Source organism: Calonectris borealis, chromosome 8 (genome assembly GCF_964195595.1).
Source record: "Calonectris borealis chromosome 8, bCalBor7.hap1.2, whole genome shotgun sequence".
In the NCBI taxonomy this organism is placed as follows: Eukaryota; Metazoa; Chordata; class Aves; order Procellariiformes; family Procellariidae; genus Calonectris; species Calonectris borealis.
The window spans coordinates 13,295,117-13,801,369 of NC_134319.1; the positions used below are offsets into that span (position 1 = coordinate 13,295,117).

General features: G+C 38.5%; 3 protein-coding genes across 9 annotated transcripts; 2 read left to right on the forward strand and 1 right to left on the reverse strand.

The window, feature by feature from the left end:
* The first annotated feature begins 37,751 nt into the window (after positions 1 to 37,751).
* On the forward strand, positions 37,752 to 268,308 carry ST6GALNAC3 (ST6 N-acetylgalactosaminide alpha-2,6-sialyltransferase 3). The gene is made up of 5 exons (XM_075156039.1): positions 37,752 to 37,991; positions 147,925 to 148,119; positions 192,094 to 192,503; positions 264,791 to 264,898; positions 266,499 to 268,308. Exons 1-5 carry the CDS (start codon positions 37,974 to 37,976, stop codon positions 266,683 to 266,685), a joined length of 918 nt encoding a protein of 305 aa, XP_075012140.1. The 5' UTR covers positions 37,752 to 37,973; the 3' UTR covers positions 266,686 to 268,308.
* Positions 268,309 to 334,779: 66,471 nt separating this feature from the next.
* On the forward strand, positions 334,780 to 408,441 carry ST6GALNAC5 (ST6 N-acetylgalactosaminide alpha-2,6-sialyltransferase 5). The gene is made up of 5 exons (XM_075156045.1): positions 334,780 to 334,845; positions 335,518 to 335,739; positions 392,756 to 393,165; positions 398,512 to 398,619; positions 406,075 to 408,441. The coding sequence occupies exons 1-5, from the start codon at positions 334,780 to 334,782 to the stop codon at positions 406,304 to 406,306; spliced, it is 1,038 nt and encodes a 345-aa protein (XP_075012146.1). The 3' UTR covers positions 406,307 to 408,441.
* Positions 408,442 to 417,315: 8,874 nt separating this feature from the next.
* PIGK (phosphatidylinositol glycan anchor biosynthesis class K) lies at positions 417,316 to 488,511 on the reverse strand. Of its 7 annotated transcripts, none has more exons than XM_075156042.1 (12): positions 488,382 to 488,501; positions 486,476 to 486,529; positions 486,142 to 486,296; positions 484,162 to 484,253; positions 480,394 to 480,529; positions 478,940 to 479,051; positions 478,483 to 478,579; positions 478,023 to 478,140; positions 477,125 to 477,235; positions 472,205 to 472,377; positions 441,148 to 441,223; positions 417,316 to 418,537 (listed from the first exon to the last, which is right to left on the reverse strand). In XM_075156042.1, exons 3-12 carry the CDS (start codon positions 486,196 to 486,198, stop codon positions 418,421 to 418,423), a joined length of 1,089 nt encoding a protein of 362 aa, XP_075012143.1. In that variant the 5' UTR covers positions 486,199 to 486,296; positions 486,476 to 486,529; positions 488,382 to 488,501; the 3' UTR covers positions 417,316 to 418,420. The 7 variants fall into 7 exon arrangements, 5 of the variants coding, with proteins under 5 accessions (XP_075012143.1, XP_075012141.1, XP_075012145.1 ...); XR_012674468.1 differs by lacking the exon at positions 486,142 to 486,296 and adding an exon at positions 421,483 to 421,683 and having other exon boundaries at positions 418,455 to 418,537; positions 488,382 to 488,511; XR_012674469.1 differs by lacking the exon at positions 486,142 to 486,296 and adding an exon at positions 421,483 to 421,665 and having other exon boundaries at positions 418,455 to 418,537; positions 441,144 to 441,223; positions 488,382 to 488,511.
* Positions 488,512 to 506,253: the final 17,742 nt, after the last annotated feature.

Sequence of the window (506,253 nt, forward strand, 5' to 3'; positions counted from 1 at the left end):
CATGCATCCTCCACCTTTGCTGTGGGTTGAGTTTTTGCTTTCATTCACCTTGTTCTACAGACCATCTGCTGACATTGTGTCCATCTTGCCCTCATGTCCCTTGTGCAGGTGGTCAGAGGCTGTGGGTGCCCTAATTGTCAGGGGCAAGGCTGTCCTGTGCAGGTAGGAAAGCCTGATGGGTAACCTAAAAGCCTGTACGCTTGGCCAGTTGGGCTGGGATGGGGCCGGTTTGCACTCTTGTGGGTTTTTAGAGATGGGACGCTGCAGTATGAGGGCTCTGTGTTGCATCGGACGTTGAGGTGTGGGGTCTGAAATGCTCGGGGATGTTAAAGTGAGTTTTTCTGTTGGGGTAGACAATTAGGAAGAATATGCCAGGTACTTCCAGTCATACACAATATCTTGATTTATTGACAGATTCTGTCAGAATAATGAGCTAATGCAGGTTCAAATCCTTTAACATCTCTTAAAAAGTTCCTGTACTGTAATGAGAAGATAATTTAGTGTAAGAGGGTTGATTATGTACAATGCAAATAAACTTTTAATTGTGATCTTGTGAAGCAACTCACTTAACTGCAGCTTTCATGGGTTTAGGGACTGAAATCTTCCCAGTTGTATGGGGTTTTTTTGGTGCCACTTTGAGTTAAAACGCTAAACAGAACTGAAAGCTGGAAAGGGTAATAAATATTTCATGTTACTATTAAATGTACATGAAATATTGTGGTTGCCTTCTCAGAGGTGGAGCAGTGGGAACAGAATAGCAGTGGCTTTTGAAGGGTTGGCTGCTGTCCTGAAGCCAAAAGGGGTCCGTCTGTGTAAATTTTGGATGTTCTTGCTCACTTCCAGCTAAAGCAAGAAGTGCCTGCTGAGGCTGAGTGGGGGCTGAAGACTGCTATTTAAATCCTAAAACAAGCAGTCAGGACAAATCTGAGCTGTCAGGCTCTGTCATGGTTCCCCTGCAGTCAGGATTGTGATGAGGCCTTTTTTTAACAGAATAATGCTTCCATATATATGAGGCAAAAATCTTGCAGTATAATAAAAATCCCTTCTTCTTCCAAATACTCCTTAACATGTTAATTTTTCTTGCAGAGGGATATTAATTAGTCTCTAGCTAGAACCCCGTAAAAACCAACACGAGATTTTTTTTTTTCTTTTCTTTATTAACTTTTTTATAGCAGTGATTGTACTGGAAGAACACAGCTGCTCATCTTCTCTTCATTAGTAAGTAAAATGAAGAAGAATCTGAAGAGCAAGCAACTTTACATAAGGCCACCACAAGCCTTCTTCAAAATGTCCAGTGATGCTATTGCTTTCACCTGCTGAGGCAAGGTGGTCTTAGCAGGTGTTGGATTTTTTCAGGGACAATTCACATGACTTGTGACAGGACAAGTACCTGTGCTATTCTCAGCTTATGCAACCTAGAGCTCACTCTTTGCCCCTGCCACGGCATGGATCTTCTCCACAGGCTGCAGTCCTCCAGGAAAAAATTGTTCCACCGTGGTCTCTCCAGGGGCTGCAGGGGAGTCTCTGCTCGGGCACCCGGAGCTCCTCCTCCCTCTCTGACCTGGGTGCTGGCAGAGCTCATTTCTCACACTTTTTTCCTCACAGCCATGCAGTTTTCCCCTTCTTAAACGTGTTGCCACAGAGGCTCCAGCAGGGTTGGTGATGGGCTCAGCTGTGCGCTGCGGTGGGGCTGCTGTAGAACTGGCTGGAACCGGTTGGAACCCGCTGTGTCAGGCACGGGGGCAGCCCTGACCTCTCTTCACAGAGATTCCCGCCAACACCTGGGCACGGGCACCTGGTACACCAAGTATCAAGTGTGTTCGCTTCCTTCAAAATTGCCTCTCTACCCTCTCCTGCAGATGCTTGTAACATTTGCATGGTCGGGTATCCCGGGATACAGAGGTAAGGCTGGAGGCACTGTGGTAGGTAAAAAGGGAAATGGCCAGTGATGGAGGAACCGCCATTTCTGTGTGGCAGGAGGCAGAGGTAGGAGGTGGCCTGCAGTATGGCTGGAGCCCAGCTAAAACGAGAGGCACGCCAAGAGGGTGCATGGCAGTGCAGCGAATGTCTGGGGTTTCATTACTGTACTCCAATAAATATGAGGAAATGAATATTGTCTCTGCACTTTCATAAACTGAAGAAAAAGTATTTAAACATGGCTTTTGCTTTAACTTAACTGCAGCTATAATTAAGTGAATTAAACTATGAGTTTGATTCATAATTGGTATTTCTGTTACCACAAATTACAGCCATTCTCTTTTCAAATACATTAAGCCATAAGAAACTGCTTTATACCAGCTAAAGCTTCATAATACATTTATGTGTTATTGGAAGCATAATTCACATGCAGAGTGTTATTAAAACCTTACCAGCTTCCAGTTTAAATCTTTGTGTGGTGATTTAACTCCCTTCTCATTCTTAAGTGACATTTTCAAAATAATTAAACATCAATGTGTCCTTACAGTCTGTACCCAGAAGTCCTGTGGTGCACAGGAAAGGCAGCAATAGTCCTGTTGGTCTCAGATGCTCTAACAAGATTGTGTCCATGAATTAGATCTTCCTATCCAGAATTGCTCTGAATAGATCAAACAAAAGCTACTCTTAAGTAATGGAAATATGGTACACTATAGGCTATGCTATGAATGCTAATAATGTAATTTTTCTCACATATATTAAAAGTTTCTCATTTTGTATTATGCAATTGTCTTCTGCTGCTAAATCTAAGCAGTTCTATTATTAGCATGAGAAAAGACCTGAATTACTAGAGATTGCATTTAGATGTGTAAAATCTCTATCTAGCCATTTCCTGTTTAATTATTTTATGCTTTTTTCTATTATAGATTAAGGATGTTGGATGGAATTTTTTAGCTAAGCTAACTGACTAGCATATAATTTATGAAATCTGGTTATACAAGCAAAATAAGTTGTTATCAAGTCTAAGAGTAAACTTCTTCACTTATAATTATTGAATACTGCACTGTCTGATTTTTTTTTTTTTTTTTTTTTTAAATCTGTTACGGTGATACAAGGGGCTGTCAGATGTGACACAGAACCTATGAGAGGCCTTCTGGGATGGCAGCTGGAGGCTAGGTAGGCACCAAGAGCATCTTGAATGGTATCACGTGCCTATGTGTGGGCAACTGAATTAAGCCCGTAATGTTCCAAATGTAACCATAACACATGTTTTTACTAAATTGTTTATTACAATCTTTTTGCAAGAAGGTAGAGCTATGATAAAGATGCCTCTGACAGAAATTTGATTAAGATTTTATTATTTTTTTATCATATGAAGTTTGGCATTTTAAGGATTTTTCTCTTATTTCTTAAAATGTATGTTTTTTACCAACAGGAAGGTGAATGTGTATATGAATCACACCTTCCATCTGCTCTTCCTAAGTCACTAGACTATATCAGTTTAATGTAGGTACATAATATTCATTTTTTTTCAAATTATTATTAACACTCTGAGAATTCTAGGGGGATTTGCCCAGACTTTCAGTTGGGGGTTGGGAGTTAGTCCAGGTCTTCAAAGATTCTGGATCCTGCTTTGCTTATTGAAAGATCTGTGATTCCCTATCATCAAATATTAGCTTAGAGAGGTATAATGTATTTTGCAGATGATGCTAGACGTTAAAGTAAAAACATAAGTAAAGCTTCTTAAGATTATTCCAGTAGCTAATAATTCATAAAAGTGAGGCAACACATATCTTTCAATATCTCCAGCTGAAGGCTGGACAGACTTATTGAATATAATAAATCAAATACGGAAAACACTTATGTGGATTAACATAAGAATAACTTGGTTTAAAAAATAGCTTTTAAAATGTATAATTTATCTTGGAAGTCGTACGTAATGATCATCTTGGTCTTCAAGTTGTTCTGTGAAAACATTCCAGATAAGCTACCTTCACGTTTGTGTTGGATTAGTGGGACACCTCATAGTAAAATATTTGACCATAATAACACCAGGTACTTTCAACTGACACTTTGCAATACAAAGTAAATTTTAAAAATAGATCCCGAGCAATGAGCTAGTATTTAATTGCCAGAATTTCAATGCATATTGCATTAGGCAGAGGGATGTTACCAGAATGAATTTAATAATAAAGAAGCAAGTTTTGAAATAGTTTTTGGTTTTTACATGTCTTCTCTCCAGATGAAAGAGACCTTACAATAACATTAACCATTTTACTTGTGATAGTAGCAAGCTATGGCTATTTTAACATAAAATCCACACTGAAAATAGAACATATCAGATAATTCAGTCAGGTCAAAATGACAAACTTTCATAAAATGTTGTCCCTTTGTCTTCATTAGCCATAATTATTGCTGTCAGCTAAACTTTTGGACAAATATTATATGTCTTCCTTTTGTTTTAAAAATAAAGGATAAAATTTACTTAGTGTACAAATTTCAAGCTCATGTTAGAGATAGAGTATTACTTTTGAACAGATTGCTGTGTAGTCTTGTGCACTCTCAGATCTCAAAAATGTACAAGGTCAAAAAAATTGTTTCTGATGACCTATATATTTTAACAGAAATATTGTCAAAAGAAATGATAATCAGATTTTGACACTTGTCCTGGGAGTGTCATCAAGGGCCTCTATAAAATATAACACAGTTGTAAGTGTAATGCTCATTCAATACTTCCGTAAGGTATAGATCATCTTACAGTGCTAAGTTTTGGGATCAGGACACCAATATGGAAAAGAAGTATCAGCCCCTTGAAAACCTTTGCTATGGGTTTCAGGAGATGTTCGGGGGGGGGGGAAGAAAAAAAATATCCCAACCAAACAAAAAAACAACAAAAACATTTCTGGCCATCAGTGTGACTCAAGAAGGATTTCACTGTCAACTGAAACTAGGACTAGAGGGAACCTCAAGCATGAAGACTGCATTTGATATTGCTTTTCCTGCAGCAGAAGGAGGCCTCAGTGAAGAAAGAATTCAGCACTGTACCAAGTTGTAACAACTCCAAGTAGGGTGCTGGGAGCAGGATATCAACCTAAGGTGAAAGCTATGTCAAAAACTGAAGATGAAGAGAGCACGTGACATCTGAGGGACTCCATCTAGAACCAGAGAAGCTGAATCATTAGGAATACGTCCAGCTCAAGGCATGCAGGCGAAGTAGATTTAGAATAGTTACCAAGTATGTTTCCAGATTCAATACACCTATGGGCCTTTGTGATAATTAAGAGATCTAGTGTGGTCAAAATGTATCTGAAAGAGCAGAGGAAGTCACAAGACCACTGCCATCCTTTAGCACCTTCAGTCTTACTGTGGAATGCTAGAAGTATAACAGAGAGAATGATGCCTAGGAAGGAGGGCTAGGAGCAGCACTGAGGCAAAGCCAGTTCAATAGAGCTTGCAATGCTTTGATGGGCACAGGAGGGAGGTAAGCTCAAGTTAAAAAGGAGCTGCTAGCCATGTTCTCTGCTGCAGAATGAGTTTGCCAGCTCACCTTGTGGCACCAGGTGGACATGAAGTCTCTTCAGAAGCCACTAGGAAGCATTATGGTGAAGCTAGTGCTGAAGGCAGCCAAATGACTATAACCCTTGTTAGATGCATACCAGTCCAATGAGGTCATTTTCTCCCCCAAAAAGTCATGGCTAGGGGTGGATACATTGCACATGCTGTCCAAACTACAGTGTAGACAACTTTTTGGAACAGAAGAAAACCTACCAACGTGCTTCAGTATGTCTTTTTTGGCACTCATGAAGTATGTTTTGCTACAATGGATTCCTTGAAGGGCGGTGAAAAAACAAGGTATTTCCAGGACATTTAAGAAGTGACAAAAGATAGGTGCTACATGTAGGTATATAGAATACGTGACATGATGATGATATGTTTATAGGCTGGTTATGTATTAATAGATTTCATCCCAAACAAGTGGAAAAAGACACAAAAAACTTAATAAAACTTACCAAAAGGGAAGAGGTAACAATTAGTATGGAGCCTAAATAGAGGAAAGGATATTGCAAAGGAAATGAGTTTTGATTCTTCAATGCTCTCTCTTCTTCAAAAGGATCTAATTTGCTTTTACAAATATGGAGCCCTTTCATTTTATTTCCAGAGCGCAGTTGATGGAGCATATTTCATCTTTACCTCTCCGTTCATAAAGCTCGGTTCATCTTGCTCTCACTGAAATATTTGCTGGAAATCAAGGGTGAATTCTTTGCTTAGCATGCTGACAGGGGAGATAACTGCTTTATATCTCCTTTTTTTCCTTTCTCTAGGGTTTGGCTGGGGGTTCCTTGTTTGTTTTGGAGTTCCAATCAGAGAATTTAGTTGTACTGAACCCCCAAATCAGTATGCTCTCTATAGTGAAAAGAAAGCTACATTTTTTTCAATATTTGTTTCACATATTTTCCAACAACTGAGGGGAAAAAATGCTACCTAACAAGTATTATGATAGAAAATGCTGCTTAAGGAATAGACTTTAAAATTCAGCTCTTCTTTTGGAGGGAAGAGAAGTTGATCTGACGTTATCGAATGCTCCAAAGTAAACAGCTGTTGTTCTGTTCACTTTTTTAAAAGAGTTGGATTGTTTTCTGTCTCTAAAACATGCAGTTTCATTAAAGAGAAGATAATTGACGATAAAAGCAGGGGGAGAGTGCACATTTTGATCTTAAATGCTATGTAAGTGACATGCTGTCGGAAGAAAACAGCATTGCCTACTTTAGCTGCATAAACTTTGATAGTAGGCTTGAAGCTGCTGTTATTTTCTATCAAATAAGATTTTCAAAAATCAGTTCTAGAGTTTATAAGCAGTATGGAGGCTTAATTGTTTCCTTATGCTCCATTCTACAAATATACTAAACATTAACAAGCAATTAGCTACCAACATGCCAGACTGTTCCTTAATATGGAATGTCTGCTGTGTCTTAATTTTTGCCTTGAACAGGTATTTTCACAGAGCTAACTCATAATATCTCATAGTCTCAGTGCAATCCCAACTAAACATTTTGATACTTAGTTCCTTCACTGCCTCTTGGAGCTCCTTTGCCAAGGGGTTCCTTCACAACCTCTCAGGGAATATGACATGCACCTGGACCTGTACAGGTGCCAGTGTGAGACAAGTCATGTGGCATGCCTGAAGAATGTAATAAATACTGTGTGCAATGCAAATTCTGTTGACAGAGATGTCCGAGGGAGAGTGGAATTCTTACCTAGCTATTTGAAGGACTTTGTATGGAAATGAACCTCTAGGAGTGCTGTAGGAATTGCCATATTGCATCAGACTATCAAGTTTGATTTCTTGCCTGTAGCAATGCCTACTGTTTTATAATCTGGTTATTCAGAGAATGAAGGACTACCCTTCTATGAATATGCCCATCTTAGTCACTGAGAGAGAAGGGATACTTGTTCAGGGAAGAGGGATAGATTCCTTGTTGTGTTGTGTGGCTGTGTTTTTTTTTTTTTTTGCAAGGCATAACCTCCTTCACTGAAATGAAATTATGGTATCCTTGAAACATACACATTGATACAGCTAAAACAGGTCTAATTACTGCACTGTAAGGGGGGAAAAAAAAAAAAGCTCTGCAAATATTTTGTGTCCAGTTTCTTTAACTATAGTTGGAAGAACTCTTTACCTGATCCATCTTACATTTACTCATCTTTAGTTTATCAGATATTTTCCCTGTACTCTGAAGAAGAGCATAGTTTTCTTATTTCATTTTCAAATGTATCAGTTAAAACCCTTTAAGTTGTTTAACGTGACTAGTGTTTAGAAAGACATATGCATTCTCTTGAGTTTGGCTGGCCTTCTCTTGAGTTTCAGTTGGGGCCCTAGCTACTGGGCAAGGTGGATCAGGCTTGTATGGACTGCAACTGGGAGCCTGGATGCACAGAGTAAGATGCGCTATCTTCAGTCTGATCAGACATAACCAGTGTTTAGACACTTCTTATATTTTAAGCTAAGCAAGTGTAGTCTCAATGTAGTTTATCAATTTACTGATTAGTTCCTCTGCAAAGTGTGAATGTTATGACTAAATGACATGTAAACATCTGCTGTAGGTGTCAATGGGAGTTTTGCACAAGTACTTGCATGCAGTTTTATGATCTGCAGTAAATATTAATCACATGCAAACTTTAATGGCACCACTATTAAGTTCTCTTTTATCCTAGAGAAAGCTGTTCATTCTAAGTATCTTTACTTATGGTTATTTTCCAATTATTCCTTTTCCTTCAATTTCTTACAAGGAACATTCAGGATATGTAGGACCTATAGCCCATTTCATCCAAATTTATGTCAAAGCATGTGAGAAGCTACATATATATAAGAATTAGACTATCAGAATATAGTTTTTTCTTGCAGTTTTCACTAACAGCTGTTTGAAAACAGTAATAGCCAGTGAAAATACAGAAAGACAAGTGGAACTTAAGGCCCACTAAATACAACATTGATTAAATTCATAAGAAGATCACTTCCTGTTCAAGAAAGCTTGCTCAGCCAGCCACAGAAATGAGGAAGAGACATAGATATCCACCCTGGCTTTATTTTCAGTACTCAAATCTTGTGCGTTTCATCCTCAAGGTTCAGCAGTGTGTTTACACTAAAGCTTTATTGGGATCTGTATTATTGAAAGCCTGTCCTGGAGAGAAGCTCACAACACATTACCACAGAAATCACCTCTGGCAGTGGAAACTTAAATGCAGCTTAATTGCATAAATACAGGCAAAACTCAAGGCATCTACATGCTGCAGCAGGGGTAGCTTGAGATAACATATTCACAAACTGCTTAGTTCTGTTAACAACTGATAACCAGCATTAATGCATAACACAGCAAAGCAATTATATATATTTATATCCATCCCCTCTCTACAAGGAACCAAAAATGTTGTTCTTTCAAAATGTTCTACTGCAGTGTATGAGACTTGACATTGGCGTGATGAGATAAACTATTTAATTGGGGCTTTAGCACACTAGCAACTTACTTATCACGGTATTTGGGATTTGGTGACTAGGGAGACGTTGAAGATTATCTTTCCCGAAGAACTTGAAAATGGTATTTCCTTTCCACTTGCTTTCCTCTAAGCCTCTTCTTCTGAATATCCTATTTACCTTTCAGAATCTCTTGTTTTTCTCTGTGTCCAGTCTCCAAGGGGAAGCTTATCTTGGAGTTGTTCTCCCAGGTTAAATACATTGTTTCCATCTATTTCTCTAGCCAGATGAAAGCCTCTACTTATCTAAAGGGGTTTGAGGCTGTATTAACTTGTGCTTTTTCTCCCACTAAAATACACTGCCTGCATTCAGAATGCAGCTACAATCAGGGAGGCTTTGGGAGTTTACTGCTTGAAAGGTTTACAATGTGGGTCATGCTGCAAAAAAAAAAAAAAAACAAAACACAAAGAAGAGTTTTGTGTGGATGTCCAGTGATTCTCACAGGTTCTGGGAGCATCCCACTTTCCAGATGTGTATGTTCCAACTTTTCTTATTAAGTGATAGGAAAGGTGGAGACACTCTTATCTTAAAAAAATTGGAAGAACTAAAAACTAGTTGTGTCTCCCAGTTTTATGTTCTGCATCTGATGGAACGGGGCACTTTTTGTTACTGCTGCATACTGGTTATGATTGAGTTCACTCAGACTATCTCTGCATTTCCAGAAGCGGAAAAAAATGATCACAATAGAGAAACAGCAGCAGGATACAGCTGAAGGCAATGACTGCTGTTACAGGGTCTCGAGAATGAGGAAGGGTAAAGGAAAAGTTAAAAAAGAGGCTATGCATTGAATCTCTCCAGTCTGGCAAAATAGTCTGAAAGACACTGCTTCTTTTTCATGTTTGTGGAGATTGTTGATCCAGTCCTGACCCTGCAGTTTGACACAACTGGGAATGTGCTAATTTACAAACTGAAAGCGCTTGTAATTTTTTGCTCTTGTTTAATATACATGTATTCAATTCCTCCTTCATGGCTACCAAAAATACCAAGCTTTATTCACATTTCCTTTTTGGTTGGTAAGGGGAAAGAGTAGAGGGTGACGTGCTTTTAGTATTTAGTAAGCGTTTAGTATTTTAATACTGTATACACTGCATAATGAATATCACTAGGATTGTCTTGATAGATGTAGCAGTCAGTGGGTGAGGGAATTACTAAGTAAGGGCATAGAAATACTCTTGAATCAAGACTGTGCAATAAGCTGTCATATTTATAGGTACTAGAGAGAATATATTTCATAGTAAAATGTAATTTATCACATTTATGCAGATTTGGAAACTGCTGAACAGCTGGGCAGTCAAGTTGCAGGGCTATGTATGTGGGTATCTGCTTGTGCTTTATCTTAGAATCATAGAATCATACAGGTTGGAAAAGACCTCTAAGATCATCGTGTCCAACCGTCAACCCAACACACCATGTCCACTAAACCATGTCCCTAAGGGCCTCATCTACACGTCTTTTAAATACCTCCAGGGATGGTGACTCCACCACTTCCCTGGGCAGCCTGTTCCAAGGCCTCACCACTCTTTCAGTAAAGAAATTTCTCCTAATATCCAATCTAAACCTCCCTTGGCGCAACTTGAGGCCATTTCCTCTTGTCCTATCTTCTGCAGGAGTAGAAGGATTCCTTTGCATCCGTTTGCAGAGATGGGTTCTACTAGTTGGAGAACATAATAGCCTTCCTTTAGGTACTCCCATCAAGCATCTGTTCAGCAGTCGCCCTAAAAATTCAGCTCTGACACGCTACTGCACCACTTATCACTTTTTTCCTCTCCACAAGTATTTCTCACTCCTGGATTCTCAGAGTGCTGAGTTTTATGCCTTTCTGAGGAGTGAGACATGGAGGAGATTATTTCGATGCCTTCAACTTGTTTTCCCAGAATGCTTGACTCTTACTGACAGTCATTGTCTTCCATTCTTTCATCCCACTGGTAGGCTCTCTATGCCTCAGGATAGCCTTTAAATCAAAGAGCCTGTTCTTCTGATGTGCTGATCTCCTACCATTCCACTTGGCTTCAGTTGGCATTGTGCGTGCTCAGCACTACTGAAAATTAGCCTCCAAGTGTGTAACTGGTAGCATGTGTTCTTTGTTAGCACTGGCTCTGGCTCACTTGTGCTGATTTGCTGCTTTAGTAGCTTTGAACTTTCTTAGGTCACTGAAACACAATTCATTTCCTATTGGAGTTTACGATTGTATGGGAAAAGCTTTGTCTTGTGAGAGACAAAGGGAAAGGATATACTGGATTTGAGTGCCTATTTGTTTTACCCTTCCCTTCCTGTTACCCTCTAAGTTAGTGACCTGAAGGGTAAAGGTAAACTGTTATACAAAAGAAGCAAAATATTGTTTCCGTGATGCGATGAGTTGCTCACCACTAGCATTTGTACAGGCTTATTGAATTTGAATTCAGAGGACTAATTTGGTTGGGTTGAAATTTTCATCCTGTGTTTTTCTAACATATTTTCCTAACATGTGTCCAGTTAGCCAGATCACCACCATATAAGGCTGACCAGGACACTTTCTAAATCATATTGGTTTAAATGTGTAACTGCTTATATGAACAAAGATCAATGACATTCTGCAGTGGACAGGCCTAACATGTCAAGACCATCTCTGCAGTTCTGTGGTCACACAGTGAGGTTAAATAAGCTGAAAACTCTCTCTTGGTCTAAGCTTCCTGAGCCAGATATGCAAGATTCACAGGAAAGCTACCAGCTTGCTTTGAGAAATCTCTTCTTTGCCATTTAAGACGCTGAACTTCTGGCTCTGATCAGGCTGGTAACTGGAGGTAGCCGATGGTGCTGGCTGCAGCTATCTATGCTTGTTCCTAGAGGCTAGCGTATCTCAGAAAGCTGGAAATTCAATGCAGTGACAAGTGCTAAGGGATAAAAAGGGCTCCTACCACATGTCCAAAGATGATGCTGATGAGAGCAGAAGGGCACTCAGACATTATCATTTTATGAAGATTTTTGGAACGCTGTGAATTCAGCATGAGGAGGAGTATTAATGGGTACAGCTTACCAAAGCATCCTTCTGGGACACGAGAAATACCCCTGAAATTGACCCAGGATAGGCCAACTTGCTGGTCTCTGAATAGATCTTTTTAATATAGTACCAAACCAGTTGTCCAGCAGATTATTTCCTTTGGAGCAACCTGTACACCCAATGGTAGAATTGGCATGGCAAAAATTCTCCCTCATCTGTGCTTTCAGGTAAGTTGACAATTAAGAACACAAAAGGCAACAATATAGAAGTGCATTGCTAGCCTTCCTAAGGTTCTTGTGAGCAAAGACTGCTCATGAGGTATGCCAGATAAGCATGTTTGTCTGCCTGTCTCAGCTATATTCCCTTATAATCCAGCACCATTGTTTCTGCAGGAGTTAGTTGTTTTGGCATGCTACATAACTGCAGCATTTCAATTACATAGCATAGAGGATGTAAACTAATGGGATTTTACATTCTTTCAATAAGGTATTACCAAAACTGGAAGACCACAGCGAAATGGCAGTGGGGTAACTGTCTGTAGCTATATAAAAGAGATGGTAGGATGCACAATAGCTGTAATGATTGCCTGCTTAGCATACACTAACATAATTCATCCTCACAACAACTTTGTCCTATGATAAAGGCAGGTTAAATGATGTTGCAAACATTGCTCAGAGAGAGAGATGGCACTGTAGTCTTCTAGCTGTGAATGCCAGTAAGGACAAACTGTGTGTGTAAAAGCTGGGGGAAAAAGCAACCTTTAATTGCTATCTTATCCTTTCTATTTATCTATTTCAGCTGAGAGCAGTGCCTTCTAACTGAACCAAGATAATTTCAGAATGCAATAAAACCAGGATGGACTCAAGTGAATACATAAGAGGCAAGCTGAGGTTCCTACACCATAGCAACATATTAGAAAAAAAATGCTCCAATTCTGCCCCCTCTTAATCCCCCAAAACATCCTTTATTTGCATTAGAAGGGCTTTCTGTTGTGGTATCATGTGGTCTGTGATTATCTATTGAAAGAAAAAGCTACAGAACACTCAAGTCACAATCTAAATTCAATGCATCAAGTACAGTGGTCAGACTATTTCTTTTCCTTCTGTGACTGGAGGTCATGGTTTGTGGTAGTAATGATAAAAAAAACTTGGCACTTCCAAAGCAATTAATGTCATTAATGTGCTATAAAAACAATTAATTAAGCTTCCCCAGGAAAAACATCTCTGTGTCTTTTGCCTCCCACATCTTTCATTTTGCAGTCAAGTTTTCAGCTCTGCAGATCTTGGAGACAGTTTGTATGAAAGAATTTGGGAGAGATTCTCTTATATAGCAGGTACAACTGGCAGGGAGGGTGAAAAAAGTCTTTATGTTAATTTTTCCACTTACATTTAACTATTGAATGGACCAAAATAAGGTAAGTTAGGGGCTAGTTTGGTGTATGGATGACTCCACAGTGATTTTCTGTGGGTGGCTTTGTGGTTAAGAGCAGCATTCAGCACTGCAAATGCAGCCCCAGGTGTGCCAGCCCTGACTAGTACCTGACCCTTCCTCTTTGTGGCAGGAACTGGGTAGGCTTGTTTAATCTGTCCGAAGTGACTCATTTATAGAGGATATTGTCCTCCTGTGTGTTGAAGCTCCTCTAACATCCTGTTACCTTTCCAGAGTGGCATGTGAGGGAGTGAGGTGGCCTTGCTATGTACAGCAAAGTTGTCTTTGCTAAACTTGGGCAGTTTCTGAACTTGAATTTGAAACGAGTTTCTCACAGTATCTGTACGAAAGTGGTCAGCTGATGGCATTGTCATCAGCATAGTTTGATTACCTAAATTAGATTCCAATTGTCCACCTTGGTTTTCTAGCACCTACTTTAAAATTAAATTAAAGGTGAAATGAGATATCGAATGGAGTCCTAGCAGTAAACAGTTAACGGGGATGAATTTGAACTATATAAATCTAACATGATGGAAAGAAGCAGCCAATACATAGAGAGAGAACCAGGGAAGGAAAAGAGATCCTGATCTGGGGAAGTGACACAAATGAGCTGTTTGTGCCAAATCCTCAGATTAACTCTAACTGGAATTGGGCAATGATAGATTGCACAGAGTTAAGGCCTAGAGCCACAGAGATAGTTAGATGTCTGACTGGTTGTAGTAAATGAGTTATATGCCTAAATACCTTTAAAAACCTCGTCCTTAAAATGCTTAAGTACAGCTGTCGTAGAATTTGTAAACCTCCCATAGTTACTAAAGAAGTAAACAGGTAGGACATGACAAAAACATTGGCTTTGGCAAAACAGCTGCTGAACAGAAGCTCTGGCCAAGCTAGTCACAGCTGCCTTCTGATTACTCAGGAAAGGGTGGGGTGGTTTCTTTACTACTAAATGCTTAACAAGCAGGTTGACCTCCATGGTAGATATAGCATTAATCCAGGTGAAAGAGTTGCTTTCTAAATGGACAGCTTTTCACTCAGGGTTTGTACTAAGTAGAGCAAGTTGAGAGTTTGTCTGATGTCGGGGAAGAGTGGAAGGACTTGGATGTGCTCATTAAGGTTGGTTCACAAATGAAGTTGTATTGATGAGATGTTAGTAGTGTTTCTGTTCTCAAAACATGGTGTGTGCAGTGCTGGCTTTTTAATACTAACACATTTCAGACTATCTTCACTTGTGTGGGTTTTGCTGTCTCTAAAGCAGGCTTAGTGCTTCATGATATCTGCATATTCAGGATAGTGAATGCATGCTGTATTTGTTTCCTTTTTTGGAATGATTTTTTCATACTCGGTAGAAATCCTTTCTCTTTGTTTTCAATTATTGAACTAATGTGGACCTTGAAGTGTTATGAGGATTAGTTTAAATATTTGTACAGTGCTTGCTTTGAAGATGTAGAATATTATTTAAGTGCTGAGATTTAAATAAGGGCTGTGAACAAAGTGCTGCTGATTGAATTTTTAGAGGCAGCATGTTAGATAACACTGAGTTTGTTATTTAATGGTAAAATGAAAGCCACGGAAAACTCATCCAAAGTATGAACAGTAGAGGAAACTTCTTAATAACTCTGTAGAAAATAATACACCTCTGCTTGTTTTAAGGATACTTAAAAACCTTTAGGGCTCGATATGGATTATTCGACTTATACAGAATATTTAAGGGATTGTGATGGGAATGGCAGTCAAAGCCCTTCAGTGGCATGGGACTATCTCTTGTGTCACTACTGATGCTACGAATAATTGACACTTCGTAGTTTTTTGTTGTTTTTAATTTTGATCCGTGTATGCAAAATAAATGGAACAAACAAACAAAACCTTTACTATGTGCACTACAGCCCAGAGGACAAGGAAATATAGATGGGCAGGCATTAGATGGAAATGTTATAATTTTTCCTCTGAATGAAATACTGTTCTGTAGAACTCTATAGCATAGATATGAATGGGTTAAGGCATTCTGCTAAATATATTTTCAAGGCTCCAGAAAAACATCACAATTTAATTCAAATTTTCTTCAGGGGGGAATGCAAGTATATAGATTTTGGTGTTGTATTCTATGCAGAAGGCATAAAACCCATCCTGCAAATTTCCTTTCATTAATAAATAATTATAATGGAGACTTAATAGTATGTGTGCATAAGGATTGATGTGTTTGTAGTTTTTCCTCTTTAAACAGTGACCATTTCAATATCTGCCTGAAAAATAGCATTAATGACTCTTTTGCAGAATGTGCAATAAACATTTTAAATGTTTCCTCCGTTAGCTTCTTATGCAGACATGTTTCAGAAAGCTAAAAACTTTAAGTATGAAATGCTTTCTTTTGACTTGAGTGGAGTTTTTTTGTTTGTTTTCTCTCCCAAGAGCTGAGGATATTTCAGACTAATCTGAAATGAGTTTTTGCATTCCCCAAGCAAACTACAAAATCAATTATTTGCATAGCCCTAGTCTTAATGTGTATCATCTGCTATTGTGTATTCTCAGGAAGACAGTACTCCTCTGATGTGCTGGCATGTTTTCAAACAACCTAAGTGATGGCTTATATCGGCTTGATTCTGTGATTTACTATTTCAAAATAAAGATGGAAGCAAATCTATTTTCTATTTGTTTCAGCAAGAAGCTTTGTTTCACACAACAGTATTTTACTACACTTCATCTGACATAGAATAATCCTTGTAACACATTCTGAGTAGGATGCTACAAGGATGTTTTAAAAGAAAGGGAAAAATATGTTCTCAAATGGACCAGCAGTTCTAAAGAGAATGAAAGGCCAATGAATGGTTAGGATTTCTGTCTCTCTTACCTTTCCCAAGACATTTTACAAACATATTTTAATAGAATATATAGTTGTCAGCACTGTGAATCACAGAATGCCCGTACCTTGCCAAAAATGTGATGTTATAGTGCAGAAGCTGTCAATAAGATGTTTTCTACTCTGGAGGACTCCTTAAATCATGAAATGGAGTGAAAATTTAAATTTTTGATTCAATGCAGGCCTAGGCATAGTTTAAGCACTATTTTTACTGATTAACTAGAGAAACAGATGCATCATTTGAGAGTGTGCTGGATTTGGAGAACTTGTAACTGAGATAAGAGTGTTGCTGCATAAAAACATCTAGATGGCTAGCACTGGGTAGAAAGCATTTTATTGGCTAGCAAAGCCAGGTATCAAAATAAGGAAAACTATATACAGCATGTATATATTTTGAACTTGGTAAGCTAATCTTTGATCTTTACAATACGATCGATATTTTTCCTACAAAACGGGAGTTCAGACTTTAGTTTCACTGCAAGGTTTCAGTTTGAAGTTACGAGTCAATACAGATGATCTCACTTGCTGTGCTCTGCATCTGGTAGGTAGGTGCACCCTTTATGAGGCTTTGGCAAGGCGTATCTGGAAAAGGTGGTCAGCGTTAGAAATCCATTTTAGGTACTGCCAAGAAACTCATTTAGAAACTGGTCGAAGCAGGCTGCTCCATGGCCTGGAGCAATGTCAGGAGAGCACCATTGTGGAAGATTGGCAACAGCGGAATTATTTTTCTTCCAGGGTCTTGCCTGGCATTTATTGCCTTAGTATTCGAGTACTTCTCAAACATTAAGTGACTTGTATGCAACATGCATTGCTTTGCCAGCTGGAGCCAACAACAGAAGCTCCTATTGGAAGCACTTGGAGGAGGAGGAGATCACAGTCTAAGCTTCACTGATGCATGTGGGTGACTTTTACACACATCCTAGTTTAGCTTTTCAGAGTAAAGCAGGTAAGCTTCAAACTCACTTGATAATTCAAAAAAGTCTGCAGAAACACCTAACCACCTTAATATGGTACAAAGAAGCACAGTCGATATGAAGACAGTGTGAATTTTGATTTCTTCTCTTCATTTGCTTATTCTGATACAAACTGCTATTATTTCCTTTCCAGCACTGTGTTGCATGATGACCCGTAGACAACACTGTGCCATTAAATTGCTGCACATGGATTTTAGCTATCTGTATTCACATTAATATGTTTAGGTAATTACTTAGCCCTGTATGCAGTCACATCACAGTTTGTAGACTCACTTGTACAAATATTTATGTTCTGGTACATGTAAAAAAAATAATGCATCGAGGTTCGTATGGTGAAGACCCTTGAGAGTTAAAAATATATATAACAGAAGAGATGTTGTTTAATGACAAGACTGAGAAAGGATTTCACAATAAATCATCTTATCTCCTAGGCTGTACAGGGAAAAGGGAACTGATGAATAGTGACAACCAGGAGCCAGTCTTGGTTTGATGTGAAACTGAGAGACTTCAGTAAAAAGGAGAACGTTACAGGTGTACACTCATATGGAATGCAATGCAATTGTTTGTAATCCTGTGTATGAAATACTCTATGAATTGCTTTAGTGATGGATGGCCCTAAGTTGTAAAGAAGGTGTTAAGGTAAAAGTCAAATCAAGTTGACAATAGCTTGTATAGACTACAGAGACGATCAGCCCTCAACTCCAGAGGTTTAGCTGAAAGTGCTGGTACAGGGTCATGGGGAGCCTGGGGGTACACTGAGTGGCTGGCAGTCTGCGCAGACAGACTTGGTCAGGCCGTACACTAGGCACTTCACGTAACTGACAACAACGTAGCTGCAGTAGTGAAAACTAGGTACCTTTGGTGTTTTGGTGGCTAGTGTAGAGCTAGGCCTGAGTGCTTTTTTGACCTGCACTGTCCTTGAGACATATGAAAGTTATTTCACATTTATATTCCTATGTTACCTGTGGCCTCAGCCAACATGAGCAGGGACTCCTCACCAACAGATGGCTACCTTCATTGGCCTCCACTGATATCCTTGCCACACAGTGGCCAAGTTCAGCATGTGAGATGGAGGATGCGCCCACCGAAGAATACCTTAAAGCAGGGTTGCTTGCATGTCCTCTTTGAAGGTCTGAATAACCTCTGGCTGAGGAGGAAATTGAACAAAGGCCTATTCCCTAGCAGATGTTCTGTAGCTGGCTATTATGTAGGAAGTAGGCAGCGATACCTCTCCTTCCCATGTTTTTAATGATTTTTTTTAATGATTTTTACACAAAAAGTTGTAAGTATCTGCTCTTGGCAGAGGGATGCTGGATTTGGAGTGGTGGAGAGATGTTCTGTGACTACAGAAAGTGCTTGTATGAGATCCTCAAAGACATGGCTTATGAAGTTTTGTAGCAAGCTGAAGGCATTATTTTAGCTAAGAGGAAGGGACTCATTTAGGAAGTACAATGGAAGCACATCGATTCCCGCAATAATCACTGCCCCCTTCCGCCTTCATTCTGGAGACTAACATCAGTCTATTCAAGGCTGCTCAACCTCTCAAAACAGCAGGAAAACATGTAACTGATATAAAATATTACAACGAAATTCAGTAGTAGAAGAGAAAGTGCTAGGATTCAGTCTGAGGCTTTGCTTTCAGGCAAGGGTTACTTGATTACTGAGGAACATAAGAGCTATAATAGGTGAAGGCCGTCATCTTTCCAAAGAAATAAATTGTCAAACACTTCCCTATGAGTTTATGAGTGTTAAGCTGGGGGAAAGGAATTCTGGAAGAAATTAAATTAGTTACATAAGCATACGTGACTATTTATTCTTTTCCTGCAAGGAGTATGATGTAAATGGAGTCCATCTAGCATGGCTCAAAGGCTGGCTGGCTTGCTTGCTTGTTTGTTTGTTTTGCTTTCATCAGCTTGTAAGGGTCACTTGTGCTGGATGGGAACTCATAGCTTCAGAGAGCAATCACATGGAGCGTCTCTGGCAAGCAAAGGGAAGACACAGATCACAAATCTGAAAATGCTCATCAATGACAGTCTATTTCTGATCTGTTTCTTAAGAGGACAGGAATCTTCAAGTGATTTCAAGTTTCACTCACCAGGGTGTGTGAGAGACAGCAATGGGGGAAACAAAGAGACAGTATTCTTAAAAAGCCTTCCCTAGGAAGATGACAAAAAGATAATTAGTTCCAAAGAACAACAATCCCAGTGAAGTAATTCACTCTTCTCCAAGAGATTACCTATATGTACATTATGACCTGCTGCCACACCAGGACTATGGGTGATGGTAGGTATAAAATCCATATGACACAATAGATCAACTCAAGAGGATTTTGAAAAATGAAATGGAAAACATATGGGGACAATATGAATGTCTCCTTAGTGTGAGGAGCCAGACTAGAGCATTACAAAGGGGTGGTACCTCGTTCCTGCTCCTCTTGCATCATGTTTGGCTAGTCACAGGCAAAAGTATTGCCATGTTTTTGTATCCTCCCCAACTCGCAGAAAAGGCAGTGATCCTTCAGAAACTGAAGGATCCAATTTGAAGCATGACTCTAACCACTGAAGGCTTATTTATTTATTTTAAGCACATCCATTTTTCTGTGGTTTATCTCCTAATAACTCTGAATACTCTAGTGGACAACATCAGCTGTTTCCAACTGTCAGAACAGAAGTGGGAAATTCAGATAGACAAGCCCATTCCATTATTTCGTTTCAACAAGAAATAGTTAATAACATGGACTGGCTCTTGGTCCATGTTCAATGAGCTACTGGTATTTGCTCTGGGACACCTGATATCTATTTTTCCTTTATTTCTTCTCCTCTTAAGACTGATTTCAAAGTAAGACAAGACAGGCCTAGGTGATCCTGCTCACCTCAGTGTGTCCCAGACAGCTTTTGCTTTATGATCTTCTAGCTATATAACATAATTTGGTTCATACCATTGAATGTCTATAATTCTTTTTTTTTTTTTTTTAAATAAAAGTAAATTGGTTGGGCCACAGGTAATATAGGAATACAAATGCAATGTCTGATTTAATTATTATCATTCTCTAGATTTTTGGAACTATTTGAAAATATGAAAATACATAACGTTGGGATAAATCAGGCAGAGTTCACATCATCTGTGCTATCAGAACGCTGCACTTGAGACTAGTAGAAAGGAAAGGAGAGCAGCAAGCTTACAAAGGGCAAGCTAGAAAGCTCTGACTCGGAAAAGTAATTCAATCTCCTCACCTGGGACGTCTCTGTTAAATACAAGCCATGAATTACACTGTTGTAGTTCTGAATGGTATTTAAGAAGTGCAGTGAGCTGTTGTACCCAACCAAATACCATGAAGGGGAAGGGAGGTCAGTGTATGTGCTTGGGTGCCTCTTGAATTTGTCACTTTAAAAGTGTACATTCTCTGAATACTGCCACATGCATGCTCCTAAGCAAAAGTCTTCAGTGGGAATTGGAGGGCTTGATGCTAACAAGTTTATTCTCCAGTGTTATTTTATGTTTCATTGTCCTCTGCTGAAATCCTGACCAAAATGTACTACTTTTTTTCCATGGCAGTGGTTTGCCTTTGAACACACAAGAGGAAGGCCATGGCTATAGGAATTTGGGTTAGAGCGCTCTGTCTAAAAGCACAGCATAACCCCATCGTAAACAATCTGCCTTGGAGGTCATTAATGCCAGACTTTAGTATTGTTCTTGTTCTCTGTTATTGCTAGAGTGCTGGTTGACTACAAGTTCTGTTTATTATACTTTCAGGAAGGTTTCTTCTCTCATACTTCCCAACACAAACAAATCTAAGTTTTCACTATTTAAGTTCTTACCTCATTAGATAGCTAAGCCATTAAAGTCTGTGAGACAAATACTGTAAAATAATTTTGAGGAATGTGAGGAAATTGAATCATAGAATCATTAAGGTTGGAAAAGACCTCTAAGATCCTCGAGTCCAACCATCAACCCAACACCACCATGCCCACTAAACCATGTCCCTAAGCGACACATCTACACGTCTTTTAAATACTTCCAGGGATGGTGACTCAACCACTTCCCTGGGCAGCCTCTTCCAAGGCCTGACCACTCTTTCAGTAAAGAAATTTTTCCTAATGTCCAATCGAAACCTCCCTTGACACAACTTGAGGCCATTTCCTCTCGTCCTATCGCCAGTTACTTGGGAGAAGAGACCAATACCCACCTCGCTACAACCTCCTTTCAGGTAGCTGTAGAGCGCGATAAGGTCTCCCCTCAGCCTCCTCTTCTCCAGGCTAAACAGTCCCAGTTCCCTCAGCCGCTCCTCCTAAGACTTGTTCTCCAGGCCCTTCACCAGCTTCGTTGCCCTTCTCTGGACATGCTCCAGCACCTCCATGTCCTTCTTGTAGTGAGGGGCGCAAAACGGATCATAGTTTTTTTTTTTTTACAAAGGTCTTCCTGCTCTCCTGTTCAAATGTTCACATGTTCAAAGCCACAGAAAAGAAGCTAATAATGAGGGTTTTATATACATGCACCCACAGATGCACATGTGTGCACACATGGACACACATATATATGTACCCACATTGGTGGCTAACTTTGTTGTAGATCATTTAATAAGCTCGACTTTTTTGGATACTGCTCTATTTCTGGGTTGCAATGTCCATATAGGAATATCTGATGTGAAATTTGCCAATCCAAGGTGAAGAAAGAAACCCTTCTAGCATGTCATGACATGCACCTAGTAATATTTCTGTTATGTGATTGTCTCATTGATATTTCAAATTTCAATATATTTTTCATTTAAAAAAATAAAAGGTTTATAGCATCTTTTCTCCCATAATTCTCTTACTGTTTGCAGAACAACACTGGTTGCAGTGTTGTGTAAATGCATATGTCAAGCTTTCAGATCTTTCTTTAGTGTATCTGCCATGTACTGTGTTGCACCACATAGCCATAGCAGCCTATTCAGTCTCTGGTCAGGAGTCCCTGCACTGTGCTCCAAGTATTTCATAGCAGATCAAAAACCTATTATAATGCCACTTCATTTTTATTTTACAATTATTTTCCTGGCTCTTTCCAGATGACAGATGGGATTTTAACTGTGATTGTGTTAATGGTTTCTTTCGTGTTCTCTTAAATCCATACACCAAAATTTTATTTTGTGTGATGCTGAGCCTCATGAGGTAGATCACCATCTTGGTCAGGTTGCTGTGATCCCACTATAAGCTTAATAGTAAAATGTGTTCTGCTTATTTTTGGAAGTGAACAAGGAGACACTAATGTTATCCAGCAGTGTTGGCTGATAAGTCTACTAGAACCAAGAATAACTGACATTTAGGCCAGTATATTTTTTTTTCTTTGTAATTTACACTGTCCCAGTGATTTAACAATCCTGCCAGCATTTATCTTAGTTGGATGACTTTGCTTCCTTCTCTTGCATGATGCTGGGAAAGCCTTTGTAGTCATTATATCACATTCCCTGATGCCTTCATGCCTATTTTACATCCAATTTTCTATCTGTCTGCTAAGGTCATGTCTTGGTCCTAATCTGAGCATTAAATATATTTTGCTGGCTTGTACTGCGTGCTCTTCTCTTGCATGCAGAATGTCATCTATTGAATTATTGTGCTACTCCTTTATATGGCACTCTTGCTTCCTTTATCACCTGTAGCTCAGATGACCCCTTACTCAGAACACTTTCCATTATCACAATTCTCCCCATAATTCACACGAGTGCATTTAGGTTTCCCTCCTATTCTACATTGTATTTGCTATCCATTTTTTTTCTTCTTCATTTCTGTTCTTTCTATGGTTTGTTGTATTTGGTAAATTAATTCTCTACTCTGTTTATGCTCTTCACTTGGGATGTGAGCTCTGAGCTTTGTTTAATTCTTAATTAAAAACTTTTGTGGTCATTCTAGGAACTCATGGCATTTTAAGCAAATCTAAACAGTCACTGTCCTGTCCCCGCAGCTTTTATTCTGTGTTCCTGCCTTCCCCTTACATGCACGCCACACGCACTTTTTCCTTCGCTAGCAGTAACACTCATGCAACCAGGTACCAGCTCTTGGAGTTGATCTTGCTGAAAATTAATCCCGAAGAGGAAGGAGTTTAGATTAATTCAAGCTGTAACATAGCCATAGTTTGATTGTCCCTGTATAAACTTGTAATGAAGTTCGTTCATCTTGTATGTATAGCAAGACAGCTTCATGCAGTTTGCCAGTCTACTGTTTCTGTGACTGAAGAGAGCTATTACCAGTAAATACAATTTTTGGATAGAAAATTAATTTTCTTTTTTAATTTTTTTTTTTTTTTACATAAATCTTCCTGCTCTCCTGTTCAAATGTGCCAAACTTGGTACATGGTGCAGCTGCTCTTTCTTGTATCTTTCCTTTCTGCAGTTCTGTGTTCTTTACATTAACCTCCAACAGCTTTCCAGCACCTATTTTGTGTCCACAGGCCTGGAACAGGACTCTAATCCATGCCTGTTGTTCTCAATTAAAAAACAAATTCTCAGTTTCTGATTTGGGATGCATGCAGGAACAGTTCCTTTCTGACACTTTTGGAGAAAAAGGAGAGTTTGCACCCTCACTGGTTACGCTGTGCTGTTGTTCCCCCCCCCAAGCACTGTCCAGCAGCAGATTTCTGTGTTCCACTGCTGAGGTTACCAAACAGCATGGTGCAGCATGAATGCCACCCAAACAGCTGAGCAGACAGCAGCTGTTGCTGCTTTTATTGATGGCATTATCTGAGTTCAGGAGTCCTCCCTGTCCTAGAAGTGTATTGAAATGTCTCCCATTGCAAAGGTGTCGGCCAGAACAGAGGGGACAGTTCTACTATTCTCTGGGAGAGCTGGCAGCTATGCATCAGTCATCCCAGCCCAGGGCATGCCTAGATCCCAGAGCAGGCTACAACCAGCTTGATGTTGTAGAGGAAGAGGATGAGCAGTGCGATTCTTCGCTTTCGCTGTTCATCTTTGCAGTTCTTGGTATAATCACAAGTAGGGATGGCTTGGATCAGCAGCATGTTCTCCAGGTGTTTTTTGTTTTTAAAAATACCCCACCTTTCTTTAAAAATTAATGTTTCTATTTATAACTAATTATTGGTAGTAGTTTGTGCAAGAAAAAGGAAACAAGGATCCTCTTATGTCTGGGTATCGAGGATAATCCCAAAGAATAATATTGCGTGGAAACTAGAGTACACTGAGGCTAAGGCAGAATAATCTCTTAATGGGGGTATTTGCTGCTGAAGACAAGTGGCTCTTCTGATGATAATATAATTAAGAGCTTTTCGTAGTAACCAACCCTGTCAACTATATACTTAGTAAAGCTACTGGCCTTTACACAAAATATACTCTGGTGTCTGTGAAAGTAGTTGCCACCGTTGCTTGAATTGCTTCATGGTGCTGTGCAGGTAACTGGTTTGCACCCCAATCTGTACTGCTTTTCAGCCGTGTCTTGAATAGTCAGTCACAAGTAACAGACAACAGCACAGGTTTGGCATAGAAGACGATCAAATAACTACTTCTTATGAGAGAATTCTATTCTAGCAGTGTTAACGGATTCATTTGTCGTTTACCTCATTAAAATGCACGTAGTTACTGTGAAAGGGGTGGGTGACATGATCACCTGGTGGGGCTTATTTTTTCAATGTGTAGATAATTTGTCTGTGCTTTTGGAATCAAATGTTCCAATACTGACACTGCAGCCTGAAACAAGAACTGAAAAAGCCAATATAAACCTGAGCTCTAAGAGATCTTTTTTGTGATTTCATCACATGCAGTATAATCAGCCACTAAATTTAGTGTCCTATGTTCCTAAACTGTTTGAAAGCAGATCCTGACTTCTGTGAGTAGTCACATCACTTTATAGCATGTTTAGCAACTTCCTGAGCAGTTCTTGGTGTTTTCTTTCTCAGTGGAATTAATCATGCTAGTGTTTACTTGCATTGCAGCTGCAATTAGGAAACTTTCTGACTAATCTTCGAATAGATGAATTTAGACTGTTCCTGTAAATAGATTCATGTTTTGCTTGAGAATATTTTCCAGTGATTCTCACACATTATCGAAAATTCTTGCATGGTTTTAGAAGCAAAATGCAAATGTAAGTTAAACACTTGAGCAAATGCCTCCTGGAAATAGAAAATAAATTAATAGAGAAAAGACTTAAAGCTTTAAATTTCCATCTGTGTCACGGTGAGATCTGGGTGTTAACAACCTTGTCTCTTGGTCTTCTCTCTCCCAGGTTCTTCCTCTCAGACTTGCAGAGTCCTGATCTAGTTTCGTTTTGACTCTTGAAAGTTTCTTCACTATTTTTGTGAACTGTAGCATGCAAACAGTAAAGCAGAAACGTTGGCTTTTGGAGATCGTTGCTTGCTTTCCAACTGAAATAATTTCCTCTGACAAGCCATCTCTCCTTGCTGTATCAAAATTACTATTTTCCAGCACTTATTTAACTGAGTACATTAATATGATACTTCATGGGCAATCTCCAATGCTATTCTGGCTTGGCTGTGGTCAGTCATCCTTGCTACTGCTTTTAGCTGGTTTGGACAGAGGGAAGTGTGGACGAAGGAGAGCAGGAGTCGGGGGAAGAATCCCACATCTCTCTCTGCATCTATTCTCAAGAAAAGACAGAATAGCATGATAAAACTCCAAAAGCTTTGTTCAAAGCAAAGCAGAGCTGCTGTCTGAAATGTATTCAAAACTAAATTCTCCTGCCCCTCCAGTGAATTTATTTTGTGCAACAGTGTTTGTTTTGACTACGCATAAGAAAAGCTTCAAGCAATGCAAATAATGGCTGCCTTCTGAAACTCAGATAGAAATAAACTGGGCACACTGTAGAAATGTAAATGTCACGGAAATCTCAAGTGGATTTAAGATACTGCTTTGAAAACTCACAAATTTCCTCTCACTTACTTAGGGCTTATGTCTGGGAGGCTATGTTAAAGAAGGAGAATTTCACTTTAGAAAAACTGTTTCCATTTCTGCTTGCGAAAACAGAATTATACACAAATTTGTCAGCTCTTTACCCAGACATGATGGCAGTCTATTTAACTATGCCAGTCAGTGGCCTTGTGCCTTAACCTTTCTAATACAGAGCTGCTGTCCCCTTGGAGGAATTGCTGATGCTTTGCTTTGGGGGATTTAAAAATAGTAACCAGGGGAAGGAAGGAAGGAAATGCTCTCAAAGTTGCAGTAGGGGTAATTTCCTGTCTGACCTCCATTTTTCTGTATTCCCACCCCCTTCCCCCCATGTTATCCCAAGACCTTTTAGTCCTGACTGAAACCTTATTAATGTTACAGCACTTAGACGATAGCAACAACAGCAACTGCGTGGTTCACAGAAGGGAAGTGTGACTGCAAAGCCTGATGGCCGCCTTGATTTTTCTTGATGTACTGGTTGCTATTATATTAGACTAAGATTTTTACAGGACCGCAGCAATGTGCAGTTCTCTTTATTCTTATCAGGAGAAGGTAGATAAATGTTAACTTGCAAAGCAAATTGTTCAAGAATACAAAGGATATGACAGAGCTACGCCTTAAAAAGCTGTCCTTCCTGACACTCCTGAACAAGTTGTTCATGTCAGCTGTTCATGACCTCACCTAACAGTCAGGTTTATATTTTCCTTCTAAGGAAAACTCTATAAGGATTGTGATTTATACCAAGACAGACATAAATATGGTCCTGGGCAAAGTCCGGTGGATCTGGCCATTTCTCCTGTGGCATCCATTTCTGGAATAATACTTCATTAAGGGAATTAAAAGATAGGATTAGTCCAATATAATTAAATCTCCCCCTACTCCCAACTCCAAAATTATGCACCTCTACTTTAGGAGCCTTTAACTGCAAAAGATAACTTTATTTCAGATGAATAAAATGGAGGAACTCTGTGTTTGCAGGTAGATGTTGCATTTAGTCTCTCATAAAAAAATCTAGGCTATCCGTGTACTCTGACACTTTCTGGTGTAAACAGCCATCCTGCTTGCATGTGGACTCCAGAATTTAAATTGAACCAGTCCTTAAAATCCTTAATTTATCTTGTCCTGACAACTCCTTTCTTCCATGACTGCTATACACAATGTCTAAGTGGGCATAAAGTCAATCTTAGCTCCTAGCATACATTTTTTTCAGAGTCAATGAAATCTGGTGCTGCTGTTTCTCCAAATGCTGCTGTAAATTTTATTAAAATGGAAAGCCAGACACAGGAAGTTTATCTCCAACTATAAAGCATTTTCTTTATCATGTACTGCAGCATTTTAAAGAGACAACTGAGCTATGGGAAGTCTTCTGTCATATCTTGATAAGGAAAATCCTAGAAGGCTTCAAAAATAATAAAAATGTTATAAAACTGTATTGTGGTGTGCATGATAAATCACAGGCTATTTTTAACTTTGATACTTTCTGGTGGATTAACAGAAATACTGTAGTTTTATTGAGATGAATACTAATTCTAGTAATAAATCTCTGGGGGGGAAATTAAATGAGGAGCATTACCCACCTGAGGATGATCAAAATTATTTTCTTTCCAAAATGTTTTCTATTTAAAATATGTCTCTTTATACTTAGTTTACTCCCTCCTTGGTGTTCACGTACAACATTAGTTGCGCTTTTGTTGCAAGAGAATCAGGGTGTCATGTGATTTGCAAACATTAATGGCTATGCTATCAATAATAAGAACAGACAGAAAAATGATATGCTGATAATCATCTCAAAAATATAGAGGCAGGAACGCTTTTTACTTATCTTGGACGTTAATGTTAAACATCTGCATGTCGAACACATTTCATTTAGACGTTCTCAAATGTTTTTGTCTCCAAGTTCTGATTCCTTTGCTACTGGGACTTTGCTACTGTGACTATAGGGCAATATTAATAAACATGTACTGAAACCACTAAGAATATTTTTACAGAGATCTTTAAGTTGTAATGAGGGAGGAATGATAGTTATGAAGGTTTGTAAATGATTGTGTGATTGAAGACATGGTAAATTTCTCCTGCAGTTATACAACTTACTTTTGCAAATTGAATTATCTTTGCAAAACCTGGTATTTTACACCAAAGACCACTGAGTCAATAAAGTCCCTGACTGACTTAGAGTGATGGCAGGATTAAATTGCTCAAAAAATTGGCTTTTTAAAAATAGTTAGACCACCAAATCTTTGTGTGTTACCACTATAATGGATGTATGCATCTTCCACTTTCAGTCTGGGGAAACTGTTAACAGAGGACTTAATGACTTTTTGAAAACTCTAAAATGACTTTTAACAAAACATCAGGATCACCAGAAGTCATAAATCATCAAAACTAACAAACACACCACTTTTCTAATTGTCCAGGGATCCAGGGACCATTATATGGACTTTATTTGGACCATTAAATGGACTTACTCTGAGACTTCTTGTTTCTTAAGTTCTTGGGACTCTTAAAATAATGTGGGGGTTTTCTTTTTTTGTTTTGTTTTTTTCTTCTCAAAGTTTGCATAACAATGACATACATTCTTTCTGTAGCTTCCAATTGAGAAAGGATACATTGATAGTGATGACTTAAGTTTTATCCTATTAAATGACAGAGTTGGTAGATTCATCAGTCGGTATTAACTAGATTGGGGTTTGTCAAGGACAGGATCTTGCTTTCTTTGCTGCTACCACACATCAGGGAAAGGTTGTGTCTTGTACTCTAAGTCTAGAAGGGACTGCTTTTGTGTGAGTTGTTGGTTTCTGAGGAGTGGTGTCTTGGATGGTCCTGGAAGTTAGAAAACTTTACTGGCAACCCCATTGAGTGCCACTGTAATGGCAAGAGATGGAATCTGTGCCTCTGATTTCTGGGATACTAAAATAAAAATATTATTAAATTACAAACGTAGGCATTCAAAAGTTTAAAATGCCAAGCTGATAACCTCTGCAGTCTTAGTTTGGTCAAATTATCTCCTAAATATTATGCATAGCTTTAAATAACATGATCGATAACATGTTTTTTGTTCTAATGCTCCTGACTTGTATTACGTGCACAGGTTGGCCAGATGCAGGTGGAGAGCAGCTTTTTAATATTCTGTCTGCTCCTCCTTGCCCAAGTGTGGCCTTGTGCCACATGTTACTTCATGACAGTGAAAGCATTTCCTGAAGACAGGATGCCTAATTTCCTAATGGACACTCTTATGCCATTCACTGTAATATGACATATCCACATTAAAAATTATTACTGTTTTAAAGGAAAGAAAGTGAGTCACAGAAAAAATAGTGTCCATTTATGCTGCTGTCCAATATAGGGTGCCTAAGACTTCTTTTTTTCAGAGTACTTAGCATTATGTATCAATTAATACACTCAAAATATAACTCCTATTACCTTCAACTGCAGCTGCAAGTACCCAGTGCATTGGTGAATAAGCCCTTACGGTTTCAAATTGGGAGCCCAGAAAATGAGGGAGAATAATACCAGTGCCTAGCTATTAATTTAGAGAGCATTGCAGAGGATTTCTGTTAGAGATAAGTTCAGAATTCACCTCTTCACAGCTGCTTTCAATGATTTAAATCATCAGACTACTTCTGCAGTTTTTCCTTAAAACCATTTCTCATTCACTACATATTTTTTCATTTTTTCCAGTAAGTGAAGCAGTGATCCTGTAGGAAACAGCATATTCATATAATGCTGATTCACTGTCATCTTTTGCAAGTTCCACCTCTGGAATTAGAAAAGGGAGGGAAAATGATAAGAAAAAAACAAAAACAAAAAAACACCTCCAAACAAAAAACCCCCAAACAAAACCCCCAAAACTTCCTTTGGGGAAAGAATTGTGTGATCATGTCACTTAAAAATTCTGAGATTTGTATACCCTGGCTGAATTCCTGTATTTATTTTTGTGTTCCATTCTACAACTTTAATTGCATGTTTTCAATAATATTATTTGTGTGTAATTCAATTTTTGTCTTTGGATCCCTAAACCTTTAAAGTCAGGATTGCTGATTGTTCCAATAAAGGCAATATCCAAAAGTTCTCTAACTCACTAGGTACCTTAAATCCCCTTATAATTGCATCTTTTTATCTTCTAGTTCAGGATCACACAGCAGCGTAGAAAACTGTCAGAGGCAAGCTTGTGGTCAGTTATAAACTTGTAACATTGTCTCTGTTAATTAAAAGCATTGCATGGAATATATTTTGTTAGAAGTCTGGTATGACAGCTATCAGATGTTTCAGAAGATATAAAGGCCTTTTTCTTGAGAATATATGTTTATAGTTTGAGATGGACTCTTCAAAGTACAGCAAAGTTTTGCTAGTGGCAATTTTCAAGGGTGAAAGTAGCTTTAATAACAAGGTAGATATTTTCTTCTCTTTAGATCCAGTGGAGCAAAATCTTGACGTTAGGATGGCTGGCTAGTGTCTCTAAAGGCTTCAAGAAGAGTGTGGATTTAATAGGGGAGTAGGGTATCGGTTTCTTTGGATTCAGAGGAGTAAATTTCGTGATTCAAGATCTGTAAGCAGCTTTTACTGTTACTGTTTCTAGCTGTGGCTAGGTAAGACTTTAAATGTGCCAACAAGGGAATTTCATTGAGAGAATTTTAAAGGAAGGAGCAGAGTTGGATTTCAGTATGATAGTTTGATTGGTTTTATAACTCGGGAATCAAGTACAGAATGAAGTTTAAAAACAGGAATACATGAGTTCTAGTGACTTTCTGACTGTTTCTGTAAATCTCTCTATATGACACCTCCGTTAACAAGAAAACGTTGCTTAGTTTTCTGGTATATAAATCACATTTTTTGCTGCATGTCTAAACATTGGGACCATAACTGAATAAAATATATCCAAGACAGAAAACATCTGTGAAACACTTTTTTTGTTCCTAAAATTACTGTCATCACATTACAGATCCATTTATAGCATGCTAAAATAATGCTAATTCATAATGCTCACTGAAACGAGACCACAAGTTACACTTGGTGCTAGTTTATATTCTGTGCATGCTGCTAGCTTTGGTAGAGCCAGTGCAGGTGATAAATTGTTGCAGAATTGGACCCATTTCTGATGACATTTGTCTGTTTTTCTGTTGAAAGCCTGTAACTACAAAGAACTCTAAAACCTGAGACTAAGATTAGAAAAAATCCTTTGACTTCTTTTGTCTTGCTGTTGTGCTGGTTTTAATTAGAAATAAACAGTTCTGGACCATAGGCCAAATCTGCCTTCAGGATCTTATTTTTCTGGACCACTGCCATGTGCAGCCTCGGTCCTGGACTCTGGCTGTCATGCTGCTCCCTCTGCCTCTTAAGAAGATGTGGGGCAGAGAATCTGTTGTCCCTGGTGGCACAGCATGTTCCTCTGGCTTTTTATTCATGGCAGAGCAGAGTCTGTTGAGCAGTGGCTGCTGCTGTCCCCGCTCAGAGCCTTGTTGCTGCCTGCCGGTGCAGGGGAAGACCTCCAAGAACCCTCAGAGAATGCTGAGAGTGATGGGGTCTACATAGTGCCTAAAAGGATAATGTATGGGACACTGAGTAGGCAAGGTGAGTGCCAGGGGCTGTCTTTCCCCTATTTCCCTATTTTCCAGCCTGTGAAGTAGAGATGGGTTCCTGTTCTTCACAACCTCCCCGCTCCCTGGCAAAAATAGGATTCTCAAGTTCCCATCTCATTCCCAGAATACAGATGGATTGATTTATTTACTTATTTTCCCTGGAGGACAATTCTTCATTCAAGACCAAGATAGGGCTTTGGGATTCAGAGTTTTATGATGGTATGATGTGTAGCAGGATGTTGTTGAGCAAGGTGGCTCAGATCTGACAGTGCTGGGGGTGAGCCCCTCTAGATATGTTACATGAGAGTGGTCAAAAAAACCCCCCACTTTCCCCCCCCCCCCCCCCCTTGAAACAAAATTAATTCATTCCTGCATTAAACAAATCTATCTTTACTGCTGTGCTTTTAATGTTTTCCTTTCAAGTGCAAAGGAACATTAGATAAAGCCTCGGGAAGGGATCGGAACAGTTTTTTTTTCAAAAGACAGACAATTTGGATAATAACGGAGCTTAGCCCAATAGCTGACTGGATCTTTGGAAGAAGCACGGCAGGGGACAGCCTCTGCTTCTGCAGTTCAGGAGAAGATATTCTCCTAAGTTGAAATGCTGGATTTAAATTTTCTATTCCAATTTAGGGCCTTCAATACTGTGATCTAAGTTGTCGCTGGTTCCTTTTCCTAAGCTCCTTTTATGTGAACAGCTGTATTCTCCAAGATAAAATCTCATTAGAGGGCAAATTGACATGGACGTATCTAAGTGTGAAATAATGTTAATGTTTTTGTGCTGTTAGAATTATATGTTATAAAAATAGTGGGAGTACAAGGCATTGACAATAGGAGCAAAGAATGTAAAAAGTTGATACTGGGAAAACCAATTATGTCCTTGGCTGAAGAACTGGCAAGAAATGCCTATCAACCAACCATATTCTCTAGTCAGCAACATTACCTTTAAATGATAGTGCATTTTGAAATGCATCATTTAGGTTTTGAATGCCCTTCAGAATATTATTGGTGGGTTTTCTTCTCCTGGAGACTGCAGTAAGTTATACATTTGTTTATCTTACTATTTTTATACAGGCAAAACAGCTGGTGGCATAAGCAGACACAGCACTCTCCAGAGTTGCTTAGTCTGTTCTAATTAGAGGAAAGCTGCCTGGGAAGATGGACAGTGTTCTTCTCTGAGCACGTTTTTTTTGCTGCATTTTAAATTCCATTTAAACTCCATTTGTTCTGTTAAAACAAATTTACAAGTAAGATATGACATACACTTTTTCATTAATATAAAATAGAACAATCTGTAGCTCAGTGTAAAATGATTACTGTTTAATAAGCAACTTTGAAAGCAGAAACCTGAAGTTCTCAGATGAGTTTGGATTGAAAATAAAATGACAACATTCTGAAAAGATTACTGATTTGGAAGGTTTGCTTTGTTCTGATTCCAGGAACTTCTACAGAGCTTTGCATTTTAATCTCTGAATATTCATGCATTTTAAAATTTTGTGGGGTTTTTATTTTCTTTTAAATTGTAAATACTTATTGACAACATTGTGTGCTTTGTATAAAAGCCATATACTACAGATATAGGATAGACTATATCCTTTATATCCTATAGATATAGAATAGTGTAGCGTTTACCTTATTCAAAGATTTCTCTTGTGTTAGAGAATAAAAGGAAATTTTTTTTCCTAAAACTGTTAGGTCTGGCCAACGCTTGATTTTTTTTTTTTAAAATTGATTTTTTTTTTTTTTAAAAAAAAAAAAAGACTGTTTAGTTGAAAGAAAGTTGGGAGGCATGGATTTGAGTGTGTTTGTATGTGTCTATCAGAAAGGGGCCAGTGGGGGGGGAACTCAAAAACATGCAAGGTCTGAAAGTACTGCGTGGCTATGCTAAATTGTTACCATGACGCTGAATAATAGTGAGGTGATGAGCTGAATTTCTAATAGCATGAATGCTGCCGAGCAATCCTTGTCTCCCGCCAGTAAAACACGCAGAAGTATTCCACAACTAAACCTTTTTTTTTTATTTTAAATGCGGCATGGTTGTCCTGCAGCTGAGTAAGGTACAGATGAATTGTGCGGGAAGGAAGCTAAGTAGGGCAATATATAGTTCCAATATGGCTCTTTCGCTAATGTGTATATGGCATGCTTGTTTTAAGCTGTAAGGATTTTCTGAAAAGTAAAGGTAGAATTCAGGCTGTATCATGTCCCATGTGTTCTCCTCAGCTTCTGGACTCCAGACAGAGTGTAGCAGGAATTCACCTCTGAAATGAAGCACACTAACTTGATTTAGCCTTTTTTCTTACCTGAAAAGTCAGGCTCATGAAACGGTTTAAATTAAAATTACATGTAACATTTGGATAACCTGATAAGATTTCCTGTTCAAATCATAGCCTGCTCTCTTTCTATCATCTCATCTTCTATCTCTGTCATGCCATTGGGCTGCCGAGTAGCTTATATTGCTTACCTCTAATGGTGAATTACATGAGGTAAGGAAAAATTGATACAGAAGGTTGGGAAGATGAGTTGTCTGGATAACAGTAGAGCAGATCTGTTACTCTGCAATTGACTCAGGTTGCTCCTGAAGGGTGACAAATGCCATCTTGTGTCATCCCTGTGTGATAAAATTTTGTAGTGGCAGCAAGTGTAAAAATAGTTTCTTCCTTTTTGGAACACTTTCACTAGATGAGGCAGAGTATGTTTTCAACAGTTAGTGAGAAGATGACAGTTTTCAGACTTTCTCTAAGCAGGCACTTTTAAAATACAGAGTATGGGACTAATAAATTAACTTAATGTTTAAGTCTGTTACCTTTTTGTGGGATTTTGGCTTTGAAGTTCTTATCATAGGTGAAAGTACAGCTTCATCAGCTACGTGATGTCCATTCATCTAACAAACCAATTAAGCAATATTCATGGCACAGCCTAGCCCAGCATAACTAGCCATATTGGCAGTACAGAGAAACTCTTACTTGAATGCCGGTATTGTGTAGCTCTATTAATCTTCGCAAATTAAGGTTTAATCTGCCTTCTCCACAAAGGGTTGATTTATTATGACAGAATTAGTTTTTAAGACCTAGAATTGAAAAGGGTTGCTGCACAACCAACCATATTTTCCCCAAGGTTGAATCTCCATAGGAATGTATTCGCAGTAGAAGTAGATGGCAAATATGCAAGGTCTTTGTCCTCAGAACTAGAAGTAGTGACTTTGTGTGGCCTGTCACAATGATTCAGACTTGAGAGGCAGTTTCCTACTGCCTTTGACATCCCTACCAGGCAACAACAACTGTGTTCGTTTCAGATGGAAAGTTGCAGGCGCGACTGAAATTTGAGTGAGCCCTGTTTGACCTAAAGCTGATTTCAAGAGCATTTTAAGCTCATGTAAAACACTTAATGAGGGTCATGGTAAAGATGCGCTTACAATGTTTGCTTGCTTTTATCATTTGGTGGATGCATTTCTTCATGTAGTTTCTCTGAGGTGAAATTAGCTCAGCCTAAGGCTGGGCTTTCTGCTGCTGTTTATGGTGATCTCAGCTAAAGTCACAATTTCAGTTCTTGTCCCCAGGAGCAAATAAACTGGAATCTCATATCCTTCCTTAAAGAAAAGTGCGTATTTTTCTGAAAGGCATGGGTTTAGGTTTTCTCCTCTCTAAATTAAGTTCTGGAAGAAAAAATTCAAGGTTCGCCTGTATTTGCAGAGAACAAACATAGTTTCACATGGCTCGCTTACAAGCACCAGCAGAGCATTGTCTAAAACAACAGCTGCTGCTGCTGCAAGGGTCCCTGTTGGCTGGGAATGGCCAACAGGAGCTGTGGGACCCTCTGCACACTGTGAGAAACTCAAGGGCACTTAAAGCACTTTTAGTATTCCAGAAAATTTATTTGACTGTATTTCACTGAACTAAGAAAATTTAGAGGGGCTGTAGGTGCCTGTTGGACAACCTAAGAAATTACTTTTGTTATGCCCTTAAAAAGGTGTCATACAAACATCCCAGCAGGCAGGTGAATATGAGGTGGTTGGATTGTGGTGAGTCACAGAGGGAGGGAGGGAAGGATGGCTGTTGCTGGAGTGAAGTAATCATGAAGTATCTTTAAGATAAATGTCCATTTACAAAAAGTCTAAAAGTTAAAGGTCACTGTATTTTGTTTGATATGGTGTTTAGAATCAAAGCATGTCAGAGAAATGCTGAAAACAAGACACCTACCCACATCTCTGCCTTTCCTTAAGGAAGATCATTCACTGGAAATCCATCAATGCTTTGGACATATTTAAATGGTTGACCTTTTCAGGACAGTTTCTCTCTAAGTCTCATTCCTTTTGTTCTTTACAGAGTTGATAAGGTGGGGGGTGGGAAGGGGATGGAATATTTTTCATTTGTCTCAGATGGCAACCTTTCCCATGCCCACCACGCAGATGGAAGGAATAGTTTCAGTCCCAGAAAAACTACTTGCTTGACTGCTGGAGAGAAAAATAAGCAATTATTTTTTTAATCAGAAAAAAAAGAATAATTTGTGTATCTTATTCATTTAAAAACAGAGCTTTGTTACAGAACTCCTTATGAATAACTAGCCCTTAGAGAGGCATGAACTGCAATCCAGAATGATGTAACACTGATTGGTGGCAGCTTCTAATAAAAGACGACCATAGGTCCCTCCCTCACAAGCTTCGTCCACTGATTTGTTGTTTAGATATTTCCTTATGTTAGACAACTCGTCATTAGAAACTTCAATAAGTTTTTTTTTCATTAGTCTCCCCAACACATTTTCAGCTCAAGAGCTTTGGCTTGTGGCTGTAGTTGAGCAAAGAGGTGGATTTCCAGTGGTGAGAGGTGCTGAGGAGTTTGCAGGACCTGTGTAAAACTACGGCTCTCTGGAGGGGTGGTGCAAAGGCCAAACACAAATTGGCATCTTCTTTGGAAGTGCACAGGAAGGCAGCCAAGCAGTGTGAGCTGGAGAAAGCCTTTCCAGTCCGCTTCTGTTCTGCTCTTGGGGATGATTTGCCCCTGCATAGAAATGAGGACAGCTAATTCCTTTAGTTTCAACCTACTTACTGTCTTGAGGGATTGCACCTGGATAGGAGAGGCTTGCCATGCAGGGAACAATATTGGTTATTAAATGTGCAGCACAGTACTAACCCCTTCTGGATTCCACATACTAACGAGCTTTGTGGTAAGCAGTTTCATAACATTAACTGGAGCGTATTGGCTGCATGTAAACAGGTACTCTGAGATGCTACAGAAAGGATGAAGACATCCACTACAAGGAATTTATTAACGGAGAGGGAGAGCTTTGATGTGTATTAAAGCAGCAGGAGTCAAGCAATGCAGCACACAAGGGATACAGGGAAGGTGCCAAGTACAGAAAATGCAAAGGGTACCAAGATGTAGTAATGAGAAGTACTGGGAAAGTGTAAAAGGGGGAGAAAGAGACTGCAGGAGAAGCAACAAATATGAAGTGAAATCTTTATAATATATAGCGTGTGATACGTAAGGGAAGAATTTGAATTTAATAAGATGGTGTAAAGTGAAAGATTTCTTCAACAGCTGAATGTATTAATCTGCAGTGAATCCCACTGCAGTGTAAGAAAGCCCCAAGAAAGTTCAGACAGCCTTTATCAGACTTGCACAAACAAAAAAACCGAAACCAGCCCATACTTTCCATTCCCTGTAATGTATGCCAGCCCTTTACACAAAAAGGCAGGCGCAGCACGATGCAAGCACCTCTGGTGGGATATTTACGTTGATGGCCGATAATGATTAGCTCTCATAGGGAAGCAGTTGCAGCCTTCAGACAAAGGGAAGCCTGCTGTACAATGAAAAGGGCTGAACATAAAACGATACTTCACACTAACAAGCAGCATAAGGATTTTTAGAACCCAAATAATAGAGAGTTTGGACTTTTCTGACCAACTGGCAGCAACTGTCTCCTGAGAACGCTTAGAGAGTTGCACAGGGATTAATTATAAACATGCAGCTTGATTTCCAACCATTGCAAAACATCTGCAAGGTATAGATTGCCATTTGTACGTATAGTATTGCGCGAGAGCGTCCTGGAGCTTACAAAAATACATGCTGGAGCCATGAATCAAACTCGGTCATGTGACAGAGGGGAGGTACCGGGCTGGCTCCCAGCCAGTGGTAGGAGCTGATGGGTGGAACAAACAGGGCATAAAAAGACTAATATGACTAACGGATCCTGGATGCGTGGTACCTTATTTGGATCTACAGGAATGTAGGCTCTAGCAGTTCTGCAGCTCTACCAGCCTTTTGCCTGACACTGGAACTGCTGCTCACAAAGTAGAATCCTGCTGCTCTGTGGTAGGAAGGATAGAGAAAGAACATGGCCTGCATTTTGAAGGTAAATCTCTATCTGTTGCTTGAATGCATTGTTAGAGAGCCCCTCGCTGCTCAGAGGCATGGATTTGGTATGGTCCTATTGCATCTTCGTTGTCTTTTTGAATACTGGCTTTGTTTGGTAAATGAATATGGAGAGATTCTGCAACGTACAGCTGTGCTCTGCTTCCCTCTGCCATTCTTTTCCTCTTTCCCTGCATTGTCAGAACTGCGAGCTATCGGCTAGCGGGAAGGGAACTGTGTACCAAATGATAGGAGGGGGGCGAGGGGCTCTGGTTTGTCTCAGCTGACTTTGCTCCTGAAGGAATTCAGCTCAATAGCATTCGGGCAACAGAATTCCAGTACAAAGAACAAAACGGGGGAAGTTATTTTCTTTTTCTGACCGTGCAGCATTTACTGCTTTTAAAGCAAAGGTTGCAGATGTACACAGCTGTCCCAGTTGCTCCTTAAGCACACACTCTTCTGCTGAATTTACCCAAGATCCACATGCTCCACACAATTATACTTAATATTTAATTACATTTGCTAATTAAGCGACCTATTTGATAGAGAGTCTTTCCCCTTCAGGCCAGCAAATGTAAGTGGAAACTTACCTTGTGATCATATGCTTTCTCCAGCCTGCTTTCCTCACCGAGATAAAAGTATTTGCAATCAGCATGTCATGGAGATGGAGGGAGCATCACTAGCACTAAATATTGAATGAAAGGGGAGGAGGCGGAAGTGCAGTCAGTTGAGAACAAACAGCGTTTGTTTCCTTACAGTGTTGTCACTTGCAGGGAGTTGCTCTCCTGTGCCTGGCTTGAAAGTGGTTTGTTTCAGATTCATTTGCTATCTGCCTTGCTCCTTTCTGTGTATGTTTTGAATACATTTCACCCTGTTCCTTTTAGTGAATAAAACTGATGTGTGAATGCTTTGTTATTTTCAGTCTGATCTTCTAACAAAGGGTTGATTATCCCAAACTTTGGAATGGCCTCTCATAGCAGTTGCCTTCAGTATATCAGCAAAATGGATAAATTGCAAAGCTTCAGAACAGTCTCCAGATAATAAATGTTCCTGTGTCTCCTTGAATCCAATTCTTATCACATTTTTTCAGCGTTCAACTTTAAAAACAACTTCTTATTTTGCTGCACTGTTTTCCCCTTTCATTCATTCCCTACTAGTGGGTCTGTACATGGCGGTTTTTTGAGTTTTCTTTCATGAGCATGTAGGTTGTGGCAGCTTATATTAATAAATATGGCAAAGCCTGCCTCGAGTGCAGAAACTTCCCTGAACTAGCAGGTTCTGCTTGGAGATAGATGGTAACAAACTCCTTTAAGCAGACAGCACTGATGTAATTGAGAGTTAAGTTGTGACTTGGGATGAGGAGATACGAGCTCCATGAATAGAGCCTGGCTTCGCAAAGATAAGCATGTGCACTCCTTTTTAAACACTCCCTGAAGGACTTTGCTTGGATCTGCAAGTGATCCAGACCTCTTTACTTTTTTTTGACTATGTGGAGAGATCACATGCAAAATCTTCCCTCCGGCCCTAACAGTTAAATAAGAATATCCTTTTACAAGAAAACTCCAGCATCTCTTTCCCCCTTCCAGTCGTTTCCTCTGCACAGTCTGGTGACACAGCCTGCCACAAGCATGAATTCTGCAGGGCCTTCCTTTTAGAGTTTGAATTATAACACAATAAAAACCTTCCCTTTGCCCAGGCCTGGAGCTCCATTTGGTTGTAATTCTGATGATTAAATCAATAGATAAATTGGTATTCTTTGACAGACAGCCCTCTGCCAGCTTAATTCTTAATCTTGTTAATACAGGCAGGTGCAAGGATAAAAAGTGAAACAGATATGTGAAGATTAGCTTTGCCATAAGGCAGGCTGGACTTTCTCAGACAGACATCCCATAGGAGTAATTTAAATGTCTAGATCAAGATACTTAACAGTGCATAAGTTTTTAGTGTAATGCCTACAGGTACTCCTCAACCTTTTACCATAACAAGAAAATTCAGAATAATATGTATATTTTGATGTGACACCAGGCTAATTCCTTCTTGAAACTACAAATGTGTTAGCTACACCCTTCTCCTTTCTCTCAGGTTTGTCCTGACTCTCTTGTTTATTCAGTCAATAGCCTGCACGGAAACATTAAAAAACAAACACCCCCACCCCCCAAACAACTGTGCTATAGGTATAGATTTTAACTAGGTGGTGGCACAGTGGATAGGAAGCCAGAACAACTGTGTGTCCTTGCCACTTCAGTCCTGAGTGCCGCTGTGGCACTGCCTTGTGGCTTGCCCTGCCTCCATTCCTAGATTTTAAATTCCGCCCCCTGCCCTTCTCACTCATTTCCCCCCTCTCTCTCACGAAGATACTGAGATTTGTTGTATGTTGGAGTTCTGTATGTGTGAAAGTGTAATATAAATGAGACTGGATAGAGATGTCTGTAAAGTGCAAAGAACAGAGGTGGGTATTAACTAAAGTTACTTACAGTGGTTAAGAGCATATTAGAAAAAGCGTATAACCTTTAGATACCAAGACCTCCTTTTACTATGACTACTGCACGACATAATCTCTGTGTGTAGCCCTTGTAGAAATGCTTGGGAAGCGTGTGTGCTGTCTCTGTTTGTTGTGCACTCTCTCTAGGTAAGATTGGCGGGGCTGTCACTGATAATGGCTCCAGAAACTTTGTCTCCCAATCAGTAGTGGGACATTCTCGTTAAAACCAGTGAAAGTCTCTTTTTCTCAGGAATTCTGTCTTCTGTTGAGGAAATACGGAGAGAGAGGTGAGTTCTAAGATGCAGGATGACCCATCAGATGGGCATCCTTCCATGAGAAGGGGAGATCACCTTTTTTCCTTTCCCTAAGATCTCTCCATCTCTTGTCATGTCACGAGGAAGGAGCACAACACGAGAATCAAACAGGATCCAAGTACAAATTCTCAGCATAGGAAAACAGATGGATGCCATGCATGAACATCGCTGCAGTCAATTTAACAATCGAGGGAGTGTGTGAATTATCTTGGAACTGATTCAAGCAAGATATAGAGGTCATCTCCGTGGACGCACAGTTGTTCTGGCTTCCCATCCACTGTGCCACCACCTCGTTAAAATCTATACCTGTAGCAAATAAAGATGGAGTGATTCAACAAGAAACCTAGTTACTGCCTCAGAAATCCTGATTCTTCCCTGTAACTCCTTGTTGCATCCACCTGTTACTTTCCAACTCATTTGTGCATACTTCATAAGGGACACCTTTGCGTATTTACATTTTCCATCCCTAAAGATGGAACCACATATTCCTAGGAATGATTCCAGTCACAATAGAAATACCACAGCCCACAAAACTGTTGATTATCAGGTTAAGACAGGCTGAGAAGACAGTTTGCATTACAGTGAACCTGCAGCAAATTTAGATGTTGCTGGGAAATGACCCAGCGTAGGCATTTCTTGGAAGCAAACAGTTGATCTTATGCTTGTTACTATGGTAGCTACATGCCACCTTGCTGATTACTAGATTAACAAAGTGATTACTATTTAGGTAGTCACTGTTATCCCTAAAGATGTTGAGCTCCCTAACTTCCACTGTATCAGCCACTGACCCTTTAAAATTATGACAGATGTTATTCAATAAATTACTTCAAAGAAACGCTAGTTTTTGCATAATTGAAAAATGATACTTCAATGTACCTGTCATCTTACAATAAATACAACATGAATGATAATGATACTTGTAAAATACAGATATCCCCCGCTGAGGACTGGACCGTGATATTTTAAAGAAAATAGAACAGGTAGCTTAGTTCACATATGCTGTACTTTGCAGGGGATTATGCCTTCCCCTGTTTACAAGCTTTTGTTTTTAAATGGAGGTTTTGAAGAAGATGGTGGAGGTGGATTATGTTGTCATTATAGTACAGCTTTAACTGTGTAGGCTTAATGTGGTAGAATTTAATAAAAAAGGTCCATGTGTGATGGGCCCATACAGTGAGAACTAAGTGTGAAATCTAGAAAGAGGTTTCCTTCTGTTTTATGTGCTGTATATTTACTGTGGGGTGAACAAAAGAGATTTTGTGTGCCCATAGGCTGGACATGACCTTCTACCAGCAGATATCACAAGTGAGTTGAAACTTTCAGTGAAATTCTGTGGTCTAAATAGTATTTGTATAATGTGAGGCAATGCCGTTGTTACTACAGCTGATTGTGAGTTGTTCTGTCAAAGTAAGCAAGTGGCCAACTAAAATCCGTAGCTTGTTTAATACTTTTTTTATATAATCCAAAAATTGAAAGAACTGTTTTGCAAAATGTAACTTACAGGTTTCAACCACATAAAACCCTTCAGCACACGCTTGTAACAATTTTCTGCAGGATGCTGTCAAAGCTGACCATACCTGTGTGTTCACCTATGATTGTTTTGCATGTTCCCTCTCTGTGGTTATCTCAGCTGGTTTAATTAAATCCACAGGTTGCATTTTCCCCTTAGTTCACATGGTAAGCTGTTCTTGGCAGGAATTTTCTTTGAGAGTTTTCTATGAGTGTTCAATGGCCTGCGTCTGATTGGGGTCTTCAGACATTGCAGTAATACAGATAACATTACTACCTGCAGGCATATGCTCCATCTGCACTTTTGAGACTAAAATAGCAAAGCTGATCTCATTCTATTAAATTTTCCACCCTGCCAAGTAGCTGTTCAGAGGGGAGAGGGAGAAGGTCTAAAAGGATTTGATCCTGGTGCTTGGACCCTTGTCATTTTGGACATCTAGTTATTAATTTGATTTTTTTTTTTTTACCCGCTATGTGTATGACTAAGATTGTAGATATTTCCTCCCAAGTTTCTAGATCATCAGAAGCACACTCTTTGTTTCACCTCTGCTCTGTTTTGCAGGGTAGGTTTTGTGTCTTACTATGATGCTATTCACTGCTAGGGATTTGCAGGATGTGGGACCTTCCATGGAGATGACCTCTATATCTTGCTTGAATCAGTTCCAAGATAATTCACACACTCCCTCGATTGTTAAATTGACTGCAGCGATGTTCATGCATGGCATCCATCTGTTTTCCTATACTGAGAATTGTACTTGGATCCTGTTTGATTCTCGTGTTGTGCTCTTTCCTTGTGACATGACAAGAGATGGAGAGATCTTAGGGAAAGGAAAAAAGGTGATCTCCCCTTCTCATGAAAGGATGCCCACCTGATGGGTCATTTCCCAGCAACGTCTAAATTTGTTGCAGATTCACTGTAATGCAAGCTCTCTTCTCAGCCTGTCTTAACCTGATAATCAACAGTTTTGTGGGCTGTGGTATTTCTATTGTGACTGGAATCATTCCTAGGAATATGTGGTTCCATCTTTAGGGATGGAAAGTGTAAATACACAAAGGTGTCCCTTATGAAGTATGCACAAATGAGTTGGAAAGTAACAGGTGGATGCAACAAGGAGTTACAGGGAAGAATCAGGATTTCTGAGGCAGTAACTAGGTTTCTTGTTGAATCACTCCATCTTTATTTGCTATGGCTGATTTTCCCCTTACCCCCTCCCCCCCAAACAAAACTAGCAAAACTCCATAGTTAATTCTTTTTGACACTCGTTCTACGTTGGATATTTCTATTTTGAATATATTTCTTAAAATTATTCTCTTTCTAGCGAAAAGACTTTTTTTTGTGTTGTTGTTGCTCTGCATTGTTTACTTCTAAATTGCTCCAAAGTGAATGAAGCTGCATTAATGAATCTGGCAATGAATCCGGACGGGGCTCTGAGCAACCTGATCTAGTTGAAGATGTCCCTGCCCACAGCAGGGGGGTTGGACTAGATGACCTTTAAAGGTCCCTTCCAACCCAAACTATTCTATGATTCTGTGAATGTGCAGGGCTAGGATTTGCTGTATGATGGTCCAGTGGTGCTTATTTACCATGTAAGATTTTATGGAGTGTAGTACATGGAATTTTGTAATGTGTTTTTTATTATGTTGGCTTCTTGAAAATTTAAGGAAAATTAAATTCTAAGAAGTATAAAACCACTTTTCATTCTTGCTTGCAATGATCTTAAACTAATTATACTTTAAAGATAATATATTAGCCCCGTCCCAAGCAGAAGGAGACTGCAGTCTAGTCAGTCTAGTTCTACAAGAGGACTTGCTTTGGTTGAATGAATTTGATTTTGATGCCCATGTAGCTAGACCAAGACAATCTCCAGTGTAAGCATACTTCAGTTGGTTTAAAACTGGAGTTTCCTGTCTGAATTCATTAGAGGTGTAAAAACTAAAATGGCGAAATCAGCATGAAATTAGGAGCTGTCTCAGAGTTTTACATTTAAGTAGTTATGTGATAAAGCAGTAATGGGGGAAAGATTTTTGTTTTGCAGTTCATCTTTAAGGAATGAAGCATGTGTCATCCAGATGTTTTAGGCTTCTCTCCTGCCTGGGATACACAATTATTGTGTGCATTATCATGGGTATGGAATCGCATATTAAAGGTAGAGTAGTCTTCTCAGAATTCCTTCTCTTTGTAGACTTGTGCGTGAGCTTCAGTGGTTTATGTCTTGTTCTTTTTTTAGATTTTCATTTTGACGTGTCATGAATACCAGATAACTTGGCATGTCATAGTGTGACATAAAACACCATAGGAAGCAGCAAATTCTTATACTTTGATGCAACATATCAAACCCCTTGAAATATAGGACAGATGCGCTCTTACTTATTTCTAGTGAGATGGAAGCCAAAAAGGAAAGCAGACCTTGTTTTGTGACAGTAGCTAAACATTCATGATTAATTTAAGGGAGTCTGAAATGCAGCTTAAAAGGTCCTGGTTTTTATTTTATTTTTTAGGTTTTAGTCACAACTGTCACAACATTTGTTCAGTTAGTTTGAAAAGATGGAACTTTCAGCATTTTTTTCTGTTCCTTTGCCATGTTTCATTCCAGCAGTATCTGTGCACCTTCCAGAAGTGTAGTACTGGACACGGTGCTCTGTCCAGGGTTTGTTCTTTCATCTTTTCCCAAGGAAGCTATATCTATGCAGCAGGTTGACTTTTTTAAGTGGGATTTTTTGTGTGTGGCTTAAAGGAAAAAAAAAAAAAAAAGAAAGGTTTCTGTGTATTTGTTAGGAAAGGAAAGGTCAAATGCTCACACATGGAATGGAAGGTGAATTTCTTTATCTTCCTGGTGGTTATTGGATGAATATCATTTTTGGACCAATCTCCTCCCCAGAGCGGCTTTTACCATAAAATAGAGAGCTATTTTGTGCAAGAAAAATGAAATTATTGATTGTGAATTTATTTTAGATTTTTAGTTTGACGTTCAGATATTATGGGCCTGGGGCATGCAGCCACTTAGAAATAAATGGCTGACACTGTGAAGAGGATTGGAAATTCTGTGCGAAGCCCATGGGAAGAGTGGGAGGCTTTGGTTTGGCTACTGCTGTTCGGTCCTTTAATTGCTGCAGATAGGTGCTGCTGTGTGGCAAGTTGGTTGTCCCCAAGACCAAAGCCAGCCTGTGAACCAAACTGATAATTAATTTTGTGGTTGTTATCCATGACACTTTACTGATACTTTCTTCTGCCTGTCAGTTGCTTTTCATGCATAGTCTGATTCATAGCATAGAAGGTTAGAAGTATGCATATATATAACAAAGAAGAGGTGGAAGCATATTTTATCTTGCTAGTATTTGAGACCTCTCCGAGACCTCTGTCCAGGAGCTAGGAAGAATTGATCTTTGTGGGAATCCGTAAACAAGGTGGGTAAAGGTGTCTCTATTTATTGGATGTATTCCCCAAAAAAAAGGCAGAACTCTGCCTTGGGCCCTGTCATCTCTTAAAGCTGAAGGAGAAGTTGCCTCACTGTTGTCAACATCAAATACTCATGTGGGATGAATTTGCTATTCCTGTTGGAGGAAAAACTGCATCTACTGCATTTTGTGTGGTGGTTCTTGTAAATAACCCATGCACTGCTGGGATAAGAAAGACCAACACTTTTCGAATGGGTTCATTGATTTCTGCAGAATAGGAACTTGGTCTAAAAAAGGACAATGGGTGATTTTAATGTATGTTGTGTTCCCGAGTCTGAGGACAGAATAAAACATGGCTAGATGAGGTGTGAATTGCTGTATGTCATCTCAGAAAATGTTAAATATTAAACTGAGTATTCTCTGCGTTCCCCCTTCCCCTTCAGCAACACCCAATGTTTATGCAAATATTGCCTTTACACTGTTATAAATATGATCTTGATAGTAGTGTCACAAGTTTTATCAAGTAAGATATATTCGTGCATTCATATGCTTTTCAGAAGCTGTGCAGGTATACTATTTTTCTTTATTTTTTTTTTTTAAATTGGTCAACCAACTGAAATTATGTTATCAGTACAAAATTTATAAAAATGGGGTTTGTATTTAAAATAATGACAGTTACTTTGCTTCTGATCATTTTAGCAGAAGCACCTGGAAAACATGGTAATTCTTGGTTTATATATTTGAAATTGGATAAAATACCATGCTGGATATTCTTTTTCATCTTTACTATTGAGAAGAACAAAGGTGAGGCAGGAACTGAAATGGAAGGGTTTGGGAGATGAAATCTTGTAAGTGATGCTGTTCAGGAGTAATGGCTTGTGTTGTCTAAAGGCAGTCTTATTAAGCAGTTCTTGTATGTCTGTATAGCATGTGTGACATTTTAAAATTGACATGGGAGCAACACACTTGCTAATAAATGAAGCAGTAGCTTCTTACGAAAGGTACGTTTTGCAGCAATTTACATTAACAATAGGCAGTGGAATGCTAGCCTAGGCAGGTAAGATGCAGGTATGGAGCAGTTGGAAGTAATCAGAAAAACATGTTTATTTCATGGAAATAGCAATTTGTACAGAAGAAATGCAGAATGAATTATTTATAGATCCTGTCTCTTCTAATGATGCATTCGTTGCATGTTGGTTTGGTGTAGGATTAGGTATCGTCTATCTCTTTCTGAAATTATTTTCCTTAAAATTATATATAATCTCACTACTAGCAAAAGTTTGCCAGGTCTTTGGCAAAGGGAATGCCCTCCTGAGCATGTAACAACATGAGACGTCATTCCATGAGGTTTGGTATTTTAATTCTAAATAGGAAAAGCCAGAAACCAAATACCACTTTTTTTTTTTTCCTTGCAAGTTTCACAACCTTTTGTTAATAATTAGTTTTTAGTTTCTTCCAAATCTATTGTTTACTCAGATTTGAACATAATTTTCTTCTTGGAATGATGGGATGATATTACATTTAAGAAATCACAATGTGTGTGTATTAGTTCTTTAATATACATATTGGTATTACTACAAACCCATTGAGGCCAGTAGAACACCATCTGGTGTACTTTGAATAATAATTATTATATTATTTTACATGAGATTATGAAGTTATGTGCTTGTTGTTTATATATGTACTCCTCTAAATTCCTAAGATCTGACCGTTCTTCAGGAGTGGAAGTCATTTTATTTTTTTGATTAATCCAAAAAGGCTAGAAGGCTTTCATGTTTTAATGTGTTGTGTTCTGCTGTGGGATGCAGTTACACTAGAATAAAGTTCCTATATGATTTTGTTTGTTCTGATTTGGCAGAGGAATAAAGATTTGAATTCCAGTTTACGTGCGTCCACGCTGGGTCTTATGTGATTATTAAAATTCATTATAGTTTTACTAAACTTTTCTAGCTTAGCCCTCTTAGCCACATGAATAAGTTATTTACAAGTTACTGCATGTCAGTTGATCTATTGTCATTTTCCTGTGTTTGCATTCATCTGTGGCAAGCTAGTCAGGTAGTAATTAGCTGTTAACAGAGGAGAGCTTTCTATTAGAGCTTCTTATGTGGAGAGAAAAAAAAAAAAGAAAAGCCTTTGCATTTTAAAAAACAGAATGGAGAACTAGACTGACTCATTCTCCTGTGGGATCCTTAGGAGCTGTGGAATGTGTAACATGGGGGAAAAAACCTGGTTGAAGACACATCTTTTGTAATTGGGATATAGAAGTTTTGCCAAAAGAAAAACTCTTTGTAACTTTTTTTCCATGTGATTAATGAGAGAATTTCAGACAGCTGTCTCTTCATGTGTCTCTATCCCTCTGCTATCTTTTTTTCATTTCCTTCCACAGGGCATAAAAATATTTTTACAGAAAAACTAGTTTTACTCTACTAAATGTTTTTCTTGAGTAGGGGAATGGGAAAAGAGCCATTGAACATTCCAAACAAGGTAAAAGAAATGGCTTCTTTAGGAACACTTCTTGAACTGTATTCTTACTTTAGTGTGCATGTTCTCTCAGCCAGCACTCACTGCTCTGTACCTGTTATCGAGACCTGGCAGTCTGTCTCTGCAGTTCGCAGCTCTGATTATGAAATACAGTTCATACTATGTTTTTCTTTCGCGTTCGCTGCCACTTGCCCACTTCTATTTCATTAAACCAGTTAAGGTATCTTAGTGGTTTTACCAGGTCACTTCAGATGAAACTGGAGAACCGAGGACCTTGAAATGCCATAAAAGCTTCCCCCATCTAACCACAATTCCTCTTGAGAATACTAAATACAGAGACTCGGTCTCCTTTTTTGTAACTGCTGCCTTAACCACGAGAACAGACCTGGATCCCAAAGCCAAATACGTAATCCAAGAGCCAGATAATCAACATGTGGTCGCTGTCCCAGGGAGCAGCACCTCTCACTCTTTCCTCAGCGTAGCTCTGGCTTCAGAGACTGGCATCTCTGACAAGCTACTCGCCTTCCCCTCTGTTGTGCCAGCATAGCTGTATGGGGGGCTGCGGTAACATAAGGAGAAAATGGAACTGGATTAGAATAACTCTTTTTGCTTTCCAGAGGGTCATTTTTAAGATTAATTATTTTCCTGAGTATTGCAAAGATTGCATTGGGCCCAGCAGAGGAGGTGGTGCAAGCATGAAAGAGTAGTCTACAAGGGGTCAGGAAATCTTTATGTGCATATTACTACCAAAAAACTTCCTGCAGTAGTAGTAGCCCATTCTGTTAATTGTCTGCCCTTCAGTAGGAGACTGCTTGCCAATGTATAGGCAATAAGCCTAGTCTGGATCTAGCCACCGATTAAATGGGAAGAGAAGCTATATGGGAAGTTCTGTAGCAGAAACACAGCGCTATTATGTGCACGTTCCGCTGCCTTGAGAGGCAGCAAGTCCCCTTGTCCAGTCTGATAAATTGGTGCCTTCTGAGCACTAGACTATGGTTTTAGTGTGCCTAGAATGGAAAAAGGGAGTTGTTCCCTACTTCATCTAGTCCTGATGGAGGTCATTGTTTGTCCTGGACTTGTAGATACCTCTATAAGCTATGATCAGCTGAGATGGCTGCCTGCTATCTAGCTTTGATACCTTTGAACAATATCCCTGAGCCATCTTGCTATCTGTATATGCCACCACCTCCTCCCCTGCAGTTCTGCACAAACTCCAGGTACCACAAAATATTTGCATTACTTAACTTCTACATTTGACTGTAGATAAGTCTGAATTATTTAGGAAGCAGTACTGTATTCTAATAGCACTAATACTATAGTTTTAAATAGTAATTGTACTCAAACAGCCTAATAGACAGTTAGTGACCATGTCTGTTGGATTTATGCTTTTAGGCCCTCTGTTTCTTCAGATGTGGTCTCTTATTTAGCATATGAGTGTGTATATATATCTACATCCCTAACATGTTTTTGGTTCTTTTCTGCTTCCTATTTCTGCAGATCACAGATTTTCTTTCTGTCACTGTGTCCTACAGCTGCTTTTTTTTTTTAATTAAAAGAAAGATTACCTATAACTTTATCAGTCAGAGATCTTGAAGAAGCCATTCGAAGTCCATTCTACTTCAGTTTATTGTATAATGTGGCTAAATAAGACTAGACAAAATTTTCCCTTGTTGGATTCTACGTGAGCGAGAGACTGTAGTTGGCCTTTATTGAAAGAGTGATACTGAATGTCTGTCAAATAAAGAAAGAATATTGAAATTACTTGTGGTCTTGCATCTTGCTGGCCTCTGAAGATATTTTGTTTCCTGTTGTTTTACTAAATGCCATCGGTATTCCAAATTTGACCACGCGTCTAGAAGGCAATGTGTTAGTTCATCTACTGTCTCCTGGGGGTGCTTGTGCTTTTGACGTATGTGAGGTGAAGCTCAGCTGGCATTTTGTTAAAGCTTTGCTTGCATAGCTTTCTTTTTCTCTTGGTGTGTCTGATATTTCAGGTGAGGGTTGAAAAATGAATGTTTCTGAAAATTAAGCTTTCAGTATTTGCTAAAACTAATGTTACGCTCGATGGCACTTAGGAATTAACCCGAAGATTGACTGTGCTTTTTTCCCCACTGAGGTCTTGCATGAGACCTTATTACTATTCGCCATTTATTGATTCCAGTGGGAGAAGCTGACTTTGGTGTACTTGTTCTGAATGCGAACTGCAAGAGCTGTTAGAGCTACAGACTCCTATTTTACCTTTTACCTCTGATCATCAGTTTCAAATCTGCCTGAGGCCATTGCAATGAGGAACAGTTGTACAGTGAAAAGTGCATCCCCCAAAAGGCAGATATCATGCAGGTCACAGACATGTGGAAATGGATTGTAGCTGCTTTTTAGCTTCAAAATCTGCAGGAAAACATTATCAGTGACACTAAAAAGAAAATTGAATTTGACAGACTTGCTCCTTTTTATTTTTTTCTGTCTGTTTGCCAAATCTTGCTCTCAAAGGGAAGTCCTCAGCCCCTTGTGAATAAGGCCAGAGTGTTGAATTTCCTTCTGGGCCTCAAGGCAAGGTACCATGGCTCGTCATGATTCGCTAATGGCACCATTAAGCCACTTGTTGTATTTGTAAGGTGTCTTGTGAAGCATTGCATGAAAGTGCTCTAAAGCAATTTATGGGAAAATGTAATCCATTTATGGAAATAAACATCCTTGTAAGAAGGAAAATGGAAAACTCATCAGTAGTTTAGATAAAACCACGGGAAGTCTACTTGGGAGGTGGGTGTATGTGGAACTAAAATCTAATAAAAACCTGAACATCCAATTGATGTAAAAATTATTTACTGGGAGGAAACATACTTATTTTGTTGTACCAAATGAAAATGAGTTTTGAAATTGTTGTTCAGTTTTCAGGGTCTACAGTTCTAGCAGCCTGAGACGTGTGATGACTAATCATATGTTTCTTCAGTCAGTAAAAAGTTCCATAAACAGCCGTGCACTTTATTAATTGATAGTTATATTGTTTATCAGTATTTTCTTACTAACAGCAAAAAAAATTTCCTGTTTTCATAGAATCATTGAATGGTTTGGGTTGGAAGGGACCTTTAAAGGTTATCTATCTCATTGCTTGGACCAGAAATGGTATGATAACATTGATCTAGTATTTCCCTTTAGTGGACATAGGATTGTTTTAACCTTGGTTCAAAATAGTCATTAACAATTTTATATAAATGAGTTATGGTTTGTTTTTCAAGTCAATACTTGAGACCTCATCCAAATGAAATGGGAAGAATTGCTTTACTTACATAGCACTACTATTGCTTTACCTCATCTTTCCTACCATCTGTAGTTGGGAAAAAAATGAGATTATAGGTTCCGTATTGAATCATGAGTATGGTATTCCAGATGACAGGAAAAGATAGAGCTATTTTGCATGCTTCTGTAACTCCTAGACAAGCAGGGTACAGAGGGTAACCGACTCACTGCCTAGATGATGTTCTTTAATATACTCTTGAGTAAAAGGTATAAACTATTTTTGTGCTTTAATAGGCTTGTTTCCTTTAAGGAATTTAAAACTATTTATAAATTAGGTAAGAAAGGTATTAAAAACTTCAGAGAATGAGCCAGGTTTTTCTGATCTTGTCTGAAAAGTTCCCTCGTAATATTCCATTTATGTGATTGTAGACTATGATGATAACTTAATTAGTGTGATACATGTACAGTATTGTTATGTATATGTAATATGCTTGCTTAATAGTTTCTTTGGTTTTGTACTTCTATTAGTCATCTATTTGCCATGCAGTCCATGAGGAAAGCTAATGAAATATAATAAGGGCTGTATCCAAAGCTGTGGAAGGTAGTAATTAAACTTAATTGAAGTCATTTCTTTGAAGTATGATAGCAGATGCAAAGGACTAATTCAAAGCAGATTTAGGCAACGCATGCTTTGAAATGCTAACCTGCAAATAGGTAAGTATTACTGTTACTTAAATAAAGTTATATGAAACCATCTTCTGAAACCTGAATCTGGAGATCAGGTCTAATAATAGACACTTGGGTTAAGTTTTGATAAGGGATGTCACTTCTGTTTCCTAATTTATTACGCTCTGCCTTTCAGAAATGAAATCCCGGAAGTGCTGTCCACATCTTATCAAACAACTGCAATAGAACTGGGAATTAGCCAGGGTTATCCCTGAAGGTATTCTATGATGGCAACTTCATCATCAGCTGTGATAAGCCCTTAGTTGGAAATTATAGGAAAAACTACATTATTAATTCTGAAATCAAATTACATTGTATTTAGAAATGTTCCTTAAGAAGGTTTAAGATTTCTTGTATCTTTGCACTGTAATATTCTTAATGGATTTTAAAGGTCCAGTCAGTTTTACATCAGGAGTTTAAACCAGGCTATTTCTGCAATAAACAGGAAAACATATGGGTTGCTGTTGTGTAGGGGACTGAATATGAAATTTGCATTAAAAAAACAGGTAAGATAAAGTTAGTTTGTACAGCACACATGCTTTATTTCTTTGCAGAACTGATGCAAACAGGCGAACCTTAAACATAAATCTGAAATTTTGTTTTCTTACCCTTTAGTGCTTCAGAATTGTTAATTTCTTTCCACCCACACAATGGTTCTAAATAAAAAAAGATGTCAAATATCTCAACTGACTAACTGCTCTGTCAAAATCCACAGTAGCTAGGTGTGAGTACATCCTTTCCTTCCCAGACCCACAATGGGAGGAAAAATACAGGAATAAGAGCTGTGAAAGACAACTGTCCCTCTCTGAATTTGGCTGATGGTTCAAGTGCTGATGGGCTGAGTGTGGTGGTAGGAACCAAGAAGAAAGCAGGGGCTGTCCCTGGCTGCGTATGGATGGGGAGATAGATTTCTCCAGCACTGAAGTGGTAAAATGTGATTAGCCATATACAGACTGGAAGATGTCTACCATTAGGAAGAAATAACAAACCGGTAGTCTGGGCTTTTTTCTGTTTTAATTTCATTGTTGCTACTAAACAAGTGTGGGTAAGTAGAGCAAGATTTACTGCAGAACTGCGAGCGGGACTGCACTTTCAATGTTTTCTTGGGGTTAAGTTGTACCTTAGACTGCTGGTAATTCATGCCACAGGTGGGGATTTTATGGCAATGTATGCATAATGCAATAGGCTGCATCACCAGGTGTTTCTGATCTCTTTTCTTGTGAGAAGAAGGAAAAGTTGGCTTCTCCTTTCTGTGTTACAAGACTAGATTTTTTTTTTTTAAATGTGTGTTGGTTGACAAAAAAAGATCCAAACAATTTTTTTTTTTGTTTCTGCTGAAAGAAACATTATTCCATGAAAGCCAGCCGTGGGAGGGCTGGTTGTGTGACATCAAATGATTGCCTCCGATGCTGTGCCCATGCTAAGGGGTCTGTGTGCAGTAGTGCTCCTTTGCCATGGGAGCAGGACCATGGGGGTATTGCTGCCTCTCTGAAAGCCAACAATGGATTGCACCTGGGCTGGCTGAATGAGTGAGGAGCCTGAAGGCATTTCTTGTAATGACAGCCTGTCATCTGGCTTAATTAAGGCCTCTCTTCAAAAGAGAGGTCTTTAACTACTGTATGGATTTTTAAAGCTTGTCTCTTCCCTGGTAAATGTAGGCACCCAGTGGAGATCAGGGCTTGTCCCTGTTCTTTTCCTGCCACAGGCCAAGAGTAATTCTGAAGTGTGACAAAGCAGATGGAAAGGATTTATTGGATCAACTGCTAGGCAAGTTTGTCCCCTGTCCTCATCCCCTGAAACAAATAGCAAGTATGTCTATGTGTGTATGGGAAGTTGGTGTGTGCGTGCTTGCTTTCTATAGGAACTAAAATTAAAAGTTAAAAATCCCAAAGTCTAAGGTTTCTCCTTTGCAAAGAATAGTGGGAGGTAGATAACCACCCACTAATGTCCTACTTGTTAGAAAAATCTTATGAGGAGAGTCTGAGGGAGCTGGCCTTGCTTAGCCTGGAAAAGCAAAGACCTAGGGAGTAGCTACTAGCAGTCTTCTACCTCCAGAAGGGTTAGAGAAGATGGAGATAGGTTTTTCTCAGAGGAGCATAGTGGAAAGAGTCAGCAGCCACAAGTTGCAAGGGAAATTCCAATTAAATATAAGGAGAAAAAATTTACGCTAAGACTAGAATAATACTGGCACAGGGGCTTGGCATATACAGCGTTGGCAATATTCAAAACTCAACAAAACAAGGCCCTGAGCAACCTGATGTGACTTTGAAATTAGGCCTACTTTAGGCAGGAGGTTTGACTAGGTGATCTCTAGAGGTCTCCCAGTCTTAATTATTCTGTGATTTTATGATTTCTACAATGCTGCTGCTGCTATTTATAACGTTAATTGTAGTACACCATATGTAGCAGGTTTATTGAAATGTGTCTAATAGCGGTGTTAACAGAATCATCCTCACCTATGGGCAGGTCAAGCATTTTTGGTTCTCTCTTTAATCTTGCTGAGTGTTACCTCCAGAAGGTAAAAACACTGGAAGTTTAATTATTTTACATGTAAAGGGGTAGATTGAAGAGCTGGAAATGGAGGGCCTTCAGTCCTGAAGTAGAGGAACCCTTTACCGACTGGCTTAGGGCATGAATAAATTACTGACTGGTTATCCTGAATGTAGCATTCTTGATCCTTTGTTAAGGTCTCTGCAATTAAGTGCAGGCTTCTCTTGAAAGGAACTACAGTTTGCAATATTCCTAAGAAAGCTTGAAGGACTGTATTTGGCAGCAAACTTTAATGTGGCAGGTTTTGTTTTTTTTTTTTGTCCCAGAGCCTAAATTTAATTTGTTCATGCATAATGCACTCAGTTGAGAATTTTCTGAAGTGGTGGAGTGTAACTCTTCTTTTTCTGCCTGTGTTCAACTAGACAGGAAAATCTAGCTGAACCGATAAGCCTCTAGTAATTTGATGGTTTGTGGGAGAGTGAGTGCAAGCTCGGTTCATCTCTTTTCAGCTCTTCTTTCTACAGTTCACTGACTCATCTTGCCCTGTTTTTCCCAAAGGCCCTATTTAGAACCTATATTCAGGGTTATTAACTTTTTCACCAAGAAAGTAAGCTTTATGTAATTATACAAGAGAAACTACCTGGAATGAGGTTTATAGCTTACTACCGGTATGAAAATTCTACGGGTTTTTTTCGGTATCAAGGATAAGTGAAGCAATGTTTGATACATATGCCTTTAATAGAGCTAAGTATGATGAACAGAAGTGATTTATTCCAGCTGTCTGTTTCTGCTGAAATCCACACCTTTCCTTCTTTCTCAAGGGTTGTAGTGCAGGCACAGTAAACTTTGACTTCTGTCACCCAAACTGTGTGTGGTAAGATTGTGCCATTCGCATTTCACAACCTTATTTTTAATGGAATGGCAGAATGTACGATGTTGTTCATTGACAATATCTGCTAGATATGCCCAAACCTAGGCTTACAGGTTTCAGAGGAGTTAGAGAAGTGCTTTGCTTTGTTCTCATCTTACATTTTTCTTGAGGATTATGATACAAATGTATTGTCAAACTTTTTTTTTTCTTTGTTTTCTGTTTGCCACTTGTTCACCATAGCTTAAAATCAACTGTTTGCTAAAATGCTTGCTAGTAAAGTTATTCTAGAATGTTTGTAGGAAACAAAGATCAATCCATTGGTGCCTATAAAGTGAATTCACTCTAACATTATGGTCACAATTCTTTACTTCAGTGTGGTTTTGGCCCTCCTGCTAGCGATACCTATTTGTCATCTGGAAAGGTTCAAATGACCATCCTACGTCTAATATGCTGCCATGTTTCATCTTTTTGGATTCAAGGCTAAACGCAGTTCACGTTCTTAACCAAACTGTGTAAACGGTGGATGTCGGATGCTTTGGATCCTCTGACTCCTGAAGTAAATTACATATTTTTGCTTTGGTACAAAGATGGAAAACAAACACACAAGTTCTAGAGTTTATTGCAAGCATCCCACAGCCCCAGAATTGATTTTATTACAGGGAATATTATTGCAGGCCCACTAGCACTGGCAAATATGCACAATTTTAAATAGATTGCTGTTTGCAAGACTGGCCTAGAATGTGTTTGCATGCATGTCCACGTTCAGGTGGACAGAAGATAAGGGCAAATGTAACTACTGACTTTGTATCTCATACCCTCTGTCTTTCTGGATGTAGTTTCTGGCTTTTCAATACTTTTCCCAGTTCCTAAATTTTCTTTCTTAGACATTGTATGATATGGACACAATATTTTTAATATTGTCTGAGTTTGGTAGACTGGAGGCCATAAGTGGGTTACTACACATGACAGAATAAAGCTTCATTTTCAGCAGTTCAGACCTCCATATTCAAAAAGAAAAAAAAAATTCCATCTTTTTCAACTGAAAGGTGTCCGTTCCAACTTACAGAAGCTGTAAGTAAACAGTCCTTTCTGTCAGTTTGTTGGTTTAGTTGCTGTTAACTGTGCTTAGCGGATCAGAATTTTTTCTGCCCTGCCCTAAGGCAAAACTCCCTGTTGGGTTTTCTCCTCTGGAGCTATAGCCAGAGATTTTGATGCTATTTTTCCTCTCTCCAGAATCTTTTAATATCTCCTTTTAGTAAAGGGTATAAACTAAAGGACAACTGAAACAGCTCTGTAGCCTTTATTAACTTACATCTGGATTGAACAATACTGTTGTCTCTTTCAGCACCCTCTGAATTTTAAGGGATAATCACAAAAAAAAAAAAAAGTCTGACAAAATAATCAGCAGAGACTGGACATAAGTCAGAATAATGTCCTGTCTTTAATCCAGTTTATTGTCTCTTCTTTGGTTTTTATTTAAGCAAAACAACAGTTTGGTGTCATTTGCCAAGTGGTTGTATTAAGGTGCAAGCCTAACTTGGCTGTCAAGGACAGTATCTCAGAAGGATCTTTTTGAATAATCTGATGCTTTCTGAGCCATCTAGTTAAATTTAAAATCTAGGAGAATAGGAGGCTGCAGATATTTATTTACTTTTTTTTCTAATGGAACAAGGTGTTTTTTCACTGCAAATGATTTAACAACAACAGAAACTTCTGATCAGCCACAAGAATTTGAAGTCAGTTTATTCTATTAATTTGAATTTTTCTTGTTTAGGCTTTTGCATATTTCTATGCAACTTGTGCGACGTCAGCTCTGACTGTACTCAAATGGGATTAATTAGTCTGCTTTCTGTGAGGCTTGACCTATACTGCCCAGAAGAAAGGATCTTCTTTCTTAAGCACTGCTTTTTACAAGAGTATCATAACAGAGCAGTGTTACAAGTTTAAAAAAAAAAAAAGTTTAAAAAATTGCTGCTCTGATAACTCTTATTCAAAATTGTTGAATCATCAGGATTGTCCTACTGTAGCGATGACTTTCCAGGGCAGATATATGAAGGATTCTTTAGTTTCAGTGATGAGACTACTGGTGGTCCTGGTGTAGGGAATTTGGTTTGCCTTAACCATTTTACTAGCCATACAGGAGTTTGAAGCCATTTTATGTTGTTGTGTTGCTTTTGAAGTAAACTGTGTTCTCCAGAAGACAGAGTGAAAAAAATTTTTTGAAATAGGAAAAGAATAGGGAGAGAATGGTGCTGGGGCAGAGAAATAAATAGGGCAGGTATTTTGAGCAGTACTGAGTCACCCTGCAGAGGTGTTGCAAACAGGCTTGGGTGTTTCTATAAGCCAGAACACATTTCCATGGTATAAATGATGCAGCACAAAGCTCCTTAAAAATGTAGAAGATAAACTTTGTTGCTTTACGTATTTTATCTGCTACCAATAACCAGATTTCTGGGTAAAGTGGCACAACTTCATTAACATCAGCAAAGGTTCACTGGAGTAAGAAAGGACAGAATTCAATTCCGCAGCGCCTCTGCCGTTATTGAAGCTGCAAAGTAACAAGCTAATGCTCTGCACAGCATTTCCAAGAAAAAAGCATAGCTTAATTGAAATCAGATGTAGTGACAAAGCTATTTCCCAAGGCCAAGGTGGGTGGTGGTCAGTAGTCAGGAAATGTAGCAGAGGTTGCACCTGCATCTTTTATTTTGGGACATGAATGACATTTGAAGAGTCAAATTATTACCTGCAAATCATAATTTTACAAAACAGGAAAAAGGTGTTTAATTCTGCCTTGCTTGATGGAGAAAAGTGGTTTTCCTGCTTAACTTTTTAAGCTGCTTGAAAGTGCTGGAATCTTGACCTTTTAACTGTAATGTAAGTGTCCTATTTAAAGGTACTGCACCAACTCCCTTTCTCACACTGAGTTCAAAACACTCACTGCTAAGGCATAAATACTTGTAGAAACAGAAGGTAAGCTTTGAAAATCTGCAAATGAAACTAGCACGTCTTAAGGTAGTTGCAAAAGTTCAAAGACATGTAAGAACCAGCCCCATGTTTTAGAGGATCCTTCCAGGACCGAAGCAAGCCGCGATTTTACTCTGGAAGTCCTGAGGGCGTGGTGCTCATGTGGTGTTTCTTTGCCTCTGCTGTTCAGTTCTGCTAGATACCCAAATGCATGTTGTCTGTAATGTTCTCTGTCTTAACTCAGGATAGCCTATAAATTGGTAATACATTCATCATAATCTATGAAGTAGTTACTGCATAGAAGACTGGTACTATTTCAACAGCTGTGAAAATGTGTTCGTTTTGAGGGCTGCATAACTCGGAATGAATGTTTCATTAAATGTGTTATGAATGACATATTTAACAACTAGAGCAGGTCAATAATCTTTAGAATTAAATTTAGTGGTTTTTTATTAAAGGTTGCCTATTTCAGTGGTGAATAGTTTAGTAAGCGTGTGGTGCTATAGACAGATGCTTCATATGGTCTGTTATGAGTGCTTTATTAAATAGCTAGTCAATAGCTGCATTTACGAAATGAATTTAATTTATTGTATTTATTTTTTCTAAGGGTTTCACAGTTCATTATAAATGATTTATTGAACATATGTAAACCAGTTTAGTAAGCTATGCTCTGTCTCTTAAAATGAATGCATTGCCAGTAGGGCTTGGTATTGCTAACACTTTGTAAATTGTTTGAGCAGTGTTTATAAGTTACTGAAACATCATCAGAAAATGTTTATTTATGCATAGCTCCTTAGAAGTCATTGGAGACGACTTTTAAAACATTACATTCAGTCTGTAGCATATGGTGCTTTCTGTAGTTCACACTTACTGATAAAAGCAGTTTGTGGGGATTTGTCCCATATACTATAGTATTGTTTTCTTAGGTAGCAACAATGAATTCAACATTGCATGTGGAAAAGATGACTGTAAAACCTACTTAATTAGGAACCATGCATCTAGGAAAACAATGCATGTGGCACTATGACATTTTGAAAGTTATCCTGCCTTATATTCCAGCCTAAGATGGGTGCTTGATATTTTTTAAGATTGTGGTTTGGAGGTGGGTTGTTACCTTTCTCTGAGGATCGTTTCTTCTTCTTTTCTTGTATAGCATGCCTGTTAGCAAAGAAAACAGTTTTTCTGCTTTAGTGGCTGGAGCAATCTTTAGTTAGAGAAAGAATAAATAGGGCATATTCCTACATTGAAGTTCATCTTCATAGTTGTTGCTAATATTGCTGATAGCTGGGCTGTGAATATCTGAAAGCTAGTTTGTCTGGCAGAGTTACACTGATGAAGGAACCAAGAACCTGGAGCAGAGAAACTACCTACAGACAGTCAGAAACACAAGGAGAAAATGGGACTGGGAGCTGCCTGGTGACTGCTTTGGGCCAAGGTCCTTATTCCTTTCTAGCACTCATGGTTTTTCGTTTACTCTTCCAGCAGCATCATGAATTAACATGTTAAATTTTTACTTTCCTTGGCTGACCCTCAAACTATTTTGGTTCTCAGCCTGTTGGTCTCATCACTGTGCCAGTGTTTCCTTATCTCACTGTGGAGGCTAACTGGGTCTGATTAAAGCTCCGTGAATGGGATTTTGTATGTGGGGCTGGTATCTGAAAAAAGAGCTTTTAAGCATACTGTGGATGCAAAAAGCATTTTTGTGGACCTCATAAAACCCACCAAAAGGCTTTGACTGAGGCAAGGATAAGGGACTACAGAGCCAAGTATGGACATTTTTAAGCAGCCTATAAAATAGGAAAAAAAAAAAAATCACACTTCTATTTTGATTGTTGTTCTGCAAAACAGTGGTATAGCACACATATAAATAAATAATATAATTGGAAAGCTTAGCTGAAAGTACCTTCAGAATGTGCAGCTGCATGTGGATTGCCCCCCTGGTTGTTTTTTTTGTTGTTGTTTGTTTTGGGGGGTTTTGTTGTTGTTTGTGTGGGTTTTTTTTAAAAAAAAACAACAAAATATGATGAAAATTCATTCAGAATTGTAGTATGGAAACATAAATTTCAAAATATTTTCTCAAGGACTATATCTGGAGAGAGCATACAAAATTGGAAGTGTAAGATACTATACTGTGTGCATCACGGAAGAAATAAGAGTAAACATCAAAAACATTTTCTCTTTAGCTGTGCTTTGGAAGAAGGGGGAGGCAGCAGGCAGTGATAGTGTTGGAAGCATCATGTGTTGCACCATTATCATTACTGAGAAAGAGTATGGAAGAGCAGGAGGTTGCTCACTCCTTCACAGTCAACCATACAAAAGTGAAGATGCTTGTATTGGTAGGTTTATGTTAGAATACAAAGCACAGGTGGGCAAGAGGAATCCATTTCTGAACACCATTTGGTGCTCAAAAAGTGGTTTATAATCCATAAATTTAAGCTGAATAATGAGGTCTTAGAAATTTTTGCCTCCATCCTGTGGTTTCTTAAAAAGCTCCAAAACCAAACCAACCAACCCCCTCATAATTGCATCAACTAATCACTGTGTGTTTGTAGGAGCTTGTTCAGTAGCTTTTGCTCTCCTTTTAATTTTCCTTCTTGTTGCATTTCCCACAAGTAAGCTATTGCTGTACAGTGTTGCTAGTACAAATTTTCTGCACCCTTTGTTAAACTAATGACTCTAGACTGTGATGTCCTGAAATCTACGTACAGAAAAGTGCTTTAAGAACAATAATATTGTAAAAGACTGGATTCCTCTTCTAAGTTAATGAGTTAGCTCAAGCATGGAGGAATCATAGAATCATTAAGGTTGGAAAAGACCTCCAAGATCATCCAGTCCAACCGTCAACCCAACACCACCATGCCCACTAAACCATGTCCCTAAGCGACACATCTATACGTCTTTTAAATACTTCCAGGGATGGTGACTCAACCACTTCCCTGGGCAGCCTGTTCCAAGGCCTGACCACTCTTTCAGTAAAGAAATTTTTCCTAATGTCCAATCTAAACCTCCCTTGGCGCAACTTGAGGCCATTTCCTCTCATCCTATCGCCAGTTACTTGGGAGAAGAGACCAGCACCCACCTCACTACAACCTCTTTTCAGGTAGTTGTAGAGCGCCATGAGGTCCCCCCTCAGCCTCCTCTTCTCCAGGCTAAACAGTCCCAGTTCCCTCAGCCGCTCCTCCTAAGACTTGTGCTCCAGGCCCTTCACCAGCTTCGTTGCCCTTCTCCGGACACGCTCCAGCACCTCAATGTCCTTCTTGTAGTGAGGGGCCCAAAACGGCACAGAGTATTCGAGGTACGGCCTCACCAGTGCCGAGTACAGGGGCACGATCACCTCCCTGCTCCAGCTGGCCACACTATTTCTGATACAGGCCAGGATGCCGTTGGCCTTCTTGGCTACCTGGGCACACTGCTGGCTCATGTTCAGCCGGCTGTCAACCAGCACCCCCAGGTCCTTTTCCTCTGGGCAGCTTTCCAACCACTCTTCCCCAAGCCTGTAGCATTGCATGGGGTTGTTGTGACCCAAGTGCAGGACCCGGCACTTGGCCTTGTTGAACCTCATACAGTTGGCCTCGGCCCATCGATCCAGCCTGTCCAGGTCCCTCTGCAGAGCCTTCCTACCCTCCAGCAGATCAACACTCCCGCCCAGCTTGGTGTCGTCTGCAAACTTACTGAGGGTGCACTCAATCCCCTCATCCAGATCATTGATAAAGATATCGAACAGGACCGGCCCCAAAACTGAGCCCTGGGGAACACCGCTCGTGGCCAGTCGCCAACTGGGTTTAACTCCATTGACCACAACTCTCTGGGCTTGGCCGTCCAGCCAGTTTTTTACCCAGCGAAGAGTGTAGCTAAGTTGTGAGCCGCCAGCTTCTCTAGGAGAATGCCATGGGAAATGGTGTCAAAGGCTTTACTGAAGTGCAGGTAGACCACATCCACAGCCTTTCCCTCATCCGCTAGGAGGGTCACCTGGTCATAGAAGGAGATCAGGTTGGATCGGGAGAAATACTCTCTCTTGCACAGATCTCTGAATTCTAGTTTAGCTGCTGTATGATACCTGCTCTCTTTGTGGCTCTGTAAGTACACACGGGAATTAGAGCTGTTGTCATTTGTATTAGTCATAATTTGAATTAATCCATGACATCCTGTTCCTGGTACACTAAACCCAAATGTCCAGACTTAGAGAGTCTGATACCAAGTCTAGTTATGCATATGCAAGGTTGGCTTGTTCTGTCCTGACTCCCTTCCCCCTGCCCCTCCCTGCTGGAACATAAAGGCTGTGTAGGTGATTTGGGTGAATTCAGAGTCTTTAGGACCCCTTATTATATTCCAACATGTCAATTACTGGAAATAGCCCAGCAATTTGTCTTGTTAAGGTTCAAAATTAATTCTGTCTCTTCTCCTCCCAGCTATTTTCTACTGCTGTTAGCAAAATCTGCTTTCTCTCTGATTTAGCACCTAGATATGCTTTGCATGCACTGAAATAATTTTCTCTTTGGACAGTGACAAGACAAATATTGTAAACCGTGCATTGGCCATGATAAGTGTGCGCTTGAGCCAGAGCTCACAAAAGTTAACGGAAAGAAGCTCATGGACTGGACTGGATCTTAACTCAATCCTTTTGCTAGCAGAAAAGGGAATGAAATCAATGGGATAAGAAGTCATGCATGTCTGATATTGCATTAAAAAATATTTGTGCCTAATATATTAGGAGATTTGTCAGCTTGTGTTATCAGCAGTGTCAACACTACTGTGCGTGCACCATTCTTCACAATGTATTGATGTTATTTGGGATGCTTTAGGTTAGACATAGCCTTGTGCATTAGATTAATTTCTCTGCATCCATCTTGGAAGCCTCTGATCCTTCTTTTATGCTCCTGCCTTGCTTTCTCCATTTTTTATGACTGTGTGGTATGACAGATGTTACAATAAGGTTCCTGTTTGCTACAGACCTATCTCTCTTGCAGCTGTACTCACTTTCAATTTGATTTTTCAGCCACCTTGCTCTTTTCCCTGGATCTGGTTTGTCTATCGCTCACCATGTTTCTATTAAAACCAGACAAACAAGCAAAAAACTGCACATCCCAACTAACCCCCCCCAAGCCCCGCCCTGTAAATCCTGCTTTTTTACAATGTGGGAATTAACCAGATTTGTGATCTCTTCGAGAAAAGACTCTTCGATTCCTGATGATAGAGACCATGCAGGAGCATGGTGACATCCATCACGTGAAAGCTCTTGGGTCCCATTCCATACAATATAATGATAAAGTCTGCGTTGTTCCCATCTGTCCAGTTTCTAGTAGATGTGTAACTGTGTCACAACAGCTTCCCTTCTGCTATGGAATGGCACAGAAGATGGCTGGCAGTGGTGTCAGTCCTTTTGGGTTACGTAGGACACATCTCATAGCAACTGCAGTCTCTGGTTTTTGTTGTTTGTTGTTTTTTTTTCCCCTCCAGACATCTATCAGCTACTTTTGCCATAGAGTCTTGATACCGGATAATGGATGGAAGGAGTCGCAATGGATGCGGGGAGAGTGGGGGGAACAGATTTGGTTTTCTTCCTTCTTTGTGAACCTGCTTCTCCCAGCCATGCATCTGTTGCTGTCAGAAGAACTGGAATCCAGGCCCGAATCTTACAAATGAAGAATATTGACCGAAAAGACTCATCAGTTCCAGAGACTGCTCTATGGATATGTTTTTTGTGGTTTGCTACTGTCTTCCCCCAGGGAGTCTGGTTAGAGGCATAAGGAGGTGTCTGAGATAGTGGCTATCCAAACATAGTGTGTGCTGTTAATCAGGCAGCTGAAGAGGAGCCGCATCCTGATTGCTGCCAGATGTTTGTCTCTGCACAGATTTTCAAGCTGTGAAGCCGGGTCCCTGCCAGGATTGATAAGGCTAGGCATAAAATACTGGAGGTGGCGTCATGTTGGCCGAAAGGGTGACATTTCAAAAGCTTGTCATGCTTGGGATCTAAAAAAATCTTGCAGGATTGCTGGGACTCAGTCTTGTTTTTGAAAAGCAGTTTAAGCATTTGGGCACACAATAAGAACTATACTTGGTGCCTGATTTCTGTTTCTTTGATATCAGTGAGAATTTAGGTCATAGGAGTCTGTGTGTTATTTTATAAGGATCCCAAGGCCTCTGAGATGCTTTTCAAGTACCTTACCTGAAGTGGTGTTTATTTTGAAGGAGATAGTTTAAACAGGTACTTGTAAATATGACGGAGCATTTTACAGCTGCTGTGTGGGGTGCTCTGAGCAGTGAGATGTGGAGATCTGAGCCTTCCCATTCCCACTTCTGTGCAGGTGCTTTAGGGCTACCAGCAAGGTATTGATCCCTTTCATGTCGTAAGCAGTTCTAGTCCTGTGCTTATCCAGCGTGATGCTCCGATCCTCATGAGGACTTTTGAATATCATTTAATAATAAGGATGTAAATTATACTAATGCACATGTGAGACTGGCTGTGAAAGGTGAGATCAAAGGCCTCCTTGGCAGAAGTAAAAGACCAGCGCAAGCATCAGACAATGCTTCCCCTGCTCTCTCTCCCAGCTCCCAACAATTTGGGAGGGGAGGCCTCCTGAGCCAGCAGTGGTTTCTGTTTACTCCATAACCCTTAACAAACTTCTTTCATAAACTTGCACTGTCTTCTTGTGAACCCACATAGTTTTATTGTGTACTGTGGCAAGAAGTGCCACAGCTTAAATAAGCCACACGCTTCTAACTTCACTTGATGCCCCCTATTTCTTTTCTTGAAAGGGACAATAAAAGGTTATCCCTCCTTAGCCTCTCCATACCACTCCAAATACTATTTCCCCAGCTACTTGGGGAAGGAAGATATTCAGCATAGTCTGTCAGTGCAGTCTAGAGAAGCCTACCATTAGATGAAGTGAAGCTCCTCTTTTGGTAAAAGACATAGTAGTTTGGAAACTTTGAGAGTGGAAAACAGTACTGTAGCGTTCTGTATGATTAAATATGGCACTCATCTGGATAACATCTCTAGATGTTATATAGATCTGTTATGTTTAAAGAGGTTGTCGCTCTTTAAAGCCACAAACGTGGCCATTAGAGATGTGAAGTTTCTTTGTTGCTGTGTTAGTAAGCCGTATTCTGATTACCTGAGCATTAGGCTGGGAGATGGGAATTCCTGCATTTTAATCCTTATTCAGGTTGTTTTCCCAAATGTGAGCCAACGTGCTTGTATTCATTTTTCTCGCTTTTTAAGAAATTAAAATACTGTTTAAAGAATAACATTCTCTTTTACCACGAGAATCAACCAGCCAGCATAAACATGTAAGAGCATTCCTTAAGTAATTTTGCTATTGCTAATTTTTTTTGTGTATTTTTAAATGTTGGTATTTTTGATAATGCTGATGTTAAACTTTTCACATGCGTGCCTGCATTAAGAAGACCTTGTAGTAAGTAGTAGAGCACCACAAAGGCAGTATATTACATTTAAGTATTAGTGAATACTTTAAAAGATACTATTCTGTTGAACTCTTTTGCAAGTAGTGTCTGCAACTGTCAGGCTGTCTCTTCAAGTCCCATTTTGGTTGGGAAGACAAAATTGTGGCGTCTAACGGTTTAGATGCTTCAGTGCTGGACATAATAAATAAAGAGATAAACATCAATATCTGTTGCTTGTGAGCAGTGGTTCATAGCCTCCTGTTGTCTAGAAAATATATTTCTATTTTCTCACCCCTTAAAGTCTGACTTTCTGATCTTTTTCTAAGTGTTCCAAAACCTTAAGCTTTCCAGACAGCACATAGACATTATTGGGCATATAAGGAAAATTAAACTCTTCTGCTGTGAAATCAATCTTTAGCACTATACCCGCTAGTATTGGATCACGTCCTTGGCAGAAGAGTTTTGTTGATGAGAAATACAGTCCAGAAAGAAGGATGATGCAAGTGTCTTTGAAATAATGCAGAAGGCCTGTAGTTAACTGACCAGATCAGTCTATATACTTTTTGAAGCTCCCTTGTTGACAACAAATGTTCTCCATTCCAGTTTGATAACACTGTATAGCTGTGCATTTATTTTAATGCCATTGTAAGTTTAGGTTTATTAAAATATAGCTCTAGACCAAAGAGAGGCATCCTCTATTCCCGTCTCTGTGGATGGGGTCAAGTGACTTGACCTTTCTTGGTCTCAAAATTTTTATCTTCTGTCCTTACCGGAGAACAATGCTGAGCTGAAAAAAAAACCCCAAACCACAAAAACAACATACACACCCCCCCCCAACAAAACCAAAAACCCAAACCCCAAACAAATGTCTGAGAAGTTTTGAGAGAATAGCACAAGATCAATGCAAAGTAATAGCTTCTTTCCATCTTGCTTGTGAGCAGGCTGAAGATCTTTTTCACAGGAGTCCATACAGAACAGTATGGTTTAAAATAGTATGGAACACATCAAAGTCTTTCTATCACTTAAATATCTAATTTTCATTGCAAGGTGTGACTTAGATTTCTCACTTCTTGCCTACTTCAAAGCTTTTCTCCGTGCCATGTAAAATGAGGGTTCAAGAAAAGTTGCCCTTTAACCTGTCCTTGCAATGCAGATCCCTTTTGGAGGAGTTCTGGAGGTGTTGCAGGTCTTCTAATGAGGATTGGTCAGCAGGATTCTGTTTTGTACTATAAAGAAACACAAGGAGCACAACAGGCTTTATTGTTTTGCCTTCACATGGTAAGCAGAACAAACTCCATGCTGACAATCCAGGAACCTTTGTACCTATTATGCTTGGGGTTCAGGGCTTTTCTTTGGTCCTGTTGCAGGGGGTTCTTTTTGAGGTATCATTTTTCCAACAGAAAAACTTAGATAGCTGTAGGTGGGTGTCCCCCCCACCCCCCAAAGCACACATAAGCAGTTAACTGTAACTTGTAGGTTTAATTACAGGATGGGGGAGTGGTGGGTGTGGCATTGTTTCCATATCCTGCTTAAGAATTGCTAAAGGGCTGTAGGGACCAGTTAGGACATTACTAAATAATTGGGATTTTCAATTACCTCATTAAGTTCACCTTCCAGGACAGGGAATCCTTAAAGGTACTCAGAGCACTAACAAAATTCCAGTAGCTAATGTTCTGTCAACAGTTGTATTAGCAGCTCTGATTTCTGAAGTTGTGATCAGTGTGAGATACGCAATATCCATGTGGATTTGTAGGTCAGCTGGAGCTTTGTGTTCAGAGAAGTTGAACAGAGACTGTTCGGAGCAGTTCCACAGAGCGATCTGTAATCCTTATGTGAAACAGAATTGGAAGGTTTTATGTTGCTGCTGCAACAGGAAGGAAAATGAAGTAATGCATATTACTTTCATTTACTGTAATGTGTCTTCACTTGTAAGTCTTATGTTGCTTCTAGCCATTTGTAAGACCAAGAGAGACCTGTTTGTAACAGCAGGTATTTTCTGTCATAGTAGAAATTTCACAACGCTGTTAAATACTGCATCTAATTCTATTAATCTTGAGATGATGTCAGATGAAGCCTGTGATCACTGCAATAAATACTTACTTATAGGTCCAAGATGGCTGCATTTATTTTTTTTTTCCCCCCTGCAAAGCCTCATTTTTGTTTTTTCAAGACAAACTCTCTAAGTAGTTTGTTGCATGTAGGATTTGGAAGGAGGTTATTTTCCAGATAACTTTTGTATTTCCACTTGGCAGCTTTAATACGACCTTTGTCCTAACCAGATCTTAAGCTTCTTCCGTGATTCTTAACAATTGAATGTTTTGTTCTTTGGGGCCTTCTGACTTCCATTCAGTTTCACTGACCTAGATTTTGCTGGTTGGGATTGATTGATGGGATGATCTAAGCTGCTGTCTTCTAAAGCCTTAAATTCCCTCCTTTTTATAAAGGGAAAATTATTTCTTAACTCCTTATTTAGAGTATTGTCAGGAGAGACAAATTCAGGTGCTTTTTAACATCAATTTTCCTTCCTGGGGAAGTGATCCAGCTTGGATTTCGCTTAGAAAATAAACAAATAAAAGTGTAAATTGAATTTGCTGAGGCAGCAAACCTACAAGAGATGTGACAGCTCTGTGCCTTGTGCTGCAGGAGACCCGAGGCCAGGGAAATTGTTCTTTAGGTAATTGGGATGATAATGGGTAACAGTTGCGCTTCTGGGCTTTAAAAATGTTAGAGGAAAAAGTGGTGGGTGCTGCTTGCAGTGTGCTGTCTGTCAATCCCCGAAGTCCTGGAGGAATGTTATTGTGGATTTGAAGATATCCCAGAAGTGCTGTGTGGTGAAGAGGTTTTTTTGGTTTGGTTTGGTTTTTTTCCCCTCCCGTTCTCCCCCCCTTCCTACTTCTGAAGCTGTGAGGGGAATGGGAACACTCAGAAGCTGAAACTAACAGTCACAAACTACCATATGTGGGAAACCATTGCATTTCTTTATTTTTTGCCTTTTTTTTTTAGTGTGTTTTTCTTTTTTTGTTTTTCTTTTTTTCTTTTTTCTGTTTTTTGTCGTTTGTCTCAAGCTGTAAGCAAAAGCAGGAAGCCATTTCCAGAGGTATATTAAAATACTGCTATGGCTCTCAGGTCACTAAATACCTCTGCAAATAAAATTTAAAAGTTCTGAGGACATGATTTACAGTTTGGTAAATGGCTTCAATTTCTGGCTTCTGGAAAAAAGCAAGATGATAAATTCACTAATAAAAAATGAAGTTTCACTGTTTCTGTCAGAAATAATTTACATATGCTGTTATCTGCCTCTCAGTGTTCACATAGGGAACACTAAATGTAAATATTACCATGGTCTGGAAGAGAAGCATGTAGTAAAGGAGGAAGGATATGTGTATGAGAGAAAGGTAGGTAAATATTTTGACTGATCCCAGCCCACTTCTGGCTTACTTACAATGCTGAGGATGTGGGTACAGAGAAAAGACTGTTGATGGATTAACAATTGCACACATGCTCCATTAGGATTCATTCCGTTGCAGGATGAGAGGAATGTTTTAGTGCCTTGGCTTATGGCCAGCAGTGCCAGCAGTTATCGGAAGATTTAATGAAATTTCATGTTATTAAAGTAGGACTCTGGAAAGGCACTGAGTGGGTCTGGCATATGGAAACACTTATAAAATAGATAACACCTTTTGCTATAAATAGCTCTTAACACACCTTGGTGTTTACATGTAGTATTTTCTTTCTGGGAATCCCACTGGTGACAGACATGCCCATATCATAACATATTCTGGGGAAGTTGTGCATTATTTTTCATTAGATCCAGTCAGTGTACGCTGTTGGCTATAGCTGATCATTATTCTGCATGTTCATTCTGATGTAGAAGAGCCCATACTCAGCTGTAGTTGTCTTCCATCTAATTTTCATGGTTAGCCTCTTGCATGAAAGGGTGTCTGTGCAGTAATTTAGTTTCCTGGTGTGGTTTCATTGCCTTTTTGCAAGGGTGAATGTCGACAATCACAGAACTTGCATTTTCTTTTAGCCTTTCTTAACCCTTTACCAGTGTTCTGCAGCATGACAGCTCATTTAACTCTGTTGAGGATAATTAAAACAGGGTTAGAAGTACTGATGTTTCATATTTGGTTTTATGTACAGTTTTGCTTTTTTAAAAACTTTCTCCTTGAAAGCCCCTTGAAGCACAAGGCAGAAATAAAGATAGTTACCATTCAATAGGACAGCTTAGCATTCTAGTTCATGTGACTTAAGAATTTTCTTTAAGATACAAGGAATGATTGTCGCTCCTCTTTCACTTTTAATGGATGGTAACATTTCTAATAACAGTAGATTCTCAATCACATCAAGTTTTTTTTTAGTTTTGTCAACATATATGCAGAACTAACCACTTGAAGATTTACTTTCTGCTATCTGAGAAGAGACAAAAACCATATATTTTTATAAATAATAATAAATAAGTCTGCTGGAAACATACTAACCTGACTTCAGGTCCCCTTATTATCTGTCTACATAGGGAAAGAGGTCATTAATGGTATGAAGTCTCTTCAATCAAAACTGAAGTCTTGTGATGCAATTTAGAGCCTTCTGTTAATAGTATTTAATGTAATGATGTGGTGGCAGGTAAACTTTTGAATGACATCTGTTGCTAAAGATTCTGTAATTTTGAAGACTTAGATGTTTGCTGGGTCCTAATTCTGCTGTATTTTCAATTGTTTCTCCATTCATATGATATTCAGGCTGCTCACAGCTGCTAATTATTACCACTGTTGCTTAAAGAATACAGAGAGCAAAAGCATGTCTGTGGCCAGAGCTTTCAGAGATCTAAGCAGTAAGATGATAAAGCTCATAAAATTCACAGCCCATCATATGCAGGATAATGATTAAAAAGCAGCTAAGCCTTTCTTGTCAACCTTCTAGCTAAAAGGAGAAGAAGTCTGTGTTTGTAAGCAACATGCTAGCATTTTAACCGAGAGATGAATGTCAGAATTTCCATAAATCTCCAATTTAGAGAATTAAAATACTACGGGGACCATAAAGGGCTGAAGCTGATGTCTGGTTTCAGTTCTGTGCTGCTACAGCAGACAGACTGTCAAGGACGTTCAGTTTAATTGCTAGGGGAAGGCAAGCACAAAATTAAAAGAATGAGTAACACAAGTGATGAGGGTTTAATGTTCTATGTGGATTCAACTTGTAAACTCCTTTCCTCTCCCTTTCTTCTTTTATCTTTCTACCTTTGGTTTAGGTCTTTCCACCTGCCTCTCTCCCTATTTGCTTTTACCCACTCTTTCTCAGTAGCTCTGAGTCTGCTCTACTCTTGGTAATTATGATGGCTTTAACAGGTAATGTGTGCATTTTCCCTAGTAAATCTGGCTTCACTCTGGCTGCTTGTATTTGTGGCTTTTTGAAATCTGTGGCATTAGTCAATATGTTACCTCCGGGCAAGTGTCTGCGATGCTTTCAGTTTTCATCTTCCTGTGTGCCAAATAATGCTTTCCTACTGACGTTCCATTGTAAATAGGCCATTATTTTCTGGAAATTTCCCATTGCAAACTGTCTGATTTGAAGATGGACAACTAAGAGCAAGCTGAGTCCCCTGCTCACTCACCTCTCGCGGTTCTAGTTACGTTTTTTTTTCAGTTTTCTCCCATCAGCTTGAAAGTGTTGGCTGACATTTTCTTATTATTTTTATTAGGGTCTCATATGTGTCAGTGTAGCAGCCTGGAGGAAGCATCACTCCTGCAGAGCTGAGCAGGGAAATGCTGGAGGAAACTGTATTTATGAGACAAGATACGGAATAGATTATTTTTCACTGATTTAGCTTTGACTTTGCCTGCTCACGTGTCCATGAGAATAAAAACCCAGTGAAACAGCTTGGAAGAAAAAAAGTTACATATCAGAAATAGGGGAAGTTATGAGGTGATAAGAGGGAGTGTAATTATGTTGTTGCAGACTTTAAAACCTCTTCTTAACGTGCTTCACCATTGCATACAGTATAATGTCTGCCAGTTTTCACACAAGAGGGCGCTCTTGGAATTTTAAAAGAAGTATTAGGCTCTATCAGGGCCTTTTTACATGCATGTATATTTTAATATGCCATTTTCAAAGCTATCTGTCTCAGAACCTTAGAAAGTGGTGTCTCCCTTCTATATTTACTTTCACAATGATTAATACAAATAACTATTCATATTACAACTTTTAACCACTAAAACCACTCAGTGAGAAGAGATGAACAGCATAACCATGCAGATTTTGAGAACAGCTATGTAAATAGTGGGTGATCACTCTTGTGCAAGATGTAATATTTGAATAGTGTCAGTCAGAAATATGACCTAGTTTTAGTTTACTGACAAAGCAAATCCTTGTGCTGGGAAAGTATTATTACATTTCTAGTATCTGGAGAAAAGCATCTGCTTTTAGGCTAATGTAGAAAAAAAAACAATGAAAAACCAGAATCTCCACACAAAATTACAGCAGGAGGGTTGTTATGTAAGGGAAATTTTTTTTTTTTTTTTTTTTTTTTTTTTTTTACACTAAAGAAGTGTGTTCAGCTGAGAACACTGTCTTGGGTACACTCAAAACAGGTTAGGAGATCTGGGCTGTAGTTGAAGAACTTGCAATGCACTAATAAAGTATGGCGATACATTTGTGAAAGGTGGAAATTCCACTTCCTACTGAATTCATCTCATCTGTTGTCACTTAGGTCTGATGATTTTTGAATGCTTACTAGCCTGGTTACGATTCGAACTGGATGATGTGAAGCTGAAAGGCAGTGTAGGTCATTAGCATCACCCTCTGATATCCAGTTTCCATGGTAAGAAATGTTAAATGTTGATGAGAGAATGCCAAATTTCTGGGAAGACAAACGTGTTAAATCTGGTTCTGGCATTTTGGAGCTTATGGGAGCAGGTTCTTCCACTTCTCCAGAAATACAAACACTTTCCTATAAGTTTCTTACCTCTTACCTAACTGTTTTTAAAGAGAGAGCACCGGCTAAGCAGAGTACAAACCACAGTAAAACAGATGTTAATGCATTAGTTTTGGAATGCATTATTATTCTGGGCCTCTTGTGAGTATTGAGACAGGCAATATTTTTCTTTTAATGTCTGGGCATGCAGACTGGTGCCCTGTCTTTTAGGACAGGAAATTGTGGAGGGAATCAGTCTCATCCTCACTTACCTTCTGAGTGAACTATTCTTTGTATTGCAAAATTACCACGTAAACAGTCATAAATAATCACATTACTAGTGCTATAGCTGCACAGTCCTGGTAAGTTTGAGGATATTTTTCAGTGTCTATAAAAATGAATGATTGCTTTTAGTAAGGTATTTAACATTCAACCTCTATTTTTCCCTGGTAATGAGTTCTGTGGCCTAGTAAGCTAATGTGTTAAAGAGTATTTGCTGTTAATTCACTTGTTTTGCTTCTTATCTTCTGTCTTCCAGATTCAGTGACTGCTCTTGTTCTTCTCTTGTTCATAGTCTTAGAGGGGAAGGACCTCCGTGATCACCTCTATGATCTTGCCTTAGGGCAAGATCCGGCTCTATCGGTCCTTTTGGATGGATGATTGTCTAACTAGTTCTTAACACCTTCAATAAGGCAGACTTTGCAGGCTAAACGACTGTATTTCATTACTGTTTGAAAATGTTGTCCTTATCGGTCTTGCTGAAACTTAATCCCTTTACTGCTTGTACTGTCCAACATGCCCGAAGAACAGTAGCCTTTTATGTATTTGAAGCATATCATCTTGTCATCTCTCCTTCGAATTAATCGAAGTATTTACCCTAGCCTTTCCTCATTTTGTTTTTTTTAAATCTCTGGTCTGATCATCCTCATTACTGATCATTCTCTGGATTCCCCATTTCATTTCCATTTTTTTGATGTGTGATGCTCAGAAGTGAAAATGATATTTTAACTGATATTTTACTGTCTTGCAGTAGAACAAAAGTTTTGCAGATACTTCTGTATAGAGATGCTATATGATGTTTACTCCTTTTTTTGTTTGTTTGGGTTTTCGTTTGTTTTGTTTTGTTGTTTTGTTTTTGGGTTTTTTTTTTTTTGGCAAGGCAAGCAGAGGCATTTTAAATTCCAAAATAAACTTTGGATCTTTAATAGAAGTATATTTCAGTTTTGCTATTTTCATGCTCTTAGTCAAACTGCCAGTCCAATCTTAGGTTTCCTTTACAAACCAGCTAATCCCAAGTTTCTCAATCGGTTATATGTGCTTCAATCATAGAAATCCAATTCTTCTATTTGTTCTAAAATGGGGATATCAGAACTAACTTTGTACCATTTGCTGTCAGTTTAATAGCATCTTAATACTTTCAATAGTTGCCACTCCTTGTACAATGTAAATCAATCATGTTATTTATCTTTAATCATTAATCCACTGTGAACAGGAACTGTAAAATCCAGGATTTTGTTTTGGTTTTTTGCCGTCAGTGCTTGTAGTTAACTTTGAAGCTAGCAATAATAGTTTGAATTACTCTTCTCTGCATATATTACACTCCTCAAAATTTCCCTTCATCTTGATGAGGATTATTGAGTTCGGAGTTGAAATTTCTGTAGTACCTATCCATCTTCTTTGCTTAACCTAAATAATTAGATGCTATATTCACATGTTGCTGCTCTACACTTTACTTAGACTAGTGTTCTTCCCTTTTCAATGAAGTTTTAAACATAGCAATAAGCACAAAACATAAATTTTTTTTTTCTTTTTTTTTTTTTTGAGGAGGAGACAGAAGGTTTTCCAACTTCTTGATATGTCAGATCGAAGTGGAGCTTGTTAAAAAGCAGCTTGCCTTTTCGTATTTGTTTTACATTAACTGCTTTTCACCATGAATTGCACTGGTTCTCTCTTGTTTCATGTTTCCTAAATCTTTATTTTATATTTTCTGATCTGAGGCTCAGGCAAGCACAACACATAAGAAACAACCAAAACGTTAATGTAATTTTAAATTACTTTAAGTCGAGCCTTAGTGCTCTCTCTTCCTAGAGAATGACCTTCATTTTTGTCCCTGCTGGGAAGAAATCTTCCTTAGGCAACTATAGGCCATAACATGCCACCGGTTTTTAAGCAGAATTTGCCATTGATTTCTTCAGGGAGTTCCACTTAGAATGCGACATCACGGCAGAGCTCAGTCTAGTTACATATATAAAATGAAAGGATGCAGTTCACATACATTCTTAAATCCGGTGTCTAAGCTCCAGTGGCCACTAGAGGGAATGAGAGATCCCAGACTTTCCATTTCAAAAGAAACATTTTTTTTTCTCATTAGTTTTAGATTCATCTATAAGAAATAACTGCTAATCTATATTAGCTCATCTTTTTTATGATAAGAACATTAAACATGCGCATAAATGTTTGTATTTCTTAACTCCACTGTGTGTTTTCTAGCTCTTCAACAGAAATCAGGATGGTCCCACAAAAAGACTTGCAAACCATCAGTACAAGAATAAAAAAAGGGGATTCTGATTAAAGAGGTGCATTTTTTTTTTTCCCCTCTCAGAAAGCTCTAGAGCTGCTGGCAAAATATTGGATTAGTGTTGCAAACTGTCGGGCCTTTCATTTATAATACTGTCAGACTGTTTATGCCAGCCACTAATGACTACAGAAGAGTAGGCATTTTATGTTACTGAAAAATCTAAATTACATTCCAGACAGGTTGACACTGATGCTCCAAAGTGCAGGTTTGCGAGATGATAATTCCTAATCTCAATAGAAAAGAGGTGTCAAATTCAATTTTACTGAGGGACTGATCGTAATTTGCCTTTTAACTCTAGGATGCTACAGAAACAATCCACTTGATTTGGCTCTTAAAGTGTTTTCTCTTCACTTTTTGTTCTGCCTGTACATAATCACTGTACATAAGCTCATGTGTTCCTTTGAATTTCTAGTTACCCATTCTCTGTAAGCATGACTTACTCTTACACAAGCTCAATATTTTCTGTCTTTTAGCTGTCATTAATCCTGAAGACGCATTAGGAATTGAGCATGGGAATGTTTGAAGTAGATCAGTGCTCCAGGAAATGGGAACTTCCGGGGGGGGGGCGGAATTTAAAAAGTATGATTTGGCCTTGCAAAAGGGTTAACAGGACAGGGAAAAAAACCCACTTTCTGGACTGAAATATGTGTCGTAAGATTCAGTAAAGTCTCTGTGTTTCTTTGTTTGAAGAAATTGGGGGGAAAACTAGGTTTTGAAGGTTAGACTAACTTAGTGTCCTACATGTATTTCCATAGATGCTAACAGAAGCACATGCGTAAATAGGAATTGCGAGATAGCCCGTTCATCAGTGTGAAGTGTGTCCTTCACATATCCAGAATGATATTGTGCTAAGTGGTTTAGGATCCTAAAAAATAAATAAATCTGATGTTATGTTTTACAACATCTGTTGAGGTTCATACAAATTCCAGTTCCAAATTGCTTCAAAGAATAGATGTCCTGAGTGTATAATACAGCTAACACAACAACCCAAAAGCTTGTTTTAATGCCCCTTTTGAAGGGGCAAGAGGAGTGATATTGGGGAGAAAGTCCCAACAAGAAATCCCAATAATGAGAGATTTTGGGGTGTTCTGATAGCAGCTAGTGTAATCATGAAAAGTGGTGAGCATGCTGTTACAGCCTTTTCAAGATGAATAATGTTACACTTAAAAAGAAGCTTAGGATGAATTTACTGATAAAACAAGTTTTTATAATGTCTTCCGTATACCCAGTACTTACTGGCGCTGGACCAAATGATCTAAAAGAAATATGTGCAATACCTAAAATAAATAACTTTGGGCTGTCTTATCACTTTCAAAAATACATACTAATTTAAGAATAGGTCTAGATATCTTTTGTCCTGAAATAACTTGCCTAACCTCAGTATTTGTACAGTGTATATTTGGATCACTTGTGAATATTAACATGATCCAAATTGTTACCCTGTGCAAACATTTACTAAGGCAGTGTGAGGTATAGTCTGTAGTTTGATGGAACTTAAAATGCCAATTAAAAATGATGACTTATTTAATGCCAACAGGCCATACCCTGCAGTGCTTACTCAAGCAAAATTCTAATTGACTCCAGTGGGAGGTTTGCTGAAGAGAGGAAGAAGCATAAGCAGAGGCATGACCTCAAATACGACTCCAGGCATCATAAGGGGAAGCATTTTGTATTCCTTGGCACCAGTGAGGAACCTACCTCCCTTACGGACAAAGATTGGAAGAGCAGGGATTTCTCTGCATGTCCAGAACTCCCTGCAACTGTAGCTCCCTTTAGGGAATGTTTTTGCCGAAAGCTGACTTTTCATGGAAAACTACAGATTTAATGACAGTGAAATAACTCAGGAGCTTGTATGTTTTTTCCCAAATGGACGTGGGATGGTGAAATAGGGGGTGGGAGGGAACATGGCATTAAAAAGTATACCCACAAAAAGTCAAATTTTACAAGAATCTTTTTATTTTTGAAATGTCCTCATTTAGAAATTTCTTCCAATTTTATAAAGTGGAAGCCCATAAATATTTGAACTAGAGACAAGGAAAGAAATCATGAAGTTGCAAACAAACAAAAAATATAATTTCCATCTCTATTAGGCTTTATTTAGGGGCCTTCTGGTTCTCCATGTCCTGCTCCCAGCAGCCAGAAAAACCTATTCTTTTCATCATGAGCCAGTAGGGTATAAGGAACATCATCCGAGTGATTGTTGTTCTGTTTGTTGTCCTTCCTCTGTCCATTGTTTGACTATTACTTTATGTGCTTTTTGAACTCAAAATAAACTAACTGCAAGTTTTTGGTTGCTACTACTTGAGATGTGTTCACTAAACAGACAAGTTGGAAGGGTTTCCTTTGGCTTCATCACTGGATTTATTCCTAAATGCTTTTGACAGTACCAAAAACCCTAGAGAGCAAAACTGATTGATTACTATTGACTGATAGATTAGTTGGTTGGTTTGTTTTTTTTGCAGATAGTAAGTTACTCTGTGTTCAGTGTGTACCTATAAATTATAGTGGTTTAGTTACCTTTATTTTTAATAATTGCTTTAATTTAGTAGACTTCTTGCATAGTTTTACTACTACTACATTTGAATCAGCAGAACGACTTTATTACAGAATGATACACAATGAGAGGTGTGGTAAGATGCTAAACCAAACTAGTAGGAAATACTTCAAGAAGTTTTGAAACCTAAGACAGAACAATTTCATAGACTTGACTTTTTCTTTTTACATCTACATATATGTAAATAATAAAAGCTTAAATGTGGCTGACAAATACATTTGTAATGGGTTATATACCTCCCCAGTAACTTCTGTTCTACCTTCTCCATTTTGTTCTCAGAAAACGGGAATATTTTAAGAATGAGGAAGAAATGAAAAATTGAGCTTATATGGTCCTTTTGAAGAGCTTTGCCATTTATTGCCAGAAATACTGTCTTTTCCACTAATTTATTATATCATTGTAAACAAGTGATGTCTTGCTCAGATTTACTGTCTTTGTGACTTTATTTTTAAAAATGCCTCTTGAATTTTGCTAATTATCCTGAGGGATAATTAGATGATCTACACATGGAATAAATAAATTGCTGTTTAAGTGCAGCTACTGTTCCAGCAGTGGAGATGTCAGCTGTTGTTTTGGTGGTAGAGGGCATGGGCATGTCAAAGGAACAGGATTGGTAAAGGCATATCTTCAGTACAGGTTCATTTTTTATCCTTTCGAGTCTCCATACAAGAGGAAAAATGGCAACTCTGCATTGGAAGGCTGAGCATTAAATTTAGAGAAGGAGCAACTATAAATAACAACTCTGTTTTTATATATGACATCTCCAACTCGGTGGTATCTTTCTAGCACAAAGAGTATTGAAGCTATCTGAAGCCCATTTACCTTTGATAAATCTTGGGTGTTTTCCTCCTCTTTGTGATCTTGTTCTTTAAATGATGGATATTTAAGAGGAGTGTTCAGTTGATTTAGAGCTCTTTACTCAATGCCATCTGAGCTAAGTTTAAATCACTGGAAATTTTTGCATTAGATTTTGACATCAACAGTGCTGTATTTTGCAAGCATTATGCTCTAGTAAGACTTTTTCCTGGATCAGTGCTAAAAACGAGAAATGTGTAGTTACTATAAATTATGTTTTTCTTTAGTAGTATGTCGCAACTCCATTGTGACTAGGACAATCGTCATGCTACCATGTATCATGGTAACAGTAATAAATAAACTGGACAATAACCCTATATAGATTGTGTTTAAAATATAGTTTTCACACTGATGTGCCCCTGCGCCCAGACAGCGGCTTTAAATGATGCCAAAGATTTTCTTAATATTATGCAAGTCTGTAACATTTACCTGGCTACATTTAGATTTTAGTATTGAATATGCTTAAAAGCTGGCAATTTTTAAAAGTACATCTAACTGTTTACTGGTGAATCCTGTGATTATAGAGAACTAATTTTAAATTAGTAATTTATTTTTCTGTCAGCACACTTTTTAAATAAAGGTTGAAGTTTGGTTTTGTTTTTCTTTTTTTACTTGTGATAGGAAACTTCAAATTTTCGTAGACTATTGAGAATATTTTCCAAATCCCGAGGTACACAGCTTCTGTTCTTTCATAGAGTCTTTTGCATAAGGAGAGGTAGGTTTTGAATTTGAAATTTGGCACTATTAATATAGTGCACTAAAATGCAGTACTTTGGTGATCAGTGAAAACAAAAAAACACCATCCCACATTAAAATTTAAATTCTCTTTAAAATGTGAACAAGCTCTCACCAACAATTTGTTTGTAGTACTTATTCAGTATTTCCTTATCAAACACCTTCTACTAAATAACTGTGTGTCTTAAAAAATGAAGGGGAATGACAAGCCACTAATTGCATTCAGGCCTATAACTTGGACTTAACTTGATGGTAGTTGTTTTGTTCTGTCATGAGCGCGTCTTTTAACATAGAGTTCTTAGGAATGTTGACAGCTATTTAGGTGCCTAGTAATCAGGGAATGTTTCATGTAACAGATCTGTTTTTGTATTGGATCCAATTTTTCTATTGGATTTTTGCATTCTGTATCTGAAAATTTAATTTATTGTATCAAGAACTGATTTAAATAGACTTTCAATCCAGGGCTGACTTTGATCTGTCTCTGACTTAAAACCTAAACAACTTTATCCTTCTATCTTTTTTTTTGGATGTGTAATTGTTTCAAGTGCTTAAAAAAAACATAGTGATTTAAATGTTCTCTTTCTCCTAATCTTCTTGATGGTTCCTGTAATTCAACAGTGCAGGTGAAATGATGAAAACTGTGGAGATGCTTTTTTTTAAAATTTTTTTTTAATGGTGGACTTCAGTGTAAACTGTATGAATTTTTTTTGCCTTTAGCTATAGCCTTTAGTTTCAGCTGATTTCCACTAGTTTTCTTTGTGGAGATTGTGTTTAAGTGCATATTCAAAGACTTAACCATGTGCATGTATGTCTGCAGGGCAAGTGACTGCTGCAATACTTCTGCTGACATTAGAGACCCCTAGTGATCATAAAATCAAGGGCATTCATAGGTGTGTTCCAGGTCAGGAGCAGATGTTTCTGGGGACTAAAATATATCCAGTTAAAACATACACCTTCTATAGCTGTATCTTATGGAAGGTCTTATGGCCACTCAGTTAGGAAATTCTGTCTAAAAACCACTTGAAAGTTATCACGTGAGCAATCCTGCCTAGCTGATTGCTCAAGTGCAGAGGGCTTTGGACTTCCAGAATACATGTAAAATATTAGCTAAGCTAAAACCAAAAATGATTGACCAATATTTTGTATATCCTTTTTTTCCCTGAAAGTTTGCTTCTTGGTAAATATCTTGTGTGTAGCCCTTATAAAAGATGTATTTGTTAACAAAAATACCTTTAAATGAGTTTGCTCTCCTGAAATGCAGCCTGTTTCCAAGACCTATGCCAAGTGAAAAGATCCTACCAATAATGACTGTAGGGAGAACAAACAAATAAAAGATTGAACTGTGCTTGTGGCAGTCATTCATCACGAAGGAGGACGTACATGAAATTTATTCTCATTATTACTTCTACAGCCTGGGCACTGGTGACTGTTCTCTTCTGCTCTGGTTGTGCACTCTTGCTGTTTGATCTTTCCTATTGAGCATCCTTTTATGTTTCTTAGAGATTGGAAATTTTTTTATTCTAGATTTGTTCAGTTTAAAGAAGAATAATTATTTTTGCTTTGTAGTAACTATGTCATCTAATCCATATTAAATACTGCAACTATACATGTAGACTAGTTTCCAAGGAAACAGCAACCCCTCCCCTGGCCCTGAACCCCTTCTGGAAATTTTGAAAGTGAAGTGTCTCACTTTAGGGTGGCAACAACAGGGTGTGATTAATCCTGAACTCAGATTTTCAACAAAATTATAGCTTTTTAAATGTTTGCAATGTTGTGAAGTTTACCATGCATTCCAAATGATTTAAGATACTTAAATGGTATTGGAACAAATTACTGCCTTCATTATGACAGAACACAGATGAGTACATTATACTACTTAGTCTCAGCTTCTTTAACTAAAATACTGTGATTGTTTTCCATCCAGTAGTTCTGTAATTACTCTTTCTTTATGTTCACTGTAAGAATTAAGATGGCTTTTTTTTTTTTTTGGTCTCTTTAAATGGCATAATCAATATAATTCTTGGGCATTGTTAGGAAGATGATCTATTATTTAATTCACTTATATATCGATGTGAGTAGAATGGTGGTTTAAGCTGGGTAAGATTTGGCAAACATACTTTGTTATCTTCTAGAACTACCTTCTTGGTGCCCCTCCCTTTTTTATTTTTTTGATTCTATTGAAAGATTTCTTGTAGTAAATTTCAAGAAGTTGAGCATACTTACTAGATTTCTGATAGGATCTAAGCTTGTAATTCTGAGGAGTATCAAATACCTAACACTTTGATCACTAGATACCCACTTTGGCTTACTGGTTAAAGAAATGCAAATTTGATGCCTCTGTTAAAGAAAGGATCAACTAAGGTTTTAATTAATATGCCTTGGTACGGGATTCTCCCTCCAGGGTTTACAAAGGTTGGAAACAGTGTTGCTGCAGTTTCACGCCATCCAGAAGGGTGTCTGCAAGAATCCATTGCATGTGCGTTGTTCAACTTGCTTCCTGATTCCAGTCTTTCCAACTATTTTGTTGCATGTGCTGGGTGGATGTTCCAGTGATCAGATCTGAAGTGTGGAGGTGGTCTGCTCCAAGCAGTTCTACTGTCATTGGTATGTTGGCCAAATTCACATTAATTTCAGATCAACTGCCAATAAACCAGAAAATTCTGTCTACTGTACTGTCTTCTGTGAAAGCTAGTGCAGACACGGTGTTTAGAGGGCCTCTGTGTTTTATTGGTTAAAAAAAGGCATAAAGTTAGTGCACTGATAAAAGATGATGTTCAAGAGAACCGTGATCTGAATTGGCCACTGTGCAAGAAAGGATTTGTAAACAAAACTTTCAAATATCTTCATACTTCTAGTGAAGTGTTTGGAGTAACCAGTACATGCTGGGGCAAAGTGTCAGCATTTTATGTATGTAGGATCAGATACCTTTGTGAAGACAGGCATTTAATGACATACTGCTGGTATTTTATCAGTGCTTTGCTTTTGAAGGAGCTCTCAATGAGGTAATGCATCCGCATACAGATGCAGGCACAGTGGCTGTCTGAAGCAGTTGAATCTGGACCTATCATTCCTACCACTCGATGCATGGGCTGTGCTGGGGCTGTTTCTGCTGGAGCCAGCTTCTGAGGACGTAAGCAGGGGGGAGGATGTGAGGGAGAAGGGGATGCTGTTCTCCTGGGTTGCTGAAATGATCCCATGTCATCAGAAGAAAAGTGTTTTCATAGGAGAATTGCTGAGAAAAGAAACTGGTAATTAATATAAGCATGTGCTATACAGACTACACAGAATATGTTGATAAATACCAGATCTTAGCTCACAGAAGTCTCCAGAAGTCTGATAAAGTTAAACACACTTTTCCAAGGACTCTTTGCCATTGCTTTGAATTACTCCTAAGGAAATTACTTAAAGGACTTGGAGAACTGAGATGGTAAAGAATGTAGTGCAGAAATAATTGATCTCTCTGGTTTATTAGGTTGTGTCCCTGTTGTGGAAGTTTTGTCAATAACAATAACACTGTGGAGATGTCTGTCTGCAGTTAGTCTGTAGCTAGATCAAACATTTCATGGAGTTCTAGCTACATGATTTCTCCTTGAAGAAGGTGATGTATTATTTAATTTGTAACTAAGTCCTGGGACATCTTGAAGCACAGCATTGTTGTTTATCTTTGCTATTCCAGGCAAAAGTCCACTGGTTATGTACAACACTGGCCTGAGTTTGTGAAAATCTGGCTTGCATATGGTTGATAATGATTTTGGAATATTTTCAGAACAGAATTAAACACATAACTTTAATTTGATTTGAAAGCACAGGGTGTTTGAAGGAAACTTTTCAAATATAGTTTTTACTGAGCTCATGCTTGTAGTTCTTATACAGTCATTTCGTGTGTATTTTATAATTTTTTAAAATGCATTTGTTTTTAAATACCAGTCTAGCACAAGGAAAATATTTCCTCAGTAGGTACCAAGATTACAACACACTCTCTTATTTCTCTAGTGATAATGAAGGTCTGTTTGACTGGATCCAGAGCTGAGGGTCTGTGTTAGCTCACAGTTAGCAAGCAGGCTTGTTCAGGGTTGCTCTTTGTATTTGTTTGGATGCTGGACAGTTAAATTGATCCTGTGTTGACATTCTAAATGTTTCAGCAACCCTTTATAAAAATCCGTTGCTGCAATTGGTATGCGAGCCTTTCTGCATTAGTAATATTGTACAAAGTAGTCTCTGATGGTTTCCTTTGCTAACCTTCATATGGTGAATTAAACCTTGAGTCCTAAGTATCTGATTGTGCTGACTTTCACTTCAAGGAGGCTTTTTATTTAAGTTTTTAGCCTTCCGTCAGACAGAAACATTATTGTCAATAACATAAAATAAACACCTAGTCTTGCAGTCTCTGCTTACTTGAACAGAAGTATTCATAAATGTATAGCTCTTAGTTTGGCAAATATAGGCAGTCTGTTGACTACATTTACATTTAAAAGATTGCTGCAGTGAGTGTCATTCTAATTCCAAAGAAAGTATTGGTAGATGAGTTGGCAAGCAGAATGACTTTGTAGTGTTTAAAGGTGCTCTGCCAAGAATTGGCTGGAAAATGCTTGTTGTCTGTTTGTACCTTTTGAAATGAGAAGGTAGAGAAGCGATTTGACTTTAGTAGCATAAAATATATGAGACTGCCTTGGTCAACGAAGGAACTGACATATTCTGGGATGTAATTCCTTGTGGCCTCTGCCTTGAAAATGTGAATGAAGGGGAAAGAAATTTGATGACCAATGGCAATCAGTGCTAAATTGTCTAATGAAGGATGCAGCCATAAAATAAAGTTACTTTTATGAGTTACTTTATGGAAGTTTCAAAACTCTTGTCCTGAAATGCCGGTATAGTGTAGGCCGTATAGCGTATTCAAAATATGCTGTGAATAGTCCAGGAAAATACTAAGGAAAGTCATCCTGGAAGTTAGGAGATCTGAATATGGTGACAGACCTGGAAGTTTATTTCTCTCACTATTAATCACACAATCATGGGCTGCCAGTATTTTTACCGAAGTGCTACTCTCTTCATCTTGGGTTCTTGCACATGGGCTCCAGTGAGCTGTGCTTAACATAGTTGATGCTTTGTTAGTGTGGTGGAGGAATGGGGCCTCTGGCCCAATATTTGCATGACGCTAGCAACAGTAAAGAAAAGAAACCCTTTGAACTGTACACAATTTACATCCTACTTGTAGGAACTGGAGACTGGAGGTAATTATTTACATTTGTTTCAGATTAACTGTTTCCTGTCTTTCCTAAAGGGAATAATCTTTCCCTGCTTTTTCCTTTGTACAGCCATTTATTTTACTTACTCTTCCACTTTCTAAAAGGAAAAGAACAGTAGGAAGGAAAGAGAAACAACCTTCGTTTTGCAAATGCTTGGGGTGAATGGACACCTGCATGACGTGCCTAAGGAGCGCACTTTCTTGTTATAACTCATGATCTACATGCAGAGTAATCAAAGGAACCCAGGGAGTAAAAATTCAATTATGTTCTGAACTAGAGAAGATAGTACGGTCCAGAGGTGAAAAACCTTCCCAGAAATTTCCTTGCCAAAGTCCTCTGCCACTTACAGTATAGGAGATTTTGTTCTAATCTGCCACTGTGCAAAGTTTATTTTGGTTTTGTTCTTAATGAGAATTTAGCCTCACATTTCAGTCTGATTCAGAGATATTTCTGTGGTCATACTGGCAAAATACTTAGGGTAAGATTAAATTTTTAGTCCATAGGATTGCTTTTTTATTAATTAAAACAAGGTAGGACATCTCTGTGAAAAAAGTTGATAAAAACCATGTTTTCTTAGCTGTATTGTCCAATCCTGATGATTTTTATTCTTGAAACAGTTGAGAATTAATACCTGGCAGTAAATGCTAAATCTGTGTGTGGTGACTGACAGATTAAGCACTAGGGATTCCAATGGAGATTAGACTATACATTCTGAAAGTGCAGATGTCAGTACTATTTTATGTCACAGTGCTGAGTTTAGCTGCCTTATGTTTCACATAAAAACAGGGGCTGTTATATCATGCTTTTTTCTTTTTTTCTGTTTTTTGGTCGTCTTTTTTTTTTTTTTGTCCCATTTTCTCACTTTAGTTGCTTCACACTGGTGCTTTTGGCACTGTTCATCCTTGCGGAGATCAAGTGATAACTGATGCAGCAGAAACATGAAAGGCAATATAAGGCTGTGAGCCCACTACACGAGCTAGGTAGGTGGCCTTTTGGTTGAGTCTCAGAGAGAAGGAGAAAGAGCTAGAGGATTTGAGTGGGAGTTGAAGTGAGGCAATTTAGTGGCAGAATAAAAGTAGGAAAGCAGAGATGGAAAACTAAATGAGACACAACGTTGGGAAAGTTGTCGTATATATCTGATACTTGTCAGAGCTGCCACCTTTCAGTTGGGTTGCTCATAGTTGGCTAGTGCTCTAGTTTACTAGATAATGTGTTTATATATTTGTCTCAGATGCACTTTACAAGTATGCATATGAATTCATGTAGAACAAGTAAAAGTCATAAAAGAAATATGTCCTGCCCTGAGGCCTTAAAATCAACGTGGGGAAAAGTGAGCTACGTGCATAAACTCAGCAAAGTGAGAGAATGAATTCACTTTCACCAACTAAAAGCAAGACTGCAGCCAATTCAGAGAAGAAGTACCTGTACGTAACTGATCACTGCTAGTCAGCAATGCAGCAGGATCTACTGAACAGTAACAAATGCTGCTAATAAGTCTAGTAATATTACCAAGAACAGACCTAGCCTTGTAGCAAACATGTCATTAGTGACTCTTGTTAGTTTTCACTGCACTCAAGGGATAGAGCGTTGGAACAGTGCCCTAGCGAAGACAGTGCACTTGCATCACCATGAGTATTTAAGAAGAAATTGGCTGCTTTTCTTGAAATACCTGCTTTGCTCCAGTTTTAGGAGATGCTTTTTAATCTGTATGTACTGGAGGTGTGGAATTAAAGGTTCCTTGGCCTGTTTCCTTCCTTCAGTGAACCCTGAAAGAAATTAGGGATACCTTTTATTACATAGAACTCTGCATTAATATGATGGTTACATTATATTTCATGCATCAGGGTTTCTGCTAATTGCCTGCCAGGAATGAATTCCTCTTCTGCACTCTGCCCGTTCCCCTTACATATTTCAACTTTGGTGAAAGCAGAGTTCCTTGTGAGCATCAAAACCAGGTCGTAGTTGGCATCTGGATAATAACTAGGTCAGGTCAGCATAATCTCCAGGAAGCTGGTGCAGAGAATTCCCTTGTGTGTCTCGGCAGTGATTTGCTTGCAGGCCTGTGATCATTCAGGTTTTTCCTCTGCCTTAGTCTGGCAGGAGCTCTGGGAGTGCTTCAACTTTGTGCTGCAGAGGTATGCTTTGGCTTTTAAAACTATCTGGGCTTCCTTCTGCTCATTAGTTCCTGGCCATTGCAAAGGCTTTTGTAACATTGGTGCTTTGGCTTTTTCTTTTCTGTAGTTACGGTATGCTAAGTATTTCACTCCTGAATTAAAATGTATAACTCAAGTCTTTCAGCTTGATATAGGTTATTTGGGTGAAACACAGTTGTGTGTGACATAGAGGTCAGACTGGATCAGAGGTCAGAAAGGATCTGCTTTTCCCTGGCCAACTAAGATGTGTGCATTGCTATGCAAAAAGAATGTAACGTTTTGCAAGTCTGATTCTCAGCATTCCGGTAGCTGAAATTGGAATTAATATCTCTCAAGTAGCCCCCTATGTCCAATCCTTATCTTGATTCCAAGGACAAAGTTAATGTTTTGCCTGTGTTTTCTGCAGACGGAGATGTCTTCAAAGAATTACTGTTTTCCACCTGACTGTAAAGCAGAACAACTCTTCCACCAACTTAACCAAAAATATCTGCCAACAGAGGGATTAAATTAGCAACCAAAGAGGCTGAGAAAGCTGTTTGACTTTTTCAAATAGAAAACCATGTCTTAATCATATGAAAGCATCCACATTGCTTCTGAAGTTGGACTTTTCTTTCTTCCAGCACTGCAGAAGCAATTTTGAATGGATGAGAATCAAGTTGCTTCAAAAGGAGGAGGATCCTCTAATACTGTAATAATATTAAAGTGATAGGAAACATGAGAGTTGCAGCTTCTGCTATGTTAAAACTCTCAAACCTAGTCCTCTCTTGCAGCTGTGCCGCATGCAGAAGCTGGAGGACTTATTGGAAGCTACTTCTGCTTCAACTCATTCTTCTGCCTAAACTGTTTTGTTTGGGTACATTTGGGAAGTATGGCAAGGTGATTTTTTTTTTCTTTACTTGGCATTCCACATACTCAAGTTTTCTTGCATAACAAATGACATTTTAATATTATAAAAGCACTTTGGAAAAGACTAAATTTCTCCACTGTGGGCTGCAGTATTTATTTAATCTAGTACTTAGAAGATGAGATTTAAAACTAGATAGCTCTAGTGCTATAAGCACATTCTTGTGACACACCCAGACTTCTTGGTTTCCCCACAACATTTACAAATGCACAGAGCAGATCTTTGCATGATTAATACTGTTTTTATCAAAGGTAGTGAAGTCCATTTTCTTGTAAATCTTCCGTATTAGTGTGCTTTAATAGTTATTCAGAGATGTGAACAGAAGAACCCTGCAGACTGATGACTAATGAACCATAGCTGCTTAAAGAAAAGACATGATGTGAGTCAGCAGGGACTGAAGGTGAGACCTCTGGCACCCAAAGCACCATCTATGTAATTCAAGCAAAAGAGGAGTTCCTCTAGCAGTAGCGAGCTGTTATCACTAGCTCCTGCCAACAGCAGAGGATGGAACTGCACTTGAGACCCATGCTGCAAAGAGAGGTGTGATGGCACCTGTGATCCACAGCCTACAGTGGTGATACACCGATGGGCAAGACATGTACTATCAGGTTTTATGCTTTTCTATCATTGAGCCCTGTCTGGAGACGGATCCCTGTATGCTACCATGAATGCAGCCATACGATCCTACTACAACACCCTCTCTTGGGAACTTGTCCTACCCTTCTGTTTCACCTGAAACGGCAGTGCTGAAAAAAATGCATCATTCATTTTGCCTTAATTAAACTTTTAAAATTTGTCTGTATATTTATATAATAAATGCAAGTCAAGGAAAGGCAAAAAAAAATTGGTGCTGTAATGGCTGGAAACCTATCTGATTTTGAATATGTTAATCTTTCACAGTTTAATTTGTGTTGGGAACTGCTAGTGACCTAATTTTTTTTTTTTTAAACTTTTTTTTTTAAAAAACAGTCTGAATCTGTCCTTTCAGACAAGAAGAAATTCTTGGTACAATGGGATTTTAGAAAACTTTGCCATTTTCTTTTGTGGTCTGCTGATCAAGTCTCAAGAGCATATTTTGTCCTCTTCAGCATTCCCAGTTATGACTTTGTTTGTCATGAATATATTTACTTGCTTTTTTGTGAAATATATCCCAGTCCTCTGCAATTTGTTTACGAATAAGTTAGTGTCTGTTAAACAGATGTAGCTTTGCTGCTGTGTAATTTGCCTTGAATGACTGACTCTGTCTTCAAAGGTAGTTGAAGTTAGGCCTTCTCCTTTAAGGGCTGACATTCAACACAATGCCTTTAAACAAAGAAATGTAAAAAATATGTATTTTTGTTCTAATTTTCGACTTCTGGTTTTGGTTTTGCTGCTTGCCCAGTATGGAGTAATTTTACAATGTCTGGCCATTTAGCCAGCAATCTGTAGGGCTCTTCCTACATTGTGCTAATGTCTTTCCTTAGACGGGACACCATTATATGAGTTATTGCTGTTCACTGGGCTCAGGTGTCTTTTGTCATGCCTGAGGTCTGTGTAGCATCCATTGTTCATATTACAAAAGATGTCTGAATTAATATTTAGAGAATTTCTTTTCTCAGTGATAATTTCTCACTGAGATTCAGCTACCACCACATCTAATTGTGCCTTGCATCCTTACCTCATAACTCTGGTATGCAGGGAAGGAAGGTCTTTCTGTTCTTGGGAACTTGTATTATTGGGAAGGAGTGTCATCCTGAAAAGATGCTGGATGAAAGACTGAGTAAACTTTTGTTCTTCATGATTTCTTTGATTCATTCTAGCATCTCCCTTGATATGGGCATAAAACTTTCAGCGGAGTCTGTCAAACTGAAGAGTTAATATTACTGTTGAGCTGCCATATTTTGATGCTGCAAGGTTGTACTGGATGGGAAGTCAGTTATGTATATCTCAGTCTTTTTTCCTTGTCATTACTTTTTTTTTTTTTTTAAAAAAAAAGGCAGCTCTCTGATGATTTATGATCTCTTTCCACTAGAATGGTTTCCTGTCCTTGAACCAAACTTTTCACATGCAAACGCTACTGCAAGACATTTCTTTTCAATCAGGTGTATATTTTTCCTCTGGTGATAGTGACCTTCACACACAAGGTACTGACTGTCCCTTTTATAGGAATGATCCTTCAAGCCCCATCTCACTGGCATCATGTTGTGTGATTGCCTTTTCATTCACATAGTGCTTCAAGGTGGGATGATTGGTAATAAGCTTCATGCCACCTCTGATGGCTGTATCAAGTTGAAAGAGACATATTCAGGCCAGGCTGCATCTTTATTTTGCATCTGCTGCATCTCTTATAGAAGTACTTTGCTTGTTTTAGCATTGCTAGGAGCACCCACTCACTTGTTTTAACTGAAGGCAGTGATGGTGTACTTTCTGAAACTTCAGTGTGTATATTTATTCTTTAGTGGTTTTGTATATAATTATAACCTGTGTACTTCCTTCGGTTTCATGATTATTTAATTTAGGTTGTCTGACAGTAGCTTTGCATTATTTTCTTGCATAATTCTGAGGAAATTTGCATGGTGTAGTACATGGACTAATGTTCATAATGCATTTAATTGTTTGGACTTTGTGCACGTGTGTCTCTTTCTCTATACCTAGTGCTGTCTTTGCTTTGCAAACAGGACACTGCATGAATGTTATACATGCAAAATGTTATCTTCCAAGCCACTGATCCCTCTTGCTACCTACTTCAATATGGTGCATTATTTTCTTGTCTGGAAGCTGTGACATAATTATTCCCTTTACCACAGTTAGTGCACATGAACCATTACACAAAACAATGCTTTACTACCTTGGCTATTTTTCTTCCTGATTCCCACATGTCTTTGTATTAAGCTCATCTATGTTTTCTACTTGCGCATTTGCTTTTTGCTTGCTTTCTTACCTTCTGAGGTACTGGATGAATGGACTCAGCCTGTACCACACATCATCTCTGTTTGGATGTGGCCTTGCTCACTAGCTTTGCATTTATCTGTAGGTCTTAATAGAGTTCCTGAGTATTCTTATTTGTTTCCTATATTTTTATTTCCCCTTATTAATCTATTGCACATGAGTTCATCTTTTTAAGATGTCATAATAGCATGACTTGGCTGTTTCATGCAGACTGGCAACCTACCAATCTACTTTTTCTTCAAATTCATGACTATGCTTTGTTGGCATATGATGGACATTGTGGATTGAAAATGCTTCTAAAATTTTATATAGATCCTCCTGGTTTGTGCTGACAAATCCAAATGCTGTTTGTAGCCTGTGGCAGCCATTGCCCATTACAGATGATAATGTGGCTGCTCTTATTCTAGTTCTCTCTATCTAGCTTCACTGCAATTTTTCATTGTGATCAGAAGGATTTCCAATTTCTAACTAAATTCTTTTCATGTCTTTCTGCTCAGGGACAGGACTCTGGTACATTGCCATGATCATTGTTTGCTCTTTGTGTGTGTGTGCAGGAGAGAGATTGAGTATTCTTAGCTTCTGATATTAGGTATCTGAAGGAGCTAATTCCTTTCTGTCACCAAGTTCACTGCAGGAGAATAAAAGGAGATGGAGCCAAGAAGTCTAACACTTGAGCTTTTTTCCTTTCTGTTTGTGTATTATCCCATCTCATCAAGCACTTTTTAAATGCAGAGCTCTTTAGATGTTGCCTTATATGTGAATATGCAATAAAATCTTCTACTGGGTAACAGTATAATCGTAAAACAGCAAGCTTGGAAAACTAGCTTTTATCATCCTTGTTTTATTTATTTTAGTTAACTCATCTGAAAATGAGTTGGAAAGAGATTGGTTACCTCATTAATGAACATTTGTATAATCCTTGGAGACTTGTGAATGAAAAACTTGATTGCACTGCAAAATTGGTGGTAGTGATGGCTGCCTTTGTTCACACTCAGCTTTATTATTGCAGCTGCACACTGAGCCGTTTCCCCTCCTTGCCTGTGCTTGAGCATTTTCTTCTCTGCACAACAGTCTCAACGGCTTGCATTTTTTTAAAGAACATAATGTTGCTTGGTTAGACCAATGGTCCATGTAGCCCATCGCTCTGTTCCAATAGCAGTAGCACTCCCTTGTAATCCCCAGCATCCACCATCACTGGCTTAGGGATGTTAGAGGTACATTCCTACCTCATTCCTTTATCATCTGTTTATGGACAGATTTTTGCAAGAATTTCTTCTCCTTTTGCTGTAAGATATATTGGTTGAAGCTTATCAGTATTGAACTGCTTTACTATCTGTTAGCCTGTGCACCTGCTCTTAAATGATCTGCCTTCTTTTTCGTTTGATATAATTGGCAGTGCTCACTTATTTATAACCACTGAGTATTTTAAAAGTCAAATCTTCTGCTTCTACCTGTTATCTATCTAACACTGATATCCCACTTGACAGTATTGATCCTAATTCCACAGAACTGCTGGATCATGTTGTGCGTAGGTTAGTCTCCAGAAAGGTCCAACGTTTCCCCAGCAATTCACCTGAGCATAAAGTTGGAGTCTGTTCCAGTGTCTGTGTCCACTTTTCTGGCTGGGCCCCAGGATCTCTAGCAGGGTCCTGCCTGTAGGCTGTCCCCTGCCCTGTCCCCTGTCGTCAGTAGTTCCCAGGCACTATGCCTTCTCTGTGCTCCACCCAGAGCTCCCACTGATTTCAGCTTCAGCTCTTCCTTGGATTGAAGGCTGAGGTGACCGTGTGGATTACAGAAACTGTTTTCCAAGGGTTCTTGTGTCCTGCTGAATAAGGGCAAGACATCTTCCATAACAATTGCAATATACAATGGAAGATAGACAGCTTTTGCTGGAGGTTATTGTCCGAATTGTGTATTCCATGTGCAGAGGCCCTGATCATAGTGCAGCAGGTGGGGAGAGGACACGGTATCTCTACCTTCTTCTACTAAACCTTACTTGGCTGCCTGATGCCTATTGTTTCCCACTGAGCAGGGCTGAGTCTGTGGTCTCAGCTCTTCCACTTGTGGTCATGGGCAGAAATGGGAAAGGAAGAGATGCTGGTTTTGCTAAAAGTTTACTTACTTCATAACCTTTGGCCATTCTTCAAATTTTAAAGTTATCATCTTCCTAAAGATAATTCCCTATCCTTATAATTAAGCTCTCACCTTAGAACTCACCTCAGAGATGGATTTCCTTTTCCTTTTTTTGTTAAAAATGAATAGGTTGAGTTATGCTGTGATTTTCATCTTGGCAGTATCCTCAAAGAATCTCAATTGATCAGAGACGAGCTTTTTTTTTTCCTTGTGGAAATAGATCAAATTTGTTTTAATCAAGCAAATTAAATGTTGTTGTTCCTCTTTTTGATCTTAAGAGAGCACTTTCCCTTAATTCAAGTTTGTCTAAACTCTGTGGCTCCCTAGGGAATATACATAAGCTTGTGTATAACTCTAGGAGTTATACACAACTTGTCACTAACTCTAGGAGTCTTCCTTGGCCTGAGCCTGTTTATAAAAATCTCTCTTCTAGATTGTATGAGTGATCTGGGTATCATGACTTAGTGCCCTTCCAGATAGGTATCCCCCTAATTTTAAATATCTTCAATAGGGTCTTAGAAATAAACCGGGATTGTCGTCTTTCTCACTGAAGACGTTTGCTTTAACCTTACCTTGTTAAGTAAGTACTTGTGGTTTGTAAAGATGTCTTAGTTAAAAAGCCACAAAATTTGCACATAGTTGCAAGCAAGCATGTAAATGTCATTCATAATTTTCTGTATTTCTCCCACTACGTGTACTACGTGACGTATTATATTTTAAAGATATTATCTTTATATTCTGGATTGTAGGGTGAAGTTCTCTACTGATTTCGTTATGCTAAAGCTTTATCCATCTAAACGGAGGTGGTGGTAAAAATTATGTTTTACTCTAGAGCCTTAAGAAGCTTAATTAAGGACAAGAACCTCTTGTTCAAGTTGGTCTTCAACTAAAGAGCAAGGAGTGCAGTGCTTGTTCCAGGGAGCTTAACAGCAAACTTTATATACATATGTCCATTAAAAAATGGATGTAAACTGTGAAGTCACAATACGAATTTCTTAGCAAAGTTCTCTTCATAGGTATACAAATGTTGGGCTTCTATGAAAAATATTTTCTGAAGAAGAGGAACTCCATAATATATTTATTCTTACTCCTTTTTTTTTTTTGGGGGGGGGCTTGATAGAGTTAAAAATCAGTTCAGGCCTACTAAAGAATATTCCCTGGACTGGATCACTTAGTTCTGTGCAAGCATTTGATATTGAAGACATTATTCTCAGGTTTGATCTACAGATTGCTTATGTTGCCAAAAGAGTTACAAGCTGTCACTTTTGTTCTCTGTCCCTATGACAATTGAGCATTCCAGTGCATGCATGCAAAGACAGACCTTGGTTTGTACAAACGCTGTTGAACCAACCTTGAAAACTGCAGTTTTGGGTGTTTTTTTGTTAAAATTTCTGTGACTAAAGATAATCTCTGAAATTCTGACAGAAAGCAGAAGAGCCAAAGGAGGCCAAGTGTGGCTGAAATGATCTTATTACAAGATCTGACCCAACTTAATTATGTGGCGGGGGGGGTTAGAGGGTGATTTTTTTTAGTATTGGACTTCTGTGTAAAGGCAGAGCAAGGAATGGCAGATTGGGAGTATTGGAAAGAGAAGGAAGATGTTTTACTTCATTTCTATCAGACAAGGCTTTGTAAGCCTCAAAGCTGTGTGGAGTCCTGAAAAGAATGAAGCCCGATGGTCAGATGAACTGAAAGTGATCACAGACAGAGTTAGCTGCCAGTGGGGTTTCTGAAAGAAAAGCTGGGGTGAACATTGCAAGGAAAGGATGAAGTTGAGTTCTGCAGGGTGAAACAATATCTTCTTTTTATTTGGCTGGAAGGGTTTTCAGTGGAAGTAATTAAAGCAATAAAAGCTTTGGGGAAACTAGAAGATAAATTTGGCAGCAGCTTTTTGGGCGCATTTGAAATGAATAAATTTTTAGCAGCTGTGGGAAGGAAAAATCATCAAAACTGAAATAACAGGGACCTGAATTAGTTTGTACTGATGTGCACACCACACAAGACTGCTTTGGAAATGTTATATAGGAAGTAGCTTTGAGACACTGAAAAGGATTCTCGAGGGGGAAGAGTCAAAGATGACCCCCTGACTATGGGACCGAATATTACAACTGCAGTGATTATTTGCAGAAATATTCTGCAGTATTAACGGAGATCTGTTGATTATTTCTCACACATGTACTGTGGATTCAGAGAGCGAGATGAGCAAATCCTTGTTTTTCTTCTCAGCAGAAATGTCAGGGAACAAACATTGGCTATCTTTGCCAGAATTTCTGCTAGCTAAAATAAAAAGCAGTGCTTTAAGGGAAGTGGAAATATCTGTAAACTAACTAAAAGGAATTTTTTTTTTTTAAATAAGGCTTGTTTTATGTTTATTATATATGGTTGTGTAGCAGTGTCATTTTTTCCAAAATTACAAATAGCAAAGTCTCAAAGTTGTAAAATGTGTTCAAACCCACGTTATTCTGTTTGTACATTTTATTACCCTTCCATTTTCCTCCACTAATATTCACATTGCATAGAAAGAGATTATATTAATTGGTTGATGGTCTGTTACAGAGGTATTCAGGGTATGGAAGTTAAAGGTAGTCTAGAACCGGATTGTAGATCATCATAGCATTATTATTTCAAGCAATTTGTGTACAATAAAGGTCAATAATGCACTGGAAAATTATGTTTAATTTTTCTTTAAAGTTTTAAAAAAGTATATAGTGCTTTGTCATCAGTTAGCAGCAGGAGGGCAAATTATAGTTACATTAAACTGTGCCTGCTACATAGATCACAAATCTTGTTAGCAAAGAATTAACATCATAACTGGTAATTTAACAACTGCCTTTAGCTCTGAATAAGGGTTGGCTGTACACATATTTTAATGGTATTGAAGAAGTAAAAATAGATGTCTTTCTAGAAAAAGCATTTCTGATGGTAGTGAAGTTAATTATTTGCCCTTTTATGAAGTGGTAGTGTTTTTCTTAGCCTTAGTTGTGAAATGGTAATGTGCTATAGAAAAGACTGGTTATCTTTTCCTTGATCTATGGCCCTGATTCTAGATTTTTTTTAAAACTTTTTTTTTTTAAATAATGGAAAGACTTGGTTATATCACGAAAGGACACAGACATCTAGTTTTCTCACTTTTGTTGGCTCTTCGCGTACATATGCATGAAAACTGCATGACTTCTCAGATGCAGATTAATAATAAGGAGAGAGATGATTCCCCCCCCCTCACCCCCCCAGCATATCAAATATGTTTGGTATGTTTCTGAGACAACAGACAAATTGCTCAGTTGCACACTCCAAGACTTTACTCCAGCTGGCTAATGAACTAAAACAAGACATAGGAGAAAAATACACCTTTCTCATTGGTTTGCTATATCACATTAATTTACTTGTGGATTCTTTCAGTGTCTTGACAACCTCAAGATGGAGCCTATGCAAACAGTAAAACGTGGTTTGCAATATATTTGGGGTTTGGTTTGGGGTTTTGGGACTTTTTTTGGGGGGGGCAGGAAAGTAGTGTTATGCATATCATAAACGCAAATTAAAGGCAGTCCACTTATGCTGAAGACATTCCCCTCCTCCTATATTCCCTTTGCGGTTACAATCAGTCAATCTCCTTTTCTTGCTGACCTCATGCCCGTCCTTCTCTCCTCCTCACAATAGATTGGGAAATGCTACATGAAGAACACCTTAATCTTCAAAAATGGTTTATTTTAGTGTGAGTCTTAGCATGTTGTATACTCTTATCCTGGTACTTACCGAAGTCAATTCATACTCTTTTATATATTGTGAGGTCTTCAAAAGCAGTCTAAGACTATCCTCCCTTACCACTGCCGATAGCTTTGGTCTCAGAGAAATACGTTATGCAAGTATTTTGTTGCTCTCTTGTAATAATGCCGCTAATTACTACTTAAAGACTCTTCCTAATTTGTTGCAGTTAGGCTTGATCAAAGACTGATATAAACAGGCATTATGGCTGGACCCTTGTGTTTATTTAAACTCTCATAGCTTAGAGGACTCAATTAGAAGAGAAGAACACATAATGATTGTGTGCAATGCAAAAGAATAAAACAAATAATTTCCACAACCTCTTTAATTTTTTAGATACTTTCCATTTGGTTAACAGATGTGTTGTTCTATGGTTCTTCAAGCTATTTCAAATTCTGTTTATACATTTTTAGTGTTTCTGTAAGCCACAATGTGTAGGCATTAGACACAAAATTCAAATTCATGTTCTTGATGTTTTAAGGGAAAAACCCATATTTTTCATGTCTGTCTTTTTTTGTTTTTGCTTTACCTGTTTGTTTTGTCATTTGGAAGGTGTTTAGTGCAGCCTTTGTAGGGATGCGAGATAGCTGTGAAGAAAGATTAACCTTACAGTGACTTGGACCTGTTTTCTTTTTCAGCAGTGAAGAGGTCCATAACACAGACTATTCCTGCTAGCATTTGTTGGGTTTAGTTTGAGACAATGAAAGAAAAAAATTCTCTCCAATATTGTATCAAACCCAGGCAGCCATAATGTGTTGCACTGGATGTATGGTATTCCAGAGTAGAAACTATATTCTGAGTAGATCATTTGAGGAAAAAATTAGATGTTTAAAATACCTTGTTATGTTATGCCTTACATTTTCTTGTATACGTAGCTGTGATGTATCAAGTCAGCTTTTTGGTGTGACCATGTGGGACGCAATAGAGCTTTCCCAAAGCTGCATACCAGAAAGAACTGGTAGCGTTGCAAAAGACACTAGTTCTTAAAGTGCTAAAGTAAGTGGATTTCGAATACTAAATTTGGTTGGCACAAGATTAGCCTAAGTGAACTTTGACATATTTGGTAAAACTGTTTAAAAATCTATTTTCACTTGTGGAAGATATATTTAAACTTACCCTTTTTTATACTGCATGCCCCAGACAGGGTGGCTTTTACCTTGGCGTTAGTAGGGTCTTATGCCCACCAAAACTTTACAAAAGTGGCAAAAATACTTCCTGGGTAAGGTGCCATGGTGGCAAAATGGAGTGAAAATTAGAGAACAATATCATAGCATTGAATAAATTCCGTGTAACAACTTATTGCGATATTTAACGTTCGTACAGCTCTCTGATGCCTTTGTGCTCCTTCTCCCTAGCCTGCAGTAGGATTTTCATGTTCTGTCCCCAGGCTCCCTGGGCTGGACATGCAGCCTCTTGGTCTGAGCACCAAGAGGGGATGTGTAGGAGAAAGTTGCAAATTCTGCAAAACAATGCATTTTTTTTTGTTTTGGTTTGTTTTTTTGTTTGTTTGTTTTGCAGCATATAAATATTCTGGCCTGTGCTATACCTGTTGTGTATGAATTTGTTCTCTTTAACATCTGTTGTATTACACGTGCATGCATGTCTACTACAAAATTTGAGATCCCCACCAACTAAGAATTTTACAAGCACCACTGATGCTAGAATAGATTGAATTGTGATTACCACATTGTTTAATAGTAAACACTTTGGACCAAAAATATCAAGTTGTCTAACTCGCACAGGCATAAATGGAACTTTGATATTCAAATATTTTTGTGGAGTGGGGTCCTTTTGTTCGCTATACACTTGCTGTCTAACTTCTATTTTTATTACTTTTTACTTTTGAATGTCAGAACAAACGTTGATAAAGGTTCCTCATTCAAAAAACAGGTTTGTTTGTTTTTTTTTCCCTCCTGAAATTTTCAACTCTAGATCACTTCTAAAATATTGTTAGTCTTGCATTCCTACTATGTGCCTCATCTTTTGGTCCATCTTTTGTGGTCTTTTGTTTTCTGTTGGTGAACAAGACCTAAAACTAAACATAGAACGTAATCCTACAGACCCTCCTCGGGGGGTTCTGCCAAGGGCTTGCACTAAGCCTGTGGTATCACTTAACGATCTAACAAAGACAGTGCTTCATGTGTGCAGTCTGTGAACAAGAGTGGGTGGATGGGGTTTCTCCTGAAGGAACATGAACTTCCATTGCTCTCGGGTACTTTCAGTCACATCGCTCTCGGAAGCGGACAGATCATATTGTTTTTCTTTTCCAAGTTTTCTACCTTTCAGCATGTGGCTGTTACTGGAACACCTAATGATGCGGAGCATGGTTGATGAGCCCTCGCTAGAGCCATATTCTTGTGACATAGTGGTGGATTTCTTTATTGCTTTCTAACTTCATCTATCAACTCATCATACAGAACTACTCCATTTGGGGAATGTTCTTTTTTACTTAGTTACTTTTTATTTTTCCTTTTTTTTTTTTTTTTTCCTTTTTCTTTTCAGAGACACAAAAACCTTGAGCAGAGACTTCTTTCTGTGGTGTGTGGCACTTTGCGTGTTTTTGATTGTTTTAATCTAGTCGAACTAGCTAAAGGGGAAAATGAATTGGAGATGGTTGAACAAGTTGAAAAAAGTGATTTGGGATCAGCTAGAAAATGTGAAGGAAGTGAGTGACTTGTGCTTGTTCGTGGATCATCTGTTCTGTCAGGTTATGTGTGTGTATGTGTTTCTTCACACATACAATTCCTTTCAAACTACTTTATAGCTAAATTGCTAAATTTACTGACAGTATTAGCCATGGGAATAAGTTGACCTCATAGATCATCAGCATTATGACATTGTTATTAATGATCCCACATTAAGAAACTGAGGCAAGGAAGTTTAAATGATGCTGCCAAGGCCAGAAAAGGCATTGGCAGTTTCTGGTTACTGGTCTGCAGCTTAGGCTCATTGTCCCCTCTGAAGGACTGCTGGGTAGAAGTCACCCAGTGATCTTTTGTTTTAAAAATCCATGTTTAATACTAGTGAAGGTTAATAAAGTCTTTTCCTATTTGCTGGGTTAAAAAAAAAAGGGGGGGGGGGGAGAAAAGCATAACAGATTATTTTATTGGTGCACATATATTACAGCTGCTTTGACATTTATGTTTTCCGTGATGATAGATGAATGATTTCTGTGGAAGTAAATCAACTGCACCAAAACTAGTAGTACAAAGCACCAGGGTCTCCCTAGTCTAAGAGAACGGAGGTTTTGAAATATTTTGAAATATGATTTAATACATTTCTCTTCTAGAAGAATTTGCTGGAGTTTTTTGGTCCTAAAACACAAATGACAAATTGCAACGGTGTTTAGTGTAAATATACCATCAAATTTCAAGGAGCTGCCCAGCTTACTTCTGAACAGGAGATTAAGAAACTCGCTGACTACTTCCCGGACATTTTGTGTTCCCTTCTTTTCTAATTCACCAGCTTTCTTCTGCCTAGCTCTGAATATTGTCATCCAAACTTCACTTCAACTTTCAGTCAAACTATTGTAACTTGTTGCAGTGTTTTCCTGCCAGCAGAAAGCAATCACTTGTAATTCTTATCAAAGTTGTTTTCTTAAGTACTGCATATTTTTAAATATTTCCTTGCAATCACTTGCTTATAAAACAGAAAGGTAAAACAGGTATAGAAAGAATGTGCTAAGCATCCTAAAGATTTCTGAGAAATCATTAGGTAATTCTGTGATTAATTTCATGATTGGGAGTCAGGAGAAAACATTATCATGTATTGTGACACAGTTTGTAGGAAAGGTATTTAAAGAGATTTTGAAAAATCTGTATCAGCACTTTTGATGAAAAATTTTGCTTTCACGCCACAATTTGAATAGCAAAACATGTATTTGGTTTCACTGGCCTCCTGTGGATTCCCAAATGATTATTCTATCTTCCCTAACTGTGAAACAACATGAAATGCTATTATTATAACCATCTACTGTTACAAAATAGTGGTGACTAATATGTAAACCCAAGTGTACAGTGAATTTATAGGATACACCACTCTTAAATTTATAAACTCAATATGGTCTTTGGGGAATCTGTCCTTTAAGGCAGCAGTGGAATTAAACTGTGTACCAAAGTACCTGAAGTCTGAGATTTCTCTTCATCCGTCCTGACCTAGGTTATGAATTTGGAATAGGAGTTATCAGACTGATACAATATTTTCTGCTCTGGGAAGGTCTGTACTGAACAATGGGATTCAGTTGCTTCAACATAGGTGTCTAATGCCATTTCATGTATTCTGGGGCAACAAAAGCACGTGCACTCAGCTGGTAGGTATGATGCAGCCGTCCTGGAAAGTCAGCTAGAGACTAAGGCTTGTAAAATAGTGGTAGACACATGTGCTTAGGTAGCTGATATCAGCTAATTTATCTAGAGTATTTCTCAGAACAAAGATCACAGACTCTTAATGGGAAACAGCTGACTGAAAAATGAAAGCTAATCAGTCAGTTGGTACAGTTATAACAACAGGCAATGCTGATCTGAGAAGATGAAAAAACAGATTTTGATTTCTTCTGTGGAGGGGGAAAGAAAAGGGTAGAAGAACAAAGAAGGGCCTTTAATAATTACTTTCAAAAGAGGCATTTTCCTCTTAGAAGCAGTTTTTTATTCACCCTTCCTTAAGGTCTCCTCTATTGAAATTTAGCTATGGGAAGGAAAACGCGGTCCCTATGGAAATCAATAGGAGTTGTCCTGCTGATTTCAAGGAAGAAAGCTTTGATCACTATATATATAAACTACCTACCTAGAATTAAGATGTCTGTCCCTTGCTCTAACGTGTGTACCCTCATGGAGTATTTTCGTTGCATCAGTTCCCATAAAACTGGAGGCTTTCAGATGAGACCTTTATAAGTATATCTTTCTCTTTATAGAATTGACATCCCTATGACATCTTTTTTTCAGATAATATTTGTTCTGGCACCTTTTCCGTCTGCTTTCTCCTGAAGTGTGCTGGTTTGGGGCGCTGGATGGCTAGTTTCTCTGTTACAGAGATGGCTGGATTTCAACATGCTGTAAGAATAGAGTCTCTAAAGCAGCTGGGATAAAGATAAATAAATCATAAATTCATGTATAATATTTATGTTCTCTTGGAAGACTGCTCAATGATGCAAAATTCTACTAGTAAGAATCTTCAGTGTTGAGGATTATGATAATATCTGAATATCTGTCTTACCCATTTAAGTATGGGTTTTTAAATAGCTATTTTTCACACTAGCTAGATGTTACCAACCAGGGAAGTGACATAAGAGTGATTCTTTGTAAAGAGCATTAGCCTGTTTCCCTGTGTATTCTGTCTCACGTAGATTTCTTCAAAATAAGTGCTGCAGCTTTCAGAAAATCTTGTTTACAACCACATTATTTTCAGAATTAACTTTCTGCAAAATCTATTGTCTCCTTAAAAGCGATGGCAACGCAGCTTTCTTCTGTAGCCTGTTGTGAGTGCGGCCTTATCGCTAGCAGTAAGGTAGCTTCTGAAGGGAGCTGACACCAAAAGCAATGAACTGCCTTGTGTTGTTACTGTTATTCACAATCTTTAATTCAAAGGTGTCACAATAAGAAAGTGATACCATCAGCTCAAGTAGCATTTTGCTTATTCCTTCCTTAGAAGCGTCGTTGACCTGTGGGGAAACTATGGGATGACCAGGCAGTTGCAATACAACATACTCAAAGGCCATAGTAGTAAAACATATTACTAAATGTCAATGAATACATTTAGGCATTGGGATTCAGAAAACGTACCTTGTTTTCAAGACTCAGATTGAAGAGAACAGAAAGCAGCACACAGATCCATGCCAGAGACATAGATCAATGGAGGTCACTTTTTAAAAATGTATAGGTCTAAAAATCTTTTAAAATGTGTTTTGGAGGACTGGGAGAGTTAGTAATTAATTTTGCATTGACTGGTTGTAAAATATACACAATTAAGGGTGTGTCTTCAGCCCCCGGGTGATTAAGATTCAGGAACTGGAACAGGTATGAATACAGGGCCGTTACCCTATCACCGATGGTGTGAGCAGAACAGCTATTCCTGTGCACGGTGTCCTTGCGTCAGCACAGAGCTCATGGAAGACAATTACCAGTTACAGAGCTGGAGCACAGTTCCAGTTTTACTGAAACCTTCCAGGGGATTATATTCTGCCTCCTAAGGGATGAGCCAGGGATTATGGATATGAGACAGTTTTATTCGTTAAACAACAGCAAAAATATTCTTCCATTCTTCTTTTGGATTCAATAAAAGGGCTTATTTTGTATATTATTTGATGCCCAAAACATGCTAAGTCCAATGGTAAAAATAAATAGCAGTCAAAGAGTTTATACGATGATAGATCTTGACACAGTGGGTAAGAATAGCTCCAGCAGAAGAGAGAATAAGGCTTTCAAACTACTCATTCTTCTATTAATCTTTTTTTTCAGGGTAGAAGGATGAACAGTTTATTTGTTAGGTGGTGAACTAAGCCTTGGTATTTAAATGAGGTCCAGACTTTCTCAAAGTTTGACAGAGGAAGAGCTAAAGTTCTGGTTTTGGTGTTATTTCTGGATCAATATCAATAGTGCAACATCCTAGTTAAAGGAGAGACTAACTTTCAACAATGCTGCTTCCTCATTAGTAAAAAATTAGTTTGCGTTTTCACAGGAGTGAATGACAGCCAAATTTTGTTGGTCAAGGTCTTAAACGTTATCTTCTCAATTTCTAACTCTACTTCTTCCTTAGATTCATAAATGACATGCCAGCTTCTTTTTTAAACTCAAAAATTTTCTTCTTGATTTTTTTCAAGGAGCACAATTGAATAGGAACAGATGGCACCTGATACTTTCAAACATGAGGTTCCTTTTCTATAAGTGATTTTTAGCTGTGGCTTTTTCTGTATTTTAAGCATGTAGCTTTGCAATTTAAATATTATATAGATTATGTCCATTACCTCAGGATTTGCTGCATGACCACACTGTTATAACCACTGTGTGAGTTTGTGCAAAGTTTGAAGTTATAAAGTTTATTGCTATACATTGCTGTCTGTTTCAGCAGAATGGAAAATCATATGTCATATAACACATAGGTGAATATTTAATTTGTTTTGATTTATGCTGTTTTCACAGCTTTTGTAATCTTTTCCCAATTTAATTTTACCTTCACTGTCTAAAGTCATGCAGCTCAGTAACAGTTGTGCCTGTACTAAATGGCTGAGTTAAAAGGCGGTATTAATGCTCGGGCAACTCACAAGGGTATATGCATATGTTCTTCTATTTGGATTGCATTAAATGAGTTTTCAGAACCATATGGCAACGTACCTTAACTATTCTTTCTGAAATAGCCTAACTGTTCCAGCCTTCTGTTCTAATTAGTTACATCTTCTGAGCTTTACAATTCACCAGAAAAACTGCACACTTAATATTGCTTCAATTTTACACAAATGCCTTTTGTTCTTGTGGGTGTATTTTAATACTGTGCATGTGAAATGCAGATAGCTTCTTAGTTACTTGCTTTACTTTTAATATCTCCCCAGACAATACATCACTATTTTGAAAGGGTTTCCATTGTTTATTACAGTCAAAAGTATTTCTGCTAAATTGTTGGGGTTTGATAGGTTGTAGAAGTCATACAAATATGCTTCCTTTGAAACCAGAAGAAGATTTCATTGCAGAACTACAGGGAAATATATTTGCTATGTCCATTCCACCCCCTTGGGGGCAGGGGGAAGTGGAACACAGTGTTTCAAATGGGAATGTGCTAGCCCATCATTTCCAGATGTTTGAAAATCCTCCTGCAGTACATTGTTCTTAAAGGACTTGGTGTTACATAAAGGAACTGGCCATTTTTTTATCTACTTTTTAAAGGTAGTCAAATCATTCTCACAATCATAGGGTTTTGCAAACTTTTCTTTTGCTCTTACACCTTTTCTCTTGCAATGGCAAACACAGCAGCATGTTCTAGACTGCTTAGCTGTACTGCTTTATGTACTTTTCATTAGCAACTGTGATAAGAATGGTATGGCTTATACTATTCAGTCTATTAAAGGGGGAGGTGTGTTTGCATCACGTGTAAATTTTAACTTGCCTCTTAAATGGGAGTACCAAGTTTATTGTTTTTATTATCCAAAACAGTTCAGAAAATGGAAGAAGCACTAAAAGTTGGTTGGCATGAGCATATGAACACTGCTAACTTTTCTTAGAAATTAGTAGGCTCTTTGTGTTTGTGTGTAGAAGAGAGGAAAATACCTACCATTGGACTTTTTCATCAGTAAAAAGAGAAACTCCATTCTCTTGTTCCCAAAGGCACTATGCAAGTAGAATAATATAAGCTGTAATATCAAATCAATCACATTTACATTTCAAAAGCATCCTTCATAAAAGTGCCCCAGAGGGCTGTATCCAGCTAATAAAAACACAAATAAAATAAAATATTTAACAAGCTATATCAAGCACAGGAAGGGTGTGCATGTTTTGTAAGCCTGACCTTAAAAATGGGCAGCAAATCAGAATTTTTCAAAGAAAATTTTAAAAAGAAAAAATCCAATGTCTATAGCTAGGGACCAAAGAATACAAACACACAGTGCAAGGGATTCATAATATCTGCTCATGGATCAGAGAGGAAAGCCACTGAGGCTAAACAGAGTTATCGGCCTGAACAAGAGGAAAAAATGGTCATATAGGTGTGAAACACCACAACACTGCGCTGAATAGCAGTTGTTTTGCAGGGAGAAAAATAGGGCCTTCTTAATTGACTTTTTGATATAGGACAAAAGTGGTAGGATCAGACATTCAAAATTGAAACTCTTTCTTAAAATTAAATTTATTCCCAGATTACCACAACTGCGTTGCACTTCCACTTGAAAAGAAATGAACTGAGTGTGGAGATTTATGTTTAAAAAAGGCAAAGACAGGTGGCCTTGGATGGCCTTTGAGCCAAGGACATTTTCAGCTGGCCTTTTACCATAAACACTTTCATGCTATCACTTTTCTTTAGCATCAAAAAAGTTTCATATAAAGCGTTTAAAACAGGGCGGACCCACACACTCGAGTGTAATGTTACTGTCTCTCCTTACCGTCTTCAAAGTCTTTTGGGTTGCTCTGCAGGCAACTTTATTTAAATTTTTTTTTTCTTTTTAGGTTGTAATGCAACATTTTTGCCCTGTATTTTTGTTACTAGATACTGTTCTGAATTGGACTAAAACTATTGCTGCCGATGGGGAAACAATAGTTGCCCTTCATCTGGGAAAACCGAATGAAACAGAGATGCTCTTTTACAGAACAGATGGCAGAGTGATAGTAGCTTCCACTTCAAACATGAGCAAGCACAGGGTGCATGTGGGCAGAAGGTTTCATTGCATATGATTTTATGAAGGCTTGGATATATGGGCGAGGGAAGGTAGAAAGAGTACTAGAGCAGTGAGAGAGGTCTGTATTTAAAGCATTGGATGGAGTTACAAAATCCTTGGCAGTCTAGTCCAGAGGAAAAGCCAAAAAATCCTTCTGGATTGAATGTCAGGTAGAAAGAAGTTTGGCACTGTGTGAGTAAAGAAAATACCTCCTTTTACCTTACCTTCTGTTGCATTCGAGGCAATTTTTTTTTTTTGTTAGCAGTCAGAATTGCATGAGATACTTGGTTCTAGCATAAATTTCTCATCCTAATCAAAATAAACCACAGGACTCCTGAGTTGTCTAATGAATTGTGTCAAAAAGGATTATCAGAAATATGAGTTCTGTGAATTTGCTCTCATGTCTTAGGGTTGCTGTAAGCAAAAATCTTACACTTTCTCCATGGAAACATTTTGTTTCCTGATAATAGGTAAGAGTTAATGTATTTATGTACAAACCCTAGTAGTCTCTTCTGACTTGTGCTGGGCCATGGTAAGCCCTGAACGTGGCTGCTATTCACATGGTGCCACTGGAACTTGCTTTATGGTGGCCAATGTTGAACAGCTATTACACCGCTAGCAGAAGTCTGAGCGCTTTACTTGTGACCTTATGCAGACATTGAAACACCTTTACATTGACTCATTTGTCTTATGGACATATCGTTATCTAACCTTCTTAACGAATCTCTCTCCTGGAAACAATCAGAACAGACACTAACAGACTATCTAAAGTGACTTTCTTAATGAGTAAAAAGTCATTCCATCAGTAGTGGAATTCATACAACCTGGTTGCCTCGGAATGGGGATCTTATGTCATTGTATGCTTTCCTCCCTCCTTCCACCTCACAGTATCTCTTGCTTTTCTGGCTGCTTCCCCTCAGCCTTTATGAAATGGCATCTCCTTGCAGTACCTCTGATTTCCCCCCCCCATGTTGTCTAGCTCTTTTCCTTAGTAGCAGGGCTCTCTTAAATCAATGCTATGACAGATCCTGAGCTACAGGAACTCCGGGTAGCTGGGTAGTCTGTGTGTATTGGTATGGACCAGCCGTGCAATGAGCGTGGATAACTTTTGAGTATACCCTATGAAACAGATTTTCAAAAAACTTGTAAGGAAATACGATTATTAAATGTGGTGAATGGACAGGCAGGATATAGTTGTCTGTGACTTCTTGTCTTAGAACAGCAAACTAAAAATAACAAATGAGAGCGAAGATGCTGGAAAAATAACGGAATGCTGCTCACCACTTCTAATGGCCCATCAGCTGAATCTCATGTGTTAGTGCTGACTCAATCAATTCCTATTTGTTTCATGCAAGCATGAAGTGCCTTCTGTACTGGTCAAGGTTGTAGTGACAGATCTGTTTTTGTAACTGATGATTTCATAGAAAGGGCAGGGCTAGGTGGAACTCATGAGTTTTCTTTATATTTAGGCAGCCAGGACAAGTGTGAATATAATGACACATCCACCAATTGACCAAGTAATGGTTGTCTTTCTCTCTGGGCATCCCTGCCTTCTCCCCTCTGCATGCATGTATTTCCTTTTCTGTTTTCTGATAGTATCCTAAATTCGTACTTCAGCTTCTTTATTCCTCAAGCTAACTTTCAGCCTAGTTTGCTTTTTAACCTTTTTTTTATTTGCATGTACATGTGCAAATTTACAATAGACATTACTAGCGAATCTATGCTTCCCCCTTCTGAAGACAGTGTTTCATTTGTATCATGACTTTGCCCCCAGGAATTCTCACCCTGTATATCAGTATGTCACTGCTGTCAGCTCAAACACAGACCATTAGCGGCAGGGAGCTTTTTACCCTGGAGTGCTCTTTTGGTGTCCTACAGTATTCTAAATAACATCAACCTGTAGTTTGTCTGTCCGTGTTTGGCTCTGTGGCATATGAAATGTTAAGGCCCATTAAGTTTTTGCAGCAATTGAAATTTTTGCTGGAAGTGGTCTTGGGTATTTTAAGCAATATAAGGATGGGTATAAATAGAATGGCATTTTGAAGTTTTGTTTCACTTAAACTCTCATGTCAATTGCATTACAGTGAAATTGTAGCAAAACATTTCATCTAATTGTTAAATAGTTCAGAGGCAGAGCTTGGTTTTAGATGAGATTTGCAGAATCTGACAGCTCATAAAACAGCCTTACTAGGGGTGAGGCGTAGACTTCACTGGCAATCTTCCTGTGGTTTGTACAAAATTCAAGCATTGATTTTGAAACAATTGATTAGAATCAATTGATCAGAAATTATCTTCCACAAAAGACTGAGGTTTTTGTTTGGAAATAGTAAGAATATAAAAACCAGGAGGAGCATAGTTTTTTTTCTTCAATTTATTTGTAGGAACGGTATAGCCTTTCCCAACTCGATTGCAATTTCTGTCTCTTAGTATGTATTTTCAAACCAGTGAATTTTTGGAACAACTTTTAAAAAAACAATGATGAAAAGCGGTGTTGTGAAGATGAAAAGCGGTGTTGTGAGTCAATTCATGTAAGGGTGACATCTTCAGAGTCAGCCTCCTATGCTCGCCTCATATTTGTGTAGATGAAGTGCTTCTATAGTAGAAAAATACTATCAATTAACAAAGTATTTCAGTCATGGGAGTTCTGGGTTGGGAGTTACAAGGCTACAAAATTGGCAGCAAGTTGGTCTTTGGCTTCTGAAATAGTTTGGTTACTTGCTGGATGCCTTTTTTGCTGACAAACTCAAGCCTTTATGAGGGAGAGCTTTCCTGAAGTATGGTCTGAAATATGTAGACATTTTAATACTGTGTTTTACCCATAGGTTACTTTCCTTTTTGCTTGAAGTATTCTGTTCCTGTGCATTAACTGACACTTGCATCTAAATACTTCTGAACTCTGGGGAAACTATGGTCAAGTGGATGGTGAAAAATCAAGATATGTAGATTTGGGCCAAACCTTGTCGTTGTTTGACACTTGCTTTCTGTATACCATAGGCTTTTCTTGAGGACAGGATACAGGAGGGAAAATACTGGTACCACGTGCATCTTTGACAAAAGTTGAAGGAAGAAATGTCAACTGAAAATATAAATGTTTTAAGGGTATGGAAACATATCCTTGTTTTTTTGATAAGGGATGCATTTACTCTTATCTCAAGTAATGTGAAGTAAGTGAAAGGGAAATGAAAGGATATTCGTTTCACAAGTTATCTTTTATCGGCTAATAATATCCAAGGGTGTCTCTGAACAGTTGAAATGTTAAGTGGTTCAGAAGCCTTGCTTGGTCTCTATTTGCTAGGTAGATATAATTTGAGTATTTATGAGAGGGATATTATCCTGCATGATAGATTTTTACCCTCCTTTTTACTGTTTATTTACAAGTCAATAGTGTTACTATAAAGCCAGCAATTCTTGGCCTTGGAAAATATAAACTGTATTTTAAATTTTTGTCTTCATGCTGATAAACAACTGGGGGATACTTCCCAGCAAATTTATAACATGATGCTGTTTGAATTAGGTGATTTCAGACTCTGGGCCAAATTAAGTTCCAGTGAAGTGGATAGAGTTTTGGCAGAAGTGTGCAGGGTCTGTGATGGTTCTGGCATGTGCAGTTACTCTGAACATAGTAGATGGGCTCCAGGCAGAAACGGAGGAGCAGTTCGTGACTCCAGATCAGCATTCAGATTCAAAACAGTCACTGCTTTGGCCTGAATTCAACCCATAAAGGTTGAGAAACTGAGGACCCAGGATCTCTTATGCATCTTCCATTTGGGATTGTTTGGATTCTGCTAATAATTGCAGTGCAGAGGCAAATTTTGGTGTTTCTTGCCAGTCTCAGTTTGGAGTACGAGACTAACAGGTCCAGTAGAGTTATGGGCTGGTCTACAGAATTTGTCCTGCATTTGAATTCAGATCAGTCTCTAATTTCTATGGGGTGCAGGTTTGACTTTAGGAAATTTATTATTTGTCTTTTGACTGCTCCATTTCTTGAGACGCTGGAAACAAGGGAAGCTCTGCCATATAGTTTTAGTTTAAAAGCAGCATGTGACTACAAATACCTGATTCTGGCTGTCCTGGGAAGGGTGCATGGGGTGCTTATGGTGATTAAATCCAGCATAGACAGTGGAAAATGCTGAAACACTTTTTATGCTAGCTATAACTAGACTGCAGGAGACCCTGTGGGAGTTGGAGTACGTTGCTAACACGCTAGCTTTTGCTATGAGGGCAGATCATTCCCAAACACAGATTATGACACTGCATCTTTAAGGCATCTAAATGGCTTTGAAATTTCTAATCCCAGTCTGCTTTCTGCAGTTTAGTGCTATGTCAAGTTCAGCAGCACTCAAAGACCACTAATAGGAGCTTTTATGCATAGTGGTGAACAGTTATTGAAATGTTAGTGGGAATTCTGTATCAAGAGTATGCAATCTAGTCCCAATTCTATTTAAATCACAAGATAGGAAACTAAGTGATGTGGAGAAGAGTAGGGTTTGCAAGAACGGAGGTAGCCTTCCTTATCAGCAGATCAGATGAATCATCTTTGCTGTGGGACTTACTGTGGTAATGTGATTAATACCATTTAGTCTGCGAAATTGGTGCAGATGTGTCTGTTTAAAGGAAAAAAAAAAAAAAAATAGCCTGCCCCCCAACAGTATGTTTCAGAGCATTTTCTTTGTTTTCTTTCTTTTTCTCATCCTGGATTCAGTTTGATGAATCTGATACTGGTCCAAGAATACAGAATTTGTGCATAGCAAGGAAGGGTTGGTATCTGGTTCACACAGCTGTAGTTTTTAGTATGTCCACAGGATTTAAATACAGCAAATAATGCTGCATGGCTGCGTGCCTTTACATTTTATGTTGCACTGCCCCATATCGTTGTATGCATTATATCTTTTTGATTTCTTAGCTTTCATTAGCAAATGGAACTGGGTGCTAGTATGCCTAGCCCACAGTGCATGACACATGATGTGCTTTTTCTTTAGTTTTCAGAAGCTGAAACAGAAATCATTGTCGTCTTAGTCTGCACTGCCATTTGTATAGAGTACTACTTTTGATTTTTAAGTCCAGAGAACCAGAAACTGTGAGAAACTCCTGTGACCTGTCAACAAAAAAATGACCTGAAAATTTAGTTGGCGGCAACAGAGAGGCTGTGTTCTGAAAATAACTGAATGGAAGTGTGTTCCTTGCACTTGGGCAGTAATGACCTTTAAAGGAATGCTGAGTCACTTTATAGAGATCCTCTTTATAGGCTATGAAAATGACATGGCACTTCATCCTCCTATTGATACACCAAATCTTAATTTACCAAAGACAATTTACTACTTTGTTCACCCCCGGTGTAAACATGTATAGGAAACACTGCACAGGAACCAGTGCCCCACTGAGTAACAAACAGCCCCAGCAAGTAGTACTCAACCCTGATATCACATCTTCTTTCCAAATATAAGATGCTTCAACTGTGGTTTCTCTAACATAAGTGCTGTGGCATTAAAAGAAACTCTAGTGCTTGTAGCTCGTCTTTCAGACAGCTAATGACAGAAAAAAGGCCAAGTTTATTTAATGTGTCTCTTGACAAATAATACATCATTTTGAGCTCTCGCCCAAAAATCTAGTACAGCTCCTTTCCTTGGTGCCTTTGTGACGTGGTTTAACCACAGCCGGCAACTAAGAACAACACAGCTGCTTGCTCACTCCCCCCGATAGGATGGGGGAGAGAATCAGAAGAGTAAAAGTGAGAAAACTCGTGGGTTGAGATAAAGACAGTGTAATAGGTAAAGCAAAAGCCACGCACGCAAGCAAAGCAAAACAAGGAATTCATTCACTACTTCCCTTCGGCAGCCGAGTGTTCAGCCATCTCCAGGAAAACAGGGCGTAACGGTTACTTGGAAAAACAAAACACCACCACTCCGAATGTCCCCCCCTTCCTTCTTCTTCCCCAGCTTTATATGCTGAGCATGATGTCATATGGTATGGAATATCCCTTTGGTCAGTTGGTGTCAGCTGTCCCAGCTGTGTGCCCTCCCAGCTTCTTATGCACCCCCAGCCTATTTGCTGGTGGGGTGGGGTGAGAGGCAGCAAAGGTCTTGACTCTGTGTAAGCACTGCTCAGCAGTGACTAAAACATCCCTGTGTTATCAGCGCTGTTTTCAGCACAAATCCAAAACATAACTCCATACTAGCTACTAGGAAGAAAATTAACTCTACCCCAGCAAAAACCAGCACACTTTGGAAACAGAAATTCCCCATCCATAAGCATGGAGGAGAAAATTTATGACTGTAATACTTCCCTTTTAATTTGAAAAACACCAGAACAACAATAAGAAGGGGCAGTGAGACGATATTCTCCTCCACCTTGCAGTCAATGGCAGCAAATTCACCTAAGTTTTCTACTCCCATATAAAAATAAATATCCCATTGATAAGTGGATCCCCAAGTATCAGTATAAGCCAAACATCTCCTTTCAGATCAGCTCCCTGTCCCAGTAGTGCTTTCTTGGTCTTGCCTCAAGTTCTAGCACCTGAAGCAAATCAGTGATGCTGGTGGCAAATAAGTGAGGTCTCCCTGGCTTTCACTTAGGGCCCTGACTGCTTGGAAATGGTCATTCTGCTCCAATGGGTGCTTGCTAGCCCCTAGGACACATGCAATCCTGGTGGTAGGAGTTCTTTAAAGGATTAGGAGACCAGCTGGATGAAACTCACTAATAGCAGCATTTCCACCTTTTTCTCAATGGAGCACATGAAAGCTCTCATTTTCTCTCTGAAATGTCTTACAGCAAGACCGCGTGATGTGCACACACCACTGGTTTCCTGGGGAGGAGCTGAGACACAAGGAACTGCAAGTAACATTGGCTGTGCCTCTTAATGTGCTTCAGGAGAGTATTCATTTACTGTAGCCATCGTGTTAGGAGAACCTGCGAGGAGCAGAGCGAAAGCATGGCTTGTGTGTCACCTTTTCTCTGTACTAACTGGAGGGAACCTAATGGCTTCTGGAGAATGCTGGGAGAAAGTAATGAATTTAAAAGCAGTGTCCTTGCTCTTAACCCAGTAAATTTAGATCTAGGGCATGTCGTAGTAGCTGAGAAGCAGAGCTAATAGCTATATAAATAGGTTGATACTTAGATTAGTGATCGTGCTCTTAGACCAAACAGCTGAAGGAACAAAGATTTAAACCTGGTTCCTTCTGCATGGCAATATCTAACAATAGAATCATAGAATCGTTTAGGTTGGAAAAGACCTTTAAGATCATCGAGTCCAACTGTTAACCTAGCACTGCCAAGTCTACACTAAACCGCGCTCCTAAGCACCACGTCTACACCAACTCTACAACGTGCTGAAATCCGGTAACCTTAAACAAAAGCTAAGTATATACCTTTTGAGAGAATAGGCAGAAAGAAAAGGAGGTCTTGACAGGAGAAAAATAAGTAAAAAAGCAAAAATAAGACACAAGAGAATAAAACCAGAAAGCATGAAACAAAAGCAAAACCAAATCCACTAATGAAAGAATTGTCAGACAGGAAAAGAAAAAGGGAACAAACAGAGAGCAAGACAGAAGTAATGAGACAGGGGGGAAATCGGATTCAAAATGAAATCTGGTAATAAAAGAACTGTCAGACGTAAAATGAGCCAATGTATGACAGAGAAAAAAGAGCCAAGGAGACAGAGTAAGGCAATCTTTGAAGAATTAAACTAACCAGATGTAGCCTCCAAAAGTAATTTGAAGAAAAGTTGATACTACTCCTGATTTCTAATGAAAAGCAAACTCTAAGAAGCACGTTTCTTTTATGCTCTAAGGAAAAAGGTATTTTTGGTTTTTTTTAAATGAGAAAGTATGCAAGAGAAATCAGTGGTGTTTGCATTACTTTTACAAGACAGTTTTGTAGCTAAGGCTGTGCTGAAAGCAGTTAAACTAATATACTGTAATAGATCTTGTGGTTTGTGTGCTGACTCTGGTGTGCTCAGAGATCCACACTTATCTGGATTACTTAACCTATCTGCATTAGTTTACCTCATTTCAAAATACAGATTGTGGTAAAAAAAAAAAAGTAAAACTGGAATGGAACAAAATTAAAAATGTTCGTAAAGGCTTTGATGGCAGAAAACATTCTTTGCCTTGCTGGACATTATAAATACTTTTAAATATAGTAAAGGTCTTGACAGTGGAAGCTACTTTGCCTCCATCTTTAAAAGTCAGAGCAGTTATCCTCGGGGTACTCAGCCCCCTGAGCTGGAAGACAGGGACGGCAAGCAGGATTAAACCCCCCATAATCCCAGAGGAATCAGTTAACGACCTGCTAGGCCACCTGGACGCTCACAAGTCTATGGGGCCAGATGGCATCCACCCGAGGGTACTGAGGGAGCTGGCGGAGGAGCTTTCTTGGCTGGACGGCCGAGCCCAGAGAGTTGTGGTGAATGGAGTTAAATCCAGTTGGCGGCCGGTCACGAGTGGTGTTCCCCAGGGCTCAGTTTTGGGGCTGGTCCTGTTCAATATCTTTATCAATGATCTGGATGAGGGGATTGAGTGCTCCCTCAGTAAGTTTGCAGACGACACCAAGCTGGGTGGGAGTGTTGATCTGCTGGAGGGTAGGAAGGCTCTGCAGAGGGACCTGGACAGGCTGGATCGATGGGCCGAGGCCAACTGTATGAGGTTCAACAAGGCCAAGTGCCAGGTCCTGCACTTGGGTCACAACAACCCCATGCAACGCTACAGGCTTGGGGAAGAGTGGCTGGAAAGCTGCCCAGAGGAAAAGCACCTGGGGGTGCTGATTGACAGCCGGCTGAACATGAGCCAGCAGCGTGCCCAGGTGGCCAAGAAGGCCAATGGCATCCTGGCCTGTATTAGAAATAGTGTGGCCAGCAGGAGTAGGGAGGTGATCGTGCCCCTGTACTCAGCACTGGTGAGGCCGTACCTCGAATACTGTGTTCCATTTTGGGCCCCTCGCTACAAGAGGGACATGGAGGTGCTGGAGCGTGTCCAGAGAAGGGCAACAAAGCTGGTGAAGGGCCTGGAGCACAAGTCTTATGAGGAGCGGCTGAGGGAACTGGGACTGTTTAGCCTGGAGAGGAGGAGGCTGAGGGGGGACCTGATCGCTCTCTACAACTACCTGAAAAGAGGTTGTAGTGAGGTGGGTGCTGGTCTCTTCTGCCAAGTAACTGGCGATAGGACGAGAGGAAATGGCCTCAAGTTGCGCCAAGGGAGGTTTAGATTGGACATTAGGAGAAATTTCTTTACTGAAAGAGTGATCAGGCCTTGGAAGAGGCTGCCCAGGGAAGTGGTGGAGTCACCATCCCTGGAGGTATTTAAAAGACGTGTAGATGAGGCGCTTAGGGACATGGTTTAGTGGGCATGGTGATGTTGGGTTGACGGTTGGACTCGATGATCTTGGAGGTCTTTTCCAACCTTAATGATTCTATGATTCTAAAAGAATCTGAGCTTTTCTCTGAAGTCAAAGGTGAAAAGAAATCAGTGGAGGAAGTGGACCATTTTATTCAAGCAGAATAAATTCATTGACTTCAAGGGATCTAAGTATCGAAAGACTACTGCTTTAATAGGCTAGCTCAAGAAACCCAGAAGTCCACTTAAAGTGCTTGTAATGTTGGGATTCTCAAAACTCGTTATGTCCCAAGGGTATTATACAATAAAAAATTAAATGCACATATTGGCAATGCAGTTTCTGGATATGTACTGCCTGCTTCACAACCACTCCTTATTTGCTAGCAGCAATGTTATTGGTGATTGCCTATGGAAACAACATCTTAATGCCCTATGGAAACTCACCATGTCTTTACTAACTGAATTTTGGATCAGATCCTAAAATGGGTTCAGCTGAGATACTATCAGCATTTTAATTCTCGAATCTTAGAATGTTTTCTCTCTTTCAGCTTAAGAGATCTAAGGATATTTACGGAAGATACATATACATTGCAGTTGCTTTCTTTCACTTGTTCAAAATACAAAGCTTTTTCTTTCCATTTTGGGCAAACAGTGAATTCTGATCTGTGCTGATTTATCAGTGGTACTTACCAGTAGTTTAGCCGAACAGTCCCTTGCCTGATGTATAGCATTCCACTTGATAACTGCTTATTTTCTCTTGTTTCTTTTTCTTAGCTAGATAGCTAAAATTTCTCAAGTAGAAATAAAAACTAATACTAACAAAGAATATACATATTTCCTTATGTACAAGAATATAGATACTTGTGCAAAGTGTTGCTATTTCTCAGATATGAATTTTGGAGGGAGATAATGGAAATAACAACTGAATCACTAATATAGGCAAACTACGCAGGCAGGCATGGACTGAATGCAAGGTCCAGACCACTGCAGAAAGAAGTCAACCCATGCCTTCCCATGTACTTCAACGACCCTTGGAGGAAGCTTTTTGGAGTTCTAGTAATGTTAAAAATAACTTTATTCATTCTGTCTACTTTTAGTTTTGAGGATAACATAGAAGGATGAAGTGGCTCTGTGGACACAATGTGTTTTGTTTTCGTGTTTTTTTTTTTTCTTCTTTTCCCTATTTTTTTTCTTTAGAAGAAACTAATGCATTTTCTGTGTATGTGGAAACTGAACGTTTACACTGGGATATACTTGAAACAGTATTTCTAGCCACATGTATGTAGCTATGTGAAAGTTAGTGGGAAGATGACATTTGCAGAACTCTTCTGAGAACACTCAGGGTGACAGTAGGGAATGAATAATAGAAGTGGTGCTTGCAGAGAGTCTTCTCTTGTGAGATTTGTCATGTCCTAAGTTATCATGTTTGATGCACTCAAAGTAGTAAGTTACCTCAAGGTATCTTACAATTAGCCACAATTGTAGGTTAATCTGCCTGGAGTTTTTAGTGTCGGGGGTTGGGGGAAGTGTTCAGAATGTTTGTCTGGTCAGCTGGAGAGAAAAATTCAGAAATGTAGGTTGAAAATATGATTCCATTAGGTAAATGTTTGGGTTTGGAGATATTTTCTTGGTCCTACTTGCAGTTTACAAAAGGGCGCTTGTCTACAGTATAGTCTTCAAGTGAAAGGCCGTTTAACAGAGCTCTTGAAAATGAGCTTGAATATAAGAAATTTGGTCTCCACAGTAAAGTTTTGGATCTTGGACAATTCCTCAGATGAAATGCACATCGTATTTGGAGATGAGGTTAATAATTTATGTAACTGTATTAGAATTAAGCTACCTGGGGTTTCATGTACTTGTATGGCAACTGCAGGCAGAATGATGACTTAAGGATTAAACTTTTGATGGTGGCAATAAATACTATAGAAAATTCAAATGTTGAATGCAGAAGAGACTTCAATTGGGCAGGGCCTTGCTGAGATTTCTTTTCACACTGCTCTGTTCGTATTCTTTCCACTGTTGTTTCTAAAACTTGTGGTCCTCCTCTTGAGAATTTTATCATGAGTTATATGTATGCTTTGGTGCAGTTTAAAAACAAATACTCAACTTGAAGGCAAAATGAAAATGCAGGAGGATAGAACCCCACCAGGGTCAGGTCCCAAGGTGAACCTCAGTGCGTTTCACTGCACAATTTCTACCCTGAGTTATCATGTAAATGATAATACAGTAGTGAAACTCCTGAGGGATTTGAAATCAATAAGGCAAGAGTAGAACTATACGTTTGTTGCATTTATTTTTTTTTGTTTTAAAGATGGAGATATTTTATTAGATTTTTATCCAGCAAATAACACAGCTGCTTTAATAGGTAGTCCAGCTAAAAAGTCCTATAAAAATATTAAAAGGAAGATGCAAAGACAAGAATTCAAAAGCCAAAACATCAAGCAGTGACGGAGTTGGTGAGCTGTGAAACCTTTAACTCTGTATCCTTTTGGGTTTCCTTTATAATAGAGCCATTATAACCTCCATCTGTCTGTCAGCCATTATTGTTAGCAAAAGAACTGGGCTCAAAGTCTGGAGCTTCTATGTAGAAATATGAAGTAGAATTATTTTGTGCTCCTAATGAGTAACCTTGGAAAAACTTGAGCTTGCATGATGGGTGATGTTTCCCCACTCACACACAGACTTTGGTAGCACAGTTTCTGACTTCTTAATAAGTACATTTCTTAAGAACCCCTTTACTCTATATCTGCAGGGATAAAAGTGTTGGTTAGGATTTGGAAAACACTATAACAAACTGGATCATTGCATAGGTAACATCAGGAGACAGGCACTCACAGGAATGTAAAAACCAGACATCCCTTCTCTAGTGTCCAAGTCAGTGCCCTTCTTGGGGGATATAAGGTCTCTTTTCTTTCAGCATGTGGACAAGCCTCTGGGGAAACCCTGTGCTTCTGCATAGGACTTAAACAGGCATGCTACAAGCGTACCCAAACCATTTTGTTTGGGATGGGGAATGCTTGAACAGGTGGTCAATTAACTACCTCCTAAGCATAGTTGCATTTCTCTTAGGAGAAATATTTTGTCTTAGAAAAAAAAGCACTCAACTGTAACGAGAGAAAACTTTATTAATGAGATTGAAATTGCTGAATGGTGTCTCTTGTCTTCCTGGAGTGATGTGACAAAACTTAACACTCTGCAACCAGGAGACAGAGTGCTGGTATGTGTCAGTGGTGCTGTAATGTTGTTCTCTCTGAAAGGTCCCCAAGATCCTCATAAGACACACTGGGGCTGTACTTGCACAGTGTTGAGCAAGGGTCTGCCTGCTCCACATAGTGACAAAGTGCTTGCTAAAATCTGCAATTCACTCATTTCATGCTATCAAAGTCTATTCTTTCCTTCTATTTCTTTCATTCTTGCCTTTAATCGATGCTCCATAGGAAGGAGACCATTCTGCCATGCCAGGGACCTGAGGCAGATGGATCCCTCCCATCCTTCAGGAGCGTGCATTTCTGTGGTTGCACACCAGAACACATGAATGGCTGGGCAGAGAGGCAAGGCTGCAGATCACTTGTGTTCCTGCTCCAGTCAGGCTATACTTTTGCTGTTCACATACAGCTACATCTAATACAGTGAATACAATTATGGATAGATGCTGATGATGATCCAGTTAACAGTTAATGTTACTTGCTTGTATATTTTTTTCCTGATGTTAAGAGGTCAAAGTTTAACTCTTTGTTCATAACTTTCTAAAAATGCTCTGAACTTACCTTTTGCTGAAAGGGTTCAAAGCACAGCTGGCCAATTTTCTACCAGTGTTAATAAAAATTTTTGTGTCATTGAAATTTACTGTAACTGAAACAACAGAAATGTTGGGAGTGGCCCACTGCATGTTGCTCATTTAGATAATGTCAAGTTGGTAAGCATCATTTCTGTTGAAATACAAAGACATTTACCTCTGCGTATTCCTTTGCAAACCGTTATTATTGCTGTTTGGTTATTTTGGATACTAACTTTAATATATTACTTTCCTGGCATGGGAACGTAACGCTTGTAACACACTGTACCACAAAACAAAAAACAACAGGCAGAAAAGGCTAAATGTGAAGACCTGACCTTTCCAGAAATCTACCTATAGGCTATAGCTGACTGCCACTGTCATGGAAGATTCAGTTTTGCAAGTGCTATGGCTAGGAAAGGACTAATGGCTTTCATTTGGTGAGAGAAGGATTTCTGTTCTATCTGAAGAGTGATAACGGCAGAAAAGCTAAGGGACAGATTATAGGCACTTCACAGAAAAAACACTATTTGACTATAAAAAGAAAATAAAAAATAGAGTATTCTTTTTCAGTGGTAGAAGCTGAGAAGACTGGATACTGTTGGAGTTTAAAAACATGTGTTTTGCACAAGAGTGCTGAAGTAACAAGAGTAGATTCACTTCACACAAGTAAAAACCAGACAAATCAGAAGCTGTGTTATGAAAAAGGTGTCTGAAATACAACTGCAAGAAAGCAGGAAGGAAATTAAAAGCCAGACTTCTGAGAAAAATTGGATATTCCCACTCCTGGAAACAGAATCTTTAAGGAATTTAAAATTATAGATTGACAAATCCTTATCCAAAGAACACATTTTTTTAATTTGGTTCATAAAATTGAAAATAAGATTTGCATAGGAAATAGTCAAGAAAGCTAGTCATTTAGTTTGAATAGGATTCTGTGCAGGAGTTAGTCGTAGCAGAAACTATTTTGAACTTGCCAAAGTAGAAGCAAATTCCCAGGCTGTATCACTGGGAAAAATATATAGCTGGCATTTTATCAGTTACAATCAAAAGCAGCAAGGGCTAAAAAGATGCCTTGGCAGTTTAGTTGGAGCTCTATATTTGAGTTGAAGCATTGTTTGTTTTTCAAGACCCAAAATGTGATCTAGACTTGCAACAAGAATGCTATTCCATTCAGTGCAGGTGGGCTTACTGAATGACAGCACTCAAAGAGCAGTGCAGCCTTTTAAACAGATAATCGTGTTGCTGATGAGACCATTTTGAGAGCCTTAAAGCTGTTGCAAAACAATGGAAATTGTGCCATGGAGTTCAAGCAATATAGTCTACTCCTGTGAAATTGCTATATACAGAGCATGGGCCGATCAATGAAGCCGCGGCATTTCTTCCCGAGGGGAAGAACTCTCCAGAAGCAAGCCATTGAGAATGGAACTAAATGCCAGTAAATGAAAGGTGTGAGAGTTGGAATTAAAGCAGGCTTTTCAGACAGATTGCTGATGCACTAGCAGAGGAAGGAGGCTTGCAGACAAGCAGCCAGTTTTGTGCATATTCCAGGAATGCTGCCAGTGGAAATGCTTTTAGGGTTCTGTGTGAAAAGGGAGCATGTGGGAAACCTGAATAGGCAGCGGAGTGATACACCTGCGAGACAAACACTGGCAGGCAAACTCTAGTGCTCCCATGTTTTGTGCTATCCAGGGAAACAATAAGATTCATGGGAGCAAGGTTACTACAGCATTTGAGTTATAAGGGCTGAGTTATGTTTGTTATTTACCTCCCCAGTAACAAATCCAGACTAGCTATGCATGTTGGTATAGTGTTCCCTCACCACAGTAAGTACCCAAGTCCAGGGAGATATTACAATCCAGGTGTGCTGTTTCTTGAGTCAGTGGCTAGACAGTGATTTCACCTGTTGATGGTTTAGAAAATGTGGAGAGTCACTGGAAATAGAAGGTTGGCTTGATATAACCTTGCCTTATGTTGGATATTATTGATGAAACAGGAAGGGTTGCTTATTAGGGAACTAGGAATAAAATCTTCTCAAAGCAGAAGGCTTATTTTTTCAGTTTGCAGAAGGCTGTCTGAGGTCTAGAGTGGTACATATTTTGTAGACCCATAATTATCAATGTTTCTAGTTAGATGTTACGGGACACTCCTGTACATCCTTACACCTGCAAATTGACAGTCTTATTTGTGCTTGTCCATTCTGTGGTCAGCGTATTTGGTTAAAACTATTTAAAACATTAAGGGATAGCTGCAGTTGAGTAGCTTGGATCATAGAAATGCTATACTTGATTTTTTTTTCAATTTATCTAATCCTTCAGTATAGTAAAATACAGTTGGTTTATTTGTAGATTCAGATGCCTTACCCCACAAATCCACTCTAAATGTAATTAAGTCCAGTTATTCTAGTTAGGCTCTGAGTAGCAGGACACAATGACACTGCATTACCCAGCTAGTTCAGTATGATGTAAAGATATTACAAAGTGATTACTAGACTAGAACCTTGGTTCTATAGTCTTCCAGGCATCTCAGTTAATTCACTTGTACTTCAGTATTATATATACCTGTTTTTTCCCCTTTTCCTTTCCCATATTTTCATTTCTTTATCACCGTCAAAATCTGACATTAGCCTACATGTGCACTCAGAATCACCAGGGCACATGCTGACTGTAGAACACATTCCAGTATCGCAGCAGAGACATGGATGCTGGGATAATCAAAATCTGAGACATGCAAATACAAAATTCTTTCCCTACCTCCAAAAAAACCCCAAAACCCTCCTTTAGTGAATTTTATTGGAAATTATTGACTGCTATGTAGGCTGAAAGCCTGATTCAGTGTTCTTTAGTGAGAAAATTACAGCAAGTTATCTCACCATCTGTGGTACTCGTGTGGACTTTTCAGAGGAATTGCACAGTTGTTATCAATCAAATTGCTTTATCAAACAGACCTCTGCACTGTAAGAAGAGTGTGTTCACAGGACAAAATAAAGAAAAAATTATATAATGTATTACTCTCCCTTTTTCCTTCCTAAGATGCTTGGGTCCTTGATTTACTGCTGTCCAGGAAGGCAGGTTTGCTGAATTCATGTGTGTAAAACACTTGAGATGCACATTCTGTACGATACCCTCACAAAATGCTTTCACTCCACGATGCCCTCCAGCAGTTGTACAAATCAGAAATGTAAGTCTGTAGGTTGTAATCCTTTAAGACAGCTTTCTCAATCTTCTGGGCTGAGGTATAATCAGACAGCATTTCCAGAAATGCCAAACCAATCGGGAGCAGACATTTTCCTACACATTAAATGGGCTTTTTCAAGATGCTGTTGTTAAAATCTTAAACCAAAATGTTAATTGAACAATATCAGACTCTTGCACGCCTCTATCTCTTTTCCTTTCTTTAAATTGAGTTTAACAATGGAAATGTTTCTCCAGCCAGCTAGCCAAAGCCCAGGAATGCACAACAGTTGTCTCTAGTGAATCTTCTCTGTTGTTCTTTCATTAATTAAATATTCAACATTGTAGCATCCTCATTTCTCACTTGTTTGAACTGGATCAGCTTCCATTCTCAGAACATTTCAATGCACCAATTCCTTGTAATCACGTTGCTGCCTTGAGGATGTATTTAAGCGCATCCCTGGGAATAGAAGCTGTGTAGTTCTATCCACACGCGTTGTATATCCCCAAATTTCAGGACTATATTTTTTTTCTTTTATTCACCTCCACCCTATCCCTGGCTTTTTTATAAGCCTTGCATGCTCTCAGACCTCATGCAATGTATTTTGCCCTTCATCTCTAGTGAGATGGCAGAACAGCATGATTTTCTAACAATGTATTTTTGTCTATTTATCAGTTTGTAACTTTTACCATTCATATAAAAGATAACACAGTCCAATAAAGATCAGTAACTTACTAAAGCTCTAGTATATGCATCTTTCAGCCTCTCATTTAGTTCATGGGATTTTAAAAACTTAATTGTTGCTTAATCTTGAACTGAATTCTTTTAACTCTGATGAAAATCATGAATCACATGACACCACATTAGCTGGTGCAGTGTGATTGTGAAACTATTTGTCTTACACAATTTAACAAATATTTGCATTTTCCAGCTTCGTTGCATTAAAGCATCTTCTAAAGTAAATTTGAGGTACGCATGTATAATGGCACATAGGGTTCTTCTAACTTCAGCTAGTCATGTCTGATGAGATACTGAGAGAGTTTTAGAATTTCTTTACAAGTTTGGTGGTATTTGAGTAAGCAAGTTTTTCTCCATGAGTGGTGATCTAATGTGCCCTTTATCCTCCTTGTACACTCACCTGCTCTCTCTTGCTGTACTCTCAGCATGCAAGATGGCAAACAATCTGCGAAGTCTGGAGCTATGTGCATATGCTGGTCAGCCAGCAAAATGTCAAGCAAAACATTGAACAGACGAGTTGTGCCTATCTAACCTCAAGTGTGGGTGCTGATCTGATCAGCTGCTGGTTTTTCTCTTGGGAGTTTAGTTACCTCTGAGATAAGAAACCAGCCTAGCACTCTTTCTGATTTTGTCAAAATTTGCAAATGCATACCTAAGTTACTAGGGGCAGACGGGAGGGATAGCAGACAGATAAGTCACATTCAAGTTATTAAAAAAAAAAACCACCCAAAAAACCAATGTTAGCATGTTTTCAGCAGTCAGTTCTTATATTAAAGATGTTTACTTCCTGTAGATCTTAGTTTTCATCTAACAGTGAACTAGTCAATGCTTATATACTTCCAACAAATGGAATTAAAATTGTGTAACATGCACTTGTTTCTGGCAACAATTCAAGAAAAATCCTTTTTGGCTTGGAAGGATTAAATTCCATCTTAGTTGCTTTAAAGCATTTTTCTGGCCATGCTGCTCAATATAGTTACAATCGTGAATTCCTGCATGGCCCTGGATTTGTTATAGAATTTACTAAAGCCAGCATGGATCCAGAATTAGAGTATTTCAGCCTACTTTACTAAATAAATCTCTAAGGGCCTTTGCTGTTACAGTGTACTTAAGTAACTACAAAAAAATTATTCAACACTCAGTAAGTTGAATCCTGTCTTACTGTTCCTAAGAAATGCAGGTTGCCAAGAAATGCTCAAAAACACTTGTGAAGAACAGGTAGAGCACTGACGTTCTTCTCCTCAAATTTGTAGATAAATGAGAGAAATCTATACGTTAAAAGCTGCTCAGTCTGTCTTTACTTACTATTTATATTAAAATTGTGATGTGCAAGAACCAGTAAGGAAATAACTAGAAGAACAGTCGCTATTTAAACTTTATTGGAAATAACGCTTATACAGCCATGGTGCTCATCTGCCTCTTCATCTGTCTGTCCAGTCCTCTTCTCTAAGTAACTTCTGCATTTCCTTATCATCTCAGAGCTACTTACATTCCTAAAAGTTTTGTGAACATTAGTGACCATTTAGAAGAGGAGGATCCAAAGTAAGGTCCCAGGTGAAGGAAAGGAAGGCAAAGCTGTGCTGTAATACACACTCTGCTTGACAAAAGCTGCCAGCTAATCAACGCATATATAATTTGTTAGTAACTACAGTGTATGCTGTCTCTGGCCTGGGGAGAGTGTTTTAGAGGACATAGTTTCATTATTTCCATTATTCATGGAACATCTTGTAATGCTAAATGATATACAAGCAGTGGGAAGATGGAAAACTCATCTCTGATCATAAACTGCTGAAACCTCCAGGGACTAATGAGTGTAATATTGCTTCATGCTATCGCCTAGGCCCAATGACAAACAGAAAGTCCACAGCTAGATGCAGATGAGAAATCATCCATCTGTACTCTGACTATCTTTGATCTGACATTACAATTAAGTAACTGCAAAGGGTGAGCAGCGTATATGTGCACACATGTGCACATGCATACATGGATATCTTAGCTCTGGTATTTGTTTCTCTAACTTACAATCCACATGAAAATTAAGAGGACATCTTACTTCCATTAGTAATGTTATCATTGCCATTATATTCTGAACAAGTGCACTGTTTGTAGTATATGAAATCTTTTCCATGAGACTCTCCTGTTTAAATATCCTCCTTTTGTTTGAAATAAAAGACACTTTAAGTTTCATTTTTCTTTTAGTTCTGCCTCCTTCAGATGTTAAAGAACAAGGTATCCTATTAATTCTGCTTGTAGGAATTCGTTCTGCTCTTGTAGGACCATAAGTGCATCTTAAACTGTGTATGTGTTGGAGGGTATCCTGCTTTGTTCTCTTTATCACTGTGTGCCAAACTGTTCTAGTACCAGAAAATGAAACATTATGCCTACCATATTTTTATCACACTGTCTAAAAGACCAGCCAGGAAGCCAGTGCATCAGGAAGAAACAAGATCAGAATAAGGGCCTGTTGTTTTACAGCAGCGATGTACCAACACCTTTTAGGTCTGGTTTCCAGCTCTCCTACCACTTCTGCTTCTGTTGAAAGATGACTTAGGGAACAAATCCGTATGGTCAGCTCAGGATGATCAAAGCAGGAGAAAATCAAAGAAAAAGCAATGAGGATGTGAGTTTAAAAGAAAAGGATGGAAAGGGGGAGGTGTGAATAATGAGTTTCTTAACCTCATCTGCAAGTCCCAGTTTCAAATTTCTTTATACTGAACAGTCAAAGTGGGCTATCAGCAATATGTGGCTTTTACTGGAACAGTCTCTAGTGAGCTAGGATGTCTCTCAGAAGTTAGGAGAAGTGTCCTTGTTCCTTTGACAAATTTAGGATCAGATTTCTCTAGTGGCCGCTTACTGCATCTGCAGATTTCTGGATGCATGCGGGCTCCTAAAGTCACTGTGTCTGTTGCCAGTGGAGTTTGGACAGAGATTGATCTTCCACCCATGCAGGTGTTTCTTCTTAAAAAGCAACTGTGCAACAAATAAAAGGCATTTTCAGATGCTTCTATCTCTTTATGTGGCTTGCTCTCCATTCATCTCTTGCTGCCTCATGCTTAATAGCCTCACTAATAAAAGAAGAAAATCAATTTCACTTCACTAGATTTCCCAGAGAGATAGCAGAAGTATGGGTGGTGTTTTTGGTGGAGTTTATTCTTGAAGCTTTGTTATAAAAGAACTCCAGGCCTTACTGAATGCCACACCAAATACTTCTGACTGGGGATCAAGGGCCATACTGCAAGGTCCTTCTTCCACTGACCCTCTGGTGCACACATTTCATTAGAATTCAGCACATTTAGCATCTGCTAAATAGTCTGTCAGAAGCATGCAGTATTTCCCCAAGAAGAAGTGTTCTTGCTTGGTGCTATGAGCTGTTACAAAATTATAACTAAAGCAATGGTGTTTATCATGGTCTGTTACTCAATACATTGCACTGCATAGGAGTTAAAACTAACTAGGGATTCAAGGGATGGGAAGAAGGTTCTTTCTTCATTTTATGTCCACCCTTTCCTTCTTTAGTCACGATATTATAAATGTACATTCATTCAGTTTGATCTTTATGGAAGTCTTGGGATGCAAGATTCTAGGTTTTCCAGTTCAGCGATCTGCTTTTAGCCTGCACAGTGTCTGTCTTAAAAGCCTAGATGTTATAAAACATGGTACAGGAATCATCACGTGGGGGAATGCCATCGTAGAGCAGAATAGTGCTTTCCATCCATGCTTACAGGGTGTTCCCGGGAGTCTGTGTGTGCATAAAAACAATTCTGTCCTCTCTTCAGCTCTTGAAACAGAACATTTTGGTAGCCTCTCAGTGTATTATAAATAGGTTTTACAGATAAGAGCTCCATCCATCACAAAACATTTTACAATTTATTAGATAGGTAGTGCAATGTGACATATAGTTCATCAGAAAACACAATGACTAATTTCCATTAAAAATTTTACATGTGAATACAAGATTCTAGTCTTTGTTACTTCCCATTCATTGTTTAGTGGATGCTATTGCTGCCATAAAGACCTTACAATTACATTTTAAACCCTAGGATGTAGGAATCAGATATATGTTTGGGACAGATCTAATCCAGAATCTGTAGAAATTGATTTCATGTGATGGAAAGATGAGGAAAAATTGCAAACCTATGCTTAAGTGTTTTATTTGTCTTCCTTACTGAATGTATTTACTGCTAGGTACTGCTTAGGGTTAAATACTTGCCCAAGGCCATACAGTTTGCCAGCAGAATAGGTTACAAATGAAATGACTTGTAAGACTTGTTCTTTATATGGGGCTCTGTTATTTGAGTGGCACAGTCCTTCTCACCTTGAAGTTCTAAAATTCAGAGATTTTTACTTATAGCCACTCTTAATTCATGGTAATCTTAAGCAATAATATGGACTCTATATATGTCTTGGTCTCGGCTGGGATAGAGTTAAAATTTCTTCCTAGTGCTGTGTTTTGGATTTAGTATGAGAAGAATGTTGATAACACACTGATGTTTTCAGTTGTTGCTAAGTATCTTGTCAAGGGCAACTACCCTCCAGGAAGCTACCAAGCTACTACCCTCCCAAGACTGGGAGGAGGCAGCACAGCCAGGACAGCCAGCCCAGCTGGCCAACGGGGTATTCCATACCATGTGATGTCATGCTCAGTATATGAATGGTAGGCGTGATCCAGGAAGTACCAATCGCTACTTGGTTATCGGTCAGCGCGGGTGGTGAGCATTGCTTTGTGCATCACTCATTTTATATATATTATTTATTATTATTATTATTATTTTCTCTTTTCTGTTCTATTAAACTATCTTTATCTCAACCCACGAGTTTTCTTCCTTACTCTCACCCTTCCGATTCTCTCCCCACCCCGCTGAGGGGGGAGTGAGCGAGCGGCTGCGTGGTATTTGGCTGCCTGCCAGGTTAAACCACGATAGTTGGGCACCAAAAAGAACTGAGTGGTCCCAGCCGAAACCAAGACAGTATAACAACAACAATCCACTTAGATTTTTGTTTTTTCTTCTCCTCCTTCTTGCAGTGCTCCAGGATGTTGGAGTTTCTGTAAGATGATGTATTCTTAGTTAGAATTTAAGTCTAGTGACTGGAAGTTCAAGGTTCGCATCTGCTCAGAATAATATTCCTGGACTATTACCTATTAATTATTCTCTCACAATAGCTTTGCAAGCAAGTATCATGGGTCAGGATGATTTACACTTCCTTGAAATTAATCTAATTAATAGATAATTTTACTATTGTACTTTCTAAAAAGATGATAAAGTTCAACAATAATGGACTCTACTATGGATTTTTCTATCTATTAATGTCATTATAGATAAATTTGGTGATCAAATTAAATCATAGATGGGTATTAAAAACCTTTGATGAAATGGTAATTTTTTTTTTTAATCTCATTCCAGTACTGTTATAATTGTGCTGCATAGGAGGAGAGCATAAAATGAATCAAACCTAATTTATTCATTACTAGACAATAGCATAATTAAAAAAAATCAAATTTTACTTTCTTAGTGATGTGATTACCTTACCTGGTTTGAATCTTAGATAGTTCAAGTAACTGACAAATTTTGAACTGCTTTGCATTTTGATCAGATTGTTTTTGAATTTGTGCCTTAGTGGACTATTATTGTATCATTTCTTTCCCTCTGATGCAATTTTTTATGGGCTTTTAGTTCAGCTTATTGACCTTCTTCATTCTTGAGAGCAGCTTTATTTGCACTTGTATTGGGTTTACAATGTGGTTAAAACAAGAGCAAACCATTTACCCCTATATAATAGAATAACAACATTTCACCCTAGTCAGCAGCATAGCCTGCTGTGGCATGCTTTTGCTGCAGGTGGCGAAGGGTCTTTATTTTAAGGTCTTTATTTTTTTCGTGGTGCAGAGGAGATTCTCTAACTGAGCTTGTATACCAGGACTGGTTGTTTAATTGCAGTATGGTTTTTTTGCTGCATAGTTGATTTGTCAAAACCTCTCTGATTCTCCTTTCTCCTAGGTCTCTGTGCAGTAAAACAGTCCAGTCATTTATCCATGATTTTTCTATGTATAAATATCATGTAGGCAATCTATCCTGTGGTCAGGGAAGACGGAGAAAACACAGATTTTTAACCAATGCAGAGCTTTCCTACAGATTTCAGTAGTCCTTGGATCACCAAAGGGAAATACTTTGAGTGTAAAAGAGGAAGCTGCATTACTTCTCCATTTCTGTGAGCATCCAGTAACAAGAAGAAGGGACAAAAGTGAAAGATGAGCAGCAAATGTCTTTCTGTACTTATTGTTATTTAAACTGATTTTATCATCTCCAATTTTATGATGTCACAAAATCTCTTTTTCCTTTCACTTTAAAGGGACATGTCAGCTGCTGTCTCTTTGAGGTGACAGTATGAGGCTTTTAGGAGATGACAGCTCTGGCGCTCAATAAAAAAAAAGGCAGAAGAATAAAATAAATTGTGCGTAACCCTAGTAGTTTACTTCATCCTCTAATGCTTCGTACACTTTTACCCTTCAGTGAACAACATATGACATTCCTTGGTACAATCTTGGTCAAAATTTGAGAGGCTAAATCATTTAGTGTGAAAATTCCTCTTAACTCTGTTTAAAAGCATAGTGAGTATTCTTATGTAAAGTGACCTGACTGTGGTAGGTTTTCTGTTATGGTACGGTCTGTGCACAATGTGTTTCCTTGAGATACATCCTAAGTAATGTGAGTTAAGGCTGGCCATTGCAAACTGTTTTTGAAGTAGTGTCTCAAGACTTAAAAATAGATTGAGATGCTGTTTTCAAGACCCATTTCTGTAACTTCTCTGTCAGAAAGGGGAGAGTGCTTTCTAAAAATCTGACCCTAAACCCAACAGCTCCTATTATTCTAGCTGCTGCAGCTGCTTCTGTCCTGCCTGGCATTACTGAGACCAGAGCTTTTCTGAAAGTCTTTTTGTAAAAGCTTTCTGGAGGTCATTTGGCTCTTACAGTTAACACCAAAGCTATAGTTACAGAAGACTCCAGGGATGTTCTGCAATGTAAAAAAACCCAAACAAACAAACAAACAAACAAAATTATCAATTAGACAAGCTCTAGAAAAACAAAGGAATCAAGCAGCCACTATATATACTTGATATACTGGCAGCTCATCAGCTGGAAACAAATGACATAGAACTCATTATGGGTATGCTGATCGCTCACAAGATGATCAGGAATCTAAATAAAATTGAACCATGAAATACCTTAGTTCAGGGAATTTTTATAGCTGGTACACGCACACTAGTGAGATCCCTTTCGAAAGACTGAGTGCAATACCTATAGTCAAGGAAGATGACCTGAAAGCAGAAGAACAGGGGTTGAGAAGCTAGTGTATCAGGAGAATGGAGGACCTGCTTACTGGAAGATACAAGAAGAATTTGATTCAGTTAGCTTGCTAAAACTGGTTGAGAGGAGATACATCAAAGGTAAATTTCTTTTAGAATTGGATAGGACTAATTAGATACCTTAAATGCAGTCTGTTGTTTAGAAAACTGCTTCTAGTCTACTGGCCTTTAGCTTAGATTAATACTTTCTAGGCAAATACATTATGAAAAGGGGTGCCCCCAGCAATCCCCCAAAGCACATTCTTTCCCTATAGCATTTTATACTTCTAAGTGCATACTTCTTGCCGTAGAGAGCACTTTGCGGGGCCTAAGTGGAACAGTACTTTCTTTTTCTTGATACAGCATTTTTTTCTTAATACATCACCTTTTTTCTTAATACAGCACCAGTCAAACCATTTCGATCTCAGTAACAAAGGCTTAAACATATTAACAGGGCTGAAATACAGCAGCCCATGACCATTACAGCAACCACAGGAGTGGTATCATAACAGAAAAACAAAAGCCAAACAACTACAGGAAAAAGGGGCACATGTACTTGTTTGCAGAGGGAAAGTGACTCTGTTTCCAGAAAGAGAAAGGATATTTAATATGATAAAAAGAAGAATTAATATGAGATGAAAGATGATGTTCTGAGAGGGAATTTAGTATGGAATTAGTCAGCTAGACAGAGGAGTATATATAAATGAAGAATAGTTAAGTACAAGATTCTTAAAAGGAGAAATTGGCAGGAAGATTTAAGACTTAAATGGGAAGCTGGGGCATAACTGCAGAAAAACTATGGGATTAAAGAATTAAAGATGTCAATTCCTTAAGGTCAATAAAAGAGGAGAATTTGAAAACAGTATCATTGGGTAGCAAGAAGTTGCTGAAGCAGAGGCACTATCCAGCACAGCAAAATGGGGAGTACTGCATGAGGTTTTGGAGGATTAGAGTATCTAAGAATGGTCAGCGGGTATAAAATTAGATGTTGTGACACTCAATGAGGTAATAAACTTTCAGGCAAGAGGAAATGGAATAAGACCAGCTGAAACTTGACTGGTGACATTTGTGTTGAATGCTGAATAACTAAGAATAAGAAATTGAAAATATCAGGATTTAATGTCTTGGAACATTAACATCTGAAGTTGGATCTTCTAGCCAAAAAATTTGTTGGAGTCCCAACAGACCTAAGGTTTAAACCGATTAAATCTATTTTCTAGCAGTGTGGGGTTAGTTACATGTGCAGAAGCAAGGAAATTGCAGAGAAATGTTCTGATTGCTCACATACTCTGTTTCTGATTTAATGAAACAAAGTATAAAAAAAGACATCTAATGAAAAAGCAAGGGTATTGTTAATTTTGGCATCTAAAATCAAATGAAAAATGATCAGCTGATTAGTGATGTGCATTTTGTTCTTTTAACTTCTTCCGCAATGTTTGAATGTCACATTATATAACTCTTACAATGAATAAACCTGGAAATGAAATAAGTTAGGATGGATCTTTGTGTTCCTCCCTTGACTAGGAGACAACTTGTGTTATTAATCTGTATAGCAGTGTTAAATTAAACAAACAGTGTTATCTGTTGAGATTTATGGCTAAAAGATCTAGAGGTTCACTGAGAAAATCTTGTGCTGCTTTTTTCAGAGCACTGGGATAATTTTTATGACTCGTAGTGATTGGTACGGATCATAAACTCTCATAACTTGTAATGACTGTACAAACTACTACAAACCCAAATATTCTGACAGAAAACGTGGGCACCATGAAAGGTGGTCGGTCACATATGGCCACAGGACAGTGGGTCCAGATTCATTCTTTTATTGGTAACTGCTGTTTAAGCAGCATTGGGGTAAAGCTAGAGATGAAAACTGATAACTATTACCTAAAAATGAAGACCCTGAGAAAAATAATGGAAAATACTGAAAACAGATGAAACAGTAAATGTAAGAGTAACATTATTGCATTCATTATACATGCTTTTTGAATATAATAGATCCTAGACACTCCAACATTAAAAATAATGCTGCTTTTTTAGAAATAACTGAGTATGATTCTGATTCTAAATGAACTTTAGGAAAAGTCAGCTTTGCCTAGTACTTCCAAAGGGTCTTGGGGCACATTATTTAATCTCACTGGCATCTCTGGCAGCTTCCCTGACAGAATGGAAAGCACCCTTTTGTAACCTCTGGGACATTGCAATGAGTTCATTAGGGTCCGAGTGGCCTTATTCTACTGCTTTAGACCAGGTGTTAAAGAGAATTGAAAATAAATGGTCTCTGGGCTGTTAGTGCATGGGAGACATTTATATCCTACAGAAAGCTTGTGGGCAGAATCTGCTTCCTGCATCAGCAGCAAAACTGAAGATGAGAACTTGTTTTTCATATCCAGGTCAAGGCTTGCACAGTTGGCAATTAAGGAAGTTTCCTTATAGCTGTAAGCTACAAAGATGCAGTATTCAGTCCCACAGACCTCAACAAGAGCGTTCAGGAGCTGGGTTTGGTGACGTCACACTTGACTAAAGTGGGAGTTGAGGGATCCTAGTTTGCAAATTGAGTAACTGATACGCAAAGGCACTGGGAAGGAATAAAAATAAAATTTTATAATTATGTTTTTCTTACTATTCCTTTTCAAATTTAACTGTGCTTCTAGCTTTCTCTTGCTCTCCTTTAAATCAATTAGAGATATCTTTAAATGAAGGGGAACAGGATTCAACCATTGTTTTTGTCAGTGCAAGTAGCTAGATATGCTGGCATAGAACCAAGTACCCAGACAGTAGACTATGCCTTTAACTAAAATACTTGGTGAACGTGCTTGTTTCTAACTGAGTCAAACTTTGCTGTTTGAAAACAGTATGGCCTGGTGGATGTTAGGGTACTTTTGCAATGAAAATGAGGAACAGAGTAGCAGTGACTTGCCCAAGGTCAGGCAGCAGAACAAGAGCCATCTGTGTCCATCCCATAGTAGAGGTGCATCCTTTGTATCATGAGCCCATCTTGTCTTCTAGAGAACAGTTCACAGACTGTATGAGGCAGTGTTGCCACTGTAATTTTCATTTACAACCAAATAAAAATTAAGCTCAGTTTGAATGTTTTGGGGTTTTTTTACTACTTTTATTTGTTTCTTGCATGCAAATAAATAAAATGTACATGAAGGGAGTGGGTTTGGAATAATTTCTGATACCTGACAGTCCCTCTATATTTCATGGACTAAAGGATGGAAAACTGTGCTAGGTGCACATTTGTGTCACACTTCTTCATCAAAATGTTCTGGATCAGCTCTGGTAGAGTGGCTAGGAGTGGTTCCTTTTAAGTTTAAGAAAGCCACAAATACGATGTATTTGCCTTTTCATATCTAGCACACTTAGTTTTTAATATAGATTCGTGTCCAAATGTATTTTTATCTAAGCTTTATTAGAGATTGATAATCTTCTGTATAAATTTTCCATAGGGTTTTCCTTGTGCATGTGCTAGTTCAATGATGCATTTTCATATGCAACACATAAAGCCTTTTTAAGCAAAAATAAAAGCACAGAAAATCCAAATCAGTTCAATTACACTTGCAGATTAAAATAAAACTGTAATATATATCTATTATATTGAAATGCTAACTCTATGAATTTTTGATCTGCTTTAAAAATGTAAATCTTGGATTTGATTAGATTAGCTCTGGAGTAATCTACACCGAATAAATCTGTCTTCCTTTCATGTGATTTGTCAGTGTTTATAGTAGGTTTGTACACACAGCTTTCGCCATTATTTTCTAGGCAATAAAAGCAGCCATGCAGAAAAGCCCCCCATAAATGTCAGAAAACAGAGATATTTTCTTGCATTCCAAGGGCTTTGAAGGTCAAGTTCAATTCAGTTAGCTCACCCAGCATGAGAGGAGTGTGATATGATGATAGAACGTGTATTTGGGTAGGATATATATGTTACTGTCCCTGTACTATTCTATCAGGGTAACAGATCAGTGAGAGATTAAACTTTATTGCTTGGAAGAATTTCTTTCGGAAAACTATCAATTTTTATGATTTCCTCTAGCTCCTATTGAAATGCTCTGCAGAAATAATGAATCCAAAGAATTTATAGCTTTTGACACAATGGAGATTGGCTCCCGATTGTGGCTTTTGGGTGCTATTCCACTGCAGGTACACCAGTCAGCTGTGTGTTTTCACAAAATAGGTCTCAAAACATGGATTTTATTGTAAGTGTGAAATTGTATTTTGCTTCCTTCTAATGAAAACTAATTGACATAAAATTATTTCCCTAATTCCTAGAAGTGAAAGGTCAGCGCAAAAGGCAAAGATTGTCCTGTGGATTTGTCAGAACAGCCAAGGTGTCTGTTCTGCAGTGTCCCACCAGGCCTTGCCACAAGCTCAGTGCTTCGTGGACACCTTTTTTTTTCTTTCTTTTTTTTTTTTTTCTTTTTTTTTTCCATTTTCTTCTTTTTTCTTTTTTCTTTCTTTTTTCTTCTTTTTTTTTCCATTTTCTTCTTTTTTCTTTTTTCTTTCTTTTTTCTTCTTTTTTCTTCTTTTTTCTTCTTTTTTCTTCTTTTTTCTTCTTTTCTTCTTTTTTCTTCTTTTCTTCTTTTTTCTTCTTTTTTCTTTTTTCTTCTTCTTTTTTCTTCTTTTTTCTTTTTTCTTTTTTCTTTTTTCTTTTTTCTTTTTTCTTTTTTCTTTTTTCTTTTTTCTTTTTTCTTTTTTCTTTTTTCTTTTTTCTTTTTTCTTTTTTCTTTTCTTTTTTCTTTTTTCTTTTCTTTTTTCTTTTTTCTTTTTTCTTTTTTTCTTTTTTCTTTTTTCTTTCTTTTTTCTTTTTTCTTTTTTCTTTCTTTTTTCTTTTTTCTTTCTTTTTTCTTTTTTCTTTTTTCTTTCTTTTTTCTTTTTTCTTTTTTCTTTCTTTTTTCTTTTTTCTTTCTTTTTTCTTTTTTCTTTCTTTTTTCTTTTTTCTTTCTTTCTTTTTCTTTTTTCTTTTTTTCTTTTTCTTTTTTCTTTTTTCTTTCTTTTTCTTTTTTCTTTTTTCTTTTTTTTCTTTTTTATTTTTTTTCCTTTTTTTTTTTTTTTTTTTTGTAAAGAGAAGACATAATCAGTAAAGCTTGTAATTAAATTGAGGCCACTGCTTTGATCAGTGCTTTTATTGAGTTTTAGTGCCCTGATTTAAGGAGCTCCCTAGTCAACTGAGGGATATGTCATCAACTTCTTGAGCAGTATGTGAGCAGTCATTATGTTCTGTAATTATAATGCTGCATATTCTTTGCTATCTGAAGAGTCTCCCTTGTGGCAACTTCTGATAACCTCTTGCTCATGTTATCCAAGGATGAATAATGAACAGACTCTTACATGTAGAAGGAATACAATTGTACTCAACGGGCAAGAAATTTTGTTTAAGTTCCTGCTGGTTTGCAACATTTTCCTGTGATTGTATCAGTAGAAGCCAGTAAAGCAGGGTCAAATCATGCCAGTACTTGAAAGGAAAGTCTCTGCCAAAAATGTACAGGCCATTTGCCCCTCTGTGTCAGTACAGACACTGCATTGCTCAGTGCAGCCCCTCCTACAAATGAGATTTAAAATGTAGGCCTGCCTTCTATTTTCCATGTGGATCATAACATTGTTGGGTCTGCTGCTATGAGCGTACAGTGTTTAACACAGCTGATCTGCATCCTAGATGGAAAGCTCTATACTGTAGTGCTGTGACAATAATATGATTGTTAATGTATACTGTAAAAAGTGCCTTGCTGAGTTCTGCATACCTTCATACAAAAGCAACCCCCTAAAAAACCCATCCTAGAAATGAATTCAATGCATGTCCTGGAGATGGCATGTTGCTCTTGTACTGGAAAATAAACTTATCAGATAGTATGAACCCTAATGCGACCATCCCAGCAACTACACATCCTTCATGTGCCTCCATTTGCTCAAAGGTTTGCTGCCCTGAAGGGTTGTATGCCACAGAAATAGTTTAACATCTACATCTAAATCTTGGCTTTGAAGATCTCTTCAGAGATGATACTGCCATGCTGGTGTCTAGCTTCTTTATCAATCCTTTTTTAATTTCTTTTTTTCCCAAACCCCCTTTTTCTAAGCTTCCAATAGAGAAAACAGCATAAAGAAAAGAACAAAAATTAAGCAGAGGAAGTGTGTTTTCCTCACTAAAAGTAGTATGGACCCAGCTATATGGCAGAAAATTTAAAATTCCCCTTATGAAATAGCTGGTCTCCGCCTAGACTTCTCTGCAATTAGGTCTTGTTTTTTATCAGCTAGAAATGATTATGCCTATTGAAATGTTACTCCATGTGCCAGAAGCAGACAATGCTTGGAGGCACTGAATAATACATTTTACTTTTCTGATGACATATGTGGCAACTATGTATGGATGATATAGGCTAGAGCAGGTTTATCCAAAGAAAACAGGGAGATTTCTGTGTCTGATGAAGGGAAGGGTCTTTGCCAAAACAATTTAGAGCCCAGTTTACTGGGTTTATGTAAAAGGCCGTCCATGGAGGCTGCTCGTGCCTCCTGCCAACCCAGGACAACATGGCTACAACTGTGCCAGGGAGTCTCTTTTTCTGACAAAAAAAAAAAAAGAAAGAAAGAAAGAAAGAAACTACATAACTCGAGGAACAAACGACCTCCTGCAGGCTGGCTGAAGAGCATCATCTCCGCTTAAGAATAGTTTCTAATTCACAGTGGTCCTCCTTTTTTTTGGGAAGACCAGTTTGAAAAAACTTGTCTTTCTGCTCTCTGAATTTGGACCTTTGCCTGGTGGCTGTGAAGGAGGTCCCTAACCCTTATATTCAGTACTTGTATCTTCTTGTATTTTGTATGCCCACATGCCTCCTCACACTAAACAGTGTTTGCATCCCTGCCATTGAAACAAGACATTAATCTGCATTGTGTTAGGGTGCACTGGCCATCTGAGGGTGCCTAACACAAGACTAAAATGAATAATGACCACCTGCTTCTGTTTTCCTTTTCATGCTTCCGAATAGCAGGTGCGCTGCATACACTGTGGCAGAGAGAGCATCCAGAGCAACTTTCCAAAAGCGCCGACCTCCCTAAGAACAGTGTGGGATGAAGCTGGTGTGAAGGGCCAGAGCAAGAGTCCTGCCAAGTGACAGACTGGGCAAGATCTCTTTTGTCTTCCACTGTTATCTGGCCTTTAGAAGGACACTGAGGCATGGGGCCAATTTTTGTTAGCTTCAAGTTGAGCATGGCAGTCAGGGATATTTACAGAGGAAAATTCAGCGGAGGAAGTTTGGGCTTGTCCAGATGGTGGTAGGCAATTACATTTCACTTGTGTGAATTTCTGGTTATGCAGTTTTTGCTCTGTAGCATAACTTTCCCCCGCAGGTAGAAGTGAGCTGCAGGCAAGTGAAGGTTTCCAGCAAAAGGCATTTTCTTCACAGATGTGCAGCCTGAGAATACTGAGAATATGGGATTGTTACATTTTATTTACTTTCATTTCTTCTGCCCCTGGGCTGCTATCATATATTTAATTTTATTTGTTTGATTTTTTTTTTTCCCCTTATCTAGAAATTAGTACTTCCGGAGGTTACATCCCAGCATAGTGTTTGCTAAACATATAGGTCGGTGATTAACATCCATTCCTTGTGCTGCATACCAAACACACTGATGTTTTACTGCTAAAAGCAGAAATTGAATTTATCTCAGTTTCACTTTAGAAGCCATCACATTGCCTTTTCTGTGAGTTTTTGAAACAAAAAATTGAGTATTTCTGATATTTTGTATAAAATAACAAAAAAATGCAGTAGGCTTTTAATAACTACATATTTTTTCATATAGAGAGATCTGCAGACCAGAGGCCTGCTAGTATTTTATTGTTTTCTAAGAATCTTTCTTGATGCATCTGTGGGTTTTTTGCTGTTGCTTTTCTTCTGGTTTATGCATTTTTGAGTCTATTTCTGGTTGAAAGAATCAACTTTTTGAAAGGGATTTTTCATTAAAATGTTGGCAGCTATAGGGTGTCTTTCAGAATGCTTGTGAAAATCGCTCAATTAGGGATTCATTCTTATGATGTTGCCTATCATGAGTCTTCATATATTTCTATAGAGGAGAGAGAGAGGTCATCTATGTGAGATATATTTGGCAGGGTAAGAGTTAATACTCACATATGGGTGGTTTTTTCTTTGAACTTTTTCTCAGCAGGTGAAAAACAGCTACAATCAGGTGGTACTTCAATAAGTAGTTACAACCAACAGCCAGGTTGAAAGATCACAAATTCTTGTACCAGCAGTTCTATTATAGGGAAGCATACATCAGCCTGTGTGTGTGTCTGAAAGCTTGCCAAGCTATTGATAAGAAGAGCTGGGCAATAATCCAGAGTAAAAAAAAAAAAAAAGTACCATTTAAGAGCAGAGGCTTTTTTTCCTTTTTAATATTACTTTATTATGCAGAGACTACATTAGTATTTATATAATATGCATCTACAGCTACTGATGAAGTTCACCCTAGTTGTGAAGGTCATCGATGAATCAGTAACAGCAGTTTTAGATTAAATATTCTTAACAGATTTAATAGAATGAAAAATCAACAACCTTATTTAAAGTATGCTGCTTTGTCATGGGCATTTTAATGGGCTAGATTTTTTTAAGCTACTGGACAGCTTTCAGTTAGAGCATAAAATGAAGTAGCAGACTGGCTGAAGGCCTTGCTCAGAAGTTTAGGTTGCCTTGGTAGTACTGTGACTTTGTGGTTTGTGAAGATTGGAGCTTTGCTAATGACATGTTTGTGCCTTGTGGGGAGTAGAGGCTGTTTGCATAGGGAACCCTAGGCCAGAAGCAGACTGCTGAAGGAAATACAAATTCAGCTTTGAGTAAGAAGGAAAGGAGTGGGAGAAACAATCACTATAGGATTTGGAGAACCCAAAGTGCTGGAAAGCCTGAAATCACTTTAAGGAATAAGAATATCTCCAGACAAAAAAATGGTCCTTCTTATCAGGCTTTGAGTTTAGGGCAAGAGGGAATAGTGATGCAGATTAATTCCTGAAATCTGGCAATGCTTTGCAATTTGAAGGGCTCAGAATCACTGAGACTTTTCAAATGTAGTAACTTCTTGTGCATGATAGCATATAGGAGACCTTCAAAATACTTCAGCAGTTACTCTTTGAAACTTTGAAGTTCTTCACCTTACATAATTTCATATTATTACCCAAACATGTGTACTATTTCTGATGGTAATGTTGTATGTAATAAAGTTATGCAGTTACCTGAGACTAAATCTCAATAGCGATAATCCTCCTATATGAAAGCAGTGAAGGTTTTTAATATAGACTGCTGCTGCTGCCGCTACATCAATCGTTTGGACAATACTGTGCTGACTCCTGTTTTTGTTCATTGCTCAGGTCTTACCCCAGTGAGCCTGAGCGCTCTCTGCAGATTTTTGGCTTTAACAAAGGAGATGTTTGAATATGTTTTATTTTGCTGTGAAAAATATGTCGAGCTGTTATGAATCTAGATACACCACCATTTGTATGGGACTGCATTGTGAATCATGGTGAAAACTGAATTATGTAACAAGTTTTCAACAAACGACAACAATAAGAGAGGAATGATGAGCTGTGTTCTTGAGAGCTCTTCAGCTGCCTTAGCTATAAAAAAGTCCAGAGCTCCTACAAAGGAAGCATGCAAGAAGTAATGTGTCTTCTCTTCATGCCTTCTCAAACATCATAAGCTATGAACACAGTCCTGATTCAGGATATGTTCTTAGAAGAAATACTTTCCAGGCCATACAGAAGGCTAAAACTCATGTTTCTTTCATTGTATCTCTGGTTGAGAGAGTCCCTTGGGAGACAGTCCTGAAGGGCAAAGGGGTCCAGGAAGGCTGGACGTTCTTCAAGAAGGAAGTCTTAAAGGCGCAGGAGCAGGCTGTCCCCATGTGCTATAAGAAGAACGGGTGGGGAAGACGACCTGGCTGAATGGGGAGTTCTTGCTGGGACTCAGGAAAAAAAGGAGAGTTTATCACCTTTGGAAGAAGGGGCAGGCAACTCAAGAAGAGTACAGGGATCTCATTAGGTCATGCAGAAAGAAAATTAGAAAGGCAAAAGCCCAGCTAGAACTCAATTTGGCCACTGTCATAAGAGATAACAAAAAATGTTTTTACAAATGTATTAACAACAAAAAGAGAGCCAAGGAGAATCTCCATCTTTATTGGATGCGGGGGGGAAACATTGCCACCGAGGATGAGGAAAGGCTGAGGTACTCAACGCCTTCTTTGCCTCAGTCTTTAATAGTCAGAGCAGTTATCCTCAGGGTACTCAGCCCCCTGAGCTGGAAGACAGGGACCGAGAGCAGAATAAACCACCCATAACCCCAGAGGAATCAGTTAACGACCTGCTACGCCACCTGGACGCTCACAAGTCTATGGGGCCAGATGGGATCCACCCAAGGGTACTGAGGGAGCTGGCGGAGGAGCTTGCCAAGCCACTCTTCATCATTTACCAGCAGTCCTGGTTAACAGGGGAGGTCCCGGATGACTGGAGGCTTGCCAATGTGACGCCCATCTACAAGAAGGGCCAGAAGGAGGATCCGGGGAACTACAGGCCAGTCAGCCTGACCTCGGTGCCAGGGAAGATCATGGAGCGGTTTGTTTTGAGGGCGCTCACAAGCCATGTGCAGGACAACCAGGGGGTAAGGCCCAGCCAGCACGGGTTCATGGAAGGCAGGACCTGCTTGACCAACCTGATCTCCTTCTATGACCAGGTGACCCGCCTAGTGGATGAGGGAATGGCTGTGGATGTGGTCTACCTGGACTTCAGTAAGGCCTTTGACAGTGTCTCCCACAGCATTCTCCTAGAGAAGCTGGCGGCTCATGGTTTAGACAGGTGCACTCTTCGCTGGGTAAAAAACTGGCTGGACGGCCGAGCCCAGAGAGTTGTGGTCAATGGAGTTAAATCCAGTTGGTGGCCGGTCACGAGCGGTGTTCCCCAGGGCTCAGTTTTGGGGCCAGTCCTGTTCAATATCTTTATCAATGATCTGGATGAGGGGATCAAGTGCTCCCTCAGTAAGTTTACAGATGACACCAAGTTGGGTGGGAGTGTTGATCTGCTGGAGGGTAGGAAGGCTCTGCAGAGGGACCTGGACAGGCTGGATCGATGGGCTGAGGCCAACTGTACGAGGTTCAACAAGGCCAAGTGCTGGGTCCTGCACTTGGGTCACAACAACCCCATGCAACGCTATAGGCTTGGGGAAGAGTGGCTGGAAAGCTGCCCAGAGGAAAAGCACCTGGGGGTGCTGGTTGACAGCCAGTTGAACATGAGCCGGCAGTGTGCTCAGGTGGCCAAGAAGGCCAACAGCATCCTGGCCTGTATTAGAAACAGTGTGGCCAGCAGGAGTAGGGAGGTGATCGTGCCCCTGTACTCAGCACTGGTGAGGCTGCACCTCGAATACTGTGTTCAGTTTTGAGCCCCTTGCTGCAAGAAAGACATGGAGGTGCTGGAGCATGTCCAGAGAAGGGCAACAAAGCTGGTGAAGGGCCTGGAGCACAAGTCTTATGAGGAGCGGCTGAGGGAACTGGGACTGTTTAGCCTGGAGAGGAGGAGGCTGAGGGGAGACCTCATCGCACTCTACAACTACCTGAAAGGAGGTTGTAGTGGGGTGGGTGTCGGTCTCTTCTGCCAAGTAACTGGTGATAGGACGAGAGGAAATGGCCTCAAGTTGCACCAGGGGAGGTTTAGATTGAACATTAGGAAAAATTTCTTTACTGAAAGAGTTGTTAAACATTGGAACAGGCTGCCCAGGGAAGTTGTTGGGTCGTTATCCCTGGAAGTATTTAAAAGACGTGTAGATGTGTCGCTTAGGGACATGGTTTAGTGGGCATGGTGGTGTTGGGTTGATGGTTGGACTCGATGATCTTAGAGGTCTTTTCCAACCTTAATGATTCTATGATTCTTCTGTCTATTTTTATGTATGCTGCATTTCTTGCCTTACTTCTCCATCACTGAACTTTATTTCTGCTCTTACTCCTCAGCTTCCTGGCTACTTTCATTCCAGTTTAGCAAAGGTGCCCTTTTCCAGAAGAAAAAAAAGAAAATTTGCTTTAATCTTAATTTTACTGGTTTTTGAACCCAAACCAGATCTTACTTGTGATATAACCCCTTACCCTGCTTTGTTCTCTTCTCCTGAGAGAGAGACATTGACAGCCATCTCCTGTGGAGCCTTAGAACAGATTCAGGTTAACTTTCACTTCTGGAGAAGTAAGTAAATCTTCAGCTAGTGATTTTATGCAAATGTTGCTTGACACATGTCTATTTCTAAAAGGATCTTTGCTATATAGTCGTGCTCCCTCTTTGAAAACTGATAGGACCCCTGCCTGAATATCCCTCCAGCAGCCCTGTTAAAGGGAGGTTCAGGACGAAAGAAATAGCTGGAAGGCATATTTATTTGCAATACCAGTGAAATCAGTAAGGTATACTGAACTAGTGTGCTGAAAGAATTTAATTTTATGCTCTGTTGTAACAGAAAGCAGCATTCAAAGAGGGTACTCAAGACTATAGAAGAGAAAATTAAATAAAACTATTTTTTACATAAAACGGTCTGCAAAATGAAAAAATTCAGTAAGTGTAGCCATTATTGTTTTCAATTGGTATTATACTTGAGTAAAAAACCTGAACCCTGCATCAGTCCTATAATAAAAGTAGTATAATGTGCAGAGATATTAAAAAAGTGATTGAGTTATTCAGTATGCTCGTAAAGGTAGGTATTGTGAAACTAATACAATATTACTGCATATTGAGTCATCTAAGAGAATCAAAGCCCTTATGTAAGTCTTTACCTTTGATTTATCCTTCCAAGCACAGTGTTATCATGTATCCATGAAAATAACAGAAAAAATGAATACTGTAAAAAAATCCATTTCTGAAAAAAGCTTTATTTTCAATTACTATTTGGGGCATGGAACTTCACTGGTTCCAAGGGTTCTTTACTAGAGTCTTCCATAATATCATATTCAACTTTGGCACTTAACAAATTCAGGCAGTTAGTTATAATAGAAACAATAAACCTGAGAAAAAATATAGTTCTAGAATAAAAGTTTAGGAGTAGCTTCTTTTGATTTCTTTGTGATCTTAGGAAAGTTGCTTTCAGCCTCGGTTTATGCATCTGTGAAATGGGTTTTTACACTCGCTAGGATGGGGTTTTATTACTGCTAGTAGTGGTTTGATAGTCTCTGCCGTATAATACATTCTAAATGGCAGGGTGTTGCTCTTGGGCTAGAAAGTAGAATGAAGATATTTAGTACATACCTCAATAAAATTTACAATTTATGAAATTCTCTTCTTATGCTGAAAATATTTCCTTTCTTCATCCCTGCTAGACATCTGTATACAACACAAAAAATATTTTTGTCTGATTATTCTATCAGGCATTAATGAACTATAAAAAATGGTCTTGTCATCTCACAATTCTTAACAGATTATGAAAGAAAAATGACTAAAACTTGTTCAGACTGTCAAGTTCTTGCCAAACTGAAGCTAATGAATCACCCTGGTACTGGTAAATAGCCAAAACCAGATGACATGAAGGTTATAAATAGTGTTAGGGACCATGTTGCCAAATATATATATACACACCCATAAAAGTACTGTTGTTATTGTTTTATTTCCATGAAGTTTTTCATTAAATCCTAACCAGCATAGTAGTAGTATAACACTCCTGTTTTTATTTCAATTCTTATTTTAACAATGTAAATATAAATTGAAGCCTTAGAAGTGTGACTCATACCTACTGCTTATTGATTTTGATATATACACTAGACAGAATGAGCCCGGTGTCTGAGAAATAACTGCAACTGAAATTGGGATTATATTGTTGTGGGGATTGAGTAAAAAGAGTTTAGAAGAAACTGTTTAGTTCTACTGTGTGCTTTCTGCCCAGTGGGGTCCCAGGTATTGCACTACATGTACTCTGATCTGAAGTGTGTTCACTTTTATCTCTCTCTTTTTTTTTTTAAAAAAAAAAACGTGAATGAGCAGCTACTTTGACTTAGTGTCAGTAACAAATAGTAAACTCTATCCTTCTGCTATAGGATCCTGTATTCGTAAGTATGGTAATTTTCTTCTTACAACTGTCATCTAGACTAGTCATGTAATACAGTGAATGAAATAAAATGTTACAAAAGCTAATACACTGTGCAAGTCGTCCAGCTAAGAAATTGTTTAAAATATGTCTTATTGTTTACTCCTCACTGAATATGTATAAAAATGTTTATAACTGTTATACGTGTTTTATTTAAATGTCGGCAACATCAAAATATCTACATTAAATTAGCTAAAAAAATATAAAGAAATTTATACAAGGGATGTTTCCATGTTAGAGAAACATTTCTTTTGTTAAGAGACTATTTGCATTCATGACAATTGAAAATTAAGAAGGAATAAGGTTTGTTTCTGTGCAGACTTGCTAATTAATGTTGGTTTAGCTCTTCCAAATGGTAGGATGTGTAAGTATTTAAAATGTTCATGCAGACAAATTTTGAGACAAATTAGAGTCTGGTATTCATCCCTGTATATACCTTCATACTTCTCTGACATATCCTAATGTCATATAGAATTCCTGGAGTCTCCAATGCTAAATTTTATCAGAGGAAACATAACAAAATCCATTTATCTGCAGAAAGGGAGATTTTACAAGAAGCACTTACTGACAAATAGCGCCTGTATTATTTTTTCTTGAGCAGGTAAAGGAGGGAGGAACTTAAGGGGAACAAATTACTTTTAGAGGTGCCCTTCAGAATACTCTTGGCCACAGAGCAGACTGCCTCACTTGATGCTTAAGAAGGCTAAAATTATGATAAGTAGGTGCTTTGTTGTTTTTCTGTATTTTTACAGTGAAATTTATAGAGCCACTGAAATTCCAATTTGCAATAGTCTTTCCCTCAGAGAATGCATATTGTTGGATCTCATGCCTTTAACAAAAATTACAGGGGAACTGAATCCCTAACCCAAGCTCCCTTTGTACAAGTTGATAAGTAGACATTGTGTTTGCATATGGCTACATTTTTTTCCCAAAACAATTACAACAGATGCCTTGATTCCTTTCTGTTGTAAAAATTCCTTTCTCTCATTGCACTGTTCTAGTTAGTGCAGGTTCTTTCTGGCTAAGCAACACACACAGAAAAATCTTTGCTGTTTTCTTTTTCAAACAATATTTTCTTACATAAACAAACAAAAGAAGGCCATACTTTTTATTTTCCTCCTGTAGTAGAGTGTATTTAAAGAAAAGGAATATAAAAATCAAATGGCATCCTAATGAAGGCCAAGAAATCTAGCTACACAATCTGAATTTTTCTCGCGACAGAGGCTCTTAAGAACAGCTCCCTGTGAGAAGCACACAAAGCTGATTGCAACGTTTTCAAGTTCAGAACATATCTGCACAAAATAAAGGAAGTAAAAAATGGTATTCAACAAACCAGGAAGATAGAATACGTGGAAGTCCGGTAGCGGCATCATACAAGGCAGTATTGCTGCTTCCTTCTGTGGACGTTTTGATGGAAGCATGCTCATGTAGTGGAATGAGACTCTAGATTCCCCTTTAAATATTTGCAATATTTTAATTCTGATTTGCAGTAAATAATATGACTAATCCACGCTCCTTCTCGTTGCTTTATGATTATCACTTGCACTGCGCATCTTGGCTGCTCTTAATGCTTACAAGGCCCTGGTATATAGCTAAACATTTCTGACTCCATCTGGTACAAAGAGAAGTGACACAGAAGTGCTCCCCAGCCAGTTTATTGCAATTTAATGTAAATCTGTTATAATGCAGCTGATGAAAAGTGCAGTGGTTCCATGAATTCTGAAAGGTGTGATTGGGTTGTGGCTGCTGCGCTGCCCTCTGAAGATTTGCTGGGTTTAATTTTACATTGCACAGCCATTAGCTGACTGATTCCTCACTGAATCACATTGCCACGATACTTCTTTTCTTCATCATCCTCTTCCATTGCTCCTCACAGTGACCTCATTCACCCAAGTTTTCCATCTCAGTCTTTCATTGCTTTTGTCTTATAAATTCCAGTCTCCCAATACATCAAAACAGATAGAGCCATGCAATTGACCCCCATAATGTACTATTTTGTTAACTCTTGTGTGTGAGAATACAGTAATATCCCTTCAAATTTGCTGTGTGCTCTTTGTGATTCTCGCTGTTTTCTGTGTCCAGAAACTGAACCAAAGCATGGCAGCAGTGTCTACAGGCCTTGTGCGTGGGCACATAGGCCTTGTGTGCTTGTATTCAGTAAAACTTTGCCTACGTCTTTCCCAGTATGTTTGCAGTGTAAATATCGTTTCTTCTGCTCAACCTTTTGAATTTTAGTTTCTGCAGACTGTCAAATGAACCTCCAGGCAAAGAACAGATTCATCTTACATGGTTGCAATCAGAGCTCTCCTTTCACCCCTCCATCGCCATTGCAGCATGTGCGATCTTATTGCCATCATGTACAAAAGCTGTCTTAAATGTGTACTCTGCTGGTTCCTGTTAGTTGGTGGTATTTGTAGACAGGAATTGTGGTGATCAGATTCTGCCATCCAGCATTAAGTGTTACTATATACTTATGTAGGCCCTTAGGCAAATAATTTTTTTTCTCTCTATTTTCTGTATATATTACTGTTTAGAGGAATAGAACTACATTCAGTAGTGTTATTAAACTGTGGCAAATTAGGTAAAGCTAGGATGTAATTAAAGTACAGTAAAAACACCTGTAAATGATCATTGTTCCATTCCCTCAGGGAAAATTTAAAAATAACCTTTACGATAGAGTATCATATCTAGAATCTTTACATATGCCAGCTAACATGTTTTGTTCTTAACTAATTTGTCTAGAAGTAATTGATTGCAGTAGTTAAAAAATAGCTAAAAATGAGGGGAACATCATATTTCATATAAGTTTTTTGTCTTGCAGACTGGGTGGTTACCCAGGGAAAAAGTTGATATCGTTCCGTGGTTACAGTAACCAGTCCAACCAACTAGATAGGTTAGAGGTGGAAAGCAAAGGTTAATTAGATACAGGCTTCAGATCTGTTACATTATTAACAATGGAGGTCATCTTGTCCAAGATAATAATGCCTCACTTTGTAAATTTGTGAACCTGGAATAAGGCAGAACATTGTGCTGACTTCACATTTATTCTAAAATATTTAAGGTTAGAGTATGAATTCTGTTGCAGGGGAATGATTTAAAATTAACACACAATACATACAATCTGTAGTGATCATCTTCTTCACAATAAACTTTGTGTGGTATGGCTGCAAATGGCATTTTGACGTTGTCTATTTGTCATGCGTCTAGAGCACTGACGGTTTTGAATGGAGACTTTGGTGTGGATGTTCACGTGAAAATCTTCATTCCAAATAAAAATAAAATTTAAACCAGTTCTGAAGGAAACTCTCAAAACCTCCGAAATGCAAATTTATTGAAAGAAAATGATCCAGTCACCTGTCTCCTTGTGCTCCTGCAGCAAGGTGACAAGCATAAAAATAATTTCACATGAAGCTTTCCAAAGTGTTTTTCCCTCATCCTACAATAGAAGATATGTATTTTTTATTAAAACCAATTCTTAATTTTAATAATTTATTTCTTTCTTCTGTTCATTACAGAGAAAGTCCATTGTTGCTGTGAGTTTCATTGCAGCATTCCTCTGTCTGATCATCGTTCGTCTCACAAATGAAGTAACTTTCCCTTTGATCCTAAACTGCTTTGGACAAACCAGTGTCAAATGGATACCATTTTCTAATGGCCAAAGGCAGCCTCTGAGAACTCATTATGGATATATAAATGTGAAAACACAAGAGGTAAGACCTGGTATCAAGAGGACAGCAAAATGGACCTGTAAACTTCTCTTTCTCTGATCCACATAACTGCTTTTCTACCAACCTGCCCAGTGTAAAAACTAAAGCAAGCAATGTTTCTGAGCAAAGTGTCTTTTAAATGTGTTGTACGATTTAAATGACCATTGAATTTTTTAAATTTCTGTCATGTCTGCAGTGGAGAGAGCAGTGAGCTGGCCTCAGAATGAGGCTTGGTTGCAGTGAAAATTGATATTTATACAAGCAAGAGATTTTTTCAGATTAATTTGAAGCCTTCAGTCCCTTTAACTCAAAAGGAAATTTTCTTGTGTGTGTTTATAATAAAGTCCTAAAAATGTGTAATTTGGCCTGGGAAGAAGTAGTTTATTTGTGTTTATATGTGCATGGAAGAGGAAAAGTGGATGATTTGTGAAATTAACATATGTGAGTGTAGAAATGTTATAGAGCCTAGAGGTTTACTGGATTTTTCTGAAACTATTACATTAACACTTGGTAGCTATTTCAAAGCCAGGTATGTATTTCCAGTCTGTAAAGTGCTTTGGCCTGTAACTGCTTTGCAAAATACTTGCTATGTGATAAAAATACTTGTGTGATAAAATTGTATTTTACAGGGACTCCTGCTTTAAACGGTCTTAGTTGGCAAAATATCTAATGACGTTGTTGGGTTTTGGTGGTAGTAGTGCTTTTCCCCCAGGCTCTTCCTCTCTCTCTCTCTCTGTACTATTTCGAACAGATGCAAACTTGCAAAATAAGCTAACATAAAAAAATTAACTCTTTCTAAAATTTATTTCTGATCAGTTACAGCACTGTCAGTCATGAGAGATACTATGACTTCCACTTACTGTTACTTATTTTTTTTTATAAAATTGCAATTATTATATTCGTGAATGAAATTCATTCACATAACAGAGAATTCTCTTTTATAGAGAATGAAAATACTTTACCACTTCATGGTTTTCAGTCCTATAAGTGTATTGGACAAGTTAATTATTATTTTACCTTTAAAGTGTTAAATATGAAAACCAGAATGAGAGAGGGTTATGGTTTTTAGGAGGCAGCTTCTTTTAAACTTCTGTATCTTTTAATTGTTGTCCATGTAAGATGCACCACTAAGTATATTGGAGGCCAAAGTACATTATCTACAGAGCAGAAAAAGGACAAGCACCCGAAAGGGAATCTGGGTCAGGGTGTGAATCCTAGTCCCAGTGAAATGAACGGCAGCTGCTATTGAGTTCAAAAGGGCTAAGGCTCCATTCAGCATATCTTAAATACAGAAGGACCAGGAACCCACTAAAAATGAGAGGGCAGTGTGTTCTGCATGTCCCTGGGTTATTACCACAGCTGCAGGTGTGAAATCTGAATGAGGTAAAGCTGCCACGGTCATTTGATCACTATCAGTCTGAACTGATAACTGGAGAGGAGAGGAGCACGCTAATCCATTTTTATTCACCATTGCCTTCATCAGAGGTTAGAGATAGCTTGTGGGAGCCTTAATTCATTCTTAAATTTGATAACACGCTTGGAAGTTCTAACAGTAAATGGAAATGAATGTCCTGAAAGTTGGTGACGAGTACTGATTAGTAAGACATTTGTCTCAATTTAGCTTAGGTCATGAAGGACTCCTTAAACTTAGTAATTTTAATTGTTTTCCCCCTTGTATTTGCAGATTACATTAATATTTTCTAATTAAAATGATAATGAAGAAACTGAACATGCCTTGCTAATTGTGAATGCACTATCTTCTGACTTAGTTATTCCCTGTGCGAGGGAAGTTTTATTGTGCTGCCCATGTGAAAAGCTTTTATACGGCTCATGTTCTTAACTCACACTCTTAACTTTCTCAGACTACAATTTTTATAACACAAATTGCTTTATAAAATATGCATTTGTATACTATTTGTATTAAAATGGCCAGCAATTCTCAATTCTTCATAGAGATTAAAACCACAGATCTCTCATTTCTGTAAGTGCCAAATACATTGAATTTCTGCTTATTTCATAGAATCAAGATATTCTTTTCTAGTTTTTTATGCTGCTATGGTATGTAAGATAAGCAGAATGTCCAATCTGGGAGTGCAGCTAATGCCCTAAACAAATGTGGCCAAAGTTTTTGCAAACTGGGACATATGCCATCTCATCAATGGGCAAGGACCAAAAGGTGAGGAAACTATACCATAATGATTTATCAGAAAATTATGTGATGGAAGGGAAGATGGGAGAGAAGGCCTTTAAAGACGTGATTTTGGCTTTCTCTTTTCTCTTTTGTTGAGAGAATCTACGCACACCTGTTGAACGTGTTCATAGTCTTCCAGGGTGTCCTTTGAAGCCTGTCACCCCACTGGGTCCTACATGTCTCCTGCTGTTCAATAGCACTCCCTCCTGTACCTCAGCCACTTCCAATATCCTTCTCCTTTTCTTCACATTTGTTCTCTGTTCTCCTTTACCTGTTCCTCTCAGGCTCCACTCTGAGGCCCGGCTGCATGCAGCATGCTAGGGCTCTCTTAATCCCAGTTTCTCAGTTACTTAAATAGTACATATACAAGGTCAACAAAACAGAGTAATTAGAGTAATTTACCACCAACCCAGTCAGTCATCTGATGTGACAGGAAAGGTAGAAGATCTATATGAACTACTACTCTACCTTTCCTGTCCCTCCCTCACATACTTACTTTCTGAGGAAAAAGGAAAAAAAAAAAACAAACCAGACTTTAATCCATAGGAAAAAAAGTTTAAGTTAGGAGGACCTGATTTCTTTTGGGGGAAGGCTGAGTGGGATGAGACTTGAAAACCTTATGATATGATGGAAAATCAATTACTTGGTGGTTAAGGCTGAAGTGATCGATGATTTGTATTAAAGAAGATCAGGAGATACGGTGATATGAACATCTATGTTTATCTCAAGTAAAAAACAGTGACGTGTATATTATTAGGTATGATCAGAATAATGCAGTAAAGGCATATTTCAAGGGTGTGATATATTTGACTTGACAGTATCATACTATGGAATTTTTATTATTAAAAAGTCTGAAAAAAATTTAAGATTACTATAACTAGATGGGAGTATTTAATATAAAATGCAAAGAGAGACATAACTTAATCCCTAATTAAGGCTGTACATAATACAGGGTTGTTGCTATGGTTTCCTTGATTTGTAGCTATAGCAACAGCTTTGGAAAAACTGACTTTATGTTCAGTAAACATACTGTATTTGAAATATAAATAGATGTGAAGTGTTGCACTATACTGGCCCATTATGTCTAGACATATTTTAGTTTGACTTTTGAGATATTTCTGAAATAGATGATTCTTTACCTAGAAAATTTGTATCCAGTGCCCGCCGTCCCTCCCCTCAAGAGAACAGGATCCCTTAGTAGTCCTCCACAATGTGATCCCTTTTCCCTTTTCAGTGTCCACATCTGAAGGGACTCCCTGAGATTTGCGAAAGACTATGGCTGCCTGTTTTGCAATATTGTTCACTTGCTCAAGTACATGAATTTTGACCTTTCAGTGAAAAGGTGTATGGGCAAGATGACCTTTCTCTCCCTTATTTCCTCCACTTTGTACCTATGGATTTTTGGTGATAGGTCCTATGAAATCCATCTTTAAGAAATGTCACGCCTATCATGTGTTAGTTAGTTTTATCCTATGCCTTGTATTTTTTCACAGAAAATATTACTTTGATACAACTCCACAGTGGTTACCTAATTGAAACCTATTGTCATTTGAGTCAATTTCACCCCCCCCACCCCAAGCTGATGTAATGATTCTTCTTGTGTACCAAAAATGGGCAAGTAGATAAAAAGAAGCAGGTACAGAAAATATAACCTTCCTCCTTCTTTTGTACCACTCCTACTCTACAAAGAGTTCTGGCAAAATTAATGAACATCATGTATTTAAATTGCAGCATTATGACATCAATTTAAAACCCATTAGCAGTTTGAAGCTTTATGCTAGGCAAGTCTAATAGTGTTCTTGGATATTTGAGTGTGCTTCCTGAAAGGTGAATATTGAATAGATTTTTACTGTACCGTCAGTATTAAAATAATATAGCATTTTCTTACATACGTAAAATCTGAAATATAGCTGCAATAACACTTGAAACATAATTATAAGAAGTATATTCAAGTACTATACAAAGATTAAAACTGTTCTTGGAAAAGGGTAAGTTCTGAGATGACCTAAAATCCCTACATTAAACTGCAACTGTGAGATCTAATGGCTTCATCTAAAATGAATTCTGAGGGAGAGAAGAGCCTTTGTGTCATGAACATTGAAGAATCTCACGGTATAGTGATGAGCACTAGATAAAAGGAACATGCATTGTAGCAGTTTAGATTTTTTTTTTTAATCCTATTGTAACTGAAAAACTCATCAATACTGTGTTGATATTGAAGAATTAAATTTGGATCATATTATCACATACCATTTTGTCCCATAATCTGAACAAACTAGTATACAAGCATTAATTGCTTGCCAGTTGTGGCACATACAGCCACATACATGTGTGAACATACAGCCTAAGTCTAGTTTCTTTTCTTTTTTTTTTACCAGAAGTTCTGTGGTAGAACTCAGCTGAAATGAGTGGAGGTTTCCACAAATGAAATATCCCAGAAATGAATAAAAATAGGAGAAGGCTACAGACCTTATACACATTTGTGTAGTTGTTTTCTTTTTTTTTTTACAGAATAAAGTAATTATATTAAAAACCAACAGCACCTGAAGTACAGAGGAAAACTAACATAACGTGCAGAAATACAGGCTATGTGATGTGCTATCTGACCATAAGATAAGGCATATACCATTTCAACGATAGCAAAAGCATAGTTGTCAAACATGTTAGGAGTAATCATAGGAAGGACCCATACCAATCATGAGAGACCATGTTCTTATAAAACTTGAATAACTAAATTAAAAAATGCACAAAGAAAGCAAAGAATGTGATGGATGTTTTAATATTAGTTTCTTTCCAGATATGGGAAGTAAGAAAAAAGTAAAAAAGAACTGAAATTTTTATATGAAATACTAAAAATAATTAAAACTAGTGATCAACCTGGGAAGGTTCAAGTTTTGCCTCTGTTAGTGATGGATGCAGAATGACACTTACTATGAGAATAGCACTGGGCTTCATGTTGAAACAGAAGGTTCCAGACTGTGAACTTGCATGGTGTATTCAGCTAACTTCAGAGATGTTTGTTTCATACTCTTGCTGGAAAGAACTGGGGACTAGAGAAACTAAAAAGCTACATCAACTGGAACTCACTGTGACAGAAAGTTGCTTTAGTATGTAATTTCTGACAAATTCATGACTTCCATCCTGTCTTTTCCTTTGGGATCTTATTCATTGTTACAGCTTAAGAAGTCAAAGGATATTTCCTTAAGAAAAGGTCATCTGTTTCATAGTCATTTATCATTTATATCCCTTCTAAGACACAATTTTATATCAGTTGCTCAGTTACATCATTTCAGCCTTAGTAATTACGGAATAATAGTAATAATAATAGTAATAATAATGGAAGTAAAACTAAACATGCCATATATTCTTCTGGATATTTTTCTGCTTCTGCTATATAAATTTTCAGAACAACTTTTTTGGAAGTATTACAGAAGGATTGGCTACATAACATTTTTAACGACAATCATATTGCTTGTTACACTTCTGAGAAAGATTTGTATCGTGGGTTGTTGTTCCGTCCCCCCACCCCTCTGTGTCTGCTAACTATACCACAGCTCCCATTCCTGGCTCTGTGAGCCATAGGCACATGCTTGAAAATAAAATTCTTGCCCAAGACTTTAACCACCAAATGAGCAACTCCAGGAGCACATCCTATATTACAGAAATAGAACTCAGTAAACAAATTATCACCAGAATCCCCACTGCCCTCTTCCTCTTTCCAACCCTCTTTTTGCCTGGGAGAAGAGAGAACCATCAGAATAAGCTGCAAGGTCCACTTGAAACCGCTCAGGCTGTTATGAACCTACAGGAGAGAAGGGAGCACAGATGATGTGTATCCTCAGTAGACTAAAACCTGCCAGCTCAGCCTTTTTGCTTCTGTGTATATGGAATTAGCTTAGGTTTTTAAAGCTGCTACAACTCTGATGGTGTCTCATGAGGAAAAAGTCAAGTGCCAGGATAAATATATTGAGTATTCTATACAAAGGAATTAAATCTGCTCCACGCAGAGCCTGACTGTGATGAGTCAAGCAGTGCTGCCTGTGTGGCAGCTCTGCTTTTTTAAAAAAAAAGACTAAGGGACTTGAGAAGAGATTACTATCAGCCAGTTAGCTGTGCCATCAAAAGTCAATCCATAAAGAATCTGGGCTGGTAGAAATAAATGTCTATGGTGCACAGCCACGGGCTGGATTGATCTGTTGAACAGAGCTTACAGGTTATACTGGAAAAGATGCCTGGTGTAATTTCCAGAGATTTCTCCCACGTTCTTGAGGATTTTTTTACTGCTAGCGAAGGGGAGGTTTATATTAGATAATGTTAGACTCCCTACAAGAAGGTACCAGTTGTGGTTTCCATGTGAGAAGTGTGAACAATGCCTCTCCAAATGAGAGACACGACACCGTGAAAATTGACTTGAGATCATTTGGAAAACAGAGACAAACACCTAAGTTTTGTAGTTAGCCAGCTGGACAGACAAACTCCTGTCAGTAAAGTTTTGTTTTAGTTAAATGGCAGATGGACCAAAGTGAATGGAGTATTCTTTGGACTGGTAAATAGAAGAACAGAGGGGTTTGGTGTAATATCTTCTTGAATGAGATCAAACCACTGGGGAAGTTAGGAGAGATCAGCTTGCTAGTGTAATGAGCAGATGAGGATGAGGCTTGTGGTCAAGCAGAGGAAGGAGGAACTTACTGCTCTTACTTTGGATGAGAACTGAAATCTGTTACCATGATGTGATTTCAGCCTTTGTCAATAATAGTTGTTAAATGAAGCAACTGGTTGCATTAAAGCAAGCAAGGTGTCATCTTGTTCCATTTCATCAGTTGGGAGAGCAGTGCCCTGTTTTACTCACTAAATATCCTCCCACTACTGCTTTTTAAAAATTAAGATGCCTCCATCATAAGAAGTTCAGTGTCACCCTCCTGAGTTTATACCTGGAGTCTATTTCTCATAGAGATTCAAGGTATCCTTTGCAGCTAAGTGTTGCTAGTTTTGGATGCAGTGATGACAGCTAAGGTACACTTTGTACTGGTGTATAAAATACACCACAGAGTAAAAAGAGCCAGTGAAAATGGAATTTTGCTCATATAAGTGTTTCTACACAAGGGGTTTCTGCTGGCTGTGGCAATCAGCGATTTCAGCTCTTTGAGCTCTTGCCCAGCATAGCTATTCTGGCAGAGATGCGGAGCACTGAGCTGACCCAAGGCTATTAATACTTCCCTGCAGGGAAGCAGTGTGCCAGCCACACACACAGAGTCACACATACATGCACGGGTGCACACATAAACACAGCAGCTAGAACTTGCTCAAGAGACAGACTCCTAACACTGACAATCATGCCAATTACTGGTTAGTTTTAAAGCCACAGCCATCTTCCTTGAAAGCCTTTGCTTTCCAAGTTTGCTCCCATGGCCATCTGTCATAGCCTGAGTTTGGAAGCTTCAGGCTCTGTGGATTGAATACATAGTTTCGTCTTTTTATTGTTCTCTGAGTTGGTGGAAAGTTTCTACCACGAGCCTTTTCTCTTAGGCTTTTTGTTAGATTAAAATGTGAACCTTAAATGCAGTTTTGAGCTGTTAATCAGTGCTATCTGCTTGCAGATTGGGCTAGAACAGGTGGACTGGTGTAACTGCTGCATAGAGAGAAATGAGCTGAGAGACCCTCTTAGAGCAGATGCAGATTGCAGAAGCAATAATTGCTTGTCTTGGGATAGTCTCTCTCGTCTGGCTGAATACATTAATCCATACTACCAAATATGTGTTATTTGGTCTGTATGACTGTCATATCAAAAACCTCATGCCCCTTACTGGCATTACTATGCTGGCCGTGTGTGCATCTTAGAGCTCTACTTGATAGAGTTACAGTATCTGTAACAAGGAGCTGCATTTTCTGTGGGTGTAGCTGTAAATTTTGTCTAGTCACCATAAATAATTTTTTAGCTACCACTAAACCAATAAGTGATATTACCACTAACATTGAAAAGTTCATGGTAAATTGTGTCTATGGGGCTGCACCCTAAAATGAAAACAAATTCTAATCTGGGAAGGGGTGGGGAGAAAATGAAGTTCTGTGTTATTTGCAGTATTTTATTCCTCCATCTTTATTTTTCCTCCTCCCCATTTGATATATTTTTCATATCCAGCTAGTCAGAGATTAGAGTAATCTGTTGTTTCCTGTCACTCAGAAAAGCAGTTGGCATGCCCATTAGATGAATTAATACAGTGTTAAATGAAATTCCCAAAATGAGTGCAGAGAAATTACTAGAGTGATTTTGGGATTGTCCACTTAATAACAACAATTCATCCTCCATTTTTGTCCCCAACCTGAAGAGTGCACATTACTGCCTTTACCTTGTTCATACCAGTCAAGTCCTCTTTTCCACAAGTAATAGCATCATTTTTCGAAGTACAGCTTCTTGAATTTGTCTTTAAGAGTCTCGTAGTTAGGACCCAGAGTTTTGGATTTGAAATTGATGGAAATGCCACAGGTCTTGGATCAATATTTCTCCAGGGGGCAGAACCTGCTTGCTCCAGTTAGAGGTTGCAAAGAATGCTCAAGTGCCTGGTATTAATATTACACCAGCCAAAGTGCAAGTTGGTTTGGGTTGATTTCCCTTGTTCTAGTTCAGTGATGCTACCACCCTTCTGCCTTTTTGAGTACTGGTGCCTAGGATTCACGTTTGGAAAGGGAAAATATAATTTCTGGAGTGCATCAAGTTGAAAAAGTATCTTTCTAAGCCTTTCTTCAGATGCCTTCAGAATCCAATGAAATGCCTGACTGCATGCACAGGAGTCACCCCAGAGTAGTTCCAGGGCAGTACACTGAACGCTTAGATCAGCACTGGCAAATATCCTACAACAGAAATTAAACACCAAGGTGAAGGAAAAAGTTTGGTCTTCAGGTAAAAACAATAACCCTATATTTGATGACATACAGTATATTATGGAATTGATCAATGACTGACAATTCTGTTCTCAGGTGTTTTTTGTGTGATTAATATTATTGATTTATTAACATTTTCTAGCTTACAATACATTTTCTCATGTCATCTTATTTCTAGCATGTAAAAGATTTGTAATGTCTATCTTATTTCCTGTTAGCTCTTCCTTTTTAGATCCAGCCGATGTTGTTCAAAACTGCTGATTTCTTTCTTCAGCCTCTGTCCTTTTTGACTTAGCTTGTCCTTCACTGCCCAAAATTTCTTTCACTCAGATCATCAGATTACCTCTTCTCCAAAAATACACTACCATTTAGGACAGCTTCGAAGGCACAGCTTGGAGATTTAGGAGACGAGAGGCTGTTCTTAAACTAGCTACTGCTGCATTCTGCACAAGGTGTGGTTCCCAAACGGATTCAAGATGTGGCTCCAAGATAAATGCATCATATCGATCCAGTCTTCAAGTGACAGGCTTTGGAAAAGCAACTGGGAATAGATTTCAAACCAGAAGAACTTATGGCAAAATTATGTCTCAGGTCAGAGCTCACATACGTTTTTAAGTTTCTTTCCAATGTCTTTACAAGCATAACTTCTTTCTCAAATGGAGTGAGTCCCTAAAAAGTTTATTTGCAGCCATGCCAGTGTCTCCCAAAGGCTGAGTACAGGCACTTTTCAGTGTTTTCAAGGCTAAACAGGCTTTCTAGTTAGAAGTCAGAGAAATGTAATTTTCTCAAACACATAGTAGATGGTGTTTCTTCATTAATCCTCTCAATGGCAAACCTTCAGGGAGTTCCACAGGAGAGTCCTTTGGAGGTAGAGGGACAGTACTGTGGGATCTCCCATTCAGGCGAGTCCACTGTGGAGCTGTTCTATTCATTTCTGCTCCAGTTGGTCCTTGGTGTTGGATGCGCCTTGTCAGCACCAGTACAGCCCGAGATCTTAAATATTTCCACTTCTTAATTTCTGTCCTGCTGCTGGCATGGACCGAAGTACTCTTCACTGCTTCAGGTTCATCGTGTTTGCAAAGGATTCATGTTTATAAAGAGCAAGTAATGTTTTTGGATCAAGTCACTTCTGGTCATGTTCAAAAGTCAGATTGATGGTCACTTAATACCATCTGGTATTACAGCCAGAACTTTATTGTCAGAACAACAACAAAAATTATCTTTGTACTACACTAATGCTTTATTCTGATTGACAAAGGACAAGACAATCCAGGTACTGTGACAGCAGTGTTGGCATGTATTATATAAAGATATATAGCAAATTCCACAGACTGCCATTAATTTCTGCACGAATTCTGTCTGTCTTTGATAAGCATGTGTAAATCCTAATAAATTATTTTGGAACTGAGCACAAGAATCAAGGAGGCATGGACTTTTGTAGGTATGGAGGCTGGTGATAGCTGAAAATGAGAAGACAAAACTGACAGATAATTCTAGATGAGAAGTCATTTTCAAGCAATGGATGGGGGCGATATCGTTTCCTGTTTAAAATGAGTTGCCACCTCTGCTGACCACAACACACGGTAGATTCTGTTGTGAAAGCTAAAACATTTGTTATGTTCAGGCTGTTGATAATCACATAGGAACCAGCATTGTGGAGCTCCCTCCACTTGCTCTTATATGGCTTTCTCCCATCCTGGTGGGTATTATCCACTCTTCATTTCTTGGGGAAGAAATAGCCTTCTGTGATGTCGTTTATCTGAATAGGGCAGAAATAATTTTTGGCAAACCTAACTATTATCATAACAGAATCCTTAAAAAAAAATTATAGTGACACTCTGAGGTTTCTGACATTAGTGTCTTCCTTTAAGGCCTCTATTTCCTCTGGTATTACTTCCAGTCCTGTTCACTGAAACTACAGTGCATGTCTACCACGAATAGCATGAATAATGCATATATTTTTCTGCTAGTTTCAGTGTGTGCTAAATAGTTGCATATACAAAAAATAAAATCTAGAGCTGAAAAAAAACAATTGGCTGCTCATCTCCCTGCTAGTACGTGACTGACCCATATTCCATATTAACTCAGGTTTTAACCTGTCTACTTTTATATTTACAATTCTTGGGCCTTTTCCCACATCCCTTGGAAGATCATGTCGTGGACTAATAGTTCAGCACTTCAGTTTTTCCTCAGACTGAGATATGGAAAATATTATAGCTGTTTACACCTCTTTATTTCTTACTTCTTTAAAGATCTTAAATATTTCCACTTCTCATTCTCTTCTTTCTTCTAGTATATACAGGCACTTGCAGTTCCATCTTCATCACCATGTTATCAAGCAAAACTCTTCCTTATTTTTCCTAATTCATCCATAGCAAAAGCCCACCCCCTGCTCACTTCTCGCTGTCTCAGTTTCCTAGAACTCAGCATAGGATTCAGCTGTAATGGGAGAGAGGAGGTGACATAACATGTTACCTCTGCTTCTAGATATCAAATTACCTAGGATTTATTTTTCCTAAAATGTCTTAGATGGTTTTTTATGAGATTAAACACTTCGTGGTTTCCCAAGATGATGCCCAGCTTGTTACTTTCCTCATGCTTTTCTGCTCTTTCTGCAAATACCATTTATTTTCTCCTGAAGATTGTTTGTAAAGATAAGGCATATTTAATGAGGAAAAGATCACAAAGATGTGTGTTGTATAGGGCCAATTAAAAAAAAGTTTAGAACTAAAAGGCAAGGTGATTTTTTTTGTTTTTTGCTTTTGGTTTGGTGGGGTTTTTTTGTTTCAGTCCATGTGAGAAATCTTACAGTTGTTTGAGTTATTCTTGGAAATAGGATTTTCGGCCATCATTTTTTCCATTCAGTCTGCAGTAGCGTTCTTGCAGTTTAAATGTGTTTGTTCATTAGAGGAACAGTTTTCATAATGGAATGTGCCAGATCTGTTAAGAAATTAGCGGTTCATTTTACGTTCAAAACACCTGATTTGTATATACATTTGTAGTTCTTGTACATTCAGATTAATTGTCCAATTATCTAGGAAGTTGTATTCTGAATTCCTGAAAATCAGTCTTTTTATCAGTCTTTACTAAACGTAAAAATGCCTCTAGTAATTTCCCTTCACTCACTAAGCGTGCCATTTATCTTTGAAAAATCTAGTTTGTCTGGCAAGATCTTTATAAACAGAAATACAACTTTAGCAACTACATATCACTAACAGGCATTTCTACGTTAGATGTGAGTGAGTAGATATTAGATATTGTATAATACGTCTTAAAATCTGTTTGAATTTTTAAATTGCTAGAGGATTCATCAATGTAGCATTTTTGTTTCTTTCCAATATGAGTATCTCTCTATGTAACCATTAGTATTTTTCTACCTATGGATGTTCTAGATTTCTACTACTTTTTTGTATTTGAGATAGGATAATCTTTAATAAGTGTTCTATGCAGAGGTAGTGTCTATTATTTAATGATCTAGAGGATTTGGGAGGGCAAATGTGTTTCTAGATTGCTTGTTTGTGTTTGCTCTCAGTATCACTGTAAATGAAACCTCAGGTTCTTGTGCGTTGTGGAACCTGTGTGCGTGGCTGCAACGCTCCCTTCCTGTTAAATAGATTTGGTATTTTGTCAGGTTCACAGCCGAAATTCTGTCGCCCTTTGCAAAGCACTGGTCACAGCTTCCTGCAATAGTTCAAGAGCAAAGGAGACTGAAACAAGGTGAGGAAACATCCGTATATTGACAGCTGTTATACCCAGCCCTATGCTCAGTGGCATTTTAAAAACCCATGTTTTGCCCCATCGTAACTAAACTGTTTATGGTAATCAGTAGCATTTGTGGCTGTAATATAAATCCTACTGTGAAAGAATGCCCAGTTTCATTTTGCAGCAGAAAATGGACTTGACATGAGCTTTGGTCCATAGGTAATAGGTTCTTGAAGGCTCAGAGTGTTACTTTCAGCAAAATGCTAATCTGGCAAATTGGTACATTTAAGAGTCATCCACAAATGCACCCTTTTGTGTAATATGCAGTTGATTGTAACAATTATGGATGCTATTTAATTGTGCCATCCTTAAACCTTCCAGTGTGATACTACCTAGAGAATATGTTACTGATGAAATCATTATAGTGTTATAGAAATGAAATAGGTTGCTACTGAAATTACTCTCAAAATCTAATTGTAACTTCACTGGAATTTTTCCCATGATGGATGTTAGATATATGCGTATTTCTTTTTTTTATAGAAGCAGCGTTTTTACTTGTATACTTAGTTTTATTTCACTATCAACTATGTATATATTAGGTTTTGCTTCTCATTTTCAGTTTTGGTCAAAGATAACTTTAGTCCAGTTTGCCTTTTATCTGATATTCTTCCATTCTTATTTCCCCTGTCACATGAATGAATAAAGCAACATATTTCCTTCCTTGAGACTTGCCCAGGATTGCTCAAATTAACACAATGAAGAGCCCTGTTTTATCAATACCTGAAATGATGCAAGTCCTCTCAATTTCCTTTTGAGGGCTTCCTTGGAAAGAAAAACATGCTTTATAATTTCTTGCCTGCAAATCAGTTCGGATTCCTATTTTTTTTTTCATCAAATCTCTTGCTGTACCCAAAGGTTTCTTTATAGGCTTGTGATTCCCCCTCATCTTTAGTTCAGACTGTGTCTGATTAAAAAAAAAAAAAAGAAAAGAAATCTTCTTGCTTGATTATAGTCCACGAAGAATAGGTGAAATCCTTGATCAGAATGAGAGATTTCTGTGACTGCCCAAGTTCCCTGAGTGGAGTACACCATGCTTTCATGTCATCCTGTTACGTTATCTCTGTATTGTTCTAGCTCTTATTAAAAGATGTGATATTTCACCACTTTCAGAGCGGCAGCCTGTCATCCATCAGTAGTTGTACCATTCTTTTTTTCTGCTCTTGATCTTACAATATAGATTGATCCTATGAAAGCTAGAAAATGCCCATGTCTCTTCATCAGATTCTCTCCCTGTAGTCACAAAGCCAGGGCACAGATGGCCACCAACCACCACTTTTGTCACCAGCCGTAGAATAAACTTGACTGCTGGGCTCAGACGAAAAGGTGCAGAAATAGCTTTTATTTCCCATATTCTTATGTTTCTTGCATTTTTCCCTCTTCCTAAAACAGCAGACTGACTGAATGATACTAACTTAATTTGGTAATTATTGTTGCAAATTCGCCTTCAGGAAACTGGAAATTCATGAATCCATGTTTCTAAAAACTTACATGTATACACTACATCTATACAAAATGTATTAATATGTACTTGGATTCAGTACTCTCACTCTGTTTAGAAGTAGGCTACCCTTCCCCCTAAACAGAGAAAGCTTTGCAAAGTAAGGAGGGCAATATCATTGAGTTGGTTTGGATAGTCGCATGGATTTCTATTATTTTGCTTAACAACTGCTTCCAGAGAATCTCAGATACCAGAAGCTATTTGTTAGGAGCAAACATTGTTAAGACCATTGTGCTTATGTCCTACTGTTGTGAAAATTGCCGTGGGATTGTTACCTTTCACCCAGGAGGTCCCCACTGATGGGCAGAAATGACCTTGATTTAATGTCTCATCTGAAGGCAGGCAGTTCTAACTGTGCAATGACATCCTCCAAATGCTCTGTTGCAGCGTCAGCATTGGATACAAGCCCATGTCTCAGTCAGAGAAGTGCATCTCTGACCTTCTAGCGTAGAGGCAATAGTGCTGCCAGCTGTGTTATGCTGACAGGCGAAGGACTTGTTTTTGAAATCCAGAAGTAAAGAAATTGAGCTAAACATAGCACAGACTTCTACCGTTGAAAAAGATGTGGCAATACGCCCCAGACAATCTTACCTTCAGTTTCCAAATTATTTTTTTTTTCCAGGTTCCTGGGAGTAATTTGCTTCGTTAATGCAGTTCTGCAGCATGATCTGTTTAAATTTTATCCCAGAACGAGTTATTTTAGCTGAATAAAAGCCTTTTGAAAAACCTGATTTATGTCACAGTCACAGCATTAAATAGAGCAATTCTGGTTCAGTGGCAAAGTGGTGGGGTCAAGGTCCGTGGTCTGCATTTTCTAAGGGCTGTGAATGGATTTGCATGCACACAGCTTATATTAGCACTAACACAGTTTGTACATGTGGCCCCTGTGCAGTACGTTGGGAATGTAGCCCTCAATAGAGAAGATATTTACAGCACTGAAGCTCATGTTGGGAAATATGAACAGCTGTGCTCCAAACAGAAAACACACATCTGAAGTAAGACAAGCATACTGAAAATTATGTCCTGGCAGTTAACGTTTTTATTGTACTCACTGCTATGCAAAACTGAAAGGAAATATCATTCTTTCAGGATTAATAGGTTTTGCAGAGCTAATAGGAGAAAAAACCTGTCATCAGAAAAGATTTTTGCTGATTATAATTTTTTTTTTGCTGCAGTTCATGTAGTGTTGGTACAAAAGAAATATAATTAATAAGTAAAAGCTATGTCACTCTGCTAATTAGGTTTTACTAGCAGTGAGATGACCTCTTTATACTTTCGAATAGTCAGTTGAAATCATTCCTCTAGAACATATATTTACATAGATTTTTACATTTTACTATTTGAATTTTTCAGTTCTAATACCTGAGCACCTGCTGTGCATAGGAAGTGAGCACCTGAGAAAGGCTTTATCCATCACTCAATTGTAGGATCCTTGCATTTGCTTGCGTCATGTCTAGAGCTGACCAGTAGCTAAATCCACATCAAGTTAAGAGGACTTTGCAAAAAGAAATTCTAGCTCATTTTAAATTTGACTGATGGAGCACATGCCAGTGCCTCAGGTTTCCTCTGCTGTGCTTCCCTGGAACTGATCTGCCCGTCTGTTCTCCAATCCCTGCAGGGTGACGCCTGGAAGGTCGGAGGCGTAACTCCGCTGATCTCCATGCACAGGGAGCAAATGGGGCTTTTGCAGGATACGTGATAAATCTCTGACTAAATGGACCATGCTAAATACTTTGCCTTCACACACAGTTTTACATGTGGAGAGGTTTGAGATAGGGAGGCTTTTTTTCAATAACGGTAATATAACAAGTCCATGCAGTTCTTTTTGAGATCAAGTATCAATCCCATTTTGCAAATTGGGAAAGTGAGACCTTGAGGTTGTCGTTTACCTGATACCACAAAGCAGGTCAGTAGCAGGCCAGACCACAGCTCAGGGTTCCTGAGTCCAAGGCCACTGTTCAGACTTCTAGACTTCGATTTCGCTATGCTTGTGGGGCAGTGGGCTTGTAGGTCCAGTGAATAATTTGTATTCCCAAAAGGAGAACTGGTGGGTAAAAGACACAAAAAGCAATTTAGAACATAGTCCTGTTAAATACCTCTTAATTAGTTTACATAATGAATTTTGCATTACAGCTGCCTGTTAGACTCAAAATTTTGGATGCTTCTCTAATATGAGTATTTTATTTCTTAATGACATATTTGTTGGTCAGGGGAAAATATATTATTTTCACTAGAGCTCTTAGGGGAAAATATATTATTTTCACTAGAGCTCTTTGGAAAAATATTTTCCTAATAACAATCATGATGTTATAATTAAAAAAGAAAAAGTAGAGGGTGGTATTCTGCTGCTGCCCCTATTACTATGTTAGTTCAACTGACTGAAATCTGCGTGGTGGATAGAAAGGTTCTGGCCCTGCCATGGACAACATAAGTGTACCTTTGAAGCTGACATAATACTAGTAGGGTTGAAAGTCAAGGTTCAGGGACTGGGAAATGCCATAACTGAAATCACCTGTCTACTTTTGCTTCAGACTTCTTTGATGTATTCATGACCGTGCATAGTGGGGCAACTTCAGCCTCATTCATTGTCCAGATTTTACCATTTCTGGTGCCAGCTGGAAATGTGTAAAGAAGTTGCTAGGACTGCTGCCTCATTTGCTGAAGAAATGGCAAGGTGTGAAGGAGTCTGGACGTTCCAGGAATGGAAGGCAAGGCTGTCATGGTTAAGCATTAATGCTAGCTGCTAGATTCTATTCTTGCCTCTGTTACAGAATTTCTGTGTGATTCCAATCTAATCAAGCCATGTTTTTACTAATTGTGTGTTGTTTACTTTCTGAATGCTTAGTTTGAGACCCTTGGGTCTGATTTATGAAGCGCTGATCTTTCACAGAGATAGCTCAAGTCAATGAAAATTATTTTAATGTACAAATTACCAAAGAATTCTAATTGCTCTGGGTTCTGTGTGTCGGTGAGTGTATACTTCTTAATTTAATTTATAACTTCATTTCTCAGACCCCTTCTGCTGAAAAGGGCTACTACAGTCTCTTCCTGTCTCTCTTTAGAATGGTATTTGAGAAGTGAGAAGCTACTAGAATATAAGTACTGTATGACAGCCCAGGCAGAAATTAATAAGTCTCAGAGCAGGGTGTGAATAGTGCTCAATAAATGAGGCATGGGGACACATTGACTAATAACAAGAAAACAAAGGCATTGAGTAGCTGCTCATTATGTCAGTCAGTGCAGGCAGGGGTCCAGTGGAAAAAATAGTAGGTGGTCGGGTAATTAAAGACAGTATCATAATGCATGCACACAAGGTTGCCCAATTAGGGCTGCACAGCAACCTTAATTCTGACACTTCCCTAAATTTTCAATGCTTGATTTTACACATTTAATGTTCCCTAGCATATTTTTGGTGTATTTACATATGTATGTTCCCCATTGCCCCCTTCATTGCCAAACTGTTAATTAGGTAGAACTACTGAGAAATGCAGTTAGTTGGATAAACAGGGGTTTGCAATGAACCTTGGTTATCATGCTGCAGGGCAGGAAACTTCAGGCTGTCAGAGCTTTGAAGGGTTTACATCAGTGGTGATGAATTTGTTTTCTTTGCTTAATTATTTTTAAGAAATTATGTTTTCAGTGCAGTCTCTTTTCTTACACACTATGTTACATTATTTCTAGTTCTGCTTCTACATTTATTCTTCACGGCTTATTGATGATGGTGTGGATGAAACATCTTTTTAATGAGAATTGTGTTCCTAAGACTCTTCTCCCTTAAGTGTGAGCAGTCTAGTTATCGCCCTCATTTTAGAAGATAATTTTATTTCATCTATTTCTCCTTTTGGAAAAATACTATCTGGAGCCAGATATTTTGGTTCTAAAGTACAGCTTTCTAATTGGCATTAACTGCTTGTGTGATTTGGAACTTTTCAGCTTATCAGTGAAGAACAAAAAACATAAAATTGGAAAAATGGAGAGACTGGGACAGGAGAATGATGGACAGGAAAATAAAGAAGGTTTATCCAGATTTTTTGTCTTGTGCATGCAAATAAATTGTTTCAATGCTTCAATGATTCTGCTTTCTTGAGCTGTGCCTCTACAATTGCACTGTAAGTGGTCTACTTGAAGTAGGATGCCGTTATTCTGAAATATGTCCTCACTTGAATACAAGTATGGCCAAGGGTTGAGCAAGGGCTTTGTTCCCTATGCTTCCTGGTTGAGGTGAGATGCCTGGATGTCTAAATTGCTGTTGTCAGAGGCCAGGTCCCCTTTACCTACCTGTCAGAACAAAGAGGCGAAAGGGGGGATATTGGAATGTAAGGACATCTGAGTTAGAGCCACCTTTGCCAGCATACATTCCTAAAGGCACCTCCTTTGCTCCAGTACATGTCCACCTTCACAGTCTGTCCCTAATAGCTTGCAGAGTTAAAGCAGTCTGGTTTCCTTTTAAAAACAACGGTCTTATATTCTTACTCGTGCTAAATCTGTCTTCATACCAAAGGGACAGCTGGTGTTGTTAGGTAATCTTCAGCATTAGTAATAGTATCAAAATACAAACACAGGTGATAGGTTCAGGATTAGAAAGCCTGAAAAAAACAGCCTTTTTTCATCTTGCTCTCTCCACAAACTCATAACTCAATCATTTTCCTTCCCTTTTCTAAGATTTTACCTGAAATAAAAAGCTGTCATCATGGGGACAAGAAATCATGAATGGAGGTGTCTACGTTATGTATCAAGCCATGCAGACATCATCTTTAAAGATGATGTATTTTTTGTCAGAACCAGTAGTTCTTGGACTTAGAGTCAAATGTGCTATAATTAAACATTGATTCACAGGAATGAAGGGAATTTTTTTTTTTCTCCTTAAAGGAAGTGAATTTTAGTAGAGTAATGGAAGAAAAGAAGCATAGTATAACTTTTTTTATGACAGAAAATAAGCTGCAAGTGACCTTTTACTTGCTCTTAGTACATAATATTTATTTTAGTTTTCCATTGGAATTGTCTTTAGTTGCATCTTTTTCTTTTGATTTTTTAGCATTCAGGAATGGTGCATTAAAAAATCTCTAAGAACATGAAAGCCTTTCATAAAATACCTAAAATAGTAGTGAAAATAGATGGCTAACTCTGAAATTATATTGACTCTTTTATTGCAGTTTTTATATCAATTTTACCAGACTTTTACAAAGCTTTCTATTCTTATAAAGCGCTCTTTTTTAGAAACCGTATGGAAATCATTTGGCAATGAATTAAGTTATAGCATAGCCTAAAATTATTGTTTTATCTCATATTGTGAAGTCTTTTGGAATCTTTTTTTAAGGCTTAGGTTGGTACAGGCTATGACAGTCTTGGAATATACGTAAATTACAGAAGCTTTTCAGATCCTTTGTTATTTTGAGCTCCATATCTGAATTTTGTAACACATTTTTCACTTTTCTGGTTAAGGATTTATAGAGTCACATTTTCCTGTAACACCCTGTTCATGTGAATTAAAATCAGAAACACAGAGAACATAGATGATCAGATAATAACAAATAAGGATGACAGGTCAAGCCAAAGGACATGCGAAGCTCAGTGCTTATCCAGAACTTATAGTATCTTCTGCTGCTACATTTAGGCTTCTTCAAGAAGCTGTTCTTGAAATGTCCAAATGCTTTCACCTTACATTATTTAAAACTTGGTATCTCAGATAGACTAGTGGCATTTAAGTGCTTATATACAGACAGAAATTACCTCTGTGAGATCTTTCTTTCTCTCTTATACTTGTTTAGCAAAACACTTCAGCTCATGCTTAGCACCAGATATGATTAACAGGGGCCTTATCCAAAACCAGATAAAGACATTGATTTTTCATATGTTTTGGAATGGATCCCAAAGCATTTAAGCACATGCTAAATTCTGTATTGGCTGAATTACCTCCAATTTGTAATAGATAAAATTTTAAAGGGAGATAGTCAATGGGTGTACGGTGAAGGCAGTGATGCTAAGAGACGTTTATACTATATGAGGATATTCCCTCAATTCTCATTCTTTTCCTTTTTTTTTTCTTTTTTTTTAAAAAACAACTTGCTTCATGATTTTGGTTGATTTTCTGCTGTATTTTTCATCCACAGTAAACTTCCTTCTTGCAAGTAACAGAGCTCAGGCTGCTTACTAATGTATTTCTAATGTGGTCTTACTCTCTGATGGTTTCATAAAGTGACATCAATTGAAAATATACTGCACAGGTGGCTTAATGTATAATTTATCATCACCTCCAAATCCTTTCCTTGTTCTGGGTGTTGTACTGTTCACTCCTTCCTTTTATGATTCAGCCTATATGATTTTTACTACCATTCCATCTCAGGAGCTCACACTTCACCATACCATTCTTTCTGAACCCTTTTGTAAAACATGGGTTTAATCTGTCAAAATGAACCTGGATATGTGTGGTCTTTACATATTTTGATTCCTGGGATAGTTGCCCAGAACATGGGCTGATACCTCTACGTAATTGTAAATTAAAAAAAACCCCAACCAAACAAAATAATAGAAGTCAATCTGTATAAACTGTTACCCCTCATCTTCATTGTTTTAGTGTTATTAGATACACTGTGGATACAGAGAAGACGATACTATTTGGGTTTTGGCACTATAGTGCTTTGCCAGTGTTGCCTAGTGGTTGCATAGAGCTGACTGATATTTTGTCCCAAAACTATGATTTCAGCTCTCCGTAGTCTTGCATTTAAAAGCAGCCAGCTCAGATCAGCTCCTGTGGACCTGAATCTTCCTCTCCAACTTTCTATACAGACACAGCTTATTGCTAGTTCTATGCAAACAATAAAAAGCAATAAAATACATTTAGCAGAAAACTGTATATGTAGTGAAGACTTTTTTTTTATCTATGTGCTATTTGCCTGTCTAAGATATATATTGCTGATCATTGGCAGAAACTGTGTGTTGGACTGGAAATAACCTCGCTATGTCTAAGAAAGGCCCCCTGGCTAGCATAGCAGGTTGCAGTTCCGTTTGTTTCTCCTTAGCAGAAAATTTTTACTATCCTTTTCTACTTTTATGTTTGACTTACGTTAGATGCCCTGATTAATTTTCTTTATAATGGTGACAAATGGCAAAAAAAAAGCTTAAGTGGTTTTAGTAGGTACCCGTATGGCACTACACATTCTCTACACTAAAACCTTGAAATGTTCCTTTTATAGACATCCTTGTTTTCTTCTCTACGGAAAGATTTATAACCCGCTCTGTTTTCTGTCTTTCTCAATGCCATGCTTTCCCACTTTAGAAATCAATCTGTTGGATGAAGCAGTATCAAATCATTTTTTGAGATCCAGAAAAAATATGTCCAGCCTTACACCTTTTTCTTTGCTGAACAGTGAGAGGATTTCAAGCAGGTTTTTTTTTTACACACAGCCTTCCTTTTTTTTAAAAAAAAAAAAAAGCTCTTGTGACTGATCTTTCCTGTAAACACAGCTCAGTTGGGATTGATCAAGATATTTGCCTCTGGGTTTGGAAACTCTGGAGATCATCTAGTCCAATCTCTCTCCTCAAAGCAGGGTCAGCTAGAGCAGGTTGCTCAAAGCTTTGTCCAGTTGCATTTGAGTATGTCCATGGATGGTGACTCCACAGCATCTCTGGGCAACCTGTTCCAGTGTTCAACCACCCTCACAATATAAAAGTTTTTTATATGTTTGAACAGAATTTCCTGTATTTCTCTTCATGCCCATCGTATCTTGTCCTGTCACTGGGCACCACTGAGAAGAGTCTGGTTCCACCTTCTTAACTCTCACCCACTCCAGTCAGGTATTTACACCAGATCCTTGAACAGGTCTTGCCATTAAAAGTCCTGGTCTTGCCATTAAAAGTTGTCAATTCAGATTTGCTCCCCTGGGCCAGGATCCACAAGGTATATATTAACTGTGGTTTAGACTTTGGCTCCATATGGGCTCTGCCGTCCCTGCCTACCTTCTGCTTTGTTAAACTTCTGTTCCCATTTCTTCCTCCCTGCATCTGTCTGTGGAGTCTCCCCATAGGAGACAGCAAATGTTACACAGCACAGACAAAACTGCATAAAAATGAATGTTGCCTCAAACTGCAATATTCTGGGGTCTGGTGAACATAAGCAATAGCTCATTTCAGGAATAACGCTATAGATTGTAGAAGGCCTATACAGAAGGAAGTGCTACTTAAGGTGACACTATCAGGCTTAGAGTCCAAGGGAGTGCGAGTTATACGCCATTTGTTATGCATTTGCTCCAAGACTAGAAAAATGTATATTTCTTTGAGAAATAATTTGATGTCAGAAGTAGCCCTGATGGCTACTCCACCAATTTAGAAGTTCAGAAATGGATATCGCTGCCAAAGTTTGGACTCCTAAATTTGCAAATGCACCCACAAATAGACTCAACCTTTTCCACTCTGTGCTGTTTATTGCTTCTTCACAGGCGTTGTTTCATTACCCTCCTAATTACTCTTCATCCGTACTCTTACATACCCCTTTAACAATAGCACCTATTTGTAACAAAGGTCTTTTAAACAAGTCGACCTTGGTTTAAAGGATATCTGTGTTCATTATTATTTCTCATGTATCGTGTTTTTGGGGAACAGATTTGGTGTTTTTTGTGCTCAGCAACAAGGACAAAACTAAAAAGTACAATTATAAACCAGAAGCAGTATCTTCCCTCAGTGCAGCAGTTTTTCACCAGAAACTTGCGCAGGCTCTTTACCTTCCTTTGTTTAGATCTCTCTATAGCGGTTTACAATTCACAGGGCAGGTTTCTTATTTCTGCCACTGGCATAAATGGCTTACCCAGGATTTCAGGTTTATGTTAGTGTGAAAGGAGAATGAGGTCCTCTGTTCCTTTTCCCCGCACTAAAATTGTGTGCATTAGCAGACTTGTACAAAGTCAGGATTTTTTTTTTTTTTTTAATTACTAGTGGTATAAATCTAGCTCTTTCTGGCCATATGAGTAATCCTGCTGAAGCAATAAGTAAATAAATAGAATAGTGGTCCTAAGGTTGCATCTTGGAGAAAATCTCAGCATCATTGAGCTGAATACAGTGACCTCGTTGTGCTATTACATTTAATATTTACAAGCGTAAAGTCAAAGATAGCACAAAAAAATCTTAGGAATCTGGCTCTCACATCCCAGTGCCAATACTTAAAGCACATCAGCTTTTACAGTCTGTCTTTCCCAAGCTTGTAGTATTTATTGTGCTTTATAACCTTTTCTTCCTATTGTAGCAGAGCCCGTCCACTGTGTAGCCATGTGTAAGTGGTTCTGTTTCCAGCGAGCTCTGTGTGACTGCAGTATTTGCTTGCCATACGGGAAATGGAGTAGACAGACTGACCTCTGTCAGAGGGAGTTGTTCAGTACTCAGACTGATTTGCATGCATTGAGGCCAGTCTGTAGTTCACTGGACAAGTTCAGCTGTAGTGATGGATGTGGAAATCTACCGCAACAGAATCTCCACATATGTGTTTCCACAAGTGATGGGTTTTCTTTGATGGTAAACTGAATGTCACTGATTCACAATACCTCTCTGATGCAGAGAGCATCAGAGATTACACACAATACACTTATGTTTTATCAAGGGGTATTGCCATTGGAACCCTATTATCTGTTTTTTCAAGTGAAACAGTTACTTGGTTAGCATGTAAGCTTGCAAGAGTTGGAACCAAGCAACACATGAAATGCAGATTTAATCTGTGTTTTGTAGGTCAGTAGGCTCAGTAACTTAGTAATGTTTTTAAAGCATTCATAACTATATTTTTCTTGAATAAATTATCGAATGTAGTAGCCACAAACTAGCATTTCTTTACCAAAGGACATCTATGCTGCCTCTGCAGTAAACAAACATATGTTTGCCTTCACGGGAGTATCCCACCAAGAAAATTTAGAGCACAGCAGGCTTAGGCTCTGTGTTCAGAAACTTCTGCAGAAGGTTCCTTCAAAGCTTCATTGCCCTTGAGCAATTTGTAGCATCTGATCCATTTTCTACTGGCAGCTATATATGAAGATGATGCTGACAATACGGCAAAGATTTTGGAAAAGCAGCAGTGAAGAGCTGATCAGAAACATGTGAAAATGCACACCCTCAAATTGACTTTAAAAACAGCATTTTTTTTCACAGATAGAAATTCTTATACTTGAAATATGCATTTAACACCACAGTCAGTATAGACATATCACTATTCCAGGCTGTGGTATGTACATTAGGCAGTTTTTGAAAAGTAAGTCATACAAAATATTATTTATTTAAGCGACCTTGAAAGCAGGGTCTAATTGCTTATCATTTGACAGAGCTCACAATAGAACAGAATTTGACATTCTTGCTCACGATGAGTGGTACTTTATTCCACAATTACTCCTATTCTTTCTACTGGGGGAAAAAAAAAGATAGCAAGTCTAAAGCTATCATAAACTAAGAAGAAATACAGCTTTTACTCAAAAACAACTTTATATCTACTGTTGTCAAGAAGCAGGGGTTTGCTAGGAATACTTCAGGTAACGTTTGAATAGATTTAGAGGAAAGAAAGGTTGACTGCAACTCTTCTGTTGTATTTAAGCAGGATTTCAGCAGAACTCTCAAAAGGTGATGAATACCTCCATTTCAGTTTCATTTTGCTGTAGCTTGAACTTGGAAGTCGGAAGCACATGACAGTGTTTTAAAACAACCATTAATATTTAGCAAAGTTCTTGACTTTCTAAAAAGTTGGAAGTTGTTATTATTGCTGCTACTACATTATGGAGGACTAGATTTGTTCTCGTTTTACTGATTTCTCTATCTGGGGATTAGGGTTTGTCAAACTGCAGGTTGCTTTACTAGTACGTGAGTTACACTCATACACATGCACGCACACATCTGCCCAGCTACCTTTTTGATAAAGGGTACCTGGGTAGCTACGTTTCCGTGTAGTGCAGAGCACAGTGCTGAGCTACAGACTGTTACTATACCGCACAGAGTATCACCTCCTTTCTTTAGTGTCACCCAAGAAGGCTAAGTTGTGAAGTGCTGTATGTATATCAGCCTACTAAAATTCACTGAATCACAGAAAATAGGATAAGAAAGGACCTAAGCAGTTATCTAGTTCATACTTGTGCCCCTGGCAAGATTGTTTATAACTGTTTTCATGTATCACTTGCTAGAAAGCTGCTTAAAGTCTAACCCAAATCTCTCTTGCTACCACCCTGCTCATGCAGAACAGACGTGGAGAATCCTTTGCAGCATGTTTTACATATTTGGAAACATTTATCACGCCTCCTCCATTTTCTCTTCTCTTCTCTGCGCTAACCCAGTTCTTCCATTACTGGTTAAGTTTTCTAGGATATGGATTATTCTTTCTGCTTTTTCTGGCCTTCCAGCAGCTGATCCAAATCTGTGCTGAAGTCAAATGCCCCGACTGAATTTACTATCACTGCTGCTGAATAGACTGAAAAGATAATTTCATAACTCTTTATGTATGTCTCAGGATTATGTTTGCTTTTTTAGTTATTAAAAACTGTATTGATGATTTTGCTGCCACTGAGCACGCATTTGTGACTTGTGGCTTAGAAGATGACTGCTGTTGTCAGTGAAGGTTCCCCCACTTTAGGAAATTAATGCATCAATTAAATTAGCTAAATGTTTATATTGCTGTCATCTGGCCAGCAGAATAGATGTATCTTTTTTGGAATAGAAATCCGTAGAAATCAAAGGTCATGCTCAGAATAAGATTATAGCATCATAATCTCATTACTTGAATTGGGAGGGGGATGTTGAGATTAAAAAGAGAGAGAAACGGAATGAAGTATACACCAAAACTGATATTTGTTACAGAGCAAATGCAAAAGGAAGAAATTAGAGGAGACATGCCTGATTTGAACATCAAAACAGTGAAAATAGCATTTCATTTCTATTTTTATTTCAAAACACATCTGAGAAAAGGAATAATGTAGATGGAGACAAAAAGAGACTGCTAAGTGCTTTTCTTTTCAAAATTTGTCCTAGTGAGAGATGAATGGCAGGGGATTTTATGCCCCAAACAGCACTTATAAGTGCTTTTGCTTTTTCAATACCATCCTTAGACTGAGAAAGGGAGAGGAAGAAACAGACAAGGTGCCCTGACACATCACTTCTAAGTGATTTCTGTCCCGAAAGTATTCAAAAGACTGATAGAAGATTTTTTTCCCTTGGATATTTATTTTGTTCCGTGACTTGGCAGAAATGAAGTGGGAAGATGAAGGGAAGCTCTAGTGAATTTTTATTTCCCAAGGTCAGGAGAATAAAAGTCAGTTTTTCTCCTTGCTTTTTTTTTTGTTTTGTTTTTGATTCTGATTTGATAGAGATGCAGTAAGGCTTCTTTTGGGGAGCTAAGGTAAAAGTAAAATGCAGTTATTTTCCTCATGTTTTGTAGCAGTAGTGGCAGTGAAAAAGACACAAAGGTGTGCACTTATTTTCAGCATAGATCAAAACTCTGTGAGCTTGTGATTAAAGCAAAAATAATCCAACAGTATAATAAAATAGCTGACCTTAAGTATTTTGCAGCATCAGAACCTTAAACTGACATGACTTGCTGTGCGATCATCCAAAAGTATTGTGCGGAGACAGAATATCCTCAGAGCTGAACTCAAACCTGAAGGTAACTGCATACAGAAAATCTCCCCAACCCTGAAGAACATGTTTCTTCATCTACTTCTTTAAAAAGGGTTGTTTGCACAGTTGTAGAAGGTGACCTAACCTTCCACCTCCTCCAAAGTGCAGGGACTGTCATTGTACAATGCAATTACACTGTAGCTGTGCCTTTTCAAAACCACAAATCATTCCTTCATGAATCTGGAAAAAAATTACTTACTATTACCAACATTTTCACTTCATGTTCAGGCAATAAAATTGTGGCATCCCTATGTAATAAATGCATTGCATGTATATTCCTAGGCCAAGCGCTCCAGACAGATGTCACTAATTGGTTTCCCTACCAGAAATCTTCAGAAATTAAGCTTCTGTTGAGCTGTTCCAATGTCCAGGTGAAGCTGTACCATTCTTTAGCTGCAGCCAGGATTAGGAGTAGTTGGCTTCCCCTCTTTGCTTCTCCCTTCAAGACAGTTGAAGATTTAGCTCTGTGTTCCTGACTACTTTGTAAGAATACGAAGTCCCAGCATTTGGGCTCTGAATTCCCCTGCATCATAGCCAATAAGCTGTCGCTGGAGAAACCACAGGATACTTCATGGTAAGAAAAACACACAGTCTGTTATAAGGTGGGAATAGTAAAAATAATGAAATAAAGAAGCATGTCCTAAAGGTGCAAATGTACATAAATTTTTGTGTTGAGCAGTGAAGTTCTGGTGTCCACATTAAAAATGCAGCAAGACTGAAATTCAGGTTGACATATTTACAGTTATAAACATGTTTTCCTTTGACAACAAGGTCAAACTAGATGTCTCATTCTTCAGGTGATGTGGCAAGGAGTCCACTTTGCATCTTGAATGCTTCTGTAAGACTTGGAAGTGCCTATGGAACTGTATTCCTGAGCTCCAATATCAGCAAGTCTCCTGCGTTCGCATATGTCAGCTGTTACTCTCCAAACAATGTTCTAAATACGACTCACTATCCATATCAGAGGCTCAGAACAGTCATAATCTATTCTACCAAAAAAACCAAAAAACCCCAACCCTCCAAAGAAAACAATATCAGAAGGCATTTAAAACAAACTGATGAATTAAAAATAAATATTCACCACAATCAGAAGATTTTTCATTTAAGAATCTAAAGATTCTGAAGAAAATGACATGTCTCAGCGTCACAGGGAAGTTTATCTTGCAAGTTAGCCGGTAATGTCATAGGAAATAAAAACTAAGGACAAATGGTCAATTTCTACTTGGTGGCAGGAACGCAGAAATAAGATCCAAAAGGATCTCTGACAGCCCTTCTCTGATGTCATCTGCTGGATTCAATTTTTTTTACAACACAGTTTCGTTCCTGGATGTCAGTGGGATGGAGGTTTCGATTCGTGCCACAGGAAGATCCTAGCCTGGGCGTCATGTGGAACTTCAGCTACTGAAGAAACATTTCAGTCTAAAAAGAAGACCCTTGCAAGTCTAAGGTTGAATGTGTGCTAAGTAGTGGGGATATTAAGGGTTTGCATTTTTCGATTTGTCACCTAAAGATCACCTAAATTTCTTTTCAGGTTTGGCCTTAGATATATCAGCATTTGTGAGATGATAAGGCAATGCTCATGAGATCATGGAGGCATCTACAAAGCTCATCTTGGCACTCAAGTGCAAACCAAAATGTAATCCAGCTCTTGCCTGGGATCTGTTATTCCCCATTCTTTGAAGAAAAAAAAAAAACCCAACCAAAAACCAGAAGGAATTGGCTGCTAACAAAGACCCTGAAATTTTTAGCCAGTAGTCTCATGCTTGCATGCTGAATACATGCCGAAGAGCTCTGGTTTGTGGAACAGTATTAAATACCTGACTGTAACTTTAGTCTCTATTTGGAATGGCATGCTGCAGAAAATTGTTATGTTTTATGTATTTCTTATTGTGGGGCTCCCATTCCAAAATATGTAGCTAATCCTAGCCAGATAGCAAATCCCAAGTCAAATTGTCTCATGCATAAAGAAAGACAGTTTGGAAGGCAGGAGTCATTAGAGGGAAAGGATTTTTCATTTTAGTTATGAAACTTAATTTCTTTTCACTGTCTTCCCTCCTTTGCCTCTGTAAAATATTGATATAGATTATAATTTCTGACAGTGATGTTGACTGTAGCATGTAAGTAGTATCCAACAGCTGAAACAGGTGGTGTAATATTGTGATGGGGCCTATCACATAGTGACAAGGTTGGAAGGTGCAGCTGAAAGAGTGTATAATCTGGTATAAATGAGCATCTTGAGTCTGAACACTCCTGAAACTAGAGAAAGTTCAGATCTGAACATAAACTTCACAACATCATCCCAATTCTGAATTTCAGCAGTGATTGTTCAAGTGGGGGAGACGGAGCAGCAGTGTGTGATCATAGAGATATGGATGAGAAGGAAACCCTTCCTCAGCGATATAGCAGAGTACCAAGCAAGCACATGGATTTTAATCCTGCCAGAAGATGGTTTTGTATCATGTTGCTTCACGGCAGATCCTGCCTTTCCTATTCTGGAAATTTCCGTCTCTGTCATTAGTGATGACTACCATCAGGCACCTGTGGTCTCACTGTGATGGCTGATTGATCACATATGCAAGACAGAGAAACAGCCTTGCAAACCTTTGATCGTTGTCCTTAAGTAGGGTATATTTTAGATGTTAAATTTGACTCTTGTCAAGGTTTTTAGAATCATGGACTGGGGGTTGCTTTCTCTTTAACAAAGTTTCAGAGTATTTGAACACTGGGGAAACTTTTTGTGCATGTCTATGCTTTGTTAGTTTGGGTTTTTTTTCATAAACCTTTTTTCCAAAACAGTTGTTGTTTTTTTTTCCTTGAAGATTTTCCAGCTGCTGATAATGTTCAAAATAGCTCTGTGCTACTTGGGATCAAAACATTTTTGGCAGCAAAATAAAGCACAGCATTAACTGTTTTGTCTCAACAATAAAATGGGAAATAAACAAATAATTTTGGAAAATAATTAAATTATTGGATAGGCAGAACTCTGGAATTAAATCTTGAGGTGTATTGGTTATCTCCACAGTTAATTACATTTTGATTTGAAATGCGTGTATGTGGAAGTAAACAGCAATGTTTAATAGTTACTGCATCTGGGTCGCCCAAATAGCATTTAATCCACCCCACATCAAATGGTTTGTGGGTAAAAGGGTGTCCTGGGAATATCAAGGTCCAGCAGGATAACAGCCATGCTCTTTACATTTAACTTATTAATCAAGAGGTAAGAAGAAGAAACGGTTTCTGTCTGGTCAGCTATCCATGAGCAGCAGCCAGATACTTTGCCCTTTCCAAATGTACTCAGAATAAGAATGAAACCATGCTACTTGTTTTGCCCATTAGATAGCATTATCTCTGTGGAATGCCAATTCATATCTCCTTGTGCTGTGTGTGGTTCTCACATATGGGATTTTAATAACCTTCATGCTGTGCTATGAATTCATAAACAGGGCTGATAGAGGAAAAGCACCACAGGACTTTATTTTTTCATTATTGCTCTTTTGAAAAACAGGGTCTGCAGGATTTTTGCAAGGATCTTGTCACAAAACTAGCAATGGTTTTGCTGCTACAGTGGGGTTATTCCAAGGGGAGGGGATAAGTACAGTATTCACTTGTGATATACTTTTTCAGAATTTATTTCATCATCCTACATTTCGTAGCCACTATAATTCTGCCTTATTATAGTTGGGAGTGTTGCAGGTCTGATTGTATGGGAGTTTTCCTCATTTTTCAAGAATGCAGTGTGCATTTGATTTCTTGCAACACACCTCTTCTCCTTCTCCCCTCTGCCCCAGCCTGGACTTTACAATCTCCACAGCCCTCTGGCTGTGAAGCAACAGCTTACTGCTCAGTGGTCACTAGCACATGACAGCAGTCTTGACTTCTGTTTTGGAAAAGACGTATTCATTCTGGATCAGTGGGGGTTTTTTCTTTCTTTTTAACCCTTTCCTATCCCCAGAGTCCATTAGAGTTCCCACTTCTGCATCTTGGCCACGTTCCAGTACTGGTGGAGGCACCACTGTTAGTAGAGCTAAAAGTACTAGCAAGAACTCACAGCACCGTTCTCCAGGCATGGCGTGATAGATATCACCTTGTATTCATTGCTAACAGGCCTTACAAAGAAGACCTATGAGGAGAATGCAACTAAAAACTACAGTCTCTACAAATATCCTATGAAGTAATGAACCTAAACTGTTTGAAACAGCCAGTTTAGCAGTCCTGGAGCTAATTCACATGTGCCAGGAACAAAATTGCACTGTGTTTCCTGCCTGTACCCTATGCTACACTGGCTGGAGTGCACTTGCGGTTATGATCTCAGGTCAGTTTTGATTCCAGTCTTGTAACTGTGCTTAATAATGTTTTATCGGGAATAAGATTTATTAGGTGTAGGTTCTGTGCAGGATTGTGATATGTCATGCGGATCAAACCTTATCATCCCATTTTCATGTTAGGAATGTTTCTCTCTCCTGCTGTATTTTATATGTGATTTTGTGTGTGACAGGCAGTAGAAAGAATCAAGAACAAACAAGGAAAAAGAGAATAATTTTTCACTAATTATTTAACTTTCCATCTTTTGGTGTGTTTTTTGTTTTGGTTTGGTTTGGTTTTGGTTTTGTGTTCCCCCCCGCCCCAGTGATGAATAGTTCTTAGTACTAAAAATGTGTGTCGTCTTTTTCATTAAAATTCATCCAACTTCCCCTTGGCTCTTAAAGTGATAGAATTATAGAAGTATTGGAAAAAATAAGTTGGAAAGAACCTTTGGAGTCCATCTTGTCCAATATCATCTATAAATAGGACTAACATCAAGGTTAGGTCAGCTCTGTGCCTCGTCAAGCTTTGGAAATCTCTAGGGATGGAGACTCCAGCATCTGGGCACCTGTTCCAAAGCTCAATTGCCCTTTGTTACAAAGGTGTATTCCCTGAAAAAAGGGTTCTTTTCTGATGGGATAGATGCAACCCATCAGTATTGCTTTCCTCAGCTCATCTCCCTTGGTCCTTTTTAGCCAAAAAACACTGTGAATGTCTGAGACCATGTATGATGGGTCTGAAGACACACGCACACACATTTTGGTTCATACTGCATCTATAATTCTGCAGTAGTATGACTCAGGCAGAGGAGATGCCAAAGCTTTTACGTTTGCTTTATAAATATCTTCTTATAATGAAATTAGTACCTCATCTAAACTCTCCATATATACCTCTCTTGCTGCTTTTAGTTTTGTTAATACATATATATATGCTTTTTTTAAAGTCACTAAGCAGACAAGAGAACATAGAACGAACATGACTATAGAAAATGTTTTCCAATATATACTGTTCATGGAAATGAAGAAATGTTATTTCTATGCAAGCGAAGGTTCATTGCTGTCCTCTGGGCTTTTCCCTCAACATCAGAAGTAACCTGGGTGGGCATTTCTTTTGGATGATTATTTTATAATTAGTTGATGACTTCAGTGGAATATTTTTATTTATTTTTACTTAGCTGCATACTGTAGTCCCTCAGACCTTCTTTGTGGCAGTGAGGTGGAACTTAGCCTCTCCAGTTCCCAATGTGCGGTTGTGAGCTGTTGGGAGCTAGAGGTGCAACAGAGCCTGTAGCGTGGAGCAGCTGGCTTCATGTTCTGGAGCCTTCCATTGTTCTGGAAGGAGGAGGAAAGGAGAGGCACAACATGTTTACTGTAGAAGGCAGTTGTTAGTCTTCCATTATCTCTTCCCTTGCTAGGCCATCAGTTGACATGTATTTCACCATATTCATAGTGCCAGCAAGCCAAAGCTGTCAGCAGGCGGATGCTATCAGAGGGCACCAAGTTTCCCTCCTTATTGCTGTCCCCAAGAACCTCTTTTGTCAGAACCATGGTAGTCATTGCTATATCGGTTGGAGTTACAGAGCAGCTGATGAGCTTTGGTGTTGACCTTTAAGATTGCTTTTCAAGTTGTCAAACAATGAAGATCCTGCTGTCCTTACAGTCCTTGGAAACATAAGAAATCACAAGCTTCATTAAAGTCAACAGGTTTACAAAAAACCATACAAAAACAAACCTACACAAACCCTGTGCACTCACAGGCAGGGCTGAAATGTAGAATCTGGCTTAACCCATTTGATGCCAGCAAGAGCAGGAAGCTAACATGGCCTCCTAGGTCTCCATCCCAGGAATAGACTCAAGGAGAAATAGTTTCAATAGTCATCAGGTAAGTCCGTATAGAACAGAACATCTGTATGCATGCTCACATACAAAGAAGGAAGACTGTCATCTGGCTTTGTGAGTAGATAGCTTACATCAAGAAAATACTCTGCATCCTTTTCACAGATTGAAGCAGAACCGTAGCTGAGAGGCCCCTGCTGCTGCCCAGGCAAAGGAGCAGCACCATGATCTTTGTAATTGCACAGAATATTTTTTTCTGAGTTATTTCATTTTATGGTCCCATGTCTAAATTTATTCTTCAGAGTAGAGTATGTTTTGTTGAGCCCAGCCCTGCACAGATTCTCACCTCAAGCTGGACTGGTCACATGGGAGGTTTCTTTGCTGTTTATCTTGCCGCTGAGCTGAGTCTGTTTACAGATAGAAAGCTTTTCCATCTATGAACTGAAAATCCAAATTTCTCTTTCAAAATTCAGACATTAGGTGAAGTCATGGCTCCAGTGATGCCAGTGGGAGTTTTGCTTTTGACTGTAATGGAGGCTATGAATGTGCTGTAGATTTTCCTAGAAAGTCAGTGTATAGGTACATTACAGTGGTATTTTTCTCCTTCAGATGTGTGAAGGACTAAAAATTAATTTCTCTCTTAAAAATTTAAATTATAGTTAGAAGAGCTATATGATTATAACTACTCATTTTGGAGGTAGTGTTGTTTATATCCTGCAACTATATCATTGTCAGGCCAGACTATATAGTGGAGAAAAGATTGATAGGGTTTATTATTTTCATTTTTTAATAAGATTTTGTTTTGCAGTTGCTTCTAGCATGCTTCACCTCATTTGTGTGTGTGTGTTATTCAGCATCTCCTCAGGCCTTGTTCTGAGCTCCGTAGTGATGATGCACTGACCTGCATCTGATGCAGTGACCCTGTTGACTTCAGTAAGATTTGGCAGAGGCCACTGCGCTCAGGGGCTTTTCTTTAGCAAAGGCTTTTAAGTGAGGGGGAAATTGGGCTGCTGTGGGATGTGGTAGTAGCAGAAACTAGATCGTCAAGCTCCATGAGGAAGGAGAACTGATACAGAATGATCTTTGAATTATTTACAAATCATTTAACCCCGTAGTTCCCACTTGAGGGTGCTTACAAAGTTATTGCAGGTAATGTTAGTCCATGATACAAACTAGTGCCTGCAATGAAGTCTGCGCTGATGAAAATTTAGTTAGTGGACGTACACACTGAGGCAATGATGTAAAAGCAATCAGAAGAGAGTATATGTACAACAGTTTTTTCATTTGAAAGAGACCTTCAGTTTCAGAGTTTTTAAATATGCAGCTATGCTTCAACAGCTTCCATTAATGACTTAAAAGACCTTAAAATAAATCTTCCTAATTACTTAAACAGAACTCTCCAATCCAGTGTAAGTTTCTGTCCTAGTGCCCAGTGCCATCGTGTTTGAAAGTTCAGATATCTGAAAAATGGTGATTTAACCTTATATCTTTCTGCAATTGAAATTATTTCAATATCTTAAAATAAAAGATATTTAAAACAATTTAATTTTGGGGCTAGGACCTTGTAAGCAAAGTTTTAACCTGAAATGACATTTTTACAGAAGATTTTAAATATTTATAAAGCTGACAGTGATAAAGTGGTACGGCAACTATTCCCAATATACCAATGAGGGGAAAAGAAATGAATGTGGCCAGAAGCAAGTATGTATTCTTTTTAGATAAGGCATCCTGCAATTAAAAACACTGGACTCAGAAAGCTTCTTAAGGCTTATTTTGTCAAATGAAAAATGCTACTGGTTTTAATGCTATTGTGATAAAACTTATTGTTATTCCTGGCATGGATTTTTTTTTTTTTTTGTTATTTCAGAAAAATGGATAATTAGCATTTTAGCTTATCACTTTCCTTCCATGCATACAAATAATTTTATAGACAGACCACCAAGAGAGACAAAATTAAATAATAGGTCTAGACAGCATAGAACCGAAATAAATTAGAGGTTAGACTTCCAGCCTGTTAGGTGTATTTTCATGGGGGGAAAAAAAGGAAATACAAGGTAGTTTTTATGACAGTTTTTGCTGCTTACCTCAATATCATTTCTCCATATCAGATCCCAAATAAATTGACCTGAAATAAGATATGAACTTCATATTAGAAGTCCCGTAATTTATTTGAGTGTAATTTTTTCAAATGCATTTAGATTAGAGGCCTAACAGGCATTCCTGCATCTGTGATTCAGCCAAATAAATTCCTAGATAATGGCCCATGATTAATGGTGAGTGCTGATAATAGGAGGTTATTAGAGAAAGCAAACTTGGAACAAATCTGCTGTATACATTATATACTTTACCGCCATCTGTGGGTATTTATAATAAATACAAATTAAAGTCAGCGGTTACAGAGTAACCAATGTTTTGCGTATGTGACAAAGAATTCCTTAGAAATAGTCTTACAGTAGGCATCTTCATAGCGAAGAATTCTCATTAATTTTTTTGCACAGATACTTATTATTATTTGCAAAGAAAAACCAGCTTTTGTGGAGAGAGTCCTTTTGGCCTTGGTTGCTTTGAAGGACGTCGTTCTCGAGTCCACTCTGTAAGGAAGGATTTTGTGTTTTGTGTTACCTGTGCTCTGCTGCTATACACAGTCTTGCATGTGAGAAATTGTTTTTGTCCTTTCATGCTGTGATTCATTCGCTATTCAGTCCATGTGCTAACAGTACGTTCCTCCCTTTTATGTCTCCTTGAGTTGTAAGTGACGTTTTACCTGCTTGTGTTTTGTGTTGTTTGCCAAGCAAATATGCCTGTATAGAGAAGAAACAAATTTTATCTTCCTTATTGCTACATACAAAAAAACAGAAAAGAAATGCGATATAAACAGAGAATTGCAGAAGATAAAGTAAACCTAAATATTATGATACCAATAACTTGCTGGATCAAGTGATGACGTTTTTTGCTGGTAACAAATATACTGTTGCAAGTACAGTTTTGCAGCAGAGTGACAAAAGGGGTGCCATAGTTAAGGCAGCTGATTGTGTTTGGAGTTGTTCATGAAGTTTGATGGACAGTGTCTCGTTTAAATTGTGTTTCTCCAATAACTTTTGTGCACAAAATTCAAGAGCCATCACGTGCTAACAAGGGCAAGTGAGCAATGTGGTGGATGGTAAGACAAACGACTTACTAGATTCAGCATTCAGCAAGCAGTATTTGGTTGGAAGAATTCCCACCTTTTGAACTCTTACAAAGCCATGATATTTGCAAATGAGTGATAGATGGAGTGTCACAAACATTCTGGTTATTTATGGTCATCAGCTAAACCACTGGGATGAAGTTAGGGGTACTCTAGAACTGATATAGTTTGTTTGGTTTTCCTTTTTGAGCAACTGGGAAATTAATATTTTCATAGGCTGTTTTTCAGAGTGAATGTTATTTTAGTGCCTACCTTGTGAACTTGCTGTATAGGGTGTGCATGATGGAGTTTGCCTCCCTCCCATAACAATTAGGCATTCAATCCTCAACTGTGTTTCACATGAGCATTTCCATATATGTTCTTGGGAATATTTGTAATGTTACCTTGATATTTAATATGCCAAAGAAGAGTCTGCTTTTCTTCCCCCCCCTCACCCCCCCAATCCCCAATTCAGAGGTGTTAATTAGGTGGATCTGGAACTGTAGACATCTGTATGTCTACAGATGTAAGGGTTTCTGGTTACCTACAAGCTGTAGTACTATATGCTGGAGTGAATGTATCTGTTTCTATCTGTTTTCTGCTTGGGCAGTTGTAGTTTAAAGGAAAAAAGCTATTCTCTCTGCCTAATGCTGAGTTATTTGATTGACATGTCTGATAAAGCTTTCTTTGCAACAGTTAGTTTATACCTTGCCAAATATCTTCAGGTGTTTTGGTTCTTCTCTTTTGCTAGATTTCATTCCCAAACATCATGGTTTATCTTACTGGCCATATATCAGTATTTTACTTTTTCTCAAATCCTCTTTCCCCTTACATCTCTCTTTTAAACATTAGACTATATTCTACCTTTTCATAGCCTGTTTCAGTTCTCTGAATTTTTTTCTGTCCTCTCTTCTCTTTTGGTATCCTGCTTCCATTTTTTTCCTTCCGCTTTTGCGACATATTCATTCATGTTAATAAGAGCACGTCCCTTCTGCCATCGTATATTGGGAGAGGAGACTTTACCAACCATCTGAGACGCAAACTAAAATGTGTCTTCAACTGACCAAGAGTGCGTGTGCAGGACAGGTCCTCGCATATCCTTCAGGCAATGCCTTAGGGCAAAACTTTCTTCACCTGCCACTGTCAGTGCTCAAAGTCCCGCAGGGCTGTTGATCATCAGTCCTCCAGTGCTCTGCCTCTGCTGGGTCTTTCTGTTGTACTTGAAACACTGAATCTGGCAGCTTCTTTCCGTCATTAACCCTCCATGCAGACACAGAACAATTTCTCTTCTTCTTTATTTACTCTCCGCCAGCTTTCTATTTTTGAGTCTTTTTTACCAATACAGCTATCAGGAATCTTTCAATAGTTTATTATTCCAGAAGAAAATACTAGTGTAGGCTTATTTAAAAGGTGTCCGTTTCAATGAATTTTCAGCTGGAAATCAGGAAGAAAGGAAAAAATGAAAGGGACTGTTCTGTTAATGTGAACTGCCATGCGTTAAGCTTTTCATAATACAGAAAAATGTTCAATTGAAGGAGCATTTTAATTCCCTTTTAGAAAACTATTTAAATATGATTTTTAGAAAACAGAAAGTTAAAATATTTTTATCAAGCTGGACATGTTTTTACTCAAATTTTATTTTATGGGATTATCAGGAGGGGTATTATCTTTGACTTTTCAATTTTTTCTTTATATTAGAGTAGAGGAGAATACATAAAAAAACCTGTTTTTCTGTTTTCTTCTTTATAGGTCATATACTTGACTCTGTTGCTACTCAGAGTTTTCTCACATATATTTGAGGCATTCATTTTTCAGCGCTGAGTATCATGAGATGTACTTGATTGTTGCCTTGTTTCAAAGCTGCCTCTATTGTTCCCAATAGCAGCAGCAAAATCAACAACATTCTGGTGAGCATTTGCTCTGCTATATCTTGAAAGAGGTACGAGCTGGCATGGAATAACTGGAGCTGTCTTGAAAGTGAGAAAGATGACACTGCATCACTTTGCACTGTGGTTCATGTTCAGAAGGTTTGGGTTTGTGGATATATATATTTTTTTCCTTTCCATGGGAAAGAAAGCTAAAATGTTTCAAAAATACTCTTACCAAATGAAAGTTTAGATGGTGCTGGAGACTCTGGCATGCAAGTTTCAACCTCTGCCCAAAGTCTGAGCTTCCTTCCCTTTTCTGTCTCTTTACCACTGACCCTTTTAAGGAGCTGCAACATGAGCTGCAAATCAAAGAATAGCAGTTCTGTAACAACTGGGTCAGTGTATATAGAAAGAATTTCAGTGATTCAGGTTATTTATTCAGTCTCTTACTGCAAGATTAGTTCCATTATTTGGGTCCTATGCATTCCCTTCCAATTCATTCAATTTAAATAAAAACTTCCTGCTAGCACTTATGTACATATCAGTGACAGTCACCTAAATAAAATATCCCAGGCACTTCAGTCTCAGGAACAGTCTTATGAAGAGGCAGATCATATTCTGTTTATTTGGAAATGGGTTGCATGTTGACATAGAGCTTATTTCAAAATAATGTCAAAATGTTAAAATCTTTATGAAATCTTAACATTAAATTTTATGAAGACAGAGATGTTTGCTGGATGTGATGCTGGGGGCTAGGACCAAAATCAACTGCTGAAGATTAAAGAACCACAACGCTACCACAGGAGGGAAGGGGTTACAACCACAAACTCAGGGTAATCAGACCCGTGGTTTTTTATCATTTTTATTTCTATTGCTTGATGTTAGTTATATAATGCGATTTATGTACAGTGCTTCTGAGTGCTGTATTAAATTGATAGCTCTTGCTGGGTCAACACACAAGTACTATCCTTCTGTTCTTTAAATGTGCTGAATTTTGTCTTAGAGAAGCGTGGCAAGTCTTTCCTCCCAGTCAGAGGTCTGAAGAAAGCGAGTAAGTGTAGATAAAACCAGCTGAAAATCATCACTGAAACACAGGAAAAATTAAAATACTTTTTTTGCTTGTAAAGTAGAGAAAAGCAATAAAAACAATGCCAGACGGTTAATGCCTCTCTCGTACCTTTCATTTCAAAGACCTCAAAAGAACATCAAGAAGAATAAAGGCAAAATCTATTCCCTATTGGCATCATTATAAATGTTGTATCCTCTAAAACTCTAAAGACATCCAAGAACAGTAAAAGAATAAATGGCATTGAAATAAAGAAAGTCTCTCTGGAGCTTTGTTCAATCGGCTTTGTTAGAATTCACTCAAATAGGATGATTATAAGAAAAGATCTCATTTGTTTCAACATTAAAGGAGCAAATTAATATGTGGCAAGCTGCTAATAATTGCCTCATTATGTAGTGAATGGGCATTGCGTCCAATTTACAAAATTACAATCATATTGTTAAAGTAACAATTGGGAAATTTTAATCTGAATTTCCTATCTGTATGATTCGTTGTGGGATTCACAGAGTGAAGCAGAGTTGGTGGTTGGAGTGAGCTGTACAGCGCACCACCAGCCTATAGTGCTAAGATCGCAAGAGATATTCAGCTTTTCATTAGTGTAAATTACATCTGCATAGGTCCTGAGCTATATTTGGTCCAACTGAAGAGTGAATCTGGCAGTCTCTGCTAAGACGGGAGCTTGGCACGTGACTGGTCTGTCAAGACAATTGTTTTGTTGGACTCCACTGACTTGTGCTGAAGTTTTGGTCAAGAGGTTGAGATCTGGTCTGAGATCAACCCCTCTTGGGACTTCAGCAGACCTACAGGTCCAGGTCTGGAAAACTTGGTGATCCAGGATCTGTGCCATTGGGAAACCCACCCATACAAACAGTCCTGTAGCTGGAATTTCAGTCTCTTGGTGGAGATACTTGAAATGATGGGGGAGTTGTTTAAGATTGGAAAGTAGCCAATTTTCCAAATATTTAAATACTCTGTGGAAGAGAATCATGTTTTGTGACCTACTTCTAGTTAGATTTGCTTGTGACCTTTTCTAATTCTGGCTGGTTTTGTTATTTAATGATTTGACCTTTGATTCTGTGAAGCCACTTCAGTGCTAAATGCAAAGATTTAATAACTAGAACTGTTTGATAAGTGACCTTTATTACACAGCTATTTCTCTTTGCTAGAGAAACAGCACTGTTTTGCAAGTTCTAATTCACAGTTTTAATTATCTTTTCTATTGTCTGTAAGCTTGCACAGGAAATGGAAAGGTCAGACATTTCATTTTCTTTACTGATTAAAATATAAGTGCTCCTCAACAGTTACAATGTATCATTCAGGAAAAAGATGGGACAATTTGTCAGAATCATGCCCAACTGCTCTGCTGAGGACTTCTATATCCTTCTGGTCAGTGACAAAATGAATAATTTTTAGAAGCAATAATAGCCCCCGTGGTGTGTAGAGGTGAAATATGTGCCTAAATACATGAAAAGAGAAGAAAAGGTGAATGGTTCTCTATGTTTTTTTCTTTAGCTCATATATCTACAATGCAAGTGAATGAAGATCTTCTGAAAGGTATAGGTAAACCCTTAACTGACGTTCTCGGTCCAGAGAGCATAAACAGTAACAGCATAGGTTTCTGTATGGTCCTGCTAATCTGTATCAATCCCATTGCTGCTGGACCGTCTCTACAGATGAGAGGGCAGCCTGGACTGCCTGCCAGAACCTTTTTTTTGTTTCTCTGATAAGGCTGCTGATGACTTAGTGTTTAATTGCTGTCTTGGTGTTTGTGATGTGGACACCTGTAAACAGTTTGTGATGTGGACACCTGTTAACTGCAAAACAGATCACTAAGAAGGCACATTTTCTCTAATTCTCCAGTTTTCATCTCTCTGTATTCCAGTTTCTGTGTGTAAGAATTGTCTCTCTGCTTCTGTTCAACCTTAATACAAGTAATACAGCAAGTTAAATGGAAAAGTGATTGTTTCTCATACAGGTTAGGCCTGTCATGGGTAACCTTGCAGCCAAAAATCTGCTTATGGGAGAAGGGTGTGAGGGATGTAAGACCACAGAGTATGGGGTGAGGGGGGACAACAGCACATCACTCCAATTCCTCAAGGGTCACAGGGAGCTGTCAGCTGTGTTCTAGTTCAGTAGCAAAGTAGCAACCACAACTACCCAGGTGCTTCCCAATTCTTGCCCCTCAGGTACCCAAATCCTTGTGCCTGAATAGCTCCTATGGGAGCCACCTGGCAGAGGAGCTACATTTGAGCAGCTTTTGAGTCTTAAAGTGATGGGACAGCCATACCTGAGCTAGGTTGGAATAACAAACAGGAATGTCATGTTAAATAAGGAAAATGAGAAAGCTGTTGTATGTGGATTACTGAAACTGCCCCTTTTGTCTGTGACGCTTATAAACCAACACCGCAAGCTGCCGGCCTGTCTCCATATGGGGATTCAACGAATGAATATTGATGTGTGTTTTCTCATATGTTGAGGAAGACACGATGCAAAAAGATACTGAAGTCAGTGGATGATTCTGGAGTCAGTGGAATGTCTGTCATGGGTGTCAGTCAGTCTTCTAACTCTCTCTGAGATCTCTGTGGGGAAACTTGCATATTAGGACATGTAAAATTTCTCTACATTGTAAAAAATATTTATTCTGAGATAGGGCTGGGAGGGGTTAAGCCTCTGCTTCTATTGAAGAAGAGCAGATTATATGTTGACCTCATGCAGGCATTCGATATTATGAAAGTGCTTTATAAATTGGAACAAGATAAATGAATCACAACAAAAAGCTAGAAAACCGGGGGACACAATTGCAGGAGTGAGTTTACTCAGTTTATTCGAGCAGAACAGTTACACTCAGTGAATAGAAAATGTGCAATGCATTTCTAACGAAGGTCAGAAAATCAAACAATTCCAAATTTAAGAGAGCAGCTCCATTTTAATGGAGAAGAAAGAATATTGTGGAAAACAAAAACAAAAACCAACACTGAGGTTGAGACAAATTTAAATGGGACCAGATTCTTGACCAAATTGGCTTTTTCCAGCTAGCAGTTTCATATTCAGCATTTGTTAGTTTGAAAGCTATAAATTAATCTACTGGGACTTTAACAATTCACTTCATGTGAGGATGTGAGTTATGCTTATGGATTTGTTTAGGTCACCCAGCCATGTCCTCATAATGTATCTTAGAGAGGATTTCTGTAACTAAGCAGTCAACAGAAAGACTGTTGTGTTCAGCTGCATCTCCTGGGATTTCATCCCTGCTGTCAGAGGCAGGACAGCTCTCTAAAACTACAACAGCTATAAAAAAATACATGGTGTTCTGTAAAGGAAACATTGCCAATGCTTTTGCATGCAGTCAGGCATCTTTAATTCCTGATGAAATGAGGAAAGAACATTTTCATGAACTGCTCACATAGAGAAATGAAACCAATCACAACAGAGAAATCAAACCTTTGCAGTTGTGAGATTTATTGCAGAAGTCTTGCAGGATGCACCTTAGTTCTGTAGAGTATTTGTCACCCAAAGCTGAGATATTTCAGCTGTTATAATTTGGCTTTCTTCCAATGTTTATCTCTTGTCCTTATATTATGCACCATTATTAAAGAAATTTGATGTTTTGTCAGCCACCGTGGTCAAATGTAGCCAGGATATTCATCAGCTAAATGAGGTGTGATTTTGAAGGGAAATAAGCACAAGTCTGGCCAGAAAAGCACCTAGCATCCTGTCAGGCTAAATGTCTGAAGAACATGAAGGGAATTATTCCTAACAAACATTAAACTGAAGTCACTGGCTCCCAATTGGCAGCATGACAGAAGATCAAGTCTGTGACCATAAAAAAATTGTAGATGATCCATGTCCTGGACCATCTTCTGTAGTTTTTTTTGATGGATCTAGTTTTCATTTGATTTAGATTTCTAACCAAACTTTTCATACAATCCAACTTAAACGCAGGGCATTTCCTTTTAGTCTGTTGGTACAAAAGAGCCAAAAGACATTTACTATTTATACTCTGACAAACAGAATATCAGATAGGTTCCTATATCTCTGTTAGACAGATAACTGTTCCTATTTTCAATTCATACTGGAGAAATAATACCTTAGAACGTGCTCAGGAAATACTGTCTTTGACTTCAGTTTGCCCAGGATTAAGTTCCTAGTTCGTATGTCACCAGTCTGTCTGCCTTTCAGTTTTCATGGGTCATAACCATTCTCTGGAGAGAACAACGTATTCCTATGTCTACATCTTCTTTTCAGCTGCAGGATTTTCATGCTACCAGATTGCTTTTTAGAGTTACATCTTATGTTTGACTTCTATCACAAATTTGGGAACTATTCATTCAGACACATAAACACAGTCAGTGTGTAGTTAAATTTCAGCATTACTTTTTCTGTACTTTTTTCCTATTGCTGACAACACCTTGTTAAAAGAGAAAAAGGCATTGATCTAAATATTGTTTTCTGCTGCTTCTTTCTTTCATTGTTTCCTAGTGGAAAAAGTAACATTTAGAGGAAAAAAAGGAATGATTATTTTTCTAGTTGACTTTGCAAGGTGGAGAACAAAGGAAAAGATTGGAACTGCCACCTATTTCACTAAAAAGGATTGCAATCAGAGCTTTGTAGTGGTAGGGTTTTCTACCACCTCTACCACATGGTAGTTAGGTAGTTAGTTTTATTTAAAGAGAAGCATTGCTCTCAATTTGTTGGACTGTGCCCATCTTTCTTTTAACTGAATTTTCAGTCTTCATGCTTTACAGAGAAAGAATTGCCAATATTTTTGTTTTCTTTCTTCCAGCCTCTACAACTTGACTGTGACCTCTGTGCCATTGTTTCAAACTCGGGACAGATGGCTGGCCAGAAAGTGGGAACCGAGATAGACAAGTCCTCCTGCATATGGAGGATGAACAATGCTCCCACAAAGGGCTATGAGGAGGACGTTGGGAAGAGGACAACCGTAAGAGTGGTCTCTCACACAAGCGTGCCTCTCCTACTCAAGAATCCTGAGTACTTTTTCAAAGAAACCAACAACACTGTTTATGTGATCTGGGGACCTTTTCGAAACATGAGGAAGGATGGAAATGGCATTGTGTACAACATGCTGAAGAAAACTGTTGACAGCTACCCAACTGCCAAAATCTATGTGACAACAGAAAAGCGCATGAGTTACTGTGATGCTGTATTTAAGAAGGAGACAGGAAAAGACCGGTAAGTCCTAAATGTGAAGAACAATTATAATGTTTGACAAAAGATACATGAGAGAAGTCTATGCCGGATGCCAGCTTCTAAATGAGTCCCCAGACATTTTTTTAATGGATTGTTATATGGTTTTGACTGTTATAAGCACTTGATGAGGCAGCAGCTAGGCCCCATTTACCCCACCTACGCTACCTTCTGTTCTTTCCATTTCTGTTGGCTTGAGTCCCAAAAATATTGGATGTCTTCCTGAAACATTTTCAAAGCTGTGTGTTGTTTTCAGCTCAATTTACTATTGATTAAATTGACATTTTATTTGAAGAGAATAATCCTACACAAACAACATTTCCAAATGCACAATCTCAGGATAACTCTGGATATTGTATTTTCTTCTCTGTTGAGATTCACTGTAGCTTTTCTTCAAACACAAGCCTCAGGGTTATGCATTATTTCTATTTCTTGGTGAAAATGAATTATCAGTGATACTGTAATAGATCTAGGTTTTTACCAGAATTATGCTAAAATTCTATTTTCCATGCCTGAGAATGTGTTTTTATGCTGCTCAAGTTGGGGGCTGTAAGGAGATGAAAGTGTGAGGGCCACTGTTTTGGCTAGCATGTTCAGGGCAGAAATTGGATTTGTGGAAGTAAGACCACAAATTACAGGATTTTGTAACCAAGCTGCAAAAATTCTGATCATCTGTGTTTTGGCATGGAAGAACACCCGTCACGCATACTCACTGGAGCTAACTAGGAAGGAGTTTCCAGATCACTGCTGTGCCTTACTATTAATTTTTGAATTTGCACATCATGAATTTGCAGTTGTGAAGGACTGTAGCTATTCTGACCAAATTAAAAATACAGATATTCACAAACAGTTTAGCTTAGTCCAAACTTTTGACTTAACTTTTGAAGTAGAAGAGCTTGTTCTCTCAAACTTCCTTGATTCACTTTGTTATTAAACTGTCAAAACTTGGTTAGAGTTGATTTTTCCTTTTTTAAAACTATTGAAACATAGGGAAGAACTTGCCCCTCAGCTTGTTCACTATGTGCACATGTTGCTGCTGCAATTCTGGAGTCGGAGGGAGCTCCTATATGTCATAAAGGTGTCAAGGTTGTCGTGGCTTCTTTGGTTTAACTGAACAAGCTGATGAACAGAGAGAATACACAAAATCCGTTCCTCAAAAATGCCCTCTAATAATATAAGTCATCCAGTTTACATGTTAATTGAGCTAAATATGATCATGGGTACATTATTGCGTTGCTAAACATAAATTTGTTTATATTTCTGACTCTTTCATGTTTACAGTCATTCAGGTCACAGTGACTTTACAATACTTTACCAAAATCCTTATTGTGAAACCAGACCTTCGTATATCCTATCAAAAAATCTCATCATCCAAAGTCAAAATATCCTCATCTCCAGCATAATCCATTCCTCTTCAACAAATTAACACGTCTCAAGATTTTATTATTACACAATTAACACTACAAATGCTTCTTTCCATGTCAAAGACATGACATGTTCTCCCAGTGCTTATGAACAAAGTTCTTAAGCAGCCTAATGTCAAAGTGGCCCAATTTCTTTCTCCTTAATCCGTTACAACAGCTAGAAGTTTCACATTGCGAACAGGGGCAAATTGTAAAGAGCCTGCCTCATCACCCGCATCACATTGTGTTTGTGCGTGCCTCCCTTTAACACTGTGAATAAAACCCCACGCTTCTCACAGTGGCAATCGGATAACATCCTTGTATCTACTGCAACTTTCATTTTTAGTCCTACTTTTCCACATTAAATACTAAGTGGTGTTTTTAACATCATTTAGTGCACTTGTCACCCAGAAACAAGGGAAACAAGCAACGTGTCACCAGCCAACACCTTCTGTATCACAAGAAAACATCCTGCAGTTCCCTACAATCAGGGGACCTCAGTTTGGAAACTGTTTCATTATCTGTAACATCTTCAATTCACAGCACCCGTCTGCTGTTTCTAGGGGGGTCATGAGGCTGTTAGAGGTATATGGCATTTGTGGAAGCAGTAAAGGGAGAGCACAAGAGATTTGTGGGTGATGAAAATAGTTTTGCGCATTGTGCCAGACTATTATGATGCTGAGACAGACTCAGGTTTCCGAGCCAAATATTCCTTCAGTTCCTCAGAGAAACATCAACTCTTGCTTGCAATATTAGATTGAACAGAGGTCTGTTTCAACATGTTCCCAGAAAAAATTCTGGAAGGAAACCAAGTTCAACTCGTATTTTAAAATGTACTGAGTGGATTGTAACCACATCTATTTTAGTTTAATCCTGAAATACTGTCCTTATGTACGGTGTATGCTACTAGTGCATAGTAAGATTGCAACAGATTTCTAGTCTGTCAAGCCTTTAATGAGCTTTCTATTTCTACTCTTTGATGTAACATCTTTTTAAGTAATTAGTGGGGCTTTTCAGTAGTTTCATCCTAGTGGTGCTCAAGTTTTAAAGGATGAGAAGCAGCTAACAGATATGTGCTGCCGTCACTGCTCTACTGCAGAAAAGCCCTGGTCCTGCACCACTGACGTGGGAGCTTCACCCCTGACTTCACTGAGTGCAGGTTCACAACCCACAGCTTTGGTGTTGAGAAATGGTTTATTATTGGTTCATGGAAGAAACAAGAATTGCCTCTAAATAACGTCCAACAAACAAGTTAGTTTATTTCACAATGAGTATTTTTTAATTCTACAACAGTACAAAATACCTTCTGATATGGGCTATCCATGCTGGAGAATTAACCTTGCATGCGATGTTATCAATCTGGGGGACATATGTTCTTTCTGAGAGTTTTCATTAATGAAGCATTTGAGTTCAAGGCAGTGAACGCTCATCCACTTTGAATAATTGTTGTACATAAATAATATTCATTACCAGACATTCACAATTTTTCATTAATGCATTTTACTTGGTACTTCCCTAGAGGGAGCATAAAGCTGGCAGCTTCTTCCAGTACTTCACTAACGTTTTGGTGTATTATATGTATTGAGTCAAGTGAAAGGATTTGAAGAAACATTAGGTAATTACTAAATGTGGCATCTTTGTATGTACCTCAATCCAGGTAAGTGGTTCTAAAGCCATCTATATCTTTGCCATACATTAGAAATATAATGCAATATGATATAACAACATTTAATTGGTGATAACAGAGAAAACTGTAGTCTTCATTAAAGCAGCAGAGCTAATTCTGGTCTGATAAAGTGCACTGAACAGCCCTAAATAGGTTTTAATTAGCTGGCACCAAAGCTGCACCACCCTTAGGGAGGGTAAAATTAATGAAAAGTAGCAGCAAATAGATCAATGCTACTGGATGTTATTGCCTTAGGTGAAGGTGATGAGGAAGAAAGGAGTGTCTTTTAAGGATCATTTAGAAAACAGTCTGTGTTAAAAGTCACTTTCAAAAAGCAATGGTAAAATAAATCTGTGCTAATATCAGTGAAACAATCTAATGTCATCCAGACTGCAGACTCCATTTGTGTTTATACTACAAACATCTCAGACTAACCACTCCACACAGTGTGTCCGAGTAGTGCCTCTGATGGCACAGCTCCACGTCCCCTCCTGGGGCTGACGGTGTGATCAGACCGCTCCTGTCCCACTGCACGTGGAGGACACTGAGCCCCAGCAAACAGCCAGTAATGCATGTGCTGATACCATGTAAAGCACAGCTTAACTTGGTGTTTCTAGTCACACTTCTTATAAATAACTACTGAAAAGAGCCTGCGGAGCTTTGCTGAGGAGATACATTCTGAGCTCCTAAAATTCCCATTAAGAAACATGAGATAATGTTCTGAAACCCAGCCAGTTTGGTAGACAATTGACTTTCCACACACACTGTCTTAACTCTGACAACACCCATCCGATACCCAAACAATGCAGTTCAGTTCAACAAAATTTTATTGAGATTATTAGCTATACAAGCATGTCTACAGGAGGCAGGTTCACTGAGCCTCATTTGCAGTCAGATAACTGTTTCTGAAGGATTTTTGTTAATATCTTGGACAATTCCAAAGAAACTAAATTGCTTTTGTGCTTCTCTTCCAGAAGTTCTTAGCTTCCTCTGTGCCAGATGGTGCTATGTGTTAGGTTGTGAGAAAGCTGTTTTATCATTCAAGGCAGAAAGTTGGATCATCCCCACCCAGCCTCCCTCACCTCAACCTTCCCAGTTGCCCTCACACAACAGATACGGGGCTCTGGAACTTGAGGGCCAGACAAACGAGGATGTAGATGAAGGCCCATCCAGGGGGTTGCCCAAGGCGATGCAGTCAGCCCCATGCATTACGACTGCCTCTGCTAAGAAAAAAAAGGAGGGTAATTGTCATAGGTGATTCCCTTCTGAGGGGTACGGAGAGCCCAATATGCCAGCCAGACCCATCCCACAGGGATGTCTGCTGCCTCCCGGGGCCCGGGTTAAGGACATCACTAGGAAACTCCCTGGTCTGGTACAGGCCTCCGATTACTACCCACTGTTGGTTATACAGGCTGGCAGTGAGGAGGTTGCAGAGGGAAGTCCCGAAGCGATCAAAAGGGACTTCAGGGCACTGGGGTGATTGGTGGAAGGATCGGGAGCACACGTGGTGTTTTCCTCGATCCCTTCAGTGGCAGGGAAGAATACTGAAGGGAACAGGAAAACCCATCGGATCAACGCGTGGCTTAGGGGCTGGTGCCATCGGCGAAATTTTGGCTTCTTTGATCATGGGGAGGTTTACACGGCACCAGGCCTGCTGGCGATGGACAGAGTTCAGCTGTCTCACAGGGGGAAAAGGATTCTCGCATATGAGTTGGCAGGGCTCATCAAGAGGGCTTTAAGCTAGGTTTGGAGGGGGAAGGGGATAAAACCAGACTCACTAGAGAAGAGCCTAGGGACCGCACGCCAATGTCGGGGGAGAAATCAGCAGCCCAGCTCAAGTGCATCTACACCAATGCACGCAGCATGGGTGGCAAACAGGAGAAGCTGGAAGCTATTGTGCAGCGGGGTAGCTATGACTTAGTTGCCATCATGGAAACATGGTGGGATGAGTCTCACGATTGGAGTGCTGCAATGGATGGCTATAAGCTCTTCAGAAAGGACAGGCGAGGAAGGAGAGGCGGTGGGGTAGCCCTGTATGTTAGGGAGTGCTTTGACTGTCTAGAGCTCAATGGTAGTGATGACGAGGTCGAGTGCTTGTGGGTAAGGATGAGGTGGAAGGCCAACAAGGCAGATATCCTGCTGGGAGTCTGTTATAGACCACCTAACCAGGATGAGGAGGCAGACGAAATATTCTACCAGAGGCTCGCAGAAGTCTCACAGTCGCTAGCCCTTGTTCTTGTGGGGAACTTCAACTTTCCAGATGTCGACTGGAAATACCACACAGCAGAGAGGAAACAGTCGAGGAGGTTCCTGGAGTGTGTGGAGGATAACTGCCTGACGCAGCTGGTAAGCGAGCCTACCAGGGGAGGTGCCTCGCTTGACCTGCTGTTCACAAACAGAGAAGGACTGGTGGGAGATGTGGTGGTCGGAGGCCGGCTTGGGCTTAGTGACCATGAAATGATAGAATTCTCGATACTTGGTGAAGTAAGGAGAGGGGTCAGCAAAACCGCTACCATGGACTTTCGGAGGGCAGACTTTGGCCTGCTCAGGACACTGGTCGAGAGGGTCCCTTGGGAGACAGTCCTGAAGGGCAAAGGGGTCCAGGAAGGCTTGACGTTCTTCAAGAAGGAAGTCTTAAAGGCACAGGAGCAGGCTGTCCCCATGTGCCGTAAGAAGAACGGGCGGGGAAGGCGACCGGCCTGGCTGAACGGGGAGCTCTGGCTGGGCCTCAGGGAAAAAAGGAGAGTTTATCACTTGTGGAAGAAGGGGCAGGCAGCTCAGGAAGAGTACAGGGATCTTGTTAGGTCATGCAGAGTAGAAATTAGAAAGGCAAAAGCCCACCTAGAACTCAACCTGGCCACTGTCGTGAGAGACAACAAAAAATGTTTTGACAAGTATATTAATGACAAAAGGAGAGCCAAGGAGAATCTCCATCCTTTATTGGATGCAGGGGGGAACGTTGCCACCAAGGATGAGGATAAGGCTGAGGTGCTTAATGCCTTCTTTGCCTCAGTCTTTAATAGTCAGAGCAGTTATCCTCAGGCCACTCAGCCCCCTGAGCTGGAAGACAGGGACGGCAAGCAGGATAAACCCCCCATAATCCCAGAGGAAGCAGTTAACGACCTGCTACGCCACCTGGACGCTCACAAGTCTATGGGGCAGGATGGGATCTACCCAAGGGTACTGAGGGAACTGGCGGAGGAGCTTGCCAAGCCACTCTCCATCACTTATCAGCAGTTCTGGTTAACTGGGGAGGTCCCGGACGACTGGAGGTTTGCCAATGTGACGCCCATCTACAAGAAGGGCTGGAAGGAGGATCCAGGGAACTACAGGCCAGTCAGCCTGACTTCGGTGCCGGGGAAGATTATGGAGTGGTTCATTTTGAGGGCGCTCACAAGCCATGTGTGGGACAACCAGGGGATCAGGCCCAGCCAGCATGGGTTCATGGAAGGCAGGTCCTGCTTGACCAACCTGATCTCCTTCTATGACCAGGTGACCCGCCTAGTGGATGAGGGAAAGGCTGTGGATGTGGTCTACCTGGACTTCACTAAGCCTTTGACACTGTCTTCCACGGCATTCTCCTAGAGAAGCTGGCGGCTCGCGGCTTGGACAGGTGTACTCTTCACTGGGTAAAAAACTGGCTGGACGGCCAAGCCCAGAGAGTTGTGGTCAATGGAGTTAAATCCAGTTGGTGGCCCGTCACGAGCGGTGTTCCCCAGGGCTCAGTTTTGGGGCTGGTCATGTTCAATATCTTTATCAACGATCTGGATGAGGGGATTGAGTGCTCCCTCAGTAAGTTTGCAGACAACACCAAGCTGGGTGGGAGTGTTGATCTGCTGGAGGGTAGGAAGGCTCTGCAGAGGGACCTGGACAGGCTGGATCAATGAGCCGAGGCCAACTGTATGAGGTTCAACAAGGCCAAGTGCCGGGTCCTGCACTTGGGTCACAACAACCCCATGCAACGCTACAGGCTTGGGGAAGAGTGGCTGGAAAGCTGCCCAGAGGAAAAGGACCTGGGGGTGCTGGTTGACAGCCGGCTGAACATGAGCCAGCAGTGTGCCCAGGTGGCCAAGAAGGCCAACGGCATCCTGGCCTGTATCAGAAATAGTGTGGCCAGCAGGAGTAGGGAGGTGATTGTGCCCCTGTACTCGGCACTGGTGAGGCCGCACCTCGAATACTGTGTTCAGTTTTGGGCCCCTCACTACAAGAAGGACATGGAGGTGCTGGAGTGTGTCCGGAGAAGGGCAACGAAGCTGGTGAAGGGCCTGGAGCACAAGTCTGATGAGGAGCGGCTGAGGGAACTGCGACTGTTTAGCCTAAAGAAGAGGAGGCTGAGGGGAGACCTCCTCGCGCTCTACAACTACCTGAAAGGAGGTTGTAGTGAGGTGGGGGTTGGTCTCTTCTCCCAAGTAACAAGCGATAGGACGAGAGGAAATGGCCTTAAGTTGCGCCAAGGGAGGTTTAGATTGGACATTAGGAAAAATTTCTTTACTGAAAGAGTGGTCAGGCCTTGGAACAGGCTGCCCAGGGAAGTGGTGGAGTCACCATCCCTGGAAGTATTTAAAAGACGTGTAGATGTGTCGCTTAGGGACATGGTTTAGAGGGCATGGTGGTGTTGGGTTGACAGTTGGACTTGATGATCTTGGAGGTCTTTTCCAACCTTAATGATTCTATGATTCTATGATTCTGATCACTGACTTCTGCATCAAGATTCAAAATTTGAGGGTGTGCTCAACCTGCTATTTTACTCAGTTCTGCTCACTAATTATTTATTACTTTGGCGATATACGAGATCTGTATTATATCTCTGTCATTTGGAGCTAGCAAATTATATTCATCTAAAGTTCGGATTGACACTGTTAAGACACTTGCAGTCATCACAGCTTCACCTCAACTAATATGTGGGTTTTGATGAAGCTGTAGTCTAGTAAAAATGTCGTTGAAATGAATAAATGAAATTACATTCTCTGAGGCTCAAGTAGCTGCAACTTCCATTGTTTGGTGATATTCTCTGTGAATTGAGGCAGTAAAGCTGTCAGTGGCCAGAACATCAGAGTTTTATGCCATATTTCTGATTGTTGGCTTGAATGAAATATTATAGTAATGCTATTTCCACTTTTGCACTTTCTTACATATACATGTTAGTTTCCGTATCAAGGCCAGTGTTAGGTAATATTTGCAGAAAGCAGTTTTTCATTTGAAGTTGTGAACATTGACACTGAATCTGGCTCAGAGAGTTAGATTTTGGGACTTGGGAAGTACTTCCTGTCAGGGCTGTGTATTGACATGCTCTTAGAAAAAAAAAAATTTCTGGAAGATGAGTAAAAGTTCATTTCATTTTGAAAGGAAAATGAGCAGCATTAGGGAACATCAGCATCTTTAAATTACAGAACTCTTAGAAGAAAATGATGGAAAAACTAATTCAGACTGACAGAGGAAATGTATAATGCCTGTTGAAACATTTTTAAGGACAAAAATGAATTGTAGTTTACATTTTTATATAGTCTTTATCATGATGATATAGTGTCTGCTACTGCACCAATAAAGTCAGCAAAAAGTTCTCAACTGCATGTGAGCATCACAGCAAACCCCAAAATATATGTTTGATGTAGTCACCATTTTTCAAGTGCTTGATGGTGGATCTTTCTTGAACCATTGCTTGGCACTTCCATTCTTTCTTTTTATAAAGTAATTCCTTCAAAAAATGCTAATGGATTTGTCCCTCTTAATTGATAGAGGGTTTAAATAGTTTAATTGTCAGCTAAGACTGCTTTATTACCTGAAAAAACATGGGTCTAAAGCATGAAACCTTAATGAAATAAATAGATTTTTCATTATAAAACATTTAAAACCTCAACATCTATTGCTATTTGTAGTCAGTCACTGGACGGCTAACAACTGTTTTGTTTGTTCACTCTTTCATTCCCTGGTAAAACACCAGTTATTCCTGAGTGTCCTAGATTTATTCCCTGCAGCCCGTTAGTAACTGCATTTATATTTCTTTATGAAGATTTTCCTAATTAAGATGAACATTTTTCTTTATTAGGCAGATGGAACTCAATAGAAGTAGTCCGTTTTTTATTAACATGCCAGTAAATGCTGTACAAAGCATCGGCACTTTTGTTAAGAAACACAGCTCCTACTACATTACACTAATTACATAGTAAGTGAAACTTTATTAAAAAATATCAATATTAGCTAATATTTTGTGATAAAACTGTGGCTGCATATAGATTGGTGTGGGCTCAGAGACCTATTGATTCTGTGGTGGTTGCTGACTTTAGCCATGGAGTTATTTCTTTCTACCTAATAATTTAAGTCAAGAAATATATAACCAGGATCTACTTTATCTTTGTGCGTTTTCACACGTTCTTTGAATTAATCCAACATCTATTGCTTTTAATTTATCACATCTTCTTTAAGTGCCACTGAATCTGTTTTCTGCTCCTGACAAGCCAGATGTTAAATCTTTACACAGTGTTTGGTATTGTCCTAATTACATGCACACCTTTTCCATCCTGCCCTTGAAATATTCTGCAGCTTTTATGGTCAAGAGAGTATTGCTGATATCTCTCATGAGCAACATTGGGATTGCACATATAAATGAGATTCTACCTCGACTTTTCTCGCATCCTGTGAACATACACCTTTTGAAAGGATTAGGCAAGTCAGTAATCCATATGCTAGCAATCCTGATAGCATTGTGGATCGCAGTGGTTCCAGTTTTGCTGCTGGCGGTGAAGGTATTTTATGGTTGCAAAGGCAGAAGACTTGGAGGGAAAAATTAGCAGAGGCGTAGATTTTGAACGAAGCCTTTGGTGTTCATAGAAGCTTCACTGGATCATCTTCCATAGTGCAACATTTTTGATTTTTCAGATCACAGTGTTTAAAATACACTTGATTTTCCTAAAGAAGCTTACAATTTTAAAGGAACAGAACTAATTTTTAGAAAATCAAGAAATTAATCTATTTTTTTAACTCAACCTTGCTACTAGCTGAAATAGTTGTCTTTAAAAACATAGCGTGATTACCGTTGAAGTCTATACTTATCACCAGTTGTCACACAGCAATATTTTTCTAAGATATATTAAATAGGTTAGAAAATAAATGCAATGTTGCTATTACTTTAGTATGATACCTGTTGGTTACTGATAACTGTGGGTTTTCTAATAGAAGCTCCCTAAAGTGCACTGAGCTGTATTTACAGTGTTTAGCAAAAGACAACATACTACAATCAAACTGCATGAGATGTACTGGGAGATTTTGTGTTGTAGAGCTGCTGCTCAAGTGAGGATAACAACTTTAGGAGGTAGGGAATAAAACACTACAGTGATTTGTTGCTTCAGATAGAGAAGAGTTTCTGTACATCTGTCCACCCGCTAGCTAGTAAAACTTACTAGAAAAGACTTTTATAAGAAAAGGTGTATGAGAACTGATTTCAAATATCTTACTGAATGATGTCTAGATAAGATTGTCTTCTCAAAGCTTTGAACAAGTAGGCAACACAGCAAAACAAAAACTGATGTTGGAGTTTAGCCTGATGTTGGAGTATTTTACCTTAAAATGTAGAAAGATTAGTAAACAAATACTGCACTGAAAATTTAATTGGTAAGAAATCAAACCTGTGTGAGACCTCATACACATCGGTGGGAGGAAAACTGGGGGAAAATGGTGAAATTTTGTGTCTCATTAAATTAATTTAGAACTCAGTGTTAACTAGGCGCTTGCTTATGCACATCTTCAATGTGTATTTTTACCCATATAAAAACAAAACAGATGTTCTACACTGTTTTATTTGTATGTCTGTTTTCATGTACCCCACATAAAGAATTCAGGCTACAATTTCAGAACTGTGAAACTGTACAGATATATATGTGCGCACATGGATTTATAGGGCATGTCTTTGAAGGTAACTCAGGATTCACAGCCGTGTTTCTTGGAGAACTTGATGTGCTATTGGGATGTGCTACAACCTGCGTTTAGAAAACAATCGCTGACTACATCCTATACAGTTTGTGTGATACTCAAATTCTCTGAGCTTTTAACAGTGAAGCAGCTATGCATTTAAAGAGTAACAGGCACAAGAGCAGCATGTACAATTTTTCTCAGGCATTCACATCTTCAGCAGGTTTTGGAAGCTATAACAGTTTGGAAAAACAACTACAACTGTGGGGATTTATTATGAATCTTGAGAAGTGTCCTCAAATAGTTTGTCTGACATCTTGGATATTGATCAGCGTGCAGCTTAGTTTGGGTGTGAAGGGGAATACTTTTTGATTGTTCAAAAATTCAGCCATTCTATTTTCAAGATTTTGTAAGCAATTCTTGTTTGTAGTAACATTCAGTACATTTGGGACTGCATACCAGAGACACCACTCATCTCAGAACCTGAGCAACCCTGTCCAGTACATTAGTATTCAGTAAACATGCTACTGCAATAGAAGAAAAAGTTTCTAAATGCCCATATTTGTTCTTTGCAAGTTTGCTGTTACTATCCTATTCTGGTCTTTGGAGACTTCTTTGTCTTTGTTCTTATTTTTTAAAGTCAGTCATCCCAGCAAGCATATCCTCTCTGCTGTAGTCATACTGGTTACAGGAAGGAGGCATGAACTCCCTGTCTAATAACATTCTTTATATGACTCATTAAAACTTCCAAAGCACAGGATTTGCTGCAAAACTTCAAAAATTGCTGCAGATGATGTCACTAGTAGAGAATAAGACACAGAGAAAGGAAAGAAAGAGATAGCAGATTAAATCCTAAGAAACAATCAGCATGCTTTTATCTTAACAATAAAAACAAAGATAAATGTCAGAAATATGTGCTCTGTGTTCAGTTTACTCTCCATATGTTGTTTCAGAGTTTTCCTTGAAGTACATTCATTAGAGATGCTAGTGCTCCTGTCTCTGAAGAGCGTCCCAAACATTTTCTGTGAGGGCATTTCCGAAAATATTGCAGATATCACTTAAGCCTCAAAATGCCTTTGTGAGGCAAGGAATATTTATCCCCTTTTTACAACTTGACTTCCCTGAGAAAAGGACAGTAGGGGAAAGCAAGAGGTATTGCTGTGCAGAAATTCATGCCCATAGGGCTTTTTGAATGTTGTATGCTTACCATGAAGGCATTTCAGTCTCTTACAGTGCTAATTTTGGGTTGGAATGGTCTGGAACTGCAAAATGGAACCAATTTCTGCTGCTCTATACCCTGTTTTCAGCCAAACACGGTAATGTTCTGGCACTTCCTTCCATGTAAAATCAGCAGTAGTCTCTTGACATTTTACAGTCAATCAAAATATTAGAGAAAGAAAACAATCTGAAGAGTATTTGCAAAGCAGTATTCCTCTAAAAGAAGAATTTTAGTTTCAATTTGTTCAAGTATTATTTGTTTTCCTATCCTGTGTCCATCCATCTTAGCATTGTGTCCACACCTTCCTCCCGTCCATTAAGAAATGTGACTAGCGTTTGTCATGGTAGCTTTTTCTTTTTTCGGGGGAGAATTGCGTCTTTGCTGGACAGTTTTTTTTTTTCCTCTCTCTGTTCGTGCTGCTCTGATTTTATATTAGTGATGACACTGTTGAAATATGTTTTGTATTTGGAATAGAAGAAAGCAGTGGTCCTGAACTCCTCCGGGCTTATTTCATGGTCTTAAATTGCCTTCACCTTCTCTTCCAAGAAAGCACAGTGTTCAACAGAGTTGGATTTCAGCTCCACTGTACAGATCCTGCCAGGGACTCTCAGCTGCAGTGGCATCCTAGAGCCTTCTCACTCCTAGAGGTATTTTGGTCTTACTCATGGAGTGCCTTGCGAATATGAAATTTCCTTTAACTTTATGTAGGATATCCTCAGGATATCCTCAAGATTTACGTACTGCTTAGACCTGTCTAAGCACCAGTGGCTTCCTCCCAAGCTACACTGCTTTGCTTGATTAGGAGAAAGGCAGTGAATGGATGAGTAACTGAGGCCAGTTCATTGTATGTCAGTGGGAAATGGAGCATTTCAGGCAATATTTCTGGATATCGTTTAGGATGGTACTCAGGGATGATATATTAAGGGAAAGCTTATTCCAATTTCACTTCCAAGCTTTTAATTATGGATCACTTAAAAGTTTTCCTCCATTTTTGAAGTAATAACCACTGGTTTCATATGTATTTTACCAGTTTCAGGATAGCATTAGCAAGAGCAGCTCCATGTTTCCCTTAAACTTCTTCTGTCTGTGTATCAGGACTGAAACTGGCATATAATACAAATATTTTCTTTGTTATTACTTTACATTTTTCCCTGAGGCTATCATATTGATTTCAAAACCATGGTCATCATTATACTAAAATTGTGGCAAATAATACATTGGTCTCTGTGGGTAGATTATAACAGAAAGTTTCAAAATAATTGCCCACTAATATGAGAGGTGGAAATATGTATAATATTATATTGTTTGTAATGTAACTGTTAAAATAACAATTATGTGATAATGAAAAGACTTGTTATGCTTTAGTTTATCTTTACATAATGTTAATAGCTAATGAAAACAGGGAAGATTATATTTAATTACATTTTACAATACTATTGCACTTCCTGTAAAGAGAACATTTTGCACAGAATTGTAGATTTGCATGCTTCAGTAAAGTTTGTGTTCACTCTCTAAGTACTTCAAAATATGACTATTTTAAAACCAATGGTTACAATTCTTTTTTATCAAATGGTACATATAGACTTCACAAACAACATTTTTGAAATTAAGTTATCAGAGGTAGTCAAATCTTGCAACATGGCTGCATTGAACAAAAATTTAAAAATAATTTTAGGTCCTTCAGGTTTGATGTGTTAGATAAATGAAGGTAGCTTGACACTGAGTCAGTCAGTGGGATACCGTCTCTCTTTAGGTGAATGAGAAATGTTAAATGTATGCATTATCATCTGTGGCAATTTTGTTTTAATATAATACTGAGTAGTATTGTCAGCCACACGAGCAAGTTCCTTTTCTATTGTATCCAGAGGTGGAACATGCGAGAACAAATAGAAAAACAGTGCTTTGACATGGATAGAGAAGCCTCTCATTTTTGTATGTTGGGATATTGAGCTCAAAGTTAAAAGTTCAGGAATGCATAGATAGAGCTCCCAAATTATCTTAATGGCAAGAACATTAATTAGAATTAAGACATTTTGGTATTTGTATATCCAGATCAGACTACACCGATTTTTAAAGATACAGTAAGATTGTCCTCCAGTTTTCAATACTTTGCATATTTTCTAAACATAATGGCATGGTTGAATGTTACCTTTAAATGCCAAACTCATGGAAGTGGGAATTAGATCATCTAATCCATTTCACTCCAAAACAGAATTAAGAGATATGAATTAAGCAGTTATGAACTAGGCATTAAAAATATAATTGCATTGATTTTTCTAGGTGTTATACCAAATAACATCAATAGAAAATGTCTCTGGTCTAACAGTGTGATATTTAATTAGTTTATGTTAATTGCCTACATTTCAGAAACAAATGGCTTGATTGCTTTATTCAATGAATGAACGAATGACTTGGCCTTCTGCCATTCCTCCACTGCCCAGTGTCCTATCCCCATACACCCAGGGAGCACTCTAGACCTGACTGGGAGGTAAAGATGGCGATAGGAGGAGAGCTACAGATAGAGCTGGCAGTCTCACCGCTGCCAGAAGTCCATGGCAGCCTGGCCTCCCCACTAAGGAGGTAGAGAAGCCTTTCCCGTCGAGGGGAGGGGATTGTGGACTTCCACCTTCCTACCGCATTTCCTGCTGCTCTTGCCCATAGCCGATGGGAAGGCTAAGGCATCTCCAGGCTGCTGGGGTGGGAGTGCTACAGAAGAGAGTGAGGCTGGAGGCCAGCTGAGTTATTTGGTGCATCCACCTACAGGATTGTCTCTTTGGAGGTAACAGTTCTTGTGTCCTTGCAGAGGTAGGGTTTAGTTTTCTGTTCCAGTGAGCTAACTGGTGGGTTGAATTTGTGAGCCACAGTGTGTATGGTTGTATGGTGGTGTTCAGAGCCCTGTTACTGTCTGAGTCTTTGTTGGATCCCAGGAGAGCTCAGTACATACTAAGGCACCCATTGTCTGTGAGGCCTGAGGCCTGGCCCCAAGCAATTCCTGAAGCATTCCAACTTTTGTGCCTTCTCCTTATGCCCATCTGAGACTCTCCCATTTGAATTAGCTAACTCGAATCACAGGCTGTAATGTTGTCACTGTACTTTGGTCACAAACTCTTCCTTGTTCTTTTTTCTCTTTAATGGGATACTTGTTTCCATTTGGCATGTTTCTTGCTTTCCTTCAAATATCTTTTCCTTCTCTATCATTACTTTACTGATAGTTTCCACATTTTTTCCTCTTTGATTTTCTGCCTCATTGTTTGAAACTATATCATGTATATAGCTTTCTTCTTTCAGCCTTTTGTCCTTTTATTATGAAACATATTGTCTCGAACACACCTCCTGTTTTCGGCACAATCTCTTTTAAAACAACTCACAGACCTGCAAGGTATCTGATGGAGAACAGCTCTTGCCTGTGTGCCCTTGCCCTTGTGCTTGCTCTTTCACTTGAATCCTGGAGCAGAACACCTGAAAATCTGGTCTGGAATTGCAGATCCCAACTCACTACATCCAGTACTTAAAACAAAACCAAAATATCACAGTGGGATGTAGAAGCTGTACATGATTATTTATTGATGATTGTTGGTTACAGGAATTAAAACAGCAGGGAGCTCAGCTTTTGATCAGAAACCAAGTGATTTTTCTGTACACTTTTTATTGTAAAATGAGACCATAATATAAACCCATTGTGCTCATGCTGTTAAATGCTAAGCTCTGGCATGACCTGCTGTATGAACAGTGCATGTTCCCTGTTACATGAGTATGTAGCTCTGTATATGCAAGCACTGGTAAAGGCTTGGAGCTGTTATACAGCAATTTATACATATGTATATATACGAGCTATCACAAATGCTTCATGTCCATGCTGCAGTGTACCAAACACCCAGCACAATGATTTCAGTGTGAAAAGCAGAGGGATCTGGTATGCGGCTGCCCAACTGGAGCTGGGACAGCCTTTCTGTGAGTTTCCAGCACAAGAGAGGTTCACACAGAGAACTCACTTCATGTGTTTCATAGTGTTAGCAACGAGCGAGGTCCGTGTGGTTTGTTTTGACTTTTTGTAAGTACTTTTCGATTATGACAGTACAAGATAGCCAGACTGGCAGTGACTTTTAGGTCTTTATGTGCTGCAGATATAATTTATTTGCTTTTAGTTTTTGTAACATCACCAACTGCTAAGGGAATTAACGTTTAATATGTTTCTAAATAAGTAAAACTAAAGTATAAATAAATAATGCCTGGTTTATTAGTCCAGGTGTTTTCAGCATTGCTGAAAGTGGTTTGATGACAGCGACCAGCACTAGCAGTGGAAAAAAACCCTGATTTCTCAGTGATTATTATCATTATAATAAACCATAATTGAAAGATTACAAAATTGATTCTTTTAAAAATTAATGTTGCATGAGTGAGCAAGCTCTGTGGCACTCACATTTTTTCAGTGGAAGGAAAATGGCTTGTTTTATTTCCTGGCAGAAAACTGCTGATTTTCAAACAATCACATTAGAGAAAACAGTCCCAGAGGGTTAGAGGAGACAACAGACCTATGTCATTATGCTTTACCCTTTCCTTATGGGTTCGGAGAAGAGCCAGAAACAAAAGAAAGTTACATTCATTATTGAGAGAGCCTTGGGAAAATCTGTTTGGCCAAGCAATTTTGCATGAAACGAGTGAGGAAATATTTGACTGCAAAGAACATAAACTCTTTCCATCAATATGCAATTTTCTGGATCCATTTGTCCAAATGATTATTAAGAACAGTTTCTAAATTTGCAGTGCTTTACAACTTCAAAGGGCTGTGAAAGCATTAACTAGTTAAATGGATGGAAGTGTTTTTTAATAAATAAAAAAAAAAAGACCAAAGTCAGTTGTAAGACAGTTTAAAGTGCAAAGTATTGAAAACAGCAGGAAACCTGAGGACCTGGAATAGCAATCATACAGTACCATCCACCCCAATCAGGAAAGTGGAAACCACAGATTTATCTTTGATGATTTCCTGTAAATATGCCCTTTGAGGACAGATTGCCCTGCCCAGTCGTGTGGAAAAATCTCAGAGTTACATCTCTTCTCACCACAACATATGGATCTCAGCAAGCCCTGCTTCTCTACTTCCGAAGTAATTCCTCAGATGGAAAAGTCTGAGCAAAAAAGTGGTGAAATATTGTTGCAAAAATACTGGTTAGCATCCTTCAAAGCTGGTCAGTTTGCCTGGAAAACAACTTTCTGAGGGTTTTTTTCCTGGCCATTTTCTTCAATAAGGTCTGCCTAGTTTTCCAGACCTTCTGCTATCCTAGTGGAAGTGGTTTTATTGATGTTTTCATTCACTTCAGAATACCATGCCTCACTTTTCCCTAGGATGCAGCAGTATAAATAGCTTTGCTCCCCCTAAGTGTGTAGCGGTGTGTGCTAAGGGCTGGGGAAGGTATGTTTGGGTCTCTCTCTGGGTGCCCCCAGCTGTACACTCTACGAAGGACTGCGTCTGCTTTGTGATACTGTTAGCAGGATGGCTGTTCTGTGTTTTGGGGGTGGATAGTGCAGACATGGTGGTCTGGTCTTTCTTCCTCATTACCTCTTCATAACACTTTGCCTCTTCTGATGTTGTGTTATTGGGTCTGAAGGGCTGGGATCTGGGCTGCAGCCAGCAGTGTTGCACCTTGGTAGCTTGGGGTTTCCAGTCAGTGCCACGTCCCACATTCATGAGACACGAACACCAAAGAAGCCCAAGAAATTGAGGTTAATCATGTCTTATTCTTTTCCCATATATATCCTGAAGAAAGCCCATGCTATTCCATTGTAAAGGTGATGTTTATGCACCATTTCACATTGCCCAGATAGTTTGCAGTCTCTGAAAATTTTTCTGTGCTTGAATTTACTGTAGACATACAATCTACCACATTTCGTATGTATGCTCCTACTTGATGGCAATCTCCTACTGGCCTTATGCAATGTTTTATTAAATAGAGGGACAGTTCCCAAGCCCATCTTCCTTCCCAAGATTGCAGCCCGTGTTCTTCACCAGTTAGATTTCATTAATAATATTTAGCATTTCATAATGCATATCATCCACAGATCTTAAAGCACTGCTGGACGTTAAATCAGCTTTAATTTCCCCATTTTCCTGATTGTAAAACTCATGCAGGGAGTCATTTGTCAAGCTGTGCACAGGTATCATCCTGCAAGTCTGTGGCAGAGCTATGAAGATATCCTTCAGTCAGGGTTCCCAAATGGCCCCTGATGCACCACCGTGACATTCAGAAAGCACAAGAGTGTATTCTTGCCTATGTAAGTTCATGCTTGCCTGGGAGGGAGTCCTGGATGACCAAGTGATGATCAAATCCACATCAAGTGCATTTTTATAAACAGGCAGAAGTGGAACTTCCTAGTGAATTCACTAGAAATTGCACGTTTCCTAAAATTCTGTATGACTAGACCCTGCTCTTGTGTCTTGGCCTCTGTGCAAAGATAGGCTTGTATTGCTCAGCTGAGCCTTGTTTAAAGATCACACTTCCCAGGAGGGAGGGGCGATCATTAGATTTGGGAGGGAATCTTACAAGACATGTTGGAGCACTCCACATCTGAGCAGTTGCATGCCTGCCACTTTCCAGCAGTGGAGCACTGCCCATCAAAGAAAATTGCTAAATAGCTCTGCTACATCATTCTTCATTTGCATTAGAAATGGCTCTAAGCAATAACAGGATTACAACCAAAAAGTGCCAGCACTTTATCATTCATTTATTTGATTTAATATATAGAGGTACCTATTTGAAACAGCATTTACTTTTCTTGAGCTCATCATAAAACCCACTCTGAATAGAAGTGTTTAAGGTAATGATGACTCGGATTAATTCCCTTAGAACAGCATGACTGGAATCAGATACACTATTTCTCTTTTCATTAGGCATTTCTGAGCTGCTATGAGTGATCTTATAGCATGAGAGGAATGAAATTAGCCAAAGAAAACCTGATGAAAATAGTCCACAATATGTTGCTATTCTTCTTACTCAGCATGGTAAACTGTGAGCTCAGATGCCTTTGCAGCGGCATCCAGATAGCATTAATAGAACCTGATGCAAACTTTCATTTCAGGAAAGGTGGAAAAGCTGTCCTTGCTGTGTGCTGCAGATTTCCCTTCACCTGCACTGTGAATTGAACAGTGTTACAGCTTTCTCAGCCAGCCATTACCACCTCCTTCCCCTCTCCTCACTGCCACCAAATCCCTGTAAATCCAAGCTTGGTCTGAACAGCAGATCTTTAATCTGGTTTTCAACATGCAGATCCCCCACCAAAGTCAGGAGGCCAGATGTTGTGTTGCACTTCTGTTCACAGACAGGATTGCTACATGGGGTGCTGCATCAGGAGCTGGTATCTCTCTTCAAAGTGAGGAAGATGTTTCTATTACTTCTAGGAAATTTGAGAGCTGGCAGCCAAGTTTTGCCAGTGTTTTATTCCTGTTTACATTTCTTGATCATCTGTAACTACTGTTTATAATCAGTGGACACGGCACAATATAGGGAAAAAGATTTTCCAAAGCACCTCCTTGATCAAATAACCTGTATTACATCTGAAAATGAAACAGTTCCCTGAGTAATTTAGGCATCTTGAATTTGTTTTTTCTACTGAAGTGTCTGGAATTCCCATGAAATAGCTAGAAAGTAGATTTGGGAACACTATGTAGGATGTTTTCATTAGCTGAAGAAGCAGAGATTTTCCAGTAACATTTGTCTAAATCTCTTGCACTGTTTTTCCTAAAGATGATTATGAAGTTCTGCATGATTGCTGGTGTTGCAGGTATCTTAGTATTATAAAATGCTAGTAGTTGTAAACAAAAGATGGATATGCTGGGAATATACTGAAGATTGAGGTTTTGCAGTATATCCTGTCCATGTCTAAAAGTAATGTACTCCAATATCACAGCAGAATGATGCATTTAAATATCTAGATACTGTATTTTCAGCAGAAAACATTGTTTCTAATGTCTTGGTCTCTCTGCCCATTCATTCCTTTTCAGGCTATCACGAAGTGTACTTGGAGAGGCATGATAATTTTGTGATATGAACATTCCCTGCTTTCTGCAACTACAGACAACAATTCGTCTTGCATGCAATCGGCCATCTAGTGATAATCACTTTCTGTCCCTGTAAACTGGGATTAGATTCCTGATCTGCTTTGGCAAGTTGTATCCTTCTTACTCTCTGAAAATCTTAGCTTATGTGTGAATAGCTTGAATAATTTGAGTGCACATAAAAGTCACAGACTAATGTCATACACCAGAACCTGGTAAAACCTTTCCAGTTCTGTGAGTTTGCATCAGACCCAGTTCACTGTAACGCTGCTGTCCCAGGCTTTGGCTTCTCTCCTGAGCAAAGATTGGTGGCCCAACTAATGTAAACTACTCTTTTGCTATGTACATGAAGCACTGCCACGGGCTGGTGAAACTATGAGGTTACACAAGTTTGTTTAATCTAGATTTGACCTTAAGTCTCTGGGGTAAAAGACTGGTATAATAAACCAATGTAGAGGTTTATTGTTTAGTAATATTCTTAAACATTTTGAAGAAATCTGCAGTAGCAATGTATACAGTTCAGACATTGCTTTAAAAGTGGAAGACTCCAAAGTGTAACTCAGTCTCTGATGTGCAAAAGCAATGAATTGAAAGCAATGTGATACAGAGAATCTCAGTTGAAAAACTTCTGAGAAAATACTGTTTAAAGTCAAAGTTACAAAGTGCATGCTTTTCTACTGAGGACCGAACCTATTGGTTTCAAATTAAAGGCTCTCACAAAAGTTATATCTGCTGTGTCTAATATGCAGTAATTGATTCTTCTAATTCCTAGGGGAGCCCTCTTTATTTAAAGTACAATTGAACTGCAAATTACCTTAAAATGTTACAGTTTAAGAAGTCATACCAACCTAGCACTGAGTGGTACCAAGTGGGCTGCAGACGCATGCAGAAAGTTTAGACCCTTTGCACTTCTTTGTTTCATGCCCTTTGGATGCTAAGAAGTCTGATCAGCAGCCTTTCTCACCTTGTACTTAATAGATGCTTTCATTTCTTACATTCCTGTGCATGGCAGCAGAACAGGAGAATTCAAAATGGTATGGTTTGCTTTCGTTCAGACTGGCTTATGGTTTGGTTTTTCTTTTCTGCTTTCTTGTCTGATTCCTAAAAAATCACCTGTAATCACCCATGTATTATCAAGGCTGATATAATAGCCTGATTTTCATTGTTGTTTGAATAAATTTTCCAGAAAAAGTTAGAATTCTGCTGGACCATTACGTTATCTATCAGAGGAAAGTTTATACGCCTCTGTGTCGAAGATTATATGAAGATAAATTGTATCTCATCCTGTCATCCACACCATTATGGATTATAGAATTACTGGCCTTACAGAATCGGTTTTTACCGTTATTAGTGGCCGTAATTTTAGTCGTCAGTTCTACAAATGAGTCTGGCTGCAACTAACAAACTGTGTGTATCTGTATTTGTAACAACTGTCTTGATAGTTTCACGTATCAGTTCAATAAAACATCTTCCACTCAGGGGACATATTTCGGCAGGAATATCTCAGTGACATCCTTGCCATTCCCATTACCATCACTACACACTCAGAGCAATATATGTTTTAAAAATTGATTGAGTGTATATTTACAACATGGATCATGAGACATGTTTTTTTAATGGTGAGAAACTCCCAATGATGCATTCTGTGATCTGCAGCATTGATTTGGATTCTTTGATTTTAGTGCTACAGAATACAGTCATAAAACTTTTAGACCCTTAATGTCATAGGGGCAGCTTCTTGACACAGAATGCTAATGTAAAAGGAGATAGCTACTGCAGGCAAGAGCTCCCAACCCAGTGAAAACCAAAGGCTTGCATTAAACGTAGTTAACTGACTGAATTTGTATTCTTAACATATTAAATATAAAATATAGAGAACTTCATTGAAATGACGTAAGGTTCAGATGTAAAATCCCTAATGCAGGTAGACTTTCAGTGGGTCGCTTTGGCAGTGTGGAGGATAGGCATTTGGTTTAGGCAGTTCCCTCACCTCCCTTCAGGCAGTTTTCAGTAAGCATCTCTGAAAAGTATTTTTCAGAAATACTTGTCTAAAGACAGGTGAAGCAAATTTTCTGCCCCTTCTCTGTTGACTAAAGCGAGTCTAGATGCCTGACCTAGACATTTAACTCTTCATTAGCAAAGGAAGGTGAGGTAAATTGTGGTTAAGTGTCTTTTGTTTATGTGTTGTATCTTCTAATAGGTGTGTGCAGTTATTTATCACGCTGTTGTACTTAGTTCAAGGTTTTGGTAAAGGCATGACAGAGGTGGTATCTTCCATGTTCTTAGTACACCAGAAAGTTTGTCTGCTATATCATACCCTTTTCAGTCTGGTTGCCATCCTGGTTCTTAAGAATTACTTATTTCTGGCAACACAAAACTGGGTCTGAAAATTAATTCCACCCTGGGATAGAGTTAAAAAATGACTTGGAAAAGTGAGTGAGAGAGGTACCAAAAAAACTGTAGAAGTTTGGCCAGATAGCTGGAGTGCCTTTTCCAAGTGTAGGAATAATAACTGCTAAGTACTTTTCCATGGAAGTGCTTATATTGAACAATATTGGGAAGCTTTTAATTGTTATACAGAAGTCCTACAAACATCCTAGATGTATTAGAATTCACTTGGATATAGAAAAGTCTTGACATATCTCACTGCAGTGAGATTACTGTCCAAAGTTATCTGGAATCCGTCCAGTCCAAAAATTGAGTTTAGAAATGGCTGAAATTGCTTTGTTCTAGTTCTGTAGTGACTAAACTCAGCTGGGACATTCAGGCCAACAGTACTGTGGTCTTAAGTATGTGAGTATGGTTGGCAGTTTTAGTTGACTACCTTTTCTTCTGAAATTCATTCCTCCCATTGGTGCAATAACATTTGATCTTCTCAGTTCTTATAGCATTGGTTGGACACAGACTATTTTTCACTAAATTTGCATTTTCTTTTTTAAGAGAAGGGGGAAAAGCTAATTGTGTTTGTTTGGGGAAACACCTTTTCTTTGTAACAGGTAGACTGAAGTATCTACACTGAGAAGTGCGTGTTTGTTTAGGAACTCACATTGTAAGCCTTTAGTACACCAGCAGGTTGATAACTTGGCAACACGAGTGTGGACGGAGCTTGCTTTGTCTGTAGCACATTCTCTCCTGACCTTGTAATCTTACTCTGCAGCCTACAGAGCTGCAGCTGGGTCAGACTTGTCTGTAGACTGTCGTGTGTCTCTACCTAACACTTAACGTTGTTACCTGTTCCCCTGTGGGATGTGGGACCAAGGGCCGAGCAGTGAACCCCCTGGAGGGAATGATAGAAAAGCTCTTTGCAAAGGAGTAAAATACCTTAAGCTGATGCTCGACTGTATTTACAGTGCCTGTTCAGACCTACGTCTCTGTGACTAACCTTTTGTGGCGTCTGCTGTCCAGGAGTGAATTAACTTTCCCATCTGTCGTGAGCAGATTTCAGCTCTGAATGTTACTATTCCAAATGTTTCCTCCTGCTCACCAGTGCTAAAGCTGTTAACAAGAGTGCACCCACTGGCCAGGCTGGGGCCTCAGGAAAGGCTTGCAGTAAATCCTCGTGACATTGCTGCCTTCTCTGCACGGGGGCCCAGGACCCCCTACCGCCCACCCCCTCACAATGTGGAGCCATTGCTGTGTTGTAGCAGCCCAGCGGATGGAGCTGCCCCACAGTAGTTGGGGGTACTTGAACCTCCATCACCTTCCCATGTTTTTGGGAGCTTCGGGTGTTGCCAAAGTGGTAGGATAGTTGAATGGAGGGGATCCAGCTCTAGCAGGCTGTCTTTCATTGTTCCAGTGGTTCACAGCTGCCCTACAGCTGATTGAAAAGGCATTTACTCCCCTCATGTGAATAACCTTGAGGGATCAGAAAGTCAATGGTGCAAAGCACATGCAGTCAGTGCAAGACGCGTGTCCAGGAGCCACTGCGAGGATGCTGACATTGAGAAGAGCTTCTTGGTGGTGTTTTAGGGACTGGCAGGTAGCTGCAGCAACTCAGGAGAATTTACAGCTGGTGAGAGGGGTGTAGAGGTTACCTAGCACACGACTATTAGGATTTTAAAAGCTCTGTTTGCACCTCCTTTCCAGAGCAATACTGAGCATAAGTAGTTTTTAGTCTGTCAGTTCATCTTTGAATGGAGCAAATGTTACGTTAATTGTAGTTCATTAGTTCCATCTGGTGCCAGGGTGGGGAATGGAGACCCTTTCTTACCTTACAAAACATTATATACCTTCCCTGCCAAGCTGCTCTACTGAGTAGTAGTTAGAGCCTGAGGCTAACTCTAAATGTAAAGATTTGGTCTTCCCACAGATGCACACTTGGCTCCCTAGATCTGGCCGCTGTCTAAAGAAATTAAGACCAACAGTATTTTATTTAAAGCAGTAGTACACCATATGCAAGACCAGAGATGCTCTGTGTGATACCCACAAAATTGGGTATCTGTCTGCTTTTTTTCGTTCCCTTTAATCGATAAAAATATGATTTCCCCCTAGTTCAAAGGAAATTGAATTTTCACATAGCAGGGGAAAACAAATGCCCTTCAGCATTGCTATCAGTGAATTGGGGCACCAGATGTCTTTTAAACAGGTCCAGCATATTGTCTCTCCTTTTCCAAGTCACTCTTTTATGCTTCTATTTATTGTAGGCAATTATGCTTTGACCCAAAGACATAATCCTAGTGGAATTAAAAATCATGTGCCCTTTTTGTATAAAAGAGCTGAGTCTGATTTTATGGAAAAGAAGTGTAGAGAATGAATCTAATGGGAAATTAGTCAGTAGTATTTGATGACTGTAAATGTATTTATTTATAACAGCTAATCTTGGTGGAAATGAAGAAATAAGATGAAATAATTAACTTTACTATTTATAAAAGAGTCTCTTTTATCCACTGTGAAATGCAGCCACCTCTGGGATGAAATGCAATGGCTGCTAAATAGCATATAGACATTTAAGAATGAAAGGAAAGAACAAACGTGCATTTTACACAGTGGGGAAAATACAGCATGGCAGGAAAACATTTTCATGAAAATGTTGCCCCTTTTTGTTGAAAACGTATTTTTAACTGGCTCTTGTAATTATTCAAACTAGAATTTGGTCATAAAAGTAAAATGTCTCTGGCCTTGCAAGATGCACTCTGACATTTTTAATAGCTTCAATACAGAAAAAGCACTTACTTTACAGTAAGAAAGAACACTTACTCTCTGAAAGATAAAGGGCTTCATTTTCCTCTCACAAAGACCAGTTTTACTGATGATTTCACTGGAGTTACTGCAGACTTAGACCAGTGCAAGTGCGGGGGGAATCGGGGCCATCACTCCAGCAGCACCGGCACAGAGGTAAGAGTGCTGCTCACTGAATTAACAGCCCTTTTCATAAACCCAGGGAATGAAGGAGTAATAAAGAGGTTGGCTGGCTGTTGATGAATTCTCTGACCGTGTGTAGTGTATCCTGGAGCTCCAGTTAAACCTTTATATATCTCAGGAGAGAAAGAGAGCGAATGATATTGTAAAGAGCACTTTGCCAAATAAAATAGAAAGATCCGTGGGATTGTTGCACTATTACAAATGTCAGCACACAATTAGGAGTCAGTTTATATATATAAAATGTTTTACTGAGCTTGTTGAGTGAAGTTTACAGTTTATAACAGGAGACCTATTGAGAGATAAACTACCATGCCATCTGTGATACACGTACTCAGAAATTCCTCTGCTTAAATTAGATCACTAAATTTAAATACTATATATGCTATTTCACATATAACTATTACCCCCAAATCAATCCACATTCAACCAGTATTATTTAACTTACATGCTGACTGAAAGTTGGAGGGAGATTGAGTCTTGATAAATTGAAAAAAAGACAGCAAAGTGATTTTAGTATCTTAACATCATTGATTAAATGTGTGACGCTAACTAAGAAAATAATCTGCAAGGAGAGATGTTGTGATAGCGGTCACGTTGTGTCATCGATTTAAACGCTAGGGAAGAGAGAGAGAGACAACTCTGAAGATTTGCTTTTCATTATGGTATGAATTGATGTTCAGCTACGAAAATGAAATAGGTTTGCATAAGAGTTACGACTGTCAAAAACCATTTGGAATTTCATTCTGTGCAGAGAAATTAAAATTTTGAGTGATTATGTGAAAGACTTCCTGTTCTGAAGCAAGATTATAAACCCAGAGCTTTCCCTTGTTACTGGATCTTTAGATTAGGTGAAATTCTTACTGTTTGTTTTAGCTCATCTCAAATACTTTTTAAGTGACTTGCTGAATTAATATCATATTAAATTCAAGAAACTATGGTGATGGAACAGTATGCTTGAGATTTTAATTGCATATAAAGATATTCAAAGTTATAGGTCACACAGCTAATGTAAGTCAACCATCTGGGTGTATACGTACAAGAAATATTTATTTCAGTTTATAAAAGCAGTGTAATTGAGTACACTGGGCAGATACACCATTAATTACATATCACAATACAGTCTGATCTGATATCAGGAGCAGAACACTCGAAATTCAGAATCTCTTGACATTTTTTATTCATTTCCATAACAATCAACCACTCAAACCACTCAGTTTTGTAGGAAATAATGACACTGGAAAAGGACTGAGTTTTACAGCGTGCTTTCAACACCCTGGGTTCAATTAAAATGGAAGAATATATTCTGAAATCATAAGACTTGTCCTTTGAACTAGCATCTGCAGATGAACATGTATGATTCCCATTGGCATAAATTTCCCAAATAAGCTTAACTAAGTCTCAGAAAGCAGAGCAATTTTGAGAGGTCTCAGTTATGACTATTAGATTTCACAGCTATGGTATTTTACAGCATTTGAATATTGGTAAGTGGTTGCTGTAGAAGTTATGGGCCTATTATTATAACTGCATTCCAGAAACAGAGAATTTGGCCATACTGCTTTATCCTCTTAGAACGGTTAGAACAATCAGATGGTAGAATTCACCGCAAGGTCCTCACAGAGATTGTAACTGTGGATCTGAATGACCCGATCAGTGAAGAGCTGCATAGAAAATGCATAGGTAAGCTTTTGTGCATTTAAAGCTTTTAGCCTGATTTTGCATTGTTTGCAGCTATCATCTGTTTTAAAAGAAACAATAAAACAACCAAATTACCCACTTGATAACAGAATCAAATGTTGTTTTGCATGTATATAATGAGATGTTGAGATAAAAGCACAAAATGTGTGCACTCCTTTGAACGGATGCCCACTGAAATAAATGCACTTGTGTTTTCTTTTCAGAAAGGGTTTCTAGACATGTCGTAACAAGCCTAACATTTTTTCACTGGCATGCAAGGTCACAGCTTCAGTCAGCTGTCTTACCTTCAAGTCCCAAAGTGTGTTGGTTTTCTTGCTTTTTGAACTTTGGCTCTTTGGTGCAGTGAAACTGTACTGTTGGGAAAAATACCAGATGCTGCAAGAAGATGTCTCTTTGGAAATGGCACGTGTGCTTGTCATCACGTCTTCATTGACACATACTGTGGGGCTTCTCCTCTGAGTCCCTGTGTAGATTCTGGGCCAGGAACAGGAGCTCGTTTGAGGTGTCAGTAAGTGTCTTAATGCCATCATTCCCAGGTGTTCAAGGCTGGAGCTGAGCCTCCCAAGATGATGAGATTCCAGAGGGATAAATATGGAATTCTATTAATTTGTGTTCTTCTTCTTGGGCTTCCAGAGTTTGTGTCTTCCAGCTGTTTTCTGAAATCATGATGGCTAGAAAATTTCTTCTGTTTTACCAAAAATGGCACCTCCCATCTAGTCAATTGATTGCAGAAAGCGGGGTTCAAAGCATGATAGATATTGTAAAACTTAAAATAAAATTGTGAAATCTCACAGCCTTAGGGTCTTGCCATCGAAGCAAAAGATGTTTGGATCAAGTTTTCCTATATCTATGTGGATGGTTTACTGCACTGTAGAGGATAAGACATCCTGGAATATGGTCCTGCTACGTTTTTAACGTAACAGCCCCTATTTGATTAACTTTCCTTTTTTCACTGTAGAGTCATTTGCGTTAAGGTTACTGCTGGCTTTTCTCCTGGACTCTCAGCAGAGGCAATGAGTGAGGCAGGCACAGGCCTGTTAAGAGATCCTTGAACTGTGCCAAAGGTTCAACTCCCCCTGCCCTTCAGGCATGACTGTGCTAATAAATTTGCATTTCCTCCCCCAAGCTCACATCCCTTTCATCTTAACTGTAGCATCTTGTACGATTTGCTTTATTGGCTTGCAGCCAATGTCATGTCCTGTGAGGCTGAGGAAGGTATTACAAAGACAATACAGCAAAAGGGAACACTTCAATCCAAACAGTGCAAACTTCCTCAGAAAAAATGGGCTTTTAATAGCTCCAACAACACGGTGCCCTCTCCACTGTGCCACACCAGTTACTAGTGATAATACATTCTAGAAGAGACTGATAAATTTGTTACAGAGCTCAACCATCAATACATTTCACCAGTAGTAGCTTCTTTCCTTTTGTCAGCTCAGCTGTGTTTAATAGCTTTGTACTCAGATGACAATTTAAGTGATACTAGACCATTACTTTTGGATTATGATCCAGGGACCTGATGAAAGAGAAGCTAAAGTGTTAAAACCTTAGGAAGGGCAAATGCATACATGTATGCAGTCAAAAATACATTACTGCATCACATCCTGATGACAAAAGTAACCATAAACAAACATGAAACAGACCATATTATTTTTCACAGACTTTGCCAAGCAAAGCGTAGAGGCCTGTATAAGAGGCTTTTAAAAAATCCTATTATTTTCTGGAAATCTACAGATGCTCACTCGGGGACTGTATTGCCGAGATACTGAATTGGCAGTGTCACTTTGGCATTACTGGGGAAGCTTTGCGTAATTTTCCTTTCATACCTACCTTCCAGGATGAATTGGTCCTTTCTGATGATATTGGAGACCAGCTGAAACTGAAAACCAACCTCAAATACTTTGAAAGCAGAGCCTTAGATGGACTACATCTCAGTGGCTTGCAGTGCTCATATTGTCATTATGACACTTGAATTACAGCTAAGACAACCTACTGTAATTTTTATGCATCTGTTTACAGCAAGACATGTAAAAAAGGCTGTCTGAAGTTAGCATCTTAAGTCTCCATGTAGAAACCTAAAATATACCCCAGTTTTTCAAAATACACATGCGGCAGTTCCTGTATTTTAAAAACATGATTTTTTTTTCCTTTTAGTGTCATTAAAAATAAGATGAAAATTAGGATGATAATTATACAGTAAAATGCATTGATTACCAGTGCCTGGTGCCGGGTACTGAGCAGAAATACACTTTTAAACATACAAGCAATTAGTTTGGAGATAACGTTTATTGATTGTGTAAAAAGTTCCTAAAAGTCGATCTAAAATGTGTCATCCAAAGATGTATTGTTATAAATACAATAGTGAGCTTTGCACTGGATGTGCAGTGAATGTAATGTTTTTTGAGTGATCCCAATTGCATTATTATGTATCAAGTCACCTTAGATTTCAGAAAGATATTTTCCCTGGAGGATTGAAACCATGGCAAATAAAAGCCTGGCAAACATAGCCTTTGATAAGGTGACATGATGGGGAGATCACTAGAGGTTTCTTTCCTCTCCAGTGTAGCTCTTTCATCTCCAGCTACAGGTTGTCTGGGCCCCTCTCCCTATGCAGGTTGGCACCGTCCTACCCCGGCTGCCCCCTCTCTGGAGCAATCTTCACTTTCAAGCCTGTCAGACATGGTTTAGAGAAGATTGACTGCAACCGTGGCGCAAAGAGATGGTGCACAAATACCAATTAAAGTCTTGAGGCTTTGATTGACGGTGTTGGAGAGTTGCCACTCTAAATGTGCATTCAGTGCACCTAAAACTCGAGATTTTCTGTTATCCCCCCTGAGGTGAGGACTGTTCTGCAGCAGGCATTGCCACAGCAGAATTGTGGTTCAGGAGTTCTTCAGGAAAGTCAGCTTTAGATTTCAGCCCTTTCCTCCCAGAAGTATTTCTGAGGGTTTGAATGTGGATGTTTATTTCCCTTACCTCTGTTATAGCTAGCTGCATTCCTATCCTGAAGAATTTCTAGTTTTGGGGATATCCATGTTTAGTGCAGCCCTTCTTGTTAGACTCTAGATGCACAGCCGAGAGCAAAGTAACAGCATTAATCTCCACAATGAACATGTATTTTGGGACATTAGCGCACATATGGTGAGGATTTTTTAACCTACATTACTGTATGTAACTTCGCAGCTTAATTAATCAATTAGGATTAGTGCAGTTTGTAATCAAGTCCAAGAGTGATTGATGCATGCCATATTAATTGCAACATTCACATGAAGCATGTCATATACACAGTCATTTTACAGCTGCATTTCACATTGGGTTGCTCATAAGCACTTAATGGCAGGAATATTTTAGACTTGCAATCAGGGAAATTGTATTGCACAATATGCTTTATATGTTGTACACCCTGCTTAGATAATAACTCCTCCATCACTGATGTATCCTCTTGCTCCTCCCTCCTGGTTCGATAGTTGGCAAAGTAGTCTATTTTCAAAGGCTTTCCTTTGCTGTGGAACAAGAGGTATAATTAAATTGTATCCCAGTAGTGAAGGTTTCTAATGATGATGAGCCAAAACTAATTGTATTGATTTGTTTATTACTGGCTTAGGAAGCTCATCAAACAAATGGACTGAAACTATTTCCATATTCTTATCTGTTTGGTAAATGAGAAACAAATAACACTTCCATATGTCTGTGCATGGTGTCACGGCATTAATACTAATTCTGAAGATAGGCTCAAGCACAGGGAGGGAGGTTATCCCCAGTACAATGTTTCTACAGCTAAGTAATGCCATATTTTTTTCCACATTTGTGTCTTGGGATGAGCAAAATGAAGTTATTTTCTTTCTTTTTTGATATAAATGTTATTACTAATGAAGGTTTGCCGACTGCCAGAACTGGAGAGTAGCAGGCTATGCCCAGAAAGTGTAAAAGATTGGGGCAAAAGAAAGGAGACTGGTATTATTTTCTTGCCTCCATGCATGTTTGTTCCTTGGCCTCTGTATTAAACAAAGCTGGATGAATAATGTGAACTAAAAACTTCTATGAATATTCATTTTAATTTTAAGTTAATTTACTTCACACTCTTACATTAACTCTGCAAACAGTCAAGCAATCACATCTGGTATAAACGTTTGCAGAAAGTAAATTTCAGTATTTCATGTATGAGTTTTTGTAGGAAGAGAGTTTTAATTTTGAATGCACAAAAATTCATGTTAATGTCACGTAGCTGTGGGCTAGACACAAGTTTTCTCTGACCTATGTGAAAAATCACTTTTGTTGCATAACGACTTAAAAATGCTGGGCGTTTTATTACTAAATATTTGTGTTCAATTCTTAGAGCAAAAGGCTGTCCAAGTTCATTTAGACAGGTGCTGATCTAAAACTATTGAAGCCAGCGGTAGTCACTCGTTGGCCTGGGTGTGTTTTAGATCAGTCTCTTCATGGACGCAGTTGAGAAAATCCAGAGCTAGGAAAAAAGATATAAATTGTTATTTTAATTGAATTTGGGGGACTGATTGCGTTGATGCTGTGAGAATGTGGATTCCTCCACAGAGACATGTTGACTTGGGCCGTGTTTTGCTCTTACAGTAATCCAAGAAAAGTGGCTACCCTAATCAATTTAGAGCCTGAGTCTGCTTCCAGTGGAAGCAAAAGCAAGCCTTTTATTCTTAGGAGCTGGATAACGTTGGTGAAAACCGCTATTTATACATGTGGAACCATCCCATTCGTTTTCTGAAATATAGCTAGCTTCCTCTTGCACTCAACTGTGTGTTTTCAATTACAAATGTTCGCCACATCTCACATTTCTCATATGCTGTAGCATATGACACATTGTGGCAACTTCTGTTCAACTAGCAGGTTTTGGTCCAAAGAGGATTCAGTAAAGTTGGAGGGTGAATTACCCTTACATCCCTTGAGAAGCTGATCCTGTCAGCTTGGCAGAGCATTGCTCGAACTGCTGCACTGCATATTATGTCTAGACTGTGGATAAGTTAATAACACTAGAAGTAGAGCTAAAGGTAGAGGGAATTATATGCCACAGTTATTAAACTTTGACCTTTATGATGCTTTAAAATCATAAAACATTTTAAAATAGCTATACTACATCCAGGATAGCACTACTGTCGGGAAAACTGCCTCTCAATACAACGCACAGCATTTATATCAGCACCTCTCTTCATATTCCAATTGCTGTACGTAGCAGTTAAGGACTGGTAGCGCTGCCTTCCTTCAGGTTAGGTTATCTGTGGAGATTTGCTGTTAGAGATGGAATCCAGCGTGCTGCGATGTGAAGCATCACATCCTGTCTGTTCTGCCTCTTGCACTCCCATTGCACAGGCGCAGTGCTTTACAGGCTTCAACATTAGCCTCACAGCCATGGAGCCGGTGGATGGAAGGCGCACCAGCTCTCCCATTTTGCAGATGAAAAAACTGAGGCACCTGATCTTTGTCAGGCACAGAGACTTGTGGAATAAGCAAAAACAGAACTGAAGAGATTTAAACTCCTACTCAGGAAGCTACATTAGGAGATTTGGCTTTCTTGCTCCTTCTGTATTCATTGGAGTGAAAGCCTCTTTTCACAGCTATTGGAGTCCTTTCGAGAGTCATCAGAGAGAGGTGATTAAAAACAGACGCCTACTTAGGGGCCCTGAGTTGTCTTCTGAAGTTCTCTCTCTTCAATGGCTGTAGAAAGCCTGGGGAAAAGTGTCTCAATTAAGCTGTGTGAATATCCTCTCTCCCCATGCTGTGTCTTGTGCTCTAATTATAAGGCAGCGTTTCTTCCCTATTTGTTGCATTGTTATGCATAGGGAAGAAACAGGTATCAGAGAACAAAAAAATTCAAACTCTAGACCTCTGATTTGAGCCTACCTGTTAACAAATATCTCAAAGCTCAATGTTTTTCAGAGTCAGGATTTAGATTTCGTTCATTTTAAAGATCCAAGACCCTATGCAAAACGTTTCCTGGTTTAGATCTCATATGTTGCTGTCTTTCCTTGTCCGCATAGGGCTGAATAAGTACCTACTGGTCTCTGGTTATCAGAATTCGCCACCACCCAAAACAAGTTGACATTCACAGAGGAAAAAAGGTGGCAACAAACAAGCTGTCTGAAAACCTGCCCATGCATTTGTGTGCACACCATTATTTTGTTTAATATTTACAAAACTTGTGGAAGTTTTTGCATTTAAAATGGTAGGTGAATCAGAGGTCTTAAGAGCACGAATGAGCCAATCCTGAAGGAGCCATTTCCATATGTCATGTCATTTGGCTGAAGTTTGAGTTCAAGGAAAAACAAGCTCTCAGCCACTTAGTATGCAGACATTTGCATGTGCCCTCCAGTTGCTAAGCTTTGCTCCAAAAGTCAGCTCTGTGGCCACTCCACGTATTAACAATACAAACTCTGAGAGTTTCGTTTTTTCTTTCACCTTGCAATAGTAAAAATATAAACTATGAGATTGGTCCTGCAAGTACAAAGCACGTGCATTGAGTGCCGAGTTCTAAAGCAATAGGAGAAGCGCTCAGCACCAGGAGGGGAGCAGCCGGCACTTGCAAGATCAGTTTTTCTGCATGCAGTTAAAAAGATCTAGTGTCATTTCATTTCAGAGCTATTAGAAAAGCATAAAGCAAAACTTCAAGCCTTTGAATAACACATTTGGATTTTTTGCTTTCACTGTTATTATGCTTTCATGTTGCACAGGTGTGAGTGTTAGAATTTGCAAAGCAGTTCTCAGAAGTATGTGTGGCTATTCGCTTTGCTCACTGTACCTCAGAACAGAAGAAAGCTACTGGCAGTGTCTCCTTGTAATACGGAGGAGCAAGAGAGAAAGAAGTTTGTCACCTGCCAAGGCTGTGTAGCAGAAACAACCCTCTCTGTGGTTCACTTGAGAGCAGCAGATATTCCAGGGAGAATCTATCCTGCAGAGCAGCCATCCCCATGGCTAAGATATGAGCTTCTTATGGTGCTTATTCCACAAACATTCTTGGGAAGAAAAACCTTGGAGATGGTATATACTATCGGCAAAGGCTTATCAGGGCTCCCATTAGGTAAGGGGCACCTATTGCGCTAGCAGCAATGTAAACAATCACCTGAATGCTTTTGCAAATCCTGTCTTTTGATGCTGGGATGTTTGTAAATATGCAAACAAGGAGGGATGAGAGTAGGAGCAGAAGTGTTAAAGGATTTTATTTATGAAGCTATTGACAAATACCTTTTGCTCTGTTTACTCACCTCTTCCCTTAAGGAGAAAGTAGATAATGCCAAGGATCTTCATGAAACTAACTGAAATTCTAATATAGCACCAAAGCCTGGAATTTTGTCTCTTAAATTTCACCAAGATTGATATGCTGAGCATGGGATAGTGGAGGAGACATGAGAAAACAACAGAAAAAAAAACCTGAACACAAGAGCAATTAGAGATGGCAGACAGTGTTTTAAAGATTAGATTGGTCTGAAAAGTAAAACACTTCAAGTTCATGGAAACCTGTGAAATGAAAGAATCAAAAGCCAATATTTTTCCATATCATAAAAATGAATCTTCAACTGCCCATATTATAGCTACTGTCAGTGGGAGCAATTCAGATTCCTGTACCCTGCAGATGAAGAACCCAAAATTGCCTCTTCCTAAATATATCCTCAAAAGCTGGATAGCCACTGTGAGGCTTGTAGGTGCAGTTCGCACAGTCACAGTCACTGTGACTGTGACCAGCAATGTTTCAGCATGCTTGAGCACCCATTCCCAGGGGGATCACAGAGTTAGCGAGTCTTAATGCAAACTGGGTAACGAGGTGCATAAGGACAAGCCTGGTTTGGAGGTGACCTGTCCTCTTGCAAACCCAGGAGGATTTGCTTGCTTTCAGGACAGCCTGTGCGAAACTGAAAACTCACTTTCCTAGTGAATCAGCCAGTGATAATTCTTTCCCCATCTAGCTTTCACTGACTTTTTCTGCAAAAGAGCGAACACTAATGCTTTCTTTACCTTCCTGTCGCAGAGGAGAAATCTTGGCCCCAAGTCACAGCCGCCTGGCTCTTTTCCTCTTTATTTTTGTTCTTACCCAGCCTTCTCCTGACAATTATCCAGCTTTGCTGTTGTAGGTTGAATAATTCAGGTGGAATGAACTGTAAGTTGAAACAAGTAGACAGTGTTCCACCACTTGTCCACTTAAGTTATTCACAAATTGTCTTGAAATAGGACCTTTGCTCTGAATCTTAAATGATTACAGTGTTTCGGGTAGAGTTATGGCTATACAGTAAGCAGCTGTGTTCAGTTTCAAATACTCAGGCATGAAATACATTAACATTTTTTCCATACTGTATAACTGAACATGTATTCTTTAATTTTAAGTGCTATTTTGGCCTGACACTAATGAGTCGTGTCATTGCACTAGCTTCTCTTAAGCTTTTTTTTTAATGTTTCTTCGGTGCACTCCATATTGTTAGCTGCTCCCATTAGTTCCACCTGCAGTTCCAGTTACCAAGTTCATGTTAAGCCAAGTTATGCATTTGAGTGTCATGGAGTCAATGTCTTATTTTCTAAAAATCTTAATTTCTCCTGAACTTCCATCGATAACATCTTTAAAATCCATTTGCAATGTAAATGATTCAAAGTATAATCCATCCTGCTGTGTTCCAGAATGCTTCCTTCTAATTTAATTGCCATGGATACTTTAGTTACTAATTAAACTTTATTGTTTATGATGTTGCATTTCATTAATAGTTGTGATAAAAATTGCATGTTCCAGCAGATTTTTCGCATGTTAATGCCAGAATTGATGGGAAAGAGTTCAACTCAGTGGTTTCAAGATTGCACTCCCATAACCATGTCGTGAAACTGTCCCACAAGCATGATCTTGAAAAAAGAGGGTGCGTGTTTGGAGTGTAGAGTCTTTCCCTTCTTGTGTGATGGAATAAATTAAAGCTTCTTTAATTGTAAGGAAGATACTGGAAATGTCACCACAGTCATTTGCAGAAGAAATGTTTCAGATTACATACACATATTTATGTTTATATGTATTTCAATGACAAAGTGAATGATTAGGAAAGTTTGAGACCTAGTTTGAACGAAGAATTTTTTAGGCTCAGGAGCTACTAAACCGATTCACCCCAAAACTGTAATTTAAAATACAGTTCAGTTCTGTGATGAGGAAGGTACCTTAATTTCTGAATAGATGAGTTTTGCACCTCCCAGTCCCATGGATTCAGGAAAAGGATCATTTAGGTCCACAAGCTCTGAAGCCACTCATTATGGGAACTCCCTGTCCCCACTGTTTCATCTTCCTCCACAATACCAGTATGGCCCATTAGCTTTAGTTCTACCTCTAGTAGTGCTGAAATAGCATCTGGCCTGTGCTGGATCACCCAGAGAAAATGGTGCAATGCAGTACTGCTGGCATTTGACAGTACAGAAAGCCACATTGATCCAAGTTACTTTTTACAGCAGAGCATGTTTATAACAGGTTTTTGTCCTAGTGAAGCTATGTTTGCTTCTCTGTGCAGAACAGAGACCCTATACCTTCTCAGACTCCTGCACAAAAATCCTCAGGGATGAGAGCAATGAGAATCACTGGTTGTAATCTTTGCTGCTTCCCACCCTGGAAGGAGGAGCATAGGCAGAGGTTTCCCTGGAAGATCCTCCCTCAGTGATGGATGCAATTACACCACTTTCTCTCATTTCCAAATTTCAGTTGTACTTGTAAACAGGCTTGCTGATCTCAGACATTATTTCTTAATGGAAACTGATCCTTTCTTGCAAATACAACAGGTAGACTCCTGGGCCAAGTAAAGGCTTAGAGTACAGTCAAGTGAGACAACTAATTTTGTATCCTCATTCATACACTGTTGCTCCAGACCTCAAGTGCTCAGTAATGCCACATTCAGCACCATTGGCAAGATGCTAAACAATTGGCACAGTCTCGACAAGAAGTTTCTTTTTCTGGATCCAGAGTAATTCTTCCAGGTTGAAGCTCTATTGAACTGATCATGTGAGCAGAGCAGCCCAGTGCTGGGCACGCTGCCAATCTGCAGTGTGTAGAGTACAGGATTCGTCCTGCAGCTAAACAATAGCTCTCCTTCACCTCCACGTCTCTCATGATGCCGTCCTTTCAGCTCGGAAGGAACCCTTGGTCTCCTAATGACTTGCAAGCCTAAGTTGGCTGTGTGATCAAGAATTATTTCTTTTGTGCGTAGCAGAAAAAGAATTCAAAGAGATGTGATAATGGTATTGCATTCAGCATGTAAAGATCATTGAATGTAAACGCAGAACAGAATGTACTTCTGTCGCACAGAAAATTGCATTTAGAACTTGTCGCTACTTTGCTGCTTTTGTAATAATGCTTCAACCTCAGACCTTGGATCTCAACATAAATATGTTGGCGTTTCACACAAAGGAGTCAGAGAACATCTATTATCTCCCAAAAGCTGAGAAATTCTGGAAGGTGCATTAAGACATGATGGGATTCTTCCCCTTGTGACTCCACAGAAAGTCATAAAAAGATTGTTTTGGAAGAACTAATTTTTAAAGAATACTTTATGTAACAGGATTATGTCATGATGGTTTTTGCACATACTGGCAGGGCCACAGATCTCCTGGAAGAGGAAAAGAGGGAGAACTGGGGAGACGATAAATGCTGGATTAGGAGTTCTGACTTCAGCATTGCCCAAAAGAGTTACTAAGTGTCACCACAAATTAATAATTACTTTTCATTTGTCGGCCCTTGTGTATAAAACACAGTGAAAATATAACTAAAGTACCAAAAGTTAGATGTTCACTCTGGAGTTTGACAGTGATGAGATTTCCCAAGGTACACCTGGCATTTCTGTTCCCATAACTCATGTTTTCCTTGTGAAAATCTTCCCCTTAGTAAATAGCTTTAGTTTAAATGAATTCTGAGGTACAGCAACTTCACTGGTAGCTGCTGGATATTCATTACTTTAGAAGGTCAGGCCACTTGGATAGACATTTCTTGCACTGTTTTATTACTATGCAGACAGGAGACATGGAACTTGTTTGCACGTCACTCCTCTAGCTGAAGTTGAATATCTATATTTTGCATTGCATTGCTTTGTGCTACATAAGTGTATCCTTCCTTCAGAAAAGCAGAGGAATACTGAGTATTAATCAGCCATATCCATTTACTGAATATAGCATGATTCTTATAGGTCGTATTTGCAGTACATTCAAAATAGTGCATAACAGAGATTACTGCTGTTTTACTGGAAAAATAATCAATGAAAATTCAAAACTCATTTTGAAATGGAAATTTAAGGATAAAAATTGGCTGATGACACAGCTTGTAGAGTTCTGCTTTGGAAACTATCTTTATTAGTTTGCAGTGAAATTGAATTTTGGACTGTCAAAAATTCTCATAAAATGAAAATCAAGTTCTGGCCCTGTCTTTTTGTTCCAACACATCCTCATCACTCCCAGAAAGACACCTCATGGGATATGAGCTGGCCTGACCATAGCTCTTCTCTTTCTTCTGGGAACTAAGTGTTCTACATCACTGTTGATATTCCACAAAATTAGGGTGCTGGGCAGTTTGCCTTGTCCATATGGCAATGTCACTCTGAAGTAGAGTTACAATCTTTGCTTGGCTTTGTAGATTTCAGCAGATTTTTAATGAACATTTAGGGAGAAAAAAACCCAAAACCTATTTTTATCTTAATCCAGCTACTCTGGTAGCTACAGAGTAAGATGTGTTTTAAAGACATCAGGACTGTACATTATACTCACATTTTGTAGAGTTATTTAGGTATAAAAAGATCCAACAAAATAGTGAGTTGAAACAGAGAGAGTTTAAGCTGAGATACCAGCATGTGGATGTCCTTACCCATGCACGTACCAAATACGGTCTTTTGTCCTTGAAGATGTATTCTGGATCAGCTTAAGCTAAGGCAACTTCCTAATCTGAAATCCTGTTCTCATCAATTCAAACCCCTTTCCTATCCACAAGATAGTTCCAGCTTCCCACGCCAGCCATTCTCTGCCACCTCTCCTTGCTTGTAGTCACACTTCCAGCCTATTCCAATAACTTCCAGAAGATCCTGTGGGATACGGGCTGTCCTGACAGTAGCTTTTCTCTTTCTTTAGGGAACAAAGTGCCTCATCTTCTTCATGCCGCAAGCTACCAGTATCTAGAGTCCCCTGATGCCTCCCAAAGGCAGTTCAGATTGGGTTAGCAGCTGAGCCATTAGACTGACAGCAGAAAAGAGACTTCTGTTTAGACAGCATGAGAAGTGTGCAGTGATACACAGTAACCTCCTGAATGCAAATATGTGTGACATTTTCATTTTTGCAGTTTTCTGAGGAAGTAGCAAGCCAGGTCATTGTAATGAATTGGTAAACATCACACTGTATTATATATGAAATTCATCTCCTAGAGCTCAGAAGCAGGGTGTTAATGCAATACTCCCCACTATGATGTTTGCTTTGTGAGATTGGTATGATGCTGTGTTCCAAAATATCCGTATCCCAGTCATACCATACCACTGTGTTATTAGCCAAAATCTATGAAGACAAAAAAGACCAGGAAGAAAGTTAATTTCACTTTTGGTTTTCAATTCTTATGCACTGTAACAGAATGTGAATAACCTCATTACTATACAATTTTTGTGTGTCATATAATGACCTCTATACTAAAGACCAAAGTTTGCATAATTGAGGAGAGGCTCACCTACAACAGTGTTGGAATTCATTAGCATAGGCTGAAATAATGCTAAGAAAATAGCATTTGGTGTCACCTATTTAAACTGAAGCACTAGGTGTTTTCTTTCCTTTGGACTTCTTAAAGGTATATGCTCATGACGGGGAACATAACTTGTCTTACTGAATCTGGCAAATAGTGAGATCAGCCATTTACATAACAAATAGGAAAGGGCTATTCTTATGTAGCTTTGCAGTTTCTTGCAAATATCAGTGAAGTACATGTTACTTAATGGATTTATTTTTATAGGCTATGTATTCATATATTTATCTTGACTTTTAAGTGTTCATCCTTCATGCTAGGCTCTCTATGGTAATTAAAATATACCATAACTCATATCCACTGTAATTATCAAAATACACTATAATTATCTGTTGATCTTTTGTGCCTATTAAATAACTACTGGGATGTTTCAAAGCTCAGTTATTTTTGTATTCCTTGAGACAAACCTATGTTTGCTAATTCACTTAATATTGCAGCATAGATCAGCTCTGGAGTGTTTCATATCTTCTCTCTCTCCCCACTGTAATGCTACGGCAATTCTGTTGACTATCATTTTGTTAAAAATCACGTTTATGAATGACACCTGAATCCTGAATGCTATTCCAGCTGGTGACAATATCCTGTGGTATGTAGTTGTCGAGGATGACTCTGCAGGCAGCTATTCCTTTCATCCTGCACTTTGTCTTTACCATGACTGCAGACAGAAATTTTACATGAATTGAGGGAATTCAAACCTGAGTTGGAAAAAGGAACAACTCTTATCTGAAACCTGCAGGTAGTTAAACCTACTTCAGTGCATCTACTCAGAATAAGAGAGAGTTGTGAGCCTAATGGTAATAAGCACAAGTATACAAAAACAATCTGAAAAATGCCAAAATAGTTCTGCTTACCTTCATTGACGTTATAAGTATCCATGTATGAACGTGTGTAATGTAGTTTTCATGAGCCTTGGGACAAATTCACCTGCCATTGCTTACTGCAACATTTTGCAAGCTTTTCCCTTTTCACAAGTATTAATTCTAGCTAAAACACAGGCACCTTACCAGATTTTTTGATATTACCAATTCCATGATTGTATAAGAAGTATGAGGATGCAATTTGCTGTAGTTTTATATCAGAAATGGAGGTGAGCCCAGGTGGAATTAAATAGGTGTCAGGGTTAATTTTCATACTCTTCATGGAAAAACCTTACATCAGTTTCCTACAAACTTGAATTTCCACTGGTAGTAATATCTTGCAACCATGGTTGTGTGTAATGTAGCAGTGGTAAATTCTTGTGTTCAGGGATTTATGCAAGTCATTATTTAAAAATAGAGATCTGGGAGTCACAGCTGGCTAATTAATCTGTACCAAGGAAAACTAAATGCCTGGCCTTTCAGACATCCTAGTGATGGCTGAGTTAGCTTGCAGTCCCCATCAAATTGTCACTTCTGTGTTGTTTCTTTTTTTTCTTTTTTTCACCCCTTTTTTTTCCTGTATAAGAAATAGGCGCTGAAACAATCAGCTTATTGCAGACACAGTTTTCAAATAATTGCATGGATCTGGTTCAGAATTCGAAATGAACTAGAAATAACCAGTGTACCTCTCTCCACCATGGACTGAAGATTTGTTATGCATAAGCCTGTCAGGAATGTAACCAGCCAGGTATCACTTTCAGATTGTATATGATACAAGTTTACCACTACAATAATTCAGCCTTATTACCCGATATTACCCTGTTACGCTTTTGGTCTTGTCATGCCATTCCATGGCATCTATTGTCATATTGCAGTTAATTTTAACGGCCCTATGGCCAAACCTGAAAGCTGCCCAATTGTTAAAATAAGACAAAAAAAAAAAAAAGATATATTCTATTTATGTCAATATTATAGTAATTCAGGAAATAGAAAAGGTAAAACCATAATAGCTTGATTGGAAAAAGTAATTTTCTCATAATGACTGATAGGGTGAGTAGTGGTAGTCCCCAACCCCCTGTAAACAGAAGTAGTAAGTAATCAAATGGCTCGAGTCCAACTAGCAGAATCTTAATGGTTCAAGATAATCCTTTGTAGGTTAATAAGCAATTAATTATTTTTATGGTCATAACAGCATGCACGGGAATACTCCAATCTTCATTTGGTTGTAGCCTGAATGACACATACTTCCTGCCATGCCAAACTGGGGATATACTGTTCACAAGAGTGGACGGATTTCATTATATCCCTCACAGCCTGGAATACGGCCTCTTTACTCCAAACCCATTATTTGTTTAGTTATCAGTAAAACTCTGGTGAAGAATTAAATGAATTATGTTCTTTAAAATGTATGTATCTATAAATTGAGGTTATCAATCTCTATGTAGGCAGGAATTACAGTCTTTAGCAAAAGATTATGTGTAAGTTTTGAATATCTATGCTAACATTTGAATTTCTAAACCAGCTGCAGGGAGGTTTAGATCTAATTGTAATCACATAAAGAAAGTAGGTATGAAAAGGAGGTTCATGTCATATCACGATTCCCTTCAGTGAAAACAAGTGCCAGGACGGTAAACTTGCTGAATCCCACACAGGGCTGTGGAGCTCGCTAGCCAGATGATAAGGAGCTGAACTGAAACGTAGGTAGCAAAACACCTGCGTTTTGTGTACTATGGTAAATCTGTGTTTAAACTTAGCAAATATTTTGCAAATTTTTGAGCCTCTTTCTTCTATATGTGTACACAAAGAAAGTCCCCTCTTTCATACAACCTCTTCCTCCCCCCAGCAGAACTGGCATAACCTCTGTAACAGCCTTACATGTTTAACATATTCCAGTACATTCACCTTCCAGATGAAGGCAAATGTATTTGCTAGCCTCTATTCCCACAACTGCTTGGAAATACAATATCCCTGGATCAGTAGGCAAGAAAAAATAGAGATCTTACCCCAGTCAGCTTCTATGATGCAGAAAAGAAAGCTGGTAATGCTCTTAATCGGTTCTATGTCTAGCAAACTCAAATGACAACCCCTCAATAATTGCTAGTTTTTATTCTTTATCTGAGCAGCATGTCTTGTTTATCTTACACATTGCCAGTCTTTCCAGTGTAAGACTGACACACTGTTATCTTAGTCAATTCAAATGATTCAAATTGTACAAATGGCTTGTTCTGACACAGAACTCTGTGAAGACTTCTGTCTTATACCCATGCTATTTCACTGAGCAGTGCCAAATGCAAACCATAACCAACTACCCCATTTAAAGATAATTTTGGTCATGTAATTAGATGCAATTGTTCATATGTTTTTTCTTATGCACTGTCTTAACAATTTTTAAAGTGAAGTGTGGTACATAGGGCTTTCCTGTATTTGAAATCAAAATTATTGAGGTCTTTCTTTGGTTCTGTCAGCAAGAGTTGTCATTTGATCCAGAGCAGGTTTTTTAACTTACTATTCCTTAGTCTCAGATGAAAGGAAGAAAATACTTCTGTAAAGGTATTTTATAAAGGATCTATAAGGCAGAAGTGAGAATAATGCTTGCTCTTGCAGAGTCCTTTCAGGAGTATTGACAGACATTGTGCTAATTACAGTGTGACCATAACTATCTGTAGGGAGGAAAGAACCAATGGGTAATGCTAACAAGTGTGAGTAGTTTACTTCTCTATCTGCTTATGGTAGATTTAGTCCTATGTGTCAAAGTTGATGGAAGGAGACGCCTTAACTCGTGTGGGAATTGGATTAGACTGTCCTTGTGATCCAAGGCAAACTTACCTCAAAGTGTGCTTCTAGTGTCCTATATTAGTATTTGTGAAGATTTCATTCCCTCACCTTAATGACATTTTTACAATATTCTTTTCATCTCGTCTCCTGTGGGAAATTCTGTATAGATGTTGGCCAATGTTGATATCTAGGTTTATTTAACGAATTCAACTGTAATAACACATTTTCTAAAAAAAACCTGTGGAGGAAACTGGGATGCTTGTCTTTTCTAAAGTGCTAGAGGAATACTGATATGCTGCTGGCTGCCCAACATAGGCAGATATATTGCTTTTTTTAATAGTAAATCATATGTCTACCTTTTTATGAAATTTAGCTTTTATCTGATATAGCTGATCCTTCTGGTGGAAACCCAGTCCAGAGTGGCCTCATAGTGAGAAATGCTTAGCTCAGTAATTATGACTGACCTACAATATATACATTCCTTCCATTCTTCTCTTTTACTTCACTCTTTCATCTGGACCATTTATGACAAGTCTTATGTAGCCCAATGTAAATGATTATGAGCCCAAAAGAGCAAGAAACACCTACAAATAGTAACCAGAAAATCTTTTACCAGAAGTAAATGTGTGCATAAATAGTATTCAAATGCATAAAATAAATTGTGGCATGACTTAATCTGTTAGTTTTAAATCATCTTGTGAAATTAAAACATTTCAATTCATCTTCATGGAGAGATAGGTTGCAACTCCCAGAACTTTTTCCTGCCAGTGGATAGAGAGAGCTTAGAATGACCTCTGGTTACGTTTGTTTACTTTTTATTTGTGAAAAATGTAGGGAGGAATGATACAAAACTCTCAGGAGTTCACTCCATGGTTAACCATGACGTAATTGACAGAGGAAAACAGCAACAATTCATACAGCCGGTAATTAGTCTCTATCTTTATGGCCTATACTTGCCAACTGTCTCCATATTTGACAGAGAGAGTGACTTACTGAATGTTTCATTTCCTCAGTGACAGCTAAGGTGTGAAATCAGATTTGAAGATAAACATCTTCTGTGGCTTCTGCTTGCAAAAAGAGTAGCCAATTAAGTATGCTTGCTTAGTCCTTGCAAATATTTGCCATGGGATTGACATAGGAAATAGAACGTTTTTTCCCTTTCTAGGTAGGAGCTCCACTTCACTAGCTGCTCACCCTCTGCAGTATGTGTTCAGAAGGATTCCTTGTTTCATGCACATTCCTTGTTTCATGAAAACCATGCAAGTATTTTATTTTAGTTTTATTCTTCTTTTCTTGCCTCTGTGTATTAAGGGCCAAATCACTTGAAATGCTGAATATCTCCCATGAGGAGCTGCATACCCTAGTGGGACATGAGCAGTTTGACATATCCCAGGAGACGATTTGCACCTCTTGGGATTGGTAAAACAAGTAAACCAGAGATCAGGCAGTGAGTGGTTGCAGTGAGTTCTTTCCAGAAAGATTTTCTCCATATAGTGAGGTGAAAGATTTTTATTTGCATGGTTTTCATGAACAGGCAAACTTGCCTATCTGACCCACACCACATACTGCTGATCTGCAGGAGAAAACTTCTCCTCTCTGCTCTCCTCTGAAAATTTGAGGTTCTGGCCACATTCTGCATCCTCTGGACAAGTCAAACAATCTGCAAACAAACCAACAGCTGCAGCTCAGAAATGAGAGAGGAATTTAACCATAAAAAGAAATTAAACTAATGTCCTGCTCACCTGCATTTGATTTTTAAAGTAAATACACTTGAGATGTTTCCCATTTAGTACTATTGAATAGTACTTGACACCATCTCATATAAAACTATCAGGAATGTGGACTCAGGCGGCTGTATATATAACAGGACTGTGCTTGTCAGAATCTTCTTTATTAAGTTGGAGTTGGTAAAGGAAATAGATCTATTTTTTTTCTTTAAGCTTTAATGTGCTTTTGTTTTGAACTTGTCATTTTGATTTGTGCGCGAGCTTTGTTTTGATTTTCCTTGAAGATTTCTAGTAACAATAATTGTTTGCAACAGGAAGATTCATGTGAACGGACTTCCATTTTAGACTTCAATTCCTATAAAAGGCAATGTGGATGTGAGCAGAGAGGACTGATGCTTCTGTACAATGCACTTCTCCAACTGTAAATATATTTTCATGATTAATAAAAAGAGAGTAGAAGTTATTGTACACTGTTGGGGTTTTATTGATGGCTGCTCCCCAGAATACTGAAAAGATGCTATCAATACTCTTGACACTCTGCTTAATCAAGATGTGACTCTCCAATGCAACCAGACAGTGTGGTTGCTTTAAAGATAAAACAACGCTACCGGTTAGGGGAGAGGTGGTGGATGTTATTTTTTGTTGAGGTTTTTTTGGTAATTTCATTAAAATGTAATCAATGCCATTAAATAATATTTAATGCCACTAAAGTGCTGCTGGACACAAATAGGAAATCAATCATCTTGTTCTCTAGTTCAGTGGCCTTCAGCTGTGTGAACTGTGTAGGTACCTCAGGGGGAAAGGCTGCACCTTGCACAGCAGACAAAATCAGGTCAATAATAGTATGTTCCGTTTAGTTTTTAAAATTCCTCTTGCTTGGAATGTGCCAACGGGCATGTTCAATATCAGATATCTGGGCTTGGAACAAGAGGTTTTCAAGTGCACCCTTAATGTTTGCAACTTGCTAAGTATTTTCGTTCCATAGGTGCTGCACATCAAAAGCCAAAATTATAAGAGTGGAGGTTCCCCTGGGCAAGCTGGAAAGACTGTGCTTACTGTCAAATATACAGCATGATCTTAGCCCAGTGGTGGAATTAGTTAGACATGCTCCTTGATGTGCTTTACAGTTTGAACAGTAGGTAATCTTCATTGGTTCAGTGCATTCCGCCTCATTTGTGTGCAAAGATGCATTGGTAAATGGCGCCCTAAGAAATATTGTGGCAATTGAGATAAGTTAGGAATTGAACCACACTCTGGCCTCTATTTCAGCCAGTCCCTGGTGAGTTAATGGAGTAGGATAGTTGCCTCCAAAGGATTTAAGATGATCCCATTAACTGCAGTGGATATTTGTTCATATTCCCTACCTGTGGGGACAGGGGAAAGGGATTACAATCAGTAGCCTCTAGCAAAGGAGAGCTCTGCTGACTCTTAGTAATGTCTTCATAGGACTGGGGAAAACTGAGCAATTCTGTAAAATTTCAACAAATCCTGACCAGAGACTTGCATCTTCCTTCAAAAAGTCCATGTGAGGTGAGTTTTCACATGAACTCAAACTATTTCAGACACTCCCACTGGGTCTGGCCAGAATGCATTTGACGATTCCTTGCAGCTGTTTAATTCCAACATAATTGCCTTTGAGATTTCCTTCCTGATTTTTCTGTGTAAAATGCACTAAGCTATGTAGATAAGAAGCAATCTATAAATTCTGTGTATAGGAGGAAATCAAAGAATGTAAGGCAGATGGACAACAGCAAGCAAAAGACTCAGTTCTTGTCATTTAAAATACATTGCAAAGTGAATCCCACTGAGTTGAAATATCTAATTTCCAAGAATTTCCTGGGGCAGGAAGCATGAGGTCACTTTATTCTGCAGCAGTCACATCAGTCTACAAATTAAAATCTAATGAAACATGTTTGAAACAATTACACACACCTTTTCTGAGTTCTTCACACAATAAATTTATATAAGCCATCCAATGACTAGCAATTCTTGCTGACAGATATGATAATAGTTAAACATGATGCTACATAATTGTGCTGAAAATGTGTTTTTCCCCTCTGATCGTATAAGGATGGCTTAATCAACTTTCTGTCATCTATAGGTGACAGATGAAAGGAATTACTAAGTCTGTCCCTTTTGGGTGTCATTCCCTTTGATATTGAATCCTCCCCTACTTTACGTGCACTTTAAAACCTTGCCTTACCAACAGTACTGATTCCAATTGTCTTTTTCAAATAGATTCTAAATGCTAAATGACACATTAAAATATTCTTGCCAGAGCCTTTGAGCACTCTCCTTGTTGGAACAGAGCCATGGGCTATACAAACCATTGTATTAGACATTTGGTCCCTGACAGGTAGATGTGGGAACTGTTGAATATGATTAAAAAAAAAGAAGAGGGAAGAAAGGAATGGTGGAAGCTCAGATCAGAAGGAGAAGGATCATGTTAGTGAAGGGGAAGAACTGAATACCTCGCATCCCCAGCTCAGCCATATCTAATCTCCACAGTCCTCTAAAGAAAAGCAAGATGTGCACTGCGTGCGGCTGGAAGAGCTATTCAAACCATGCAGTATGAGCACGTTGCTCTGTTTTGTGAATTTAGTTCCTCACACCATCTCCATCCCAGCATGAGAGAAGTCTGTAAGCTCAGTGCAATCGTATCATAATTTGGATCTCTACAGGAGACTGAACTCGCATCACCAGAATGCATCAAGCCAATGCATGTGTCAATGCACAGTTACATATACACACAACAGTTCCAGGCCCATGGTGACATTTTTCAAACTAATATGTTGACAGGAGTACCAGGATATTTTTTAAGCATATCCAGCAGGAAAAAGAGCATTACAATGAGGAAGAAAACCCAGCAGAACGCTGACACCCAAGTACATTACTTCGTGTGCAGTTGCATTAATGAACCATTACTTCAAATCCCAGGTTTGCCAATAGTGTCACTGTTCGTTTATCAAGGCAGAATCACCCTGGATGTGAACAGAATGCCTGTATAATAGATAACTTCTCAATCCTCCCATACCATACATTTCCTTGAGCCCATTACAAAAGATTTATTTTTAAATTGGAATTTTTTTTTTTTTACAGCTGGACAGAATGAGACTGTTTGCTGAACAAATGGTGTTAAAATCCCCAAGGGTCTGACTTACTTCAATAACAACCAAGACTACTGCTTGAGCCAGCTGATGCTCTTTTAATGAGCGTTGCTTGTCAGAGGATCATATCTGCAAGTTGCTATATAAAATAACCATTTTCCATGAGTTCATAAAGCAGTCTCTCTTTTGAAATGGATGAAGTGGTGTACCAATCTCTGCAGCACAAAACAGACACTTGTTTGAACTGAAAGGGGGGGGAAAAAACAACCCAAAGCATATGCCAAGGGGTTTTTTTTCTTCTTTTTTTTAGTTGGTTTCCCTTTCTATGACTGACGGCTTTGTGTTTGTACAAGCTCAACAGATTCAAGAAGAAAAATGCTGAAATACGAGCTTCAAAATGAATTTCAGCTTTGGCCTGAGTGAATTAATACAGGCCAGGCATGACAGGTTGCTTATTTAGCAAACTGGGTGGACAGTAAGATAAAGCCTTTTCATGTGACAAGACATCCCAAAAAAGTCTCTCTTTGTCCCTCATAATGTTTTTCAAGGCAAATCAAGAAAAGACTCCCAGACAAATCAAAATTACTAGTTCAAAACAAAACATGAGTCATTTTTTTAAAGGAAGATCATCCCCATACCAAGCCCGAGCTGATTAATGTTGCTTTCTGACAAGCACAACCACTTTATGATTTTGCTGAGTCTGTGGACCTGATTGCTTTTAAATAAAACCGTAACATGTAACTGTTGTACTACTACTACTACCGATAGATTCAAAGCTAAGATCACACAGTAAAAGAACAGCATTTAGTAGCCCTGCCATCAGCCTGTTCTTTTTAATATATGTGTTATTTATGGCTGCAGGTTAGGTTATACCCTTGAATATCACATTTCTCACCAGAAACAGCAATGAGTAATTGGGTACTGCAGGGTTTAATGTGCAATACTGAGTCATTTTGATTAGACCCATATTTTATCACTTGTGCTATTAACATCAAAGATTTTTTAAACTACAATAAGCTATACATTTGTTTTTAATGTGAATTAAGGAAATCAGGTTCTAACATACTCAAGTACCTTGGGGTTTTTTTGTCCCGTGCATATCAAACCAGCCTAAGTCACTGATAAAATTCAGATTGCACTTGTGTACAAACTAACTCTGTCCTATGAAAATGAACCACTGAAGTTAATTCAGATTTGTTCAGAGCCTTGAACTATGTAAGTAATGAATCTTTCAGACAGTTAATTCAAGCAGAACAGAAATAGAATCCACTTAAATGGTACTACTGCTTGGATTGAATCTTACCAGCTTGGATAGGTCTGAAGATGCAAGTCTCAGTGGATGACATCTGCAAATCCTCATTTTGAACACAGCAAAGAGAGAGAGGTGATGACTTGGTCTTCGTTTATTCAATGAATTGACTGCTCTAGCTTACTTTCTGACCAGAAACATAAATGTATAATTCTATTTTGCTCTAAAGTCATTTTTACATTTTGTAAACCCTTCTCCATTTTGCAGATCTTACATCCAGGCTGATAAAATCATGAAGTGGGAATAACAACAATTTCTTGCGCAGAAGAATGTGTATGTTAGAGATGTTCGTTGAACGTTGCACCTCTATTAACCTCTCTTCCAAACCCTCAGAGAAGTGGGAATATTTACTTATCATACAAATTCAAACTAAGATGCTTTTCCTGTGAGCAAAAATGCTCCCGAACTTTGTTTGCAAAGGTAAAGTCTTGTGTGGTTTGCTGCGTATATTACCCTTACTGTAGTTTTTCAAATTATTTAGTGTATTAATTCTTAATATTGGGCAGATAGTAAGAAACGTTCTCACTGGTATTTAACTTTTTACTTCAAAACTGGTTAAACTTTTATTCCTGTCCGTCCGTCTCAAGTGTCACAGATTTTCCTACAGTAACTAAGCTGCTGTGTTATGATGCAGGCTCTATATATGATATTTAGCATGCTGCTTCTCTTTAGTGTTCCAGGCTACACAGAAAACAGCCTCTAGCATATTAACTGCCTGTTTCACCTGAAGTAAAACAGGAAAGCATTTTAAAAGATAAGTTTTCCCTTGTCACCTTTCCTGCTTGTATTGTAGATTATCAGAGCCTTTTCCCCCTCACATGTAAGCAGAGGCAGATATAGAGAAAAATGTGTTCTTTAAACCACGGGAACATTTTTCTTTGCTGTTCTATTAATACCTGACTGAAATAAAAAGGAAAAATTCTGAATAAATGACTACAGGCTTCTTAAAACCTGTAAAATGATTTTTTTAAACAGGGCTTTGGCTAACAAAAATGGGATCTGAACATGTGTGTAATGGAGCCAGACTCACAGAGGAAAATGATAATTTCTTATGCCTGGCACCTGTCAGGTTTCTTTAAGAGTCTGAATGCATGTGTTATCACTGATAACCAGCCTTACTCCCAAATAGACCAATCAAACCCTAATTTTCAGAGGTAAATCTTAGAGTCCTTTCAAAGTCCAGTTTCAAAACATGATCCTGTGTTATCCAACAGAAGCCATTATCAACTAGATTTGTTTGCACCAAATGTAGCTTTGAAGGATAGTAGTGGTAAGAAATCAGAGAAAATCTCTCTTCCAACACTGAACAAGGAGTGATAACAGCATAAGAAGTAGTACTAGTCCTAAAACTTACCTCTCTGCTCCAGTGGTTTTACAGTAGGGGTTTAGAGACGATACATATAGCCTCACAGTTGTGATTCTGCTGAAATGCACGGTAAGATACTAGGAGCAGTGTTCAGAGCAGGTAGCAATCATATTGCCCTATATATCATGATTAGGCCAGGACAAAGAACAGATGGCATGAGAGGGAGATGGATTCCATGAATATGGAGTGGGTGGCAATTGTAGCTAGTCCAAGCTCTGAGACCTGAGAGAGTGGTATTGGAAATAGTGATAAATGTGAAGGGGTTCTTTCCTGGGTATTACAAGCTACAGGAGGACAGAATGGAGTTGTCAGCTATCTGACAACTAATTTTTATACATGAGGATTTTTTTATGGTTGCTTTTATTCTGTGATATGTTGTTTCATTTGTTTGTTTGCTGCCAGGCATTCACTCTGAGATTTTAGGATTCCTCATTTATGAAGAGATGGCTTTGTGTGGGAAAAGCCTGTGAGACCAACCAGGGAAGCTGTGGTTTCACAGTTAGAGAAGATGAATTCACAATTAGTAGTGAATGTTTAAGTCCTGGTTTTCGGGTAAATGAACATAAGCAAATACATTTGACTTTCCTTTGAGTTTTGTCCCACAAAGTTAATCGTTTGATGTTGAATTTTTATTGACGGTTCATTTTCCGCTCTGTAGTTACTATATCAGGAAAAGGAGTGCTCTGAAAGCCAGACAGAAGAGGAAAATACTCCAAAGGAAGTTGGACTATCAGTCTCCTGAGACACCCAGTGTATAGATTTCTTTGGCTTATGAAAGACACATCAGTCACACCTCCATTCAGGATCAAGTCTAGCCTGTTTCTGAGACTTAGTGTCATAGGCAGCAAGTAATAACTCTACAGTGGCGAGATGACATGTTTCAATGGAGATGCCAAGGTGTAAGCATGGATTACTTCAACTGACCTTTTCTTGGCAGATGCCTCAGAAGGTGTAAAATGGCTCAGCAAAACCCATGGGAATACATCTGTGATTTTAAGGATTTTATTCCTCTGCCCTTACAAATTAATTAATTAATTGCTGGTTTTCATCTTTTTAGTCACTGTGATACTCATATTCCAGAAGAAACCAGAAGGGTAATGTTGTACAGTTTCATGATTAGAAACTTTTGACTAGATTTTTTCTTACTGCTTTCTTAGGAGAAGAAAGTTCTTAGTTTATCTCTGTGCCTAATATATATTTTACAGTGTAATAGTTACAGACTTTCAGAAGATTTTTAATTCTCTTTGCAGGAAAAGAAAATGGGTTTCACAGTTCCTCACAGGAAAGCTATAAAATAATTTCTGCTTCATACCAAAGAAATATTTGCAATATTTACAATACTTGCACTGTTTTTCTTCTAAATAATTCCTGTCTTTTGTTAGAACTTGGAAAAAGGCTATCGGTACATTTTTTCTTTCGGCAAGATTTTGTTTATTTCAGGTGAGGCTCAAGCTCATTTGTGGATGCCATATAGATTAAAATCAAGATACTGTTTCTGAATGATATCTAAATTCTGTAATGAAAAATGGTTATTTTCCTTTGGCTTCAAAGTTGATTGCTTGCGCTTTCCAGAGCAGTCCATTTACATTTTGGAAGATTTATTCAAGTTTTATTGAAAAGGACATTTTGGAAAAGATGGAGAACAAGAAATACAAAACCACCAGGAACGTCAGGTCAATTTATTGACGGGAATTCTGTGCTATTTTGGGAGATGGAGTTGAACAATATCTGGCTCTTTTCTATTTCTTGTTTGTAGGAGCCTGGATTCTGTGACATGGCAGTTGTTTTGATGTCTGTTCTGTAGTACAGTTGCACTCGTTAGTGGGAGAAATGTGCAGGGTTGGCTGAGAAAACAAACCTCTGTGAGAATTTGAGCCAATGAAGGATGGCACTCTGGGAAGTCAGCTGCCCCACATTTCAAACCTGTGTTCAGTGAAAGGACAGTCTGCACAGCGAGACACAATGAAAGAGGATTTACTGGGGTTTAATCTTCTTTGAAATTCTGTACATTGAAAAGTTCTTCATGCATTCAAGCCAGGATGAAGGTTTCCTTTGCATACAAAAACTAAGCATACATCCCACTTAGTTATTTATGATAATTTGTGGAATATGTTTTCCCTAATAGGGAGTCACCACATTTATCAGGTCTGCTTGAGATTCAGGGGCAGAAGCAGACAGGGATTTTCACTTTTTAAACGGGCCTCCAATTGCTTTTCTGTCACAATTGCATGATTACTGGCACATTGCCCACCTGTAAGGAAGACATTCAAGAACTGCTGGGACAAATTGTATACAGGTAGTCATGTTGCAACTGCCTGCATACCCCTTGTGGGATATGCCGTATTAGCTGTTGCTTTGTGCAACTTGTGTTTGCCAAGCACGTTGTCTTCCTGTTGTCCTATAGTCTACTATGCATTGTTAATGCAATTGACTGAGAATTAGATTTATCTTTTGTCGATTTGCTGCTTACTCTGGGCTTGATCCTATGACTCTAAGACAATGAGAGTACTGCTAGTGGTTTCAATGGAAGCAAGAGCAAGCCGTTTGGATATCTCACATAGCTTCTGTGTGCTTCAGTTAATAAGTCAGAATGCCCACTTAATTTACAGGTGTGCTAATAGTTTAATTCATTTTGCTTTCAGGAATTACTTTGAACAAAAACGGAAAGATTGCTATTCATTTTGGAGCACTCGAAAATGTGAAGGCAACTTAATAATTCAGTACACTTTGTGCAAATGCTAATTCTTAGCACTTGGGCAGCTGAGGCCCTCTATCCACAAAGTCATTGGGGTATCAGCACAATACAATGTAATGTCAGACCAAAAACCAAAAGAGATCAGAAAGAACATAAATAATTTTATACCTTCATTTTTATGGCATTTTGGGAAAAAATGATTTGGATCGAAACTTTTTTTTTAACAAGTAGGAGGAAAGAAAAGGATAGATCATTTTCTAGAAGGTACATTAAACTCATCTTCTACCTGCTCCTACTGAATGAAAATCCATAGTAATGTAAGCCTCCACCTAACCACTCTGTCAAATATCTTTTCTGCCTCTCCTCAGTATTATTTTTGAATGAAGTTAAGCACCTAAGGCAAAATACTGAAAAGCTCTCATCATTGTTTGCTTAGGGAGGAGTGCTTTACTAGTGGTCTTGTCTCAAGTTGGCAATATTCTGTTGCATTGTATAATATTTGAATTGTGAGGGTTTATAACCACTGTTCAGGTAAATAACAATGTGATGCCAGGTAAAAGATACAGAGAGGTGAATTGTACGATATTTAATCATAGCTATGTCTGCTACTCAGGCTCCTGGAGTGGACTCCTGGAGTGGCAAAGCAATTACCATTACAACAATGATCTTTGTATATGGATACTAGGCATGCTTCAATCCAGGCTTGAAAAAGATGTGGTTCCAATAATTGTCTTTATAGGCACAAAGTCTTTTTGAAGCTATTTACTTGTCCGTAATCAAAATATCAGATATTTTGCTCTCCTCAGATGCGTTTATTGTCCCAATTTCCTATTAATAGAAAATTCTAGGAAGCTGCTCTATCAAGGCTTATGAATGCACATTCCCAGAGAGTCAAGATACATATTCCTGGCTGGACTGCTTTAAGACACAGCCACTTCCTAACTGCCCAGTGCAAAGTGCTGTTGTGCTTCCAATGTACGTGAGTTGGTCTAGTCTCGTTATTTTGCTTGAAGCAGGTTAGAGACTTGCATCATGTGCTGCTAGAACTGTGGGATCAGTAACCTCTAGTTGTTTGGTGGTGATAAACCGTTGGAGCAGTAACATCATCTACCACACAGCTCGATTCAGGCAGTGTCTGACAGGCTGTAACATCATCTACCACACAGCTCGATTCAGGTGGTGTCTGACAGGTTGCTGAGCATGAGTGAGGATGGTACATAAGCTCAGCATAGATTTAACTGAGCTGTATAGACCTAGCTTTGCCCACCCGACTCTTAGCTTTTCTGCTTGTTGGTAATATTTGTCCTTGCATAACACTGTGAGGTCTCGTTTACTTGCAGTATTAAACTGCTTAGGAGCATGTTGGCAATATATATTTCAGTTCTGGATTGCAGTGTAAAATGCATTTTTCCCATGCTTAATTTTCTCACATTCATGCAATACAGAATTGCATTTCATGCAATTTATGCACTAGTGAAATAAGTTATCACAAGGAGATAATTTTGTATTTGTTATGCCTTCATCCCAGACTCTCCTTTTAAAGGGAAACTCCAGAAATCTCTAGGAAAGTAAGTTAAAAAACCCCTACCTGGGAGAAATGAGGTTTGTCTTATGTGTTCATTTACTGTGGTATTTGAGGACTGAGGGAGATAATATCTAGCATCTTTTCAAACACTGCTCTGTACAAAACACTTCCACTCCAGCTGCTTCTTACAGCCTCTATAAACTCTGTTTAAATGTTATGGAGACTGTCTAGTCTACATTGTAGTTTGCAAGTTAGAAATGGGCAACTCATTCCATAGTGTGTGAAAACATGCATCATTTCAAACTAATCCTTTGCATGCACTTCAAGAAACCAAAAAAAAAAAAACCAAAGGTAAAACAAGAGCAAAGCCTCACTCAAGGCCCAGAGAAGTGACAGTTCCCTATTTGAAGAGCAGCTCTCTGGTTATGCTTGTACAAGTAAATGGCAAACTTGAATGATCTCAATTGAAGATGTTCTCTCTTCTTCCTCCACCTGTATTGTTGTTCTCAGGTACTTACAAAAGCTTTTGCTCTTGAACAATTGCTGAAATTTATCGTCTGCGTCATTTAAAGGAATGGTCTTCATAAAACAGTTTAATTTATATTCCTTCCTCCTACCAATAAATTTTTATTTCTTACATCCTCTTAGGAACAAATTGAAGGAAAACAAAGTCATAATGTCACTACTAAAAGCATTCAACATTTACAAAGAGTGATCCTCCAGTATGTAAAAGATAACTCATTTGCTTTGTCTTGTAAGCATAAGGAATACCTGTGATAGATCTAAGTGCAATGTATGTCTATGGTATCAGTAAATCGGTTAGCTTAATCTGTGCATATTATATACATCTGCAGAGGCAGTGCATAACAAAGTGTGTAATAATGAATACTGCACAATGGAGGACAATACTACACAGCATAAAGATAAAGGATAACGACATTACTCTAAAATAGCAAAGCCCTGAGCAATGCTAGTAAACCTATGAGGAGACGTAAGATGTCTGCATTATTTCATATGGTAATAATCTGTGTATCCATGTAGTTTTCATAATGATAGATGGATATAGACTATTATATGTGCAGTTCAAGAAGAAATTACCTGTTTATATTGAAGGGTTTAGGGTTTAGGGTTGTGGGTTTTCTTGCTTTGCTTTTCTGAGATCTGCAGTTTATTTCTGACACTGGCTTCTTATCACAAAATTGCAGCCTGATCTCATCAGATCAAACAAGTTAAATGTAGTCAGATCCGGTCAATACTTAGATGAGCGATTTCCAAGGTATTCAAGAATGCATTAGGAGACTGCTCCATATCAGTATTCCTCTCTTGCCAGCATTGAACAAGCATCTCCCATGCTGCTGGGGAGTTTACTTGATACATAGAATCATAGAATCATACAGGTTGGAAAAGACCTCTAAGATCATCGTGTCCAACCGTCAACCCAACACCACCATGCCCACTACACCATGTCCCTAAGGGCCTCATCTACACGTCTTTTAAATACCTCCAGGGATGGTGACTCCACCACTTCCCTGGGCAGCCTGTTCCAAGGCCTGACCACTCTTTCAGTAAAGAAATTTTTCCTAATGTTCAATCTAAACCTCCCTTGGCACAACTTGAGGCCATTTCCTCTTGTCCTATCGCTAGTTACTTGGGAGAAGAGACCAACACCCACCTCGCTACACCCTCCTTTCAGGTAGTTGTAGAGTGCGATGAGGTCTCCCCTCAGCCTCCTCTTCTCCAGGCTAAACAACCCCAGTTCCCTCAGCCGCTCCTCATAAGACTTGTGCTCCAGGCCCTTCACCAGCTTCGTTGCCCTCCTCTGGACGCGCTCCAGCACCTCCATGTCCTTCTTGTAGTGAGGGGCCCAAAACTGAACACAGTATTCGAGGTGCGGCCTCACCAGTGCCGAGTACAGGGGCACGATCACCTCCCTATTCCTGCTGGCCACACTATTTCTGATACAGGCCAGGATGCCGTTGGCCTTCTTGGCCACCTGAGCACACTGCCGGCTCATACATGGTTCTTCGTCCTCATCCTAAATTGTTCTTTATCATTGCCATGCTGTTAAACACCTTCCACATTCCCCAACAAGTGGCTGCGTTTGTCGGTGTGTATGTAGTCTACCAAGAACCTTTTGGGATGAAAGGTACTGCATAAGCAATGGTGCCAGCTTAGACGCTATATTTTATATTAGCTTTCTGCAGCCCTGATTTTAATATATCCCAACAGAATGTTAATTTTGAAGCACCTTTTAGGTCAGCCTTTGACTGGAGAGTTCAGAGTACTGTTTCTGTGTCAAAAGTTCTTATGCAGAATCAGGACAAGTGCTGGCATATACCTGTCAGAATGGCAAGATAAACCAGCATTTCTATCATCATCTTCTGTGAGATAAAACAGAATGATTGTGGCTATTTTTTATGCCTTTGTAAGCTGTGATTTAATTGGCTTATCGGACTTAACTGAGAGCTGGACCTGGACATTGCATCGTGAGGTTTCCGTTTGCTTTTACTCTAAGCCAGTTGATGTAACATTTCTTGATCCGACTGAAATCTCACACTGTGTAGACTTCTGTTTCTTCTCAGGTTTGTGTAACAGCTACAATTCTACCTCTCTTGGAGAAAATGTATGGGAAATCCATACATGAGGTCTGAATATTGTAATAGCTAAGAGCTATGATAAAGAATACCAACTCACTTGTAATCATCAAGCTATAAGATAGCATCAGCGCAAAATGAAACAAGAGGCTATCAAACCTATTGCCAGAGGAAAATACAGATTAAATACAAATAAACACAAAATACAAATGAAAGATATGAGCAGGCTTGTATAATGAGAAAGAGGGAGCCCAACAAGCTGAGGAGCTTCTTTACTGTTTAATGACATACTCCAAAGACAAATATTACAGCTAATTTTTCAAAGAAAAAGGCATGCTTTTCTTCTGTATTTTTTCCTGAATAAATAGCAAAACCATGGAACAATTTCCTTAACTGAATGCACAGAATGAGACATGCAGCAAAAAAACACTATTAGTGTGATCATAATTGTGATTAGGTAATCACAATTGATTTTCTTGCTCTAAGACAATCATCATCCACCGTTTTGAAGGAAAACAGTGTGTGGCATAATCATACAGGAACTGCGTATATAATAAAGAAATCTCTGAGCCACAAAGCTAGAATCTAGATGTGTTCTTTCTACAGGTTTAGCATGGGCCCCGTATTAGGAGGTCTTATCTCCAAAAGATACTTCTGCATGTATACCAGACAATATACCAGTCTCACGGAGAAATTCTACTCTGGCAGAAGTGGTTCCAGTGACTGCAGTGAAGTTCTGCCAGACCTCACCAGAAGTGAATTATACTCATTGCTATTAATTTGGGGATTCAGTCTGTATACTGTGTCAAAATGCTGACACGTGCTCTGAGAACTTCCAGTGAACATATCCCTTTAGAGAAAATGGTAAAATGAAGTCAGGTGTCAATCATTCATAAATCTCTTGTATTTATATATAAAGCTGGGTAGGAAATCTGATTACATATCAAAAGTAGGTACACTTATAGAAAGAACAAAGGAATTAAATCTCTCTTTGTTGATGTTTCTTCTTTCAGTTTGGAAAAAGAAATATTTTCATAAACATTCTAGATACTTTGTAATATGCACTTTTGCACTATTTCCGTCCTCTGGTGCTAAATGAGAATGCTCCTTTCCAAAACCTCTAAAGCATAGACAAGTTTGCCTATGACTTTTAAATTCAGATTTAGGTAAGCAAGTCCAATTTACACAAGTTTTGTTAATACCAAGCATATTTGAATATGCCTGTCTTTGTACCTTTGCAGGATTTCACATTGCCTAATATAATGTTCGTCATGGTTTTAATTTTTCCTCAAAATGCATCTCTTTTATGTCTGCTATTTACCATCCTTGCCAGAGTCATTGAGCACAAGATATTCAGTTTCTACAAGATGCAGAAACTGCTTTCTTCCTCGCACTCATGTAATAGGTAATGGATGGTTTTAAGAAAGGATCTTTACTCTGTGCTTTACCTATTCATGTGTAGGATTTTTATTTCATTTGAAATGAAAGGCGTAAACCTCAGGTCTGAAAACTAATAGAATTTCTGCATTTACCTGCTGATCCATAGCCTTTAGGTTAGATTGTGTGTCAGCCAGCAGTCGGCTTGTTGAATGAAGCAATACTTTAACACTAAAATGAAAAGATTTCTGTTATATGTAGCCTGACACCAGATATGAAGGCAGATTTCTGGTGGCTTATTATTGGAAATATTTTCCAGTATGTCTGATAAGCGAGACTGAACAAGCTGTAGGAAGTAGACGTAATCAGATAATGCTGACTTGCAGGCTAGAAAAAAGAGAAGAAATGTATTTTGCGTAAGTGCTATGCCTTCTGTTGTCAAGACTGAGGACACAATGGCTAGTGTAGTGGCAAAAGGCACCGTAGAGATCAAGGAGTAAACCTGCTGGTTTGTGAGTGTGGCTGTTGCATCTTGGCCTATTTACTTGTATATATTCATTGTCTGTATTACAGAAGGTTTATATCTAAGTGCTTGAGTGAGTTGGAGGTCTGGAGGTGGGGCATATAAAAAGGACTGGGAGAACATAAAACTGGATCAGCTCCTCATTTTTCAGTAAGTTTGGGTATTTTTTTGGAACTTCGAAGAAATTTAAGATACAGACTTGTGAGGAGGGTCTCCATGAAGGATCAAGCGCTGTATTCTGCTCAGACTCAGTTCATGCTCAGTTCATGCACATCCATCATGGAAATACATTTGAACACTGGGGATATTCACAGGATGAGCAAATTCTCAGTATGATTTGAGGAGCATTCATGATGTCGCAGAATGGAGGAGAAACAAAGGTCTTGTAGAAATGCTTAGAATGAGTTCCCAAAGAACTGAAGCAAGAAGTTTCCTTCGTTACTTCCATGCCTAGATATGAAGTGGTAGTTACCACAGATTGATATTTAACACAGAAAGATATTTAACACAGCTTTATATTCTTTCATCTCTTCAGATTGCATGTAGATAATGGATTGTATCAAACGCAAACATAGTCAGTGCCACATTAATATTGCCTGGCAAACGTGCATACTTTTATTTGTTGGCCTGAACACTTTTTTTTTTTAAACTATCGTTGGAAGATCCTCTTAGTTCAAAGGTTTTTTGAAAACTGCTCAGCTCTTGACTTTGTACCTTAAATGTCTCTGCTCAGGGGAAAAAGAATTTAATTGCATAAAACCTAATCTGCATGGATTTTTCCAAACAACTACTGTAAGATTAAAGTTTTAAATGGATCGAGTGTCTCTATAAATATATTCACATTCATACATGTCTGGAGTAAACATGCCATCTGGGGCTTCTGCTTTATTGTTCTTACTGTATATTTGGAATTCAAAATAAGGTTTATTTTGTGTGAGGAAAAATCAATAAATCATTTCAGTTGTCCCACACTTTGTATAACTAATTGTAATTAGTATAATGTCTTTGTTGGCAAGGGCTTATCAGGCAAATAGCATGAAGAGGCAAAGAAAAAGCCTCATAAAGAATGATGTTGTTTTGTAAAGCTAATTGTGACACTATCTCTGGTATTGTGTGTGATTGAACTCTTAATTTTTAATCTGGTATTCCTTCCAGCAATGTAGCTGCTAGTGTTACCTGAGGTTCTCTGTAATATAACTATATGACAGATTTTTGGCAATTTTATATTTTACAATTTGGTGCCAAAAAGATGTAGTCTTGAGTCATCTACATTGTAACAAGTGGGCTGTAGTTTCTAGTTGTAATGAATTAGCTTGTTTAAATGTTTGTTATGCAAATCTTATGTATAAGAATTCAGTTAACTGTGATGTCCTGAACTTTGATGCCCAGTGAGCAACAACAGCCTCCTGTGATGTTTGCTGTCAGGTATGCGGCCTTCTAAAGAGCTGCTTGCTTGCAGAGCTTCATTGGCAACATATCCAAGTCTTAATTAGCTGATACTGGGAATCACTGAAAAGATGATATCACTAAGAGCAATATAATATGTGGAAGAAAAATCAGAGCATTTATTTATAAAGCAAAGGACCACTGTCCTGCTTCATGAATGTGTTCTAATAACTTTGGTTCACTGGAAATACCAAATCTGTGAAGCTAACTGAATTTTTCACCATACTTGATAACTAGACATTAGCTTACACTGACAGTGAGCTGGCTAGGTTATTAGTCTGATAATTCTTGAGTTTACTATTCTCAAAAAGCTGGATTGTGAAAGACTCGGAAAATTAACTAATTTGCTACTTCAGTTGATAGCAGGGAAGCCATAAAAATTCTCTTTTAGAGCATTTCACTGCCATTCTAATAAGTATGGAGATTTTTCTCCCAGCTTCCATTGTACAATTACCCTCCTGCAGTCTATTCAATGAATATGGCAAGAAAATAGTCTCAAATTGTCCAGTGTTGAAGGAATTGTGCATTGGGCTAGAAGGGAATCTACTCTGATCCATAGTTCCTTTTCCTATGCGCTTCTCTGTGGCAGTCTTCGGCTTTTCTAAATTGTTTGCTGTATCATGCTTTTTTCTAAAGGCTGCCATCTGAGAAAAAATAATGCACCATTCTTTGTTCTGCCTAATATGTCTGTCTGCAATCAAGGTGCTGCCTTCAGTGTAAATATTTGTGTCAGTGACTGCAGGCATCTGGCCTTCAGAAGACCCTGCTTGCATAAATGTAGTGGCTCTTGGTGAACAGAATGGGAGAGATGAAAGCTAATCTTGCATATCCTGAGGATTTGGAACCCTATATTTCAAGTGGGGCTTTAATTAGACCTCAGCCTCCTCTGTCCAGAATATACATCAGCAAGAGGAGCCCATCAGAAAGCCAGCTACTAGGTAAACAGAACAATGGAGAAGGTAGGGCAAGTTTCAATAGCTCAGAGGCTAGGAATATTTGCTTCTTTCTAGATAGTTGGACAGAGGTGAGTTAATTAAGCAAGCAGTGAAAGACTAGTGACATTTGGATGGAATACAGAGAGTAAGCAAGACCATAATATTGATACTAAACATTAATATGATATCTATATATGTGTGTGTGTTTCATTAAATTGTATGTCAAAAAAAGAAAAGGAAAGAGAAATATTTTGTTCCTTTTTTGCTTTAAGGAAAAGTTAATCTAGAGAGAGTTACAGTAGTAAAAGGGAAGGCAACATCTCTGTTAATTAGCAGTTCATCTTCAAAGCTTGACTGATGGGTTACATTATGGCCTCTTGCATTTGAATTAAAATTCAGACCCACGCAAGTTCTATTTTTACATCCTTTCTTCCATATCAGGATAATTTATCTGGATTTAAGATTTCATTTTTGCTAAAAATATTGACGTTCCATAATCTAAATTGAACTTTTGGTTTGTGCAAATAGGCAGTGTAGAGAAGAGAACTGTGGCTCCAGATTCAATTTCAGCAAATTTGGCTTTATAACACAATGCAGTATTGTAGGAAGTTTCTGTGGAACAGTACTAGAAGGTCTTGCATTTATTTTACTCCATTCTACCTGCTATAATTGGTGGAGAGACTTTCACATGCATGTTAAATTACTACTTATATACATGCCTTAAATGTAAGGGAGGAAATCTCAGTATGCATCATTTCCCTGTGAGAACTAGGCATAAGGATATGTATGTTCTCCAAAGAATCTGTTTCTCTTGATTGTTTGACAGTTAAGCTCTTTGGGTCAAGGACTGTCACACGTGGGTGTATAGTGCCTTGCACAGTGAGGATTTGCGGTGCTACTGTAACGTAAATAATCAGTGAGTAATTTAGCAGCAAATTAGGAATTAATTTTAGAATACCTGGTATTCTTATGAATACCACAGCTGGGAAGAGACAAGCTGTTGATAGAGGGATATGCACCAATGAAGGCCTTATCTATGGGGTTTGAGTTCTCTTTTTCCAGTGAATATTTTCCTTTCAGAAATGAAACCTCCCATTAATATTATGGCTGGCCGTCCATAAGCTTTTTTTGGATGAGCTTCCATCCTGGTGAAAAGCAAAGTACTCAGATAAATCTGAAATGCAGGGAGAAAAATGTAACACTGCCTTCCCTTCCACATTAACATCAAAGAGATAGTGATTTAACTAACACAATGACTGCAGATTGTAGAAAATTTAAAAGGATATCAGCTGATGGACATCAGTGTGGTTTCTATCAGCTGAGTATCTGGTCCAGTGTTCTCCCGACTCAAATGAACAGAGTTAGGGTACGGTCTCGTGCTAGCTGTTCTTTCATTTTCAACATAGCAGTAAAACAAAATACTTTTATAAAAGCCTCTGCTCAAATCCCAACATCACAGACATACAATGTGCACCTTTAGAAAGTTGTCTCGTATTTTTTGCTTTAAACATAAAAAAAAACCTAATAGAAAATGTTTTTATGAAAAATTTAAGCTGCTTTCAGCCAAGGTTAGATGAACTCCCTTCAGTATCTTGTCTTGACAAGGTAAGAGCTAATCAAGAAATTTCTTCTGTATTCACCTACAATAGATTTCACTAAAATATGCAGCTAGGAGTAGTAAGTGCCCTTTAATACCAAAAGAAAAGGGTGGGAAAGCCTGCTTAATTAATTTCCTTCAGGGATCCTGGATTAACTGCAGCTCTGTTTAGTTTATATCCCCCCTGGAGAAAAATGTGCAGACCCAAGACAGCAAGTATTGATTTAAATGTAGATGCAGGAAAAAGTCACTGTTGTCTTTTTTTCTTCCACTTGGCACACTTTTGAGTTTTGATTCATTTTTGGTTACAAAGGATGAAAATCTAAATCCTTCTCTACTCCCTTTCATGCTGTGGGAAAATGTTGAACGAGCACTCAGCAAACTAGATACAGCTACTGGTGAAAAGAACAGTGCATAAAGCTGCCCTACAGAGGCCTGTGGCACAATTTGTGAAACTTGTGTCAAGTTTCAGCCGTCACTCCCTTTGTCACAGCCATCAGGAATTGCAGTAACTCTTTGACCTAGCATAGGCCAATGGAAGGTGGAGAACAGTGGGATAGGAGTACACCATGGTGCAACAACGAATTTGCAGGCTTGAGTACTGTCCAGGGAAAGAGATTTATCATTACCTCCCATTTGCTTCAACCACTGCAAGCGTAAGTAATTGTACTGTGGAACAAGGGCTGTGCTGGCATAGACCAGAAGAGTTGCATTCCCTGATAAGCTTAGTCTTCCTAAGGGTGGAGTGAATTTTACTCAGGTGATTTTTGAAAAGAAAAACGGCTGTGTAAAAATGCCAACAGCTTAGCCCTCAAATCTGCTTATGTGAATTTAGTTTCCCTTCATTCCAAACATAATTGCATGGTTGTAATGGTCCACACTTCTGTGGATCCTCTTCTGATTTAAACACCCATTTGCTCATCAACGAAATCCAAATGCAAATGGAGATGTGTGGAGTCACTCACTTCTCTTTCTGCACAACACACCTCCAGTAGGTCAAGGTTATTGGTAATCATGCATAAACTGCTTGACTTCAGACCCCAGGTGGCAACTGCAACCAGGTTGCTTACAAAAGACATCTTTTACTAATAATAACTTGAGCGCATGCAATAGAATGGGCTGTGCCTCAGACCACAGTTTGTAGTTAAGAAAGGGAAATAAAGAATTCTTAATTCAAGAGAAATCAAGAGAATATGTATTTCTGGAAACAGGAGGATTAGAGAAGAGAGTGGGGAAGAAAAAAAGATTGGGATTGGGATTTACTTTCTGTAAACAGTTTGCACCAAGAGCACAATTTGTATCTGAAGAGTCAGTGCGAGCTGCAGAAGCCCAACAACTGTAAGAAATTTAGCTAGCAACTCTTGCTCTCTACGGGGCATGCCATTCAACCTGAAAAGATTAATGCAGGTTCTCCTGCATGAGAATCACCCCAAAATAATACATATATATATATATATATCGTCTGGAAGGCAGGGTTTACTGTGATTATAAATCTTTAGTCTTGTTTCTTTTCTGTGTATTTGCAGCAAGCTGGACCTCTATGATTACTCTTGATAAATAGAAATTCTCCTTTTTTTCTCTGAGCTCAGCAGCACAGGCATCTGAAGGAGACCTCTCTGCCTGGATGAAATAACTTCCTTCTCATGTTGCCTGAGTTCATGACTGAGCTGAGATGCATCAAAGTCAGGTCAAGGAATCAGAAATAAGGAAACTACAGAAGCCTGGGCAGCAGAAGTCAATTTCTTTAAGCTGCTTTTTTTTTTTAACTTTGTTGCAGGTTTCCATGCGTATATTGAATAGAGCAGAGAAAGAGAGGAAAGAAATAAAAAAATATGTACACAACACAAAGATTAGAACTATATGCATAAATTACATACTCAAGCAGATGCTGCATGGATTTCAGTAATTGCAGTAACAGATTCGTCTTTATTTCTAATATTGTTTTTGCCTGCCTTGCCAAAAATTGTAAATAGTAAGTCAAATAATTGTTTGGGTTTTTTTAAATTAGATGCAGTTAAATACAAAGCTATCATTTCTCTGTTCCCTTTTGTGATCATTCAGAAGTGTCCTTCCTGTCTTTTTTTCAAGGCCATTTTGACATAGGCTTTATTAATTGTTACATGTCTTTTTAAATTAGATTGTGAGGGGAGATTCCTATGGGCTAGTCTGTGACCTAGGAGTTTGTAGCAAATTCAACTGAAATGGACTCTTGTCCTCTGTGTTCCATTGTGCAGTATTAATATAGGTAGACAACCTGTATTTCTGGAGACTAATTGGACTGTATGCCACCTGACTGCAGTTTGTTTTCAGGATTCACAGTAAGGATGATCTACCAAGAGTTTGGGCGGGCAGGAGTGCATCACTTCTCCATTCCCAGGTACATCTTGCTGGGCATAGCCACTGTCTGAATCTGAAATGTGGTCTGTGCTGTTCATAATGCATTCCACTTGTTTAGGCTTTGCATAAAACCATAGATGATGGATAATAAAACATCTGTCCATATATAAATGTTTCACTTTTCAGAATGACCTGAAGCACCGTGTGAGCTTTTGAATGTGTGAGACAGTCTGCTCACTGCTAGAGGGGCATGAGTGTTTATTATTAGATGTCCTGCATCATTACGGAATGCGAAGCAAGCACATGCATGCACACACACACGTACAAAAGAATGAATAATTATGATAAACAACTGCCTAACAGGTATCTTTATAATGCAGAAATAGCAACCATTTTTACCAGGTGAAATCAATTCTCTGTGCTTGCGTCTTCATTGCTTTTCTTGTGCTATTTTTTCTGCAGAAAGTATATAATGAAATTATTAGCAACAAAGCACAGAGTCTTACAGAAAACAGAATTAAATCTAGGCTAGTGCTAATACTCTTCAGCATTTAGAGTCTTACCCTTCTCCTGTATCAAATGTACTTCCTTTTTTCCTCTCAAGAAAACAGCTTTCTGGCATGAGAAGTATATGTGCTCCTCAAAGGAGAGGTGCTATGAAAATGTGCCCTTGCCGTTATCTCAGAGTTGGGAGCATTCTTCTGTCAGCTCATTCTAATCTGTCATTTACAAGTCTACTTTGGATATGAAGAGGAAGGCACAGACCAAACCTGTGACTTGGGGAATGTGGGTGTTTAATTTGGCAAAGAAGAAGGGTTGTTCAGCAGCTATATTCAGAGATGCTTCCTCAGGAAAAAAGAGAAATCTCAGTCAACATAAGTACAATGGTAGCATTAATTTAGTTAGTATAGAATTACGTAATGGATCACCAGTTTGTGCTGGTAGATAAATTTTTCATATTTTTGGTTGTAAGGAAACATACCGTTATTCAGCAATGCAAAAACGTACAGTAACCCAGGGAGAAAAAGAGCTAGTTGTCTTTAACAAGGTAGTGCAGAGGGGACGTGTACCTTCTACCCTCATTTCCGAGGGTCAGTCACAGATGAGGCTGACACAGGGCGAGTGGCAGAGAGCCAGGCAAAACCAGAGTATACTGACCCCCTCCCAGAAGATTAATGGTATCTTGATGCACTGCGGATACAAATAAGTACCAGAGACATGTCTACCTGAACACAGTCTAAGCTAATCTTGACACAGTTCTTGAAAATATTTGTATTTATTTTGAATCATTTTTATAAATATTTTAGCATGTTGGAAGGATGTCTCACATTATGAAGCCTCCACTCTGTGGATTACAGGTCTCTTAGTTTGTTTAGACCAATACCCTTGTTTATACTTATTTATTAATCAAGGGGCCTGACAAGCTGCTGCAAATAAAGCTGTTGCTGATTTGGTAGATTGGTAGGAGGGTCATCTGAGGATTAGAGTCTATAAACAACCTCTATGAAAAGATAATTTTTTTTGTCAATTAATTGGCCTGGAGAATCTTATCATTTCAATCTGTCATTGTTGAATTTTATTTTACTGCAATATTTTGAAATGAAGTAAAAAAGGAAAAGTGTCTAGTTAATGCTTTTGGCAAGCTCTCTGTTACTTAATAGCTTCTTGAAGTCCTAAATTTCTTCGTTTTTCATCTTAATTAACACTCTTAATTGACCTTCTGTGCTCTCTAATTTCTCCCAGTAAAGAATAAAAATAGGCTTCTAAATTCTTTTCTGCAATCCGATTGACATGAATTGCTTGTCTACAGATCATCTCCACCTTAACAAACTTTTTTTTTCATTTTTATTTTTTTACCACTGGAAGTTACAGTCCATTGAACCATAGAGCTAGAATTGATTGTGCACATAAAAAATCCTGGAACAATTGAACAAAGAAAAGAACTTCCTGGAATTCTATGGTAAAATCAGAACTCAAGTGACACCAAAACTTTTACCCAATTTGAACTCACCTGCCCTTGATCATTAAGAAAATATTTGATGTTCTTCCATTTTCCCCTGATGAGAGAAGGAACTAGGTTTTTCCTTCATTTAGCCTACATCAAAGCATGGTTATAGATATCAAAGAAGATTAATTTCAGTCTCCAACATTTTTATGGGGCACTCTCTGTACCATCTTCTTTATATCAATTTCTTATGCTTTTGTAGAATATTGGAAAGCTAAAGCTAAAGAATGCTGTCTAATTGCTTTTATTTTAAATTAATTTTTAATTAAAGCTTCATGTATGACACATTACAATTCTAGCAATCCTAAACATATTTTTTACAATTTCTTTCTAAAATATAGAAGGCAAGTCTCCTTTTTAAGGTGTTGTGAGAAACTATAGTCAGTTCTTTCTACTGGAGTTCATGGAAAGCATTACTAAAAATGCAAATTCTATGTTTTGAGACTTGTAACTTGCAAATAACTATTAATCTTGGAGCTTACTTTCATATTCTGAGATTAAATAATAACATTTTAAGCACTTAAACCTTTACAAAGAGCAAGATTGGCAAGCATATACTTTGTTTCAAGCATCTTAATTAAGTTGATTCTATTGGTCTTTTGATGTGTTTAATGTTAAGCATATGCCTATGTACTTTTCTGAAATGCTGGATGGTAGTTAGCAGAATGAATTACATCCCAATAACTAACATTTCTTTAAGAATCCTAATAATGTAGGAAGTATGCAAAATAAGCTTTCATTTTCAAGATAAACAGACAAAGTAACTTTTTGTGAGCATTGCCTTTTTATTACTGCATCCAGCTGTAAATCATGTCTTGAAAGGAAAACCATCTCCTTTTTAAATGCATTTTTTGAAAAATAGGGCATTATTTTCTCCTGAGCTGTTGAGAGAATTTCCTGCCTAGATCTGGTGCCCCATTAATTTTAGAGTATAAGAAAAAGTCACTGTGAGCCATAGGGAATAATTTTGGATTTGCTGCACACACATATATCACAATAGATTTGCCTATAGTAGTTCTACAGATGATGTTTAACAAACTCCTGCTTTCCCTATTTTGGGATTAACGTCCTCCTTCCCTCAGATTTGTGCAGTAACATAGCCTTGTGCTACACATAAATGGAGGATTCTTTTATTTTCAGTGTGTAAAATTTGAAATTTGAATGCAATTACGGTAACAAGAGGAACTCTTTCTAATGAGTCTCAAAAAGCCCTGGCCAAAAAACATGTAAAATTCTCCTGTAGAGAAAGAAATTGAGTGCACGGTGTTAACATACTAGCAAGGGCTGAGACATTGCTTTGCACTACAGTTTTATGGGATGATATTTTAAAAGGTATTCAGAGATTTATGACTTTTTAGGGACAGCTAAAATTGTTTTCACATTTCTAATATTGCTTTCATTATAATGTTGAAAGTATGTTTACCGTATCAGATTGAATTCTAAGGTGTTACCAAATCATCCAGAATCCCCACTGCTTAAGTATGTTCCATTGTATCCCTATGTATCTTCAGAGGAAAAAATGGGACGAATGTAAGTGCTTTGTTTTAAAGTATATAATCTGTATTCTGTCATGTACTTCATCTCCCAGGGAAGGTATCTGGGAACTCACTCTGCTGTTTTTATTTATCCTGCCAGTGTAGTATATAGATGAGAGGACTAAGGTCCAATGGTGTTAAAACAAGACATGAAATATTGATTAATTCTTTTTTTAAATTCCTTTTTCCTCCCGAGTATAGCAAATTTCAGATGCTACTGTCAATATAGTACTCTCCAATAAACCTCCATTATCGGAAGGGTCCTGATCTTCATAGTGTTCTTGTAAATGGTTATTATGATTCTAAATGGTTTTAAAAGCTCAAGGCTAGTGTTCTTCTGGTGCAAGAGCAGAAAGCAAGTTAGAAGCAATGCAGCTTTTTATCATGGCAGAATGTTACTCCGAAATAACATGAATCAAACTGGGAATTCTCTTTGCTAGACAGTAGCAGAACATTCTGTTTGAAGAAATGAAGATCCTAACGGGATGGATAAACAGATGTACAGTTTCATGGCTGTAAAAGTGTCAAGTAAAGAAGCACAATTATAGCTGATGTCCACCTAATGAAACACGGGTATTTGAGACCCTGCCTTTTGTTCCCACTTGTCATTCTTCAGTGCTAAGTTAACCCTTTATTTATTGTTTCCAGAATGGTCCTTTGCAGAAGCACCTAAACAGATACTTAGGAGTTTCCCCAAGGAAAAGGATGTTTCAGGAAAGGGAGGGATAGAAGTTCACACCAGCTAACCCATGAAGGATGACAGACATGGGCAAGGAAGGGAAGATATAGCCCAAACTACTTTGAGTGTTCTTGAGTACAATAAAACTCTCCAGGAGTTGAGGTAATTGGTTTTCACTAAAAAAAATTAGATTTGTTTAAACTGGAGTGTACTGGAGTTCCTTTAGGAATGTAAAGCTCCTGGAGCTTTTCTACTATCAAAAGGTATTGATCAGAGAAGGAATTTGAATCTCAGTCCTGTATGTTTCAGGTAAATGTTGTTATAAAGGTTGTACAACTACTTTTTCACCTATCATCTTAATTAGTATTTAGTCAAACTTCAATAAGAAAGAGCAAGGAAGTAACACAGAATCTGATCCAAAAGCCACTGATTGGCAGATTTACCTGGGAGGCAGGAGACACTAATACGTCCTTGCTCTGAACCAGGAAGAAACACCTGAGGTTGGTTCTTCTGTCTTGCAGGAAAGTTGGGTTTTATAGGCTGGAGAAGTTGCTATATGGTATTTTTTTTTTCCACGTGAAAGCTTTATTCCTACCCCAGGATGAAAATGTTTTCAGAAGATTTTGTTGATGGGGATAACTGATTCGCACATAGGCCTACTTGGGACTTCTTTTGCAGCAAAACTTAATTGTGTGCAAACCTTAAGCTACTTTAACTTATGACGGAGAACAGACTGCTCCCTGCTGTACCCAAAAGCTAAGAGCTAAAAGATGCGGCATAAAGCTAAATTATCCCCTCCTCTCACTCACACCCAACTCTCTCAAACTGAGCCAAAGTTGGGGCTTTATTAAGATGGTTTTATGACTTTTGTGGTATCTTTCTTTGGAAATTGGACAAGTTATTTATAGTTTTAAGGTAATTATTTTCATTGACTTCAGTCAAACTGAAAGCAATACATGCACAAAGCTGGACTTCAGCCAGTTTGTAAGCAGTGAGGGCTAAGTGTGTTCTTACTACTTACGAGGTTTTAAAGCAGTAAATCTTGCTTGCCCAGATTATATCGGTAGCTCTGTTGACTCCCAGTCCCCCATTGGTGACACTTGGGTGAGTAGAGTGAACAGAATCTGGTCTGCAATTAACAATGCCTACGTTTGCTCACATAGCCAGTGTGTGAGCCAAATCCTTACACATGTCATTTGTTCTCACTCATGCAGGTTATACTTTTGGACTGATTTAATGCAACTAGTTATTTTGAGTAAAGGTTATCAATCTGGGCACTGTCCTCTTGTGTTTTTCTCTCTGCTGTTATCTTAAAGAATGATAACACAAAGTTACGTAAAGGGATATGCACAGAATTTTGTTTTTCAAAGCCTTGTATTAGATGGTTTTCTACCAAAATGTCCTTAAAAGTTTCATTACTGTGTGACTTTTCAAGCTGAGGATAGCTCACGGCAGATTAAGATTTTGCTTGTGGAAGAGGATGGTGCATACTCACGTATGCACTAACTCTGCCAGTGGTCTGCTTTTTGGTAAACTTTATCTCATTTTACACACTCTACTAATTTCTATCTTTCGGATGTAAAAATAAATTATTTTCTGTCTTATGGGAGATGCATTGTTCGACTTCAGATATTTAACATGTTATTTTTTCTGTGGACAATAGCTTGAGGCCCCAAACCGGCAAGAATGAGAGCATATCTATAAATAATGCAAAATCATTGTATGGTTTTGACAGATTGTCAAGTTGCTTAATGCCTTTTGTCCCAGGTAATAGATTATATTTCTTTGATAAAGTGTTGATAATTTCTCACTGCAATTTGTTTTGTGTATGTTGTATTTTTACAGAGTCCAGTCAGGTTCATATCTCAGTACGGGTTGGTTTACCTTAATTTTGGCTATGGATGCCTGCTATGGAATTCATGTCTATGGGATGATAAATGACACCTACTGCAAGTAAGATCACAGGAAATTATTTTCATGCATCTACAATTCTGATGTCTTGTCAAAATTTCACAATAGATTTTAATATCATAAATCCAAAAAATGGATCAGGCAGTCATTTCCCAGTGTTTTGCATTGATGTGACACTATTGTCAGCATATTTAGTCCTGATATGGCATTTGCTGTTGACAAAATAAAAACATTTACAAAATCTAACATCAGATGTCATAAGGAACTATTTTTAATCAAAGATCTTTTGCAGTTTCTGAATTAGCTGGAAACAAAGTGTGTTCATACCCTTCTGACAAAATGTACTTACTTCTACTGCTAAAACAAATCTATAGAGGAAATACTAACATATTAGTTCTCTGAATACCAAATACACCTGAAAGTAAAAGAAGCTGATTAGTCCAGGATAGTTACCTGAAATTACATTTCACCACCATGGAGCAACCTACTTGAACTTTCTAGGTTATATATGGCTTGTTTTGAGTAGTAGGGGGGTTCTAATTAGATAATAAAACAAGTCCTGTGAGCTTTATCACAGTAAATGGACATAAATTCCAATCAACTACTGTTAGTGACCTTACAGTGACAATGGATTAATCCTATTGTCAGAAGTATAACTCTAAACACAGTTTTTCAAAGTCCAAGTTAAATGCTTTAATCTACAGCATATGGTAGCAAAATATAAAATGAAACTATTCCTCATTCACAAAAACAGGAAATGTCATAAACAATGTATGATACTAGTAGAAATCTGTCCTACTGTACCTAGGCTGGTTCAAGTCTTGCAGGTAACCGGTCCAATCGGTCATCAGCTCCTCAATTAAAGTCTTTGTGCAGACCCTCACTCCACATTCTGTGTTACTCCAGTGTGGGACTCATTCCTGGCAGACCCTAAAAAAAAAAACCCACAGAATTTGAGTCACAGCTGCTTAATTAGGGTATCGTAACATTAGAGGCTGACTTTTTAGAACTTGCAGATCTCACTGATCGAGTGAGTCATCCAGATGGAACGAACATATGTTGTTCTTTGTTTATGAAAACACAGTAGGCGCTCTGAGATGAGGGGTGACAGGACTAAAGTTGTCCTCACAGAGTTCAGCCAAGCTGGTATTGCATAGCCCTGATGTAAAACCAGTAACTTCAGTTAGCACTTCAGTCTGTTGCCAGCAGAGAGGGATGGGTTTCCTCACAGCTGCAATTCTGACTGCATTACCTACTTATAATGTATATTATTCTTATAACTGCCTTATTCAGCCTGTTCAAAAACCAGTTTCAAGAGTTGGGACTATCCAATGAGAAGACTTTGCTTAGGGATGGAGCCTTATGGACTGAGTTCTCCCAGGTTAAACAAAATGTGCAGTACCCATAAGAGCCAGCCCATCAGCTTCTTACTGACTGATAAGATCAGTGTATTTTGAGAGATACACGTAGCTTCATTTTCCATAGGAAAATTCATACAAGTCATGCTGTAATGAAAGCCCTTATACAATTTAGCAAAGGAGGTCAGGTGCTGACACATGGAAAGGATTTCAGTGAATTCAGGTGCAGTATATATTAATGTTTTTCTTGGAAATAATAATTGAGTGTATCTTTTTTTTTCTAGGTCAGAAGGCTTTCGTAAAGTTCCCTACCACTATTACGAGCCAGGAAGAGATGAGTGCGAGGAATACTTTCTGCATGAAAATGCTCCATATGGAGGCCATAGGTTTATCACGGAAAAGAAAGTATTTGCTAAATGGGCCAAGAAGCACACAATAATATTTACACACCCCAACTGGACAGTGTCTTGATACTGGTTTTCTTAACTCTCCCTTAACAGCATATTACAAAAATGTCTCCGTTTACAATAATTTTGCTTACATCTGGCTGGCCTTTCTCAGCCTAGGTAACACTAAACTAAAAACTAGAAGACAAGGGGTGATGATTCAGCTGTTAAGCAAAATTAATCAATCTGTGGAAGGCAGACACATTGTTTGTTATTTCTTAGGGTTTTACTCCACACAATGCACTTTATACTTTAACTGGATTTTACTTCAAGGCAGTAGCAGTTAAAGACAGATGAGATTTCCTGTATATACAGGTGCACACAGAGAACATGGTGGTCCTTTAAAACTTGTCCATCACCTTAGTTAATTAAAATTAGTATTTGTAGCTCATTTGCAGTACTGCAGCACTAGTTCCATTTGTGGTATTAGTAGAAATTTTCCACAAAAGAAATATAAGGAAAAATACAGACCTCCAAGGTCTATGAGTGAGTAAATTTAAAAAAAAACCACCTGAATACATTGATACATGTGAGCACTTGCATATATGGTAAAATTAGAGATGAGCTAAACATGGTTCTTGAACTGCACACAACTCTGGCATGAGAAGATATTATTTACTCAAAGCTCCTGATTAATTCTTAACTTCTGAAATGCAGCTTCCTTCCACCCTGGACAGGCTGCACCATCTTGGATGAAGTGTTTTGTACTTTTTGAGGCTGTCCCACAGTTTAGCTCCAGCAGCATGGCACTTAGCAAAGACTGTGTTTTGCAGCCCATGTTGAACCTTTGGCTGTTGTACCAAGCCTGCTGTGAGTACCCAAGCTGGTTAGTGTAAAGTTGTCTCATGAACATCTCCATTTACTCCAGTTGTGCCTTTGAGTTGCTCCAACATCCAAATACCAGTATTTTGACAGTATTTGCCATGCAGCCATCATAATTTATTTTAAATCTCCAGTTTCTCCATCTTTAAAAATGGGGATAGTATCCATCTACCTCACAAGGGAGTTGTGAGGATTAATTTAAGTCCATAAAGCACTTTCCTGATGAAGAATGCCACAAAGCATTTATTCGTAACACAAAAACAATGGTACCTGTCATTTATTCTTGTCTGTTGGGTATTTGAAGAAAGTGATAGCATGTCTGGATCTGATGGCAAATTGTTCTGTGCATCCGCTTTCCTACTGAGGATAATTTGTAATACTGAGTTCTCTCAGCTTGCATTGCTTCAGATGGAGTTGAAAGAATTCACCAGCTCGCAGTATTATCTGCACATCAAGAGGCAGTTCAAGAATTTTAAAATATACTCATCTCTAGTTGAAATATGTATTTCCAAGCTTACTCTCATGGAAGGTTTTAAACTGCAGCAGACTCATTTGTAATATGACCATAATTCAACTACACATGTGAGTTTTATTTAAACTGTATTTAAATTAATGCTTTAAGTTTAGAATGCATCCTATGAATATTTTAACATCTGGAACGTCAGATTCAACACTGTAATAGCCAGTACTGTGAACACTTGAAAGAATTATGTGTGGAACATGACACACAGGGTTTACTCACGCTACTTAAACATTAACCAACAGGAAACTTTGTATGCTTTTGTAAATCATGAAAAGGGGAAAGTAAAGAGCTATTTTTACATGTATTTGTATACTGACTATTTCCTATTGTATATTTGTATATATAAATCTATATTTTATATGTTCATGGCATATATATTCTCTCATCAGCAGCTGCAACTCTTAGGAGGGGGAGGAAATCTCTTTACTAATGTTCCTCCTCTTGACATTGGTTTCTTGTTCCTGTTGGTAGGTGATGCCAGGGTATCATCTCTCTTTGCCCTTCTATTTTCTACTGTAAATGCAGCTTTCTGATTTTATTTTTAATATAGCTCAGCTTTCACTGCTTACTTAGTGCTGTAAGTGTTCATGCTGGTTGACAAACACAGGCTGGGGCCATGCTTATGGTCCTGGATAAACACCTACATTCAAATACAGGCTCTGTCCCAGACTTCCTGCATGACTTGATGTCTCACCTTCCTGTTTGGAAAAGGAAAACAATAATATTTTCCTACTCCCTGTCTTGACTGACTTTCTTGTAAGCTCTTGAGACAGATATTCTCATTTGCAATGTATTTGTATAATGCCTTGCAGAAGAGGGGCTCAAAGTGTCTGAAGGCTACAGGCAGTGCTATAATATACAAATAATTTAAAGAGGCTGCTTCTTGTCCCTGGAGTTTAAAATCAATTGTAGGCTAATATAGCATGGGATGAAATCAAATGGGGGAAGGGTCATGGATGGATGAAGAGTTGTAGTAGCAAAAGACAGTGAGCTAGATTTATCACCATATGCATATGCATCTTTTCAGTTCAGACGGATGGCTGGATAGATGGAAAGCTAATAAAAAAATTGTAATGCAAGACTTGAAGAATGCAGGACACGCAGAACTAGGGAGAATGTTTAACACACATTGTACAGGGTAGCCTGGCAAAACCTATAGCTCCCTTGTGGGAAGAGGAGCTGAAAAGGAGAACATCAGTCAAATTGAACATGTATTTAGAAGGTCTTTGGGTTAATAGAAAGTTACTATGAAAGTGCTGCACATGGAATTGCAGTTGGGCTGGACAGACTTACATAAGTGTCCTCATGAAGCATAGTCTTTCTCCCCAAGAAGCACAGCATAAGGATTCTGCCTGAGTTGTGTTCACATGCAAGGCAGTTTTTAAGCCTGAGAAAGTTTTTAAGATAATTAAGACTTGCCAAATCACCATAAAACTGTTGTAAAATATGTGCTTCATACTGAAGCTCCTCATAGAGTGCTTGCATGCTGTATAAAACAATATCTCATGCAAAGGCTAGCTAAGAAAAATACAACTCTAAGAACAGCTAAATGTACAGTGAAATTGAGAACATCATTAGAGTGCAGTTGTCACAGAGCAAAAGTAAAAGTGTTGCTCTCTGCTTGGATTTGCAGTAAGAGCAGATCCACTTTTAGAAACATTGCAGCACGCTTCATTCACACTAGAGTAAATGAACATCAGTTCCCTTATTTAAATGAGCCTGTCTTTAGCATAAACGAAACACATATTTGCATGATTTTTATTATATGAGTAAGGAACTGTGACCGCTGTGTTAAAGATGATTCTACAAAGAAATGACTTTGTCGAAATCTGTTAAAAATCAGCACTGTGGTACTGAAGAAAGAATCTCAGTACTTGGCTGTGTAGGAAGAGACCTTGATGATTCACCTTCTGAGAGCAGTTAAGACATCAGCTGAGAATCATTTATTAATTCTTTAAAATAAAGAATAAACTACAGTTTACCTGAAAGTAATCAGATCCTAATTGCTTATTCATTCAAGCAGTCCTATTTTAATCAACTACTCATGTGTATAAAACGAGCAGGGAGTTTACCTGAGGTTTTCAAAATAGATCTTCACATTGCTGCTAATAGAGGAATACTCACAAATAATTTGGCTCTTTTTTTGCCATCAGTCAGCTAAGTAGTCATCAAATGTTTTCTTTTATACTTTAGTTAGTTTTTTAAAATACACTTTTTGAAGCGGGCAAAAAAAGGCATTTATTGTTTGGCTTGCTGTAGGCTTGGTTTTAATAAACGTTTAAATTTTAATACACTTTATGTTTTATGTTGCATTACCTTCTGATTTAATTTTTTTTCAAGGAAAAAAATGTTTTAAATAGGAGCAGAAATTTTCCTAAGAAAAAAAAAAGATTTTTGACTGGCTAATTACTAATTCACAGGTAATTAAATGAATAACATAAAAAAATCATTTTTGTTTTTCCAAACAGACACAGCAGATGATCCCAACCTTCTCATCCCCACTAAATGTCCAGATCACATCCCTCTGCTTATACCAAGGCCTCTTCACAGAAAGAAAATAGTCTATGTATCCAGGCAAATCCCCTTTCCATCTGGGCTGGGAGGCTCCATCTGCAGACTGCTCGTATCAGTTACATCAGTAAGTGGGAAGGATTGAGGAAGAGTTCTATTTAGGAGCAGATGGTGTCGCAACTTCTAAAAAATGCCCCTAAAGTGCTTTAGGAGAGGAGTACCCATTGATCTCTTCTGGAAATACTTTTCCAAAGTATTCTGTTTCTTCAAATGCCTTTAGCTCCTGTGTAGAAATATTGTCCTACTCTCTCCAATAGGAATTACTAGCAATGGGAAAATATGCCCTTTACAGGAAAAAGTAGAGGCAAATTCTGTGTTGTTAAAGATTTCTATATAAACAACACCAGGGATGAAGAAGTCAGCCCAACACAACTTAAATTATCTGAAGACTCATTGATTTAGGAATCTCTGAGGACTCAATTCAAAACTAATGGAAATCACTTTGGCAACTTCATGAATACAGCATCCATCCCAGTAAAATCTTTGCACTCCTGGGTACTCAGGTAAGCAGTGTTTTGTCTGAGAAGTACCATGTGCACATAATGCATTGCATAGCTAATAAAGAGGAGCCCATCCACATGTCTTTATTCACCTGCTCGTGGGCTGGACAAAAGTAGGATCTCACACAAAGATTGCTGGTAGCAGAGCACAGATGCTCAACCAGAGGACATTTCCAGGTAAGTAAGAATTAAATAAGTAATCACGCATTAATTATAACTGGATGGTGCCCTTAGTAAGTAGAAAATCAGAAGCACTTTACATACTGATGCTTATATTTTGCTGACATTTTTTTCTGCATGTATCTCAGAAATAGCATGTCTTTAGTTGTGCTCGAGCAAGTCTGGGGTTTGTTTATGATGAACCATAGGGTACCCACAAGAGTGAAACTCTGTGTTAGTGTGAAAGGATCACACAGGAGTTGTCTGTGAGCATTGTGATGTATTGCGTACAACAGTGTGTCATGTATTTACTAAAAAAGGCCTGTTTTTCCTGACTAGGCATAGTTCTTTTGAGGAGAAAGATCATTTTCAGCAGATGCGTCTCATTCTGTTCCTTCTTAATCATGGAGGAGTGAAGAATGATATGGTAAATAGCTAGCCACCAGATTCATACATGTTTTTCTGGATATTGCTGTGATGTATAGCTGATGACACAGAGAAAAGCAAGCTTTTTGTAAACCTTGTACTGCAGAATCTACAGAAGTCTCATGTGTGTGTTCTGGATTGGAGTCCCCTAGGCAAACCCTTCAGAAAGGGGCTGAAGGAGAAAGAGAGGGTCTCTCCCCATTGAAAGACAGGGCTTCTGTGGAAGCTCTAATAATCTGCGTGGCACCCCTGAGCCTGCTCCCCCAGCTTTCATAGGCTCCCCACTCAGCCACAGCTTTGGGCCCTTTCCAGCCCCATTGGATGAAGTGCGTTCTCCAGCTGACTTAAGCAGCCTGTGAGCTGCACAAAGTCTGCCCCGTCCTCTCTTCTGTGGGGCCAGGGGAGTGGTGATACTAACTTCGGGGTGAGGAGTGACGGGTTTCAGAGCAGGGACACGCCCTCAAGTCAACAGCACGATCTTGCTTGGGGCACAGTCTCACCTCAGGTGCTGAACTCAGTTTCTTTGAATGTGGTGGGAAAGTTATCACTGGGTTTTGTTATTTGTAAGATTAACTCACAAAGAGCCACCATTTTATGGGTGTCTTAAACAGCTGATTTCACATCCTTTTTGCATTGCTTGCTGCTGTTTCTGGGAATTCCTCAAGATATGCAGCTGTCAGCATCTGCCACTGCTGTTCTGATTTACAGGCCATAAAGAGACTGTAAACTTGAACTAATGCATGTTCTTGCCATGTATTATGCATGATAGCATGTTACACATTTTATTCTCACACTATAATAAATAATGTAAGTTGTGTGTAAACTTAGTTTAAGCAGCGGAAGTAGTGCTTTTCCTTTCTCTCATATCGTCTTGCCCAGAGCACTTTGCTGGAGCTCTGTAAGTGCCATTAGCAGCTGGCAGCAAATAAATTGTTGAAACCAGTCAGGAAATATTTACTAAATTTCACACTGGAATATCAAAAATAGTTAAACTTGCTTTTGTGAACCTACTCTAGTGCTCACAGTCACAATTCTGTGTTCTGTTATAAGGAAATCCCACATCTGAGTGTAACATTGGGAATGACTTTATTGACACGGATAATGTCAAGATGTTGGCAGGGCAGTGATCACAAATTTTTAACATTTATGGGAGTATCTTTTTAACGGGAATTGCACATGTAGAAGATGGGTTAAGATGCCTGTATTTTTTTTCATATTGTTGCTGCTGAAAATAGTATTTCTGAGAATGACTGGAGAATAAAAAAATTGTGTACTTGCTGCTCTTTTGGCTGCTCATCTTGGCCCTCCTCATACACAGACACAAGCACACACGTCTGCAATCACAAAGAGTGTCTATAGGGAAAGTCTTTTTCTAGGTAGTGGCAAGTAAGAACAAATAAGACTAACCACTTACATAATAAATATAGGTTACAGTACTTGTTGATTCATGTTTATTCTATATATTTGCAAAGCCTATGTCTACATTAGTGAGGAATTAGCTCAGCTGGATCAGATCTGTAGCCTGAAACTGCTGGTGCTAAGGACCTGATCTCCACACCATGCACAATCTGGTTTGGTCCCATGGGCTGAATGCCACTAGTGATTGGAGCACATCTTTTAGTTTCATCTAAAAGGAATCTAGTTCACATCATCAGGACCACTCCATCATGCAAACTAAAGCTTTTTAAGTGAGGCCACTATACTGGACTGCCTCACAGAAAAGTGAAATTCCTATTAGCCCATCTTGTGGCTAAATAGAAGCCCTTTGTTGTTCCCCCTCCTCCCTCCCTCCCCCCCCGGCTTTGCATGGGCATTTTTTTTGCATAGGTATTTTTCTTTCAAATCTGAGATCTGATTCCTTCTGTCAGATCATGGGAGTCAAGGGCTCCCAACTCCTCCTAAGATTAGCATCCAAATGTGCTCCATAAGTCAGGAATGTGGTATAGGACACAGTAATCCAGCATGGGTACAGCATGGAAAGTGCTTAGTTTGATGAAGAGTTAACTGTGATTCCACTTGTGGACATGATTTTATCATGAACGTGCTGGATGCTTGCTAATGCATGCATTGTTTTTATATACTGCATCACACATAAAAATTCCCTTCATCATTTTCCCAGGGTATTTTTTTTCTTGTGGCCTTCCAGTTGTATCTGTATATGTGTGCATATGTGCATGTATATACAGTGTACAAGCATTCTCCTGTTCTTAGACAGTTGCTACTATATGCTGCTAACAAACTGATTTAGAAAGTTCATGTTACACTATTTATTACATGTGTTCTTTTGTTACCTTTTTGTAATGCTGACAAGGTATTCATAGTAGATATCACTGTAGACTCTAGAAAACTTTCATACTATTTATACTTATTTTAGATGTTCGGCCATGTGTTTTCTTGCTATATGCTACTTAGTCTTTCCTCCCATTTGGAGAATATGCTTCTATGTATTTGCAAAATTGTGCCTGGGTTATTTTAAAATATGAATAAATGTGTATGATTTTCCAATTGTCTGACATAATTTATACATGATTTTGTGCTAAACACTTTTATTCTTGTTTATATATATGCCACTATAATAATACCTGACAGTTCACTAAACTCAAAGAAACAAAGACCTCTGTTCTATAAAGTATTAAAATCTGCTGCACACAAACATGAACTATGCCTAAGTTATTTCTTAATTGACTTTAAAGAAATTTTTAAGGCATCTATTCTAAACATATCCAGTAACGTTGGGTACTCAGCCACAAAACCTACACTTACAAGAACTCGTGTTCATTTCTGTGTGTTAAAACACGTTGTGCACACGCATGCACACAGAAATGGAGATTTGTGGGAAAGGTACATTGGATCCTATCCATAACGGGTACGTCCTTCAAGCACTCTCTCAGAGCACAGCACTGTCAGAAGTCAAGTCATTGAAACCCCTTAGAGTGGACATTCAGCACATGCTTGAGAGAGTTGTGTAAGACTGAGGGGCTGTAGGAGAGATCACATCTCATGAAAATGTGCGAACCTCTACTTGCAACTACGATGTTGACAAGTGTATGAGGAGGACCTACATGACTTCTATTCCATCATGCAGCGGACCCCATGTGCTAAGAGAGGAAAGGAACTAGAACTCCTCTAGCCTCTAACTAGCCTCTAATTTTCCTGTTTTATTGCCCAGCTAAGAACATGACTAAAAAGCAACAGGCTTCAATGTGTAAATTTTAGCTTGGTCTGTATGTACTGAATTAAACACATATAGACTAACTGGGTTTGTGAAAGGAGATTCCACCTGTGTTTGTCAGCACTGGCATATACAATGAGGCAAAAGTTACCATCTAATCTGGGGGCAGATTCTGGTACTCAGGTACTCATGGCACAGAAATTTGTTTCCTTTACAAACTGGGCTATTTTGTCAGCCACTGCAATGGGGGAAGGAAAAAGAGAATTGCTGTGGTAAGACTAAAATTAAATAAAGGGAAGAAATGCCATTCACATGCTCAGCTTTGAGAGTCCTTCAAATTTGATATGCTGCCAAGGGGCTTGTTAAGAATTTGTGTGTTATTTTTCAGACATACTCTCTGAATATACCATAATGTTCCCTTCAGAACCATTACAGCGTGAGCTGTGAATGCATATTAATAGCATGATGTAATATGGATTCACTTCATCCTTCTTCCACGCAGGACAGTTGGGTTTGTATATTGCTCTTGAAGTACATTCGTATTTAATAGTAGTGGCATGGGATGTGAATGTGAGTTTATTTGATTATTTGTCATAGAACCAGATACTCAGGTACAAAAAATACTTTAATTATTGAATTATCCCCCTTAGACCTTTTCAAAACCTTGTAGAGTAGCCAGCCTATCCCTCTGAAGTTTTTGTTCCTGTGGCTTTACATTTGGATCTTATTTTATTAATTTGCACCAGATCACCCAGTATGCCTTGTCAACTAGTCTCAATGATCTTTTCTTTTTATTACTGACTTCTCCCTTAATGACTGAGTCTTTTGCAAACCTTTGGGTTTTCTACCAAATTGTTGACAAAAATGTTAACTAGAGTATGCCCAGGAAGCTATCCCAGCAGAGCACCTATTCTGTGATCATTCCCCATTTAAATTCACATTTTGAAATGTCAGTTAACCAGTTTTCGATTCATTTAATGTGTACCATGTCAATTTTGTATTATCATGGTTTCTTAACTCAAATGTCATGAATACCACATCAAATGTCATATAGAATCAAAGTATATCAACAGCATTGTGTTTTGCTTGTAGTCACAATTGGAAAAAAAGCCAGCAAATGTGTTTGACAGTATCTGTTTTCCATATTGCACTTAGATTGGCATTTACCATATTTCTCCTCTTTAATTAGTTAGTAATTGAGTCCCCTGTCAGCCATTCCATTACTTCACTCCAGATCAATTTCAGACTGACAGGACTGTAATTATCTAGGTCATTAAGTTTATCCTTCTTAAATATTAACACAACATAAGTTTTCTTCCAGCTTTCTGGAACTTTCCCAATTGTTCCAAGACTTAGCAAAAAGCAGTAATAACTCAGCTCTTTAGCAACTCTTGGATACAAGTTATGTGAAGTTTCTTATGCAAATATTTCTTACTTCAGTAGCTTCCATTTAATGTTCTTCTTTGGGGTTTTTTGTTGCCTGGTAGTTCATCATCCTCATAGAGCATCACCAATTGTTTGTCTTTTCCTTAAATACTGAACACAAATACTTATTAAACACTATTTTCTTGTCTTCATTACTCTTAACAAATCTTCCACTGCAATCTGATAAAGAACTGGTACCATTGTCAGGATTCCTAATGTATTTGAAAAATATTGTCCTTAATTCTCTCGCCATAAATTTCTCCTTACAACTTGGTTACACTTATTGGAGGAATTATTTATGTAATTCCTTAGTTCTACTTTATATTCAGTGTTATGAACTTTCTTTCTTCATGTCATTGATTTACAATTACGTAGAGGCTTTCATTAACCCTTTGAGCTAGATTTTTTTTTTAAAGACATACAGCTTGCTTTCCTAATTTTGCAGCTATTAAATAAAATATTTGTATTTTCCAATTATTGATCAGTTCTCTATCCTAGCTGATTCTCTTTTACAATAATTTTCAGTTTGGTAAAAAGACTGCACCATCCATGTTACTGTTTGGGCTTCATTCTCTTTATTTCCATAAAGAGCAATCAAGCTACCATCATAGCTACTAATATTTAGTTCTCTTATCAAGTCCTCTGATCTCTTTTCATTATTTGTGAGATGAGATCTCACATAAAATTCTCATTTTTTCAGAGTTTTTTTGGTTTAAGAAATGTTCATATATAATGTTCAAAAATTCTGCAGAGGTTTTAGTACCAGCATCATGAAACTTTAAGCATATGTCAGACAGACTTAAATCTCAGATGATAGTGCAGTTTTTTTGCTCCTACACATTACAGAAGGTGCAAAGGCATCCAGTCATCCTGCTCTCTTCTATGATTTGGTGATTTGCAGACAGCAGCTACTATCCCATCTAGTGTTTTATCTGTTAGAGTATTGATCCATTGCGTTCAATATCATTTGCTTCTGAGCTGCCAGTGTCCTGAAAACAGACCATGGCTTTTTTACTGTAGAGTTGCATTCTTCTTCCCCTTCTCTCTAGTTGATCTTTCCAAAATAGGTTATAACCACTGATTTTAATGTTTCAGTTATGCAGTTCTTCCCATCTAGTGTCAGTAATACCAGCTACACTGAATTTATAAATAGGTAATTCTGATTCCTTCCCTTTTTTACCCAGATTCTTTAGTATTCGTTTATAGAAAATCTGCTACTTTTACATCCTTGATTAATTTTGGTTTTGCCATCTTGATTTCATGCTGAATGAGGACTCATTTGTTTTTTGTTTGGTTGGGTTTGGTATTTTTTCATCCATTCCCCCTTTAGCACTCATTTTCAGCCTCTTCCCTAGCAGGCTGTTTGCCTTTCTTCTGAACAGGAGACCACCCAAACTGTGCCATCCTTTCACCTGCATCAAAAGACGGATGCTCCGTGTTCAGAATCTTTTTTTCCTGTCTGTCTTCATTTGCCAGCCAAGAGTTATATCCTAGAGGATCATGCAGGCATTCTTCTCCTTCAGCAATGTTCAGGGTTTCCTGAACTTGTCTAAGATCTGTGAAATTCCTGAGTCCCTGTGAGGCAGAGTCACTGATGCTTAATGTGTAATCACTGATGATCCTTGCTCTCCGACACTGGAGGTCTGTTCAATCTTAAAGACATACCTTGAGTCCAGGCTGTGCAGGAACACTGTATTGTTATCTACTTTTGCTTTGCAAAACAGTCTTTCCAATCATCTTTGTATCTCCAGCCTTTTCCCCAGATTGGTTTGGCTACATATGATTGCTAACTGTCCTTTTTTGAAAAACACTTTTGCCTCTGGAGGATTCTGAAATTTGGGCGGGGGTGAGTGGGAGATGGGGGAAAGCTGTCTGTTTTCCAATGAAAATGTAGGCTGTTCTAATACATCTGCTTGGGTCCTTCTTTTATTGTTGCGCAGAGAAACCAGAGCTCTACGGGTAGCCCAGCCCCCTGGGCTAACAGCTCCCATCTCTCCTCTGGATCGGCAGAATTTGGGAACTACAGAGTCTAGGTTCTGGGACAGTATGTAAAGTGAGCAGAGGAACTGTCAAAAAATGAAACAGATCAAGAACTGGCTTGTTTTGTCAGAAGATCAATTAAAATCTGCATCTTTCTTCTAAATCTGTCAGATTTAAATGACAACCAACTAGCATTCTTCACTGGAAAAAGCAAAACATTCTACCAGAGAATTTCTGATTAACTCTTCTCCTGCCCAGAGGAGAGCTATCTAAATTAATTGTCTTTGACAGGTGAAGTCTGTCCTCATCTTGGCACAGGAGATAAGGTACTGGTTACAACACATCTGGGTAGACTTGCACAGCTTTTTAATTACAATGAAAGCACTTATCACAAATGTCTTGTAAACTGAGTGTCAGCAGTGTTTGGATTGCAGCTGCCTGGCCATAGGGTTTGATAACTTTACCTGTTTAATAGATAGGATGAAACATTATCCTGCTTTCTGTGACCAACTTTGCCTTCAGCCTGTTCTTATAGTGCCTATAGTTCATCAAGCGCTACTCCTCAGGCCTTGAAATAAGGCTTATCAAATCCATTTAGTCTCACATTGCCTTTTTGAGTCAGCACTTTGGAAAAGATGTTCAGTTCATTGTTCTGACGCACTACAAGTTGCATTGCTTCACCATCTTAGTGACTTGATTGATAAAAGACACTTGATGTATGGTGATGTCACCTAGCAAAAAGTCTGATTTGTTCCTTGTCCTATGTATTAGTTCTGCAAATGTGTCCCATGAAGATACTGTATAGAAACTGAAAATCCTCCAGCACCTAACTTTGCAGGGTATGTCCGCATGGTACAGTACAAGCCCATGCCATGCAGAAATACTCCTGCTGGCTCTGAATGAACAAAACATGTCTGCACACAAACAGCATATCTTTTGTTACACTTTTGCAAGGAAAAACATGAAAAAATTTTGACACAGCACAGCCTCACAGCTCTTCTTAAATACCTAGTTTCTATGGCCTGTGCTGTGAACAACAGGTTGAGTTACTTGTAATTGGAATCAGTTTTGGTATTGTGTTGATTAATTCACACACAAAATGACGTAGTAAAAATCTCATACACTAAAACATCATAGATCAAGTCACTACCATGTACTTTTTTTCTGAAAGTGTTGTGGAAGGAAGGGGAGACTGCAGAGTTTATACTTGCACAACTGGCTGAAAGCTGTATACAGTAAGCAACTTGAGATCATCAAGTGATTGTGGAGGGAATTACTATGAACACTATAATGATTTTATTTTTTGTTATTTCTTCATGCTATCTTGAAAAAATCAGTTCTTTCCATCAGTACCCCAAAGATTCTTCTCAAAAAAGTATGAAGTAGACTGACAAAGTGTTTCTGAAAGCGCTTTCGATTACATGAAAGGAAGCAGCGGGAATTTAAGAAAGACAGAGAAAAGAGTGAATATTTAAGCTAAGGACATTTAGGCATAACATCCCAGCGCTTTATGTGCCATACTTCTTATTAGCATCAATGGGAGCACCTACTTAAAGCTTAGTACAGGACTTGGAGTTTGTGCTTCGTATCTGCAAATGGCTATAAAGCACACAAAGAAAGAGACCAGTCTTTTTCTGGTGCTGAAGCCTTTGTTTTATTTTTCATGGTACTTGAAATGGCAACCAGCCTTAGTGATAGCTCAAGTAAGTGTCAGAATGCACTTTTTTCAGAAAAAGGAGGGCCAAGGAGTCAAACTGCATCATTTTTCAAGGGCAGCTTTGCAATCCTTGGGAATTTTAAAATGTGGAAAGTACCGTATTAATTTGAGTGCATCGATAGTGAATGGGATAATTTAATAGCACCTTCCGCTCTCAAGTATTTCTTTCCTTGAATAGATTATTAGACAGCAAGGGTTGAGGATACAAACCTTGAATCATGAAAGCATGTGTACATGCTGAAGAGGTATTACAATGAATTATAAGCACTGGTAATAGTTTAGGATCCAAAGGGCTGGCGACCTTTGCTTTTAAAAACATGCTTTAAATCTTATCATTCTACAGCAGCATTTTCTCAACTCTTTATCTTCTAAATGCTTTTGGACATACAGACCATGGGATTAATTATATACTGCAAGCAACAATTCATGAATATTTAACACACTCATTTATACTTAATGAATAAATTTGCATTTTGACAGTGTTATTTAATGTGGTTTAAGGAAATACTGCTCATTACCTTTCAATTTTGTAGATTAGGAGAATGTAATTGGAATGATAAGGTAGGAGGGAGACTGCACGATTTCCATGCAATTGTTCGCACTGTTTGTTTCCGCAGGTTTTTGATTGAAACAGCTTGCTCTGTTTTGTTTGGGGGAAGTTTCTGTCTGTCTCAGTTACCTCATCCCAGTCTTAGAGGTGAAGCTCGAAGCAGGAAGATGTATTCCCGCCGAAAGGCTGAGGCGTGAGGCGTGAGGCGTGAGGCAGCCGCCTCAGTTCGGCCTGGCCAGCCGGCTTTGGGGCGGGACATTCGCTGCCTGACAGAGAGGTGGGCTTTTATTGGAGAAGAGGAGTGTCACTCTCCAAGAAAGGCAAAGGGTTGGCTGTCCGTCACCGGCCTCTCATTGGAGGAAGCGTTTCTGAAGGCGGTGATAGGTCCCTCAGCGGAGGGCAGACAAGATGGAGGCTGTGGTGGTCAAGGGCAGTGGCAGCTCTGACCCAGCTCTGGCAGACGATGTGGGCCAGGTGGTGCCCAGGACCTGTTATGGGTGCGTTTACAGCCCACCAGGCAGCAGGGATTGCTCTGGAGAGTTCTAGACAGCCATTTCCCCGGAGCTCCATGTGGAGTGGCTGCAGGCAAAGGGGCACCCTGTTGCCCTGGGAGAGCTTTCCTGGGCACAGCTGAGAAGTATGGTGCTGGGGAAATGGCACCCTTGTATAACTCGTTCTTCAAACTTGTGTGCCAAAGCGCTGCCATCTCTGCTCAACATCTCCCAGCAGCAGGAGCTCAAAGTTTCCAGATGGGTGCTGTCCCAACCTGCCAAGGCCCACCATTGCACACTGCTCTGAGCTCTTGAAGATGTCATATTTCATAAGATTTTTTTATTTTTTCCTAAAGACCTGGTTTATATGAGAACGCTCTTTGAAAAGAAAAAAAAATGCAGTTCATCTTGCAGAAAAACCTCAGAACTGATCTGTGGATGTTGCAGCAGTTTGAAAGCGAGAAAGAGGTAAAAAAATCTCCTTTTTTTCTTTTTGTATTCTTAATTTTTAAGTTCATCTCGCCTTTGCAGAAAGGCGAAACAGTGGGGAAGAAGAAATATTTGGAGTTTTTTTCTGTCAGCAGTACTGATATGAAAACTCTGTCCCATTTAAATTTCTAGGGTGGCTTTTTTTCCTGTTTATTTTAATAGGACTAAGTACTCAACACTCAATCTTTGTTCTTGGGTGTCTTTGCTTTGCCTTTTAAGCATGTATTTAAGCAACTCAAATGTTTCCTTAGGGCTAGAGATACCTTACAGATTTCTTAGATAAAGTCTAAAATAATCAGAAGTAAAAAAAGAATTGCCCAGGACTTGATGGTCTCAGATATTTCTGTACCTGAACAGCAACGCGCACAACAAAATATCCCACAGGTTTCCTGTATTTAATTCCAAGGGTTGATTTTATAAAACAGTTTTTTAAATGGCTTACAATTTGCTTCTTTAATGAAGTATATGCATTGTTTCTATTTGTCATTTTGAAGTGCCATATGGTGGCAGATACTAATCCACAATATGTTGCCATAGTTCTCTCTGATCACTCTTGAAAACAACATAATTACCCAAATGGAGGCTTGACCTTTCATTCAGTTTTAATGGACTGTTTTCTGAGCACATTTCTAATCAAAAAGAATTGCATTAAATGTTATTGTCAAAGTTGGCCACATATATCTTGTCTGGGAAAGTAAAAATCTTCAGGCCAGAATCAGGCTATACACCAACTGTCTGTTCAGCACCTAGAGTAATGATGTCTTGATTCTCACAGTGGGGCTCTGGAAGTTAAGCAAAACAAAGATTTGAAATGTAAAAACTGTGTTGATATCCTTCTCTTCTGGGCAACGATGCATAAGCGAAGCCGCCCTATCTTTGACATACTCCTTGTCCTGTGGTAATATTCCCACACAATATTAATAGGAGCAGATGTACCAGACAAAGCTTGGATCTATATTTCGGTATTCCTCTCCCTTAAATTTTGTAAGACTTTAAATCTTAGATATTGTTTTGACTAGCGAGCCAAGAGGCCTATGATTTGCACTCACATTTCAAAATTGTCTGGGCCTCAATGGTGTTACCTCACTGTACATCTCCATATCAAGAATTATGTTTCAGTCTGCCGGTGACTTAATGTATTTCTGCTTTTAATATATCAAAAGAATCTAAGCTCCTGGTGGAATGCATGGGGCAAATCTAGGTGGATTTCCTGCACATGGTCTCCTTTTTACTTCATATAAAATGCAAAAGATTTGTCAGGGGCAAAAGAAGGTGTGTGCAGGCACCAAGGTCAGTTGTTTGCCAGAGAAGGCGTGCCACCATTTCGTGTGTCTGCAGTTAGAGCTGATGGGCTATGTCACAGGTTTGGATATGCAGATGCTGCAAAGGACAGCTGCAAAACTCTCTGTTCCTCCTGATTGGGAAGTGGTTCTTTTAGTGCTTGGGAAGAGAGTTTTTAGCACTGGTTACAGGTTTTTGTTCCTGTTTTGGTCACAAAAATGGTTGATAAGGTTGATAATGTGAAAACCAAAGAAACTAACATTTGAGTAAATTTTTTGACCCATGTATTACCCTTGTGGCCTGGAATTTGATAGCCTCCCTGTTTTTTCCCTCAAAACAGTTTTCTGTCTGGAACGCAGAATAGATCTGGGCTTAGCATACTGCCTTCCCGTTCTGTTGGTAGCAGTAAATCCTAAAATTTCTGACAGTGGCACGATTGAGCCCTTAGTATATTTCCCAAGGTACTTGTTGCTGAAAACATGTGTTGCTTGCCTCCATTTTGATAAGGCATGAAAGCAATAGAAGTCCTATATTTAAAACTTTTCCCACTGGGAAATCTTGAATTTGTGAATATGGTGACTGATTATATGCATCACAAAACAAAAATGCATAACTGAACAGCAGCAACTGTCTGAAAATAATCTACTATCTCAAACAGTTGAAGGCCCGAGTGTGACAAGTCACCAAGTATTTAAACTCTCTTCCTCTGATGAGTCTACATAATAACTAGATAAAAGGTATTAGCTACAATGACATGAAAGAAGCAGTTTAATTCCTCCCATGCCGCACCTTTGAGTATGCCTAGAGTCATGTTTCATAGCAGCATTACCAGTATAGGCACAACAGGTGCTAGAATAGATGCATCAGGCCCCCCAGTATGAACTGCTGAATACACTTTGTTCCCCAATATTAAAGGTTTAAAACTTCTGGACACAAAAAGATGTTTCAGGATAGATTAAGCTTGTATCTTCTTACTTTGGTGATCCAAATTTACTTGTGTAATTTAACTCAATAATATTTTGACTCAAAGTGCATCTGAATGGGGAGATGAACAAGTAAGCACTCTATAACTTTTCCTGAATTTTATTCCAGATTTATCCATTTCTATTGAGCAAGTTTGCAAATTGTATTCAGATATTTGAGAAATCCATACAACATGTTTGCTTTGGATTTTCCAAAGCAGTGGTAGCCACATCCAAGTTATACAAAATCAGCACATTCATAACTTGTAATGTGTAAGGAATAGTTAACATCAAACTCATTGGCTATGGGAATCAAGCCTGGGGGCAATATTTAATTGAACTCAGAGTCAGCCACGTTTCTTCTGTGGGCAAAGCAAGGTAACTTTTCTGAGACAGAGAAGTCACTCTCATTTGTATGCTGTGTCAAGGATCCTTAAGCCCCATGGAAATCTTCCTCTCTGGAGCATTCTTCCTTCTGCTACTGTATTTCCTCTTAACAAGATATTGCTCTCATGCTATTAATGTTAATGAGAGTACTAAAATCTCTTAATAAGAAAATGTTTGAATTAATAAGGACATTGCCATTGCTGTCCAGGATCAGCCTAATTCCATATGCAGAGATTTCTATGGACAGCTTTACAAATGCCTTTATTAGGCCTAGGCAAGGGTCCTCTGGAAGTCCTACGCTTTCAGGGAACAGCACGAATACTGTAGTCAGGCTATTTGGAAAGATAACAGTAAAAATTTTACCAGTAAATTCTGTATATTATCTCAACCTAAAAACGTTGACACCTGAACAAAGCAAGTGCTGATACACTTATAATGAATTAACTAGACTTGCCTGAACTTTTGAAGGTTGTGTGACTGCATTTATTGATCTCGTTTCACTGATATCAATAAAAGCTGAAGTTTCTTGTTACCTCATAAGGTCATTCATGCCATTGTCTTCCAGATTCATTTGAAGCTGTTGACTTTGATCTAGAAAGTTAAACAATCTGAGTGAATCCTTAGAAGAAGCTCTGTCTGATATGGTTTCTGTACTTATTGCCAGTGAAGGGACATAAGCCATAGCCCTATTACTAGTTCTGGGAGTAATGAAGTCTGGTTAGCAATGGATTTGTCCTTAATAGTCTGCATTTCTCCATTGATTTAGCCCCAGATTCCCCCATGTCCCTTAAAAATCCTCATATTCTGTGATATCTCTATGTCCTCTGTCTTTTTCCACACTACCCCCATCCCTTTCTTGTGTCCCCAGATGCACTTTCTACTGCAGTAACTTCTGAAGTTAAGGTGGCTCCAGAGCTCCTTCCCATATTCTCTACCACCCTCTGCCCTGTCTGGTGATCAAAAGAAAACATACTTTGACTGGTTTAAAGTTATGTGTAGACTTCTGGTCCAGTGAACACGTGTACTGATTCACCTGTTTGCTGCTTCCTCCCAGCCTCTGGGCAAACTGAACAAGAGAGACAATTGAAACCGCTCCTGCCTTTCCTTCATTCAAAGTGCTAGTAGGAGCTCTCTCCTATTAGCTGGCTGCTGAGCTTCATGAAACTTATGCCTATATTTGAGGCTTTTGTTTTTCTGCAAAATTAGTTTTAAATTATCCAGTGAAATCCAAAGTTACTAGGTGGAGGCAGACAGACTTGCAAACAAGCAGAGTGTCTGTGATCACATAAGCTTTGATTAGATTGGGACATCAGGCTTAAACAAAAATAAGTGGGAAGGCGGAGACAGTGACTCACTGTTCCTATGGACATCTTTGTTAACTTTCAGGACCAGTTGCGAGGCAGATTGCTTGTTTCCCCTTTGGTCACAGAGATAGATGGTCCAAGGGGACGCAGCAAGAGGATTTTGGTGAAACTGTTGGAGGGTTGTATCACATTTTGCTTTAGGTGTCTTTCTTGCTCCTATCTGATCATATGGCAAGTGCTAGTCGTTTGCTTTCTAAGAGGTTATCTAGGTGCCTGGAGAGCTGGAGATGCCTAATTTTTGATATATTAGTACTAGAACAATAAATCAGAGGTAAGAGTAGAAGTAAGGTGTGCAGGGAGATGTTGTGTAATAGAAAACTATAGAAAGAGATTTGGAGAGGTCTGGACTGCCAGCTGATCTGGAGGAGAGGAAAGAAAAGAGCAGCCTGACTTTTCTGTGCTGCCCTTATAAGAGGTCAAAGGAATGAAACAATAATGGCAGCCTTCAGTCTCGAAAAGGGCAGCAGGAAGAGAAGGGCAGGAGCAGAACTCAGCTACTGCTGTATATTCAATTAACATTTGCTGCCCACAATCCCATAATTTTTCACTGAGTAGGAGGCAGGATAAAAGCCATCCTATTTAGTGTCCATTTCACAAAGTGATATCTAATTAGTAAAATGTTTAAAAGTTAATGAAGAATACACGATGTCAGAAAATATGTTCTAATGAAGTGCGGTCTTCTCATACAAGCACTTGTGCTGTCATAAACTCTTATTACGTAAGTAATATCTCAGTGTCGATGCTAATAAAATACCGTAAGTAAAGGGCCAGGAGGAATGCCATGAAAAATGTCTAGTCATCTCTTTAGAGGTTCAACTTTAATGTTAATGAAGACTCCCTGTAGACACATATATGAAAGGATCTTATTAATTTCTGGTGTTTGCTTGCCATTCATATCTATTACTGCATAACGTTGGACAATAAACCCGTGAAGATGTTTTATGTAGGCATGTGGGATGCAAGCACTGTTTTACTTTTGGACTGCTGCTCTTACACAGGTGCAGTCTAGCTTGAGATACTTCCCCAAGAAATTCCCGGAAAAAAATTTCTAAGAATTGTCTGATGAGCTCCAGATATCACTGGAGTTCCCGAGGGGTCCAGCTGACAGAGCATTTATTTGGCAGTTAAATACTTGATGCTTGAATACAGAAGTTGGAATATTACATTTTGGGTGCTGTAATATCTCCAGATGAAAATCTCTGATATGAGACTAAAATTTGATATTACGTAATATAATATTTTACCCCTACACAGTGAAATTTCAGCACATTCATCTCTGGAAGAGTTTCCAGGGAATATTATGCATCTGTGGGAGATGCATCAGAAAGGAAATGGGTATTGAAGGTCTTTGAGTTTGCACATGAATCAAAAATTATCAAGCCAAGAGGCTGACATTGGTTGCATTTTAGACCTTTTAAACACTGAAGATTTTTTTTAAATAAAGTTGCTTGAATATAAAAAAAAATCTTTGAATCAGACAAAGGCAAACCTGTTTAAAAAAAAAAAAAAGCATTGGGTGCAATAGCACTGCAGAGAACAAGGCCAGATTGTGTGTGGGAGTACATCAGCATTGCTCCATTGAAGCCAAACAGAGGATCTGGCCCTGAATCTTGAGTCCTACAGGGATCTTAGGTAATTTCTTCCTGAGCCTCTGTTCTGCTGTCTGCAAGCTGGTCGATTGCACCTTCATAGAATCTAAATATTTTCATTACAAATGTGTCCTCCTTTTACAACAAATATTAATGAAAATTAATTTCAAGCTCTTGTTATGTCAAGATCTAAATACAAGTAATATCCAACTAGGACACGAGAGAAGTATAGTGCAAATAGTATATATATCTCTCATTATATAGTTATCAGAAACACTCTAAAAAACTACAGTAGGAAAGATATTCTCTGCTATTTTGATCTATAAGTAATTATATAAAATAGAAGGATTTTAGAGGGAGCTGCAGAATAATAGCTGTGTGACTTGAAGAGAAAGGAACAAAAGATTGTAGTTGGAAAAATTATATTTCTCTTGATGAAAAAATGTGAAAGAAAAATTGACCTCCAACAAAGGACCAAGATGTGATTAGAAGAAAAAATTTAAAAATTATCCCTGAAGAGTGGAAAGTAGAAGAAGCTCTTCTAAGAGGTGGCTGAAAGGCAGGGAAAGAATCGGCTACCAGGCTTCTCTAGAGGAGTTACTCATAGCTCAAGAAAAATGAATATACTAGAGACTTGCTGTGTAGTATGTATTCAGGCTCAGATAACTCTTCACATTTCACAGCCTTTCCAAGAGTAGGTCCTGTGAAGATTTTAACACTAACCTGGTGTTCACCTGTATCAGCTATCACCGTTATCTTATTTCACACTCCCTGAACTAGGTTGTTTTTTTTTTTAAATTGACAGCTGTGGTTAGGGTGAAAATCCTGGTGGATGAATTAGGAATACCTCCTACTTCAAATACAGTTGAGTGGATTTGCCACTAAGAGAAAATCTTATGACTGATTTTTATTTAAATTTCATACCCTTTTACACTAAGTAGTCCATCAGAATCAGGCCATTTGCTGTGAGGTGGAGCCCAGGAAGGGTTCGGTGAGAATACTATGTTAGGGCGTTTGCATTCCTACCAGTTCTTCACCCCAATGCAAGTTCCTGTATCTTAGCAAGGATTTCCATAGCAGTGTTTTGCCAAAACAACTAGCAGTGGTGCTGTGCTAGCAGTGAGCAGGGGGTTAGGGCATGTTGTGGAAACTGAACTACCCCTTATTGCTCTCAGTCAAGTTAAATAGGAGCAAAATTAAGCCATTTAGTGTTGTATTGCTGTAGATGCTCCTTCATATTTGAACCTAGCAATTTTTATGCTGTCTTTACATGCCTAAGTACCAGTAATGCTAGATCAGTGATATTAGGTGGAAAACCATTTTGAAAGCTTTCAGAAATCATTAAACAGTTAAAAGCTGAGAGATCCTTTTTTGGGGGGGTAGGATCTGGAGAAGTATGCTGTATGTGAGTAATGCAACTATCTGTGCCCCCTGCCTAGGGTTAGACTGGATTTGATAAGAAAGAACAAAATTTCAGAACCCTTTTTTAGTTTTAAAGATTATGTCGGGGGGGGGTTGAGTTTGGGTTGGGTTTTTTTTTTTGAGAGAGAGTCTTAGTGGTACAGTTTACATAAAGACTCATGGAACACTACTTATAAACAATGTTTACAGCATTTCTTCTGCTGTACCAAGAAACTCAGTGGAGTTCATGTGGGTTTTTCCCCTTGGCTGGTGAAATATTTTGAACAGTTTTATCATTTGGGTGGCATATGAAATCAGGAAAGGAGAAACTGATTGGCTGAATGTGGCCCCTTTTAATTGTTGAAACCAGCTCCCTCCTGCAAATCAGGTAAGTATCTTTTGTTAGTACTTTTTTTGTTAATATATTGTTAACACATTTGCCGGTGGCTTCCTCATGGTCTTTTTACTGTGAATAATTAACATTTGAATGGTGTGAATGGATGCCTAAATCACATAGTATTGTCCCTGTTCCTTGAGTGGATGCCCGCAATGCTTTTAATTAGAAAGTGAGTCTTGGTAGGGCCTGTTAGGGGGTTTATTGCCTTAAAAAGGGAGAGACAGCTCTATAAAGGGGAAGGGCAGCTGGAGATACACAGGCAAAAGCTACAAATGGAAGAGCTTTCAGTGGAGAACAATATTCTGTTTGTATCCCTGAATATTAGATACGAAATAGCAAACACTGCCTACGTACCCTCCTTGTTAGCTATATAATAGTTGTATTTAATTTCCAGATATTTATCTTTAATTGTTCTCTCTTCAGTGCCCCTCCAAGCTCCTCTTAGCCTTGCTTCTTACAGAGAATGTCATAGGTGGATATATAAGCTTTTCTAAACAATATGTATTTCTGTGAATACACTTAGAGAGGGTCCGTGAATACTAGTGTGAATGAGACTACATTTGTACATACATAGAAATGCTCATCAGAAGAGGAAAGCAAAAAGCTATTTTACCTTATCCTGGTCTCTGTGGCAGGATGAGCACACTAAGAACAGCCATGATAAGTGTATTTCTAAAATCTCTTAACAACGGGCAATTTATTCATAAGGGCAGATTCTCATTTGGTGTAAACTGTGTACTTTATTCATTAGTCTTGGTATGCTGATTTTCAGTGAGAATCATCTCCATAATTTCCAGAGTATCATCCTATATGTTTCTTGCCCAGACTGCCATCTCACAGGGTGGTCAGATATGATGACAATACAATGGTATAAATAGACAGAGACAGATCTCTATAGGGATCATTTTGAAAGAGCCAGATGGCAACAACCACATTTATTTTTTTCTCAGCTTCACAAATATGCTTTGCAGTAGGGCTGTGCCTTTTCATTCCAGATGAACCCAAACAAAAACCCATGTATCTTTTCTACATACATTTCAATTCCTCCGGGGGACATCTGTGGGCCCAATTGTACAAAGTCCAAGCATCATTTTACAGACTTGCCATCCAGGAAATGCAATGACATAACCAGATTACTTATAATTGTGTTTTTTTAATTGACTTCCTGAAACATTAAAAAAAAGCCAGTGCGAAGTGGAGTTACTGATACGAGGCCCATGCATACCACTGCTTTGCATGAATAAGCCTCTGATTAATTCTGAGATCCCTTAAAACACATCTTAGTCATCCTAAAAATGTAAACAACATTTCTGTATTCAAATTAACATCAGCATCACTCATTTAGTAGTACTTTGCCTCCTACTTTCCTCTTCATATTCCTTCAACTTCTCTGCCAATTTTTCCATTCTATCTTGGTGTCACTCATAAGTTCATACCTTCTCCTTGATAATTCTTGTGCACAGGAGTCAGTAGCTTCCAAATAAATAAAGTCAGTTTCTTTTCCCTTACTATGTCGATAACCAACTGAAAACATTTCTGTCTGTAGTGGGGGTAACACTACGTTATCCAGAGTACGTGTACTTTTGGCACTAAGGAGCATACATGCATCAGTTGAGTCATGTTATGTGAGATGTAACTACCCTCTATAAAATTCTGGGTTCTAGATGTCTAAACTTCACACCAGACACAGGACCATATGTGTGCCTTTTCTGCTTTTGCCAAGTTTTTACTAATTATCTTTAAGAATAGCAGTACAGTTAGATCCAGCATTCTGTTTTGTTTACATTTTTTACATAAGAAAAATTGCTATTTACGGTGCCACAATGCAGCAGGGAGAAACTTCCTGATCCCAGATTCCCACTGAAGCACAGCTCCTGTTTAGTTCAGAAGATGGAGGAGATAAACCCAGACTCCTTTCCCCTGCCCTGCCCTGGTGGTTATTTACATTGACGCTAAGGTCATTGACATTGACAGCTAACCTTCAGAATGGAGTTTAAGGTTACCCTCACCCAGTCTCTGCTGTGGGAGCTGCCTGTCCCCTATCTGTAAAGTATTTTGAAAGCTTTCATCCCATTTGGGATGTTTGTTTCTCCTTCCTCCTTGCTGTGAGTTCACTTTCCCCTTGCATAAGGAGCCATGCAGGCAGGCAGAGAGATGATAAATGCAGCAAGATGATGGAGAAATATACATTTTGCCAAGAAGACTTAACACTGGCAGGTTCAATCTCAGACCCTCCCTTTCTTAGGCTCAGATTGAACACAGCCAAAGGGGGACAACCCGAGCTGGGTAGCAAATACAGGCTTTAGAGTTATCTTTGAGCCAATTCTGTCAGGTGATCACACTATCAGCTATCTAATCTTTCAATATGTGATACTGAATATGGTATGCAGTACACTGGAAAACAAAGGAAAATCCATTTCTTTTTATTTTCAAACTGTTGTCTGAATGGGGAGGCAAGCGATTTGGGGATTTTTTGTATATTTTTATTTCTGCTTGGGGAAAGGTGAGGGACATTTTTGATCCAAGTCTGTCTTATATTTGGGGACAGTAAAATAAAGGAAGCAATAACCTCTGTAAATACAATTTTCTGGACTACAGTGGCAATGGTACTGATTAGTGATAAGTGCACTATTGTTCCTCGATATCTCTATGAAGTGGAAGCAGAGGCATTTTACTCCCTGGTGATCACCCACTTGAGGATAACTTTTAGTAGGAATTTATGCTCAGCTATATTCTGCCCTATTTCCTGGTATTTCTGGTAAATCAAACTGGCACCTTCCGCACGTTTGCCTTTGCACTTTGAATGGATTGTCATTTCAGAGATGACAAATCCTTTATACAAATTTGAAGAATAACAAACTCTGTGTGGCTTTTATATTCAAATTTGTTTACAGAATGATATTTGCAAGTAACTATTTAAGTCACCCTCTGTTTTTTAATCTGGTGATGCAGTCAGTAGTTTGCTCTGTGCTTGGAGGTATATTTCTTTCATTATGTTCATTATTCATGATGGTTCTGTAGTTATTCCTATGGGAATCTGCTGCATTCATTAAATATCATTTCATAAAATTGATGGACTGTGGCTGGCACAAGTTTATCTATAACATTTTCAAAGAGAATATATCATGTAACCAGCTTGTAAGATAAGCTTATGAGTTTTATAAAGTATGCAGATTTATTATGCATTTCCTGTTTGCATTGCTCTGTCACCTCCATTACTGGAGGAGCAATGCCTCTAAACCAAGCCTAGATGCCTAATGACTCTTGGAGCTAGTACTTGATTCTATTACAGTACTGAACAAGCTGCTGACATGCAGCGAGCCCTCTTTAGGATTTCCTCTTCTGTGTGACCTCATGCATAGTTTTGGAAAAATATGAAGTTTTCAGTTCTTGTAATCATTGCATTCTAACCTAATTCCTTCTGTTAGTTCTAACAAGGGAAACTTCTTAATTTCCTGTATCAAGTATTTGTGATGCAATTTCAGTGTTGCACATCCATGTCTCCCTGCAGGAACTGTTTATGGTTTAAAGGTGCGTAAACACTACAACATACAGAAAAAATACAAATAATTTTGAGATCCCTAGGATTTCAGTTTTGTAAACACATACAGCGAAAAATTGTTGTTGCTATGATGGTCTAAGAATACAGATAAGGCAAGGTTTTCAAGAAAAAGTCATATACATTATTACAACAGTTATTATAATTGTTGAGGGGAAAAAAAACCCTCATCTGGAGAAGGCCTTGCGCACCCAAAGCGGGTCTGTTTGTCCATACCGTATTTGCTTGTATAATAGAAGATATCACCTCTCCCTAATGTGTCAAATTTATATTTTTCCATAAAAGCTGACTTTCCTTTTGTATTCAGCAAGTTAAATTTTCTCATAGCCACCAGCTTTTTTTGTGCAAAGTGTGACTGCACCATAATGATGAACTAAAAACTACGTAGCAAGGAGATTGTTATTATTGTGGACAACACAACTGAAACGTGATGGCTTCTGCACCAATCACTGTCAATTGCAGATGGTGGGAAGTGCTGTGTTCATCTGATTACATTAATGTGGTAGTACATTAGCTTAATGTATTGAAGGTCAGGAAGTTTACATCTCAGTGGCACAAAACTGAAAATCTGCAAAATGTAATATAAACCAGTAACAAGTATCATAATTGATTGTCATTAAGAAATTAATTTAGCCAAAGACAACTATTTCTAAGCAGTAGTGAAGAGCAGAAAACTATAGACCTGTATGCAATTTTACAACTACCTTGTCTCAAGGAACGTTTTATTTGCCAAGTGCTGCTCTTCCTGCAGACACGGTTACATTATGCATGTTGGTCACAGAAGTCTATCCGTGAAGAAATCGGAAATAGAGTATCAGAGCAGATGATTGAACATTGATGGTTAGTAATTTGGTGTTTTTTATGAATTCTCATTCCATCCAGATTATTTTGTAGGTCAGGCTTATATTTCCTAGATAAATGTATGCATAAATTAAGCAAATGGTAGCAGACAAATGTTACTTATGTTGGCAGGTATGGTTCTGGAGATTTATAACCACAATGGGAATGTGGGTATTCTGTCCCTTTGCCTAAAGCCTATTGCTGTTGTGATCCTACTTATTTTCCAAGCCTGGAGGAATTACAGTGTCTAGAAATATGCTCTGGATTCTGTGAGCACACAAATTTACTTGACATTTCACAAATGCTAGAATTTATTAAGTTGTTCTTCATTGGATATGAATTGGCTTTGTTAACCTGTTCACTAACAGGTGAACATAAGAACATATAAATCAAAGAACATGACTTAATTTGCTTTGCACTGATCTGCTAATGCACTGGAAGACATGACAGAACCAGAGAGCCTGGCAACTTCAGTACGTTCATGGGTTGGTACTGAGGCAATAATGACAAAAACATGCTTGGCAAAGCATTTCTTAATCCTAAGGACAATTTCTCTCAAAGAGCTCAGAGCACTGAAAATCTGAAAACAAGAAAATTCTCTTTGGTAGATCTTGCTTCACCTTTGATTCTCTTTCTGCTTAGCACCCTTGGTCCTGCCTTTTCTTCTTCCAGCTAGTTCTGCTTACTAGTTGCTTTCACTTTTCAGACAGCTCCTCAAGCTAACTGTTCAGGTAGACAAACTGCAGCTTTCAGAGCAAACCACTGAAGAATTTCACTTCTTTCCCATGCAGATTTCTTTCTTTACTTCTTTTCCAAGTAAAAGTAGAAGACTTTACTACCAGGAAACTGTATTTCAGTGAGGAAGAGACGTATACAGTTGAGATCCCACAATGACTCTCAAATTTGTAATGGTTTACATGATTTCTGTCTCCTGGCACAGTACAGATGGTTTAGTCCTAAATGGAGCTTGTAATGCAACAAGCCAATGACAAAACATTTGCCTTTAGCTTTCAGTATAGAGCTATCATCTTTCAAAATGGACAAGTCAGAAATGCTGATCTCAATGTCAGAGTGCTTCTGAATGTTTTTTGCAGTTAGTAATGCTTCTACTGAATTTAATTATTCTGCATTAGTGCATTAGTGACCCCACAATTAAGAGAACTTTAATTATGTCCACTGTAATCTGAAACGTGGTGTCGACAAGCCTACAGGATCACTTAGTTTATGACAGGTGGAGAATTTTACACTGTAAATCCTGTGCAGTGCTTTCCCAGGATTTACAACTACATCATATGTGTATCTATGTCCAGTTATCATGCTGCTGTTAATTTCTGAACCAATCCTGAGCTGAACTGGAGAAGCTGAACTTCCATCTCATTGGTCTCGGCTTTTTTGTTCTTTTAGCAGCGAAAATAGCAGCATGTAAAAACTAGTGGTTAGAAACATTCCAGATATACAACATAGTTATGTAGTCTAACAGCTTCCAAAACAGTATTTTGGAAGGATATATACCTGTTTTTCTTTCCCTTTCTTGTCTTTAGTCCAAAGGATGCTCTATTACTGGATATTTAGTACATTACTTTTTGTGGTATAATGCTGCTTAGAAAGATCTGCAAGCAGTATAAATTCGATGGGAAAACGCAGATGTCGGGCAATATGACAGCCTGTGCTAGAGTGGAAGAACACAGACAGTGGATCTCAATTTTATAACAAGGTGTTTTTTTTCTTTTAATGAGGCCATTGGGCAGAATAAAAAGGGTGTGACTTTTTTTTCCTCAATGCAAATGTATCTCTCTGATCTTCCTTATTCTCTTATCTTTGGATGAGCTAGTTAAAGCCTCAGAGTGCTTTGTATTTTTTGAGCCTGCAATATTTTCAGATCTGTCATCTGAGAAATCATCTTTCTTTTCTTATAACAAACTTTCTAACAAAGCCAGAGCATTTATCTTCCTGGCCTGTTAAACTGCTTTTTCAGATCTATTCTGTTTGTCCAGTAACCAAAAGAACTCAGTCTGTCACATTTCCCAGTAACTCTCCTACAGACTGTAACACATCCTGCCTCAGAACGCTCCATTCATAACCCAGTGTGCAGACATTACCACCTGCTTCCCTATTTCATCACTCACTGACAATTACATGACTCATGCATGCAAATTAGGGATGAACAATTCTCATGAGATCTGAGTTTACCCAAACTTTCTAAACCTTTTCTGATGTTTGCAGATGTACTTCAAGTTTGTGAGTCTTTGGGAGGCATGATTTGTTTTTTCTTTTAAACAACATCATCTTGGTGCTAACTATGAAGATGCCAGTCCAGTTTTAAAGCGTAGAAGATTTCCAAAAGCTAAGCAAGAAATGTCCTTGTCTTATAAATAATACAGTCTAGTTGCACTATCAAGAAATGTAACACTGCATAAAGAGTTACCTTTTACTATCTGCAAAAAAACAGACAATCATTAAAAATACGTGAGCTAATAATTAATATTTATTTCCCCAAGTAGGCAGAATTCAGGGGTTTAAAAGTTATTCCAGTTAGGAATTTGATGCTGTAGTCTGGCGTCAAGGAATGTTTAACTTCTTATGGACCAGACCTGAGAGTCTCTGTCACACAGTCAGCACCATTTGAGCTGATGTTTCCACTCATCTTACTGATTAGTTAATGGCAAGAATGCTGTGGATATTCCACTTGGCCCATTTAAAGCATTTCTTCACTATGCACTGTGGTCTTCACAGATACACCTTTGGATGCATTTTTAGCCACGTTGACAGATATATCTTACATTGTAGAGTTTCTATCTTACAACTTGGAAACACCTATGTAGGAGTACACAAAGCAGCATGGATCCAAAATATCTCATCCCCTCAGTATCACAGCAGGGACTCTTAGCTTGGTCACAGGGCCACTTGATCAACACTATTCTGCTTCCAAATCCAAGCCACTACGTCTATATGGTGTTGCCACCAGCCTTGGATTGCCACTAATATGGAGACCTGTCCTGTATTTCACTGCATAGAGTTGAAATGCCCCAACATGATAAGCAGAATTACTGCAATTTTTTTGTAAAAAGAGAATTTTTCTTTGAGAGGAACCTCTAGGGAAAATAGGGCAAACCCTTGGTTAGCAAGCTCTCATACTCTGCTAACGTATTTAATTTAAAAGGTTACTGTAGAAAGAAGACACTTGTAGACAGTCTACCACATAATAAAACCATATTTGAAGCAGACAGATGGAGCTAAATGAACCAGGACAACCTACAGCTCATTTAAAAAGGTCTTATGTAGCATGAGAATAAAACAAAAAAGAAAAAAATAAAAGGGAAGCTTTATAGGATAATCATTATCCTGAGTGTCTGTGCCTACTGTATTGACTATCTGAATGACAATTTTTAGAATTCAGGAAATCGATTATATCACCACATTCAAGAAGATTCAAAACTAACCAATCTGGTTTTATCCTTCTGTATAGTACCTATATTTTTTTAATAGTGACTTTCTGTAATATTAGAAAGATAACCGTGCTGCAAAAAGCACACATATTGTAAGAACTTTCAGGAAGTATAAGAGCAAGGGCTTTCTCTCTGTAGGAGGCTGAGCACAGGGGCACCCAGATGAGTATGTACAGCTTGTAGAGAAAAAGCACAAACTCCTCTCAGCAATTTCTGAGGAACAAGGAAGTTAACAAGAAAGAGAAATTTGATATAAACAGACTGTCTTACTCATACAAATGCTGAATACCAGCAATTAAAACATTTAAAAGATGGCACTGCATGTTAATGCTTCTTCAAAGACAGTCTCTATTCTTCTTTAGTCTCGTGTAATATGCTTCATCTCTGGGCAGCTGAGAAGTTTGAAGGGAGGTCTTCAAAATACTGCTCCTCTTTCTGCAATGAATCATTCCTTCCAGAGATAGTTAACTAATACCATCTATTTGCCATAAAGCAAATGATAGCCTAAACTTGATTAAGTAGCAATGTGCTTTTCTGTAGCATCATTTCAAAGCAGAGAAGCTGAGGATATGTTTATTTATTACTTGGTGAACAAATATATTCTCAGCAGATAACAACTGAGGATAACATCCTGCTTTAATGGCAGTTTTTCATGGCATGGTTTTTTCTACTTTCGTTTATACTCAGCTTCCTGGATTTTCTGTTTGTTACTAGTTTCTGATGCATGCATCAACGCTAATGAAACAGGCTATGCTTTTAAAGCTACATTCTTGGTCATGCTTGGGTTGAATGTGTGAAAACACTACCTTTCCAGCCAGGGACACCACCGATACATTGCAGTCTAAAGAGAAGTCTAATAATGTAGACACTGGTAAAACAGCCACTTGCACATCAACAGGTATAATTTGCATGCTGATGCAATACACTGCTAGTGTAAGTATGGTCTAAAACCTCTACAGCAGTGTCTTGGGCAAAGGTAAGGGAAACAAGAGGAAGTATATGTGGGAAAAGAGACATCATTTATAGTATCATGACATTTTGTCTGGCAGGCATGCTTAAGGAGCGATGGTATAAGTATCACTAACTTCAGGGTATACTTCAAAGTAAAAAAAGTATCTTTTTCAGGGGGATTATTATATTGTATTTTCACACTATAGCACCCACAAGTCATCTGTAAATATATATGTATTAATATATTTTAAGAATAAATAAACAGCCTGCATTTCAGAAGTAATGGAGTTCTGACTCTGGACAAGTCATACAAGGTTATGTTTACCTCAGAACTCCTTAGTGGTCTTCTCTGCTTCTGTCTCTGAAACATGCTTCTCCATAGCCTGCATTGCCCCACTCCTAAGCTTCAAAAGCCTGTTTCTTCCAGACTGATAGCCCTCCTGCTCTCACAGTGATCTGGGGACTTATTTTCAGGAACTGACACTTTCAGAGGAAAGTATGCAGGGAATATGTAGATTAATGAGTTGGTTCCATAGAGTAGCCAAAGTGTGTAACAAAAAAATACCACAGTGCAAGGTAGATATTTGGTACGCATTATGAATAGCTTGATTTTCATTTCATGTTGCTCTTAAACAGAAGCCTTTTTAAGTCAGTAGGTCAAATTTCAACATCATCTTTCATTCTCAAAATTAATTCCCATACCAGGAGACTGATAGCCATAGCTCAAAGCCACTTTCCTCTACCCATGTTCACATACTGGCCTTGGGCCTAAATGACCTATTGAATAATTTAGAGCAAACTGGAACATTTTTATGGCCCCTTATAGCAGTTTTCCAGCTGCTTTGAGCAGCCACAGCTGCATAAAGCAGCCAAAGCTTGTCCCAGAACCTGAACCAAATACACACAGATTATTAGTCATGCTGTTTAAGCCAAGAGTAAGCCTATTTTTGTACATATTCATTTCTGTGATGTAAGCAAGCTTAGGGCAAAGCCTTTGATGAAGATTTTGCTAGTGCATAACTTTTTGATTAATTACTTTGGTTCCTGGCCTTATGAAGCCATTCATAAGGCACTGTTTTGTGTCTTCTAAGACTCTATTTCTCAATTAGTTGATCCTATTTTCATTGCCTTTTAAGGGTAAGTTTTCACTTCTTTCTAACGGTCTGCACCAAATGATAAGATATGGGCCCTGAGGCCTTTTCTTTAGTTGCATTCACTGCCATCCAAATTTAGATCCATATTTAAGTTTTGAGCTCTTCGACGGGAATGTATGGCTGAGAGCTGCAGTGTATTTAATAAATCCTTTATGAAACAATGAATGAAGTAGAAAGCTGATGAACACAGACTGATTATTAGTCGGGCTTGAGTCGTATGTTTTAGGAACCCTGCCATGACTTGGTGTGGAACATTTAACTTTCCATAATGCTTAACATAGAGTTACCAGTTAAATCATTGACCTGGGCAAGGTTGACACGACTATCCTCTGAATTTCTGTCAGATTGCTAATTATGTGGACAAGCAACACATCCTGTATCATTTACTAACATGTTCATGGACTTTCTACCCTTAGTTGTTAACTCTGGCTATCTAAAGAAAACTAAAATTTTAAAAATTTTATACTGCTGTAATCAAATATTACACTTCCATACAAGACAATTGAGGCTTTCTTCTACAGTCTTCCTTGTTTCATCTGTACCACACTTTACTACTTTCCATTCACTTATACCCTCACATGTGAAAATTAAGCAAGCCAAATAAATTATATCTGAATCCCAACATGGGAATTTTGTAAGCTGCCTAATGGGTCTGGCACCTAATCTGTCTTGATAGAAGACAACTAACATTTAACGTTTCCATTCATGAAGAGTAGCTACTTAGACTGCTTAGAGGGTACCTTAAATTTTTGCATGCTATTTATTTTTCATTTATGTGTGTTCTTAAACATCTTCCTCTGTCTGTTTGTTGGCTGATAAATCTAGCCATTATAGTCTTAGTGTAGACATCATTTATACCTAGAAAAGCATATCTGAAAATACATTACCTTTAAATAGCAGGATCCATCACATCTGAGCTCCCATGTCTGATAGCCAAAAAGCTCCATTTCATTTCAGAAGAAAAATTGCTTCTGTCAAGGTAAACAGAATGCATTATCCCCCTTTAATAACCATTTTTAAGCATGCTTCTGTATTACTTTTTTCACAGCTGTATTGCAATAAGCCTTAGAGTAATTGCCAGTTCTTCTGTCTAATAGGTTCATTATTCTTTTGCCATAATTGCAGCCATTAAACGTCCAATTGTTAAATTTCTACTCCTACATTTACTTAGTGTTACATTTTATAATGGGGTATGTCATTACAGCACCCCAGTGGCTACAGCTGTTGTTCAAAGTGTTTCTAAAAGTCAATGAGATCTATTTGAGATATGTCTGTATTCTTGATTTTTTCACCGATTCTCTCCACTGCGCTATGTGTGTCATCTTTTTTTAGCTTTTTCAAAGATAGCTGCATTTAGGTACCCTTTACTGAAAGTTTAAGAACCTGACCTATTCAGGAAGACATAAAGCTGTGACTTTAATATTTCTAAAGCACCATTTTTTCACTTTTATGAAATGGTTCATATATAACAAGGTGATGGAGCAAAGATTTAACTAAGGGAAATTAACACTTATGGCTTAATAGCTTTTCAAGAGCACTGATTTATCTTTTGTCATGTTAAATTTGTTGGGCTTTTTCTTTGTTGTAAAAGAAGCCTAGCTCCTAGTGTTAGCTACAGTCGTGGTAATAAAATGATCTGTTTAATGCCCCTTGCTTCATTACTTGACATTTCTAGATAAGTTAATAAGTATGCTAGGGTTTACTTCTTATTTGTGTGAGAGGGACTTTTTGATTTGAAATGTTACATTTGAACCTGATATGTAAGCTTTATTAAAAATAAGTAAAAGCCCTTACAATTATCACTGTTTATAATCATTACTAATCCTCTTTCTTTCATACGACACTCATGATCTATATAGTTTGTATGTGCTATTTGGTCTCAATTAGTCTTTTTATAATGACACTGAAAAATGGTTTTGAGAACACCTATACTAATACTTGCATTAGTTTATGTTGCTGACAAGCATGGAGGATCTGTTTTGGAAATTGCTGGTACCAACAATTGTCAGTCCCAATTAATTTCCTGGGAAAGTTGATACACCGTGCCCAATAACCCTATTTGTGAGGTTATCCAGCCTCTTTTTAGGATATAACTCCATGTCACTTTAAAAATCTCATAGGCAATATGTCATTTTTATTACTTAGATTTCACACTCCTCCATAAGGGGTTGATTAAAACTGCATTTGAAATGTATATCATATAAGGTTTTTTATATACCACATTTTCATTCTTAACCTCATTATCAGGCTATATTTTTTTTGCAGCGTTTCGTATCAGTATGTGCAGTATTTCATATCTTCTACCTCATACATTATAACAAAAATAATATTGTATAGTGATAAAGATATTTGTTTTACAGAAAATAGACATTTTTATTTAAGTACTTCTAAAGAGAAACATTTTTCTCATCCAAATTTTTTCCCATATTGTAGAACATATACTGAGGATAGAAACAGAAAGAAAAGAGGTCACAAAAAAAAAAAAAATTAGCTTGTTTTTTTCTGTATGGAGGCAGACTTTCCACAGAGGAAGGCAAAGAAAAACCCTTATGATCTCTACTTCTAGACTGTGGTTCTAATCTACATCATTATCGAAGTAGAAAGTTGTTACCACATCATATCTCTGTACATGACATTTATCTGCTTGTTATAATCATGTTTTCAGTACTGAGGTACTGGGTAATTAATTCTATCAGTGTCTGGCACTAGATTACAGTTATACTAGATATGCCAAGGTGTTGAAGATGCCATTGAGATGTTCTGTTCTCTTGTGGGGGAGTTCTTTTTGAGCGAAGTGTAGCAAATTTCTACTGTAAATGTCAGTTTTACAGCCACAGAACAGGTTTCGCTTTCTAGGATCTCTGGATTGCAAAACTCAAGGAGATAGAAAAGCAGAGAGAAAAAAATCCACCAGCTAGTAAACTGGAAAAAAATATATTTTACAATGTGATTAGTGTTAATGTAAGCAAATAGGTAGCAGAAATTATTTATTTAATTAATTTTACCCTGTTTTCAGCTCTTTGGGGCATTGGGTGGAAAAAAAAATGAAACATATTATTTATTCACAATCCAAGCCAAAACAGAGTTTCACAGTCAGCAGATTATCAGATTGTGAATTTTGGATATTTCAACTGATGTATGATTCACATATAAATCATAAGTCATTCTGCAAGCCATATAACTTAGTTAATAAATATAGTTTGTATTTCACACAGGCTAGAAGTAATTCCCATTTACATTTTTCACTACAGTAGTTACAAGTATCATCATTTTCTCTCTTATATCCACAAACCGTCATGGCTACAACAGCACTACTGGGCAGAAATCATCTGTTCGGTAGTTTGATTGATTCTTTCAGTGATCTTTCAATGTTTGAGCCATTGCCCGTCAACATTAACTGAGAAACTTGTATCTATGATTGGTTGGAGAATTATGTAGTTTCAAAGATATAGTGAAGGTATAAAATTGCTGTATTTTATTTAGCATATGAATGAGTAAACCAAATTGCTAAAATAGGTTTTAGCATGTTTTTCCCTTAACAGAGGTAGCTGATGTTAGTTAACACTTAATGAGAAGATTATTAAGGTGGAAAGATGTTGGGAACAAGGTAGCTGACAAAGTTGTTTGATAGGGATAGATTGCAAGGAAGCATTTTGAGTTTGGAGCAATGGAAATTTGCCAAACAGAAAATCTGGATAAATTACTAATTTGGAGACTCATCTAAAAAAAGATCCAGGAAATGGTGTCTCAAGAGATGAAGAACAGAGGTACCACAGTAGGATCCTTTAGCTGCAGGACCAGCCAAGGCTATTAAGCAAGATAGGTTGAAAAAGCTCCATGGTCATAGAAAGACCATGGGTTACTCCATTGGGCTTTATCCCAGCCAATGGTGAGAAAACGAAGACAGTGAAGTGCATGAAATCATTACCAAGTCCAGTGGACAAGGAGTTCAGCTATGTATTCTGGCTGTCTGGAGAAGTTTCTTGAAATAGTACCTCCCTCACCAGGGTATATCTGGGAACTCTGAGTGCAATGCCTTCACTCTGCTTGGACTCCAGAGGTTGATGAAGTGACTAAATAAAGCCCATGAGATTGTTTTAAGTTACATTAATGACCAAAGCTAGCTAAGGAAAAGCAGACATTTTTTCTCCCTGTAAGCATAAGGTTGCATAAAATGGATATAGATTAAACAACTTGATACAGAAGGCCTTCATTGTTGTGTTCATTAATTGTGTAATATTAACTGCAGTCACCTGATCAATGTCTTTGGATTTTTTACAAGTGTAATCCATTCTGGAAAACCCGACCTTTGAATATTGGCTTTTGTTTTGCTATGTTTCACTGCCAGACATCCTCACAAGTGACAGGGAATGGAATTGAAATCAAAATCCGGAGCAAAGCAGAAAAACAAACAAGCTGAGAATGTGGTTCCTGATCAAGAAGGCTGGGTGCAGCCATATCTGTCTTTACTTAAAGGTCAAAATTTCAGGCTTCTTTCCTCCAAATATCCACCCCAGAATGGTGCTTTCTCTTCGCTGAAAGCCCAGAAAGCTGCCTAGCTGTTACAAGTTTAACACTTGTTGATGTCCTTTGAGAATAGCAAACTTCCCATGTTATCCATCAGGTAATGGCTATGGACGCTCCAAAAAAGGGATAGCACTTTCCCAATCCTGTGTGGAATTACCTACTTTGTTTTTTTAAATCCAGAGTCAGATGTATGCTGAACTCAGCAGTGCTATCAAGAAGAGGCTACACAGTCTGAAACTCCTCCTGGCTGGCTGTGCAGCCCATAAATCTGCCTATGCTCTTTAGGCTTTTCCTAACACCTATAAGAAGTGGTAGGTAGGCTTATGAGGTTGGGGGATTTCTTCTCTCTTTTCCGTCTCCATTATGAATGATTTTAGAGCTGGAATGTAGTTTAACTTTCAGTTCGCGAATTATGGTTCTTGTTCACATTGTATTCATTGCCTCATTCATGAGGCCAATCCTTGCGTCTTCTAGAACGTTAGTTGAAAAAAAAATCTCCTGTGACTTGGGAGTTGAATGACTTTGATATGGTATCATTGGTGTAGACTGTGTAACCCACAGTGGATCTGCTCTTGTTTGTATTGAAGTCATCCCAAAGTCATTATTACAGCGACTTTTTCTGACTGACTGTTTTCACTCCTGCTATTGTATCCTCTTCTTTTCTCCTAACAGTACACCAACATATCAGCTTGAGTTTGAAATAATAATAACATTTTAGATAGTTTATGACACAGCCTTAACCTTCTTTAATAGCAGTTTTATGTATTCAATATTCTGCTGCTCTAGTTGGCTTGCAGTCTTTCAGAAGCACTAGTCACTAAATGAAATAAAGTTCATATTTATTGCTATGTGTCATCTAAAAGCAATCACTCAAAACAAGAATTATAAGATCTTCTACAGATGAAAATGTTTTTGTGATGGAAGTTGGCAAGGCCAATCTGTTATCATGAGGCATGGAGAAGAAAGGCCAATGTTCTTGACTGTTTGGTGAATGCACTTATTTTCTTTTTGCAATTTTCATTATGGCAAATTGTTTGACCTAGCAGAGAGACATCTTCTCAAGGATGGGATCATATTGTTTTGCTAGTATAATTCCATCACAGTCAACAATGGCTATAAATGGAAAAATGAGGCAGAAAGGTACAACAGTACAGGATGGTATGTTTTCAGATCAGTAATCAGTGTCTATTTAAAATAAAATAGAAATATATGAAATGAGGTGCTTTGACTCCATTTTATTAAGGTGAAGTGAAGTTTTATTACTAGTGTTATGATCAAATGAAGGAAAATAGGGGTAGTGAGAGCTATACACACGAGAATAAAAGCAAGCAGCTAAAAAATCTGTTATATTAACCTAACAGTTCTTGACATTCTGTAAAGTCATTGAGATGTGATTTTTCATCCAAAGCTAAAAAGTTTCTGTGATAGTATTAGTTAAAAAAAAAAAAGCAAAACGGATTTTCTTTAGGACAATGTAAAAGAATAAAAATGCAAATTTTCTAATCTAAATTCTAGAGAATAAATAGCAAAATAATAGCAAAATAATAGCAAAAATAGTAAAAATTACTTGCAGAATAGTAACTTCTACAAACAGAAGCACTGCTTTTTCCATTTGGCAAGGCATTTAACTGAGTGTATATATTCTTACTTTCTTTTTTTAAATGGATTTGGTTTTTTTTGTTAGATTTTTAATATAATGAAAATATCATGCCTTGGGTCATTCTTTCTTAAATTTGTATAAGTTAGGAAAGATTATTTTATAGTATAAACCAGTATGTGAAGGAGCATGAGCCCTTCATTTATACTTATGCAGCCCAGTACTCACATGTGGTTACACTGGGCCAAATTTAACAATACTGAAGGAGGAAAACAGGCACAGGTTAATCTTAAGAACTTTTAAAGACATGAGCCACTTGCTCATGTCTGTAGTTCCACAGAAGTTAAATTGAATTATTATGCAAATAAGACCACATATGTACATGCTGTCATAAATGGCCTAACTCCTCCGTTATTTTCATGAACTATACAAAAAAGATGCTTATGTAGACACTTCTTCAAAAAATATAAATAAGGTTTTCTATAAGATGAGAAAAATAACACTATGTAATCTGGCTTTCTGTGAATCAAACTGCAAATATAGTGTTTCACTTTCTGAATTTCTGAACTGTTTTAATTACATTATGAATTTATCTCCATATGGATGTTGACATGCATTGAAACCATGGTTATTAGTCATCTGACTATGTACTGTCCTGTTTTTTGGTGGGGCCTGATTCTAATTTACATGAAGTCTTGGACACCTGTTGAGGAATGAAAAGGAGTCTTTAAACAGATCTGCTTAGCTGAGATTTACCCCCCCATTTACAGCCCCATAACATGGTCAAAAGCAAATTAGAAATTAGAATCAGACCCAGTACTTTCACGTACCTTTATTTTAGATCCTGGCATTGCAGGTGTAAATGCATGTTGTAAGAGAGTGGACAATAAATATAAACTTGTATTTCATATGCCAGTGATGTCTGGAATGAATCCCTACATATGTACACACACACATATGTACATACATACATACAGGACTGACCCTTCTGCAAACACGTGCGCCTTTCAGAATTTAATCAGCATAGATGCACAAGGGTTAGGATAATTCTCAGCAGCTTTGCCAGCTCACTTTTGCAATGCTCCTCAAGCATGTGACTCAAACACACTCACAAACAGCTTAGATACAGTGCTTTGCCTCACATGGCCTTTTTATCACCAGTGATTTGGCCTTTTGGGAGATGCTGAGGGAAGTTGGACTACTTTAGAAGTGAATTGAGTCTTTAGTCTTAGTTTCATCTGGATGTGCAAGGAGAGTAAGGAGATATGATAAAAAGATATCTGCCTTGCCATGTATTAGGTCACATTCAGACCTAATTGTAGTTCAGACTACTGCAAGACAGCTCAGAGAAACTGAAGGAAATACTGCTGTACCCTTTTAGTCAAATCCCTGAATTGATTTGTTTTTGACTAGTCCTGCAGCCAGAGGTGGCTGAACATAGAGTGGAAATTACTGCCTTGAAATAGCGAAGAGTTAGTAAAATAAGGTTATTTTATTCAGTCACTGTTTGCTAAGATACTCCTTCAAAATACAAAATTTTTATTTTACTTATACTTTTTAGAACGAAGTGAAGGCTTTTTGGTTTGAGACTATGACAAATTCTACTGTTTCACAATCTGTTTTTAAAAAAGTTATTTCTGACTGACTTCTGAATTACAAATCAACTCAATCTTTTTTATTCTCTGTTTCATTTTTGAGATATATTGATAGTGATGAGTCATATGAAAAAGATCTCGCATATGTAAGTGATTTCTGGAATTGTTAATACATTCAGCAATGATTTGCCACAGCATTGGATTAAAATGTGTTTATGGAACAGATTTGTAAGGTCTCTGAGTGCGAGCTCAGTTTGAGTAGACAGTAAAGAGTCTCCTGCCATGTTTATCCCATCTTTTCTTCCAAAGTTTCAGGAAGTCTGCTATAACTAATTTGTAGAACACTTAAAATGGTTGTAAAAATTACATTTAAAAAAAGGTTGGAGGGTTTTTTTCCATTTTCTGAACACTCTGAATTTAACAGACTGGCATCTGACGTTTACTAAAGAAACCCATTTAAGCTACAAGAAAAAATACCAGTTCATGTTTTCACTTTGGTTGCTTCAACTCTATTGACTTCAATGGAGTTAACCAATAGAAAGATGCTGATCCCGAAAACATACATATCTGTGATCTCATATCATTAGTTTATTACTGATCAGACTATCTGAAGTCCAAATGTTGTCTGTATGATTCCTACAGCTGTTTCCTACATCTTCTTGCTTTAAGTCTGATGTAAGCAAATAACAAATGGCAGACATTCAAATGGAGGCCGTAATTCAAAGACGTTGCTTACTTACCTGTTTAAACTATGTACTATCTAAGCACACTGCTTAATTGAAGTAATAGTGAGAAGAGAATCAAGCTTACTGGGGTGTTTTTTCAGTGTTTATTAGGCTGTAAAGACTGTGAATGTGCTTTTCCCAAATGTTAATGAGGATTCCTTGTCATGTGCAACGGGCATAATCCAGATGAGTGTGCTGTCTGCTAATTTGCCATTATACATTCCCATCTGAAAGCAGTCCGGGGAGTGAACATACAGCCCAGTCTAAAATCAATGTAAACAATCAGTTATTGACAGCATTTATCCCATATTTTGGGACTAAATATAGTACTAAATGGAGTAATTAAGTGTGGCTTCTCCTTATCTTACAACTTGTACTTTTGCAGAAAGGTATTTATTTTAAAAATCAAAAATAAATTAAAATTACTGCATACTTCTGACAATCCCAAATCCTAAACTTTCCAAAATTGGATTCAATTTTATCTTCTTTCTAGGCTTCAAGACGATATTATCGAAGCTGTTTTAGCATACTATTTTATCTTCATGTTTGAGAGGCTTTTTTGACCCAGCTCATGTTCTTCAACAATGCATAGAAACTATTTTCACAATAATTCTGTTTTGAGTATATTGATAATTGTGACAGCAAGCACTTGTGACTATGTAGCAGTGGATGACAAAAGAATAGTCTGTGCTTTCTATTTCTCTATTTTACCATTGAGAATAGATGAACTGTCATAGCTTTAAGGGAAAAAGTCACGTCCACACTACTGAGATTCCAATTAGCCAACTTTGAAACACCCTCCATTTGTCAGATTTTAGGTAGCTAGCATTGCTGTTAGCTGGAAGCAAGAGACACTTCTCTACAGGTAAAGCTATTACTGGTATAACACATGGAAATATTCAATTGTTCTCTACAAGCTATAGCTTTTGTTTCATCAGCAAGCATGGCAGAAAACCTGGCCAGGCTTCCTGCCTAACAATTGTAGCACAGCTTTCTTTCATCTGATTTTGATAGCTTCATCAGAGATGGGTAGCAGTCCCTGGATTTTGACAATTTAATATAACTCAATGAAATCTCTTAAACAAATTAAAAGACTCTGATAAGTTACGCCTTTTAAATTTTTCTTGATGCATTGTGTGACTACCCCAGGGCACAATATGATTATTAATAATAATGTAAAAGGTAATGCAGATCTGTCTGCCAAAACACACAATTTCTATTCTTTATCTCTGTTTTGTTTCCACTTGTTTTCTGTATCAACGGTGATTGTGGAAGTCCAGAAAGAGACATTACCTACTCTTTCTCTATGTATAGGTTTTTCAGGAAAATGTCCACTAAGAAGTTGTGTGAGCTTCAACAGAACTAAGATTGAAGCTGGTTATTTTAAAAAAGTTCACAGGATAGTTTTTAAAAGATCAATAAATGTATATGGATTGCAGTTCAGCAAAGCGCTTAAACACACACATTTTCATAGTCTGATTTAGGTTTTAAAAACAGAATCAGATAGTATTTTTGAAACAACACGTTGTGTTAGAAACAATGGAAATACTAGGAAGTGATTTCTTTCATAGAAAAAAAGGATTAATGTGCATTAATTAAAAGAGTAGTACTTTTCTCTTTTTTAACTATTTTATATACATTCTCTGAGCCTCTGTTTAAGTCCTGTATTGGTTACTTAAGTCATTGTTTCTTTTACAAAAGGCCAAATCTTGAAGGCAAGGAATACTTGCAAATCTTTTAATCTCGGTGAGAGTGGTCCAACAGACTGCACCCTATTATCCAGGCTAAAATGACAGGGATACCAAATATTTGCATCCTTATGTAGAGTTAATTCTTTCTCTTCTTAAAGTCACTGTGGCAGAAACTGGGCTCTGTATCAGCTGTGGCCAATCTCTCTACTTAGGACCTCAGGCTGCTTTGCTAGGGATCATGTTAACACTTGTAACCTATTTAGATTGTCAGTTCCTCAGGCCTTGTCCCCTTATTTGTTTACAAAGCACCTGACATTCTTAAGGTGCAATAATTAAAGACATAATGGATATCAAAATACCTGGCATGCACCAGTTGACATCCATCTTACTAATGAGGCAGGATCACTTTTGGATGAAGGAAGGGGGTATAATGCATAGCTTTAAAATTCCATTTCTTATTTATTTGGTAGGATGTCCTTTATTTCAAGTTGAAGCAGGTAAGCTCACCTGGTATGAATATGACTTTGGTGCTCTTCCAGTGAAAGTACCGTTTGCAGCTTTTGCCTCAAATAAGTGGAATATTTCAAAAACTAAATGAATAATTCTGTATGTAAAAATTCCAGCAGGTTTTAGTTTCAGTGGCGCAGGATGCTTGTTAACAGTATGAACTGTAGATCCAGATAAATAAGATATTTTGAAAATAGGAAATCTCCTAAAGAAGGATGGAGTTCAGAGAAATTTGCAGTGAAGTCTAAAACCCAGGATCATTACTATGAATGCAGCTGTGGGAGTCATCTAAGAGAGGGGCCCTGACCTTTCTATGACTCCCAGTAATCTAACTGAATCTAATCTAATCTAGTCATCCATGTGACCAGGATGCTCCTTTTTCCTTTAGTAACTTCCCCCCCTTGCTGGTCAGCTGCTTAGGACTAAACATTCCATTTGTCCCTTAACAGTAGCAAGCAATGATGAGTCATTAAGTCTGAGAGACATCTTTAATAGCAGTTTTGCCTGACTTGATCATCTTTCACTGCCTTCTGGAAAGGTTTACTAAGAGATCTTATTTTTCAAACTCCATATTCCAGATTGAATCTGGAGTTTAGTTTCTGATACAGTTAAATGAGATAGAAAGTTAGATGGAAGTTAGATAACACTCTGTCATATGGTCAGAAAGTTCATTAAGATGACATCCATTTCCTGGCTTTCGTCGAGTTTCTCAGGCAAGTTCCGCTACTGCTGACAAAGGGGACATTAATTCCCGGTAGACACGTACCTTGGCCATAGAGTTAGGAAGCTTCTCCTAGTATTCTGGTTATATTTGCTTTTTTGCCTTCATTTTGTAAGTCATTATTATGATCCATTGTATAACTTTGAAAAATTTCACTTCTTCCTTGAAGTGAATATTCCTTCAAATATTTGTAGATGATATAAAATTCCCTATAATCATTCCTTAGCAAATCTTAACTTAGTTATTTTAATCCTTCTTCAACAGCATCCTCTCTAATCTACAGATATCACCTCAGGTTTTTTTCTGAATTATGTTTAGTTCACTGACATCTTTCCAGCATTAGAGTGCCAAAAGCTATGTACAGAATTCTATGTGCAGTCTCACCAAAGCTGCAAGGAGAAAGATGATCACCTCCTTGGGCTGTGATACAGTATTTCTACAACCCAGACTCAGTTGCTGTTTTGGCTACTTCAGCCCTTCACAGTAAGCTTTAATTTGGCATGCTTGGCTGTCTCTTTGGACTTTCTAGTATGTCCTTTCTATAAAATTGCAGTGCTTCACAGCACAACAAAGCATTACTTTGATTTTTGGAGGAATTTAATTTTTATTATTTTTACTCTTATTTCTAATGTCTAAGAGTTTTTTGTATAACGTCTCTGTCTTTGACTAGAATATAAAAGTGCCAAATTTATTATGAAGTGATATGCTGATATATGAAATATGTATTTTCTACTTCCTTTAAACTGTCACTGTTGTAGATAAAGCATGCTAGCCTCCTGTTCATAGCAATTTTTGCTTGCATCCGACAGTGATCATATGCAAGATAATTTCCATACATTTTTAATAAGATTTTGTGAGAGTTGTTTTGCTAAGTCTGTTGGTACATCAAACTCTGCAGATATAACAAGTGGAATCCCACAAGGATCTTTCCTATGTCCGGTTGTATAAGCATTACACTATTGATTGAGACTGTGAAACAGAGGGGAAAAAAAAAATGTACATGAGACCAAAAGGTTGGGAGGGTTTGCAAGGGGAAGATGAAAATAATGATGATAAATTGGAAAAACATCCTGAAACCAGTAAGGAGATCTGAAACAGACAGATCTCTAGATGGAAACACCAGCACACCCTGAAATGATTAGCTATGCAAAATCACTGCAGATAATTGGCCATAAACTGAATAGGAGTCACTGCACAAATGTGATGCTGGATGAAAAAAGCAAATACCATTCTGAAGTTTGGAACAGGACTGTGATCTAATTATGCCATGATTTTTAGTACTGCTGGGGCTCTCCAGGACCACTGTACTCCATTTGCAACCTCACACTTAAACGTGTGGACAATTCTGAGAAAGCTGAGAGAAGGCCAGCAAGAACAATACAAGGTTTAGAAATGAAAGGTTGATAGAATTGATTGCTAAAGAAGGCAGCTGAATGTAATAATCACCTGAGAGGAATGTTGTAATGAAGAGGACGGTGATACGGGTTTTTTATTTCCCTGTGTCTACTTACAGTAAAAAGGAAGAAATGGGTCTGTTTGAAACACATAGTGTTGTTCTGATGTTAGGAAAAGCTTCTGATTTATAGGACAAAAGTTTGGGAGCAGCCTACCTCTGGAAGTTTTGCAAGCTTTTCACAGAGGATTTGGGGAAAAGGAAAATGGGCTAACTCTTCCTGATTCTGTCTCAGAGTAGGAGAACTTCTCCTAAGGCCTCGTCTAGCTCCATATTCTCATACTTCTCTATGCACAGTGCTGTTTCCACCTCCCAGAATTAAAGAAATACAAACTGTCAGAGAGGTCTGACTTGATGCAAACTCCTTATTTTATGCCCCAGACAGGTTCAGGATTCCTCTTGCAAATGTTAGCATAACTTGTAGAAATACAGTGAAGTCAAATTTCATTGATAACCTCAACCTTTGGGTTCAGCAAACTTTCCCTGAAGTGAAGGTAGAGATCTGGGGAAAACATGCCTGCCTCCAGGTGAGTCTGCCCTAGGGAGGGGTGGTAAAAGCTTTGGGTTCCTGAGCCAGTCATACGGAGATAGCAGTTTTCTTTGCTACTTAACTGTCCATACCACCTTTTCTTATTTGTCTTTTTTTACAGACCAAACTTAAAACCCAAACCAAAACAAACCCACAGTGCAGGCAGCTCAGATGATTCATTTTTTGAATCATTAGCAAGGTAATCCTCCTAATCATTTATTACCTGGTCTAATTTCTCATTAGTGTATTTTTTCTTCTTGATGTCTTCAAATATTTTTTTATTCACTGTTTCTTCTTTAACTAAAACTACCTCAGTGCACATTCCGTTGCTCTTATCTTTGTCCAGCTGTGCTCATTTATATAATTCTCTCCATTTCCAGAACATTCTCGCTGCCCTCCATTGTTTGAGTAGACATTTGGGAAGCTGTACTGGCTGCTTGGCATTTTCCTTTCTTTATCAGCAGGATTATATTGTATTCTGATGCCTTTCAGGAGTCTGAGGGCTTCTTGCATTTTTGTGTCAGAAAGCATCCTTGAACTTCAATATCTACCGCTCTGTGAATCCATTCTTTAGCATGCACCAAAGGACTAATGGGCACTACCAGGGAGCATCCTTATTATTTAAAATCAGTTCATAGTATGAAAAATTGTAGTAATGAAAGTTAGATCCATGATGAACATTCTTTGTCTAGAATCTTTGCTTTTATGACTCATGAAATTGTCTTTTCTATAATTTAATTTTCAGATTCAGACTTAAACTCCATGAGGCCAGTTTTTTAATTCTTTTTGCCACCTTGCAAATACAAAAGAGCTATATCCAGGCCCTATATAGCCTTCTATATATTCAGGAACTATAACCAAGCCCTAGCAAATATTACCTATATATAGAGAAGGTCAGGAGAGAGATAAAACCACACTGCAGTTCATTTTAGCTGTCACTATTTTGTTGACATGGGTAATAGGATTCAAGTTAAAGCAGTATGAAGAAATGGTCCAGAGCCAGCTACCAAACAGGGAAACTGTGAACCCCTCTTTGCATTTTTCACACTCTGTTTCTCAAATGAACAGAAATCGAAGAACTAAATGGAGAACCAAGGCTGGTCATTAATTTGCACTAGTCATCCAGAAGTGTTTGGCCAGCTTGAAGTGTTTATATATATGGTTACTATAACCCTCACTGGATCACTCCATTAGTATTACAGATTTTACCTGAATTCTTCTGTGGCCACCTCTCAACAGTACTGGAGTATCTCACAACCATTAAATTTGTCTATCCACACACCATTTCTATGAAGCCACTGTTACTGCTTTCTAAACAGGAAAAATGAGTGCCAGGTAAATGTCATGCTTAAAGGCATAAAGGTTTGTGGTCCCAGGTCTATAACTATAACTGACAGTCACAAAGCGATGATATATCCAATACGTCTTATGTTACTTCAGATTATTGAGAGTTGAAATACCTGAAGATGGAATTAAATTAAATAACTTCTAAATACAACAAAAAATTTTAATTGGATGTGGCCACAGTGCCTACTTCTGTCCCCACAAGAAGCAGCAGGTGGCTTCTACTGATAATTGTAATGAAACTGAAAAATGAAGGTTGAAAAAATCAACAGATTCTGAATGTCTTCCTCAACTTTGTTTTGAAACACTACCTCTTTAGCACCTGCAGTCCCTTTAATGAAACAATGTCAGTCAGTTCTGCAGAAACAGGACATAGCAGTTCCAGCTAATAAAACCTGGAATTTGTTCGTACTGTAGGTATAGAAGTTCATGACTAAGTGGTTTAGAGAGTAAAGTTTTTACCTGCCCTAGGGATCCATGAAAAGACAGGCAGCAAGAAAGGTAAAACAGTAAAATGCAGAGGTACATGTCAACAGGTACTGATGCAGTCATGGGTAGGTGCAGGTGAATGGAGCTGCTCTACTTCTAATTTAGAATAATTTAATAATAGAGCTTTTTACACACTTCTTACCACATTTGTGTTTACCATTATACTATTGTCTGCAAACTTAACACATGTAGTACTTCTGGAAACTGGGATTTTACAGTTGTTGCAGCCTTCACTTGTAGGACAGTAGCCACTGTCAGCCTTGAAAATGCCTCTTGAACCTTTTGATTTACGTTATTAAGCTGTAGAAATGCAAATAGGCATACAAGCGGAAAACTATGAACTGTATTACATTCTTGGTTTACAAAAGCAAAGAAAGACTGGCAAACAGGACAGATACTGCCTATGCGTTGTCTTATGGGAAGATCCATGTGTGTTGGATAAGGGAAGCAAAGACTGTAATACCTCATCATCCACTTTTAAACCAGCTCTTGAGAAACCTGTTACAGATAATGCAACCAGAAAGAGCTATGTAGATGACAGCGGGAGATAGTGCTCAAAGGCTGACAAAGTCAGCTCACAAGCCATGACATTCAGTGTTCAGAGAACAAAGCTGAGACTGAAAAATGCAATAAAGCAATAAAGCAAAAAGCATGTTAAATAGTCCTATGGAGTGAGGTGGACTTACAATAATAAAAATTGCTGTGACCTCCTATAAAGCACTTATTTCTTCAGATTATCAGCTTTGCTGTATTGATAATTCTGTGTGTAGAAAGAAAAAGAAAAACTGCTGTCTTTATTGTATACTCTTGATGTAACAGAAAGGAAATAACAGGTATGTTTAAATGAAGTATTGTATTTATTTTTCTTTGCATTGTGATGACACTTTGACCACCCAGTCAATGAGTGGTGGTGGGAACTCTGCATTAGCTCTTACATGTTTTATCCGTTAAGTAATACATAGGACTGAAATCTCAGGTGTCTGCAGATGAGAATTAATTCTTAGTATATTACAAATTCAGAATCATTTAAGGCTAAGCGTAGAGCCCATGGGTTCCTGTTATTTTTAAATTAAAGTGATTTCATGTTCAGTGACATGGGGAGCTAGTGCAGAGATCACTCTGAGTTTTGCATTGAAAGGGTAAAGGGATATAGAGCCACTTTCCATGGAGTCTTTCAGATGCTCAGACTGCTGCACAGGAATGATGGAGCATGGAGTCACATAACATGTGGATTGTTTCAATACGGTCACAGGGAATCCTATACATCTGGGTTTAAGGAGTTCCCTTTTTCCTATTCCTGTCTTACTGCTCCCCACACCTTAGGCCTCCATCTCTATTATAGCACTCTGCCTTGGCCCTTCATTTTAGCTATTATCTTTTTTTGTATTCTCAACCCTGAAGTTGTTCAGCACACTGGAAGGAGATCCCAGGCAGAAAAAAATTATTTGTGAAAACATTAACTTATATTTAGCTGGGTCGTGAAATTGGGTGAAGGAGCTGATTGGGGAGGGACACTTTTCTGTCCATCCTCACAGCTATCTTTGACCTGTTCTTTCCAGATCTACAGCTCATGAACTCTGTAAGATCACCCAGTGACTTGCTTCTAAGGAGCCAGGCTAGATGTCATACTTCATAGCTGGGTTTCTTTCCTGGGGCCTGATGGGAGCTCCAGATTGCAGCTCAGATGATTGCAGAATTGCCAAGGAAGTGGGCTAATAAAAAAGATACTGCAGTTAACTGCTTAGTCACTAGGCAAAGTTGGTACTGTGACTTAGAGGAAAGTTGAACATGTTTCCTACTACAGGAATGCGCAAAGTAGAGGACTCATTCCTGTATTAAAGCAAGATAACAACTGTGAAGATAGATACCTGTATTTTCCAAATCTCTTGAGTAGACCCTAAATCAATCCTACTAAGCAGACAGTAAATATTGTAAGATCTGATTAGTGTGTAAGCTAATGGCTTTATAACCCTAAAAAACTTTAGGACCCATCTCTATTGGCAGGAAGGATAGACAGCTTAGAAAATCAAACCAGCAATTTTTTGTACATATATATGTGTGTCTGTGTATGTATTTCAATCTATGAAACTTAAGAAAATTCCAGAGCGACTTGAGCATGATGTTGATCAGCTTGTATGCAGATTTTATTCAAGCAAAATTCCTGTTTGGTACAGAAAAAAATGGCAAAGTCCTGTCCTTAATCATCAGAATAGCATACGTTGCACTGTAGCAATTTATGTCCCCGGCTGGTCCATGTGCAAAACTCTTATATATATCCTTTAACTTTCTGCCAGGATCTGAGTCCTGAGAAAACCAAGGTTGGCAAATGAGTAAAACTAAAAGTAATTTTCAAATGCTTTGTTTTAAAGTAATTTATCAATATTTATGGGCCAAAAGTAGCTTCAGTCTGTTACTGCAGGTCTAGGTCTGCTGAAGACTTTCACTAGGCTTGACTGTAAGCACATCAGTCATCCTTTAGATACAAACATGTCTGCTAAATTACAGAAAGTGAAATATGTGTATTTGTCCTTGCAGGATGAGGGCTTTGAACCATGGGTGAAACTTTGCAAATTGTTTTGTCACTGAATTGTTTTACAAGAGTTTATGAAACACCTTCAAGTACCAAAATGAATTAATTTACAGCATATGTTAATTGCAGGAAACTTTGCTCTTTACACAGGGCTGTAAGACCTCAAAAACATCTTAAACCAACTGGGTAAACAGTGTAAAAAGGATCCAAAAATATTGCAGCTGCATGCCATTCTTCAGTAATTTTAAACCTCATTATTATTGCTTATTTATAAATCCCTAGAAATAGGTGTTTCTAATAGGTCTGCTGATAGATCCTGAACCAGAATGACACAAATGGCACACTGTAATTAGACAGGGGGAGGGGGAATGAATCTGATGTTCTGCCAAAGCTCATTAAAATGGGTTGTGCACTCCAGCGCACAGAATATCGCTCATGACTGGTAACAGAGGAGCATACTACTAGCTTGATAGGGAGGAGAACATGAAATTATTTTTCTAAAAACTGAGGGAAATATTGGAGAAGAAAGGAGAAGTAAAAAGAAGAGTGAGTCTTCTTTTCAAGGACTGAGATGTTGCTGTTCCTGACCATATGTTGGTAAGCCAAAATGTCATTGTGTTTTACCATTTATTAGCAGGGCAAAGGTTTACTGCTCAGAGGTGCCAAGGCCAGAGTCAGTGTCTGTACTGCCTAACCTGACTGGCATTTATTTGACAAGGTGCACAAATTTCTTGGCAGATCTGGTGGTTCCACTTGCTAATCATGTACTATACATTCCTGTGCATTTATGTTTGACAGTATAAAAAGATGTGTGTGGTGCCTGGAGCTGCCATTTCTTATTAAAGCTGATGCAGTTTTAGAAAGCATTTGACTTTGGGATAACTTGTGCATTCTTACTCATCCTTGCTTTCTAACGGCCAGTTTTTGACCCTGAAGGGTGCTCTTAATATGTAGATAACACACATACTGCCTGCCACATCACCATTTGCTCCAGCAATGCCACACAAAACAGAAATTACTTGGCAGCCTTGAATTTGCTGTGTTTACTTTGGCCAGAGAGAATAGCCACTGTGCGTGTGGTAGCAGAAGAGAGGGGAAAAATATTGTTGAATGCAGCAACTCGCCCATGAAGTTTATTCTGCAAACAAATGTTCTGTAGTTCACAGAAAGGTAAAAACCAGTGAAGCTGGGGTGTGTACAGCAAGATAGCCTTAGGTGGATTGGATACCCACGAAAAAAAAAAAAAAACCAGAAAGTAAATACTGTATAAAATAATAAGAAATGGTGATAAATGAGAGCAGATGTAAATTTGAAAGGAAGGGTTAGGGTAAGCTATTTACTAACCAATTAACAAAATTAGTCTAATGAAGCTGTTAAAAAGGCAAGAACATTTCCCTTCTGCTGAGTCCCACATAAAAGGAAGCTTTGGAGAGATTGAAGGTTACTTCAGTCATAGCATGTCAGGGCAGTAGGCCAAATTTCAGCATCTCTTCTGCACAGGTCTTGAGGGAGAACATAGATCTTTAAAGGTCTAACATTATCTATAAAATACTTTAGCTTTCATAAACTTTGTCTTAGCCAGTATAAGGTATTATTATTCTGTAAATCCTGTACCAAGCAAAACACCATTCCCATTTATATAGGGCAGGTGAAATGATTTGTCCCCACTCAGATACTAAATGTTTGGTTGAGCTGAAGAACTGAACAGAAATCTCTTGAGTCCTCATTTGGTTTTCCCTTAGTAAATGATATTTCCCAGCAAACTAGGTTTGGGACTCGTTGTTTGAATGCTGTTCCTGTATCATATGGACATATTGTGCCCATATTACATGAACAATATTAGCCCTGTTCATTAGTTATTGATCAGATACAATAAAACTCCCTGGATCCAGGTGTGATTTCAGTTGTAATCCTATAAATCTAGTGGAAAAACAAAGCTGATAACCTTTTCTCAGCAGGAATGGGGGAATCCAGACTGAACACCTGCCAGATGCTCCTAATCCAAATGATGAACAAATGACCACAGAAATGCTGATGAAAAACAAGCCTTCTCTATTCTGGGGAAAGCAAAGAGCAGAATCCTCTCTAAAGTTCACTTTGGTAGTTGCTCTGGAGTTGATGGCCTTATGTAGATTGATATTTGCGAAGAATCTGGGATAGAGGTTCTTCTCTACTCAGTAATTTGGGACTGGAGGTTACAAACCAAGACAACCATGGAAATCATGGCTATTTGGAAATGAAAGCTTTCAGCATCTCTGTTTCTACCGCTGTGCTATGTTCTCAGCAACAATCATATCTGGTTTCAATCTATGCCAATGATTGACAAGTCTTGCAAATGCATGAAAAAGTTTTCATGACAAAAGCCAGGGAATGGCAGAGGAAGGTCCTGCGAAAGCTGAATTTTCAGGCTCTGTGGCATATATACCTAATGAAATGGAGCAGTTAGCTGTGCTATCAGCAACTCTGGACTAAAAGATTGTGGAGTTTTTATGATGTGCAGCATCAAAAACAAGTTGTATAACTTGTTTAAGGCATCGTACGAATTCACAACTTAGACTGAGTGAAATGTACAATTGTTCTTAATACTAAACATACAAATTAATGGTAAAGCCTCGGAATATGTCCAGACCTCTGCAATACTTCCTATATTTACATTCTTCCTCCTGCACAGACAAAGAGTTTCTCTTTGTAAATGGATGAACAGGTGTTAAGATGGACCAATGAAGAGGTTACAGAACATTAGTTGCTGCTTTGAAGTGTTATCTTTAGGGAAAGTAAATTAAAACATAAAGAAAACAAGTAGTGAGTCTGCTCCTGAGGCAACAGATAAGACTCGCTTGGAGAAGTTTCAACACCAAGTGACCCAGCATTTCACTGCTGCTGAGGGAGGCAGAAAGTAAGGTACACAGCCAAAGGCTGGCCTCTATCACAAGTGGCCATTCCAGAAGCCAGGTATTTAGAGTGGATACCATTTTCTTAACAAGTTCTTCTGAAGTGGGTGGTTCAGAGCTGTTACACCAGATCTTCACCAGAGGACTAATTTTTAATTAGCAGAATCTGCAGGTGTCTAGCTAAACAGGTGCTATAGCTGTTTTGTACAGTGTATCTGGAGGCCTGGCACACTTTTTGTGGGGTAAACTTTTGTCCATCTGGGTATCTGAGAGTTGCTTACCTGAGTAAACTCCTAGGATGCTTGGTTGCACCTCTGTCCCACCTGGGATTGCAATTGCAACCTTCAAGTTTACATGGCAGGTGAGTGAGGTCTGGATAGAGGCAAGAAAGTAAATCTTTCTCTCTGCTGAAGTCAGGAATAATTTTGCCATCAAATTCAATGGTACTGGAAAAAGATATTATCCAGTATGTGTAACTCTGACTCTTTTCTTTTGATCACAGGGCTCTCTTGAGCTTAGTTGTATGGCATGACCCATCCAGAATCAAAGTGCTACTGTTATGGGCATCAATTATTGTGATGAATTCCCGAGGTATATTCCAAGCTCTGGATTCCCTTGTTAGCTTTTGGTCCTATTCAGTGATTTTTGTTCCAGTTCTGGGATTTGACATTTCATATTAATAAATCGTGTTTGTGAGGCAGTGAGCATTAGTATCAGAGTGAGTAGGAGCTTTACTGACCCTGACATTTGATGATGACCTCATCTACCTACATGAATCAGCTTGGTTACTGGAAGACTTTGTGGTGTGTTTGTTTCTGAGCAATCAAACAAGCCAAACAGCTACATCAGTAAAGTGAAAGAAAGAAAACGTATCAACAGGAGTCTGAACGGAAACGGAAATACTGATGAGAATGAAACCTTATCTCAGGATGCAGGAGTTGGCATTCCCTGTTGCCAACAGCTTTCACAAACCAAAGAAGAGAGAGAAATGTTTTATAAAAATTATAAAGAAGTTGGGAAAGCCCTTTAGATAACTATCCACCTACATGTAGCTGTCACTGAAAAACCAAACATCAGGAATAAAAACCAATAAATGCCTATTCTTCAGTATGGCCAAGTGTCAGCCATGGGGCTCCAGTGAAATGAATGTGCTCCGTCTTGTGTAAATGTATTTATTAATCGCTTGGAGCTGCGCTATCAAAGAACTGAACAACAGAAAAACAAAACAAAGAAGCTCTGAGGTCTTCCACTGCCTACAGCAATACACAGCTGAAGATGAATATTCTGCTTATTTCCATTCTGAACTAAACCCCATCTTCAATGCCATCAATATCATCAGTGTCATTACTGCAACTGCTGCGTGAGTTTGATGCAATAGCTATTAATTCGACCATTTTGCCCTCTTCAACAACAGCCCTAGTGCTTCAGTTCCTAACGGAGTTTATCTTATTGTATTTTGATTTTGCTCAGAGCAGCCTTTCTGAATTCTAAGTTACTGTAAGGTAATTGAAAGTACAGAAAAGGTTATACCCTTCATACTTTACCAGCTCATCTGCTTCACAACATTACACATCAGCAGCATAAACAGCCAACTCAATAATGAAGAATGCTGACATAAAAAATAGCACCCTACAACCACACACTCTAAGTCTTTTCACTTCTGTTTCAGTGGTCAGCAAGGTGAACAAAATTGGGAGTGTCAGATCAAAGCGACAGAGCACAAACCAGTTAAAACTCTTCACTTTAAGAGGCAAGAACTATTCATCCTTAAAACAACATTAGCTGTTCCATTTGTCTTACACCACGATGGCTGTCCTGTATACCTCTGATACTTTTGGATTAGTCTAAATCTAATGGTTTCTTTTCACAGCCTATGCGTATATTTAGCTAACTTGCTGGTTTAAGTCTTTCCATTGGTATATGAAACAGCAGTAAGTTAATTTGCATTGTAGGAGCGCAGGTTGCTGCATCATCACTCTGCACAGGGAGTAATGTACATCTGCCTGTACTGACACTGCTGTGGCTCCTGCCTCCTTTAGTTATTGAGTAGAGATAGGACAAGGAATACGCTTCTGTCTTTTCTTATCTAGCTCTGTCTCATCTGCTCCTTTCTGTTTTCACAGTCCCCATCACGTAACAGCTGAGCTGCTCTGCTTCAGTAAAATGAAAAAAGAAAAACTCAGGGTATCTTCTGAAAACCCAGCTCCTTCAGTCTGTTGCAGGAACTAGCCACAAAAAGGTTGCAAAGATTTCCTGATATTCCCACCAATGTTCAGCTCCCTTTTCCTAATCTGTGGAGATGACACTTGTCCACTAATTCATGAACAGGCAAACTGATGTTTGCCAATAATTTTGGAAGGAGGACAATGGGTTTTATTGATCATTGCTATTGTAATCGTTGCTGCTACTGTGGGTGTTTCTGCTTCCTCACTCAAACAAATTATCTAAAGTTAAGAGCTAACCTATCAACCAAGGAAGTTTTAATGTGTATACTCACATGTATACATAGATATATACATACATACACACTAGTATGTATGTTAGAATCAGCTATTCTATGAAATTGCTGTTTCCTGCCTCTGGATTGGGGTATATTTTGAAGGAAAGCAGATTCTGGTCAAATTCCATTTCAGAAATTGGTGAGATATGTGGGGTTTGGGTTTTTTTAATGGAAAAGAAAGTTAGATGGAACCCAAGTTTTTGAAACTGCAAAATGCTATGCCTCATATTTGGTTCCAGTTTCTGCTTTTCAGGTTTATCATAACTAGTAAGCCAACATATAACTAGATCACATGCACCTGATCCAGCAGTTTCTATGCAAGCAAAACACCCATTGACTCCCACCAACTTAAGGGAAGCTTCTTGTTGCTACTAATGATGAGTCTGAGTTCCTACAAGTGTGAAGCTTTAGGTCCAAATGTGCTGAGAGGCTTAAAAATATCCATGAACAGAACTACTGATAATCAGTGTTGCTGAAATGTCAGAGAAGTAACTCAAAAGTGTCATGATGCAGTTTCCTTATCACTGAAGTTATCCCTGAAATGGAAGAGTACTACAGGGGCTTTCATAATCTTTTTATAACATCATTATGGCCTCATCCCTTTAGAACACTTGACACTCTTGGCTCCCATGGAACACGAATGAAGTGAGCACGTAGGATACTTGGCAGTGTCACACACTTGCAGTCCTGAAATCTTTGATTTTGAGGTTCAGTGCAAGTTTTGCCTGAGTGATTTGTGAGGTAGATGCTAGGAAGAAGACTTGAGGATTTAGCGCTATATGTCTGTCTGGTTTGGACTCATAGGTGTTTAAAATTCTATTATTGTTTTAGTAAAGCTGTGTAAGAATTTACTGAAAACTCTGTCTCCCTTGATTCTTAATGTCTACAGGATATTCCTTATAATAAATATTAATAATTTGCAAGGACATGGATGAATGCATTTTTATAATTATCAAAAAACAGACATACTGGTTTAGTGTTTAAAATTAATTATAGTAGGGAAACTAGCATTCCATAAGGGAATTACATTAACTCATCAGAGTGAGTTCGTTTTGCCTTTCAATTTACCTTTGTTAAACTTTATTTACTGATTTTGTATTTGATTTCTAAGTACTTAGTGAAATCTCAATTTTTGTAACTAGAGGGCTTTATTCCTAAATGTTTGAATTGATCTGTATTTAATTTACATCACCATATATTTAAACCTGTTACAAGTCCATAAATACAAATAACTTAAGAGAAGAAAAGAGTAATGAATTTTCAAAAAGTTCCTTCAGTTGCAACATTCTTTCTGGTGTAAGATGGAAAATTAGTATTTAAGGATTTTTCCCTCTGTAGGTTTTCCCCTCTGTAGATACATCAGTTTACCACGTTACTGAAAGGCAAGGGTTGTCAAGAACTAGTGGCAGTTAGACATTGCTGATTTCAGGGCCAACTAAACATCCCATCACCTTCTCTGGTTCTCCTGTGTCCTACCATAAGGATCACATTCCACCCAAGAAATGTGTTTCCTTAGCCATGCAGTGCCATCTGCAATCTTTTTCATAGTGGGAATGATGATCTGATTACACTTAATTGCAGAAGCCTGTGATAAATTGGAACCAGCTGTTTAGCTAGTTTCATTAGGTACCTCTCAACATTTCACCTGTATTTCTCTGTTGCTGATTTCTCTGTTGCCACAGGTGTCTAATTCTAGCTTCCCAAATCTGTAGCATTGAGACTGGTGTGGAGGTTACAGGTTACAGCTCTAAGTGAGCTGGCAGTGGAAGGATCTTTGCCAACACCTATCTGCAAGAAGATCTAAGCTCATCTGGTGCATGACAGAACAGTAACAGAAACTAAGGATGGGAAAGACTCAAGTAAGGGTTGATGTGTACTGGAGAGCACCAGTGTGGGAGGCTGTACTCTCAGCATTATTAATGTGAACATAATGCAGGAAAGCAGTACAAGAAAAGTCTAAAATATCATAGAAGAGGGTTCTGACATTTAACGTGGGGGAAGCAGGAAGCCAGGAAATGGAGAAAGAGCTGTACCACAGCTGCTCCCATGATGCCTGGTTTGACTGAAGGTATTTACTTTCTGTTTGTAGAGGCAAAGGCTTATTCATTCTAATACTGTTGGCACACTTCTGTCTGGCTCTTTCAGAACACTGAGAAAAAGTAATAAAGAAATTGTATAACCTTTTGAGAATTCATAAGAATTTTCCCTTTTTCTTCATGGTGATATGCTTTACTGCATGGGGAGGAAACGCTTCTTCCTTACATCACCCCAGTGATCACAGCATGGGAGAACAGTCCATAATGCTTCTAAAGAAGTCTTCCTTCATAAAATCATGAAAATCCAAGCCTGGAGTAAAGTATTTTTTCATTTGAAGCCCCACTGTACTCCATGCAGGCCACTGTGAAGGTCCTCAGACTCGTCAGTTTTCAGTTTAATGAGTAACGAGGGACTCTCAGCGGTTCCATAGCTATCATCACTTCAGCTCCAAAATCTTTGGCTGAATCCTAATCTACTGCATATCTGGGAAGTTGTTTAGGAACTGTAGCTCCCTGCAGAATCTGTTCTAGAGTCTCCAAAGGGCTACTAATGTATAACAAAATGGGACACCATTTTAAGGGCAGTTCTGCAAATACAAGCTCTCGGCTCTAATGCATTTTATTTTAAAGTCTCCACCCAATCTCCCTAGTCTTTTAAAGATTGGTTTGCTTCCATTAGCAAAAATAGCACTGAAAGTCGGCACCCTTGACTAGTCTCTCTCGAAAGTCAAAATTGAGATAGTATTGTGACATTAGTATGCATCCTTGCTCAGAACCGTGTAACTGATGCAATACATTTACAGCAAATTTTAAAATTTCCATCACAGTAAAGAGAAACTGCCATTCAATCCAGTGAAATGCTTTCTCAGCGTCAAAAGATGCTATTACCACAGGACTGGCATCATTTTTCATCTTAAAGAGGATATTAAACAAGCACAGCAAATTCGTGCAGGTGAGCCTACTATACTAAACATAAAATAAAACCACGTATTGTTCAGGATGAATTATTTTAATGCTTATACTTTGAGTCAATTGGCCAATAACTTTGCCAATTTGTTAATACCTGCATTTAGGAATAAAATGGATCTATGTAACCCATATTCCTATATGTTTTAGTCCGTTTCAATGTTTCCACAATCAGCACCCTGCAGTCTGTGAGGTATGTGCTGGTCAGCATCTGGTTTGCATAATCTAGTGTTACAAAGACACAAAAACAGCCAACATCAGCTTGCAAAAAAAAGATGTTCCCTTTCTGAAATGTGAAGGCTAACCTTGTCTAATGATTACAAGATTTATGAACAATTCAATAGCAATAGACTAGAAAAGTGAAAGGTCAGCCCATGTGTACACAAAGACTAAGCAGCTTTGGGTGAGATGAAAGATAAGACGAAGATCCAGCTTAGATTTAGAGCTGTATTTTCAAGACAGCACAGCATGCTGAGAAGTAACATCCTTACATAGAAATATTTAGGTTTGGGTTTAGGAATATACTTTAATCACCCAGATTTGAATACATAGTCTCACTCTTCGTGGATCTTGAGCTCCAAGCAGGGTGAGGCAGAGATGTTATTTCCCTTTACACCACCTTTTTATTAAGATTTAGAAATTATATTTCCCTTATATTTGGTATGGTCAGAGAGCAGCCATTGCATACCATCCTTTCTCTGGGTACTTTCTTCTACTTCCTTTGCTAAATCCTAATTAGCTGGCTTGACATAGCAGCAGCCCAGGGCAGCCTTCAGGCCCCAAAGCTTTCTTTTCTGTTTGTGTGAGTGAAACTGTGCAGATCAGACTTAATACTTTTCTTAATATCTCTTTTTGACTTCTTGACTGTCTGTGATGATGTCTAAGACCTTGTTTATCCCTGACATACCCCTCAAAGTGCTTCCCACCCTGTACTGTATCCGTATTTGCTGCATATACTCTTTCTGCCCCACTTCAATCTCTTCCCCTTCCTCTCTCACCTTCAAATATGTAAAACTGTGAATAGGGCACTCTTTTCTTCTGCATGTTAGTTAATAATACCCAGACTGAAACTAAAACTTACAGTGCTGCATTTCTAATTAATCAAAAAAATATGCTGTAATAATATCACTACAGATATGTAGCTGCGCTAGCAATCACCCAGTGCTCTCTTGAAAAGTGACTTGCCAAGCAGACCCATCATCAGCCAGTTATATCATGGAGCTCTGCATTGATTGCATAAGTATATGGTGGAGTAGGTGGTAGGAAAGAGTAGCCAGAGAGGACCCAGTCCAGCTACTCAATGACTGGACAAGGGAGAGAGAAAGGGAGGAAGGAAAATAAATGAGTGCAGGAGGTTCTGGTTGAAGATGGGGGGGATTTGAGAAAGGTTTGTGTCAGATGTAATGTGTTGGGACAATCAGTACAGGGTAATTTGAAAGTATTGCAGTGATGATGGGGCTCCTAGACATTTCTGGTTCAGCTCTGCATAGTTTCTTGTAGATCCTTGTGCCTTGCTTGCTGGAGAGGTGATGCAAAGCAAAAAGAGCTGAGCAAAGCCCCTGCAGAAGCTGAGAATAGGAAGCTGAAAACCAGAGTTGGATCATATGTCTAGCCCATATGCTAATAGAGGCTGGCCCAGTTTCTTATGAAATGAGCCTGCGCATAGTCCATCTTTGCCTTTTGGGCAAGAGTGAAGAAAACACATTTTTTTCCAATGATCCATTAGTCTCCAATGTGTCTCATCAGCTGTTGATAACTGCTGATGGTAATTCAGGGAAGACTGTGAGGTTTCATAACTTACGGTAACTAGAAATGTGCAGACTCGGAGAGTCAAATAATGTTCCAAGCCAGCATTTGTATGAGGTCACTTTCCGCCCAGTTCTGATTGTTTGAAACTTTTTTAACTGAGATGGGAGATGTTGCTATCGCAGCAATCTTCAAGTGATGCTGAGAAATAAGAACTCTCGGTTTTGAGAAGTCAAGAAGGTTCAGATTTCCAAAAGAGGCTTCTAATTTTCAACGCCCAACTTTAGGCTTTGTGGACTTCAATACCCAAGGTACTAAATATTCATAGCTATAAGGTTGACAGCTGGAGTTGAGTGAGCAGTATTCCTTACCTTTGCTATACAACTATCTTCTGTAAATAGGGATGAAGCCATGTGGATTTTGTGAGGACTAGTTAGTGTATAGACAATGCTTGAAGATGAATAGTGCTTAGGATAAAATCTTTTGAGGATCCTAAAGAAATTGACAAAGTTGGTAGTTTCTTTGATTAAAATGATAGGGCCAGCTACACAAACAAGACTGGCAGATAATTCCTTCTCTCCTCACTTAGGAAGAAAGTCCAATACTGTCCACACTTGCTCACCAGCAGGATATCGAATTATATACAAAAAAAATCTCCAAAATCAGTGACTGAACAAATATTGAGCAACTATTATATAATTTTATACTAATGCATCATGTCCGCAGTTTTCACTTCTCTGGTAAGCTTTTGTTCTTCTTTACTATTTGCAAGTTCTTGAATGACAACCCACAGTGCTTCAACCTACCAGACTGCTAGTGAGTCACAGCTGATGTGCAGATGGACCTGAGCTCCTCTGCACAGGCTCCAAGCTGGGCAATGTGAGCCAGCTTTATCCCAGAAGGCTTTAGTCACAGTAATGCGGTTGTGTGCCTGAGTTAATGTGCCAGTACAGGCATGGTTTCGGATTCCAAGCTCCACATTTTCCAGACTGATATTGCTTAGAAGCAGAGAAGTTCTCATTTATCAGTGGACAGAAGTTGAACCCACCAAAATGGAGTAACCATTGTTGGAGAGTGATTCGGGATTGTGACAGAGATGAAGCAGTAGGAGACTGAGCAGAGGAAATGATACAATGAGCAAGAACAGCTTGTGTCACGTTACCACCTGTTCCTTTGACATCTGAATTTATGGTCTAAACCATAAATGGCCTAAGGCCTCATTTATTTGAACTTGGGACAGAAACAGCATATGCCCTACAGAGCTTAGCTTCACATTTCAGGTACTGATCACAAGAAAAACTGAACAAACCTTACAGAATTTGAGGGCTTTTGGTAAGAAATAAAATTAGATACTTACCAGAAAAACAAAAACTATTGTAGAGAAAGAAGGCATCAGAATAATCCCTTGTAAACTGAAATAAATTATAAACAAAAAGGAAAAATAAAGCAATTAGATAAATATGAGTGTTTGATTAGAATGCTTTAGTCTGTGGAGAAATTCAGCAAAACTAAAGGCCAATTGCAATTTCCACCACAGAAATCATCAGAAGGCAGTAAAAGTACTGCGGCAAAACTCAAGTCAGTATGTTCCTGGTACTGTAGTTTATGGGAGAGAATAGATATATAATCATCACCTAAAATATTTACTGTGATTGATTGGGAAAAGTACAGGATTTTTTAAAGTTCTGTCACTTGAATCAAAAGCATAAGGCAGGTGGTGGTGACAAAGGCTAGGGAATGTGATAACAAGTATTAATAGCAGTTCAAAGAAAGGAGGGTACAGCTGCTGCAGGAAATGTTGGATCCAGCTCTGCAGCTGAGCTGAACTTGGTCCTCTGCCCTGAAGTGTAAGAAAGAAAAATGAGTGTCTATAACCACGGATTTGCTCTAATCCATGATTTGAGGATGCCAGTAGACACCCAAGATATCTATCCTGTATGAAACAGAGAAGACTTGTTTTCTGTATTTGTTTAAGAGTGACAAATATCAAAAATATGGCAGAAATGTTTAAACAAGGACACAGCACATCACAAAGGAAGACAATCCATCTGTTTTAGCAGCTGGTTTGAAGCATTCAGTTAGGTATCTATTGCAGTGAAGAAATTCTCCCACTGTTTGAGGCTAGTTCCTACAACGCTTTTTCATCCTTGCTAGAAAAGTTGTCTAGGGTGGTTTGCAGTACCAGATTTGGACATAGAAAATTCTTTTAGAGCCATTCTGGTAGGTCCAGATTCCATGTTCAATTGCAATTAACTAAGCAAGCTACATAAACGTGGTCACTATCTCTGTACCTTCAAAATGACTGCACCCTGGGCCCATAAGTTCTGGTATCTCCTATAGAAATCTATCCCCACCTGAATCTGCAAATGGCTAGAACCAACATTATCTTTAACAGGCACCTCGCTTGAATGCAGAGACCCTCCTTCAATTCCTGTCGACTTCCCTGGGAAATGAGAGTACTCAGGACCTCTCAGCAGTAAGCTTAAATCCCAAGACTTCATTTAGGTAACTGTGTCTGGAGTATGCTGGGTAAATGGAAGAAATTCGCACATAACGAAGGTGGCCACTACATAATTTCAGAAGCACATGGGCCATGAGCATGAAATTGCTGGGCTATGACAGGAGTCACTGGCAGCTATTCTCACACTGTACATTAACTGATTATTGCTCTGAATTTGCATATATGCTTATAGAGTGATATACTATGTGAATAGCAAAGATGGTTTCTATAAACCTGTAGAAAAGAACAGTACCTATTACCAAAATAAGATATATATAGCTTGGCCACTAAAGCACTTTACTTGATTCTGTGACTGTGCCTTTTCAGTTTGATGGTAATGGATCCCCTTGTTGCCATAGTTGTTGTTCAGCCTGTCATCATAAGTGATGTTTGTGTTAGTAGTAGCAGGAGAGTTTTCTATCGACTCTCTAATAATACATAAAGAACTGCAAACCAATCCATAATGAGCACTTATCCTTCTTTGCTTCCTTTTTTGCTCTAATGCTTCATGTTTGATATTTTCTTGGTAATTTTTTTAAAAGTTTAGAAATTCTGTCCATTTAACACTTTGACTTCCTGTTGGTGTAGTTTTTCTCTGCAAAGGAACAGACATACGTACACTGAAAGCTGAGCCATTCGGGATCCTTGATCTCTTGAGATCTCTTATATTACAGCAAAGGTACCCCCAGAATATTCAAATGTATCCAATCTCTTACCAAATTATAATAATTATGTCCTGAGTTGCTTTAGTCCATATGTTAAATCTGCGCTCTGTTTGTAGAGATTATGTATGTCTTCCTTCTTCTGGTGGTGGACGGTAAAGCAAAAGGCCATGAAGAACAGTTTCTGGTCATGCCTGTTGGCTTCCACAGTGGTACCCTCTATATGCAGCCTCCTGTGCTAATTTCTTAGCCTTCAAAGTTTCTGACTTTAGATGTGGAATTTTGAGTATGCTGCATATTCCAGGATGTGCCTTGTTTAACTTTTCCCCCCAAAAAGTGATTAGAATGAAGCACAGTGTTTCACATGTGGTCTTAAAGCAGATGAGTCCATTCAGCTGAGCTAGACAGATCGTTTCTGAAACATGCAATACCTTTATTTATGCTTCCTAGATTGGGGAGAAAACGAAGAAATAGAAAAGAAAAAAACCAGCAGATCTTATCTCACTATTTTCCCCCTTCTGTTTTCATTCAAACTTCTATTTCCATTCAATATTTCATTTTTTTATGCATCTATCACTATTTGCTTCTGTCAGAAGTTCAAAGGCAGCCTGCTTTCATAAAGAAGAGACAGTATTGACTGATCTATAATATTGTTTCTACCTTTTTTGACCAATCCTCAAGGCATATTTCCAGTTTCGAAAAGCATTTCATGAATCACTGGACAGTTTGAAAAATCTATAGTGTAAGCTCATTACTTTGCTGGCTGCTGAATGTTTTCCATTGGTTGTGTTTGCAATGCAAAAATGCAGCCCTTTCTCTCAGGAAAAAGAGGTTAAAATTTCATATATACATAAATAATAAAACAACACGTGGAGGTGATATCAGTATGGTGTATTTCATTTCCTGTATACCTTTGACTGCTCCTCTGTCCATTAATCCACACAAACTTTCATCATATTCCAACCTCCTTAGCACCTTTAGTCTCGTTTTCCTAGCTGGTCAGTCAAAAAATGCTTACTTCTCCCCCCTGAAATGTGGCACTCCCAGCCGTCCTCCCAAATGTCACTGGCTAGGGGCCCAGGACAAGCAATATTCTGTTCTACACTAGTGATTGTGGTTTAAGCTCATACCTCATGAGGCTGCAGCGCTACAAGTGGGAGCTTTATACTTGCTAGTGAGCTCCTTGCCCCAGCAAGCAAAGTGGGATAAAAAACGTACAGGAGTTAATTTCAGTGGGGCCAGGATTTTACTCTTGAGGAGGCAGATCCAAGGCTTCACAGACCACAGAATATAATGGAAATGACAAAATGATGCAACTTTAACAGGAGTCACTTTTAGATTGTATTTCTAATAAATATTTTCTCATGCTTAGCCACGTATAGAATCTTAGTAACTCAGATTCTTCATTTCAAAGGCATAGGGATATCAAAGTGGTCCTGATACAATTAACCTCCCCCCTCCGATCTATTCTAAGCACTTCCATCACCAATATTTTTCTGAAAAACATCTTCATACACATAGCATGATAGGAATGTATTTAAGTGCTTTCAGCACTCCTGCAGAGTAACATGCAGAACTCACGTAGAGTTTGACTATTTATATCACACCAGATCCCTTTTCTTCTCACTCTTTTGTGAAGGGTAGAAGATAAACAAAAACTTCATTTTCTTACTCTCTTTAAAACTGGGCACAGATCTAAATCAGTTTTCTAAAATATTCTCGGTTTTGCAGCAAAGGACCTACACTGCCATCAATGAGTCACAAAATAATTAAACATTTAAGACTGTCTGGGCTTTCACTCTGAGGAGGTGACAGGGCTGAAGAGTAGCTGCAGCTTCCAATTTGGAGACATTCTGTGTACTGACTGCACGCACAAACACCCTGCCTCTGGTTATGGTGGAAAGGACAGGGACAGCAAGGTCTAGAGCAGGGTTTGCTGGCATCACACAGGTAGTAGCCAGTGCGCTCAGGGAAAACATCCTGGCAAACAACATCTGGGTCATCAGCAGAAATACTAGCCATTGCCCTCATCCTAACTTGCACTGAGTATTTTGGCTACCAGTTGCTGAGATGCATTGGCATAGATGAAGAGTAAGAGGCTCCTCCACTCGAGTACTCATTCCAGGCCAACCATAATGTGGAAAGTATGTTTATAATTGTTCATTATATGAAGGTGTAGATTATGCTATGTTGTCTCTATATGAACTTCATGAGAAATCAACCATAGTTTGAAAGGGTGTTTTATATCTACACAAAGAAATCTCTGAAAGACAACCTGGGTTAAAATGCATTATAAAAAGATAGTTATTTCATTCATCCAGACAGCTCAGGGAAAGCTGCTGTTTGAGCAGTTTTATTTAGGAGTTGGTGAAAGAGCTCTGTTGCTCCAAGTCTGTTGTCAGTTTTGAGAAGTTTGTCTCTATCTGCATCACTACTTCTTACATGGATTTCCCACTCTACATGGATTTTTACTCTGTCATCTGCGACTTGCCACAAGCAGATTTTTATTTCATAGGACTGTTTTGTCAGCCTGTAGCTACCAGAAAAGTGAAAGTAAGAGGGGTAAATTGGAAGAGGGGACAACCCAGTCCCTTCCACACAGATGAAAAGCTCTCCTCAGTCAGACTTTGTTGAAAAACCTAACCATGGCTCTGCCACTTTTTCTCCTGGGCTAGGGAAAGCAGCTGTTTATGTTTTAAACTGTCTTTACCCCTAGCTCTAAGGAGGAATAGAAATGCATGGGCAGTTCAGTATCCTTTGCATATTGAAAATAAATTGGTTGAAGCAGGAAGTCAGATGGACTTTAAGATGTTCTCTGAATTGTTTCCAAGTTGCTTAAATGCTTATGAGTTTAGCCTATGCTCTTCTCCTCTTTGCAAGTCTGTTGGGTATACAGATGCATATCTACAAGTATGTAGATTCCAAGAGTGTTAAAAAACAAACTTCCAGATAGCTAGAACTATTAATTCATAGGAATTTAAAATTAAATTAAATAGCTGGGCTGTTTTCCAGATGATTTCTAAAGTTCCCATGCTTACACATAAAAACCTCCGCAGGATTTACATTACACTACTGTATTTGTTTCAGTGAGCATTTGACTGCCAAGAACACTGTCTATGACCATCATGGCAATCTAATTAAATATTTGACGAGCAGAAAGCTGGACATTATTCAAGTCAAGCTTAGCATTAAATTAGAAAATTTAGTTTGTTTCCTTTATCAGTAGATTTTTAAATCAGCCTATTCTACCAAAACCCGTAAGTTTAATGAATTTGGTCAGACATACAGTGTAACAGATGTCTAACATACAGCCATGAGCCTAAATCATAAAAATGATGCTTCAGTTGGCATGGCAAAATATATTAGAAAGGCTTGGAAAGGTCAGTCACCAGCAACCTGCTTGCTGATAGTTGAGAAACAGTACTGTAAAATGCATGAGCTGCCTTTTGTAGTCTCTTGCAGGAAGCCTTGGAGAGCCACAGATAATTTGCTTTCAATGATTCATCAAGTTGGCCCTTTGTTTCACTAATTTGAGTGTCAAGTGCAACCACATAATAAAGAATTACCAAGACCTGATAAGATTCTTCTTATATTGCTTCGTTTGTCTTAACAACTGGTACTATTGAAACCAAACCCACAAACTGAATAAATAGCAAGCATGCGTGCAATATGGCATTCTTCTTTGAAATGATAAAGCATGTTTACTGTGCTATACGCTGATGTACCATACGTTCTTGTTTCTTTTTACTTTCTTAAAAGGCACTAAATGCTGCATGCTGTGCCAATGCTAGAGATGGCATTTGTTTCACTGTTAGTTCTCCAATGAATTAGTAAAGATAAAAAATGGATTTCAATGACAATTCCAGCCTTGAGAAAGCTGTTATTGTGACCATGGTTGAGTTAGCCTGCTGATCGTTTTCTCCTTAATGTAATCTTTAATGTTATGTAGCTATAGGTTAGATGTGAAGCTATATATTAGAACTATTATTTCCATGAGTAATTTCAAGAGAAATATCTTCATGATTAGGAGATAGATTTTTTTTTAAAATGCTATGCTGTCAGTTTAATAACTTCATAAGAAATCAACCTTAAAATGGCTTGTTTTGAAGGGGCACATTTTTAAACGTAGAATTCCCAGAGCAAGATATCTATGTAATTTGAGGTCTGTTAATAAAGTTTTCACAACTGAACTGTACACCATTAACACAAAAAAAGAAATTTAAAAAAAAACTTTAGAGCAGGCTGCTTATGAAAGGAGAGTGGGAAAATGCTCGTCTTCAGAAACCAAAAAGATGGCATGGGGAGCAAGCCTGTGAGATTTACTTTAGAAAATGAAGAAAGCTTCTGTCAAAAGGTTTTGAAACTGGTTTTTAGGGCTTGGGAAAGAGGGGGTGGTGATAGCGCCGCACAAGGCGTTGAGGGCGTCGGTTTTTTTACTAACGTGAATTTGAACTATTGCCTGAACGCCGCCAGCTTCAGGAAACCCAGCTCGCGGTGGGAGAATGATGAATTTTCCGCTAGGGGAAAATACAAATAATGTAATGTGAGGGCCGTGCCCCGGTGCTACAAGCAGGACAGAAGCCTGGGTCGAGGGAGGGAGCCCCTGCCCCCGTCCGCTCGCTCGCTGCCCGCCGCGGTCCGGAGAGGCACCGCCCGCCCGGTGCCCGCCGGGGGCGCGGTGCCCGCCGCGGCGATCCCCGCCGCTCGCCGCCCACCCGCGCCGCGGGCTCGCCGGCGGAGCAGCGCGACCGAGGGGGAGGCAGAAGTTAACTTCCACCTGCCCTGAAGCCGCCGCTGCGCTGGCAGGAGGAGGCGGAGGCGGAGGCGGAGGCAGGCGGGGCAGCCGAGGACCCGGCTTTGGCAGGCTCCGAGGGTCCGGCCGGGTGTAATTCCCCCCCTAATCCCCGCCACGGCGGCGCTTCCCTGGTCGAGCCATGTCTGCGGCTTCCCCGCCATGCCGAGCCTAGCGGGGAGCGGGAGGACTGGCGGCCGGGAGGCGCACAAAATGAAGACGCTGATGGTAAGTGCGTTGTTGGCACTGCTCATCCCGGCTCCGGCGGCGGGGAGGAGAGGAGAGGCGCGGCGCGGAGCGGGGCTGCCCCGGGCACCCTGCACACGCTCCAGCCTTCCCCGGGCTGCATCCCCGCGGCTCTTCGGGATCCCGCGAAGGCGAACAAAACCCCGGCGGCGGCGGCAGCGAACTTTCCGCCTGCTTTCTTTTATTCGTGTTGCTCGTGGTTTGGGGGTTTTGTGTGTGCGTGTGTGTGTGTGTGCGTTTTAAGGAGCGTAGAGAAAGCCGATCTGCTTAAAGGACGAGGCTGGAGGGAGCTGCGCGGGGGGAACGCTACAATCCCCAACACTCGTTAAAATGCACGAATGAGATGCCCAAAGGGGGACGGCGGCGGGGGAATGAGAGGCGCGGGGGAGCCGGGCACACAGAGGGGAGAAGAGGCAAGGAAGCAAGGCTAGGGGAGAGATAGGGAGGCAGGGGAGCGGGCCGGCGCGGGGCCAGGAGAAGGAAGGAGGGGATTCCCCAATTCTCTTCTCGCACTTTTGCCGGGTCTCTGGCGGCGTGAAACTTGCGGGCGCCGGGAGTGCGGCGGCGAGGGGCGGTGCGCCCCGCTGGGCCCCGCGGCGGGGGGGAGCCCGCTGCCCCGCGGCGCTGAGCCGCCTCTCTCTCTGCCCCCCGCAGCGCCACGGGCTGGCCGTCTGCTTGGCGCTCACCACCATGTGCACCAGCTTGTTGCTCATGTACGGCGGCATCGGCGGCGGCGGGGGCCACCCGGAGCCGCGGCGGCGGCAGCAGCAGGTGGCGGCGGTGCCCAGCCGCCCGCCGGGACGCGGCCAGCACCGCCCGGCGCTCCCCGTCGGGGCCGGCCTACTGGAGGGTTACATCAGCGTCCTGGAGCACAAGGTGAGCCTCCGGCCGCGGGGCCGCCCCATCACCGGCCCGTCGGGGCGGCCGGGGACCCCGCGCTGCCCCGTCCTCCAAGGGGGGCACCTGACCCCGTACCTGCAAAGCTCTCCCACCTGCCCTACGGGTCCACCCCCGGGCGGGATGGGGTGCCCTGGTGCCTCAGTGTCCGGGCTGGCTTCACTGCTGTAGCGCCTGGCCCTGGGTGCATGGGTTAACGGGACCCGGTATCCAGCCTGCAGTTAGGCCTTTGTGGAGTGTTGGTTTTCTCCTCCCTTGCACAGTAGAAGATAGAGTGTGAAGTGTTTTGTTTCTGATGTTGGATGCTAGAGGTACACTACAAATGTATGTTTCTGACGGTATTAGGAAGGGTTAAAGGAGGAAGTTTAGTTACTAGAAGGGAAAGTCAATAGGTATGTGTTTATTCTTAGCTCATTTCGTCTTGGGAAACCGAAGAGAACTGTCTCTCCTGCACAAATGACCTTTTCATTCTCCTCCTGGGAAGCAGAAGTTGTCAATCGTAGTCTCCATTCTAGAAATTGGGGGCACCTCTTTAATGGTGAACAAAATGATGCCCCTCCCCTTGACACAGGAATTACCAGGCTAGATTGTCAGGCTGTAATACCAGTTTACCAGAGATAGGCAGACTAAGCTTTGATATCTCACAGGACAGATGTAATGACATAAAGTGAGCAAGGTGGCACATCCATGCTGAAGAGATACTCGAGCTTCAGTAATTTTCTCAGAAGGCAGATTCCTTTATTTCTTATGCAGTGTTTAGTTTGTTGAATTTACCTGGAAACTCCAAGGACCCTCTCTGCCAAAACCCCAGATAATGTTTAGTGCACACACTTCTCGCAGTAAAAATTTACTGTAAAAAATAAGCAAGGGAGGTGAGGATTCTTAACTTTCTCATGTTTTCACATTCAGACTGACATCTTTCGTAAAGATACGTTGTCAAACAAGTTACTTGAGCTCAGTTTAGAGGTACTGTGTGAAAATTAGTGACTTTGATATACAGAGATTTTTATTGTTCCTTCTGGCTTCACTTTCTATGCAAGAGTTATCTGTAGAGCTCTTAACACAGAAAAATAGTTCATGATGGCCCCTTATAGGCTTTATTTGCTTTCCTACATGGTTCTCCTAGAAATTCTCAAATATAATGTCTGTATAGAAAAAGCAAGTTTGGCTGTGGGGCTCCCTACTGTGTGAGGTGTTTGCTTGTAATTATTTTGTTCTTCTTGAACATGACTGTAGTGATGAGGTATAGATATATGTGCACATGATTTTTGTAAGTAGTAATAATTGAAAAGGTATCTACAGGTTTTTAGGGTGTATATGTGAGTAGCCTTCTGACGCTGGTAACCCCTCACATTGATTTCTCCTGACTCCCAAACACCCCTCATTAATAGAACGTACTTAAAATCACTATTCTGTGTTTATTATTTTCCAGGGTTACTTTAATGTTTCCCTGTGTTTTGGAGAAACCTGATCATCTGGCTTTTTAATATATTGTAATATGGCCCAAAATCTACAGATACTCCATTTCTGAATTTCATTTAACATAGCTTATGCCTCACAGTAATAATCTGCTGAAGCTTTAATAACTTTTCCACATAACTTCTGGGGGTCAAAAAGAAGATTGTGCAGTCCCTGCTGTGTTCCCAGCTTGCTTTGTCTTATTTTAATGCACATGAGATCATGCAGAGAGCTGTGCCACTGTGGTATACAGAGCAATGAGGACACTGTATTACCATAAGGAGATGATGGGGGAGAGAAGGGCTCAGATTTGACTTTTAATAGTGTATTTGTTTTAGTATTTTAACAGACCAATCTATTTAACATGGATTTACAATCTCAGAATACATAGGTTACCTACACAATGAAAAATGGAGAATGCAAAAGATCACAGGCATTAATGGTTTGGGAAAAGAAAGATGCAGGATCAGTGATGATGAGAATAGGGAGAGAGGTTGTAAGAACTGAGAATGGTGAAAAATGTTCGGAGAACCTGTTTTTTGGGTGGGACACTTGAGACTGCAGAGAAGACAGCTTGAATAGCAAGCAGCATGAAAGTCCAGCCCAAAGTGAGAGAAAATGAAGGAATCGGGGAGGTTTAAGGAATATTAGGAGACCTGCAAGAAGAGAGCAAGGTAAAATTCTGTAGCCGTGAGAAGGACATGGTATTTGAAGAGACAGGGAGGTCTGGAAGGAGAAGAAAAGTGTGTTGTATGAGGACAACAGGCTTGGAAAGGTAAGGGGGGAATGACTTCAGCAGTGGTATATGTTATTTTGATGGCACAGAGGTGACAGTGTGAAATGACAATGGATGGTAGATTTTTCACAATACAGTTTCCTTAATTTCCCATGTAGAACCTTGGGATTATCTGTCACGTTGACCTGAAGCTGAATGACCATTGTACAAAATTCATCCTTGGTATGTGTTCATGCATGAATGACAGTTAGCAGTAAACTAAATGTCTAGATCATTCAGATCTAGAAGCTGAAACATGTTCTTAACTTTAGAAAGACTTTGTTTCTGGATCCCATGTTTCTAGATTCCTATTTGCTTTAATAGGAAAACCTAGTTTCGTCGTGTTGTTTGTGGTGTTGTACCCATTCTGATGCGTTTAATGAGAGTATGCACATATATGTAGAAGCTATATGATAAGTATTAAAGTTATAATTACAATATGAGTATTGACACATACAGAAGCTGTGTAATATGGCAGTATAGACATTTCTTTGCAGGGATAAAATTTAACATTGTCCACATTGTGAAAGATCATATATTACAAATGTCTGTCACTACTAGCAATACAGCTCATTTAGTAGTGCTGGGTGATCGTGTATGGAGACTATTTGCCAGAAACTGAAGCTACTTGGTAAAGTACCAATGATTTTAAAATATAGCTTGCAATATTGTAATTACCAATTGTTTTCCTCCTTTTATTTTATATTCAGTAAGAATTGTAGTTCCTCATCCACCCTGTCAAGATAAGCAGGCAGTCTCTGAGAGTACCGCTAAAATATGTAATATTCTTTTTACTGGATTGAAGAGTCTTTTTGCAGGAGTCTCTTGTCACTTGGTGAGATTTGTGATGTTTTGTTTCTTAGTGCTTTTTTCCCCTGAATCAAGCAGCAGAGATCAGAACCCATGTGATGGTCTTTCTGATCTGAAAGCCTTAGCAGCCTTTTGCAGTTAAGCAGTGCAAACTTTGTTTTTGTTGAACTGAACTCTTAAAACAAGAAAATTCAGAAATGCAGTGGATTCAGAGATTGGTTCTTTCAATCAGGTTTCAATCTTTCAATCAATGCAGGTGTGTTTCGCCTCTGCATGTCCCAGTTGACAGTCATTGTTGATGGATGTTTGAAATGAATGAATAATATCTTTTTTCGTTCCTAATTGCCAGATGTTTATATCCTAAAACGTTTCACATTTGGAAAAGAAAACATGGTTTGCTGATAGTTGCTATTGAGAGGTCAAGGACCGAAACGGAGAAGTAGCAGCTACCCTTCTGCTTTGAGGAGCTGTTGCTTACTACGGAGGCACATTGGCAGAGTGTAGCACTGCTTAGCTATTGCATCTGTTCTGCAATTAGACAGGACAAGAATCCCAGACTGTCAAACATCTTTCATGAATTCTTTGAGTGTAATCCTGAAATTAAAGAGGTTTTGTCACTGGCATTGAGGGAAGCAGAATTACGCTCTTCTGTGGGGAGGCATGGGGATAAGACGCTGTTTATTTATCGTAGCACCAGCAAGAAATTACAATGCTAATATTTTTAAAGCAATTACTGCATACAAATAAGAGATTGTTAATGAAAGTAGGAAACCTAGCACTATTCCAGAACTTGCAAGAAATAAATATTTAACCATTATATTACTATTCTGAAATGAATGTGAGAACATGTCTCTGGATAGTTAAAAAGCTTTTTACCCAGTATTGACTCAACAGTTGGCGCTGCAAATAAAATATGAGTTTGTCACATATGTAATTGAATAATATTTCAAGCCATCAAGGATTTTGTTTCTTAGAAAATAAAAAAAACATATCAAAATCAATCTTGCAGATGAAATGTGTGATTTATTAAATACCTTAAGAGAGCATTGAGATCAACATGATAGTTTAAGTGATCACAATGATTTCTTAATTTATGATAATGTAGATTATCATATGCAAAGAAGTCTTTTGATCCCTTTAAATTAATGCAGATCAGAGAATAGTATAGTTAATGAAGTATTTGAGGAAGAGTCATTCTGCAAATAGTGCTATAGCTCCTTAATCTCTGAGACACAATAAGTTGTTCTGAGATGAAACTATTTTTTCCAGGATAGTAAACTTTGTGCACTTAAAATAGGGGGGGAATCTTGCCATGTTTTATATTCTTTTTAGTGAGTATTAGATAGAAAGCGTTTGGAATTTGAATTTTTACCTAAATAGTTAAACCGTTGACAGTTTTGTGAGGGGTGGCTAAACCAACCTTCATAACTAACTTATGTTGAGATGGGAAGGAATTAAATTATTTTGAGGGTTTTAGTGTCTTTCAAATGAATTTAGGGTAGGTAAATGAATTTAGAATCATAGGATATCTTACAACAAAACTTAGGCTTGTCTTGCCTAAAGTGGGATCGAGCCCACTGAGTTGAAGTAAACCATGTACCATGATTTCATTACATGTTCCTATTTGCCTCTGAAATTCTTACCTGCAAAGGAAGGAGCACAGACTTTATTATGCAATTAAGTATTTGATGGAGCTTTTATTATGTGAGAGATCCACAAGGGGGAGACTTTATTCTAGAATAACCTTGTTGGGGGACACTTCCATCTATTGGAGATCTAGGCAAGATGTGAGTCCAGAAAGCCTCTTGTTCAGTGTTTTGTTGGTTTCTTGGCTTTTTTTTTTTTTTTTGAGGTACTGTAGTTACCTTTTATGCTAATAAGCTGTAGGTTCATTAAAACCCTCATACAGTTGACAGTGAAAAAAAAAATTAGGACCATGGCAGTCAGAGAATGTAACTGAATATCCACACGCACAGAGCAGAGACAATTGATTTACCAGATTTACCCAACATTTGAATAGTGACTATCTTGTGCTTTATATTTTCTTGCTTTTGAGCTACTGGTGTAGTGTGCTTTTTCAGCCTAACAAATCATAATACTGGATTCATTCATTTTGATGACCCTTGTCTAAAATTTTTAGCAGCTTCCCTGTGCATTAGATGATAATACCTAGTGTGCCATACATAGCGCACAACAATAATAGGAAATGATGGTACATTTTCCTGTTTTCCAGGTTGCTTGGCACCTCTGCAAAGAACCAGTAGTCCTAGCTTGGCACTGTTCCTACTTAGAATATCTTGAAATATTTTCAAATGTTTACATATAGGTATCAATTAGCTGTGCAGTTTATGCATTTATTTTATGAAGAAGGCCATATTCTGTAGTTGGACAGTTTTTTTTACAGAATTCTGACTCCAGTGTCTGCTTGAGAGAGAACACAAATGCTAGCCATCAGGATAATAAAAACAAGTAATATTTTACAGTTGTCAGTTATTGCCTAATTCTTTCTAAAATAAGTGCCGTTAAAGATGAAATCTAACTAGTAGAGGTAGTGACTTCAGGCAGAGGTCAGGACCTGTTGCTTAAAAGAATTGTCTAAAAAGAGTACAGGTACCATTAAATATTCAGATGTCCCTGAAAATTGAAAGATGTTTGGTATGCATCTAATATGTGGTGTTATTACATTCATTCATGTACCGTAATGCATAAAACCCTACCCAAACACAATCTAGCTGTGTTCTGATCATTTCCTGGTTATTGAGAAGGTAAAGGAGAATAAATCATCGTCATTATACTGAAAACAGAGAAGGTGGTGGAGTTTTTACCAGGTGAAGATCTTACCCTATGTAATTTGTGACATTTTGTGATGTAGCTTTATTCTTTCATAGAAACTAAAGCAAAAAGATTATTTCAGAGCCTGTATCACAAAATCTTGATGATTGATTTCAGTACAAACATAAATAGTAGGTAGATGGTCAGGTCAAGACAGTTAATGCAGAACTGTGTTTTAATTTTTTCACATTTTAAAAATGTCACATCTCACAGCAATATCTGATACCATGAAATCGGTCATAATATGTTATATTGTTTTTACAACTGAGTAAGACAAAGTTCTTTATTTCTTTTTTTTCTTCATAGAAGAAAAATTGCAGAAGCATGAAGATGTTTTTATTTATTTTGGGCTTCCGTTTTTTAATTGATTCTGGATTATAGCCTTTATCCTGAATCGTGAAAAGTGAAGAATGAGTAAATATGCTCTTTCCTGTTTTATGAGTACTTATGCATCATGTTTTAATAAGTGGGTGCTGCCTGTTTCCCTTGTCTGCTTCCCTATCTTCTTTTACGAACATGCAAAATTCTTCATTCGATGGATATGCAAAATACTTCCAGGCAGGGAATTGGTGACACTTTGTCTGCTAGTGAGATCTGCCTGTCTCTCATGCAAAACCCCTTAATTTTTTTTTCTTTTCATTTTCATCATTAGTTTCAATGACCACATTTATATTTCTGGTATGTGCTGAAGTATATTGTATTTGATAACCTTTTAAAGTTACCATATTATGCACTTTTTGCACTCGGTCTTTCACTGTGAGCATTTTAGGCTATTTTCATCTTCCTGTGAAGACAAAGTGTTCTTTTGAAGGGTTTTAATCCTTAGTGGAAGCAAGTCTGAAAGATTGTCAATGACAGGAAATGTAATTTTTGTTCACAGCTGATGGATATCTCTCAATAGAGTTCCTTAAGTTCTCCCTTTCTGCTTGTCCTGGGGCATAAGTGGATATTGAGTGTCATCCTAACTAGGTGATATCTGCAGAACAACTGCAGGTAGTTTCCTTTTCCCAGTGACCTTCCTTATTAGTTTAACCTGTATTGCTCAGTAACGCTCTGTATGCACATCCTTGATGCTGAGGTGGCATTGATACAAAGAACTCAGTGTATTAATTGAACTTCTAATTAGGGCAATTATGATCAAATCAGCAGTCGTTTGGTGCTGATATAAGCAGATGTGACAGCACAAAAGCTACTTTGAAGGTGAGATGAAGCATCATGATGTTTTACCTCACTCTATTTCACCTCATCCCTAAGCAATCTCCATTAGTCATCACTCTCTTGCTCTAATAGTTCAAGATTAAAATGTTAAGACCAGGTTAATTACTGAAGTTTGCTGTCAGCTGGAAAAGCAAATATTTTCAGTTCAGAAACTGCTATTAATTGTTCTTCATTGTCATTCTGAAAATATCCAAATACAGTTAAGAATAAGAGTCACATAGGAAGTGGGGGGACAAGTCAAAACTGAAACCTTCTGCCTTCAGAGAGTCTGTTTGCAACAGAAGTGCAAAATACAAATGGAGAAGTGGAGCTCTGAGGTGCCCCTTGATGGTGTTATATGAAAGTCAGAGTTGGGCGCTGAGAAACACGTACACATTCCTTTAAAGGATATATCACATTTGAACTGAGGTTAGGCAAATCTAGTAATACTGTTAGTGCCTGGACTGTATTCAGAGAGACATACAATGTAAGAGAAGCACAATGTGTATATTAAGTGCAATAATAAATGCTAGATTCTTACTGGAACCTTGTAAGAAAACTTCAGAATAAGATTGGGTTATTTTAAAATATGGAGAGGCAAACCGATATATTTAATAGATTACACGAATATCTTTTCACAGTGACAGTGAACTAGTGCAAAATATACATTGTCCAAGAAAAGGAAACAGTAATGGGCTTATATGATATACAGGCAGCATAGATCAGGTTTTCTTAATTGAGATTTAATAATCTGGACTGTTATAAGTAACATAGAACAAGAATATATAAATGTGTACTTCGTCGTCAAATACAACACATTAAGAATTCATTGCAGCTGTGGAAAAATTTCCATTACAGGATGGATGGCTTAGTAAGAAATAACCTGGAAAAGAGGAGGAGAATGTTTCTCAGTAAACAGTCAATACATTTGGAATATGCATTTTTGTTTAGCAAATATTATGTTTTGATTTTAGTATGTTATTAGCATCCTCAGGTATTGGCATGATGTTAATATTGCAGAAACAAAATATTCTGTAAGTTTTGTACTGTTGGACAGTATTCCATTAGAATATATCTCGCCCTCAGCTATAACAGGTCATAAAAGTAGATGTAATAACACTCAGCAGAGCATCAGTCTAAGAGTTATCTCTAAGGAAAAGAAAAATTCAGCAGTGCAAGTTTGTGCAAATGTACATCTGTATCAAGCTTTGTGCACAGGAAAGTTGGTATTGAAACAAGGAATATTGTTATGCTTAAGAAATGGCTCGCTGAGAAATAGGCTTCTAGAGACTGCGTTCATCACCCAGTACATGCTACTTACCAGTTTGCCTGCATGAGGTTAAAACCTTTTCTCCCAGTTTGAGACACCAGACTGTGTTTTGTAGACAGTGGCGTGAGTTACATTCAGGCTCGTTACCTCCGAAACTTTCTCGCTTGCATTGCATTCTCTGACGATAGACATCTTTATTCTGTTTCAATGAAATTCACCCTTGTGACTTGTACAAAACATAACATCTGAGGAAGCACATAATCGAGGCAACTGACAGGAAGGTAGCACGTGGTTCCGGGCTGATAAAGTGTGATGCAGAGATCCCAAAGCTAGCGGAGGCTGGGTCAGTAAGTCTACGTAGTGTAGTTCGAGACAGGCTTGTTAGCTTGAATTTGAAAGCAGAATAGTCACCCTGTATCTGAACAAGTAAATCCTGACCTCTGGCAGGTATATTTCTTCTGGAGCTGGGCTGGCTTTGCACTGTGCTTTTTGTGGCATTCAGGGTCAGAATAGGCTGAAGCTACACGGGGTACTGAGGGAATGGTGGTGCAGACATGCCTAAAACATTTCTGGGCAATTCTCAAGTGCAGTGCCAGGGACTGAAACTGCATTTGAAATACTGCCCATTCTTTAACTTTAGCCATCCAACTATGTATACCTTGTATTTGCAGAGATTGAATGTTTGGCCACAGCAAAGATATGTTTAGAAAACAGTATGATTTCCAAGACTTGTCCATAGTCCTTATGAGAAAGCTTTTTGGCCAAATGCACGGAAGCAGTGCTCCCCCAACCTTATCCTCAGTCTCTATGCAGAGCACAAAGACTCACAGGGAGTATGTGCTGTTGTACACCCTGTGCTGTCCCTTCCTGGCTCTGCTCTAGCTTTCAGTATGGCATCTTTGGGTCTGTCCTTCAGACACTTGGCTAAATTTCATCCTTGCAGATTAGAATAATGACAAATGTGCTCCTAAATTTTGTTGCTGTCCATTTTATTCCTAATGCTACTGTAAAAGGGTTAGTTCTACACATCTCAGCATGTTGGTTGACTCTAAAATAGGAACATAAAGCCTCAAAATACAGCCAGTGGTCTGACTGCAGCTGCCAGAGTGATGCAGAGTTAATACTGCCTGTCCTTCCTCAGCTCATCTGCCTGTGCCTGCACAATTGTAGGTAAACTCCTCTTTTTTAAAAACAAAACATAACAAAACACTTTGGGTTTTATTTAGATAATATCTTTCTTAACAGTCATATTCCATAAAATGGTCATTATTATTGATATTATTGATGACTATCCAAAATACATTAAAAACCTATGGCAAAGTCGCCACTATTTCCATTTGTTCATCTGCTTATGTATTCTCTTCGTAACACTGCTCCGGATTTCTTTCTGTTTTTAATAGTGATTTATGAGCCTTATGAAGACTGAGACAGTTTGTTATAATACTGCTCACATTATCCATGAGAACTACCTTGGACATGAATGGGACTATACATAATAACCAGCACTTCACTAAGGGTTTCCCCCTCTTGCTGAATGCCAGCTGACATGATGTCTAAGCATATGTCTATATGGGATTTTGCCAGCAGACGAGAGCATGCTCTGCCCTCCCTTTGAGCTGATTGGAGATGCAGAGGCTCTGCTCTGGCAGCTGAGTAGCTGCAGTTAGCATGTTGCTAGGCCAGAACTAATAAGCTTGACTGAGAGGCAGGGTTTATTATCTTGGGCTTAGCAGCATATTTAGTGTGGTTATGTAGCTTACACCATAGAGCTTCTCTGTGTCCCGCAATCTCAGTGCACAGGCAGAGCTTGCTTGTGGTTGGTTGAGCATGGTCAGTACTTGCTTGCAGCTCCCTGCCAAAACCTGCTAGTCCATATCCTAATGGTTTCCTAACCTTGCTCCAGAGGAGTGTTTTCAGTCCTTTGCCACACCACCAAAAATTTCCTACCTAATACGATTGGAGAATATAACTGCAACCGACAGATTTATTGTACAATTGTACACTTCTCAGCGTTCAGTCAGAAGTCTTACTTACATACCTCACAGTATTCTTGTTACTTAAATTTTGGCCATTAGATTGCCACATGTTGAGTACACTTAACAAAAAAGACTGATTTTCAGCACTTCTCTTTTGTACAGCAGCCTAATATGATAGATGATGTTGTGATCAGGTTTTCAAAGTTTGAAATAAGACCCTAAATTAAGTTCACAGAGCATGATTTAGTCATCTAAGTCACTGTTTATGACAGAATCTGCTGTTTTCACTGGGCACAGTGGGCACACTGGGCACACCTATCAAAGAAAATATTTCAATTGCTTTGCTTTAGAAAATCATATTTGAGAATGAAGCTAAGGGGTTTTTTGCTTGTAACATGGCTATTTCTATATACATAGCTTATTTTTATTTGTAATTATTTATAATCATTTGTGTTTTCTGGTGTTCTCACCATGTATATTTCTGTCGACGACTGTATCTTAATTTCGGTCAGTGAAGAATTTTTGCTTATAGGGTATTTCGTAATATCTTCACTATCTAACGTAAGACTGCTAAGCCTTAATGTTACTCTTTCCATATGTAATTACCATATTAATAGATTTAATTTTGATTTATCTTTTAATTTTTATGAGTAGCCAAAAGCTCTGTTTTTTTACAAGTAGAATCAAAACTGGAGCTAAATTCTTCACTTTCGCTGTATCTGCTTTATGTCTCGGTAGCAGCGCAAAGAAGCAATGAACCTATTTATAGATATGCTGAATATTCTTTCTTAGGAGTGGTGTTGGTGTATCCCTGATGGTTTAAGGGCATAAATGAGGTACTTTGTGCAGCTGGTAGATGTGGAGGAGGGATATCAGGGCCAGGAGGGTATCTCTAGTATTAATGTGTCTGGTTTCTTCCTTTTGATCTGCAGCAATTTGTGCAACACAGAACAGCTTTCAGGGTATCTTTAATTATGCCTGTGGACATTTTGGCCTGGAAAGTGAAATGAGGCTTTAGAATCACCTTTCACTCCCAGCTGTGCTGATTTGAAACTTGGAACAGCTTGTTACGCACTTGTAAGTGTAGGGATCTTGTTTCTGCTCTCATGAAAGACACTGAATGTGCAGCACCCTGGTGCAGCTGGTGCAGCTGGCTCTCGGTCTTTCCATGAGAGCGCTCACTGCTGTCAAAATGGAATAGCAACATATCCTATACATACATATAACCTGTAATAGCACGTATCTTCAGATCAAATCTAGATTTGAGACAATTCACAGGACCTGAAAACCTGTCTTAGAGGTTTCATATTGTTATGGAATACAGTGAAACTGCTGCCTTAGGAGCACCTTAGAAATAGAGTTTATGCTAAAAACAGTCAGAGCCATTATGCTTATATCAGTGCTCTCAGACATATATAGAATAAATTGATTGATGATAAGATGCATCAGCTTTATTAAAGTTTCTCAGAAATGATTTTTTATAATTATGCCACTTCCTAGGGATATTTTTCAGTGCGTTATGAAGACGACATCTCTTATTTGTAGTGCATAATGTGAACATAATGTGTAGTGCATAATTTTCACATGACAATTAGTGTCCTAACATTTGAACTTTCAGGTATGACGGTTAATTTTCACGGTCTATAGCAAATAAAAAAAGAAGATTAATTCCACTTGAAGCTGCAAGAGATGATCTCAGTCATGTCATGCTAAGTCCAAGGACCAACAGTTATTTAAGTTCTCAAGACTTCTTAAAATTGAGGGCAGTGCTCACAGGAAGTGCATGAAAACCTTGTGACTGAGGTCAGTGGTAAAAACAGCTATGACAGAGCAATCTGTAAGTCAGTTTAGCTGAAACTGTAGTCCCATCGCCTCATGATTGTGGATGATGAGGTTGCATCTGCTTGTCTTTTTGTTACTGGAATTGCTTTTTTGTGTGCCAGTCTGTGCAAAGCACCGAGACTTTGAAATTAAAAATAACAGTAAAAAAAAAAAAAAAGTAAGTTTTCTAGATCCTTTTGTTTCCCTTGGAAAACAAATAGATCCGTCAATTTTTTTTTTGTTTCATATCCCGTACTTTACATCAGTAAAAGTACTGAAAATTATATTACACCATGTTTATTAAAGTTGTGCTCCTACGCAGTAATACACATAAGACATCTTATACTGCCTTAAGGATTAAGTTAAGCTCCTTTGTCAAGCCTGTTGGTATGGCAGGACTGTTAATCTTTAACTGTCAGAGTGTGGTTAGATCCTTCTTTAGACTGAGGCCATGTCTAAGTGCAAATAAATTAAAACGAATCAACTCTGCTAGTATTTACGTCTTCATATTTTTGCACAGAGCAATCAATAAAAAGAGAAGCTGTGTTAGACGTACATATTTCTATAAGAAGATTGTATTTCAAGCTCTTATTTAGCAGCATAATAATTTGCTTTATTTTTATGCTCGTGAAATATGAAGACAAAGTTGACAGAAAGTGTTCAAAATATTAAATTCATGAAAATAAGATGTGCAGTGGGTGGCAGCTCATTGAAAGGAGGACAGGGGAAATTTTGTGAACCTACATTTCCTAATTAAAATTCCATAGAGTTGTCTACAGTATATTCATGTTTTATTGCATCAGTAATTACTCTTACATTTTCCTTTCAAATTACAACATTAAGTCACAAAAGAAGAAATGTGCTGTAGTTACAGCATATTTAGACAAGGCAAGTCTTTAAACAAAACTGTATTAAAAGAATGGTGAAGCTGGGAGGCAAAGTTAAATTAATTGTGAAAGATAAAGCTAATATTTTAGCCCCAATAGGGTATAAACCTGGTAGTAAGGAGCCACAGTATTGTGCTATAGGTAGCAAAGGTTTACATTTCACTGTGGTTGTCTGTACCGTTTAATTAATGTTGCCCTAGCTAAAACTTGTGAAGAGGAATTTTTTAATAATTATCTGATAATAGCCAACTAGTGCAATTTGTGCAAATATTCATTCAAAGTGGTAACATAATCATCCAATGAAGTGACACAGGTTGTATGTTGAAGCAGTAAGTAAAATACACTACAAAGAAGCTTTTGAGTGTGGTAGATGCCTAAATTGTACTTTTCTAATCAGGCTATATTTTTTGAAATAATAGCAAAAGAAACCCTCAACAAATAACAATTTTCTTCCATGTTCTCCTTCAAATAATAGTTTCAAGTGTCTGTTTTTATATTTTACACACATACAACCTTCCCATTTTCTGAAATGAGGTTCTTTCCCTCAACTCATTAAATAATAATACTTTGTACTTGTATATCACCTTGCTTCTGAGGATCTCCAAGTGCCGTAGAAGCATTAAATGGAGACTCCTGCCTTAAAGTACAGGAATATTAATGCCTTATGACATAGGGGGATAGTGAAACAAAAAAGTTCAAACCATAGTTTTGACCTTGAGTATCCAGCAAGGAATTTCAGGTAGGAGTTTGAAAAGTGCTGAAGTGTTGAAAACCGAGGGGACTTAACCTCGGGATAGGTGACAAGCAATCACTTGAGAAACCTGACTTTCATGCATGGCTTGGAAGTGAAATTTCAGACCTTGTTCTATGTAACACTGAAGTTATATACCGTGGATTGGGAGAGTTATGCACCTGAAATGGATTCGAGATACCTATTCTGCTGTGTAGAGCTGCCCAACAGAAAAATACTTAAGTGCACTTTCAGTCCAGCCCTTCTACTTGGACAGGATCATGGTGGAAGATGGTTTAGCCCAGATAAAAGATAACAAAAGAGAACACAATTTGTGGTCTTGAGTTGGAGATCTTACATGGAAATGGTATGTAAAGCATTTGAATTCCTGCTCCAGAAGCTGTTAAAGCACATATTTTGAGAAGCACGTAAATTGGAGATTACAGCATTATCTTGTAACTTTCCAAAGAGCTTTCTGATCTGTTTTACCGAACTGTGCAACTCCCCCAACTTATCACATGTGGCAATGTTAGATGTCCTGCAAGGCTGCCAGATTTAGCCCCTGTCAGATCATAGTCAGACACACAGAAAGAGCAGTCCTTAAGTGCAGATTTAGATGGTGGCTGAACAAGGCTTTTGAAGACCACACTCCTGGTTTTGGCTTTCAGGTTCTGTCAAAGTGTCATCAACTACGCCTGAGACACTGAGATTTCACTCAAAATTAGTACACAGACACTTAAATAAATGACCTGATTTTCAGAGCATGTTGAACCACATGCATTTTGCAACAACTCTGGTGACTTAGGGCAGATTAACTCTTTAAGTGTGGTATTTGACGTGCTACACAGTATTTTGGTCTCTAATAAACTTTAATGGGGCGTGCAAATACCGGCACTGAACAGCGTTAAATAGGCACCCTCGATTCCTTAGGGAAACAGTGTATTCATCATACTGGCACCAACTACTTACACAAAGTTCATTAATTTATTGTGCCTTAAAAATATTTGGTATATATTTTATATTGTATTATATTGTGCATTTGGTATATACTATATGACATTATATTAAAAATACATTCTGTTTAAAAATCAAATACGTGAATTTCAGTGATGGGGAGAAAAATCGTGGTAGCACATCTCATTTCTCTTTGCGTATTCAAGTAATCCTGTCATATTTTAGTGTAAAGAAGAATAAAATCCTTACCTGACTGCAGAAGATGACCAACAAATAGGATGATTTAAAACATATTTGAATATAAATGCTGTGCTTATGTAAAGTACCTGACTGATCGTTTTGGAGTATGAAGTCTATTACAATCCTGTGAAACAAGAACCGTTTGGGAAGACCAGGAAACATCTTGCCATATACCCAGAAAGATCATCTTCAAGAGCAAAGGTAGAAGTAGTCTTTAGACTGCCAGCTCAGTCCTTAACCTCTCTATGAATGCTGATCCAGAGTTTCCTTGGACATTGAGTTGTGACAAAATCACTTGTGGTGTGACTGTATTTGATCTAGCAAATGAAAACAGTGGGTCTCCTGAAATTCTATAGACTGTGAGGGCTTCCACTGTGTGCTTAGTGGCATAGATAGATAGCCCTCGGTTTTCTTTGGCTAAAATTTGCAAAGTCTAAAGAGCAAGTACAGAAACGATAAATACAAGAATACGGATACAAAAAGTTTCAATTATTTGCTGTATAGAAGTAGTGAGATACAAGCAACTGGGTACACAAATACAGGATTTATGTAGTATCATCTCTGAAAAAAATGAAGGTCTTCTTTCAGGCTTAACATTACGCAGCTGAAGTCTAAATGACCTCAGTTTTCTTCGCTTTCTATGGATTAGGAGTAAATATTTTTCACTTTCAAGGGGTAAAAATAGAGATAAGACAATTCTGTTCTTCTCATTTAAATCAGGGAGGTTGGAGAAGAGAACTGCAAGTAGTGAAACCTGTTATCATGGATAATAAAACTGCAATCAAAGCTGCACTGCACAGCTTTCAGACTGAAGGTGTACAAACCAGACCATTCTGGTTAGACACTGAAATACATATATTCCTGCCACAATGTTGTAGCTTAAGCTAGATACATGACTCACAAATAGTGAACCCTGACAAATAATCCATCAAGTGATGTTGAGACTCCGTCAGGGAAGGCAGCCTCAAACACCTTTTTTTTTTTTATTATAATCCATCACTTCTCGTTGTGCCTCTCCTAACGGTCTTATACTGGCAGACATTCTTGTAACTTTCTCTCTCTTTGTATTTCTTGGGAGAACAAAAGCATAGCATTGGGTGACTAAGGCCATTCCCACATGCTGCTTTGCAGAGCTAGGAAGAGGCACACGAGGTCAGAAAATGCTATGAATGAAATGTCGTTATTCAAAGAGCCCAATCTTGCTTCTGCTAAAACTCTGTGGAATTCTCCTGGAATTCCACAGCGGAAGCAGGATTAGTACCCAGGTCTGCAGCCCAATCAATCGTTGTTAGCAGAGGCTGCCAGTGCTGCAGGCGCAGGCCTGCGAGACGTTAAGCATCAGCTGCTGATCCCCTAATAGAGCGCCTCTCTTATGTTGGTTCATAGACTATTTCCTGGTTCTGCTCAGAAGTCCTGAAATCTATAGATCAATAAAATTTGAAGACAGAAGGGCAAGTAGCATGCAGGGTCAGGCCCTCTCTGTCAGATTCATACAGATTAGGGAAAAGAGTGGGAGGCTGCAGTCTAGGGCTAATAATTGTTAGGTCCCAAATACTTCCTACACTAAAACTTTCTAAAAATCTTTGTATATGGGTCTCATTGTTAAAGGGGCACAAGAACTTAGAATACCACAGAAGAAATTGGAGCCATGGTGTTAATACAGAATTGGGATTGGAGAAATAATTATATTATTTTAAAACATTTTTTAGGATTCTCTGCGTTAAAGGGTGACGGCAATAGAAAGTGATACTTGTTTTTCTATCAACAGGTCTAGGTTTTAATAAAGTACAGATTTTGGCAATGCTTATTGTCACATGTTATTCTGATAGTGTCTGTGCAATGACCATTTGTAAGGAATTCCCATTTGAGGGTTGATGTTTCAGTGGTCATCCTCAGATCTGAAGAAATCTGTATGGTTTTATGAGCGGTGCCAGGATTATACTATTGAGGGACACTGAATCTCTGTCTTTTCATTCTTGAAACTAGCACTGAGCTCAAGTCCCAGTAGTGCCCTGAAAGGTCAGAACTTCCTTTCACAAACCACTGACCTTTCTTCTTGATTATCTTTGTGAACTGGTGCTGTCTTTCAGTTAATAGAACTTTGTAATTGGGGAGCTAAGAGGGATAAAATAGAAGTGACAGTTTTTGCTGCTGGTTAGATGTTAATGTGAGTCCTGAATGCCTTTTAAATATGTTATTCTAAATCTGAGGAAATGGAGAAGAGCACTTGTATGTATTAAAAGGGCTAGGAAAACAAACAAGAAAAAAAAGCATTTGTCTGATGAGATTGAAGGATGTGTCTCTCAACTTGAAACTGGAGATACAGGTACAGAAACCCTTTATGAATGCAAAAATACAATGCCTTATTATACTTTTGTATGCTTTTTTGAGAGATTTACTATTTTAAATATAAATCCTGTTTGTAAATACTACTACACTGCAACTGACTTCTGGTTTAGTCCTGTAGTTGAGACTGAAAGAGAAATTCAAACAGCAAAATATTTCTGGAACTGGACTGTATCACTCTTGGCCCCTGGTGAGAGTTAGAGCAGCTCCATGCTGTCTCTAAATTTATTCTCTCCTTTTGGTATTATCCTCTGTTACGGTAAACAAAATAGTTCAGTTCTGTACAGTTTGCTGCAGCCCATACTAATGGCTAAGGGAGAGGTTGGTGTGAAGCTGTCCTTGGACACTTCACAATGTCTGCCCACTTGAACACTCCTATATAATATTTTAAAAGTATGAAATGGGCTTAGTGTAGAATAGAACCAGGCTAACTAGTCTTACTTTGAAATCTTTGGATATTAAACCCCCAACTTTTCAAGATGAATCTGTCTGTGTCTGGATGTGCCCCAGGTTTCAGAGAGGGTGCCCCCTCCCAAGAAAATTAAGGCTCCACGTCCTGAGATGTTACAGGCTTTCCCATAAGGTATGTGGTTGATAACTCTGTAAAAGGTGTTAGCAGTATGTTTTAGGTGAGGGCTGAAACAGTGGTGGTGAAAGCTCCATGTCTCCTAACCTTTGCTGTAGCTTTCACTTTTAAACACTCAACTCTCATTCCTACAGAGGCTGTTGAGAAAATGAAGATACAGACAAATGCTATCACCACCCTCATCTGACCACAAATTCAAGAACCCCAAGGAGTGCATTTTCCTGTGTTAAGCAAATTGTTCAAACATTTCTCTAAATACTCACTGTGAACGTATTCTTCTAGGAGTGATGTTTTCTACAGGACGCTCCTCCCATGAAATGGTGCTTACCTAATGCTTTGTATTGAAAGCAGCATTTAAAGAAGGCAAATTATAATTTGGCTTTAGCGAGTGATGTTTGGCAGTTCATTTGCTTTTTTAATACAGAAATGAAAATAGTACGACAGTATGTGAGAAATTGTTTATTCAAGGCCGTACAAGAAGTAGACCGCTATGAACAGACCTTGCTGTTGTCCCTGGCAATAGACTAATTGGCTCCCAGGGCAATGCAAACAGGACACAGTTTCAGAATAAGGTGTTTATTTATGATAACATTATTCCTTTAAGCCTTCTTGCAGAGCAGGGTCTGGGGTGCCAGGTGCTTTCAAACACAGGGCAAGAAGACAGTCCCATTCTATTGATTGTTCTTTTAACATGATATACCTAGCACTTGCATAGCTTTTTCTAAAGTGCTTTGAGCCCTTAGGGTAAAGAATGGATCAGTGTTATGACTTTCATTTTAAAGATGAAAGATGAAATTCAAAGTTAAATTATAATTTCACCATAAACTAGGCAGTCTATAGGTTCAAAGTGATCCACAGGGTTGCTTCTTAAACTGAAAGGCAACCTGTGTTGTTTGCTTGGGGATTCTCTGTTTCTTGGCCAGTGGCTTGCCAGGAGGATCCCGACAGCTGATCGAGAGGTACAGCCTGGCTAGCTAGAATAAGACTGACTCTGTTCACTTGTACCCACGCTTGCTGGACCTGCTGCATGTCTGCTGTAGTTGTTTGATGAAAGACAGCAAATTCTTATTTGTTTAAGGGGGCTGACTTGCAGCCATCAAATAGGATAGAGAGTGAAATTAGATGTTTTCACTTTTGTGTTAAGTATTTGTCCTACAAAGTTGCATAACTCAAGTGTTAGATGCTGAATCCAGGTGAAACATCCTCATCCTTGGAAAACCATACAGAGAGCATCACAACCAAGTGTCTGTATTTTGCATACGGTTGTCATGTTCATTTTTTGTAGAATGATTCAGTTGTGTTAACTTTTATTTTACCCTGTGTGGCATATCTAAGTGCAAAAGTAGCAGGCATACTTCGCTGCCTTTGCCATGTAATCCAGTGGTGTATGTGAAATCACTAGTTTTGAAGATATGAGCTGGGGGGACACCAGATTCAGTATTTTCTCACTGATAAAGCTTTCAGAAAGATTCTTCCAGCTTTTGAAATGGCTCAGTTGTGCCAGTTCAGGTTTGTGTTTCAGAATGGTTCATCTTCTTATTTGCAGTAAAAGTGAGGGTATGGATGGAATATGTTTGGATTGGGATACAGATGGGGTATGTAATTCACCTGTAGTGAATCTGTGATACATGATGGATTTGGTTTAAAAAAAGAAAAGGTCTGTGCTTTGAAGCCCAGTGATGACAATATAAATCAGCTTTTAGTTATATCTTAGCTGTGTTTACCTGAAATTATTTTGAGACGCCAGTGCTAAAGTGGAATATAGTGAAACATTTGTTCTGAAGTCAGAGAAACTAGCTCCCTGGTCTTCTTCCAGTAAAGGTTAAATCCTGTATTGGAAGAACAGTAGTCTCAAAAATGCCAATTGTACTTTATATACCATCTCAGTGTGACTTTTTTTTTTTCTTTTTGCTGTGTGTTATTTCCTCATCTCCTTGCATCTCAGTGCAGTCTGTTGCTGTGCATTCAAATGAAATATACCATTAAGATATATAATATTAAAAGCCTCTGCTCTAGAGTCTAGTGAGACACATTTTCCTTTTTACTAGTAGACAGTGATAATGTAAGTCTCTAATCTCATTAGTTCGAAAGAACCACCCCATAGCACTTGGGAGCTTTAAAAAAGCAAGAAATAGAAGAGACATGATTGAGTTTGTAGAAATTGGAAGGAGAATGTTTCTTTTGAGGTAACAATACACTTACGCATTCAATATTAATGTTCTGGAAGACAATGGAAGAGTCATTGATTGCCTGTGTCCTGCATGAGAAAACTTAGTATTTTGCATTGGTTGGTTTGTGATACAACTACCAAACGGCATGTTGATATTTTTTACTATTTGTAATTTGCCTTTCTGTCAATATTCTTTATGCTGTTTATCTTCCCACCCTCTGTGAGAGGAATTGACAACTCTGTTTTTGTTTTTAGCTACAGTGTTTATGATTATTCTCAGGTGTGTGTTGCTACTCTTGGCAACTACAGAATCTACCAGCTCTTTATAGACATGTTTAGTAAGTAGCATTATTGTTTTATTCAAGCATTTAAATTTGACTGATGAGTTCATCTATATGGTTTTTGCAAAAATTTGTTAAATCCATTTATTTGATATTCTGATATAATTGCCTGTGCTTGTGTTAATGCTGTTTTCCAGAAGATTAAGCATATGCTATAGAATCTAAATTCCAGTTTTTGAAAGAAAAGTGCTGATGATTTCAGTGTTTGATTTAGGTAGAAAATTAAGCTTGATAGGGGACAGAGAAGAAGCAACTGGTAAGAAAATAAATGTCAGATCAACTCTTCATGTATTTGTTATTCACCTGAGCAATTATACTGTCTGGTTTGTAAGTCCATCCCATGCTTCTGGATGTCACAAGTCTCTTATTCCTTTGTGCTACTCTTAAATGTAAATGTCATCTTAAATTTGTTTCTCAGCCTGTTTTTGGAAACATGGAGAAAGGCTAAAAGGTCTATCATATTTATCTTAATCCAGATTATTTTCAGTAATTGTATTTTCACTCCTCATTGATTCTAATGGGACATAATGTATTATATGTGCCCTAAAATCAATATAAAAGACAAAGTACTATTTATAGAATTATGACTTAAAAAAAGAGAAATACCCATTATTATTCATGTAATGCTGTGTATGTGTTTTATCAGCTGCGCAGTATAATTTATCAGCTATGGTACATTGAATCCCATTGAAATCAATAAGAAATGGATATGTGACTATTCACCATGCTCATTTATTGTAATGTTTTGGTTATTTAGAGCTGCTAAGGGTTTATTACCAAAAGTGTATTTTTGCATGTACTGCAGTTACCCTTAAAACTTACCAGGTAAATTAGCACTCAGAATGGAATGATTTGCTGTAGCGGCATTTCTGATAGGTATGTCATGTCATGTCATGTCATGTCTTATCTTTCCTTCCCTTCCTGTCCCTCATTTTGTCCTGTCACATATATATAGCATACATATGCATTTGGAGGGTGGTGGTGATGATGATGGGGTTGCACATGTCTATTGACATAAGTTTGATCTACTCACTTTGAGTCCTGCTGTGGAGAAGAACTCAGTTGTGCTGTAGGTAGTGAAGTAACAATCTTTAGAGGTCCATGGCAGCCAGTGTGAAAACTTACTGTATATATGTCACCTAAGGGATTTATGGTAGAAGATGAGCCATATTAAGAAACGACAGAAAGGACAATCAGTAATCTTAGGGTTATAGTACCATCACCTTGAATTGAAATAGTTATTGACTGTACACTCTTCTCCAGAAGGATAGATGCTTATTTAACATGTCTGTCAGGTTATAGAGAACTGTATCATTACTTGGAGAGTTACAGTCTTAAACCTACTCTTTCTCCTTGCCCATTTGCAAAGCTTTATCTCTATGAAAAGCTGTTGACCTGTAGGTACCTTAGTTATTCACCTCTTTTGATAGGAATGCATGTGGCGCCATATTCTGGTCCCTTGCTCCACCTCCTGTGAGATGGTTCTCTAAAATTCGGTGCTTTTCCAGACTATCTACTCAAACGCATCCGTCAGTAATGGTGGTGTCTTCTGGAATGTTAATGACTAGTTCTTCCTTAGAGTTATCTTGGTTTTCGTCTTGAATATCAGATAGCCCAATGTGGTGAACACAACATTAGGCATTCCAGGAATGTAGACAGCACTTTCATCTTGTACTTGGTTAGAATTTATTAAATGAAAATGTCTTGCATTGGATTCTGATGTCCTGGAGTCAATACCAAATTCATCAGTGACTTCTATGGGGCATCTTAAGAGATAGTAATAAATACTGAAATATATTCTGTGATAGTTTTCCATTCTTTTTGTTACTGACAAAAAAAAATTTCTTTACTTTGGGACAGGCAATTTCTTGTCTTTTGGAAGCTAGGAGATACATTTCCTTTTGCTTCATTTCCCAAGAACTTCCAGTTATATACAATTGAAAGCCACAGTCCTGCCAGCATATATGCATAATTCAGATGTTGAGCTGTTCTAATAGTTGTATCAGTATTTTATTTAATAACATATGTGACAGACATCAGAGCTTGTACTGCAGACCCGCAGATTTAAAACCAAAGGGTGCTGTAGTAGGTGCAAAAGGACTGAGTTGCTCTAGCTTGAGCTGTAACAGACTGATATCTATGGTAGAATGTATTTTCACTGGAGAGCTATATGGGGATGTACATATTATATGTGATCATATAATACATTATTGTAATTTGCACACTGAAAACTATTTTGGTTCCTGGAATATGAGAAAACCTGAAATATGGAGGAACTTGTGTCATGAATCTTAATGCTCTAGCGTAGGGGTTCTTGGATTAGAAACTTGACTTGTTCATTTATCATCTACTCACAGCTTTTAAGTGAATTGATTAAACACAAAGTGCATTGCCTGTCTCCCATCCTATACATTCATTAGCATAACCTCTGGCTTTTTGAAACCAGAAAATGTTTGAGGGTTTGTAGTTTTCCTTCCTTTTGGAATAAAACTCTTATGTTTTTTTTTTTTTCCTTCAAGATTTCAGTTTAAGTTCTCAGCTGGTCTGAACACAGTCTAGTATCATTCAGTCTTTTGAATTCTTTTGAATATTCTACTTCTACAATAATGGTCAAATGAATTCTACTGTCTGCATGTGGCTGGAACTAACACAGTTCCCATTCTTTCCTCTGTAAGTTAGGTCTTTCACTTTGGGTGTAAGAAAAGTCCTTTTCAATGTTCTTCTGTATTCTCTGCAAGATTTCATTGTTGTTATGCAAATGTGTCTCTGAAGAGGTGGTGTGCCCTTGTACTAACTTAGTTCTTTATATTTTAACTCTCCATACAGAAGTGTGATGCAGGGTCTGTTTTTATGCATAGATTTGAGGAATAGAATATAATCCAAGCACTTTTTAATCAAGAAGTGAAGTTTCATTACCTCTAATAGCTCATTTACCCACTGATGGTTTTGTATTGTAGAAGATCGGGATTGAAATTTTTCTCCCTATAGCTGTAGGTTGAAAGTCAGTGCAGCAGGTCAGCCCCTTAAGAAGACCTCTGTGCTTATCATCACGTGCCTGCAGTTCACCGTGGAGTTGTCCTGTGTGGGGTTAGTGTGACCCAGCCCCCCTCCCTCAGGCGCTTTCTCTCCCACAAGCACCTCGCACTGTATTATCTGGTTGGCTGGTAGGTGGAGTGTGCTTTTGATCACCTTCCTTTCTTAATTAGGTTCTGATGTCAGGAAGAAAGTTGGTGAGTGTTATTTTTTCTGATGGTATTTCTCTGAATACCAATTACAATTGTGAGATGTGTTTGAAGGACCATGACTTGCGTTCCCACTTACTGAAGAAATTTTCTATAAAAATTGCCCCATGTCATTATCCATTATATTTTCTAGTACGCTCTTGGAGACTTATGACTTTTGCCTACTCCATAAGTGTAGTTTTCTTCTTTCATATTACAGTGTAATGCTCTTACGAAATTTCACATTTTCTTGCCTTTAACCCTTTCTTCTTCTTTGCTTTCTACTTCGTGCTTGCTTAGTTAATCCTGTTTCATGTTTTGTTTTACTTCTGCCTTTTAATTTTCCCAGACTTCAGTTGTATCTTTGCACTAGGTACATCTTGGAGGCTTATGGTAGTAATCAGAGCTTACAATGCTTGTTTTGCCCATATAAGAAGGCTCAATACCTCAGCTTGATTCCACCTCAGACTTCCATGTCTTTAAACAGGAATTAGGTTTGAGCCCCATAACTCTAGCTAATGCTGGACATCATGTCCATAGTCACACTACTGCAGACAGCTTACGTGTTGAGAAGCAGGTGGGGATTTGGAGGACCGTAGCTCCTCTGCAACCACTGTCAAATTTCCTGATACTCAGAGCTCAAAAAAGTCGTGCCTCTGGAGTAAATCCAGTCAGGCATCCAGCCTGGAGCTGTGCAGAATTTCTCAGTCATATTTAATTACGCAGGTCTGTCTTTAAATTGTGTTTCTGCAGGTGTATTTCTTTTGTCATAGAAAGCCTCAATCCTAAAAAAAAAGGTGGTTTGAATTTAAGCATTGAACAAATTTATGGTTCATTACCTCCCCAAACTACGCTGTAATAAAAGTGAAGTTAAATTTGATGCCAGGCACCCAAATCTTTAAATTAGTTACTAAATAAAAGCTATCCTATACGGTCAGTTATTTGCAGCTGTAAATATTCTTTGTTATTATGTATCAGGTGTTTTTATTGATAGCTTGTTTGTTTGGGTACAGTTGTAGATATGTTCTGACAGCTGTGGACATTCAGTTTTGCTATGTAGGTGACTGCATGGAGAACAAAACTTGCCTTCTGAAAACCTAATGATATCGAGTGTCAGGAGTATTACAGGATATTACAGATGTTATTTTTTTGCTATTTATTGAATAAATTAACAGCCTGTACCTTTGCACTTTCTAATGGGCATTCGTAAATAACCTATGGGAAAGAGGTAATCCTTCTGAGCATTGCAATATGCTGTCCTAAAATGAGGCTATGGTTTGGTGACTGGTTTGTGGAGGAATTAATGATATTGAGTATATAAAAATTACTTTAGTATGCAGTATATTTCCCTGCATTTTGAAGATCAAAGAAAGCATAAACATGAAAACAAATAGGATCTATTTACTTGTTTCGCTCTAAGATAAAAAAGAATCTCAAGTGAAATTAAATTTATTTTAATTACTGATTTAATATCAAATAATTTGCATAGTAAGAGTGTTTCTTCAGTTGTTTTTAAGTGAATGGAATGGATCTGAAAGTGTTGCATATAGTTCGTATACTTTATGTGTTTACCAGTGAGCCATATTATAATAGTAATGAGAGAGTAAGTTTCTTTCGCCATTTTCCCATACTATGCTGTATATAAAGGGACCAGCCTTAAGAATACATACTATGATATCAGTATATGTCTTCTTTCGTAGGGAGAACCTACCAGAAAACAAAAGCATTTCTAAAAAATATATTAAGGTTTTTTTCATTTTAGATATTTCAAAAACAGATTTTCGTATTTTATATTAACATATTTTGTTATCTGGAAAACTGTGTGTTTTTTTAAAACTATGTTGCATTTAAAAATGAAAAATTGCATATTAGTAAAACCAAGTAAACCTAATACTGAGGGGAAAACGCTTCTCAGGAAGCTTAGGGGGTTTTTTGAAAAAAAGATTAACCATTTTCAAAACAGAAGTGCTTTGAAAGGTTTTCTAAGGTGAAGAGAATCTGTGTTCAAATTGTGACCATCATCACTATTTTGCTTTTCTTCTAAAGGAATCAGTTAGTAATGGTTATGATGGGATATTAGTTTGAGAGGTAAAGATGTGCCTTTAAGAACTTGTATTTATCCTGCTGAATCATTCATTGCCTTTCACTGTGCTCTTATAAGGTTGTAAGTTTGACCATTAAATATATAACTGAAATATTTACCTACATCTGTAAATTTTTCAGGCCAGGACTCATCTAGCTCCCTCCAAGCAGTTCTCCTTCCCCCTCAGTTGCTGCCTTCACTGTACAATTTTAGATTCTTAAAAGAAAACAAATCCTCGAAAACCCAAAACTTCCATTATAGTTTGTAACGTTCTGTTTTGAACAAACACTGAATGCAGTAATTTGTGTTCCAAGTTCCAACATGAGTGCTGTGTGTTATAGCATGTCAGGGGATCAGTGAATAATCAGGGCAAGTCACATTTCTCTGTGACGAACTAACATACTTGGTATTTTCAACTCTACCATACTTTTCAAACTTCATAAATGTTTAATGATGGCAGCATTTAATTATGTGTTCAAATTCCAAAGATTGTATTTATCATGAATTATTTACTAGGATGAAGATTTTATTCATTTTTTTGTTCAATATAGAAGATTTTAGGAAAGGGGACTTCAGAATCGGTTTTAATGCCTAACTCACTTTGGCTTTCTATTGCTTCACAGGCCCTTGGGGAGGCAAGGGTTCAGGAAGCAACGGCTTCTCATGAAGTGATCTGGTATCTTTAGGAGTATGTGGCTACTTAAATCTGCACATGGGTAGCTTTTGATTAGTTACTATCGACATGATGTAATCCATAAAAGTGGCATTAGTGCTTTTGTATCCAGAACTGAAGCCCTTGGCATAAAAAGGGCTCCTTCTCCCCCACTTTCAATTTAATGTTGTACCTTAACAATATGAAAATGCATGGATTTTTGTGCATTTATGGTTAGAGTCTGTTTGAAAAAGATCAGAATAAAGGACAGTATCTGTTGGTTCTCTCAGAGAGATCAGTTGTTACTCTGTGTAAATCAGCATACACTCCACGAATCTTACAAAGTATAGATTATAGGGTGCTTTTTCTAAGGGTGGTTAAATTCTACTTATTACATTTGGCTGTATGGGTCAAGCTGTGCTGAACCGCTCTTTCTTAGATGCAGTATTTTGCTGTGAGTGGAAAGTATGAATTTGCATTGCTTTGGCCAGAGAACTAGAAAGAAATGAGCACTGAGGTGTTGTTGGTGAGTAATGTCTCTAGAGAATTGCAGTAAAGAACCTTTTCTGTTACTGCGTATTTATTTTAAGGCACAGGTAGGGAACCAAGCCTATATGTGGCAGGAGCTCTATAAACGTAATAAATAGATCAATTCCCAGACCTAAAGAATTTGAGGACTAAGTAAGATGAAAGACAATAGGTAAGGCAGGAAGTTGCAAGGTAAAGCATAAAGTAACAGTCAGGTGACTGTTACAGTACACTTGCATCTGAACTATGAGAAGTTTTGTAAGTGCTAGAAGTGTTATAGGTACTTTGTTTATCTCATACTGGTACAGTTCTATAGTAATTTAAATAAATAATGTAACTGTATCAAACACCAGAAAAAAGTCAAGAGGAATGTTGAAGCATCACGGGATAAAATAAATAACCGAATACCTGCAAATTTCTCTGCTTCATATGCGTGCTGCTGCAGTGGAAGGTTCCTACAGTACTGCAAAATGTTTTGCAGGCTCTAAACTCCTGTGATCCAAAGTGATCTGTCACAAGAAATGAGGTTCTCAATACAAGTGTGAGGGTATATGCCTCTGTGTGTCACTCCTGGATAGGCTGCATGTGTATGGTAGATAGAACAAAATGTTTTACAGTGTTTAAAAATATACTAGATGAGATTAAGATTATTAACTACTTACTAGGCTGCAGAGGAAGGTTGAAATATTTCTTTAGAGCACTGATATCATAGCAACATATCTGATGCATGTGAAACATCCACTGTGGGGATTACCTCATTTATCAGCTACATTGTTCAATTAATGTCTGTGTGCCTGTTGCTTTTTCAGATCAACCATCTTGTGTCCTTGTATTGGTTCTGATCCATTAAGAATACAAAAGGCCACATTTGTCCTATTACTCCAACGTGTATAGAAGCGTCACTGCAGACACACAGTGAAAGTAGGGTATTTTGGAGTATGCAGTTAGGTAGTGGCATCTGAATATTAAAGAATTTTGGCATGATACAGTTGATTTTTGAAGTATATTCTGAAGGAGAAAGCTTAATATTTAGTAGAATGTATTTTGAAAGAAAGATTCTGCCTCATTTCGGTTTGCTGTTGTGACACTGTGCTCATCAGCTGTGTAACACTGTAAGGTACTTCAGCATCTGTCAGAGTTGTAATCTGATGAGCTATACTTGGAATAAACCTCACTTGATGAAACAATCAGTGAGCCTTTGGCACTCTCAGAACTGATTAGTGAAAATCTAGCCAGGCTTTGCTCATGTGACACATAACACTGTGCTGTATATACTAAGGCTGAATCATCGAGATTTTCCACCGTGACTGACCATTACTTAATGCTAATAGCTGCTAAGGGCATGATCGCCTCATTTAGAGAGATCATATATCCTTTCAAACATGGTAGAATTGTGATTATGTAGATACTTCAGTATTTGTTGACAGGTAACCACCTATTGTGGGGTTTCTTATTGATATTCCAGACAGCTCTGGTCATTTTTCCATAGATATCAGTGCAGCGACTGCTAAACGCACAGGAATCATTGATTCAAATTTATGCATGTTAATTTTCAGACTTTCTGTCTAGACTCCATAAAATTAACCAGTCATCCACTGAGATATAACTGAATTTCAAGGTACTGCTTGACAAACTCTATTGACAGCTCATGTGACACACACCCACAAAAAAGCAGCGACTACTTGCTACATAGCTGATGTATGACACGTACGATACCCTATTCAGAATATAATATTCCATGCATTATGCCTGTAATAAATGCACTTAACATGGTTCAGGGAAACAAGTATGCACGTTCTATTTGAGAAGGATTTGTACAAACCAATTGATGTGATTACTCGCATGTATCAGATTATGGGATTGATCCTGAAGTCTGTGGATTTACTTGAAAGTACAGTCAAGGTTTGTGACCTTCATCTGCAAGCAAGCAAGAATACTACAAAATAAACTGATATATATAGCTGTGTAGTATTATACTGAGTGATTTGAATCAAAATCTGTCTAGTAATAATTCAGTGAAATTCACGAATGTCTTTGGTGCTCTATATTAGTATCAAGTAATTATCTCCAGCTAAGATAAAATGAGGGTCAGGACTGATTCTAGCTATTGGAGCTGTAGTGTTGCTTTCTGTATTGAACATGTTAATTTAAAGCTGCATTAGGAAGAAATGGGAAGGAAAAAAAAAAGGTTGTCCAAAGTGAATTTCATAGTGACTTTTTTGACAGACTGGTCACAAGTTGTTTTTAGAAGTTAAAGGAGGGCTGTTTGCAATTAACTGTATGTTGGTTGGATGGACACAAGCTGCCCTAAATCGATACTAGTTGACTACTTCTGGTGTTGAACTTGGTATCTCACATTTAGGGCTCTTAAATGGAAAGATCTCATCTCTTATTATAAAATAATGACACAAGGTTTGTAATTTGGCATTTTGTAAAACTAATCAGAATGATACATACAGGAGAAAGATCATAGCCTAGTGTCTTATCCTGACATGCCTTAGACTGGTAAAATTGTAAATGATGTCACTTGATTAGTGTGGCTTGGTCTAACCATGCCGTCATGGAATCATTGTACCTAGGAGTGACGGGCAACACCATCTGAATGTTGTACCCGTATTATGGTACCCATGTTATGGTACCCATAAATATTATAAATACTATAAATACTGTTTGACTTATCTATCCTTTCTCTGATGCCTAGTTTCAGATCACTAGATCTGAAACTGACGTTGCTGTGGACTGGATGCTGCAGCACAAACGGGTGCTGGGACCTTCCTGCCCAACCTTTCCTTTATGATAGGACCCTTTCCCCACACAGCTGTCGTCTTCATCTGCGTTCTCCTCAAAACCTACAGAAGTTTTGCATGAGTTGCATAGCAGCTCTGCTTTTGCTTTGGAAAAGGATGTGAACAGCTCTACCCATCGCTCCTGGGGGCCCAGGAGCCCCATTTCAGCCCAGCTTGAGGCCATCAGTGCCTGCCCCAGCAACACCGATACCAACACCGTAGGAGTGCCAGCCTCCGGCTCTGCCCCAGCCCAGCACTGCCAAGCCAGGCCCAATCTGCGAGCTGACATCCTGGCCTGGCCTCAGCACATCCCCGTCCCCACAGAGGTGCCTGATGCCCAAGGGTGGGGCTGCCCCCAAGCTGTCCTACTACCTGGCCGGGATGGTGAGGCTCTGCCCTGCCGGCTCTCTGGGGAGCCCCCACTGCTTCTGCACCCCAGGGAGCTGCTGGACCTCACTGGCATACAGATGCCACGATAGCGTGGTAGAATCAGCGCCTAGTAGTTTTAGTACAATTCAGTATTTTGTGGATATAGAACCCCGATCTTACAGTGATACTAGCATATTAGCCATCACGGTAGGAAGGGATCAGGCTGCACAGAACAATATTAGTGTTTGAAACAGTTTGAAAATGTTCAAAATTTAAATATGAGAGATTATTTTCTTCAGTGAAGAGGATGATGGATTCTGTGACTAAGCCAATTTCTTTCGTATGTGAATACATTAACTGTGATGATAATACCTGGAGAAATCCAGAAGGCCAGTTCTTCAAAAGTAGTTTGATGAAAATTCTCATTCATTTCAAACAGATTTAAGTGTCTATGTGTCTTAGAGGCCAAAATATTTTAAAATCCACGACATTAAATAGGAATAATGGAAATTAACATCTTTGGACTGTGACTCAGTCTTAGGTGAATGTATTGGTTAGCTGTTCATCACTGCTGTGGTTCTCACCTAACTCTTTAAATTAGTATTTGTTTGGAGGTTTGTTACAGTAAATCAATTTTTCATAAAGGCCCTGTAAATCCAAATATAAAAATATATTCTCAGTTGTTTATATTCCTTTCTTCTAGCACAAGAGGAATGTTTTAGAGTATGAATTTGCATCAGAATAATTCAAAAAGCAGAGTTTGTTCAGGGCTATTTATTTCCTCCCAAACCCTCTCACAAAGTAGCCGTAGTGGAATTATGGATATTGTGATCTTCTTGCAAATTACTTGTACCATTGCCCCAGGAGGGCAACTTGATACTGGACAGTGGTTTAGTAGATCTTGGGTACAAGTTAGGATTGCAGGAGGCATTGCCTAAGAAAGCAGCTGGAGATAACAGTGCTCAATGCTAGGGACAACACAAAGGTTAACATAAGTTTCCATGCTCTGTGGAGTTGTTGAAGAAATCCAAGCAGAGTAAGACAGTATGTATGTTCGTTCTAGCACATCACAGACTGTTCGGAAGCATACTGCTTCAGCTAGGAGGAAAAAACTACACGTATGTTGGTGTCACAGCAAAATGTTTCTAGTATGTTGGTGTCCGGAATATATCTGGCCACAGTAGGGGAAGATGTAGTATTTTTACATTAAAAATAGTTTTGGTTGTACTCATGAGTTACTTCGGTATTTCAGAGGAACATTTCTGGGTAGTAGGTAGGATGGTTCTGTCAGCGTGAGACGTTTCAGATTTACTAGCAGATATTCCTGTCTGAGCGCCTGTCCTGCAGAGGTCTGTTGCTTTGCTTCTCAGACAGTTTTACGTTGTAAACATTTTGGTTCTTATCGGCCCTGTCAGGAAGCAGACAGTCCGCTGCTCTGTCAATACATTAAATTGTATTCTGAAAATGGAAATATTTGGAACACAAATGCGCTGAATAAATATTCCAAACAGCACAGTGATACAAAGCAGCAAAAATAATAAAAATGCTAGGCTCAGACTTGCAAAGTGATGACTCCATTGAAAGCACCTCATAACTGCGGGTCTATTTCCATCTTCTATAATTATACAATGCAGAGAACTATTAGTGGAAAGTCTGTATGTGCAAACCCTGAGGAGGGCATCAATGAGAAGAAAAGTTTCCTTTGTGTTGATAATGATGTGCCTTTGATGTACAAACAAAAGATAACGGCTTTTTAATGCTTTTTTTATCAAGAACCCCATTGTCCTGGTTTCGGCTGGGATAGGGTTAAATTTCTTCCTAGTGCTGTGTTTTGGATTTAGTATGAGGAGAATGTTGATAGCACACGGATGTTTTCAGTTGTTGCTAAGTGCCCTCCTAGTCCAAGGACAGCTCCCACGCCTACTACTAAACTAGGTACACAAGATGGGAGGGAACATAATCAGGACAGCCAGCCCAGCTGGCTAATGGGGTATTCCATACCATGTGACATCGTGCTCAGTATATGAACAGTAGGCGTGATCCAGGAAGTACCGATCGCTACTTGGTTATTGGTCAGCGCGGGTGGTGAGCAATTGCATTGTGCATCACTCATTTTGTATATTCTATCATCATTATTATTATTGTTTTCCCTTTTCTGTTCTATTAAACTGTCTTTATCTCAGCCCACGAGTTTTTCTCACTCTTACCCTTCCGATTCTCTCCCCGTCCCACTGCGGGGGTGGGGGGAGTGAGTGAGCGGCTGCGTGGTATTTGGCTGCCTGCCAGGTTAAACCACGACACCCATTTCCCCATTTCTGTTAAAATGTGCCCTCTTTTGTTGGGACTGGTCTACATGCAGTTTTTATTCTATTATGTTCACATCCCTAATGGAAATAGTCATCTTCTGCCATGGGCATAGATGTATAGTGTCAAGATGCCTTAGCCCAGAAATGCCTTTTATTCTTGTTTTCCAAGACTAGCTTATCATGGAACAAACACCTTTATACCTCTAAGTCTGCATCCGCATTAAGGCAATTGTACCGCTTTAATTATACTTTTATAATTAAAATGGTACGACTTCTGCCTGTGCATTGTATTTCAGTGAACACATTGCTTTTGAAATATTTTTGAAGATATCCATCTTATTCCTAGCATGTTTGTGTATAATCCTACCTCTCACTACCAGTAGTCTATTATGTGTATCTAAGTCCCTGATGGTGCATTGTATCCTCAAGTCATTTAGCCCTTTCTCTGTTCATAATGATACCACTGACCCCTCTGAGGCAATTCCTTGAAAGGAGATAACAGTTTTTCCCCTGCCCTTGACCAGTAGGCTGACTGTTATGTTCAGCTCTCTTGAGAACACCATTCAGTTTCCCTCAGGAATGCAAAAAAGTAATTTCCCCAGATAACAGCCAAAAACCCAATTAAGCTTAGATTAAAGAAAAGGAGGATTTATTGGCGTTTTATGGAATAGAGAGAAAAGGAAAATAAAAGATAGGAGATATTAAATTGCCTGAAGTGGAGACACAGACTGTCCAGTTGCTAGCATTACTTTTCAATTTACAGAATAATTGGTGGATTTTTTGCTGGTTTTAACTATACAACAGTAAAACATTGGCTCTCCCACAGCCCAAAGCCATGTCTGTCTTTTTCTGTCAGATCTGGAAAGATTGTGACATGCTGTCTTTGAAACACTGTGTGTGGTTGGAAAACTGCGTCAGTGACTTGATCTCTGAATTTGATGTGAAGGTGTCAGTAGTTACAAAACATATTTATTTTCCCAGTGGGATATTAAAATACATGCAAATCGGGCCAAGTATACAAGATTTTAATTTCCATTTTCCTAGTGCATAGTATTTTAGCACATGATTTTTTAACACCTTTCGTACAATGTATTTCACATCTCACTGTGATCTTTCAGAGGATCCATTGTCTTCTCATCACCTATTTAAATGGGATACTAGGTACTTCCTAGCTTGAAACACAAGAAAACAAATTATTTGCATCTCTTTAATTAACCCTCTCTTTGTGTAGATTAAGATTGCCTTTAGTAACTGTCAGGTTTCTTGGCCAGTTGAATAAACAGCTTCTTGCATGCATTTCAATTACTTTTGTATTGCTAATGAGACTAAGCAACAGTTTCTTGGAGGCAATCTTAATTTAGTGATTTCATTCACATTTTTATACAGGTACAATGTTCCAGCTATGTAATTAATGGTGCCATCTCAGCTTTAGAGGTGGATAGAGAATTAAAAACCAGCATGACGAATACATCAGGTATAATTCAAATTGTGAAGCCATGTTATACTTATCTTAAATTATTTTCATACCACAGAGTCCCAAACTGCTTTACAGAGTGTATGCAGAAAATACAGAGTACAGACCATTCTGTCCTCAGAAGGCAGCAGCCAAGTGGACAGTATCTGACCTGGGAAGGTTTAGCCATGGCCAGAACATGACTCTTGTGAATAAGACATGCCATCTTCATTACTGGGAGCAGGCAGGACTTCAGGGCTTTTAGGGCCTCATTACGAGGATTTCCTCATGGCAAATGAGTGAGCCTCGCAAGATGAAGGGTTGAGCTCACCAGTCTTATTAATATACCCAAATTTCTACTAAAACCAATGTTTACATGTACAATTGTGTATTTTGAAGTTTCAGCAGCCTTCAGAATGCTCTGCAGGCAAAGCTGTGCTCTGACGGACAGCTGCAAAAGCAGGGGGATAAACCGTAGTAGGATGATTTGTAAATGAGCCTTAGGTCTTCTGTAGTTAGGCAGAGGAAACTTGATTATAAATAATTCTCGCTATACTATTAAAAGTAGCATTCAGCTTTTTGGCCAGATTACTTCAAAGAGGACTTTGGAGCTATTGCACCAGGAAAGCAACCAGAGATATTCCAGGGTCAAATGGTAAAACAGCATCAGGGAAGGTTAGAGGGATGCATTTGCAAGTCAAGAAGACATTGAAGGGGATCTAATTATAGGCTTAATCGCTGTAGGTGATGACAATTCAAGCTACTATATTTAACATAGCCTGGATAGTATAACTGAGGTCATCCAACAAACAGATCAAGAAATCCAAAGCAGATTTTCAAGAAACGCTGGAAAGGAATGGAAAGTCTTAGATGAATTGAAGCCAAGAGGACTTTTATCAGTGAGTCAAGTTTTCTGGCAGAGCCCAGATTTCATCCTATGCATAGGACTGTGGCTTTGTTTCAGAAAACATCTTCAATGCAATTTTTCATGAATATCTAGTAATGTATATGCTTAGCATTTTGCTGGAGCAGTGCCCATGATACGCTGTGGGGTTTAGAGCTGGAAGTTGAGCCAGGGTACGTACTATGGTACTATTACAAAATCCATCACTGACTTCCGTGGTGACTTTGGCTGAGGCACGTGTGAATGTTTGTTATTTGCTCCCGAGTCTCTCCACATCCAAACTACCTATCTGTCTTCATAAAAAGCTTAAACATCTATGATGAATAGTGCTATATAAGTGCAGTAACTTAATGTTTTCAAGGAGGAGACAAACAAGGGCTAGTGAAAGAGTTGGCTAGGTGGGTGAATGTAGCTGTATTCTCTTCATTCTTACTTGTCCGTATTTGTAGTTCACAAAAGCAGAAACAATGTGGTATTAATTCATGGTCTATAAAACAAAATCACATTTTTAGTCTTGCATTTCAATCGGTCTCATTTTTATGAACTTTGCAGTTGTGTTTCACTTGGGATGTATTTGGCTGCTTGACAAAGTGACTGGAGATTTATAATTCCTTATTAGTAACTCAGGGCTCTAAAGGGAATAACAGAGTACTTATTTACTTTTCTAGGTCAGACTCACGATGTAGGAGTTTAATGAACTTCTGCTAAACAGGAATTGAAGCAGAATTAAAATCTCAGAGTGCATCTGTCCAATAAGGTTATTCATCTTATTTTCTATAGGTTAGATATTTTTTCCTTGTGCAGGGCTGTTTAGGCTGCACTTTGTAAGTAATCGGCCAAGAATATGAGACTCTCATATAGAACCTATATTAAGTCAATGCATTAATGTGATTTTGCTCTGAAATTACATTATGTCTGATAACTGTATTTATGTATCAGTTTTCAGGGCAGTAAGATCCCAGTTCAAATGTGGTAAAAAAGAGTTTGTGATTCATGTTAGCCGCTAAACTATTGCTGTGGTTTTGATGCCTCTCAGATATTGTTTGAATCAATAAGGTGGGCACTTCTCTGTCAAGACCACATTCAAATATATGTTCAAGAAAAACAGTGCAATATCTCTGCTTCCCTGTAAATGTGAAGGGAATACAGTGTTTCATACTCTCACAGGAGATATCCATTGGGATTTACTTGAAATTACAAAATTAATGATGGAGATAAAGATGCATGGAAGAAACATGTTACATAACCACAGCCATGCTTTTCACTGGGCTTGTATTGCAGGAAGTAACATCTCCTCTTTGTTGAAAAGAAGGGTTTGTGTTACGTTCATTAATGTTTGTGAATCAAATGTGTAAAACACAATAATATATTTGAAAATCCTAAGTATTTCAACAGGTGCTGTCTAAGCCTTGGAGGTATAACTGTGTATGCACATAAAATGCCAAATCTCCTTGGTTTATGCAGTATTTATTAAATATATATCCATTAACATACATTCAAGACAATATGCAATTACCTGGAAAAAAAAACCAAAAATACAAACTAAGAGATAATAGAAAGCAATGAGTGAGGGGTTATGTCTTAAATATCCTATCTTCATGCTTATTAATGGCTCTGAAGAAACACCTTCTTTCACGCTGTCCTAAATGCTGATCCTGAAATAAGTTCCTCCACCCTTTTCTCAAAAACCAGAGATCAAGGTCACCTTTGCAAAAAAACATCTAATCCTCAATTAAACAAGAAGGTCCTTTGCTTTGCCCTGAAGAGTAGCCTGATGGTTAGAGTGCTTATCTAGAATGCAGAAGGCACAACCTTCACGTCTTCCTTGGTCGGAGGTGATTTACAATTCTTTCTCTAAGGATACAACCCTAATCTCTAAACTACAAACTAATGTGGGGGTCAGAGTACTTTGTACTTCTTGTTGAAGCTGTGCCTCTAGGCCCAAAGAACTGAGCAAGCTGGAGCAGGAGCCGAAGGCTGGGAAGAGCTTGGTTCAACCCCTGCTCCTCTTTCTGAATATTATCCAATGACCATTTTACATAGAACTCATGAAAGTCCTCGGAGCATCAACCAGCTTTTTTAGCCTTCAGGCAAGCATGTTGTACAGTCTGTCTTCACCATTTCTTCTTGGTATTCACATTAGATTTTCTTTTTCTTTGGCTGAATTCTGCATTAAGTGATGGAACGGAGTATTGAACTTTGAATTCTTTTTCTGCCTTACTCCTTATCAACCAAGTTGCCAACTGGCAGAGAGTGCAGAATCCTGATTACTCTCTATGATATAAGAAAGAGAAAGAACCTAGCTCGACATTTGGATCCCAGGTGCTAAGAGGGAGAAAAACAAAACGGCCTTTTTATTAAACAAATCTGATGTAGAATAGAGAGAGGAGGGATTTTATATTTGATTTTCTGATTTTGACCAGAGAATACTTCGCTCGAGAGCAATAAACTACCATTATTCTTGTTTATAAAAAGTACTTAAGAAGCAGGACTGCAAATAGTAAGATGAAATTCATATTTAATAGTAAGCAAGCAAGGCTGTGCCCATGTGAGAACTAAGCAGAGAAGTGAACAAAGGAAGCTTTCAAAGCATTACTGGTCAGTCTGATTCTGTAGTTGGTCAGCGGGAGGACCAGGTGTAGTTATTTGTTTGCCAAAAAGAAAGGCTAAAGAAATTGAAATTTCTAGAGCTTTTTCGGGGAACGCCTTATTGAAATGGCAGTGGGGGTTTTTGGCTTCTTCAGGGTATGGATAATGGGAATAACTTTGTGCTATTGTTGATGGTCAAGGGAGGAAATCAGATGCCAGACCTACGCTAAGGAGCTCTGTAGGTGTTGAGAGAGGAGAAAAGGTGTGATCACAGACTGGCACAGTTGTTTTGGAAGAGACTAATGTAGAAGCATTTGTACCTATAAGTCTGGTAGAATTTGGCTTGATTGTGAGGGTGTGATGCAGCTTGCCTAGTACAAAGCACTTCTTTACCATATAGCTGTCTCCCTGATAGGACTGCTTTTTTGGCATAATATACTTGTTTTGTTATAGTAATAACGTGCCTCTAGAATAAAAATGACCTAAAAATGAGAAGGGCTGAATACAGAGGAAGAGTGTCTCTCTTCCTCTTTGAGAGGGGTTGGTAGAGGCAATAATGTAATAATAGCATTCCTATCCTATTCATTGATAGGGATTTTTTCCCACTAAGATACATGAACTACCTTGAAAACTGGGTCAACTTAAATGCTGTCACAAATGCTCATCACCAAGTGTATATTGCTGCATACCTGTCACACTCGGCAGCTGGAACGAATTTCATGAAGAGACTGGGGTAAAAGGTGAAGCTCAGCAGGATTATTGGCTGTGAAGGAATCACACTTTTGCAGTTTGTCTGGTACAAAACAAAGGGAATGGGCAAAATTGTGTTTAATACTGATAAATACAAATAGTATTTGTCTTTTTGTTTTTAAACTGATATTTTTTGTTAGTCAAATTTATTTGCATACATTTGGTAAATGCAATATTATTCCCATGGTGGATTATTCTTGCTGCTCAAGAGACTGAATTTATTGACATATCTAGACATGGAAATTTACCGGGAATTGCTTGAAACCCATTAGGGGTTGAAAGTTCTTTAAATGGAGTTAGTTTCAGTGTAATAATGGGATTGTTGGTGATAAACTACAATATTACATATTTACTGCTAACCAAGGAAGAGCTTTTTAGAAGGTGCTCGCTCTTTTATGCCAAAATGAAGTTACATGGATGAAAGCCATGGTGTCCTCTCACGGCATATCTTTCCTCCAGCAACTCTTGATATTCACAGTTCGCTGTAGAAAATTCAGGATTTGTGCTAGAGAACAATAGCATCTCATCCTAGTTGAACTGTCCAGTAATGCTTGGGAAATAACAGCACGTCTGATCGATGTGCCCCTGTGTTGCATGTCAGTAGGTAGCTTGCCAGCCTGGGGAGAGCCAATGTCAGGGCTCAAGCCTGTACTTTCCTCACTGTGTTAACAAAAGCTGAAAGCATCCTCTGAGGCAGATCATAAGCTTTCCTGTGTGGATAGGAAAGTGGTAGGGAGCAGTAGTTAAAGTTCAGGCTAGCTCTGCAGCTAAAGCCTGCGCTAGGAGTAAGTGATTCTCATCTGCATCTATATCCATTCAGTCCTTGGCTTTTTCACTGACAATGCCATCAGGATGCCAGAAGGCAGTGGTGGCATTGTGATACAAATCAGTCCTGCCAAGTCTTACTAAGAAGGTGACTCATTCATTCGGGATCAATTTTTAAGGCAGCTTGTAACATCTCTCTCATTTGGCATGAAGGATTTTGCCGAGCGGAGTGTTTCAATGAGACAGTTACAATCTCACTCAAAATTTAAAAAAAAAAATTCCTTTTGTTCCCATTCTTACTCTGAGAGTTGTATGTGAGTGCCAAGAACTGGACAGAGAGACTGAAAAGCAATAAATTTGCTCTCCCAGGGTGAGCAGAAATTTTGCCTGCAAGAGCGAGTTGAAGAGTTGCTGGGTTTTTCTCAGGAGGAAGGCAAGAGCAGAGAGGACAAGAGTGGTCCAAATGACCATACTGTTTTTACCAGGACATATGGCAGGTGACTCCTTAGTGGCCTGTTCTTCAGAAGGAGAAGTGGAGGGGAAGCAGCACAGTAGAGTCTTTTGCTAAAGTGTGAAGCGTAAAGCAAATAGATGCTCCAGTGCATCTGTTTGAGGGGGAGGGAGTAGGAACAGACGTGCTGAAACATGTGTGGCATGTCCTGGAGAACAGGAATGGAGCCAGCAGCAGGGTGGCCAAGCAGAGAGGAGTTTCTGTGATGCTGAAGGCATGTTACCCTGCAGAAGCTTTGTGTATACAGGAAATTCTCAGGTTTTGCTGCAGAACTGATTTTGGATGTATTAAACTGAGGCAGAGGAAATGCTGGGCTTAGTTGGAGGCAGAGCACCTGAAGCACTGTTCCCCAAACCCCCAGTGGGTATCCTGACACTTAGAGGGTTGAAGAGGAGAATATGATGCAACACTTCTTGGTGAGGACTACTCAGAACTTCTGGGTAGAGAGTAAATACAGATTAAGCAGCAGTATCTCGGTTGTGATAACTACAGAAGTCTGAAGTGAGCATATATGACCATTCTTCACACATTCCCTAGGTATCATAGCTATGGACAGTCTGAGTCAAACAATCAGAAATTGTGTCCAACTAATATATTGATTTAAAAATCGTAAGCTATAAATACTAATCTTATATTTGGAGGTTTTTTTTTCCTTTGCTTTTGAAGTTTCATTGTGTACTTAACATTACACTTTCCAGTTTCTCAGCCACTCTGAGAAACTTGTTCTCTTCTAATCCCATCACTCCAGGAGCTGGAGATTTAAGAAAAACATGCAATATTATGAAATATATAATAAAATTGTAACAATTGGCATTATGATAAGAGTAAACAGATCATCAGTCTAAGACTACTATATGCAGTAATTCATCCTTCTCTGTAGATCATGCCTGAGTCAAGAAAAGCCTTTTGTGGTCGCTAGAAGGAAGGTTGTCTACTAAGGTCCAGAAATGCTGTTAATTTGCAGGTTTAAGTCACAAGCAACCGTCACTGTATACCCAAGAGAAAAAAAAAACAGACTGTAGACCCTGAACTTGTAAATATACTGAAGTTACCGAAATATGCTTTATTAAAGTAACAGCTATATGTTTTTAACAAGTGACGAATACATACAGAAAACACATTTTATAAACTGTCCATAGGCTGCAGTTTGTCCATACGAAGTCTTTGGTAACCCTATGCTGATAGCAAATACAAAAGAAATAGAAAAAAGGTTGAAATGTATAGCATGCCCAGCTGATTTCTATAACATCCTAAAATTCACATTCACATCCTCAATTTTTGATGTTCTTCCTTCATCCTTCAAAACGAATTTCAGGGATGTTTCAAATGCATTCTTAATTTACCATATGTGCTTCATTTGCATTGTATCACTCAAGTGGCACATACATGGCACAGAGATTTTAGCCTAGAAAATAAAGATATACTGGGGAGTGAGCAACCATGAAAGAAAGGAAAAAACACTGAAAAAATAGTCAGTGGAGAAGGTTGGTGCAAAGGAGGCAACCTGGATTTGAGAGAGAATTTAGTGATGCCGGCCTGCCTATGAAAGCTTGCTGAAGTGTGTTAGACAGTTGGAAACAGAGTTGTAAAGGGGAAATTTAATCTCCTTAGAAGACAGCAAAATTTAACTGATGCTGGGTAAAGGGGAACCTCCTGTGATGCTGTATGGCTGATTTTCACAGAGAATGTTTAATTCTTTCTGATATTGCAAGACTGCATTTGCCATTTTAGTAAACAGAAATTGCTGCTTGTGAAAATCCATTTAGTAAATGTTATTTTGGAGGGTGTTTGCATCTTATGCAGTACTGAGGCTTCTTTATCCACTTCTTACCTGACCTGCTAAACAACTGCAAGTTTTCCTTCATTCAGTAAGCTTTAGCTGAATAAAACCCCCTACCAATTCTTAATAAAATAATCAGATAAGAAAAGGCATGGTATTAAGATGAATGGTTAATATGTGGAAAGTTATTCAAGATAGAAATATTCTGCCTGCAGTTCTATTAATTTTATCAATGCATATATAGTGCACAATTACGGTATATAAGAATTACGTGCACCCATGTGCAGTAGACTGCATGGTATCTACCAAATCTTTACACTGCAAATAATTTACATTTATTGCCAAGCAGAATCAGAATTTTCCAATCTCAGAGGAAAATAGTCTTGTCAGCCCATCATGTTGTCATTATTACTGAATGCCTAGTAACCATTTGCACAAATGTAAAAGTCTAGACATCCTACCTCTTCTTGTAGAGGATGAGATAAGTTGATTGATTCCTGGAGCCAATTCGCTCAAGATGCAGCTGTCTTTCTCGAACTTGATGTAGCAATTGCTCTGGGTGAGAAGAACAAAGAGAATGCTGGTACTTGTTTGTGCTTTGGGCTAATATGGAAAGGGTAGAATATTTTATTTTATATTTTATATAACCCCTGCTACTAGTCTTGCTAGCAGGGAGAAAGGAGGCATTTCTCTACTGTGATACTCACAGTGCTTAATTAATACTCACCAGAGCTAAGCCCTGTAGAAAAGCACAGATAAGGTTTTTTGTTCTTGAAAAGAAGAGAGAGGCCGACTAAATACTAAGACCCAAAAATTGCCATGGGTAACACAGGAAGTATCGAGTTATTGCTGATGAAGGTGGTGTGTTAACGTTTTGCCTGCGGGCTTGAGTTGGTCATTCCAGTCTTTTACTCAGGAGGGAGAAACACATTGTAAAATATTGCGAGATAATGTTGGATAATTGGTCTTCAAATAGGATTAAAAGGCATCATTCAGGACATACGAGAGAAAGCTGTTTCAACATCCAAAATGAACAGAACCAGATTGCTTCAGACTATATTAATCTGCAAATAGTAAATATATATGTAATTCACATTTCCATAGTAAGAGTTTGCACACTGCACAGAGCTTGCATAGCTTACACTTTGTAGGCAAATACTGTTAGAATCATAGAATCATAAAGGTTGGAAAAGACCTCTAAGATCCTCGAGTCCAACCATCAACCCAACACCACCATGCCCACTAAACCATGTCCCTAAGCGCCTCATCTACACGTCTTTTAAATACTTCCAGAGATGGTGACTCCCCCACTTCCCTGGGCAGCCTCTTCCAAGGCCTGACCACTCTTTCAGTAAAGAAATTTTTCCTAATGTCCAATCTAAACCTCCCCTGGCGCAACTTGAGGCCATTTCCTCTCGTCCTATCGCCAGTTACTTGGGAGAAGAGACCAGCACCCACCTTGCTACAACCTCCTGTCAGGTAGTTGTAGAGAGCGATAAGGTCTCCCCTCAGCCTCCTCTTCTCCAGACTAAACAACCCCAGTTCCCTCAGCCGCTCCTCATAAGACATTGGAAGAAATTAGTCATCCGTGATCTGGAGTAGGATATTTTCTCTTTCACATGGTTTCTCCATTTCTGCCTTGTAAGCCACTAGCACTTTTCTGCATTTTAGATGATGCATTTGCATTTTCAGTTTGTAAATTTCCCTTTCTGGTTTTGCTCTTCATTGGCATGTAGGAGGGGAATAGATACGAGAATTAAGGGGAAACGTGGTGAGCACACCCAAAGCCGCAGCAGAATGGTTTGGAGAGAAGTGGTGTCTTTAGATACTGCTATGGCATCTGGACACTTGGGAAGTACGTCCATGTGTGTGAACTGAACATAGATAAAGGGCCCAGTTTACCAGTCACAGGTCACTTTTTGCACTGAATAACTGATTTGTATTTGCAGTTAACACCATTTGTGTCTGAGAGAGAAAAGTAAATGTAGTGTCCCTGTTTGCTAGCAGTTCAGACCTGGGACTGTAATGTAAAGTATAACGTCAGGCAGTGCCTTGCCTAGTCTAATTTATGGCTTTGGAACAGCTTTTTACACACCCGGTGTGGGACTGGGTTATGGGAGTAAAGAAACCCCCACCTTTTCATGTGCCCTAACAGCAGATTGCCTGGTCTGCAGAGCTTTGCTGCATCAAAAGTAGATTAAATCTTTATTTAAGAATCACAGGATGGTGATAGTGCTCTTAAACAGTAGCTGCTATTAAAACGTCAGCATTGCTGCCAGTCACCACCGAGTCCCTGAGTTAGCGCTGTTTCCCCTGATATTGAGAATGGTAAATAGACAGGTTGCTACTTAAAGTGAACTATTATAAATGAGGAGCACAGATTTAATCCTTTCTGATATGGCTTATTATCCATCTGTAAGATTAAAAATGTATGTTGTATTACTTCAGGGGTTGCACCGACCTCTAGATTTCATGCTTCTGGATTTTACTACTTCTTATGTACTGCTACGTTTTTATTCCATATTTTGGCAATATCAAGGCGTAGCCATATATGTGAAAGAAAATGTAAAGTTACAGATAACATGCTAATTGTCCATTTTATGAAAACTTTAGGGCTTTGTCTTGTGAGCATTGTGCAAAATGGCAGATACTGATATCTTAACTAATTATTCAATCAAGGATTGGCACGTCAGTCAATGGGAACGATGTACAATGGACTGGAATTGATCACACTTCATTTCCCATCAATTGGCAGAGCAAATGGTAGCTCAGATGATAAGTTAGGATCATTGCCAGTCATTTTTGGGCTCATGCCTTCTGTTTTTTCTTTCTTTTTTTTCTTCTAAACGAGAACCCCTAGACTATTTGATGAAAGTGAGTGTCCTCTGCTGTTGGTGAATAAAGCAATGCAGAGTTTTTGTAGCCTCTGAGGGACATCAGACTATTTCTGGCTCTGTAATTGATGCTGCTGCATAGTCCTATAATCACCTAACCTTATTGAATTGTCCCCATGTGAAGATTTGATTTCAAATTTAGTAATCATTATACATCATTTATTTTCACATAGATTACAGGTTCATCTGTAAAGTGACAGAATTTCACCCCAGAGCTCTTTGAATGTTCGGCTCTTCACTTTTACTCTTTTTGGATATGCTTGTGACACTTCCAACTTTTGTGATTTACTAGCAATTAGTAGGCTTCCATGACAGATTTATTGTAGCCTTCCAAAGAGTGATGAATCAGGTATGTGGCTACGAAGAAGTGGTTCCCTAGGACTTTTACTTAATACAGGAACACAGAATTAGATCCCGTGAAGAGCTTTGGTGTCTAAAGCAGGACTTAACCCAATTAAAGCTCCACTCCTAAACCTGAATGTAAAATTGCAGTTTAAAAAAATCTTCGCTTAGCTGCTGTCTAACCCTGAAAGCACATAAACCAACTTGCTGTTTCCTCATTTGAATTTCAAATGAACTGGATGCCTACACTTCTTTTTCTGCATCTTTCAAAATCTTTCCCTGGTTCCTGTATAAGGCTGTTCAGGAGCTGGAAATTAGAATTTCTTTCTCCCAAATGCTCTGCCTGCTTCAGCAGACTTACCCTGCATTCATAGAGCCGGCCATGCCCCTAGAAACACAACTGGAAGGGGTGGTGCCATCTACCCATAGGAGTTGTTCCTTCATATCACTGTTGGCTGGAGGTAGTTCATACTTGGTGTGAGGTTTTTGCATGCATTCCAGTTTCTGCTGTTGTGCTATTTTGTTCTTGACAAAAAGGTAACTTGCTATTTATCTTTTGGGATAGGGATTGATTCCTTTGGAAATGGTGAATATTCAAAAATGATCTAGTTGTGACAGGACCAAGTGTTTTTGCATTAACAAGCTTTCTTTTGAAAATTTATTGATCTGTTCTTTTTATTTACTTTCCCAGATATCTGTTGTTCAATACTGATTGAAAAAATATCTCATTCCTGATGCGAAACCATCCACATGCTAAACAAATACACATTGAACCAAAATAAACTATTTTAATAAATTATTTTTTTAATTAAATGCAAATGTAACATCCATTGAAGTCTATTAAAGCAAACAAAAGCCCCAGCGTGTTTAGCATGTTAGAAAGATTTTTGCTGTGTTCACAATGTTATACAATAATTAAAAAGGAAACCAGCTAAGCTTTCAGAACCTGTTCCCTTCTATAGAATGTAATTGATTTCTGTTTAATTGTAACAGTAGGGCTGTAGTGATTATTATTTTTAAGGGATAGAAATCCTGCACTGTTGCTGTTTTTTGTGTTTTGGGAAGGAGAACACATGACAGAAAGGGAAAGATTTGAACCATACTCCAGCTGTAATTAAATGCTGAGACATCAGTGGAGTTTGGTTGCTCGTTTCTTCAAATGTGGATTTCCAGGACAGAGGCTCCTCCTGGCTGTACTGTGCTAACAGGAGCAACAGTTTCTCCTGGGAGGATGTGTTGTTTTCTCCTCGGATGGAGAGAGAGTGCAGACACTGCCATGCTCAAGGTGAAATTCCCACTTCGTTCACACTGTTTTTTAGGATGTCAGGGTGCCAGCTGTCCTCAAGCACACCTCAAGCTCTCTCGAGGAGAGCACTCCCTTGAGAGCAGTGTGGACACTCATCGTCTCACTGTGCCTGCGACCCAGCAGGCCGAGTCAGGATTATGCTCTCATGCCATCTCCTGGCAGATTGTCACCGTGTTTGCCTCTTTGTGCTGTCTGTGTCCCTTCTGCCCTGCCCTGTCCTTTGCAGATGTATTTGTCACAGAATGCCAGCCCTGTGAGATCAGCGTGAAAGCCAGTGGGGCTGCAGGTGGTCTTGTGTGGCCACGGTGGGGATGGGAGAGGACGGTGCAGGTACGGGGACACTGCGCAGAGCCCTGCTGGGGATGCTGCAGGCTGCGGGGTCAGATGTTACCCCTGCACTTGCGTGCAGTAAGGTGGACACGACTGCTGGGCTCTGAGGGTGTGCCAAGAGTGTGAAACATCGGGCAGCTCCTGAGAACCACCTGATAGATGTGGGCATGTGGGCATCAGAAAGGCTGGTACCACCTCACCCTGCCAGCGAGGCAGTGGGGTTTGGGCAGCTGCAGGCAGAGTCTGCTGGCCCCTTCTGCTTGCAGGGTGAAGCAGCCCGTGAGGGCAACCCAACGGCCAGGCAGTAAAGACAGGATGAACCACCTGGTCACGTCTTTGTTCAGTGGAGTGAAGCAGTTACACCTGGTGAGTAGCTGGTCTTCCTTCCTTTTTAATTCTTTGCTGAAGATTCCAATACAAACACTGTCGATGCTTCAGTGTTTCTCCCTTACAAGAAAAAAATACCCTGCTATCTCTCCTGAGAGTTGAAATTGTGGCTCTAGAGAGGTCTAGGTTTGTCAAAAATGCTGTTTAGGTGGGTGGGCATTATTTGAGGCAGTAAAGCTGGAAAGATGACCTACATGTCCAGTGCAGAAAAACTACTTCAGAATATGCCTGTTGCTCTGAAGAAACTGTTAGACAGAAGTTCATTCACGTGAAACAAGACTCCTGGGCTGCAGCCAGGCGTGGTACAGAGACCTGAAAAGCAAGCACTAGTTAGAGAATTTAAATGCGGACAGATATCAGTTAGATGTCAAAGCATTCAGTAATGGTGATTTGAAACAATGAAAGATTAAGAGATACTTTGAAAGACCTCTGCAGCCTAGCACTTCTTGGTCATGCTGCCATGTTCTCCTTTTCATTCTTCCATGACCACCACCATTATCCGTCTTATTGTAGCATTTTGGGCTGAATTTTATATACATTCAGTGTCCCTAAAGAAAGCAGTGCTATCCACCTATCATCTTTTTTTTTCTGCCTTGTTTTTACTTCTCTTTGCTTCCTGTTCCCATTGTGAAATGGATCCAAGGAGTGATCCAGTGAAATATACTCCCCCCTCAAACCCAGGAAGAAGTGAGCAGGAATTGTTTAATGTCACTAGCAGGTAAAATGCACGTCAAATGACACACGTCACATCCAAGAAGTACAATTTAGGACTAGTAATGTAAAATAAAAGCAGATAAAGTGTATAAAGCACCCACAAATCCCCCGGGACTGTGGTACTCTGCATTTCACTTCTTTGCAGTCACTGCTGCTGCTCGCTAAAAGATGATTCCTTTTTTCCTCTCTGTGATATCTGATCTTAAACCTACCTCTTGCATCCTCTCTGTGGCACACCCTTCTACATTTCAAATTCCTTGACCAAATGCATTGGGTAACTGTGGATTTAAGTTATATCATTTCCCCAGTTATAGATAAACTACATCTTTTAGCAAGGAGTATTACTGAAAAGTGTTAGCCAAGTACCTTCACTTAAATCAGTTGATGGTAAAACATAAATAAAAGCATTTATGTGCCACAGTCACAAGAGATGATACAGTTATATGTCTGTGAAATACATAGATATGGAAATAGACTTAACTCTGCTTCTAGCAAGGTGAAACCCCTTCTCCCCCTGTAATTAGCTGACTTGCTATCAGCTCTTTCCTGGTTCACTTTTCCAAGGACTCCCTCTTCGCATTTGCCCTGCAGCTCAGGGTACCTTCCTCCGAGAGAGACCTTCCTTTCTCTCCAGCCAGCCTTTTTCTCTGGTTCCTCCAGAGATTCCAGTTAACCACCTCATCCTTTTCACCGGAACTTATTTATCCCTAACTTACTCAGAAGATAATTTCGATGTTCTGCTATAAATTGAAGAGCATCTCTTCAGAGAAACAATGCCATGTTGGCAGATAGAGTGCCATCTCTTGTACTTGATTGTTTAATTAACCCGTGGTGGTACGTGCATTTCAGTGCTAAATGTTTCCATCCACCGAGTGTTTAATTTCATATTAACCTGCACACTGACAGATAGACTCGATACAAACATCCTGATCGGATAAATATGTTTATTTGTTTATTTTTGTCTCCTGATCAGGACTGTGATAATAGTAAACAATTGGAGAGACACGTTTGGAATGCTTGAGACCCTTTTAAGAAAAAGACAGGAAGAGCTGACCCCTGAATTCAAAGGATTATTCTTCAAATTTAGTTGTAGTACAAAACCAGTTAAAGTTATAGTGATACATAGTTGCAGATACAGGTACAGATTTTTTAAACATCTGTCTTCAAGATGTTTTCTTTTCACCTTTTCACTGAATATACAAATATTTTGGCCCAAAACACCCTCCCTTTTTCCTTTCTACATATGTGCATGGGAGAAATTCCCAGTGACTTTCTGCATCCTGTAGCTATTGAATGAAATGGATGTTTTGACCAGTTTTGCTGCCAGTACCCGTTTCCAGCATCTGTCTTTAGGGTCAATATGCCAATGATTATGGAGGCTACCTTGGGATCCTGCTGCAGGTACAACTTGTATATTTTTGAACCTGATATATCCTCAGAAAAACATTTTAAACTCAGATGCAGTATTTTCTGGGGAAAAAAAAAGATTTTTAATCTGCTTTCGTTCCCTAATTTCTGATGTGCTGTTAACTCAGAGGGACAGAAGTAAGAGCATGTAGAGCAGTCTGGGTTAATGTAAAATAAGCTGATGAAGATTACATGGAGCTAGCCACATGAAAATTGAAAGGCCTTAGAGAACACCGTGAGGCTGAACATTTTTGACAGTTTTTGAAACAAAGACCTGTGAATAGAATTTTTGAACAAAGATCTTTCAAAGGAATGAGGAGTCTTATTTTTTATTTCAGTCTATTTCAACAAGATAAAGAAATACAAGACAAAATATATTTTAGAGAAAATTCTCTATGGGTCATTAACTCTTTCTGATCAGACACGTGGTCTTAAATTTCATCTGGCCTGTTCTAGGGACTCTGTGTGTTGTGCTGAAGTTGCAATGTTAAAACTGGGTGCCACTGGAAAGGCTTGCCTGTGTCCTTGCAATTGCTATCACATTATTGCCTTGCTGCGATAATGGTCGTAGTGAGAGTTTAGATGCATTTGGATGAGCCAAGTAGTGTCACAGAAAGCAACAAGTGTTTGAATTTGACTTAGGCACAGACTTGAAGGATCAGTGATGCTTAGCTGTGAAGCTGGGTTAGATTAAAAAAGTGACCCTGTAAAACTTGAAGCTCAAAAAAACTTGTGCACAGCCGTGACAGGTGCAGAGAGAGCAGCTGAAGGCATATTTCCATGAAGCATTTAAACTGGAAAGAATTGCCAAAACATACCAAAGCAGACGAGAGAAGTTGACGTGAAAACTTCCCGAAGCAAAGATCCAGACTGTCCAATACCTTTTCTATAGACCGTTGACATAATTCCTGTTTTTCTGACACTTCAGTGATAACAATTTGCATAGTTAAGACACCATGCTTGTGGCTTTATTGCATTTTAGTGCAAGTACTTTAGCTGCAGAACAAAAGTAAAGCAGTTTGATGTAATATGGATATCTGTGTGCACCCCTTTTAAGATAAACATTAGGCAATAACCATTTCTTTAGAGCCTGTATACGGTTCATATGATTCTCTCTCTCGTATAGCAGCTCATGTTCATCAACATGATACATTCCTGCCTGATTTTCCAGTTCTGTCTTTCATTGAGGATATTCTTTTCTTTCTCTGATTGCTTTTTCTTCTTAGACCATTACTCTAGTTGATAGTTTCAGGTTATCACTGTATCCTATCTCCCTCTCCAATAAGCCTATGATTGATACTAATCTTCCTCACGGGACACATTTATAGGATGCAGGATGGAAACTACTCTCTAAATCTTAGCTTTATATGTGCTGACAATTTGCAAGGTTGCACCTTATATTCACTTCAGGTGGCTTAGGGGAAAACATCAGCAGCTGGTAATCATGCTTCCAAATAAGAAGAGAAATGTGCTCCATATACTAAGAGTTATCTTGTTGTTCAGTGTCCTGTGCTGTTTCTGCTTGTGTTTCATGTAACTAGAAAAGGCTTGGTTTCTATAGGTGGTCAATGTCCTGTAACCAAACTCATGCCTTTTCTTTCCAGTGAGAGGAGCCATATTTTAATTAATCTAATGGAAGCTTTGACTAGCAGGCAGTTCCCTGAAAAAGAGGTAATGTGCCGGAAAACACTTCACACAAGCAGAAGACTCTTCATTGACTAATGTGCTTAATGGCACTTTTTCTAAGAAAATTATCCCAGTGAAAGCTTTATGGAATGCATTTGTTTTTCTATTTTTCTTTTCATAATATAGCCTTATGTTTTGAAATTTAATTAGGTAAGTCTAAGGACCTTTTGAAAATAGAATTATTGTATTTTTACTACAGGTTTTGCAGATGTCCATCAGTATAGTATCATGAAAACAGAAATATTCCATTCCTTGGAGGAATAAAACCTAGGGCTCTGTGATCACTAGTGTGATGAATGCATTTGCTGAAGTTGGCTATTTCGCTGTTTTTACTTATCAAATATCTGAAGGCAGAGTCCAGTTATATAATTAACTCCAAAGAATCAATGGGAAAGGAAGATGCGAACGTTTCCACAACATTTGCATATTCAAGCTCCACAGCCCAAGAAACAAAGAGAAGTAATAAGAAATTCATTTGTTTTATCTTTTATCTTTTTAAACAGACATGCATTTATCTTTATGCACAGACTTGCCAGACCTTTTTTGAATTGCAAAGTTTTGCTGCAAATGCATGTTATTTGGATTTGCATAAGGATTAACAATGTTGGGCAAGTGGTATCTCCTAACCCTGTGTGTTTACTTGTGTTCTATCAGTCACTGGGATATAGTTTTCAAGGCAATCAGTGTTTTTAGTTCAGTGGGTAATGCAGTTTGTTTTCATGGCAGATTCTCTATCATTCCAAAAGTCTAGTTCAACAAAAATTATAAATGTATTTGCTCAGAGGATTTTTTTTTCCCTCCTTTTTAAGAGCTCTCTGTACCTGCTAGCATAAGAGTTAAAGAATGAAAATTCATGAAACTTGAGGGGAAAATCTGAGCTGGCATGCATAGTGTAGAAGTTAAGCTACATGCCCTATCTGAACGTACGTGTGAAAATGTCATGGTAAAAGCAAAATCGTATCTTAGATCAGAACTTGGCACCACAAAATCAAAACTCCCAGAGACTTGAAAAGGGTGTGTACCACAGCAAATTGAAGTTGGTTGAAGTTCAAATCTCTCTTCACACTTTAAGTGTTTCAGTCTGGTTTTTTGTTCCAGCTTTTTATACACAGAAGTGTTACCTAAAATATCTGAATATGCATCTGAATAATTTTTACTGTTCAGAGAAGACTAGTTTGAGAGCATCATTGCATAGTGTGTCAGGTAGATGGGACTTGAAAAATAGCAAAGCAAACTCTTCGTGCTTATATGTTTTTTCATTTTTAGTTCTTTTCATATTATTATGAAAGCACTGTTCCAACATAATTATATTACAAAGCAAATATTATCAGGGAACTTGCATTATTTTCACAGGATCATGTCTCCCAGAGTACTTGCATTGTGGAAATCACTTCTAAGTGCACAGAAGTGTACTTTACTAATGAGACAGTTTGAGCTCCATGGCTTGCTGCATTGCCTTACAGAACAGAAGTTACTTTGCAGATGTGAAGCTTCAGGGTTTCTATTCTACATTAAGGTGATTGTTGGGAATTTCTCAAAGAAAAGCAGTTTTGGCCTTAAAATCATCAGTCCTCTAGGAAAAATACTGAGGAAGGAGGCACACCGATAGAAACAATATGTATAGCTTGCTCATGAGCGATGGACGTAATGGCAAGAGAAGCTTTACACTTGGAGCAGTGCTGAGTGACAGGGGCTCACGGGAGCTGGAGCAGCCTTTTGTAATGTGCCAGCAATAGGCTGAGTATGCCTGGAGCTCCTGCAGAGCTTGGGGTGCCTGCTGTGACAGGAGAATTGTCCTTGAAGCCTCTGGGAGAGAACTGGGAAGCAGCAGCCAGCCTAGTGGAGCAGTGGTCCCAAGCCAGCAGCTTGTGAGAAACGTCAAAGCTGTTCAAGGCTACAAGAAAATAAAAAATTAGAACTGAAGCTGCCAGGACAAAATATGATATTACTGGCAATGCCTTAATTACTTAGTGTTGTTACCGCTGGCTGATGACCCAGCAATCAAGAACAAGCCATAAGTAATAAATTACTTCGAACATGGGGTGAACACAGGGTTCATTAACATCATGTATGAAATGCTGATTAAGTTCTGTGCACAAGGCAAGGAACATAGAAGTGACTACTGAGGTAACATACAGTGAGTGTCACAAGCTAGCTGTTGTGCTTAGGCCAGGCACAATGGGCACTAGGTAGGGGAGACGTGAAGCTCCTACCAATGAAATTATCTGCTTTATAACAAAAAGAGAAAGCTAGACTGCTCTGAAATAAGCTCACTTTCTCCTGATCCAGTGAGAGCGTCTCTTGCTTGTAGTGTTTAGTGTGCTGTGTGCTTTTTTAACTATTGATATAGCACTATACTGAATTAATTCAATTGAAAATGGAAACAGTTTTGCTTTCACGTACATCAGTCTACCACTGCTTTTACTTTAGTGGTCCGTTTGGGAGCTCTTGCAGAGGAGGTTGCTGGTTCAGTGATAGGGTCCAGGTAGTTAATATAGAGTGAAGAAGCCCTATAGCTTTTCATTCCAGATCAGACAGAAGACAAGCATGCTGGCACTGGCTAACAAAACGCTGTAGAGTGTTGTTGCAGTGCAAGAGAAAAACATAGCTGTCAGGTACCTTATTGATATTTTGCACTTTCAGTCTCAAATGCTTAGTTAAAGGTCATTCATCCAAAAGGAATTTGGATATTCTTTAACCTTTCTCGGTCTCTCTTGCTCTCTCCCAATATACTTTGAAGTCATCTGTAATATTTCCACATGTATCTATGAGGAATGCTGCTGATGGTGAACTGACAGGTGGTCTTTTTCTGCTGAATTCAGTAATGAGCTGTTCTTCACTCCAGAAGATCTTTTTTTTTGTTGTTGTTGGCCAGGTCATTATTGCCAAGATAAAATACTCTATTTTTTATTTATAGAAGGAAAACTTTTATACTACTGATAATGGAGTGATATGAACCCAGGGGTCTTGAAAGTAGGTCATTAAGTACTCAGTATAGGAAAAAGTGTGTTTTCCAGTGTTCCTGATTTTACTGGAGGGAATTGTCTTGTTTTCTAAATCTTGGCTTTAAAATCAAAAGACTTTTATAAGAAAAAAAAAATTAATCATTTGATTTCATCACAAAGAAAATAATTCTATCTAAGAGTAACATATTTTGAATCAGGAATAACATTTTTCCATTGATTTTTTTTGAGCAATAAAGTGTCTGAAAATAACATTTTTCTATCATTGGACAACATAGATTTTTAAGTCAATAATAGAGCAGATTGCCTCAAATTGGAAAATACAGAAACAACTGTGGCATTGTTTTTTGTTTCTGTTTGCATGTTGGTTGGTATTAAACAAATCAGACGTATATGACGTAACAACAGTACTTACTGGGCTATAATCTATGTAAGTGAAAGTTGGCAGGAGTCAGGTTGGCCCATGATACTTACAGCAGTGCAAGGTTGCACTCATTTGCTATGGCCAGCGAGGTGCTGTTATGGGGTTTACCAGAACCCAGCAAGGTTCACCTGCTCCCTTCATTCCCTTGGGATAGCCCATCTATCCCGGAAAAGCACCAGTTGATTTTGCCATCTTCTGGGGTTCTAGCACTGTGAGCTCGCTGTCTTGTAACCTCTTTTCCCTCCCTCCCCATATGTATTTTTAGGTGACTGGAACTGAAAGGTAATTTGGGCAATTTATTTGGCTGATACTTGGCTCGTTCACTAAGTGCCCCGAGTATTGATACGACTGACTTGTGTTGTAGAAGTAGCCACATGCTCTGCCATGTTGTGTAAGGTGCTGTATATGCAGTTCAGGTACACATGAAAATGTGGCTGCTTTTTGGCAATGGGTACCATTAAGTGTCAGCGGCTTTTACATGCATTATATGTTACATTTCAAAATAATTAATACAGATGCCATAAAACTCACCTACCTCTCACCCGCTCCCTTTTCTGGGCATTTTGAAGCAAGGCTTATGAAGTAAGGGTTGCATCACCTACCTAAAACATAATTCATATGTCATGGGTTTGCTTTTTTTTTTTGTTTGCTTTTTTTTTTTGTCCAAATATCACTGTAATAATTACTGTAACAGAGAGCTTTCTGTGGAGTTAATGTTCTTCTGGCTTAATGGCCCTTGGTTATTCTCAGGCCATCAACTTTTCCCAGCTGGTCATCAATCCCAAAGAACTGCCTTGTGCCTCCATTATTATTGCTTAAGTAGATGACATTTCTGGTGCAACCGCTGCCTCCCAATGAGATGATATTACAGCCAATAGCTTTTTTCCCTTGCTTTCAATATTGTCAAAGCATTATAAACAGCTGGTACAAGAATGTTGTGGCTGTTGGCTGTGAATTCCTCTGGCAATTTTTAGGTGCGAGTTTTGTAGATTTCGACTGAAAGAATCTGAGTGAGGTGACTGAAAATGACTTGCCCGGAGCAGCTGCACGGGCTCAGCCCCCATGCATCATTCAAGAAGTAGCTGGGCAATACCTGAATGGTCTAAAGACTTTTTCCCAGAAGGAACAGTTTTTCAAACAAGATCTGGGACAGATATTTTGGGGGTGTTAATGTTTATCATCTAGCAAATGTTGACATCCCCTCTCTCACCCCCCCTCCCCAAGTTTCCACAGCTCCACTGATGGTCACCCTTGTTTCCTAACAATCGATGGATTCTCTGGCAGACTTTTAAAAGAAACAAGTTGTAGCTCAGTAGGCCAGAAACCAGCAGAGATTGTTTAGGTGAAAATGTCTTGCTATGTGGATATTCAAACCCATGTGAGTTAACATTGGTGCTGACTACATTTCCTTTAACCTCATTAGCACTTCATCTTGCTTTCCCAAGCATGATGGTGGAGCAGCTAGTTCACCTTAGAGCCTTTTGCTAGGTAATTCATCAAAGTGGCAGATGAAAGCTTAAAGGAAAATGCATGTAAATACTGCATTAGGAACCTTGGCTCACAAAGGCATGAACATTTCTACCCATATCATTAGCTCTGGATTGCAAGCCATATATGTGAAAGAAAAGGGACTTTGGGGAAGATGGAGATGCAAAGCTTACTGGTTGTATCATTACGCAAATTTTACATTTTTTTAATAATTTTGTCTTTAATTAAAAAAGCACTTCATCATTCATTAGCTATTCTCATAGAAAAAAAGCTCAGACTGCAACCACTTACTACCTTCAAAATTAAAAACAAGTTACTTAAGTAAAATACCCCCTTCAGATGCTAGGGGCCAAACCATTTCCAAACAGGGGATTATCTCAAATCTAGGTTATGTCTTCTTTTCAGCTTTAGAGTTTTAAGCTGTGCCTCACAGCTCACTGATTTAGTAATTTGATTCCTATAAACGTGGTTGATACTAAGTGTAATTACATGTCATCGTAACTTCTCCTCATTCCTAGTAAACTCACCAAGTTTACAGCTGGAGACATGCTAGCTATGTTTGCATGTTCAGCATGAACAACAAGCTGCCATGGAGGGCCACAGGGTTTGATCTCGAGGTGCTGAGGCCCTCGTTGTCAAAGATGGGTTTAGGTTGCTAGCGCTCTTCAGAGCCAATGAATACTGTCACCTCCTCGGTATACTACAGGATCAGGCCAGTGCAGGAGATGACTGCTCTCAGCATGTTGTGTGTCTGATTTGGAGTCTCTGGAATTAAAGCCTGTAACTCACCAGGAAGGTATTGGAATGCCATTCTTTACGGTTAATGATGAAAATAAAATTCTGATAGACAACCTTAGGGAAGAAGATCAATAGATCAAAATGATCATGAATGAAAATGGCCTTCCAAGGAACTTCAGACCGGTGAGCAGTTTGTGTGCCTTTTTTTTGCAAAGAAACGATAAGATACACACTCTGTACGTGCTATAATCTGATGTTACTGGTCTTAAATGCTGCAAGATACTGTTTCATGGAGAGCCACTGAAGCACACCTTCAAACAGTCTTTATCTCCCAGTTTATTGTATTCTCGTTAGAAATTAGCACTTTGGGGATACTGTTAACCCATTGCCCCTTTTTAGTTCTCGTGCTGCGTGGCAGATACACTTACATACTCCTATTACTGATATCTATATTGGTGGCATACTTCAGTAATATGGTTTATAATGCATTTTCGTTTTCATGAAAGCTTGTTTTACTCTCCTGACTCCATTAGGTCAGACACTCACTGAACAGGCATCTCCTGTTCCATTTTAGTCTGTAACTTTTAAACATGACCTGACAAGCTAGAAAAAGTTGAGTGCACTAACTCACTGTCATGTAAAATATACGCAGACATTAATGACCAGCTCTGGCTGTTGAACCACAAGAGCATTGCAGTGGTTATGGCACCAACTTGGAGATGGTGTGGAAGGATTGGCCCAAGGTGTAACTCTCTTCCCTTAGCAAAATGTGCTGACTCCTGAAGGTTGAAAATCTATTCACACCTGTGTTTATGAGGACTTACAATTGATTATTTCCCGAAAAAAACTGGAAGAGGAAAAATCAAAAATACTCCAATTGGAGTATTTATGGCAAATGGAAGAAGTACAATCCTATGCAGCTCGGAACAGTATAGAAGCTGTTGTGATTACTGTATATGACGCAGCAATGGAAAGGAGGATTTAAACAGTGGACTTAACTCCCCAGAGGAGCTTTAAGGGCTATACACCTACACCTCATTTTCCCCATCTACAGAATGTACAGGTAATGTGTCCCCAGTTATTTGGGAAGACTGCTGGGCAAGATTTATGTAACGTCCTCTTGAGATTTTTGCTGTAAAATATGCCATGTACACGTAAAATACAGTTATCATGTAGTGAATGGGAAGATGTTTACAGCTGATTTTGAAGTATGTATGTCTTTGCAGCCTTTAAAAATGCACTGCAAGAGTTGTGCATTGGTAACCAGCTCTGGACACCTTCTGGGAAGTAAACAAGGTGACAGAATCGACCAGACGGAGTGTGTAATACGAATGAATGATGCACCTACTCGAGGTTATGGAAAAGATGTTGGAAACAAAACGAGCCTTCGAGTCATTGCACACTCCAGTATTCAGAGGATTTTGCGAAATCGGAACGAACTCTTAAATATGAGCCACGGTGCTGTGTTTATCTTCTGGGGTCCTAGCAGCTACATGAGGAGAGATGGCAAAGGCTTGGTGTATAATAACCTGCAGCTGATGAATCAGATACTGCCTCAATTAAAAGCATATATGATTTCTCGCCACAAGATGCTTCAATTTGATGACCTTTTTAAACGGGAAACTGGGAAAGACAGGTGAGAACTTACGTGGATACATTTGGGGGATGTCAGTCAGTAGTAAAATAATGAAGTTAACATATAACAATTTCAGATCTGCTCAGAGGGACCATCACACCCATTAAATCCTCTGCCTCATGAGTTGTAATATGGTATGACATACCAAATAACATCACTTGTAACATAAGTAAAAAATACACATCAAAATAATTTGGAGTACAAATTGCCCTCATCAACTTAGAATATCAGAATCTGGATGTACTGTTTATAGAGCCAAGGAGGCAGGAGCTGTTTAAATCTCACTCTGGGTAATATACCTGAAAGTTTTTTTACTGATTCTGAAAAATCAGAATGGATAGGTTATGTTTTCTTATAGACAAAATGCCACCATTCAGTGAATTATAATAGCTGTTTATTGAATTTAAGCATTCTTGGAACATTGCAGCTGTAAAGCTTCTTGTAAAACAAATAAACATTAGTCATACATTGGGTGCTTCAGAACAGTTCATCTTGTAGTTCCAGCTGGGAAAAAGAAAGTTATTATGATAGTTACATCTTCATGAGACTGTTATGACTTGTAGACTGATCTTCAAATCAAATTTTTAGTAAGTGACCCACTGCAGGACTTGAGCATTTTCACATACAGTGTTTGAAAATGGGCATTTAAACCAAAGACTTCCTAGCAAGAAATACATTTATTTTTAATGAACTCCTAGTTTTTTACTTACTAAATATGTTGCTGTAAAAATGGAACAGGGTCCCCACTTTGGTACAAATGAAGAGGTGGGTTTATTGTGCAGTAACTCATGGTGAGATTTTCTAGCTTCACAAATAATATACATACAGGCCAAAGCTTGGAGCTGGGCTCAATCCTCTTGTAGACAGGGAGGGCTCAAGAGCATAGACTTTGTTTTCTGGGCTGCACAACAACCAATGTTAGAGGAAACTATTGTATCCTCTTAGCTGACAGCGACTGTATCTTTGCTTCACATTTGCTGCCTCTGCCCCACGTGGTTTGCTTGCAGAGCTCTGTTCAGTTATGGTGAATCAAACTACGTATCTAAGTTCTTGGTTGACTCACACTAACACTAGAGCACACAGTAACTTGGTCAGTTTCTTACTATTAAAGGTCCTTTTCTCTCCATCCTCAAATTGGTGCTTGTGAGTCTCCGCCAGAGACTCTACCTCTGCCAGAACGAGAAGGAAAGAGAACAAGCAGAGATACCCTGCCAGTTCTGATGTGTTACTGTCTTTTCCAGGTTTGTTCACCCAGAGCAGAGCAAAGTGAGAAGGTGAAATAAGCATTTGAACCCTTCAAGAAAAGTGCAAAGGATTATCTGTAAGCCCAGTATTTACAAAGGCATGAAAGTTAACAAAGCTGTAGTTGCATTGTAACATGGGCCACCATCAGCCCTAAGGGTCAGACCCTGTACACAAGGAATGCACATTGCCACCTCCTTTCCTGGATTACTCTTCCAGTGTAAGACCACATGCAGTCCCCAGTTTTGAGGAACAGTTTACTACTGCTTCAGTCTGGCCAGTTCTGCCATGGGGAGCCAGCGTTCCATTCCCTTCCTGACACTTGCTGTGCAATTTCATGCTCTTTCTGATTCTGCATCACCCAGCCGGAGCAGGAGGCATATAGCTGTGCATCTGATGAAAGCATTTCTTTTTCTGCACAGGCACCAGGTTCAGTCTTGGCTCCTGAAATATTCTCAAGGTGTTTGAGACATTAATGACATTATAACAAGTTTATAGTGGACTCAGTCACTCCCAGTATGAATCAAGGGCACTTGGATGCTAGCAAAATTCAGCCTCATGAACAGGTCCTGTTGCTTTTCAGAAATTGCAGGCTCTGCTGTATATGAACCGCTCCTTTAGAGGGCACATACAGCATACTTGAAGGACTAATAAGATTAAAACGGAAGATGAAAATAAATGAATAGGCAGCACAGAAAAAGAGAGGGAAGATGAAAAGAAACACGGGTAGGAAGGAATTTGTAAGGGAAGAAAATTTATGTAGCTGTGAGGCCAGGAGCAGAACATTGTACAGCCCAGAATGTTGCTGTTCCCTGGGAGGTTTCTGCTGAGCTCTGGACATTAGTGCCTGCAAAAAACAAAGGAGGGAGAGAGAAGCCTGATTGCAAGGTTGCAATAATCAAACCATTCATTACAGTCTTGAAAATGATGAGAAAAAAGGTAATTGGATGTATTGTGCTTTTCAAAAAAAAAGCTGATTTTGAAATGAAGGGAAACCTTCAGAAAACATGGCCAGTTAAATAGTACGGTGAATGACAAAGGCTGCAGAGCAACATACTTGGTATTATAAAGTAACTGTACTTGAAAATAACTTTATAATTGAATAAGGGTACATTAAGGAAATATGATTCAGAACCAATATTATAGTAATTAGATAAAGGAAACATAAATGAAATAACTGCAGGAAGAGTATTTCCACAGAGATTATAAATGAGATTTTGGTGGAGCAGAAAGGCCTTTAATTGTAATTTAGTGTGCACTACAGAATTATCAGCACAGTGTGTTAGTTCATTGTATAAAAGAATATCTGATAATTTCCCCTAATAAGCACATGACAGTTCTTCATATTCTTTCATTACAGCTGATTAGGTATAAAAACAGTATTCTTTTGTTGGACTCTCGTTCAGATCTTTTATGAAAAGGCAAGACACTGTAATCCTGTTTCTATATTGCTGTCCTACAGACATGAAATTTAAAGAGGCCAAAGTGGTACTTGAGTAAGTTTTTAAATCTTTGTTTCATTGTTTAGCTTTTAAGCTAGTTTATTTAAATTCAGTTATTCTCCTATTTACTGCAAACACTAAATTACAGCATAGTGTGTGTAAGGGAAAAGAAAACTAACCCAGCAGACAGCCAAGCTAGGTTGCCTGACCTGTGCAAAGTGTAGCCACTTCGGTCATGGTCTAGATGTAACTGCTCCCTCGGTTTTGGAATGTAAGGTCTTAGGCACCTAAAACAGTGGCCATGTGCAAGCTCCAAGGTACTCTTAGCCTGAACATGTTCCTGAATTACACAGCGATTCATAGGCTCAGAAACTCTCAAGTGGCAGGGAAGCAAATTTTTTAGGCTTTTCCCTAGCTTTCCCTTTCCTAATAATTTTGAGCCAAAAATTACTGTTTACTGTTTTGTATTGTTGCAGTGCCTGAAGGCCTCTGCTGAACTTATGACCCAGCTATGACATTGTGACAAATTGCACCACCTCCCCAAGCTTAAGTGCAAATTCAGAAAATAAATAAGGCCCCATAATTGGAACTAATGAGATGCTTAAATCATGGTATTCTCCAAATGCTAGCTTAGCCTGAAAGTCTGTATGTCAGGAGCAGTAAAAACGTATGTTTCAGGAGTTCATACATTACCAGGTGATCCACAAATTACCTAGGCTCCCCAGCATCCTTCAGGCATTTTTGGTTAAAGAATTCCCGTAACTTATGTTTAGAAGTGCCTTTTAAGCAGCCAGCATTGATACCGCCACTTTTTTTTTTTTTTTTTTGCAATAGTCTAATTCACTGAGGAAACGGGAAACCTTGGTACAAGGCATTCCTCAATCTGGCAGTGCTCAAAACATCTCCCTCCTGCTGCCCTGTAGATGACCTACTTGGAACCAACTTGTTCAGCATTAGCTTGGGAAGCTGCATGGTGGGCTCTTGCCTGCTGAATTATATATTAGTGATTGCTAGCACTTGCCTGCAGTGGCTGTTGTGGCTTAAGGTCCCTGCTTCCAGAACTGTTGTGCATTCCGCTGTCACTGGGTAAACTGCAAAAGATGGCCTTGGAACTGGGGTCAGGACCTGGGATTCCCAGGTGACTGCTCTGATGAGAACCTCATGTTCTCTGCGGTGCTTTTTTGGGGGGTCACAAAATGTCCCAGGTGTCAGGCAGATGTAGGTATGGTGGAATGGGTTTAATGTAGGTTCCATATTAGTACAATCTGACACAGCACACGAGCCATCCAAGAGCCTGCACTTGCTCTCCCAGTGCCTCAGCTGTAGTAAGAGATGAAAGGAGAGCCAGTCACTCTGACAGGCTATCATCAGGAATCTGAGGCCTTTTTGGGACACAGATGACACAAGCTTGAACTTCTTCCTGTGGGACTTTTCTACCCAAGTGAGGAGCCATTAGGGAAGCCTGCTGTCTCCTTCTAACAGTATTTGAAAGGAAACCTTTGAGTGAACTTGTTTTCTCTGGAGCAAATACCCGACTATGTGCCTCCATTTCTGAGAGAGGTGCCTGACGGCTGCCCCTAAATATGCCTTTACAACACCTTTAAGATGTGCTCCTCAGTAGCATTTCATTGACCCTCCCGTTCCAAGACTGCCAGCTCTCCCCAGGCATAGGGACAGTGCAGGAACTTAACACAGGACTGCGACTTTCAGTGCATGTGCCAGGCAACCAGTAACCATTATAGTACCCAGCTCTTACACACTAAACAGCAATGACAAGCAAATGCTAGAAAGAGGAAATGTTACTGTTCCCATTTTTCAGATAAGAACCTGCGATACAGCAAAATTTAAGCACAGCTTGTAAATCTCTTACATCTGTGAGCAGTTACATGGAAATATCTCCTCTTTTGCATAAATAATGCTGGGCTCAGTTGTGCTTCTTTTAAAGATTTCTCCCAGCCTGCAGAGAAGGCCAGGAAAGGAGCTGCCTGAGAGGGCTCCCTTGCAGCACTGTCATTCATATTCAAAGGTCCCACCAGGCAGGGAGGGACTTAGGGCAGGCAGAGGGGTAGCACCTAGGATGAAGGTTTCCCAGGCTGGCTAAGGGACAGGCACGGCTGCAGCTAACTAAGAGTCTCCTGCCAGCAGTCACAGTGAGTGGCTAGGGCTTCTAGAAACCAAGTCATGGACGGGGTGGCAGGAAAGATGGTTAGACCAAGCACTTGAGGCCAGACCTCGCTCCAGCAGACAGGCTCCTCTGTATGCCGTGGGAGGCAGCATTTTAAGCAGCCCTCCCCCGTGATGCGTCTTCCTGAGCACTTAGTGTGTAAGCTCCATTAGGTGATTACAGATGTGTACAGATTACTAGCAGAAGAATATAAACATAAGACATGAAGTTTCAGTCACTTAAGGTAAACTTACCAAAAGGTCAGCTAAATATTAACATTGCTGTGCCCAAAATTAATTACAGCAAGGGCAGTTTCTGCATAGATTAGTCCACTGACAGAAGACACTAGCAAAATCATTAAAAGATGAATGAGCAAAGTAGTCTTGGTTGCCCAATTTTCATAACCTTTCACAAGAATGAAAAAATGCCGAGAAATTGCTTCAGATATCTCAAGACTTATTTGTCAGCCTAGAAACTTAATTATGTTTTTGCTTTCAGGAAGATATCCAACACTTGGCTTAGCACGGGCTGGTTCACAATGACTATCGCATTAGAGCTCTGTGACAGGATAAATGTTTATGGCATGGTGCCACCGGATTTCTGCAGGTAGGATTTATTTTGGAACCATTATTAGCCAACAAGGTTGAACGTTACAGATAAATATCTGAATACTTTGAATTTTTTTCTCTGCAACTTGTCTTCAGTCTTTTTAAAGCAATTAATGAACACATCCCAAGATCTGATTCTGAAAACAACAAACAGCATTTAATTATGTTATATAAAATATTTAAAAATTTTGTTTGTAGTGTGGGAGAATTAATCCGTCTTCTTGGTTTCTTTTAGTCTCTGAGTATTTATCAGCTAAAAGTAATGCAATAATTGGCATGAAATTAATCTGAAAAAAGGAGTACTGGAAAACATTACATTTAATTTGTTTTTAAACAAATTCCCCCCCCAGTTAATAGAGGTACGGAGTTCTCACAGTGACTAGTTTCTAAATTGAACTTTCTACGCAACTCAAATTAAGGTGGTTGTATCACTGTCACATGCATTGCAATCTTCCAGTAAAGTAGCTTCCTCAATAATCCCCACCAAAAAAAGCCCCCAGAATTTGGACCTGCAGAATAGATGATCAGTCCTGTAATCACCCATGTTGGTCGTGCAGGGTGTGGGCCACAAGTGGTAGAAGCAGCACACAAATGTGCTATGTGACAGCTATGTGACCCCTTCATGCTGTTTTATAAAGCAACACCACGTGTACGTTTTACAGCTATGTTGTGCCTCCAGCCACATTCAGGACTCAGGCCCAAGGTGCTGGTTAAGGTTTCCTACTGTGGATCAGTGATAGAGGGAAATGCTCTTCAGGACTTCTGGTACTGGACGAAAATCATGTTAGCCACATGATGCAAAGCACTGGTCCAGTATAAATTCATACAAATCTGTTTTACATCAGCAATCTTTATGGTGACTTAAGTATCACCTGTCCATCCATTACTAGGCTTAGCACTCTGGCCTTTCAGAAAAATGTGGTTATGTGCCCACACCTAGTCCTGATCCCGTCTGCACTGTTAGGTGACCCAGCAATGCACAGAGCTGGCACTGGCAGTCTGGAACGATGGCATCAGTGTAATGTTTCATCACCTGCTCATGAATCCCTTTCACTAAGAAGTACTTGCTTGAATTTTCTGTTGCAAATTTAGTGATCTCACTGAAGTCTGGTTCATTGACCAACTCAAGATGCCTTTCAGGGGCAAGGGGAGCAAGGCTGCAGTGACAAGTTAGCTCATCTATCAAAGAACAGGACTGCATTGACTTTCTTCTGAGCACTGAAAAAGATCATTCGGGAATCTGCATTTGTCCTGGGCACATAGTAGAAATCCCTGAAGAAATTACAATATAAAATGTCAACACTAAATTCCACTTTGTAAGAATTTCAACAAATTATAACAAAACACTGATGATAAATGCTGTGATGTACTGCCAGATTTCATCATGAGTTCTCCAAGGAAAATAACAAACTAGATCAGATATTCCAGACAACATAAATACCTTTCACAGCACAGCATTTCAGTTCCACAGCACAGCATTTCAGTTCCACAGCACAGCATTTCAGCATTTCTGTTGGCCAAGACACACTTCTTCAGTTTCTGTAAGTGGCTGGTCTGTTTTACTCCAGAAGTGGCTGTATTCCAGTGGCACATGGGAGTAATTCTTAAATAAACTGATGAACTAAAAATGCAGAAGACAGCAATTCACTGTAAAGCAATGTTCAATCCTAACTTTTCAGGCAAAGTCAGATTAGTTTAGATACATATACTTAATTAAAAAAAAAACACAACACAACTTTTTAAGAGGCTAAAATTGTCACTGAGACCATATGAAAGCCTTTCATAGAATTGATACACTGAAATCAAATGGATATAATATTAAATTATAACACAAGAAAAGCTGTAATCAATCCTACCATTGATAGATGTAATAATGCTTAAGCCTGCATAAAAAATCTTAACATAAAGGTACACTTACCTGGTCGTAAAAAGGGAAAAGGTCCTTTCTTAATCAAAAGAATATAAAGTGTCTTTATTTCAAGTTTATTCCCCAGATGATGAAGGGGAAAACTCTAGTTGCCGTGCCTGGAAGAAGCTATCCATGAAGATCTATGAAAGGAACCTCTTGCCATAAATACAGTTAACCTTCTTAGTTTGCTCTTCAGTCACTCATTAATCAGTTAAACAGTGCTTCACTTCAAAGAAGTAACAAAATAGAATAGCAGAAATAAAGAAATATTCTGTAATTTTAAGCCATATTTCCTGGTTTTCAGTCAGACAAAACAGAAATCTACCATTTAAAAAAGAAAAACCAAAAAAACCCACCCTACCTCTCTCATGTGTGTGCGAGATGGTATAGGTACTTTAGTTGCTGTGCAACTAAAGAATCATTAAGATTAAAAAAAAAAAAAACACCCTCTTATTTCTATTCAGAGTTAATATCACCAAATTTACAACTTTAGCAGATACCCATTATTTTTTAAGTATTAATTTGTGGAGTAAGTAATGAGCGTGGGTGATCACTGTCATGGAACTAAATTAGTATCGCATCTGTAATGTGAAGGACATCTCAAAGGTATCGTGAATATCATACTGTTGCTTCTGCTACAAATTACTAGCTTAAGATCATTAACCAAATTGCTTCCCACTCGTGCAGGAAAAATAGTCTAGTGAAGGAGTCTGGAGCACAGACTAAAATATTTGTCACTATTAATTGCAACAATGTGTTTTAGATTCATTTCTATTTACTTTCACTGGACATTGATTTTTTATAGCTGAACTGGAATCAGTGACCTGATTATTATAAATTTCTAGTACTTTACAGCAAAGCTATATGTAATACCAAGTTCCTTTACTTTGCTACAGATTTATGCTGTAGTAAGGGTTAATGGCTTTGATACTGCTCTCATGCTGTTAAATACATCTGACTTGCACATTCTAGAATAAGATGAAAGCTTGTGCTTCCATGCACATTGCAAAGATTTTGGAGTGTGTGCACCTCTCACTCTTTTGTCACAAGAAAGACAAGCCATCTTGCTGTATTTTTTCCAGTGCCCAGGGATCTAATCTCTAGCATTTGCTGGAGCACCCCAGATGGGAAGCATTTCCCTCTCTGAGCTCCCTCTGGCAGCCTGGCGTATGCACAGGACTTACTCCTGAACTGGGACATCAAGGATCTTCCACTTGCCTCCGTACCTGAGCAGCCAGATTGTGGTTAGCACCAGATAGCACCACAATTCCTGAAGGCACTGCAATGCTGCTGCTTTTCTTTGTGGCTGCTCAGCAGCATCAGTGGGAAGGACACAGACAAGCCTTAACGCAGTTTGTAATAATTCCAATCCCTGTCCATTGGAGTATCGGCAGCAGTAAGAGGTTGGTTCCTTGCAGGTATCTCTGGGTACTCACGCACACAAGTAAAACTCAGGGTGTTAGTGAGAAGAGCCCTCTTTAACCCCCCCCCCCCCCATGGGCCTTCTGGAACAGAAACTTAAAGCTTAATTCTGAGCCTTATTGTAACTAATATGAATAATTTTTGCTCCAATTATGGAGCCAGATCATTTTCCTATAAGAATCCTCATTTGACTGCCAGGCCATTTCCCATCTGTGATAATTTGCCTGAAAACTGGCATTTGAAATCCTTTAATTTATTCCTTTGGGTACAGCTATTAAACCTAGTGTTTTCTTACGTCCCACTCTTCATTTTCAATTGCTTTAAATCAAATGCAAAGAAGCAGTTGTTGCTAGTTACATTTCCTGGGGCTTATGAGGGGCTTGATGGAAGAAGGGGTGCTCACAGGATCGTAAACTGTATGGGAGATAGTCATACTCTTTGGTCCATACGCCTGGATCTCACCTCATTACCTTAGTAACTTCATAACGAAATGCATAAATGGTTTGGAAAACAGGGCTAGTATGCAGGTCAAGGAAATGGAATCCTGGGAATAGAAGGCAAAAAATTGTCCAGAAATCTTCATAGTCCTGGCACAGCACCTTGCCCATCACTCAACATGTTAATGACACTATTCACCCTTGAAATTGTGAACTATTTTACAAAGTGTGTGAGTACATACAGTTTCAGTGGGTTGATTTATAACAGCTCTTCATTGGTAAAGGAAGAGGTTGACCAGAATGTGATATGGGATGGCCTTGTTTTTCTGCCTTGTTTCTTTTGAGGCAAACACTGTTTGCTGTATTTTCAGCTTTCACTGTGGGTGGATACCATCTGTGGGAAAATGTGCACTGAAGTGGCAAACAGTAGATGACTGACATTGGGTACAAGCACGTCCACGGTTGCTGTGCTGGCAGGCTGTTAGGCAGGAAGTATAGTATATTTTACAGAGGAACTTTCCTAGATTCCTCCCAGCTGTGATATTAATATGCATGCAAAGTCTGACAAAATACTGATTAATGTCCAGTATCACTCAGTGATAAAACAGCATCTGTTTTAATGTTAATAAATGAGGTGGCAAGCAATTTCCGTACAGAAATTACTCATGCATTTCATTTGCTGGTGACATAAGCTAATTGCAGAGTTACAAGATAACACAGTACAGTTAATTTGGGTTACGGTGTAGTTACTCAAGCCAGAGTTCAAATCCAAACCTTACTAGCATGCAATCTAGGGGAATCCAGAACTCCCACGAAAGGAGAAAGATTTCAGGCAAAACATCCTAGGTACCAACTGCCTTTCACAGTTTACTAAATCCAAAATACAACGTTTGAAATTTAGCCTCAAAGCCTCAGTCAGCTGCAGAGTAGTCTTGGAGAGGTCTAAAGCCACCAACATTTTCATTTTTTGCATTGAATTCAGTTCAGCCAGTAGACCTGCATACAAGCCTTGACAGAACCCATCAGGGGATGCCTGAACCCAACAGGGTGCCCGGACTGCACTCCTCTGCCTCTCTCGCCTGCCAGGCCCTGTGCAGCAGGTGCTTCTGGACTGCTTCTGACGGGACATTGCACAAAATATAGTGACCCATTACAGCCTGGAGCTAAGGGCATCCACTTAGGATTCTCTGGTGTTAGCCTCAGAGCCTTTGATGTAATGTAGAATCCCCGTCTTCAAAAGGGAAATCCATTGCTAAAATAGCCACTGGTAGAACAGTGATAACGTAAGAGATGAAGCCCTTACGGGGAGGTACAGGCTTCAAAATGTTGCTTCAAAGAGATAACAGAATAGCGTAACCCTAGGTAAATACTAAGTTAGCAGAGTGAGGGAGAAGAAAGAGGACCACTACCAAGCCTTCTCTCCTTCCTCTTTCCCGACTGATCCACCTACCCCCTGTACCTATATACTCGGGGTTTTGTGTGAAGAAAAAAAAAAAACAGCGTTCCTATAGATCCTCTGTGAGAAGTCTGATTCCAGTTATCACTATCATCCATTGCTAATTTCAGCGTACAGCAGAGGCATAGGGAAGAGACATACAGCGATTAATTTCCTGCTTTTTGCTCTTCCAGTTCATGTTCTGCAAACGCAATCTGGCCTTCAGAAAAAAGGGGTGGGGTGGGGCAGTGGAGGGAGGATCCCAGCCAAACCTAGCCCGCGGTATGGGGGCCGGCAGCCTTGCAGGCTCACTTTGCAGTCCTGGGCCCTGAGCAGTTAACTTACTTCCACTGTGACTGCATTTGTTCAAAGTCTGTTGGAGCTACGATTTCAACTTCACTGATCCTAACTTTAAAGCAGTAAATATCCAGCAAGCAATATAGGTGTACCCTTGAGAACACAAGAGTAAAACCCAGCTTCAGTGCAGAAAGGAAGAGCAGTCTAAATGAGAGGCAGAGGCCTATTTGTTTAGTTGTTCTTAAGAAGAAATAAATCACATTAAAATGTGTCCTGTTAGATTTACAGTAACCATACAAATGATTCATTTAAGATACTATAAGGAGAGGTCCAATGTATCAGAAAAGTATGTGAAAAATTAATTGAAGATTGAGATCTAATAGTTGTAGCTAAAAAAAAAAGTATTAAATTTCTATATAAAGGGTATTTTTTACATTACAAATATGTTTTCTGTAGGTAGGTATTGAAGGATTTCTTTTCACTCTCTTATGTATGCCGGTGAGAATATATACAGTAAATTTAGAATCCATCTTATTCTAGAAATGTAATTTTATTGTTATTCTGGTCTTGTAAGATTGATCACCGTGTTGTGTTCCCAGGAAGCTAGATTGATTGAATTAAAATGTTAATCTAAGGTACAAATGGAAAGCAGCAGCAATATCATACATTACCACTGCATAGACAATATGGATAATGGTAAAATAAGAAAAATTAGGAGAATTGCGTAGGTGACAGAATTACACAGTAAAAATAATGACCAGGACAGAATACTGACAGATTGTGGATGCATTCAATTGAAAATGCACTTAAACATTAGCTCTTCAAAACGAAAATAATCAACTCTGTATTAGAGCTGACAGCCCTGAATCTGCATGAGATTTCTTGCTCCGTACTAGGGTCCTGTTCAGCTCAGGCTTTAACATGGAGCAGTTCCAAGGCTTCACTAAATGGTAATATTTGGATTAACTTTTCTGCCACTACAAAATAGTTTGTTGGTAGCAACTGTGGAGATCGGTACAATTGGGTTATTCTGTCTAGGACAGCTATCTCTCTTTGAATTTATGACGGAGACGCTTGTATGAGTTCTTGTCAGCCCAAAATGCCTGTGCCCAAAGTAAAAACATAATGGGTAAGTTTAATGCAGAGAATAAAACAAAAGGAGAATGAATCACTCTGGCTGATTATAAATATAATGTGTCTTTTACAAAATGTAACATCAAAACATTGAGGTTAGAACTGCTAAAATGAATTTTATCCTAAAATGGGTCTTTAGCGTATCCTATGTGTCACCACCTGAGTACTGCATCTCCTGCTGGTTAATGCCAATGGGCTCACAGGTCAGAAGGATACTATGCGTGAACCGTTTTAATTTTTAGCTTAGATACATGAAAGTTGCCATTGTAAAATCAAAAAGAACTCATTTGTGCATCAGATGTTTGATTATAAACCCAGCAACAGCAGACTCCATCACTGACCTGGCATGCAGCTAGGCTCACTGAAGTTGTGCGCTGTGCTGGGAATGTTCGACTGAGCTGATGCGACACAGATAACCACCTACCCTCTACCTTCCCCTTCCCTTTCTTCCCCCAGTTCAGTAAATACCTCTGTAAGGCTTTTTACAAATCACAATCTAGATATAAATCTCTTTTAAGCAGTTTGCTTCAAATTTCAGAGTAGTAACACAGCCCTGCAGCACTCTCCCTTGTTTTTGAGCTACTGCTGTCCTTTATTTAACTGGGAGGAGGAGATTAAAGGAGAGCAATAGAAAGAGCAAAGAAAACACCTTTGCCCCATTTTGATGTATTAAATATGCAAGAAAAATACAGCTACCTAGAAATTTGGTTTAACTGGGGAAAAAACTGGATTTGAGCCCATCAACTTATTAAAGATAGCATCTTTTCAATCAGTAAAAAAGAACATCTCAGGCTTCCATCTATTTTCTTTCTTCCACAGGGATCCTAATCATCTTTCAGTACCTTATCATTATTATGAACCTTTGGGACCTGATGAATGCACAATGTACATTTCACACGAGCGGGGACGGAAGGGCAGTCATCATCGTTTCATCACAGAGAAACGAGTGTTTGAGAACTGGGCACGGACATTCAATATTCACTTTTTCCAACCAGACTGGAAACCAGAACCACTCACTGTAAATCACCCTGAGATTAAACCGGTGGTCTGAGGGATGAATGCACAAGACCGCAATCACACTGCGTCAGCCTTTGGGGTGTTGGACCTGCTGGGACAGCACGGCAACCTAGAGGAGAAGGTAACAGGATTTGCAGCTGATAACTGCAACGACAGTCAGGAAGTTACGATGAAGGAGCGGAGCATATCAAGAGTACCTTCTGTCGAACTGACTGTGTATTAATCCAGTATATAGCCTCTTTGGCCATCTGGCTTCCTGTATGTGTATGTGATTTGTGAAAAACAACTTGAGTATCGTTAATGGGATGGTTAATTCATTATGTTTTTTTAAAGTACAATGCCACTGAATTTTCATAGTGAAAACTTACGGTATTTATTTAATGGAGGTTTTTATGCAACCTAGGCCAGTATTTTTCTAATTCACAGTTACATGGTTGTTTACCTTTCATAATCTTTCAAATCCAAAATTAATATTGCTGATGGTTTGAAAGGCCTAGCTTTTTATTTATAAAATTTGTTTGAAAAATATGATTCTATATAGCATGTAATTAATATTCGATCTGGAAATGTTGCATTTCTTTTAAAAATTTTGGGCTCCATTCCAGCCTAAAGCCTTTAACAGCAAGAATGTCCCACGTGCAGATCTATCTAACTTTACATTCTGACACCTCATGTTAATATGAAAATAGTAGTGAAAATTCTGTTTGATATTAATGTGCATTTGCTGCTGTGCTATCAAGCTGCTGTTTTTTAATTAGGGGTGGGAGGAAGGAAGGCAAAGTTTATCCAAAAAAATCACTGTCTATAGCAGCATGCTTTCCATGAAGAAGAGACCAGCTAAGGCTGGAGGGATTGTGTTCTGTTTTGCCTCTTGTAGTCCTGCAAGAGGCTGGAGGAGCAACCCTCCTGAGGCACCAGGCTACAAACCAGGCAACAATGGCTTGAAACAACATGACCACATTTCTGACATCAAGAAGTTAACACTACCGGGTACTACAATACCAGCGATACTAGCCAAAAAGATTACAACTCTGTACCCGCAAAAATCTCTGCCTTCCACTGTTCTGAGATCATCCCTGATCTCGGAGATCCTGGATCGCGCTGAAGTTGGGATGTGAAAAGAGTTCCATGAGTACAAAATTGTCCCCTTGAAAAGAGCAAAGTTACACTTGGCAGTTTTTTCGTGAAGTACACGTGCATGGCAAGTCCCTGCAAACCAAGGGGACGGACAGTGCTAGTGCTGTATATGGAACCCCACAGTGTGAATTACATTTGGCTTGTGAATAAAGATTTCAGTTACAGTATTATTTTTCCTTTTGCCTCACAAATATTAAATCTCTAATTTCTTCTAAGTAATCAGTAGGAGTAATTATTGCATGCAACATTATACCTCAGGTGATAAAAGGTGTCTCTCATTAGATAAATACTAAAGCTAGAGCAAAGATATTACCTTAAAACATCTAAATGCAAGAAGCTGAACCTCAGAGGCGATGCGTAGATCTGGGACCAAACTCGCTATTGTTTAAACCCACTTACAAGCCATGTTCTTCCTCTTTCCAAAACGGGATAGCAATAGCTGCAGCTGCCCTACAGGTACCCTGAATCTCTGGGGACAAAGCGAACTGCCCTGTCAGGGGCAAACCAGTGTTACCCCTGTAAACCACAAACAGTGGACCCAAAGAGCAGGCCTCCAAGAGCCACCCTCCTTGCTGTGGCCCTCCCCACTATCAAAGAGCAAGAAACTATAACCTGTTTTGCCTTAAAAGTTTTCTTTTAGCGTTCTTCCCGGTACTCACCACTCAGCATACAGACCGAATGCAAAGCTCTACTATTGCCAGTTGCTTGTAACCTGTCTCTTGTCAGCTGGTGTTTAACTCTCCCTCTTTCACTGACTGTGTTTTATTCCTTCCACTTATCTCACACGTTCTACAAAAAACAGAATGGATTTTGAACTAATGGTAATTTGAACATCCCTTTCAGCATGTGTACTGGGGCGTGTATCCAGCATATACTGCTCAAATTGATGAACTCTGTCAAATTGATTTACAGATCATTTCTAATGTGACTGCAAGAGATGGTATGGATCACAGTAGGTCCTCTGATGCCACCATCCTTTTGTTACTTTATTAGTGATATAATAATAAAAGGATCTTGTCATTCTAAAATAGAGCTCTTAGTTTTTCCATTAATCAAGGGCTGCAGGATGCGTATGCTAAATGTTTAGTTACGTTATTGTTAAAAACAGATCGTTTTAAAATAGATTACACTCACCTATAGAAACATTGGGACTTGCCAGACTCCGTTGTGCTCCACATGCTTGTTTCCTGTCTGCAAGACTGGTCAGTACCAAGTAGTTCAGGTGAAGCATTAAGAATGTGAAGAAGAAACATGGGATAAACGGACACTAAATCTCCCGGCTTCTAACAGTGAAGCTAAGGATAGTAAATATTCCTTCTTCAGTTTCTGTTAATAACAACTATGTGTTCTTGCTACCCTTATAGACATCCAGTCTGTTAAACAAAACAAACCCAAACCTCACTTTAGTCTCATCAGCTTCCTATGATGAAGGAAGTTTCAGCAAGTTCCCCCATCTAATTACAAAAAGTATGAAGAAGTGTTTTCTAACAGTAAGTCACACCTGTATATATAAGACTCACTGCAAAATGAATTTGATGAAGCCAAGGAGATAGCGAGTTTTAAATAGGATTGATCACATATTTTATATGGAATATAAAATCCAGTCCAAAAAGCAGAAGTTATAAGAGTGCAAAAGAAATGTAAATAATTTTTAAAGTGCTGCAATTTTAATTTACAAATTACTGATGTATTTTTCTATAAAAGCACAATTTTTGAACTACATCATATCCTGCTACATTTCAGCCTGATGCAAAGTTTTATGGCCTAGTTATAAAACAAACAGATTTATGATAGAAAATTCTGTCAGACCAGAGAACAAACCAGGCACTGCTGCCATTCTCTGGTTTATGCTGTCATCTTACACTCTCCACTATACTTTGATTGATTCATGATCTTCAGTGCGCATCATTTCACATATTAAAAACTGTTGCAAAACAGTGTTTACAGACATCAGCAGTTTTAACATCTATGTTACTTTAGTTCTGAATTCCTTGCATACCTTATGCTTTTACGCTTGGCTTCATCAGAGTAGGTGTTTTTCATCTCGAAGAACCATAGCTCTTATGCCGTAATATGTGCAACTGGAAGTGAGAATGATAAAGAAAATATCTCTGCAACTAAGAACAGAAAAATACGACCATTGGTTTGTTATTTTGGCACAATGGATGCAAGATGCCCAGCTAACAGCAGCACAATACAAAGCATGATGCACTTCGAGAAAACCTTCCATCTGAAGCGTTAAAGCACCTCAGAAAGACAAGTTAATATTGTTTATTCCTGGGTAAGGAAACGGAGGAAAAGGGAGGTTAAGAAACCTACTAAGACCAAGTTACAGCCTTAGCACTAGATTTTAGAAGAGTCAGGTCTGCTGACAGCTACTCCTGGCTCTAGCCAGTAGAACACGCAATGGCAATTTCATTTGCTATATATACATACGCAGGAACAGGAGCGTAAAGTGATAAAATTCTGCAGGAGGTGCTTATCTGGGTCTCGTCCTGCAGTATTTCTCAGGCAAACTATATAGGAAACTAAGTGATTTTTACCCAAGATAGCTCTAAGGAGGCAAGGACACGATAATATAAAAATAGCTAGAAAAACACTGGGGAATAGCGTGAGGGGAATCTAAAGAGTAGGGAATAAACCGTGGGGTTTTTATAGCTATCTAGCTGTATTCCCCTGGAATATGAAGATGAAAGTCAGGCTGGAGCTGACAGAGTGGCAAGTTTTGGCTCAATAGCACTGGCTGTCCTGCAAAAGTTTCTTTTCAATATTCTACAAATCTATCACGTACGCCACAAAAACTCTTTGAAAAATTCTGATAATCACCTCTGACTAATGAAAGTTAATTATTTTATTTGATGCAAGGAGATGTAATATCTAGTTCAATTAAAAACACAGCTTAGGGATAAAAAACATAAACAGTTAAACAGTAGAAGAGTACTTGTAAGACAACAAAACATAGTGCAAAAGAGAAGAAAGTACAGAAACCTTCCAGGTATCAGTACTTCACCCTTCCTGGTGCATCAGTTAATACTGATCACTTCGGGTTTCCAGCTGCCTCCTGCAAGCACACCTTACATATCACAAGTATAAGATTTTTTTAAGGAGAAAGGAGAAGAAAAAAAATTTTTTAAGGACAATCTCCTTTAAAAAAAACCTAGGAAATATGAAAGAACAAGAGTCTAAGATGGTGAGAAATTTCTCCATACTCAAGCAAGAAAGTATAAAAATCAAAGGATGTTTTATAAAATGGCTGTAAAATGGCTCTGTTTACGCTAAATACCATTAAAACCACTAGACTGTTAAACATTTTCTACACTGAAAACTACAACAAAACATGAAATGTCAAATAAAACCCTTTGACCACCATGAGGATGGCGTTTCAGTATCACAGTGGAAACAAAGATGGTGACTTTTGTCACAGCTGACTGTAGAGCAGGCTCCGAGGCAACTGCAGACGTGTGGAAACAGGCCGTGAACCAGCACCTCCCTCCCTTCTGCAGCACCCTCCCAGGGGTGCCGGCAAGAGAGCACACAGCTGCCACAGGCCACGCTCGTGCACTGCCCGCAGAAAAGGGAGACACTTCCCTGCGTGGTCTGTCGTTGAACACCAGACCAAGCCAGAGACTACTCAGCAGATGATCAACACAGAGTGTCCTTGTTCACTGTGGAGTACTTTCACCGGGAGTTGTCAGGAGGACAGAAAAAACCAGAGAACTAAGACAAGCAACCCCAGCAACCCAGACAAATGGATGGAAAACTGTAACAGAGCAGAATTAGCAGTCATAAAGAAGATACATTGGCTAAGATGTGATGCAGCTTTTGTAAGAAAAGTCATGCCTCGCAAATCTGTTTAGAGTTCTTCAAAGTTCTCTGAAGCAAGTGGACAAGAAGATCCAGGTGATGAGTCCACTTGGAGTTCCACAACTAGGTTTTGCAAGGTGTCTCTTAAAAGACTTCCAAAGAAGCTACAGTACCATGGGATAAAAAAGAAGATCCTCACGTACTGAACCCATCTGAACATAGGAAATAAAGGCTAAGAGGATACATTATCAGCTTAAGGTCACAAGCAGAATTCCACAGGAAAATGTCACAATGTATTTTCTCTGCTTTTCTGTACTCGTTCCTTGGCATCTACCATACGTCACTCCTAGGCACAGGATACCGGGGCTAGATACCGTCTAAATAAATAGATAAAAAATATGAATAGTGAACATCAGCTTGTGCACTAAAGCCCAGTTAGTCTTGCCATACTCACAATGTGCCAGGCAGCCACAAGATCTAACAATAACTGCATTCTCATTTTACCGAAAGCAATGTCAAAGCATCTAGCTCAGAGGGAGAGCAAGACTGGACCCTTTCCAACAGCCAGAGAAAGTCACCTGAATAATCTGGACAGATTTATCTCCTTTAGGAGATGCCTAGTGATATTTAAATCTGTCAGCTTCTTTAGACAACCCAGACAACTGTTAAGATGGCTTTTAGGACACTAGGTACTTCCTGAAGTACAGGGAAGATAAAAGGAATAATGAATATTTAGCAAGGAATAAGGTTTAGGACTTTGCTGACTTCACTTGGGCTATCAGATCAGTTGGAGCCTATTAGTTAGCATCCAAACATACAACATGACACCAGTCTGTTAATAGCAAAATAAAGGAAATTCTGAAGGCAACCATTTGGTGTGGCTGAGTTTAAGGCAAGAGCTTAAGTAGGTTTATGTTTTAACAAAAAAGGCAAAAGAAGTGAGCAGATTTATAACCTATGAGGATATGCTTCCCCCCGTTGTATGCTTGCTGTAACCAAGCTGCACACAATGCCAAAATTAAAAGAGGTATTCAGTGGGACTGTTCACTTGTGTTGGACAAAACGGGAACATTTCCCACTACAGCTTTTTTTTTTTTTTTTTAAATATGGCTATACATCTGTAGACAAGCATTACAGGAAACACTAAAAAGCTATTCCTGGTCAGTCCATTGCAAATGATACTGCAGAGAAGGAGCAGCCATACACAAATGAGCAACAAAAGCAAGTGCACAAAACGTTCCATACACAAAGAAAAAATGAAAAGATAGGGACTACGGCAGAGAAGGGTACGTAAAAGAACTGTACAAAATACAAACATACATTGCAATGATATACTGATGGCCCTATTTGCCATTCCACTTGCACTATAAAGACCATAAAGAGGTAAGGGGACCCTAAAACTATCACAATTTTTAACTACAAACTTAACCTGGACAGGAAAACCAGTACGGAAAAAGTAAGCAACTTAACAAAAACCAAACAGCAGTATCTAAGCTTAGTGATGCTCTTCATTGGTAAATACCAAAGCATTTGACAAAGGAAGTAAGTACCATTGTATTGGAACTGGATCGAAAGGACAGAGCCTAAGCATAAAATGCCCACTACATGCAAACCAGTGGACCTAGCTAAGCATTTAATGTATGACAGAACTATTCCAGTAAGTCCGTTTGCAGGCAAGAAAGGAAATATGTTTGCTATTTCAGATTAGTCAGCTTTGCCATAGGGACTAGTTTGACATGCCACGAATCTCCCAAATAAACCACAGCCCAGTTGCCTGGTCCTACAGAGCTGTGCCACCAAAGCTGTGTAGCACTCAGCAGTGTGAAAAAAAGTCACTTTGTAAGAAATAGCATCTATGCTACAGCTTTGCTGTTATACTATCAAAACAGTATGTTTCTGGTATAGCTTGCTTTGTTCAATGGATTGCTGCAAACAATGCCACGAAAATAACTTCTGCTGATACAATTTGCATTTGTAAGCCTGTTGGCCACAGCAGCAAAACTGGCTTTTGGACAAGGCTTCAGTGTTCTTTGCGCATATACATTAAAAGAAAGGAAGGGAAAAAAAAAGGGTTAAATCTAAAATTTGCATGGGGAAGAAGACATAGCACAATCAAACATTAATAGATGTACATCTTCATAAATTTTGAACTGAAACCTTAAACACTATCAATTTAATTGCTAAATCAGGCAGAAATCTTCATTAAGGGAGAAAAAGTAACTCATTTTAAAGAACTTGCAAGTGAAATTAGTGCTATGAAATGCTGATTTCAGAGTATGTTATGCAGTTTTCATCATAAAACACCAGCGCTTTCAAGATGCAGTTCCCTACGGCGTATTATTTTTAAAAGTTCATGGAAAGAGGGAAAGCAGAAATAATAGCAGAGTGCACACAGCAGAGGATATTATCTTCCATGAGAAACACATTTCCCCCTTTTTTTTTAAATTTGTCTTTCACCACTTAAAAAATGCAAAAGCTATTATGCTCATTATTGTACAGAAGTATTGAAGTGATGGTTGAGAAGACACTTCCATTATATACACTGCTATTTTCTGTAGTTCGTAACTTATGGATAGATTAGTCTCGTGGGTGAAATATTTTATGCTTGTCCTCAGTCCAAAGATGAATTCATCTGGAAGCATGATAAAATTCTACCAAGACACACACGCTCTGTGACAGAGACAGAGGTGGAAGATCTGTACACAGGGACACTGAGTTTTCTGACACCCCCAATCTTTGTCCCCGAATTGTACCATATACAAAGATTGTCATCTCTCCAAATGCTGCAGACTCCGTGAAATACAACATTCCCACTCTGTGAATTGCCTTCCACTTCATTTATTTTTATCAAGTCCAAATAATCCTGAACGTGTAGAAGCTTTTCAGTTCACAGCACACCAAAGTACTGGATCGAATGTAACTGTTTACCAGCAACTGGCAGCATCTCATTTCCCCATCTATACTGAAGGGGTAATTAGCTCAATTTTTGGAAGTCTTCAGACCAGAAACTTTTTAGTCCTTCCCTCTAAGCATCCATCAAAGAAGAGAAAAAAGCAGCTCTCAAGCTTCAAAAAAAACCTTGAATGACATGCTGTTGCTATCGGGATTGCCAGGGCTGCAGACTTCGCTTGGCTGCCTCGGTGGGACAGTTAGTTCTTCAGCTCTCTCTCACATTTTTAGGAATACAGTACACCACCTCCTCGTCCTCATCACTTTGCAAATCCTCTCCACCCATGACAAATTCCCAGCTGAATCTGGTCTTTGCTCCTTCACAAATCACTGATTTAGTACTATGTGCAACTCAGCCCTGCTTTAGCACGCAATGATGCCCACCTGAAGGCAGGTTAGACCACGAGATCCATTCGCTTCCAGTACGTTTCGTGGATGTGGTACCAGAGAATGGAAATCTCCGACTGCTGAAACAAGAGGTGGAATGGGCTCAATTTGCAGACGTTCAGCAACAGAATTAGAACCAGGTTACACTTGCTTTTCTGTAATCAATAATAGCGACAGCTTTTAGGGGGAAAAAACAACCGACAAAAAAGAGAGTCCACTCTCTAGAAGAGATACGCTATCGCTAATGGTATTTGTAGAGGTACTTTTGAACAGTCTATGATCTTTGCCTATGCTAAGACGACAGCATTTCATGGTGATATTCACATGAATGTAAAAGACGTAGCTGGCACTGACCAATGAAACGCTGATTGTCTCATCACTACTCAGGCTTCTTTCTCCACTGATTTTGTGGGCATCTCACTTTTCAGTCTGTTATGAAAGTGCAGCTTATAGTCATATATTTGTGTAAACGTTTGGGCATGGTCATACAAAACAGTGTTCTCAAATGTATACAGCATTTCATAGACAGTTCAGAAATCAAATGAAGTGCAGAGACATGAGAGAATGTATATGAGAGTATAAACCTACTGTTAACTTACCATTTCTTCAGTTCAATAACAGTAATGCATTTCAGTATGTGATCCCGAAAGAGAGCTGAAAAACTGAAATGAAACAACTTACTTATATTTTTATCATCCACGAGTATTCTAAACAATGTCTATGAAATGCATGGCAAGACCTGTCAATGCAGTTACATAGCACAGCGTGCAGACACATGGGCATGCTTGGTTCACAGACCTATCTACGTAGACTCACAAAATGCTGAAATTTAATTCTGCTCTAGAAGTTTCTATGCAAAGAAACATCAAGAAACTGCACCTGGGTTGTTTTCTGGATTCTATTAAAAAGATCATCTGTGCACAACGGAGGAAGCATCTATACTGCACAAGCACATTGTCTGACATGAAAAACACAAATGGTTTGTGAGTGAGAACGACCTGGCTGGTTCCGAGAGCCCAGATCCCAAACGGAATTTGAAGGGCTCTCAGGGAAAATGAAAAGATTACTAACTTTAAATAAATAAATATACAAAACACGTTTACAGACAATTCTGTGACATTTCTATACTTGCTTGCAGACTATAACTATTCAAGGAATAAAAGTTATCACTGTATAGAAAATATTGTGTCGTAAGTGTAGCACAGGCAACTTTATGGTGACTCTGAGAACGATCTATTTCAACTTGTCACTTTGTGCATATAAAAGTGTTAGAAATGCCTGAAGCATAGTTTGCTGCATTCCAGTCAAATTGTTGTTCTCACTTCAATTTAATCACCTTCACAGGCACACTTACTGAGTGCTTCTATTCATAAATTGCATTTTAATAACCCACCTAATTGCCTCCTTTTCCCCAAGCAGATAAGCTTTTAAAAGGACTGCATCTTTAGTATCTTCTACTTGCAAAATTCAGCTGAATTCTGTTGATGTTTCTATCTATCAATTCCTGCGAAAGGTGGCTGAAAGAGGGAACGAGAAAAATTGAATAGGGTCTGAGGAGTCTGAGTAAGTGTAATTGCAACTGAAGCAAGGCATAAAGCTCTATCAACTCACTTTAGCCGCTTTTTGAAGTGTGACAAAAGTTGCCTATAAAATAAATATTTGATTAAAAATATTCACTACAATTGGAAAAAAGTATCAAAGGCTGGATTAAAAAATGAAAGTTAAGCAAATCCTCTAAGAAATTCTGTAGGATTCGTTTCTATATCGTGCCTACACATTTCCATGGTGTGTCTCTGCGTTTCTATACAGTCTGTCTGCAACAGATCTTAGTAGATTGTTGTGTTAGAAATAGCTGCAGAGGGGAGGGGGGGAAGTTTTCTCATTTTAAAAAAAGTCACCGTTGTATCAGATTTTGGATGCAAACTCATTGCTTATGAGCGGTGCTATCCAAAAACACAACCCCCAAACCAAACACACTGTGAAGAGATCCAGAGATCCAGCACTAGGAACACTGCTCAGACCCCTTCAACTCCTCCCTCTCTGAGAGAGGCACTTTCAGCAAAGAGAGCTTTCATCTTTCACAGTAAATTGCATTGTTGTTAGCAGGGGATACACATGCATCAGTTATACAAAAACTTCTCATCAGCAAACTGGGAAGAAATCTCTAGTATTATTTATCACAGAATACCAGTTTACAGAACTATAAGGACAGCGGTGTAGGAATGCTTTTGTTTTAAATACAGATTAATTCCTATTCTTGGTGCCTAGCACATGCTACTGAAAACAATTCCTGCTGTTCACCAAAAAGCACAACAGAAAGTTCTCAGTACCGTAACTTTGGTGAGGTAGAGGTGTAGCAGGCAAGTGTTTACCTCCTGATAACGGATCATTTTGTACCTTTATCCTCTCCAAGACCAGAAGATGTATGGAGAGAAAAAAAATACTCAAGAGATGTACTACACTCCTGGTTTTATTGTTCTCTGGCATCAGCCCTTAATAACAGCTGGAAGCCTCCATGGCTGCCTTCCCAGCAGTAGCCCTCCCAGTCAGTGTATACACACAGCTCTCTGCCAAGTTCACGCCCCCTAACCTGAGCCTATGATGCCACCATCAACCTGACAGAGAAGAAAAAAGGACAACAAAAATGTTTAAGCACTCAATGCTCAATACCATATTCTAAGAAAAATATATTGGCTCTGATATTATGTGTGATTAGAAATAATTCCTAATAACTTTGAGAGATACGCATCTAGCATTTACACCATGTATGCATCGTGTAAGCTTTATTATGATTAAGCTAGAGAACAGGTTTTAAAAGCATGCTGCAAAAGCTTCTCCCTGCTGACAGACTTGTTTCTATACATGCACAAATTTGCTCTTCTCTTCGCTAATATCAGTATGTCATACAGACAGAAGCCTTTTAGCATACATTCATCAGTAAATGTCCAAGAACAACAAATATACCAAAACAGAATTTACAAAACCTAGGTGATAAAGTTCATTTTCCAAGTGCCCAGAAACTACAGAATACAATAGTACAACTTATAACATTTTTCATCCTGATGCCAGATCAATCTTCTTCTGCACAAAAATCCAGTGCACTGAAAATCCTGAAAGCATCAAACTCCATATTGTATGGAGTGAAAATACAACAACTATGAAGGGTTCCTAATGGAAACGGTGAAGTTGTAGTTTCACGTTTTTTGGCATTTTTTGAAGTAGATTCAGTGAGGTCATCATATATTCTTGTTTCACGTCCACCAACTCATAGAATCCTAGACTCAAAACTGCCTAAGGTGAAAGGACTGATCCAAGGGTTCTATTTAACAGGGAAGAAAAAAGAATAAGGGGAAAAAAAAAATCAATATATTCTAGAGTATTTTTATTTTTGTGAAGAAAGCTTTCAATACATCATGCTAAAGTCTGCAAAGTGGCTTAAGTTTTTATTGATAAAATGACATCTTAAATAACGTTCTGCACAATGTCTAGTTCTTTAGTGACAGATTGACTACTTCTAGGATTTACTTTGAAGTACAGGGGAAAGAATTTGCCCATTTACAATTCACAATCAACCTCAGAAATTCTGTTACTATGTTTAGATCCTTCCTATTTTTAAGTTTAACCAGAAAGAAAAATTGCTCAGAAAAGCATTAAAATATGTTTAAAACAAGACAAAACAAAAAAAAAAAGTCTAACATTAAAACCATTTGTTAGACTCTTTTCAGAAAAAGGCGCAGGGGATGACTTCAAAAGAACCTTTAGGAGATCTCAACACTGTTTTTCGCTACACCCATAATACACATACAGAGCACTTAGATGACACCAATGAATCCAAAGTAGCAGTCAATGCAATCATCTTGCTTGCTCAAATTCAGAAGATGTGTTTCATGTGCTTGATTCCATATGTTTTGAAGAAAACCATGATGATCAATGCCCAGAGTCCTAAAATAAATCCTCCAGGAGGATGCCAGTCTTTTTGTTTTGGTTTCTGAAAGAAAGGGAGAAGAAAAAAAAAAAAAAAAAAAGAAAAACAAAGAATTCTTACTTAGTTTTCACATTAAATGGGCACTGTGTTTATCAAGTGGGGAAAAAAAAAAGTCCTTCCAGCAGAGAAAAATACCAATAAGCTGTATTTCTTCATAAAGTAGAAGCATCTTTCTTCTTGATGTGGTGGAAAGGCTGATGGGAGGTGAGCTGCCACTCAAGCAGGGAGATTAAGTACCACAAAAAGGCCACTAGAACTGTGCCTGAGACATCACTTTGATGGTGCATATCAGCGTTATGGGACATGTTCAAACTCATTTGTTTGGACAGAATTTCTCATACCTGGTCTCATGTTAATACAGGAGAAAAATGCTGCAAGTATGACAAACAGTTCCTACAAGTGAAAACGTGAAAGAGAAAAGACACTGTTGTTTTTCCACCACCTAGAATGTTTTCTACAGCTCCTTTCGTACTCAGAATTATGTGAATAAACAGGTATCTAAGCACATAAGAAGCTAAGATTCATTATTACAGGAATATCATAAAACAAAATAGGATTGTTTTTAATGTCAATCACATTTCCCAGGGGCCTCATTGAGTCTAACTGCCTTTCCATAATGCGGAATACATTCTGCAATTCAAATACCTGTCCCTTCAACAATTTTTTCCATCTTCAGTAAAAAGCAATAGACTGCAATTTGCTAAGGCCTTTTCTATCTCACACTTAGGAGTAAGACAAGATAAAACTTGTCTGTCCCTTTTTCTCCTCATATTTAAAAAAATTTCAGATACTCCATATTCAGTGAGAAACGGAATGTAGAAGATAAGAGCTGCTATGTGCCCCAAGATCTGTCTCTGAGGCTAAGAATAAGGTGAAGCTATATGAATGCAAAATTTTAGTTAAGAATATCATAACAAAAATATCAGAATTACAGTATTTAGAAGTATAACTCAGTCCCTCATGCCTGGACCTACTCTTGCCGTCAGCAGGTATGTTTTACAGATCTTCTAGGCAGACAGAGATGATTTACTATTAAATATCAAATACTGAAGTGCTTGCTGAGCTTTTTATTCCTGCCTTGCTGAAAGATTTGCACTATTTTGTCCTTGTATAGAACGAGACACAAGGGGCACAGAGAGTATTTTGGTTTTGTTTAAGTCAAATTTAAAATTCTCCTTCTGCGAATATTTCTGCGAATAACTATTACAAAAGATGGTACTGTTTCAATTTCTGCATGAATCTGCATACGGAAGCTTGTCATTCTCCACTAAATGTACCAGGTGGCTGGTGAACTTTAATGCAATAAGGAACAGTTTGCAGCGTCTGTTCTTTCAAAACAGCTTTCCTATCAACAAGAAAACAATGTTTGTTGATTGCTCAGCTCCCATTTTCTAAGCTACATAGTTTTAGCTTTAGGATTTTTCTCCAAGTACCATGCTTACCATTAAAAAGTATAACAAATAACCTGAGACACCCAAAGAACTTGGCACTCTGAAATATTAATGATTTTACTCTGATACAGGAATCACAGAACCAGCATTATAATTTACATCAACAACAAAACCAAAGATACGAGCAGAGATGGTGTCTATATATGCAAACCACTCAATTTCATCAGAAGCACTCATCAGCTGCAGCGTACGTGCTGTTGGTAACCCGCCACCTCGCTGATACTCGCAACCACACATCTCCATATAAATATCTCAGAAAAATCAACTCTGCACGTTCAAAAAGGCTGCCAGCACACCACAGTTCTGAAAGTAACAGCACACTACACTTCTCCACACAAAGGAACTGTCTTGTTTAAATCCTCCTAATTAACCCGTAACTTCGTATGCATATTGCAGTGCCTGTTCCATCAATCTCTTTGTACTATCAATCTTTTCTTTCTTGGATCTCAGACAAATTCCTCACCACAAAGTGGCACCTGACCCTTCTAGACAAATGACTTCAATTTGCAGTCAGTGACACTAAAAGCCTCTCTCTCCTATTTTGTATAGAACACGTAATTTAATTTCTTTAAAGAATTTATATGAATAAATATTTATAAGGTGATCTATGAGTATGGTTTTACATTTTGTCGTGCCATGTACTGAAGCCTCCATGGAATTCGGCAAACAAACGGAAGCCAGTGCAGCAATGGCTCCACGCTGGGAAATCAAGGACATACATATAGTCAGTTTAAAGCCATGGGATGCAATGTTAAAATGTGAAGGATTGAAAACATGAGGGCACAACAAAAAACACATATGAGGCTATACAAGAGCGACATACTTAGTCATCTTAAAAAAAAATTATTTTAATGACAAAGATTTACAGACCCAGAAACTAAAATCTACACATAAATATTAAACCTCAATAAAAGGGCAAAGAGATGCAACTCTATTGTACAACTCTAAGTCAACAGTTAGGTTAATTGAGCACAAAATTATACTGAAATATGCCAGTATTTTCCACCAGGGGCATACAGATATCAAAACCTTATGAATACCTAAAACAGGATTACACAGATTCATGTTTAAACCTACAAAGTATACCTATAAGAGCTGAAATACGTAGTTTTCTTTAAATTAACTTGATCGTAGATTCCCAAGAAAGTTCACCATTGAATTAAAAATGCAATTAGCTTTCAAATTGACAAGTTCATCCTTCTAAAATCATAACAAATATAACATAGAAAACTTCAATAACACATCTTTGTCCAGCTGAGCATGTCAGCTAGCAGCAAGCAGCACTGAAGTTCCTTTACAAAAAGCTGCATTTTGCACGTGTGAATCAAACCCACCTACATGTAAGATGGAGTCGCTGCTTCCATAAGTTATGCTAGCAGATTGTACTTGTAACACAGGCTGGCAGAGAGCTTTCAGCCAGCACCGTTGTAACAGCAGACCCAACAATTCTTCCCCCTTGGCACAATTGTGTCACTACCACAAGCACTGCCGGTGTACCTATGTCAGCGAGGAAGCACGGCATCACTCCAAGCTGTCACCGCAACGCCAGCAGTCTCGCATAATGAAGTCAGAGGCTACGGCAGGATGCCCTTCTATGAACATACGTGAGCCTCAACAGTGTTGCTGCAGAAGCTGCTTTGACTATTTTGTGCAGGCAGGCAGGGAAGAGTCACACGAGATCTCTCCTAATGGGAAAAACTATTAAAGTAAGAATCACTTTAATAGCAAATGAAAAAGTTTCCTTTTTACATCCACATACTGGAAAAAGGTTTGGAAAAGACAGAATTTCTTTCTATGCTTATATCAGTTCTGTGGCCATACGCAACCCCTAGATAAACTGTCCCTTCATACCAATTTCAGGACTGACTGGAAAGCATTAGTGAATATAAAGTTTCTCCCAGATTCCTAAAAAAATTTCAGTATTTATTCTATGAACACTGCCTAGTTCAAGGTCTTATTCCAACAAATTTCTGTGAAAGTCAAGCAATTTTTGAAAGTCAGGCATTTTCTCACTTGCAAGAAAATGCAAAATGGACAAAAAAAAATGTTAAGTGTTGCAGTATTTTAATTTGCAATTAATTATGTATCTTTATTATGCCTAAATTGATGTGAGAATGTGTACTATTAAAAGACTACAGATTGGTTGCAGTACTTACAAATAATGCGTAACTTTCTCATATTTGGGACTGATCTGGAGGAGCAGAGGCAGTAGCTCTTTTGGCTCAAGTCATTCTGAATTTCATTGTTGTCGTACCCTCCTAAGAACTTAGTATACCAAGTACTGCTTAGGTAACTGATGTATTTAGGTTTTGTGATCTATGCCACAATACAAACCCCGTTACAAACACCCTCTTTATCCCTACAATAACAGCAGTAACACGTAAGTGAAAAGCACATATAAAATGGTACAATTTTGTCATGAACAAATACATTTAGCAGCTTAAGGGCTAGTCATTATCGAATTGCTGGAGATTCCAAATTAAAAAGATAGGTAGCTAAGCAACAGCAAGCTTCCTCCTGTGAACAGTTTTCTGTTGTACGCTCTCTAGTTCTGGTAGACTCATTATCTGGTGGAACTTAAAAACAGTTAACAGAGAGTTGCTCCAAGTACTGTAATTAAGGAGAGGATAAAACAGTGTATTTTCAAACTGGATGGGTCTGTAGGGACCTGAATGGAAAGTATCCAAGACTTTCAATGAAGGTGTTTCATAAAACATGCAATACTTTTACTCCAATTAAAATGAGTTTTATGAAAAAAATAATTAAAAAAGTATTAAAGCTGAAGTGGTAATTAGATTAAGAATGGTTTAATTTTAAAATGTTACATCAGAACAGAAGTAAGATTTAAAACATCATGTATTAACATTTCATGTGGAAAACACTGTGTTAAATATTGTTATAATCCAACCCTACAGTCCTCTTCCAACAGAACTCCCTTTCCATTAGTGTCCTCAATAAGGACAAAAATATTGGTACAGAAAGCTTTGGGTTAAATTCAGAATCCGCACTGGGATGATAGTAGTAGAGAAACCAGTGCACACTATTTCAGTGACAGTATTACAGTCAGGAATGCAGTAATTCCCAAATGGAAAAGGGATATGCAAATTCTTCAGTCTCCTCCAGCATCTTATTCCAAACAGGGCTTTAAGAAAGTGGGCAAAACTTTAAAAATGAATGTGCACACCATCCTTGCTACGGGGGATGTTCTCCCCAACCTGAGGCAGAAGGGGTGTGTTTGTACCATGAGTGCAAATCATCCATATGTAACCGCACAAAAAGAAAACATTAGAAGTGCTGTGTTCCAATGAGTCCATTAAAACAGCAGCTATCGCATTTCAAATTAATCCCTGCTTGATTCTCTCTGCAGTTTCAGCACAGAGTGCCCTAGACCCAGTTTTGGCCTATTTATTGCAGCCCACGTGGTATAAAATACCACCCAAGACCCTGAGGCTTCCTGGCAGACAGCAGCAGCCATGGCACGGGGGGAAATCCTGCACACACCCCTCCGTGGAGTCCTCCACCTCTACTAGTTTTGGGGGTCAGGAAGCACTCACAGGGAAGCGAAGCACCCTTGCTGCTTGTCTGTGCAGTGCTCACCATCATTATGAGATATTGGGGTGAATTTTATGTATTTTGGGGTGTAAATTTTCAAGTTTTCTTCTTGGTCATTCTCCATTTAAATGAACATTTCTATTTCTTCCATTGCAATACTAAAGGTTTTCTTTCTTGTTTCTCAAGATACCTTATTTTATGTTAACGTCTGTGTTAAGACCAGTATTGAAATCTGAAAAAGGAAAGATCCACATTTCAAAACAGGTCTTTGAAATCCAAGGCCAATCTCAGATCCAAAACTGAAACAACCCACCTGCTTCTCATCTCAGAAAAAAACCCAGTGATCTCAAACTGAAGGACAAGGAAACTCCTTGGAAAAACCAAATTCTACATGCAGTGCACCGTGCCAATAGCACATTATATATTTCCTACAGGCACTCCATAACAATTCCGTTACTTGCAATTTAAAATTTCAAACTGGGTAATCCTCTCAATTCTAATGACAAAACATACAATAAAGTTTAATTTCAGAATGAATTTATATGTATCACAAGCAAATCGCAGCATTAAGTATGTCCTCAAAGCTTTTAGTGGAAGTATACACTTTTAATTTGTCAGTTAGTTTTGATTTGGGGTCCTCGCAGGGGGGTAATTATAATTCCAGCCATCTAGTAATAGCTTAATCCTCTTTTGTGCCCACAGCAAGATTAAAGTCATAAGAGAACTCCAACATAAATGGTGCCTGTTAATCTGCAAAACAATTTAAAGCACTTTTGTCTAATCTCCCCATTTGTCTTTATTAACCACATGCCATGATTACTGATATCTCCAATATTAATAAAATAATGAAGAAAGTTCACTCATTAACAACAAAAACTCACGAAGGATATGGGAAAGAACAGTAGTTAAACTAAATTAACATATCAATGCCAACAACTGCATTTTAAGTATTTACTTTGAAAACTCTGTAATCACCGTAACATAAACTACGATACTGCTATGATAGCTTTAGTTTTTCATTTCCTTCTATACGTAGCCTATAAGGGCTTTTTAGAAATTAACTTCTACTTCAAAAATGGCTGCTCACTTATTATTCTTTACTTTCAGTGTTATCTCTCAGCATTACATAGCACTTTAAAGTGCTTTTAGTGGTTTAACAATTATTCATTAATCTTCCAACCTGTGACACAATACATAATATACTACTTCTAATCAAAGGGAGCTTTCCCAGCACCTGGGACCCAGCGCAGTTTAATTCCCAGACAAGCCAGCGCTCAGATGAATGATGCCTGCCTGGCAAACACAATAGGGATTGTACCAGGGGGCCTCCTGTGATTTGCTACATCCAAAGCTGACAAACACGGCTCTGTACTGTCCGCAGTAACCATTCATACCTATCTTTGATAGACCGGCACAGCAGAGGTCTTACCTCTGCTGAGGTACAAGGGCTGAGCTCTCACCTTCTTGGCTACCAGTGAGTTACATTACGGAATTCATGTATGCTTTAGGGTGGACATTAAAAAGTCACAATATAAAGTTGTATTTAGGAAAAAAAAAACAACTACAGCTATTTAAGGTGTATTAAGCAAATTGATTTTTATATTTTAATCAAATTCATACTCTTATATGAAGCCATGATCATGATTTTTCACAAACGGGCACCTAAGTCTACAGCAAATACATGAATTACATTTGCAAACACACAGCTTCACGCCAACTGAAGCATGCAAAAATAGAAGATGAGCAGCTTAATTAAGTAGACTCGGTATTCAAAACTTGGCCACCGCTACTCTGACAAGCATCCTTCTTTTTTTAATATGTTTATCTTTAATTAATTTAAAGAAGAAGAGGATTATTAGCAAAAACAAGACTAAAGGCATTCAGCGCACGGTGCCATGCCACAAATGGAAAGATAAAGTTCTTGAGGTCCTTACTTTGGAGGGGGTCAGAAAATGATAAAAATACGCACTAGCGAGGCAGATCTCAGTGAAGAGGACCTCTAAAAATGATCAGATATAAAAACAACTCGCTGTTACTGAAACTTTGGGTAAGTAGACAGAAACAGCAGCTGCAAAGAACAAAGGAGGTGAAAAGGGTGTGTGGAGGCTGCTAGAGGGACAAAGATATTTTGTATTCACAAAAATACAATTGTGTAAAGCTATTCTCAGAGCACTATTTTTCCAAGCAGTGTGCACTGCTCACTTTCCCCTGGGAAAAGATTATCTCAAAGTCTTCTATGGTGCAGATCTTGTTCATACAAATACATGTCGCGTTGCCAGTGGGAGCAGAACCAGACCCAACCGCTCAGCTCTGCAGAGACAAGGCAGTACGTGCATGCATGGGCTCCTGCCTGTTTCAGTCTGGGATGATTACTCGAAGTACCAGCCTCACCCAGCCCAACCCTTCTAAGGAGCACAGCACTCCTACTTCCTCCTTGGAAATCTAACTTGGATTTCCTATAGCGTCTCTCTGGACCACAAGGTGAGTCCATTCAAATGCTTTTAAATCAATACGCTCTGAGGCAAGTTCTTTTCTTTTTTTCTTCTCTTTTTTCTTAGATTTTCTTAATTTTCTTAAAATTAATTGTATGCCTTAGAACTTCCACTATGAAGTATAATTTTGAACATTCAGATGCAAGCAAGGTTGTTTCTGTTTATATGGACAAACCATGATGTTCATAAATTATTATGCTATTCCTTTCAAAGTAGTAGTGACGCTTCTAACCATACATTTTTTCTGGATATACCATGAGTATCTATTCATTTATTTCCAGGTGACAGGCTGTATGAACAACAGATGTTAGACAACATTAGATCTTATACTCAATATGCTATATTGAGTATAAGATCTAATCAAATATCTCAACAGCTACGTTTTAAGAAACTGGAATCCAAATAAATATTCCTTATTCACATAGTTTTTACTGCTCATTTTTTAAATCTTTACAACTATAATTTAAAAAGTTCTCCTTTGCCGTGAGCTGTGTGCTACATTATACGTGTGTGCAGTAGAGCTCCATGTTTCCTAGCTCCAGCTTGCACAACTTTAAGAGGCAGGCATGAAAAAATGGACGGAGGGAGAAGCAGGGCTGAGGCAAAAGGTGTACATTTATATGAGTAAGATCAAATATGGCTGTGTTTTTATTGCAAAACATTTTCATTTTCAGTGAGAAACCAGTGTATTACAGCTGGTGATAGATCAGTTTGTTCACCACCACCACCCAGCTTTTAAAGGCGATTGGTGTATTCAGTAGTTTTGCACTCATATGCCAGACAAGTATTCTGACCCAAGTTTATGTCATATGTACTCTCTATGTGAGCAGAAAAAAAGGAAAAGGAAAAAGAACTATTCTGAAATATCAACCTAATACTTTTGCCTACTGTAGCTGCTATACAACCTCAAAAACAAATCATAAAACATGGACACAGCAGTAATACAGACACTTATTTAGTGGTTGCACATAATTACACCTACACCAGAAAGCCATTTCTGTTACGCTTGGTATGTCAAAGAACACGGAGTTCTAGAGAGCAGATCCATTCCTGCAAAGAGTTTCTGTAGGCAGCTGCCATTAAGAAAGAATGGCAGATTTATGGTATCATAAATATTCACTGCTCCCACAGGACATTTGCATGACACTAGGCTCATCAATTGAATGCTATGTAGGGCTCAACAAAGACCATCTTTCTGGAAGAATGAGTGTAGCTGAGTATACACCCTCCCAGGCTACCACACGCAGTATGTACGGTATCAACATCTTTCCAAAAGGGTAAGTCTTTAAAAAACATAAAACCACAGATGGTCTTACCTAGTGGCAAACCAGTTGCACCCTTCTTGCCTACCATCTAAACTAACCACAGGTTACTGTCCTACTGATGTCATGTTGTCACTCAGTCCCCCGAAGTACTACTCATCATCTGTTTGTCAGCCCTGTATTTGTAGATGGTCTTTCGTCTTCAGCACTCCCTCCTGAAAACATGTGATCACTCACTAATTCACAGGGCCCCACCGCTGGAGCCGGGTTTCTCCAGGAACACCAAGCCAGAGAAGACAGCTGTCAAAGTGCGGGGCCTCTCGCCCTGGGGGGAGGCTGAGGGGAGGAGAGAGCTGACTATGGCAGGGTGCCACACACCAAGCAAGAAAGCCAGTCACTACAGAAGTAATCGCTTGCACAAAGCTGAATCACAAAGAATTTGCACAGGAATGATGATGCGGGATGCTGTCTTGTCTGTCCAACAGTACGAACACAATGGCTCCATCAATGGAGTCTTCGTTCATTTACCTCTTCCATTCATTCTTCAAATGGAAATGATTTCATCAAATTTCAACCCTCTGAATTATTTAGGAAAACAATTCTAGACAGAGCACTAGAGAGCAGCCTGCCAATATCTCTATCTCCGGCCATTCATCAGTCCTGTCAAGAGCTTTTGAGTTACACTGTCGTGCTCCTCACAGCATGCTACTGAAGGGTAAACAAAATACAATTAACACAAAAAAATCAGTAATAACACCTCACTAAGTTTACACTGTTAAGTGGGATAAATGTGTGAATATATTTGGAGCCAACAGTGCCTTCACCTGAGGAAAAGTGTTCAGAAATGTATCTGCCATCACAGCACTGCAAAATATGTCAAGCTAAGATTGATAACATTTATATTTTTTCCTTATCAATGTGAAATTATTGGTAACAGCTACTTTTTATGCTGCATAAGCTCAGAAGAAATATAGTAGATAGAAGGAAAAAAACTAGTAAAACTGTTACTGCTAATTTTACTACTCACTGAAATACCACTTAAATAAACACTGTCTATCAGAGAAGCTTTCATGTATAAACAATAAAAAAGTAATGATTAATAAAAACTGTACAAGGTTATGTGAGAAATCAAAACGTTACAGAACACTGAACTGACACCAGAAAACAGAATTAAATCTTGCATCTTGGACAACCTACTGTAACATACTTCACTAATCTGCTTTATATAGAAAGGTCCTGATCCTATTTAGTGACAGGTAACACAAACTAAATCAAGAGTTTAGTCTTACACTCAAATTACACATGCTTACACACACACTAACATTGTTTCTATGCCCAGTGCAATCAGTATTAAGCAATAAAATGAGGAATAAAGACTAAGAAATACTTTACCCTTTGCCTAAGGATCTAACAGCATCCCCTCCTTTCCCTCCACTCCATACACACACCCATGCATGCATTGGCTTTCTTATTCCTGGCATTATTCTTCCAGGGACACAAATACAAAGCACCAAACCTGTAAACTGGAGAACCAATTTAACAGCCAGAATGGATGCTGACCCTCCCATCCAGGCCTCATCTCACAAAAACTGCATGACCATATTGTACTTTTAGTTGGGTAGTTCCTGTTCACAGCTTTTGGGGAGAGAAGAGCTAAGGAAGAATCAGACCACTCTAAGGTACAAGATAAGAGAAACTGAAAGTGGGTCTTGACAGAAACCATTCAGCAGTGTCAGGCAAAGCGATAAAGCAGAACACGCCTCACCCCTGTAATATAGCAGATCTCTGTCTTTTCACCAGTTTCTACTGCAGACAAAACCAGAAAAATTCTGAACAAGCTGGGCATAATTTGGGGATGCCAAAGGCAGCTCTTTCATTGCTGAAAGAGGCTTCTGCAGAAAAGTTAGCTGAAAGGCAGGAAAGAGGCCCTTTCTCTGCATGTAAAAACAAAAGTCTTACTAATCAATGACCACTTACTTTCACAGAAAGTATTGCTTACTTTGACATTTGCCAGTAAATCTCATTCCAAATGCAAAGCTTGTCCCACCAAAGACTCCTCCTATGGAACAGCAAAACTGATCACCAAAATTAAAGCAACTCTGGAACTCTATTTCTTCTGTTAAATACTGTATTTACTAGAAGAAAAAGTGATTTAATTTACCATTAAAAGGATTTGCTAAGTAAGTTTTCCTTTAATTAGGGAAGTCCTAAAACTTGTTTTAGATCAAGCATAATTTTTAAACTACTACCCTAGCACTTCACAGGCTGTTATGATATAGACAAGATTTATAATTTTTTAATTCAGTAAAGATTAACAAAATAAATGTAGCAGTAGCTCTTCATTCAATGATATTTCCAGCTTTTAATTTACATTAAAAGACAATGAATAACGTTAAGTAACTTTTTTTTTATGCAGACTGTTACTGTTACTGTTTATTATAATAATAATGAAGATGATAGTCTCGACACCCCAAAATTCTACTGTTAGGAATTATGCTTTCTCACTAAGGTTTTTGTAGTTTAATTGTCTTCATGTAATATTGATATTTGGTATTTGGATGTAATTAAGAATAGGGGAAACATTCCTAGAATACTATTCCAATCCATTAGGCAAATTTTCTCACTATGATATGAAAATTTTCATCTACTTAATTAGCACACCTACTTCTTCCAAGCCTAAGTGCATCTAAACTCTGTTTTACGATGGCCCAAGGAAAAAAAAGAAACCACAACACATCAATTATGCCTCCACTCAATTGTACAACTATTTTAAAATGTGTGAACAGTTAAGACAAAATTGAAAAATTACCATAATAGGCTTTTGACACTTCCCTGCTTAAGCAAAAATTAATTCTAACTCCCTGTTTTTATGCAAAGCCTTTATAATTTCTCTAATCTCAAGTTCCCAGGAGAGAGAACACAATACTTTCAAGTACAAGAGTGTGAGGCTTGGCATCTTCTCTTTTTAAGTTATGCAGTTTATTTGATGGAAGTCTAAACTGCTAAGCCTTCTTTTGTGCTTAATATAAGCCATCCTCAGTGGAAATACAAGTTAATTTAAGTAAAATGAAGTTCTAGGAAGAATGCATTCTCTTACACAGAAAGCTTCACTACAGTAAAGCTTTTTTAAATGCAGCATCTGTTTCCTGAATTGCTCTAGAACCTGTAATAAAAATAAACTAAAAAGAAGAAAAATTTTTAAAAGATACTTTCACATGTGAAACATCAGAAACATAAAGACAGTTTAATGGAGTAACTTATTTATCATTTTACTGTATGTTTTTCAATTTCATCTTGCATCGTGCAGGAAGACACTCTACCAATGTAATGAATTAGCATGTTCTAAGTGTAAGACATTAAGCATCTTCTGTTTTATTAATGGTGACTATTATTAAAACCTACTGCTTATGTTACAAAAGTAAGTCAGCTATATCGCTGGTATACACTTCCATACACAGTAAGGTGTGTGGATCACACACTACATTCACAGAGTTATTTCATACATTTCTTTGCCCTCAACTACAGTTGAAATACTTGTACATCAGATACTATGCTAGAGCAGCACATGGTGAGTATGATGCCTACAAACCTATTAAGGTCACAGAAAGCTTGTGCATATATTTAGTCTATTCCCATGAGAGGCAGAGGTATATTATTTGCATACCATTATGCACTGAAAACCTATTCAGTTATCCCCACTGGAGACAACTCACCACAGTGACCTAAATAGTATTCACTTTTCCAATATTTGAAGGAACAGCAAATAAATGGGACCCAGTGCAGACAAATCCAAAAAGACTCAGAACATCTAAGAATCCAGGCTTATAAATGACAAATGCAAATGAATGCAGACCAGTGTGTCACAAAAAATCTCACGGAAGCAAAGAATGACAAAAAAAGTGAATTATATGCTTAATAGAGGACTACAATGTTGAGAGTGAAAACGGCTAGAGAGATAATTTGAGCAAAAAAGCTCTGTCATTAAGCAAGCTTATTATGACCACAAAGGAGAGCAAAGAGTCTCAAATCACAGAACTCACTTAAAAATAACCTCCTTACATTTGCAGCGACAGCAGCAGTTCTAATATCAGCTGCCCAAAACAAAGTGAGATAGCTATTGATATTTTATCTATAGCACTGTGCAAAAATTCACATGAAGTTAGCAATCGAGACCCCTGGGACACGTACATATTGCTTCTTCAAGAACAGCTGTAATATCATGCATACTTTCTGTAATCATGTACACGTACTAACATGCTGTAATTGTCCTCTCATTTATATTCCCCCCATAATTACAATATTTTGATTAAACATCTACCAGCCTCTATTCACTCCCTGTTTCTAGCCATCCTTCCTGATTTCAACATAGCCACAAAGAAGGGAGAATATAAATAACGTATCTATGTACTCTGTGCAGAAAGTCAGAAGAGATTAACATAACTGTCCTTTATGGCCTTCTTCTACAAATCAGAATCTCTCACTGTTAACCTTGTTTTGCTTTTTGTCAACATGCTATGTGAAGTTTACTTTAAGCTGTAAGCATTTTTGAACCTTTCTCTTTCTGTAAAGCTCTAAGGATAGCTACAGCACAAGAGAAACAGTAATCACAGTCTCAAAATCACAGTTGTAAGCAGGTGGTAAAGCACAACAAAAGGGGATCATGGCACAATCAAGTCCAAAGCCAAAATAAAGACATAGAAACATCGATAGCGCATATTGAAAGGTTTGTGTGTATAGGATCATCAAACACATGGCTGATTCAGCTGAAAAAAGCACTTTTTTTTAAATATAAGAAATGTAATAATTTTTTAGAGTTCATGATTATACAGCTACTATCGACCCTTCAAATGCAGTTATTTGAAGTTCAGATGAGTAAACCACAAAGATCTACAGCACTCTATAAAGCCTGACATGTTACAGTCAATTCCTGAACCTCTTCCTTCATTTTACATCTTAGATAGTGCTTATTAAAAAGAAACGATTACAGGAATTGCCTCTTAAAGAAGCTGCAAATCCAACATGGCACCTCTAACAATTATAGCTACTATAGAGCCGGGGTATCTTTTAATATATTTTGTAATAGTATGTCTGACAATTCTATATGCTGGTGGGTATGAAACTGATGTCCCATAATCCATGAAATGGATGACACTACATTCACATATAATGCCTCATATTACCAGTATTCTCAAGGGCAAACTGAGCACTCCCATGATATGCACAAAAGCCTTAACTTTATTTCAAATTTCCAGAGTAACAATTATTTTCACTCTCTCTCACCTGCTCATGAGAAATATACACAAAAATTTGCAGGAATAAACATACACTTTATCAATTTTGGCTGATACTACCTATTCTAGTTGGCTTTAGAAATCCTGGAGTCACATACCCAGCCAGGCTGAAAAATGCCTTTTTTTTTTTTTTAAAAAAAGCAGTCGTTTTCAGCTCACTGCTGTGCTTAATGAGGAATGGGGGACAGTGAAGTGTGGCCACTTGAGGGGCAGCCCCTAGTTAAATTACTCCAAGCTGCCTGACAAACTGATCTCCCACCCTGTGCCAAAGAAGATGGCAATCAATGCCAATCTTTAAATGTAAGGGTTTTCATAGGTCAGGGAAAGAGAAAAAAAGACATGACCTCAGAAAACTGAACAGTTCAGTGCTATACTTCTTTGTCCAGGCTGCAGAACCTGTACAGCCTAAAACGGTCATTTTGAAAACACTGCATCAGTTGCATCTATTTCTGCTATTGCATCTCCCTGAAGCGGTGACTATCTCTGAGGGAGAGCATGGTCTAGGGGTTACTGTCACCTTGCTGGGTGCCACTTCTGAAAAGAAGTGATAAATTCATGTTCCAAGACATGACAGCAGAGACTGGACCCTACTGATGCCCAGACAAGCTAATAATGTTCATACACGTCGAACAGAACATTTTGATAACTGCTCAACTAACTATTCTTAACAGAGCTGTCTAATAGGAAAAAAGATAATTCTTCAGGGTTTTTTTTTTAAATATACTTTGGTTTCATTTTTAAAAAATGCAAGGAAGAAGGTAAAGTTACATGTTTTAATGCATAAACAGGGAAGAAAGGATGGACCATGCACGCAACATTTCTGGCAAGAAAAAGCTACCATCCTCCATCTCCAATGTCTCTGGGCAGCTGGAACAGGCCATGGCAAAGCTTCCCCTTCTTGGCTTACAGACAATATTCAGTGTGGTATTTCTAGTAGGAAGCAGTTAAAAACAAGAACCCCACAACTGACTGTTCAGGTTCCTCCATGCAAGATACCTTTCAATGCATTTCATTATTCAATCCATTGTATTCAGCTATAATTGGAAGAATTTAATGCTACATTCAGTTGCCCTGTAATGCTTGGTCAGCAACAAAAACCACTTACGCTCCTTTTCTGGCTCTGCTAAGCAGTGTTGTGTGCAGACAAAAGAAAAGTTCCCCATGCATGAATATTTTGGTAGTCTATCCTTACAGAAATGAAGTTCCTCATAATTGCTGCTAAATTTTTAAGATTTGGGAGGCAGCATTTGAAAGAAAAATAATTCTAAGATACTTATCTTTATTGTGTCTTGAAGACTAATAGAAGAGCTTTCATCTAATATTTCAACTTAACAAAGAGACAAAGGAGCAGAACCTTCCCTGCGGTTGAGAAACTGTAAAATAATGATCCTGGATAGGCAGAGAGTGATCACCCACAACAGTCCTTTAATGGGAAGATGGAAGAAAAGAGAGTGCTTTACAAGGCCTCTGCTTCCAGTGGGTTTCCCTCATGCTCAGATGAAAAACGTAACAAAACAAAAGCAGCTGTGCCTTGTCTGTAAAAACAGATCATCACTAATTCATGCTAACTCCACATCGTCTTCTGTGATCAGAAAGCACTGATGAGAAAAACAACAGCAAATAAAAAAATAATAGTTTAAATCTTTTACAAAAATATTTTATGCTACACTCAGAAATATGCTTTATTTCAGGAATGTTACGACTTTGCTTACGAGATTTCATTAGGCTAACATGTTACTTAATTTCTGAATAAGAAAAAAAAAAAGAGACAACCTTATTGTTTGTGTGGACTACCAGCTTACATATGAGGGTGCTGAATACCATCACTGACTCTGCAGTAGTTCACTAGATAAAAAATGCCTAAAAATCTTTCTGGTTTAATGTTTTGCCAGTAAAAGATCTGTACCAGCTACAACCAAGTCAAGAATGTGTTTGGTGATTTCCTGGAGTGAGTCAGAGAAACAGGGGACTATTCCTTTCCTAATTTATTATTTATAAAAAAAACCTATCAAAATAATTATGCACTCCTTCTCTAGATTTAAAGGTCCACATTGCATACGTTACATGATTCATACACAGAGCAAGACTCTGCTATTCACAATTTTTTAATCAATCTTAATATTAGAAGAAATATTAGGGAGTAAACTTGAAGCATCTATATGCACCAAGTAGCACACAGCGTTGGCAGAAGTATCTTTGCAGCTCTATGACTTATTTGGTTTGGTGGTTGGCAAAACCGTGCAGCAATAGCTTTTCATAGAAAGTTTGTTCTGCTGCTTTTGAGCACAGAGTTTTCTACTAGGTAGCATTCAATTTAAAGGAAGCCAAAAGAATTTAAATAGTCTCTAACTTATGCAACAGTGAGAGAAATTAAATCCACATACTGTGTATAATTTAGGGAAAGAAACAAGTTCTTATTTACTGGATAACATCCGGTCATGATTCCACTTGAGACCACTTCCATTAGAGTTATAAAATGCAGGCAAACCACCTCTAGGTTACACAATTTACAAACACGTTTAATACAGAAAAGGAAAGGAATTGCAAAAAAAAAAAATATCTTAGTAAAACACAGTAATTTCTAACTCCTATACACTTCAAGTGCCCTAGATAAAAAAGGCTGGTTCAGCAAAAGGTGTACAGCACACCTGGGTTTAGTTCTGCACATTAATATAGTCAGAATGCCTGAGCCCCAAAAAGGACTTTAGGTCAGCTGGTGAGGAAGAGGATGTTGACAGATTTCCATGACATGCCTCAGAAACAGCTTTGGCACCTCTAGTCTGGAGCAGACAGACATGAACACTGTCAGAACAGGCTGCTGTTCTCCATATACTCCAAAGTGACCACAAGAAGTGGCAGCGGTAAGAGGACAACTCTGTCTTCAGTATGTTGCTCAGAACTGCAAAAGTAAAACCTGACCAGGCAGCTGTCCTAGAATGCAAGGTGTCATGCCAAAGGCTTTTTGTTGGGTAGCCATGTAATGTATTTTGTTAAAAGAAAATTGAATTCTAAGTGTTCTGAGAGCACTTCCTAATCTTTGATGTAAAAAATTCAATTTCCAATCATCCTGAAAAAATTCAGTTCTGACAAAGAAAAGCATTCCTGAAAAGACCTGTGTCTGTGCTAACAGATGCAGCAAAATTTGGACCTTTTGGTGAAAGGTCATATTTTATCTCTGACATCATCTAGCTGAATATTATGACCAGACTTCTAAAAAGCAAGCTATGCTTTAAAGTTATTCTCAAACACAGCTATGGGAATGGATTTTCAGAGAATGTATAAATAGCTATGTCTAAAACTTTACACATCCAACCTGACGCATCTAAGTATAACAAATTGCTTTTGAACCTTTTAGCCTGTAAAGACACAGTAAAATGCAAGTATCACTTATCAAAGTACTTCAAAACTTTTAATAAATTATTATCCATAAACCAAAATTACTGCCTGCATTAAAAAAAAAAAAAAATCAAAACCGCTGTGCTATTAAACACCTTGCATACTTGGCCAAACTTCTGAACACCGCTGATGGTTTTTATAAAACATAAATAGGAACCAAGACTCCACCACCAGGACAGATGTACACTGAATGCGAGAGGCCCCCCTTGAAATGTAACAAGTGCTATAAGGGCAGCTATGAGGTGAGGGGCAAGGCACCAGTGTGATCCCTGAATTTTAAAGTTATGCTTTCAAGACTATCAGCATGTGATGGATTAATTTTCATATTGAGCATTTCACAAAGATTGTAAGCCACATAAAACCACTTAAATTTAATGTTTGTGAAAACATTTAAGACTGAGAGCTAAAATTGTTGTGTTATAGATAATCAAAAAATACTTCAAAAAAATCTATACAACATGGTGTGTTCTATTTTCTGCAAAACCCGCTAAAGAAAACCTCTCTCAATTAAATCAGCGTGAAACAGGAATAACATCAACAAATGCAATAAACTAACACCCCTCTATGATGTGAGAATGAGGTCCCGAGAATGAATAAAAACTAATCTTCAAAACAAAAGGATTTTATTTTAGGAGGGATGAGGAGCAAACTCGTTACAGAAGCACAGAAATTATGGAAACAAAGACCTTCTTACAAAACTTAATACTGAACTGCAACTCTACAGTATCTTCGATGACCGTCAGCCAGTACATCTATAACTCTGGAGATCCCTCTCCCACCTTCTTTCTTAAATTTCTTACTTAATTTCCCTTACCGTGGACTGCAGTCAATACCCTCAAACTAGACTGGATGTGGCAACTCCCTAACGCCCTCTGAGTCTAAACTCAGCAAAGCTAACGGTGCTCACATGAATTGCTCACCTGGAATCTAGATGAGCATAGAGAGGCATATTTCCTCAACAGGGTTAGCATGATCTCCCAATAATCTCCTGAGATTACAGAAGGCATTTTCCACTAAGGCTTCTACAGAGAGGCTACAGAAACGCACTGGTTAAAAACTCTACAAAACAAACAAACTTAATACATACCTCCAAAAGAAAACTCAATCTAATTTAATTAGAAATTATATCTAACATTTCCCCATGCGTTCCCCTACATGAGAAAACACCCAGGAACTTTTTATTTTTAAGTAAATGTGCAACTGTAAGCCATGTCAAATTTTAAGTAAATTGTGCAATTGCCACTATGGGCTGGAAGTTAGTTTCCTGAAATACCATCCGGTTTTAACAGCACGTTAATTTATCTGCTTAATATTTTACAATGGACTTAAAATAAGTATGCAAGTTGATCATGGTCTGAATTTGCTGTTCATTTTGTTTTCAATTATAACCACATCAGGAGATCTGGCATTTATCTACTGAAATGTGCCTTTCATCAATAAAACATTCTTCCATCAGTAAGACACCTGTAACAATTTAAGTCTCTTCAATATCCTAAATCCCAGCTACGCAAAATATATTAACACATAATGACATTCAGAGCATGAGCACTGGCACTGAAGTTAGGTACTTTCATTAAAATACCTTGCTGAATTGGAAGGCCAGCAATGAATACCCTTTATGATAAATGAAAACAATCTTCTCAAACGCAGTTTCTCCTGTTCTTTCACCAGACCTGTTTCAACTAAAGACAAGTGCAGAATTAAAGTACTCTCTCCCTTTTCTACTCCCCCCTTTTTTTTGGGCCCTACTATTCATAAACTTATTCTAAGTAGCAGCACTGTATGCACAGCTGTAAACAAAGAATCTCATTAAAAGGCTGTCTTATGTGGGTATTCCTCTGAAAGCTTAACTTTTGGCATTTTAGAAGTTTATATTAATGACTGCATTCTTTTACCATGCACTAGTGGTTTTTTATTTCAGTTAAAAGCACGTTATCCCGTTTTGTTTTTGAAAATGGAGAAAGCTAATGTCTGATTTCAGTTCCCGTCTTGTGGATTAAATGTTAGTATTTGTTTTCATTCTGCTATTTATTTTCATTTCTTCCATTTGTCTTTTTAATTAATCATGATCTAACGCATTAAATATAACACATTTCTGAGAATCGGAACTGTGAACTTTATAGGGTTGTTATTCTTTTGTTTTTATACTGCTATAATGATAAATAATTGCTAGTGCCATAAAGTTTAAGATCAATCCCAAAATCAGATTCTGGGTCTCCTTTCATTAAATAGTTTAGGACGTACCAAATCTGAAATTTTCTTGCGGAATAATCAGATTAGAAATCTAAAGGTAATTTCTGTTCATTAGTATAGTATTTTTTAAAATTCCAGAGATGAAGTACTGAAGACAATGTTAGAAATCACATGTAAATGCCCGAGAAAAACATGTAGACTTTTAGTAATGTTGAGGAGAATAAATTTACACAGAAGTGAAATTTGCATAGAATTAGCAGCCATGTTGGCTACTAACTATAATTAAAATGTACTTTGGCATTATATTGATTTAGGATACCTGTCTACCATTGTGAAGTTTTATTGTATATTTATGCTATAAATATACATTACTGATGCCTTTATTTCTGCTAGAGGTAAACAAAACATGGGTTAACATGAGAGAAATCTTACATGTGATATAGAAACAACAACAATGGCCCAGAGTAAACAGCGATTACCCATTTGGATAAAGCATCATCACACCACAAATACTACTCACTGTTTTTACTCATGTTATTTTTTATTTCTTATAATTTCTTTCTTTCTTCTTAAAGTAAAAAATATTTGTTTATATAAACTTAGCATGGCCCTTGCACTACGTGTCCCGATTACCACAGGTCCCTCAGAAACGACGTATTATAACCTTTGCAGTGCTAATTCACCAGGACACTGGTGCAGAGTATGCTTAGCTGATTACAGCTCCTCGAGGCTCAAAAAGGGCATCACAATCATACAAAACCAGGCCATGGTGCCCCACTCCCTGACATGATAGCTAAACAATGGTCATTTTATACTGTTTCTCTCCATCAAAGACATTTGCAGTTCTGTTGGGTCTGTTTTCCTGCCTTGTGTGGACCACAGCTCTATACTACCAGTAAATTTGTTATAGCAAACAGCGAAGAGTACATAAAAAACAGATTTTTGCCTTTCCACAGTGCAATATTCTATTGCAGTATAACACACAGTAGCCAAATGAACCCTCTGTAGTTATTACCCACCTAATGTTGTAAAAATATTACTATGACATTTCGTCTGGTTGACCACCTTAAAGGTTAATTCTGTTTCCTATTTGAGATTTTCCTCTAGGTAAGCCATTCCATGCAGTTTCTATTTACTGATTCCAAACAACCCCCAAACTGTTTCATTGCTCACTCTCACTGTTAAGAACATATTGACTGGCTGCCTGCTCTGCTGTTTAATTCATTTATGCTGAGAGTCAGGCATGAAGACAGAATTTTAAATGTGACATTTGCAGGCTGTTGGGTCATTTGAAGCTCTGACAACACCAGGGAGTTCCTGACATACAAACTGGTCCTGATTTCCAATCTTCCATGTTCTGAACACATCAGAGATTCTTCCCGGAGGTGCAGATTTCAGCCAAAAGTTTTAAAATCCCTTGCGTTTACATCTCACAGAAAAGACCTGTACACTTTAAAGTTTTAAAATAAAGTTTATGTTTCCTTTAAGGTAAAACCAGCTCTGCCTGCAGCGTACGACTCAACTGCTTAACATTGATTGACAAAGGTATTCGGCAATAGTAGATCTTTTGTAGATCTACAATAATAATTAATACTAATAGCAACTTCGACATTTAGTGGACTTTTATTTGTTCCTGTTGATCTTTAAGCATTCAAAACCAGCTCAGTCTGAAACCACAGTTTTATCTCACATTGTCTATCTGGCTATTGCTACCCTGACCAACATCAAGTCCCAGTTTTCAGGTTGGAAGTTTTCCATCTCAAGGCAGTGAAAGGACTGTACCATTTTGTCTCCCATGATGAACTGTCATTATCTTCTCCAACTTTCAGGTCAATTTTTCAGAGTATACCTGATTACCTGAAAGATTCCATGCTGCCAAGGTACCATTAGGAAAACAGGAATCTGACCTATTCAGTCCTGACTTAGGAAAACTTCAGTTACCTGTCCCTGAAGCAGGACTCACATCTACAAAGTTAAAAAATATTTTGACTGCAACATTGTAGGTCTTTTTGCTTTCTTTAAAGTATCACCAAGAAGGGAGATGCTAAGTCTCAATACTCATGTTTTACAGTATATCACAAGTTTTATGTATGTTACTTGGCCATGAGTGTTTCCACAAAATAGGCAGAGCCCACTGTGGCTAAGAATGAGAAGACATGTGAATGCAGGCTGGGCATCTAATCTACCGGCAGGACGGATTGACAATTAGACTTTGAACTTCGAGAAAAGAGCAAGAAGGGAGTATAGAATCTCCTGCACAGAAAAGATCTCTTCCTCCTCTTTGCCATACATTGGAGGGAGTGGGGGGTGGGGGAAAGACATGCGATAATAAAAACTGTAGTCTGCTATTCAATCCCAGCTCAGATGTCCACATCATTCCTCATTTGTTTACCTAAATCAATGGAAGAGTATTGATTTTAAATAAAGACACAGTTAGAAGGCACAATCCAGGCAAAATCTCAATCTCTGTTTTTTTTTTTATTGTGCAAAACAAAAAGCAAACAAAAAACCCTGTGCAAAGCAGAACTGATGATGACACTGCTTAGTTAGAAATAGTGCTAATTCAGAACTGTATTAGGAGGGGAGATTTTTCTCCCTACTTAACTTGTTGTGACTATCATTCCACAATAATGATTCTATACTTTGGCTGCTTTTTCAGGAAAGGGAATATGATTTAGGTCAAGGTGAAAGTCCAAAGAAATTAATGGAATTTTTCTTTTTTGCTTTTATATCAGCAGACACACAACAATTGTAACAGCAACCTCTCAAGTGTCAACTGTGTCACACAGCAAGCATCCTTTCGTTGCCATGTTCAGAATAAGACTTTTATAATTTAATAGTTGTCATCTGAACACGAGTATGTTCTTTTTACATACTTCCAGCACGAGGACATTGATTCTGTATGACCTAGAAAAACAGATTTTATTACAGGTGTTGTTTATCCTCAAAGAAAATCCTTAAAATAGAAAGACATACCTGGTGTATTATCTGAGCTACAGGAAGTTGTTCAGCGTATTTTAGTGGTTCTGTTGCCAAGTCATCCTTTGGAAGCCTGGGAAGAAATGAAGTTAACATTTATCAAAGTTAGTACAATGTTTCCCAAGTTAAATTACTGAAATTTAAGAGTTTCAGGTACGTTACTTTTAAATGTGTGGTATCTGGAAGATTATTTTGCTTAAGAAAAAGTGTATTTTGAGACCCTAATTGAATATATTTCTTACAAAGTTGAGTGAAAGAATTAATTTATAGTAAACAGAAATGTGTGTAACACATGGATTTTTTCTCTCACCAAAGCACATAAAAGACAAATTTAGCAGCAGAAACCTAAGAAAACCTTTAAATCTGGTTTTATATGAACAAAGTGCTGGTGAAAGCTGGATTGAAATGCCCACAGGAAAAAAGTCTTATGTGTTTACAGAGCAGATTCAGCACTGTTAACAATACAAGCTTCTTCACTCAATCCTGCCAACATAAGTCAAATATGACCATCTCAAAAGGCAAGAGGGATTATTCACTGTTTCCCATTTTCGCTGCAAGCGCACATCAGTGTTCAGCTGTGGTAGAAGTTCAACACCACTAACATTTGTGCATTCGCCAGCACAGTAGTGTACACTACTGATTTCAAATAAGCCAAAGAACTAGCATGAACAAAAAGAATAGAATACTTCACAAAGAAAATGCATCATATCCCTTTAAACTTAAATAAACTGTAGTTGCAACTGAAAATTCAGAACCCATAAGCAGTCTCTTAAAAGAATATTTAAATCATAGTAAATTAATATGAAAGCATGTTTTAAACCCTTCAACAATACTGCTTTCTTCTACTGGAACTGCACAGCATGTGCTACATTTTCAAAGTATCATTCAAGGTCTTCATCAGTCATTCCTCAATCTTTCTGAAGAGTTCTGAATATAGGAATTTAAGTAATATGACAAGAAATGAAGGGGGGAAAAAAACCCCTAGGAAAACACGGCCTTTCTATAAAGTTAAAGCAGAATTACTTTCAGACAAAAACTGTGGCCAAGACATCATTTTCCAGGTTCAAATTACTACCTTACACCCATTCTAGTCAAAAATGATACATGCTTGCTGGGTTAATTTACCTGCAGACTGCCTGCCAGGTAAAAGCCAAAAACTACAGGCTTAGACGCTGCACTGGGAGTCAACAGGCTGTGGTAGAAGAGAGGACAATAAATGCACATCTCTTCCCTTTTCCATTTCTGAATTTATGTTGTGGTTTGGAATGCTTTTAAGCTCCAAATAAGAGCCTGAATACCCAGAAATCTGTAATGAACAGAGTGTGAGGAAGTATGAAAGTCTTACTGTATAAGAAATTTAAAAGCAGAGAACGAAAGAAATATGACAATATTTCAAATTAAGTAAGCAAGATCTGAACTACTGAAGTGGTCTACTGACACAGCTTATTTACTTATATGGTTTTTAGAGGTTTTGGACTATTATGGCAATGATGAATTTGTATTCACAACATGAAATATACTGCTGTTATAGTCCAACACAAACATCAGAGCTTAGAGTGGGCTCTGCAACTCCACCACTCTGTGGTGTGCAGAAGGAACCTTTCCACTCATTTCCTTTCTACTTTCTATTATTTGCAGAGTCCTGACTGGCAAACATACCACTGTCTATTTAGCTACCCACTGTCAGTGTGTATTTGAGATGAATTCTGTTCTACTGGAAGCCTGTTAGCTGACACAACACCTTGCTTTATGGATACCAGCTACATAAAACCATTTCTTAGCCATAGTTCTAGATATGAAACTGCTGTACACAGAACAAAATATTCATCAATATCTTGAACACTTATCTCTACAGTCTTTACAGGGACATTGCAAATCTGGAAAAAAACAACCAGTATCTCAAATCCCAAAATTAAATACTTGAAGCTGCAAGTAACAGCCACAATTACTATAAACTGAACGTTAGCAGGAAAAAAAAAAGGCTTGTCTGTTCCATCAAGGACTTTGTACATTTGGCAATGTCTTCTGTCTAGACAGAGTCAGCATTTCCTTGCATAGTCAAACACCCTCCTTTCAACTGCAGAAAAAAAGACCTTTCTTCAAATGTCAAAGGATTAAAAAAGATAGAGAAAAATTATCATGATAATTTTGAGCCTTAGGAAGCTTTACTACAAAAATAGGGAGGGGAGAATAGTATAAACATGTATTTTAAAGTAATTAGATTTAAACTGAAATTAGGTTGACAGGAGCCTTTCAACATCAAGAAAGACTATTTTTTAGTTTTTTCTAATTTACTTTCTGAAAAAAATCAATTGAACTACACTACATTTGATATATATACAAACTGTAAGATATAGATTAGATAGGTGCACGTTATAATATATATACATACACATGTCTACATATATGTACCCACACTATAATATGTATACACACACGCACACAGGTATTTTGGAAGAAAAGTTCAGAACTGTTCCCTCAAAATTTTTGCTTAAATGCCATGAACTTCTTGTATATGTACTCAGTGATGTACTAGCTGTCAAGTCTACAAAAAAGAGTTTTGATTCTTCTCTCCTGCAGATAAGTCTCCTCAACTGCATGAGCATGTATCTCAACCTTTTCTATTAAACTGCATAAATTAAAGCATGGAAGCTCAAAACTCTTGACAAAAAAGCTGTATGAAATATTGCCCAACTATATCCTCTACCTGGAGCAAGTCATTAACTTCAGCTAGCAGAGTGTATCGATAAACTTGGGGCACTTGAGGCCACTAAATAAAGTGCAAGAATAACTCACAGTAAATGGTCTTTGCAAATGTGACAATGATAGTGTAGTCTTCATTATTATGATACTGCAGTGCTATCATCTAAAGCCATTGCATGACATTTTGTCAAGTGAAAGAACATACCACCTCCTCCTAGTACCATACGCTCAGATCCGTCTAACAAAAATTAACTGTGAGAAGGATATGCAGATTATTGCGCGCCAACCTAAAACATCAGCAAGTTCTTACTGACCATGATTACCCCCTAAATTCATAAGCATATATATGGCTTCACAAAGGTCTTCCTGAATGCTTTGTTTCCAGCTCTCTTCTCTTCTTTGTTCAACTATCAGAATATTTCAACACATATTTTTCTAGGGTTATTCTCATCCGCTTCTACTCATGGTTCTGACCAACAGTCAGATCTGAACTGTTATTATATTCACTGTTCATAGCTATTTACACATTGGAAAATTAAAAGCATCTAATACTAGTGACATTCTTATTCACAGAAGTTACGTTGTATTTTAAGCAAATAAAAGTAAAATTTTTGTGAGAAAAACCACATTTTTTGCTCGATTTATCTTTTTACTTTTCCTATCAAGTGATGATACCTGTGACAGAAATTGAACTTCATGACAGACGTACCTTGCAGGACTCAGTTTTCAAGTACTAATACACAGTCAGTTTGGAAAATGCTTCAAAGTGCTTCAAAATGTCCAGCATGCAAAGTTCTACCAGTGTACTGTGTCAGTTAGCAATACCACTTTCAGTATTCATTTTAATAGATATAAGCAATATAAACTCCTTTGAAGAGAACTGTGTTACTATGAAGGCTCCATAGATGTCATTTTCATTTCTCAGAGCAAGCACCAGTTTACTGGTCTAAACATTTGTATAACAGGTATAAGGCAACTTCCTCTAAATTTCTTTTTGCTTCTTTTATCTTGCCAACAAAACCTGTTGTGCAGTCATTCTTTCTAACAAAGGTGAAAACTGGATGATGCAAAAAATCCTATAAGCAGCACAGAGAATGAAACACTGCATACAAAAGGCTTCTATGAAACAGCATCCATCATGAAAGCTCCAAGAACAGGAGTAAAGTCAAGACTTTCCTGTCCTGAGAAAAGGCCAGAAACAGCTATTGGAGCCTAAAATCCCCTGCAAAAGGGCACAGAGGCTATATTTTAAATAGTCTTTTAAATAAGAACAGACACAGCTCGCTGCCAGTAGGATCAAGCAAGATGACGCAGCTCACAACTACATGGCTGAATTCTCTCCCCCAAAGTGGGGGCTGTATCCAAAACTGGCTCCTCTAGGGATGTGTTATGTCCTGAACCATGCGCAAACATTGTTCAGGAGAGCGCTAGCTGGCATGAGCCAAAATAGTACCAGGGACTGTGCTAACAAATAAGCATCACGTATGACTGCAAGACAGTACATTAGTCTGTCTAATTTACAAGCACAAAAGCAGCCTCGTATTCTGTCTTTAACAAAATTACATTGGCTAGCTTGGTCAATTTTGCATGTGGATCAAAGAAAAGCCACAATCAGGGCAGTTAGTACCAAGGAAAAAGAAACTTGCTGCAAAACTGCTACTTCATTTTACACTAGCCCTAAGATTAGTAGCCCACTAACATTGGGCCTCCTAGACTGGCAGAATTACCTGTAAAAGGCAGTTCTCTTCTAAAAAGCATAAGGGATAGGAAGGCCATGGCTAGGGAGCAGAAAAAGGTCAACACAGAAGAGGATGTTCTACTTCCTCTTCTTTTGCAAAGTGGAGGAAGAGAACAGGTCAGGAGAAAGATCATCTCCATTACAATCATCCTGACCTTGCCTCTCCCTTTCACGGGGGGACGCAAATTGGTTACTACTCTCCTTCCAGAGATAATTTCCAGATGCCTGGGGTGACATTCACTTTTGCTCAAAACTAGCTATGTCAGGGAGAAAAAAAAAAACAAACCAACCAAACAAAAAATCTCAGTTGATGGAATTTGTGCTCAAATCATATATGGCAGTTTGAGGCTGTAATTTCACAAACTTGGTTGATCTCACTGTTTAGGTCATTTATATTTGGCATTTAAACCTTTATAAAATAAGAGCTAATTTGTTGTAATGCAAATTTCCTTGTATGTTTAATTTCTTTCAAAACAATTCTATTACAAAAACAAAAGTCATTTTTCATGAATTAATTTTCCAGTAAGAAATGGTCCTTTCTGTCTCAATTGAGCATGACAGCAGAGTGCTGCCAACAGTGCCAAAGCAAGCTAACACAGTGGCATATCAGCATATACGGCATCATGCCTGACAGCTGGTAATGCAAAGCATAAGGAGAACTTGATTTTCAGGGAGAAGACTAGAAAGAAACATAAAATCAGAAGAGAAGTGGGAAGCAGTGAGAGATAGCAGAAGAGGAGGATCTCGAAAAATTCAATTTAAAAGTTATTTTTATACTGCCACTGTGACTGCTCTTAGATGAAGGAAAGTAAGCATGAAACCGAAACTGTGGAAAATGAATCTAAATCCAGTAAAATGTGTCAAGATATTTAGTGAAAAATCTTATTTTTTATTTATATTTGCATGCTCGGTCTTATGGGAAAAATCCTGAGAGAGTCAACGTGTGCTAAAGAAAAATAAATCCCTAGCATCAAGAGGTGGCACATTTTGCCACAAGTGCTAATCCAGCCTTCGGTCTCCTACACAGAATAGCTACAGTGGCTTTAGGGCAGAGATATATTTTATCTCATGCAAGTATTACAAAAATATAGGAAAAAAAGAGCAGCATGTCATCACTAACTGGTTTGCTCATGGCAGAAATGGGCTGTTAAGACATCTCAAGAGAGAGAAAAGTCTAGATAACAGGACAAGCCATAAAACCTGGCTCTCCGGGCAAATATAAACATTCACTAATTATATGAAGCAATAGGACTAAGGCCAATAATCCTTCCTTCCTATACAGTCTCTAGATTTGATGGTTTGGACAGCTCACATATTCTTTCATGCATATGACCCATGCATAGGTAATACTGCACCTCTTCAAAACTATTGTTCCCTGATGATAAGTCCTAATGTATAAACACGTCTCTACACAAAATCAAAGTCACAGTGTGAACAAGGTAAAGAAGAGGATATCAGAGACAAAAATGCATTATGGAAAAAGGGGTTTGGGGATTACCGTCTTTATTTGCTGTAGATGTACAAGACTCGCACTGCTCCTAAAGCGCGGTTTGACAGGTAACTTCTGAATGGTATGAATGAAAATACTAGAACAGATTGTCCCACTTCTAGAAGTGGCTTGGAAACAGAAATACTACAACTGATCGAACAGTCGGTATGTGAGCAAAGGATGCAACACAGCAGTGGCCTAAATCAGACACCCCAGACCGAAAGGTTGAAATTATTAATCTAAACATGTGTATAGCACTGATAGCTTTATTGACTGTAAATACATGAACACACTTGCATCTGGCAATAAAAAGAAAACAAAATGCCAGAGCTTTATGCACCACATCAGAAAAAGTTATTATGTTTCCTATTAAAGAGAGACTGAAATGGGCTACGTCAGATTTCAGTGAATAGTTTTTAAAACTGGCCATTGAGAAATTTATCTACCTTATCCGTATTACAGAAGATTAAGAATTAGACCTTGGATTAATGCCAGGTACTTGATCTATCTGCTAAACCCTAACTTCACACATATTTAAGAATAGGGTATGTTTAAACAACAGAAGCACTAATGTACATGGAAATTGCCAGTGCTTGAAAAGATGAGATCATGGTTAACTCTGCTCTTCCCCAAAAAGTGTGCTAATCAATCCTTTTCTTACCTTTTTAAGGGAATGCAAGATTTGCCTATAAGCCACATGGACAGTCACAAAGAAGAGAAGCAAACACTCGAAAGTATAATCATTCCAGGGAACTTCCTCACACCATCTCCTTCATGGCATCAGTTCCTTCAGTTAAAGGGTCAAAACAAGTCTTTTGGCTACTTAAGAAAGCATTCAGTGTACACCTTGTTGCTGCAATCTTTGCTCAGGTGAGTGTGGATGTCCCCCTCTAAAAACCTGATATACCTAATAATGCAAACCATTTCATTCACTACCATAGCACTGAGCTGTGGTAAGCTGGACAGCTGGCAGCTTACCTTGGGCGACCTTGCAGGACTGTCTAGCAGAATGCTAATGTGCATCTTTTGCAGTTCATTGCTGTGGAGTCTGAAAGTCATGTCTTTGAATAGGTAAGCGATTAGCGCGTATTCAAAGATGAGAGGAGGGAGCTATGTCTACAATGGAAATATGCAGGCATTTCACAAGTACAGCCAAGTACACCAAGATTCTTTGGGCCATGATTGCTCTGGCCTCCACTTCATGATGCTTGCAGAACCTAATGCAGCAGGTGGCATACAATCAAAGATGGCTTAAAAAGAACGTTGCACAAAAATGAACAATATAATACGGAGATGAAGGAAAAAAATAAATTGAAGGCAAAAATGATCTCTGATGCAATGAAAAACTAAATTAATGTTAGACACAATCAGATTTGTAATTATGAAGAAGGAAGCTACTGACTTGTATTGAAAAGAAAAAATATTTTACTTCATTGTGCTAGCCTTTACAGAGAGATTTTCCTGTAGAATAAAGCAGCAAAGCATCTTATGGTTTAGAAATGCAAAATACTTTCTGTAACCTGTTCATTTCTTTTCAAATAAATGTGAAAGATTTTGACCCAAACTAGTTGTACAGACTTATTCCTGGAGCTTAAAAAAATACCTTAAGTCTCTGAATGCACAGTGATTTCAGTTGGACCTGATCATGAACACATCTGCTGGCGTTCCCAGAGTCTGCCAGACACATTAAGTTATAATCTGTTGCTTCATAAACTGCATAAAACTAGACTGCAACAAATGTTTCCTCTGCCTTTCTGTAATCTACACACAATTTCTTATCTAAAGAATTTCAGGTGATTAACCTTTGTCAAGCCAATATTCTTAACCATCCCCAGATCCTAAAAAGAGGTAATAGGAGACTATAGTGTGTTTTAACACAGGTTGACCGATATTGTCTCTCTGTTCTTTTCTAGCCAACGACTTTTGTCAAAATATGTTTAGTTGCTGAAGGGACCCTCTGTTCTTCTGCTCCTATTTTTATACTTAGGCAAGACACAGGAAAGGAATTACGAAGAATATTAGCTTAAGTAAGCAGAACTGACTTTGCTGCTACTGGAAAACACATGACCTGTAGGGCTTCATTTTGTTATCTCAAATATTCCACATTTTAGGCAAATTAGAAAATCTCTTCTGAATTAATTTAAACTTCAACATGATGATGCTGCTGAAGCACAAAATACTAATCAAAAATTGGAGATAAAAAGACTAAGTCTCTCCTCTATCACTGAAAATCACCATATGAATCCACAGCTAAAAGTAGGTACTCATTGCTTAATGCTAATTCATTCTCACAGCAGGCAGGGTTGGGGGGGGGGGGGGGGGGGGGGGAAGAGAACAAGCATGCCTGTCAAATTTCCCAAACTCAGGGCATGTTTATACAGTCATGTCCAGCAATGTCAGAGGAGCTTCTACTGATGGTCCAAACTAGTCAGAAAAGAACATCGCCCACCTAGCTGAGCAAACATTCAATCTAGTTTGAAGTGCGTATGTGCTGTATCTAGCAACAGAGGCTGCAAATTTTCCCCTTGGACCTGGTCCTTCCTAATTGCATGGGAAAATGTTTAAGAGAGTGGTTAAAAAACACAGGTTATTATCACTCTATGACTAGTTTGGAAACCTGTGACTGAATTTCACAGAAATCTCAAAGAAAAAAGACCAAATCCTCCCCTGCCACCACACCACACATGCAGTTTAAATACCAGTATATGTTAGAATTATACTTTCAGCTGGATAAAGCAAGCTTGTTCATTTTTCATAACTGAAAGTTTATCAGCAGTGCCTAATCTTTACATAGACCAATTCAACACCACCTGCCAGTGCACAGAAAGTCAGAAAAATCAGCAGGAAGATGTTTCTAAAACAAAGAATTAACATGGGAACGTGCCAGGACAGCAATTCCATTATTCAGTGGCCGCAGTTAGTCTTTATAGCGAAGTTCATATTTTGTTTAATACCACTGTTCCTTCCTGCATATGTCCAAATTAAACAATGTATCTGTATTTGTTTATATTGTTACACTTTTCAACAACCACCTTCTAAAAACCCTGTAATACACACATTTTAAGTCCAGTGTTTCTACACCTACAGTACATATTTCTATTTTTTCAGTTCATGAGTCATGTAATGTACCATCCAGCTATAATTTCTCCTGAGACTGCTTAGTTCACTACAAGAATCTGTCAAAGTAGCACTGGCAAGGTCTGTTCTCTGCCCAACACCATCCTCAGACCTTCTACCTTACCCCCTCCATTTCAAGCTTCCTACTTTACTTTTTGCCCCTTTACTCCAATTCATCAATGTAGATAACCACACAGAATTACAGAAATGTTGTTTCTAAGGGACTTTCAGAGGTCATCCTGTTCAACCTCCCAACACCAGATCAGGTCAGCCACAGCTTTGTCTAGCTGAGTCTTCAAAACCTCCACAACTTCTCTGTATAACATGCTTTAATGTTACTTCACCCTCTTTGCAAAAACATTTCTTCTAACGTACAACCTGAACTTCCCAAGCCACAACCTACAGCCAATGCCCCTTGTTACCAAAAGAAGAGTTTACCTTAACCATCTCCGTGACTGCATTTCAAACAGTTGCAGCCTGCTATTACATTTCCCATCTTTTCAAGTTTAAGCAAGCCCAGATCTCTCAACCACCTCTCACAGGTTGTGTGCTCTGGGCCCTGACCACCTTGGCAACCCCTCTCCACTGTCTCAGCATCCTTCTTGAAGCCAGACACGGTATTTCGGGGGGGGGGCTTCACTAGCATCAAAGAGAAACATAACAATATTGCGCAATCTGCTAATCGCATTCCTCCTCATGCAGCTCAGTAGGCAGATTGCCTTATTGATGATGATGGCACTCTTGGTTCATATTCAACATGGTGTCCACCACCGCCTCCTTTACAGCAGGGCTGCTAATCAGCCTGTCAGCTTCCAGCACCTACTGATATGAAATAACAAGAAAAGACACCAAATGAACTTCTTTCTACAGGTGTATAAAAGAGCATATATTGGTACCAATAACAGACCCAGGTTTTCCTTGAAAGGAACATGCTACACACTGGGCACTCAGAAAATTAATCATAAAAATTACAGTTCTGGGTAATTTCTCTTTTGAGAAACGGTTTACTGTGCAACCAAGTCTCACCTGAACACCAGATGTTGCATTCGATCTTTTTGGATACAACATGATCAGTAACACGTGTCCATAAAGCAGACAACAAAGACACACCAAGGACTGCAAAACACTATACCACAAAACTTAACCAACTGCTTTCCCTTCTTTCACAGTACTGTTCCTCTCTGTAGCGAACTCTAAGAGTCCTAAGAGTGGCCATGGCAGACAGAACTGAGTAGCATTCCAATCAGCTAGCAGTAAATGCTTTAGATCTCCTCTCAACGTATGTACATATGTAACATTATATTGCTAAGCACATTAGGAGGGCTTTTCTTCACAGAAAACTGCACAGAATGTATGTAGCTCTTAAGCTTTTTATCAGTCTTATCTTCTGGACCGTGATTCTCTGTTACTTATAGATGACTTTTTTGTCTGGATGCTGGTTTTGTTTGTTCCTGTTAATGGCAGATGAAACCTCACATTCAAAAACAAACACTTAGCTATATTATATTCTCTGAGACCAAGGTACTGCAGGTTACTGACTCTGCTGGTGTTGAACAATGAATCTATTAATGTTTGACCCTGTAAAGCAGTCACCCTTTTTCTTCCTATTGGTATTTTACGGTCTGCCTTTCTGTCCTCACTTATTTCATAGTATTAGGACCAGAAAGGACTCAACTCCCGTCCACCACAGACTACTGCATATTAACCAGAGTGCCCTATATTAAGTTCAGTGACTTTACAAATTTTACAGCCTTTAAGCCTGAATGATTTTAGTGGTCCGCTCCCAGGAACAGAAGCAGAAGCAGCAAGTCATACTTTTCTTGGGTCAAGTACATGGCATGCCACTTGCCAAGCTCCCAGCAGCCATACAAACTTGGGAATTCCCCTGCCTATCCAGCAAGCCACTAGATCTGAGGTCTCTGGGACAGAGAGACGGACACTATCTCCTTCCACTCAATTCAATGCTGTTGGAGTTCCAGCATCTGCCAGCTATACCTGTACAGGACATATGCCTAGATTTGCAAGTGGCTCCTGGCTGCAAAGCCTAACAGTAGGCTGGACAAGCCAGATTTCTAATGTTCCAAGGTGATTTCTAATCCAAATACCTGACTTGAAATCTGGCATCTCAGACATCTGCGAAGTCCAGATTTCCGATTTCCTCACCCTCTTCTTGCTGGGAGGGACAGATGAGCATGCCACAAACTATCAGCTGCCTTTCTCTCTGCAGTCTGCAAGGGACAAGGCTAAACCAGGAACAGAAGCAGCTCTGAGGGCTACAGGCATGTCCCTCCCCATTTTTTCTTCTCAGTGACCTTAAATTCTCTGTACTGTTTTGTCTGTCTAACTGCAAGAATAAAGAGATAAAACCATTTAATACGAAAAAGCTTTATTACAGAAGTTTCCATTTATTTCCATACCTATGTTCATATAAATTCTGCAACATCTTAATCATCAACATTGTAAATGCTAAGCAATGTTTAAGCAAAGTTCTTCTTTATAATGTAATAAAGCAAAACTACTACTATGAAATGTTAAGTTCCTAAAAATTAAGTACATTTTTCAAGAACACCTATATGGGTTGGATCTTGCCCACAGCAGAAATAATTTATGTTAGTACAAGTATTATGCTAACAAAAATGTCTAACAAAGACTAATATTAAATAGTTATTTTTGAAAATAGGACTTTAACTTTTAAAACTAAACCTTCAGTATTCAGTCAGAACCTGCCCAAACTTAAGTCGACCATGACTTCTTAAGACTGTCTTACGGCAGTAGAGTATATGCATTAAATGGGTTGATCTGGTTTTACTTTCCAAAACAAAAACAAAACACAGGAAAAAAAAATCCACTTCACTCTATTGTCAGAGGATTGTTCATGGTTTTTTTTTAAACAAATGTAAGGGTTTACATAAAAATGGTTAGCAATTTTAACTAAGATTGAAGCCCTAGTATAATTAACCTAATCTCGGTCTTTATCTCATTCCAGTGGTAGGTTCTTTCATCATTTAAAAGTCATTTCCTGCAAATGTTTACAATCTACAGAACATTGTATCAGTAAATCTGAATGTTAAGTATACACTATCAGTAGATACTACCAGCAAGAGACTGTGTAAAGCAGAAAACATCACAGTGCCAATCTGTCACTCAGCTTTTAGAACTTCAGGCTCTCAATACACCATATGTAAAAGAACAAAATCTCCAATGCTGCTAAGGTCCTTCACAATCCTACATATAAATATGTAAGTGTCTCTGTGTGTGTATACATTATACATAAAAGGCAACTATGAAACTAAGGCAAGAATTAAAAGTTTCTTGGTTCATTTAGTACAGATAATGAGGCCAGATTTCTCTTTCGCCACCTGCATATGGAATAACTAGCAGTTATAGAAACAATGGAACAACTCCAATTGCACAGTAACATGCTCAAGAAAAAAATCCGAACTGAGGGAAGCACAAAGACATGCAATAGCCAAAAGAGGATTTCTTTCTACAAAATTTTGCACGCTACATATTATCAAATACATGAAGTCTGGTGAAGAGTTTACATTCTGTCCTGCACCTTCTAACTTCATATTTTATGTTTTGTGGAAAACAAACTTGATTTCTAAATCATCCGTTTTCTCTCATGTTTTCATGAATTTTCAACATATCTGTCACCAAAATTGTTAGAGTACTTTGAATGTAAGCACCATGGTGGCAGGTGTGTATCTTTCTTGTATATGTTCATTGCTCAGCTACAGTGGATCCTCATTCATGAGCGGGATTCCCACACACTATTGCAATATAAGTAACTAAAACAATAGGCACCGATTTTCTTCAGCAGGAATATCAAAGTATTTTAATATACATACTATGAAGCCCTTCTACTTGCATCATCATATAATTCTACTCTGGTTTTGGAGTTAATGATAACCAAGAATGTATGACAGCAATTGAGTATGCTGGTCCTCTAACCAAGGAAACTAAGAAAGAGAGTATTTTCTTTCTGCATTTTAAATCTAATACCTCTGCAGCAATTTTTCTATGTCTACCCCATAGAGGCTATACATTCTAACAAAATCTTATTGTAAAACTCAGAGTATGTGTTGACTATTCGTGGCTAGTATATGTATTCTTTATGGCTGCTGGTCAACTGAGATTTCATGGGCCTAGGCTTTTTATACTTTAATGTCTCCCTGCCTTATTTCCTAAAAAAACACCAAAACAAAACAACAAACCAAAAACCTGCTTCTGCTGCATTTATCAAGACTAGGATGAATGCAGCAACACACCCATCCCCGCCGATGAATATATGTCACTTTGAAATGAAAAATTTCCATTTCAGTAAATATACTGCACTGTAAAGTGCTGAACTTTCACTAGAGAGCTGCTTAGTGACTGCAGTTATTGTCTTATTATAGAGTTCTGGACTGAAACGTGATAATATAGTATTTACTGATGCACTCTATTCATTGAGAGAGAAAGGCCTGAAAGACAGATAGAGTGGGGAGAAGAGCAATAAGAACACCTGCTATCTCAAGCTGACTGCTAAGCAGCTGACAAGATTTTCACTGCAGCACTCGCACTTCAGCACAGGCAGGGGTTTCCTCAGTGTCATGGCAGAACGACGATGCCATTGCCTTCTCAGAAGGGTTGGCAGCCTGAGGTCCACTGGCAAGCCATACAAACTCTGGTAAAATATGATCTATAACAAGAAAATGACAGTGCTGATGGCTCTCCACAAGTGGAAAGCCCCAGGAATTTCTACTTATCTCAAGAATGTGGATTTTTTTGTTATTCAAATACTTTTCCTACTAATCTTACAGCTATAAAAAGATGTTGACCAACTATCGGCCAGTGCATCTTTAGTAAACCCACCATTATGCAAGAGGTCTTTTCAATGGGGAGAAGCAGGAGGAGGAAGAAAAGAAAAAACAGTTAAAAAATGAGCTACTGAGAGATTATATAGTTTGAATTCAAGACAACAGTATAGCCAGTGCAACACAAACTGATAATGTAATATTATAATCTCCTCCAAGAGTACAATGAAGGCATGTTTCCAGGGTTGGGGTTTTGTTTTGTGGTTTTCTGGTTTGGTTTTTTTTTTAAACAAAACATAATAGAACCACTGATCTATTAGATACACTACATCAACCCTTACAGACCAACCGCATACATTATATTTCAAAAACGATTTTCTACTGGAACCTTATTCATTCCACTTCTATCAGGACAGTAAATTGACGGTACGCTATTGTAACTTACTGTTTGAAATACGTTTTTCTCATAATTAAATAGTTTTAATTGTATGTACACAATACTGCTGTAAAGGTAAGCAAATCCAAAGTGAAACTGGCAGAGGATAAACCGCAACAAGAGAGATCCTGAGAGAGAATTCTCCAAGCACGTAAGTCTGAAAACGCCTCAGTAAGCCCCTAGGAAGGATATTATTTCACAGCAGCCACTTCTGATAGCACAGCGAAACACGGTGGAAGTCCTCTGCTACTTCCTCTGCGAGCCACCACCCCAGCTATGAATACAGCATCGTGGCACCCGCCTACACTATAAGAAAGGCAGATATGCAAGTCTAAGCAAACACCAGAACGCACCTTTTTCTTGTATGTGGAAAGAGTAGTCTAAGACAGAGTTAAATGCTAAATTTTAATAACTGTTTTATTTAATCACAAATAAAAAACCAAAGACTGTATTTTAATTTAGTGAAAGACACGTTTTCCCCAAATTTATTCAACTGGAGAGAAGTATTTGGCAAGGTGATTTATTTGCTTGCACCACCTAGTGGGGTTTAGTTTAATCTACCAGAACAGTCAGAGTTCAGCTGTGTTCCTACATCGTGCCATTAGTGACAGACTGTATTTTCTCACATGCTTAATATTTCGAACCTGCATGACCCACTAACAGCACTACACTTCTAAGTTTTCACACATGTATAAAAACATAGCACAAAAAAATGCTAGAAAACAATTCCTATTTTGCTCGTGTTAAACAAGTTTGGCAGGAACTTAACAGAGATGTTATAGAAAACTATTTCAGAACGTAATGTTTATGAGTTTCTAACTTGAAATACGTGTCAACAGTACCTTGTCAGGGTGTACCATACATAACCTCAATAGCCTTAACAGATTGTGTTATGTGATAACAAGGCCGCACACTGAGATTTGGAAGATTTCTACAGGGTTTTTGGATCAAACCTCTGGCAGAGGCAGGCACACAGTGCCAAGGGCTCTGTCTGCAGAGAAGAGGGCTCACCAGGGAGCAGCAACCACCTGTGCTAAAGTCCAACTGCAGCAGGAACAAGCACCTACACTGCTTTTCTTAAAAAGGTTCCTGGTTGCTCCACCCCAGTTTGGGCTTCTAAGTTGGCTGCTTTATAATGCACTGCCCCAACACAAAACTTTACTATGTGAAGTCCAGCCACACTGGAAAAGTCTTTTTCTCAGGTCAAACCCCAACCTCACACAGACAAAAATTCATTAAATATTTAAATACCAGTCCTGAATGGCATAGGTGAACTGATCTAGAATTCATTTTTCTCGTAGTTTTTCCTAAAGAAAAATTTACATACTGTAGTAAGAAGTCTGTTGCAATTAATCTGGCAGATAAATCATGCTACAGAGACACTAGAGAATGTTTTTTTAGATGGGACAACTAAATAAATAAGAGATCAGTTCTCGATCTCCTACCTGTTTTCCAGAGTAGGGACCTTAAGCATTTACAGAAATTCACACCGCTTTTCTTCTTTACAACATTCATTATTTCATTATTTCAGCTCAATCAGTATCAGTTCTCACTTTAATGTAGACATATATTTGTAACTCATATAATATCAGAGGAGAAAAAAATACTATGCCCACTTTACAATAAGGAACTCATCACAAGTGTTTTATTTGGACTCACAGGAAGACTTTGGGGAATAATGCAAAACTTTTTATCCTTCTATAAACTTCCATATGAGAAAAGAGGAAAGGAAAACATTTTCATTTCACAGTGGTTTATAAAATAACCAAAATCTGTTTTTTCAGAAACAATGCCTTTTTTCCCAGAAGGAACAGACACTAGTAACAACTGCACTGACACGTATGCAAAGCCCCAGGCTATGGTACTGTCTAGGACAGTTAGGTACTATCTACTGCTAAATGATAGAATCATATTCTAACAATATCAGAGGATAACTGTGCTGCAACCAAGCAGACACCAACATAGTCCTCTGAAGAGAAGGCAAGAAGCGAGTCAGATTGTATTTTAAAGAAAGGATAAAGTGTTTTTTGTTTCCCTTTTTGTACTCAAACTTTTAGACTGTTTCAATACTCATACAAAGCACTCTTTCAGGATAAAACATTAAAGTGCATTTTTCATAGTTTTCTTATTTGCTTAAGGTTTCAACATGATCCATTTTGCTCTATGAGGACTAAGATCAAATTTAAGACTTAATAGCTGCAAAGGAAGTAGAAAAGAAACAATGCTTGCAATCTTATCCCATGTACCTTTGAACTTCACCCACATAAAAATCTAATTCTGCACAACTGTGAAGCAATATATAGGCAAAACACCAGACTTCATACCCAATATCAAATCACTGCAGAATGCTGACTCCATTCAAAAAAAGACCAAAAAAAAAAAAAAATCAAAGCTCAGCCGTTAAATTCATCACTGATATAGAACATAGGTTCAGACACAAAGGCACAGGCAACTGACTATACACATAATTTTACGTAAATCTGGTATATATGGGCAACTCTCACCCCTAAACTTACCAACGCTGCTCTTTCTTGAAATTTTGATGTCCAAGAATTTTAAAGCTGCCTTTGCCACTCCTGTACTGAAAGGAGTGCTACACAGTCGGTTAACCCAACGTACCATCCCATGAGGAATTCGCAGTATTCCCACTGTGGGACCACTTCTATTAGGAAGACTTTTGGTCATGTTTGTATCACGAAAGGCATTTTCAGAGCCTATTCTACCACACAGATTAAGACTGCAGTTACTCAGAAAACCATCTGCAGAGAAGGAAAGAAGAAGAAGAAAAAAAAAAATCCACATAAAAGTTTCACCCCTTTTTCCACCAAATTCACAAAAGTATCTCCTTAATAGGGTCTAACGTACTCCAGCACTAAAACTTCTTTATTAATAGCGGTCCTTATATTTTTAAGACAATCAGCTGCTTAACAGGGATTTCTAAGTGATAAAAGCTGAGTATTAACCATATTTGCCTTAAAATTTCATTTTTATTTTTTAATGCTCTATGAAATGGCCCTCATATTTTATGTTACATTTCTCCTCTCTTTACTTAGCTTCTGTCTAAAGCACTGGTGGTTGCTATGGTAACGTTGGCTTTTTTCCCCACTGTTCATGCAGGTTTTCATCAAACCCAATGACTTTTTTTTAATCTTATCTGCTCTATAACAATAGTTCCTTGACAAAGGTGCTGCATACTGTATCAGATGAGAATCCTGCTATTTCACAGTACTAACTAGAAAAACAGTAAGTTTTGCTAAATTTTTAAAACTAGCAATTAAAGTGGTGGGGTTTTTGGTTTGTTTTTTAAATGTCTGAGTAGATTTCTTTCTTTCTTTTAATCTGAGCATTATTCAGGTAAAATATACTAATTAATGCACCAGTAAATGTAAGATAAAGCAATTTTTATAAACAGTATCTCTTAAGGAACAAAAGCCCTTGTGCTGTAACTTTTTTCATATTGTTTCAAGTAGACTAAGCAGGACACAACTAAACAAAATGAGAACAGAGTCATTTTCTGGAACCGCTAAATGTGCTTAAGCTCCACAGTACCACTGCTGAATAACATCAATTCAAATCTCCCTGTCACACAAAAAAATACTTCTGGTCACTTCAATAAAATATTTCTTAAGATTAGTACATAGTCTGTTATTCAGTTGGTCTATAACCTATAGGAAACAATCTGCATATGCCAACAAACAGATGAAGTACGTGCAAAGGCTTGAGCCATTTCCAAACACTCTTCACTAAGATTCTATTTTTAAATCTATTTTTCCAAGAATATTTACGTTTATGGCTAAATTCTTCAATGTGGGTTTGTTCTTGAAGTTTTTCTTTTCCTTGAATTAATGCAAAGGGCATGCTCTCTTGATATTTTCTACAGGACAATGTCATCTTTTTCTGCTCCAGATAGGAGAACCTCTCCTGAATATTTACCACCTTACTCATGAAAAGTAACTCAAACACAGGGATTCAGTCAGTCCGAGTTGATTAAACAATTATACAAAATTCATCCAACATACAGGACTGAGCATTAAAAACATAAATCCACACCAAGCTATTAGCAACAAACAGATTAACTACCTCACTCATCAAATAAGGTCCAAAAGTAGCATTCCTGGACTAAAGTTTTACTTGAATATAGTTACCTGAATCTAGCCCCTAACTTTACTCTGGAATGTATGCAGGCAGGGCCATGCTGGAGACAGTCTGAGCCAGTTCACTAGAGTAGGCTATTGAAACAACCTCTGATAAAATTAATTCACCTTTAACACTGTTGACCTCTTAAGCAATATCAATAATATGAGCAAAAAATAAAAAGGATTTACAAACTAAGAAAATCACTGTTTCACAGAATTCAACCGTAAGAATGACTTTGCATTAGTTTGTTTGGGCCTGGGTTGCATTCAATATCCATTTGCCTCAACAATAATAATTCACCTTTTTGTCATATATTATGGATATGGAAATTTTCCTTAATTTCAGGTTTTATAAGCAGAAACACATTATGTTTTTTGACTTGGGTAGACAACTAACATGTATATTGCTATAATTTCTGATTATATTGATTTCCTGATTCCCTCCTCTGCTATTAACTTTTTTTTTCAATTCAGTTTGAAAAGAAGCATACCTAAAAATTACTCTTTTATTTTACAAGGACAATTACCAGTGAGAATAAATAATCTACAATTTGCTTCACTTCATTTCAGCAGTTTCATTTCTTTTCAAATTTCTGGTGAAGTTAGCTTTATTATATAATTATTCTTTTGTACAATTCTGATTACATTTAGCAAAATAATCTGATTACTAGACGAGCACAGTAGGCACAAAATGCATTAATACATTAATTATTCCCTGTTTCAATTTATATTACATCAGCTTTACTGAGACTTCAGTTTGTTACCGTGTGCAGGTTGCATATTCATTTGGCACATTAAAAGATGGTGGGATTTCCTCAGTAGGTGGGATTTCCTTTCTAATGATATCTATGTCAGCCATAGTTTCTACAGCTTTCTCTTACGCTCATCAGCCAGATATAGGCAACAGTCGCATAGCGATAAGGTCTGTTCCATAGCTGCATTTTATAATATAATTACTGACATGTAAAATGAGCTCGCCCCTCCCCTCTCCCCCTTTTTTTCCCAGTCTTAATGCGTCTTGTAAAGGACTTCATTTTACATCCAGAGAAAGAGGAAAGAAAACAGTTAGAAACCAGTAAGAAACAATTATCTAGGATATCTAAAAACTCAACAAAGTACCTCTTGGGTGGTGTACTACGATAAATAAATTCCATGTCACACTACTAATCACTATTATTCTAAGGCATCTCTTGCGTCTATTATTACCAGCCATAAAACTGACATATGTGTACACAAAATACACTACAGTGATAATGATAATCTTTTAAGAACTGCACTGTAATTTTAAATGCTTTATATTTAGTATTAGATGAATTTAAAACCAGTCATAATTTGGCACATAATTACCAAATAACTCATGTATACTCTCTCATGGTGTTAAAGAAATAATTATGTTTGCATAAAACCCTGATAGTGCAATATAGTAAGAATTTTGTGACCAGTAATGGAAGCCCTCTGTTTGCAGAATACGTACACCACCAGTACATTTTTTTTTTTTCCCACACTCCATCGTCAAACTGGAAGCATGTCCCTCTCTGTAACCTTTTAACAGGCACCAGTGCTGCTGAAAGCATCCCTAAGAATGGCAACTGGGGAAGGTGTTTTCATGGTGGTACTTAGACGTTTGCTCATTAGTAACGGAACCGACAAACACACATCACTTAAAATACAACTATTATTATAAAATATTTAGAGCAACCACTGATGTAAACCACCTTTGAATCTATGGCATGAAAAGTCTTCCTGCCACAGCTAGCGTAATACTTTCTCCTGTCCTCCCTAAATTACTTCATAAACCCACAGATTAATATGCAGTCTGGTATTTTTCAATAGAGCCATTAGATTCGCAAACCACGTAGAAATATTCTGTTTCAAGGACAATTTTCCATCTAACCACATTTTTTGTGTGCATACACAGTTTCCAGTTTTAAAAACATTACAGCAGAGTGCAGATTTATCCATTTTACGGATACACCATATATTTTTATGGAGATATTTGTAAAAGCTCCTAAGCATCTAATAAGATAGAAGTCAGCTCAGAATATTTTGTAATAAAGTACCTATTAGTAAAAACTATCAGAGGGAAACCACACACAAAAGGAAAAAGGAACTGGGGCACTCTATTTGACAGCTAAGGAAGAAACAGAGGTTACGTCCTCTATGGCTGAGATTTAGAGCAGTTTCACTTAGTGGCTGTTCTGCTCCAATTCCCCAGATAAAATTTAGACCTACAGCAAGCAGTCTTCATTCCTATTTTATTCTAGCGGGAAGTCATGGTTCAGACTCTTAAGTAACCAATAGAAAAAAAAAATACTAGTCAGTGGGGAACTATGAAGCTTAAATATTATGTTACAGTTAAATTGAGATAAACCTTACAGTAACTACAGCGTTCATTATATTCTCACAAACTAAAATGAGTCATAAATTGCTATATATGTAACTTTTGTCCTACTATTTCAAACAGAAAAATATTACTGAAACTTTAGAGCAGCTGAAAGATACCTATGGCAACATGTCTCGCTTGCAGGTAACACAGGACTGGAAATCATCCAGGAATACAAGTAATCCTTTCTGGTTTTTATCTCATTGGAATTATTTAATACAATTATAATATTATATGCACTACCCACCTGTCAAATAGCTACTGTGGAACTACAGGAAAAACATACTCTTATCTGCTTCTTTCACACAATTTACACTTAAGTAATCTTTCCAATAGCATAGACAATCTAACCATTCCTATCCTTCAGAGCACCGTGCTGCCCAGGAGGAAATTCAGACGTATAATCTGCAAGACAGACTTGTCCCTAGTTTAGGAAAGCTTCTGCCAGCAGAACCGTCGCCCTGGACTGCAGTTCCAGGAAGGCAGCCATGGGGAAAACATATTGGCACCAAGCAGCCCCAGCCCTCCTGTCCTTCTGAGAGCCCATATGGGGTCTGAAAAGCAAGTCGTGCAGTCCAGCAGGACGCCTTCAGCCACTCTGGCTAGCATGTCCTAGCCACAGATTAACTCTGCCCCCTCCATGATACAGTGCCCTCAGTGAGGAGCAGAAGGACCATCTGTTCTCTCCTTGCAGTCAATCTCCCTCCCAGCGAGGGCAGCAGGCTCTGCTACGCCAGCAGAGTACAAGTTATACAGACTAACACACTACCTGGGACCAGCTACAGTACGGATACGTAAGATGGGATACCCATTTTAGTGGCTTACTCTGACAGCCAATTTGGCTTTTCTAAGCAGAACAAATGAGCCAGCTTTGGCTTAAGAACACGCAATGTCCTAGGCCAGCAAAACCACTTTCAGTAATGGTTAACTTGATGGGGGTACTCAGATTCCTAATTTTAAATGTGAATTCAAACTTTTTGCAGAGTAAGTACAAGAGGTAGCCCACTTCTACAAAGTACCCTTCCACACACCTTCTGAAGCTGTATGAATCCAAATGTCTGCCATTTATCATTCATCACTGAAAAACCAATAATCTAATAAACATTTTTTAAAATATTGAGATAAGAAACATAAGAGAGTGAAAAGATACCATCAATTTAAAGATTATAATCTGTTGAAGATTATTCTGAAAGATTAGCAGAGTTTTTCCTTATCCTTCAATCAGAGTGTCTAAAAACATACCAATACATGGCCAGTATTATTCAGTCTTTTCCTCTGCATCTGGTCCCTGCAGAATTGATTTTTTTGTATTTTTTACATACCAATTACACAGACAATTACACAGAAAATACCACTGTGAAATTAAAAATCCAGCAACAGGGGGCAGGAGGAAGGTGCAACATCGTTAATTTCTTCAGTTTCTGACCAACCATTCCCTTAGTATTGGAAAAAACTTGTATGTCAGCTAGACTTCAGCAACAGGTTTTTCTAATCAGTAGGAATAGAAACTTAAAATAGCTGTCATATAATTCAAGGAACTTATGCTAAAGCAACTGTGAATACCAATACTCAACATTTATTCTTTCCTTCCCCACAGGAAAGGAAATCCTAGCCTCCACTGTACTTTTGCCTTCTCTTGGGAACTACTGCATTGAACTATTCATGCCTGAACACTCACCAGAGGTAAGAGAGAGACACACTCTCCCTCTCCAAATATGCTTCTAAATCCTCATCCATCTGCCAGTCACCAAAATGCTATTGAGGTAATGCTGTGCTCTCACTAATTCCATATAGTATGTACAAAGTGAAAGTGGAATTCCCTAAATGATACTGGTGGTTTCAATTTATATTTTTTGGAAGTCCAATGATTTGAACCATTCCTACATCCATAAGGAACGTAAATATAGATTGGTTATATAAAAACCTAGTAGTTTCAGTTTGCAATAAAAATGTGTTTGCTCCATTTATGATATAAAGAATAGACTGCTTTCAATGGTAATAAATTCTGGTGCTATATTACAAAATATGAACATGCCTCTACGCATATACACACAGCAGGAACTTGCAGTTCATTCTGTGAAAGAGAAATGCTTCCTGCCTATCTTTATCTTCCAAGTTAGATCTGACCTTTAGGCAGATGACTAAGGGGTTTTCAGGCTTTTTAGTTCTTTTCAACATTATGTAAAGTTGTGGCCAATTTAGTCTTGCTTTTTTAACAGTAACTGGCACACTGGAGATGGGCTGTCATCATTCTATGAAAGCTGAACATCCACAGTTGCCACTATATTCCCTTGCAGCCCCAGGAACCTCTAAATAGTAACTGGAGCCAACTAAATTAAGTCTGCTAGGATTCAAAAGACACTACTGACATATCCAATCCCTGAATAGCTATTCCTCCTTTTGTATCCCATTTTCCTCTTTTTTTCTTTTTCTGCTTCAGAGGACGTAAAACACTCTATTGTGTTTCATTACTTTTTGTTTGTTTCTCTTGGTATATACTAATACGTGCAATCGTGGTCTCCTACCTGCAAAAATGCTGAATAAATCCCATTTTGCAGTAAGTTCTTTGTTTATAGAATTACTTTCTTCTCCTGAAAGATCAATCTTACCACACAGATAACATTCTGCTGTCCTACAAATTTCATACAATAATCTTAGCAGTAGCTTGGGCACTTTGGTAGACGTATTCAGCATCTGTTATTTCCCCTCCCGCAGTTTCTACAGATTTCTGATACCCTTGACCAAGCACATAAAACAATCTCATTTTGTAAAGTAATATTAAACAGTGTTCAGCAAGCCATCTGTAAATCCACTTCTTTATGTGATCAGAATCACCTTTTGTAATCGCCTCTAATTTTCTTTCCATCCTTTGATGCAATTGTGACTTCCTTGCTCTCCCATTGCCAGAAATCTGCACTAGTCTATTCAAACAGCTAACTGGATAGAAAAGGGATGCCTAGCAATAATGCAATGGTTTTTTTGGGAGTTCAGCTCTTCTCCTCTCACAACTCACATTTCACTTTTTTGCTAAAGAACTAGGGCCCTTAGTATGCTCACTATGAAGCATAACTTCTCTGAGTGTAGTAGAGCCTTCAGAAATAAGCAATGCAGGGAAACATCTTACTATCTTCCGGACCATCATGCAGCTTACCAAAATCAACAACAGGGCTTCAAGGACTTGTATTTAATTAATAAATTTAATGGCTCTAAGACAAGAGCTTTGGTCCACCAAACACGTGACTTGAGAAAAGTCTCTCCTATTGGGAGGGCTGGGAGATGCAGATAGAGATCATTTTATGGTCTTTTAACCATCAGTTATACAAATGTGTTGTGAAAGCAGAATACCCCTTTCTCCCCCACAGCTTTGGACAAGACATGAATTTTCAGTGGCAGAAATCTCTGACCATCTGGAAGATAATCCCTCAGGCACTCAAAAAACAAGTGTAAGCTTTTTCACAATATCGAAACAGGGAAAGACTAAGAGCATTTGCATATGCCTTAATACCATATAAAAAAAAAACAATAATGTTGCTTGAGCCCCAGAGACTTAATAGTTACGTGCCCAGATTCATTTCTGGGGCATAAGGAATGCTAACGAATGCTTGGCTACTAAATTTCAAAGACCTAACAGTCCCATAATCACTGCTCCAAGCTGCCTGTTTGCTCTTTGCCCCCAATTTTTCCACCTCCTAGAAATTTTCTTCTTAATCACACAAAAAGTGTATCCTAACAATCATCAACAGTAGCTTTGCTACTTTTGACAGGAAGCAAATAATAGTAATAGAATTTCATTGAAATTATCATCCTATCTCAAAGTGCTGAAAACATGCCAAAATTACATGAAAATATTTCCTGGTCAGACTTACGCCAAATACTGCAGCTGTTTGCATGGTCTTGTTGAGCGGCGACATACAGTACACAACCACAGAAGTACCTCTAAGAACAGACATTAATTTGTATTTAGCACCTGGGCAGCCAAGCAAGAAGATCAAGCCAGGCCCTCCATATAAAGAGCACTAGAAAGACTAACGAGCAGTTCAGGAGACTAGAATTATAGAGCAGCCACTCAACTGCAAAAATAATAGCAGGTAAAGATCACACAAGGGAGAAGAGGTGAAGAAGAAATAGCGAGACAAAATAAGAATGCTACATAGGAAAAGCGTAAAAAGGAATGGGTAAAGGAAAATGAAATAAAAAACCTAGACTGAACACCCTATGATTTCTGGATATTCTCAGCTATCTACATGATGTCAAAATCTACTAGATCTACTTAGGACCTCCCCCTAAATCTGCCATGCAACTATTTTAGACATTACCTGTCTATTACCTAACACTATTATGTATATAAGTCAATTGGCATATGCAAGTCACTTATGAAGAACATGTAGCTTCTGGACTTGATTCAAAAGCTGATGTTAACAAAAATATTGCCATTGACTTGCATGTGCTTCACAGCCCCTCTACAGACCAAGAGGTTTGTTTTGATGTCAATGCCTATTAAAATTATACATAGAAGTAACAATATGCAGGTACAGCAAAGTAGCATTCTACTGAAAATAACATGAAATGATAGAAGCACAGCCTGGTACTAACAGTTCAAGATTTCTCATAGAAAAAATGCAATATGCCACACAAAACCCCATCAAAAGTTGGAGGAAGAGAGAAAAAATCATCCAAGATCAAAGAAAATCTGACTCAAGAGCCATAGTTTTGCAACAAAACATATTTTCTTACCAAAAAACCAAAATCTGGCAAAAAGCATGGTCAAAAAAATCCTTTCAAATGAACAAATAATATATTGTTCAAAGCTGCTTTTAAAAATATCTTGCTAAATAGGGACTGTAATTACCAAGTATAACACTTTAGTGTATTTAAAGTCTTCCCAACACAATTTATACCTGCAGTTCCTTTTGTCAGTCATCCTTATTTATTTTATATTGATGTTATACTAGTGAAATTGTATCCCCCTATATAAATTCTCCTACTACAGCCTTCATATGAATTTTAGTTGCATTACCTTGAAAAGTTCTTTTACACCAACAGGTAGAGGAGCATATGTATATCTGCATATGTATATATTGATCTATCTCTAGGCAAACAGAGAAAAAACAAATATATTTACAAAATACTTTAAGAAATACATCAATAATTTAACATCGAGTATTAGTTCACCCTTTTTTTCATTACTTGTAGGCTATTAAAACACACATGAGCCAAAAAATCCACACTTACAAATTTATTCTGCTATAATGGTAAGACATTAGAGGAAAATATCCTACAGGTGTAACTGATTAGCGTGTTTCATGAAAAAAAATTATGAAGCCCATCTGAAGACGTTTCCAGACAACCAAGCAAGCCTCCCCTTCCACGTCCAGCACCATTTACCCCCCCGCCCCTCTGTGCTCCCCCAAGCCCCGCCCCGCGGGGCTGGGGCCAGCGGCGCGAGCTCGCCCGTTCCAATGCTGCCACCTGCCGGCGCTGCCGGGCACCGCCGCCCCGCCCGCAGGCGGCAGCCCCGGCGCCCCCCGCAGCCACGCGACCACACACGCTCCCGTCTCCGTTGTGCGGTATCGGCGGCGCCCAGCCGCAGCCACCTCCCGCACCGTGTGGAGGACAGCCCCAGCTATTTCTGCAACGTAGAGGACGTGCTGTCACCAGAACAAACACGGCAACTTTTATCTTCAAAAGCCTTCGCATAAAGAATAGGTAGAAAATACAAAGGGGTGGGGGGGAAGCTGACATACACCTGTCACTGACGTAACAGCAAATCAGGACGCAAATGAGAACTGGGAATTTCTCGGAGAACAAGAGCTTTCAGAATTAGTCCTAAAAATGATTCATAAAACTTAAAAGAATTACAAATCTGAGGCATCTGGTAAAAAATGAACAGTGATCTCAGAACAATCCCAGCCTTTTTTATTTTTAGGAAAAGCCCACTGAGCTGAACAGCATCTACTAGCCAAAAAAATTACCTATTGGTTCACAAAGTGGACCCCCATGGATTCAGGAACAGGCAAGAGCAGCTTTACTTATTAAGCACATCAAACTGAAAATAACTGGTGGAAAAGATGATAACACACACAAAAAAAAATAGATTGAGAGAACATTAGCTATTAACATACTGCAAATGAACCAATTACTCACAATTACTCTGGTATACAAGCATCCTTCCTAACACCAGTGGCCAATTTATTTATTTTTAGGAAAACAGTCACTGCCAGTAGTACCACAATTCTTCTTAACAGAAGTATTAAATATGAAGCCCAATTCTCAAAAGCAATGAAACTAGGATGGTTTTATATGATGCTGCCTTTAATTCCCTTCTTACTACCCTATAGAGAAATATTCATCCCAATTTTTACCAACACTTTCCGCTGATACACATCTTTTCATCATGATAGGAGCTGAAAATGAGAAAGTGTTCCAACCAGCTGTAGAGTTACAATCCAAGTTCGAGAGACACACTCCTAATTTGTTAGATATACTAAACTCTGCAAGGCTCCTTCTCCAAAGATGCCGGATTTCTTCTACTCCTTAATGTTTAGTTTTTGCTCTTTCATGGGGATTTAGACAAAATACCATCAGCTGAAGCCCCAGAACCCCTAGACTGTCAGGTTTTCTGCTAAAATTGGCAGCTACAAACCCAGTCAGGACTGCGGCAGATGCAGAACAAGCCCTTTGAAGTGAACATAGCTTAGATTGAAACTGCTATGAAGAAAGGAAACAGCAGAGGATTTTTTTAATTATTTTTTAAAGCCTTTACTCACAAATATTCACCTACTACTATGTGGATAGAAAGAAAGCCCCTTCTTTTGGTTAATTAGTAGTTCTCTGTACAAGACTCTGTATGGGTCTAAGCCAAAGGAAACTTCAAAGGCCTCACTCGTCAAATGTCACGGCTTGTGCTCAACAAGAAACTGCCAGTTCTGGTCTGGTTGCACAGCTATAGCTCATGCTGAGCTTGGGAGTGGATCCGTATTACGAATTGCTAAGCAATTGTGTAACAAAGGAACAAACTTCTATTGAAAAGATCTGGCAAAGTCACAGCAGTGGGTTAGATGAAAACTTGAACATCTGCCAGCAGTACCATCCCAATACGTGTTCATGCCTCACGTGACAGCATCTTCTTCATCCATTATCTGTGTAATCAGTGGTTTCTCTCTTTTGTTTGTTTGCTTTTTAATGCCCTTATCTGCACATATGACACTTGCAACTTTAAAAAAAACAAATCAGATTAACACAGACTGCTTAAGACTGCGTCAGAGTCGAGGTCTGTATTTCACTTTCTGGTTACGCTCCGTAACACGAATGTTCTGTAGCATTCTACTGCCACCAGCGTGTAAAAGGAAAAGGAAGAAGGTATCAAGCTAACATTGAGGGAAAAATAAAACGAAGAGGAAATGATTCATAAAGGAATGAAGCCAAGAGACTATATCAAATATTAAACCAATAAAAGCTCTGCAAATTATCTTTTAGGAAAAAAATGTAACTGGAATGCAATACAGAAAAAAGGAAGAGACTTAAGATTCTGCATAGATTTTGTCAGAATAAAAAAAGATCTGCATGCTCAGTAACCAATGTAATACATCAAGATTTGTATTACTGGTATATATTTGTGATCTATCAGATACTTCCGGGTAAATACTTCTTGCAAACCCTTAAGGGGCACAAGTTCAATTCTACATGACTTTTTTCCTCTTCACAAAGGCTTTTAAAACAATATTAGGTATGAACAAGATTATTTATGACTAATTTGGAAGGATTATTCATTTTTCACAAACTTGGTTTAGATCTCTCCCAATGATACCAAAAAGAATAAACCAGGCTGTGCTAGCCCCATCTTTCCCTAGCTATTTCACATCAGGGTGCAACTTGGGGTGTCAACAGCCATCATATTTGCAAAAGGCACAGAATGGTTTAACTAACACTGAGGAGGTTAAGAATATGCACTCACATTCTTTTATTCGAGGGTCATTCTTATATTAATTTGGGACAATCGGGGTAGTATCTATCCAAAGATTACATAATTTGTGAAGTGTTCTGACTTCTTAACACTCTTAGAAATAGATGTGTGTAACATTTATAATATTCTTTAAATAAAACCAGAGTAACTAGTTCTTGCAGAGCAGATCCTCCAAAACTGCATTTTTAAAAAGCATTAACATTTTTAACTACTAAACTCACTTCAAGCTATAATTCGTAAATTTGTTGTAGTGAAACAGATCTCTGTCATACCAAGAGGTACTGACCTCAGAATTCTCTTTAAGGAATTTAAGAGCTCCACATCACTATTTATACAGCTATACTACAATGTTCCAGTACTTTTCTACGAAGTCCATACTTTCTTCTCCATTAAAAACACACTCTCTATACTCTTCCGAAGTGGTAACAAGAAACTGAGAACTGAAGTACTTCTTTGGAAAATTGTATCTGAGTATAGTGCAATGGATAACTTACTGTTTCATATGAGACCACTTAAAAATGGTCATACACGTTACAGACGTGAGGCAGTATTCCATAAGCTGCTGCTGTGTGCTTTCATTCCTAGGCGTACACATTCTCGAAGACTCTCTCAAGCTAAAGGAGAACTATTTAGCTATTAAACCAGCATGTTCCTATCCCTTCCAATTTCACAGATTCAAGTTCACCAGAATCGCCACGATATTGTAATACAGCTTTCACTAAATATCAGAACATTTCACAAGGATAATATTCCTCTCTGTGCATGAGTGCCCATTTTTCAACATTGCTTCCATGTGTCCAATTCAGTAGTGTGTCAGATAACTAAAAAAACCTCATGTGTTGGCACCAAACTAACTCAAAAATAAAAACTGAAAATCCCAACCAGCCATTTCCTGTTTCAGAACAGTACAGTTGTCCAAAACCTATTTCTCTTTTTAATTGTCCACAAATTAGAAACCCACATAGGTAAGTTTTCATCATGGTTTTTGACTGGCAAAATGTCTGTTATTTGCCAAAAGCTTTTTTATTCTTCAGAGAAAACAAATATAGTGTCACTAAATACTATTCTAAACTAAGCAGTCGCAAAATTAGCTTAAGATATATATGGTTAGTACTAACGCGCATGACAGATAAAAATACAGTATGAAAATAAAATATGAAATATACTAAACCGTGTAGGATATTTTTAATTATAAGGACCAGAGTTATTGTTATCTTTAGAATAGAATAGACTATTTCAGTTGGAAGGGACCTACAACAATCATCTGGTCCAACTGCCTGACCAGTTCAGGGCTGACCAAAAATTAAAGCATGTTGTTAAGGGCACTGTACAAATGCCTCTTAAACACTGACAGGCTTGGGGCATCGACCACCTCTCCAGGAAGCCTGTTCCAGTGTTTGACCACCCTCTCGGTAAAGAAATGCTTTCTAATGTCCAGTCTAAACCTCCCTGACTACTTTAAAATTAATAAAACTGCTATCCACTAACTTGTTCTTTGATTTGAGTAACAGTAAACAACAAGGTAGACATAATTTACATAAATTTATAGGTTGAAAAATATTTCATTCCTGGTGTAGAAGACTATTTCAATCCTTTTTTTTTCCCCCTTCCAGAGGACAGTATCATGAAACATAAAAGATGCAACAGAAATGGAAGTTCAATGCTAAATAAACTCTACACTACAAGCACATCTTCCTTTACATGTTCCCAATAGGTGGCAACAGAATACCAAAAATACAAAGTAGTTTATAATTCTTTCTTCATCCACAAAGTAATGAAGCCCATTCTACCAATGAACTTGCACCAGCAATTTTATTCAAATGAATCGCTGCATCTCAGCAACAGAAATTCCCAGGACAGTCAATGTCAAAAGCCAGAGAATTCACAGAACAGAAACAAAGCATTTATTAAAAAGCTAGTTGTTACGAAACAACTACCCGATTCCTTATACTCAGAGCTTATCTGAGGGAGTAAACTATTATAAGCAGGAATTTACAATAACAAAATGTTTCTGCACATTAAAGAAAAAATGTTAAGGAAGAAAGAAAATTTTAGACTAATTTTTTTGTTGTTGACATCCACACCTTGGTCTTTAGCAGTATTTATTTACAGGACTGAATAAAGGGGTGAGCATTTTTAAACAAAGTTTTCAGCTGACAAACCCCAACTTTATCAGTAGTAGCAGGTCCACACTAACTCCCTGATTCTTTGAAATGACAGGAAATCAGAGTTGTTCTTTCCATGACAGTTACACGACTATACAAATCAAGTCTAAATAATGACTACTTACTTGCTTTCAAAACCAGCTACGTCATCGTCCAAAGAAATTGTCTCTGTCGTAATTTCCACCTTTCTCACACTACCAAAGAAGTCTGTTATCAGAACATTTTGTGGGTCTCGCTGAAAGAGATCAGTTCGGTGCCCAGGCGTGGAAACGCACAAACTTTTTGGACAGACCTGAAACTGAAAACCAAGATGGACAATCATACCTTGTCCCTCATTCATCAATAGTCTTTACATATTCCTTCCAAATGAAATCTCTATAAAAAGAAAGATATATGCCACACATACTTGCATAAATTTCAGTACAAGCTCCACAGCTGAAAAAAATGATTGAACAAAAACATTAAAAAGCATAAACATCTCGATTATGCATTTCACAATTATGCCGTTTGAGTTTAGAAATGCTTCTGTGAAAGCCAACCATCAATTACATCTAACTGATTAAATGCACAAATGTATTTCTGAATATAGATGCTGCTACAACCTTCCAAAAAGTACAAGTGGGTATAAGTTCTTCATATTTACCAAAGGGAGGCAGGCAAGATTAAACAAGCCTTGATCAGTAGCTAATAGTAAAGGCTTCATAAAAAAGTAAAAATTTACATTTTGATTGAAAAGAAAAAATCTCGTATTTCTAGTTTATAGCCTGCAAATTAATGCAGAATTAGGATCTTCAAATATCAAAGGTGTTTTACATACATTAAGTTCACAGAGGCATCCTGTAAAACCTAAAAATTAGCTATATACCTTATTATTTATTTTACCTATCTATTTTGTCTACATATCAGATCCACTATATCTAGCACACATTGCAACTCCTGGAAGACAAAAACAGCACTAACAAACTGTTTTCAATGGACTCAATTCTGTATAAAGGTACATTTGCAGAAAATAAGTAGGCATAACAGTGGCAGATTTGTTGTGGCATTCAGAGTATCTGACTAGACAGCACGCCTATCAAATAACAAGATTGTTATGTACCCAGCAGATATTCAAGGCAAAACCAATGCATTTTGGACACAATGCCTTTTTGCACAAGTCCTACCACGCTCACCACAGAAGTCTCCAATATTTCCCATCTGGACAGATTCCTTATTCCAAGGGATCTTGTAATGCATATAATGTAACACAATGGCTTGTATTTTTATAATTAATGATACATACTTAAAGTGCCGTGAAATGCAGCCCAAGGCCTCACTCTCCCTAACCTCCTTGATGAACTTGGAAAGCTGAGTTCATGTCTCAATCATTAGAAGGCACTTCACAACCAAACCAACCACCCTACTACACACAGGAGCTAGACACACATCCCTGCTAGACAGAGGCGCTAGCTCTACAGCGCTCTGGACAGTTTCAGAGCAAAGGTTGCTGTCCATTCAACTGTCTCATGGGCAACCCGCAGACCACCTAATAACAGCGTAGGTTACGCGAGTACTTTTATGTTCCAGCAAAAAAGAACAGATTAATGTACAGGACTAGGAAGGACGCTCTCCACATGGGTGCTCATCTTCTTTAATCTTAAGTTCTCCAAGTGATTTTAAAAAACACGTTCGTCAGTCACTGGATCTCGAGCTCATATACCTAATTACATCATGTGTCAGTTCTTAGAAGGTTGCACTCTTAGGACAAAATCACAGGTCCTAATTAGCTCAATGCAGATGCAGCCTCAATTATCCCAGATCATGACTGACAAAACCTGTGAGTTTCAATCCACACTTGCCAGCAGAAATTCTGTGCTCAACCTGACACAAAATGGATGGGCTTGTGTGGCTCCTTCTCTTAGGACAACAGAGCCCTACATTTAAAAAGCTTCCCAGAGAGGAAACAATGTACCTGGCTTTTCTTCATAGGGGACAGATTCTATCTCCCCATTCCTCCCTCCTGCTCCGTTACAGTTTTTCTTTAATATCTTGTCTTTTTTGTCTAAGCCTGTAAGCATACGGCATTAGGCTGCTGGTCTAGGGAGACTTCAGCTCAACTTCACCTTTACCTTAAGTGAAGCATACAAGCGCACATATCCACTGAGCTCTTTTTTAATGATTCCCAACTCTTTTTGGCAGAGTATCACACAGCTGCTGAAGAAGAGATAGGGGCAGATCAAATCTTTCTGTTATCCTCCCTGTGAAGTGAAAATGAACTAGACTCATCAGCATCACGCTTCCCATACAAAGCCACTTGTCAATGCACACAAACCCTCTCAAGTTTGTTTCACCAAAATGCAATCAATTTTCTTCAACTCTGCTCCAACAAAGGGCACAAACATAAAAACTAAGTCTCTGAAGTAAGCTATAAAAGCTAAGAATTTGTTTTAATCTTGCTATTTGATGCATCTATGCTGCAGTTATACCATTAAGTCTCTCTTCCAAGCTCTCATGAGAGTATAAATGTTCCAAAACAACTGCATCAGCACTGAAAGTGGGAAATTGATACTGCAGCCAACTATTTCTAACCTGTCCCACAACAATTTACTACCACAAGATGTTGAGATGAATCTTGAACAAAAATGTACAATGACACTTGAGAAGACTTCAGTATTAAAAATCTACCTATCGAGCACCAGTGTGAGAAAAGAAAGACTGCAAAGCAATTACACAACAGCAGACTAACGCTAATAACTGAGGTCTTCTGACAAGAAAAGGTAAACGCTGGCTAAACGAAAGACATTTGTTCGTGTCAATTTTTCAAAATTTTTTAAAATAAGATATTATTCAAATAAAGCTAAACAATTCCCCAAAATGGGAATTTTGTTATCTTGACTTTTCTTAACAAAATTTTTAGCTATTTTATGACAAATGAGATCTCATTTAGAAATTTATTTGCATCTTGTTTTAAAAGTTCAAATGTGTGACATTTCAATTTAGTCTTTACTTTTTTGGAATTGTGATCATACCGAAAGTCAGTCATTTGCAGTGTTATGCTATCCCTAAGCAACACAGATGGAGCAGGTGGGGAGTAGGTGGAGTGGATTATGAAAAAAGATGTCTCATTCTTTGCAGGAATGCAATATCCAAATCTTAGGTAAATGTGAAGAGAAGCTGTTTTAAGAGTGGTTGGAGAAAAGTAAAGAGGTGACGGGATAAAAGCGGTGTAACAAATACACAGTACTTCTAAAAGCAGACATTTGACGTATCAGGCGATCAAACAACTAAACATTAGCTAATAATTTTAAAGCTAGTTAGTGAGCCACTTAATATGTTATCCTGAGTTTGGAAAGCATTAATTTTAAAAAAATCAGACTTGGATAAGCAGTAGGTCTTTGTTCTTAAACCAGCACAACACTAACAGTGCATTTCAGTGCCAAAGTATCCACTATAACTGTTGGCAAATAAATGGGCTTATATCCTTATCATGGACTAACCATATGTCACTTTGGAACTCTTAGATGAAGGCCTGAAAAGCACCGACTCGAAATCAAGAGGTCACGTTTGCTGAAATACGTGCGTATGATGACTCAGTACATGATCATCACAAATCATGATATATTTGGATCCATTCTCTTCCCTTCCCAAAGCAACAATAAGCAGATCGATGTATAATAAGATGACTTACATGATGTAAGGAATTTCCCAGTATGGGATAACTTCCCACAGCTCTTCCTGAGTATTTGGCATATAAGCAAAAACAAAAATGCAAGGGAGAATGTTTAGATACCTTCTCCAAAGAGCTCAAAACGTAAACTACTTGACCAGCTAACAAGCTTTCTATACTTTTCACAACAACTGGATTAATATCTAACTAGTTAGATAGACCAGTTATACCACTTCCCAGATGGTGTCTTATACATTAGAAACCACTGTTTATTTTCTAGAAGACGACACTTAATCAATAAAGGACTTGCATATTCTTCTTTAACAAGATTTATTTTAAAGTTATCTGCATCCCATGATCAGAAGGTATTAAGTTACAGGACAGAATTTCATACCCATGGTAGTAAAAGAATCTTGAATCTTAGTCAGTGACTCAATTCTGTATCAACATAAAATCTGTCAAGTGTGGGCTGTTTAGAGTGAATTCTACTACACATCTAGCAGCCAGGCTAACACGATCCTCTGTAGACAGAGGGTGGCATAAAACTTTTGAGCAGCTGCTCCTTTTACAGAAATGAATCAAAGACAACGTGTTTTGTAAGTGGTGGCTCTTAGATCACTGACACAGCACGTCAGGATTTACAGCTACAAGGCACCAAAGCATAATGTATTACTACAATAAAACTAGTACTGGAACAGGTATAAAGGCTAATAGAGTAAATAAAATATGGTTACTTTTTATGTCATCTCACCAGTGTATACATCTAACTGTTATAGTGGCATTTTCATAAATTTTGTCACAGGTTATCTGGTTGTTTTTTTTGTCCTCCTGCCTCATATCTGAAAGCTACAATTAATATTTACCTAAGATATAATTAACTCCAAAAACTGATGGATTTTGACATATCTTGCTCTGGAATCTAAGCAGATATACAGAGAAGTTAGTCTCTACAGGAATTTGTGAGTGCACAGTTAGAATTTTAACTTTTTAATCACCTTTGCAAAACAACATCAATGGCTGCCTTTCCACATCTGCAAAGTGTCTGCTATCCATTTTAGAAGCTTCCTACTATCATTTTTCATGTGCAAATACTTCATTCTATTGAAAAGAATATTTAATGAATACTTCATTTATTTTTCAACAAATAAAAAAAAAATCTGGCTAATTTTGGTTCATTTTTTCTGTAGCCAGCAAACCACTTTCCCACTGAGGACAATCCTTCAAGTGTTACACTACGACTACATTTAATAATGGCAAAAAGACACTCCCCCCCAAAGCCACTTCCGAGAGAAACAGCAGGAGAACAAAAAGCATTTGGAGAACCCTACGGACAAAATAAATTAGTTTTGAAACTGTTAAAGTCATTAGCATATTCATGAATGTTGAGTATTCTACTTACTAGGTCATTCATATTTGTCTGACTGGCTGGATGAATTTCTTCCAAGAACTCTAGCACATAGAACGTGTATCTGTCCATAAGATGAACGCCAATCCCAAGATCAGGTTGATGCTTAAAAACAACACACAGCAGTTATCGGGCATTTGCAGGAGAAAACTCAGTATTTAGGAAAGGCAAGAGAATGTAATAGCATGTTACAAAAGCTAAGCATAATTTTTTTTGTTCTTAGGCAAATTACGCAAAGAAAATGACTAGCTGTGAAGAAACATATTGTTGACAAGTTGAATGATATAGTTTATCTTCATTTTTCTAGACTATATCCTGCTAATCGCTGTGTTTGCCAAAAAGCAGGGAACCCCTTCTTCTTAATGGTCCAGTACAGATTTGTGGGCTGCCCTGAGCTTCTCAGGCCTTGGAAAACAGGGCTGGAAGAGACAGCTTATCTTACAGCACTGTGTGGATTCAGATAATCTTGACCTTCTGGTTTTGGTCTGGCTAAGATCTCTCTCCTATCACTCCTTCTGTAATTCAGCTGGGATATAATTACAGCAGGTGAAAGGTAGCGGGTATTTTTTTTGTATATCAAGTGTAAGAAGTCCTAGATTGAATATTCCCCAAACATATCTCACATAAAAGTAGACTTCACATAAAATTTCTTCCCATTTTAGGCAATGCATAAATTGGCCAGCAAGCGCAGAAATCCATCGTTCTTTGGGATAGCACACAAAAACAAGCAGGAAAAGTACACTTACAACTTTTGTCAAAACCACACTTTGTAACTAAATACCTTACACATTCAGCAATTAGAAGGGAAATTTTTAGTTAAAAGTCAATAGGACCTGTGCTTTTAACTCAGGCATTCTGAAAATTGTGTTCAGGATCACAAAAATCTACTTACTGATAAAGAATCTTCTCCAACTTGGCTGCTAGCCAAGGCCATTATATTAGGTGAATAAAATCGTTCATACATGGATGCTCCTTGACAAGTATCAATAATAAACAACAATTCATTATACCTGAAAGAAATAAAATTCTCCTTACCCATCCTTCTTTAAATTGAAACAACATAGACATACTTTGCTTTTTAGTTACCAGGACAGCTGCTAGGAACCTGAAGAGAAGACTTCACACTGATGGATTGTAAGACGCAAGTTTAGTCAAAGCAGTACATTTGGGCAGCTGTAACTGCAGAAAGCTGAAAACAAAAATTAAATCTCTGCTTTCTGAATGCAAACTTTCATTAAATTTTATGGACAACAGATAGTATCACTGCTGAAGGTAAGCAAGGCCTACCGGTAAGACTTCAGGCATGTTCATGAAATACAGTATTTAACCTCTAAATAATGCTTTTTTCTTACCTTCTTTTCTGCCACATTTGTTCAAAGGCATCAGCAAGTTCTACATTTGTGATTTCTTCAGAATCTTGAAATTTTAGGAAACCATTTCCACCATGGCCTGACAGAAAAATGAGAAGTTAAGCAAGTATGTAGGTTAAAGGAAGATATTCAGCCTGGTTGACCATTTTTCTAAAAAAACGCAAATACAATTCTCCTTCTCCAAACAGGCTTCAGCAAAAGAAAATATTAGTACAGTAAGAACAGTACACATACATAATTTAAACTGGAAACTATACTTGCTAAGTACTGCCTTACAGGTTTTTTTCTTAATTAGTGTGACATGCTAAAAAAAGAAAAAAAAATCCTTTTGTTGATCCTTTTGTTTGTTTGGACTCTTAATGGGTTTTCATGCTTTCAAACAGGCCCATCCAACTGAACAACAAACATCAATAAATTGTATACATAAACCTGTAATTACCTGTCATATATATTAGAATATTGCTTCTGTCATCAGAAAGAAGACGTTTCGATCGCGGTGTGCTTGGTGGGATTCTTCCTGTTAATACACGCAAGAAATTTTCGACAGTAACCTATGAATAGAAGCATAAAGTAATTTTCTAAAGAGAAAAATACTGATTAACAACTCTAGGCTGGGTTACACAGATTAAATAATGGAACACTAAAATATGCATCTAACCAGATGTAATATTGCATGGTATAAATTGCATAAACAGACATTTTCTGTTTAAGGTTTTACTGCAGGTTCACAATCGTGTGGTACCTTTTACTTTATCCCACTAACATCAGCCTGTTCCTTTATTATATCCAGTAAGTCTACTGCCATAATAATTTCTAAATACATTTTCATTGATCTGAAAACCTGTATAGGTTTATTCTGCCAAAGCTGCTCATGTACTCACAAAATGCTCCAACATTAGTATGTGTTACCATGGAAAAATAAAAGTTTAAATTCCCTCTGCAACTCAGGAAAGGAAAAACAAGATCAATTTCAGTTACATAAGTCTTGGAGTGATCAGGCAAGACCCACCTGGACGGTGGCTGTAAAACATCCTATAAAACACACTTCCTCTTCATGCAGATGTACAGAGCTCAAACACTAGCCACAAATCCATACTCAGGAAAAAACATAATAAAAATAACAGATCTCTGTTTCAGTATTGTATCTTCACTTCTGTACACAGAGCTTCAGAGAAATAAAACATCTACTATATACTTAAATATGCTCCTATAAACCTTTACTAATGATTATATAGCACTATTAAACCATGCAATTGATGTCCAATTTAAGATCAACTGATAAAGACACTGTCTGTTTGAAGGAATATTACACAAAAATGAAAAGATGACAGAATGCAGATTTCTGAATAGTAATCTTTAGTAATAGTAATCTGAATAGTAATCTGAATAGTAATATTTCAGAATAGTAATCCCTTTACAGTAATGATTAGGTTATGGCTTTTGTTTTATTTTGATAAAAGCATATGCTTAAGATTAGAAATTTAAGTAAGTCTCCCTAATAAACATTTCACTTGCACGCCAGAACTTTCACAGTGGTGTTAAGTGTTTGCAAGATGAGACACTGACCAGCCATTTCCAAAGAAGAGAAATTTCAGTAATATGTGTGTATTCCTAACACATACAAGGAGTTCCATATATTCTTTTAACTGTGGAGATTCCATTATTTAAAATAGCCAATACACAACATGTTTCTAGTATAATAAATTTCAAATACAAAACCAAGTATCAAAGGGGAGAGGGGTGTGGGTTTTAAACCTATCAGCTGATAATAAAAGCCCAGCCCAAAACCAGTCATGTGAATAGAAAGACTTCCTCAGACTTCACAGATGTTGTATAAATCTTTAAACCAACACTAAAAACAAAGACCCAATGATTTAATTAAAGTGCAGTCACCTCATAGCTTCTGTAATCCACTTCCACATCATCTCCATAGACATTTAGCTCCATGTTTTTATGACTAAACACAGTAGCTGGTTTGGGATTTCTGGGATTACATGCCATATCATCTGCTAGCATCAGGACAATGTGACTACGGAAAATAAGACAAAAACATTTCAGCCATTCTACTTTCACATAACAGTCGAACGAAAATTATAACACCACTGTCCCATGATTACAACAATAGCTTATAACATTAAGAAGATTCCTGGAATTGTAAGTGAAACTTTGCTTAGTTATACCCTATTTCCTTAGGTACATCCTCACTATTATAAAGATAGCTGTTATCTATCTAGGATTAAGTTGGGCCAAAGATGAGCACAAGAGTAGTTACATTAGCAACTCTGTAACACAGACTTGCCTGGATCTAGGCTGGCAGAACTCTTTATAAAAAATCTGGAGATTTTTATGGGGCACTAAATCATTTCATGCAGAAATCCCAGCCTGTTTGCACCCTCTCAGACAGATGAATTAAAAACATTATGACAATTTTTAATTAAGTTTGAAGAGCTTCTGAACATTTCTCAAACCATTACACTACATCTGATACACTACTGTATGATTATCTGCATTAATGGAATTTTTCTGAAGAACACAAGTGGGCTGACACCAGACACTTTGCCTTCTTCATAGTACCAAGAAAAAAAACAACCCAGCATTTCACAGTACCAAGAAAAAAAGAAACAGCACATTATAAAGCTGTTCCCAATTGCATGCAGCCACAGATCTATATTTCACCTGGTAGGGTCAGGTTTAGGTCAAAATATGAAATAACAAGTAGTCACTGGAGACTGTCAGCATAGGAAGAATGTGCCAGAGATGTCTGGAACAAGGTGAAGTCAGTCCTTTCCTTGGATAACCCTGTCTTGGATACAGTTTCTCCTGGACTGTGATCTTTGTGTTCTCCCAAACAATGCTTACAAAAGGAAAGTTCTGTTTCCTGCAAATAATGCTGCTAATTCAGACTCTCAGACACACAGTTATAAATTAAACTGTGTCCTGCTATTTAAACACCATTGCTGTGCTTGTCATCGCTCACCTATATGTCTGCATGAGCATTTTAAGAGTAAAGGTATTCTTTATTAAGTGCTGATACACTCTACACTGCAAAAAAAAAAAAAAAAAAGAAAAAAGAGAAAGAGAGAAATGTTGTCCAAAATAACATCAGCGTAAATCCTCAAAAATAATCAAAGTAAATTATTTCACCAGGAATAAAATGCTGGCATAAATATGAAGCTGCAAGGACAGAAGCCAGAGGAGGACAACTACAGAAGAGAACTAAAGACTTTTTTTCTCCATACATGCACAGCAGTACAAAACTATTTTTATAAAAGAGTATCATTAAAAGGGAATTAGTTGGAAGCAAGTGTTGAATACATGCCTTGCAGATTTACTGAGATAGGTGTACAGCCATTTTTTGTATTACATCAGAAGGGAATATTCCAGACTAAGCCATCACTAGGCCTACAGTTTAGCACTGTATTTTTGCTAGCAATGTGTCCATTAAAAAAAAAGAATTAATAATCACACATCACTCTGTAAAAGGTTCTGCACAGTAGTAGTACAGACAGGGGAGCACAAACATGATAAGTTTGTATACTGTATGGCATTCTTAAAAGCGTATGAAATAATCCACAGTTAAACAGAATCACTGTGTACAAGTGGTTCATACATGAAGCAAAACAATCTAGGTGTTAACTTGCAGCTTAACTGTTAAACCAAAGTAATCTAACCATATATTATATTAATACTATTTTCATGATATAAAACTTATACTGCATAATGATTCCAGGAATCAAAAAGAATTTCTGGATACATTCTGGCTTTGTTTTATTTTAGCAAAACTTTTCTTTTATGAATTGGTGCATTGTGTCCACATGTCAACAAACCAGAGCAACTTACAGTTGCTCTACAAATCATTTTCCTAATGAGTTCTGTTGTTGGATGACAAACCTATTTAAACCACCAAATAGACACAGTTCCATTCAAAATGAGGCTATGCACAAACCCTTCTAAAAAAAAAAAAAACCCAAGAATCATGATAAATGTTTATTTTTAAGATGTGATTTGGGGGTTTGTTTTTTTTTAGTCTTACCAATATTTTGAACGAAGTTTTGCAGCAAAGAAAGAAAACCGGGTAGAGGAAGAAGTTTATCTAAGGGAGAAACCCACTCAAATCCATGTAAAAATTGCTGCAAATGGGAAAAAATAGGCGCGCACGCTCTCTCTCTTGGTCTTCTCCAATGTATTATTCTTGACCTTACTCTAAAGCATTGCTGGCTTTTTGAGATTAATTTCCAGATCCTTGGGTATGGATAAGAAACGGATCAGGCAACTGAACATGAGAAATCTCCAGCCATGCTGTAGTTTTTGCAGTATTTCTAAAACTGTCACCTATTTTGACCTTAATGGTGAAGATGGATGGATGCAGAGAAGATGAAAGTTCTCAGGTAAGGGTAGAACTAGTGAAAAGAATTTCTAAGGTAGTGCCTAGGGCGCCTATGCTTCAAAGACTATACAGGAAAGAAGACAGATGCTTCTGAATGAGATGTGCAAAAAAAAAAAAAAGCTGTATTTCTGTGGCTTTCAGCCTGTAGTGCTTAGGCAGTACATTCCCTTGGATTTATAGCCCCCAAATGCTTCCAAAAATTAAGTTTCAACATCCCCTCTTTCAAAAACCGAGAAGTCACTCTTTTCTTTTTAAAAGTAAACATAGGAAACAGGATGATACTGCCACTGCATTCACAGTTGAGTGGAAGCTAACTGGGGACTCCAGATACTACAGTTTTGGACTTGGGACAAAAAAATGCCATACAAATTTAATCCAGCATAATATGCATTTTGCAATGATGGAGCGGGCCATACCTCTTTAGGCAGATGTGCTGGAGAAACTGCCAGTCCTCTAAACTAAAATTAAAAACCAGAACCACCAGGATTTCCATAGAAGCCTATGGATACATATAACCTATTATTCAGTGGATGTCAGTGCCTAAAATTCGCTTCCAGAGTTCTGGTACAGGTAAATTGCATTCCGAAACAGCTGGATGGAACTGTGCCAACACCCCTAGAACTTCCAGTAGGAACACAACTAAAAGACACTTCAGAACAATTTGTTCACCTTCCTAATCCTGTGTCAAAGAAGGGATATTATTTTAACCATTGTGCTATCGCCAGAGAAGCACAATTTGATGGACGAAACTTCTGGTTTCTCTAAAAACATGCAAAATGGACTTTTCAAGCCTACTTTCAATATGTAGGAGCTGCTTTGTTCAGGGCCTTTAGTTTAGAGGCTCCCACTGTAGTTGCAGATGTGGAAGTCTTACATTTTAGTACAGTTACGGTTGCTAACATCTCCTCTCTGAAAGGAAATTAAAGTACAGCAAAAGCCATATCTCAGAGTAGTATTGTCATTGCTGAATGCATTTATAAATTTTCACATTATGCTTTCACCAATTTACTAAGTGGTACATTTTAGTGCCAGATAGCTCCTCATGTTTTTAATCTAATTAGCCTATTCCTACTGGAAGTTTTATTATATAACTTGTTGCTTTTCTTTTGAACAATATTGCTGCACTTTTCAATACGCTGATGTGATCACATCCTTCCTTTTTACTTTTATCCAGTTAAACTGGGAGGAGAAATATATTTTTATACTGCTTCAGACAACAAGAGAACTTTTAACAGCACATTTGCAAGGAATTGTATTCACCAAGATTCCCTCACCTATCAGGAATGCCCAGTCTCTTGACACTTCTGTATACTGAAAGAGTATTTGCCACATGACGATAATTAAACCAGAATCGAGATGTACACACCTTGAATTTTTAAGAAAAAAAAAGCATATTAAATAGTGTAAAAGATACAAATTGACCTGGCACGTTGCATCAGAAGACCGTGATTACAGGAATATCAACAAACTAGTAGCAAATCAGAAAGAACACAGCAACACCAAGACACTCGTGCTCTAAGCTATATAAGCCTTTGTTGTACCAAAGCAACAAATACTGAAAATAAAAGTTAAAAAACCATTTTCTTAACATACTGACTCATGAAAAAATTGTCATAAAACCCAACTAAGTATAGAAAGTGACGCTTTAGGGAATAATTCAGCAATAGTAAGTGGATAAGCTAAATTTTTTCATTTGCTTTCTCCGTATCAAATGGAAGAAAAATCAAAGAAAGAGTTCTCATCTCAATAGTAAACCCATTCTGGGAGCGTTCTTGCACGAAGGCATAAGTGAATTCATGCAGAAGCCACACACAAGGGAAAATGCACTTTCGCATTTAAGGAGTCAAATATAATAAAGAAAGAGCTAAGTGAGCTCTAACCAAAATCTGAATAAATTCTCAAAAATCTCAAAGGAGTTCAGGTCCTACTGTTCTAACAGGCGAAGGGTTGGGGATCAGCCATTCCTGTACTTGAACTATTCCCTAGGTCAGATATTATTTCATCTGTCCTCAAAAACCTTAAACCAATGAGATTTCAAAAACCTTCAGAGGCAATCTGCTGTAGTTCCTTACTAGCCTTATCATTGTCATTGTGTTTAACTTCAGTTCACTACTTTTTGTTTGTTCCACACCAAGGACAGCAATTCTCCTTTGGAGACAAATTTCCTTCCCTTTTACAGTCTTTCAAACAGACAAAGGAAGAAGCATTTTAGAAGAGGTGACTTTAAAACAACAAGAATAGAGAAGCAGGAACAAGAATGTGATTTTTCAGCTTTAAATGTACAGCTCTAGTTTAAATAGAAACATCTTCAAGTTACACTATGCAACATCTTTTTCTCTAGCCTTTTCATAAAAAGAAATGAGTAGTAGCTCAAATAATAAAAAAAATTCAGCCTGAAAGGATCCCCTTGTGTCTCGATCATCCCGTCAGCCAGGAATTTCAAAAAAGCCCATGGGAATCAGTCCATGAGAACATTTGCCTTTCAGCAAGATTTCAAGCTCTGAAAACTAACTGTGGCCAACCTAGCTGTGGCATTTCAAGACATGATCATCTCCCCCTTTCCTCCACTACAACACAGTGGAAAATGTGTCTGTGCGTTAAATATAGCTATTCACACTGCAGCATATTAATTCAAATGACTGATGAGGTGGGATTGCAGTGTGATCCCAGGCTTGAAGTGCCTGACAGCAGTAAAACCCTCCCTATTTTACTGCTTAAAAAATTAGTAGCAATTGTTATAAAGCTTAATCATGAACTACTGAAAAAATATAACCAGCAGAGAATCTGTTGAGGACAGAAAGTATGGCTCCTTGGACTAATTTTCCACTTTCTTTGTGTGTTTTTGTGGGTACTAATAAAAGCACCTATTTGTTAATAGTACTGAAGTAGTACTTGATGTTTTAATAGTTTCAAGTTTGTACATTGTAGAATATAGAAATTATTCCTTCTAATTCAATTAATTACTGTTAACTTCCCTTTTATATTGCTCAATTTTAGTATCTGGAAAACAAACAGCTGCTACTGAGTAATTACAATAGTGTTCTGAAACAAATTAGTCATTAAGACCTGAATTGTGATTAAGAACCAATTGTGTAGCGTGATTCAAAGCTAATAAAAGATTCATGGCAAAGAAAAAAAATAACTAGGATAAGAACAGTTGATCTAAACATTATGTTGCCTGAATTTATTTTATTCTAAGCCTGTTATCACAAGTTAACAGATTGAGTAAGAACAAAAATCAGAATAAACTGTACCTTTCTGGTCAAAAAGATATACTTCTCCGATATCAGGATTACACTTTTGTTCAACATGCAGTATGGTAATTTAACTGTTTTAATGCTGTCAGAACTTTTGTTTTATTAATCCTGCCATGTAGCTAGACGTTTTCAGTGCTTGAAATGCAGCCATACTGAAAAGAAAATTTTATTATGGTGTAATAAATTTGCAGGCACAATTTCAAATTTATTCATTTCTCAGTCTTTATCTTTCCATTTCTTTCAAATGAACAGATTTCTTGTGTGACTGTTGCAATTATGGCTTCTGATGAAAAATTGTCTATTGGAAGAAAACAACCCGGACCACACTTACCAAAACTGCCCAGTTATTTGTATGTCCACTTCTAAAGAACTGTTCTGCTTGATCCTGAAAGATGGAGAAAATACTACGATGTTTTTCAGCAATAAGAAAGAAATGACCGCTCATATTTTTGTTGCTTCCACAAAACAGTGTTCAACGCATATGTTTACCACACCTTAACACTGAATAAACCTTACAAAAGCTTCAAAAGAGGTAGTTTTTCTTATTCCATTTTGCACGTTCCATTTCATGCAAGCTAATTGCTCCAAATTTTTCCCTGAAACTTGCTAAATAACAAAGGAAAAAGAACTATTAGTCACTTTCAGCTTATTTAAAACAAAAGGCCACACATCTCTATTCCAAAGGACACTCCAAGAACAAAATAAAATGATTTATTGACCTACAGTTTCTTCCTTAATGAGAAAAGAGGCTTGGATTAATTTCTATTTTCATTGTTCCTCGCACCTTTTCAAGAGCAGGTAAGTGAATCTGCAATTTTAACCCATTTTAAATCCAAGGTGGTTACATTTATCTTCCAAAATCAGGACCTATGACAACAACAACAACCTTCTTTATAATCTGTGTTATCCATAGTTCCCACCAGAAGCAAGATAAAGGAATCAGATACCAGGATTCCTCAATTCTCTTCATTGACTGCCCCTATGCCCAAGGTGACTGAAATTTGGGGGTGAAAATTGTGATACAGGAGCTTACTTTTCTGAAATTACTTAAATGCTTTGATATCTCAAGGGAAGTAAATCATGCTTTGCAGAGGAGAGAGCCTTCTTTAACAGACAGCATAAATCAGGACACAGAAAGGGAGTGAGGCTTCCCAGAAGTAAGGAAACGAGTCTGTCACAGGACAAGAATCCAGACTTGCTGATTCCTAATCAGACTCTGTCAACCCTCTGAGGGGTACTGGGCTGATGCCTGTGGTCTCACACAAAACACACAGTAACAGAAAAAGCGTTTGTTAAAATATATGTAAAGCAGACTGTACTTCAAGTAATAAACAATTTGCAGGGTAATTAGTAATCCAAAGACTCTAAAAATATTTCTATTGGCTATTTTTGCCCTGTTTGTAATTAATTTCAAGTATAACAATTTATTAATAAAGCAGAATTCAAATGCAAACAACGCTCCAGATGCAGTGTGGGCACTGTGCAAAAAGCATAATTACCGAAATATGAAATTACTCCCACTTGAAAAAATATATTATCTCCTTCCGTGTGTAAAACGCCTCACACCTGCGAGAAGGGCACAGGGCAATCAAGCCCAGCTGAGCCCGGGCAGCTCGACCGCCTGTGAAAGCGCCAACGCTGGTTTTTAACCAAAGAAACACATAACTTCGCCAGCAAATGTCCGGAAAAGGAACATAAAACACCGACTACTGAAAGTTACATTGCGTAGCCAAAGAGAAACCACGTTTCAGAAACCTGCAAACGTATATAAAAAGGGTTTTTTTTTGTTTTAACTTTAAACAGTTCAAACAAGTTACGTGTGCCTGACGAGCCCCGCTGCTTCTGGGACGTGCTGCATTACAGCCTATAAAACACTGAACCCCCTCAGCCGGTGGGCCGCTGCCAGCAGGCCCGCGCGTTACGCCCACAGGGCAGAGCGAGGCGGAGCCGGCGGAGGGCCCGCCCGGGGAAGGCAGCGCGGCGCAGGCCACCCTCCGCCCGGGAGAGCCGCTCACGGACTGCGCCCGCCGAACCCAACACAACCCCTCCCAGAGCGCCTCGGGGCAGCTCCACCGGCGCGGCCTCCGGAGCGGCGGCGGGGCGGGCAGCCGAGGGACGGCAGGCTCAGGCTCTGCCTGCGGCGGGGAGATGGGGGGAACCAGCAGCATAGAGCCTGCGGCGCGGCCCAGCGCCGCCCGCCCTCTCTCCCCGCCGGCCGCTCCCACCAGCCTTCGTACCTGGACGCCGCTGGCGAGCGCTGCGCCGCAGCACCCCAGCAACAGAGCTGCAGCGGCGCGGACCCAGCACACGGCGGGCACCGCGGCCGCCATCTTATCCCGCCTCCTCCGCAAGGCTCTGGCCGCCGCAACTGCCGGAAGGGGGGGAAGCGGCCGCTGCGCATGCTCCGCGCCGCTGCCTCAGGGCGGGGGGCAGCGCAGTTGCCTGCCTTCTAGCCGCCCTCCCCGGAGCGTTTCGTTCTCTCCCGGCGCTTGGAGGAAGGCCGTGTAGCAGGGATAGTGCCCCTGCTCTGAGCCACGCCAGGCGCTTAGTCACGTATCAGAACTCCCCTGCCTCGCTAGCTGCTGGAGAGCTTGCTTTAAATTCGATTTTTACAGAGCTGAGGCAGTAATGGTAGCAGATCTCACCATAGCCTTGAGCATATGTGTGCGTTGTGGCTCTGTCATGAGGTGTAATGCAGCCCTACCCTGACCTCGTCCATCCCTTGGGCAGGCCCAGCTGGTGCTATAGAATCGTAGAATCATTAAGGTTGGAAAAGACCTCCAAGATCATCCAGTCCAACCGTCAACCCAACACCACCATGCCCACTACACCATGTCCCTAAGCGACACATCTACACGTCTTTTAAATACTTCCAGAGATGGTGACTCAACCACTTCCCTGGGCAGCCTCTTCCAATGCCTGACCACTCCTTCAGTGAAATTTTTCCTAATGTCCAACCTAAACCTCCCCTGGCGCAACTTGAGGCCATTTCCTCTCATCCTTTCGCTTGTTACTTGGGAGAAGAGACCAGCACCCACCTCGCTACAACCTCCTTTCAGGTAGCTGTAGAGCGCGAGGAGGTCTCCCCTCAGCCTCCTCTTCTCCAGGCTAAACAGTTCCCTGTGGGCAACACTGTGGCCTGGCAGCTTGCCTTCGGCTTGGGAGGCTTCTGGGGGTGTAACAAGGCTGTTTCTCTCAGCCAAAAATATGCTCGAATCACTGGGCTTTGTTGAAGTTGCCACAAGGGCAGGGTGGGGGGTGCTGAGCTGCAGGCCAAGGGTGCCTCAGGCCTTGGTGGCCTCAGGGCAGAGCTGCCTTGGAGAGCGCAGGGGAGAGCTGGGGAAAGGGACCACCTTTGGTGGGGAGGAGGGAGGGATCTGAAAGTAGATCTTTTGTCAAGATGTCTGCCTTGAAAGATGTCTGCCAGATGGTTCTTGCATAGCTTTCGTATCAGAAGTGAGTTGTTTACACCTTTTTGAAACATTCAGGATTTCATCTTAACATTTCCTAATTTATGACCAGAAAAACTAGGAGCATGCAGTTTTCTGATTGCTACTGTCAGCCAGCAGACAAACACTGCAGCAAGAGTAAAACAATTTCCTTGTAATTGGCGGGGTCTTAAAATACATGTCTGAGCTTCATAAAGAACATAGCACTGATGTCAATGGGGATTTTGCCAGATTAAGAAAGGAAGAATTTGGCTTTTTCTCTGCAACTGCTGACAACACTGCACAATTTTATGTTTTTAGGATTTTTTAATTAAATGTGCTATTCTTCAGTACACAATAGAACTTAAAAGGAGAGAGTATCTAAATATGAAGCTAATTTTGTAAAGGAGTTTCTAAGTCCTTTGCAAATGAGGGGAGAAAATTAAAAACTAAAAAATCCAGTGTTACTGAGATTTTCTAGATAAGCAAGTCCATATATTTTTTTAAGGGGTGGGTTTTTTTAAATAGCTGTGCTCTTTGCTACAGTCACTAAGTATCATGAGGAGAAACACGTACATTCCTCAGAGCTGATGGATCATCAGATTTTTATTTTAATCTGTTGAACCACTTGGTATGATTCTTTTATTTCCGCTAACTCATCCTGTCAACACCTTTGTTCGATTGCCTGATGCCTTCCATTCACTAATGCCTTCCATTAGTGAAGATTCAGAATCTGCCCTGAACTATGGAAGCTATTTCCGGCTCCGTGTACTTGTCATCAGTAATGACTTTCTCAGACAGAAGCGTATTTCCATGTATTGATGTTGGAATTTCAATAACATTACGTTTGCTGTTTGAAAGCATCACTGGTTTCCTCAATAAAAAGAATCGCCTTTTATTTTTGTGCCTAAAGTTAATGAACTTACTCCCTTTCGAAGATTATAGCCACCAGCTCCTGTTATGCCTGAACACGTCTCCTGCGTGAGCCTTTTATGAACCTACTGAGAAGGGCTATGGGAGTCTGTGTCCCTTGGTGCCTGCTTGTAAGCTGCCCTGTTTATCTTGTTCCAGAAAACTAAATTAATTTAAGAATAGGACCAAGCTTCAGCTGTTTCCTTGCCCTTTCAAATGCTTCCACTTAGGTCTCTGATCATTCTCAGATGTGTTCAAGTTGTGTCAGTAATTCTAAAGGATAGGCAGCTATCTTTCAGAGCATGTACTCATGCAGTTTTATAAACTGGTGAGTTGATTCATGCACTTTGACTTGGATAGCTGTTCATTATCTTTCAGCTCCCACGTGGAGTTGGTCCGATAACACGTGACAAATACAGAAGGTCTCAACTCTTTGACTGAACTTCTTTCTGTTAAGCTTAGTACTTTGCAGTGATTACAAATATTCATTCTTTGGTATCATGCATTTTGGTCAACAGCTTTTCCCATAGAAATAATGCCATGAGCTGTATCTTGATGATGCATCTTTGAACCAGGCATAAGTCCCGATGTACGTACCGAATGAAAAGTTAGGTCAAATGTTACCAAAAGGTAACTTCAGCTTACCAAGAAACATTCCTGACATGAGAAGTAATGAACATCTTTTCTGTGAATAAAACTTAAAAACATTCTATTCACTTAAAAACTCCTGAACCTCCTGAAATTTTTATCACAGGTGACCTTAATTTTGTCATTCGCTGGAATACTTGACTTTGTAGTTTTAACAACATTCTTTTAAGGTCACTGTATATGATTTGCTACATAAGAAAAAAGCAAATGGAAAAAAAACCCCAAAATTTCTGTCATGTAGCATTGGAATGATGTAAACATTGGGTATCACCTATGGACTTTGCAAGCAGACATCTGCTACTTGTGCTGAGCAATTAAGAACTGTAGCAAATTCTCCTTACATGAAAGATCACTTGTAGGGGAGGAGACATTTAAAATACTAGGTTTCACCAATAGTCAGAATAGTTTAAGCACACTTGTCCAGTCAATATTGCTGCTATTTCTCATGGGTTATATGTAGTTCGTTCTGCAATCTACAGGAAGGTTTAGCTGGCTCTTGATGTAAAAGCATAGCTGCAAACTCATCAGTCTTGTGTCGCATGCTGTCTGCTGCAGCATGTGAGCAATGTTTGGATCAACTACAGTCACACTGCAGGTGTTACTCTTTGATTTTAGGTGTTCAGATCATATTGCTGCCTTTCCATCCCAGGGCAGAGACAGCACTGAGTTAGGGCAAACTCACAAGCTCATTGGAATATTCCAAAAGAATGGCCATTATTCCCTCTGATTTATATGCTGCATAATACAGTGCATAGTTCACTTTTTTAGATCTGTCTCTGGCTTGCCTTTTGGATTCCCTTAGCCTGCTTGAGTGTATTTTGTAATGGATCTATTTCTTCTACTTCTGGCTTTTATTTCTTTACAGTCTCAGTCTTTCATGGGCTTTAGTATTCATCAGACACGCATGAGTGTGCCAGTGCTTCAGGCATTATTCCTGGAGGTGGTATCACTTTTTTTTTTCCCCCCAGTAAGATAGTACCAAAAGCTTTGCCTTCATTTTTTTCATCTTTATTCCCTTAGGCAGCTCTCAATACAGACTTGGTGTTTGCTTCTGTACCTACAGGATTTTTTTGTCTAGAAATTAAGCTCTGTGCTGTCTGCTTCTGTTTCTTCGTTCTGCTTTGTTTTCATGCTAATCACAGTATTTTTCATGCTCTGAATCTCTTTAGCTTGACCTTTGCCATAATGCTTCCTGTACCTCATGCTAAGTAGAAAGGACACCAAATGTGTATCACAAAATGATTTGTAATTAAAACAACTGTTTAAAAAGTTGCTGTAACTGCAGCTGGTATTCACATTGGTGCACATCTTGGGCCCTTCCAGGTTCTTTCCTTCTCCAGCAGGTTGCTCGGGCCCTAATCCTCTAATCTATACCCTCTAGAAATTGCCCTCTAAGAGCCATCTGTCAGCTTGCTCCTGTCCAGCATGGAGCAAACTAACCTAGCCTTCCTCTGAGGAGGGGCAGCAATCCCCAGTGTAACCCCATAAGCTCCTAAAACAGGGATTTGTGCCTACTAGAGTTTACTTCACGCTTTTTGACCACAAACTTTTTTTTTCTATACCAAAAATGCCAATTGAATATCTTTAATTTTGTTGGTATTAACCTTGATTATACTACCTATATGTAGTGTATCTCTGTACTACCTATATCATAGTGTATCTCTTCCTTATTCTGTACTCTTGATCCTTGTTCTGTGTTTCTTTTCCTGTTTTTATCAGACTTGCATGTACTGCCTGATAATTTTGTACTGTAGAAGATAAAGAAATATATCTTTGCTGTATTTATTATGCTTCCAAAAGAATAATGAAAAGGAACCCTTACAATGAAGTAAGTCAACAAGACTGATTCCTAAGAAATCATCAATAATAGCTCAGCTGTATTATCTCACTAAAAAAATGCAGATTTATTACTTTCTTCATTTTGACTGTCAGTACAATAGATTAAAAAATTTTTACCGACCAAACAAGTTACTACAGTTTGGTATCTGCGCTCATAAAATGGCTATCTTCAAATGTGGAACCTGAATGAAACAACAGCAGTCAAATTAATGATTGATCTTATTAGTTTGGGGTTTTTCCATTTCTGTTAGTGGAAGACTGGCTTGACTACAGAATGTTTGTACTTTGAAAAGATTTACAATAACAAAGTAATACTGATAAAAAATATGCAAAAAGAATAATAGATACAGAACTTCCAAAGGAAAATAACTTGAAAGAAGTCTTGCTTCTAATATTATCAAGCTGAAACAATTGTACTGAACTGTGTATATCAATAGATTCTTTTTGAACACTGAGTAAACACATTAGAACCTACACTTCTGTTCATCCATGGCATCAAGTTGCTTACCTCTACATTGGAATCAAAGTAGACAATATTTTTTACTGTTATTTACAAAGTGAGATAATAGACATCATTTTTTACAGGGCCCTTTGAGGTCAGAATAGAACACAGGCAAAAACCTTGAAACCTACAATGAAATTCAGTTGACATTTGTTCTTAATGAATTAACCGTCTACCTTGTCATCAGTTCTGTTATTAATGACACAAATATCACCAGGCATGGAGTTTCCATAATGTTGAATTGTGTAATAATCCAGTATTTCATTTTTAGAAGACCTGAGGTTACAAATCAACAGCTTATCCTGTTGGTAAAATAAGTAAAATATGAGAAAACAAAATATGAAAAAAGCATGGCAGCTTGTTTACATAGTTTGTTAGGTATAATGGCGGTCATGAATGCACATCACATTTGGTCTCAGTGCATCAATATTTTTCTCAATAGAAAATGCTGAAAACTTTGTCAAAACATTCTCATTTATTAAAATAACAAAATATGTGAAAAATAGAGCAGTAAAAAAAAACTTTATCTTTTTAAAATTACTCTCTCCATTGTATTTTTCCATTAATATTTCAAAAGGGTTCATTCTCAAATAGAAAATTCATGGGCTTCTTAATTAGGAACAAGATAAGAATCTTAATTAAATTGCCCTAAATAAAGCCAAGTTTATAACCATAGTTTTACTCTTGATTTCAAGCAGTGGATATAACACATCATGTCTTAGAATCATTAAGAAGTCATCATTTTTATTCCACTACTAGTTCTGACATCTCTATGATAAATCTGTCATGTGTCCCAAACACACCAAGTATCTGAATGTCTCAGGAAAATCCTCCCTGTAGTGAATGAGCTGAAGTGGTCTCAGCTCTGCTGGTTAAATTAACTCAAGTAAAGGGCCACGTTGCTGATGGACTCCTTTTAGCTCCCAAACAATTACTTAAAGCTATTGTGTGTATTCTTAGACTGCTGTACAGCCTGCAATCGTTATGTATCCTTTTGTCTTCCTAGTGACTTTCTTCATTTGCAAGCAAGGGTATTTTTACTCCATTGAGGACTACACATCAGCTATATGAGAAAATAAACAATTTTGAAAATTAAGGCTGAATGCATATCAGCTTTACCTGAAAAAATATCAGATTTAGTATTATGAAAATTGTATTAGAAATAAGATATACAGTGAGCACTGAATCAACTTTAAAGAAGGTTACTCATACACCAAGTAAAATAACATTGATTAACATTAAATATTTGAACAGTGACTAAAACTGAATCCAGTAAATTGCCAGGAAAGGTTAGGTAGATCACTGTGTGATGAGTACTGAAATGTTATTAGAACTGATTAGGGGAAGAATTGCGCTTGAGAAGCAAAATTTAAGATAAATCCCCAAATAAGCCATTAAGAAATTTAAAGAAATATTCTCAACAGAAGGAATAATTTAATTTTTAAAAGCGTACATATACATGATTATTTTTGTTCTTCCAGGAGTTATGGGGTAGACTAGATCAAAACAGCCAAAAAAATTTATAGACAAAAGCTCACTTGTACTTACTAGAGTAGCTACGAGGCTGTGAACAAAAGTGGCAGTGGATCAGCAAATCTTAATAATTTCCCTGATTACTCAAACTGTGTAAAGCAGAGCGTTTGGTTCCTTCTTTAGCTTCATTTAGCAGGATACTGTAAAAGCTGCTACGGATGAGGTGGAGAGTACTCATGCTGAACTAAGCATGGAGTATCCTTCAATATACTATAAATTCTAACTCCATGCTCTTTGAAATTAAAAGTGCCTATTTCTTTGAGCATATTTACTGGAAGCTCTTCCCAAGTAGAAATGCCAGAATGACTTCATAAGTTGAAATCATAATGCTTGGGAGCCAGATTTTGCTATGATTTATAAAAATGCAATCTTGTTGAAATTTCCTTCTGTGCAGAAGGTCAGTAAAAGGCCCTTTCACCATTACAGAGCTGGCACTCCTTGCTAGGTGGAATTTTACTTAAAAAAATACATGAGCTATTACTAAGCAGAAAGTCTGCATGAAACCCAAAAACACATTCAGCAAGAAAGTAAACTGGTGAGTAGGCAATCCTGCAAATACTTGCTTTCTTAAAAACCAAATTGCATGGCCCGAGTTGATCAGGATATTGTGCAAACTGAAGAGAACTGCCCACACGAGAATGCATTATTATGAAATCTATGAAAGTTTTTCTATATTGTTCTGCAACTCTTGTCATGAATAAAAAAATCCAAACATTTTCTTTTTACCTGTCTTTATCTTCGTGTTAAGGAGTGTATCCTGGTACGATTTTTGTAAGTGAAAGAGACCATCAAGAAAAAGTCCTAGTGATAACAGGAATTACCAATACATGAATATGTGCCAGTTGTTTCTATGTATCTGTCCTGTTCTATGACCTGAACTAATTGTTTTAGCTGCTAAATATATATTACATGAAAATGTAAAAGCTACATTTACTGCAGTTAATGACCTTTTACATTTTATGATAGGCATTTGAATTTACATATTCATTCAAGGTGATTGATTTTTACATGGAGAAAAGACACCAATCAGTCAATCAGTTTCAACTAATCAGTGCCTTAATGGATGCATTTGCAAAAGTACTATCTCAGCGAAAATCATCTTCCTGCACTTTAACTCTCTGATAGTTATCAAGGATTTCCTTAAACAAAATTTCTCTCATTATAACATTATGTAAATATCGGGAAAAAAAATCTTGCACTTGGAAAAAAAAAGATTACTAACAATACTTTATTAAAGAATAACTGTTATGTGTGTATTTATTAAAGATTTAAAGCATCAGAGCCTGCGATGTGTCCCAATTTTCTAGGCTGTTCAGTGTAGTAACTTTGGTAGGCTTTTGCCTCACCACCCTGACCCAGCCCGAAGGCGTAAGTTCCACGTCAGTGAAATGGCCAGACTTCCTACAGTTCAGTGACCCAAAACCCCAAATAGCACAACCTAAGTCAAAACAGACTAGGGATTAATTGAATATATGCCTGTCTTAGATTCTAGAGATTACAAAGGTGCCTTAAATCTGCATTTGTGACACCCTCTTTTCGTTTTTAAACAGATTATTAGCTTTCTGGGCTGAAGGATATGACCTTCTGGCAATGGATTAATCAATGGGAAAAAGAAGAAAAACTTCCTTTTGGAATTCTCAAATCATTCAAACCAAGCTTTTAATAAAAGATCCAGGGCTTAAGCATGTCAAATACATATTATTTACTAAGCATGTCAAATACATATTATTTACTAAGGTCTATTAGCTGCATGTTCATATTAAATTCCAGTTGGCGGCCGGTCACGAGCGGTGTTCCCCAGGGCTCAGTACTGGGGCCGGTCTTGTTCAATATCTTTATCAATGATCTGGACGAGGGGATCGAGTGCTCCCTCAGTAAGTTTGCAGATGACACCAAGTTGGGCGGGAGTGTTGATCTGCTGGAGGGTAGGAAGGCTCTGCAGAGGGACCTGGACAGGCTGGATCGATAAGCCGAGGCCAACTGTATGAGGTTCAACAAGGCCAAGTGCCGGGTCCTGCACTTCGGCCACAACAACCCCATGCAACGCTACAGGCTTGGGGAAGAGTGGCTGGAAAGCTGCCCAGAGGAAAAGGACCTGGGGGTGCTGGCTGACAGCCAGTTGAACATGAGCCAGCAGTGTGCCCAGGTGGCCAAGAAGGCCAATGGCATCCTGGCCTGTATTAGGAATAGTGTGGCCAGCAGGACTAGGGAGGTGATCGTGCCCCTGTACTCGGCACTGGTGAGGCCGCACCTCGAATCCTGTGTTCAGTTTTGGGCCCCTCACTACAAGAAGGACATGGAGGTGCTGGAGCGTGTCCAGAGGAGGGCAACGAAGCTGGTGAAGGGCCTGGAGCACAAGTCTTATGAGGAGCGGCTGAGGGAACTGGGGTTGTTTAGCCTGGAGAAGAGGAGGCTGAGGGGAGACCTCCTCGCGCTCTACAACTACCTGAAAGGAGGTTGTAGTGAGGTGGGTGTTGGTCTCTTCTGCCAAGTAACTGGCGATAGGACGAGAGGAAATGGCCTCAAGTTGCGCCAAGGGAGGTTTAGACTGGACGTTAGGAGAAATTTCTTTACTGAAAGAGTGGTCAGGCCTTGGAAGAGGCTGCCCAGGGAAGTGGTTGAGTCACCATCCCTGGAAGTATTTAAAAGACGTGTAGATGAGGCCCTTAGGGACATGGTTTAGTGGGCATGGTGGTGTTGGGTTGACAGTTGGACACGATGATCTTAGAGGTCTTTTCCAACCTGTATGATTCTATGATTCTATGATTCTACATATCTCAAGAAAATAATATATGTATATTTATCAGGTACTGAAATGTATGCTCTATTTGTGGACTGCAAGAATTCAAGATTGAAGTTTCACAAACAGTACCTTAAAAAGAACAAATTAAGATTATTCTTTTCAGAATAATGACATCAAAATCATGATATGAGGTCAAAGGTATATAACTTCACTTGCTACTTAGCTTTGGAATAAAGATGATAATCATTTGACTTTGCTAAATATAAAAATAATAATTGCTTTGCATCTGTACAGCACCTCTTACTGAAGGATCTCAAAGCGTTCAGTGTTAATTTCATGTCATCTTGAAACCAGGAGACTTCAAACTCTATTCAAAAATTTGGGGTGTTGCTACCGTATATTCATTTTTGCTCTTTCATCTGATTCTGTTTGCCTGCATATTTCCGCAAGATAAGGAAAACAATTTCAATTTTTTTGGTTGTTATATACTAACATGTTTTGAGAAGCATTTTTAATACAGATTCTCTTCCATGGGTGGATTTTTTATCACAAGATTCTAAGAGAGTATTATTTAAAATTAAGGAGGCTGAACATATTTTGCCTGCCTTATACCCTCATCTAGGAACCAGAACAGTATAAGCCATCTTTTCCATTTCCTTCAGTAATTCTGTATCTAGTTATGATGATCTAAAATTGCCATATTGGTTTTCAAACCCTTTTGTGAAATACATTCATCCGTTAGGCTATTTATGTGCTCAGAATTCTAGAAACCAAATGCATTTTCTCTCTCTGAAGAGATCTTCATATGTTCATAAATGAAAAATTTGTTTTGGAAAGGGAGTATGTCTGTGTGTGTATTAGTAATATTGAATGGTAAAATCAATCTTTTTCCCAGAAATTGTTCATAACACTGTTTCCATAAAAGAAGTCAGCTAGGAAAGCTGTACAGTCTACCCCTACAAGTCGTGATTCTCTTTTCCCTAGCCCAGAGGCTGAGGGAATAAAAAGTTTCAGCAGAAAGCCAGGAAAATGCAGTAGAATATCATTAATTGTCAATCAAATTATATAGAACAATAAAATGTCAGCTACACTACAGAGTAATTTTAAAAATTCTTTTCAAAACTAATGTGGAGGTGATTTAGCTGTATAATGTAGAGAACGAAGTAATTTAAGAGATCTTTGAATATTCAAATCTTTTCCAAATAGTACCAACTCAGCTATAAGCCAGCAACAAAAGAAACAGTAAAAACTATAGCAAAATGCCTGAATCTGATCCATTTGTTATACAGAATATACCCACTACAGAAAAAAAAATAATAATTACTTTCTTGGTGTTATTGCTAACAAATTCATTTCTGATTTATCAGATACAAAGTATTCAAACACATGGTAAAGTTAATAACATCTTAGTTTCTCACTGTCCCAATGTACTCTAAGATCTGTGAAAGACATTTTTCAGACTGCAAACTTCGAGACAGCCATACTTTCAAATATTTTAATAAACCAGGACAAGGAACATATTAGTGATTCCAGTTTTATAAGATAACTTGAATAAAATGAACTAAAAGATACTGACAAGGCTTGCTTCATGAATCCACTAAGATCCAGAATATACAAGGAAAAACATTTGAAGCAAGTGATCACTTTTTCAAATACACAAGAGTCAAAATAATATTAAAATTTTTTTTTCTTGAACATTTGTGAATAAATATGAAAGCTGCAGCCACAGAGTTTGTCACTTGTACAGCTGTGTCATTTTATAGTAACCTGCCTCTTGAGACAAGAAGTTCATATAGGAGCAGAACTTTGTAAGAAGTTCCCCTGAAAACAGCTATCCTTAACAAGCTTCTCCTGACTCTTGCCTTATGTCATGATTCCAACACCCAGCAGGGTGTATTTGCTTTCTAGAACACAATTGCCTCATCTCTTAAGAGATATTAGTAAGACAGGACCAAGGGTCCTGTTCAGCACTGCAGTTGAATAACTACTTAGTTTTATTGGATAGCATGACAGGAAAAAACAATGTCCTGGTGATTCAAAAAGTGCTGATGATTATTAGTAATTTCAAATGTTAAAAACTATTCGATATCAGGCTGTATTCAATATCAGGCTAAACTCTTTCCTTCCATTTAGCCAAAAGTTTTCAACCCATGCTTTGCTGAATCTGAGTTCAAGTTCAACCATCATATGACAGTTTCATCAACTGTTCGTTATCTTTGCTAATAAGCCATCTGGCAGGGTGTCATCTTCTACTGAAAACAGGTGTTTGATCCAATTCTCATACTGTCAAGAAAGCATTCACTGAAGTTGGTGACTAAATTCAGGCAATGTTCTTGTACGTTAGCAGAAAGTCAGGATGAATTTCGAATTAACATTAAAACATTTCCCTGGTTAAAACATTTCCCAATTTCTCTCATGTTGTCTCTCAACTCATCTCATTGTATCTTAAGATTTCTTTATCTTGTCCTTGTTCTAGATTCTGATTTTTATCTAGTTATTATGTAATGTGCATATTTTAATCTTTATATATTGCATTCTATTCACTGTGGTGCAAGAATAAAAAATTAAATGGATGAGTTCAAGAACCTTAGATCATTGAAAAAGGACTTACCTCAATCAAAATTAAAATTCCCCCCACAAAAAAATTGTTCCTTACAATAGAATTTGGAGTTGTGAGCCAATACCTGCCTAAGTTACAGCCTTCCTGGGTTTAGAAAAGAGGGTTTGGACAGTCATTTCCCACTTTATTATGAAATATGAAAAACAAACAGAGCTTTAGCTCTAAAGAAACTAAGTTCTTCGGCAATGAAACAACAAACACCAGTCGCTGACCGACATTTCGACAGCTACTGCTTTGTGGCGAATACTGAATATACACTGAATATGGAAATAGGTGACTCTTCACTTTTTTACCAGAACAGTTACTGCCATGATCACTCTCAACAACAGCACATGCCAACGTTATCCCATTGTGAATCCTAATTATAAAAAAATTGCTATGTCACAAAACAAGATTTTTTTTTTAACTTTTATTTTATTCTTTGGCATACACGTACAACCTGACCAAAATTAATAGTACTTTTGTTTGACTGCAGTGAAACAAAAATCTGTATTTGTAAATGTCCTATGGGCCCTTTTCTACTTGAAAAAAGCCCAGTGAGGAATCCTACTTGACTCTAGGTAAGAAAAATTATATCAAACTAACTTGCAGCTTTTTCCCTGTGACTTGACATCACAATGTGTTATGCCACTGTAGAGATCTAAATATCAAAAAATGTTGAAGGTTTCTCAGTGTGAGCAATCCCTGAAATCATGATATGACTCTTCTAAGCCATTCATATAGGAAGTTGGTATTACTTTCAATTCATTTAGCTTTCTATTAAAAAAAAAAAGTCAAGAGCCTTATCTTTTCAAGAGCTGTACTTTGTATCAAGGTGATTTTCAAGTAGGGAAGATTTTCAGTGTATGATTGAAAAACAGGTTATAGAAATAATGTCATAAGGCACCGGTCCATTATACCACTGAAATAAAACCCAAATGGTAAGTAGCAGGGACTCATATGTTCTAACAATCTTATGCTCCGTAGTGTTCTCAGGACAAGGTCTAACAGCTGTGATTGAATTCTTTTCTATTCTCACCACCACCACCCACAAGTCATTGTTCAGTTCAAGCCTATTTTATTAATTTAATTTTGCTGTGTTTCTTTGTGTTTTTGTTTTTCTACAGCTACCCGAATTTCCTTAGTTCATAAAGAGTAAACAAGATGAACTGAAATTGCTTTATTGTTAGCATCTATTTGGGGACAATTCATAGATTAGAACCTTAAAATCTGTGGTTGGATCCTTAGGACGAAAAGGCAGGGAAATTAAGACTTTATTTGGAAAAAATAGCACAGTGTTTCTAAGTCATTGAAGGTTCAGTATCAAATTATTTGGAGTGTTTATTAATCAGTTACTGAAAAATGGTAACTGAGGAAGACAAAACCCTCCCAAAAAGCAATTTCTATAACATGGGGGGAGGCGCGGAATTTCGGTTTAAGTGACATAAAATAAAAGCAAAAAGCATCAGGAAGGTGTAATGGATCAGACTGAAAGTCTGTGTAAGCCCCCAGTCTGTGTTCTCACCAGTACTGACCAGCCGTCTTAGGGACGATGTTAAGAACAAGGAAGACCTCTACAAGATCTCCTGCCTTCCATCTCACTAGGCTTAAGGACTTCCTGAGGTGGTAACCTTGAATTTGTTAAGTTACATAATGCCTGTACGATATCCTCATGCTATCTAATTATTGTGAGCCAGATCGAGCCTAAGGACTCAAATAGGAAAATATGCATGATAATTGGGAATTAAGAAATGCTAACAAAACAGCCAAAATACTAACAACCTATGACTGAAAAAAAAGAAGACAGCACTGATTAAAAAGCAATTTGGCTTGAAAATAAAGATACGTATGAATAAGAAAAACATCTATAACAAATACTAGAAGCCACAAGAAATCTATGTGAGAGATTTAAGAACTGTGCAAAAAAATGAGTAGGGAAACAAAATGATGTAAAACCAGCATTTAAAAGAGCTGTTTTTCTGAACAGAAGAAAGAAAAGGATCCTAACAGTATTATTGGAATATGGTTGCATAGATATAACAAAAGCAATTGGAAGCCTTCACTAAATATTTCTGTTCTGTATATAAAGAAATAATCAGATGATGTAATTACACCATAGAATGATGATGAAACATTCTCCATTACAGTTGTAGTCAGGTAAGTTTTATAAATAGTAGCCATTAAAAACAACTGAGTAAATCTGCATATTTGGATAACTTCTATCAGACTTTTAAAAGAGCTGGAAAGGACATTTCGGGCCTCTAAGAACCCTTGAAATATTTGCATTCTGGGAATATGTTAGATCAGTACTTTAAAGGGGTAGTGGCATAGGGAATTACAGGCCTGTCCATCTAACATGGAACTTAGTAAAATACAGAACTGATAAGAACATACCGGAATATAGTTTGTATGGAATTTAATTAATGCTAGTCAATGCCAGTGTTTGAAAAATAGATCCTCTCAGATCTATCCACAGATACTTGTTCAAGAAGGTTTGTTTGGCTGATGAAGAAAAAGTGCTGATCTGAAGGCATTTATTTAGTGCTGCAGGATATTTTGTTTAGGAAACCTGAATGAATAAAAATTAATGCACATATATTTAATGACTAATTGACTAGTCTCAAAAGTGAAGTGTAAATGGGAAATATTAAGTGAGTTTCTAGTTTGATCCCTTGGGAACTGTGTTTTGGCCATGTGATGTGTAACAGTTTTATTGATTACCAAAAAAAAAAAAAAAGAAAATCACTGGTACCACTGGCAGATAACAAAGACTAGGGAAGTGGTGACTCACAAAGGGGACAGCCCATTGGTACTGAGCAAGCTGATTTCTTGATTTAAATTGGCTGCAAACAAATATGTAAGTTCTACATCAAAGAGTAAAGAGCAGGTGTTGATCCTAGAGTGGAGGAATCTATGTGAGAAAATAGAGTGGAAAGCAGAGCTGCTGGGACCCGGCTAGATAACCAGCTAAAGCTGAACCCCATTGCAACACCAGGGCCAGTGCACAAATTCAGTCCACCAGTGTGAAAACAACAGAGTGAGGACTGTGAGGATGTTACAGGCAGGCTGAACCACATCAGTACCTGGCACTGGTGTGACGATTTCTGGAAGAGCGTGTCTTGTTTGATGCCTTCGCTGAAGATGCCTGTTGATAAATTGGAAAGAGTTCAGGGAAGGGTCACAAGAATGATTACACTGTAATTGGAAAATAAAAGCTACAGCTACTTAGTTTATCAAAACAAAGGTCAAGGAGTGACTTGATCATAGCATTTTTTAAATTTTTTTTTCTCAGCAAATTGAAATATGCATCCTCAAACTTTAAAGTGGCACAACCTTCTTTCTTCCCTCCCAGGTTTTATTCATCTTGGTGTCCACAAAAGTTACATAAAATGGCAGTTCTGGGACTCAGTGAAAATTAGATCCAGAGATTAGATTTTTCTAGGTAGAATTTTCACTACCTTTCAATTAGTGATTTAATTCACTTAAGTAACCTGTTTAGATATTAGTAAAAAAGAAAAAAAAGGTTTAGCAAAGAGGAAAAGAAAGGGGAGAGAAAACAGCAGGTTTAAAAAAAACGTTAACGACACTGTAGCAGAAGAGTTCAGAAACAGGTTTCTCATTAAAATGAAAAGATCGTTTTAGCAATCTTGGATTAATTTACACCACACTAGGCACAATGCGGGGCTGCAAATAAGTTCTGCATTTACATTAAAATGCATATTATTTCTGGATCAGAAACATATAATTCAGCATATTCAATTAAAAAGGCTACACATGATTGTTTTACTTACAGAATCTACAAACTGTCCACGTATCTTGCACCAGCCTGTATAAGCGCATCAATCCAAGGACATCAGTTCTGATTTAATAAAGACATCTAGCAGAGCAGCAGCTTATGTGAAAAATGTCAGCCACTAGTGCTTGAACAGGCACTAGACAAAAAACTAGATGACGCTTATAAAATACTGGGGGATTCTGAAGTGATTTTTGAAAACATAGAACCTAATTAAGCTTTGACTGAAGGCTATGCGTGTTAGGTAATTGGTTTAACCAAGAAGAGGAGAAGGCCTAGAACAGCATATTCCAGCTGATCCCATACTAATTTCGTATTAGTTCAGCTTCATGTATTTACTGGAGGAACCAACAAGAATGAGAATGGAATCAGCCCAATGGTATAGGATCCATAAGAAGTTTTCAAGATGAATTTCCAGAACTGTTATCATTTTGATAGCAAAATTTTGTTCTTTCTACTGTAGCTTCTTCCCCTCCAGAAGAGGTAGGAAGTGGTAGAAGTATAACCAAAGTGATCCTTCAGCCTCACCCCAGTCCCATGAAGAGCTGCCCGTACCTTCAGGACTGGGCAGTGCTCTCATGTTCAAATCCATGTTCCCATTTCTGTGAACTTTTTTGTATCCTGTGTTATTTTCTAAGGCAGTAAGACCACTTGATTTCCATCCACACTCTTGATCAGATACTGTTAAATGACAAACAGCTAACCTTCTAACAGCTGCCTTTACGTTACCTACATACCTGAAATGACAAATAACCCAGCTTTGTATTTAGTTAATATATTCTTAATCCTTTGCTGCCAGTGTTCTTCAGAGCCTTTGAGAAGCACCCACTGTGACCCTGTTTCAATATGGGGATTTTGCCAAAGGCAGACGCGTAACAAATTACTTCTAGAAGCAGGTACCATATTATTAGATCCAAAAATATCCTTTCCAGATACATTTCACACATTCAGTCTGACAGATTTCCTAAATAGCAGTATTTTTTCTGAGGGGGGAATTTCCACAACACAGAATTTGATTTTGTGCAACAAAAATCAGATTAGCTCAAAATCACTCTTTTTTTGAACAATAATGTAGATGTGCATAATGATAATAGTTTTATGGCAGAACAGTCAGAATTTTTATTTTCTGTTAGCATTTCCTAACTGAGCAAAATGCCTGGGAGCCTACAGTAAAAAAAACATCTCAGACAAGACTTTACACAAAAATTTTTCACATTCCTGAGGAAGATGCCATGGAAAGCATGTGAAAGGAAATTTTTTTTTCTATCAATCCAGGACATTGGATGAGATACTAATTACCCATAAATGTTGAAGATATAAAAATATATAAGCTGAAAGCCTATAAATTTGTCTGAGACAACGATAATACAGGTGAATTTTTTTGTATAAACTAAAAAAAAAAATTAAAACCACAAAATGCCAAAACCACAGCTCTGTCTTCCTAAATAGAATGGCATCTTCCATTAGCCCTCCTTAAGAAAGATCCTATTTTAAGAAAATATCTATTTAATTTAATTCCATGTTCCTCTTGTCAAGCTTCACTTAAGGTCTTTTAAAAGGAATTATACGTCATATCTTTTGATTCGGACATTGGAGCCTACTCTATTTTTTACTCAATGAAAATTAAGATACTGTGCTTTTCAATGAATTTACATTTGGATGTATTAAAATCTTAGTAAGAGAAAGTAGGGTTAAAGCCACATCCAGAGTTCATAGGAGGATGAGAAAGACTGCAGAATGCTGATTAAACTCCCCAGTGAAGACTAAGGTCTTCCTTAAACATGTGAGAAGTGCCAATTCAGTGACATTTCTGCAGCTTCCCTAAGTGGACACCACTGGATTCATTGAAAATGGAGCTGGAAAGGATCTTAAGCTGTCGAATCCAAACTTCTTTCCAGAGATACTTCAGTTGGAGTGGAGAATAGGCCATCCATCAGTGGATTGCTGCGAAGGGACGTTAGTGGCTGCCCTTCAAGTGGAAGCTGCTGGGAGTAACTGGATGACTTGGAAAACCTTCCAGTCCAGTTTGTCAGAAGAAGATCATGGGACGGCCCCTGAGGCAGTGTTTAGCAGTTTGGGGAATGAACAAGGACTGGAAGCCTCTCCAGGAAA

What these genes read in the sequence shown, in the direction of transcription:
- ST6GALNAC3 (XM_075156039.1), top strand. An exon ending in TAAATGTGAAAACACAAGAG is followed by an intron (nt 148,120 to 192,093) that starts GTAAGACCTGGT and finishes TCTTTCTTCCAG; the next exon opens with CCTCTACAACTTGACTGTGA. An exon ending in ATAAATGACACCTACTGCAA is followed by an intron (nt 264,899 to 266,498) that starts GTAAGATCACAG and finishes TTTTTTTTCTAG; the next exon opens with GTCAGAAGGCTTTCGTAAAG.
- ST6GALNAC5 (XM_075156045.1), top strand. Translation starts at nt 334,780, where the DNA reads ATGCCGAGCCTAGCGGGGAGCGGGAGGACTGGCGGCCGGGAGGCGCAC. An exon ending in ACAAAATGAAGACGCTGATG is followed by an intron (nt 334,846 to 335,517) that starts GTAAGTGCGTTG and finishes TGCCCCCCGCAG; the next exon opens with CGCCACGGGCTGGCCGTCTG. An exon ending in TCAGCGTCCTGGAGCACAAG is followed by an intron (nt 335,740 to 392,755) that starts GTGAGCCTCCGG and finishes ATGTCTTTGCAG; the next exon opens with CCTTTAAAAATGCACTGCAA.
- PIGK (XM_075156040.1), bottom strand. Translation starts at nt 488,474, where the DNA reads ATGGCGGCCGCGGTGCCCGCCGTGTGCTGGGTCCGCGCCGCTGCAGCT. An exon ending in AGACTGGGCATTCCTGATAG is followed by an intron (nt 480,530 to 484,161) that starts GTGAGGGAATCT and finishes TATTTTCCGTAG; the next exon opens with TCACATTGTCCTGATGCTAG. An exon ending in TAGCTCAGATAATACACCAG is followed by an intron (nt 418,538 to 441,147) that starts GTATGTCTTTCT and finishes CCTTTCTTTCAG; the next exon opens with AAACCAAAACAAAAAGACTG.